At 32.4% G+C, this 573,946-nt stretch overlaps 35 protein-coding genes, 1 long non-coding RNA gene, 2 other non-coding genes and 1 pseudogene across 64 annotated transcripts; 21 read left to right on the top strand and 18 right to left on the bottom strand.

Annotated features, from left to right (window-relative positions):
• Window positions 1-9,361: 9,361 nt before the first annotated feature.
• Window positions 9,362-11,140, top strand: LOC117216231. The gene is made up of 8 exons (XM_033462816.1): window positions 9,362-9,458; window positions 9,724-9,841; window positions 9,909-10,161; window positions 10,227-10,391; window positions 10,476-10,566; window positions 10,643-10,779; window positions 10,859-10,991; window positions 11,068-11,140. The coding sequence occupies exons 1-8, from the start codon at window positions 9,399-9,401 to the stop codon at window positions 11,116-11,118; spliced, it is 1,008 nt and encodes a 335-aa protein (XP_033318707.1). The 5' UTR covers window positions 9,362-9,398; the 3' UTR covers window positions 11,119-11,140.
• Window positions 11,141-24,081: 12,941 nt separating this feature from the next.
• On the bottom strand, window positions 24,082-94,665 carry LOC117216227 (TGF-beta receptor type-1). Of its 7 annotated transcripts, none has more exons than XM_033462807.1 (9): window positions 93,392-94,665; window positions 74,590-74,704; window positions 67,569-67,726; window positions 57,105-57,143; window positions 38,057-38,284; window positions 36,904-37,137; window positions 33,285-33,625; window positions 31,925-32,164; window positions 24,082-26,177 (listed from the first exon to the last, which is right to left on the bottom strand). In XM_033462807.1, the coding sequence occupies exons 1-9, from the start codon at window positions 93,474-93,476 to the stop codon at window positions 26,055-26,057; spliced, it is 1,563 nt and encodes a 520-aa protein (XP_033318698.1). In that variant the 5' UTR covers window positions 93,477-94,665; the 3' UTR covers window positions 24,082-26,054. The 7 variants fall into 7 exon arrangements, with proteins under 7 accessions (XP_033318698.1, XP_033318699.1, XP_033318697.1 ...); XM_033462808.1 differs by lacking the exon at window positions 67,569-67,726 and adding an exon at window positions 54,502-54,653 and having other exon boundaries at window positions 93,392-94,660; XM_033462806.1 differs by lacking the exons at window positions 57,105-57,143; window positions 67,569-67,726 and adding an exon at window positions 47,377-47,585 and having other exon boundaries at window positions 36,904-37,134; window positions 93,392-94,664.
• A 483-nt stretch (window positions 94,666-95,148) lies between these two features.
• LOC117216228 (UDP-glucose 6-dehydrogenase) lies at window positions 95,149-101,237 on the bottom strand. Of its 3 annotated transcripts, none has more exons than XM_033462812.1 (6): window positions 100,965-101,237; window positions 99,318-99,800; window positions 97,632-97,829; window positions 96,925-97,371; window positions 96,684-96,839; window positions 95,149-96,614 (listed from the first exon to the last, which is right to left on the bottom strand). In XM_033462812.1, exons 2-6 carry the CDS (start codon window positions 99,777-99,779, stop codon window positions 96,438-96,440), a joined length of 1,440 nt encoding a protein of 479 aa, XP_033318703.1. In that variant the 5' UTR covers window positions 99,780-99,800; window positions 100,965-101,237; the 3' UTR covers window positions 95,149-96,437. The 3 variants fall into 3 exon arrangements, with proteins under 3 accessions (XP_033318703.1, XP_033318705.1, XP_033318704.1); XM_033462814.1 differs by having other exon boundaries at window positions 99,318-99,616; window positions 100,965-101,234; XM_033462813.1 differs by lacking the exon at window positions 100,965-101,237 and having other exon boundaries at window positions 99,318-99,616; window positions 99,690-99,800.
• Window positions 101,238-101,777: 540 nt separating this feature from the next.
• On the top strand, window positions 101,778-103,748 carry LOC117216230 (60S ribosomal protein L7a). Its single transcript, XM_033462815.1, has 6 exons — window positions 101,778-101,938; window positions 102,283-102,397; window positions 102,509-102,658; window positions 102,755-102,975; window positions 103,184-103,306; window positions 103,508-103,748. Exons 1-6 carry the CDS (start codon window positions 101,924-101,926, stop codon window positions 103,688-103,690), a joined length of 807 nt encoding a protein of 268 aa, XP_033318706.1. The 5' UTR covers window positions 101,778-101,923; the 3' UTR covers window positions 103,691-103,748.
• A 261-nt stretch (window positions 103,749-104,009) lies between these two features.
• LOC117216174 (vacuolar protein sorting-associated protein 53 homolog) lies at window positions 104,010-107,899 on the bottom strand. The gene is made up of 13 exons (XM_033462716.1): window positions 107,481-107,899; window positions 106,920-107,320; window positions 106,708-106,828; window positions 106,496-106,632; window positions 105,988-106,420; window positions 105,559-105,905; window positions 105,335-105,487; window positions 105,131-105,256; window positions 104,971-105,049; window positions 104,750-104,898; window positions 104,516-104,681; window positions 104,262-104,408; window positions 104,010-104,194 (listed from the first exon to the last, which is right to left on the bottom strand). Exons 1-13 carry the CDS (start codon window positions 107,565-107,567, stop codon window positions 104,033-104,035), a joined length of 2,508 nt encoding a protein of 835 aa, XP_033318607.1. The 5' UTR covers window positions 107,568-107,899; the 3' UTR covers window positions 104,010-104,032.
• A 572-nt stretch (window positions 107,900-108,471) lies between these two features.
• On the top strand, window positions 108,472-140,878 carry LOC117216175. The gene is made up of 6 exons (XM_033462717.1): window positions 108,472-108,692; window positions 114,065-114,270; window positions 125,769-125,901; window positions 133,922-134,055; window positions 137,763-137,964; window positions 140,683-140,878. The coding sequence occupies exons 1-6, from the start codon at window positions 108,626-108,628 to the stop codon at window positions 140,793-140,795; spliced, it is 855 nt and encodes a 284-aa protein (XP_033318608.1). The 5' UTR covers window positions 108,472-108,625; the 3' UTR covers window positions 140,796-140,878.
• Window positions 140,879-160,227: 19,349 nt separating this feature from the next.
• On the top strand, window positions 160,228-160,683 carry LOC117216181. The gene has a single exon (XM_033462731.1). The coding sequence runs from the start codon at window positions 160,228-160,230 to the stop codon at window positions 160,681-160,683; it is 456 nt and encodes a 151-aa protein (XP_033318622.1).
• A 13,834-nt stretch (window positions 160,684-174,517) lies between these two features.
• On the top strand, window positions 174,518-176,849 carry LOC117216220 (WD repeat-containing protein 74). Its single transcript, XM_033462798.1, has 8 exons — window positions 174,518-174,660; window positions 174,846-174,993; window positions 175,078-175,173; window positions 175,242-175,545; window positions 175,637-175,734; window positions 175,826-176,027; window positions 176,132-176,404; window positions 176,500-176,849. The coding sequence occupies exons 1-8, from the start codon at window positions 174,603-174,605 to the stop codon at window positions 176,584-176,586; spliced, it is 1,266 nt and encodes a 421-aa protein (XP_033318689.1). The 5' UTR covers window positions 174,518-174,602; the 3' UTR covers window positions 176,587-176,849.
• Window positions 176,815-310,208, bottom strand: LOC117216217 (serine-rich adhesin for platelets). The gene is made up of 16 exons (XM_033462788.1): window positions 308,433-310,208; window positions 276,800-277,519; window positions 271,272-271,858; window positions 256,841-256,934; window positions 256,395-256,735; window positions 255,544-255,759; window positions 248,128-248,167; window positions 217,736-217,869; window positions 198,484-198,532; window positions 181,300-181,437; window positions 180,924-181,076; window positions 180,666-180,844; window positions 180,380-180,583; window positions 180,151-180,297; window positions 179,885-179,978; window positions 176,815-179,783 (listed from the first exon to the last, which is right to left on the bottom strand). Exons 2-16 carry the CDS (start codon window positions 277,509-277,511, stop codon window positions 179,503-179,505), a joined length of 3,369 nt encoding a protein of 1,122 aa, XP_033318679.1. The 5' UTR covers window positions 277,512-277,519; window positions 308,433-310,208; the 3' UTR covers window positions 176,815-179,502.
• Window positions 310,209-310,357: 149 nt separating this feature from the next.
• Window positions 310,358-315,986, top strand: LOC117216219 (asparagine synthetase [glutamine-hydrolyzing]). 4 transcript variants are annotated; one of them, XM_033462794.1, is made up of 10 exons: window positions 310,358-310,485; window positions 313,492-313,631; window positions 313,737-313,862; window positions 313,956-314,192; window positions 314,260-314,434; window positions 314,510-314,739; window positions 314,810-314,937; window positions 315,022-315,311; window positions 315,379-315,613; window positions 315,689-315,986. In XM_033462794.1, the coding sequence occupies exons 2-10, from the start codon at window positions 313,506-313,508 to the stop codon at window positions 315,867-315,869; spliced, it is 1,728 nt and encodes a 575-aa protein (XP_033318685.1). In that variant the 5' UTR covers window positions 310,358-310,485; window positions 313,492-313,505; the 3' UTR covers window positions 315,870-315,986. The 4 variants fall into 4 exon arrangements, with proteins under 4 accessions (XP_033318685.1, XP_033318687.1, XP_033318684.1 ...); XM_033462796.1 differs by having other exon boundaries at window positions 310,406-310,485; window positions 313,487-313,631; XM_033462793.1 differs by lacking the exon at window positions 310,358-310,485 and adding an exon at window positions 313,027-313,375 and having other exon boundaries at window positions 313,487-313,631.
• Window positions 312,015-312,985, bottom strand: LOC117216221. Its single transcript, XR_004489331.1, has 3 exons — window positions 312,907-312,985; window positions 312,447-312,724; window positions 312,015-312,357 (listed from the first exon to the last, which is right to left on the bottom strand). It is a non-coding gene; the product is annotated as an uncharacterized LOC117216221 (long non-coding RNA).
• A 140-nt stretch (window positions 315,987-316,126) lies between the features above and the next one.
• On the bottom strand, window positions 316,127-316,199 carry Trnar-ccu. Its single transcript has one exon. It is a non-coding gene; the product is annotated as a tRNA-Arg (tRNA).
• On the top strand, window positions 316,157-319,136 carry LOC117216218 (polypeptide N-acetylgalactosaminyltransferase 35A). Of its 3 annotated transcripts, none has more exons than XM_033462792.1 (7): window positions 316,157-316,249; window positions 316,639-316,987; window positions 317,121-317,802; window positions 317,891-318,008; window positions 318,073-318,561; window positions 318,624-318,755; window positions 318,832-319,136. In XM_033462792.1, exons 2-7 carry the CDS (start codon window positions 316,639-316,641, stop codon window positions 318,991-318,993), a joined length of 1,932 nt encoding a protein of 643 aa, XP_033318683.1. In that variant the 5' UTR covers window positions 316,157-316,249; the 3' UTR covers window positions 318,994-319,136. The 3 variants fall into 3 exon arrangements, with proteins under 3 accessions (XP_033318683.1, XP_033318680.1, XP_033318681.1); XM_033462789.1 differs by lacking the exon at window positions 316,157-316,249 and adding an exon at window positions 316,377-316,520; XM_033462790.1 differs by lacking the exon at window positions 316,157-316,249 and adding an exon at window positions 316,556-316,573.
• Window positions 319,137-327,810: 8,674 nt separating this feature from the next.
• On the top strand, window positions 327,811-329,452 carry LOC117216195 (transcriptional adapter 1-like). 2 transcript variants are annotated; one of them, XM_033462752.1, is made up of 5 exons: window positions 327,811-328,067; window positions 328,280-328,316; window positions 328,404-328,613; window positions 328,681-329,193; window positions 329,273-329,452. In XM_033462752.1, the coding sequence occupies exons 1-5, from the start codon at window positions 327,997-327,999 to the stop codon at window positions 329,405-329,407; spliced, it is 966 nt and encodes a 321-aa protein (XP_033318643.1). In that variant the 5' UTR covers window positions 327,811-327,996; the 3' UTR covers window positions 329,408-329,452. The 2 variants fall into 2 exon arrangements, with proteins under 2 accessions (XP_033318643.1, XP_033318644.1); XM_033462753.1 differs by lacking the exon at window positions 328,280-328,316 and having other exon boundaries at window positions 327,813-328,067.
• A 319-nt stretch (window positions 329,453-329,771) lies between these two features.
• Window positions 329,772-332,027, bottom strand: LOC117216194 (AP-3 complex subunit mu-1). Its single transcript, XM_033462751.1, has 9 exons — window positions 331,850-332,027; window positions 331,451-331,635; window positions 331,140-331,374; window positions 330,902-331,061; window positions 330,692-330,805; window positions 330,449-330,628; window positions 330,213-330,371; window positions 330,072-330,122; window positions 329,772-330,004 (listed from the first exon to the last, which is right to left on the bottom strand). Exons 1-9 carry the CDS (start codon window positions 331,882-331,884, stop codon window positions 329,870-329,872), a joined length of 1,254 nt encoding a protein of 417 aa, XP_033318642.1. The 5' UTR covers window positions 331,885-332,027; the 3' UTR covers window positions 329,772-329,869.
• A 3-nt stretch (window positions 332,028-332,030) lies between these two features.
• LOC117216191 (conserved oligomeric Golgi complex subunit 5) lies at window positions 332,031-335,697 on the top strand. 2 transcript variants are annotated; one of them, XM_033462743.1, is made up of 14 exons: window positions 332,031-332,305; window positions 332,373-332,465; window positions 332,538-332,662; window positions 332,739-332,958; window positions 333,038-333,180; window positions 333,253-333,519; window positions 333,607-333,727; window positions 333,787-333,904; window positions 333,981-334,121; window positions 334,197-334,577; window positions 334,658-334,783; window positions 334,855-334,963; window positions 335,043-335,264; window positions 335,369-335,697. In XM_033462743.1, the coding sequence occupies exons 1-14, from the start codon at window positions 332,263-332,265 to the stop codon at window positions 335,552-335,554; spliced, it is 2,295 nt and encodes a 764-aa protein (XP_033318634.1). In that variant the 5' UTR covers window positions 332,031-332,262; the 3' UTR covers window positions 335,555-335,697. The 2 variants fall into 2 exon arrangements, with proteins under 2 accessions (XP_033318634.1, XP_033318635.1); XM_033462744.1 differs by lacking the exon at window positions 332,031-332,305 and having other exon boundaries at window positions 332,567-332,662.
• On the bottom strand, window positions 335,679-339,054 carry LOC117216193 (ankyrin repeat, SAM and basic leucine zipper domain-containing protein 1-like). Of its 3 annotated transcripts, XM_033462748.1 has the most exons (10): window positions 338,195-338,267; window positions 337,820-338,058; window positions 337,428-337,596; window positions 337,218-337,340; window positions 337,017-337,137; window positions 336,845-336,950; window positions 336,636-336,770; window positions 336,233-336,579; window positions 335,915-336,137; window positions 335,679-335,843 (listed from the first exon to the last, which is right to left on the bottom strand). In XM_033462748.1, exons 3-10 carry the CDS (start codon window positions 337,516-337,518, stop codon window positions 335,694-335,696), a joined length of 1,296 nt encoding a protein of 431 aa, XP_033318639.1. In that variant the 5' UTR covers window positions 337,519-337,596; window positions 337,820-338,058; window positions 338,195-338,267; the 3' UTR covers window positions 335,679-335,693. The 3 variants fall into 3 exon arrangements, with proteins under 3 accessions (XP_033318639.1, XP_033318640.1, XP_033318638.1); XM_033462749.1 differs by lacking the exons at window positions 337,820-338,058; window positions 338,195-338,267 and adding an exon at window positions 338,965-339,054; XM_033462747.1 differs by having other exon boundaries at window positions 337,820-338,289.
• LOC117216196 (pyridoxal phosphate phosphatase PHOSPHO2-like) lies at window positions 338,866-340,621 on the top strand. 2 transcript variants are annotated; one of them, XM_033462755.1, is made up of 2 exons: window positions 338,866-338,900; window positions 339,573-340,621. In XM_033462755.1, exon 2 carries the CDS (start codon window positions 339,573-339,575, stop codon window positions 340,317-340,319), a length of 747 nt encoding a protein of 248 aa, XP_033318646.1. In that variant the 5' UTR covers window positions 338,866-338,900; the 3' UTR covers window positions 340,320-340,621. The 2 variants fall into 2 exon arrangements, with proteins under 2 accessions (XP_033318646.1, XP_033318645.1); XM_033462754.1 differs by lacking the exon at window positions 338,866-338,900 and adding an exon at window positions 339,061-339,271.
• A 251-nt stretch (window positions 340,622-340,872) lies between these two features.
• Window positions 340,873-347,120, top strand: LOC117216192 (zinc finger MYND domain-containing protein 11). 2 transcript variants are annotated; one of them, XM_033462745.1, is made up of 8 exons: window positions 340,873-341,280; window positions 344,272-344,682; window positions 344,752-345,082; window positions 345,192-345,505; window positions 345,708-345,740; window positions 345,854-346,360; window positions 346,436-346,618; window positions 346,702-347,120. In XM_033462745.1, exons 2-8 carry the CDS (start codon window positions 344,287-344,289, stop codon window positions 346,822-346,824), a joined length of 1,887 nt encoding a protein of 628 aa, XP_033318636.1. In that variant the 5' UTR covers window positions 340,873-341,280; window positions 344,272-344,286; the 3' UTR covers window positions 346,825-347,120. The 2 variants fall into 2 exon arrangements, with proteins under 2 accessions (XP_033318636.1, XP_033318637.1); XM_033462746.1 differs by lacking the exon at window positions 345,708-345,740 and having other exon boundaries at window positions 340,880-341,280.
• A 96-nt stretch (window positions 347,121-347,216) lies between these two features.
• Window positions 347,217-349,128, bottom strand: LOC117216197 (protein LZIC-like). The gene is made up of 3 exons (XM_033462756.1): window positions 348,635-349,128; window positions 348,409-348,544; window positions 347,217-348,278 (listed from the first exon to the last, which is right to left on the bottom strand). The coding sequence occupies exons 1-3, from the start codon at window positions 348,733-348,735 to the stop codon at window positions 347,937-347,939; spliced, it is 579 nt and encodes a 192-aa protein (XP_033318647.1). The 5' UTR covers window positions 348,736-349,128; the 3' UTR covers window positions 347,217-347,936.
• A 3,692-nt stretch (window positions 349,129-352,820) lies between these two features.
• LOC117216190 (eukaryotic translation initiation factor 4 gamma 3-like) lies at window positions 352,821-396,719 on the top strand. 4 transcript variants are annotated; one of them, XM_033462740.1, is made up of 25 exons: window positions 352,821-353,402; window positions 377,480-377,838; window positions 378,078-378,320; window positions 378,547-378,673; window positions 378,738-378,938; window positions 379,745-379,941; window positions 380,637-381,534; window positions 388,294-389,102; window positions 389,182-389,286; window positions 389,467-389,778; window positions 389,854-390,075; window positions 390,167-390,243; window positions 390,401-390,560; window positions 390,642-390,906; window positions 391,173-391,270; window positions 391,379-391,539; window positions 391,745-391,797; window positions 392,015-392,244; window positions 392,588-392,757; window positions 392,979-393,058; window positions 393,234-393,460; window positions 393,536-393,673; window positions 393,750-393,825; window positions 393,914-394,063; window positions 394,135-396,719. In XM_033462740.1, exons 1-25 carry the CDS (start codon window positions 353,387-353,389, stop codon window positions 394,347-394,349), a joined length of 5,589 nt encoding a protein of 1,862 aa, XP_033318631.1. In that variant the 5' UTR covers window positions 352,821-353,386; the 3' UTR covers window positions 394,350-396,719. The 4 variants fall into 4 exon arrangements, with proteins under 4 accessions (XP_033318631.1, XP_033318629.1, XP_033318630.1 ...); XM_033462738.1 differs by lacking the exon at window positions 352,821-353,402 and adding an exon at window positions 367,112-369,478; XM_033462739.1 differs by lacking the exon at window positions 352,821-353,402 and adding an exon at window positions 367,112-369,478 and having other exon boundaries at window positions 378,078-378,314.
• On the top strand, window positions 392,343-392,508 carry LOC117216247. Its single transcript, XR_004489334.1, has one exon. It is a non-coding gene; the product is annotated as a small nucleolar RNA SNORA53 (small nucleolar RNA).
• Window positions 396,720-397,414: 695 nt separating the features above from the next.
• On the bottom strand, window positions 397,415-399,177 carry LOC117216236 (bursicon). Its single transcript, XM_033462822.1, has 4 exons — window positions 399,115-399,177; window positions 398,783-398,949; window positions 398,025-398,150; window positions 397,415-397,652 (listed from the first exon to the last, which is right to left on the bottom strand). The coding sequence occupies exons 1-4, from the start codon at window positions 399,131-399,133 to the stop codon at window positions 397,503-397,505; spliced, it is 462 nt and encodes a 153-aa protein (XP_033318713.1). The 5' UTR covers window positions 399,134-399,177; the 3' UTR covers window positions 397,415-397,502.
• On the top strand, window positions 398,818-412,661 carry LOC117216233 (zinc finger CCCH domain-containing protein 10-like). The gene is made up of 4 exons (XM_033462819.1): window positions 398,818-398,956; window positions 409,986-410,589; window positions 410,754-411,039; window positions 411,161-412,661. The coding sequence occupies exons 2-4, from the start codon at window positions 410,060-410,062 to the stop codon at window positions 411,629-411,631; spliced, it is 1,287 nt and encodes a 428-aa protein (XP_033318710.1). The 5' UTR covers window positions 398,818-398,956; window positions 409,986-410,059; the 3' UTR covers window positions 411,632-412,661.
• LOC117216237 (partner of bursicon) lies at window positions 400,519-401,494 on the bottom strand. The gene is made up of 3 exons (XM_033462823.1): window positions 401,087-401,494; window positions 400,882-401,006; window positions 400,519-400,794 (listed from the first exon to the last, which is right to left on the bottom strand). Exons 1-3 carry the CDS (start codon window positions 401,205-401,207, stop codon window positions 400,624-400,626), a joined length of 417 nt encoding a protein of 138 aa, XP_033318714.1. The 5' UTR covers window positions 401,208-401,494; the 3' UTR covers window positions 400,519-400,623.
• Window positions 401,631-403,134, bottom strand: LOC117216234 (G patch domain-containing protein 11). The gene is made up of 3 exons (XM_033462820.1): window positions 402,749-403,134; window positions 402,312-402,657; window positions 401,631-402,215 (listed from the first exon to the last, which is right to left on the bottom strand). The coding sequence occupies exons 2-3, from the start codon at window positions 402,532-402,534 to the stop codon at window positions 401,695-401,697; spliced, it is 744 nt and encodes a 247-aa protein (XP_033318711.1). The 5' UTR covers window positions 402,535-402,657; window positions 402,749-403,134; the 3' UTR covers window positions 401,631-401,694.
• Window positions 403,881-407,848, top strand: LOC117216232 (sarcolemmal membrane-associated protein-like). Its single transcript, XM_033462818.1, has one exon. It carries the CDS (start codon window positions 404,827-404,829, stop codon window positions 407,227-407,229), a length of 2,403 nt encoding a protein of 800 aa, XP_033318709.1. The 5' UTR covers window positions 403,881-404,826; the 3' UTR covers window positions 407,230-407,848.
• A 986-nt stretch (window positions 412,662-413,647) lies between the features above and the next one.
• Window positions 413,648-416,447, bottom strand: LOC117216235 (dephospho-CoA kinase domain-containing protein). Its single transcript, XM_033462821.1, has 3 exons — window positions 416,075-416,447; window positions 415,586-415,877; window positions 413,648-415,445 (listed from the first exon to the last, which is right to left on the bottom strand). Exons 1-3 carry the CDS (start codon window positions 416,184-416,186, stop codon window positions 415,142-415,144), a joined length of 708 nt encoding a protein of 235 aa, XP_033318712.1. The 5' UTR covers window positions 416,187-416,447; the 3' UTR covers window positions 413,648-415,141.
• Window positions 416,448-430,715: 14,268 nt separating this feature from the next.
• On the top strand, window positions 430,716-436,186 carry LOC117216239. The gene is made up of 10 exons (XM_033462827.1): window positions 430,716-431,407; window positions 431,470-431,689; window positions 431,811-433,548; window positions 434,015-434,275; window positions 434,344-434,488; window positions 434,548-434,721; window positions 434,803-435,070; window positions 435,276-435,428; window positions 435,521-435,663; window positions 435,752-436,186. Exons 1-10 carry the CDS (start codon window positions 431,178-431,180, stop codon window positions 435,996-435,998), a joined length of 3,579 nt encoding a protein of 1,192 aa, XP_033318718.1. The 5' UTR covers window positions 430,716-431,177; the 3' UTR covers window positions 435,999-436,186.
• A 281-nt stretch (window positions 436,187-436,467) lies between these two features.
• On the bottom strand, window positions 436,468-440,392 carry LOC117216240 (spindle pole body component 110-like). 4 transcript variants are annotated; one of them, XM_033462829.1, is made up of 12 exons: window positions 440,184-440,392; window positions 439,822-440,041; window positions 439,479-439,745; window positions 438,827-439,289; window positions 438,063-438,732; window positions 437,642-437,989; window positions 437,360-437,527; window positions 437,255-437,299; window positions 437,110-437,179; window positions 436,892-437,045; window positions 436,746-436,824; window positions 436,468-436,674 (listed from the first exon to the last, which is right to left on the bottom strand). In XM_033462829.1, exons 1-12 carry the CDS (start codon window positions 440,376-440,378, stop codon window positions 436,582-436,584), a joined length of 2,772 nt encoding a protein of 923 aa, XP_033318720.1. In that variant the 5' UTR covers window positions 440,379-440,392; the 3' UTR covers window positions 436,468-436,581. The 4 variants fall into 4 exon arrangements, with proteins under 4 accessions (XP_033318720.1, XP_033318719.1, XP_033318722.1 ...); XM_033462828.1 differs by having other exon boundaries at window positions 437,110-437,299; window positions 440,184-440,378; XM_033462831.1 differs by lacking the exons at window positions 436,746-436,824; window positions 436,892-437,045.
• Window positions 440,393-440,471: 79 nt separating this feature from the next.
• Window positions 440,472-444,071, bottom strand: LOC117216242 (spindle pole body component 110-like). The gene is made up of 11 exons (XM_033462833.1): window positions 443,640-444,071; window positions 443,423-443,575; window positions 443,034-443,325; window positions 442,910-442,962; window positions 442,752-442,832; window positions 442,415-442,684; window positions 442,242-442,346; window positions 441,599-441,667; window positions 441,369-441,518; window positions 441,091-441,294; window positions 440,472-440,995 (listed from the first exon to the last, which is right to left on the bottom strand). The coding sequence occupies exons 1-11, from the start codon at window positions 443,847-443,849 to the stop codon at window positions 440,558-440,560; spliced, it is 2,025 nt and encodes a 674-aa protein (XP_033318724.1). The 5' UTR covers window positions 443,850-444,071; the 3' UTR covers window positions 440,472-440,557.
• LOC117216238 (Fanconi anemia group D2 protein homolog) lies at window positions 443,656-452,644 on the bottom strand. 2 transcript variants are annotated; one of them, XM_033462826.1, is made up of 16 exons: window positions 452,404-452,644; window positions 451,990-452,343; window positions 451,560-451,833; window positions 451,112-451,471; window positions 450,670-451,030; window positions 450,161-450,594; window positions 449,422-449,513; window positions 449,173-449,347; window positions 448,851-449,108; window positions 448,435-448,768; window positions 447,991-448,306; window positions 447,697-447,903; window positions 447,257-447,554; window positions 446,965-447,182; window positions 446,653-446,861; window positions 443,656-443,812 (listed from the first exon to the last, which is right to left on the bottom strand). In XM_033462826.1, exons 1-16 carry the CDS (start codon window positions 452,561-452,563, stop codon window positions 443,783-443,785), a joined length of 4,080 nt encoding a protein of 1,359 aa, XP_033318717.1. In that variant the 5' UTR covers window positions 452,564-452,644; the 3' UTR covers window positions 443,656-443,782. The 2 variants fall into 2 exon arrangements, with proteins under 2 accessions (XP_033318717.1, XP_033318716.1); XM_033462825.1 differs by lacking the exon at window positions 443,656-443,812 and adding an exon at window positions 446,286-446,574.
• On the top strand, window positions 444,674-446,378 carry LOC117216241 (transport and Golgi organization 2 homolog). The gene is made up of 4 exons (XM_033462832.1): window positions 444,674-445,037; window positions 445,239-445,488; window positions 445,696-445,914; window positions 445,982-446,378. The coding sequence occupies exons 1-4, from the start codon at window positions 444,896-444,898 to the stop codon at window positions 446,193-446,195; spliced, it is 825 nt and encodes a 274-aa protein (XP_033318723.1). The 5' UTR covers window positions 444,674-444,895; the 3' UTR covers window positions 446,196-446,378.
• Window positions 452,645-452,900: 256 nt separating the features above from the next.
• Window positions 452,901-455,637, top strand: LOC117216210 (vacuolar protein sorting-associated protein 33A). The gene is made up of 8 exons (XM_033462780.1): window positions 452,901-453,104; window positions 453,325-453,521; window positions 453,607-454,091; window positions 454,213-454,333; window positions 454,392-454,552; window positions 454,642-455,187; window positions 455,261-455,383; window positions 455,480-455,637. The coding sequence occupies exons 1-8, from the start codon at window positions 453,000-453,002 to the stop codon at window positions 455,566-455,568; spliced, it is 1,827 nt and encodes a 608-aa protein (XP_033318671.1). The 5' UTR covers window positions 452,901-452,999; the 3' UTR covers window positions 455,569-455,637.
• A 776-nt stretch (window positions 455,638-456,413) lies between these two features.
• Window positions 456,414-462,514, top strand: LOC117216176 (serine/threonine-protein kinase Tao). The gene is made up of 12 exons (XM_033462718.1): window positions 456,414-456,757; window positions 457,703-458,145; window positions 458,247-458,595; window positions 458,740-458,915; window positions 459,048-459,210; window positions 459,310-459,659; window positions 459,737-459,982; window positions 460,049-460,276; window positions 460,396-460,635; window positions 460,975-461,232; window positions 461,468-461,724; window positions 461,951-462,514. The coding sequence occupies exons 2-12, from the start codon at window positions 457,840-457,842 to the stop codon at window positions 462,069-462,071; spliced, it is 2,694 nt and encodes an 897-aa protein (XP_033318609.1). The 5' UTR covers window positions 456,414-456,757; window positions 457,703-457,839; the 3' UTR covers window positions 462,072-462,514.
• Window positions 462,515-469,476: 6,962 nt separating this feature from the next.
• LOC117216189 (protein NipSnap) lies at window positions 469,477-471,461 on the bottom strand. Its single transcript, XM_033462737.1, has 5 exons — window positions 471,079-471,461; window positions 470,773-470,955; window positions 470,382-470,550; window positions 469,994-470,261; window positions 469,477-469,836 (listed from the first exon to the last, which is right to left on the bottom strand). Exons 1-5 carry the CDS (start codon window positions 471,159-471,161, stop codon window positions 469,688-469,690), a joined length of 852 nt encoding a protein of 283 aa, XP_033318628.1. The 5' UTR covers window positions 471,162-471,461; the 3' UTR covers window positions 469,477-469,687.
• Window positions 471,462-472,351: 890 nt separating this feature from the next.
• Window positions 472,352-473,489, top strand: LOC117216158 (structure-specific endonuclease subunit slx1). Its single transcript, XM_033462691.1, has 3 exons — window positions 472,352-472,554; window positions 472,650-472,701; window positions 472,791-473,489. The coding sequence occupies exons 1-3, from the start codon at window positions 472,376-472,378 to the stop codon at window positions 473,334-473,336; spliced, it is 777 nt and encodes a 258-aa protein (XP_033318582.1). The 5' UTR covers window positions 472,352-472,375; the 3' UTR covers window positions 473,337-473,489.
• A 1,344-nt stretch (window positions 473,490-474,833) lies between these two features.
• LOC117216156 (transmembrane protein 53) lies at window positions 474,834-477,627 on the bottom strand. The gene is made up of 5 exons (XM_033462686.1): window positions 477,039-477,627; window positions 476,071-476,278; window positions 475,835-475,987; window positions 475,490-475,615; window positions 474,834-475,377 (listed from the first exon to the last, which is right to left on the bottom strand). Exons 1-5 carry the CDS (start codon window positions 477,251-477,253, stop codon window positions 475,099-475,101), a joined length of 981 nt encoding a protein of 326 aa, XP_033318577.1. The 5' UTR covers window positions 477,254-477,627; the 3' UTR covers window positions 474,834-475,098.
• A 1,513-nt stretch (window positions 477,628-479,140) lies between these two features.
• Window positions 479,141-566,660, top strand: LOC117216182 (annotated as a pseudogene).
• The last annotated feature ends 7,286 nt before the right edge of the window (window positions 566,661-573,946 follow it).

Below are 573,946 nucleotides of genomic sequence, written 5' to 3' on the forward strand. Positions count from 1 at the left end.
GTAGCCGAAGCTACGCGCAAGTAACCAAACAATCAACACCCTTAGACAACCAAAACCAGAACAATAACATCAATGACGCTACAGAAATCAAAGAACTACTAAAGCAATCCATCAAAAACACCGAAATGCTAACAAAAATGATAAGCGAACAAAACGCAATCCTCAGACAGCAAACACAACAAATCGCAGTCATGCTACAACTACTTACGAACATGCTAAGCAAAAAATAAAAATGGACATGCTTAAAATAGCAGCCTGGAACTCCAACGGCCTACAATAAAAAGCTCTAGAAACTAAAACATTCCTGTAGAACAATAATATCGATATACTACTTGTTTCAGAAACACACTTCACTATAAAACACTATTTAAAAATACCGTACTACACCATATATGATACCAAGCATCCCTCGGGAAAAGCACACGGAGGGACCGCAGTAATAATAAGAAACGACATTAAAAACCATTTCCACAGCCAAGTTTGTAACGAATATATCCAAGCAACCACCGTTACAGTACAAACTAGCAGCAACTATTTACAGCTGTCAGCAGTATATGTACCACCGCGACACAAAATTACATCACAAATGAGGGAAGAGTACTTTCAACAATTAGGTGACAAGTATATCGCAGCTGGAGACTACAACTCAAAGCACACACTACGGGGATCAAGAATCACTACACCTCGAGGTAGAACCTTGGAAAACTACATTAGAAACAATAACCTCAATATATTATCCACAGGAAGACCGACATACTGGCCGACAGATCTGAGCAAAATACCTGATCTACTTGATTTTGCAGTTACAAAGGGACTAAACGCAAATAAACTAAACATAGCACCCAGCCTCGAGCTTAGCTCCGATCATACATCCATAATAATTACATACAGAAACAAACCAATACTTTATAACAATTCAGAGACACTATGCAATAAAACCACCAAATGGCAAACATTGAAGGAAATAATCGAGAGAAAAATCAACTGCAACATCCCATTAAAAACACTCGAACACATCGAACAAGCAGTAACAACATTTACAGAAACTATTCAAGAAGCAGCATGGGCAACCACTATACCTGAATCAACCAATAGACAGACGAAAATAATTCCGTCAGACATCCTCGAAAAAATTAGAGAAAAAAAAAAGCGAATGCAAAATGGCAAAAACATAGAACACGAGAAAACAAAAAACACTTAAACAAACTTGCAAAGAAAATAAGAAACAAAATAAAAGAGCACAACAATAACGAATTCACAATATTCATAGAGTCACTCTCTACACACGAGAACTACAACTACTCCCTATGGTAGGCCACAAAAAAATAAAGAAGACAATAAAACTGGTCCCAGCAAACAGAAAAACAGACAACACATGGGCAAGAAGCAACGAAGAGCAAGCTGAAGAATTTTCCAGCCACCTAAGTAACATATTTACACCACATAATATCAATAACAGCAACCACAATTGTCATACTGACGAGGATGCGTTAACCACTAGTACCTCAACCGACAAACACTACATCATACCTAAAACAACAGCGCAAAAAGTTAGAAACATAATTGAGAAAATAAAAAAACAATAAAGCACCAGGGATCGACCTAATCAATGGCAAAATCTTGAAAAACCTTCCTCCAAAAGCGATACGACTAATGACGATAATATTCAATGCAATACTAAGAATCCAATACTTTCCTAAACTATGGAAACTAGCCACAGATCATAATGTTACTTAAACCAGGCAAAGACCCACACCAAACAGCATCTTACAGACCAATATCACTACTTCCCGTGTTTTCCAAAATACTAGAAAAAATACTTTACGCCCGCTTAAAACCAATAATAGAGAAGGAAAAATTAATACCAGATCACCAACTTGGATTCAGAAACAAACACTCCACGACAGAGCAAATGCACAGACTCACTAATGAAATAATACTAGCATTAGAAAACAAACAATACTGCACAGCCCTCTTTATGGACATCGAGAAAACATTTGACAAAATAAACCACGAAAGCCTACTTCAATCAATCAGAAAACAATTCCCGGAGCAGATGTACCATTTAATAAAATCTTACTTAAGCAGCAGAACCTTCGTAGTAAAAATTAAAGACACATACTCTGAAGTTAAAGACATCAAGGCAGGGGTATCGCAAGGAAGCGTCTTAGGACCAATACTATACACACTATACACGGCCGACATACCAACAACTACCAATAGCAAAATACTGACATTCGCGGACGGCACAGCCGTACTAGTCAGGCACACTAACCCAGAAACAGCAGTCAAATTACTACAAGAACATATCACAAAAATAGAAAAGTGGCTGCAAGATAAACAAATTAAAGCAAACCCCGATAAATGCAACCGTATTACATTCACACTGCGAAAACAGACACCACCAAAATATCCTACTGAACAGCACGCACATACCGCAATCAAGGAAAGTGAAATACCTAGGACTCCACCTAGAAACACAACTCACATGGAAACAGCATACTAAATCAATAATAGACAAAATACAGACAACAGGGATACAAGTGCATTGGCTAACAAGTCGAAAATCCAAATTAAGCATAGAAAATAAATTAAAAATATACAAAACGATCATGAAACCAATCTGGACGGAATACCACTATGTGGGACAGCAGCAATGGTCCATGTAAACAAAATAGAGACAATAGAAGCTAGAATTCTTAGAACAATAGTAAACGCCCCATGATACGTTAGAAACGAGGACATACGGAAGGACCTGGGAATACCAACGGTCAAAGAGGAAATTAGCAGATACGCAGGAAAAAAAAAAGAAAGAATAGAAACACACCCAAACCGGCTAGCTGCGGAAACGATCAACGCCTCAAACACGGATAGAAGACTGAAAAGGAAACACCCAGCAGACCTCACAAAGGACACAACCTAACAAACACGAAGATGGTACCCCACTGGGGATAGCCACCTGATAATCAAACAGCTAAAAAATTCTACCAAATGTCCAAACTGAACAAATTGTGAATGTAAACAACTAAATAAAAAAAAATATTGTATTCTTGCCGTAACATTTTTCTTTTTAATTATTTAATTTGTACTTTACAATTTGTCCAGCGGGACATTCGGTAAATTTTTCTAGCTTAATTGCTAAATAACATGTGGATGGCTACCTCCAGTGGGATACCATCTTCGAGTTGCCGTAACAGGCTGCGTTTTTTGCAACCACAAAGCAAAGGAATAAATCCTGTTACAAAATACTAAGAATTTGTATACACTTGGTCAATTTAACACTAAATATTATGTTGCATAAACAATGAATGTCTACTATCAGTAGCATACAATACAAATTCATAATTAGATAGTTACGATTTATGATAATTTGGCATGGAACATATTATATAGAATTTTTTGAATAGTCGACAAAACTGCAATAAAATCGACCATAATATCCTATTCCGTATTATTATCACTAAATATCTGATTAAATATAAATTTCATGCTACTGCCCTTTTTACGATTTCATCCTGTTTATTCGAATGTAGTGTCATTACAGACCTTTATTATAGTAGTATCAATCTATTTATATATAGTCGTAAAAAATAATTCGTTTTTTATAGAATTACCTCAGCTATGAAGAGAGTAATATTCAAAAACAAAACGAAGCCTTGCCTCGTCAATTTCGCTAGAGTCCTCTGAAATGGCCACACCCCAATGGTGGACAAAAGACGTTTGTTCAATCGGAAGGCAGGTTGCTCAAAGAAATCCATGTCGGTTATCGCGTTTCTTTCACTATTTCGACTCATAATCGCAGGAAAGAGACGAACATGAGTTAATAAAAACTCAAAAAGGAAATCGATTGGAGATTGGCTTATTAAATCATTACCGAGTTAGTTAATAATTCGAACTATTTCAACAATCCGTCTTTCCACATTCATTATATCCAAGAGACGAGATTTTTACGTTGTTTAAAATGTACTCGTAAAGGTTCTATTCCTTTAATGATAAATTCATCTGTGAAATGATAGCTAATTAGACATCTATCGCTTACTTATTCTTTCCTCGTCTTCATTTCTTGTGCAATTGTCGGTGTGTCATATTACAGAGACCATTTTATTTAATTTGTATGCAATCGATTGTCATCAAACGTGCCGGCTATAAGAAAATGATTCCCCGCATTAGGAGGATTTTCATTTTAAAGTAAGGTCTGTTTTTGTTAGAGTCTTAGTCTCTACCTCTAGCCTTCGAGTGATGCATTTCTTTGGTGTGCAGCACGCAATGTGAACACTTTGACGACCGTATTTTTTCTATTGATTTCTACTTGTTGCTTGTACTTTTGATTCAGTCTATTGTAGTACAATAGTCTATATCTCAGTACAATTCCGATATACTTTTTGAACAAAATGCATTAAATCACTATCGAAACTTTATTATATAATCTTAATTTATTTCATATACATAAAAATTACAATTATTTTCTGACTATTCACTTTCATTGGAAGAAAGTTTATCATTATCAAAGTCATTAACTATCGATCTTTTCAGTACATTTATAAATTGCTTCACTGTACGATATCATTGCCACTGTACTATTATTATCGATATTATTGTCTACATCAGATAAAAGGTCAACATATCTTTCTTTACAATTTTGATGAATTTTAAGTGTTTTACTAATATAAGGTACTCTGTTAAAAGATGAAATCCAGCTAATGCTAGAAATTACGAGGTAAAGGGAATGAAATATTATTTCAATCTACAGATGATTTCTGAGTTGTTTGAGTTCAACGAACTGATAAACCATAAAAATTGCAAGAATATATATAAAGGCAAATACTTTTCTTGAAATATAGTAGTGTCTGAATGAGTGGTCACAAAACGAATCTGCTTGTTTTTTTTTTTTATTGTTTAATTTATACTTTACAATTTGTCCAACTGGACATTCGGTAAATTTGTAAAGCTTAATTGCTAAATAACATGTGGATGGCTACCTCCAGCGGGATACTATCTTCGAATTTGACTATTTCATTTCTTTAGTGAGGTCAGTGGGGTGTTTACTTTTTAGTCTTTTTTCTATGAGAGTTTTGCTCGCTTCAGCAGCCAACTAATTTGGATGTGTTGACGTTCTTTCCTTACATTTTTCTGCGTACGTGCCGATTTCTTCTTTGACCGTTTGTATCTTTAAGTCTTTGCGTATATCCTCGTTTCTGACATACCATGGGGCGTTGACTATTGTTCTCAATATCTTCGATTATAGCGACTCTAGTTTATTTATGTAGTTCATTGCTGCTGTTAACCACAGTGGTATTACATACGTACAAATCGGTTTTATTATCGTTTTATATTTTTTTAATTTATTTTCTATGCTGAGTTTAAAATTTCGATTAGTTAATCAGTACATTTGTCTTCTTTTTATCCGTGTTTTGTCTACAATTGATTTAGTATGTTGCTTCCATGTAAGTTGTGTTCCTAAGCAGAAACCTAGGTATTTAACTTACCTTGTTTGTGCTATGTGCGTGCCATTCAGTTGGATAATTGGTGGTATCCGTTTCCTTAGTGTACATGTAATATGGTTGCATTTACTGAGGTTTGCTTTTATTTGTTCATCTTATGACCATTTTTCTATTTTTGTGATGTGCTCTTATAGTAATGTGACTGCTGTTTCTGTATTAGTGTGCCTGACTAGTACAGTTGTGTCGTTCGCGAATGTCAGTATTTTGCTATTGGTAGTTGTTGGTATGTTGACCGTGTATAATGTGTATAGTATTGGTCCTAAGACGGTTCCTTACGGAACCCCTGCCTTGATGTCTTTTACTTGAGAATATACATCCTTTATTTTTACTACGAAGGTTCTGTTGCTTAGATACGATTTGAGTGGTGGATTTGTTCCGGGAAGTGTTTTTTGATTATTTGTAAGAGGCTTTCATGATTCACTTTATCAAATGCTTTCTTAATGTTCATGAAGAGGGATGTACAGTACTGTTTCTTTTCTATTGCTAGTAAAATTTCGTTGACGAATCTGTGCATTTGCTCTATCGTGGAGTGTTTGTTTCTGAATCCAAATTGGTGATCTGGTATTAATTTTTCTTTCTCTATTGTTGGTTTTAGGCGATCGTATATTATTTTCTCTAGTATTTTTGAAAACACAGGAAGTAGTGATATTGGTCTGTAAGATGCAGGTTGGTGAGGGTCTTTGCCTGGTTTAGGTAACATAATGTTCTGTGCTAGCTTCCATAGTTTAGGAAAGTATTGGATTCTTAGTATTGCATTGAATATTATTGTCATTAGTCTTATCGCTTTTGGCGGAAGGTTTTTCAAGATTTTACCATTGATTAGGTCGATTCCTGGTGCTTTATTGTTTTTTGTTTTCCCGATTATGATTATAATTTCTTGTGCTGTTTTATTAGGTATGGTGTAGTGGTTGTTAGTTGGGGTACTAGCATTTTGCGCATTTTTGTCAATATTATATGGAGTGAATGTGTTACAAAGGTGGTTGGGGAATTCTGCAGCTTGCTCTTCGTTGCTTTTGGACCATGTGTTGTCTGCTTTTCTGATTGTTAGGCTTAGCTTTATTGGCTTCTTTATTTTGTACGTGGTTTTCCATAGAGAGCAGTTGGCATTCTCGTGCGCAGAGAGTGTCTCTATGAATTTTGGGAATTCGTTATAATTATTATCTTTTATTTTAATTTTTATTTCCTTTGCGAATTTATTTATATGTTTTTTGTTTTCACGTGTTCTATGTTGTTGCCATTTTGCTTTCGCTTTCCTTTTTTCTCTGATTTTGTCAAGGATGTCTGTTGGAATTATTTTTATTTGCCTGTCGTTTGGTTCATAAGTAATAGTTGCCCATACTGCTTCTTGTATAATTCCTGTAAATGTTGTTACTGCCAGTTCGATGTGTTCGGGTGTTTTTAATGGGATGTTGCAGTTGATTTTTCTCTTGATTAGTTTTTTAAATGTTTGCCATTTGGTGCCTTTATTGCAAAGCGACTCTCATTTGCTATAATTATATTGGTTTGTTTGTGTATTCTATTATTATCGGTGTATGATGGGAGCTAAGCTCAAAACTGAGTGTTATTTTTAATTTGTTTGCGTTTAGTCCTTTTATAACTGCAAAATCAAGCAAGTCAGGAATTTTGTTTAGATCTGCCGGCCAGTATGTTGGTCCTCCTGTAGTAATATGTTGAGGTTACTAGTTCTAATATACTTTTCTAGTGTTACCTACCACGAGGTGTGTTCATCCTTGAGCCCCATAGCGCGTGCTTTGCATTGAAGTCTGCCACTGCGATGTATTTGTCACCTAAGGATTGAAAATACTGTTCCCATTTTTGTAATGTCATGTTGTGTCGCGATAGTGCATATACTGCTGACATCTGGAGGTAGTTGCGGTTACTTTGTATTATAACGGTGGTTGCTGGAACGTGTTCCTGACTAATTTGACTATGTAAGTGGTGTTTGATATCCTTTCTTATTATCACTGCGGCCCCTCTGTGTGCTTTTCCTGAGGAGTGTTTGGTATTATGGATGGTGTTATATGGTATTTTCATGTATCTTTTTGGTGTGAAATGTGTTTCTGAAACAAGTAATATGTCAATATTATTGTTATACAGAAATGTTTTAGTTTCAAGGGCCCTTTGTTGTAGGCCATTGGAGTTTCAAGCTTCTACTTTCAGCATGTCCATTCCTATTTTTTACTTAACATATTTGTAAGTAGTTGTAGCATGTAGACTGTAATTTGTTGTGTTGTCTGAGTATTGCATTTTGCCCATTTATCATTTTTGTTAGCCTTTCAATGTTTTTAATGGACTGCTTGAGCAGTTCCTTGATTTCTGTAGCGTCGTTATTGTTGTTGTTTTGGTTTTGGTTGTTTAAGATTGGTGTTTGGTTAGTTACTTGTGCATAATTTCGGCTACCAAAGGTGTTGATGTTTCTATTGTTAGTGTTCGGTACGTTTGGTACATTTGGTGTTGGCTCTGATTCTGCAATTCCTTGTTACGAGAGATATTTATCGTATGTTCTGCTTTGAAGCGATGGAAACGGGTTTCGCTGTAGTTGTTTTCTGGCTTCGCAGCCTTTATAGCTTGCTGGGTGGTTTCCATTACAGTTATAGCATTTTACTTCGTCTATCTCTCCTGTGTGGGCAGTTTTCTGTTAGGTGGTTTTCTACATTTGACACACGCCGGGTTTCTGTTGCAGTAGTTTTTTGTGTGTCCGTATCGTTGGCACCGTATGCATATGTCCTTATAACGAGGTGGCTCAATTGTTATTATTGTGTTTAGGATTTTTTTAATGTCAAAGATTTCTTTGTTGTTAGCTTTGGGTTCAAGTTCTATTAGAAACAGTAGCAATGGCTGTTTCGTATCATATCTGGTTATATTATTTATTGTTCTTGCTTGGTGTCCCATTTTTGCTAATTTTTGGCACATATTCTTTGTGTTTGTCCTTGGATGTAGTCCTCTAATCATTATTTTGTAGTTTTTTTCTGTTTTAAGTTGGTATGTACGATACCCAACGTTTTTTTTCTTTAACACTTGCGTCACTTTTCTGAAGATTTCTGGAGATTTGTTTGTACTTTTACTTGTTCTAGTTTTAATTGCTTCATACTATAGTTTTCTTTTCCAGCAGTGTTGTTCAATAATTCGATTAGTGGATCTATTATTTGGGCATCTATGTAGATTGGTTCTTTTGAGTCCGTATCTATTTTTTCTATTAGTGAACGGAATGAATTTTGAAGTGGGAGCCATTGTTGCTTTTCTGTATGTAAAGTTTTCATGGCGCTTGGGCCTGGTATTATTTTACGCTTTTTGTGCGCTGTTGCTGTATTCTAGTGTTCATCTTAATATGGTAATTCGTCATCGTAGCTGTTTTCTTCTTGATTTTAAATCGTTTCCATTTCTTTTGTAGCTTTATTTATATAATATATTTCACCTTTGTTCGTTATTTTGAGTGGTGGTATTTGCTGTTGCATTTTGTAGCTTTAACATTTGCCAGTGTTTGTTGTCTTTTCGTTCAACTAAATTTACTGCCTGTCGCACTTTCACTGAAGCACAGTTTCTCAAGTCTGTCGAGCTCGGCTGGTCAGGCAGAACTCCCGAATCTGCTTGTGATTGCTTAACCAGTTAAAATGATCAATGTCTAAATCTCATATGATTGATTAATAACAGATCAAGAGGATAGTTTCATGCGTTTAATGAATTATTTATATATCAATAAATAGTTTAAGCTTTTATAGAAAATGTGACAATTTGGCATGGAATAGAATTTCTTAGTTTTTTCAAGCCTCAATGTCTTAAACATGACTTCATTTAATTATTTTTGTAATCTTATATTTTATATATCTTTTCCAGGTTAGAGGATTAGTTAATGTGTGGAGTATCAGTGTGGATTCCATCATCGAATGCATACCACCGATGGTAACGATCCTTCTTCAAGTGGCATCTTATTTTAACCTGATTTTTAATACGGGAAAGGTACGGACGGTTCTTTATCTCGTTTAGTCTACAAATATTCAAAGTTGAATACGATTAATTAATTTAGTTGAGATTTTATTGCATAATAAAGAATAATTTTCTCAAGCTAAAGAAGAACTTGCTCCACGCTGCCATTAACATTTACACGTAATGATGAAAGCACGAAGGAACTTTCAAAGATATTTCTGCAAAATTCTTGTAATTTAGAACAAACTCCTCTCTTCTTATTTTTATCGAACAATCTTTCTTCTTTTTCTTATTACAGTTCAAAGATATACTCTTATTTATTAAAAATGATCACAACTACTACATGAATCGTCCAGAAAATATGATTCTTCAATATTATGCCAGACAAGGAAGCAAAATTATATTTTATTATGTCTGTAAGTGCATTAGATTTCAAAATGAGAGAAATTCTTTCATCGTTCTTTAAGAGCATTTCCATTCTAGCGTACATTTATATAACAATCACAGCTTTTGTACTGATACCAACAGTATCATTGATAAATGAACTCATCAATCATTCTGAAGAGAGAAGCTTACCAATCGAAATCGATTATGGCATAGACATACAAGAATATTTCTATTACCTATTTATACCTTTGTACATATCAATGTTTATAGTTCCTCATGTAATCGCATCTTGCGATACCACGTACTTGCTATACGTCCACCATGCCAATGCTTTGTTTGCAATAGTCAGGTAAAGTTCGTCTTCGTTAATTTAATAATTTCGCAAAATTTGATTCCGAAAACAATATTTTCCAGTTATGAATTGAAAACTATTCACATTTTCGATACAAGTAGCTTAATAAACTTAAAGGATTATGACTTACTCGAAAAGTATAAAGACGTCGAATTATCACCAGACGAACAGAAGAAAATTTTTAAAAAATTATTGCTTTGCATAAGAAGACATCAAAATGCAATAAGGTTGGTAATCATGTTGTGTTAATATATGGTCACAGTGTTCATTTCTTTCGAGTAATAGACTATTGAATATTATATTTTTCGTAGATACTCAAACCTCGTTGAATCATTTTTCACTAAATCCATATTAGCTCAGATGTTTTGCAACGTCGTCAGTCTTAGTATTGGTGGAGTTGAAGTAGGTATTTGGATATACAAACTAAACTAGAAGATCCTTTCTCAATTCGAATACATAAATACTTCACTATTTCTAGACAATCTTGAATTTAGGCAATACAAGGAACGCGATGCGATTTGGAGCACTTGCATTGGCACAAGCTATACACATATTCATCCTTTGCTTCCCAGGGCAAACGCTATTAAATCACAGTGAAGAAGTGTACACCGCGGCGTAAGAATATTTCATATTTCTTTGATATTTTTTTCACCATTCATATTCCAAAGGGTTAATTCAAGACTGATTCATTTAGATGCGAGGTAGTGTGGTATATATTTCCTAAAAGGTGTCATAATTTATATATGTTTTTACTCACAAGGACTATGATATTTAACAAAATAACAGCTTTCAAACTTTCGGTCATGTCGATGGAAACATTTCTCTCGGTAAAATCTTCTTACTACGGCACATTTTAAATAATCGCAAAATTATTCGTAATTGGATTACTGTTTATACTTTCAGATTATTCAAACCGCAATGAGTTATTTCACTGTGCTATTGTCAACTACATGAACTTAAATGAAAATTGGATGTATCCCAGTTACATATGTAATAAAAATTATCAGTATAGTGTATTTCGTTCTTTGTACATTACATTTTTATTTACGGCACATACTGTCACATATAAGGAGATAATGCCTTTTAACGTTCTGTACTACAAATATGCAGAGATATATAAGAAATATTTGAATATTTTGATAGTTTAGAGAAAGATTATGCCAATGTTCTATTTTAAAGTAATATATAATATAGTTTGAATAAACAGAAAAAGAATTAATGCATATAATAGGATTGTTTAGAAAACAAATAAGAAGGTACTAGATTTCGAGTTTTCCATTAATATAGTGTTCCGTGGCCTTTCCAAGATTTTGGGGAATTTAGCGAGGTTGCAGCCAGTGAAGTGCTGAAGCACTTTGTTCGCGTTTTAATTTCAAACAATTCGAAAAACTAACTCAATGTTAAAATAAAGAAATGCATTACAAGAAAAATTAACTTGAACAATAATTTATATTTAGAACTGAATTATAATAGATTTCATGCTTTAACAAATATTTGCACTTGTATGAAATTTATTCAGATTCTAAGCTCAGTGTGACGGTTCTAACGATTCAACAATTCTACTTTCTGAGTCGTAGTATAGTCTATTTATCTGCTCAGATTTTACATGATAATCTACGATCTGTTTATTATCCAATAACACAAATTGTTATTAACTAATGCTAATACACTTTAATTTAATTGGAGTTTATGGTATTAAAAGGTGAGCGATTTATGGCTTGGCAATGTCTTTTCCAATAATAACGGAAGTTGTATTTTCGACCAATCGCGGGGAGACGCAATCACGAGGAGAGACGTCAGCGGGAGTCGTAAATTCCCGTTACGATTATAGTAATCGACACTACTAGTTGATCGATCCCCTGATTTCGGTTAAGATAATAGGGGTGATTCAGTTAGTATAACACTGTGATTCACAGAATTATAAATTATATGTCGGAGAAGGAAAGACAGCGGGATTTCCCGTCCGGAATGTTGGGACAAACCCCAATACACTAGTCCAGACTTTTGCTATAGCCGCCCTTAAGTAATAAAAATAAAAAATAGTCTTAATGTCTGACTTTTTGACTTTATGACGATGGGTTTGCGTTCGAAGTGACATGGCAGGTCACCGGACGTAGCCACGGTCACGGGAGAGACATGTACCTGACAGAGGTATGAAATGATTATATGGCTCTCCTTAAAACAAAGATTTACCCGAGAAGCGGGGCCAGGAGTATATAAGGGCAGCCTCTTTTGGATTGACGGAGTTAGAGTGAGAGTTAGAGCTAGTCAGTTAGTTAGTGAGTCGTTGGACGAATTGCCGATTGAGTTATCGAGAAGTTACCCGAATCGAGTAGCACGTTGATACGAGTCCTCCCGTGGACCGTGGATTCGTTACCGAACCTGAATTCGTTGTCACCATCATCTCGACCATTACCATTCCTATTACCATTCCTCATAGCCTCTTGTAGCGTCCACATTCGTGCTGATAAATATTGGCTATATTCGCGACGGTAAAGTAAGACGGTAAAGGTTCATCGAACGCCCCAAACTGGCAACCTGCCTCCGACATATATATTTCCAACACTTAAGTTATACTGTTGAGTAGATATAAATCGTAGATGACATTTTGTCGCACGAAGATAACATAGATATGCACAACAGAGCAAGGCTCTTATAGTTAAATTTAGTATGTTAGTGAACGTAGCACTCGAGGATACTTAATAGAGGAGGTGAATGTTCGACAATACCGAGAACCGACTTAGATAGTTGATGTGAGTTATACTCCTCTAGCGTTGTGCTTAGACTTAGACGTTAGGCGTTAGATTTTTGTACTTAGTTGTTGACTTTTCTAGCGATGTAGAAGAAGCGAAGTACAGTGACGATGCTGTGTCGGAGGAAAGCTACAGAAACATCTCTCCGATCAGTGTAAACCTGTGCTAGAAAATAAAGACAGTAGTTGTGTTATGATTCAGCTACTTTATTTCATCAACCTACCCTTAAGTTTACGTGACAGCAGCGCAGTGGTTAGTGCCTTAGGTTACGAACGTTAGGAACCCGGGTTCGAATCCCGGCGACCGGAGTCCGATTTTTTTTCCGCTCATCTAAATTAGAAGAAAAATAGCAGTACCCCATCAGCGATATCTACAGCCAGCATCTACAGTCATCACGGACAACGCTTACACCTCACACATATGCACTGTACTACTCTCTATGAAAAGCCACAAATAAAATAAAGAAGCCAATAAAACTCATTGCAGCAATCAGAAAAGCAGACAATAGATGGTCTAAAAGCAACGAAGAGCAAGCTGCAGAATTCCCCAACCACCTTTGTAACACATTCACTCCATATAATATTGACGAAGATGCGCAAAACGCTAGAACCCAACTAACAAGCACTACACCATACCTAATAATACCTAATAATATTAAGAAATTATAATTATAATCGGGAAAACAAAAAACAATAAAGCACCAGGAATCGACCTAACCAATGGTAAAATCTTGAAAAACCTTCCGCCAAAAGCGATAAGACTAACTAGAATAATATTCAATGCAATAATAAGAATTCAATACTTTCCTAAGCTATGGAAACTGGCACAGATCATAATGTTACCTAAACCAGGCAAAGACCCACACCAAACTACATCTTACAGACCAATGTCACTACTTCATGTGTTTTCTAAAATACTAGAGAAAATAATATACGACCGCATAAAACCAATAATAGAGAAGAAAAAATTAATACCAGATCACCAATTTGGATTGAGAAACAAACACTCCAATATAGAGCAAATGCACAGGCTCATTAACGAAATAATACTAGCATTAGAAAACAAACAATACTGCACAGCCCTCTTTATGGACATAGAGAAAGCATTCGACAAAATAAACCACGAAAGTCTACTACAAACAATCAGGAAACAATTCCCGGAGCAAATATACCAATTAATAAAATCTTACTTAAGCAGCAGAACCTTCGTAATAAAAATCAAGGACAGATACTCTGAAGTCAGAGACATCAAGGCAGGGATTCCGCAAGAAAGCGTCTTAGGACCAATACTATACACACTCTACACGGCCAACATACCAACAACTACCAATAATTCCAATGTAAACCCGACATATATATGTCGGATTAAGGTTGGAATTTTGGGCGTTCGATGAACCTTCATTCAAGTTTACCATCGCGGATATAGCCGATGTTTACCGGTGCAAATGTGGGTACTACAAGAGGCTACAAGTAACAGCGGCGATAGGATGCCGATGACAACGAATTCAGGTTCGACAACGAATCTACGGTCCACGGGATGACGAGCGCTAACGCCATACACGATTCGGATAACTCAATCAGCAATTCGCCCAACGACTAACTAACTAACTCACTCGTAATCCAAATGAAATTGCCCTTATATAGTCCTTTTCCCACTCCTAGGGTCAATCTCTGTTTTTAAGGAGAGCTGCACAACTATTTTCTACTTCCGTTATTACACGTCCCTCCCGTGACCGTGGGTACGTTCGGTGACTCATTATGTCACCTCGAGCCCAAACCCATCGTCATACACCTTAAGTGCCCGCATAACTATTTCTTCGTTTATTGCTTAAATGTCAATGTCGTAAATATCTGGATTGGGGTATTGGGTTTTTCCGAATATTCTAAAGAAAGGTCCCAATGTCCTTCCATCTCCGACATATATATATATGTCGGGTTTACATTAGAATTAGGGTTAGGGGCGTGAAACGAATCTTCGTTTGGATTAAACGTTGTCGTTATGCAATAGAGAAGACATTGACTAGTGCAAATACGATTATCATAGGACCGGTCGAGAAACTAGTGACAATGATCCTAGGTTCGATAACGAATCCGCGGTCGACGGGATGATAGATGAACGTGCTCACAAAATCTAAGTCGGACGTATAATATTCACTGGTCGTAAGGGGTTACTCTTTTCGTCGATGAGATCGCGAGAGAGAATGACTTTCCCGTCCCGATGATGTCCCGGTGTTCTTTCATCTCCGACATATACTATACATATACTTTACGTCCTTCATATTGCCGTTTCTGTAGAAAAATATCGGGTTTATTCTAAATCCAATTTGAAAAATAATTCACCGTATAATAAGAATAAAAAATGAAATAAAATGGAATAAAAATTAAGACAGGAAGTGGAATCTAGTAAGAAATACAGTGGAAGGGTCGTTGACTCATTAAAGAAATCGGAAACGCCTGACAATGACTGATTTTAAGATGATTATCAATGTAAATGTAATTTATTCCAACCAATTATTTTTCATTGTCAGATCACTATGGCGTTTATTAGTAGGGTCTGCGTGGACACGCAACGCAAGAGGCTTCGAGTATTTCGCGAGAGTCGCGACCACGGCTTCGAATAGATATATCACGTATCAAACTATGTTTCGATGATTAATTCATTTCAATTATCTTCCCCTTTTTTCCTCTTCGTTAAAAAATGTTATGTGATTCGCGAGATCGTAAAAAAAAGACAATCGCGTGAAAAGACTGTCAAACGGACTCGCGCTCGACGAGCCTCAAGAATTCCGTGGCCCCGTTATAATTACAAATCAATCGTTAATTAATAATTAATAACATTAGGTACATATATCTATTAGCACTATTAAGATTCACCCACATCGTTCGACGCACATCATACAGTAACAGTAGGTGATCAATCATTGAACGAATGTGTTTGTTTCATCCATTTTATACAATGCTTTTTTACGTATTTCTTTATTCATTTTTTGTTGTTATGGAACAAAATTTTGCTCATAGATATGATTTACTTACAGGATATAGAATAAACGTGTCGCTGATCGAAGATCACCTTTTGGTTGAAGTAAGGAAGAAATAACCTAATACCTTTAATTCCACTAATTCTGTACTTTTTATAAGTTTGATAATAGTACTATAACTATAAAAGTGTAATTATAAATTATCTGATTAATGTGTTATACTCAACAAAATGACATAAATATATGAATAAATAAATCGATAGAATTAAAATTTTGCTGTAGTAGATTTTTTATCATAAATGTTAAAATTTTTAATTTTTGGAACAGAAAATTTAAAGGACTTAAAAACCAAGAATATAGAGAAGTTTAAGCTATAATATTACTTTCAAACCATAGTTTAGGAAAATGCTTTTTATTATTGATATTAAAATCGATCCTAAATTCATTGAAAAATTTAAGGGAGCACTATTATACATAAAATATATACTTCATCACCTAGAATAAAAACAGATTTTGTCAATAATATTTTGAAACATTAAATTATCTCAAAAATTAAGGATATCAGCTATAAAAGAAATTCGAATAAGTCGATTAACAGAATTAGAATAAATATAAGCATCGTAAAATAATAAATAATCTTTTATATACAATCTTTTTTATCTAGTCGTATATCTATTTCAACCTAGTCGTTCTTATCCAACTTCTACGATCGACGATTTTGTTACACTCTAGAAAAAAGAACTCAATTGTCCAGTCGATATAATCAAGTTGCTTTGTAATTTAGCGACACGTTTATATTTTCTAATCGCAATCGTACGAATCAGATTGGAATAAAACATGTCTGTTACAAACATACGTTACGTGAAACTAGAAAAACAAAAGAAAGTACACCATCCACCAATCCACCCTTTCGTCATTATGAAAGTTACAAGTGCTCACCCTATCGTATGTAAGTCGTTGATTAACATTTACACCGTTATGTACAGGATATAATACATTGGGAAAAGAATGACAGTAAACAGAAAGATCGCCGCTACGGTAATAATGAAGTTATAATAAAATAATAATTATTACAATTAATCCTAATAATGGTAGGTACAGATATTTTTTTAATTTCTTCTTCTTTTCAATAAAACAACAAGATTAAACCAAGAAAACAAGATTATAGTTACGTGTCTTACGCATTTCCGTTCTTTCGCAACAAGCAAAAAAAGAAATTTGACTATCTGCTGAAATAAAGAAAGACAAATTTTCACGCACACACATGAAACAACAGAAAGAGAAATATAATCTATGAAGCGAGGATACAAGCGTATAATACGAATCTCGAAATACAACATCGAATTTTCGCGTGATTAACACTAAATCTACCGGCGCAGTCAAATTGACCGCTATGTGACTTCTGCACAAATTTAACCATATTTAAGCTTTATCATATCGCTTCATAATTTCTGACTTTTCCTAAAACATGCATACAATATATTTTTCGGTATTTAATTTTAGTTTGCTCTTTTATTTGATGAGAAAAATTTGTACTCTGCCTTGCCTACCGTAAGCGGTCATTTCGACCGCCCGACAAAATATGTTAGTTATTCTTAAAATAAATGCAATCAGTACAAATAAAAGCCTATCTCAAGGTCAGATGACAAACAAAATCAGAAATAACAAATAATAACAGCTGTTGCACCCGCAATCTTGTCATAAAACAATCTATCCCTCGATCAAGATAGACACCAGCTGTCAAACATATCAACTCAGGCCCATAATAATTCTAAGGAACCGCCACAAAATTTAGCATGTTTTACAGTCCATTGTTACAAACATTTTAAAAGTGGAGAAGTTTCTTAGGGTTACTGCTCATTGCTATAAAACACGGGGAAAGCTTTCCCAACTCCACCTTCGAGTAACCGTTGGTGGAGAACGGTCAATACTCATCAATATTTTCGTATAAATATCGCCGTCACAGATCATATTTTTACTTGCTATCGTCTTTTCGACTAGAATACATCTCGGTTTGTTAGTCAATTAGTCGACATCTAAACTTGTTATCTCTAAAACTCACAGGAAGCATCTCAGAGCGTTTTGTGTAAAGTTGTTATAAAAGTAAAACATATCAAATTTGACAATAATTTTGTATTCCGCACATAGTATTATTCTGTGATAAATATTTACCCTAGAAAAGGGCAAAAAGGAAAGAAATTATCGTTGACAGCAGAGAGTGAAACTGGGTCCGATGGAACAGTTTGGAAAGAAATAGATGCAAGTCCCAAACCTGGCATAATATTTTTAGGAATATGCTAAACGGCATATAATGAAAGGACAAGTAAAAACGGCATTTTATCTTATTATTGATCACCGTATAAGGGATCATATAATAAAATGTACAGAAGCATTTAGAGTATTGGGGACTAAGAGGGAGCTAGATGCAACAAAACTAGATGCATTTATTGCTCTGCTATATGCCCGCGGTGCATATCAGGCAAAAAATTTAGATGTCTCATATTTGTGGAATAAAATTTGGAGGCCTGCATTTTTTTTAAAAACAATGAGCAGGAATGACTTTGCTGACTTTATGAGGTTTATACGATTTGATAAGAACGAAAGAAGCCAGCGTTTATGAACCAATAAATTTGCAATGGCATCTACAGTATGGGGCCAATTTACAGAAAATTCACAAAATTGTTATAAACCTAGTGCATACATTACTTTTACATAAGAAATCGTGGGGAAAAAATCATGCAATAAAACTATCAACAAGTTCAGATTCATTACTACAAAAAACTTGTCACGTAGAAGATTGTAAGGGTTACAAAATTACGAAAATTTGTTTAAGATGCGGGAAATATTTATGCGGCAATGCAGCAAAGTTGAATAAGATATATCTCTATATTAATAAAAGTGTAATTCTATTTAAGTCTATGATTGAATTAAACAAAAGTAAATTTGGACGAAATTTTGTGAAAGTTCATCATTTTATATACATTTAGTTATAAATTAACCATTATCTAAGTTAAATCATAAAAACTATTACTTCTTTAATCACCGGTCATTTTGACCACACACGGTAGGAATAGATATACACAAAATGTCGGTAGGTTTAGTGTTAAGAAAAGTTGTACCCTCATAGAAAATAATAAAAAAATCTCAAAAAAAAAAACGATTTGTTTCGCGGAGTTAAAACTCGTGTTAAAACTCGTATGAAAATAGAAATAAAAAGTATGGGGTAGAACGAATTTACTACCACTAAGAAAACAAAAGGTCGTATCGTTAATAAAAAAACAAATGAGTGGTAACGTAAAGCAAAGGACGCAGGAATAAATCTACGCACGTGTATTTTCAACACACGCCAACATATGCCAATTCCTCCCTCTCTCTTTCTCTCTCACGAAAAGATTGAATTGCAAATATAATGCGAACGTTAATCGACGTTAATTTGGTATGTAGTTGATTGACGCAAAATGTGATAACACAACGCAATTGTAAAAGCTGAGTAGAATCGCAGCGACGTTCCAACATCCACGTTGATTAACACTTAAAAATTACAATAACACTATAAAATACGCGTTGACGTGTTGACTAATGTATAGAATTGTATATTATTGTATATAATTGTATATTATAATAGGATATTCATATAACTCTAGGCGATAAAAAACAAATTTCAAAGTAATAAAAATAAACTTGAAAGCAGTATATCTACTAATTATTAGGAATATTAAAATAAAAGAGTAAAGGACCTCCTCAATTCCAAAGCAATAAATTTATCATTATTAAAATCGTTAAATAATAAAAATATCTGTAGTCAACGTAGACAAACGTTATCGTCAAAAAAATCCAACAATCATTTTATAAAAATTACAAAGATTATTTTTAAAACACTCCCAAGGCAATTTTACAACAATTTCAAGGAATTAATATTTCGATCAACACGTCAACGTCCAACGTTCAATTGAAACGACGCGACGCAACGAAAAATTAAAAAATTGTTTTCTTTTTCCTTAAAAATCTTTCCGATAGTAATCGCCGATGTATATGCATCGTTGCTAAACTGCACGCAACTGACGAACTGAAAAAGATGGAACACGGCTTTAAACTAAAAGCGGACGGTGCTAGACATCTCTAGCATCGCCTCGAAGGTACAGGTTTCTCACATTCTAACACGATACAGGTTTACACTCTACGTTTTGCACACTTTGCGCTTTCTTCTTTTTTTTATCTTTTACTATTTATTACACTTTCCTTCCTCTCTTTCTCACTCTCTCTCTCTCTCTCTCTCTCTCTTTCACCTTCTTGTTTTGTACAAATCGAGGAGTAGGGAGTTGGGGAGCGCTTATTAAGCGGTAAGGGAGCAAAGAAGAGCGTTACAGGGGGAGGGTTGGGAGAGTTAGGGTGTAAAATATACTATTTGGCAGTTTGGCATTTCGTCGAATATGAATCAGACTGTTCGCTATTTCGAGACCCAGGCGACGATGTCCTTTTATCCTCGACTCTTGAAACGTCATCGACCACGAAAATTGCTTAGAAAATGTAACGGCGGGAGATATGGAGATCATATCTATAACAGGAGTGCTCGACAAAAGTTCCTGATTGAGTCTGAACACGACGGAATGGACACAGGATCGATACTATTATTCTTACTCTTTAATTAGAATCTAAATTGGAGATTCGACTCGATAATAATCGCACAAATATATGGGATTTTTGAAACAGCTTGCTATAAACAACAAAGATCAACGACGCTTATATAGTGGCAGGTAACTTTTAAAAAATTCTTCGAATAAAAACGTGCTTAACATTTTGACTGCCACGTTGGTCACATATGGCCACGTTTTCTCCTGTGACGCCACGGTGGTCATTGGTGACCGGAGCGCTTGAACTTCTTACACTTGTAAAAATTGAATGAAAATTGACAGTTAGGGCATTCTGAATGTAACCGATAAATAGAAGATGCTTTGAAATAAAAAGTGTCCCATTGAACAATTAAACATTCTTATTAGAACATCAATAAAAGAAAAATGAGAACAAATCTTGTATCTAACGGTGCACTGTTTGCGTCCATATCTTTGAGGGGAAATCTACGAATATTATTATAAACACACCTTAGAAAATAATCGTAAATTCTGCTTTATAATCATATAATTAAAGTTAGTGAAGTGTGAACATACTTTACTCTTATACAGGGTGGTTGGTAACCGTTGGTACAAACGGAAAGAGGGTGATTCTACGCGAAGAAAGAAGTCGAAAACATAGAATAAAAATTTTTTTTTTTTATTTTTCCATCGAGACAACGATCTGCAGTGAGATCCGTTATAACGAGACGTGATAAAATGCGCGCGTACCGAGCGAAAATTCAAAGTCGATTTTCTCGAAAACAACGCCTCAAACGAAAAATTTTTATTCTATATTTTCGACTTCTTTTTTCGCGCAGAATCACCCCCTTTCCGCTTGTACCACCAGTTACCAACCACCCTGTATATAGAATGAGCAAATACTGTTTACTAATAACTTCTACACGTTTCAGCAATATATTCTGGACGATTTGCTTACGACGAAATAACGAATGCGAATGATTTGTTGAAATAAACGAAACTTTGTTATAGTATGTCGCTATCAACTGTTACCAAGGCGCCACGGTGGTCACCCGTGACCACCAATAAGATAAACGGTCCATTGGAGAAGAATGTTGTCTTACATCATCAATTTATTATTATTTTGCCATTATATGCTTTGAACAATAAAAATACTCCGGTGGCGTCCTGAGCGAAACATGTGATTTTGGCGTGGCAGTCAAAATGTTAAAAGTGATTTTGTTTCCTGTTATAAATAAAAATATGTAGTGGTCGTTATAGTGACTTGATAACATTGTGTAGATACTTCGAAAAAAAAAAAGAGTTTAAAAATTATTTTGTTTAGAGTTATAAAGCATTTTAGTTTAGCCTATTTATATGTAATATTATTTAAAATTAAAAGAATATATCATGTATAATTAATTTATCTATGGTATTAAACGTTTACTGCGATAAGTACGATACATATCATATACCCCTACGAAATTTAACACAACGTTTTTTCGGACCCCCTATAATTCATCTTCTATTCTTGATAAAATCTTTTCAGTCTAAAGTCTAGAGTAACACTTTTTATAAAACGTGTTTATAAAATGGGGCAGTAAGAAAAAGCACTGGTAACATGTGAGGCTTTAACAAGTTAAATCAAAGATATTTTTCCTTCAACGAACGTCTTTACGTATGTAAGAGTGCGCAAATACGTAGTTATAGACGCGTACGAGAATATTCTGTACACATTATATCATTATTGGTCTCACTCACTCACTCACTTATTCTCACTCACTCACTCATTCACTCTCACTTTCACTCACTCACTCTCACTTTCACTCACTCACTCACTCACTCATTCACTCACTCATTCACTTCTCATTCCCTCACTCATTCACACACTCACTCACTCACACACTCACTCACTCACTTTAATTAAAACTCGATATCTCTTATTGGCACAAAATTGTACTAGTAATATGGAAACATCTGTGAAAACACGTTACCGTCGATAAAGTTCCACGACAAGGTGATTCTTTCAAACGCGTTTTAACAAATAAGTTCTGAGTGAATTTGTTGGTGGAACTACATTGACCCACAGTAATTCTATGTATGTATTGTTATTATTTATAATATCATAAATTAACCTACGTCGTAATAGGAATGTGTACGAGAAGAACGTCGGTGGAAAAAATGCGGTCCCACACCGAAGAAGCATTCGTTCATTTAAAAAGAAAAAACGGACAGCGAGCCAGGAGCCGGATGCACGCGCGGAACACGTCACGAGGTTAACAGCTATTGTATCATCTCCTTTTCCTTCTCTTTCGTGGATTATGTAAAATAGTTTACTTACTATAATCGAACAATATTAAATCGTTCAGTCTTTTGGTGAATTGCAGCGTTCACGATGTCGCTACGAATAAACGCATCTCCGGTCGGTAACGCTCGATCGATGAATTACGAGAAGAATCTCATCGTCGGTCGTCGAAGAGAAACGAATTTTATTAATTTGTTTATTGACAAAATATTCTAGAGATACGTCTTGTTCCCACCTTAATAAGAGATTTGTATCGTTTATACACAAATTTTAATTGGATCGTACATCAGTATTCTTACTGTCGATGTCGCTTTTCTTCCAAAGAAAAAAAAAAGAGTCATCGACGTTGTGATTGTTTCTTTTTCCTTTGTTTTTTCGTAATAAAAGGGTCGTAGCAGCTGGGTTTCGAATGGTTTATAAAGTTCCTTTTAAAAAACAAAAGAGAAAAATCCGTTGAACTTTCCCTTTCAGGAACGCAGTTAATAAAAAAAACAATATAAAAATACAATTATGTGTATATCGAAGGACCCTCCATTAATTATACCATAATTAATCGCAAGTTTGTAGACTTTTACGCTGGTTATTGGATGACAATGACTCGATTTACCTTTTTCCTTTTTTCTCGGTGTTCTCTTACGCACTATTTACTATCGTTCTTGTTACTTCATGTTCTTTCCTGTCCGGTTCCAATTATGCTTTCTTGTGTCCATTTTCCATTTTCCGAATGTGTCGGCTCTGTTTCACGATAATATACGATAACATAACCACATACCTCCGTCAAAGGAAGTTTGACGTCCTTAATTATCTTTTCCCTTTTTCTTCTTATTTAACATTACCAATTCAATCAGCCTTCTTTGGAGCCGCGACGAGTGGTCGTTAAACACAATTTAGCTTCGTAGAGACATACCATACGCATATTTCCATATTACTCGCTCGTTTTCACTATGTAACAAATACGTGCACAACTCCGTCTCTCATGATTGCTTTTCGGGAACCGCGGCACATAGGAACGCGTGTTACAATCATGAATATTTTTACCTTGCTCCTCAAAACGCGAATCTAAAGGAAACGTATAAAATATCACTCATGAAAAAGTCGGAGCGATAATTAACAATATTCAAGGAGAACACGCGTTCGCAATTGAAGCATCAGCATCGTTCTCTCTCTCTCTCTCTCTCACTCACTCACTCTCTCTCTCTCTCTGTCTCACTCACTCTCTCTCTCTCTCTCTCTCTTTCTCTATGCTTCCCTTTCTCATCGATCCATGAAAAAATTCACGAAAATATAGTTTCTCCAATGTTTTTCTTTGTTTTCTTTTTTTCTGTATCAATTTGCCTTCATTTGTCCTCTTTGTTCTCTTTTAAAACTCTCTTTTTCGCTACCTTTCAGTCGTAGATTTGCAGTCTGTCTCTTCTTCCATTTTCTATCTTCTATTCCGCAGTTGCTCAGTCTGTACCTTTCATACGTAAACGAACATTCATTCTTGAGCTTAGCACCCTTTAATTTCAGCCTTCCTGTGTTACAAAGGAAACACGCTTCGAAAGTCCCGCGTATCATGACGCACCGCCTTCAGCTCGCGTATCACGATTAATACGCAAAAATATTTCGTCTTGAGCAAAACATCTGGGTATGTCTAACGCTAAGAATACGTGTAGTCGTATCAGATGTGTGTATATGTGTACGTGTGTGTGTAATATCCGGTTAACGAACCAAACCAAATAGTAGAAAATGTCATTCGTTGTAAAAACTTTGAGAACAATTGGAAATTTACCGCTGCGAAAAGGATACCTATATGTAAAAGGTATTGTTTGTTTCTGTTGAATAAAAGATCACGTAAAAAACGCTAAATAAAGAATACTATTATTTTTGTTTCTTTTGTTTAAGCATTCATCTCGATCATAGCTTCTCTTACAAACAAAAACAAAATCACGTATACTTCTGTGTGATCGTGTCTATTCGACAACCATAAATTGTTCGGCTCTTGCTAACTACCCTGTATATATGTACAGAATCGATGCAAATATTCGACTCTGTCTAATCGCAAGAACGAGAAATAAGGATATGCATTTCTTTTCTAACATGATGTGTATGGATACGCTTCCATAAAAGAAGGAAAAAGAAACTTAGTCTCTGCACGCACCGGTAAAATAGGCGAATAAATCCATATGACACTATGTGTAAATTTTGAATAAAGGAAGAAAACTATATATGTATAAAATGTATAAGGAAAAGAGCGAAAACATATGAAATTGTGACGCGGAGGCCATTATTTTCTCGTGAAGTCGTCTCAACCCATACGCTGGACGAGGAAGGTCCACCTGTCAGGAATAATCATTGTCGATCGGTCAATCGAATTCGATAGTTAATTTTTTAATCATCTTGCTGAAATGATTGCCATTACAAACTAATCGACGAACAAATTACTTCGGTTAATCGAATCGGATCGCCCAACAACGAATATACGTAATTACATATATGTGTATATATTAATATACAAATTTATTAATATTTATTAATATTACTCAATAATATTCATTAATATTACTCAATAATTTATATACGTCATTATCTTATCATTACTATTAATAAATATACAGCAGAGGTGTGTGACATGTGATCAGGCACGATATCATATTCGATTAACCGAACACTTTACGCATGTTTATTTATTCCGTTTCAATCAATCGATCGATCGATCGTCAGGAACTGAACGCCCTGATATTCTCTCATTTTGGACATTCATCACCAACCCTGTCCATGTTTCTGTTAGCCATTGCTCCCTAACGTGCTTTATTACTTTTTCTTTTCTTTATCTTTTAAAACAAGACGTCCTTTCAGTTGCCCGACTACGACTTCTTTACATAGAATTATTCCGCTACCTTATACGTACAATCTGAAACTTGAAATTAGGGTTACAACTCGACCAAGTCAACGCGATCAAAGGAACGTCACCTCCATTTCATTTATTTCTTTTTTTTTTGTCCGATTTTTTCGCTTTTTTTAATATCTTTTTAACCAGTCTTTCGTTAGGCTCTTTGATCCAACTATTAGAATTTCTCACTTTCGACCAAATGTCTTATCTCTTTCTTTTTCGCTCTTTTTCCCATGCTCTCTCTCTCTCTCTCTCCTCTCTCTCTCCCTTCTCTTTCTCTCGCTCACTCGCGGAGTAACACGGCACTTAAAAGTGTTATTGCGATAAAAGTATTACAATTAAAGTAAATGTCCAAGTATGTTTCGAGCACTTCTAGTATTCCGGTCATTTCGACGACCTGCTGATTCTCCTCGTTTCACTTCAAGTCCTCCATCGCACCATAGTTTGCGAGAGATTTTTTAATCCTAAGCGCGGTTAGCCTAGCTGCCGCGTTGTGATACCAACACTCCTTCATCACCTTCGACATCACTTGTAACGCCTGGAAAAGAAACCAAACGACACGTGTATCATAGATTATATAAAACTTTCTACAATTATCATACACACCTTTGCATATAATTAATGATCAAGCAAAATATAGGGAATTTAATTCACAATTTCTTTTAACCTATTAACTGCGGAGTTTAGTTTCAAAAGTTCCTTATAAAGTGCGCAGGTAAAATCAAGCAATGACGAGTATACACGTCGACTGCAAGGTAAATGCTCCCATTATAAATTTTATGAGAGGAAGGATTACATTTCTATTCGATAAAAAATTAATAATTTATTGTTGAAAAAAAGGTATTACTATTAAAAATGTAAAAATTGCAAAAAAATAATAAAGTAAAGTACACAAAACAATTCGAGGAATAGCCGATGCATTAGGGAAAATAATCAACTCAATTTATAAAAAGCAATACATTATACGAAGCGTAACCGATATGACAAAAAAAATAATCAAATAATCAAACTCTTTTTTTTATATATGTGTGTATAAAATATGCATAAAATAAAAATATGTATATGTATAAAACGGAATACGTAAGTTTTAGTGGAAGTATAAAGCGAACATACCACTAAATGTCATTTATATTACTTTTTATTAAAATTTTGGATTTTTATAGTAAATGGTAATTTTTTAATTTACACGACGAGCATACACATCAACCGCACCGAAATAAAGTTTTAGATTGACGTGTATACACATCAAAGGCAGTTAATTGGTTAAAGAATCTGTTACGAAATATAAGATAAGATAAGCTAGCTTAAGTATAGATAACGAGACGCAGAATAAGGACTATTATGTAAGAAGTAGAACTCTGTAAACCCGAAGGGAGAATGATAAAGAATCTTCTATGTGTAATAAAATATATTCGAATATAAGTGGACTGTGGATATTCATGTAAGTTTTGTTTTTTATAAGTATAACTGTAACAAAGTTAGTAGTTATATGTAACAATTAGGGTACACCTTATTAATTTCAATGACCTTGAAATATGTTGCCAAAATCAATACTCTTTTTTCTCTCATTTAATCGTACTTCATACTTTGTTCACTTGGACGTTTGATAAATTTTTCTAACTTTATTGTTGAATAACATGTGGATGTTTACCCCCAACGGGATACCATCTTGGAGTTTGTCTATTTTATTTCTTTAGTGCGGTCAATGGGATGTTTTCTTTTTGGTCTTCTTTTTATGTGGGTTTTCTCGCTTCAGCAGCCAGCTGGTTTGGATGTGTTGTCATTCTTTCCTTGTATTTTTTGCGTATCTGCCGATTTCTTCTTCGATCAGTGGTATTTTTAGGTCTTTCTGGATTAGGACTATTGTTCTGAATATTATCAATTGTAACAACTCTAGTTTATTTATGTGACTCATTGCTGCAGTGCTCCATAGTAGTATTCCATACGCCCAAATTGATTTTATTATAGTTTTGTATATTTTTCATTTCTTTTCTATGCTGAGTTTAGAATTTCGACCAGTTAACCAGTAAATTTGTCTTCTTTTTATCCGTATTCAGTCTATAATTGATTTAGTATGTTGCTTCCATGTCAGTTGTGAGTCTAAGTGTTCCTAAGTATTTAACTTGCTTTCATTGTGTTATGCACGTCCCATTCAATTGGATATTTGATGGTTTCCGTTTCCTTGGTGTAAATGTAATATGGTTGCATTTACTGAAGTTTTCTTTTATTCGTTTATGTTGTAGCCACTTTTCTATTTTTGTGATATGTTCTTGTATTAATGCGACTGCTGTCACAGGGTTAGTGTGCCTGACTAGTACCGTTGTGTCGTCCGCGAATGTCAGTATTTTGCTCTTGGTAGATGTTGATATGTTGGTCATTTATAATGTGTATAATATCGGGCCTAAGACGCTTCCTTGCGATACCCCTGCCTTGATGTCTTTGACTTCAGAGTATGTGTCCTTAATTTTTATTACGAAGGTTCTGCTGCTCAAGTAAGATTTTATTAATTAGTATATTTGCTCCGGGAATTGTTTCCTAATTGTTTGTAGTAGGCTTTCGTGGTTTATTTTGTCAAATGCTTTCTCTATGTCCATAAAGAGGGCCGTGCAGTATTGTTTGTTTTCTAATGCTAGTATTATTTCGTTAATGAGCCTGTGCATTTGCTCTGTCGTGGAGTGTTTGTTTCTGAATCCAAATTGGTGATCTGGTATTAATTTTTCCTTCTCTATTGTTGGTTTTAGGCGATCGTATATTATTTTCTCTAGTATTTGGGAAAACACAGGAAGTAGTGATATTGGTCTGTAAGATGCAGTTTGGTGTGATTCTTTGCCTGGCTTAGGTAACATTATCGATTCTTAAAATTGCATTGAATATTATTGTGATTAATCGTATTGCTTTTGGGGAAAGGTTTTTCAAGATTTTACCATTAAAATCAATATTTTGAACGAGTTATTCCTGTACATATGATCCCCGTTCGGCCTCAGTTTCCAAAACGTTCAGTTAGCGAAAAAAACTTCGATTAAATTGTCATTCCGATTAGGTACACTTCATTCTGGAATAGGCACTCGCAGTTATAGCGAACGATTCTCCATTAACGTGAAATAATCTTTGACGAATCGATTGATATATGGAATATTGTGCTTTATTCTAATTTTCATTTGGTCAATCAAGTGAAACTATACAAAAAGTTACCGCCTCCCCAATTACAATGATTTTGAAATATGTATGTTGAGAACGCTTTACACAATTTTTTCCTGTACATATAACCATCGATCTTCGGTAAGGGGTTAGTTTCCGAGATCTTCGAAAGAAACTGTCGGTGACACTACAGTGAATTCTGCGTCCGTAGCAGCGTATGCGTTATTGCATTGGAAGCATCCATGTAGAATATAAAAGCATAAAATAGTGGACGAGGAACGACGTAGAATTTGTCTAATTGAATGGCAACAAGCTCCTTGCCTTCGTAGGAGTGTAAAAGGCCCATCCTTTTCCGTGATGACGAACGTACAGTATCATATCGACTCGGAGATTAGCTAAGCATCTTAGAAATAGCGGCAGTGACATGTAGTTCACATTGCATAATTACGAAATATAAACTACTGTGAAACATATATTTCTTACATGTCCTTACACTAAATAATGCATTTAATTATCTTACTATTATTACGCATGGAAAATATCCTGTCTCCGCCACACTCTTGAGATACCTTCAAGAGCACTCAAAAAACAGAAACACCTTTTATTTTAAATTTCTCTAGTTTTAAATATCCTTTATCTAAGCAATGTAAGTAACACAGCTGCGATTGAGCTGGATACCTAATAGACCGTCACATCGCGTCGCCACGTGAGAAGTATCCAAGTACCATTCTTTGCAAACTCAGAAGGGTTATATTTTTTCGCGCCAATCGCCTTGCAGGTAGATTCTCCTATTCCAACCGACTCCAGTCACAAAATTCCCTTAGTTTCAGAAAATGCTGCCTCCTAAAATCCTTAAGACTACAAAACTGCATCGATAATCAGATCTCCACCAAAAAATTCTGTAATAAGAATGTCTTTCTCCGTGTTCGATAGATTAAAATTAGAATTTTAGATCTATCTAAAATCCAAAAGAGCGACGAGCGTAAACGGGAGTGGCGGGCAGGATAGCGACTTTTTCGCTCCGAAGGTTATAACGACTAAAGAGTAAGAAGGAGACTGCATTTGTAATATCTTCGGACGGAGCTCTTCATATAATTACGAGCGAACCTCACCTCAGGTAAATTCGTTTGATCATTTGATTCTATTTGGCATCGCTAGTTACCGTACTGCCAGTGTGTCAAAATCGAGCATCCACGCTCATAATCACACATATAATAATCTTTCTGATTATAATTATAATATCCATATCTGGGTTCGAAATTCGAATCTAATTGTTTTAGATCTAATACCCACGTTTTGCAATCCTTCACAAAGATAGTTGAATATTACCCACATGATACGATTTTACTACTCAAATTGTGTTGACTTTTCTTAAACAAAACACAGAATCAATACTAATATTTCTCATGACTCCCTATGTCCGCATCTTCCAGGTTCCTTCATGTCAGGTTCGTCCTCGCAAACAACAGTCCTAGCGTCCTGATTTCGTATCACGTTTGACCGCGTATTTACCTACTAACCAATTTACATTTATTTTATGGTATTTATAGAATACGGATGTATATATGTATACGGATTATATATATGTCGGAGAAGCGTCAGGAATAGGGTTGTGGGCGTTTGATAAATCGTCATTGGAATCGGCCATCGTTGGGTTATAAGGAAGGTACGGTCTGTTAATACGAGTATGGATACTACCGACTCGACAAACAACCGCGGCGGTTGGACACTCGCGATACTAGTGATGTTGGTCTTAGGTTCAATAACGAATCCGCGGTCAACGGGATGATAGATGTACGTGCTCACAAAAATCTAAGTCGGACTCTTTGCGAAAACTTGGAATATCCACCGAGCGTACAGACACTAAGTAACTTACTAATACGACCTCACGAGAGAATGACTCTCCGTCGCGATGATGCTGCAGAGGAAAGCTATGATAGTGTGTGTCTGAGGACACGAGATCATTGGATTCGTCGAGGATAGCCTTCGTTCAGAAGGTGACGGAATTTGGCGTTGCTGCTAATTGGTCAATCTCCATATCGGTGGTTAGAAAAGGATGCTAGCCGCCCTCGAGGGAAAGTTGCTAGTGGGAGACGCCGTTCGTTGAAAAATAGGTTTCTCCTATCTTCCCGTAGTTGGGACAAAGACTGTTTGTTTGAAAGACTTTAGTCAAGTAAATCCTAAGATTTATGACGGGCCCTCAGGCTAGCTGAACATGTACTCCGGAGACGCATCGACATTTGGCAATCATCTTGCTCGAAGAATAGGGTCTGCGTATGGCGAGCCACGGGACAGAAACCGCTGGAATGTTTACTGTCGCGTGTCGCCACAAATATTTCTTTTAAGGAGAGCTATAGAATTACTCCATACTTTGTTAGACAAAGCGTTCATCCCGTGACCGCGGCTACGTTCGGCGACTGGCCGTCGCCCTGAGCCCAAGCTCATTATCACAACTCTCGAACAATTACAATCGGATTGAATAACTACAATTGTTTAATTACAGCTATAGTAGACTCTAGGTTACAATGTTGCGGGATTATCCAAAATTCCAAAGGCTCCGGTGTTCTTTCATCTCCGACATATGTTTATATATATATTTATTTATATTTATATATAAATCCGTATTCTATAAAATACAATTGCCGGGTTCTCGCACTACTCGCAGCTCCGACTCATAACACTATAATAACACTTATAATAACCAACCTCTGTTTTAAAATTATTAGGAGTGATCAGTGGAATAACAGTTAAAATGTTTTCAGCGCTGCGGGTAAATAAGACTCATTATTAGAATAACTTATGCCACTGACTGATTACCTAACAGACTGCTTGATTACGGATTAAATGAACGTAAACTTGTATTATGTAAATGAAAAATCGTAAGTAGTAAAGAGAATCAGAAAACTCCTTTTATGTATCTGATAGCTAATTATATGTAATAAAATAGTTCTACTCTGCTGTCTATTATTTTAAACCTACGATTTGACTTATTTACGTCTTACGTAGAACAGCCCGAACATAAACAGTAGCAAATTCACAACGCGAAGTGAGGTTTATGGCGTAAGCTCAACCCTTTTCTTAAGAACGCAAGGATCAGAGCTTTGTAGAAGTTTTGAGAAGCTTTGAGAAGCAGCACGTGGCACGTACCTCGATCGACTGCCACCGATTCGGTATCGATGGCCTCTGTCTGTCGGTACACACAACCTTACGCATCTCTTCGATCGTCGGATCAGAAGGCACCAAGTCGTAAAACGGCAGCTGATATTCGTCGTGAATTCCGCCGACGTTGCATCGCCTTGCGATCTCCCAGAGGATCAGCCCGAGAGCGTACACGTCAGCCCTCTTGAAGGAATCAAAGTGGTTCATGTTTATCGTCTCTTCGAGAACCTAAAAGCAGAAGTAACAATTCTCAGCAACCGCACTCTTCAAGAGGAGAATGAAAATGGTCTTTCTCCGTAGCGAAAAGTTTGAGAACCAGCGAGTTAACTTTACTGCCTTTCCCGCTTCCATGCCAAACACCAATCTCAAAAGTAGCGATTAAATGTGTTTTATAGCATATATAAGAAAATATTGACTTCTCCAAAATTTTTTTAAGTTTGAAATATTGCGAGGTAGGTCGGTCATCGTTAATTCTAAGGGAGGAAAAATTTGTCGTATTTATTTGAATCAATAACAATCGATAAACCGCGAGTATTTATGCCTTTATGAGATGTTTCCAAACATCAAAATGTATATGATATTCAAAAATCTATGAAATGTCCAAAGCAAATTGCTTATTATAATATATATTCAGTAGATGAAACAAATCTTTGATTGGGTTACGTACTGATATTTTTAGGAAAAAGACACCATTTGAATCGTATTAAATCTAAATTAAATTGTATGGGAAAAGAAATTGATGTTCTTATCTGAATTATATTAAATGAAAATGGTGTAAGAAAGATTTGTATAAAAACAGAACCAAGTACGAAAAATATATTTTCAAATCTGATATGTATTACAAAAATAAAAATGGAAATAGAAATTTCCATAACATAATTACTTTCCAATTTACGAATAAGGATTCCCCTATTTATATGCTTATAATACTTGTACATGTGTTGAGTTATATAATATAACTTATAGTATTATAATATAGTTATATAATATAAATTTGTCGTATTTTTATATACACATGTATACGTATATGTACATAATAATATATACGCATATATATATATCAGGTTGTCCTAAAAGTTTCTTTCGTTTTATAAGGCAATAATAAATACAGCATCTTTTGTTTTATATTATTTTATTGAACTATGTATGATCCATTTTGTTGTATTACTACAAAATGAATAAAACGAAAAATGTTGCGCATCTATTATTTCCTTATAAAACGAAAGAAACTTTTGGGACAACCTAATATATTAGAATTCAATATTTTCAATATATCTCTCACACATTTGGCTATTTCGTTAAACAAAGCGAATGGATAAAATGTGAATTTTTTAAATTTATAATTTACCTCAGGTGCCATGTACCGCTTAGTGCCCACCCGATTATTTAGTTGGATATCGACGGTGTCTGTTATTACATCATGTCTGACGGCCAATCCAAGATCGCCGATCGCGCATGTGCCATTCGTCTTCACGAGGATATTTTTCGACTTGAGATCCCTGTGAGCGATGGCTGGTTTCCCTTGCGTGCCGACGATCTCCATGTGAAGATGCGCTAACCCGGTGGCAATCGACAGAGCCATCCTGATCATACCGTTTGTATCAACGGTCGATCTGTTCAAATAATCGAACAGCGAACCCTTCTCGTGATAATCTGTGATCAACCACAGCTGGGTCCACGTACCATTATCTGAGGAACAAAGACATAACTTGTATTTCGGATTATTCTTAATCTAAATATGTATATCGCATACATTAGTGTTTGCTTAAATTCCAATAAATCGAGGGATTCGTATTGTAGGCACCTTTACAAAGAACAATAGAAAGGATATAATGAAAACAAGCAAGAAACATATTCTTTGCTTTCTCTGACTATATTTATTCACTGGTTTTATTATTAAGTTTAGCTTACAATGTCTAGTGAAGAGTAACGGATCTGGGTCATTTGAATTTAAATTGAAAGTTCTCTCTTTACTCAGGATGGTTTCGACGCATCTCAGTCGTGCTTGGTGAACGTATTGCGTGAATGACGCGAAGTTTACATACAACCTAAAATCTGGTTATTCACAGCGCGTACACGCGTGCAGGTTGCTTTGTACATGTATATGCATATGTGTAATTACAATTAGTCCAGCCTACTCAATATTTCTTCAGGAATAAATTAATAATAAAAATGTTTTTGCATAATATGATTCGGAACGATACTTTGCACAAAATAAGCGGTTTTCATACAATTTTTACCTCCGTTGTTTCACAAAAAAAATATCAATTAAACGGAAAAAAGACTTTTTTTTACACTTGACTTTGTACCTTGGAAACAATTTGTCGTGCGTGAGAAGTTTCAATAAAAAGTTGTAGCTAATAAAATTATCTGTAAAATTTTAACTGTTACACGTTACGATAAATCCAATTGTTAGATGGCAAATTAGTAAAAGATGCGAAGAAATCCGTTTTTCTTAAATCCTTTATAATTTTAGGTGAAATCGTCTTAAAATATCGAGGATCTGTGGTAAGTAAGTATTAGTATCAGTGTATTAGTCGTATCAAACTACGTGTAGTGAACCAAATTTCGAATCGATCCGTTTCTTAATTTTCGCACAATCAATTTGTCAACTTACGAAACGGGAAATATTTTGATATTTAACCGAACAAGATGCTTTCATTCAAACTCTTGGCTAAAATACAGCTACGATCATTTTTTACTAGTTGTAAAATGCAATAACTTTTACATTTTTTATCCTACCATAGTAGAATTTGTTTCTATCAATTTCTGAAAATCATTTCATGTAATTTAAAAAAAAAGGATTTCTCTAGGATTTAGACTATTGACTAGGTACTGACAGATATCTATTTTTCTTCGTTCAAAAAATCGTCAATGCGAAACATTAGGAAATGAAACAGGCGTCGCTTTACAGTTTATTACTTGTATTATATGTGGATCCTTTCGTATTGATTGGATGACCATAAAAGATTAATTAATTAATGAACATTTACAACACATTTACACAGCAGGCAATTAGAGGCCTTCAATGTAGCGAACGAGGCTGTTGACAATGAGAGCTCAACGCGTCGTTGTTGACTCGACCGGAACCGCGATCGCGCGAAAACTGTAACTCATGGAAAAAATCGCATTATCTCGGCAGCTATAGTTTAGAAAGACAGTCTTTCTTTAATTTGGTGTTACTCGAGTAAAGGAAACCATCGGTGATATCTATTTCCTTGTTTAATGTTATTTAAAGACAAAAAAATAAAAATCAAATCTGTATTTTCTGTTCAACTTATAGTTATTAACGTCATAAAAAGCGCCCTATAATCAAAATCAATAACAACGAGTTGGAAATTAGACTACTAATTAGCAGAATAGAAAGGATCATTTTATCGAATGTCCCTCAGATTATTCCTTACGTTTTAATAGTTGACATTCTACACAAATTAGGGTTGAAGCCATACTCTGCCATATCATTTCTGAGAGCTCGTTTAAGCGAACAACGACTGTCACACATCATGAGTTCCCGATGACAGGTTTTTATACTGATAAATGATGATGCTGATAAATTCCCTGAGGTCCTCTAAATTCAATTTGATAATACGAACTACTGGACTTTCATATCCTCTGGGAATCTTACATACTTCCTTCCTATACAAGAGGATATATATACATAATATATGTACATAAGGCTAAACAGATGCTTTAAGAAGTTCAGAATCAAATACTACATTTCCAGCAACTGTTGACACAAGTCAAACTAGCAATAAAATAAATAATAAATCGAGCGGAACAGATAAAAATCTAATGAACAATGCCTCATCCCTTATACCTACAATCACATTCCTATCGGCCAAAGCAAAAACTAGACGAGAATTACCCTTTAATTCTATCTTATCAGATACTCCTGATCGATCGAATCCAAGTTCAGTCTGATAATTCATGCTATGGGCAATGAGGAGAACCTCGCAAGTATCATATCACTTGTCACGTATAGGCGAAACCTACCAAAAAGAAACTCAGGAGCAAGTTTCGAATTTTATGCCCAGTACCAAACATTGATAAATTTATTATGAATTCAATTAAGACAATAAAGCAATGCAATCCAAAATAATTTTCACTGAACTCTTTGCAGCTATGCAGTTTTTTTAGAAAATTTATCGGAAATAGGCAAAGAATATACAGACAATGGGAACAATCTCATTAACCGTTTACACCATACCCAAACCTGATGAGAGTTCTGATCTCCTGCCCAAACCTGAGACAGAGTTCCATTAAATATGGAATAACTAGAACCATTAAAAAGCTCCAATAAGCAAGTAATAGATACTAATATTAAAATATATTAAAACAGGGAACTGAATCCGATACGGCATTAAAAACGGTCGAAGACTTAAGATAAATAGAATCATTCAGCGCTACTGGAGATCTAGCCACTTATGTTAATAACAAATTTCTTAGCGAAGAAAAGCCACGCTATCTTTGAGACCGTAGTAGTGGAAGCTTATATCGGGCGAAAAATTTACAAGTATAGCGAATATATGAAATACTTGGTTAATTCAGTTAATTCACTAGTAATAAATTGCTACACTTACTAAATCAGATACCTACACCGTACATGATATGTGGAAATTTTAGTAACCATAATATCTATAATCATAATCCCATATGAAGATCCAATACATTCCTTTCCTTGTCTACAAGGGAAAATTTATTGAAAAAAGCTTGACTGTATAATAACTTAATTCTACTATGTAGTATACATAGTATGTATACTTAACACTAAGGAATATGTTCATTATAATCTAGCAACCAATTCTTATTCGTTGCTATCCGAATTAACGAGTAATTATTATCCGTTAGTCTCGAAAAGGTTAAAGTCGTTAAATTAGTCGTTGAGTCGTGAAGTAACCGACAGTTAAAACTGTTCGAATTCCAATTCGACGCGATGTTTATGCACTTGTATGCAAATTTGTACCTACCTTTGTTATCAGCTGCGATGAAGCCGAGGATATTATCGTGTCTGAGCATCACCGTCTGATAAATTTCGGCCTCCCTGAACCAAGACCTTTCTTCACGCGAGCTGAAGATCTTCACGGCAACGTTCTCACCTCTCCAACGACCACGCCAGACCTCGCCGAAGCGACCTTTTCCAATCGTCTCCACCAGCTGAATCTGGCGGGCTATGCTTCGCTGTACCAGAAGCGGCAGGCCTACTTGGGAGAGGATGGGCATTGAAGAACACGAATTTCAGTATAGTTGAAAATGACTCTCGTGTGCACGACATTAATAATGTGCTTTGTATGAAAATTTACGAATTCTAAACAGGATATGATACAGTAACAACATAATTGAACCCTTTCGTAGTTAAACTCTCTATGTAAAAATGTATGAGTTTCAAACAGAATACGATACAATAATAGGACAGTTTAATCTCTTCGTGGCCCACACCACACGCAGCATTTTATCGTAACTGGATTATATTGAATAGCCATCACGCCTGGTACACTTGAAAGCCGTTTACAGTTTACAATACAAAGAAATTTTGTGAAAGAAATACACTTTTAAGAAATAAATATACTTTTGGAAAGTATAATATAAATAAATGTCGGAACTTCGATCTGGACTTTAATGTACGTATTTAAAATTAATATCAATACAACTATAGTCCAGATGGAGTGTCGTGTAAAATAAAAAGAAGTAACAGACTAACTGGTAGCAATCCACTGTTTGAATTATTGTTAAATTTACAATTATATTCGATATACATATATGTACTGTGCACTGTTGAAAAGAAGACTAGCGCGATGGGGGCAAGGCGATGGTATTCCTCTGTATTGTTTTATTTATATATGTGACACTTTCGGCCAATACGCATGCTATCTTTATGATTGTGTAGAATTTATACGAAACAGCCAATCAAGCTCGCATTCCTTACGCTAGTCATCTTTTCAGCAACGCAAACAAATTTAAATGTGACATCTATTTTCGCAGACAAATCTGATTTAGTTATAAAATATCCATTGCTAGGTACATAGTGAACATGAAAAATGAAACTTGATTAATATAGAATTTAGTGCATAGCGAAAGTTAAACAAGTTTGATTAATATACATAGAACTTTAATTTGACCTACCTGAGCCACTACCACTGGTAGTCATTTCCAGCATATCCCTGATGGTAACACCACCCAGGATGGGTCGATCTGGTGCCTCCTGCGAATCATCGCTATTTCCTGGCCTTTCTGGGGTCTTACGCACGTGATAAATGACCATAACCACCACGCAGATCACGCATATTGGCATTGCTATCATCAAGGCCATTTTCCAAGTGACCCACGCCGTGTCATCGCCACCCGACCGCACTTTCCCCAACAAATACTTCATTATCATTTTATAGTGAATCATTTACGCGACAGATCACTCCAAGAAACATAAAACGTTCAAACCATAGTTTTATCGCTAATTTTCGACCTTCTAATTTTTTACTATTATTATACTTATCTAATATAAAATAACAATACACATCTTTTTTAACGAAAGTAAATAGAATGTTGCCAAGTTTTAAATTCATTTTTAATCTTCTACTGTTTTGTCACTGTCTGTTTTTATAAATGTTTTCATTTCTCATTTAGTACCTTTGAAACTATTTGTTCCACGTCAAGGTTTTGTAATCTGTCAGGTTTCAAAGAATTTAACAAAATTCAGGATTACTTAGATAATAACGCGTTCAGTGTGAAATTGAAAATCATGAAATTATAGAAAAGATTTGCAGACAAGTATTACATGAAAATTAACTATTAGCTTACAGTCTACAGTATCGTAGATAGGTAATGAATATTGGATCCGTAGTGGATATGTTGATCTTTCTATTCTATTCTATTACCCAACATATTTTTAAGTTAACTGTTAAAAAGTTTTTTTTTAATAACAATTCGATATCTAACCAAGCTAAAGACACGGAGATTTATTACAATATTTGAATTAGTATACACATATCTACAGACAATTATGTGTATAAATAAGACTTCTTAACTCGATGAAAAAAAAATTTAACATTTGTTATCGTAGCTAAATATCCCGTGAATCAATTTATATTAATCAGTTAGAGACAATTTAAAGATAAGTTGAAAAATGTTGTGAAACGTTATAGTTTGTAAACTGAACTATTCAACTGTACAAAAAAAACAAACTCGAGCTCTAAGTATGATCAAGCTAACAAAGTTAAACGAATCCAATAGATTGAACGTAACAGGTTTCTTGGAATGATTTGAAAAGCCAGCGAAGCCATTTTCGGAATAAAAATCAAGAGGTACATGTGTTAAGCTTGGGAAACAACAGAGATGCAGAAACATCTTCGTAAAACATGCTAAGGCTAAATGATGAGCACACCCAGAAGTATACAGCAATGAGTCGCAACAGCTTAGTTTAAACTTTAAATCAACAGAAGCATGTAGTTTACAATTAGATGTCAGAAGGTCAGTAGGTCAGGACTAGGGACAAACTCTTTTCCAATTCTTTATAAATACTTCAACGATCGATACACGATTCGTATCGTACCTTATTCTTTTCATATCAGTCTATATTATATAGATACAAGTATAGAGAAAGAAAAAAAAGAAAAGAAAAATAACGAATTCGATCGAGAATAAAGCATCGAAAGTATCAACATACTATAATGAAATAACATCCTCTCGATGATTCTGCCTCTTTCCATCACGTCAAAACGAGCGATTCTTTGCATTACCTGTCCGGTTAGTGCATATACCTACTCGTACAACGATGACGGAACCCGCGCATGAGTCATCGTGTCATCATGTAGATGCAACGCTCCTTTCACGATGTCTGGATCATCGTATCGTACTGTTCCCAGCTTCACTTACCTGATGATTGATTCTGCTACATAAAGAATATGATTTCCTTCATACGGATGCTGTTAATCGGTTATTCTTCGAAAAACCACACGGATCACATTAGGAGGAACACGAGGTTAAATTTGGAATATTCCTATTAGGAGTGTTTGATATTTTTGAAAAAATCGAGAATTACCTTCGAATTAGATTTGAAACAGTATAGATCGAATTTCAAAGCGAATAATCGCTTTAGCTTTCGAGTCGACTTAAAAGATGAATAATGAATGATCATTTTAGAACCAAATTACGAAAGGAAAAATCATTTATGTAGCAAATTTAAAAATGGACAATTTCTTTGAATCGAAGTTTAAAACAAAAAGTTGCTTTCCGTTTAAATTTCGATACAAGCGCTTTCGGATCAAACTCTGAGCCAAATTAAATAATCGATATTGAGTTGAATATTGATATTGAAAACAAATGGAACTATATAGGAATCTATTGTATTATGTTATAGATACCTACACACCTTACTATTACCGTAATTTTCAATTTTTTCGAGGCATACTGCAGGGGAAGTGGAAAGATGATGGGAACGAACGGCTGTGCTTCGCCACAGGGAACAAATATTCGTGAAATCGGATCGATCACAGAACTGGCGTCCGCGCAAGAAGCATCCATCTAGCAATTTCACGATAAGGCATCAAATTGATTCCCACGAGATATTCGATGAGATGACGAATAACGATGAGACAGACGAGTCACAGATGAATGATTGCACGTCCAGGGGATGTCCGATGAAGATTGGCAAAAACCAGTATCTTGCTAACGCGTAATGTTAGTGCATGAACTCGTGCCCCCATCCTTAAATCGACCGTAATACACGATATATGTCATTTTGAACCAAGCATACAATCTCACGCGTCAAATGTTCCGCGAATATCGAACTTTCTTTTTATTGCATAACCGTTTATGTACATAAATATAACAAACAACTCCGTGATTGTTTAGAAAATTTTAGAAAATGTTGTAATACTGCTTTATCGTCGAAATTCATCGATCAACGAGTGCTTTTCTGCAGAGGAAACAATTTCTGTGAATTATTAGGTTAGCAATGGATCTCTTTGTATACTAATACAAGTTTTTGTTATTCGTTACTGCTAGTTTTTAATGGCACACTTGTTTCGAATAATGTATTATTGAATATTATTAAATATATAAATTTTTTATTAAAAAAATACGAGCATTATAAAATCTATGTTTATAAGATGCAGAAGCAAATTCCTGTTATTAAGAAAATTTATTAAAAGCAAAGAATACCATAGAATAAAGTAGATATATCTACATTTATAACAATAAGAAATTCTGTGCATAGAATGTAGAAGTATGTAGCAGCATATAACCAATAAAACATATTTGGTTTATTAATGATCATTTAGACCACTTTCAATGTAACGAGTTGATTCTACTACATGTTACTTTTACTTTTACTAAATAATATTTTCTGCTTAATACTACAAAACAAGTTTATCTAAATACTGAAAATCCAAAAACTTGCATTTACAATAGCAAAGTGATTTAATGTCATCATTTGCCACATTAGTGCCTATGGCTATGGCAATAGCGACCGTTGACGTTGATGCGACATTAGTGCCATGCAACAATTAAATACTATTCTCATTCTTCTTCAATATATATATTTATTCGTCTATTTATACATTTCTATCTTTATATTTTTCAATTAAGTATTCCAAGTCATTGAGTTACTTTCCTACAAATATAAGCATTTCTCAAAACCACATTTTCTGTAATTCGCATCGTTAAAATCACAATCTCAACTATAATAGCCATAGCCAATATAATAGCATTAATGTAACAATTCACAGATCATTACTGTAGCATAAAATAATTCGAAAATATAGCGCACTGTGAATGATTAATGGATATTAGGCCGCTGTTCTCGTATTCTATCTTACATTTAAATCTAAATTAAATTTTTATCTGAACGTAAACCAATTTTTCTATAATTCTATGTTTATGTGCCAAGTTTTCCAATCGATTGGTAGTTATAACATAACTTAATAATAATCGTTATATTCTAACGATCGGGCGATAATATTGAAAAAAAAAAAACAGAAGAAAGAGAAGATGAAAAAGAAAAATACCTGCTGAGCAACGCTATTTACAGACGTATATCCGAACCGAAACAAATCGTTGCAGTGAAAGCTCACTCGAATAACTAGCTTACTCTCCCTCGGATTTAGTGGAACCCGTATAATCGATGAACACCGCTTTCGATACGTTCTATCAACCCTCCGTTAATATCGCACGAATACGCCTCGTTATTCTATGTACAGCGTGTCGTGTTGTCGTCCATTTTATTCAACCTTGCCATGCCGTCCTGTTCTCCATTACATTCCTTTCTATCTACTTTTCATACGATTATTAAGCTTATGTATCGGTCACTTGCCAATGACAATAATATTATATATATACATACATACATACATATATTGTATATAGAGAGGTTGTTTATCCGATTCGTGACAGTTACGCCAGTAGCATACTCTTCCCAAATCGTAAATGAATAAGATAGTTATGAGGGTTGTATCCTCATTTTTATTTACCCAGATATGTCGACTCAAATAATTGACCAAAGACAACTAAAAAGTAGTACGTATATATTTTTAAACGATATGGTTAATCCTTCCATACTTGTATAAGTTATTAATCGACTAAACGGTAAATAAACTATAAATTTGTTCTCGGTAAAATCGACTTCAAATTTTCGTACATTATATTTTCTTTATGAAAGCAAGAAAAAATTCTATTTTTATTATCAATAACTAATAACAAATAATTTTTCTCGCGAAAATTTCGACCTCGCAAGTTTAAATGAATGACTTTTGAATTTGAAGTATTTTGAAGGGATGAGCGTTAAATTGATATGTACATATCTATATATTTGATAGAGTAATATTTCTGGTAAATGATATATGTATAGTTATGGATAGAAACTGCAGCCTGTATTACTTCGTATACATTAAAAAGCTGTATAAACTGTACTTATATATACATATGTATGTATATCGAGAAAACTTTGTTTATCATTTATATCTAGGTGGAATACAATTTACATAGAATTAACGCTTGTGTGTAACGTATGTGTGTAGTTGTATTTTGAATAAATAAGAGGCTGTAAAAAGATGGAAACTTGTTTCATCCTACTCACCCTAAAGACTAGGCTGATTCAAACTTTTACAAACAGATCAGACTTTATGCTTAATATACAATATATGTTAGGTATTTACTCAATTATTTCTAAAAATATAGTCTTTTCATATTTTCGTTAATTATTTTGATATTTTATATTCTGGCAATGTGACGATTTTACTACAGATAGGAGATGTACTTTTAACACCAGGTTTACTGGACCCGTCAATTTGACGGATTTCGAACTTCGAAATGAAATATCTCAAAAACCATAACACCAATTTTAACCATTTTGCATCGTAAATTAATCATTTCATCTAAAGAATTTATACACAAAATTATTTTTTCCTAGACTTCCTAATTTTTGAAATCTGTATGTAGTATACCTATCTTTACGGGACCCGTCGAATTGACGGGCTAACTGATTTCAGAAACAAACCGTTTTTCAAAGACAGTGTGCAAAAGTTTCAGTTATTGTAGACATTTCCCATTATTGTCTCCGCTTATTGTAAGTATTTGCAATAGGATAATTGAATTTGGGCACAGTATTTTCTTTTTTTGACCAATCCCCCTTTTCTAGCAATCATGAGTAAGTCCAGGAGATATAATAAGATATTGAATAAAATTATCAACATCAATGAAGATTGTTCTGAGGATACCTCCGTAGAAGATCAATATGAATTAGGCCAAAGCGAAGCTGACAGTGAAAGTTCTGAATACACTGAAAGTGGAGAGACAGAAGGATCTTCGGATAGTGAAGAGGAAAACTTCTTGAAAGATTTTTTGAGATATTTCATTTCGAAGTTCGAAATCCGTCAAATTGGCGGGTCCCGTAAACCTAGTGTTAATGTTATTGTTATTTTTTTAGTGATAATTTAAAAAAAAGACTTTATTTATTAATAATTTATTTAAACGTGAAGCCTAATATCGTTCCTTTCATACTTAATTTGAATAAATCGATTTTTTAAAGAAAAATGCGTATTTTCGTTTATCCGTCAATTTGATGGGTGCTCGTAGAGATAGGTACATACAAAATGCCCGTAAATCTAGTGTTAATATAAGTGGATATATTAGAACTAAAATGATTCAAACAAGACGAAACATTAAGTTTATCCGAGTCTGTTCGGCATAAAATATATGGCAAAGAATTAAGAATTATTCCAAACCTAAAAGGAAGTTTTGAAAAGAGGATCATCTGAATTTTATTTCAGGATCTTTTTATAACCTCTTATAAGTTATTATCTATGTATTTAACCTAGTTCTACTCTTTACTGCGACTTTATATTATTGCAAAATTATTTGTGAATTGTACAGATTACTTATTTTTGAGCTAGGTTAATATTCTTATTATATAAAATATCCTTCTGACACTTGCTCCAAGACACTCGACATGGAGAATGTGTGATAATTAAACTCGAGACGAACGTACGATCGAGATATATGTAAAATAAAAACTGCATTTCAAATCAAAATATTTTTAGCTAGTCTGTATTTGAAACAGCTCGACGGAGATAAGCGTGAGGCGGTTCTCCTTTTATTCCATTGACAGCGCGTTTTTACAACATCGTTTTTGTAATAAGAGTCAATAGCATAGCGACCATAACCGCCGTACACTACTATTACACGCACATTACTATCACGTATACTGGGCTGCTGGAAACAAGTCCCGCTGGATGGCGTGGCACAGGGGTAAGGAGAGCACTGCTCTCTATTACTCACATATGGATATTGTAATATTAGTATATGTGACACTGTCGGCCATTCCGCGTGCTTATCTTTACGATTGAGTCGAGTCTGTCAGAAATAACCAATTGGGTCCGCATTCCTTTCGCGGGACTTGTCTCCGGCAGTGGACAATAGACATATACATATCTATGTACTTACATATCTGATGACGCAACGTATCGTCATCGTCGTTGCATCGTGACATTCGTGACATTCGTGACAAAGAATGGCGAATCGTGGCGATGAAACGAGAAGATGTTTGGCTTTTACCTTCAGTTGTACTAGCTTCATTTTTCCAATTTCTCTCTAAATGACGTTTCAATGTCCCCGTTCGACATCGCTATTTGAACAATCTACTATTTGAAATTTCACACAAGTATGGTTTTGCAGATTTCAAACCTAACGCGACAATAAATTCATTTTTTAATACGTTTTATGTTACAAGAAAATGGAAACAGAAAATAAAAAGTTAAATGATTAATTAAACACGTAATTCTTAAGTTTCTTAATATTTCTATGTCGCAAGAAGAGCAGGACGAAAGGATTTCAAATGAAAGGTCGAAAGGCCAATCGAATATTTAATTATTATTTTTTAACAATTGTGTTAGAAAAAAAAATAAAACTGGGAAATTTACGATAAAAAGTAAAAAAATTTCGATATCGAATATTTAATTACTATCGTTTAATTTTATGTAGCAAAACAATTTCAAGGGAAAATTTTAACTAAAATGTCAACAAAAGTAAATTCGTTGCGATACTAACGATTCGCTATACAACATAATAGAAAAGTATAACAGCGAAGAAATATTGCAAATATTTGATCTCAACAAAAATCTCGGAAAGAATATGCAGCAAGATAGTAGAAATAATAAGACACAGAACAATAACAATAACAATTTCTTATGCAGATAATGAAAAATCCCGATAATAACGAAATGCTGTTCGATTAATTTCATTATATCGTTGCTCAATATGCTTGCGATAATTTACAAGTATTTACTTGGACTACTGTGCAAAATATTTGGACACTTAAATTTTCGTTTCCATTTACTCTCAAGTACTATTAGTGGCATACTGAACAAACTTTTTTATCTTAGGCCATTGGCTAAATACATATATCTATTCATATATTATGGACTCTACAACATAATGTTCGAATACTGTTATTACATATTATTTCTACAAAATATGAAATAAAAGTGATCGTAATAAATGTGCAATTTGCTCGCACGTTATTGAATTCTGCTTTAACTTTATGAACATTTAGCAGATATTTGCGAATGTACCTATATAATATATAGGTACTAACATAAATTTATTTTAAGAATTTTTCCATAGTAAATTATTTCCTAATACGTCGTTCTAATATTTTCGTTACTCACCGTAGATTTGCAAAAGACGGACGTAAGTTATCATAATGTAAATAGAATGTATCATCGGGTTATGCAATGAAACAGCGGCCTTACAATAGCGGTGCAAAATATTGAATTTCAAGCTTCGCAAACAGTTCTCTGACAAGGGAAACGCGGGCTGTAAACGAATCACGGTGTTTCGTTTCGCGGTCGCTGCATTATGTCAGCTCGATATAGTGAAACGGGACGCATGAACAAAGATAACGTGTATATACTTACAAAGGACATGTATAGACATGTAATGTGTATGTGACAAAGATGATCACCCGAACCCAGACAATTCACAAAAAGCATCAAAAATCGATGATTAAAAGCCCAAAATTCTTTTTTTCTTTTTCTTTTCGTTTACTTCATTTTTATATTTATTCTATTTTTATCGCACATGTTTTTCCAAGGTCGTCGTTGCGAAGATTCTCTTTATTTAGGTAGGATTACAATAAGTAAAAGAATATACTATTACAATTTAAAATAATTTTTTTTTGCCGATTTCTACGCAAAAGTATCTATTGATGAAGATAAGAATATATAATATTGATTACTTTTAACTTTCAGCGTTAGATATTGAATATCGCGTGTCACTATCGCCTTGAAAATGTAAATCGATCAATATGCACTAGTTCAGTTCTTCTTTTACTATGCCGAAATTTCTGGTTTCTGTCCCCGATTTTATTGATTCAACAATTAGACACATGACGCGACATCACCATCATGTTTAATCATAATACCAATATATAATATACATAGATAGATATCTATATTTAAGCAGCAAGAAAACAGATATTTCCACAATTTGTAAGACAAAGATAGAATTCATTATTCGCGTCTCGCAAATACATCAAAAGTTATATTTACTTACTTCGATTTTTCTTTTTTTTTTTTTTCGTTCATCGATCAATTTTAATACCTTTATTCTCTTCATTTTATTTTTATATATTATCAAGTTAAAAAATTACGCTTGTTTCTTAGCTATTTGCTAAGATTCTACCTAAAGAAATGTGATCGTAATTGTTCTTTAATAGTTAGCGAAGTAGTGTCATGTGTAAGTACAGTTAATTCGTACTCATATTGTATTTATCAACTTGATCAACTTGAAAGAGTGAAGTCGAGAGAATTTTGCCGCGAAACCGAAACAACGAATAAATTCATTTCTCCGAACAACAAACAGATTAACAATTTCAAATTTCATAGGAATTGTGCATTCGCTTTCGCCTATAGTCGATCGACCTTGGAAGGAAACAGAGGTTGCGGAAGCTGTACCTCGTTCGAGGTAATCGACGAGTCGGAAGTATGGCCCACCTCTGGACTCGCGAGGAGTAAAAGAGGGCCTTAGGTCGCGATTGCAGAAGTCGGAGTGGTCGCAGCAGGCGACCGCGTATTCCACGTCACCTGGACCGTGTAGCGTGTTATTCGCTTTGCACCAGACTGAGTATTCGGGCGCCGGGAAGAAGCGCACCTTATCATAACACCTGAGAACAATTTACATCACTTCCGAACCAGAATATTTACCGTATCTCCGATCAAAGGGAAGAAAAGCGTTTTTTGTTACACAAATTCGATCTCTTTTCATTCCTTTATTAGGTGTTACGTATACGCTTTTATTTTCAAGCGTGTCGTGATTTTCTGATATTTTTATGTTCAATTATTTCAGAGATAATGCATTGCGTCTCATAAGTATAAAATCACTGAAAAGCTTTCGATTTTTGTGTGTTGTTTATCTAATACATATGTATATGTAGGTATGTATGTACAATCTGCAGTATCATAATTGCTATAACTCAAATTGAAAAGTGTACGAATAATCATTATAAGTGATTAATATTTTTTGGTTACTGGCAACGATTAATCGTTATTATCGGCAATGAAAGCATTCGTTGGTTGATGCTGGCTAAAAACAACTTCCGTCGTCGATAATGATTACCATTAATCAGCAATCATGAAAAAGGTTGTAATTATTTATAACATAATCGATATACCTAAGTCGTAACCAGAACATTTAAATATTATTATTTTTTAATAATTTCATTTTTTAGAGAATCTCTTTAAAATTCAGCGATCGATGTTTTCTACTTAAACAAAAATTAACTTTTACTCAATGACTACCTCCGTAAAAGTGTCATAAATAACTGTAACTTTTTACCTCCGATTATACCGTGATAGTGTGTAAGTTAATCCATTGCTAATTTTCATAGAACAGCATTGTGCGTCTATTATTGTATAAAATATGTATTCATATTATGTATTTCGTTATACGTATGCAGGATGTCTGTACAATCGAGGTACAGTCAGAGAAGAGGTGATTCCTCGCGAAAAAATAAGTCGAAGATGTGGAATGAAGTTTTTGCATATGAGATGAGGTGAAACTGCTACTTGTAAAAATAAGTCTTACTAATACAAAAGCTATTGAAAATATCGAACATGAATTCTTGCAATGTGTTACACCTTTTTTATACAAATATATGTAAACAAAGATTGAGCTTAGAGCGCAATGAAATGAAATTATAACAATAATTTTTATAAATTGAAATGTTTGATTTCACATAGATGATTCTAATCAAATTTTCTCATATTGAAGATTTTACGGCAGTTTTATATTTATGAGACGTATTGTAATTGTAATTCAAGGCAGAAAGATGTATTATATTTTTGGAGAATTTTTGTAACGGTACCTCATTGAACGGCCACTTGCTCATTTTTCTTTGTTTATTTCCAAGCAAGATCAATTACGTTTAAATCAAGTATCAGCGTCATTCTGCGCGTAAAGATATTGTAAATAAATTACAGACGAGAACCGCAGCTGGTCGATGCTCTTTCCCTGTTCTTTCTTCTCTTTTGCTACTCTTTCTCATGGCCTTCGTTGGCCAAGTGATAAATTACTCTTATTACAAGAGTTATAAATTCGGAAGAGCACACCAACGAATAACAGGCAGCCGAGATAAATTCGGGAATTAATCATTAATAACTCACGATCGCGGCCATTAATTCACATGGTTCTTCATTTCTTTTTTTCTTTTTTTGCTTGGTAATTTGGCCGTTAAGAGGCCATATTATAACATAACGTCGTTATCTTCAGGCTCTTTGCGGACGCGTCGTTGCGTCGGTAATTTCTTTTTTCGCACTCTTTCAGTAAATTCTCCAACAAAGGAAAAAGAACCACTGCACCCCATGAAAGACGTGGTTCTCAAAGGGGAGATTCAATAAAATTAGTTTATTATACACGTATGGCGATTCACGAAAATATTTGGGCGCGTATCATAGAAAATAATTATGTGTGAGTATATTGTGCATATTATACATATAAAATTTTTAAAATTTCATTAACATTATAATACAACGCGATTATCATAATTATATTGGTAAAATTTAAAACCGATCTCGAAGTGTAGGTACGTAGGTATTAAAATTGCAACATATATTTAGTAAAAAAAAGTTAGTGTATATAGCATAATTCGAATCATTTTATCTTCAACACATTGTTATAAATAATAAGTACCTGTTGAAGATGCTCCCACTGGTATTCAGGCATGTTAATACAATGTAAATTCACCGCTTAAATATTTTTGTGACCTCTACAAATTCATACCTTTTTTTTTTTTACTAAATATCTTTTAATTTCTATATCCTATACATATATTTCCAAATATTTCTAGATTTGTTTCAAACTTTACCAATATATCTAATCATAAGATTTACAACATAGTCTCATTATAATGCTGATCTGATGAAACGTCAAAATATGTTATGTAACATAATAATATAGATATTTATAAAGACATTTTCGTGAGCCGCTATACCTACCGTTATACGAAAGATATGTAAGTCGAAAGATACTCACATGATTAGTTTATAATTTTTTTTCATTGCTCGAACGCATAAATGGATATTGACGGCGTCAATTCTATTATTCTAAATCTACTTTTGTCGTTTTGAACTTGGCATGATACGAAATTATCGCAATGTTTAATGTTGACTCGTGAAATTTTTTAATACAATCATAGTTTAACAAGCACTTGTGCAACAAGGTACTTTTTAATGCACATTATCTAGATATATTCTTGAAGAAAGAAAGCATACGAAACATTTGCCAATATTCAATTACAGCGAATATTCCCATTAAACCAGTATAAAGTAAACATTTTTAATCTCTGAGAAGTAGTACATGTACCTACATTATACAAGTACAAATATACATATATACAGTATATAGAGTTTTAAAAGCCGCGGAGGATAGGTAGTTAAGATCGATTCTCTGTTAAAATCGGAGAAAAACGGAATTTAATTCGTTCTACTGAAGTTGATTACCTTTCGGATGCTTTTACGTCATCATCTTCAGACAATTCACAAGAACAAAGGAATTGGAGAGATTAAATTGAAAGGGCGTGCAGAGATGAAAATAATAATAGCTACTAAGGTAAAGAAAAAAAAAAAAGAAACGAAGCGTGGGTGCAAGATTTTATTTTACGTATGAGAATCGTACGAATGATTACAATAAACATTTTGCGCTTTAAAAAAAGCACTTGAGAACACGGATAGCTTAAAGACCACTTACACTTAGTGCGAATAATAAACTAACCAAATTACAACGCAAGTAAGCATCATTCGATGATAATCACTCGTTAAATGAGTTAACACTAACACAACATCGAAGCCTCGATCGCGTTTTCACGGGATTAAACGACGTTAAAAATTTAAGTACGCCACGAGTAAAACAATTCGACACAAAATATGCGTAATTATTGTTACCGGTAATACCATACTATAACATGACGAATAAATTTACCGACTAATAACCAATATTATTCGATTGACGATGGAATCGCGTAAATTTTTTTACGTGAACTTTCAAAAGTATTTAAAAATATGTTATTGATAATTAGTTTACGAGCTAGGCCTATTTTTGTGAAAAATGGTCATCAAGCTGCACATGCGCATTTTCGAGACTTTATCTATTACGATATTTTTAAATAAATGTACAGAGGTTCTCTTCCTCAAAAAATATGTTTGATTACGATGTGGAGATATATAGTCAGCATACGCCAAACAAGATAACACAAGAAGATAAGCGCTCGTCTATATGATTTTTTCTTGATTCGCTACAAAGAAAACTACAGTAAATAAATAAAGACAGAGTTAATTCTTAAACTAATTACCTACTGCATCTTTTTAAATATTTTTGACAGCTTTATAGTGTAACCTTTCGATTAATATTAAAAATTATTATTATTACAGATCTACGCGATTGTATCGTCAATTGAATAATACTTCTTTGCAAGCAACTGACTTTTAAATGTTCTTAATGATAATGCTTTCATGTAATATTATTGTATCTCACACCGACCCTTCGAGCTCTAAAGTTATTATCTATCTACGACTCTGAAAGATAAATTAACGCGTATATTGCATAATCTCTTAGAACTGGTGTGATATTATATACATATACAAGGATGAAATTGAAGGAAGATTAAGAAAGGCTAGCAGAGCAAGTCTGTATCTCCTTTTTCTAACAGAAACTGAGAAGAAATATGTATTTACAAAAGATATACCTTTTGAAAGAATCTGTTTATCAATATCATTACAATATTTATCTTCGTTAGAGAGTGCAGAGAGGTACGTATATGGCAACATGCTACCGGTGCTTTCTAAGTTCACTCGGGAAGACTTGCGGTCTCCTCGTGCAATTGTAAGTGAAAATATGCAGGAGGAGAGTACCTTGAAGTAACTAGAACCTCTATAGGTGGCAAACATTTTCACACTGTTTCTTTTTAAAACCATTCATCATCGTTATATAACTTTTTATATCTATAAATATCAAAAAACGAAATTTTTCATTAAATTAAAAGAACACTACTATAGTGGTAGTATAATTTATTTTTATCTTCACGTTTTTCAATTATAAACTTTTGCGATTCGTGTATTAAAATTTTATTAATATAAATACATTAAAAAATATTAAGGGAAATCAAAAAAAGGAAAGGCTATTGTTATATTTCTTCAATCGGCTGTGCTGCAATAAAAAAATGTTGAACAGTAAAAAAACAAGAGAGGAGACAGGCGGTAACGTATTTGAATAAAAAAATCCTGGATATTTGAGAAAGTTCAATCTAAAGCTATAAAGATACACTGTCATCGAAAAGTATGTGAACACTTTGATCGGTTTGTGTTAACAATATGTGAATGTTAGTAAAATGTAGAAGTTAATGATAAATAGATGAATAAAAATAATAGATATTATCTATTTCTGGAATGTATTATCATGATTATATTATAATTAAATTAATATACATATATATATTATTTTAATTTCTTTTATTATATTAATATTATATCTTTTATTATTATATTAATATATTAAATATATATAATTAAGTTAAATATATGTATTATATATGTATATGTTTAATATAAATATTATGTTGCGTGTATACAGGATGTATCCTCTAAGACCGTCTATGATTAACCACCATTTTTCAGACAATTCCAATAATCTGCCAGTAAAATGTTTTAAACAAAAGTACAAATCTGTTAATTTGAACAGAACAATGTAATTTGGATATTAAAAATTTTCGAAAAAGCCTTCTTGACATTCTGCATAAAAAGTTGTTAACCTATTTATATGGAGAAGCAATTAGTTTAGCAGATATTTTGTCTTTTAATTTGGGAAATCTACCGGATGAAATAAATGTAAAGCATTACGCTTATATTTGTTCTGCTTGTCTCTCATACGATATATTTTGCGACATAGTTTATAACATTTAATACAAATTAAAATAGCTGTTGAACTAATTGTCTTTGGACATAAGTAGATTAATAACTTTATATACGGAATGCAGAGACGAGATTAACATATTAATGCAATAAAGGACGATATCCAAATATGGAATAGTACCTGGAATAGTATTTTTAGAAACATGACAGATTGTCAAATATCTGTCAACTTACTATAGGCCATCTCAGTTACTCATTTTGGCATTGCTTATTTTGCCAAAGACCTTTTACAATATTCTGTTGGAGAAATATAGATCAAGTGGCTCGAAATGTTTTGAATTAATGAAATTTCTCTAAATGTTTTATATAACATACAGAATATGTGTGGGTATACAAGAAAGCTTTTTATGATAAGCGTTGCAATATTTTCGTATACCACTATAGGTACATACTCGTACAATCTTTTACATCGTTAATATTTACTGTTGCTGCTACTGCTGCTAATGCTGCTAATGCTGCGCACATACTATGATAATAATAATGTATGTAATACCCATAGCGATGGAGAAAGTGAAAGAGGTTGACTAGGCATGAGCTATGATGCGATACAATGATGGGCACTGAGCGTTTGCTGAGCGACGAATAATTATCGTTCGAATTGAATCGGAAATAATAAAATAATTATATTAAAGCATCGGTGGAAACACGCGGGCGAGTCAACAGCATGAAAATGTAATTGATACTTTAAATTAACAAGATGCTCTCCGGCATTATTACATATTATCATATACATATATATCTATACTTAGTACTGTATAGAAAGTCTCGGTCATTTACAATAGTAATCTGAGTAGTAGCAGTGATAGTGACAACAACAATTATATTTTATAGAGAATATTTTCACATGATCTTACATAAAATCTTTTCAAATCCTTTGATAGTATTTTATGGCGTTACTTATGTATTTGTACTTCTTTCTAGTTGACAATCTTCTTAAAGATGTTTCTTACAATGTATTTACTTGTCAAAATGACGTGGAGAGTATTTTCACATTGTTTTAGATAAAAATGGATCTCTTAATATTTCCTTTATGCGAATACTTGTAGATATTCCTGTTTCACAAATTATTCATAATCGACAATTCTCGAATTAAGCATATCTTAAAACGTCAATATCTATGTAATACCAGATTTAAAATAACATTAAATATCTACTCATTTGTAAAAACAAAATATTCATTTAGTAGGTGGCTTAAGATTTGTATACAGTACAGTATACATAGATATACATATAGATATATGTACATATATTTCTTATAACATGTACACACAAGCGCGCGCACACACACACGCACACACACACGCACACGCACGCACACACGCACGCACACACATACATACCCACCCCTAGTACATTTATATGTACTAAATATATACCTACATAATATTTTTGGTTCCAACGAAAATCAACGTCTGCAGTAGCAGGAAAAAGATTAGCAGATAGAAAAATGTGAAAATTGTGAAAAATGGTGTGGGGAATCGTAGCTACAATAAAGGAGATAGAGAAGACAGTGATAGAAAAGAAAGTGAGTAAAGAGTGAGAGAAAGAAACAAAGTGAACTGCAGCAAAAGCCTGAGCCACCTGCAGAGTCATCGCTACTTCCAGGTCGTTTGACTGTACCTTTGTTGCGAGGGTGTAGCTGAGGTTTCAGATCCCGATTGCAAAAATCCTCTTTGCAGCACTCGATGACAAAGGTCGTGTTTCGCGAGTCGCTCGTCATGCAGAAGATGAGCGGCTCGGGCTGCGACGACGACAGCTGTTTATGCACGCACCTTCAAGCCGAGTTTGCACCAGTTTCAGAATTAAAAAAACCAAGAAAGAGGCAAACCACAACGTGTAATGTCATCTGGGGGGGGGGGGGGTAATCGTGCTTTTGGATCACGGCTTGGGACACTTGACGTTACTCCGTGAGAAATATCAAGGGCAATGTTAAGGAGGATACACACATATGTATGTGTATATGTATATGTATATGTACGTTACTCTCAAGGGAGAACGCGACTCTCGCGACTAGTATTTACCGCGGTGCGACGCGACGCGATGGTAGAACGATAAAATAACATAAGATACGTTTTCTCTTTTTATCATTTTCATTTTATTTTAATTCCCATTCCCTTCTTTATTTTTAACCTATTAACTGAAAAAGTAGAGCTGATTCGTCATTCGAATTGTTCATCCACGAATAGCTCACGAAAGTATTCCAAAACTTTCTGTTAACGAAAAGCCAGTACAACATAAATAATGGTCTTAAATATACATATAATTAGTGCTTTAATGCGGCTCCACCAAATATGTATCGTGGTTTATTCGTGTAATGAATAATTTAATGCTTAAATACTTTGACGATCCGTGCGAAATGTTGCAATAAATTGCAATAAACTTTTAACTTCTATATATATTTACATTTTTAAATCCATTTCAAATTGAACCAACATAATTATGCTAGTCATGTATCAGTATCATGTTCATGAAATTTCAAAATGTTTTTTAATACACTCACTATAAATGTATATCAATATCCATAAAAAGTTTCTACAAGTGTTAAAATACTTTCGTATATGAGCCACTATATTTTATTTGATTCAAAAGTGCTAAAATAAATGAAACTAAAATTGTTATTACGTCTATTAAGCCTTATTTTCACAATTACAGAAGCTGCTATTTCAGAGACATGTCAGTTAATAGATTAAATTAAATCGTGAGTTGAGAAATTAAAGATGAGCGACGGAGAAACGAAGGAATTTCTTGCAATTAATAATAATAATTTCATTCAATTTGATAAGCCAAGATTTAAGATTGCATAACAAAGAAGTCATGAAACCTTCAACAACCATGAGATCATTATCTAAAAATATCAATTCGCGTTTGGAAACGTAACGACGCGACGTAACGAAGCAACGAACGTGTTACTCGAGAAACGTGTTTTATAAAAACACGTCGAAATACTAGTTGCAGAAGTTAACAATGATATCTTAGACTCATCAAATTAAATAACCAGAGATAACTGTGGATTATTTTAGATATAAGAACAGGTTTTAATAATTTTAAAATTTATTAGTTTAACTCTTGAAAGCTATCACTAATGGAAATCATCTTAATGCTATTATGGATAAATTTTTATTTGAAAATTCGATATATTTTAAAAGTCAAAAAGACGCAACTAAATATTTTATCATCCAATACCAGATGAAAAGAAGAAAAATTATTGTTTGTATCTAATGGTTAGAAATAACATTACAATAGGATCGTTAAAATGTCGAAAAAATAATTAAAAATAATATTGAAAGAAAATTCTTATGAAATGGAGTTTTACTCATAATAACCTATGAGGATAAATCAATTATTTTAATTACGACAGGTACGATATTCCTTGTTCCCCATAACCCATAAACCCTTTACATTTCACATTTCGCATACACTACCTTCAAAAATTCAAAAGTATCCACACATTTGCTTACTTTTGACAAAATGTACCATAATTATAAGGATATGGATATCTGTAATGATCTTATTCTTTCTGATCATCGTAGCTATGTATGATAGAATATTATTGACTGAATTAACTTTTAAAAGACAATACGCAATTATAAAGCTGACGTTTGTATCTGTCATATCTTATTTATAGAATTACATATTTTGTTACTTGTATAATCGAAATAGGGGAACATAAAAAAAGTAAAAGGCAGTACAACTGTATCATAAGCTTCATCGTTCTACCGCAATTATGCTCGTATCCTTTTATATTTGATCGAGACTCCATCATTCCGTGATAACGTGATTGTCTCATATACGCGCGAATCTTTTCGAAACGAGCAAAGCGAGCGTACAGCGGAATAAAATTCGTAGCCGGCTTTGAGTCACAAATATGCATCTGTACAATGCACAATGTACAGCGTATAATATATTGCGTACAACGTACGGCGTACGGCGTACAGCGTACCACGGGATCGCCGTCTCGCGAAAAAGACACGTTCGAGGTGTACGGTCGCTGCTTACTTCGCACCACTGTTAAAACAGGCGGATGCTGGCGCGAATGGGCTCGCTAAACAAACTTCAGCAAACGCTGAAAAAGGAACAGGGGGAAAAAACTAGCGGAAGAAAAAAACAAGAAATTCAAAACGGAAAGAAGGTAACAGTGTAAACGGTAGAGTTGTTAAAAATCGAAAAAGGGAAGAAGAAACAAACTGTTCAACACCGTGCAATTCAACACTCGTTTGTGATACCTGACAGTGGGGGTAGCCAGTCGTAGCAGATCGTCGTTCCTGAAATCCCGTTATTTCTCTCCCGGCCGGTGTACACAGAGCAAACAGTAAAAAAGAAAAAAGAAAAGTAAAGAATAGAATAAAAGTAGTTAACCCTCGCACGGCGGATATAGGGTTCATACGGACCCAGCCGCGTACCGCTTATTTTAAAGTCGCGAATGTTCGCCTGAAATCAAACACCTTATCTCGATTGAGAAACGAAGATTTAATGTAAATTTCTATAATGACGATAATACTATTTTTTTTTGTTACCAGTAACCATTATCGACATTATAGAAGACGAAACATTTTTTTGTTCAACTAGTTTCTATCATCTACCATCATCGATTCTACCACATACTCGTATTAGTATTAGACACTAATAGATGATTGAAAGTAACTAAACAAAATTTCCATCATCTATGTACATATGTATGTATAATGATTACCGGTAACCAAACAAATTCTAATCAGTATTCGTACTTATACAATAACATTTAAATACCGATATTTTCTCATCCTTTAAATAGGCTTCTTTAAAATTTCATGATCACTGTCTTCCGTTGAAGAAAAAATTTGTTTAACTTTTTCTCAATGACTTTCCTTGTAAAATTGTAAAAACTGATATTTTTGGTTCCTAATATGTAGAATATCGCAAATACTTAAATCCATAAAAATCAATGACTGATTTGAAAGTAATCAACTAAAACTAAAAACAATTTACACCTATGTAATATATAGTATTTCACGAACATATGCCATATGTCATGTGGGTTAAATTAGATGATTAAAGAATGTTTCGCTGGAAGTCCGCTTGGTCCCAGTACCCGCCTCGCACGTGGATAAAACATAAAGCTATAACCATCCATTTTACCTTTCGAAGATTAAAAATTCTGTGTACGATTTGGCTGTTAGCTTTAGCTGTTCTTTTAACTGCGTCTAGTCTGTGCGAGTTTCGAATTTATTCGTTCATTAATAACGTTAATTGATCTGACAATCAGAAGAATGACGAGATCTCATCGAGAAGAGAATTCTTCGGTCGTTGAGCCAAAGTTAAAGTCTAGCTGGATTAAAGCAGGCACAATGTATTAAAACGAAACTCTCCAACACACCAAAATGAGGATAAAAAATAATAAAACAAAAGAAAAAGAAACGTATACAGAATAGGAAACCAGAAAGAAAAAGAAAACGGCGGTAGTTAGAAGGCAAACGATCGTTATCATCATCATCACTATCAGAGATGCAGTGATATGTTGTTAGTCAAGGTCGTCCATACCTGGAGTTCAACGAAATCAATTGAAATTTTCACAGAAAAAAAGGCAAAACACGAAATATAGAAGGGGCAAAAAATCCAAACGAAATATGCGAGTGTACATTGTACATACGAAGATCGCAACTCGTTACTCGTTACGAAACAAGCCTCAAGATGATCCACAACGAGCTGTAATTCGAACGCGCGCGTTTGCGAGCACGTAGGTATTTCTACAAGCCAAACCATGTACGAAATCTCGAATGTTCCTTCATGCTACATACGATATCTTTTTCTATGCTTGTTTATGCTTTACTTTTTTCTCTTATTCTTAACAATTTTGAACAGTTTAGTACGATTTACGCAAATTTAGGGCGTGATTATATCTCCTCCTTTCCTAAACAAATATTAGCATTAAATTCTTCTAAATACGATGGACTGGGAATTAAAGCGGTATCAGTCCACTCACCACTGCCGGTTTTCATAAAACTGTGCTACATTTATTATGACAAAGACTGATTATATTTTTTTAAGTTATGAAAATGTATCGCTGCATTGAATGAAGTTATAACTTGATTAACTGTGAAACTAAAGGGATGATAACTCTAAAAGTTGCAGTACGTGACTAAATTGAAATTCTTAAAATCCTGATCTACAAGAATGTGAATTATTTATTTTTTAATTATTTTGTGATATATCAGAAATTGCTAGTATCGTAATAAGTATTGTATTATACTATGTTATATTATATTATATTATTAAATTATTATGTAATAACAAAAAAAAATGTCGAATTTTTAACATTTTCCAAATTATTGCATTTCTTAACGTTCTTCTTCTTTATTTATTATTGATTTATTCGTGTTTCGATGTGAATCTGGGACGAAAAAGTTTGTTATATATGCTTTATTTACCAAATTTCCCAAGGCAAAATATAGGAATATATATACATCGCTAATCGCTAATCACTGTCACCGATGTTGATATTCTCAAGCAATATTAAGCATCATTTACGCAAAATTCAACGAAATTGATTCCATTTATTCAAACAAACAATATAGCTTGAGTAAGAAGGTCAATCCAAACATATAAAATATTTCTTCCATTCGACCCCGTATGTGAAATATGACACATATCTGTATGGTTTTTTTACGCTGAATCCATTCTTGAAATGGGATTGAATTTATTTTCCTGAATCGAGCGCCAAAGGATTTGTGCCCGATCGATAATCGATTACGCGCGAAACGTGTCACAATGGTAGTCGAGCTGTATGAGAATACGTCACGCAAAAATTGGAAAAACTAGAGAAGTGAAAGTTAGATAAAAGCGGGAAAAGAGGGTGAAAAAAATGGAAGGAAACAATTTCCGATGATTAGTTGTATTTTTTAGAACAGAAAATTCAAATTGCTCTGAATGAATTATAATGGATGATAATTCACAGAAATTAATTAACTGTACATGTACATATATACAATACATATCACTACATACTAACGTTCATTGAGTATTCTGACACATTAGCTAATTTCTAACAACAGTACATGAATATTAGAAAATGTACAATTTAATCAGAAGCTAATAGTTAACAGCAATATTCATAATCTTTTTTTTAGGATCAACAAACAATACATTCTAATTACTTGTTTAAAAATTGATCAACAGTATATTGAAATTTGAAACGTTATTGTTTGAATTAATCACAATATAGATTTAGAAAATCTATTTGTCGAGGATAAATAACTTCCCCAGAATGTTTTATTATCAATTTTATTGAAAAATTGTGCTACAACTTGTTTATATTATAACAAAATTAATTTTATCATATCATGACAATGATACAGAATGCAGTTCTTTATCAATTTATCAATGCACAAGGTACGTTTTCTTGTGATTCTAAAATACATTCTGCCAAAAATAAGCAAGTACCCAAATACTTTTGAACGGCAGTAGATACGTACCTACTGTATATATGTATGTACGCAGCGAAGAAGAACTTTCTCTTTAAGAATTTGCATATTATAACGGTATTATCTGGGTATCTTAAACGTTGCGAAATTTACACATTGTCGAGGATTGGAGGATTATCATAAAATATAGCAGATATAGGAGTACTACTACAGCCTACGTTAATCAATCGTTTTACGAGGTATTAACAAAAGCCTCTTAACTTGGATAATCTGTTTTTATTTGAAGACCGTTAACGATCTCTCCAATGTCCAATCCAATGGATATCCATACCGGCGAAAAAGAAACCAAGTAACGAACTGAACAAGTAACAGATACTCAGTGGAGAAGCAATCAAGGTCATGAAAGAAACAAACTCATCATAGAACAACGTTATCTGTTCTATGCTCCATATTCTATACTCTATTTAGATGCGTGTAACACGTCGTTCCTATAGCTTTGCGAGCTCTCACCTGTTTTAGTTTTAATAGACAAACTGTGAGTGTATGTACGCGAAAGCGTAACACGAACGGAATCGTAAACCCGAGAAGATTTTACGTCACTGTCCAAACATCGAGCTCCTCTCTGTTCTTTTGCCCTTCGAACAGTTTCTTTCAGAAACGGTCTCGCTGTTATTTTCGAGACCCTGAAATTAACCCAGGTAAAAAGTTTAATTCCCAGCCGATCCCATTCGAAGGCTAAGAATATATAATGTACAAGGTGGCTTGGTTTCGATATATAACTACAAATATACACAGTTGACAGAAAAAATGTCGAAGATGATACATCGTTAGTCGTTAGTCGTTAAGTTCTGGGCTTTCTAAGAAACTATTATAAAACGGAGGAAGATTGGAAATTTTTAATTATTTTAATTATTAATTGGTATCGTCGAGTCATAGATGATTAAAATAGCTTTAATTAGATTTGGTTTAGGTTATTCTGTAACATTGTTCGTAATACTGTATTTGTTTTACTAATTATAGCCAATCTTATTCAATCCTTGCATCCATCTTAGTTGTTTAAGATTTAACTTTACAGTCTTTCAAACATTTCTAAGATTTTAAAATAAAGTACGATGGCTCACGTAACACGAATCACGTTAAGAAAGATATATCAGATCTCCAGCTGTATAAAGTTCGATCCGCGATAGGGGGAATATGTTCATGTTAAGCTATGAGTACATAACGAGGACGCCTCACGCTATTTGAACTTAAATAGTGGTGCGTTAACAAATGTAAAATATGAAACACGAGAGTCGAGAAAAGGGAGATTTGAGTGGTTCCAGAGAGGAAGAGTGGTATTTATGAGCGGCAAAATTTTAATCGGATGCACATCCCAAACATGTGTGTTCGCAGAGGAAAGTATGTTGGTGAATTGGAAAGGGGCAAAAAGCGGACGCAAAATACGGGATAGATGAAGAGGAAAAAGAAAAAATAGGGAAAGAAATAATGAGAAAGTGAGAGAATAGGAGAAAAGAAACACGGGCACTACGTTTATGATTACGATACTTGCTATGTATATACATACGACTGCAAGAATTGCAGTTAATGATCTCGTTAGGAAATTCGCTATTGAGCTTGTTTCCGCGGTTAACTATAATATAAGAAGAAGAAGATGTGGACGAGCGTCATATTGGTAGTAGATAGGGCTTAGATGGTCATATTCATATGTATTATGTAGAGTTGAATCGAGGTCGAATGGAAAAATATTTCCGTGAAAAACGGTTTTCACGCATATAACATAATACAGTAAATGTCCGGTTAGATGGTGATTTAATGGATATGCACCTTCAACTAGTCACATTTTTGTTCAGGTAAACAACATTGTATATACATGCATACTATTTTCATTCTTTTCATTTAAGAGCAGATAAATAATAATTACTGTATGTTTCCGGTTTAACCGGTCATTCATTTATCTGGTTAAAGATCCGATTAAAGTGGAGTACTGTAATAAAAACGAGAAGAGAAAAATAACGAAAGAATAAGAAATAATAAAAGGTCCATAGAATTTTTTAATGGGACAGTTTCGTGCGCATTTGCGATTAAAAATTGAATCGATTAAAGATGGCAATTATAATGAATGTTATAAGGAAATAATCTAGTCACGAAATAAAATCGAAAACTGTATTAGCTGGTTTGAAAAGTTCTGCTCGTTTCTTCTCGATTCCGAAATCTCTATTTTTAAATCTCGCGAATACGCTTCCTTCGCTTCCGCTCTGGTGGTATCACGACATTGCAGTGGTAGCAGGCGTCGAAACATCATTTTACAGATTCGTTGATATTTCGATTCTTTTTACAAGTTTTTCTTGAAATTATTTAGTATAATGCAAGGAATATGCTTTTTTCTCATACGTCCTCTCATTGTCAGAACGTTTGCTATTTTCTATATAACATGATGATAATCGAAAACAATATTCGTTAAACAGCTACTGATAAACGTTAGATTGGAGTACATATCAAAGAGCAAATTTTTTTTTTTCATTTAATATTTCACATTCACAACTTGTTCAATTTGGACATGGTAGAATTTTTTAGCTGTTTGATTATCATGTGGGTGGTTACCCCCAGTGGGGTACCATCTTCGTGTTTGTTAGGTCATACTCTTTATGAGATCTGCTGGGTGCTTCCTTTTTAGTCTTCTTTCCATGTTTGAGGTGCTGATCGTTTCCGCAGCTAGCCGGTTTGGGTATGTTCCTATTCTTTCTTTGTATTTTCCTGCGTATCTGCTAATTTCTTCTTTGACCGTTGGTATTCCCAGGTCTTTCCGAATGTCCTCGTTTCTAACGCACCATGGGGCGTCTACTATTCTTCTAAGCTTTAGCTTGGATTGTCTCTATTTTGCTTATATGGCTCATTGCTGCTTTTCCCCATAGTGGTACTCCGTACGTCCAGATTGATTTTATGATGGTTTTGTATATTTTTAATTTGTTTTCTATGCTTAGTTTGAATTTTCGACTTGTTAACCAATGCATTTGTCTCCTTGCTATCTGTATTTTGTCTATTATTGATTTAATATGCTGTTTTCATGTGAATCGTGTATCTAAGTGGGGTCCTAGGTATTTGACTTGCCTTGTTTGTATTATATCCGTGCCATTCAATATAATGTTTGGTGGTATCTGTTTTCGCAGTGTGAATGTAATGTGGTTGCATTTATCGGGGGTTGCTTTAATTTGTTTAACTTGAAGCCACTTTTCTATTTTTGTGATATGTTCTTGTAGTAATGTGACTGCTGTTGCAGGGTCAGTGTGCCTGACTAGTACAGCTGTGTCATCCGCAAATGTCAGTATTTTGCTATTGGTAGTTGTTGGTATGTTGAACGTGTATAGTATGTATAGTATTGGTCCTAAGACGCTTCCTTGCGATACCCCTGCCTTGATGTCTTTAACTTCAGAGTATGTGTCTTTAATTTTTACTACGAAGGTTCTGCTGCTTAAGTAAGATTTTATTAAATGGTACATCTGCTCCGGGAATTGTTTTCTGATTGATTGAAGTAGGCTTTCGTGGTTTATTTTGTCAAATGTTTTCTCGATGTCCATAAAGAGGGCTGTGCAGTATTGTTTGTTTTCTAATGCTAGTATTATTTCATTAGTGAGTCTGTGCATTTGCTCTATCGTAGAGTGTTTGTTTCTGAATCCAAATTGGTGATCTGGTATTAATTTTTTCTTCTCTAGTATTGGTTTTATGCGGTCGTATATTATTTTCTCTAGTATTTTAGAAAACACATGAAGTAGTGATATTGGTCTGTAAGATGTAGTTTGGTGTGGGTCTTTGCCTGGTTTAGGTAACATTATGATCTGTGCCAGTTTCCATAGCTTAGGAAAGTATTGAATTCTTAGTATTACATTGAATATTATTGTAGTTAGTCTTATCGCATTTGGCGGAAGGTTTTTCAAGATTTTGCCATTGATTAGGTCGATCCCTGGTGCTTTATTGTTTTTTTGTTTTCTCAATTATGTTTCTAACTTTTTGCGCTGTTGTTTTAGGTATGATGTAGTGTTTGTCGGTTGAGGTACTAGTGGTTAACGCATCCTCGTCAGTATGACAATTGTGGTTGCTGTTATTGATATTATGTGGTGTAAATATGTTACTTAGGTGGCTGGAAAATTCTTCAGTTTGTTCTTCGTTGCTTCTTGCCCATGTGTTATCTGCTTTTCTGATTGCTGGGACTAGTTTTATTGTCTTCTTTGTTTTTTTTTTTGTGGCTTTCCATAGGGAGTAGTTGTAGTTCTCGTATGCAGATAGTGACTCTATGAATTTTGTGAACTCGTTGTTGTTGTGTTCTTTTATTTTGTTTGTTATTTCCTTTGTTTTATTTTCCATTCTTTTATTTTGTTTGTTATTTAGGTGTTTTTCTGTTTTCTTTTGATCTATGTTTTTGCCATTTTGCTTTCGCTTTTCTTTTTTCTCTAATTATCAAAGAGCAAATGTAATAATAGCAGAAAGCTCTGCTTAGAGCAAACTTGCTTCGAATAATTCTGAATTGGATCGTTAGAAAGTTTTAAAGTAAAACTGTAGAAAGACTAACTGGACTCCGATTTCGATGATTTTTTAAGATATTGTAGTAATTGTAATTGATATTTTGAATAACTTTTTCCTACCCATATAAGGGCTGAACTCGTTTAATTTCCGAGATATTCGCGAAGAACTGCTGGTACACAGCGTATTTCTGCCTATAGTTGTACGTTTGTGGCAGCGGATGTGTTAGTGTTGGTTACCGACCGCTTATCTTCTGTTTATAAGGGAGCGACCTTAAAGGCCCTATGCACAACGTACATATGCGAAGCTACAAGAATTTTAAACGCCTACTATAGTTCAAAAATGAATATCATAAATGTATTTATTGTGTCTTTTCAATACGGCTGCCACGAGACGCTTAAGACCAGTGCAATGCTTATCGTAAAATAATATCAACTCTTCATTCATCTACTTTTTTTTTATAATTGATTTGTTATTATTTCGCGCGAGTAGTAGGTAGTATTCGATTAAGCGTATGCAATGCATAAAAAATTTCGTATTTTTAGTATATAGAAATATTTAATTATCATTAATTTTTGTACTATGCTGTAACATAACAACATAAAATATAGAGCATAAAAGACAAATCTATATCAATATGTGAATATTTTTCTGACTTACTATACAAATACAATGAAATTGTAATAAAGTATACATATATCCATATACATAACTCAAGTAGCCAATTTTATTCAAAGCAGGGATTGCACGACAACAGTTATATAATCGTAACAATAAAGTTCCATCATCGTTACTCTCCCTCCTATCTGTTCTAACGAGCACAACTTCCATTCCGATCCAACCAAACAACAGCACGATAGTGACAGTGAACTGCTTGGAAGAACTTTGTTTTCTTTTGCTTGGGATCGTATTGAAAAAGTGGCGCAAAGATCGACACAGTTTTCAATCGCAATCACAATTTCTTTTTCTTTCCGGAATCAATCGCATCGTTCGCAAAGTGTGACAAACCCTATGGGTAAACATTTCAATTTCGTCCCAGAATCGATTTATAAAACTCCGGGCATACCAGTTACGCGTGTCTCCTAAGTTCTAATCCTAACCAACACGATGATGAATACACCGATGGATTAGTGTGTTGCTTGCGTTTGCAGCAGAACACGGCTTTTTCGCACGTCTAAATGCACATAATATTATTGTTATGCGCCTCGCAAATCGTCGCACAAATATGTTAATAAAAAAGATGAAGAATAAAACAAATGAAAAAAAATATCACATTAATAGAAAATAAATAGCCAATCGATATTTTTGTAATTCAAGTAATCTTTTTTTATTTATCTTTCAGTAATTTTTTTTCTATTATTTTGTAATTCAATTCTCAGACACAAATTTTATTCAATATTCTTCTATATCTACTAACGACGCATTTCTAACATGCGTTTACAAAAATTTGCATTGAAACGTTTGTGAGCAGGAATTTATTCGGAAAATGGTAACTAACAGCGTATCCAGTGGCCGCGGAAAATATTTACGAACCTTGTTAATGTGAGTTTTCTTCGGCAGAAATGCGAAATGCGCAAACAATCATGAATGATCCAAAATATTGCTAGTACTTGATACAAGTATATAAAATTAGTGCATCAAAGGAATTGGATAATACGTAGTTTATCCAAAAAGAATTACAGATTCTATGTTATTCGACAATATATATAGTAGTTTATCTAAAGAAAATTTCAAACATTATCATCGAGCAATAGTTTATCTAAAAAGACTTCCAACTTTATTATTAGATATTAATTGATCCAAAAAAAAAATTGTATACTTCATCAATGAATAAGAATTTAACAAAAAAAAATTACGACCATTGTCATTAGATAATAATTTATCCAAATAAATTATATAGCTTATTGATCTATCGATTATCATAGTTTATTCAGAAATAATTGTAAACTTTAACATTGGATGGTATAATAGTATAACACGTTATTTAATTAATAATCGATAATCGGAAGTATTATTCGCGACAGGTGAAAGCTTTATCAGTCGCAAACATTTTTTGTTTGAAAACGTTTATGTTGTAGAATTAACGATTAATTTCATAAATCACGTCGACTAGAAGATTAGGTACTAGCGACAGATCATAAAAAGTATTGTACTTTATGTGATTACGCTATGCCAGATGTTTAATTAATTACGATGGTCTTCTTCTCTTTGAACAGAAAGCATCAATTGTATACGATGCACTATTTGTTTAATAAAATACAAATTCATATCTTGTAAAATTCAGATGTTCTCAAATGAACGAATATGTATATTGACAGAATTCATTGCTTCAAAATGTGGTAATCCGTGAAAAGCGGATTATTGTATACGTATATAGCGTACACAAAGCATAGAGAATAAGAGAATAGGTAAGAATAGGTGTATCATAGTTTCGTACGTATTTTAATTCAATTATTAGTTTTTATAAGATAGCTGCTGGTATAAATTATTATTCACATCGGGAAAACTTTGACTCGTGAATTTACTTAAATGCAAAATTTTGCGAAAGTCCAATCTTTCTCGTAATATAAAATTTCTATGAAAACTTTTTATAAAGAACAATTGATTTTTGAAAACCTAAACAATCATTTCATTGGCTATTTATTTTCTGTTAACCTAATAATAATAAAACAATGCATGGAACAAAAAAAGAAACAAAAGATTAGAATGGGGAAAAAATAGAAAACACGTAGGTGGAACGTTGTCTACGCTGGTCGAGAACAGCGAAAAGAATACCTGAGGATAATTCAGGCGAGTCGGGAGATAGCAACACCGGATATAAATCCTTGTTGCAGTACTCTTTATCGCAGCAGATTCTGGACCGATAGATACCCGGCTTTCTGTTGCAGGACTGCGGTTCTTCCGGTGGGAACCATTGCTTTCGATCGAGGCACCTTTCACAACACCACAATACCACCTTTACTTTCAACAGTTCGTTCTCCATCGCCTACGTATGTATGTATGTGCTATACATACATATGCCATACGTATACCCATGAGCGCGCGATATGCCCGCCTTTTTTTCTTTCTTTCTTTCTTCTTTTCTTTCTTTCTTCCTTTCTTCCTCCCCTTCTTATTTACTTTCTTTCTTTCTTTTTTCGCGCGTAATAAAATTCAACTGTTACTTGAAATAACTTATTTCAAAGAATTCGGTAGACTGTCAAAAGAAAATAGTGGATTTCAGTAGCTAGATTAGCATTGAAAGTATAAGTGCAAAGTATTGTGTGATAAGTATGTCCATATACATATAGAAGATTTTCGTAGATGTATTGCTTTTTGTTTTTATAAATTAAAATTTAAAAGTAAATAGGAGTTAAAGAATAGATTATTGAAAATAAAAATTTGAGATTAGTGAAGCTATTAATTCGGTAGATAAATTTTTATTTTGTAAAAACTGTAGTATGAAAGACAAGGAAAGATGTAAGGCACTATTTTTGTATGTGTTTCCTTTCAAGCCATTTCATTTTTACCTGAAGCATTTTTCGCTATGAATAGTAACAGTGCCGTAAAGCAAGATATCAATATCAGGTGATATTGTATCTTAGCATATATTGTAGCTTAGATACTAATATAATAAATAATTGTCCCTGATACTTTAGTGATGTTTAAAAAACATATGCTTGCACTAATATCTTGTAACTTTTATATAAATTTTCAAATTCGTTTCAAACTTTACCAATACACTCTTAATAGTCGAGTCTCGTTGCAGGGCTAATTAAATTTCAAAATAATTTATAAAGTATACATTATCACACAGTTATATATGCATTCATAGAAAGTCACTGTACGTATATATATACTACAATCAAGAAATGTGAAAAAAAGACAATGAACATGCTTGTAAAAGAGAAACCAAGTATGAAACGAAAATTTAATATTTAATACGATTCGCGTATCAACCACTTCATTCTGTAATCGGTCGATAGCAGGAAATTGTCTCGTGCTGCTTTCTCGTTTCGACCAATCAAATAATCTCGGTCGTGCTATTTTCAATACGATCTCCGGCTGAATTATCCGAATTACCCGCCTAGCGCATTAAACATTGAGGTCCCGTCCGTATGTCTGTGACCTCAGGCATCAAGCCGTCACAGATCGTCTCGCTCGATTCCATCCGATTTCAAAATTGCGCATCATACTGTATCGTATCGTATCGTATCGTATCATATCGTATCGTATCCTATCGTATCCTATCGTATCGTATCGTATCGTATCGTATCCTATCGTATCGTATCGTATCGTATCGTATCGTATCGTATCGTATCGTATCGTATCCTATCGTATCGTATCCTATCGTATCGTATCCTATCGTATCGTATGGTATCGTATCGTATGGTATCGTATCGTATGGTATCGTATCGTATGGTATCGTATCGTATCGTATGGTATCGTATCGTATCGTATCGTATCGTATCGTATCGTATCGTATCGTATCGTATCGTATCGTATCGTATCGTATCGTATCGTATCGTATCGTATCGTATCGTATCGTATCGTATCGTATCGTATCGTATCGTATCGTATCGTATCGTATCGTATCGTATCGTATCGTATCGTATATCGTATCATATATCGTATCTATCGTGTATCGTATCGTATCGTATCATCGTATCGTATCGTATCGTATCGTATATCGTAATCGTATCGTATATCGTATCGTATCTATCGTATCGTATGTATCGTATCGCTATCGTATCGTATCGTATCGTATCGTATCGTATCGTATCGTATCGTATCGTATCGTATCGTATCGTATCGTATCGTATCGTATCGTATCGTATCGTATCGTATCGTATCGTATCGTATCGTATCGTATCGTATCGTATCGTATCGTATCGTATCGTATCGTATCGTATCCTATCGTATCGTATGGTATCGTATCGTATCGTATCGTATCGTATCGTATCGTATCGTATATATTATACTCTTTGCTACGCTATCCACGTCATGTTGTTAAACGATCATACGAGCTGTAATGTATATCAAATCGATGTAAATTCTCTTTACCAAGTCTATTATTATCAACATAAAGCAAGCATATTATATACGATGGCTCTTTAGTGCTAACACGAGATGTTAATTTCGAGATGGAAATTTTATGTAGAGATACGATTTTAAATCGGCGTCTCCTTTCATTAAAACGCAGAAAAGGAGTAATCTGATCAATAAATAATAAAGAGTAAGAGAAATCTGATCAATATCGGTCCAGCCTACTTTATTCGATTTAGATACGAGAATAGATGCAATAAATAAAAATAACTGCGACTACTTGACCGAATATATATTACATATTTCATTCTTTATATTATCTAATACATAATAAGCAATTTACGCCTTGCGCCGTTATCAGGTGGTTATCTTCATCGATAATAAACAATGTTTCGCCGTTTACAATTTACAGAGTCAGTGATTTTGTGAGTTGGTTAATAAAGTTTGTACTATTTGCTCCGAGAACCATTGGAATCTACCTTTTTGTAACAAAGATAAAAATGGAATCGATTAACGATCTCTTACCAATGAAGAAATATAACGTTTCAGAAACAGCAACAACCATCTTTGCTTTTTATAAAATATCCGAAATTCCCAACTACGAGTATGTCTGGAGTTAATGCATTTATCAAATATTGAAAAATGACAAAAGTGTATAAGATACAAAATAAGATATAAATATAATAGAAAATGTGCAAAGCAAAACACTTACTGGTTATAATTTTTAACTTGCAGTTTTTTGTTATTATTCTTCTTTGTTTGGTAAGAGTGTGAGATTTACATAAACATCCACGGTCTAATTATTTCATATTCTTATTACATATTACGATATACTATATTAAGGAAGAAGATAGAAATATACGTGATACTTTCTGATCTAACAATTCTCAGAACAATTCTACTGTGAAAGTAGAAAGTCAGAAAAATAACTTGAATAAAAAACGACACAGCTATAGTGGGAGCGCGTTATAATCTTCAAAATGCGTAATTTCGAATTATTCTTAAAGATATCAGTACTATAAACATATATACATACATATGATGATATGATATGATATCTTTAACAATAGTACATACATATTATATTATTGCTATTCTTGTCAAAAGAGTTAGAAATAATAGTTAACCATAATTTTATCCGTTTATAGAGGATTACATAATATAAATTATAAATAATAAATACCTATTGTTCAGTCTGCTAGAATTTCCCTAAGGCTAAATTCATGGCTACCCCCACGCGTTAATCGAGAACAAAAAAATTAACTGAAAAAAAGTGAGGTGTAGAACATAGATTGCAGATGATAGGTACTATTGGGTGTTTTCACGAGACCTTTCCACTTCCGTTTGATTCGTATTTTCATAGCGACGAGAATCAAAAATCGCGAGAACGGCTACGTTGAAGCGTTACCAACGCGACCACCGGCCGACAACAATAATTCGTTTCCGTCGCGTTGAAATTGCCAAAATAGACGCTAATCATGCCTTGGCAGGGCTAACTGAAAAAAGCGGTTAAACGTTCCTGGAAACTACAACGAGGGAATCGATCGTAATCGTGACGTAAGAGAACGGGATCGTTGAATTTGCTTTCCCGATGAACATGATCGAACTAACTTGGGAAATCAGAGCTGTCCGAGTACTCAGAATGAGCCAGAATATATACAGGATTCGACCGAATAACATGTAAAAGCAGGCGTGTAATTCCTTGTGTAAAAATAAAGCAAAATATAGAACAACATTTTTTCATTCTCGGCTTAGTTTTCGACAAAGTTGAATTTGAAAATTTATTAAGTATACTTGAACATGGTTAATTTCGAACTGAACGGAGCTAGATACATAATTGACAGGAGGCCGTTCCGTGTAAATAAGTCAAAAATGTAGAATAAAATTGTTTCTTTTAAGACTTCATTTTCAAGAAAGTAGAATTTGAACGTGTCTAGTTAAGAATCAGCCTAGTACACGCGTATGATAAATTTTCAAATTCTTTTTTTTCGGAAACACAGTGTCTTGTGAAAAAATCTTATTCTACATTTTCGACTTATTTTCACACATAGAATGATCTCCTGACGATTATTTAGTCCTGTCCATTGCGAAATTAGTCATATTCAAATATACTCGATAAATTTTCAAACTCGACTTTCTCGAAAACTAAGTCGAAGGTGAAAAAATTGTATTCTATATTGTTTTCTTGTTTTTACGTAAGAAATCACGTCGTGCCCGCTTTTACGTGTTATTCGGTCGGACCCCGTATTATTTCGACCCCGTAGCTTCGTGTGTTGAGGAATCGAGTCTTTATAATGGAATTTTCAGCTGTTTTGAAAAATCATTGAATCGAAAGTATTGAAATGGGCAATTAATTATAATCAATGGAATCTGTTTTTTTCAAATACGCTCTAATAGTTTGTTATTCGAATAATTGTTGACTTATTACATATTTGGACGCGCTTAAAAAAATATTCTGGATTCGACTACTATTGATTTAATACGTCGGAAGAAACGAATTGGAGTTTGACTCTTCGAATTCTTGAATATTTAATGTTTCGAGTAATAATGTTTTTTAATATTAAAATTTTAGATAATATTGCATGCTTTTGAGTATTTGGTTTTTTCAATGGAATTCTTTTAGCATCGAAGATTTCAAGTTTGTATATTGGGATTTTTTAACATCGAAATTTTTAATTTCTCGTATCTGCTCGAATCACTTTCAATACTCGAATTTTTCGTTAATTAGTCTAGTATTTATTGTACCTACCTACGATTAGATATTTCAAATTCAAAGAAAAAATCAAGCTCGTTACATTAATTTCAATTTGTCAATCGTTTAAGTTAGTCATACACCATAAAGTCGTTTGATTTATGTTTCACGTATATAGTTAGAAATTAAAAGGATTAACGACCATAAGTAGAAATATCAAAAATATCGTAAATGAAGTAACTTTACTTAAAAACAATATTGTATTAAAAAAAAATTTAGTCTACGCCAAAATATACTCAAATATAATTTTAAAAGATTCCATTTTGTAAATTATTACTCTATTACCATAAAACTGAAACTTTTTAAGCTACTTTAAAAATCAAACAATTATTAGCTCTGATAGCAAATCCGGAAACGTTTCACGGCGAATTCGTTATGTCGAATTCGATAAAACGGGCGTGATTTAAAACTGGCAATGAAACATCTACATATGTAAGAAGGATAATGATAATCTTTATCCGACGTATTTATATATTTAATTTGTTTTATTTTACGCGGTGCGTTTCACGAAAGGAACGCATTACCGACGAGCTTCACCGGTACACCGCGCTGGTTGATCGCTCGTTTTATTACTCTGTCAATTAACGCTGGAATTAAGTTAAAAAATCACTTTTGCCGGATACTCGAGTTGGGAAAGCACATTGTTTGCCGCGATTATCGCGGACAGATATTGCTTCTATTTATTTCAGATAACGCGATTACGCGAAGCAAATGTTGTTTTACGTCCATAGACGTAGTAAAATTAATTACTGGTCCCTGATATGAACATCGATATCGTTCATCCCCTAATGTCATGATTCGCCATTGTTACGAAATTTATCGCACAGTCTGTTTCAATGTAGAAATTTAACGGTAGTGGTACTACGTTCAATTATTAAACATATAAATGACAATTCAAAACAGTTCATGTAATATTGCGATATTACACGAGATACTCCCCGTAATCTAGAATATTTGAACTTAATGAACTTAGTAAATTAAATAACACAGTGTTTCGAGTAAATGTTCATTGGCGTCAAATGAGGAACTTACTAATGTAAAAGAAATTTCAAAAATATCATTTTCTTCATAAAAAACAAAAATCATTCTGTACTTAGTACTTTTCTGAATAGGACCATATATTTCTCTCGTCATATCTTTATACTACCTTAGAAAACGAATTCATTTCATTCGTTAATGTTAACTAATTTGATTCGTTTTTGACTTGCCACTTACTACTTCATCGTAGATACATAAGTAACATTGATATTCCAAAACTAATGAAAACTATAGATAGAAGACTATGACAAAAAGAATATATGGTACTACTGAAAAGATACGAAATAAACATAGAAAAACAAGATACAAAAAGACACAACTTTTACTCGAAACATTTTATTTGTCAAACTATGAGCTCAAACATCTTGGTAACCAATATGTGAACCACTCTGTATATAAAGGTTATAAGACATTTATTGCAAACATACAATAAGTAGATCTTTCGTGACTTGTACGTACATTTTTGGATTTGTTTAAAATTTTACCAATTGTATAATCATGATAGTCGTATTATGTCGTATGTTATAAAATAATATTTTGTATAACACATAATATACATATTCAGAAAAATTATCTTAAATATTCCTCACAAATGTTGGATCGTAATGTAATTTGTAACTTGTATCGTTGTGTATAGTAGATAACTTTTATATATGTATATTACAACAAATATCTATACGTACGTAAGTCGTTTGAATTGTCATTTACATGTTCCAATTCAATATAAATGTAACATATATTCAATTTTAATAGAAACATATAAATAATTTATTCATGATTGTCAAAATATCGAAGAATTAAAAAATCAAAACGATTTTCGAACGAAATCATCGTTTTCGTAAACCCAATAGAAACAAATGGATCGTTCGAAAGATTAACCTTTGTCGACTGAAAACGACATATCGGCGATTAAAGAGAATTTGATTTTTTTGGTCAGTGAGAAATTACTGTCGTGGCTAAATACACATGCAAATACGTTACCTCCGGGCATATGTGGTCATATCATTCTCCAAGCTGGTGCTAGCGAAGCAATAACCATCGGTTTCGCACGTGTGATTGGTGTCCGTACAAATATCGCAATAACACTTCAACAGTCCTGAAAAACGAAAAAAAGAAAGAAATTTTATTGACAATGGTAAACCAGTTGAATGTCATCGAACGAATATCATGCATTCGATGCATATGAAATGTCATTTGTTTGAAGTTTGAATTTGGTGCGCTATTACCACCCTTTAAATTTTGTTTTATCGTGATGGTAAATTATCATCCACTATATTAAATGAGAAGAATCACACATAGGTATGATTCATACTCTTCCTTCTACTATGAATCATACATATTCAATGTCAAGAAAATTTATAACAAAGATATCAAACTTTGTTATTCTGACATTAACGCGTTACACAAATTTATTCTTTTAAATCTCACGCATATCGCGACATATTTCAATGCTTGCAATTTTTTAAATAGATATTAAAAGCGTAACAATTTTCTTTTTGCATGTGTGATACTCAAATATATTCAAATATATTTTACAATATTCTCTGGCAGAAAATATAAGATTCAAAGATATTTACGCAACTATTTAAATTTAAATGAACTCGAATTTAAATTCCTCGTAATAAGTTGGGCAAGCTAAAAAAAACGTCGCTTCGAGTGCAACTCGATTTACTAAGAAAAACGATGGAAACATTATCTCCTCGGTAATTTATCACGTGCTTGATGACTGATGACGCACGTCATTTCGATCGTACCATGTACCTTCTTTTTTCACTCGAACCTGTCTAGCTGTATGTCGAAATATGTACATACATATTGTAGTAACAAATATCAAGACAAGTTCACCATCACTGGGATTTCAAGGTTTCCTTTCCCAAAATTTTATGTATACTTTATGATTAGCATTTAATACATGACATACGATAGTCCAATCGCAAAATATTTGATTTCTCTTTGATTAGATACTATCAAAATGGCAGTTGATAGTACGTTATTTTTTCGATATTTGAAACTTTTTCTGATATTTTTCTATATAAGATACAATATACTAAAATTTAAGATTAATTATCAGAGTAAATACAATTGCGTACACGCAGCATGGAGCATGAAACACAGAGTATGTAATATGTACACGCGAGTATGAATGTTAATACAATGTGTATGATCTTAATAGAATTCAAACAAATTCAAGAAATTTGGAAAAACTTTACTTAATAAGTAATTATTTACTTTACTTAATAAATAAGTAAATATGCAATTGTAATTAATTATTCAAAATTTTTACTATGCCAAAGGATTACTTTTTCTATAAATCGCACAAAATGAAAAAAAGGTTTTACGATTAAAAATCGTAATTGATTGGAATTTTTTAATTGGAATTTAATGTTGTATTAACTATAAGGTTACTAGCGACATTATAGCAGAATATATTATGTGGCAAACAAATATTAACATTATAGTAATATTCGTTCTTTAATTTAAAGTTTTTATTATATAATTTAGTATTCGTTTATGAAGAATTTCAATTTTTATCAACTGAATCATATAATAATTTCTAATACATTAACAGAGATAAAAATGAACGAAATTCCCCATTTCGTATCATATCCGTCATACCCTAATCTAAGCTACGAGAATAAAAAGAGGAGTCAAAACGAGGCAATCGAGAAATTTAGTCGATTCGCGGAAATATATAATCACGTGTACAATATCTTTCCGTGGATCAACAGAACACATGATTTCGGAGAGGTGGTACGACCTGACGAAACAAGTTTAATTCAAGTCATTAGTGCACGCCCACAGCGAATGGTCTCGCGAACCGAGACCACCTCTTTCGCCGCAGCGGACACAGATCGTAGAGTCCCACGAAACTCGAGGAAATATATACCACCTGTATGGGATTCACAACATGCCGAGCCCCATACAGCGTTTTTTGCGCGCCCACGAGATCCGTTATGGACTATGAACCCTTCCTATGGCCAGAGCGTTTCGTATGGAACCACCTCTGTAAATTCAAACCTCGTGCGGATCTGTTTTAGTATAGTATGGTCTAGCGAAGAATTTTTAATCCTCTCATCGAAGGACCACGAAAGGTATTTTAGAAAGAGCGAGAGAGAGAGAGTCCCAACTCGTTTCTTTGAAGATGTGGGAAAAATGTGGTAATATACGTGGTGCGGGTGAAGTCAGGGAGATACTGGGGTTCAAAATTTTATTTCACTGCTCTTTATTGTTTGCACCTATTTACGGCAGTAATTGCATTTATCTTATATATGCCTGACATACATTACAATTAAAAATGAGGTTTGGCTTCATTACATTAAACTGATTAAACGGTAAGCGCTATGGAGTATTTTATTATAGATATCTTGTTATCCAGAATTATGAATATAAACGAATATTTATTCGAAAAAGACCACAGTTGTCAGAGTTTCTTTTACGAAGAAACTCAATTATCTAACCCAAATATCAAAGAAAGAAAATTTGTCATTTACTGGTATATATAGTTGTACAATATATATACTCCCGAATAGATGAGCTACTACAAAAATAAATTGTATTTTTTTCCTCTCTCCCTGTCTTTACAAATTGAAACGAGAGACGTATAAACACATCGCATCACAAGCACATGTATAATATAATCATATCCACACATGAACCTAGCGCCAAGGTAAAAGTATCACAAATATTTTTATTGATACCTCGAAAACTAAAGAGGACGTCACAGCAGTTATATGTATAGGAAGACGTTGCTCAAAATGTTAATCTTCTTTTATACATGATTTGCATAGTAACTAATCTGAAAAATATCTTTGTTTCTCCGATCCAAGTTTCATCTTCACTGGTTACCGTAGATCAAAGTGTTAGAAAAATCGGAAGCTTTTTTCGCAGTTTCTTTTACAAATTAATCTCACTAGCAAACGCGTGTACCGTCCGAAAGGACAAGAATACGATACTTTATTCTCGATTCGACTACTTTCATTTTCGAGAAAATTGATAATATGTCGTCTGGAGGCAGCGTCGATGCAAGAGTAAAGCAGTCAGCCTTGTACTTATGCTAGCTCAAACTTTTGTTCTGGGTTGTTGTCAGATCTACGTGTTCCCTTTGTTGTATTATTTTTGTTACAATGTAGAGAAATATCCATTCTATTATAAATACAGCTTTTCATATTATTTCTTAAATTAGATATAATAGCGAAATAATACTTTGGAACAATGTTTAGAGCAAGTTGAACAATCCAGGACAACTTTCAATTTACATGTTCAAAAAATTCCAAAAAGTGGGCCAGATCAAAAATTCACTCTTTCGGGATGATTTCTGAAACTTTTCGAGATAAATCATTATTTATTTGGAACAAAATAATAAATGTACTTTTAAATTATTGTAGGATGTATAAGATATATTTGTAATGAACATCTTTGATCTACTCTTATCCTCTGATATTATCAGGCAACTATATAGAGTTGATGGATATTGATAAACCAGCTGTTATAGATGGAGAATATCTTGTCTCCTGCTGCACTTTTCAAATTCCTTGAAGCGCACTCAGGAAACAGAAACGCCTTTCTCTTAAACATTTATCTAAATCTAAACAATGAAGGAACAACGGCAGCGGTTGTACTTTATAGATAAAACGCAAAGCGTGTACGATACATGCGGGGATGTCGTTCCCAGAACTTTTGAGGCGTTGTGGTTTCCATATGTATACGATAAATTCTCCAACCCCTACCACGAAAATTTGGAGATTTTTCATGGTATATAAGGAGCTGAATAAATCACGCTCCTCGGACAGAACAGAGAGGACGTCATGAAAAGTATCGTCGTGCTACTTCGCGTCACGTTTTTAACAGTCAATATAGTCGTATAGTGAGATCGGGCTAAAATTCCCTTCCAGTCAATCGTCGGATTTCCTCGTCAGAATTTACGAATCAGTTTAAATTGAGTTTGATATCGCTTTGAAACTGCTCTTAATTTTAAATCTTAAGACATTGCCAATGCGTCAAAACCGTGCGACTAAACTTTAAGGTAATACACATTATGCTTGTTTATCCGCGACACATACATACTTATAACAATGTTTTATTTGCAATAAATACAGTTGTGTTCTCTACAGTTTTCTACAACTATAACATAATTGAACTTATCTACAAGATACGACATTACTGCTCGAGTCAATTCTTATTAATCTAGTTACGAAGCTTTTACTAACATTCCCTGCGATCCTCTGATTTCGCATCAGATTCATTCGCGCGTCTCGATCCAAAAGAGAATCTTTCTAATCGAGTGGCTTCCCGATTCCGCGTCGAGTTAAATAGTTTGCTTACGCCGCCTGTCTCGATGATTCGCCAATTTCGCATCGCGTTCGTTCACGCAATTCCAACTTTCAACCTCTTGCGGCTGACGCTGACCTCGCGCCAGGTTCGTCTATATACATATCTGCTAGTGTTAATGCTAACACACCGCAACCGTATTCCCTAAGCCCCAAAATACTCTCGCCGGCCTCTCGCGCTGCCGAAGCCCCGGCTCGTAACTCGTAACGGAGCGATAATACACATTAAAATGAACATTGATTCTGCAAGGACGCCCGAGTTAGCTTATAATTAACGATCCGTTGCACTCGGAGTGCCAATTACGCTGCTACCAATCTCTTTTCCTTTTATATGAACCTTTTAAATATATCGAATTTGCAAAATTATTATGCACGAGTTTTGATTCAAAAATATTTGTATTCTTCTCAAATCCTTACGTAATCGATTCATAGGAATATTATAAGTATTAAATTTAGGAATAAATAAGACATTAAAAATATGTCGTATGCGTGTATATGAAAATGATACGATGACAAAGACTCCAACAATCGGCGGCTATGTAAATTTTTTCAATAAGAAATTCATAGGGTAATTTATTTTAGAATGAAATTTATCGATATTTTAGCTTTCGAAAAATAAATCACAGATTTATTAAGTGTTGTAAACAATCAAATGTATACCTACCATTATAAATTATAACAATCAATTTAAATAATCATAAAAATGGAAAAATACATATTTAACCGTGAAATCAAAAAGAAATTAATCTAGTACATATATCGAGTTTTGAAAGTTGTAAGAATGATATATGGAGTTTACAAGAAAGCATATAATAAATGGCATTTCCTATTTTTTTATACGGAAGCAGTATTAAAATTCAATACGTTGTCGAACAATCCCGCGTTACCAAAGTTGTATTTTTATATATTTGGTTTTCGTTGCAAGTATATGTTCCTTCGTACTTTTCAAAATTATAAACATATTTTCATACTCGTACTATTAAAATACCGAGTATATTAAAATATTGCCTGTCTTAATAATTATACTAAATGTACATATATTTGGTTTCCACAAAATTTCATCAACTAATCAACTATTTTTGAAAGATTTACTCTAGACTTCCTCTTTAGACTTAACAGAATGTTTCCGTTTCCAATTGTCGTATTAAAATCCTTCTGTTTAATCCTAAAATGACATTGGAGTCAAAAAATCAGCAAAAATGTAGTTATCGTGTTTTTCTTCCATAATCTTCTTGTAAAATAAATTGTACAATTACTCTTTTGAAAAAAATGTAAAAATAATATGCCTTATCGTGATCTTCTGTAGGTTTCAATTGTTTCCAGAGTTAGATTATCAGCCAAACGAACGATATCGATTCGAAGATTAAGATGACATTGTTTTACACACGCGACATTGTTCAACGTACTACGTAGAGCAGACTTGAGTAGAGTACAGATCAAACTAAGACAAACGTTACGGTGAACTTTCCTCACGAACGGGCTTTCGTGAAGAGGAAGACCGATTATACTACGCAAACTCGCCACAACAAGAGTAACTACATATAATCGAGTTGAACGGCAAACTGGTAACAAACCACCAACGAAACGAGAGTTCCGTCCGTACATGGCGATATTAAACACGAACGTTTAACGCCGTTCTGCATAATTTTGCGTAGCATCCAACACCAACTCTTCGTGCATATGAGACGCTATCAAAATAGAGCATGTATGTATTCCACTTTAGGGTGTTATACCTAAGCTTATTTTCTGAGGAATTTCTTGCAAGTATATCATTAAAATTAATGTACAAAATACAGTGGCAATTCTTATTAGTTATAGAAAATAATTCAGTGTTTAACAGGAAAATACGATAGTAATAATCATACGTTTGACTGGAGCTAAGATTCTTTTTATTTTTTAGCAATTTTACATTTAAAAAAATATTTGTTCTCGATTCCATTAAAATCAAAAGATCGATAATAATGAACTTATTATGTCTTTCTACTGCAATCATTAACTATAAGAATCCCTTTTGAACTTATTAAATATAGGGTGAATCAATGACAAAATAAGAAGTATGTATATAGTATGTACTACTGTCATAGTATGTAATACTATCAAAAAAAACTAAAATAACTTGTTACCTATTGGTTGGTTTGTTTTATCGAAAAACGTCTTAAATAAATTGTATTGCATTTCAAGGGAATCATCAAGGGAAGAATGCAATTTTATTTTTTTATATAATTATATTTTCTGAGATATCAAGGAGACTGTTTTTTAAATGGCACTGTATATTTTTTATAACATTGATCGACCCAGCTGGAAATTCTCTACAAAAAGGTACGGACGCATTTAACGACAGACTATTACTTTAGTAGATATTATACCATTAATTTGTCAAATTTAATGTATAAAAGACAAAGACAACGTAAACATAAGGATACCGCTACGCGTTTCGTGGGGTGTACGATTACGTAAGGATGTTCGGCTACTGATTTTACGCAATTGATTAACACCGAAATGAAACGACAATCAAGAATAAAAAAATTGCGTTTCGATTTTGTTTTTCAGTTATTGACAATTAAGAATATCCCTACACACGAGTAAACGTCCTTACACGAACGAAAGATCAGCCTAAGCGAGGAGCGATCCTCCGAACGACACATGAGCGACAGCTTACCTCGTACAAGTTGTAGAAAAAAAAATCATGGTATTCATAAACAACTCCGCGCGACGTTTTGCAGAAGAAATGGTAGATTGAACATTAAACCTGCTTACTCGTGGAAATCGATAAGAGCATATCGAAAACTGCCCAAGTAGAGAGGATTAATGTTTCCTCTAATCCCTTGCTTCCGCGAGTGTCTACAGCGAAATCACACACGCACCGCGATAGCTCCGGCCGTGCATGTCCACAAAAAATACAACAAATTACAATAGTCGTTCGATATGTCCTCCGTTCTTTTGCAAACACAAAGCCTTCTTCGCTTAAAATTTTGCCGTATTGCATCTTTATGTGTCCCCAGTAGTAAAAATCGAGGGGATTTAAATCTGGGGACTGAACAGGCTAAAGCACAGGTTGTTTACGTCTCTGAATACCATGATCTTCTTCTGTACAATTTGTGCGAGCTGCCGCTCATATACCGCTCGAAGTGAGGATCGCTCCTCGCTTAGACCGACCTCCTTTCGTTCGTGTAAGGAGTATTGCTCGCGTGCAGGGATATTTTTAATTGTCAATAATTAAAAAATAAAGCCGAAAACACAATTTTTTTTATTCTTAATCTTCGTTTTACTTCGGCGTCAAGAATCACCAGTACATCAACAATCATCGGGTACGCCACTACCGCACATTCCTAAATAAGTAGCTACGTTCATAACGTATTGTGCTTGGTGCAAAATCGCGGTGGCATCGCATCGCCCATCTGCGACAATCGCACAATTGCACAACAGTCGCAACTGCGATGTCGCGTCACTTGTCTGGCATCGACCGTAATATGAAGGTGCATCTTGTGAGAACTTAGTATCAATCATTTCCGTACGATAACGAAATTTCTGTATTCCATCTTGATAATCATGTAAGATAAAAGATAGTGAACATTTTATCATTTGATTTCAGTAAGCTTGGTTTATTAATTTTTTTATTATTTTCATGCTTAAAATTATTAAAACGAAAGACTGCCTCTGGTACAAACGCGTACGGCGCGGCAAACGCACGTAGGAAATCCCAAGTCACGACTTTTGTTGCGACCGTAACACTGTAGGACAACACAGGTCTAGTACAGCGTAATATTTCTTTGCGGCTATTCTTTTCTACCACTTTTCTATCACTTTTCTTAGAACTTTTAATTGTAATTTTAATTCTACCTCTGTGTTATAAGTTGCTCGTATGCTCCTAAGCTTTTTTCGTAGCGTTTTCATCATTCTTCACTTTTCGTTAATCTACTTTTAAAATGTGTATCTACATATTTTATTTCATAGACATGGACATGGACGTTTTTCGTATTCGGATAAGAACGATACAACGTCGAAACGTCTTTCTTCCCCCGTGTTTCCTTAACCTCTATCTAACTACTTCTCCGTTCGCTTCGTAGTTCTTCGTTCGCTTTATTGCACAAGAACGAGCATTGTCGCGATAATACAACACTCTGGTTTTCACCAAGTTTCATACGTAACATTAACGTAAAATGTCATTAGAAAATAAAGCCTACTTTGATTTCGTAAGAGTAACGTTGCGACAGCGAGTCCAATGTCACAACAATGCGACATGTAGTTTTCATGACGACAAAAGTCGTAACATTTAGTATCATGACCGTAAAAGTCACGATTTACTGTCACGTGAAAACATACCTTAAACAGCCAGCGTATAGTGTACATATTTATACATATAGCCCAATAAATTCAACTATGTACTTATAGTACATACGTATATATTAAGACCAGATGGAAAGAAATGATCATAATATATAAGTCTTGGATGAATAAATACTATGTATATTTAAAATTTTTCTTTATTCTTCCCTCTGGAGTTTAAAAATTATTTAGAAAAATTATCCGAGACAATGTTTTCGTTAAAAAATTGTTCAAAAATTGATTGGAAAAGTAAACAACTCGTAGATGAGAGATCGACAGAATAGGAAGAGTGTAACAAATGTGCATATTTTAATAAATAACAACAATTTTTCTTGCTAGTGATAAAACAAATAAATTATAAACAAATTCTGATTATTTGTTTCAAGTAACAAGACGAGTTCTGACACTTGTCTAAACTCTAAAGTCGAAGCTTCTGCGTCTGTGCCTCGCTTAATTAACTCATACAAAACCCATTTGTCCATTTCCCTTACTTTTCCAATTTAAGTCAAATGACGAATAATAGTAGAATGACTTACATTCATTTCGTACGCTATTTCTCCTGTTGTTTCTCCATTTCTCATGTCATTAACAATCTTTTAAAATATTATCTATTGTGTATAGATGTCAATGACCTTTCTTTCTCCTGATTCATTTTCTATCCAAAAAATTCTGTTTTGAATCTCGCGTACCAACGTTACGAATTTCTTCAAATATAATTTTCAATAATTTTTGCAATATTTTCTTCAAATTTCAACTCGTATAAGGAAATCACACGAACAGGTATTCTGATTATTCATGACCAATGCCAAATTTATTATAAATCTTAACATTGAATGTACGTGATTTATAAAAAATTTCTTTTCTTTTACTTGGTTGATAATTGAGATATTTAGAGACCATACTGATCAATTCCATAAACTGAAAACTTTAACAACATCGCAAATATTTTTTTACATTTACTTGGAATCTACGTTTGCTTATGTTAAGCAAATAATTAAGTAAGTAAGTAATAATTAGTATTTTACTAATAACATTAGTAAATTAATAAGTTATAGATTGTAGATTGTAGAATTTTACGTCGAATAGAAGCATCAGATAGTTTGCAAAATTTAATTTTGCTCATTATCATTCTTCTTACTATTAAACAGGAAAATTTATTAGTGTCAGTTTCTAAATTTCACTAATAATATCACTTTAATATTAATTTTAATTTAATTAATTAATTAATTTAATATTACTTTAATATACTTTAATATTGTAAAAAGGATTCAGGTAACACATAAAATTGAAAAATTGTCGAAATTTACGAAAGGCGATGTGTCTACTAATTTTCGAAGGACTGTACTATTTGAAATATCATTTTACGAGATTTGAAATTTGAATTGAATCGAGACGCAAAGACTTGACTCGAGATCTCTCTGACCAAATATAGATTTATTTCAGTGTATATATCTAACTTATACATTAATAAAATTCTTCTTCTATTCGCAGTACGTATTGTATTGTATTTCATAAAATGTTTTACACTGTACACGTTACATCGCGATAAATTTCTATTTCTCGAAATTCTTTATATTTATTTCCATCAAAATTTTTTTATCGTAACGATGCGATGCAGTAAAATTGCACTTTGGTTGAAAACTTGTAGTACTATACCATATCTGATACTACGCAAACAAATCATTAAATCAATCAATCGATCAAATATTTCTTTGAACTTAAAATAACTAAAACGAAACGTCTAAATATGACTGAAAGCGACATTTATCATGTAGGAAGCCGACAGTAGACCAAAGGAAAATAGGCGAACAGGGAAACACTGAGAGAGAACAGAGAAAAGGAATATGTCGTAATCTCGCTATAAGTTAACATTAACATCGAATACAAGGCAGGTAGCTAGCTAAGACATCGATCGAGCAATTTCTTCACGATATTCTCTATCGATTAAATACTTCCCGGAAATCATCTCTAAAGGAATTGTCAAGTGACCAATAACCCTGTAACGTGACCGTTCACTATGTAATTTATCCGATAACGCAGATTCGTGATTGGTCGCGTAGCGATCGCGCGATTTGTATTTAGACCTAATTTACTATTCAACAATACGGTTGCGTAGAATGTATTCTCGAGAGAATTTTGCATTCTATAGGCCGGATTCACGCGTGAATGTGTGTGTGTATGTGTGTGCGCGTGTGTGTGTGTGTAATAATAATATATATATGCAAAACAAACGACTCTTTTTTACATAGTAATGTGTTACTTGATTGGAATGATGTTCGTATAATAACCAATCAGCTGATTCACGTCTTTCATCATCTTTTTTCTCTTTTCGTACATCCTTCTTTTTATACATACATATTTCTTCATCTATCTTTATACGATTACGCAATTGTCGTGGGAAATAATGAAGAATGTTTATACATTGAAACTTATTCCACGTGTACATTATAAGTAGACAGTGATAAAGATAAATCATGGCGTTTTCTGTTGATCGATGAAAGAATATAGTGACGAGTATTGTATATGTACGTAAATAAGAAAATGATCGTAAATTCAACAGATTTTCTATTGTGAAACGTTTTATTTCTATAATATAGAATTTGAAAATATACATCTTATACTTCGAAGTATTATAAATACAAAGAGGCTTGCAAATAAAGCTACAAATATGAAATATGTTTTAATATAAATCGGGAAATGGTTACTGTATTGTAATTCGTCTCTGACGAATGTTATGAAAAGTTTTAGTTTTATAATATAGGATTCGAGAATGCATTTCTTATATTTTGAGGTATTATAAATGTAATCGTCTTTCAAATTCTTATTATAAGTAATAGTTATAAAATAAATTAAATTTGATATAAGAACTTTTCCTATTTATGTATGTACATATATGCCATTGTACACTACTGCTCAAATATATGTAGGCACTTGTTTATTTTTGGTAGGATATAATTTACAAAATTAAGAATAGAAAGTCCCAGAACAATTTTATCTCGTATTCGAATTATCGAACTGTAAATATCAAAAATTTCTGAATAGTTTCGTTGTTTAGAAAGAGCTTTCATGATTCTCACTTTGTTTAATACTTAGTACATAAGATAAGAGAAGAGTCTTCCAAATCCGTAGCGAGACTGTTATGATTAATTCTAGCATTAACCACTTAATACTTTGAGGAATCGTGTATTTAATTTTAATATAGCATTAGTAATGATTTAAGTGGAAAATTTCAATTTAGTATGATATAACGTAATTTGTTGATTCCATAAAAATCTTGTTATCTTTTCAGCATTTACTAATAATAAGTATCTTAAGATCTCTTAATCATTAGTTTCCCATTAATTCATATATTTAGCAACATTCATATACATGTATTGTTAATACAAATCGACCAAAGTATCCACATATAATACTCATGAGCAGTATATATCCGTTCCTCTTATATCAAAACCATAAATATGCGATTCGATGGATTCTAAAAATTCATAAGCGAACGTAAAATAATCAAATAATTCTGGAAATCATGAGTCGAGTTTAAAGTATAACCATAATCTAAAAACAAAGGAAGAGGACATTTAGCTCTGCTTTCCTTTTTTACTGAAATAGTAGAAATTCGCACATTCATGCTATCGATCATGTATTGGCATAAGGAGTTCCATATAAAATCTTTTGTGTTTTATGATTCTAAACAAGCTAATTTTTACACGAAGAAAGTTTATATAAAATCTCAATTTTTTGCTAGTGTACAATAGAATGGTTTTTTGAACTTGTTTAGCACGAACGAAAGTCGATAATCGAGTGAATGAAAGTTATTCACAACGGATGCATCTTTGGTGAAAGTTGTGTACCAGTACCACTGAATACACAATAGCTTCACGTTCCAGATGTTTGATCAGGAAAATTTTTTAATTACTTTGAACTGCATAGCGTTAGAGATATTTAGAGCGTTATATTATTTTTCAAATGAATATATTTAATATACTTTTAATACACTTTATTCGTAAATGAAATTTCATTATATCACGTAACGCAACATAAATTAATAGTAAAAACACTTTATAATTTAACATAAAAATAAGAAAACCTTAAAAGAACGTAACTAATGTAAATAGAAATTAGAAATATAATATTAATGCAACCTATGCAAAATGAAATAGACGATAATAAGAAGAAGAACATTTTACAATAATTTGGTTTTAAAGGATGATTAAAAAGGCATTGCAGTAAATTATATGCTTATAAAACTATATCATAGAGTAAAATAAATCTTTATTCATCATATTCTTATCGTATTAGTATACTTTTAATAAAAGAGAGTATTCTAAGAAAAGAAATAAATGAGAAAATTTAATGTAAAACACAGTGAAGAATCGAAACATGTAAAAAGGGCGATATAAAATATTTGTCATAATTCAATCCATTTTGAAATAGAGTTCTATTCTACAAACGTGAAAATCTTTTGGCAGTGATCTTGTGCACAAATTTTTCCATTTAATTTATATTGTATATTGTATATTGTCAGATATAGCGAGGCAAATGAATAACTATATATAATTTTATCGGTATTTTTTTAAAAGCTATCTACAAAAGATTGAGATTTCAATAAAAGCATTATGTAATCAACTGTATATAAAATTTTCTATTTGAAAGAACAAATATTTTCTCACGCTTTTCATCACAAATTAGTTGAAGAATAATTAGTTTTCTCGAGGATTATTTATAGAATTTGATCACCCATACTCATACATCAATAGTAATTTGTAATCAAGATTATACTAGATTATATCAGATTATAAACGAACTATCGATTTTTATAATTGTCATTTAAATTTAAAAGTGAAAGCAATAATAATCAAATTTAAAAACAATTAATACGTATTAATCGTAAACAAACTAGCTATTAATCTTAATCATTGTCAGTTAAACTTAAAAACAATAATCACTGAATTTTTAAAACTGCTCAATAACTAAACTCCTTACATAAACAAAATAGTGCTCGATCTTGCGTTCTTTATTGTAAATTGAAATAATTAAATTGCACGCTTTACTTTATAATACCCAAGGCTAAATTGTAATATTGGGTTGGCAACTAAATGATTGCGGATTTTGTCATTAGATGGTAATCACTTAGTTGCCAACATCAGCATCGATGTAACATAAATACAATAGACGAACACTTTTATCAAGCTCCTGGATATTATTCACTTCTGATATTAAAAAAAAAGTTGAATGCCTATGTTACATTTACGTTACGTGAAATAAAACTTTGTAAAAATAATAAATTTTGAATTTCTAACAAATGATTGTTAACGAGTTTGCAATTTTAGCTACTCAAGAATGGACACTTGCTACAAAACATAAGAGGTGCACAATACCTCATTTTATTAATTTCAACTTACTTCATGTGATTTCTTTGATAATACCTTAGATATCGTTTTCTATTTTAGAAATAATTTGGTGGACCAGGAACTAAGATGAGCAAGTGAGACTTGTGCTAAATGCTTCTTTCTCAATAGAATGAAGTCGATTGAAGTAAAATAAATATAAATGATAAATATGACTATTGTAAAATATGTATAAAAAGTAAAAATTAGTAAATAACTTCAAATTCATTCACTGAGCATGGGTTATAGAGTAAATTTTGTAGTTGTGACATGGCAGGGGACTGAGAATTTCACGTATGAGGTCATTTTTGAATATAAATAAATTAAATTTTTCAGAATTTCCCTTATGAAATTACAGTTATTATTTTCCCTGTCATGTAAATATACTACTGTAAATATACTGTAAGTATACTATCTAACGTTTTCAAGAGTGTTAAAAACTGACATACAAAAAAATTTCCACTTTGTAGGATCAATTAGTATGCAATTCATCCTCGAATTCTAGAATGTAGTTTAGTTAGAAATGATATTAAGTCTTTGATATCTCATAAATAGTGAACTATATATATATATATAGTAATTATTATAAAAATTAGTATTACAAATTCACTATTTATGAGATATCAAAGACTTAATATTATTTCTATTATATAGAATATTATATATATATATATATATATAATTATATATATATATAATTAAAAGCATTGCTGATAATTTATAAAAAGATAGGAAACACGACTATGACTAAAAGAATAATAAAAAATTATATATGTATGTATGTACACATACAGTAAGGATCGGGATACCGCAAGAAAAAGAAAATAAACAAAAAAAACTTTGAAAATAATCTAATCACGATATGCTAAAGTATACATAATCAAATATACAATAGGACTGTTTCTATCGCGTGCCAATCGAAAACTGCCACTTTTTTCCGTTACGTTGACTGTATGATCGCGCAGCACCTAGCCACGATTTAACCGTAGCGTCAACTCGCACTTCAAAGATACTTTGTCTCATCGCGGTTACTAATTTCTACATACAAATGTCTGTATAAAACATAAGACATATAACAAAGATAAAGGAAACGTTAGTAACATATACAATGATGAGAGAAACTAAACACAATTTATAAAATTTTCAATATTACACAATATTACAATATTACAAATTACAACCAATGGAGTGACATAAAAATCAACATCACGCCATCTTTCGAAGGCTGACAAACCTTTTTTTACAAAGATACTGCAATACTACATAAGGTATATATGTTTACGCGCTGTTTATGTTGCTTTTGTAATGTGCGTATGATTAATATTATTAATTCAATATTATTGATATTAATAATATTTATCCTATTGAGGCTCGCCATTTCGAAATGTGCTATTTAATCGAAATAAGACAATTTTTAACGATAATATTTCCCATAATTAAATCGTCATTTCAAGATTCAGGATCATTTCACAGTCATAGTAAAGTAGGTCGTTGAACTCGTCTTAACATCGGCTACAACGGTACAAAGTAAAAAATACACAGTGTCATTTTATATGTAGTATCAATGTCAAGATGACCTTAACTTCTTCTCAAAAAAACAATTTTTTTGAAATTTCTTAGCCGATTTTATCCAAAATTTCTAGTCGATTGAAAGCTGATTAACTTTTATTCGAAACATATGACGTTACATGATACAACCTGTAGATTCTATCAAAAATTGTACAACGCTTTAATTTCAATCAAAAATAAAACAAAAATAAAACACGTTACGCTGTAATATTCTGTAATATTCTATTATATGCAGTAAATTCAGTAAAATACAATATCAATATATAATTCTGTTATGTTAAATATAGATTTTATAACACTTTATAATACAATCTTGTTCTATTCCATAAAAACGTAATGAAAACCACAAAAAAACAAAAAAACATACATGTATAATTATACTATGTACATATAGTAAAATAAGTAAAGTTGAGTATCTACATAAAATTTTAGCATACATATTCAATACACATAGATTGTATCAGAAATACAGAGACACAACAGAACCACCACATAGACATGTATTCGCATAGATGCTAGATATTTCACCGGCAGTGTACGTAAATAAAAGTTCTGAATTTAACAAATACATGCATTAGTTTTATCTGAAAAAGTCGGAAAACATATCAGCTTGCAAAACCTCCCAATTTCAAAGTTCAAATGTCACAATTTTAAAGTGTCACATTGCAAAATAAAAATTACTATTTATCAAATTGACACGGCGAATTGATACAATTATATACAATGAAAATTATCAAATAAAAATTGCAGGGTCTCTTAACTTCAAATATTACGCCGATGCGATTCAAATTATTTGCAAAGTTACCGATGAAAATATCGGAACAAAGTATCCTGAAATATATATTCTTCTGTTGCAAGAGGCAGCAATTTCTTCGAGACGAGTGTGAATGGTATCGAAGGAAGGTCAACAAGACACCGAAAGAGGCAAAAACAAAATGAGATTGATCGTAAAGTATCTTAATTAACTATCAACGAAACGTGGCGCTAAAAGGCCGTGCTCTGACTATAAGGATGTGTTTATAATAATAATAAATTCATAGCATACGTAGACTGGTAAGTCGAGGTAACACGACGAAGCAAGCAACATTGGAAAATCAATCATTTGCATACACATTGCACGCACAATTTACCCGAGTGATTACGTATCTCGCGAAGACGATTGGATTTCAAAATCACGAGATACCGCTTATCGACGTCTTCGTTATGAAAATAACTAGCATGTAATAAAAGTAATTATTGTACCGCGATTTTAAAACCAAGTTTCCATCTTGGGAAAGTTTCTACATAACAAAAATAGCGAGTATTTTTTCTTCTACGTGTAATTCAAATATTTAACGATTTAACTATGAGAGACGAATTAATTTATTAATTTGTAAAGGCTTTTAGTCTTTTCAATAAATTTTTCATTTAGTTAATACATGTATATTTATCAGTGGATTCCTTAATTTTTTAGTTTGAATTAAGTTTAGTTTCAGCTGCCGTTATTTATATTGGACTTTAAGATGAAATATGTTACTGAGAATATGTGAGAACTTATACATGTGTAGGCATATAATAATTTAGATCTTTTTTACTGCCCTTTTAAAGAATTATCTACATAAAAAGTACGATTACATATGATATATGTATTATATTTACACAAATTTGGTTAAAACCAAGCATTCTTTAACTTTGTACTATCAAATAATACACTATCATATTTTTAGTGTATTGCATTGTCAATTGTGTTTTATATCTTCCACGATGAAATAGTATTTACATATCATTGCTAACATTATAACATAATAATTCTTTCGTACTTAAATTTCATTCTAATTCACTTTTACAACCTCTAATACATTACATCAAAAAATTGAATGCTACAATTCGATAGTTTACATTGTTTAAGTTATAACAATAACAAATGTTTATAAAATTATTATTTTAACATTTCGAGAAACATTGTTACAGTTTGTTCAGTTTCAATACGTCTACATTGCATTTTGTCAATATTTTCAACTATACTGATCTTTAGTTAAATTATATCGTACTACACATGACATAGTATTATTTCTGTTTATATTCTAATTTGTCATTTAAGTAACTAATTTATCGGTTCGACTATCTGATTCAGATTGAAAAAAATATTTTTTCAAAGACATAAAAATGATCTAACAATTACAAATAATGAATGTAAAAATCAAGGTACAGTGTGTATCTAACATAACAAGCAATATTATTTATAGAATGACTGTGAATATTATTCAGATTTTCTTTGTGCATTTACGTAAATATATATAGAATACATTATACCTGAGGCCTGAATGAAATAGGTTAGTAAAAATTTTATAACAGAACACTACTTTATAGTGGCAAAAAAGGAGTTACCACATAAATTGTGCGTGAAACAGGGAGTTTATATTCATACAGTTTGTGCCGATGAAACATATACCCTTCCGCATACTCGACAAGCCTCGGTACAACAAGATTAATTCGGCCCTTCTGTATTCGCGCATGATGCTGCGTTGCTTACGGCTTACGCAACGTTACGTAGTCCGGAAAGTAAAAAAAAAAGAAGAAAAAAGGGGAAGAGCAGGAAGAACGGTCGGGCAAAAGTCGGAAAGAAGAGAAGAATGAGAAACAGGTAGAAACGGATGCACGAATGAAATTAGGGAGGAAAAGATCGACTCGAGAAAGGATCATACAATACATATACTACGTATATACAATGACTAGAAAAAGTATCGGAACATGCCTTTATATTCAAGCGAAGCCTTTTTTTAGTTCTACAGTTTTTCGTTAAACGTTTGTTCATCAAAAAGTTGTCAAATGACAAACTGATTTTACTCCACTTTTTGCCAGCTTCACCATCTCATTATCTAATTTCATGATTAACTTTCAATTCTCGAGAAACAAATGTCTTATTTCAACAAATTTATTTATCGAGTATGGTATAAGCTATAAACAGTAGCAAATTTTAAAAATACTATCTGTAACATCATCATCATTTTTCTGTATATTTAAATTTGCGGAATGATTTATATGATACGAAAACTAATATATCTGGACCTAAGTAATTAGTATGTATATGCTGTAGTAGTTTTTGTAACCACCGTAAAAGAAAGAAGCAACGAGAAATAGAAAGACAGAACGAATGAGAGAGAAACTAAACTGACGGGCAATGGAAGCATTACATACCGTCCACAATGCATGACGTGTGGAATAAACAGAGGAGCGCCAGAGCGAGAAAGCTCGCTATGCCGCCGTCGCACGCGCCTCTCATCTTCCCTCGAGTTTTCCTTGTGATCGTTGGTAGTGGAGGTGGTGGTGGTTGTGGTGATGATGATGGTGATGGTGATGGTAGTGGTGATGGTGATAGTGATAGCGATAGCGATAGTGATAGTGACAGTGATAGTGATAGTGATGGTGGCGGTTGTCGTCGTCGTCGTCGTCGTCGTCGTCGTCGTCGTCGTCGTCGTCGTCGTCGTCGTCGTTGTCGTCCTCGTCGTCGTCGTCGTCGTTGTTGTCCTCGTTGTTGTTCTCGTCGTCCACGGCCTCGCTATCCTCTCGCGAAAAAACAAATTTTCGCGAAAGCAGCCGCAGCTCAATGGCGACGACAGCAAACGGCGACACGAGGATCGCGATCGACGTAGCCACGGCGGTATCTTGATACCCAGAATATCATCTTCTTGTCGACGTGGGGCTAAGGCCAAGTTCCCCGTCGACGGAACACTTGTCACCGTTGATCGCCTCTCGCTCTCATACGAGCACACACGCGTACACAAACTGAATGCACAGTGGTTCTTCGTTACTCGGCTCTCGTGTTATTTTTCCTTCGTTCTTCCTCACGTCTCACTCTCATCTCGTAACTCGTGGTGTTCGCGCTAACAAGGTCCCTCCTTTTTTTTTCTTAACCTCTCCCACACTCTCTCTCTCTCTCTTGTGTTTTTCGTTCACCGCGCCGATGATCGAACACCAACTCCACACACTTTACACCGCGAACAATTGACAATAAAACGAAAGGTTACTTTTTTTTCGTAATGTGTTCAAGCGCTTCACGCCAAGAACCTCGTTGCCTCTCATCGTCTACATCGCGCAAGGCAAGCCGCCATTTTCCTACTGTACTGATAGGCCCGGCCTATTATCCCTGTTGGCCAACAGAGAGAGAGAAGCTTGCACCGACAAAGAAAAAACCAACAACGAACGTAATGATTCACTGACAATTCGATGAATGGTTCGATCTCGCGCGAATCACGCGACACCAACTCTTTGACATCATCGTCCGGCTTGTAAACGTAACCTCCAGACAACTGTCACGCGGACCACTTACGAATTTTCACGGCGAGACTGAGACACACAACGACTCGTGCTGTTGCTACTGCTTACTGCTGCCGCTACTGCTGCTGCCTCTGCTTCTGCAACCAGTAGTTCGTTCAGCGGCGCCATCGCTCTTCCAAATCAGGGCCGTAAATATCAACATCGACATCACCGCGAATTTCAAGGATTTTTGTTAATTACTCATATCACTTCATTCGGAATTTCGTATATCGATTACGGAATTAATTTCATGATAAATTATCAATTTGCAAAAAATTGACAAGTTTAATGATATAATTCCTTCAACGATATTCAAGTTATTATATTTATACTCAATAATTTTATGTAGCAATAACACTTTGAAACCTATATATTTCTTACATAAAAATTGAATATGTGTATATATATAATGATGATACTAGTAATAATTTTTGCATTAAAGAAAAATTTTTTCTTATTTTTTGCAAATTAAAGTTTTCTTTTAATTGTCCTTCGTTTCAGGGAGCAGAATGCTGAAATATTTGTTTGAAAATAGTATACACTATTTCGCTTAAGGGATGTTAATGGAATATATATGTATGTATATACTAAGTGTATTAATGTATTAACGTAAACAATCAATAAGGACACTGAATTAGAAAACTTTCTGTTAACATTTATTTATAAATCTCGTGTATATAACCACAAAAGTAAATTATGTTGCTTGGAATAAATCAATATTAAATTATTTGTTTATACCACTTTCCTGTAATTACATACAATGGAAATAGTTCTTGTAAAATTATCATGAATATTTTAACTTGCTAATCTTCTAAGACTGTTTTTTATAAATGGTATTACATATTATACATTATACAAAACATTTTGATATCAAACATATATCAAACATATTTGACATATAATATAATATACCAAATATAACATTGATATTATTGCTTACTTTTTTCATTCCTTCCTAATGTTACTACCACAAAAGAATGTAATATTTTGAAACTAATATTTTCTCTACAATAAAGCAGAAAACAACTTTCATAACAATTTCATTACAACATTAAAAGTAGTAGTACCATTAAGAACGAATTATTTACACTTGTAGAAATATCTCATAAGAGCGTAATATTTAAAATTAAATGGAAAACTATAGGAAAAGTTTTCCAAAAATGCAATAAATGAATATGGAAGTATGAAAAAATAGAATTACAATAATTCTCCACATAATGGAAAATACTAATACATCTTTTTAAGTTAAAATATTGGTAAGTATTGTACTGTATCCTATAATGTCGTAGTGTATCGCAATAACTTCATACATCCGTGCTCGCTCGCGCAGTATTTGTTTTATATGCGTAACATATATTGCACAAAAAGTAAAGGAATATTCTTTGTTTGTTTCTTTTAAAATAGGATCTTTCGCTATAGATCGTGTAAATGCCCACTTGTAAAAAGAATAAAGCTACAATATTTACCATCATAATTATAATAATTGCAGATATCTACATATCAAATTATGTAAAAAGTATATATAAATGTTTGATACAACTGACGTTGTTCACTACTACAAACAGTTACAATAAGTGATATATATTAGGTACATACTTGTTCTCAAAAAGGCGCATTTGCTTCCAACATTTATAATCTTAAATCTAAGCTCCATCAAAAATGCTCGATCTTTCAAAATTTTGTGAATCTACATTTTTTGTAAATTTGAAAAAATTATAAGCTAATTTACTATTTCACAGAATCTGTAAAAAAGGAAAATACTTTAAGTGAAAGCAAATACTACTTTCTATGTCAAGATTATTCCGTGGAGGGTATAAAATCTAGCACATTTCGGAATTTACAAGATTCTAAACCCATTCGCGTGATAATTAAAATATTTATGAAATCAAATAAATTCGGTCTCATATGACAACCTGCGTATATTTATTTATATTTGAGGTTGACTTCCCCATGCCCTTGAAAGTACGGTCCTCGTAATCCTTTTGCCAATAGTCTGTACGATAAAACCTATCTTTTGTAACCTATCGTGATCCAAAATTTTTCTTCCATCAAAAATATATGCAGGTTTCATCATGTTAATATAAATTCGTTTGTAATCCAGTTCCTAAAACAAATAATAAATCATAAGATAATCGTAAAACTATTTTTTAAAATAATTACAATTGTTACTTACTACAAACTCATCCCATTCGGTACAAAGTACTATAGCGTGTGTATCTTTCGTAACACTATAAGCGTCTTTGTAAATACTGATCCTGCTTTTTACGTATTCTGGATCATTAGTTACACTCGGATGTGTCAAATCCTCGATAATTTGACTCTCCTCGACCTTTATAAGAGAAAAAAGATACAAAACGCTTAGTAATTAATCAAATGTACATATTACAGATTACATTCTCATCAATGAGAATTACCTTGGGATCATATATATGAAGCATAGCACCCTCATCGAGTAGGGTCTTAGCAACGTGAATGGCCGGTGACTCACGCGTGTCACCAGTATTTTTCTTGAAGGCAAAGCCTAGCATAGAAATACTTTTGTCCGTGACGGTATTGAATAGAGACTCGATTACTTTCGCGGAGAACCTAGATTTCTGGTATTCATTCATGTCTATGACTTGTTGCCAATAGGCCGCCACCTCCGGTAAGTTTAGACATTCGCAGATATACACCAAATTAAGAATATCCTTTTGAAAGCACGAACCACCAAATCCGACCGATGCGTGAAGGAACTTCGATCCTATTCGAGAGTCAAGGCCAACAGCCCGTGCCACCTCAGACACGTCCGCGCCAGTCGCTTCACATACCGCCGATAAGGAATTTATGCTTGATATGCGTTGCGCCAGAAAGGCATTGGCGGCCTAAAATCACAATTAATTCAAATAATTACATAATGATTTTACGTATAAGCTCGACTACGTGCCGTAGCAACATGATATTTCAAATGTAAAACATGACGACGCAGCGTTGTCATTTATTTGATAAATAATATTGCCTTTCCGTCTTTAATATTATCAATGTATACATTGCGTTGAAATTAGTTAATTTCGTTAATTAGCATTTCGCAAACAGCAACGATATCGTTTCGCCAATAAACCAATGTTTTATTTCCTGCTTTTACCAGCTTAGATAACTCCGAACTCCAAGTGTTCGTAGTTAAAATATTCTTCCTTGGAATCCAATGCTCGTAAACTTTGCATAATTCCTCGATGGCCGCCTGCCCTTCCGGTGAGTCCTCACCTCCGATCAAAACGCGATCTGCATTCACTAAATCCTCAATTGCGGTACCCTCCGCCAAGAACTCCGGGTTTGATAAGATCTGAAGAAGAGATTACGTCTTTCCTATTACTCTCGTCTTGCACGATTGCGATGAAACTAAGAACACGTGACAAATAATAGAAAGGCTGATTAGCTGAGAAAGAAAAAAGGTCATGAACGATACGTGGCGAATGAAAAGCAGTTCGAATAGAAATTCTTGTACACTTGAGCAGATTCGAACTCATCAAGTATTAAATCAGGTAATTCCAAAGCCCGGCAGTTAATATGTATATTGATCATAGACGTAAGCAAGAATCAGGAATATTATTCGTTGCATATCATCGAACGATTATTTCAAAATATTGTTGAAATGATAGATTGAACAGCTGTGGAATTAAATATTTATATAAGGTCGTACACAGCTGACAATTATCGATAGAGACATATCGAGGTTCTACATTTGAAAGATACATTATTCGGAATAATTAAAGAATCAGTTATTTGACTTTCTCGTTTGCAATAATATTTGCTTTTAATCGTGACTCAATTTCGAAATTTATCTCTTATTATGTTTCTGAAATTTTAAACTAGCAAGTATATTTTAAGTATTTTAAAAGATATTTAAATTGCATTAGCATAGCCCATAAACAGAAAGGAAAAGAGATTAATCCACATGCACTAAAAGTTGTATCTGGCGAGCGGCGAACCTAAAAATAGCTTCAAAGGATACAGTAAAATACTCTATTACAGGCAACAAGCGACTGTTCTAAACTTCCTTTGCCCTTGTTTTACTTCGATTCTCAATCCAATAAACTACATATCTATCTGTTCAATCTTGGCTTCTGAGTACTTTTACACAAAGGAGTACAGGAAGCCAGCCACGTGGCATTCGGCCCATTACTCTCTAGATTCTACACGACTTTAAAATCTAGAGAGAGAGCAACGAAAGGGAAACATAGAAGTTCCAAAAAAAGGATTTATACTTCGATCAAAGTAATTAGCATTTTACAACTGCCTTGCACGATAATTAACCAACTAACAATATTCTGCTGAATTTGCAAGTCGTATGTTATGAATTTCTCTTTTATAATTTCACGGTCTTAAGATATAGGACAATAAGACTATTTGTAATTTATGGAATTGATAAAATCTCGTTTGATTTATCACCGAAATTGTTAGGGTTATACAAGGGAATGTATTAATAATTTGCAACTCATGCAGATGTTTATATAAGAAAATATATAAAATATTTGAAATAAAGTATTCATTATAATATTTGAAGGACGAAAGAAATCTCTATTTAGATTCCACCTTTTTAAATGCTTAAAGATATAAATTTGCATCAAGATCCCCAATTTACTTAGGACTTGTAAAATTTCATTAATATTAGTCTCATTAAGTAAAAGAGTCTAGAACGCGAAATTAAACCATTTTTTACTTCACCTCAGCTTTTCTTACATAAAATTATCTATTACGCAGTAAAAACATTCGATCAAGATTTCACCGACATGGTTGATGCAGTCGTAAATTTCCGTAACAGAAATGTTACCTGATACGATACTCCTGGTTTATGGTTGGCACGCAAAATATTCATGATACTCTCCGCTGCTCTGACTGGGACTGTGCTCTTCTCCACAACGATTTTGTCCCCGGTCGCAATTTCCGCGATCATTCTGGCTGCGTTCTCGACGTACTTCAAATCGGCTGCCCTTCCTTTCCCATTGCCAAATGTTTTTGTCGGCGTGTTGACCGAGATAAAAATTAAATCAGCCTCCTGGATCGCGGTCTCGATGTCCGTAGAAAAGAATAAATTTTTGCCGCGACATTTACGCACAACCTCATCGAGACCTGGTTCATAGATCGGAAGCTTTTCTGAGTTCCATTGTGCAATTCTTTCTTTACTCTTGTCCACTACAGTCACCTGAATCTCTGGGCACTTCAAGGCTATCACGCTACACGTCGGTCCACCTACATATCCGGCACCGATACCGCAAATCTTTCTGATAGTCATATCGATCGATTTATATCGTACCTATCAATCATTTAACTATTACTAGTTATCTTCTTCGAAGAAAAATAATGTGTATAGTATAAAATAATATATATATAATAATATAATAGTATATATAATATATAATAATAATATGGATTAATATATATATATATATATTGCAATGATCATTAACTATGGCAACATTGCACATATCTTTATTTCTAATGAAGCAATTTTCTATCAGATTCTGCATTTTACTTTTACAGTACCAAATTTTGGAAGTCATATGAGAGTAGTATATACTACTAACTGATACGAAATTTAATACTAATCAATTATGTAATAAGTATATGCTATAATAAAAACAATGATATGCAAATACTTTTTGTGATCACTTAAGTGTATTTACGTTTCATAGATTCATAAAGTTTTTAGGGAATGATATCAAATTTTTATTTCGTAATGTTTATTTCATATGTATATTTACTGGAAAAATTATAGTTATTTAATGCTAACTGACACTAAGAATTATAGCTGCAATATACTGTATTTACAATTACAACAGTAATTTATTATCAGCAAACATTTTTGCACCGACATTTGCAGACACCGAGATCTTCTAAATTGAGAAGTATGTTGATAATATTAATCTATAGTTAAATAAATCGAAATCAACCGAGATGTTTTTTCCGCGACATTCTTCTCTTATTAAACTGAAAATTGAAAGATTCTGTCGGAATATATATATATATATAAAATGTTATATTATATATATATATATATATATGTTCCGTTGATATTTACTGAAACGTAAATTTGATTGTTGTACGAGTTACAAAATTTGTATCATAATATAACAAAAAAAAATAATGTTAACATTTGCTTTTTTCACAGACTATCCTCAACGGTAATTTAGGTACACATATTCATATTTTCACCGATTCAAGTAAAGTATGCTTTTCAATGAAAAATGTTGCGTACTGCTATAATTTAATTTGGATTTGATAGAATTAACATTAAAGATGTATTTAACATGTTTTTGTCAGTAATCGCGAGCGGAATTCTGCATGACAACTTCAGCATGCGATGTAAGTAGTGACCATAAAATCTATTGCTAGCTTTAAACAGATAGAATAGAAATCTTCAGTAATAACGTTTAAGATAATATAAAACAGTTATACTTAATGTATATACTAACATTACCTGTAATGGTCCAAAAAGTACACCCAAATAGAAAATGTGAAATTTCTCAGAATCGACAGCGGGAGGGAAGGAAATGTCACGATAAGTCGGAAACTAACACTAATCATCCAGGTTACGTACTGTCACGAACACACTAATAAACGAAAGTTTTTCGAATACCAAGTATCAGCTTTCATGACAGGTGAGTTTCTTAGACGGATTGTCGGGACATTATGAACTTAACACATCATAGCCGCTACGCGTCCTCCTTCAGAAAATAGTCCAGAGTGGAGGCGCCAAGATCGCACGCGCGAACCATCGTCGCCGTCGTTGCCACATTTTCGTCCCTAGTGACTTCGCGGATGTGTCCTTTGAACAGTTTTAATTTGTTACCGCATCTTTCAGATATATAAACATATTTTGGAAAGAAAGCTTGTTCTCAAACTATATCTTAGGCGTAACGTTAATTGTTACGATTATGTTTCGTTGATATAATACGTTCTAAATCAATATACATATAATTTCCGTGCTTTATATACATAGAATCTTGATGTATTCATATCCATAAATCTTACAATTATTCATCTCACATTTTCTATTTTTCTATTTGTATCTTTTCTGTTTGTAAATTTATAAATTTTCTATTTATACGTATATTTTCACGAAAGAAATAAGAATTATGAATTTATTTCATCTTTTTTCTTTTTTCAAATTTAAAAAGATAATTAAGATTATTGTTAAAAATATATTGCAATAAGTGGTTTGAAGAAATAGAAACAATCATTGTGTTTCTTTTCTAGAAGCAAGTAATTACATTAAAGTTTTAATTGTCAAGTGGCGCTGTTGCATGCTTGTGGTGGCGCTGCTCCATGAACCTTTCTTTACGTTCTTGGCAGTCATACTTCGCGTTGTTCTAAGCAAAGTAGAAACTTTTATATCCATTGTAATATAAAAGATCCGTTAGGTTTTGTGTTAAAACGATGGTTCAGAAGAAGGTAAATTTACTAAATTGCTAAATAAGATTAATATTTCTAACAATAATTAGTTACTGTTATGAATTATAGTGGTTCGGTCTCAGCATGTTTTGGACATATGATATTATAAATATATTTCTTTTATATAGATTTGTTTATCATATTTTATAAGCTATTGGAAATGATATTATTTATTATTGTAGGAGTATATAAATTTTTGGCATCTGCAAAAGTTATAATGTTTTAGTTTTTATAAGATTAACTGCAACATTTTGCATGTACGCATGATTTTGAACAATGATAATGAATGCATAATAATATTTATGATATAAATGATATTAATATATGCATTTACAAAAATTTAGCCCAAGAAGAAAGTAGGAAAGAAGGTGGCTGCTGCACCTTTGGCAGTCAAGAAGGTTGAACCCAAAAAACAAACCAATCCTCTGTTTGAAAAACGTACACGTAACTTTGGTATTGGTAAGTTGGACACATAACTTTAGATACACAAATTAATTATAATATATTATCATTAAATAACATACAATATAACATACATGACAACAAAATAATAAACAATCTATTATTTAGGACAGGATATTCAACCTGCTCGTGATCTTAGTCGCTTTGTGAAATGGCCCAAGTATATTCGTATTCAGCGACAGAGAGCTGTATTGCAAAAAAGATTAAAAGTACCACCACCAATTAATCAATTTACACAGACATTGGATAAACAAACAGGTATATTTATTTTATATTTGTTACATGCTAAAAAATAAAACAGTTAGGAAAATTTAACAATTCATAGAGATCTATCATTAACCTTTCATGTTACAGCAACACAATTATTCAAAATGTTGGAAAAATATAGACCTGAGTCAGCTCTTATGAAAAAATTGAAGCTGAAAGAGAAAGCTGAACAAAAAGTTCTAAAGAAAGAAGATCCATCAGTAAAGAAACCTAATGTGTTACGCAGTGGAACAAATACAGTCACTACACTCGTAGAACAGAAGAAAGCTCAGCTTGTGGTAATTGCCCATGATGTGGACCCAATTGAGGTATACTTCCTTGTCTCTTAAAATACTATGCAAAGTATATTTAATTGTTCTGTCACAATGATGTTAGAATTTCTTCACCTGAGAATAAATTCATATAATCAATCTTTTTCAAAGGATGAAATGTGACTCTGAGTAATATATAGTTATAGTCATAAACTATTGATTACAATATTATTCTCTTTTATAGATATATTATTTTTTATCACAGGTTGTTCTATTTTTACCAGCCCTCTGTCGTAAAATGGGTGTACCTTATTGTATTGTGAAAGGTAAATCGCGATTGGGACTCCTTGTTAGGCGTAAAACCTGTACTGCACTAGCTTTGGTCCAGGTAAGGGTTTTCATCAAAGCCAACTATTCTTACATAACATATAATTAATAATTTATAGTATGATGAATTTAAATAGAGCCAATCCAATGATAATGTTAATGATATAACTAAACAATATGTTATACTGATATAATTGTATTAGTACTAAATATTATAATTTTAATGTACTTTATTTTCGGTAACACATTATTTTTATTTCAGGTTGATTCCGGCGATAGAGCCAACTTCTCGAAATTGGTTGAAGCTATTAAGACAAACTTCAATGATAGATATGATGAAATCCGACGTCACTGGGGTGGTGGTCTCCTAGGCAGTAAATCTGCCGCTAGAATAGCTAAGTTAGAGAAAGCTAAAGCGAAGGAACTTGCACAAAAGCAGGGTTAACACCTACCTGCTTACTGAATGTTGTTTATTAAGTACAACAATAAAATACAAAACCAAAGCTTCTGTTGTTCTATATAACACACAAGTCCTTTGATTAAGACGAAAAATTTAGAATCAAAATTATTAATTTAGGAAGATTAAATTTCATTATATAAAAACAATTTTTACTTTATTGAAACAAAGTGAAAGAATTATGCAAATTTAGTAATTATATAGTTACAATCATATTTAATTTATATATGTACATTAAAATATAATATAATTATATATATTATATTTTATATATAATATATATATTATATATATTATAATTATATATATATATGTTTTACTATGAAACATTCATATTCTTTTTTTGATTAATTTTTCCAATCTTTTTATTCGCCCGGCTTCATGTTCTGGGCTATCTTGAATGATGTGACTCCTAGTGTCATGTGAAATATCTGTATTCTCAGGTTGCTTGAACTGTTCTAGTAATAGAACTTGTTCTGTCTTTTTCAAGCCCTACGAATTATTGAGATTTTAATATGACTGTTAAGTATTCTAAATGTTTATAAAAAGATTAGTTTACCTTCATATCCAAAATTTTTTGAAATTCTGGCGCTTGCAAATCTGGTAGACGTATTCTGCATTGTTTTACAAACTCTTTTGGAGATTCTATTGGTGACATCACAATTTTGAGTATCATTTCCGCACTTGCCATGCCTTTTACTACTACCTGTTTATAGTGAAATATATGTTTTGATACAAATCAATATATCAAATTAATATACAAATTAATGTGCTGATTAATTTATAAAAAGTTAATATATCAGACGAAATTACTTTAGTATATGTCGCTGGTGCTTTCCTTTGAACTTGATATCCTGTTGATGGGAGGTCCAAAAGAGCAGTTTTCAACATATGTACATCTAATAGTAATTGTTCAGCGCCCACAGTATTTAAAGGTTTGCACTTATACAATTGCTGTACTAATTTTACTATAAAAGAACTGCAAAGAAATACATTTTTCATTAACTTCCTTAGTAAAACAAATTCACTTTTTGTTTCAGTTTTTACCTGGCAAACTTGACACAGAGTTGAGTAAAATACTTTCTGCACGAAGATAACTTATCTCTGATAGTAGGTATTGTTTGTCGAAGGTGTGCCACAATAGTATTAACATAATTACTTTGGTCACCAACAACCTCTATGGCACTCCATTGAACCTAAAAAATATTTGCATATCAATAACGGTGAACAAAATCATACATATAACAAATATGAAACTGAATAAGTACCTTCGTCATTGCAGTTAATGCAGATTCACATGCAGACTCTAAATCTTGAACAAGTAGTTGTATACAATTCGATATAACACTGGAAAAGTTGTTATGAATAATATTAAAAAAATTAACTAAATATCGATAACCCGAAAAAGATATGTAAATAAGTATATACTTATGAAAAATATCTTGCTCCTGAGATAGATTAATCTTTTCTGAATAACATCTATCTGTTTTTTCTCTTAATTTTTCTTCCAATTGTTGTGTTGTTTCTAAGCAATATTCGGCCGTTGTTAGTATACTGAAAAATAACTTTGTGCAATTAACTTTTTTATAAATATTATGTTAATTAAAATGCCACCAATTAGCAAATTTTTACCAGCATATACGCGATTGCTCTTCTTTACTAAATCTTGTGCTTTCACCTTCCTTTAGAAAACTTTGAAAATTTTGTATAAAACCCGATGTTGATAAGTCTCGAAAATCACGTATACTACTCATACTGGTACCAATCCCTGTACCACCTCCGATTCTGAAATAAATTTTAATTATAAAAGGTCATAAATTTAATTAATTCAAATAAAAAGCGTGTACTCTACTTACTTAGGTAAATTATTTTGTAATATTTTAAGAGCATATTCTCGCAAATATTTTTGAAAAGTTTCAGCTAAACTCAACATAATCGAGCCAGTACTAAGTTGTGTACATTGCAACATGCACTTTTTATAAAATACAAACAGATCTGCACAAGAGGATAACACACTACTAGGACCTTCAATACCATCAAAATCTTTTGCACCAGGTGGTTGTGTTTTAGAATCTGATATAAATTTATCCATTAGATCTGCCAGATTACGATCCAGACTTTCTATATAGATGTTTAAGTATGGTTCAAAACATTTTCCTATAAGATTTGAAAATGGTGATGGTTTTGGCTTTTCGTTTTGTACCTGTTATATAATACAGTCGTTAGTATAAATGTTTAGTATAAATCTTAAGTAGAAGACAATTTTATACAAAATTCTTAAAAACCTGGTCATTTTGTTCAAACGGATTTCCTGGAACTTTATTATCAGTCGTGTCTGCAGTAGTAATCCTTTTATTTGTTATATCCACATTTTCCAAAGTAATACCACTAAATCTTTTTGTTAATAATGATTCAAAATTACTTGTTCTTTGAATTGCATAAAGTAATAGTTTTACATCTATTTCAGAACGTCTTTTATGCATTAACTTTGTAAGATCTTCTCTTGTAACATGACAAAATTGCACAGCAATTCGTTCAGAGATCTCCCAATCTTGCGGGAAAATTGTACCAAATTTTGACTCAAAATCAAGTAAATGCTTTTTTATCCATGCATAGCGCCGATCTATTTTATCTAACCATGCAAAATCTTGATTTTCATCAAAGAGATGTGCATATTCTTGTAATTGAATACCCACAAACCAAGTAAGTAGATCTTTCCTTGTAAAAAAGAATTAGTCATTACATTTGTGTTAAAACTATTTGAGTAACTAATCTTCTAATAAACATACTTACTTAACTTTAGGGTCCAATACGGATAACACTAAACAACCTTCTGTTAACTGACTAAAATATTTTGGATTTTGACCAGAAAATGCTTGTTTAAAATCTGCTGTAATTTGTTGAGCCAGTTCAATATGTATTTGACGTACCTTTATTTCAAAATGTTAATAAACATTATATATATATTTTACTATTACTGCTATAAAAATTCATATATTACATACTTCATCAGACAATTGTTTCACTTGAGGTATATCCATATAACTACTAAAATGTTGCATCACCTCCATCACTGCTTGCAATGGTAAAACAATTTCACCATATTGTTTCTTTTGCGTTAATACTCTAAAGCAACAAGTAAATAACATTATAAAGTAATAATCACTAAATTACATGTGTTAACTATACTTTTTTTTAAGAAATTATTGTACATTACTTTAAAGTATCTACACCCTCTACGAGCATATGTAAATGATTTAAAGCTGTTATCGAGGCAGTGAGATTTCTTTTAGCAAAGTCCAGTTGTTTAATATCTCTTGTTATTTCCTTAACAACTTCTTCAGATTGTTCTGCTTTATCTTTGATATCTTTGATATGCACAAATAATTTTTTTATTACTTTCTGCGCATCTTCTAATGCTGCTTTTCCATCTTGACCTACATTTGTTTGTCCACGTACTACCGAACGAATTTCCTTGTCTATGTTACATATTTTTAATTCCATGTTATTTACTACATCGTCTATATTCGATAGAGATTGTTCGGTTGGGAATAATGAATTTATATAATCTACTACATTAAAGTTTGGTTGATCCAACGGATCTGTACTAGGTAAAACCTAAAAATTAAAAAATAACGTACTTAATATAAATTCATATAGATCACTAAAACAAAAAAAGAAAAAATAAATCGTAATACTTAACAAGATAAGAAAACGTTAACTGCTCATTTAGGATAGGAGTCAGTGTATATTTTGACAGTTATATGGTCAATCTAACCTGTTCGATCACATTCTGTACATTAGGTGGAAAGGTGTAAATAGTTGAATGTAAATCTTCTAATTCATCTTCCTCATGTCCTTCCATTTCTGTTTATGCTTCAATCTCAACTATACAACTCATACGTATTTCATTTTAAACGTATTTGTATGAGCATATGACAAGAAGATATATAAAATGTTTATACGAATACTTCAAACCCACAATATACAAGAGTAGAAAGGAATGAATTTTATACTATAAATGTCGCTCATTTGAATATTATTTTTACGCCTCGCAATACAACAGTTAATTATTTTTGTCATAAGTTCAAACAGTAAGGAGCCATCTAATGAATTTTGCATATATGTATAAATTAACATTAACAGATTATTTTATGACATTTATCATTTATATTTAATGTATTATAACTTGTTGTAATAGCTTAGTATCTAAAAAAGTTAGAAATAATTAATATTTTTATCGCTATAAAAGTAAATATTCAATAAAAGAACACATTGAAATAAAAAAATGGCACTATTTAGGTGGTTTTCACAATATTTTTATTTATCTGTTAACACTTATTTCATTCCTAACATTTAAAAATTTGTACAGAATAATAAAATATTGATATTATGAATATTATATTCATACATATATGTATATACAAATTTATCTTTTTCTGTTTCTTTTAATCGAATCTTTCAATTATAAATATACTATAAAAAATTATTAGGAAATATATACAAGTTATGTAGCATATTACTGCAAGTAATAATATTCTTTTCGCGATATTAATTCATCTCTTTGTCGTAGCAACTGTTAATTAAAATTGACGGCTCCACCTTATCATGAAGGTACCAAAGCGTTATTCATTTCGGTTTACACTTTGCATCGTTTATTTCATGGCTGACCCATTAGCAAATCCAACGCCGAAGATCGCTCGATAAGCGAAAAGGCAGCGAGTCTCCGCTCTATGTTTTATATTCTATGGGAGTTGGTGAAACGATCGAAAAGCTTGGTCAGTTGTAGCGCCGACTCAGCTCGAAGTTGTGTAGTTTAAAGGCACATCACTGTACAAAATAGACGCACGTTTTTTCCGTATTAAGTAACGTAGAGAGCAGTAAGATTTTGCGTAGAGACAACGCGAGAAAATTCATACGAGGATGCCACGCATTCAGTCAGCATACTGGGGGAAATTCGTATTCGTATATATTTTACAATTATTTTCATGTAAGTTGTACGCAATCGTGAACACCCACCCGGCCAGTTCATTCTGTTCTTGATAGTGAAAATTACCGATTGTTTTTCTATCGAAATTTTCAGTGTTATACAATGTTTCAAACTGAAAAGGAACTCAATCATCGAAATCAAGTTTCCTATTCTGAGAAATTTGCCCGATCGTTTTCGTTCTAAAACGTCTTATACGAAACATTCTAAGTCTTTTCAGAATTTGAATGAGAAAGTCATCTGTACTAGTGTTTCATTGACAGTATAAGAAAAACAAATAATCTAGTGAAATAAATGTACATCGATATACGTGACTTCATTTATGTAAAATATTATATATTTCGAATTTAGTCTAGACAATACGAATGTATTATCAGTGATTATGAGTGAAAAGATAACCAGGAACAAGTTTAACTACTTATACGTCTAATAAATTTGGCTAAAAAGAACTTATTGTTAATTAATGAGAAATATTATTAGTTAGAGATTCTACCGAATTACGAAGTGTATAGATGTGTTTACATTCTTCGCGGTTTTTTTTTAAACTTTTCGTCATATATGTAACGTGTCACACGTATTAAATATTTTTCTTCAATTATTTAAATTATTATAACATTTCCTAAAATTCATTACGGCAGTTTACAAATGGAATTCGCTTGACATTTGTCTACTCTTCCAATTATGGGAAGACAGAAGCAGGATACAACAAGGAATCAAAAATGGCTCAGCATATGTTCAATCTCATTCAATCATTTCAACCAATAACAAAATGGCTTTACTTATATCAAATTTTTTATTTACCTTAATATATTATAGATATATTTACCACTTTTTCGCCTCAAAAATAATAATTACAGAAGTAAAATAATTATGATCTTATATTATTATCAGGAAATATTGTTCAAATCTATCGTATTGCTTTTTGCAGATTTATGATAATTCTCGTAAATTATCACTGAAAACTAGAATTAAAATTAAAATACGTGACGAACCATTGAACGGATTCTCGTTTCTGCCATTTGCTCGCTTTTTCTTCCCTTTCGTTTCACGGTACACACAGAGGCGTTCCGGAAGGACTCTCGAGCTGCGAACTGCGAACGTTGTTCGGAAAAATTGATTTAAATCTGAAACGTGCGCGATCTAGGCGATTCGTATATACCATAAAACAATTCTATTTTCGACGATTATTCATTGTTATATGCTGATTTCGAAATGTCTTAAAAATACCCGGAATAGCCTGCGCGCGTGTTAGTAACACGCGCTTTCAGTGATCGATACAGTAACACCTCCCAGCAACAGGGTACTGCCACAAGTAGTTATAGTCGACCGAAACCTCTCCATCCTTCCTTACGGTTACATTAAACCTTGCGTATTTTCCGCGATGTCTCCTTTTTCACTTATCTATTCTTTAAAAATTTCTCCTTGGCTAACCCATTAGCATAATTTTGATCATTTATATGAAGTTCTAGACAAGTGACAATTGGATGAACGGAACGAAAAATTGACACGAATACGTTGGATCTACTTCTACAACGACCTAGATTTCACGAAGGAACTCGCTCGCATTAACAGACACTTGCCTTCCGGCACGCTAAATTGTATCGATTATCCAGTTATTAATTGTTGCCCGATGATGTAGCTCGGGGTAATTGTTACTCGACACATTAATAGCGAATCGTCGCAACGTTACACGGCACACGGTCCGAACGTTAACGCGATAACATATAAATTTGATCGTAACAGCTGTTTCATTAATTATAAGTGAAAGTTTATTGGTTACTTTGAAAGATATGACCCGGGATCCGAAATTTTTGTTCAATCTATAGTTGAAATTTTATAATTGAAGAGATAGATATTGCTAATCCCTTGCTTTATCATTTTTTCTGTATATCTATCTATATACATATTGTCGATCGTATGTATTAGGATTCCTAGTCTCTACATCTATTGGGAAGCTAATAAATTTTACTTCATTTAGTACTTTACATTGTATGGCGCGTGTGAAAATTAGGAGAAGAACACAATAAATCATATTTTCCATTTTCTACAGAGAAGCAGTTTCAAAATTCAGTAAATTATTTGATGCTGGGGTAAACACGTATGTTTCCACTTTCTCCATAATTTAAAAAATATTGCACGCCTTGTATTAAAATATAGAAACATTAAAATAAAAGAATAAAAAAAAATGTATTTATCCTGTAATATTCAAGTGATGTGAATGGAATTACAGATTTACCTATATTAAAATAACTAAAAAGGTAGGAGAAATGAAAAGCATTTAATTTGTATTAAACATCAGCATGATCAATGTTATAAATGTTTGTATTTATACTGGAGAGCTGTCTCTGCTTTCCCACCTTTTATTGGTGAAAATAATAAGAAAAGTAATCATATTATCAATATTGCCGTAAAGACGCCAATGGAATACAAAGGATTAAATGCCAACAACGAGTTGAAATTGAATTTTCAGACGAATAGAAATCTTGTTACGTTTGCTCCTTAATTCACGCTGCGAGTGTAACTCGATATTATAAAGCAAGGGATTAATAAGAATTGTTAATTTCAACCAATAATAACATTGTTAAATGCATCATAGTTTGAGAATCGTTACAAAGTTTTTACAATAATTATGCTTTTTAAGATATGTCAAATTGTTTTCTCTTATCTATGTTCTAGTTATTTAATGTGTTTTTAAAACGTGATAAAGATTTAGACTACTATGGAGGACATTCGAATAATTTTAGATCTAAATTTCCTATGGATCACAATGCGGTGACAGTTGATGCATCAGAACGTTATCAGTTTATCAAAAATCGATCTTCAATCATGATCGTAATAAACTCGACGATAATAATGGCGGACCTGATCAGTTCGTTCTATCAAATTATTTTAAGCTCTCCGAAAAAATGTCGTATCGTCGAGTTTATTTCTACTAATATAATAGAAAAATTATCTGAAACAACTAAAAATCAAACAAGAGGATTATTCGTTTTATTTTGCCTTATTTTTTGTATATATCTATTATAGATTTTGTACTATCGAAATATTTTTTAACCGTCATTATAATTGTGACCAGCTTTCATGAAACGCAGCCATTAATTATGATTTTAATAAACGTATAAAACGAGGAACACAAGATTTGTTTTAGCGGACGCAGCCGAGCACAATGTTTAAAGTTTTATGTCATGTTATTGAACGAGTAGAGTTTCCCGGTTTGTTGTCCCGAAAATAAATTAACGATTTTGTTATTGTCAACGATGTAATTAGGGGCGAGGGACAAGAAGGGCAAAACATTTTGTTGTTGAATCGTAACGAGGCAAGTTTCCCGTTATATCTGTTGCTGCGTGTACTTTTCACTACGTATAATAACGAGACATTTGAGATTCGTTAAACGAATTATTATCCATTCAAGCCCACCGCCATTATCATGTGAAATGTTCTTTTATCCTGCATGTGCTCTGTATCGTGTTTTTATCTGCATTTCAGCCATATTTCGCTTTAAATACTCTACAATAATCTTCTTTTTTTCTGAAAACTGTTTGAATATGATCATATTTTATATTTTGATTATATTATATATATATATTATATATATATATATGTAGATATGTCAAAATATATATATATATAGGGTTAGCAACTAAATGATCGCGTATTTTAAATAAGAAGGAAAATTCAAAATTTTTGCTTAAAAATATAACTTTAGGTATTGTCCGTTTTTGTCGATGACCTTTTGCCATCTTTCAGACAGTGTCATAACTTCTGATTTTTGCCAACAAAAAACTGAATTAAATGTGATTTTACAACATCAGCGTCATTAAAAATTTAAGGAGTTCTGCATGGAACGAAATAAATGGTAATCTGGAGGCGCAAGGTCAAAGCTATATGGTGGATGTGACAACACATCCCAACCTAGTTCCAATAATTTTTGGCGAGTGACCAAAGATGTGCGGCGCCTTGCATTATCATGCTGGAAAACAACATCCTTACGATTTGCCAATTCTGGCCGCTTTTCTTCAACTGCATCGCTCAGTTTGGCGAGTCATTGAACGTACACGTTTGAATTAATCGTTTGGTTTCTTGGTAAAAGTTCAAAGTACAGAATTCCTTTATAATCCCACCAAACCAACAGTATAATCTCAGCTTTTGGTGTCGTTTGGGCTGGTTCATCTTGCATCACCCACGATCTTTTCAATTAACATTGTTATAAACTATCCACTTTTCATCGCTAGTAATCAGTCGTTTCAGAAATGGATCAATTGCTAATGCGTTGCGTCAAATGAATTTCCTTAATCCTTAATCCATTAATGACATAGCCAAGCTGTTTTAATTTTTTTTTAATGCATGTATGCGATACATTGAGGTTGTCTGCAATCTCGCGCGTTGTGCTATGACGATCTGAATCGATAATGGCCTTGATATGAATCTCATCAACTTCAACTTTACGGCCAGATCGTTGAGCATTTTTCAGTGAAAAATCGCCAGAACGAAATTTGGCAAACCCATTTTAACACTGCCTTTCTTTCAAGGCTTCATTCCCATATACGGCACACAACTTCTTGTGTGCTTGCGATGCGTTCTTGCCTTTTCGGTAATAATACAATAAAATATGTCTGAAATGCGCGTCTTGTTTTTCCATTTTTAAGTTGGGATAAAAACGAAACTAAATAACTAACCAATGCCATTTTTTTACTAAATTAAAGGTGGAAGTCCAAACAACAAGGAAACAATATAGGTTAGATGCTTTGAACACGTTGACGAAACAAAAGAATGTGCTAAAACCACCTATTGACAAAATCTGCAATCACTTAGTTGCCAACCCAATATATACTAAATGTACCTCTAACGATATAGATATTTCGCAATAATAAAATATAATATTTTCATAATGAAAAGTACATAAATGAAATAAAAGTACGTTAAGGAATTCGTAATATAAAATGAAAAACTTTGAAATGTTTGATGAATCAAATGATGTATGCTCAATATTACTAAGTGGTAGAAATGACAAACGGGATGTTTTTATGAGACAACAGATCTGTAACCATGTGGGATGATGTGAAATTATAATTATCTTGTAAAGGGGGAGAGAATGATATTTATTTGTTGGAATACTTCATATTTGTTTGAATATTTCATATGTTTCATATATATTCGTTATTCAGCGGTATTGGATACTTTAACGGAAAAGCTCGGGAAATGGGATTATAATTATGCGATCAAAGGAAAAAGAAGCATAGAGATATGTAGTTGTCAAAATATTTGATAAATTTTATACTTTAATGAAAAAGATTGGAAAGTCAAATAATCATAAAAGCTACTTCCCTAGCGAGAAATTGTTATTCAAAAAGTAAAACGTCATCGGTGACTTTCAGATGCAACTTGCAAGGTGCATGTACGACTGATAGCACCCAACTACGTAACATACAACAGCACAGCTACTCTGCATTGCGATCATAATGTCCCAGATGCTGACTTGCATAAAGTCGAGTTCATGAAGGGTGACAAGAAGATATTACAATACATAAAGGATAGGGAACCGCCGTTCAAGGACTGGGAAGTAGAGGGCGCAAGCATGAAGGTGAGTTTTATACAATCAACATACGACTGGTCCTGGCTGTCTTCCAATTATGCAGTCTTTGAGCAATTACGTAGTCATACTCATCGCATATGCTACCCCGAGCAAACGATAATCTTCGAATTGACAAATCAGCTTTCTTTTCTTTTACTCCTTTTTTCTTTGATACAGCAAAATATCATTGACTTAAGATTGTGTTGGTATTATATTTTCACGCATATTACATCAACGCATTCATTTTATATTATATCTAATACGGTTAATATTTTATGTGTCGTTGATATGATATTACCTGTAACCTTGAATTCTTGACGTTTTATGTGCGTATCGGCTCAACTTTTTATTTTATCATATTTTAAACGTTGATAAATGTATTGTTATTTATAATTTACTATCGCATCCGTGTTTTATGTTGTGTTTTAGTATTTTCTGGTAGATATAACTTTGAATTTTATTTCTCTTAAATGGATAAAATTTTATAATTTATTATGACATTTATCTTATACGAGGCGTTTAAATATTTTACGATACAACTTTTTTATTTCGTTCGTGTTAAATGAATTTTAAAATCTCTTGAAATTTACGGTTTTAAGTTTCCTCGTTTATCGATTTCGGGTCTGCATTAATTTATTTGAGGTTATTTAAAGTTTTGGCGAAAATAATAGACTTTATATCACTACACTTTATATCATATTTTATGTCACATTGATCTTCCGCTTCATATTATCGTTTTGTATTAAATAATTGTCTTTAGTTAATTAGTTTCCTTCAAATAAGCAGAAAATATGGAGAAACGGTCATTGATGATACCCGCTTACGAATATTATACATGAAAAAGTAATTCATTAATCTAATGCATTTAACGATTCCGTGATACTTTGATAGATGAGTACGTGTTCGAGTTACATACCGGCTTCCTGTGTATTCGTGTCTAGTATTGTTTAGAAATTTTTTGCCTTCTATCGGAACGTGTGATGCTGGAATTTTTCGAGTCTCCATTAATGTAATTGTCTGGAATTAATATTTTTATTTTGATCGGATGAAAATGAAGTGTCAGTATCAAAATTAAAATCAATCTTGTCAACGATTATAATACTGATTTGATACTTTTAATACCTGCCTTATCGATCGAGTTTATCTATGCCGCCTTTCCCAGCGATTCACCGATATCGCATCAGGTCCGTTCACCAAATTTCAATCTCCTGCAGTTTGCAGCCTGACCTCGTGGTCGCGACTCGCGACTCGCGGCTCGCAGCTCGCGACTTACGGTTCACCCCAGGTTCGTCCGTAACTGATTCCATTCTAGAGGTTTCCTGATTGATTTCGCGCCAGGTTCATTCTCGCGAACAAATATTCGTTCACGTATTTGCTAACACATTGCAATCGTCTTTTGCGCTGCTCGAAGCTCGTGCTCGTAACTCGTAACGAGGTTATATCGTTACATCCATCGTCGTGTCAGTGCCAATATGAAAGCGAAAAGAAAGAGTATGCAAAAAGCTTAAAAGAAAATTATGCGTAAAAATATTTAGAATTTTAAAATTTATCTTATGAAATAAATCAAAATAAAAATATTCCGTTCAATGTATTTAGGTATTCGTTTTTGGAGACCTATATATTTGACTGGATAATAAATAATTTTTGTGTATCGTCACAATTGAAAGAGGTACATACAATACATGTAGGATATATGTTTAAGTAGCTATTTCTGGATAAAACATCTTGTAGGTGTATTTATTGAATAAGGTCATATAATTATTTTAGCTTATCTAGTCTCTTGTGCGTAGTCTTGTAATGCGTGATAAGTAATAAGTAACGAGTAACGAGGTCATATCGTTACTGTTATTTTTTAGTATCTAAAACATTAAAAGTTTTTTTATTTTCTTTTATATCAATGTATAAGTATACATAGAGTACTAAAAGCATGTTATCATTATCATTATTATTATTATTATTATTATTATTATTATTATTATTATTATTATTATTATTATTATTATTATTATTGCTGTTAATACAGAAATACACGAACATTCTCATTGATGAAAGTAGACTATCTTCTGCACCATTTAATGGATCAAAATTACAATGGCCGTCATGGTCAGTAAAGTTCAACGAACATGCATATATCGTTAATGTGCCGATGCATTGGGGTTCTATAGTACATACCTCGTCTGATCTAAAAATAAATCATTCAACGAACCCGTCTGGCTTCTTTTTTAATACTTTAATCCATATAGGTCTGAACTTGAGTCTAGATTAACAACCGTATCACGCTCGAAAACGCATTTCGCTGCAATCGAATCGAACGGTTTTGAGAAAATTGTTGATTTACTCCATTTGAATGTTCGATTTAATCTGTTTGAGTAACACTAGTTTAATGTGCAATCACATGGACAAAGACGCGTAATAGATTTCAGTTACAATGAGTTGCACCTAGACTTAAAAACCTTTTCTTGGAAAAGGGCAAGAATTCAATTTTTTATTTAAAGATTATTGTTTAAAGTATTTGTGTTTGTTTAAAGGCATTAAGTATAATTAATGATTATTGTAATATTTTTGCGGAGAAAATAATTAATGTAAAGAACTTTTTTTATTTAAAAAATTGAATGTATATAATATTTTAACGTTAAAAAATCTTTATCATTTATCAGATTTTTATGGGTACCTATGAGAAAACTGTTTGCAATATATAAAAAGGACTATTTTTTTCTTATTATAAGTATGATAATAATCGTGTCATTTCGCCTTTCTAAGTTTAAATGTAATAAGATGACTCTTAAGCCGTTTGCTCCATAATTATATAGAAACGAAAAGTTTTTTCAAGTATCCATTTGTAGCAGATACCTCGATGTGGTTAATAGATAATTTCGTTTCTTTTAACCTACAATTACATATAAGCAGTGTTTGTAACAGGCTTTCGTTAGTAGTTGATAGGTAAATTATAGTTAATTATATAGCTATTTTTATATGAATATCGTCGTTGTCTTTCTTGTAACTTGCATGTCGCTTTCCGTTTCACTCCCATGTTCCACTACATATCGTCTTACTCTACTTGCACGGTTAGATTATTGTACAATATGTATCCGATCAGATATAGCGTTATTCCACTTCTACGTTCTACGGTCAGCATATATATATGTACAATATAAATGTGTAATTAATTCAGGCTCGTTCGTTTATTCTTGCGTGAAAAGACCTATTTAGTACTGTTTTCATTCGATTTCTCTCTTGATATATTACTTTTTAAAGATGTCGTATCGTTTTTTCATGGGTTAATTCAAAAGAAAGAGAACAAGGCAGGAGGATATGATTGAAACGACTGAAACGAGAAAAAGGCCATCGTTTAAAATAATCAGAAAGTAATTGATTTCATCGATCATATCGATTTCGACGGACAAATGAATAAATAAAGAAATAAGGCAAATATATCAAGATCCACTTAACCGAATTGTTGTATCGAATATTCATGTTTTTCATCTATTACGAGCAACGTAACAAAATTAATGCTTGACGATATACATATGTATGTACAAGTACATATAAGCTATATTTGTCGAAAGGACGATGAACGAGCTACTTGATATACTAACTTTCTGACTCTTTCCCCTATATCCACAAATGCAAAACTTTTATCTGATAAAATCAACATGAAATGTTAGAGTCGTGTATTGTCAAAATTATGCGAGACTGGTTTATATGTTATATTATCAACGTGATTACTCACACATTTATTATATATATTAGATATATTAATGAATTATAATAGACACAAAAATACAGTCATATGTATTTTATTGTGTCTTATAATTTGTGAATTGTAAGCGTTAAATAAAACTGGGATACGGTTGATGTTACTTTTCGTGCTGATTCAGATCATAAACAAAATGTCGTATTAAAATAAGTATCATATGAAAAATTGTTGATAAACTAAATATCATATAACTATTTTTTACAAAAGTATTGTATACCTACATAAATACATATATTTAAAAAATGTGATAGTTGAAGAGATATCGATAAAACTTGTTTATTTTGACCAATTTTTACATAACTAAATAAAAATTAGTGTCTGAAGTTGTACATAGTTGTATAAAATATAAATAATTTTTTCTAATTACTTGAAGAGAATTTGAATAAATAGATATTCTCTTATGTGTGTCAGTTATCGACTTTATTTGCAGAAGCTGTAGGTAGAATTTCGGAACTTTCTGGTATTACTAAGCGATATTTTATGAAGACAACTTTGACAAACAGAATCTATAATTTCTATTCTTCATCCTATTCTTTAAAAGTTCAAACTATAAAAAAGAAATAACTATTTGAAGAGTTTTATTTTCTATTTCTCTTAATTATAATAAATTACTTTTGTCACAAAAGCAAGCATTATTTTTTGTCAGAACAAAAGAAACGCAATCGATAATGTTAGATTAATTTACTCCAATTAAAACGTAAATTATAAACATATCGACAAAAATTTATAGTCTTTGTTAATGCAATATTCTTTTAATGAATTTTAAGAATATTTTATACCAAATATCAAAGATTAATTTGAGCACAATTTCATTGAGACTAACAATGGACTAACTTGTAAATTATTTTATAAGAGACACGAGATTTCTATAATAAGTATAAAAGAAACGGCATGGCTTTAATTATACGTAGAACGACGGTTCACATCGGTGTTTCAAGTTCACTGCATGTTCAGTGTTCAATGTTCAATGTTCAATGTTCAATGTTCAATGTTTAACTCATGCTTCGTGCAAACGATTTATTTTGCGTTACGAACTGCGTCGTGCTTGAAACATCAAGAGTAACGTAGAAAAAGTGGTCATTAAACGCGTATCTTCTCAGTGTTCTGTTTACTCTATACTCTGCTCCCTCTGTCTCTGACATATATGCATAGCCTTCTACACTCTACACTTTACGTCTACATAGTATACCCCGTGAACGTTGCTGAACTTTGCACTTCAGGACTCATGAACCTGGTAACTTGAATGCCCGTAAGGATCAAACAGAATTATCCTCTTTTAGCCATGAAAAGAGGAACTAGGAGTTTAATGGTTGTTACGATTATTTAATATTCGAAAACGTTATTTAATACCTGATTGATTTTTATGCTTCTAAAACAGCCTTTTACAAACGTTAATTACCATTCTCTTCCTTTCTCTTCTTTAATACAACACACGTTCATGCATTTTCAGGATATAACAAGAAGTGAGGGTAAAATAAAATCAGAGCTATGAGGTAAATGCTCATGCTCCTATAGCATAACAGGGCTGCAATTAGAAAAAACGTACATTTAATCTCATCTTTAACTGTAACACATTGTAAAAAGAATGCGAAACGAAGGTTTGTTACATTCTTTGATAAAACTATTTTACTTTAATTGGGATAATTTATAAAAAGGCGTTTACAAGAAAATAAATAGAATATTATTTAGGAACACGTTTTTCAACAACATTCTTCAAACAAGATGATTGCAATTATAAAATTCTAATTGTAAGATACGATTCTTTCGAATACAGGGTGGTTGGTAACTGGTGGTACAAGCGGAAAGGGGGTGATTCTACGCGAAAAAAGAAGTCGAAAATATACAATAAAAATTTTTCGTTTCAGGCTTTGTTTTCGAGAAAATCGACTTTGAATTTTCGCTCGGTACGCGCGCACTTTATCACGTCTCGTTATAACGGATCTCACTGTAGATCGTTGTCTCGATGGATATTATCGCAGTTTAAGTTTGTTTTTGCCGCAACGGAAAATTAGGAATACATAATGAAATAATATGAAGTAATCATAAAGTTTATTATTACAAAAATTGCTGAAAATATTGCCCATTCTTCCGAACACATACTTCTGCTCTTCTAATTAAATTTCTATGAACACTTTCTAACGTATTCGATTGTTTTAAAGTATGAAAGGCTACAATAATCTTTTCTTTCAATTGCTCGCAACTTGCGATTTCTTCAGAATAGACAATTGATTTAATATGGCTCCATAAATAAAAGTCAAGCGGAGTTAAGTCAGGAGAGCGTGGTGGCCAAGCTATTGTTCCAGCACGACCAATCCAGCCTTGGTAATGTTGGTTTAAAAAATTTCTCACATGAAGACTAAAATGTGGCGGTGCATCGTCTTGTTGAAAAATTAAACTTCCTCTAGTTCTCAGCGGTACATCTTCTAATAATTCCGGTAGTTTGTTTTGTAAGAAATCGAAATATGCTGCTGACGTTACATTTCCCTCGAAAAAATATGGCCTAATAATTAGATGTCCGATTATGCCAGCCCAGACATTTACGTTCCATCTTGCTTGAAAATGTGTTTCAAGAATAGAGTGAGAGTTCTCATTTTGCCAATTATGCATGTTATGGACATTGAACATGCCGTCCCTTGTAAATTTCGCTTCATCGGTCCATACAATTTTTAACAGAAATTCTGCATCGTTGGCATGCTGTTGAAGCAACCAATGACAAAATGCCTTTCGCGAAATCTTATCATGAGGCATGAGTCCTTGTACTCTGGTGATATGATAAGCATGTAAGTTGTTTTCGTGTAGAATTCGAAGAATCGTGAAGCACTTAAAATTATACCGCAAAGAAAGGTTTCTTGCACTTATGTCAGGATGTTCCAAAACGTCCTTTAGTATTTGCTCTTCAACATTTACACTAACGCGTCGTCGACGACCACCATGTCGTCTAAGTTTTTCAAAAGAACCATATTCGCCGAAGGCTTCTGCTCTTTGAATAACACGTCTGTCAGGATGTCGACGATTGGGATACCGGTGTCTGTAATGATCAGCTGCGGCTGATGCGTTACCACCACACGCAACTAACGAATTATCATGTCCGTGTATGGTATTCCCGATTGCTGTATGTAGACATGATGGTAGACTAATAGGTACTGACAGTGGATAGCGATAAAAGTCGGATAGTAAGTTAATAGGTAGGAAAACACTTCGGTCACATTGGAAGTGTTTATCAACATAACGTTAATCGAGACAACGATCTACAGTGAGATCCGTTATAACGAGACGTGATAAAGTGCACGCGTACCGAGCGAAAATTCAAAGTCGATTTTCTCGAAAACAAAGCCTCGAACGAAAAATTTTTATTCTATATTTTCGACTTCTTTTTTCGCGTAGAATCACCCCCTTTTCGCTTGTACCAATCACCCTGTATATACATATATATATATATACCTTACGTATATACCTTTAGAATTCTATACATTTAGTTTTATGTGAAAAATATTTTTTCATTTAAATTTGAAATTAAGTATGTGCTTTGTCACCTACTTGAATATTTAAAAAATGTAAATAACATTAGATTTAGGTAGAATAATATCAATGAATCTAAACTACTATAATTACATAATCTAGTATTTGTTTCTTATTATACACAGTCGTTTGTCATTAATTTTTGAAAGGCTTATATCTTCGAATATATCGGGCTATTGTCTTTTTCAAATATTTATGTTGAAGTGGTCACCACTTCTAAGAAAACTCTATATCTGGTCTTTTTAGTTTTCTGAAGCACTGAAGTCATCGACAGCGTATAGTTAATAGACTGGGACGAAGGCAGATCATAGATAGTAGACAGGCGACGATGGCTTCAGGGTTTTCAGTTATAGGGTAACACTGGTAGCGTGCGGATCGGGACCAGCACAAATTATATTTCTACTTGTACTTACACTTCTGTATTAAAATATATTTTCTACTTTACAATTTATCCACGCGTTCCTCTGTTCATACATCTAATAACCTCAACAATTTACTTATTAAGTATGTATATACTTAGCCACAAATAAGGGAACTTGAAAATTTCGAAAAAGTTGGGGACTTTGCAAAAATGTAGTTTAAATGACGTCAACGATTTAATCACTTTTTGTTGTTATAAATAGAGGATTTATGGAGACAGAACCATTCCTCGAAACAATTGCAAATTCTTAATATGTAGTAAATATTTACGAAACCACGTAAGATATAAAAAAGAAATTGTAATCACAATTGTTTCATGCTCTATATTATGGTAGTAAAGAATTTTTAAAAGACCCTTCTTTTTCAAAATTTACTCATATCGTCTTTAATATTTTATAAGAAATTTTTAAAACCATATACATAGATGTCGGTATGTATAATACGTAGATACATACATACAATACATACACATATGGATATTACAAAATTTTTAGAATAGCCAAAATCAATCTTTCGTTCAAGAAAGCGTACTGTAATGAATGATACGGTTTATTCGCCGGAACAGGAAATGATTTCGCTATTACTGTCACGTTGGAATTACATTGCTACAAAGTTTCAAACTTTCCTAGAGGTTTGAGTTACCGAATTTCTCTTGCAAGTGATATAAAAATCTGAAAATTAAGAAAAATATACTGACAATATTTTTGCCTATATTCCTGACTTATAATAATTCGCAAAAGATCGTTCAACGAAAACACGTGAAATATTATTTATTAACAGGTGTTCTAAGAGCGCATCCATTATATTTTTTAATAAAGGCTGTTGTTACGAATTTCGTACTTAAAAACACTCCGTTAGTTATAATAATCCGTAGAAAGATAGCGAATGAAAAATTGTGCAAAATATTGTTTAGTTATAGCTCAGCTGCAACGCGTTCGTTGTGCTTCGTCGTTAAAGAATATACAGTATACACTTCTAGCCCGTTATCCAATCTTGTTTTACGCTCTCTTATATTACTTCATTTTTCGTGACCGTTATTCTATAGTCTACAGTCTACAATCTACGGAAACCAAACTCGTCTCGACATACGCTTACACGACGAGAACGTTGTAAAACAAAAATTTTTCTATGCGCGAATCTACGTGTAAGCGTCCTCGTGACCTGGAATTAAATAAAACATCGCTTTTCATTGGGACGAAACCACGAAGGCGTCGCCAGAGGAAATTGAAACACGGTATTAACGATAGTCTGTATTATGTCGAGAGACAATATCGAGATGGACTTTCTTAACCAGTGGCCGATACCACGTGAAACAACCTGCATCGCAACATGCGACGTTAATAAAAATATAACACGATACCCTCGATTCGTGACATATCCCGTCAGAGTATATCCAAGCGTTGTCAGATTAAAGAACATGAAGTAAAAAATAATAGGTGTTACGCCGCCTAAAACATCTGCACGCCAGCCCGCGCGACCGGACAACAACCGACCTGCGTAACGTCACTTCGACCCTCAATAAACCTAAGGGCCCACCATAACTTTCACTTTCCTGTATTGTTTCGCCATGTGTCGTCAATCTGTTTATCCTGAAGAATGTCTTAAGCCTAAAAGTATGTTCGACGCACATCTGGTTTTTTAGAGAGGTCCTTGGGTTTATTAGTCGCACTTAAAACACGGAGAAAGCGGGTATGCGCCCATGAGGAAAATCTGAATAGCCCTGTAATAAAACAAGCTAGATTTTCTCACGCACACAGTCATCTATCCACCACGATGGTAGGAGACTCCCTACTCATCCCTTCGAGCAGTAATGCAGGTCATGACCAATCGACACCTCGGTTCGTTACCCTCACTTTTCCTAACGAAATTGGGAACAACGAATCCGCGTTCTTTAGGCACAGGGGCACACCCACACCGAACTTTTCTTCCGTATGAAAAAGGGAGCGACAATCAGTCTAAAAACTAACGCCTAACGCGGCAGTCTACACATAGCGCGAGATTCGCATACTTCCCGCAAATCTTTGTCGGTTCTCGTGCGACAAGTTGTTAGCTATCTTTTCGGCATCAGTGTAGTCTAAGTGTTGGACATATATAATTTATAACTCTGTGAATCCCAGGGTTATACAAACTCAATCACCCCTTATTATCTCAACGGAAATCAGGGGATCGATCAATTCGTGGTGTCGATTGTTATAATCGTAACGGGGATTTACGACCCCCGTTGACGTCTCTCCCTGCGATTACGTCTCCCCGCGATTGGTCGAAATTACAATAGGGTATAATGAAAATACATTCTTTTTAGATATCTGATCATTCCATACTTAAACGATGCCATACTTATATATATTATAAATTGTGTATACATATAATGGCTCACGAACATGTTCCAATATTAAACACAGGAAATTTATATGAATATATTATGTACATTATACGAAATTTGTGGCAATTTCTGTAGCACTGTAATATGATACAACTATCATGATTGTAATAGGAAAGTTGCAAAACAATTCGAAAATGTATATGAAAGTTTATAAGACATTTATTGCAAATATACACTTAGTGAAAAATTAGTATACAGCATGAATTGTAGCCTCACTAAATATTGTGGTTTGTTAATATAGTGCATAATTAACTATTCAAATACGTTGGTAAATTTTGTGAAGTGTATGTTTCCAATAAATAGTCTGTAGCTTCTATATACGTACATTTCTAAATGTGTTTCAAAGATCAATATAATCACGATAGTCGTATCGTGTTACAGGATTAATAAAATTTCAAAATTATTTAAATTTATTATATGTGTACACACGTATACTTTCGTGAGTCATAGTATATAACGTGGCATGTAAAAATATCAATGTTATCGTATTTGTTGATGAACGATGTATTATTTATTGCTTTTTCACACGACATTCCTCCTTTTTAATCATTTTTTAACTCTTCTCTTGAAAACTTGTGAAAATTAAACACTTTTTTATTCTTTATAACATTTTGCCCTTATCAAATTACATATTTTGTCGTCAAATAAATAAAAGTTTATTCATGTTACGTATAGAAAATAAAGTGGATGACGGAACAAATTCCAACTGTATTTTATTCTACATATGTAATGTCGTTTCTACTCTGTGTGACTGACCACTGACACGATGGAACAGACTTTCCGGTTCATTAATATTGAACATTTCTCTATTGATGTTATTTGTAATTCTCTTAATTAGTGATTATGTATACGAGTTGCGGCAGTTACTATTCGATCCTACTTTAGCGATTCAAAATGTAAAATGCAAAATGCAAAATAGAGAAAGATACTACTTATAAAATGGCTTGATACGAGTATATACGAGTGCAGGCGCTCACGAGAATATAATATTTGAACATTTATAAATATTTATAAGTATCTGAACCTCTTATAAATTTAGATATTTATATGACACTTGTAATTTTTTCATATGGGTAAGATCTATATGGAATGCAGTGCAGTCCTTTTAGCTTTCTACTTGATTCATCTGTAATTTTACAACACCATATAGATAACAATTTTTCTCTTTTCTACATTTCATTCCTTTTCTTTCAACGCCTACACGATCAAAGAACAGACGTTTGATCAATTTCTGAGGAATCGATACACAAACGTTCCTTTCATTTTCAACCATGCTTTCGCACGCAAGAGGCACTGATAAAGGCAGTGGTATAATGGCGAAGGATTTGAGTTTGAACGAGTACACGGAAACAGTGGTCGCGTTTTATTTATTTTATTTAATAGAAATTTTTTACCACCTACTAGCACTAAAACACCGTTTGTTTACAGCGCTTTGAAAATGGCACGACAATCAAATTAGAGAATGTCCGTTACGAGGCATCCGGCTCGTATAGCTGTGAAGTTTCGATGTCGATTCCTATTTATAGCCAGATTTCGGAAAGCGTTCCAATGGAAGTTATAGGTAAGAGAAGATAAATATCTACATTTATATATCTTTATATATATCATAATATTTGAAACTCGCCATGACGCTGCTGTAGCGTTATCAGTTATAATCTACAATTTATGTTACGACTATGATGATACAGTATAATTTTTTATAAATGAAGGATTCAGCCAAAGAGCGATATAACTGTGTCTTAAAAAAAAAAAAAAAATGAGATAAATCCAAGGAACAATGTATAATCTTGGTAAACACCAATTACTAAATAGTAATTTCTAGAGAATGTTGTATAGTTATTTACAATATCCATCTCACCCATCTCGATGATTTCTGAGTATGTGTAGAAATCAGCGTTTTGAACCACTTTTTCCTATACATATAATTTGCAATATAAAGAAACTTATTCGTTAGATACCATTATTTATCATACCATATTAATCTCATTATGATACTATTTCAAGCCGAATCAAACGTTGGAAAAGATGCAAACGAAACAAAAAATTATATGGTACTCTTTATTCGCATTTCTATTCGTTTCATCCTCCAACGCTAGTGCAACAGATCGAAGCTCATTCTCTGCCCATTGTCTTCTGTTCGATCTTTTCACGTAGGTTCGCATTGTTTGCTATAAATACACATTGTTTACTGAAATAAGTAAGTTGCAACCACTATACTGACGCGGCATTTTACTCCAACATGTTGAGAAAGATGCTAAACTCGTTAAATAGGTAAAATTTTATGCTTATCGTTTGTGCAAAAGTAAAAGAAATTTCGAAAAATTCGTCTTTTCCGGTTTGCAACCTGCTACTGTTAATAACACTCCTTTCTTTTATTACAATACGAAATATTATACTAAGCTGCAGCAAAAATTTTTGCGGACGTCGTAGCATAAATTTCTTCGACATACTCATGTTGTATATTACAACAAATGCTAAGTGATTTTCTTTATCAATTGACGTAACGGAAGAATTCGTAAGTACACATAATAGATAACATAGACTGAATAGACTTCAGAATTCTAATTACTTAGCATCTTCTATTTGCCATCTTTCCCCTAATTACCTTATGTACTTATATCTGCATTTATTTCAGTTTGATGGCCTAAAATTGGCTTTGCATAGTTCATAAACATAAAAAAAACTAAAACTAAACTTACAGATAACTACGATAGCATAAAAATATGTCAGTTTTTTGATAATCCTTCTTTTTTATCTTTAAATACTTTATCTTTATATAATCATTCTCCCCATTACGTTTCATTCATCTATTCGTTCATTCCGCCATCCATTTGATCTATATTTTATAACACTTGTATTTGTACCTTATTTCTCAATAATTACATTTTTCTTCTATTCTTTTCCTTCTTCCTTTCTATTCTCCGCCACCACCTTTTTCATGTTTTTATTTCTATCCAGAATTTCCTTGACGTACAAATTCATCCTATCTATCGTTTCACATTCCTCCTTCCAGTGCTCCAACCAGTCCTCCTATTTTTCATACAACGTACGTGTCTTTTTCTCCTGTTTCGACCAGGACTTATTTGCCTCTTTCAAACTATCACATCTGATCCTGACTAAAATTCTTTCATCTCCAATTTTAAATATAAGAAACATCGTTATAAAAGATTGAATCTCATATCTATAATATTAATAATTTGCAATTAGAGTATATCTATAGCTTTTAAAAAGTTAGTGTTTAAATTTCACTCATATTACAAATATTTCAGGGGGCATCATAATATTTCACCTGTAAAGTATATCTATCTTATTCTACTTTCGTATGAAACGTAAAATTATAATAAGAAATATGTCCTTTGACGGACAACAACAAACGAGACAAAATGTCTTCTATTCCAAATAGATTAGTCACGCAAAGATTAATAGCGCTAAATTACTGTAGAAACTTAGGAACTATAGTAAAATGTGGAGGTTGGACTTTGAAAAGTGTATAACATATTAAAAAAGTTCCTTTGCAATACAATTATCTATTAATAAGCGAAAACCAAAGTTTGAAAAAATGGGAAATGTTATAAAATGTGAAAAAGTACTTGTAAATCAATTACAAGAATTCTTTGATGTAACATTGCTGTGAAGACACTGAGAAATGAAAACATTGACTTTTATATTTTATACCCTAACTATTAATGTCATTTTTAAGTATTTGCAAAAAGTACTCATATAATCTATATAACCTATATGTAAATTCATAATATAGGATTTATTTATTCAGAAATATTAGAAATAAGGGTTTTCAATGATTTCTATCCTAAATGATAAGTTTATTGATAGATGGATCCATTTACAATGGATTAGACAGGAAACGATGGTCATTTAACATGAACTAAATACAGTAATGTGCTATAACTAAGACAACTTTATAGATAATTCACAACTCACAACTAATAATTTATAACTGATAGCAACTTGGCAATTCAACTCTCAACTCCTCATAACTGGACTTTTAGTTAACGATTTTTTTCTTTTAACGTGGGCAAATCCTCATGGACGGGGTACTGTCGGACTCAAATCGACTAAAAACCCACGGTGGACGCCCTAACGATTGGTAGGAGTGCCCCGGGATCCCTTGGGAATTATTGCCGGGGCACACCTTCTCCCTGATGGTGTTATCGGAAGTCATCCTCCGTTGATTGACCGTTAGGGACCACTCCTCCTAACGCCACGCTGCCTGGGCCGTCGTGCAAATCCGAGGGGGGGGGGGGGCAGACCCTCCTCGGCTTGACAGCACTTTCGATGGATGTTGTCCTCTCTCCCTTTCTCTCTCGGCACGCTTCTTTGCGAGCATGACCTGCTCGCAGTAGGAGCGGACGACGATGTACTCCTGTTGCCCCCTCAGCATGGCTTTTACGATCGCCTCGGGGGCCAAACTCTCGCCGATGGCGAGTCGTAGGACACGACGCGGTTCCTCCCACGCAGGACAGAACTCCAGCGTGTGCTGTGCTGCGTCTTCTTCTTCCTCGCATAGGTGGCACGTGCTAGTCATTTCTCGCCGAATCCTTAGCAGGTACTCTATGAGCATCTGCGTCATCTTGTACGTCAGCGGGAGCCCGCCGCGATCTCTCCAGGTCTCCCAGTTCGGTAGGACCGCTCCAACCTCCAACCAGGTCTCGAGCCTTGCCTCCTTCCGAACGTCGTGGACCGACTGGCTGGCGGAGGGCGTATCCCCGCCCGAGCACAGGCCCCGCAGGTGATGTACACCCGTCGGAGGACTAGGGCCTGTAGCTCGAACGGAGGAGACGTCGCCAGCACAGACGCCGATGCGTAGAATATGGTCCGATATCCCCTGACTATTCGGATGGTGGTAGTCCTCTGCAACCTCCTCAACAGCAGTAAGCTGCGACGACTCCTCGGCAGATCTTCCGCCCACACCGGGGCCCTATACAGTCGACGAACTCCGACTCCGGCCCCGCCGATGTTTGGTAATAGGCCGCATAAGGCGTTGGCTGCGGCCGTCACTTTAGGAACCAGGAACTCGAAGTGCGGCCCGAACGTTCATTGGCTGTCGATCGCGAGGCCCAGGTATTTCATCTGGAGCCCTCCCTGTACTGCCTTTCCGCGGATGTTCACACAGAGGCCAGGAGGAGGGGTTCCCGTACGGTGTTGGTCGAAGAACTACATGGCCTCAGACTTGGCAGGTGACACGCTCAAGCCTAGCTCCTGGATGGCGCGAACCGCGCACGCCACGACGACCTCGCCGAGTTGCAGAGTCTCGTTAAACCATCGTCCCCCGGCCAGGACCAGAGTGTCATCGGCGTAGCATACGATGCCCGTGCCCGGAGGCAGGAGGCAGCGAAGGACCGAGTCGTCGACCGACCTGGTGCCACGTCACGAGAGGCCATCCTCTTCTTCGCTTCCAGCAGCTCGTCGTCGGCGACATCCACCGTCCAGATGGAGAAGATCACCCCTGGGACGCGCTCACCGCCATTCTCGCGAGAACTTTCCGCAGGGTCTCGTTTTCCTCATCGAGCACCGACGGCCTCGATTCCTACCGCCTCCTTAAGGATCCTGATGTAGGTTCTTTTAAGGTTGGACGATATAATTGCCACTCTAATTATCTCCTCGACCCTCCTGATCATTTCAACACCGATATTAGCAGCCGTAACAGTCCTTATACAGCCGTAGCAGTCCTTATAGTGCAAGTCACCTACCGTTTCTTGCCCCTGGACCACCCAGATATTACAGAGAGGTTCGACTTCAACGAGACTAACGATTCCTCGTCGTCGGACCTCGTGCAGGTTCTCCAGTAGCCTTCTAGGGAAGATGGTCCGGCGTCTGAGACCATGGAGGGAGCCACAAACGGGCCCTCCGGCCCGTCAGCCGATCTCAATAACCCCCTCACCAGACGCAGAAGCCAATCCGGGGGCCTGACGATCCATCTCCGAATGGCCGTGGTCGTAAGATGACAACGCAGCGGAGCCCACAACGCAGGACTACCCACAACTACGCGAGTCTCTCCTACTGGAATCTCCCTCCTCTGCACCGTAAACTGTATATTTTTACGTCTGATATCGTTTCTGTGATTGTTTATTTAAATTTCGCCGAGGTCGTCACCATTAGTTCCAGTCCTAGTGCCACTTACTCTTCCGCACCCTACCCCGGTTAAAGCCGGTATAAAGTGACGGGGAGCTCCAACGAGAAGGTGAGGTGAGCGTTCTTGACAGGTATGGGACTACCAACTTCTCCGAAATTCTCCACACCGGATCGGTAAACCGGCGGATGCGTAAGGGCACCGACCGGCCGCCACCTGGCTATAGGACAATATCAGATTCATCAGGGTTTCTCACGGCGTGGTACTACGCCGCGAGAACCCATACCCGTCTCGTGCTCCCCTCTTAGTTAACGACTGCTCACAACTCGACTCTCAACTAACGACTGTCTGTTGATTCGTCTTTCTTCCTTAAGCATCCCTTTGTCTTTTCTCATAGCCTCACCACGTACGTGTTTCGCAACCGTCCACGGCCATGGTCACGTAGGTCTCTTTTCTGCGTAACTATTCGACTGAAGGGCCGACGACACATCGCTTGGCCCATTGAAGTTCCCAGACCCTTTGACGATCTGTTCATGATACTATACTCGGCCATTCTAACAAATACATCTGACCTCAGATGTGCTTATCGTCACTCGCACTACTAACTCCAACAATGTCCAACTTCATATGATCAGTCAGCGTAGAGGCCGTTTGCGGCCCTTTGTGCTCACCTTTTCGCTGGTCCATGTAACGGTCATTCCGTAAAACTTTTACCATTCGATACGGCCCAGGGAGCTTCGAGTGGAACTTTAGCCCAGGACCGGCCTGCGAGTTCTTGATCGCCACCAGATCCCCCGTCTTGTATGTTGTCACCTTCTTGCGTTTCTGGTTAAACGTTCTTCGCGGATAAAAGGTCGGATTGATAGCTCGTACCATCTGAAATTTTGTCATAGTTGCCTCATTCTCGTTTTTCATTCATTCCTTAGAACTCATGTTCTCGCCATCCTTCATCAGGGTACCAATTATCATACATTGTGAAGGGGTTCCTTGTTGCATGACATTTATGGAACAATAATATTTGCATTTATGTTTCTGAAACGAAGGAAATGAATAATAGAGTAATTATGTGCAAGTATGTATAATACACGTTTGTTACATGCATCATAAAACGATATTGATATATGATACATAAGTAGAGATGGAGCCGAGTACCATTAAATTCAATTACACCCAATTTTATATCAACGCATAAATGCGTATTCGGATTTATATACATGTATGTATACATGTATATGGACGAATAAAGTGGTGTGTTGGTTATACATACTGGATACGTCATTCAGTATTCAGTATTGGATGATCAGTACTGCGTTACATGTTATACGAAATGGACATGAATTTAGCAAATTTTTATTATATGTTGTTTTGATAATCTTTTATTCAAGGTCTTACTAATAAATGGTAAATTAAAACGAGGAAATAAGATGTTTTCTTTAAGAGAGGTAAATGAAAAATATCGTATTTCGGTTCGAGATTTTAAATCAAGTAGATAAATTCGAGAGTGCGATTATTTTAGAATAAATTCTGAAACACATTTTTATATTCTGCATAGATGAAACGAAAGAAACACTTGATAAACAATCATCATTCGTTTGAAAGATATCGACCATGAATTCTCAGTCACAACGAATCTGATGAAAAAATTACGTATATCGACAAGTATAGACGACATCGAATGATCAATATACGTGTAGTATGTATAACATAACAAAACCACTTGCATTTATTATATTTCAAGGCGTTTAATGCGTTTATTCGTGTATGTACACGGACGTATCCGAATATGCATCCAGTACAAACGTAGCCTAAGTTGGCTCATGCCTTTTCCAACTACGCGATTGCAATTTATATTAAAATTTGTCTTCGTAAGATTCTAAACTTTCATCGAACGTTAATCTGGTACTAACACTTCACTTTATTCTTCATTGATCGACTGGTTAATTAAGCAATGTTTTCGTTTATATGGTAAAATAAAAACGTGATAAAACACAACATCCTTGCAGTAAAATTATGTGACTTTTATCGGCATAAGTCATAACAGATCCATACAGGTTAGAAGAAATTATTCGATTGAAAACAAATATAACATATATTATCATATATTTTATATAATATAATGTATTTGCAGGTGAAATTCATAGAAGGAATAATGTATAATTGCAAATACGGAATTTATTCTTTTTAATCTAAAATGTTTTTATTGTGGGAGTTCTGCTGAATAATAATTAACGGTATTTAACCAAATAATAATGTATATAATTGCAAATTGTCAAGTTATAAGCATAAATTATGAACTTTTCTTTTGTGACTTAGTAATTTTTCGTATCTATTCTTCGTACTTGTAATTATTTCCTTAAGAATATCTACTTGAATAATCTATAATCTATAAAATTCACTTGTAAAATTTCATTCATTCCATTACTAAACTCGTTAATGATCTTTAGGCGTATTTATTAATACTAATAATTCGTAATTTATGTCTTTTTAAATTGAATTAATATAATTATTGAAATTTTACAAATTATTAATGTTAATAAATATTCTATTATAACGGTAATAAGTTTGGTAACTATGTAAATAAAGATTTATAAAATAATTGTAAAAAATTATACAAATCAGCTGATTGTCATGTTTAACATAAACTTGTAGGATTTAGAAAAAGATGATAATGTTCGTGCAACAGTAGTCTATAACCGGTACTTGTCATTTTTCAATTTGATAATATTACTACATAATTATTCGATTATTGTGGTAGAAGGCCCATGTGCCGTGGAAAGTCCTGTCGCCCTTTAGGTCACTTTTTTTCTAATACATACTACGTTTATTAAACGTATCATTCTATACATATAGTATATACATATACATATACATAGAATAATATATTCATTGGGATTAGGTTGTCATAGTTGTCATAGTTGTCATAGTTGTCATAGTTTGAATAATTATATTATGTTTCTAGTGCAACTTGGCTTCCAGTTACACATTTGGTATAACGAACGAAACATTGTCTTTGTAGGTAGACGTGTATATTTATCTTTGTTCAGCGAACAATAGATGAACAAATTTCTATAAAATATATTTTTCTATTAAACGTCGAATACAGCAAACTAAGAATATATTCCTTCCGAAATATTTAAACACTCAAAGGGTCAATCTATCAAACATACAAAACCATTTCATTAATTATTTAATAAATAATGCGATTGAATTTTCGAAAAAGAATATATATATATTATTGAGTATATGTATATATTGGTTAAGAGAAGATGTTTGTTTGAATGTAATAAATTTTGTTAGTACTACATACATATATAAAGGCGCATTACATACAGCTTAGTTATAGCTTATTAAAAAATGAAAGAATTTTCTGCGTGACCTAATAAAAATGAAGCGAAAGTAAACATTTAGCGAAGTTTTCTGTAGCACTGAATTGTTCTTGCACTGGTCTTCTCCAGAGTAATTCTATTCTAATTAATGTTATGAAATTGTACAGTCCCACAGACTGAAAACCCCAAAATCACGTTCAAGAAAAGCATGTACGTGGTCGGTGAAAGTTTAGAGGCAAACTGCACCTCCTCGGCTGCGCATCCAGTTCCTCACTTGACTTGGTACATAAACGGCAAGGAGGTGAGTAAATATCAAAGATAACAGCCAACAATCCAAAACGAATTAATTTTTACTCGGTAATGTCCTTAGCTTTAATCATTTAAAGTATACGTATAAGTATAAGTAAAAGTATACGTATAAGTATAAGTAAAAGTATACGTATAAGTATAAGTAAAAGTATTAAGTATAAGTATAAGTAAAACTACATCTTCACAATGTTTCTTTTTCTTCACGTGTTATCACTCACTGACAGCAGTCGTGTTTCACGAAATTTTCCTTTCTTCGTCTATTAACGTCAACTTTATTCAACGGATTAATTTAATTAGTAGCGCTGTCGTGTATGTCTTTAAAATTTTATTTATTTTTATATTGCTCGTTAATCTCAAATTTCAATTTTAATTTCCAACATACTTATATTTCCTAATACGATAAATATATAATATTTGAGGACTACAAGGGAATTATTTCAAGAAGGCGATGAGTCAAATTTCAATAATACTGTAATATTCAATATTATTATAATTTCAATATTATTAGCATATACCTAGATGCATATATCTACATATGAAGATATGTAAAGCTAAAGTGCAATCAACATTATATTAAGCATATACATTTGTGAACAAATTATACTAGGCTTTAGACCTATATCTATGAAATTTTATAAACAATTAAAAATACATTTAATATTGTAATAATCAAAATATTTAAAGTGTTCAGTAAAGTACAAAATATATATGTATATACATTTTAGACCGAACCAATTTAATAAACCAATTAATTTTGGTATTAAGTAAAAAGTATCGTAAGTAAAGTATCTTAGAAATTGAGCTATAAATGTAAATGAGTAATTATATTTGCACAATATTTAAATTAATATTTTATAATTTCTTTCCTAAACAAGAAAATACAAACAAATGAAATAGATTTTTTTTATTATTTTTCTATCAATTGGCAATTTTAATGCGTTTTATTAGGTATATTTGAAGAAAATGTGTACTCAAAGGTTGAAGTTTTCGATAAGCGGCAAGTTAAGTTGATGTTTAGTTTAGTTTAGAATAATCATCGAATTACGGTACGATAAGTTGTGTGAGTTAAATTGAGAGTTAAACTTTCATATTATCTTCTCGTATCCATGTGTAATACTGCTATAACTTTTTTTTTATAAAAGCGTACGAGAAACTCTCCGAGTCATCCTGTAATAATTCAACGTTCGATCAATGTCATTCAGCTATTTTTGTCCTTTTTTTGTTTTGAAAAATTTTGCGTCTTAAATGTAATGGAAATTTTACAGTCTGGTCCGACTAAGCCATCAAATATACATAATATATAGTAGTAACTACATATAAACGTCATAATAAGTGACGCAATTGTTATGTAATATTTATTTTCTATGCAGATAATAATATAAAATAATATATCATAAAGAAATAATTATTTTTTAAATCGTTCATTCTACACTTACCATACTTTTGAAGGATTGTAATCATGTTTCCACGATATTAAAATTTGTATTCAATTTTATTTCGTTGAAACCAATACTAAACACAAAAGATTGTACATAAAAATATAACGATGATTCTTTTAACTGATCAGTGAATGATATTTTTATTTTTCTTTATATGCATTGTACGATGGACTAAAAATTATAGTGATATAAGTCATGATTCTGAGAATCTGGATATTTTAACTTTTAGTTTTCAACTATTATCCCTGTAGTTTCAAATTGATCGAGTTACAATTTTATTCATTGGCACGATATGTTTTTACGACTTGAAAAAATATATTGAACTCTTTATAACACCTAATAGAAGCAGAAGAGTATATTACGAAAACTAGCGATGGTCTGACTTACACCACTATGATTCTCAGACCTTCATATTTGTCTACAAAGATGATTATGCATCTTTTATTAATAATAATAATATTTTAGATTTTAAGTTTGCACGATGATTATTGGATGATATATTTATGGTTTTTCAAGTTTTTAATCGTGCGTTTGCGTTAATGTTTGTATCGACGCGACGCGTCGACGTCTTGTGAACATTGCAGTTTACTTGTTCAGAACAGAGTTGAAATTGGGAAGCCTCCCAATCATCGCTAGCATACAAATACGCTCCTCGTCAAAGAGATAGCCCATGTGAGCTGTCTTCAATTTCTTAATGACGCGTGTAAAGTTTTTCGTCTGTAATGTATAATATCAAAACATTATGAGCTGAGGATATGCGGCTTGCTGGAAATAAGTGACAATGTCGTAGATGTTTTTACCAACTAAGAAAAACTATTCCAAATTGAGGTCGAAATGATAGCACACTCTGTCAATATGTTTGGAAATTGCTCAGTAGTTCGTGACCTATCGACGAGAAAAGATTGCAGTATATATATTATATAAATGTGTAAGTATGGGACGCGGAAAAATATTAAACGACTGTGAAAAAAAGCAAATTCTAGAACTAAAACAGCAACAGTTATCAGTAGCAAAAATATCGAAAGTAATAATAAGAAGTCGTAAAGTAATACACAATTTCTTAAAAAATGTTGAAGATTATGGCAAAAAGAAAAGTACCGGTTGGCCGTCATCGTTATCCAATCGTGATAAGCGAGCGATTTTGCGTGTAGCTTCCAACTCGCAGTTAATGCAAACAATTAACGAGGCAAATAATGGAAAAATCTAGTGTTAGTGTCAGTGTTTCAAGTGTTCGTCGAGTTCTACTATCCTGCAAAAATATCAAGAGGCTAAAATTGAAAAAGAAACCTTCGTTAACAACGAAGCACAAAGTAGAACGTTTACGCTTTGCAAAAGAAAGAGTGCATTGGAAAAAGAAATGGAGAAGGCAGACGAAAAATATTCAACTTGAATGGTCCTGATGGGTTCCAATATTATTTTCATGACATAAGAAAAGAGACAATGTCAGCAATTCGATGACAAATGGGGGAGGCAGCGTGATGGCCGGCATCGGTTATTTCGACAACACAAGTATCAAGTTCGTCGTTGGGAGAATGCATAAATACATAAATTTAATCAAAAAACAAATAAATAATCACGCAGAACGCATTTCTGGGCCTGATTACATCTTTCAACAAGATAACGCAGCTGTACACACATCAAGATTGGTCCAATCATATTTTAATGAAAAAAATATATCTATTTTGCCCCGGCCTGCACGCTCCCCGGACCTTAATATTATTGAAAATTTCTGGGCAGAACTTGTTCACGGCATATACGCGAATGGAAAGCAGTATCAACACGCACAACAATTAAAAAATGCAATTGTACGCGAATGGAATACGTTAAGTCAAAATTACATTCAGAAACTATATAAGTCGATACCAAATCGTACAATAGAAGTAATAGAAAATAAAGGGGGATGTATCCATTATTAAATAAGTATATACGTTTGATAAGTAATTATCGTTAGTTACAATTTATGTTGATTATTATTTTCTTGTTGTAAGAAATTAATTGAGAAATTAAAGATCACATGGGCTATCTCTTTGACGAGGAGTGTAAATAGTGACAACACGGCCCGAAGTCGTTACGTTAATTTCAGGTCTGCCATGAACGAGTAGACTGTAACAATATATTCGAAACATTTGCATAACTCCAACGCATCGTTAGAATACGATCGAAACCCGACAAGCCATAAATACGTCATCGAATAATAATATTTTTGCCAAAATTTATTCTGACCAAATGTCATGAGCTTTTTGTGTGTTATACTATGTAGGTGGATATTAGTCTGGTAAACCACTATCCTCACACGTATCACGAACACCAACTAATGTCAGCTACTGCAAAACTAACGATAGAAGTATCCGCGTTGCATACAGGGGAAAATGGATATTTGGAAATCAGTTGCTATTCAACTATTCCTGATTACCCATTACGCCACGTGCAGTACGCTGATGTTAGGATGGAATCGGTTTCAGGTAATTATTCCACTTAATATAATTTTTAACAATTATATTTTCGTTCCAATCTTTCATTTTAGAATTTATTAACGTATTTATTTTATTATTTTGTTAAAATCACGAATATGGAGTGGTGCATATAATTGGAAATCCAGTTTAGGTAGTATAAATCCAGTTTGCAGATATTTAGTTCCAGAAATTTATTTCTCACAGAATTTTTTAACACTGCTCGTTGATCCAATTTTAGGAAAGTAACTTTAGAACATTTTGCCCAGGTGCATAAAAGAGGCAGATTAATTACCAATGTATAATTTCTAAACACTGCCTTTATTCAATGTTTCTATACAGATTTTCTAAACTTTCATTCAACGATTATTGAGGATTATGTTTTTACAATCTTCTCATAGGTCATATCCTTTTTATGTATCAGTTATCGAGCACTCACTTTTAGAGAGGTCCTCAATCGGATTTTCGAATGCTATTCATCGCGTACAGAGTGCGCACGTGACCTATTTATTTTTGCTATCTTTTTTCTTTTTTTTTTTTTAATCCGGAAATCATATATGAACGTCCCGTATTTTATGGAACTTGCCTGGTTTAAATAGAAATTTGCTTTTCAAATGGAAATTCGTTATTTCAGATAGACATCGATACGCAAGTACGTATTAGCAGATTTGGTTTCACAAAGAGAAAAAAGAATCACGTACATGATGTCATTTCTTCGTTCTTTTTTTCTGCTAAAAAACATTCTTTTACTCTAATCTAGTAGTCACGAGGTTTTCATCTCAAATTCCTTTTCCATGCTTCAGATAAGGTGAACTAATGAATGAGATGCGTAGTTACCCTAAAAAGTAGTTCTAATTAACCCGTTTGAAGTGCTATTGCATCGCGAGAGGAAACATCCAATTAAAAATAGCAATCGCGAAATTCGTACTTTCTTCAGTTCCATGTACATCTAATCTCATACTCGTAGCAACTATTCCATATTTGACTTGGTTTTCATGCACAATCATGCTAAATAATATAATATCTTTTGTACTATATATAGTGTTATATGTATATCAAGTATATTAATTATTAAATGTAATCAAAGAAAAGTAATCAAGTAATCAAGTAAAAGTAAAGATATGAGCAGTGTGCTTAAGCGTGTTCTTGTTAACTTTTCTATTTTTTTTTTTTTTTGTCATTGCTATAATTAAGTCAATTTACTATGCTGAAAGTGAAATATAGCTTTCAATAAACTGTATGTGATATATTAGAGCGAACATTATTAAACTGTGCTATCGAAAATAGTTTAGATATAGAGTAATATAGGTTATTATGGTATAATAAAAATAGATTTCCTATATATATTGTAATTCCTGTATTATATATTTAATGTTCTCTTGTGAAGAAGGAACTATATTTTCTTTTCAGTAATTTATATGATCTGTCAATAATTTGTGACGATACAATGCAGAAAATCGTGAATGAAAAATTGTTTACTTTCAATCTTAAAATCGTTGTTCTAACGTATTATTAAACACGTAGGAATATTTTATTTTTGATAAAACAGGTTTTCATTTTGAAAACATGTACTTTTCAATAGATTCATGCTTAAATTCCAAACAAATGGCAATGCCAAATGAACAACGTAATGTGATCAATCATTGCAACGTTAGTTATGTACATTAACTTAAATTTTTTTAAACCATCGTAATAACAAAACTCATATTATTCATTTCTTACGAAACATTGTATATTTATCTTCTACTTTCAAAAGACTTATACCCTCAATCTATCTGGTTACTCCGCTTTTTGGCTGTTTTATATTAAAATACGTGTTTTTAGCTAGTGACATGGAAGTCAGAGAATTAAAAGAAACAGATTTATCACATCTTTTCCATGCGCTTTTATCTTCATACCTCTCGTAACATGTTCTTCCATTTCTCATTAGAAATACATTCGACGCTAAAATTTATTCCAGTTACGTCAACAGTCGTACACCATGTTATATTAAAAGGCGAAATTCCTATTTACAATTTCTCATATTTTTCGAATATCTCGCATTCTATAATTTCTTGTAAAAAAATAATTGCAAATATGCAATATGTATTTTTCGTATAAAAACTTTTCGTTTTTATATTATCCGGTCCTGTGGACTATTCTTTCACGTTTTTAGATCACTTCTTTCGCAACATTATATTTTATTTACAGTTATTATGTTTCCTTTGAAACGAAAAAGTTTTATAATTGTTTAAAGATATCGAGGAATGTCATTTAATTCTATATTTTATATGACAAAAAAGAATTTGATATATATAAAAGTTGTTAGTGTATTAAAATACATACTATGAACGGGATATAATTTAAAGTTCATTATTTATATTAAATATTGAAACTTTACGATAGATAAAATATATTATAAGACTTTTGAAGTGAGGTATATAATTACCACTAGTCGTCAAATATTTCGTTTATTAAATTTTAACACGAACTATATTACTTGAATTACGGAGTGGCATTTGATCAAAGTATTCGAAATCAAAATTAGGAAGGCTACATAAAGGAAACAGTGCAAAAAATCCATATACTTTATGAAATAATCATTTTATTTATTAAAAACGTAAATGTATAAAATTTCTATAAAAAACCACGAGTTAGTTTTTTTGACAACTTGGGCAGTTTTACTATTGTCCAAGTTCGCACATTCTGTGTTTCTAACGTGATATTTGTTTTTTTAATTCGTTGTTCCAGTGCAAATTATACCCGCGCCGATCGCCGAGTCCTCAGCACCAAATGTCGCGCGGGGGTGGCCTCTAGCTACATTACTGTGCATACTCTGCGCGATGCACAAGATCATTCCTTAATAAAAGTCAATTGCTATAGGATAATTAAAACAAGAGAAAAAGAAAGAAATTAAACAAAGAAGAAGAAAAAAACACAGGAAAAAGTAAAAAAAAGATGTGTAATATACGTAAACGGAGAGTAAACACAAGTGGAGAAAAAAAGGGAGAATTTGTGGGAGGGAGGGGGGAATATATATTATATACATATACATATAATATATATATATATATATATTAAAGAACGAACAATCACAATGTCTTCCTTGATTATACCGAAATACACGGGGGCAGCGATTTTATTGTCTTGCAGAAATTTTATAAACTCATATAGACGCGGCTTCTTCGTGCAACTATTTTCGATTGTCGCTTGTATCAATCGTTATCTATTTCGCGAAAATATTGTCGAATTCCAAGGAAGAATTCCGTTCGTTTTTCTGGTCTGTTTCGACTCGCAAGAGTTAGAAATGAGACCATTGAAACGGCAATAGGGGGAAAGAAAACGAGATAACACTTAGTGAATAGCAATTCGCCGGTTAACAGTGATTTTTTCTAAAAAGAAAAAGATGAAAAAAAAGAGATAGGTATATACGCACGGGCGCATTTTCCTTCTTCTCTTTCTGCTTTTTCGTCCTTTTTCTTCTTCTTTTTCTCCTTCTCGTCCTTCTTTTCCTTCTTATTCTTCTTCTTCTTCTTCTCCTCCTCTTCTTCCCTCCTTCTCTTTTTCTTCTTTGTTTTGTTTTTCTTTTTTTCTTCTTCTCGTAACGTCGACCACGCAACATCGATCCGTTTACCATCGTTCGAAATCTCTCTGCGCGTATCAGTGTCCTCGATTTCAGATTTTTTAACTACGTTGATACGATATCGAATTAAATCGATTTCGTACTGAACCATCGAGAAGAATTTATCAGATCCGCGAGAAAATAGGTATATACGGATGTACTTATTGTTTTATCGATAAGTTAAAGAGAGTTATCCATCGCTATTCGGTGATTATTGCGACGGGACGCGATGGACAAATCCGTTCATTCGATTGGTCTATTATAACGATCGAACACGGTGTAATGAATGTCAATTCGTAAATCGAATTTCTTGTTCGAAATTAAGGAATGTAATCGTATAGTTATCGTTTCAAACAAATGTTGAAGCATTTATCGTATATAGTTTAATACTTCTAATTTTAACATCTGTTATTTAAATATATGAATTTTTCTTTTATTAAATTGATGTTTCGATTTCCGAAATACTGAAAACGATTTAATACGACAAACAAAAGAATTGAATATCTTTAGTGTGTCACTATTATTACCATTAAACACATTATTTTCTTGTCATTGCTTTTTTGTCGACATGCATAACCAAAGATGAACATTGTGATCGATTATTTAACGTTTCTACATTCCTAGTTGTAGTATCATGTATGTACTCGTCATAAAGCTAATTTATGTACTAATAATAAGTAAGAAGGCAGAATTACCTATATATTTCATATACATATCGTATATATGTATGTATAAAAAAATATTATAAGTTAAATAGGTATGGTACATACGAGCTTTGTATGTGTGCATGTGAATATTTTGTTTTTAAATATCTTACATATTTATATATAAAACAAAAATTATATACGTATGTACTTACGTATGTTTGCTAACAGACGCTAAGTATGTATACCGGTATGGAAACTGGCATCCTATTTACAAATCAGAAATTAAGACTGTTGTACCTTGTTATCAGTATAATGATATAATTGGTCGTATTTGACTATGATATTCGTTTATTCCGCTATTAACGTTTTCTTCATTTAATCGCTTGTTCCTCGCTCTTTTTGATGAAACTCACGAATAAAAATCATTAATGTAAAGCTAGTTACATACGTTTAGTTATACCGTGCAATAAAACTACAATATACATTATACCTCTATGTATAGTACATTATACAGTAATAATATACATTGTAAGAACCATTATATGTGTATGACATACACTCTATTACTATGTAATATTATTAGTATAAATTTTACATACATTTGTTTTACCTGAAAAAGTTTAGTACAGGCCAAAGCCGTACACTTTGTCGATCTACATATAATGTATAGATACATATGTACATAGAGTACAATTATATTTTCAATTTTAATACAACTTCTATAAAAGATGAATATTATGAATATTTAATCAAATTGGTATTTTCTCCCTTTTTTCTTTCTTTTTTTATTTTAAATAGAGACGTATCGTTAGATATACGAGATCATGATCCGTTATTATTGAAACTTTTTATTTGTTATTTAAAATAACTAAAATCTTAGACAATCTTTTATATAGAATAAATAAATAATAGTAATAATTAGTAAATTATTTATTTTATTAAAACGGCTAAATGCAAACGAACTAAATTAATTATATCATCATAGTTGCCTAATCATGTCGAAGCAAAAGAATGCGAATTTCTGATACTTATTTTAATCTCACTTTGTCGGACTTCCCGCATAGTTATATTGCACGTTATAATTAACCGTGTATAGATAACTTGATAAAATACGTGCACACGTAGGATAGTCCCTTAAGAACAAAACTTGTTCGTTGCGCGACGCGTCCCATTGCGCTAATCCCATAGCAGGTCCTATTTTTAACGAAAGAGGGGAAAGCACGAAAGAAAGAAAGGAAACGTTTTATTTTATCACAAGGGAAGGTTTAGCTATTTTGTCAGCACGACAAATAGTCTATAAATGGCCATCCTGAACAAGAACAGAAAAACAACATGTGTAATTATAGAATTTCCTTGCCTACGCACCGTGTTCTGCACATCGTGTCGATCAATAAAGTTGTGTATACGACGGCTTTCCGGGACATGCCACGTGTGCACGATTCTAAAACGCTTCTGTTCCCCTTTTTCTTCTCTTCTTTTTTTCAGTTTAACGCGTTCTGTGGAAAAGAAGAACGAGAAGAGGGAGTGAAAGTGACAGATGATAGATACAGATAAAACGAGAGAAAAAAAAGAAAGAGCGATCAAGTGCTGTGAGTGGGGGGGAGGGGACTGTTATATTCATAATGGTAAGAGTTCTTTAGCAAGTGATAGGTACTTTCCACGTATCGGGCAACATATCGTAGCGTTATAATTATACATAAAGAGTTAATCTTTTCGAGCCTCACGGCTACTTGATTGTCCCTGATCTCAAGAGGCGCGCGAATAGCTGCTAGCTACGGCACCCTGCCGATACAATGTAATGGAGACGCTGACGAACGCGAAACAGCTCTGCCCATTATACAGACTGATTGTGAGTCAACCGAAAAGGAATTTAACATGAATAATGACGACTATTTTCAGAGTTGGTTGGACAATGCTTACGACATGATTTAAACGTAAAATATATATATGTAAAGATTTGAATAGTCCCTGCTTTAAATTTATAGATTTTTAGCAGAGTAAAACGTTTACATCTATGATAATGAGATCTAAATTTATATTAATAATTTATAAAATTATGCGTCTATTTGCAGGGCATTTAAAATGTTATATCGAATTAAAGAGGCTTAAATATTACTTGCAATATAAAATGCCTCACCTATTAAAAAAGTAACACGAAAGATTCGAAACAGATCAAGATTAGTTAGTTACGATTTGTACGAACGAATATGTGTAAAACAACACATAATATACACTATGTAAATATTGATTGTAAGTATTCGGAAACTTTGATTAATTTATAGTAAAACTTTTTGAATTTGACCAAAATATACAAATTGACGATAAATCAGTAAATAATTTCAATAAATAACAGATATAACAATAATATAATATGTATATATATATATACAATATTTATTATTTAAATATCATTATTTGGATTAATCTCGAAAATTTTTCTATTCGAAAAATCTGGAAGAACTTTCTTGATCTAACTTATAATTCACAGAAATCCAAGAATCTAAAGATAAAAAGCTTGCCAAGTAACGAGTAATTTTACAATTACGCAAGTTAATTTTATCATTACGCGCTATACGTTAAAAATTAATTTAATCACACGTCACAATTTTATTATACGTAAATATGATGATTACGGAGAATGTGTAAAATTATAGTACAATTTATGCGTAATTTCGTAATGAAAATATGTTTTGTTAAACCTAACAAGTGTCTACATATTTTTAAGCCATAGTGTGTATTGAAAATAATAATGGTACATATTTTTAGAATGATTCAGTAATATAATTCAAATGATGCTTTTATGTCATTAACCTATTAGTTACATTTTGTACAAAATTGATTAAACTCAAGATATTAATTATTTACTTCGTACTTGTATAGACGTAAGTGCTTATTATTCGTTTTTATATTACTTAGGAACGTGAACGAGTTAATATTCATAACAAACAATTCACACGAATCGTATTTCTTCGAGTGTTCTATAGTCAAAATATATAGCATTATATGTTAAAACAAAACTTTGCTTTTAATCTGGATATAGTTATAACATCAGGTTTGATCATCTGTCAAAGAAGATTTCTATCGATATTACGATATTATATTAGTCCCTAAACGATTGTTTTGAAAATTCGTAGCTTTTTTTGTCAGTAAATTTATTCTATTATATATTTTATATATTTGGCAACAATCGTTTATTGTGCACTTTTATAAAAAGCTACTTAATAAAGATTATTTACAAATTGGACATTAAATAAGGTTAACGATTAAGGGAAAAATCTGGCATTGGTCAATAAAACGTGTCATTTAAAAAAAAGAAACATTTTCCCAGGGTATATATAGGCATATGTAAGTAGTACCCCGAAATTCTTCGATTTTGTCATGAATTTTCCGAACAACCCGATAGAATAGAACGTGCCCGTGGATGTGTAACTAAAGATTTTGTATTGTGCACTTCAGCCTTTCAGAAACTAAATTAATCATACTTTTTATTAACTTCTCAATTTATCACTCTGAAAGCCGCAAAATGGAAGACAAAAGGCGGTTGACGATGAGTAGCGAAAAAAAAACGAAGAAACCGGCAAATTCAGGCCGATAGAATATCGTTGACAAACGATGAAAATGTTGTTGCTATTCACATTGATGTCTTCTTTCCAAGCGCTGATTGTAATCATGAACGAGATTCCATCGAGCGATGATAAAGCGTTGATCAGTCCGGCGAGAAAAGTAGCCGTGAGGATAGTCGGCGGAGAAATCACGAACATAAGAAATTACCCGTTTCTCGTAGGTGAAATGCGCCCGTGAAGATTCCTAAATATTATTTAAAACTGCGGATACGCGAGTCATGCTCTAATCGTCTCCAAAATACAAAAATAGGAAAGATACAGGTAGAAAATGGCGCCAACAAAATATCTATTTACGAAATCTTTTCATGTCTCGATGACATGGTAAGAATTATTATTCCTCGCGATTTTACTAAAATTCGTAGAGAATAGTAGAAAATATGTACGTATTTAAACTGTTTCCTATTAACGGAATTGATCAAGGTAAAAGTAGGAGGGAAGAATTTGAAAAAGGGGGTTAAATAATAATTTAGGAGCGTATAGTGTCTATATAAAAGTAAGAAAGTCAGTATGAAAGTAAGAAGTAATTTACCGATATAGGTACAAATTAATCTTGGAACAATCTCATCCGTGAAAATTGACAAGAAGAATACTTAATCAGAGTTACAATTCGTATAAATAAGAAGAAAGTGTTTTATTGAAGTGTTTATATGTGCATAAATAGGTGCCCCTAACCAAATTCACCCTGGAAACGAGGACAAAATTCGATATAAATTCATAATTTCCAGAACGGTCACAATTCTATTCTAAAATATACATAATCTTCGTCCAAGTTGAAGATATACTTGTAGAGGAATACTTATTATATTAAATAGAAAACTAGGATAAGATCTGCCTTGAAACAAACACTGATGAGACAAGTCGATAAAGAATATTTCAAAATGTTCAGAGTTTAAAGTTTCTTCCTACGAATTAAATGTACCAATTCTCGTCGAAACAATCTTCATCTATAACCGGATCTAATATCTCTTTCAAGATTAATTTGCAAACCTATGTGCAATTATATTGATAATATAATTAGACCGTAGATACTCATGCAAATGCATATTTTTATGAATATAATTAAAGAGGTAGAATCTATGTGCAGAGTTATTTTATTTACTAAATATTATAATTTTATATATATTTACGCGTCATGTGCATTCTACGTATTTTTGTATCTTCACATTTCCTATGAATGCATAAAAGTTTGCAATTTATTAATAATAGTGTTCTTCTCACTTTAATAGATAGTATACGCACCTAAATTTTCATTCGTCTCTGTAGCAAACAGTTCTTCGATTAGTTCTGAAAGTCTTAGGTTGTTCGAAAGTTGATAGCGAGATGCATAAAAAAAGTAATCAAAAAAAGTAATTAGCATTTTGTCGAATGTTCATTTACTATTCTTTTTTATATGATATTTTACTATCTACCGAGTGGCCTCGATTATTTTTCAAGAAGGCTTTTCGTCTCTTTTTGATAATGAATTCTTTCAAGTTACGACGTATTAAAAATGTTTGTGGAAGCTAAAATAAATGACGTTCAGGAGTCCTTAATTCCTCCGAATTAGCTTATTTTCTAACTGAGGTTCGATATACTACTATACCTGTTTACTATAACCTGTTCTTGTTAAAAAACGGTTTCTAATTGATTATATTTTCTAAATGTTTCTCTTTAACTACTACATTTAATGTTCGGTTAGGAGCAGTATTTCTTTGAATTTTCTACTATATTATATAAATTGTTCGTGAAGTTGACAGCAAAATTTCAAAAAAGTTTCATAACAATCTGTTCTTATAGGATTATTATGGAAAGTTATTTTATTAGGTTGCATGTATATCCATCGTTTTATTTTCCGTTTGTGCTGAATTTAGTTGCTCCAGGTAATATTTTTAGGTTTATAGAGAATTCAATTTCTTGGAAATCAAGCAATTTTCTAAAGCCTAGAATATACGATAAGCGAATGGTGCTATACTTGGTGAATATATGTTTTCAACTAATGTCTAATATATTTTGCTTCTTCTTGATCGATATATCGATGAATGCAGGATTTTTCTCTTCGATAGAGAATTTTATCGAATATATACATGCTATATAACAGAGTATACTAATACTCTATTTATTGGAAGGCTGAGAATTATGGTGTAAGTCAATCCATTATCATGTTCCACAACATAGTGCTCTACATTTATTGTTCTAATATTTATTTCATTTTTTAAATGATAAAAGTGTATTCAGGCAAAGAATAAAGACATAGCCTCGTTAACTGCGGAACTAACGGGACAATATTTGTAATAGCTGAAATGCGTGATTAAATCGAATTTCCTAAAATCTTGACTTACATCGTGTTATGATATTGCGAACATTTCGAACAACCTAATAAAAGAATTGTGGATGTTTAATATTTATGCAAGTTCATATTTTTACGAATATAATTAAAAAAGTGGGACATGATTAAGAAATTGTTTTACCTGTTAAATAGTGTAGAAAATATTTTATGCTTTGGATATTTTATATATTTTTGCATATTATGTGCATTTAGTGCATTTTGCATCTTCAAATTTCTTATAAATGCATAAATGTACGTTAGGATAAGGAATTTCTTCGGAGACGATTAGAGCGTACGTTGTAAGTATCCGGGTTCTATCGGTAAGAAGTAAAGGTTCGCTGATGACGAAACCGAATTTTCAATGTCAATTTCTCATAGGTCTCGGTCCAACGGCGACACTTTAGTCATGTCTGCGGAGGTACTTACATAGCACCGAGATTCGTTTTGTCCGCCGCGCATTGCATGGTCAGGTGCGTTCTAATTGTAAGACTGCGACACGTACATATGTAGGTATGTATACAGTCTATGACTCTTATCCGTAAAATGGTAGCAAAGTATCGCCAGTACTGGATATCTTAACCGACAGATTAATAAAAATATTCTATTAGTGAAATGTTGCAATGTTTTTACCGATTCAACGAATTCTCATTGGTGCTTTGAAAAGTGAGTACATGATAAATGAATACGCGCTATACATATACCGCTCATACACCGAGAATATTTATAAGTTTCTGAGGATAATTAGAAACTAATTTTCAGTCATTTAATCGATCGTAGAAAGAATACCGGGAAAATTGCTGATAGTCAAAGCTAAGGACTTTTTTTAATTGTACTTCTTGAGCTAATAATGAAAAAGAAATGAATTGGGAAGTTTGTATATTGAATTGTAACATATGAAATGTCTTTTTGTCTAACTTTACCCTACGCTAAGATATTTAAAAGTATTTCATTAATGAAACCAAAAGAATTTCTCGTTAACGAATTACAATTATATACATATCTATAATATTATATTATTTAAAGAGTTTAGATTTATTTTGTAGATTTCAGAATATTATTCTTTACAATTTATTAGTGAGCATCCATAATAACTTGTACGCTATTAGTGCTCTCTTTAATTAAAGTATTCTATCTAGAATGTTCTTCAGCTTTCAAGTATATTTAAATAATTCAAGCCTCTATGTTTCTTCCTTTTAACATTATCAAATAACATATCAATAACAATATCAATAACATTATCAAAAACGCTTGTATATTTTTAAGTGTAAATATATATGTACATAATTGTAAAAAATAAAAAATCTGATATATTCATATTTTTCTGGTGTATAGTTATACTATTTAGGTGTATCCACAAGCTGTTGTGAAATAATTATTTAAATATTTGGAACTGAATGAAGAAAGCAAAGAAAATGATAAAACTTCCGTTTTGCCGGATGTTTCGTAGTAGTAGATTTTAACTAATGGAAATAGATTATTTGTTATTATTTATATTGTTACGATATATACATTTATATTTTAAATAACATTAATATGTTATTATATTGTTATTATATATACTATATTATATATATATTGTTATTATTTATATGACGAAAAAAATTACTACAGAAAACTTTATCTTCAAAATCATTTTAACAAGGGATACTATAAAATATATGTTCTACCATTGTAATAAATGGCAAGGACAGTAATTAATGATAATCGCCTTTAAATCTATAAATTACTCTTTATATCGAGAAACACTATACAAAATAGACTTTATTCGCAAAATATAAATTATACATCTACGGCATGCGTATATTACAATCCAATATACTCAAACCAACGTAAGCAGTATTTCCAACCTTATATATCCAGTAATTAATTTAAGTAACGCTATCTTGCTTTTTAACATATAAAATCGACTTCTACGTATTATGATCTTCGTATTAATGAAATTCCGTTTATGAAAATACGCTCGATTATAAAACACCTAGTTTTTTTCATATTCTTTGATCACGCAATGCGTATAAATTGTGCATCTTGTATATGTACAATGTACTTGTATAGATACGTAAAGGTAAAGTTGGCCTGCTGAAAGCCATAGAAACGAGAACGTGGAATCGATTTCCTTTCAGAGCTCGACGTACCGACGATTTTGTAAAGATTAGTTATAACAGTTTATCGAAACCAAAGGCATGATAAATGCTGTCAATAGTTATTTTTGTATTAAAAGCGTAGATAGATGAGACATTGATCGAAGAAAAGGATTTATTATAATATCTCTCGCGTATCTTTATGCTACCATTTTACGGTAATAGAGCATTCTTCGCTCGTAGCGCTTTCATTGCTATCATAGATACGTATGCTGCTTTTAAGATCTCCAAATGTAACAGATACGATACGTTAATTTTAAGGATATCAGAGATCCTCTATAGCTCGTTTAAAATTAACTGATTCAAGGCTATTTATAACTTGTCCGTGTCTTTTATATCTAATCAAGTATCAGATGAAGAGAACGAGTTAAAAATCTATAGAAAATCTATGGAAAATCAATGAACGAAAGATTTTATCGTTTTATTTTTATCATTATATATAGTTTGGATGGGTTATTATGGATAATTGAAGGATTTGAAGCAATAAGGGGACAGCTTCAATATTGAAATACTTAGTGGAAGAGAAAGGCCTATTCTACCTATTCTGTAGGTTTGGTACTGAAAAATTAAGAAATTCATTATCGGGAATAATTGAATATGAATTTTTAACGCTTTTATATCGCATTATCAATATTCTTTTGTTCGATTTTAGAATTAAGCATGTACTTTTTTCATTCTTATAATTATTTCAAAATTATTGATTGTTATATGCGATATAATATTAGGTACATATTTGGTTCTTTACAAAATTTCATAATCTACGGTTTATTTCTCGAAAGCTTGAGAGCTTGTTCCCTTCCTAGTATCGGTTGTAGTATCTAGCTATAGGCGACCAGAGTAGTTGAAGGTAGATTTCAGTTACGTTACTTAATTTTAGGCTGTTTAATTATGAATTTCGATTATTACTTTGTGGTCTTTCGTTTACTTTTTTACTTTTGCAATTTAATGCAGTTTCTGCTTATTAGTATTAATCATTATTTACTAATTTTTGAATACCACCAACGTTCTTTGTTTTACTGCATATAAGTCAGCAATCCCGTTAAAGTTAATCCGTTGAAGTCTAACGTTGCATATATATACAATATACATATATTCGTATTATAGATATGTTTGGAAAGAAATGGAATACATAATTAAATCAAAAGACGAATCATAGTATATAAACGATAACGTCTATGACGGGACAAATAGCATTGATCAGCCAATTGAACTAGCTGTAGCAAAGTCAATTTTACCATTAGATCGCTGTTTTGTTAACCTTTGCGACTGCGTTGCGAACCGCTGCGATTGTTAACCTTTAGATCGCTAAATGTACAATCTAATCTAGGTAGAATGTCTATGTTTTGAATGAGTCTATAGTAGAAGCATTGCTAAAAATCCAATTTGAACAGAAAATCGATAAAATTGCACATACGAATCAAATAATTAATTATTCGACCATCAAACTGTTAACTGAGTTAGATTACCTTCGATTAAGAAATATTTCTTTTTCATTGAAAAGCCAATTTACAATTTAATAAGTACTTGTACAAAAATTCAATACAATCAGTTCCTGATGAAAATACACGTATGTATTGTAGCTAATAAGAAACAGGAGCACTTTAAAATACTTATCGATTCAGCAGTGAAATAAAAAATTCGTAAGTTATGAATTAATATTAACACTTAAAGGCTATCGTGTGAATATCACTTAATATTATTGTCCTGTAATAATTGTTCACTTCCACACTGTAAACGACTTTTCTACTTTTCGTCTAATATCAAATAATAATGAAATATTTAATTGCATTCGTTTGACTTTATTGATTTGTAAAATGAAAAGTATGTACATACATACATATATATAGTATATTCGATGACAGCTTTTAAGGGTTAAATTGCAAATAATTCAACTAACGAATTGATAATTAATAACCAAAAATCTCAAGTTCCACACAAAATTTACTTTTTCATGGTACTATTTTACACCGGTCAGCATACGTAGTAGTGTATACCAACGACAGTAGCGACCATAGCAGTGAAAGGGTTAGCGGCGTTATATAGATCTTATTAACGTTTAACAACCCAAATTTAGAACAAAAAAAAAAGACAAAAATCGCAAAAACAAGAAAGAAAAGAGACGGAAACTGACAATGTAAGTGCACTAATCATTCGTCACTATCTTTGTAATCGACTCATCAATTTTCCATCAAATTTCGAAAAGTGTTTATTATCTTTCCGTGTGAAGTCAGCTTTCTCTCCACTTTGGAAACAAGGAATCAGTGGCCGCCCGTGATGATCTTACAAAATTACTTGATCTATTGTTATTGTTCTACGCGAAAGTTCTTATGTGTGCGTTAGGAAGAAAAGAAAAGAAAAGATGTAATGCAATGAAAAGAGCGAACCATGTAAGAATATGATGTGCAACTTACAACTGATTCGATTAAATCATTCGTATAGACCGACGTTTGACGGCAATTGGATAGCTGAAAGTCCACGTCGATTCTACGCGATCGCCGGAGCCACTTATGTGTACTTTCCAAGCTGGAGTTCCATACAGATGGAATTGATAGACAGAATATTACCGCACACGAACTTTAGATTCTCGAACATGCATCACGATATTGGATTGTTCAGGGTGATTATTATGTGTATATATAAACTCTGTGTGAAAAAAATAAAATAAATGAAAGAAATGAAAAAAAAGAGAGAAAAAGAAGAGAGGTGGAAGTTAATATGAAATATCCTGAACCAACTATATGTATATATATACGTACATTCGTATATATGTATATATCTATGTACTTACATGTGTATTTACATTCTAAATATATGTAGATCTAACCAATGACTATTTTTCGTTTCCTCTCATGTTCAAATCGGAGAATATTTTGATTGAAATTGAATAAAGAATATATATAAGAATATATATTTATAGTGTAAAGAAATATTTGGTCTTGGTTACCGTAAACGGATTCTGCACTTTTGGATCGATGCAGATCCAAGAGGGAGATTGTTAAAAAAGTTGACTGCAAGATTGACCTCGAGCATGGTTTCTAAATTTTTTTTATCGCGCCATATAGTACTCATTGTGAGGAACAAAAGTCTAAAAAAAATCATGAATTGCAAATGTAAAGTTCTCATGTAAAGTGGTAAGAGGGCGTTATTATTACCAAAACCGATTTTAATTACGTAAGTTTTATATTTTGAGTAAAGTATGTTATCCTTTATCTGTTTGCTAACGCACATTAATATTGCAACTACGAGATAATCAAAATGTTTCAAAGCGTTTCATACGCTTTGTTACGTCCGGTGACTCTCTACACAAACCAGGCCCCACGCCGCGGACAAGATTTTTTTCTTTTTTTTTTTTATTTAATTCTTTACATTTATAATTTGTCCAGTTTGGACATTTGGTAGAATTTTTTAGCTGTTTGATTATCATGTGAGCGGCTACCCCCAGCGGGATACCATCTTCGTGTTTGTTAGGTTGTGTCCTTTGTGAGGTCTGCTGGGTATTTCCTTTTCAGTTTTCTATCCATGTTTGAGGCGTTGATCGTTTCCGCAGCTAGCCGGTTTGGGTGTGTTCCTATTCTTTCTTTGTATTTTCCTGCGTATCTGCTAATTTCCTCTTTGACCGTTGGTATTCCCAGGTCCTTCCGTATGTCCTCATTTCTAACCATGGGACGTTTACTATTGTTCTAAGAATTTTAGCTTGTATTGTCTCTATTTTGTTTATATGGCTCATTGCTTCTGTCCCTCATAGTGGTATTCCGTACGTCCAGATTGGTTTCATGATCGTTTTGTATATTTTTAATTTATTTTCTATGCTTAACTTGGATTTTCAACTTGTTAGCCAACTTGTTAGCATTTGTCTCCTTGTTGTCCGTATTTTGTCTATTATTGATTTAGTATGCTGTTTCCATGTGAATTGTGTTTCTAGGTGGAGTCCTAGGTATTTGACTTTCCTTGTTCGCGGTATGTGCGTGCTGTTCAGTAGGATATTTTGGTGGTCTCTGTTTTCGCAGTGTGAATGTAATATGGTTGCATTTATCGCGGTTTGCTTTTATTTGTTTATCTTGCAGCCACTTTTCTATTTTTGTGATATGTTCTTGTAGTAATTTGACTGCTGTTTCTGGGTTAGTGTGCCTGACTAGTACGGTTGTGTCGTCCGCGAATGTCAGTATTTTGCTATTGGTAGTTGTTGGTATGTTGGCCGTGTATAGTGTGTATCATATAGTATTGGTCCTAAGACGCTTTCTTGCGGAACCCCTACCTTGATGTCTTTGACTTCAGAGTATGTGTCTTTAATTTTTACTACGAAGGTTCTGCTGCTTAAGTAAGATTTTATTAAATGGTACATCTGCTCCGGGAATTGTTTTCTGATTGATTGAAGTAGGCTTTCGTGATTTATTTTGTCAAATACTTTCTCGATGTCCATAAAGAGGGCTGTGCAGTATTGTCTGTTTTCTAATGCTAGTATTATTTCATTAGTGAGTCTGTGCATTTGCTCTATCGTGGAGTGTTTGTTTCTGAATCCAAATTGATGATCTGGTATTAATTTTTCCTTCTGTATTATTGGTTTTATGCGGTCGTATATTATTTTCTCTAGTATTTTAGAAAACACATGAAGTAGTGATATTGGTCGGTAAGATGTAGTTTGATGTGGGTCTTTGCCTGATTTAGGTAACATTATGATCCGTGCCGGTTTCCATAGTTTAGGAAAGTATTGAATTCTTAGTGTTGCATTGAATATTATTGTGATTTTGTCTTATCGCTTTTGGCTGAAGGTTTTTCAAGATTTTACCATTGATTAGGTCGATTCCTGGTGCTTTATTATTTTTTGTTTTCTCGATTATGTTTCTAATTTTTTGTGCTGTTGTTTTAGGTATGGTGTAGTGTTTGTCAGCTGATGTACTAGTGGTTAGCGCATCCTCGTCCGTATACTATTGTGGTTGCTATTGTTGATATTATGTAGTGTAAATGTGTTGCTTAGGTGGTTGGAAAATTCTTCAGCTTGTTCTTCGTTGCTTCTTGCCCATGTGTTGCCTGCTTTTCTGATTGCTGGGACTAGTTTTATTGGCTTCTTTATTTTTTTTTTTTTTTTTTTTGTGACTTTCTATAGGGAGTAGTTGGAGTTCTCGTGTGCAGAGGGTGACTCTATGAATTTTGTGTATTCGTTATTGTTGTGCTCTTTTATTTTCTTTTTTATTTCCTTTGCAAGTTTGTTTAGATGTTTTTGCCAATTTGCTTTCGCTTTTCTTTTTTCTCTAATTCTTTCGAGGATGTCTGGCGGAATTATTTTCGTTTGTCTATTGGTTGATTCAGGTCTAGTGGTTGCCCATGCTGCTTCTTGAATAGTTTCTGTAAATGTTGTTACTGCTTGATCGATGTGTTCAGGTGTTTCCAATGGGATGTTGCAGTTGAATTTGCTCTCAATTATTTCTTTAAATGTTTGCCATTTGGTGGTTTTATTGCATAGTGTCACTGAATTGCTGTAAAGTATTGGTTTGTTTCTGTATGTAATTATGGGTGTATGGTCGGAGGTAATTTCGAGGTTGGGCGCTGTTTAGTTTATTTGCGTTTAGTCCCTTTGTAACTGCAAAATCAAGTAGGTCAGGTATTTTGCTCAGGTCTGTCGGCCAGTATGTCGGTCTTCCTGTGGATAATATATTGAGGTTGTTGTTGCTAGTGTATTTTTCCAGGGTTCTACCTCGAGGTGTAGTAATTCTTGATCCCCACAGCGTGTGCTTTACATTGTAGTCTCTCGCTGCGATATACTTGTCACCTAAGTGTTGAAAGTACTCTTCCCACATTTGTGTTGTCATTTTGTGTCGCGGTGGTACATATACTGCTGAAAAACTGGAAGTGGTTGCTGCTACTTTGTACTGTAACGGTGGTTGCTTGGGTATATTCCTTTCTTACTTGGCTGTGTAAGTAATGTTTGATATCGTTTCTTATTATCACTGCGACCCCTCCGTGTGCTTTTCCTGAGTGGTGTTTGGTATCATATATGGTGTAGTATGGTATTTTCATGTAGCTTTTTGGAGTGAAGTGTGTTTCTGAAACAAGTAATATGTCTATATTGTCGATATGTCTATATTGTTGTTATACAGGAATGTTTTAGTTTCTAGGGCCCGTTGTTGTTGGCCGTTTAAGTTTCAGGCTGCTATTTTCAGCGTGTCCGTTTTTATTTTTTGCTTAGCATGTTTGTAAGAAGTTGCAACATGGCTGTGATTTGTTGCGTTTGCTCTCTGAGAACTGCGTTTTGTTCGCTTATAATTTTTGTTAGCATTTCGGTGTTTTTGATGGATTGTTTGAGCAGTTCCTTGATTTCTGTAGTGTCGTTGCTGTTATTGTTCTGATTTTGGTTGTCTAAGGGTGGCGATTGGTTGACTACTTGCGCGTAGCTTCGGCTACCAACAGTGTTAGTGTTACTGTGGTTATTGTTCATTACGTGTTGTAGATTTGGTGTTGTCTCAGTTTCTGTGCTATCCTGTTACGCGTGAAAGTTATTGTGTGCCCTGTTTCGAAGCGGCGGAAACAGTTTACGTTGCAGTTGTTTTCTGACTACACAGCCTTTGTAGCTAGCTGGGTGGTTTCCATTGCAGTTGTATCATTTTACTTCATTTATTTTTCCTATGTATGAACAGTTTATTGTTAGGTGCTTTTCTGCGCATTTGACACATACCGGGATTCTGTTAGAGTAATTTTTTGTGTGTCCATATTGCTGACATCGTGTGCATTGCGGTATGTCTTTTTTATGTCTAGGTGGCTCCACTGTTACTATTGTGTTTAGAACCTTCTTAATTTCAAAAATTTCTTTGTTATTATTTTTAGGTTCGAGTTCTATTAGGAATAGCGGTAATGGTTGTTTAGTATCATATCTGGTTATGTTATTTATTGCCCTTACCTGGTGTCCGATTTTTGCTAGTTCTTCGCATATGTTACTTGTATTTGTCTTTGGGTGTAATCCTCTGATTACTGCTTTGTAACTTTTATCAGTTTTAAGCTGGTAAGTGTGATACCCGGCGTTTTTTTCTTTTGGTGTTTTTGTCACTTTTCTCAAATTTCTAGGGTGTTCGTTTGTATTTTTACCTGGTCTTGTTTTAATTGTTTTATACTGTAATTTTCTTTTCCTGCCGTGTTGTTAAGTAGTTCAATGAGGGGGTCTGTTATTTGGGCTTCAATGTAAATTGGTGGTGGTTTGGCGATGTGGGTTATTGGTTTTCCAGTTGGGTCTGTTTCTTTCTCTTCTGGCAGTGCACTGAAGGAATTTCGGAGTGTAATTTCTTGCAGCCATTGTTGTTTTTCCTAACGTTTAGCTTTCCTAACGTTTGTGTTTGGTGATTTTTTTTGTTTTTTGTTATAACTTGCCACCTTCCAGCTTTCATCCTGGTGGGTTAGTTCGTTATTGGTTTTATTCTCTTCATTGTTTTGTATTGGTTCCATTTCAATTTCGTTTGTAACTGAGCACTCCTGTTCTTCGTTTAGTGATTGGCTTGGGTTTGATATGTTTGTTGCTTTGTTTATGTAGTATGTTCCATCTTTGCTAATTATTTTTATCGGTGGGATGTGTTGTTGCATTTTAGATTTAATAATAGTCTTCTTAGTAGAAGACACGGATTTCCACCATTTGGCTATGGGAGTTGTCGTTCGTAACTTTCTTTTCCCCACTTGCCTGTTTTAGCAGCACTGTTTTACACGTCCGTTTAGCTCGGCTGCTCGGACAGAACTGCGGACAAGATGGCAATCAGATGTCTACGCTCTCTTATTGCGTATCCTCAATAGTCTTAAGAACCCACCATAAATCTTAGGATTTTTCTAGTTAAGATCCTTCAGACCGAACAAATATCTTTTTACTTCAATTGTTTCTTAAATTTATTGTCCATTCCAGGAAGATACGGGAAATCTGGGTTTTCTCACGTATGATGCTTCCCGCTAGCAACTTTCTCTCGGGGAGCGTTAGCACCCTTTCTCACCCACCAACCTGGTAGATTAACCAATTAACAGCGACGTTTATTTCCCTCACTTTTCTAACGAAAACTTGCCTTTAACGAATCAGCTTATCTCGTGTCCTTAGACCCACCGATCACAAGTTTTCCTCCGCAGCATCATCGTCACTGAAAGTTCAGTTGTTCTATATGTTTTGATCCCTCACGTTTACACTTACTTTGCTCAGTAACTTATTGTATATTAATCGACATCGTAATTATTTTCTATTGATTTATAACTATCTTGTCTACAAGTTGTTGGAATAAACAGTAAATTTTTAACTCAGTGTATACTCAATTCAACCACCTCTATTATCCTAACCGCAATAGGGGTTCGATCAACTACGAGAAAATAGAGGAGACCTATTTTTCAACGAACGACGTCTCCCACTAGCAACTTTCCCTCGAGGACGGCTGGCATCTTTTTCTAATCACCGATATGGAGATTGACCATTTAGCAGCAACGCCAATTTCCCTTACTTTCGGAACGAAGGCTATCCTCGACGAATCCGATGATCTCATGTTCTTAGACACACTCCATTATAGTTTTTCTCTGTGGCATCATCGACAAAAAGAGTAACACCTTACGACCAGTGAATATTACGCGACCGACTTAGATTTTGTGAGCACGTTCATCTATCATCCCGTTGACCGCGGATTCGTTATTGAACCTAGGATCATTGTCATTAGTTTCTCGAATATCTAATTACCACGGTTACTTGTCCAATTCTATAATAATCGTATTTGCACTAGTCAATGTCTTCTCTATTGCATAACGACAACGTGTAACCCAAATGAAGATTCGTTTCACGCCCCTAACCCTAATTCTAATGTAAACCCGACATACTATATTGTGTGTATACGTGTATAAAGTAGGGGTTACACGCTTTAAAAGCCGGTAGAAGTTTCTGATTGGCGGGAATTGCAATAATTAGACCAACGTTTTGGAAATAGGGTATCAATATTGAACTCCATCAATAATTATAGGAAAGTTAGTCGACCGCTTGTGCATTGGCGTACACCAACACCGACGCTGAGTGACGAAATAAGGATCGGACCGATCGACAAGCAAGTGACCGTGAAGGACGCGGAACCGACCCACGATCAAGAAGAGGAGGACGTCGCATAACTGCGAAGGAGGGTGCGCTTTCTGGAAAGAGAGGTCAGTCGTCTCCGAGTGACGGTGGAACGGCTGACCAAGGAATGCACGGAGAGGGCAGCTAAAGATGATAACAACGACGGTAAAGGACAAGAGGTGGGGATCACATCTACGAGGGGGACGAAAGAAAATGCTTCCGGGGTCCCAATGGGAACGATTATGGGTCCCCCTCCCCCACCTCCCCCACACCCCTGATCAACGTCGCGCCGTTTCCGCTGTCACGACAGGTCGGGGAGTAATACAAAAACTAAGAAAACGGATAGATTCGGTGGTCTAGGACCTCGAGATCCACTAGAGGATCTCAAGAACCTGTCCTCCGTAAGTTGGAGGAGTGTTGGCGAGAAATAATGCCAGGGGAGCGATCCCCCCGGCTACGGATGCTGGCGCCACCGCAAGAACCGTACAAGCACGATTGTCGACCGTGGAGTCGTCGGCCGACGAAACAGGATTCACTACCATCATAGGAGGAGGAAGAGGGAGAGCGAGGCGGAAGAACAGGAAGACAACGACGCAACCTCTTCCAACGGTCCATGCGCCGACCGAGGACGCAAGAACCAAGAGACGGGTATCGTCGTCTTTTCAGTCATCGACGTTACAAACAGTTGACCCCCGGGACGGCGACCGGTAGTGGCGGAACAAGGGCAAGGTAGCCGCTCGGCCGCCGGTGCGCCCTCGCACGGGAAGGGAATCCATGCGAGGAGCGAGCAGCGGCGATGGATCCGGAGCTATCGGGACAGGAAAGAGACGTAACGCTAGTGGGCGAGACCTGCGCGGCGAGAAAGCGCTGTTCCTTCCTCGACCCCCACGGTCTGCCGCGGTATCGCTCACCATGAGGGGCGGCTCGGGCTTCACGTACAGGGATGCGATGTCGGTGATGAAGAGGGAAGTCAAGGTTTCCGAACTCGACATCATGGAGTTAAAACCGAGGAGGGCGATCACGGGGGCGCTGCTGTTCGAAATCTCAGGCCAGGACGCTGGGACCAAAGCATCGCGACTGGCCGAGCGAATGGCGGCCACGCTGAAGGACTTGCCCGCAAAGGTAACCGTGCCGCGAAGGACGGCCGAGCTAAGAGTGATCGGACTGGAGGACTCGGTCACCCCGGAGGAGGTGGCAACCGCCGTTCCTGAGGCCGGGGGCTGCCACGTCGACGAGATCAACGTGGGAGTTATACGCTCCGCTTCTCGGGGCCTCGGGTTGGTGTGGCTACGCTGCCCGCTGACAGCGGCCAGAAAAATCAGCAGAGGAGGAGACTCCCGTCCAGGAGGTAGGATTAACATAAGTTAGTCAGCGGCAAGGGTTTCCCCTCTCCCGGCGCGCCGACTCCAATGCTTCAGGTGCATGGAGTCGGGTCACGTGCTCCGGGACAGCACATCGACGGCCGACCGGTTGGAGCGCTGCTACCGGTGCGGGGCGGAAGGACATCGTTCCAGGGACTGCCCGGCGCGAGTACCTAAGTGTCCGTTGTGCGCGGACTTGGGACTGCCCGCGTCGCACCGTTTGGGGTCACCGGCATGCAAACCGCCTGCCCGTAAAAAGAGGGCCGCACAGGAAGCAAGGACCGTTCCAGGCGACAGCGGGAACGCGGCGACGAGGAAGGAAACGATGCCGCCGTTAACTGGCCCCACGAAGGCCAGAAGAAAGGACGGAGAAGTCGGGCACACTGACTGCGAGGGGAACGGCCCGGAGGAGGCTATGGAGACGGAGCCTTCCCCGACGTGAGCGGAAGAAGAGGAGAAGGAACTGCTCCTTCAGTGCAATCTTAACTGCTCCCACCGGGCTCAGGACTTAATGTTCCAGAGCCTGACGGAGCGGCGGATCGGTCTGGCAGCGGTGGCCGAACCGTACAGCATTCCCGACGCGTCACGGGGCGCTGAGGATCTGATCGGCCCGGTCACCATATTCTGGACCGGAATCGCGAGAAGCCCCTCCTGCTCGGTGATCGAGCAGGGACGGGGCTTCGTGGCCGTGAAATGGGGCGACCTGGCTGTGGTGGCCGTCTACGTGTCGCCCAACATCAGCCGGACAGAATACGCCTGCTTCCTGGACGGTCACGCGGCTTGCGCGAGGCGTTTGGGCGCCTGCCCGTCACTGGTCCTCGGGGACTTCAACGCCCACCCCACGGCATGGGGCTCCCGCAAGACCAACGGAAGGGGGCGCGACGTACTGGACTGGGCGGCCGCACTCGACCTCCGGCTTATGAACCGGGTGTCGTCCATCACGTGCGTGGCGTGGCGGGACGACACCATAGTGGACCTCACATGGACAAACCCTGCCGCTTCCCCCCGTGGTTCCGGTTAGGAGGTGTTCCCGGAGGAGATCCTCTCGGACCATCTCTACATCTTGTTGAAGGTGGCGGTTGGCGGCGCTATGGGCAACCGTTCGTTGGGTGCGCGCGGGCCCATCGGCTCACCGGCCATCAGGGTAGTGAGGGGCTTCCGCACCATTTCGGCGGCAGCAGCGGCGGTGCTCGCCGGGTTTCCCCCGTTCGAATAGCACGTCCTGAGGTGTCGCGAGATTTATCTCCACCCTCGGGGTTTGTCGGGCGGGGGCGGCCCGGTGTGTCGTTCATACCGCTTTCCAGGCCTCTCTCGATCGCAGCCGGGACGATTATCGTGGAGGTTTTAGTCGGTTGGAGTCCGGCACTACCACGCCGCTTTTCCCCAGAAGCGGCCTGGTGTCAGAGCGGATTTCCTCCACGTTAATAAAAAAATAAGTGTGCATTGGCTTACGGAAGAACAAGTCATTGCACTTGCACGTTTATACTCAGTAATAGGTTTACGTTGCACTGCTCATCGCGTCGGTATGCCACATATAGTGTGTTGTATAATTTACATTAATTTATAATTAATTTTAAGAAAATAAATAAGAAAAATGACTACAGATATTCCGGAATAACGCCCACGCTAGTAGAAGAAACTATTGTCGCTGGATACTCCGGGAATTACATCAGAATTGGACTTTTCTACATTCTCATATTATATTTTACTCCTCAGAAGTACGAAACGCATCGAAACATTTGATTTTCTCATAATTGTAATATCAATATGCATCAGCAAACAAACAAATGATAATATCGATTACGTGCTTTACTAAATATGTAAAACTTACATAATTAAGATCGGTCTCAGCAATAATAACATTTTTTTATCATTTTCCATGAAGTCCATCTACAACCAATGGTTCTTTTCAGACTTTTGTTCCTCGGGATGGATATTATACAACGCAATAAAAAAACTTAATCTTGAAGATGGTGCTCAAGATCAATTTTGCAATCAACTTTTTCGACAGAATTCCACCGATTCAAAGGTGTAGAATGTTGTACATACATATATGTATACAAAAATTGCAAAAAATTAGAAGGAAAAGAAAAAATAAGTTATAAAGTTAAAATTTGGAACCAATTTGAGCTATTACAGATGATTTGTGTTTTATTTTGTTTTGTGTTTTTTTCCGGCTTTTAGCTGCAGAAATATATATGTACTTATATGTATATATTTTACACGCGGCTGTAAATTCTATGAAAAGAATAAGAAAGGAAAAAGAATCCAAGTCGAGATCTTCGACTAATTGTAGATTGTTCGATCGATGACTGTTTCATTTTCATATATATATGTCGGATTAGGGTTGGAATTTTGGGGTTAGGTCCCCATTCGATGAACCTTAGGTCATTCGATGAACCTTCGCTCAAATTTACCATCGCGGATATAGCTGATATTTATTGGTACAAATGTGGGCACTACAAGAGGCTATAAGTAATAGCGGCGATCGGATGGTCAAGATGTTGATGACAACGAATTCAGGTTCGACAACGAATCCACGGTCCACGGGATGACGAATGCGATACACGTATAACTCCACGTACAAGTAAAAGTTATCTGCATGAACTCTACCAAAATCCAAGTGGAGGTTATATATTCCTCTCCCCACCTCTCGGGTCAATCTTTGTTTTTAAGGAAAGCCATATAATCATTCCATCCCTCTGTCAGGTAAACGTCCCTCCCATGATTGTGAATACGTTCAGTGACCCGCTATGTCATTTCGAGCCCAAGCCCATCGTCATAAAATCGGATTAGAGCATTAAAACTACTTCTTATTTTTATTACTTAAGTGTAGCTATAGGGTATTGGGGTTTTTCCCAACATTCCAAAAGAGAAGTCCCGATGTTCTTTCATCTTCGACATATATATGTCGGGTTCGCATTATGATTAGGGTTAGGGGCGTGTAATGAATCTTCATTTGGATTAAACATTGTTGTTATGCAATAGAGAAGATATTTACTAGTACAAATATGATTATTAGTACAAGTGTGGATATTGCAGAATTGACAAGTAACGGTGATGATTAGACACTAATGACAATGGTCTTAGGTTCGATAACGAATCCGCGGTCAACGGGATAACAAATGTACTTTCTTTCAAAGTTTAAGTCGGACTCGATTTAGTTGTCTATGATACAAGTATTACTAAACTAGCTCTTTGTTAAAACGTAAAAAATATTCACCGAGCGTAAAGACGTTATGTAACTCGTTAATGAGAACTCACGAGAAAGAATGACTTTCCGTTACGATGATGCTGCAGAGGAAAACTATGATGGGGTGTGTCTAAGGACACGAGATCATCGGATTCGTGTCTAAGGATCGTCGACATCTGGTAATCATCTTACCCGAAGAATAGGGTCTGCGTGTGGCGAGACACGGGACAGAAACCGTTGGAATGTTTACTGTCGAGTGCCGCTACAACTATTTCTTTTTAAGGAGAGCTATACCGTTACCCTATACCTTTGTTAGGCAAAACGTTCATCCCTTAACCGCGGCTACGTTCGGCGACTGTTTGTCGCCTCGTGCCCAAGCTCATTATCACAAATCTCGAACAAATACAATCGGATTGAATGACAACAATTGCTTAATTACGGCTGTGGTAGAATTCAGATTAAAGTGTTAAGGGGTTTTCCCAAAATTCCAAAGGAAAAGCTTCGGTGTCCTTTCATCTCCGACATATATATATATCTTCAATAATGAAATCCTTTTATATAAATTAGTGTATATATACGTATGTAAATTATATGCAATAATAATTACATATAAGATAAATAAAACAAATTTAAGAGAAAAGAAGAGAAAAAGGAATGAATGAAAGGAAAATCAGCCAAATTAGATCAATAGTTTGTTACTCTGTTTTCAAAATTCTCTTTTATATCTAACTTCAGTAAGCTCTCTGTTCATAAAATATATAAAAAATAGAGAATAAAGAATGAAATAAAACAACACGAAAAAGGAAAAATGAAACAAGATACAAAGACATGAAATTCATGAGAAATATCATTTTCATTCTATTGTTGTGTTTATTTTTATATCCAGCTTCGGAACCCCTTTCATATTAACTCGTACGTGAAATACATCACCCTTCCTCTTGCTTATGACGCAGACATTTTCCAAAGGTACACCGACCCCTGCACTGTGGCTGGCTGGGGACGACACATTCCTGGATCCAATGTACGTAGTTAATCGCATCTAATTATTTACTGTCATCTACAAAAATTGTTTTATTGATTGACAAGCGTAGAAACATTCTGTTTAAACTTGTATTGTACGAAGCGTGGAAAATCCACAAGTGCTTGAAGCATGAATATGGAATAGAGCACATGAAAGAATACAGAGTAAATATAGATCATATAGTGGAAATCTGAAGTTGAATTTCATTAATTCTTTGAACAGAAAAAAATGAAGTTTACTTCCAATTTTATTTTCTTCTTTAGATATGCTCTCATCCTATTTTATGTTTTCTACTTACTTTGTGTATTGTATTGTATTTTATAGTTCTTTCTTTCTTCCTATGACTTTTTCCTGTTGTTCATATTCCGAATTTCGTTTCTGACTATAGACTCTACGGTATAATTCTAACTTCGACAGTGAGTAATAAATCGACTAGAATAGAAGAACTTTTAACTTGCTTGTGGTAACGCATTTCAATTTAGAAAGATGATTTTGATTTTGAATTTGAATTTAAAAACGTGATTTTAAATCTGAACTTGAATGTTTACAGGGAACGGGTTAATAAAAGATTTCATTAAATTAATAAGGAATAATAAATATTCTAGTACAGCCAAATAATTTTATTTAGAGAGGGTCTGGTACTTACCTTCGTAGTGTCCAATTACCTTTGATTCCACCGGAAAAATGTCCAGTTTCAGGAGTAGATAGTAAGTTGCATTTATGCGCAGGCGTATTACAAGGTGGACGAGATGCTTGTCAAGTTTGTAACAATTTAAATTCAAATTTATTTTATACCTAGGTATCCTTTTCGTAAAAGAAATAAATTTCAGGGTGATAGTGGTGGCCCACTTTTATGCAATGGTACGCAAGTTGGAATAATTTCATGGGGAAAAGGTTGTGCTCGTCCTAATTGGCCAGGCGTATATTGCCGAGTAGACTTATATTTAAACTGGCTAAACGAAACTGTACAGAACAACACTGCGTTTCAAATATGCGTTCCTGATATTACAAACGTTCTCATTATAAAACTGATAATATTCTTTGTTTTGTAAAATAAAAGGTATTTAAAATAAATTATATATGTATGTGCGAATAATTTATAAATCAAGTGAAAGATTATAGGTCAACAGAAAAATATTTTATTGTAGCAATAACACTTATATGTACTATACGAATGTGGTAAATAAATATTAAATAGTTTTTAAACTTGGCGCAAGTTTTATGCATCCTGCCATCGCTACATCAGCATTAAATAAATCGAGGTTCTAATTTATATAACATTGTTAATTAATAGAATTTTATAATTGAATAAACTTTTCCTTTGAGAATCATTCCTTTTTTAATTTATTCTGTACTTTTTTGATACATAGTACTCGATGAATACAGAGAAAATATAGCGGTTTCAAGTTTGAGAATCCATTCGCACTAATTCAAAAGTATTGTATAGCGTATTGTATAGCTTTCATTAACGTGACAACCACCTAGACGGTGAATTTTGTTGTTTATTGCAACATCGTAAAGTATCAAAATATGCCCTTATTATTATTATATGAATCGATTTGTCAAATAACATTTTTCGTAAAGGTTTGAAGGAAATCTATACATACTGCTCACGATCCAACGATCTAAACAGGTCTCGACACTCGTATACCAATGCCTAGGGAAACTGTTCGAACATTGAGTCTTGACTAGTTATGGAAAATCAGCATGGAAGACAAGAAAGTTCTTGTTTTGCGTATGCGTGACATGCTGTGAATATTTCAGACTAGGGTACTTTATCCGTCTCTGTCTGTCTCGCAAGAACGCGACATTTGTCGACTTTTCATGTTGATTTTTCACGACTGAACACGAGTCAATTTTTGTATGGTTTTCCTAGCATGTATGGATACCTGTTTGTATGATCGTGCCCACGATCGAACCATATTGGACGATTGGTCTTGAAACTCCCGCGGTGGAAGATGCGATTATGCGGTGACTTGTGTTTCTCCAATCCGCCACTAACGACGTTACTGCAGAGTAGTCGAAACAATAGAGTGCACAAGGCCATAATTTTGTTTTCCCCAAAATGAAATTTAACCATACATAGAATTGTTTATGAATAAATAATGTATACTTATAAAATATTATAAAAATTGTAAAAAATTTACTTGGTTACTTCTACCACAAGGTACTTTATTGAAATTGTTTTAACTACTCAACATTAGCGCCTTGTGTGCGATGGACAATACAAGAAACTTTCTGTCCTCAAATCTAGAACTAATCCCAGCGTAGGAGTTTTCAGACCTATGTATTAGTGATGCCGATACATTTGAATTTTATCGATATGTATTGATAGATACTCAGAGTATCGATATAATATCGGGAATAAAATATCGATATTATCAATATCGATACTCAACGACTGAGTTAAACTACTTTTCATAATTTTTCATCATTTATTTAGAGTAAGTTGTCATGTTTGGGGTTCGTAGCGGCGCAGAATTATTTCGCGGCGATTTTCTCACGGACGTTACGGGTTTGCAATCTTTTAACTATGAGGTGCTTTCATCGTACATTTAACCTGGCCCGCGATAAGACGCTTTTACGCCGAACTTACAGTGCAGGCACGACGGTGTGCCTAGTAATAGGCGCGAAGTATGGCTAGTAAGCTAGTAAGCGTCAGTAGACGCCTAAGGTTTATATCGTATACCGAATCGTCTATGCAGAAATCCTCGAGGACGGGGAAACTGGGGCATATGACGATCGGCTATAGTTTCCACGTGATAAGAGAGGACGATTTCTGCGACAGCGGGTTCATACAGCTCGCGAAAAAGTTTCTGCAACTGTAACTTTGGCATTCGACATCACAAAGTACAAATACGATATTTTATTTCATTCATTCATTCATTCATTTATTCATTTGTCACAGAAAACTATTTAAATGAATATTGATTATGAATCATTATTTCCAACAAAAAAATTTAACAAAATTACAACTTTCAAAACAAACATGTACACGTTATATTTAATACCTTTATATTTGACTCGTATATTGAAAAGTAAACTTGTCTTTAATTTTGTTTAATTTGTTAAAAAATGGCGTAACTATTAGCTCTAGCTATAATATATGTAAATAATATTATGTCCAAAATATCACACACGATTGAAACACTTCAATGTTATTAAACTTTTTATTGTAAAGGTAAAATGATAGTGTAATTTTAGAGCTTACAAAGGTTTTTAATAATGAAAAAATACTTATATAACATTTGGTACACATTAGTTAGATACAAAAAAATAATGATAATATAATCATAATAATCATATATTTGAGATGGAAGTTGGTCTGTATTATCATTATCATGGTGCCACTTTTTCCTTTCACGCCTTCTGCTACTCTATCCATTGTGAGTCAAGTACACGATTACATTAAGGAGAGAAAAGAGACAGTATTTTTACATGATGGCGTCATACAATGAATTCTAACTTCTCGATTCAAGCGTCTGCTGCGGACAAATTAATCAACATTGTCAGATCACTAAGAGCCTTACCCTCACCACGGCAGTTCCCAGACCTTTATATATAATTTTGTCTCTCGAACTGAAACTAGGATTCCTGATGCGGTGTTATCACGTTGTTCGACACAGCTAGTAATAGAGCCAGCTATGACCATTGTCGTATATAATTAGAGATAATTTTGCGCCGGTACGAACTGGGAACGTGATAATTTGCTTTATATAAATGGTGAAAAATGATGAAAAGTAGTTTAGTTCAGTCATTGAGCAAGCTTAGTGATTTACTTCATATATTTTACCTTAGATGCTTTCATCAAAAGATTGAATTATTTAATTTTGTATTTACAAAATCCTAACTTCTCGACCGCAGCGTTCTACAGTGATCGATTTGTAAAACACAACTCCCGATATTAACAGTCTTACTCCTTCCACTGGAGTTTTTAGACCTGTGAATACGACCGTAATAGGGACCAAGCATAAATTTCATTGCCTGCAGCGAGGTGTGGAACCGCTTCCAGAGGACCAGGAATAGGGTCACGTGGTGTTTGCAGCGCATTCGTCACCATCTCAATGAGGTATACCAAAAAGAGGAAATAAACCAGTTCAGTTTCCTGTTGAGTGCCGAAGCGTGCAGACGAGTGTCTAGTGCCCTGTGAAGTTCACAAAAAACACGTGACGCCCATCCGTCGAAAGTGATTCGAATCAGACTTAATCCAAGTCTTTCTTAACTAATGGAAAATCCAACGCTCCTAATCTCTGATCCGAATCATAGCCTCTCGACTAGTTATTTCAAATTGAATTAACTAGATCGATGATGGCCCAAGTATATCGACCGACTCTCTTCAGCCATAACTGCACCGCTCTACCTCCTCTGTGACAAAAGGACAATATATCCCTCCTAACATTCGACACTAAAAGCATTAAAAAGCGTAAGCTAGAAATAGTTAAAACAAACGCAAACATTAGCCAAAACGAACAGTCAACAACAGTACCTATAATAGATACGCAATACGAGAGTCCACAAACGACTCCATGGACATAGCTGAAACACCAACTAACCAAAATATGCGTAAAAATCCCCCTCCCTCGCCCATCTTCATTGACGATGTCATCGACATTCAAACAATGGTAAAGTCCATTGCGAAAGATATTAACAAAGAGAATTACAAACTTAAAATAAACAATAACCAAGTCAAAATTCTGCCGACTAACCCAGACTCCTATAGAAAACTAACAAAGCTACTAAAAACCTTAAACGCAAACTACCACATGTATCAACTTAAACAAGAAAGACCTTCTCGAGTGGTACTACGCAACATCCACCACTCAGATAACTTGGACGAACTGAAATCCGAACTCCTAAATCATGGCCACGAAGTAACAAACATCAGCAACATAAGACATAGAATCTCGAAAAACCCACTATCCTTATTTTTCATAGACTTACAACAAAAGCCAAACAATAAACAAATTTATAACATCAATCGATTAATGAACTCGGTAGTCAAATTCGAACCTCCTTTTATAAAAAAAGAGATAGTGCAATGTAAAAGATGCCAAAGGCACGGTCACACATAGAAATACTGCAACCATAATAGCCGCTGCGTTAAATGTGCAGGTATACACCCTACTGAACAGTACACTAAATCTCCATAAACCCCTGCGAAGTGCATCCTCTGTCAAGGAGACCACCCTGTGAACTATAAAGGTTGCTCAGCCTACAAAACCTTGTACACAAATAAGTACCCTAAACCCAGAGCCAAAGAGATAACCAACCAAGTACTCAATCCTAAAAAATTCTCTACTACTTCAATGTTCTATGCCCAAGCAGTACAAGGACATCAAAACAATCCGAAAACCCATAGGGACCATTCTCAAAATAGTATTTCCAGTTCACAAAACATAGATAACTTCTCTAGACTCGAAAAATTAATCGAAAAACAATCAGAACAAATTAATAACTTACTATCGCTATTAACACTCCTCATGGATAAATTAATACACCTCGATACAAAATAAAACCAAGACGCATAGCTCTTTGGAATGCCAACGGTCTAGCTCAACACAAATACAAACTAGAACTCTTCTTAAAACAACAACAAATCGACGTAATGCTCATATCTGAAACTCACTTCACCGACAAAAATTACCTAAAAATAAACGGTTATAACTTCTACCATACCCAACATCCCAGTAGAAAAGCCCACGGCGGCACCGGAATTATTATCAAAGCCAGCATTAAGCATTACGAGCTTCCATCGTTCCAGAAGGACTACCTTCAAGCTACAAACGTAGCGGTAGAAGATTGCCATGGTACAATCACCACTTCAGCAGTGTATTGTCCTCCTAGACACTCCATTTCTAAAGAAGACTTTGATAACTTCCTTGATGCTCTGGGCAATCAATTCATAGCTGAAGGAGACTATAACGCCAAACATATCCAATGGGCAGCAGACTTATCACAGTAAGAGGCAAAAATCTCTTGAATAGCATAAACACCAACAGTCTCAACTACCGCACCACATATGAACCCGCTTATTGGCCCACTGACACTAACAAAATACCTGATTTACTTGACTTTTTTATAACTAAAAATATCTCGCCAAGATATGTCCAAATCAACTCCTCGGCAGAACTCTCTTCAGACCATTCCCCCGTTATAGCAACAATTATCTCAACAATTATCGAAAATCCACCTAATGGCTTTATTCATAGCCAACTCACCAACTGGCAGCTCTTTAGAGAAGTCTTTAATCATTCAACATCAGCCTTAATTTCCCTAAAAACAAATGAAGATATCGAAACAGCCACGGAATACTTAAACAACAGCATGATAAACGCTCTCCGCTCCTCCACACCTACTAAGACTTCTATCAACAAACATGAATACCCCCATTACATATTTAACAAAAATCGCAGAAAAACGTAGGCTTAGAAGAATATGGCAGATCCATAGAACACCTGAGGACAAACGCAAACTAAATAACGCGACTAGGAATCTAACCAAAATCATTAAAAATTATAAAAACGACTGTTTCCAAAAATATCTCGCCAATTTGTCTCCCACAGCTGACTCCAACTACTCACTATGTAAGGCTTCCAGGAAACTCACGCGTCCCCCGCAAATAATCCCTCCTATCCGCAGTCCGCAAGGTGGCTGGGCGCGTAGCCCTATAGAAGAAGCCAACCTGTTTGCTGATCACCTATCTAACGTATTTAAACCTCACTCCTCCAAAACTGCCGCGGAAATAACCGAATACCTGCACTCTCCCTTCCAAATGTCTCCTCCTATTGAACCCTTCACTTCTGTAGAAATTACAGAATTAATCCGTCGCCTAAATCCCAGGAAAGCATCGGGGCATGACCAAATATGTAATAAAGCAATCAAGGAACTTCCCACAAAATGGATTGCACTCATTACATCAATTTTTAACGCAACTCTTCGCCTTGAATACTATCCTATGTCCTGGAAAATATCACTGATTACTCTCATCCCTAAACCCAGAAAACCGATATATGAAACTAGCTCCTATCGCCCAATCAGTCTTTTACCTACTTTGTCAAAACTATTCGAGAAGATGCTAACGAACCGAATCCTTCCACTCTTAGAGGACTTGAAAACGCTTCCGGAAACCGAATTGATGATCTGGTAGTAACATTCGACAATAAAGCAAATCCATCGCATAACACATGATATCAGCCAAAACTTAGAAAAGAAAAATATTGCTCAGCGGTATTCCTGGACATTCAACAGCCATTCGACAAAGTATGGCATGAGAGCTTCTATACAAACTAAAGAAAATCCTACCACACACCTACTACTCCATCCTAAAGTCCTACCTAACCAATAGACAATTCATGGTTAAATACTTAGACGCCACAACCGCAACATTTCCAATAGAAGCTGGCATATCCCAAGGTAGTGTCCTTGGACCCCTGCTGTTCTCCATCTACACTGCCGATTTACCAATATTAACAGAAATAACTATAGCGACATTTGCTAACGACACAGCGCTATTAGCATCCCACGTAGACCCGATAATCGCATCATCCACTCTCCAGCGATGTCTCGACTCTATGGAAAAGTGGTTTCACAAATGGGGCTTCAAAATTAACGAAAACAAATTCACACAAGTAACCTTCACGCTGAGGAAACAAACCTGCCCACAGGTGACCATTAACAATATAAAAATTCCTAACAAGGATTCAGTCAGATACCCGGGCATGACTCTGGACAGGAGATTAACATGGAAACAACACATCACAGACAAATCGAAGCAACTCAAGGCTAAACTTAAAAAATTCTACTGGCTCATTTACCGACGTTCCAACCTAAACACACAGAACAAAATTTCACTCTACAAAACCATAATGAAACCTGTCTGGACCTACGGAATCGAACTATGGAGTACAGCAAGTAATTCCAACATTGAAATAGTTCAACGCTTCCAATCGAAAACACTAAGATCCCTAATAGATGCAACCTAATAGATGTTACCAAGGAAGCAATACATCGCGACCTCAAGATACCCACAGTCAAAGAAGAAATAACAAAATGTAGTAATAGATATATCAAAAGAGTTAACAAACATCGAAACCCTCTAATTACTAAATTACCTAATACGTCGGACCAGATCCGCAGACTAAAAAAACACTATCCGTTAGACCTAAGCACTAGATTCAGCTAGATATTTCTAATAAGTAATATTTACGTATTTGTTATACTATTATTTATAAATTATACTTATTTATAAATTATACTTATTTATAAATTATACTTACTTATAATGAGTTAATAAGTTTATTAACTTATTATAAATAATTAGGCATGTCACTGAGCCACGCCAGAGAAACTTACTCAAAATTCTCAATGCGAGAATTGATTGTAAAGTACTTGTAAAGTACTTTATTAAAGTATTAAAAAAAAAACAGTTAATCAGCTACACCAATTCACTCCTACTAGATGATACAAAATTTTTGCAAAAAGAAGCATTACTGATTTGAAAATGCGTTAAAAATATGAAATAATTTCTATTTTATTTATATTGTATTTAAACACATATGCAACAACGATTAATATTTTTCATTTACTTACTAAACAATGAATAAAGAATAAATCAACTGTACTCCGCTACCGATATTATATTTTGAACAGTGATAGAGAAGGATAATTAGTATATATACTTCAAATACGATTGTAATTAAACTTGGAAAAAAGAATTTTGCAACAGGCCAAATTTACATCATTCTCAGTCCCGTAAAAAGTTTGAACTGCTTAAGCATACTTGGTTTAGCATCAAGCATAATTTTTAATAAACCGTATAAAAGCTCTTGCAGAAATACAAAACTTACGAGGACTTCAGTCGTAAAGAAATAGTTGAGGTCTACTTCCTACGACCAATGTATAGAGAAGCGACCGAAATATGCTTGAAAAGAGAAATTAATAATAAAAACAAACGAGTCAAATCAGCTTTGAGCGACAAGCCTATATGCAAAAACGGACAAAGTACGCTTTCAGAAATAATTTTGTAAAAGAACCGCCGCAATTTTATCGCTTCTAGTAATGTCTCCAGTTTGTGGAGAAACGATCAGACATAATGAAATGAAATCAGTGAATGATAATAGGTCATTTGCGATAACAATAGTTAAAAATGGAGAAATATAAAAAGATTTGTAAACGGGACCAATCGGTGAATTAGCCCTACAAGATGTAAAAGTTTCATTCTAATAGGTTAATCCAGTAAGGAGCAATCGAAAAACATGCATAAAAATTAGATCTTTGCAGTAGACAGTAGTTGACAATAAACAAATGTAAAAAATTCTTTAACGGAATCAACGGAAGAACATGAAGTATACAATGCGTTCAGAATCATCTCTCTTGATCAAATTGTTTCGAAGAAATCGGGGAACGTACATAAAAAGAAAGAAAAACAATATTTTCATCGAGTTGAGATACTTTCGCTCTTTTTTGAAGTCAGTATAAAAATAAATTCTCAACGTGAGAATTGATTGTAATTTTAATAAATAAATAAAAAAAAAAAGTATAAAAATAAGACTTGCGCTTTCGCATTCACGACCAATCATCAATGCGTATCCATATACCACGGAGCCCGCTCCCAGGAAACGGCTCTTTGTAGTTATTATTCGAAGTTTATACATATTCGTTTGTTCGTTCTTGCTATCGAATTTTATTATTTATAAAATTACTTTTAGTCAAAATGAGTAGAAAAGATAATTATGATATTTATGTTGGTGGTAAATCTGGAATTTTCAAAGGTAATTGTAAATACTTAATTCTAACATTATGTCTACTTTAATCTGAAAAATCGGATGTTTTACAATAGGTTAGGAGAATACATTAACCTAAAAAGATCGTTTTTATTTTATGTACGAAATATTGTGTTAATAATAATGGCAGCTAAACGAAATATATAAAATTCAATTGTGCATTTTATCGACAGGTGTAAGAGTAGATAAAAAACAATGTACATCACAAAATATACAGAATTTGGCTTCCATAACTAATAACGATGAGGTTACGACAATGTCTTGGGGTGATGATGAGGAAAGAGAAATTCTAATTGCGTGTGGTGTAAAAGACATTAGGAGGTCATGTATAATAAGTCATTTATCGATTATACTGAAATTTCATTTATTATTTATACAAATATCATAACTTCTTTTATTTTACAGTATAAAAGTTTATGATACCGATTGTTCAACATTTACATGTTCCTTCTTTTGCAATATTGGAGCAGGAAAAATTACTGGCATATCTCGATATAATGAGTAAGTAACTTTTAGAAATATCAAATAGTATTGCGGTGTATAATTTTAATATGAGATTTTATTTACAGAGCAATTTTGTCTGCTGTACAATCAGGAGAAATAAAACTCTGGCGATTTCAAGAAGATGGATTTTTGATGAACGCTGGTAAAAATTTAGATAAAATGCGTCATTCGAGAATAAATAAACAAATAATAGCTACTGGAGGTCAAGAACATGCATTAAAATTATTTGATATAGAAAAACAAACACAAATATTTATAGAGAAAAATGTACCTCCTGATTGGTTACAGTTAAGGGTTCCTATCTGGATTTCTGATATAGATTTTCTTCCTGGTACAGAAGAAATTGTTACAACTAGTAAATACGGATATGTAAGATCTTAATTGATATATGTATGATTCTAATATGTAGTTGTTACATTATGTAAACATTTTTTCATTATACAAAAATGAAACTTTTAAGGTGCGTTTATATGATCCAAAATCACAAAGAAGACCTGTTATAAATGTTGAAGTAAAAAATGAAGCATTAACAACTTTAACTGTGGTGCCACAAAAAAGGTATGTGTATATAACATACATAACAAAATGTAATGTATATTTTTTAATGGATATCATACATAAATATGAAAAATTGATTATCTAATTGTAGGCAGATTATAGTTGGTTCTGGCAAAGGTATAATGAATCTCATAGACTTAAGAAAACCAGCTAAAGTATTAAATACATATAAAGGATCAGTTGGAGCTGTAACAGGAATAGCTTGTAGTAAAATTGAACCTTACATTATTAGTGTTGGTTTAGATAGATTTTTGCAAATACATCATATGAATACAAAAGAATTATTAAGAAAGGTAAAAATAATTCAGTATTGGGAAATTTTATATTAAAGAATAGTATTTATCAAGTATTTAATTTAATCAAGTTGCTATTTATTATATATTGTCCTATATTGCAGGTATATTTAACGTCAAAAATATCATGTATGTTGTTACGTTCAGAGTTTTCATTTGCTATGAATAAAGAAGTTAACGAAGAAAATACACAACAGTGTAAGAATAAAACCACTAAGAATTTTCAAGGAAAACAGCAAACTATGCAAAGCAATTCAGATTCTGATTCAGAATATGATATGTTATTTGAGAAAATGCCAGTAATTAGTAACAAAGAAGATAGATCAATGGAAAGAAAGCAAAGGAAAACAAATCCTTCAAGATTAAATAATGAAATTGTAAGTGATTTGTTATATTTCTTTTCTTTTCTAATTGATTTACAAACTTCAATTAATGAAGATAAATGATATTCTTTTTATTTTTTAATATGCAGATTTCCCGTAAACATGAACTAAGGAAAGATGAACTGTCAAAAAGACAGCATAAGAAGATAAAGAAGTCAAATTCGTTAATAGAATAAGTAAGATAATAGTAATCACGAATTATCAGCATCTAATATTAATTATTAGTATTGTTCACAAGTAATAATGAAAATCTTTTTATATTTTCATATGTTTGATATATGTCATATCTTATAAAATTTTAAAAAATTTGTATTAGATAGAGAATATTAAAGATGTTAATACATATGTATAGTATAATGTAAAGATAGGGTAAAGGCACATAGAAATCATTACAAACAATGAAATAAAATGTCTCAGTTACGATGTATTTTGTCACTCAGCAATTCGTTTTTTTTTTTTTTCATTTGTACCTTACATGTACAAGGGACATGAATAATACGCTAATAGCTTTTGCCCTGGATATACAGTACTGCGACGCGACTAAGTGTACTGTCTAATTATTCGATTAATTCTTTTTATTGTACAATTTATTCTTAATACCTTGTTTATAGTGTTTTGGTTCATGAATGCAGCATATACCGACTTCAATGGTTTCTCACACAACAGTAACAATGTTTTCTGTTAATGTTACATTAACTTGTGCTTTCAGCTACAACATGTAATAATATTGAAATCGGATGCGCTGCAGAATGTAGGCTACTGTAGATTTCTTTACGTCTAAAAACTAGAAAAACAGTGAACGTGACAACTTGTAAAGTTGAAACGTATTTTGTACTAAAAGGAAATAATATTCGCAGCTATAGCACACTAAATCTTATTCGGCTACAATCATTTCAGCTGTACAAAAATCATTGTCCCCTCGCTACGCCTCTTGATAATTAATACTAACGTAAATTTGCTTTATCCTGACTGTGCTCTCATCTGAAATGGAATATTTATTCTTATCCTTGTAAATGTACCTAGGAATAAACTCACTAAATTACAGGCACTGTCCCCTTCAAGATTCAAATAGGTAGTTTTCATCTATATTTCTGTAGACGAAATGGAGCTTTGTGCCAAAAAGGAAAATATATTCCCCGGCACAGAGGCCACTTATATACAGATTTCCACATAAATGTAACACATGCAGATATCCTGCATAATTTATAATTCCACCTCTTCTTACATGCAGTAAGCGTAGAATGAAGTCTGTTTCAGGCTGAAACAGTGTTTTTTTAATAAAACATTTTTACAGGAATGCTTTCTGCCACTCATTTTATAATTTGTTATTTAAACAATATACAATATTGAGTAGAGCTTCTATTTTATATAATTCTCAAATACAGTTCAATATCGGTGCTTGTTTAATCTTTGTATGATACTATTAATTTTATAAATATTTACGAGAACCAATTTTCGCAGTTTTCGAAATAATTTCTTTTAACTAATCATCACTTACATGTAAAAAATAACAACATAAAATACAATTATAAAATGTTTCATTTACTGTATTTCTTTTCGAATGCCACTTGTTTCTTTGTCAGTGATTAATAACGTATTGAATTTAGTGAGAAATCGTAAAAATTTTAACATGTTCTCTTTTCAAAAGGAAAATTTGTGAACATATTAGTTAATTTATAAAAATCTCTTGCATATAAAGCAAACACAAACATAGAAATATTTAAAAGAAGCGCTACAAAGTAAAATTATATGTATGTATATACACACAAGTCTAAAAAGACTTAATATGTTCGTAATTAAATAGTTTCATAAATAACTTGAACGAAGTGCTGCAAGTATTTTTATACATTAATTAAAATACCCGTGACAACGCATATTAGTTGTGGAATTGTTCTTATTTTTCACATTTTGTAGGCCTTTCAGTACTTAATAATGTATATTCATCTCATAAATGTTATTTCTTAAAAAACGTACATGAAATAATAACATATAAATTTAACAAGTATTGCTTTCCTGTTGTGAAACATTTCGTGAAGCTTATGTAGAAGTTAGATAATACAATTAATTTCGAACATTTTATCTACTACCTATGTATTTTATTGTTTGTTATTCATTATCTGCACACTACTTCCATTTTATCGTTATATCAGAGTTAACGCAAGATCAAAAGCACCATGTTTTTCTCTTTTTTTTTCGTTTTTTAAAAATATCACATGCTGTGCAATCGTTTAAAAGAAAATCGTTTATTATGCATATCAGTTTCTAATATTCAGACATCCAACGTGACAGTTCATGGATAAGAAGCTTTTTTATAGATAAACATACAGGATATATGTACATGTTTAGACGTTTGCTTAACACTGTATTTCGTTCCTGTCAGGAGAAAGCATGGAAGGCCTCTGTAAAAACGAGGTCCATATTTATTAATTATGGAGCACTCTTTGACATACGACTATTCTGTTTTATGTCTTCTGCACATTTTTCTATACTATATGAGTAAAGTAAATTACTTCATAATCTTTGATTTGAAATAAAATACAAGGATACCAGTATTAGGAGCGTAGTAACATCATAAATCTAAAGGATGCAAGAAACTACTATTTGTTTCCTCGAAAATTCTACTGAAACATTCCCAGTGTACGATTGAAGAAAGGGTGTACAGAATATCATACCCTGAGTAGATAATGGCGTAGCAATCGTTCCTGGCAAGAAGCTCGAACGTTTACGCTGAGTAGCATTTGTACCATAAAAAATTAAGTTTAATTATTTTATACAGTATAGAGCATTGCATTATCGTTTTGTCGCGTCCAGTGAAATTCATTTCATCATTTTCACGCGATTATATTTCAACACGATTACATTATTTTAGATAACAGTTAGTTTTGTGACGTAAATTGATTGAACAAGCGAAGAACAATTTTTCGCATATTTTTCCTAAGTTCTTAAGCATTGTACACGCAAGCATTAAGAACAAACGAAAAACAAGCTTAGTCGTACACTGCTTGATGTCGTTATCTTATAACGGTTTGACGTTATAGTCAAACAATTGATTCACAATTTCATGCTTAATGGCATGTTAAGATAATATTGGCTCAATCTCCTCCTGATACGGCTACTTCTCGCCATGCAGATTCTTGAGACTGATTTACTAAAGTTGACTGAGGTTCAGAAATATCTGATGCTGCAGGACTCAGCGGTGGACTAGGTGTTGCGGGTGCTTCTTCGGATTGGTTTACTTCAGCTGTATCTTGTTCAGCTTCTACTTCACCATCAGGAATGGAAGCCTCCGATTGCACAGAACTCGGAGCCTTTGACGTAGAATCCTGTGCTCTTAACGATACAGAACTATCTTTGTTGCTACTGCCATCTTCACCTAAGCATTGATATTTGTTTGTTATTAATACCTTTTAATCTTAATAATATTACTGCTGTGTATTTTGTCTCGAAAAAATGTAAATTAAGATATATTCTTACCACAAGGCCTAAGAACGAGGTAGAAGAGTAAGTCAGATAGAGAAATTATACCGATTACTTTATCATCATCATCAACCACTACTAACCTATGAACCTAAAAAAGTTTTACATGACTTATTTATATATATTCACAGTCATATAAAATAGTACATTATACTACAAAATTAAATAATTATAAGCTCTGTTCTATTTAAAATGTACTGCAATGAACAATCAATAATCATTTCTAACATATTCTTTTAATATGAAAAATATGAAGATTATACCTCTGCTCTAACAATTCTCTCCATAATAGTAAATAGGGTTTCATCTAATTTACAACTTTGAACTCCTTCAAACCATTCATTACGATGCTCATTTGCTTCTCTTAATGAAATATCTAAATTATTATATGTTTTTTCTGCAGCTAAGTTCTGTGAAAATACAAAAATAACGTATTAGGTAATATTATTAAAAATAAAAGTATAGTATTTGAGACTTATAAAATTCACTTACAATAACATCAAACTTTGAATAAATATTAACCAACTTTCCTTCAGTGTCAATAATTGGTAATGCAGAAACTCTCCTTTCAACAAATTTCTTTAAAGCTAAAATTATGCTAGTTTCTTCTGTTGCTGTTTCTATGTTCTCAAAGGTACCTATCCTTAGATCCCTCAATGTTTTACTGGTGAAAGATGGTTTTGGTAGCTCGTGTATCTGTTAATGAATTATTCAAATAAGATATATATGCCGATAAGTAGTTCCTCTGATTTTACAATTCTTCTTGTTTCATACTTACATAAAGAAACAGGAACCTAAGGATTCGTTTGTGTGTCAAAATATAGAGAACATTTCCAGTATCTGGATCTATCACAGGCAAACGATGAATTCTATTTTGAATTAGAGTTTTAATGGCCTCGTATAAAGATGCATCTGGGCCAATGCTCACTAATGGATGCACTTGATCTTTCAAGACTTCTAAAATGATAAAATTTCAAATATTTATATCTTTGAACATATATAATCTATACAACATCTATCGATAAAAAATATTTACTTCTCCATGTATCTAATTCATGTTCTTCTAATTCATCCATTGTTACAGATGGGCTGGTATAGTACATCTGTAAGATTTTTATAAAGTCTGTTATAGTTAGCATTCCAACAAATTCTTGTCTTGAACTGTCCCATAGTGGTGCAGCTCTCACACCTGTATATAAAGTTATTTATGTAATATACGATAAAATAAATAATTTTATCAGTAATAAATACAAAAATATAAAAAATAATTTGTTAAATATTTACAAATGTATTAAATCATACTGCATGCAGTAAATGTAAATGTTTCCCATGACAAAAAATTGATTTTGTGCAATGAAATGAAATAATGATCATTAAAATGCTATACAAATATATATAATTTTGCAACTTACCATTGTAGACGAGAGCAAAGAAGGCCTTCTTGACGAGGAGATGCGTATCAAAAACAACTAATTTAGCGCTGGTTGGTATTAGATCATAACACTTGTGAAATTTGAAGAACTTTACGAAAATCTGTGATTCGTCCTCCTCTGAAAGTCCAAATAGTTCACAGTAGAGTAACGCTTTTTGGTTACGACGTAGCATCTTTATTTTTTCATGCGATGTCACAATGTTCTTACAATTTACACAATATTTTTCGAATTACTTTCAAGCCTTATCAGCCGGAACGAATTATTATAACATTTAATCTACATAACAAAAAAGTTGACACTTGACACTTTCACATACTCAAATAGTTTAATCTTGATAAAATGATACTTTTCATACTTGCGAGTACGACCTATATTATAGATATAACTGTTATGGCTATGACCACGACCGTGATTCCGTGGTTGTGACTATATTATGATAGGTTATGGTAACAGAATTCGGCGCCGAATCAAAAGTCTTGGCGCTACCTTTGAATATATATAACAAATATGAAATACAGTTATGTCAAAATAACAAACATACGAGAGAATCGCTTATTAGAAATGTGTACTGAGTATCATGAAAATTTTTTGTTTAAATTTTTACAAGTTTTTATAAGTAGTATACTTTTAATTAATATGACAAAATCTGCGTGATGCCATTATCAGTTAAACAGTGTTGCTTGTTAGTTACTTCACAATGCATAAAAATTAGTTTAAGTTTAAATGATATTAACCTTAATTTTGTAGAGCTTATCATATAAAAAACAAACAGAATGTAAATACAAGAATATTGTTTTGCATATATAACTCAAAATATCATAATATTTTGAATCAACTAATTTTGTTCTGATACAATTTTTTCATTGATAGAAGTATATAACATAAGATATTTAAGAATTCGAAATAAATGAAACATTCTGTATATCAGTGTACTACTTATTTGTTGTTACATTACGTAATATACGCAGTTGCTTCTAATAACAAGGAAGTAAGGTATAACGTTAGCAACACGTAGCCTAGAATTCCATTACTCAGAGCTAGAGTATATACATATGTATGCTGTTTCGCTGTAAAGTTTCCATGCATTATGACGATTATTAACTGTTTTCGTATGTATGATATTTATTTCGTAATAAACGAAATGAGAAAAGAGAGGGTAATGAATGAGGGAAATAATAGAAATAATTTTGCTTCAGATATTAAAAATTTTATGACGCGAATAAATGAATGTATGTCATATCAATTCAGACGTTACATGTATCTAATTATGGTTTCATAAAAAAGTATGAAATATAAAATATAAATTAATTTCTTTTTTCATTTTATGCAATATTATATTGTATTTTAAGATAATTTCTCTTATCTCTCTTTGAATAATATCACTATTAATGTAGTAAAACAATATTTTCATAATAATATTGAAAAAATATATGAACATACTCTCGTCGTTATCATTTTTTATATTGATATATTAATATTATAACAAGTTTTTCTGAAGTATTCAATTTCTGATCAAAATACAACAATTTTATATAAAAAGAGATACTTTTATGTAACCAGTGTTTAAATGATAATATACAAAAGACGTACATGTGTACTTTTACATAGCCTAAATGTGTTAATAATGTTTTCTCGAACAATCCCATTATTAAAGTATTAATAGTAGTGAAATAAGAAGTAGTAATGTACTAAGAACTTTACTTTAACTTTAAGATAATAACACACTCGAGATATTGCTATGTTAACTAACTTTTGAAAAAGAAAGACACTTTGCTATTAAACCGTTGAAAAGAACAGTACATAGATATATCAGATAACAATTATCAAGATTATAAAAAATAATAGACATACCAATAAAAAGTCTATGAAATTTTTCCAACAAACGCGATATGAGTTGACGTGAGATTTGAAAATAAAATGTATTGAAATTCAAATGAAAATTTGAAAACTAAAGATAAAAATAAACGTAACGTCTTAAACGTAATAAGTACGAATCAATGAAGTACAGATTGAACAACATGTTTTAATATCGGGAACAGAATATGAAACGAAACACTTATCATTTTTATCATTTTGTTCACCCTTGAAAAGCAAGCAACAGCTTTTTCGAGGACGTGCAAAATCACAATGAATAACAGGAGGGGGAGAGAGAGAGAGAGAGAGAGAGAGAGAGAGAGAGAGAGAGAGAGAGAGAGAGAGAGAGAGAAACAGAAAAGAAGAAAAAGAGAAAAAGGGGCGAAAAGCGAGGAAAGTTCTCGAGGACGCAAATATACAAGATCTAAGAGAACATAGCAGCAGCATGGAAGAGAAAAAGAGTAAAAATACTATGAGACGGGGAAAAAAACAATCACGAAACTGGGAGAACTGTAACAACAGTGTCAATAGGATGAAGTGCCGTTGAATAACAGCTTGTGATAGAATAAAATGGATCTGTGGGTGTCATATGAAGTGAACAAAATTCCAGTTAAATTCCCGCCATTCAGATTATATGTATCCTTCATGAATCTGATCACCTTTTTTCCTTAACACAATAACTTTCTTCCACCTTAAAGGTAATTAGAAGTGCATAAATGAATAATAAATTAAAGTCGTCTTCCTGTACACTGTTCACTAATACGTTATAATAATTATTTTGCTACAAATTAAATGAAATTCAACTAATTCTCTTTAATCAAAAGTATTCAGATACTTATAGAAATCTTTGATTGACACTGTATATTACAGGTTTAGAATGACTATTCATGTTGTATACTAATTTTTTACTAAATACATTTGCAGTACATATCTTCTGACTTCTATATACCTACATACAATATATTCGTAAAAAATTCTTATATGTATTCATGTACATATTTCGTGAGTCACTGTATGTTACGTGACATATATGGTTGAATAAAAAACTCGTTTCCTCGATTAATTGCAAATTACAGAAAAATCAAGGCCGTAGCACCGACATTCACCGTACACATATAAACCATATACATGTATATATGATAAATATGTAATACTAATTTTGAGAATTAACACTTTTAATTCACTGATATTAACACTAACTTTGAATCACACGAGAGATTCTTTCACAAGTAACATAGACTTTCCAAGTATTTATAAACACACGTATTATACAAAACATACAAAACATTCATTAAAATATATTTTCTACATCACTATAGCAGAGATCATTTTTTTAAGCTATTCCATTACATTTCACATTATTTGTTTGTCCTTCCGTTTTCGTTCAATTTTACTACGCGTATAAAACGGATAAACGATTACGAATCGATTGGTTGATAATAGAATTGCATGGGAAAATAAAGATTCTATTTGCTGATTGTGAGGTCAACTGTAAGTATACCAACGACTCGTAAAACGTGTAATAAATTGAATATGGAATATCGAGTAAAAATCATCATACATAAAAATAAATTCTTCGTTAAACGAATTCTCTGTAAAGGGAACATGCATCTATCTATCGTTAAAGAGATCGCGTTGTAAATTCAAATCATTATTTTGTACCAGAGACTAAAGTACAAGTACACTAACGAAAACAATGATAAGTGCGAGGAACTGTGTGATAAACTGAATGAACTGAACGCGTAAAAATTGACGAAACCTTGGCCAAACGGATGTTTCTCTGCTCGGATAACAATAGGTGAAACTATCTTTTGATAAGGTGATTGTATAGTAGATTTAAGAATTTAGATTTTGATTAAATGTGAATTATAAATATACTGACGAAGGCTCGCTTACTATGCTGGAATAAATTGTACGCGTGCTGGTTAGAGAAACGTTCACTACACGGGCTTTCTGTACAAAGATCATGAAGCTACTGACTGGCGAAGACTGTGCAGTACAGTTAAACTGTCGTTCGTCGTCATCGTATTTTAAATATACTGATGAAGAGAGTGATGGTGAATCGGCTGGGAAACGCGTCAGTATAGTTAACAAAAAACAGTTTCTCAAAATGAGTATTCGATTATGACGTCACGAAACTCTCAAAGCCATCGTTAAATCATCTTTTGATCTGATATTGGGTTGGCAACTAAGTGATTGCGGATTTTGTCATTAAGTGGTATTGATAAAATCCGCAATCACTTAGTTGCCAACCCAATATTTCTACTTCTGCAAAAAATCATAAAGATATACGAAAATTGTTTTGTGTTTAACAATTTGCAGATTTCCCTAATAATCACGAACAAAATATGCAAAATGTATTTGCATTAAAAATTGTTCACATTCTCAAACAAATTTTTAAAATTTAAATAGATTAAACTTAAAAGAAATTTTAAATATTATCCGAAACTGTAAATATACATGTGTAACTATGTACATATTTTCACTATATACCAATTTAGAAACGCTAATAACTACAATGTCCTTAACATGTTTAATGCTCGGAATAGGTAGGTACCTGTTCATGCTTTGCAACGCGACGCGACGTGCAACGGTCTGAACGCATCACATGCGTCACATGCGTTACATCGATTTTCCTGTTTTTCGTTTTGCACGGTCAAATACAAGGAATAAAAGTCAGAATGATAACTACGTCGTGGTTATTACGCCAATTCTCCAGTCAGGAAATTGCCGTAATTTGAAAATACTCTTGACGTTAAAATGATTTGTATGAAATCTGTGAATTAGAATGACATTTTACCCTCCAGTAGTCGCTATAAGTTACAGTCTGTCGACAATTCCAGTTGCAGAGTTGAATCTTATACTATTGAATTCTGCATTCTGTGCTTCAATATTTTCTCGTTAGCGGTGCCTATCTCTCTTTCTAGATACAATTATTGAAAATTTGATTTCTCTAATGTATAGTTTATCAAAGCGTGATGTTTTAACAGCGTGGTGAAAAAAACTTCCCAATTATTAAATTTGGAGGCACTAAAATTGATTTGTCTTGATTAATTTCCAATTTCATGTTCATACGAGTTTCTAATTAACAGTTGACCCGGATAACAGATTAAACGAAAAATTCACATAAAATGGTCTCATCCATCGGGTATTGTACGGTTTCAAATTACGAGAAACGTCAGTAACAATTCTATCAACGATAACGTTCACTCATAACGATATAAACTCCTATTGGAAACGACACTCGGAACTCGAAATATCAAGCGTCGGATAGCGAAATACCTTTTTTGAGAATCCAAGCGAGCTCATCCTCGAGCGGTGGATTCTCCACTTCAAACTCCTTGATGAGATCTTTCGAGTAAACAGGATCACCGTCTTCACTCCACCAGGCACCCGTGACCTTCCTCAACGTGGCACCGACTCCCTTAGCATTCGAGTAATAATGCAGGGCCAGCATTATTTTCCATCGTCACTTTCCGTGACCGGACTTTTGCCCCTGATATTGATTCTGTCCGCGGTGACATCGCCTCGAAAATTTCTATCGTACTACCGATTCACTATCTACTCGAACCACAACTTGTTCGAGATTTCATCATCGAAACGCCTATCTTGGCGATTTAAATCAATGACCAAGCCCTTTTTCTTATTGAAATAATTTTCATTAATTATATCTATATTTGTTCTAATGCATACATTTAGTTTTTCTTTCCTCTTTCCTTTTCAGGAAATTTTATTCCATGTTTAGACGTTTGATTGCGACGTTACTATGACTAGTAAAAAGTGCGAGAATTAAATTAATCATTGTATGATGTATATGTATCTGTATATTATTGAAACGGGATTTCATAATTCCAAATCATTCTGTCAATAGTTGCTAAATTTGAACGAAACTGGTTCAAAATTTTCGATATTTAATCAGTAAATTCATTCTACGGAACCAACTAAACACAGAACTCAAGTTCTCTATGTATTGTATTTGTATTTGGTTTCTCCATGTACATTGACTAGGAAGTTAGACCGACTTTTGAGTTGTCAGATGAATTCTTCGTCTGATTATAATATCCACGATGCTAATGAGGATAAAAGGAAAATATTATTTTCGGTAATCTATAATGTCGTAACAAGAAGGAAGTGGCGATACACACACACATACACAAAAGAGAGAATGTTTTACGAGGCTCAAATTGAATTCCACCGAGTTTTTCGATTATGATTAATTATACGGATTTGCTTTACACAATAGACCTTTCCCCAATTTTGCTCGGGGATTATTGCAGAAGAGAGATAATATCATACTATATTTTCATAAAAGCTTTTTTACAGCTTTTTCAGTCTACAATTATATCTAAAAAATGAAATGTGAACTATACATTTACTAAGATTTGTAATTTTAAAAATTATAAGGAGGGAAACAAATGTAATAAAATTCGAATATCGACAGTTGTAGAATAATAAAAAAGATCAAATAACAATTGGCAATGATGCAAAAATAAATCAGTAGTTATCTATCGATAACATAAAAGTATGTAGGCATTATAATTTAGATATTAATGAAAATTAACGACAATTATAGATATTAATCTATAATAATAATTCCTATAATTATCTCCAAGTTCTAAAATTAGATAAAATAAAATTTCCTGGATTGAAGCATGTTTAGTATTTTTTCAAAAGGCTACAAGATAGCCTTGTTTTTTACTTATACTGCGATTTTTAGCACTACATAATATGTTATCCTTTGCTTGGAAAGCTGAAATATTGAATCTATGATAAAGAATAATGCAAAAAATTCAATTGATTAAATAACAGAAAAACATTTACTTGATTTAAAGTTTAGGCAAAGAGGCAAAGTTATTTAAAAAAAAAAAAAAAAAACGTTATAAAGAAATCGATATTTCGGCTGAAAGAATTACAGCAATTTTTCAAATGAATCTTCGATACCGAATTGAAATTAAAGTGAAATTAAAAACTACTAAATGTTAATCGCGAGATGAAATTTCAATTCTATTCGTTAAAATTTAGGATGTTTTTGCTGGTGGCGAAAAATTCATCGAGGATGCAAATAAATTGATCTGGGTTCTGATAAAACCGAGGATCGAAATAGAGTTTATTTGGTCCATGACACTTGAGCTGTCGGACGAATCATGGCAAAAAGTAACTTGGCGAACTTCGAATTTGATGCGCAGACCTTTTACGTTGTAATTTATGATCCAATTATTTGGTTGAATAATGTTTCGAAGATTTATAGATATTTCTATAAGTATCCAACTTTATTGTTAGGATAACAAATACTTTTTTTATAAATGATAACTTCCTCCTCGAGTCTACCAGTCAACTGAAACATGTGGATTTTTACTGGCACTACATTTTTACTATAATATTCTAATATCTTATTGCGATATTATTAATTGGAAAAATAAAAGTTTTGAGGGATAATTTAAGCTATATTTAATAATAAAAAATAAAAAAATAGAAAATATATTTCATTTGTAGTTGAAAATAATAGAAATATTTAATATGTTGGAATAGTTTGGGAGGCGAAGCAATTTGTCTGCAAATTTTCGAGGATGCGTTCATTTAAGAAGGACGATTATTTATAGTCTAGGATCAACTGTATACCTCCGCGATCGATATATCTATGCGTAGAGTAAACGGTATTTGAAGAAAGTGAATACAATCCAGCGAAGCGAATTTCTTATTTACGATAAGTTGCTAAAATAAGATCAAAATATTATTGTGTATGGAGGATCTATGATCTATGGATCATTACCCTTAACGTAAAAATTCGCCGAAAATACTGAGTTTAACGAGAAGAAATTTTCCAAAAATTCCAGTAGGAGCCCTTGACAAAAACACACGAATATAATATCGAAATGTTGCAAATGCATAACTTATAAATAGGAACATTTTCATTGCCAATCGGTCGGATATGTGACGGATAATTGACAGTTGGATCTCAGTCAAATGTAAGGTGGTCATTCTAATCACAATATCTCACCAATAGATCTATCTCAATACCTCTCACGGCAATTATTATCACTCGTGTTTCTCATATACATATAAACATTTAACATGTACCTAACCAACTTAAATATCTTGCTAAAAGAGTCTTGATAATCATATAACGATTGCAATTTTTCACAAATAAAGTTGTCCGAAACAATTCCATGTTGTAATAAAATCTTAAAAAGATTATATTTATATTACAATTTAGAAAATACTAAAATATTACACCACCAGACAGCTTCCTCCTACTTTTTCAAAAAGAAAATTATCCATAATAATCCCATGTTATTATAACATTTAGAAAGTATTATGTTTATATTTAAATTTAGAAAATATAAAAATTATACCCCCCCCCCTCCAAGAAATTTTATCTTTTATCTTTCCACAAAGGAGTGTCACAGTAAATAACGTTATCCATATTATGACCAAATTTAGAAAACATCATATTTAGATATAAATGTAGAAAATAATATATCAAATGATTTCCTCTTATTTTTCCAAAATGAAACGATAATCTGAGATTAAATCGTAAGTATAACGATTATGAAAAGGAATAAGTGCAAGAGATTATTCGCAGTTGGAAGAGTTTCTAGTTTTCTAGGCTCTCGAGGATCGTCTTAATGAACCAAAGTTTCACCTGACAACTCTATATCCGCAATAGGGTTACTCTCGATACCAATAATCATCACTCTTTGACCGACGACGCGTCGCAAAGTTCCTCGATTCCGTCGCTGGCGAACCGAATAACCGTCTCCGACTACTTCGTGTCTTCCTTCTATTGCCGACCACCACCTCATCGACGATGCTCGTCATCGTCATGGACGATCGTGCCAAGAATAACTCCACACGAAAGCTGATGTTCATGCCAAGAAAAAATTCAGTCGAGATTCCTCTATCTCACATTTTGAATTTCCCTATTTCCCTATTTTCCTATTTCCTATTTTCCTACTCGGCTTCATTCCTGTATCTTTAATTATAAAACACGTATAATAAATGATGTGTTAGATAGATAGATAGGTCGATAGCTTTGCGATCTGTTGCTTTTCTTTGTCGTCAAAGTAAAATAGTATTGTTTAGATTGGATCATTGGATGAAATTGGATCGAAGCAATAGTTGAGTTAGAGAGTAGTAGATAGGCTAGCTACCTGATCGATAGCAATACTCGAGATGCTCGAGTAAATCTGGCGATCTACCAGCAAGGGGCTCGGCTTGTAAATTCCTCTTCTTACGATGTTACTCGCATATGACGATCGCTTTCAAGGTAAAAACTGCTTGTTTACTATATTACGATATATTCGCTTTCTCCCTGTTGGTTTATTTCAAGATATTTTAATTCCATGGCTGTTTTCCTTTCTATTTTTCGTATTTTTATCTTGTTCAGGCATGGAGTTGTATTAAAGACCCAGGTGTTTCGCTGACAGTAAGTTTCATTATTCCTATGTGGATTTATTGACAGAGAAAATGTTTATTTTCATTTTCTCGAATAGTTAGCCCATCTAAATAAGAATTTTCTTCCCTAGTGAGGGATGTAAATTATAAGTTAACTTGCATATTCACGTGTTTGTTGATTATTACTGTTGAGCTTGGTTTAAGTTTAAATAATGTAAGAGGGAAGTTATCTCCTTGAATCATATAAAATACAGAAGCTCTGAAGAAGCTATGTAAAAAATAGATAACTAGCCAAAAGTGAGTTTAAAATAAAATAAGAGGAAGGATTACTGATTACTTCATGACCTAAAATTTGACTCGAATAAATTTTTTTACTATAAATTAGAACATTCCAAAAATAATGAAACGCTAATCGAACATACTTTAATCGGAACATCATATGCTGCTAGAATTATCGATTGCCTCGGTTTAGCAACAAATACAGTCACGTGCATAGTGACGGTTAATCGATAATAACCATTATCATGATTATTATTACACAGTACTATACGAGATCCGGCTTCAACGAAATGCTCGAAAGGAATGATTCAATGCAGTCATTTGTACTCTACAGATAATTGCCCCTTGAGGAACATGTTGCAATAATGATTAAAACGAGTAGCATTTATTCAAAATAAGCATTTAATATTGCGCCTGCTTTTGAGAATTGTAACAGGTAAAACTCCTTACTTCTTACGCCTTTGTTTTACGTGCCTGTTTTACGTAACAAAAGTTTATTTGCAAAAAAATAGACAAAATACGACTCGACAATTATATGGTGCACCTTTTATAGAATAAAATAAAAGATATACAACTGCGGAAAAAATTTTTCATCTAGAACAGGGTTATCATTGATTAAATGTAGAAATAGCAAATGAATCTGTACACGCAATAAAAAGACATTCTTTTTAGGCGGATAAGCCGTGTAAGTACAAGTCAATGAGTTTTAGAGACTTGAACTGTCAAAAATATTTTTCAAGTTTCTGAAAGGAATTTTCGTTAATAAGAGGTTATTTTCGTTTAAAAGATACGTATCCTGTATTTGCATTTTATTTTCAGCTGAGTAAGTAAATACCAATCAATTTTCGCGAATAAGAAGATCCTTATAGCTTGTTTCCAAGAGTTTTCGGTATTTCTGACGTTTATAATTTTTATTAATATTTATTAATCAACTGTCATATTTTTTAACAGAATTTTCTAACACTTAATAATAAAATGTTTTAGAGTCTTCCATATTTTTCTTTGCAACTGAACAATACAACTATCAATTTGCCAAAACGATAGATTTTAGTACTTTTGCTTTTGCAATTATCAAAAACTATACACAATATGTGATTTTGGCACAATACAATAGGACCTCATATATAACGCGATCAGAAAATAGCCACCGTACTCTCATATAGCCCAATTGCAAAATTGCTTGAAAACATTCTTATATGTATGTATATTATGATAGTATATTTGAAAGGAGCAAAAGCATATTATTGCCTTGTCTTCGACGTACAAAATAAAGTATCTCTACATTTTATTTAAAATCATGATTCAAATCATTATAATATATATATTATATATTTTTTTTCCATTGTATCACTTTATTTATAATTATTTATACGCAGAATATTTATTGTAGTGGTCAAGTTGGTAGTTGTAGTATTAAATATTCTATCAAATTAAAGATGCTGATGCGTATATTGCATTAACCTAGACATCCTATATACATACTTATTGTTAGTACCTATATGTAAATTTAAAAACTGACATTTGAGTTGAAATTAGATTAAAATGCTGATAAATATTAAAAGACAAAAGATTAAAGGTAGCATTGTATTTTACATCACGAAAAGTTGGATTTCATCGGTGGTATAAAATCGTAATAGCATGAATTATCATTCAGCCCCATCTGAACATAACGAAAGTGGTTATAGACATAGTCAAATTTGAACAGCAGTAGTAGATTTTCCAATGACTTCAACCCAAATATCCACCTATGTATTTATGTATACATATATATATCGTTGAATTATAAATAAACATTCTCTTAGAGACCACCGTTGTAGAAAATCGCGTTTGAGCATTAAACCTGTTTGAAGGAACTGCACGTATATATACCGCCAAGTAATACAACATTTCTTCATACAGCTTCCTAACAAACAAACGATCCTTTGTTTTGCAACGAAGCTTCGTCTTCGTCTAACTTTTTATTCCAGGCTATATATGTATTTCCGTTCTTTTCATATTTCATACGAGGCTTGCCGATCGAGTACATGTGCATTATTGTTCAGAAACTTTAATCGCTTGTAGCAGGAAAGTGATTTACAGGGTGTTTCAAAAGTACAATACCATTAAACATGAACTGGTAGAAGATGGTAAAAGAAATATGGCACATTGTTTAATCAACAATTTTTCGTTTGAGGCTTTGTTTTCGAGAAAATCGACTTTGAATTTTCGCTCGGTACGCGTGCACTTTATCACGTCTCGTTATAACGGATCTCACTGTAGATCGTTGTCTCAATGGAAAAATTAAAGAGAAGAAAACAAAATTTTTTAAATTTTTATTCTATATTTTTGACTTCTTTTTTCGCGTAGAATCACTCCCTTTCCGCTTATACCACCAGTTACCAACCACCCTATATATGTATACCCGTATATTGTATATGTATGTAGGTGTATACCTTTGGTATTAAAGATACTCAAATTTATTATTGCTATGTGATTTAATAGATAATTTCAAATAATTAAATGATTCTATAAAAGATAGTAAGTGCTGCTTGCAATTATTAATGCATGTAAATTCTTTTTAGTAATTTTCTTATTTTCAATATGAAATTCACTTCATTTAGACATTCATCATAATCGAAATACCTTGTACAATACACAAACCATCGTAAGCTTTCATCGACTGTAATCGATCAAAACAATGAAACCCTGTTTCTCTAAATGTTATGCAACAATGTGTACCTATAGAAGCAGAAACAACGTATCGAAAACACAGCAACGAAGTAGTACAAAAATTCTATTAACTCGCCTTGTCGAGTTTCCGTATTATCGAACGTATACCACCCCATGACCTAGACCCAAATACAAATGTGCGAATGCGTCATAGAATGCAATCTCGCCGACCTTGCACCGGTCAGAGCTTATCTTCTCCCTTGGTCGGTTCTGCCCTGCTTTCATCCATCCCCCTTATTGTTAGCCGAGGATTTTTCTACTCCCATTTTATAGTTCGATAAAGTACTATCTCTACTATTTTCTTTCTAACCCCTTGTTTTACTCGCCACTTCGTCTACCATTCTACGAGATGTATCATGAAATCTGAACTTGCTATAAATGAACCATACGTGAAACACGAAACTTGTTGTACCAAGCTATAAATATCTAGTATTTTCAACAATCACAAGAGACGCGATAACGTGAGTAGCGTGCACTTTTATCATTTTTTAATACGTTAAACTCCCCAAAACCACAACCTCTATCTATCCTTGTATATGTATATGTATATGTTTTCCATTTCCCTCATCTATACGTGAAATATAAGACTATCGCTACCTACAAATCTCGGTAAACAATGAAAACCTAATGTCTACTTTTTTTTATGAAAGTATACCACGTACTTCTTCATTTTTACACCATACAAAATTTGCTAAACTTCACATTCGAAAATCACACTCCGTTTATCGCATCCATCTATAGGTGCATTCTTTCCCTGTCCCTGTTTTTCTCTCTGCTATTTACCTTCTTTCTTTCATTTTCTTTTTTCCTTCGAAAATTTGTGTGTCTATGTTCCCTTTTCTCTCACTTGTCTATGCTACTATCAGTTTCGCGTATTCAAGAATCAACCCTTTCTATCCGTCACATCTCTTGGAATTTCCGTATCTTCTGTCTTTGTTTAACGTACACGCGAGCGAGCTGGACTCCCGGGAATTCATCGATCGGCTCCATCCACCCACGACAGACAGTGAAATGGAGGGGAGAAGAGGAATACCGAAGGACTCAGTATCACAATTTCAAGGAGCAACCAATATAGATCGTCGAGTACACAGGATAAGCTTCCTGGTTTAATTTAAAGTTGTTTTTGATCGATTCGACCTGGGATATTCGTATCGCAAATATCACCCCCTAAATCCGTACGTTACTGAGTAATTTATCGATTACACTCGCACGTACACGATGGTTGTAAGTACTCATACGGTGTTTCAACATGATGAACAAAAAATTTTCGTTGTTTGGAGTAATATCGAATTTCTTGAGTAGAAAGTGTTGTAATGCATACGTATATAGAAATATTTTTCAAGCATAATAATTAACTTCTTAAGAAGAAGACCAGAGAAGATGAGTTAACTATTTAATTAATCGAATTTTCCTATATAATTTCTTTATAGGCCTTAAAAACCAGTTACATAGTAACCAAAATTAACTAGTCTTTCTTCTCCTTGAATGTTAATTAGCAAAATGATCCGGTTAATAGGTTAACATATTTAAGGTTACGATTTTGTTAGATAATGAATGAAATAACAGTTCTGATTAGAAAGGCAAGAAGATAATAAAAATTCCGGAAACATCTAACAAAATTGAATGGAATACTTCAAAAAGGAATAAGAAATTGAGGACTGTATTTGTAATTTTTGTACATAATCGAATGATATTCGATCGATATCGATGATATTTCTTTCTTTCGATTCAACTCGAAGAACTAGATATTCCTGAAGAAGCGAAACACTATTTCTGTACACGATTAAATCAAATTTACGAAGAAGGAAAATAATGTTTATGAAACAGGTTCAAGTGTATTTTTTCTTCATTTTTAGTTTCTAGCTTTGGAGATCCCTCTTTCTAGTTAGGACGCAATTCACAATAAGACGCATTTATAGAAAACAGCACAACGTCATCTGAATCAGAAAAAGCGAGGTAACTGCTCTTTATCGACCAAATTATGAAGATAAATGAACAAGATTTTCATAATGGGTTGAGCAGCGTGTCTGCAACATTTTCATAGTGATAACTCGAAAATCGCGTTTTTTCGAGTTGTGTAACATTCATTGCGTTATCATGTCAGTCGCATTAACCGGTTAACCGAATTACTTGTTAATTAAAAACTTGTATAATTATACAATTAAAAATTAAAAAAGACAACAAAATCCACGATTTATCATTCTTTATCAAGGAAACCAAATTAATTTGATAAAAAAAAATTAGTATAATACTAACGTCAAATTCCAATTAAAAAAAATAAAACGAATTAACGTATTAAACGTATAAACGAATTAAAGGTAAGTCAACCTCAATCCTTGCAAATATGAATTTGGTATAATTTATTTCTAACAAAAATGGTACGACTTATTAAAAAATAGGAGGTAGGTATGTAAATAAAAAAATGTATGGACAATTTTTGGAGCATTCTAGAGCTTTCGTGAGTTTATAGGATATATTATATTTTCTACTCGGAAACCCAGCCTGAACAAACTAAATTTCTGTGCACTGCACGGCATGAAACAGCCAGTACATAACTATGTAAAATTGTACATACAGGTATAGGTATATGTTTACAGTTTCCTGTTGAATTTCGTTCGCTATGTTTACTCGTTCCTAGTCGGACAATTTTTATTTTTGTCAAGTTAGTGAGTTTTTAACTCGGTTCTCGTTTCTTTCTCTTTGCGATATTGTGTACTTTGAATTTTCTTTTAAGAAAAAAGGTAATTGCGACGAATGTTTCTTTTTCATAGAATCAAACACGAGATGGGACGAAAAGTAAGCAAGCATGAACAGTAATTCGAAGCAGGTACTTTGGATGTGAATGCAAATGAAAATTGACAAGTTTTATGCATTTAATCAACGTCACATTGATTACTACGTATATTTCTTTAAATAAGTGTCATTTCCTTTATTTTAATAATTTTGTACTTTATTCTCAGTTTGATTTGATTTAATTTAATTTAATTTAACGTAATGTAATTTAATTCAACACTAAACATATTAAAGAAATGAATTCGAATAAATTATCTCATATAGAACATCCTTGCTAATACGTTCAATCCAGTTCTATCCAATCCATGAATTCTAATTCTGTCTGCAAGTCTAAATTCTACTTCTGCGAATCAATATCAATGTGACAGTATCCACGTTTATCAGGATACTACCAAATCTTTTTACACCTTTTCTTTGTTTAGTACCAGTAGAATTGCTATTTTACCCATTTTGCGTCTAATAAGTTTCTTCTTAATTTCTAGGCATTCGCCTTTCTCGAAATATAATTTGAAAGATGGAAGTTAGATAGAAAATTGTCTTACTTATTAAATATTATAAAAAGTGTTCTATAATACTTTAGATATTTTATGTATCCTTGCACGTAAAAATCTAGTTATAAAGTCCTATATTTATAAACACTTACAATTGCAATAATTGTATTTTATTTTATTGTGAAATATTAAATGTAGCAAAATTTACCTCATGCAAATACTATGACCCAAACCGAAGCATATTTAGAAACGTAATAAATTACAAATCGTGCTATTAAAAATATTATTTATATATTTTATATTACTAAAAGTTAAAAACATCGTCAATATCTTGTTAAAATTACTAAAAAATAAAGATAATATAAAAATATCGTATTTTATTTATTATTCAATGTACGGATAATAAAAAAATTTCATTAGAATTCTACGAGATTTAATAATTCATTCAAATCCATCCTGCGTATCTTATTTACGAACTACCGCTTATTTATAAATATGTTACCTGCTCCATCGATTTACCAGCTTTCCCCTCTTTTCCTTCGAAAGCTTTCACGAAAGTATTGTATCACCTGACCGTACTCGGTTGTGGGACCAGTAAAATGAGATGGATTGTAATAATACTAATGTGTACAGAGAAAAGAAGATTCGAAAAAAGGGCAAAAATACTTTTAATTTATTAGCATTAGGATATCATCACAAGGAGTTTGTGTTAGCAAACAGTTAAACAAGAAGTTACAAGAAAAGCTAAATCAATGTATGGTATAACATACCTACATTCGAGTATATATAATCAGTGTATGTATTATACACTTCATTTAATAAAAACTATCCATTAATTTTCGTGTGTATATATATATATTATTCATTGTTATTAATTTCAAATTATATATGATTATAATAGTTTCACTGTAAATTTTAAACATTGTGACATCGTTTTATGTAAAAATGTACATATATAAATTGTTTAATCATCTGCATAGTCTATACGAATAACTACTAATTACTTATAATAAGTCTCCTGGGGTTTTTGATGCTTAAACAACAGAAAAAAATAATACAATTTCATGTTTTAATTAATAAAATATTTTCAATTCTATATATATATATATAGTATAGATATATAAATATTATAACACATATGTAGAAATTATGCTATAGTATTTCTAACAAGTCGGAGCGATTTATTACTAAGTAGACTATGGATATTTATGCAAATTACAGGCAGTGATAAAGAATTGAAACTGTTATAAATATGAGATATATTTCATTTTTAATGCTTTATACGCATATATATTTCCACGTTTATGTATGCTCACCCTTATTCATTTTTGTGTATATTTGCACTTGGTATAAATGTATGAAAATCTCTAGTCTATTAATAAACTATAAGTAAAATGGAATCTTTTCATCATTTTTTGAACAACTTATCGGAATATTTTTCTATCATTCTCGCACATTATTTTATTATTTTTAATTTTAATGCCTTTAGAATATTTTATTCGTTTAAAATCCATATACTACATTATTTATATAAAATATCAATAATCAGTAGAACCTTGAATCCCGACTCCCAGCAGACCAATCGAAGCGCAATGCAAAATATATAAATGTACAAGTAAATAATTAATAGAACAGTACTCACCGAGATCAGAGAGCGAAACTTTCTCCAGAAAAGGATCTACAACGGGCAGCTGAAAATAGAGAATACAAATGAATATTATTGGTTCGTCATAAATGTTATATCATAATATCTATCGTTTTTATCGTCAACTGTATTTTTCATTTCATCTTAGAATATTACAGTAGAATATTTTTCATCGGATATTTTTCTGTTTCTTTTCTTTCTATACAGCAGTCAGAATGATTTTATTAAAACATTACCAACATGGATAATTATGAAATAAATAAAAAGAGGTGCTCTGACGTCATTTTTTTATACTTTATGTTTTAATAAATCATTTATAATCTACATGAATAATTCTAGTCATTTTGAACAGAACAAACTACACGTGCCACAAAACGTAGGTGTAACTTTAGAATCGAAATTCCTTCCATCAACATACGTATACTGCGACTAAATTAGATCTATATATAATACATATACGACTGCATTAAGTGTATGCATACAGAGCTGCTTTTGCTTTTTGTAGCGACCACTTTTCAAGAGATAGAAATTAATATTATCTCGCTTTTCAGTAGAAATATTATTTCATTGAAAATTTCCAGAGATTAACTTCATTTAAGTACCTATTTCATATTGAAATAGAACACCCATACTTTCATTTTATAATAGTACACCCACACTCTATAATGTGCCCTATATAATAAATTTATATAAAATCGTAAGGAATAAATCCCAACTACGTTTTACAGTTTTACTAATAGACTGCGAATCTCTGTGCACTTACGGGAAATTTAAAAGTGTAAAAAGTGTAAAATGTGTAATAATGCAGTTAAGTGGCTTTTTCCCAATTTTCACTATTTTACTTCGGCTTTGTTTTATTAAACAATGAAATATTTTTAAAATATAATGTTTTTGACATTTAATGTTCAAAATTTATCAAACAGGTTAGAGTGGACCTTGGGTCTTTTCAGAGTCAACAATTTTTTAAACAATCGAAATATGTATTTCCATTTTTTCGTATATACATAAATAGCTTTATTGAAAGCTAACTGAATCCTAAAATACAAGACAAACTTAACTAACCATTTTAGTAAATTTTAAACATTAAGTGAATTATATTGAAGAAATATATTTTTATTTCTTTTTACGTAGTAAAGAAAAATTTCTAAATTTGATTCTTTCTTAGTAAAATAATAAAAAGTATATTGATTTCTCGATTAGAACTGCCTCAGTTAAAATAAAGCTACAAATTTCCATAAAAATCCGCAGTCTATTTATTACAAATATCTGTTTCACTTTTATTTGAAGGAAAATTGTTTGCAAGATATGTCCTCAGATATATAGGAAGATATATAGTTAAAAAAATGAAACAATAAGTACCAACGCCTTCTTCAACAAAGATTTTGGACTGAACGGTTGCCTCTTCTTTACGTTTGTCGTGATTTTCGTGTACCAATTCGATAAAATGCCAGACGAGCTGGTACTATGAGCTATGCTGGGACTCTTGGTGACAGTTCCGGTCGGTTCGCTGGTTTGCCGACGAAACACCATTTTTACACAAAGATTTTACTCGACTCTCACTCTCACAGGATCACAATCCATGCACGATTATATTCGGATTATTCCATTTAAAAAGTAAACTTATATTATTCTATTTCCTTTTACTTTCGACATTTATTGTTTTTTAAGAGATGATTTCATGACATCATAAACTACCAATACCTTCAATGTATGTTTTTCAATGTATTCGATAGATATAGATACTTTAGTTCTTGATATATATATTTATTATTTTCTTCTATGAAAAGATTTTATTTCACGAAAACATTTACAAACTTTTCCTATTAATTTTCATGATCATTCGAACGTGTATATTTTCAAGAATCCTCGAGAATTCTCGAGGTCGGTTTTCGAACAGATCGTCTGCAATACCTTGTACATAGATATGTATACGTATGTATGCTAGCGCATTATGATCTGTCTTATCGGAAAATAATTGAACATCGAGATCAAGAGACAACATATAAAACACATTTTATCAATTTCTTCCTCACAGGAACTGCTGATTACACATCCTTCACTTTTTCGGAAAATTAAATCAATTTTTCGGCTTTATTTGGGAGAAAAAGAGACATTCGTACACTTTACGAAATATAGGAAGACACGAATCTTCAACAAATCTTCGTGCGAACGATTATTTTTTAAACTTTTATATGAGAATCGGTATTAAATTGAGAAATCTTGTCGTGAAAAATGATCAATGACCAGCAGAAATAAAGTTTCCTTTAAATAAACAAAAATATTCTTTCGCTGTCAAAAGAACAAAAAAAAATTATATCGATATTTTTTTTTGTACTACAAATCACCAATAATTCTGAAATTATAGTAAACACGTTTTAAGAAGTAACAGCTTCCTAAATGAATTATTTAAATGAATTATAACTTAAAATGATAACAAATTTTATATTCATTCATAAAAACAAAACATTCTCGTTTGGCACGTAGCTTAAAATTTTTGATCGATAAAGTACTACATGAGAGTATTGGGAACTCGATACTCTGTGAACAAAGTTATAGAAATATTATAAGAATTTCATCAAACACTGAAGTGTCTCGTTTATACGAGATAAAAATTATATCGTTGAAACATCTTTTTTTCCCTGTTTTGTTTTCCTGTTGTGTTTTGTGTGATATCTCCCAATTATTCAACGATATATTAAGCAGAAAAGTTTCTTTGCTGTATTTTTAATCGGTTATCTCACAATAGAAAAATAACCCTACAATCCGCCATGGACCGTCGAAATATCAACACGGATAACAAATGGAAATATCGTAAGAAAATTTCGATGACACAGCTTTGTTCGGTACACTGTACGAATATGTCTTCCGAGGAATGGACGACTGATTCGAGTATCAGAGTATCACAGATTACTAATGCCACATTGGCATTGAACGCCCATGTCTACTAGCATTGAATACGAATGAGTTAAACACAACAATACACTCAGAAAAATGATTCCTTCTATGACATGATCTGTGCCCGATACCAAGTGAATCGAAAAAGCGTATCCTCTTTGAAATTCTAGCTCACAGGAGGAGGTTTAATTAAAACATTTTGAATTGTACATGCTTCTCTTAACTTCACAAAAATTTTAATGTGATAAAAAATTCGATCACAAGTAAATAAGTAAGGCTTCAAAATTTAAGAAAAGCATACTATTAATTACTTTCAACTAAATTTTTTCGGTTAAACGATGCTATTTTTGAACACTAACTTTGAGAAAGTAAATGTTGAAATAATATTGAAATCAAAATATCCTCTAAACTATTCAGTTTTTGGTACAAATATGCTTTGATACTGTTTTATTAAAAGTAAATAACTGCATCGATTAGTGCATTATTATAATTATTAATATAATTATTAATATAGAACTTTTCAATCTTTTCTTTTTTGTTTTCGTAGAATGTTATATATTATAGATACTACATATTATATATACTGTGTATGATATACATATTGCACACACATAAGAGATATCGTGAAGCATCGTAGAAATTAGCATGATTCATAAAATTTGCGTATTTAGTCCTGCAAGATCAATAATTTACATATTGCTAATCTTGTTTAATTAAAGATTGTCACTCGTCATATCGTTGATAGGATACTCTATGTATGTGGTGTATTCGAATGCATGTTGTATCGTTGTCAAGCCTTCTATTTATGGACTTCCGACTGGAATATGTATATTTTTGCTCGCTGATTGAAGAATTTATAACTTACAAAAAGGTAAAGGAGAAAGAAGCAGGAAAATCTCCTTTTATGAGAAACTTCGATAAAAATGAAGATGTTTTCTTATGGCTTCAAGCGATATTTTATTAAAAGAAATAAATATAGCCACTTTTTTCTAATAACTTAGATATAAATAATATTAATTGGATTATAGCAAGTTGGATTTAAATAATATCTTTATTAGCTTCTGTCTAATAAACTTCTCTAATAAGTTTCATTTTTGAATCTAAATAGATTATAATGAATCATGCTATGATTTATCAACTCTAGAATATATTAACTTCGGAATAACTGATAATTAATCAAATCCAAGTTAATGATCCCTACAAAAAGTCCAAAGAATATAGATTATTTTTCATTCACATTTCAAAGAAAATTAAAAATGGTAACTACATACGTACCGATCTAACTACCTTGCTAGCTTTCATAATTAAAAGTATAAAAACGTCAAATAGCTTAAATAGATATAACATTTTTTTTTAGATTGTGTATTTGTTATTAATTTAGCTGAAATATATTGTTTACATAGATAGGCATACATAGATATTCATTTTTCAACCAAAAATTCTCACGATCAGTCGTTCACATTTACTTCTCTTCGAGAGAATTCATTGCGATAGAAATGTATCAGAAGATCGCGTAATACCTTTCCTACGAGCAAAATAAAACGTTCACGGAATCGTACGAGACATTCTTCTAGATTTTAGATTCTAGATTCTAGACGACCGCGTTTCTTCCACAGTTCTAGTAAATTGCAGCAAGTTTACAGAGATTAGTTTGTCAAGTGTCTGCCGGTATCATTGTCGAGAGTTCGTGAAAACCGTTGAAGACTTTCTAATTTTCTCGTTGATTCTTCAGGTTTTACGCCACGTTATCGTTGCGCGTATATGTATAACATTGCGAGTAGCAAATAAGTACAAGTTTCTTGGCAAAGTTCTGTAACGATACATTAGATATGCAAAATTGTAGACGGATAAAAGTAAAAAATATAAGGAAAATTTAAAAAATGAGCAACTAAATAATGCAATTATTGACTTGTCCCACAATATTGTATTCGGTGAAATATTAAGCAACTTTTAAATCTTAACAATAAACAAATAAGATTTCAGTACATTTTTTTAAGCATATTATTTTTTTTATCTAATTGTTTGAAGAGAAATAACGGAAACCATATTTTATTTCAATACGTTATTTCTTAGAGTCATTTTCTTTCAATTTCAGTTAAATGATATTAGAAGTAAATATTACTTAAAAGTGTCTATGTGATGCTTCGTTTAAGGCTATTTATAATTATTTATTAAAATGACCATATTTGCTCAATTCCTTACCCGTGAATAATACATGTATATTTTTCTCATTTATAACAGCTTCTAATGAGTAATAATAAAAATGTTATTTGAACAACAGGCTACTTTCTGGTATACGAGTGTGATATCAATAATTCTTTAATATGTTGTCGGAGTAACACAGTTCGCTGTAACACAGTTTGAGAATTCCTACAACACAGTTTTGCTGTAACATGGGTAGAGAACAGGGGAAATCCCAATACAAAACAGCACGTAATGAGAATTTTTAAGTGCATTCGATGCTTTTCACTCGAGGAAGCGTGTGCGTTGTCTGCGATTTGCTTACGAAAGTTTGAAATATTGAAATTTTCGATTTATTATTAATTCATAGAATATCAATCCTTCGCTCTCAAAAGCTTTTTCGCTAAAGGGAAGCAGCAACTCGAAAATTTCCTGACAAAAAGTCGATGATATTTTCACGGCTAACAGATCATCGTGATGAAATCATACATGAATTAACAAAGCTCAAAAGATGAGGATGTTTAGATGAAACCAGAAAAGAAACGCCTCCGCTTAGTGGTGTTTAGCAGTGACGAAGAAGAAAACATTATGTAATATTAATATGTTATACTTTTGATTAATTACTGGTTGTTCTAATACACATATGTCTCTTATTTATGAAAAGAAAATGGAAAAAAAACGACTATAACATCATAATGTTTGCATAGAAGCACGTATGATATTTATAATTTAAATTCTATATACACTTATTGTAAACATAAAAGTAGTACTTAGGTAGAATCTTAAATAAATTTTCTTATAAAAAGAAAGAAACATAATATATACTGTACTTATAATATACACAAAATATGTCTAAAAATAATTCCCAGCACCTAAGTTAATTCCAAGTTTTTAACAATATCCCTATTTCTGTCGAGAAAAGGTAGAATCTGGTCTATGTCTTCCATTATGAATACCCACGCAACGCTACTCTACGCAATACCAATGCCAATATTTATCGACACGCAGAGACATATTCCAAACACGCAATAACGTGTTTTCCAATATGCTATACATCATAAATAAAATCCAAGAAAACATAAAAAATGTAAAAAGCTTAAGCTAAAAACAAGGAATGAGATAGTTAACACGCAGATGAGTACAAGCCAGCATCTAATAGCAGACAAAAGTTTGTGATCAAACAGATTTTTCACTTTATACGTTAAAAGCCATATTTTAAAGAATTTCAACTAGTGTTATATAACTATATTACAAAAGCGCTTACATATTTCTTTTAACGTTTTCTTTTCGTTGCCATGCCCTTATACGCAATATTAGTTAATATTCTTCCAAATATCGCGATTATATTTGAAATATAATATAATATTGAAATATAATATTGAAATATAAAGTAAAAAATATATAATATCCAGCTGGAAACTTGCGTACACCGCTGCAGGAAAACTCAAAAGAATTCATACAAAAATACCGACAACTACCGACAAGCGATAATCATGAGAGAAACCGGTGTTTTCCGTGAATCACCAATCACTGGGTGCCTTCTTTTCTTTCCATGGGCGTAACTCTTTCTTTTTTTCTTCTTTTTAACCAACATACATATACAGACGAGACAAACGAGACAGACTCATTCGATCCGTGCCAAGAATAGTGATACCGTAGAGTAGATTGCCGAACAAAATACACGTATATAACAAGCACAATAAACGAACGCAAGATAGGACGAGGTAGGCGCCAACGATCACGATCAACGTGCTTATTTCACCAATGGAATTTCTGCTGCGAAACGCGGTGAGTTTTCAAAATATCGACGAATATAACAGTTCTTCCGCTTTGAGGGAGAATTCAAAATTCAGACTAATGTATGATTAAGAAAATTAAAAGTCTGGATTTTCTTTTCTTAGAAGAGGAAATAAATACATATAATTCAAGGGTTTTGTACGATATAAATGAAGTACATTCTTTCCTCAAAATGATACGACATAGATATAAACATAAATATCTGAAATTTATATTTATCTAGAAGGTTTCATTACGAATACAAAAATTTGTTATAACTGGATCGTAGATGTTTATAGAAATTCATATTTTTATTAGCATAATTATAAAACGGAATCAAACATATTAAATTAAATATTATAAATGGGTGCTATACTTGAATATTTTATACATGTATCTCCGAATATATTATATGTTTCTTTCAGTTTTCAATCTCTAAATATTTTACAAGTATATAAACATACACAGTATTTTTATAAGTATGCATGTGTGCGGTCTAATTACGTAAAAAAGAAAAGCAGTATGTATTATTTGTAAACAACCAAATTTATACGAATTTAATTTAATTAAAAGAGAGATTTATATTCTGACACTTCACATTTAATCAAATTTGAGAAAAATATTCAGAGTTATTCAAACGTGAAGTATACGAAGAAATCTCGTTTTAATTTTCTTTCGGTTATTGTTTTTTTCCACAATTGAACAATATATTGTTAATGTATAATTTAATATTTCGAAGCACACAGATTTTTCTATCGTACTTTTATTGAAAATTAACTTTATTCACGAATTATACCTATGCAGGTTTCTTAAATTAAATATTTTGTCACTTGTGCCATTTCTCCACCTTAACTGCCCGATTGATTAAAACTTTTTTATTTCTACCTGCAATCTAAGAACTAGTAATTATGGTAAACGAATCGTTTGTTACGATAAGTTAATAAAATTTGAAATTGCAGGATATGATAATATGCGTAACTTCCAGTATCTCTTTAGAAATATACAATAAAATGAATAAAATGAATGATCGTTTTTAAATAAATTCTTTGTTTTTAATTAAATTCTTCTTATGGTTATTGCGTTTCTATCGGATAATTCGCAAATATGTATGTACTACGAAACAGCTCGGAGATCGATCGATATAAATACTGTCTATTTTTTCTGTGCCATTAGCGCCACAAAGAGAGTTCCTGAAGACATGCCAAGGCTTTGTAGAACAGTTCGAACCATGTTGTAATATCAAGAGTACTGTAATGTTATGATAGTATAAGTACCAAACTTCTCGATTGTGTTCGATTTCCTAGGATCCAATGGTTACGTTAGATCGGTGTAGCTTTTTTTATGTTGAATTTTACTAGAACCAGATTTGATTTTGTTTACATTTATATATACTTAGAAATATGCGAATGAATTGTCTACCAAATATATCAAAAAGTATATCAAAATATAACACAGGAGTTTAGTGTATCTTCTTTATTCTTTTTAAAATTAATATTTAATGGTAAATTTGTTATTATTAGCGGAAATAATCAATTTTTCCGCTTCGTTAATGTATTAAAATTCATTGTGAATTTTATGAAATTTGCTTAAAAAGTTCGACGTTATCGGAATTAACACTTGATCATCGGTGAACTATAATACTTGTTAAAAGTTTCTTTCAACTCTTCAATTTTTTACTCTTTATTAAGAATGTTTAAGCAAAGTAAATATCGGAAAAAAGCAAAATGTCAGAACTTTTCAAAATCTTATAATTTTTCTCAAATGAAGTAATTTAATAAATTCTAAGAAAATCTTATTAATAATCTAAAATTTCGAAATAAAATTTTTTGCGGTGAAAGGTAAAAATAATTCCAAGTTAATTTCATAATTAACATACTTATGATTACACCTCTCAAAGAAAAAAGACGAAATATTCTAAATTCTGAAGAAGAGGAGGAATATTGAATTTTATTTATTAGTAGGAATTTGTGTTCCACACAACTGTTGATTTGACACTATTGTATCATGATAAATTTTCGTTGACTTCGAGCTTAAAAAGGCGCAAATGAAATGATTCTAAAAATACAAGGTACCTCTTGTTTTTGGCGTGTATTCAACCACGATCGACCATGAAACATACTAACCACCAATCGATCAAATAGCTATAAATTATTAGAAATAGCGTGGACCGTCTATTCACACGGTTTTAAATTTACTACGAAGCATTTATTTCTAAATATAAATATCGCTATACTTATCCATTAAAACAAACTCTATTTGCTACGAATATTCATTTTTTAGTAATAATTGAATTCATTTAAATATCTAAATTTCTATTTCTAAAATTTATTTTTATTTTTTTAAATTTCTAAAATTAAATAAGTAAATAAATGTATTATAAATTATTTCCACGATATACATACATATATATGTATGTATATAATACATTTTAAATAAATTTATTTTGCTACGAGAAAATTAAACAAATTCAAGCAATTAACAAATAAAGATTATCAATGTTAACCATCGTTAAGCCTGTTCGTACATTGTTGTAGTTTAGTTTTCTTTCGTTGACAAATATAGTTGCACGGACGTACAATTTGTGAAAAGACTGGATTTAAATGGGACAGCTACGCAAAAATTCCGTTAATGTAAGTAATACTTAAAGCCGTGTAAAATAGTGTAAATGACACGAGAATCATTGTCTATGAACGTGACATTTTAGATCACGCACACATCATTCTGATTCTACGATACATAATTCACTATTCCCTTTGTTAGTACCTTTACTTTATTTATTTGAAGCTATTAACCTATTTTTTTGGTTTACCAAATAATTATTTGATTTTTAGTCCCTTGATTCTGTGTTTAGGAAAAGGAAATGATTATTTTCTAATCTTAATGAATTCGCCACTAAAAATATTAACACAGCCTATAACGAAAATTATTTAGTTTTGGATAAACGATACGAAGAATTATGTTCGTTTAAAAAAAAAAAATGATGATTTCACAGATAAATTGGCAAAGTTAAAAAGCTAAGAAATGTGGTCTTTGCACACATGAACATGAAAAGTTATTACGTATTATCATAAAGATCCAAACACGGAAAGATGATTAAATTTGAAAATAAACGTACAGAATTGTACGAAAATGAAAATATAGTTTGTGTGGTAAACATTGGTCACGTGAATTTTCCCAGCATCAGTATATTATCCTAACGAGCGTTTTGGATGATGACCGATATTCTTATAATAGCGGAATTTATTGCGAGAATCGTGAGCCATCTGCCAGAGAGATGTGAATATTGTTTGAAGATGCGAGCATCGTCAAACAATAATCTAAACATATTTGCCTGATGAAAATATTTACAAAACCGATCACAGTAAACATGGTCAGTCACATAAAGATAAATGTACGGTAATTAATTATCAGGACTAGAGAGAACCATTATGTACGTCATCGTGTTAAGTGAATATAAAACGTATAGAGAGCGTCACTCAAAATTTACATCAATATCATAGATATTAAAGTTCTTCTAAATATATTAAACTTCTCCAAGAAACAAATTTATAAAATGCCAAACTTCTACAATATTAAGGAAATTTTTGACATGTATAATTTTCAAAAAACATACGAAAGAAAATTAAGTTATCTAACTATAAATCACCAACCTTATCAGGAATTTATAGGATCATTAACAAAATTTTGAATTATAACGCGATTTTATGTTCAGAATAAAAAATCTAAATTCATTCAGAATTTTAAAACTTCATTCAGAAGTTCTCGATTAGGAATATTTTTCATTAAAAAAATTTGGATGTACGTATGTATGTGACTAATGACTATCCAATACCTACAAGAGTAACCAGAAAATTTGAATTTAGTTAAATCTACATACATAATCGAACGTACATATATCGAGCGAAATTCCCTATCAATAAGAAAACCTTAATTCACTCTATTCATCCGGGACTGACAATATCCGAGGAAAGTTTCATTACTTCACGAGTGAAATAGCAGACTGTGTGCTACCCTCACGAGTGCAATAATTCCAATAGGAAACAATGTCAGAGAAGAACGGGAGCAGGTATTCGTTCGACACACGTCTCTAGCCTTTAGCAACAAGTGTTCGTCATTGTCGTGGCGTGGCTGTCCATCGGTAACGAGGCCCGCAACAGCGTTCGCGGTAATGTTTCTATCTAGAAGGAAACATTCGCAACGGTCTTTGATCCTGCACGAATTCAATACCAACACTGACCTAGCGCATCGTCGCATGCTGTCACTCTGACGACGCTCTGGCTCTTATCAGCTCGAAGGGGCAATTTATTCGCTCCTTCTTTCGCAAATCGGAAACTTTCCTCTGCACTCTATTCAACGATACGAAACAGACTGTTCCAAATAATTTTAACCCTGCCTATTGGATTCATATCAAACTCAACCAAAAATTCTTCAAATTTGAAGAAAATTTCAAAAGCTATATGAAAGTTAAACTATTGATATATATACATGATTTATCGTTTCAATATTATGCTGAAATTACTGTTCGTTAGAAAGCGTAGAAACCGTTTTACTCGTTGAAACATCGAAAATTGAGATACGAAAAGATTTGAAGATCATAGTAAGGTTAGAATTACGAGGCGAAGTGTTTGACGAAGATCCAACCTCAAAGTTCAAAGTCATTTATGTTTTGTCAAGTTTCCGGTGGTGGTAGCGGATGTTACGTGTCGAATTACAGGCTACCAACTATCGACCTATCTACCAAGTTTCAACGTAACGTATGAGAGGAAACTCGGGAAAACTGGTTCTCACACTTGACTAGACTCACGATCAAATTCACCTTGAACTACACTGACCTAAATCACTGTTACTGTTCATCGTCACATCGTCGAATACAAGAATTGTCTTTTGTTCATTGATTAACAAAACGAGTATTTAGTTTCTTCGTTGTCTCATCGAGAACTGAACTTAATCGGTTGAACATTTCAGGACGTACATTGTACATATAACGAAAGTAATACAATATATGTAAAATATCGTTACTCGAAAGTAACACGAAAATGTTCCTCGTGGACAATTTAGGCTGATTTAAATCGACTTGTGATGAGATTGTACAAAGTCGGAGGGGGGGCGAGGATTTTAGTGTCGCGGACAACACCAGCGCGGTCGCTCGTTGCAAACTGGATCGGCTTTCAAGCCGGCGCGGCGGAGTCCGCGACACGTTGTGTCGGAAATTTACGGCGCATCGGCTCGTATGCGCGCGCGACACTCAACCGATGCAATTTCACGGACTTTCTGTTTCTTTCCCTGGGAAAGTCACGTGCGCCGCGTGAATCTTCATTTACGTTGATTATTCTGTCACTGATCCGTGTGCGTCTTTTGTCGCTCTAAAGAACTTGCAATAATATTTACGTATATAGATTATGGCTAATACGGTAAGACTTATGAGACTAATTTGATGTATATAATATATATAATAGATATGTATAATATATCTATAATGTATATGGTTGATTGATGACCCAAATTTTAAGAGTATAGCAAGGTTGGTCAGTTAGGACTGACAAAATCAATATGTGAAGCAATAAATAATATAATCGAGTATCGAATTTAATTGGAAAGTTAAAAATATCTTCATCGTTAAAAGGTAATAAATTCTAAGTATGATTAATCGTGATAAATAGTAAATCTTTGCAGGAGAATTATTTCTTTTTACTATGGAAATCGTTTTTCATTATATGTTATACGGAACGCAAGAATATATCACATTTCTGAAAATTTCGATCTCGTTAAATACATCATGTTTTTGAAACTGTAAGATGGATATCTTTTTGGGAGAAAAAAAGAAATGTATTTACATATTATGAATCTCCCTTATGTAGTTATTGATAATTTATATAAAAAAAGAATAGAATATACAATAATATAAAATTAAATACAGTTTCGATATCTATAACAACCATTACCGTACTCTACCAAAATGATTCCGAAACCAAGAACCAAAATGTTCCTACGAAACATAGATACATACATTCTAAAACCATAAAACATCCTACTCATATTCTTAAGTAAAATAATAAAAACAAGCTCGTCATTTTCTGCGAAAAACTTGATCAAAACTTGTAAATATTATAAAAATTATACAAGTATCAAAATATCAGAGTATCGGTTAAAAAAACGCAATAAAAATGAAAAACTGAGAGGGCAACAATTTTCTGAAAATATATAGCAATAAATATTTGACAAATCAAAATTTCCTAGAATTCGTGAGTTACATAACGAATACTAAAATTTCGCGGCAAAACAACGATTATAGTAGCTCGCGCAAAGGCTGTTTCACAAGTGTGATTGAATGTGAACAAGTGAAATTGATGTCTGCTTAAACTTCAGCATGCAGATTACGAACCGTTTCTATTCGTTTATACTTTATACTTCACGAACATCGGTACATCTAAAAAGGACGCGGTAAAAACGGACCTTATCATGCAAATTATACAGCTTTGGTACACGATGAGTAATAGATAACGCTTGCGGCAAACAAATTTGTTTTTTTGAATCGCTTGATAGTCAAATCGATTTAAGATATGACCTGCGAAATTATCTCCGTTGGAAGTCTATAGTAAATAGATTTTTCTGTATATTTTTTCCTATAACACGCTATCGATAGAGCGTATCTTTCGAAGTATTTAAGTACATTGTACGTAGATATCATAAATTTTATTTAGATTTTTAATCCCTTTCATAATTTTATAATACCTTTGGTGGTTCGCATGATTTGTAAGAATTTATGAGTAACTGTACCCGAAAGTCTATTCATATTGAGATTATGACATACATATGTATGGTATGTATTTAACTACGTTCATAGCGCAGACTGTAAACACTCTTTATCGTGTGTAGTTGTCGTTCAACTATGGATACACGAGCGATAAGGTTTCAGATAAGCGTAGGGGCATGTGCCATAAATGCAACGTGAATAAGAGAAAGTGATACAAAACAAAGAACTTATTCGAATTTCAACACGTATGTGTGTGTATGTACGTGCGGAGATACATATATAATTTGCCTAAATATTTCACTTTCTTTTCAGAGCTGTAATTAGATCTTCTATATAAGCAGATTTTTCTTTGCTTATAAAAAATACGGTTGATTACTATTAAATCGCTGTATATGTTCTATCTGCTAGAGTAAATCTTCTATAAATTCAATTAACATTCGTATTTACACGTTATGTTATTTTGTTACGAACATCTTGGAATTTATTTATATTTACTGCATTTTTACGATCTTAAAATTATTTAATTTCTTCTAGCCAAATCGTTTTGCATGTAAAGAATGAAGATCTATTCGATCTATTCTAAGCGATATTTGTCAGTATAAAACCTTTCTGAATGCCCCGCTATTAAGAGACCAATAGAAATAGTGGGAATAATGTATCTTGTATAACCTCTAGGAACACGGTTTATATCGACTTAGGTAGCAATGTTACATTTATTATAACTAGTTTGCGGATTTTTATTCATTTGTATAAAATTTAAAGGTGTGCGAATTACATATCTATAATATATAAAATATACAAAGTAAAGTATTCGATATAATTTTTAATAGTTAAAGCAAATTTCTATCTAAATTTTGTTTCTTCAGTTGTGTTTATAAAATTCTAAATTTGCATAAAAACCTGCAGCTTAATTATAACTTTGATAACCTACTTATACATATAAATAAAGAGGCGGACAGAATTTATGCTGCAACAAAATGTTTCTGATTCTAGTATGAGTGATAGGTTTTAATAATTGTTACTGACGTGATAATATAGTAATAATAGAAGAAAATATGACAATAATAAATATTTAATATAATAATATTAATAATAGAAATAATATTTAAAAGGACAGATTTATATATATAAATACTATTGTACTATTATTACTATTATAAACTATTGTAACGAATGTACTAAATGATGTAATTTTCAAGTTATGTCATGTTATAGGGAGTTAAAGTAAGCAAGTAAATGAAAATAAATAAATTTTAGGTATATATTTCGTGGTTAGAAATAAAAAACAATTCGAGTAAATAAAAGGGATTTTCGAAGAGCTTTGGGCATCCAATTTTTGTAAATAAAAATAAGAACACGAAGAAGAAAAGTAACGAGAAGAATGAAAATGAGAGGAATAAAAAGTTGCGGGAATAAGAATAGAGAGTGAAGAACATGTGTCTTACATTATCCGGCAATGTTTTTCACGACTATTCGTAAACTTATATATTACTGGTAGCAAATTTTTGCACCCTTTCCACGACGCATATTTGACGAAGCTCCAAGAATACACCTTAACAAATCGTACAATCTTCGATTCTATATTTAAAGTCATGATAGAGTTTCGATAAAAACACATTCTTTACATATGTTTCCTAAATATAAGCATAGACGATATATAACCGTAACATTTTTCATATATATACAATACATACCCTGTCCCACGATCGTATATGTACACACGGCATATAAGTCTGACAACTTCCGTAGTGGGGGTAACGGAGACTCTTACATGCACATGCGACATTTTACTATATGATCTCGCTGTGATCATATTTCTTTCTTTGTTTTCTTATTAAGAACAATAAAGACAGCTATATGGTCATAGCGAGATCCCGCGGTAAAATATCGCTTATGTGCATTCAGCCTTAATGTCGTGATCATGACCGTAAGATGCGCTTTGCAAATCGGCAACTATCCATAGCGTTTAAACTTTTACATTTAACGCCATTCTTCGGTGAAAGCAATAAAGCAGTAAAGAAAATAAATGAAACTGAAGTAAAGTACTTTTCATAATTTTTCAGAATATATTTAAAGTAACTATAGAATATTTCGTGTGACACAGAAAATGTTGTGTACGGTCGTGCTACAGATTGAAAACACGAGGTTGCGCTGTACGACAAAGCTTCACAAATCGATTGAAGCATTTTACTGCGAACAAATTGAGAAACATATCCTGATCTGTCTTATGCCTATAAGACTTAGCCTCAGCCACGGCCATATATACAGATCGGAAAATGTTTCTTAATTTGTCCGCAATACGGCGCTTCAATTGACAAGTTAGGATTCGTTGCGTAACGCCATCGTGTAAAAGTAGTCAGAACCTTTCTTCTCTGTCTTCGGCGTGGAAAGAAAAAGCGATAATGATAATAGATACCAATTTCTGTCTTACATATACGATTATTGTAATTATACTTTTATTATTTTATATCTAACTTATGTCTGATAAATGTTATATAATATAAATATTTTTTTCATTATTAAAAACCTTTGTAAAGTCTAAAATTACACTATAATTTTGCTTTTACAATAAAAATAATATTGAAGTTAATAATATTGAAATGTTTCAATCATGTATACTTTGGAAGTGACATTTACATGTATTACAGATAGAGCTAATAGTTACACAATTTTTTAACGAATTTAAGAAAATTAAAAACAAATTTACTTTCCAATATACACGTCAAATTTAAACATATTAAATATATGTATGCATATTTGATTTGGAAGTTGTGATTTTGTTAAATTTTTCGTTGAAAATAATACATATTTAATAATAGTTCGTAATTAATTCATTTAAAGTACAATTTTCTGTATATATATATTTGCCTTAAATTAATGGTAAAGAATTGTGAAAAGTTATTTAGTTCAGTCATTGAGTAAGCTTAGTGGTTTAATTTATATTTTTTACCTTCGATGCTTTCACCAAAGGATGGCGCTAAATACAAAATGCTAACTTCTCGACTGTAGCACTCAATGACGGCCGATCTGTAAAACACAATTCCCGACATTAAGAGCTCCCTCCACCGGAGTTTCCACACCTGTTTATACAACCGTATAGTATCCTATATCTCATTCATTATTTCATAATTATATATAGTTCAAATTTCTTGCACTATTAATGTTGTAGTATTGTATGTGCTTGTAGTATGTACTATTCTATGGTAAATCGGTAATATTAAAAATGATATTAAAATTGAACATGAAATAAAAAATGCAGAGAAGAAAATCAACTGCATGTTAACAAATATCGATAAAAATGAACTTAAACTAGCGTCGATAACGTAGAAAGAATAGTGGTTCCATCACTTAAGAAACATTATCAAAATGTCGTAGGTATCATCTTTACCAACTGCCAGATACTACTTACCGACCATTACAACTTTATGTATGTGTTTAGTTGGTAAGAGAAAAAGCAAAATCATTAACGAACAATTTATGTATCAAATTGGTAACTTTTCATTTATGAGTTTGTCGCGTATCTCATTCATTTGACTAGATACATAAGCAGAAAGGATAACCTTGTCCCATTTCTCTAATATGATAAAGCACCTATGAGAAGAACGTTACTTCTTTTCTATACGATTCTATTGAATTTCCCTCTCTCTTATGTTCCAAGCTTTCATTGTGACCTAGATTCTTCTCGCGTTTCGTCGGACGATATATACAAATGCTTTACATATGTATAATGAGTTAGAGTAGAGGGAAAGACAAAAAAAATAAACGACTTGCGAACATTTTGTTTATGTTCCGTTAGTTATCCAGCAACCTTGTGCGAAAACCATAGCCTAAGGACACCATAGACGCGTAACGCGATGCAGATATTGGATATCGTCGTCTTGCAAACATGAGCTTCTTATCTCGCATGGAATGCGTGATAATGAAAATTTACCGCTGCAAGAAGCTTGTATCAGGGAGAACGAGAAAGAAGTGAAAAAAATATTTGTATATCGTTGTTTTACATTAATCGTCTTCAACTAAATACAACTTAAATTAATAATTAAAGCATACGAGAGCTAAGAAGTCAATACGCTTTGAACTCAGTCTTTAGATATATGAGATGTTCCATTTAACTTGCACGGTTGAATGTTGTTTTATTATCTAAAATCACGTCAACTTTCTAGGATTATTATCAGCGACTACTTTTTTTTTTTATTAAAATAATGCACATGTCATGTTTATTTTATGACTCTGAGGTGTCGTTTTTCAGACAATTATCATGTTATTCGCGTATAAATTTCTAATACTAATTTCTAATAAAGGCATAGAGCCTATTAACATAGTTGAATATAAAAAGAAAAGATATAAGAGAAGTTGATCTTGGAAAGCATCAGCATAGTTAAAACATTTCTATTAATGCGATTGAATAGGATAGATAATTATTACTATTATTTTCATTATTATATTTAATAATAATTAATTGATTCAAATTAATTGAGTTTCGAGCTCACTAATATTTTTTAATGAAACTTTATATATTTTAATATGCCCTCAATATGCTCGTACATTTGATTCTCTAAATAATGGAAAGATATTAATATCTACTGAGAAACGTTTCTTTTATCTTTGTATCAATAGACTATAATCTACAGAAAAGCAAAAGCGTACAAAATCTTTATATCGAAATTTCTATTCGCTTTCAGTTTATTAGAAAACACTATGAATGTTGGCAATTTAATTTAACACATTTTCTTAATGTGATAAATACATGAACTTCTCGGCCTTCAATCGCCAAAATAAGAATAATTTTATGGGTGTTATCTATGTACGTAATATTAATTCATGCGCTAAGGCTTCATCCGCTTTCACCTTCCGACAAAATATTATCCGACATTCTTCTTTAAAGCCATCATAAATTACACATATTGTATAATAATAATCGTCTTGTTCACCATTATCTATTTATTTACCTATTTATATTATTTATTTACTATCTTATATACTATAAAAATATTTAAAAAGTAATAAAAAAATGATCTCGAAATATAAAAAAAAAACAATCTAAAGTGAAAATTTTCGATCGTGGTCTTTTCTACCAAATATATAAAATATTGTTTACTCAGTTTCATATTTTTGTGGCCATAATTAAAGAAATAGGAGCCACACAGGAATTTGTTTTATCCAATAAATACGTATTTATTATAATTATTAGAATTTAGAGTTATGGATGTTCATATAAATTCAAATTGTTATTAACTGAAGGCTAATCAAAAGAATGGAACTTAAACAGAGCTGTGTCTTTCATCTACTAATAAACATAATATACCATGCTTTGGATATTTACATTTACATTACATTTTATACATTTTTACACTTTTAAATATCTCGTCAATCCATAAACATCCGCAGTCTAAGTATTACAGTGAATATTTTGAGTATTTTTTTAAATTTTCTATATCTCTGCATATTGTATGGATGCTCTACATTCTTACATCCACAAGTCTATGTGAATGGAACATATCGCAACTATTGCAAGTTTATGTGGAACACCCTATATATTACTTATCCCCAATAAAGATCTTGGCAGATAGAAATAGATTACGAAAATCAACATTGATGAACCAGCATCGAGTTATAAAAACTTAGATTAGAGTTAACACTCACCCCTCTCGCGTCTCGGAAGAGGATGGCGGCGTGCACAGGATCTAGACAAGCATCGGAAGCTCTATGAGGAATCGCGGGTGTACCCAAAGAGAATCGTCTGGCACCAGGATCCAAAGAGCTCCGTCTAAGTGCGCCTGAAATTTTCAATTCATATTTTATCGTTGGTTTAATATAATGCGAAAATTATAATTAAAAAACCGAGTGTCTGATATAAAATTATAAATGATAATAGAAATTTAAACTGCATGAAAAAAAAGAAGAAAAGACGTTATTGGATTATAATTTCTATTTCTATTTCTTAATTTTAGTTAATTTAATTGTAATAATTTTTCTATTAAATTAAATTTTAAATTAAAGTGAATGTTACGTATTAACGTTATATGTAATAATTAATATATGTATATCAATCTATTAATTGAAGCGTTATAGAATAAAATATTAACGAAGAAGAACCAATTTAAATTAAGAGAATATTGGTCCATGTAAATGTAGATATGATATAATTTATTTATAACAAAAATGAACCGACATGCTTAAAAATAGGAGGTTAAAAGATCACGATATTATTATTTCGAGTGACGAGCTAACTGGTTTTATAACATTAATATTCTTCTCTTCTTCTTCTTCTTCTGCGTTTTACGTCACATGGTTCATTAAAAAAAGGCAAAATCAATCGTGGTTTACCTCGAGCCGTTAGAAATAACGGGGGGCATGTATGTATTAGGTTTTCCGGAAAGTTCGTTCCGATTTTCAAGGAAAATTCAAATGCAGCACATTTAAATTTCGGTATACGATTGAATTACATAGGTGCCATTTTGTTCCACAACCTTTCTCCATCTTTCACGCAAATTGAATATTTCATCCTTTCAGAACTTCTCAGGTTTTTCGACGAAAAAATTTTCAATATGATTTTTTATATCGACAAAAGAGTTCAAGCTTTTACCATTAAAGGAATTTTGTAATGATCTGAAAGGTGAACATCTGAGGGCGCAATGTCTGGTGAATACGGTGAGTGGGGTAGCACATCCCAAACAAGTTCCAACGGCTTTTGTCGAGTAGACAATGGCACATGAGGCCGTGTATTGTCCTGATGGAACACGACGCTCTTCCGATTCGCTAGTTGCCTGGACGTTTTTGTTCAACTGCTATTTTTAATTCGCCTAATTGCGAGCAATACTTTTGCGAATTTATCGTCTGGTTGTTTAGTAGAAACACCAGACACAGGGTATAGCTTTTTTTGGACGAAGACCGCCTTTTGGGGTGGCTAAAGGTGATTCGTTCCGCTTTCCTCAAGATTTTCTCCACTCAACATTATTATAAATAATCCATTTTTCATCGCCCATCACTACTTACTTCGAAAATGGTGTCGAGTGTCGAGCGAGTTGCAAATGGAAATACGATCATTCAGATTTTTTTCCGTTAAATCGTGGGGAACTCATACATTAAAATGGTTTATATAGTCAAGCTTCGCAAAATTCTCGTGGATGGTGGATTTTGATATTTTTAATATTTCTGTTAATTCACGTGTCGTATAGCGTGAGTTATTCTCGATCAGAGTTTTGATCTAATCTTCATCAGTATGGAAGGTCTACCCGGGAGTTCTTTATCTTCAAGAATCATCAGCTTTAAACCTAGCAAATCACCTCTGCATAATTCTTTCAGCTATAACGCCTTCAGCATAAACAGCGCGTATCTTATTTGTTGCTTGTGCGGCATTTTTGCCCTTCCGGTGGAAGAAAGGCATCAAATGCCTATAATGCACTTTGTTTCCTTCCATATTTAAGAGCGTATGAAAGTAACAAAAATTAATGTCTGCTAGCCAAATTTCTTTCTAAAGATGTTTGAAAGATCACCTTTTAGAATATGTACACATGTCATTTGTTTTCGATCATTCTGATATATTCAAACCTGTTCTAATGTCACCTACCGAAAATCGGCACGAATTTTCCGGGCAACATCTCATACGGTTCTTTCTCCATTACATTTACATTGCTAATCTTTGCATTTCGTCAGTTTATAGCTTCGATATTTTTTACAGCACAAAAAGGAACAAGAAAAATACTAATAACAAAATTGTTTATTTCTACATAAAAGATACTGTAATTATAAATTTCGAATCACAAAATTATTTTTTAGTTTCCAAGATCACTGATAATTTTGTTATGCTGCTTTTTAATAGATTAGTTGTAAAGATATAAGAACATGATAACAAAGATTCTCAAATACATATATTATCACCTCATATCGACGAGATCAGAAATTTAAAAAGTACAAACTCGAATACTAAAATTGTCTTTTTACAACGCTCTTTACATAATACTTATTTTATACTGCTGCAAATAACAAAGATACGGAGGCAGAAAAGACAAATGAAACATCTTGAACGTATGTTAATGTATCCAGAAACGAAGGTCGCTCGGTAGTTTCGCAAGATGTGTCAGAATCAAAGAATAATTTGTCATTCGATGAAAGTTGATGCCTTGCATGTTAAGAGTTATCATTTATATTTCTACCTTATGCATTTTCCATCGTATTGTATATGTAAGCGCCATAGTCGGTAAATATTTCTTTCCTATTTACCAGTGAAATATAAAACTACTCTAATGACCCAAGTCGGTAACAAGAATATCATATTCCATCTAATAAATCATATTCTATTTAATCAACAAAATTAAAAAATATACCACACATTACAATATTGTTTAAATTGTACCAAAACACTTTTAACGTTTAATATACAGGGTGGTTGGTAATTGGTGGTACAAGCGGCAAGGGGGTGATCCTACGTGAAAAAGGAAGTCGAAAATATAGAATAAAAATCTTTTTTTTAATTCTTTTTGTTTTAATTTTTCCACCGAGACAACGATCTACAGTGAGATTCGTTATAACGTACCGCACGCGTACCGAGCGAAAATTCAAAGTCGATTTTCTTGAAAACAAAGCCTCAAACGAAAAATTTTTATTCTATATTTTCGACTTCTTTTTTCGCGTAGAATCGCCCCCTTTCCGCTTTTACCACCAGTTACCAACCATTATAACCTGTCAACCTAACCATTTCTTAATCAGAAATTTTTATAATTATCGAATTGAAAGTCAATAAACACAACTTACTTTTATTTAAAAAAATTATATAAAACATACAAAGTGAAATACTTTTAATATGGCCGATTAGAAAATTGTAGATGCATAAATATCAAAATTATTATGTCCAAGAAATTGAGAACTTTATGTAACAACGAGTTTACTCGTCTTTCCCAGCTAACAAACTGATATACAAATATGTATATGCGAACATGATACACATTAACAGACATCTATTTTATTATTAGGAAATATTTGCTCATCGTATACAGTAATACATAGACATTAAGCAGATTCTGTGCGTAGCGCGTCAACAAGTTTCCTGTAAAACTTCAGGTTTAAATTATGAAATTTTGTGGATAAAAAACTTCTTGGAAGACTTTATATTTGAATTATGTTGCGATACTTGCAATAAGATACTCATCGTTCCTTTTACGCGCCATTACAGTGGTGCGTCATTGGATATGTAAATTCGGCCCATCATGACCCATACGTGAATCACCGAAAATAAAACTTGTTAAATTTCTTCTTTCTGATAAATTTTATGCTCACGGATTGGCCATACTGGTTGACCAACACTGGTTGGCCTTAACGAATTATAATTTAACACGATTTATGAGCAGACGTGTACAATGTACATCTGCTATATTCTATGGGAATACATAAAATCCCATGCCACTCTTTATTTACATTTTAATTGTGTTCGCATTGAACTCGCTCATGAAGTACATCTCTGTGACTCATTCTACATTTTCCTATCATTTTTTTAGAAATTTCTATGATTATAGAATTACATGTTACAGTCGAATCTCGGTAATTCGAACCACAAAGGAAGAGCTGGAGTCCTTGAATTATAGACTTATCGAAAGTTTCCAAGTAAAAGAGATTTAACAAACAAAGATTCGACATACTGAAATTTTTTTACGAACGTACAATTACATTCATCTTTTCAGAAAGTGTTAGTATTTCAGAGTTCGCACTTCCGGTTGGAATTCGTCGTATTCAACGTACATAAATAAAAAGTTAAAGATGCGGGAGATGATAGCAAGTGTACGACTGACGAAGAAAAGATTAGTTTCACGGATTTACACGTAGTTGGAGAGCGACGAAGTAGGGGTAGGTCTTATGTTATCCGTTCTACATTATTTCAGACAATCCTAAAAATAGGAGGAAAGGAGACAATATAGAAATAACTGGCTTCTTATATCTTACAACACATAGCATAACTATGGTTACACTTCGAGTTGCAATAGAAATTCAACTTTTAAAGATAAACACTTCGACTAATAGAGGCCTGACTGTTCTAAGTTCGAGTTACCGAGATAAAATAATGCATCTGCGATTTTATTTCGACGTCTAGAAGTTCTCGCAGCGAAGCGAAAGGGGATCAAGATTGTAGTCTTATAGAGGTTCGAGTTACCCAGATTCAACTGTAATAAAGATAAATCAATTTCAGAAAGGTGGATCGTAGTCTTACAAATTAAAAATATAAGTATCGTGTAATTTACATAAGTACATACATACGTGTGTATAATTTCAAATATGAAGATGTAATTTATATGTACGTTATAATACAACGATAAAGATGTGATTTGCTTGCAACCGGAGAGATTCATTGTATTAAAATAATAAGAAATCTATTATTGTATCGAGATAGAAGATAAGAGACCGTTGTATACAAAGATGATTGAAAATTCGAATGATTGTGGAAATTCGAGTTGTTTGGTTTCGTCGCTTAATTGTTAATAGGTTTATATTTACGATGATATCTATTACGAAGCTATCATTAAAGGAAATCATGTTAATTATCATGGGTGAAATATTTATTTTAAAAATCAATAAGGTCAAACACAAATGCAATTTTTCTTATCATTATATTCAACATTAAAGGACAAATAAATATCAGTATTATTACAGGTCAACGTTAGAATAAAATTCGCATGACGTGACATTTCATCCATGATAGTCTTTAAAAGTTCATCTAATTATGAATTATCATATTTTGACAAGTGTGAAACAAAATTATAACTATTACATACCTAGAATTAAAGCTTTTAGCCTAGTTTAGTTTACTTTAGTTTAGCCAATTTAGTTCATTAAGCTTTATAAAAAATGCATTCATCCATGGTTACCAAAAAGTATTGACTTATACTATGACTATGACTATATTTTCTTATAAATTTACTCGATTATAAGCCTCTTATGACATTTAGTAGGATGATGTTTTTAAGAGCTGAGACACGCGACTAAATCCAAATTGTCAAAATCTTGACATACGCCATTACGATTTTCAACCCGTTAATTATTACAAATATGTATAGTGGCTGCAACAAATATTTGCACATCACTGTATTTATTATAACATTTACATAGCAATAAATTAAATATATATTAAAATATATTATCATTTGGTAGTATGTACTGTCATATGACTGCAACAATTTCGTACTACCAAAATGAAATGTAGAACCTGATAAAAAAATTTTCTTTGGAAAATAAGTGTATCTATAGATAAGGTGTGCAAATTCTTCGTGACCGTTATAGATCACTTTGCTGCAAATATAGTGCTATTTGCAGCAAATAGTAACTGACGACGATAATTAACAACGATATGTAGATAATAGCGTAATCATAAGCAGACAAAATAGCTGTGTATAGTAGTGTAATGATAAGCAGATAAAATAGAAATTTAAAACTATGATATTAACACATAGATATGTGATTTTTTAAAGCAAAGTTTTACCGCACATGCTTCGTAAGAAAAAATAAGCTATCGCATAGCCCGCATAAAACAGAATGTCTCATTTCTGTTGCGTGATATTACCTCGTTTGCATTCTTCGAAACGTGAGAAACGAAAGATTTGAATTCTGCAGATTCTCACGATTTGGATGGCGTGGCGCAGCGCGGCGTCAAAAGCATCAAGATTTCCGGTCGTGTATTTCGTAAAATAAACTTTTTCTCGTTAAAATTTCCTATTGCGTACGATACAGGAAATCGGAATTCGTTTCAATCGTTAGTTTCGGATGGTTATTTTATTCCCTATACAGATTGACGTATTTAATGAATAACTTCACGTTTCTATGAATATAAATAAAGAAATGAAACCTACGCAGAAATTTCGTTCGCTCACGAAATACTGTAACCAAACTTCTCATAAATTCTTAAATATATTTGAGGTCTAACTATGATGCACAACGGTGGAAGTGACCTTTGGAATAAGTAGAATGGAGAAGGAACGTTCGGCTTCGGTTTCCTCGTTACATTCCACATTCGCATCGCTCGGATGATATTTCATCTCACGGTCAGTTAATTGACATACTCGATCAATTTTACCTTGAAGAAATTTAACCTTCTTTCCTGCATTTCCAGGATTTTACCGATATAAATAATAATGCAAATTAGAGAAATGAAAATATGGAAAAAACAATAGTTACTTCTATGTAATAAAAGCTTTCTATAGTAATCATAGAATAATACGAACAAAATGAAAACAAAATATCTACAGAATATGGAGGATTCGGAGAAAAAAAGTAATAGTATATATTATACATACAAGTACATTATTTTGTCATTCACATTTTAATAGTAAGTTAATATAATATAATAAGTAAAAATCAGCTTATGTTGTGAATTAGATTATTAGACAAAAGTTGCCTTGCTTGCTCGAATATTACGTGCAAGATTTTAAACTAACAATAAGGTCGTAGGAGGTAGGCGGTGGGAGGATCTAAAAATATATGTATACGTGAATAGCTGATGAAGCTGGTAAACTCTGCAATGAGGTATTGAATATGTAAACCACTTATTGTTAGACAGCGGAATAGTTACACGATCGGGTCAAGGTGATTCTTGATCTTTCAATGGTAACTGAACTCTACGGAGCTGAGCTTGCAGAACAAAATATAGCGTAACGTCATTTATTTGGGAGCCAAAAATATAGTAGAAACCCACAAGTATAGTGCAACTACAATAATTGTAAGTCTAGCACACTAGTAGAAATAATTCGTAATAATTTAATAGAATAATTTCTTCGTTCAAACGAAGAGGAAATACAGGCCTATATTTCAATAGAAATTAATCGTTTCACGCATATTATATTGCACATTCATTACGCAATAAAGAGAAAGAAATAATATATGAAATTTCAAATTTTTATCATTTTTAAGTATCAGTATTTTATAATAATATTTTTTTATAGGCAGACGAAAATTACATGCAGTTGAAAAGAGCTCATACATAATGCATCAACGGCATAAAGTTACCTCATTCTATATACTATTTCACCCTCTTTTTATAACATTTTTTCCCATTTCTAATCGTTTAAAAAATAAACCTTGCGATATTTACACGAAATATCTTTTATTTCTACTATTATTAATACTTATATTATTAAATGCAAATGACAGTATAAATATTTATACATTTATCAGTGCGTTCTACGAGTGAAAATAAGAAGGAATATTATATAAATATAAATTGTCTGAGGTCTTATTAAAGGATTTCAATAAAAATACGAAATATGAAAGAAACGAGATCGTGGTTATTAAGTACAATTCAAAAAAGGAAAAAGTTGTAGCCTTATTAGCAAATATCGATATTAAACTTTGTTATGCATTTAGTGAGAGTGGAAGAAGTTATTGCTTATACAGTGTCGAATAGTGAGAGATATTTTGAATCAAATAAATATTGTCTCATTTGGAGCAAGAATTAAATGCAGTAATTATATAGGAACGCCCGAGATTCGCAAGTAACAAAAACATTGATTTTAAACACAATTATGATGGCGATTTAATTTCTTGAACTACATTGAACCCCTTCAAAATGATACTTAAAATTGAGAACATTTATTCATGAACAATATGAAAAATTGTACAAAACTTATGAATCTCTGAAACAAACGATGTAGTGTTAACCAATAGAATAATAACTTTATATAAAGTTTTATATAGTTTTCCTTGAATTTCATCGATCATGTCCATAGATATTGAATCCTTGCAAAAAATGCTTGGAACCATATTCTGACAAACAACATTAAAGATTAAGAAAAAATTAGGGAAACGATGTATGTGTTATCCAACAGAATGAATAAATTGAATTTTCCATCAATTACATCAATCATATCCATTAGAATTTTATTCATTGATAACGCGAAGAAAAAAAAAGGAAGAGTTCCTATAAAATCAGAATCAATACGTGATGAAGTGATACGCGGAATTAAAGTTTCATTCAATGAGAAGAAAAAAATCAAAATGAACTATGCAGAGGACTAAATGCAATTTTTACTACCGTCAATCTTGTATCGACAGAAACGACGAACATTTTGAAATAGAGAAATAATTCTTCGTGTCTCGTATCAGTGCCTGTAGGTAACCGTAAATTCATTACTCCTTTGCATTTTATATTCTTCTTATGACATTTTGATAATAAATTTTATAGTGATAATTTATAGTAACTTTAATAACGATGATATTTTTATATAATTAATCCATTAAATATATTAAATATTTAATTTAGAAATTAGAATTATCGTTCTATATTTATATTATTCGGCTAAAACTTGATTATCATAATAATAATAATTGACATTTACATGTCGAACCATGTAGACTTCCAATGACATATACATTCTACATACATATACATATCTTTAAATGCTTCAGAAATTCGAACGCGAATAGTCTAATTCAATTTGGCACATCGAAATAGAGGAAATACCCACTTTCGACCATCTTGAAAACAACTTGCGTAATGATACGTAATAGGAAAATTAGCGTAAACCACAACAACAATTTCAAATATTCTCGTAAATAAACACGTCTTACACTTGCAATTTTATGACGCAAACAAATATAAAAGTCTGAAGTTACTTAAGTTGCCAAATTAAACAAAAAGAGAAACGATCTATAATCTATACGTACAATATTTTTCATTCGAATTAATAAAGCGTTAGATCTTCGATATGAAATTGACTTTAATTTAGAATAGAGATATTAATTTGAAGTATTAGAAAACAGAATAGCAAAATCTCTGAAAGGGTTTAACTTATAATATTAGTGAATTAACAGGTTATACGTTATCGACTTTTCTTTTATAATTTTATAAGTTTTCGTCAAATAATTGCGGCAATTTGTACAATTTACTCGTAGAATTTCATTTCTTTTATTAAGCAAACAAACCTATAAACTTATAATTCTTGTAAGATTTCACTAATAATATTAATTCAATCGTGCCTCGAGTCCCGAAGTTTCAATTATGTAATACTTTTATTTCATAGATAAATATAGGATAAAAAAAATTGTTCAACCATCGAGTTAAGCACCATTCTAACGTCTATCTTGCAAACAGACAAATGAAAAGTTTTAGCTATATACATATATGCAACTGATCACTATTAAAAATAAAAGAAATTAGTATCTAATAATAAAATTTTTCAGTCGTGCCAATAAAAATATTCGTTCTCACCCTAGAATAACTGACCAAATCTACAGAATTCTAATAAATTTTCGTAGCCCACATTTCGATACGTTTTTTCCGTTACCTTGCCTAAGAATGCTTTCGTAGATTCTGTAAGTGGTCTCACAATCAGCATCCCTCAGACTAGGATGCTTCGCGCCGCCATCCAGACTCTGGCTTCTATTCCGGAAATCCTCCTCTTTCTTCTTAGGCGGGTCCTGACATTCGCTCTGTCGCCTCATATGGCCTAATCTTCTCCCAAAGTGTCGTATCATCTCCTGAATGCTGTAATGATGATGATGCTTCTCGTGATCGCTGGTCATATTGAGCGACGTGGGTGAAGCTCTTCCGCTGCTCGTCTGATGATTCTGTGCATATTGTGACTGTAGCTGATGAACATGATGAAGGGGATGATGATGGTGAATCGACTGATGATGGTGGCTGCTCCCATGAATCGTATGATATACCGAGTGATTGTGCACACTGTGATGGAGGGATGAGTTGTGATTGGAAGAGTTTAAACCATGAGACGAGTCGTGAGACGAGCCGCGAGACGAGCCGTGAGACGAGTCGTGAGACGAGCCGCGAGACGAGCCTTGAGACGAGCCATAGGATGTTGAAGAACCATAAGAATACGTCGAGCTCACTGAACCTCGAGATATTCGTCTTTGGATATGTTTGTGATTTAATAACTCCTGCAGGATCTTTGTGTCGTGTGTTCTAGTGTCAGACACGGAGGAACTCCTGTCTTGATGATGATTGACAGTCCTTGTGTCGCCATTGTGGGAGTTATGGTGGGACAGTAGATGACTTATTCCGTGCATCTTACTAAAAAACTTTTCCCTTTTATTTTGTATTTTTAAGAAGATATCGTTGATCTTTGAAGAATATTTCTTCTTCTTCTTCTTCTCTTACTTCTTTTTCATTTAATGAAAATTGTAAATCGGGCAGAATGTATCCGAGCAGTCTTTTCTTCTCGATTTTCGATGTCGCTCGATGATCCTCGAGATCGTTGTTCGTTAATGCAATAGGGAAGACGCTGTTCCGGTGAAGCTGTGACAAACAATTACACACACACACACATGTGCTATTTATATGGAATAAATGAAACCAAATGACTCGGAGACACGTGGACGTATCGATTGAAGAAACTCGGTTATTACTTATTACAGTTTCACTGGCTAATTGCTTCATAGAACAAATATACATAGCATTATGTGTACTATGTATCTCAATATACAAGAACTGAGGTACTACAGGATTTGCGAAATATTTCAATAGCGGCGGAATAATGTAGATTTTCGTTGCTTTCAAAGAACTGCTGTTCGATTCAAGGAAATAGCGTGAATAGGCGGAGATTAATGTAGTCGGACAAATACGATGCTCTTTGAAAATTAAACTCGTCTCGAAATATCTAAATTTAGCGGAGCTTCGAACTCTTAATGCTGGTTTCTGCTTACGCAAACCAATTCTAGAGTAACTCGCATTCGAGTCTAAATCGCATGCAAATATATGGAATACATGCTGTATTTACAGCTTCTGTGAGGTAAGATCGCTCGTGTTACGAATGTACGTGCAATAATCGATGAATAAATTGTCTTTTGTGTGTATTTACAAATTGACAAATTTCTCTCATGCAGAGATAGTTCGATATTTAGATTGGTGTAAAAAGACGGATCAATTTTTGGCACCACGAACCATCTCCATTTCTATAAACAACTAACTTTTCGTGAAATAGCCACGATTCTCCGCGTGATACGCGACATTGGATGCGCATCTGGCATGACGCCGAATTATGAATGCATCCGATTAATAAGTACGTACAACTTACATATTTACATTTCTCCTTCCGTCAGATTAAATCGAGGAAATTTCATACTGCTGAATAAATTTTTTATATAAAAGATTGATAGCATTTTATTTGAAATTATTATATTTGGTTAATTGCGTCAGTATTAATAATATAATATTTGATGATGATTATTATTATGAATATTATTCATATTATTTTGATAGATTTTAGTACTGAAAAATGTTTTAACCCTACTGTGGTTTCAGTAAAATTATTATAAATATGCTTGTTTGTATCCTCGTGACATTATATTACAATCTCATTGTCCCTTTTCAAATGGTATGTTACAAATAAAAATAGTTACATATAACGTCTTCGGCTCGTTTTTGTCTATAAATATTAAGACACGAGGTAAGGATGGAAATCAATCGTTAAAATGAAATATTTTGAAGTATTGGCTGACATTAAAGTCGAATGAAAAGAAAAATAATATAAATTAACATTATAATAGTTCTGTTCCTATTCAAAATTATAATAATTGGCCAATAACAGTCTTTTCAACTGTGCTAGACATATCAGCATTGAATGCTTATGTTTTATATTCTAAAGTAAATTCCTCGTGAAAACCGACATCTTTGAGAAAAAGAGCATTCGTAGAAAATTTAGAGAACGGATTGATACAAAATTATATTATACGATGAAAATATTAGTCGCGTACGAAAGCTGCAAAAGAGATATGGTGGAGTGTTATAAATACGTCGGAATCTTCAACATCGGCTGAAAAAGTTACAGTTCACAGAAAAAGAGACAGATACCACATATGTACTAAAAGACAAAAGAAAAAGTCGCAAAAATGTTACGAACATCAAAAGCTACTATTATCGTATATTTACAACTTGTTATAAATAAATAACTTTAGTAGACTGTACCAGCTTTATATTATAAGGCATTATAAAAAAAAAAAAAACATAATAACATATAGCATTTCCTTGATCCTGTAGTTAGAAAATGAAACTAAGAAAACGAATTTTACATATAAGGGTCGCTTTTGTCTCGGAGACCTTAAATGTGCAGTTGAATCAAGGACTACAGCAGAGTTAAATAAATTTAAATATGTTGATTTTCTCCTGAAAGTTCTCATAAATATTATAACTTCTGATTTACTAAGCTATTTATCTTAAAACTATTGAAACTGATAGGTATTAAGTGTGCATTATTATTATTATTAATGTAACTAATAGTGACAGTTTATTTCTTTTTGGTAAATATTAGTATTATAAATTTTCACAATTTAATTTGAAGTCCTTTATATTTTTTTCCGAATATGTCAATAGTCTCTGAAAATTTTCAATTTCTTATTGACCAAAAATAACGTTACTAGTAACAATTCATTTTATTTCATCGAATTTTAGTATCATGTTATTCCTTAACACTAGCTTTACGGGCGTTTCTTAGATACCTATCTCTACGAGGACCCGTCAATCTGACGGGTAAACGAAAATACGCATTTTCTTTAAAAAATCGATTTATTCAAATTAAATCTGAATTGAACAATATTAGGCTTCACGTTTAAATAAATTATTAATAACTAAAAAGTCTTTTTTTTAAATTATCACGGAAATGATAACAATAATATTAACGCTATAGGGTAATCATATTTATTGAGCACATTTTTTACAAATATACTGAATTTTGTTTGTGCATTTTCAGCATACGATCTTTTTGGAATATATACAACAATTATTGCTTCTATTTTTTTTGCACTAGCCCACTTGGCAACTTTTTCGTACTTCTGACGTTGAAAGTGACGGAAATGAAGCATCTGATCTTTGGCAAAATATGAACTCCTTCCTGGATATTTTCGATCCGGTGCACTCTTTACACAATATCCACGCGTTTATCGCTGCCAAATCTAAAATATTGAAAAAGAACTTGGAGGGGCCATCGGAAATTCCCTGCTTTCACACTATTATTTGCGTGCCATCTGGTCAACGACGTCCACACCAAACTTTGTTTTATTATAATTTATAACGTTTATAACACGTTTATAATTGTCTTCTACTTGTATACCTGTATGTTTGGTGCTTAGAAGGAAGATTTTTACGTTAGGTTTACTTTTATACACAGTAAGCGTGCAGTTTTCTGATTTATATAAATTTGAGGAAAACAAAGTCACCTTGTCCTTTTTTCCCTTGAGCATCGAGTTTCATCTTTCCCCATATAAGGGAAACCATTCAAAATATATTTTGTTTGGACGTCAACTCACTTACAAACCAAAACTTAATGCCAAATTTATGCGGCTTATTCGGCATATATTGCGTAAACCTGCATCGGGCTTTCGTTGGAAATAATTGTTCATCTATTGAGATATTTTCATATGGCTTGTAACAAGCCCGGCTATTACTTATAAATCTGTTCCATATTTCGGATATCAGCGCAAATTTATCTGTTTGTAATCTTTCGGAGGCTTTCAATGATCTCGCTTCATATGCGGCCCGGGCATGTAGAACTCCTAGAAAACTACGTGACTCAACAACTGCGATTGTCCGTCTTTTCTCAAAACTCAATGCGCCTCGGCTTCAGTGCAATCTTTTATGTGTTCCATTATGTGTCTATCGATTACCAATTCAAAAGCACTAGTTACACAACCCGACATAATATTCCTCTTAGCATAGCCAGTAGGCCCTGCGATATCCTTGAATATCATACGAACGGGCGTCCTACCCCTAGATCCGGCTGCTTTCAGTTTTATCCACTGCGTCCCGTCAATTGCAATTTCAGTTTCACCCATTACATTTTGGGATGTGCTTGGAACGCTCGTCCTGTCATCCTCGGAGTCAGAACTAGAAAAAATACGCATCCTTTTCTTGTTACGACACACTTTCAGAAAGTTTTCCTCTTCACTATCCGAAGGTCCTTCTATCTCTCCGCTTTTAGTGTATTCAGAACTTTCACTGTCAGCTTCGCTTTGGCCTAATTCATATTGATCTACTTCGGAGGTATCCTCAGAACTATCTTCATTGATGTTGACAATTTTGTTCAATATCTTATTATATCTCCTGGACTTACTCGTGATTGCTAGAAAAGGGGGATTGGTCAAAAAAAGAAAATACTGTGCCCAAATTCAATTATCCTATTGCAAATACTTACAATAAGCGGAGACAACAATGGGAAATGTTTACAATAACTGAAACTTTTGCACACTGTCTTTGAAAAACGGTTTGTTTATGAAATCAGCTAGCCCGTCAATTTGACGAGTTTCGTAGAGATAGGTATACTACATACAGATTTCAAAAATTAGAAAGCCTAGGAAAAAATAATTGTGTGTATAAATTCTTTAGATGAAATGATTAATTTGCGATGCAAAATGGTTAGAATTAATGCTATGGTTTTAGGGATATTTCATTTTGAGGTTTGAAATCCGTCGAATTAACGGGTCCCGTAAACCTAGTGTTAAGGTAACTTATATTGCCTTATTTTTTTGTAAATAATAATATAATATATGTAATATATATATAATATATATAATAATAAGAATATATTAGTGTCAATTCACTCAATTCGATTCACAATCACGCGATTCGTTTCGAAGAATACTGAACATTATAACTGAACATATATAAACACAATTATATATTATAATTGAGCATTATACATGTGTCAACAGTGTTTAGGCTCGATACTCGGTAACGGTTTTGAATAACGACTGACGATACTCTCAAGCATAATCATACATATGTATAAACAGGTCTGGAGACTTGCCAGGGGAAATCGTTCATCTTTTGAATTGACTTAAATCGGCGGACTCGCTTTCGGTATATGAGTGCCCAGACCTGTTTATATGATCGTGCGTCGCGGATGTATAGTTTCGGAGGTCCGACGACGCTCTGTTGTTCGTCGCAGAGGACCGCGGGCACGGAGCCAATGAAGCGAGGTCACGTTGCCCCGTAACACGAAAAGCGATAAGGATTTTCTAAAAGGATCTGGTCACGGAGTGATGAATCCTCTGGCAAAAGAACTGCGAACTGAGTCAAGAAAGCTTAACACTTACGCGAGATCCAGACCGACTAAGATCAATATAGGTATTATCTAACAAATGGTAATCCATTTTATTTCAAGACATTTTAATAGCAGAACATTTTTCACGGTGACTCGAACTTGCCTTCTTTTTATAAAAATTTTCATATTCCCTACAATGCGTATAAATTTTCAAACCAGTCTAATACCAGAATAAATAAATTTTACGATTGTTTTAACTTTCCAAATATGTTACATACATTCGTAAACAAAACGAATATAAAGTATATATTTGTTTCCTTTAAATCAAAACAGGTAAACAACCGATATAACATTAGACATTATCCAACTTAAAGCCGCTTATCCAGCGATAAGCCAAGCTAATCTATGCTAAGCATAGCAAAATGTGAAAGCATTTGCATCGATGCATCTATAATCTATACGAAATATGGAACCGTCTCTAGTGGAAAACACAATACTCCGCTTATCATTCATAGTTTAGCTGAGCCGATGGATCTTCGATCTAACTCCTCCGACATAGAAGCAAGACTATTTACTTCAATTAAAATCGATCGTTAAGTATCTAACGACAAGCTCGTTGAATCTTGTTACCAAATAAATTTTATCGTCGACTGCTCAAGATGGAAACAAACCCAGTTCAAACAAGTGTAAACTAAAACAGTACAATAACGAATTATATGTACATATTTATCGATATATAGAATAATTCGATACAGAATCAAATGCACAAAGATAATAGTGGAAGTGAAGAACGGGCACATCCTTGAGCGATAGTTAAATTAGACTTCAGGAAGAAGTATTTATTAGCACACTCGACTGGTTGCGAGATTAGAGGAAGTATTCAGATCCAGCCGATTATTATGTTGCTTCTACGAGAATGATCTTATTTTCCTATTATTCAAAAATAATGGAATCTCATCTTGGCCAATTGCTAAAGTCACGCTGAAATTAATTTTTGGCGGTGTTGAGATGAAAACTTTAATTTACACGAAACAATGGAATTAAATTCTGCTTCTATTAGGTTGGCAAGTATGTGATTGCGGATTTTGTCAATAGGTGGTAATGACCAATAATTTTTATTAATTAATATATATAAATAATTTTTATAATTATTTGTTTGTGTTATTAGAATATCAAAATTATTTTAAATATGATGAATAAAATATAATAGTAATTTTTCATTTGAGTATAAGAACGCAAAATTGCAATTTAAGTTTCTGAATTTCTTTTGGAAGTTTATAGCGCTTTCAGGATAGACAAAAATTAATTATCGGTTGTAACAGTAAAACATCTCGGCAAGTTAAAACTTGCATAAACAAGCAATTCATAGAAATGTATAGGATGGTTCATTTTAACATTCGATCGTACTACAAATTTCTTAATTTTCTATCGATAATCAGCTAATCTTCGGTAAAAATTTGGTATCGCTACAATAATATAATGATAAAGTATAGTGGCACACTGATAATTCCTAAAGTATAAAATATTCAGACAAAGTAAGATATTAGACACTGTTAACTAAATAAAATGATATTTTAAAAATGCAAATGAAACTTCTAACAATACCGCAGAGTATTATTAAGCATATATAAAATTTATGAAAATGAAATATATATACACGATGTAAATACTATAATCAATAATTAATCTCTATAAACTTAACAAAACATAATTAACAAAACATTTTATTTTTACTTTTATACGTATTTTATGTATTTACATATGTCTTAAATATCTTGAATATAATTATACAATACAAGACCTTGTCTTAAATTATAGGTAATATCTTACAAAAACTTTCAAGTATTCCTTTAAAATATGCTACAAGAATAAGGGCTTAAAATTTCGCTTAAGATACAGTTAAGGGGCAAAATCGATTTAATTTCGTATCGTTCGATCGTTTACGCATCCCTGATTTTAATTAAGTCCCTGTGCTATCACGAACTTAAAATCATGGCACCAACCTTCCGGCTATATGCTTGGAAATGTCCCAATTTTGACAACGGGGTCGTCGATGTGGCAAATTTCGGGGTCGTGGCAAGGAAACTAGGTCATATCGATTGACCGTCTCCCCATTCTGCAGGAGTGCGCGCTTAAAAGAATTATTATAGTTCTCCCTTTTTTTCGTCTTTCGTGCAACGAGATGAGCAGTGAAATTGGTAGCTAGAACTAAGGACAGAAACTCGGCAACGATCTTAAAAATAAGAATCAAGTTCAAATCGCGATTTTACTGCCTGGTAAGATTCATTCTTTCGTTCATCTTATTGCATTACAAACTTTTATGTCCAAAAAATTGGAAAATGATATATTCCATAATACATCCTATATTCTATATTATATAATTCTAAATTTGTTCATTTGAAAATTATTTTTATTTATGATATCTTACATTATTTTGTATGGGTACTGTCTATTTTAACATCTTATATGGTTATATTAAAATAACCAATTATGTATAGTTAAATACATTTAATTTTACATTGCAATTACAATACATTACAATTACAATACATTAATACAAAAAATATATTTAATCTTATTACTTCACTAATGTGTATTTAACTTCATTCCATTATTGTCGTTGTTTAATACTTGATGCTTTGATGCAATTTTTAGTAACTTTGCTTTATTTCCGAGCATTTGATAATTGAATTCATTTTAAGATATAGATTACATAGCTGTACTAAAATATATAACTGAGTCTAAATTCTGATACTGTGAAGTATCATTCTATTTAATCTTATCATCTTACAAATATATATCTTATTTGATTTTGTTCTTTCCGATATTTAGTATCCAATAAAGTAATGTACTTTCTTGATAACTTCGCTTCGTTTTGATTCATTTGATAATTGAATTCAAGCATTTAAAAATATATAATTATATTAAACTATGTAACTATAATATACACATAATAAAATATATATATAATATTTAAGTTCAAATGTTCGATGATTTTAATAAATATTTCACTTAGCTTCATTTCTTTCAATATTTAATATCTAATACATGAATGTAATTTTTAATAACATTATTTTTCTAAAAATCAGGTAATAATTAAGATATTTAACAATTAGAAGCTCTACGCAATTTCAACCAATAGAATAAACTAGATATAATATATATGTGTAAATGAGTAAAATATCCGGAAATTTATTTGATTTTTTATAGAGGCAAGATGAAATTTACGTTCATAATATTGAAAAAAATTTTGATAGACGCAGTATCATACAGAATTTATACCGGAATAATAAGTGGCGATGACATCAGCAGAATTATTGTTTTTCCAATCACGCACATTTTAGCATAACGGAAATCATTTCCAGCATATCGTTCGTACAAACATGCATTGGAAGAATAATACATATTTAGTTAAAGTCAAGCGATAGGATAAATACTAGTTAAGAAACTAACTAATTTCTAATCATATTAATTATTAATATTGTATTTCAAATATCCTAATAAAGTAGTATCATAATTCAATCAAATTTATATATCACTTTATTAATAATAATAGTAAATTGATATTTCAAAAGAGAAAAATTTATTTCCATTTCTGTTGAAAATTTGTAGAAACTATTTACTACACTCACTTCTTATTACTTAAAATATTAGATATTAATGGTCTAGATTTTAGACAATTTGACCTAAAAATAGAATTATGATGATATCATGTGTTCGCTTATTGCGTAAGTTTTGCATTTATAATTAGGTGTAAATTTCTTGCTGAAAAACAGTTTTCCTCTTTTTTTTCTACATTCTCTCTAAACCTAAATAACCCTAATATTTTCTAACCCTATATAGGTACATATTCTTTACGTTTTTATTTGTCATTCTTTTATCAAACATATGCTAAGTATAGGTATTTAATGAAGATATGTATTTCACTCACACTCACACTCACTCACACAATACAGTGTATTTTATATAACCTTCTAACTGTTTGTCATATCGATAAATGAAGATGACAAAGGAAGAGTATGTTATACATAATATGCATAATTTTATATTTAGAAGAAGAAAGAAGTTTTGATTAGATTCACAGATATAAATACACACAGATAAATCTTTTAAAAATAAATACATAATCGGTGGAAATTTATAAAAGTAATGATGTAATTAATGTTATAACGCTTAATATTTTTAAAATGTTCAAAAGAATGACGAGAATATAATAATATATATAATTCTAAAATCAAATAATTGATTTGGTAACATATGTTTGGTTCACAATATCAAATTTAAAGATTTACTACCCTTTAACTAGAAACTTTACCCGGAAACTATGACTTATCATATTCATCTCTATCATCTTCATACGTGATCGAAACGAGAGACTTAAGGAATTTAAATATTCAAAAAATTGGTAGCGATGACGAACATAATCGTAATCGTAACAAACTAAACTATTAAGTTTAATATCAACTTATTATCATTTATTTAGTTAGTTTTTGTTTATCAAACGCAATTAGGGAAGTGCGTGTTTCGTTACTTTTTCATTTCTATCGTTCCAGTAATATCACATATATAAGAAATCAAGCAGAACAAATTTCTTGCAACAGTTCCTATCTTAACGAGCAAAGAGAAGAGTTGACAATAATCACCTAATAACTTTGTACATTATCATCCATAAGGAAACACGCGTAAAACGAAAAACAATTTATACATGATACGTTAAACCATGAAGTATCTGCGTAAAGGTCAGGCTCGGAGCAACATCAACATGAAAAATTACATCAAAGGATTTATAAATACATTGGATTTTCAATTTACATACCGTTAGAATAGTCGGTTTGAGGTTGAAGTAGTGATTACTTCGGTTGAGATGGTTCACCGAATCGATCTTTAAAATGTCGCACATGATACATATATGTATGTATGTACATATGTAATTACGTTGCGAAACCGGTCAGAGTAAATATACCTCTATTATAATACGTATGCATACATATGTTTATGTACATACAATACATACCAATTACGTTTACGTATACCATGATCGAAAGTAGATGATACGTTGAATCCGTTCTGCTACTGTCTACACACCAAAAGTGTCAGTATTTCACCATAAGCCAATCGAAATTAAATTACAACTTAATGACAGTGATCATGTCCGCGATACGTGCACTTCGCATATTCCTGATTTAAATTTAAATCGATATGCAGAGCGTCCTGTATACTAACGTTATAAGCTGGTTTCTCGTAAGTTATCATAGGTACATAGCGACAGTTTACTTTTTTCAGTTCTTTTTAAACAGTATGAACTGTCTTTTTACTAGTCCTTTTCTCATAGAACATAACAAACATAAATGCATAAAGCATTTAAGAAAAAGCTACGACCTGAGATAGCTAAGTAGTTGATCGCAAAAATGATAGATAAAAAAAGGTAAATGCATAAGTGGTTAAGCATTTATAGAAACTGTAAAACAAGCCTATTTATACGCCTTAAGGCTAAAAGTAATAAAAAAATCTCATCTATTATTCGATTCGCCTAATTAACTTAGATATCTCAAATTTTAAATTTTTACAACAATTAGATGACCTAGTTGCGATTCTTCGTATTTGAATCGTGTTATTGGTACGTTACGTTTTTATCATTCCAACGTTCAACGAATTTTCAGATCTGCTCTGAAGTAACCCGGAATATTCACAAGATATCGGAAGAAAGCGCAATATATCGACGATACGATTTGAAAAAATGGAAAAAAGATGCCGAAATACAAAACGCCACAAATACGACTAGTTACACCATCTGTTCTAAGTACATATATATTCGCACTCTTTCTATATTATCCCTTTATAATTAGAGAACTCTATTTTACTTGTGAGAGGAAACAAACACGATGGATTATCTATAATTCTTTTTAATTTAGTCCAGAACGTAAGAAATATCAATAAATTTTCAAGTTAAAAGGAACTGTAGAAAACTGTTTATTAAATAATCATAGACAACTACATATTTTCCGGAAGTTACAAGAACTGTTTATTGATTTACTGAAATTAAACTTATTTTCCAGTTTCCATCAAGTTGAATATTTCTTGTATTAATGTCGCGCACAAATAGTGGTGTGGTATCTGAAATCTAGAATCCGGAGACTCACATACATATGCACATTTCATGACGCGTTACATATAGGGCAAACTGCAGTGGCACGATGCAGTACATATAATGATTACTTGAAGTTGTCGATGTCAATTTTACTTCGATCACGTTTGAAAACCCGATTTCGCAGCACCAATGATATTACGTCGTGAAAATCACTAAACGTGGATTACAGAAGACATGTGAAATTCCTCGCAACGAATTGTATCTACGTATAATAATTTAATTTAGGAAGATAAAGGCAGCCGAGTACTATACAGAGACCACTGCTTACTTCGTAGTTCGTACAAGATACCAGATCTAGCTAATGAGATAGAACGTTAATAAGATTTTCAGAGCTTCCACTACTAACGCTTTCCGTGAAAACGTTTGCTTTATATTATATATTGTAAACGTTTCTTTTATGGAGAAGTAATTACCTACAATTCATATTTCCCTTAAAAAAATTGAAAGAATAAAAAGAGAAAGAAAAAGTAAGTACATACATATACGCTGTAACAAGTAGCATATTATAGCAGAGATAAGTAAAACAATGGGAAATGAGTGAAGCGTAAACATAGTATACGATCTTACTATATGATGAAAGGCCTATAAAACTATAAACAAGCTTTTTAGCGTTTCACCTTCTCCTTAAACACGTTTCCGGTTTCGAACATCGATACGATCGACGTGTGAATCTCGAAACCGGTTCTTCAAGGTCGATGAAGACCCGTCAGCACCAGACTGCACTTTCAGAACCAGCTATGGCAACATGTTTACTATAACACTTAACAAGTTCTTCGGTGACCGACCTATATACCTAAAGGCCTGTAAATCGTGTTTCACGAATGATCGAGAGTATTATCTAAAATTCATTGCTATATCGTGCATTCTTTTATTTTCTTTCTTCGTTTCGTTTTTTCAATAGAAAATTTGTATTACGAATGAGTACGAATCTAATGACAGGTGATTAGTGACTTTTGGCAATGTTTACAATTAGTATGCTTAAATAAATTCGAAGCTGGTCATTTTATCAGAGTTTAGTTGTTACTTTCATACGTTATTATAATTTTTTAGTAAACATCTGGATGAAATTTCACTGTAATGCATATTGAACGAATTACTGATGGTATTAATCAATGGAAATTTATTTTCTGTGCGTTTGTTATACCAAGAATAGATAGCTGACGTACGTCTGTTTATTCGCGCTGCGATACCAGACATCGTAACTGTTACGTTATGGTATAAGAGTTAATACCCTTAATTAGAAAATTTTGGTTACGCATGAACATCGTCGATGACGGAAATTTAATTATGGTTACCAATAATCATTATCAATGACACAAATTTTATTTTGGTTACCCATTATCGACGCCATTATCGACGCCAACAAATTTTTTTAATTACATTCGACTGCTAACGATTGTTATTAATGTTACTGATAACTAGTATATATTTATTAACAACATAAAAATATTAATTATAAGACATGTATCGCTTTTAAGCGAAAAAACGGAATGAAAATATATGATACAAAGAACAGGATAAAAGATATTGCACTACTATAATAATGCAAATATTATACTACAATACCCTTTATCCTATTTCCTGTTTCATATATTTTCATACCGTTTCTTTGTTTAATAGAATATATGTCTAAATTTTACAATTACGTTTTTTTATGTTGTTAATAAATACTAATCATCAGCAACATTAATTGCTGACCCACGGCCATTAATAACTGCCAACCAATTTATCTGTCATCGTCGGTAACTATTATCGTATTTCTATCTCCATTTATATCATATATCAAACTTTAATGATTGTCGACAAAATAGTAGACAAACAATTAAATTGTATACTTAGTTACATACGTTGAATTTACAATTTCGATGCTTTTCAAATTTTAAACAATGCATCAAATAAAGTAAATCAATAAAGCCAGTAAAATAAATAAATAAAACTATCAAGAAACTAAATCTATGTTTAAATATTTCTCAATCTATTCCATCTCCCACGCAAGCATTTCATAATTCAACTAAAATCGTAAACACCAACCACATAAAACCACTATTTAAGAAAATAGCTTTACACATAAAAATCTTGATTTTGCTTCTTCCATTTAATATTCAGCAACTACTTACATAACTTAATTAGAAATGAATCTCTTTATCGTTCGCTACTATAATATTATAATAGCGACAGGAATAAAAGTTCAGTTGAATGATACTCATAAAAGTATTAATTTTTAGAAATAAAAGCCATATAGAATACGTCAATATTTCTCAGTGATTACGCAATGGAATAATTTCTACGAAATTTCTAAAACGATATATTAAATAAAATACATAAATAAATAAATATGTATGGCTTAAAAATTATTACGTATATAATTACAATATAATTATTTCTGAGTTTATTTTATGTAATATTCAATTATCCCGTAATTCCATTAATCCTGCTGCGATCCTTGAATTTTACGTTGCAATCACGCTTTCGTTTTAAGAGAAAGGAAAATTTAATGTTCTAAGGAGATCTTCAGCATAAAGTGAAATGAGAATTGGTGAGTAGATACTGTAATAACGATCCTTTTATTTTCTCAACTTTTTTTCTAACGATAAAGAGATACGACTCGGTCGAAAGATAACCCAAAAAATACAAAGGAGTTGAATTCATAAATAACAGCGATCAAATGAAATAATTAATTATAAAGTAATTTGACATATAAACATTAATTTTACTATTTTTGCCTAGTAATTACTGCGCAATTTGATTACAAATAGATCCCTTCATTGTTAACTGTCAACTACCGTCATAACAACAATTACAATGAAGGCAAAAGCACAAAGAAAGTAAAGGAAATAATCCGTACGAAAAGGATCCTGGTTAGAAGGGATCTTGTACCGTGTGACCTTATCCCTATTCTTAGGACATTCTATCCACATGGAAATTCTGAGTTGGCAAAGTAAAGGAACACGTCTCCTATTACCTTCTGCCTATACACCACATTTACATCTTTACATTGCTCACCAGCGAATTGGTGCACCACTCGTCTTCTAATCTTATTGCAAGTGTTATCAACGTGTGGCAACGTAAATATACAGGGTGGTTGGTAACTGGTGGTACGAAAAATTTTTATTCTATATTTTCGACTTCTTTTTTCGCGTAGAATCACCCCCTTTCCGCTTCTACCACCAGTTACCAACCAGCCTGTATAATACAAGCCGTTTCCCAGCCGTAGGTTCGCAGCTGTAGTTTAAGATGATTGTTCCTTGGAATACATGCAAAGTTGCCAGAACTAGTACGTTCAGTTCGTGAGAATCACCTCTCAGCAGGAGCATTTTGCTTGTACGATCTACATACATATGTACGTATACATATAAGTAGAATTTCTTTTAGCCTAATACAACAGCACTTCTTTTATAAGCTTGCTAATTAAAACGTAAAAATTCGTCATGCAGCTTCTAGACGTCATACTTATTGCGAATTTCCTAACTTTCATCATTTTGAAATTTTCATATATAAATCTCTAAATTTCTAAATTTTCCTACGCAAATTTATTATTCCCCAAGTTTCTATATCCTAATTTTTTAATTTCTGAATTAAAATATTCTATCCATATTCTATCCTTTTTAATTTATGATATTTCATATCACCTAAATCAATAAATTCCCAAATTTTCATATCCGAATTTTTTACATTCCAAAAATTTTACATACAAATTCGATACTTTCAGGTTTAAAATGACCATAACCATCTTTCAAGAAAAGAAATTAATATAATTACATATATATTAATAAAATAACATAATTATATTATTAATATATAACAATATTATAAAATAATATTAATAAAATTACGTATATATTACAATTTTACATTTACGTTTCCTACATTTTCAATCTAAATTTCTTTAAATTACTGTACAAAATTTAGTTTTATACGAAACTATTGAACATACTTCATCAGTAATATACGTTTGTATATTTTCAAAAATATTTTCTCGTTAATGTCAGTTCTCAACTAAATTTTCTCACCCACTTTTTCTCTGCCGACAAAAATACCGTAATACTTGCAAACAGAGTTATATTTAAAAATTCGGTGGGTACGTTTAGGTAAACGTTTAGTTGAATAATGAATGAATAAATATGAATGAAGATAGAATATCTTTTGATCAAAAGTTAAGACTTGTAACGTGTTAAACTGAAAGATTTTAAGAACATTTTTATTCATTATAACAATTAATAAAATTACTTAACTAATATTAAATATACAGAAAATGTTCCATACAATCTAATTACCAATGATATGTATTTTCTACGTTAAACAAGATTTTCTTTAAATTATGGGACTAATTACCTGAGCTCCAATGCTATATCAATTCCAAAGTTTCCATAACTTTTCAACGTCATTAACGACAGATTGTGAGTTTATGATCCAAATCTGGTAAGTTATTGATCATATAATAAAAACATTCTGATTAACAATATATACATATATAGCTGTCTCAGCAATCGTGATACAATTGGTAAGAGGGTAATTCTACGTAAAAAAAACTTAAACTTACATACTTAAACTTAGCTTATCGAAAAATGATCAGAATTGTTATTTTTGGGATCGTTATTGTAATTTCACTACTAGAATACAATTATATTATTGATTAATTTTATTATCTAACGCTATAAAAATTATAATATACGAAATTTTGTACAAAATATATATTATTTCCCGCTGTAATATTTAATTTGTTCGAAAGAATAAAAAAACTGTAGAAAATGTATAAAGCATAGAGTACAAGGGAAATATTTAAGTTTAAATACCTTCCATAAATCTTCAAACGCAAGAAAACGAACAAAAAGCTTAGAAGTTCTCGAAGGGTGAGGAGGTTCTGCTTGAGAACAATGTTTGCTGTCTCAGCTCATTAATGTGATTTCAACGGAACTATATATGTATTTTTTGTGCCTTGCAGGCTGCATGGGATTTCGAGGCGTGTTTTTAATCGGGCATGTTATGTGTGACCATGAAATGTTCACATACAAGACAAGTTCTAATAAAAGGCTTTCATTATAAAACTACAACGGACGACAAATGTAAATTACGTGAACAATAATAACTCTGGATAAAGTAAATATGTAATGTGCAAGAGAATATTTTATTGCACATTCGAGTTAAATCCGTTAAAATCGTGACTCGAAAAAGAAGATAAACTCTCTAGATCTGTTCCTTTTTCGTCGTTCATTTATTCTGGTATGACCACACACGTGACAGAGTGACTGAAGGAGAACACGAAAAAAGAAAATGAAGTATCTGAAATATATCGTACATTGTTGTTTATATATATCTGAACAGTCTGGTATATCTAATAAACGTATACATGTGTACACGAAGGTTACCGAATCTTTAAATTAACGGTAAATTAATGGCAATCAATTTTAATAATTACCGCATGTATAATAATATTTAAGATATAAAATTTATAGTAGATAGATAGATACATACATATTATTACATATTTAACTTGCCCGAACCTTTCTCATGAAACATTATGAAAGAGTTAGCCCTACTGTATTCTTTCCGTCATTTTCGATAGTATTTTCCTAACGTCAAGATACATACATACATATATCTTAAGTTTCAGCAAAACATGAACAAATTATTATCGGTATGCGCGATTTTATATTTCAATTATGTATTAAATATCTTTCTAAAACATTATATATATGAAAATTCGGTGATTGCAGCAGGGATAAACAAGTGACAGTATGTATAGTCGATTATACATGTGATTTGAGTAAAAAATCATGCGAAATAATCATAAAATATTCATAAAATCATGTTTTTGTTTAAAAAAAAATTGGATCCAAAAAGTCTCATCAATAGTCATGCGAGTGTTAATACTAGAGGAAAAATACTGAATGGTAAGATACAGACATACATTTGCATTCAAAGGCGTGATATTATATTATGTCCTACTGAACTATATTTTTATATGAAACTGTTTTAAACTTCGTATGAGAATGACAATACGTAGAAGATAAGTACAACATGGTACAAAAGTAAGAAAATTTCAAAGGTAGTGCACCAATGCTTATTTCATCGAATAAACGTCCACGTCTCCCAATCATTACGAAAATAAAACGATAAGTTGGAAAAACGTAATAAATACTTACCAACTGTTGCAGAGTAGACCGTTTACGCAGCAACCGATTCACCGATTCTTCGATTCTCCTACATACTTGTAAATTTCACAGTACACTACACAATTAACTCCATTTGTAATTTAATATCCTTTAACACTTGTAAAACGTCCACACTGTTTACTTTTACGAAAAAGCAATATCTATCTGGTGAAATTTATCGGCTGTCACTATACGGAAAATCGACGATTTGAAGCTTTTCTTGAGACACATACGCGAAAATTCTTAGCATTAATTACAACCACCATTGGGTAGTTTTGCGCAGCAAATAAAGTAATCTTAACGATGAAAGATTCGACAAATAAAAACTACCGACGCGACGTTCGATCGTCAAGCAACAAAAGCACCGGTTCTAACACACTCAGCAAGTTCGCCGCAGAAAAGCACGCAACGCGGAATCGTGTTTACCTTTACGATCACAGGTCGCGTCGTTATTGACAAGTTCTAATCATAGTCCGTTCGAATAGCAATTCGCTTCTTAGTATTATCGAGAAGACTGCACATTAAAGTAAAAAAGAAAAGACATCGAACGTTTCACGTTACAACCAATAAGTTTCCAACACCAGTCTCGTGCAAAATCTTCAACGATACTACGTTACATTTCGCACGTACGAGTTTCCTGCGACGATTCACGCGCGCAACGTCTCGGCACGGCGTATTAATTGAGCACAATTGTAGGTTAAGAACAGTCGGTAACTTTTACACGATTGGTTATTTCGATGATGATGCGTGGTTTTAAAGAATCGCGGGCATTAATCGTTAAGCTGGTGAACAGAGAACACGAAGCAGGCAACTTCAAGCACGTGCCACCGTACGCGTTGCGGTACAAAAACCATCTGAAGCGCAAGTCCCGTCAGCATCAGTCGTCCTACATACATGCTTCGCAATATACGCGCCATATTAAATGCAATGAAAAAGTCGACATCTAGCGGCGGTGTTGAGAGTTATTATGAAATACATATTTCGTCTCTTGATAAGCGAGGTATCTGTCACAGTACTTATCATGGCTCACGAAAGCATTTGAACATCTATCTTAGAGTACTTTCATGTATACATGTACATTAGATATATATCACATAAAATGCTTTGAAATTTCATTAATGTTGTAACGAGCTGTACAGCTGTCGCGAGTATATTGGTTTTGAAACCTATCTGAAGATGTATATATACATAATAGTATAACACATAAAATTTATAGGATATTTATTGCATGAATAACCGTTATAAACATATTATAGGTGTTCAAAATGGTTACACTGAATATTGAGGCTTATTAATATAATGGATAATTGATTGCCTACATACTTTCCTGATCCCTAACTTCCCTATAGATCCCTATATGAATATATCCAAATGTGTTTCAAACTTTATCAATATAATTACGATAGTCGGGTCTCATCATAATGCTAGTGAAATTTCAAAATGTTTCCAAACTTCGCATAACATAATATGTACATATATCGATAAAAAGCTTTTGTTTCTACAAATGTTCAAACACTTTCGTGACGTAAGCCACTGTAAACAAGATACAATACTGCTCATAATCATCCGGATACTTTGATCGGTTTGCATTGACGCATATTAGTAATATATTATTATTAATACATATGAACTAATATTATAATTCCCAATGATTGAAGCACAATACTTGCGTTGAGACAATCAAAATGGACAGTATTAATAATAATACTTCATATACAAAATTAACACGATTGTATTATATATTATTTAATTTATACTATTATATTTTGGTATACTGTTATTAATAATATATATTACTAATAATTAATATTTATTATATATAATATATATATATATTAATATAATATATATTATTCATAATTAAATAAGAAAATTAGTAACATATATGTATTACTAATAATAATAAATAATAAATAATTAATAATAAATAAATAATTAATAAATTTTGTAATTTATTAATCATGATTTAATCACGATATTCAATCATTTAGAAGAACCATTTCCACCTTGATAATTTGAAAACTAAACAATCTGAAGATTCAGAACTTTTTAAATAATGAAACTATTCCGGACCTTATAGAAGGAAATTTCATTATTACATATTAGGTTTTGAAAAGCAATGTTATTATGTCATAATGCCTTACGATATAGCAAAAAATCTGTAATAACAACAAATAATAGAATTATCATTGACTTCTTTTCATTTCTGACTTCGCGGTTGAATTACATTCTCTAAATAATCACGTACCCAAATATTTCTGAGCAATAACGTATGTACGTGTACAGTATCTAAATATTGAGAAATTGTAATATACATTTACGTAGCATTATCTCATAGTTGTGATGTGATTATTATAGAAGAGGTATATAATATGTTCTTAATGTAGTCTAAATATTCCTTAAAAATATTTTCTATTTTTTAGAACTTTCATCTTTTTAATTAAGAACGTTATATACGTATATAAATATAGATACCTATACGTATATATGTATTTATTTTTAATAGACGTACTGATTTTTATTTAATTGATTATATATAATATGTCACAACATGTCGTGACGGTATAAAAAGTAATTAAAAAAGATGTAATTTTGTTTTTCAGACACTATCAGTCAGACATCATTAGTCAGACATCATCGTATACATATCTCAGTTATTTCGACATGTATGTATGGTCGTTGTTACTTAAATGTTTATGTTGTTGGAACTAATAATCAGACACACGATTCCAAATCTAATTAAATATAAAATATATTTATACTTACTTTGTGAGGCTGTTTGAGACTGATGTTGAGCTGCAGTTCTCTGTAACAGCAACAAACATTTGTTTTAAACGGATTGATTATTGAAATACAATAGAAGTAACTGATATGTTTGAAGATCACAGAAAAGTTACATAAATACTCGATGAATTCCCGATGATTCTTGATTTTAATAACATTATGACTACAAAGAAATGTTTTAATATAGAATACATCGATAAAAATAGGAAAAGCATGTTAATTTTCTAGAAGTTGAAGATATAATTTGTAAAGCAAACATATATAAACATATAGCTAATATATTAATATATTTCTGTACTGAAACATTATAGCGTGTTAATTTATATTTTTAATTTTAGAAAAACTGAACAAAATTTGATAAAATTTTACAAAACAAAATAAAAGAACTTGATAAATTGACAACGTGCTAAATTTTGAAATTGCTCCTCGGTACAAAATAGAAAATGTGATTTAAATGAATTGTTCCCGTACTGTTCGTTTGTACAAAGATCAATTTTAACTTTATACAGCACGGACTGTCACGTACCGCTACCGGGGCGACACCAGCATGAGAACATTGAAACATACATTTTAAATAAGACCGTTCACACTATCCATCCCCAATCGTTACGTTACATTATCGTTACGTGACGCTCCGCGCCGTATAGTGTAAATTACCTTTAAGAGATATATTGAATATTCATTGCAATGATGATTATTACAAACCATTAAAATCATTGACATTTTATATCTTAAAAAATACATTATATAATAAAATAATAAATTTTAAGTACATTTTGGAGGATCAACCGTATCCCTGATGCTTCGAGACTCTTCGAATCTAAGGAACGACTTCTTGGTTTCCCTTCTAAGTAATCATCCTTTTTTCCACCTTTTATCCATCGAAAATACGACGACATATTGCACTTTCAACTTATTACGCACTAACACAGTATCACATATATAATCACATAATTTCAAATCTGACAATATGAAGTTTGTTCACTGTATTCTTATAGATGTAAAAGAAATCAGATAGATTAATTTTGTCAATTAATTTCTGAATTAAAATTATTATTTCAAACCTGCATTATAAAGAAACAAAGTTAAAATATAAAAAAGAGCAAATAAGGTATAGAAGGCGTAATAATAAGGCATACAAATGATTTACCAAAAAACACAGAAAGGATGTAGAAAATACTGATATCTAACTGTCAAGTTTGATGAATTGATAATTCAACGGTGAACAATGATAACTGGTCGCCTGAACGGCATTGTTTATGGTAAAATTGTACTAGTAATGCTTTCTGTCAACCGGAAATAGAAGAATATTCCATCTATGAATAATTAAATGTGATAAAAATGACTACGTATTTTTCAAATCTTATTTAAATCTTCTCGTTAATAAAATCAGTTCATTATAGATAACGAAGTTACGAAAAGGCTTGTTCTTTACGATATCACAAAGAATGCCGTATACTGAATATGATAACAACTAAACGTTAAAATGCAATAGCTTTACATTTGCATCGTAAATTCTCAGGTGACACGTTTTTATCAAAACACGTTTTATGAAAATATTTACACGTTCAAAACGTTCCATGCTGTGGATGAGAATTAACTATAACGTAGTATTATATTTATCCAAATTAGATTAAACTAAATTCAATGTATATACATATATATCATCGTAAAATCATATATAATATTTTATAGTAAACAGATATAGTAAGTATTTTATAATAGAAATTACTGAAAATTGAAGCTATTATAGATATATTATTACATCATGATCAAAATATATATGCAGCTACCATTAACATTGTGAATTTGCTGTTTTTAAATATTATTGTTATAAGTCTTGATATCACTTAATTGTTATAATACTACAAAACTGTAGTTCGTAAGATCGTTTAAAAATTCTGCTCTGAACTTTTGAACTTACTTTTTAGAAAATAGATAATCAAACGTTACAACACGCGCAATAGGATTAAAACACAACTGTCATTACGATACGTGAATTTTTCACTCTACTATTATCATAGTTGAATTTATTCGAATACATCTAAGGCTGATCAATTTTTGAAGTCGTACCTTAACGACTATGGTATTTTTCTGTTTTAAATAACAGTTTCTGTAATTATTTTTAATTTATACGTACAAAGTCGATCGTTTATGATACGTGACAACTCGGTCTTACTGATCATAAATAATTTATTCTGCTGGGCAAATTTACATTTTCTGAAATCAAATTATTGATAATTTATACGTGAACCTGACTCCGATCTTTTATTCTATGCATATACATATATGCAAAACCAATATTAATTCTTTAACAATTGTAAGAATTAATGTTGTTTTTAATACTTTATGAACAAAATAACCCGCATTATTTTTTTACTTTATTAACAATACCGCATTAACACAATACCGCCATAAAGATATAATACCTATTTTAACTCATTTAATATCGTAAACAGAAAACTGATAATATGAGAACCAATAAATATCTAATGCAGATACTATATAGTAACAAAGCGAGTATCAAATATGCAGAGTATATTCCATCTTTTCGTATGTGTCCGTATTATTGCTGTAGCATCTATTAATCTTCTAAAATTAGAAGAAATAGCCAAGCAAGTTATCGAGTAAAACAAATCTCAATATTTTTCATATGAAACTCTTTCTTATATCTAATCAATTATTTCCACAAGTTTCGCAATTATCGATATTTTTTGTATCTACATACTTCAATCTGGCTAACGATAAGTTCTCTATTTGTAACAATTATAAGTTTCCATACTTGATAGCAAAATAGCCTGTAATTAACTATTTCTTTTAACAAGTAAATAACGTTCCGACCACAAATTACCAATGTAAGAAACATAATAAAGTAAGAAAATCATAAAAACATCGACGATCACCCGATCGAATATTTTAACGTTATGCAAATGATCGCGCCGTCTCGTTTTAACGGAAGAATCGCCATCATTTACACAGGTTATCGCTTTTATAGGACATCTGAGGAGAAAAAAAAAGAAGATACGCACAGTACAATAGTTCACTTTAAATTTGAAGACTATCGATCTAGGTTATCGAGCAAAGAAGCTCCAAATATTTCCAGAAATTGGCCAAAAATATCCAATTTAGACGTGACAGATGTGACCTATCGTACTATATACTCCATATGTCAATGCAGTGTACATATTTCACAATGTACTACATATGTCTATTGTCTGGACATAAACGATTCGCAAAAATTCTAAAATCGCTAACAATCCTTAATTATAGACCACTTGCTTCTGAAATAAATTTGAACTTCTGTTTTATCGCTATAATTTAATGAGGGGTTTTAATTTGTTAATCGGAAAAGATAAGTTAATTAGTTATTCGAAATCTCTCTCTTCTTTATTTAGAGGTCACTTTTTACGTGGCGTTCCATTTCTATTACAAATCAATGAAATAATAATATCCTTTGGAAGGATTAAAAATTAGAACTATCCTAATTGTAATTAATGTATTTTTATTCATTTTTAATTTCATAATTGTATGTAAAAGGTTTTGGTTAATGGGATGATTCACTCGACAGGTTAAAAAATTCAACGTTTAAATAATTCGCGCTTGCCATTGAATTAACCTTAACAAAAAAATTAATAATAAAACAGTAAAGCAATTTACGATTACATTAAACCAATGTTAATGACTCGGCGATTTATGAAATAAAATGACTAAACGTAATGTTTGTAAAATTACATGATACTGTGATAATGGTAAGATGTAATACTCTGTACTGTGTAACTTGATGGTTGAAGATAGCAAAACAAAAATTATTTTCATAAGTTGTTGGAGCATTATATTTGAAGCGGAGATTGGCGAAAAAGTGAAGGAAGAGAGGATGAAGAAGAGTAGCATAAAACTGCTAGCTGTCGATTTAGAAGAACTAAACAATGCAATGGCGAGAAGCTTTGTCAATGAACTCGAGACATCCTTCACGACCGTAAGTTACCATTCAGCGTCTTTTATGTCGCAGTTAAGAAGACTGTGACTATACGATATTTTTTGTTCTATAAGTTGAACGAATATATATACCTATATACGTTACTACTAGAAAGACTTGAATATTTTAATGATAACATAGAATTGTAATTTTGCAATAATAAACATAAAGATACAATTATAAATACGATCAAACTACACAATTTTCCTTAAAAAAATATTCCAGAATGTTTAAGGTTTAGAATATCAAAAGTCACTGTAGATCTGAAAATATTCTTCGATCTTAGGAAAAGAACTGTGGCGAGGAATCGCTGTTTAGAAGAAGAGACTAATTTTTTATAACTGAATATTGGGACGTGACTCCAACCTGCTTTCGTAATTTTATTAGTAATCGCAATTTTCTTATTTTATTTAATAGTTCGTTAATCCATAAAAAAAGTAAGTTCTGCGCGCACACACACATATGCACACTATAATAGTATTACAATGTACATATGTATGAAAATACTGATTACTATGAGATAAGATATCACTTACAAAATAAGCCAGACAGCAAATATAAATAATCGAGAATCACGTTACTCAAGACAAATTTTCAATTTTCTGTTACTTTACAATCACAAATCTAAAATTAAGAATAATTTTCACCACTAGAGGGGTTTCCTCCTAATAAATCAACTTAAAAGAAAAACTGGCACAAGATAAATCTCTAATTGGAATAACAAACTGTGGCTGTGTAACACGTGAAAACGGATGTGATCACGGTTTAAAAAGTTCGATCACGATTGAAATTTCACCAGAACAACACACCGTAAATCTTCCATAAGATTGGAAATGGATCGGTCAGAAATAGACACGCGCGATTCAAATCGAAAATATGTGCACGTTTTCCTAGCACCGTCAACGTTGCAAGTTCCGTAGCTCACTGAGTGAAAAACAGCGCCTTTGAATCCGTCTTTTTCCCCGCTCTCTGTGCTCATACACACACACACATCCACACGCTTAAGTTGCTTACATATGCACAAACGTATATAGATGTATATACGCATAACTCCCACCGAAATCTCCACGTCATAGACTCTTCTGTCTATACACATGTACATGTATGTATTTAAACCACCTGCCCAATGACTTAAACACTGCATTTTGAACTGAATCGTAGCTAATGAGAAATTACAATTAACACAAATATCAACTTCGATGTCAGAGATAGTATGTCGTAAATAAGGAACTTTTATTTTGGACAGTACATTACGAATTGATATTAGATATACGATGGATATTTTATATGTAAATTGTTTAAATAAATAATCCGCGAGTAAAATAGTTTTTTTGAATAGTTGCAGTACGAAATCAGATATCAGAAAATTATGTGATCTACATTTTCCTTCTTCTATTTATTGAGATAACGTAGCTCTTTTAATGAAAGATAATGAGCTAGCGGTAATGATCTCCATTCAAATAAATTGAATAAAACTATTTTCATTTTAATTAAAAATTATTTCGTCTACTCTTCTTCCTTTTTTTAACTAATACGGTTTTCAAGTGAAATAAATTCGCGGTAATAATTTTGATTGAAACAAATTAAGTTTAGTTTTTACTGGAAATCAGTGATATCGTAAATTCGATAAATATAAAATTCCAGTAAATGAAATGTAATATAAAGCGTATTAATCGTTTACTGCAAAATTCACGGCAAACCAATTTTTAATAAATTAAATTCAACATAAAATAAATTAATGGTAATAATTTTATTTGTTGTAAAGTTCGGAAAAGAATATGTCTTTCTATTCAATTAAACTTGAAGTGAAATATATTAATTAAACTCTCGCACTTACTTCAAAGTTTACGTATGTACCTCTTTGCGTAAAATAACAAACCCTAAGAATCAGAAATAAATTTCTCAGCAAAGTGAAGAAATTTGCTACGATATTGTGATCGGTAAGAGAAACGAAACTGGTTTCAGCGCTAACGAGTCATGTGACATGCGATGATACAACATACGACCAAGAACGTTGAAACGCGAAAGAGAATTTCATTGAAAATTATCTAAAAAAGATAATTTATTTCAGGGTCATACTGTGTATAGAGAGAATATTCATTTAAATTAATGTATGTAATTGGCAAACGTAATCAGTGAACATACAACTATTTGTTTAACTTAATACGCAAAACGTATTAGCAGGTGTATTCCAAGAAAATAAATAAGTTTCTTAGTTCCGATTCAAAGATTAACGTTAATTTTAGGGATGCATATAGAATTTTTAGAAATCTACAGGATCTAAAACTGAAACAAAAACACAAAAATCCTCACAGTGAAACTCACTAAAATAATCAGTGACGAAGCACGAGTTAGTGACTTCAATGTTTGAACAGATGCTGTTTACGACTTCATTACAAGAACGACCGTTGCCCAACCGATAGTTCCTTTTATTTTATAGATACAAAACTTTTACATTCTCATTGGAACATAAAAATAAATAATAAATATTTAGCTTTAATATTTAAATCCAAATTCTCCTAAATAACATTTTTCATATAATAAGGAAGAATTACATAAAGTAAGTAATAAAACAACATGATTAAGATTAGCATAATAGTAAAAAAAAATACCATCTTTTAGCATTATAGTAAGGTGAATTGTGCAAAGAAAAGATGAATCGTCGACGTCAACACATGTGTTCTCTGCTTTCAAAGATCATCCTTTTGTTCCCTAAGATACTATTGTGTTAGAACGAACCAGCAGTGGTTATTTGTTGCAAAAAGTCATGCTCTGTCGAGAGCAGAAACACTGAAATAAGATGCATGATACAATTTTGTGTTCTTTACTTATACAGTGTAGAACTCAAAGAATGACCCGAATATAACCAAAGAAGATTATCCAAACTTTTTACTTCTCTTATTCAAAGTTCGAGAAGCTTTTCATAATGGTGTATTTAATTAATAATTTAAAATTCATAACTTGAGGGAAGTTTAAAACAAATAAGATTGCATAGTAAAACAAAAATACTGTATGAAAGTTAAACAATCATTTTGTCTACCAATTGAAATACTAGATGTATGCAAATTGTATTTAATATTCCTTATTAAAAGAATGTAAAATATATGATGACTCTATTTGTTAACTCGAACGTTATATATTAATTTGTTCGCATTGATTATATAATCATATTTACGTGTGTATACATATATACATATACATATGTATGTATCATAAAGAATTTCATCCACAAACGAATCGGCTCGAGCATTTAATAATTACTAATCGTTAATATCATAATGCTGAAGTAGACATCTATTTTAAATTCTAGATCGGTAATTATATACGCATAGTAATCATCATTGCAAGCAATATACATATATTCTTATAACGTTTTAACTTTGCAAAAGATACAAAATGTAGCATAAAATTGAATTGCTCACCGCTTTTCGTTTATCTTCAGCACTAAGAGCACTGTGACTCCTATGCCTAATGAGATCCATAACTTTGCTAACAGGATTTCTGCTACTTTCTGAACCTGCTCGAGGACGTCCCATAGGTTCTTTACCTTCCTTATGATCCTTACTGTCTTTGTGATGATCCTTATCCGTACGTACGTCTGTTGACGAACTCCCATGTGAGCCTCTATGCAATGAATGCTGCAAAATATCCAATAGTATTCAATTAATGTAATACTGTAACCTTCTTCTTGATTTTTTCAATATAAATATATGTAAATTCATTATTTATTTGAAATCAATTGGCTGTTCTAATTAACTATGTACTCTTTATATTTTCTATATGAATTTGCTATTTTCTTTAATCGTTTCCCCTTCTTTCTTGTGAAAAGCTTTCATTATAATACACTTGAATGATGAAAGCTGCAGTACTTTCTAACCGTATAATCTACATGTAAATTACAGAATAGAATAATCTGTAATAAACATATAGTGGTGTGCAAAAGTTTCTAACCAGATAGATTTTTCACTTTATTTTTCAAAAAAGATATCTAGAAGAAGTTCAACTAATATTGAACAGAAGAAAACATCACACAGTATCACATGAACAGTGTCATAGAAATATATAATACTGTAATTATAAAAAACGTATCTCATGTAAAAACTTTCGCATAGCACTTTAAATACATCCTCTAATAATAAGTATTATACATCTAATCAATAACAAAACCATGTGCATGGTTGATCAATGAAAATCATGTGCATTTCCCAATTCCAAAGGTGATACCAAACAGCTAATTGATGTTGGTCAAGGGATATTAGAACTATCATTGTACCTGCACGGCACTCTTCATATTCGCTATAATACTGGGCTTTCTTTTGCTAGCATCAGATTTACTTCTCGGTCTAAACGCATCGAATAGCGCTGGTTTTTTAGTAGGGCTAGCCGTGTCATCGACAGTGCCACCACCGCTTCTTCTGCGTTCTGCGCTATTACTACGGCTATTACTGCGGCTGGTGGAGCCAGATCGCGTGCCAGAAGCTTTTCTGCCACCTTTGCTTGAACTCGACGAACTCGAAGGTTCCGCCTGTTGCGGAAGAGGAGTCGACTTTCCAGAACCAGGAGCGCTTCCCGAGGTCGGCTTCCTGATTGTTCTCGAATGTGAGCCCCACGTTCCTATCATGATTGAAAAAATATATTTGACATGTAAATAACATCAGAGACAAACCAGGTAAGTAACTTAACCAACATATATAATTACACGATAAAATACAATCTCACCTGCGCGTGGTCTATGACCTTGATCGTGAGAGGCATGACCCGCCGTGTCTGCATCTTCTGTTACGATTGTTGGCAATGGCTGCGATCCAAGTTCCTGTAAAAATCAGTATAACAGTCATTATATATGTACACACGTACATAGATATATTATAAACAATGTCCAATATTGCGATATCGAGAATTAAAATTGTAATTTCAATCACTTTTATGTTTTTATTAAATTCTCGATTATTAAAATTCGCTACTATTTTAGTTTCGATAATCGTACTTTACTACCTTAAAGTTCAGAGAATAAATACTATCAATTTTGACTACTTTAAAGTGTTCGACATACAATTTCAATCATTTTATACATTACCATCTCGATTATTGAAATATAATGATTTTGTTGAAATAAAATATAGTCATTTTAATTTCAATTATTAAAATTCATTGCTATTTTAATGTGGGTTATTTTTAAGCTTCAGAAAACCGATATTGTTAATTTTAATTCTTTGAGAGAATGTTTAATATGTTGGAATTTCAACCACATACTTTTATTAAAATGTTTTACTATTTTCATTCCAGTTTCTGGATTTGACTTTTATTTCGATTTCGACTGTTGTTGTACTTTACTATTTTAGGTTGCAGAGAGCAAATACACTTCACAGGGGAGAATTTATCGGTTAATAGAAAGACTAATTGGTTGAAAGATGAATGGAAATAAAGTTGCAATGAAGTTTTATTATCCACAGATATAAAACGACACAATAAGACGATTAGATACTGTTGTATAATCAAGAACTAGTTGATATAATGTTTTATATTTAGCTAGATTATCTCTGATGACTTTCTTGCAAAGTATCTTGCAAGAGGAAATTTTGACACGCTCGCATGTCTTTCTCGGAATAGATATGTTTCGTGATATCTTTGAAAATGTGAGCGTAAATTGCCTTATCATAAACAACAGTGAACACGTTCGATTTTTCATCCATGTTGTTAATCTTCGTTAATCGTTGCTAATTTTTTGTCGTTTTCAAGTTATATTTAACAATGAATACATGGTGAAATATTTATTTAATACATTGGGATGTTTACACTAAACTCTGCCTCAATTTGACTAATCTTACTATTTCTATTTACGTTTATGTTTATCGTGTTGAATAATGAAAAACGCACACAAATGAAACAGAACGAAAAGATAGGTGTCATTATTAACCAGTTAGGTATTTTTGACGAGTAATTCGACATGAAGAAATGACGATATTTTGTGTTATGACGAGCTCTGTCAGTGATAAAATTACAAAATAAAAGATTACAACTTAAATTTCATTTAATTACAACTTAGTTCTATATTATAGCAGTTACAAACACTCTGTGTTTGACGAGTATACTCGTTATCGCTTTTTTTTTTGCGACACATTTTAGGCACAAACTTTTCAAAGAGGCTGCAACAATTAACCGATTAATTAATTACTTTCATAGAAATTTAATATGATAAAGACAGAATATTTTCAAGATTTTTTTGAAGTAATAAAATTTATTCTTAATGAATATCTCGTATATTGCCTTTATTACCAATGCAATAAGTATAAATATATGTACGTAAAAGTATTTATGTACTTACAACGTAATTCGACAATTCGAAACACAGTTAAGCGTATTATTTGGTACGTACTAGATAAATTTTGACAGAAATAAAGCTTTATATGAAAGAAATGTTTTCTAGCCCTCCGTCGTCGAATGTTCTGGTTATATTATATTTTATGATTTAAACTAATACATTTCTTTTGATCTTTTTCATTAGATAAAAGACAAATTCATGTCAATGACTATTGCTAAAACATACACATTTTGTTTCAACCAAATTAATCAGAAAATATCTATAATCTACATACAGGTACCATAAAAAGTCAAATGTTTTCGAGTATTAAATAATTTGTGTTCTATTGGGGTTTATTTTTCGTGTATAATTATCCTCTTGGTAATTGTACTACCAGAACTCTGTGTGTGTATGTGTGTGTGTGCGTGTATTAGCAAATTATAAAGAACAATACAACAGCATTGAACATGTGCCGAAAGAACAGCACAGTTGTGAATCTATTAAAAGAGAAAAACAAAATCTAAGTTGTATCCAAATTTAGGATAGCCAGCCGTTCCTCTAATTTTCCGACTATTTTACTACGATGGAAAGGGTAAGTACATGGAAACAATCTCAAGGTTTAATATCGCAATAAACTGAAAATCTTAGATTGCTTTTAATTCAAAGACTCGATTTGTATATATTTCTTCACTTTCTTTTATCGAACAATACATTGCCAAATGTACATATCTGCCAGTATGTATATTCAAATCAAAAAGTGAACTCTGAGATTTTAACGTTACAATCAAATTTTAATAATTTAAATAATAACAGCAAAGCAACAGAAGATTTGTTTAATCCCATAAGGTATATGTATTTTTTTATAATTTAATTGTTAAAAAACGGTTTTTTATCAATTTCAATGTGGAAAGAAGTATTCACGTTTCGTTTTAAGTAACAAAAATCGAAGACGACGATCTTTATTGGTAAAATTGAAAATGTATTATTGACAATTTATTATCCTTTATGCAAATAACCTTTTCAAAGTAAATGTAACATTTTTGCATGTTAGACAGTGAGATGGATCATCGAGATAACACATTGTGTTTCGTAATTCGTACAGTGTATTACGAATTCCTGGAATATATCCAATTATATCGACGGATCAGTTAAAGTACTTTCACTGAGTGGTAATCAAGGTCCATTGTAAATGATCTGCTACTCGTCTTACGTCTTACACCTGTTCATGGAAACATTTGTGACAAAAAGTAACTTCTTTATCTTTGCCGGTTCTATATATTATAAAAATGTCTTATATAATCTATTTATTAGTAAAAATTGGAATTCAACAATTTTTTATAATACATTAAGATTATTAAGAAATTAGTATTAAATATTAAATTTATACTTGGACTAATTTCGATTTAATTTCCTATCTGCATCTTGTTAAAAATTGCTTCAGACCATAATTCAAAATATTTATATATATTTACTTTAATAATTATTTTCATTTATTAGAAATTATTATTCTTCTGTAAGATACATTACACAGTATGCTATCAATTATCGATTGACAATAACATAAGAAATACATTATATTCTTTAATCTTAATCACATGTACATGTATCTTATATTTTTATTTATTAACATATCGATATACATGTATCGTTCGAACAGATAACATTCATTTACTGTTTATTGCAAAAATTAATCAAAAGAAAATCTGCAGTTTCATACTTTTATATTTTACATTTATTGATTTTTTAAAAAAGGACACATATATAATTAACCCTCAAAAACTATCATCAAAGGAAATCATATTTATTCCGTCTTCTTTTTTTTCTTATTATATAATTTGTACTTCACAATTTGTCCAGCTGGACATTCGATAAATTTTTCTAGCTATTATTCTGTCATGAGTGAATTTTCACAGCGATATATTTTTAGTATCAATAAACTCCAATAAACGCACTTAAATGCCTCATACGTTATTCAATATGAAGTGAAAAGTGGAGAACATACTTTACAACTTAATGTTTAAGTATTATGCAAACAACGTTATAAAAATAGTAATGTTAAAACGAAATTCACAATTTGTACAATTTCATTCATGATGGTCTTCAAGGATTCATTCTATATCATTATTATTCAAATTAATTCTGTTTCGTACCCTTTTCGCACAATCTGGCACCAGATCACTAAGCAAGCTCTCTGTAGCTTCTTGAAGTGTTCGTAAAACAAAAATTTTGGGGATCATACATATTATGATGCGCGGACGCGCGCGTATGTGTATGCATGTGTGTGACATATAAACTTATATAATATAATACGAGTTTAATCAAATATATTATTTTCCTGCACCATAGATACGTTTCTCGCGCATTTTTCATCGAATCATGACATCTATTACAGTGAACAGAATTTTTATATACATATGCATATATAATATATCTGTTCTTTCTAACGATTCACAGTGAATGGAATGATACTGTAATGATTCGTAGTGAAGCACAGACATAAAGAAACCATAGAAATTCAATCGATCGTTGTCATCGGCCGATTGTATTCATGCTCGTGGACATAAATTTTAATCCTATCTTCGTACGATCCGCGTTAAAGGATTTTATTTCTGTTTCAATTCTTTCATTTTTGTATCACATAGCATTTAAGTAATTTTCGTTTCTTCGTATAATTTCATATTAATTATGTATATTATATAATCAAATGTCTTATTAAATATTGTTTTCTATATATTTAAAATAATAATAAGTATCTATAATATCGATCCACCACTATGTGAATCTAAGATGGAATGTGGAATTGATCAAGAAAGATGACAATATAACGTTGATACGAATCTTGGGACTCTAATTTCTCAGGACTATGTAAAAAGTATTATTAAATTTTACTTTAAAAAAGGAAAAGTATATAAATAGTTGTAATATTATATGTCCTTAACAAAAGTACGTATCTATGGATACGTGGAATGCTATTTAATAGCACTTGCTTTTGAAAAAAAAAGTAAAAATTCTATCTGGATAGCGTAAGATTGCCTGTGAGAATTGATAACAGGAAACTCTACTACATGTAATCACATTTTCCACTGTTTGACAAACAATTCACGTGACTATTATCTCGTGATGATAGACAAGAAATCTAGTGTAACAATCTCGATAAATAAGTCATAATTACGAAAATCTAATGATCGTAGAAAACATTTAGACCAGATAAAAAAAGGATGATAGAACATTTAGCAAAAGTACCACCAAAATGACGTACAAAACAGTTTAGAAATAAAATCGATCTAAATGCAGAATTCTATTGGAACGAAACAAAAGAAACTTAAAAGATGTGAAAACAATAAGAATAAAACATATTTCGCGTATGAAATATCACGTAGTTTCTCGTGCAATTTGTATGTATATCCATTCGCATTTCACTAGTTTCGCTGACCGAACAAAAGTATTATATATCCCTAAAATCGCGAATCGTTTCGTTCAATGTTCCGAGCTCGACTGGCTTTTTGAATCAACGTTACACTGGCTTGACGTCTGATACAATACCACTGAACTATATATGTACATAATACAGTGCGTAACGAATGTTATGAAACCAGAAATAAATCTAGTTTAAAATTGGCAGAGGGCAGAAAACAGTAAGGAAAATTGAACATCTCAATGCCACGTGAATATCATATTCTTTATATTATGTAGCAAAATATTTCGATCTAAATTTTCAAAGAAAAATTGTTAACCCAGCTGCATCCTTTTAGCCGTTTTAGAGTTTATTTATCGTTACTAATATCTTAAATTTCAAGAAAGATGTAAAAGGATTTTTAGCATAAATATTATTTTATACGTTAAAAGTATTTTTATATGTACATCAAAATAAGAATGGTATTAACCCCTTAACCTTCGATTTACGTTCGAGAATGCCCGTAATATTTACGTTTGGTCCAATCATCTACTACGGGCTATGCCCGTAATATTTACGTTTGGCCCGATCATCGTAGTACGGGCTATGACCGTAGTCGTAGGTTAAGGGGTTAAGATTAAGACAAAAATTTAACCACAGTAGATAGGACTAGTTCTTTCACTCTTCCCCAATTATCTTTCTCATTGATTCATTCCTAACATATTGTTCGAGTATTTCTTTTACAGTTTTCAGAAACATTAACCTTTCTTAACATTACTCCCAACTTTGTCGTACATTCATAGAAATACAGGAACAATGAGATAAATCTGGCGATCTGGTTTTTATTGAAAAACGCAAAAATCAAGGTTGATTTTATGATAAACTAAAATATTTACGAGAAAATAAATAACCAGTCGAGGACTGGACGCTTGTAAACAGATCGTTCGATATCTGGAGGAGAGAGACGCAGCTTCTATGGAAAACAAAAATGAGTGCCAGCGACAATAAACAACAACCATGTCAGTTACTCTTTGGAAAAACAAAGAATCTCTTGGTCAGTTTAAAAATTTTCCAGAAATGTATCAGATAGCGATTAAATACGTAGATTGGATCGTAAAACACATTTCGTAAATATAAAATATATTTGTACATATTGAATTTGGAAAAATCATAGCGAAATCCAAAAAAGCTGTAGCTAATTAAAAATATTAGCAGTTTAAATTAAAGTATTTTCTTTGTAAATTCGATGATTTTTTCATCTCTTACTACTAACCCTAACTTTAAGAGCCCTTTCTCAAAAATATTGTCCATTCTTTTTATGGTGTTTATTAGTAATGAATTCTTTAAAATATCTTCTACTTGCGCTTCTATTTCTACTTTTACTTCTTTCTTGGAGTATTCAATTTTCACACTGAATATATTTCTAAACACTACAATACTAATAATACAATATTTCAGATAATAAAATATTTGTAGTATCTATATTTTAGATATTAAAATATATTTAAAAGTATATTGACGGATTCGTTTGAATTTTGTTGTATTTCGAAAAAGTATATTATTTATGCGATGAAAAAATTCTATCGTAATTCTGTTAAGTCAAATACAAATTGTCAATAGCTAATCATTAAAGCTTAAATCGATAAGATTACAAAATATCTTACTCGACAGAAGACATACATGTATTCATATTGATATAATTTGTAGATAAATTAATAAATGAATATCCCGCTAAAATTGTCACTTTTTTAATTTTAAGATTGTTTCAGACCTACTCAAACTTTGTGTATATTAAGAAATATAATACTTATAAACATCATAAAGACAGCCAAAGGAAAATAAGATCCAAAAATAATATTGAGCAAAGTGCATAAACCACATTCTGTATAAATTAAAAGAACATGAATATATATTTGAATATACCTATGTATGAATATATATAAATATGTATACACAGTATATTTGAAAATATATAGATATTGTACATATTAAAAATATTTGAAACTTATACAGGGTGGTTGGTAACTGGTGGTACAAGCAATGGAAAGAGGGTAATTCTACGCGAAAAAAGAAAATATAGAACAAAACTTTTTCGTTTGATGCTTTGTTTTCGAGAAAATCGACTTTGAATTTTCGCTCGGTACGCGTGCGATACGTTATAACGGACCTCACTGTAGATCGTTGTCTCGATGGAAAAATTAAAAAAAAAAATTAAAAAAAATTTCTGTACCACCAGTTACCAACCACCCTGTATATAAAATATTCTTTGAAAAATAGATTGATTTATTTTTTAATGACAAATTTGTTATTTATATAACAGTAAATTATCTAACGTACTTCTTAGTATAGAACTTACTCTGTTTGCCATTGATCTAATTATTTTAGAGTATTGTACTTTAGAAATGAAATTCTGTGTTATATACATACATACGTGTATATTTGCAACGTATAGTAACGGATAAAAATTGAAACAGTGGAGAATAATACTTTACTTGGGATGAAATGATAATGCTAATAAATACTGTGCATATCCATGTATAATACTATTCATTGAAATGATTGCATAAATTAAATTGAAAATATATAAATTTAGGATATGTTAAATTCATAACGTGTGGCGAACTACAAACATTAACGCAAGAATCAATCGACAATTTGGTAATTGAACAGTGTTAAACAGTATTAACATTTTCAATTAGTATAGAATTGCTTTCTATTGATATCAGATTAAACTAAAAGTACGGCAACAAGTTATTCAAATAGAAATACATTTGCTACTACAATTTATATTTCAATTACGAATGGTATTTTTCAATAATTCACATAGTCAGTACATAAAAAATTAAGAATATTCCTTTCAACGATCGGTACATCTCGTAACTATCCTCAAATTATCCCTGCTACATTCTCTAGGAATTTACAAAGCAACCGTGCTTTTTGTAAAAAAATATGAAAAATTTCTTAGATTCGTAGAAGGCATGGAAGAATAGTTATTTAAGCAATATGCGTGATTTCTCGTTTTAGTTTAGTTCAGAATAAAATTTAATCAGATTCTCTTAAAACATAGTAAATTTTTTACTCGTAGAAATGAGTCAACAACAATTTGAAGTCCGCAGTAGAATTAAAATTGTATTTTTTAATTTGTTAACCGGTTCGTCTCTTGATCAGAAACATCCATAATTGGAAAATTAAAAGTTCACAAAGGCAGATCAATCTTAGTTAGATCTTAAGTATGAATACGATATAACTTATTTTTTAACACAGAACTGAAACTACACATAGGAAGATACTGGGTACCTAAATAAAGAAATTAGTACAATGCCCGACAGATTGATAATTCAAATGCACGTATAATGTATTAATAATTTCGAAATTGAGGATATGTTGATTGTTTCGATATATTTCGATTACCTTATAAGTTCCATGAAATTCTGGACATCGATCTAAATATGGCACTAAAGAATATTTCCGAATTCTTCCGACACTCAACGACACAGCCGACATATTTTCACAAACGACGAAAAAAACAGCGCACCACCAAAGTTCTCAAATATTCATGACGCGGGGGTCGTGTATCTATTGAGATTTCGCCACTGACTGACAGTACCAGCACTCGTGGGTGGCACAAGCCACAGGGATTCACTATCACCTATCTGATATCTTTTCGTTTCGTCAAGAAATCGTATCGATAATAATTTTCCCTGGAGAATTGTGGTAATGTTCTCTTATCGCGAATGAATTGTGATTAATAAGATAATACCTCGTATATACCCATCCAGGCCAGTCATTCCAAAGCTTGAAAAACGTTTAACCGAAATTTAAAGCCATATAACTCGGCTACAGATGTAATATTACTAATTTATACCTATTTCGTGTAATCTTACTGAATTATACCGCTATTGACAGCCATTCCCAAAATTTCTAATGTCCTCTACATTGAATACGGCTTTTTGTGTAGTGCTGGATAAGAAAATACTAGTTCATTGCCACCGGAAAAAATATCAGGCAAAATTTCTTGACCTACGCGATAATCAACGAATTATGTTTGCTGATTATACTCTCGCCTTTACCTTTACTACCTTTACGTTTTAGAAGATAACCGTATTGCACGATTTAATGCTTCGAACTTATATGATTCTCTTAAGATTGCTCGATTTAGCACTAATAATATAAGAAATATAATAAAGTGTTACAATTTGCACACTGCAGATACAACACTAATACAATACTTACAATACTAATGGTATAATACAAAAAGACTCGTCTACTTCGGATTGCTTAATGTATTAATAATTGCTTCTATGTATACAAAAATATTGTGTCAAAACCAAGTTGATTGATGTAGAACAACAAATATGATGACTTGCGCTTTTCCGCTCATCATTTTTCTTTTTCTATTTTTCAAGGTCACTGACAATTTTTAAGCGGGACAATTTGTATGTGCTAGACTTTACACGTTATTGTTAATACTTTCGTGATTCACATGCTTCAATTTATAATATGACTCATTTTATTAAAAGCTAAATTTAATATTATCATTTTATCTGTATTGCCCCCTTCGTGTTCCTTCAGTTCCTTCGTAAGGATAAACAGACTAAACGTGTAAAACATCATAAGTAAGAGATTATTGTAAATATTCCAGTCGTCGTTTCCATACTTATAATTCTTGTTTGTATACTTATGTTCGTACTGTAACATATTTCTTATTGTATTATATATATTTATATATATTCCTTATTTAAACGTATATATAGAATAAAAGTAGAAACTATTTGTAACATATAACCATTTAAGCGCGACGACACGCGTTGCGAAATCTCAATTAGTTGTCATCGTGCATAATATGATATAATATAATATAATATAATATAATATAACATAATATAACATAATATAATATAATATAATATAATATAATATAATATAATATAATATAATATAATATAATATAATATAATATAATATGATATAATATGATATAATATAATATAATATAATATGATATAATATGATATAATATAATATAATATAATATAATATGATATAATATAATATAATATAGTGTATGTTTACGGTTTTCATTCCGAATATGTAGGTATGTATATAGGTACATAATTTCATAAAGATGGCAGTTGAGCTTCGACGTATTGCATCGCCATCTATCAACTAATGCAAATAACATTAAGATCTGCAATGCGTCGAGAAGCGCGTTCGACGATAAAGATGTACATACATGCATCAAGCTTTTCTCTAATTCAAGGAAAAATATAAGACACGTTAAATAACTCTCATCATTGTTGGAAATAACAACGAAACAATTCTATGAAAGAATGCAACATGAAAATGTCACGACTAAAATAGATTAACCGCACAGAGTATGCAATTACTCAGTTCGGATGCCTATAGCGAACACGAAGCACGTGTAAAATTCTTTGTATTCTAAAACGGGCTTATGAGTCGTCAGACGGCCATGTTACGCAACAAAGAGTAAAATATCGCAAACAAATAAAGCACGTTTACTTCGCTTGATTTCGTTGGTCGTTTTTAGCAAATCGGACGATGCGAAGCTTAAGAACATGTTTAAGATTGTGAACATTCTAGATTGAACTTCCTTTCGAGCATTATCTAATTAGCATTACTGATCGATACTATCGCATGTATTGTCTTATCTTCATTACAAATCGTCTTTCGTACGATTTATTTACTAACCTAATCTCTATGCGTTACTAATTGAGCCAACAATCCACGTACGGGAAGCATTCGCAAAGGAGACCTTACGTGTCGACGTATCCGTCATAGTCATAATAGCCCTCAACGCATTGTAATTCGTCTTTCAACCGAATCGATAAAGCTTAAAGGAAGCCTTGTACCTACGTTCCCCTGTCTCCTAACCTTACCCACGAAACATTGAATTGAAACATTAAAGTCACATATCGAGATCTGGATCGAACGATATCGCAAATTTAGAAATACAAACTTCGAACACCTTTACACACATTTCCACCTAAGATTTTATGCAATTCTTAATAGTATGTAGATAAATGTTGTAAATTGATCTCAGATCTCATGCGGAGATTAATGATTATTATTACCATTAGCATTATCGTATCATCGAAAGTAAGATATTTTTTTTTTTTTTGAACTTATCTACTATAATCAGTGTTTTTAAATTAAATATGCTAGTATTTTAAATATGTTTTTAAATATTTTAAATATGCTAAATACTTTGTTTAGTCTTTAGTCAAATTTCCACATACGATGCATGAATGTTAGTAAAATATATAAGTCAATAAATATATAAAGTAATATTTATCGTATTCTTATAGAATTTTCAAATAATAGACCTTAATTATCTGTTTAGAAATTTTCCGGCAGTATACTAAGATTAAATATTACATACATATATTACATACATACGATTCATCGATATATCTAATTCCTACTTGAAATTCATTTAAAATGTTTAAATTCTTAATTTTTTTAGTGTTCAAGTAGATGATAACAACAGTCTTTTCGTGACTTTAGACAAATCTTTTTATACAATTTAGATCTTAAAAACTAGATAGTCTCTGGGGATAGACATTTTCCTCAGAATGCTTTCTTACAAATTTTCATATTTATTAGTTCTTTAAAATCAATTTTACCGTGTTTTAATAAGGAAATATTCTTATAATACAGAATATACTGACTGTTTATCAACACACAGTTCATTACTTATGATTCTGTAATTAAATTATATCTTATCAAAAATAACTAATTGTAAATATGTGTATACTTTTGATCAGTAGTATAAGTACATACCTACTTACGTATATATGTATACACATATGTCGATCTTTACTCTTGACATCAAATGTTTTATTTATATTTTGTGATTTAAACTAATACATTTTTCTAATTTTATATTATAATATTAAATAAAAAATAAATTCACATCAAAAACTAATAACTAAAACATACACAAATTGAGATAATTTCATTTATTGAACCTTAAGATTTGTTAATTAAAACAAAAATTTTGTGCAATTATTTCACGTTCTATGGATATCCTTTGTTGTTTTAAAAATAAGAAAAGACTTTGTTACGAAGATCTCTGTTCGTTGCCCTGACACTTAGTGATAGTAAGGTAATCTACACTTTAAAGAAGAAGAAGGTAAGGCCCTCCAAGTTTCTTGAGGCCAATGTATCACACCTTTCGTCACACAACTACGCAATAACTGTTTATGTTCAGGATCGTTCGTTACACTTGTTATTTACGAAAACTGTTTTACATGATTCGCATGTTTTACTCTTAAAAAAAATTCTTAAAAAAAATAAATATTGAAAAATTGGCAAAGTTAGAAAACTAATTCTGTCATATCTATAGACCTCTTACTGGTAATGAATTGTATCTCAAAAAAGACCTGCTACCGAGAATTTGAATCCTTAGGATTTCGATATTGAAGTAAATTCGTGCGACTATACATATCACTTCTTTAAAGACAGTTTCTGCCAATATTACTCAATATGTATTACTTTTTCACTATTAGATACCATTACAAGTTCCCCATTTCAGCTACTTTGCATATTATTGTATATTATATGCATTCTTTGCACATTTACACTTTTAAATTTCCCATAAATAAATAAAAATCTGCAGTATTTCACTGCAGAACATACTATAAAACTGCTTTAAAACATAATAATATTGGTAAAAACATACGTAACATACATAAAATTGATTTATAAAACAAAGTTACTAATAAATTTCATTATATCATATATCGACATCAATAAATACGATTATATGTAATAATAGTAAAATAAAATAAAATTTTGTCTTAAACAATATTCTTTTCAAATTCTTTTTATACTAAGCATCTAACGAAGTAATAATTAACAATTAATAGTTACTTAAAGATTATTTCCAATACTTGAAAAGGAGAAAAGAATTACTATATAAATACAAATCGTTTGATCAAAGGGAAATGTAACTGAAAGACCGTTGTAACCCAGAGGGAAGGACTATGGAAAATAAAGAAATAAACTAAAATGCAAATCATTTTGTGAAATCACGCGTAAAGTAAGGAATCAATCCACCACACCTTACTATGATGTACACTACGCGAATATGTATAGTCGTGAACGACAATTTAAATAGTTAACAACAAACTATTTTCATCACATTTACTTTATCCTCATGCAATTTATTTCTTTTAAAAGATATAAGAAGCAACAAAACAGCAGGCCTTCACAAAATAAGCAACGTTTTTTCTCAGTTCTAACCGGAAACGAACATTATTATCGCTGCTGATAATTTCCTGCCTAAACGCAAGGAATTTAGATGAAAAGTATCATCGACTCGTAAACAACCTTGTGACCAACTATTTTTATGTATAAAAAGATATTTCATACTCATTATTTAAGAAAATAAACGAACAATCATGTCGTAATTTGAAACTGTATCTTCAATTTCCGCGATTCTTCAGTCACCGTCCATTTTCGCATATATATAAATATATATATTAATATGAATGTTTGTAAAAAAATAAAATCTATATTAATATAAAATACAACCTAATTAACTTACATATGTATGTAAAGTTATTGTATGAAAATCAGAATTTAAACGATTTTGCTTAAGAATAACAATTATAAATGATCGAAATCATTTTGTTTATAAATAACCATCATTCATGACGGAAATTGTTTTTAGTTACAGATCATCATTTTTGGCGATGAGAATATTTTTTGGTTAGTAATGAGTTACCAGAATGCCAGAAATCGCCAGAAATCTCCAGAAATCTCTTAGAAATTTAATAACCATTTACTTAAAATTGCCTTAAAACTAAGAATTAACTTTTTCAAACTGATGTCTTCGTAAAAACTTTTTAGGATATATTTAGATATTTGTAACAGTATAGAAAAAAATTGCATAGGAAATAGAAATTTATCGATTTTATCTAATGACTATCAAATTTTATCAAACTATATGAATAAACAGTTCAGATAATTCAAAATTGGCTCACAATTACCTATACCTAGTTTACTAATTAGCATTAAAAACAAAAGGAACAATGATTACGAATAAACGAAAAAATTATTTTTTATAATAATATTTTCTCAACTACATTTCTATTATCCATTAATAAAGTGAGTAAGTTACGATGTCACTGTCACTAGCATCAGCATATCGTTTCTCTTGTTCAATCTTCTATCTAATCTAGCTATCCCTAAGACGACTTTCCTCATAGATAAAACCTCTCATAACCAATGTATGTAATATGTAGATACCTAGAACATCTAACAATAAGTCTTAGCATACCTTTCCTTTACTCCCCTAATATTTCCTACCGTGATACTAATACCATCATTAACAACCCACATGATCAGACAAAGCCTCATTTCTTGAAAAGATGTGATTGAATTTCCACAAAAAATTAAACATATAACTCGGAAGAAACAATTTCACTTACCTTTCTCTTTCTCTCCTGAACAAAATCTACCCTGCGAACCCAGACTTCCTCCGTCGAATCATAATCAAGAGTGCTAGAACTACTCGCTTGACTCTTCATTTCTATCAAACTGCTGTCGAAGAACCTTTTATCGAGATGAGGACTAGGCAGAGGACTGGTCCTCGAGAAAGTCATACTGGTCGAATAGGTCGGCGGGTCCGTGGCTGGAAAGGTCATCCCAGGGCCAGTGGTGTGCCTTCTTCTTAGAGGAGGCTTCGTGGTGGACGTCGGTGAAGTAACCGTCGAGGTCGTAAACCTAGATGACGAGGTAGTTGTCGTAGCAGTCGTCGTCGATGTGATCGTCGAGGTAGTTGTCGAAGTTGTCGTCGTTGTCACCGAAGGGATGGTAGTTTGGGTATTCGGTTCGGATATACTGGGGGTAGGATTCGACTTTTGATCGATTTTCTCAGAACTGGATTTCTCTGAAGTAGACGGACTAGAAGCTTTCGAAGAGTCACTATCGTTCTTTTCGTCCAACTCTTCCGTCTTCGCAACATCCTTCTTACTTTCACTAGCATTTTCCGCGGTCGATGCTTCCAAGTTTTTCACTGAAACACAAAAAAACGTATGTTAGCAACCACATACTATGAAGGATTATCGGTGCCACTTGGCCTGACGTTGTTCAACTTTACGACAATTTTGTCCTCCTTCTTGTTAGTACGAATGTGCCCTATTTAGTATTTTTTCATTTTAAGAAAAACTAGAAAATCCTACGTGTTTCGTAAAAATCTAGAAACAGTCTAGAAACATGCGTCATTTATTAAGACAGGTTGAAGTTAAAATGCCAGTAAGACATTCTATTGTGATACATATGTTGGTATGACAGCTAAGTCTTCGGCAATCTTCAATTTTTAACGAATTTTTGTTTATTTTTCTTCAAATACAAATGTTAAAAAACCGGAGCTTCAATCCATTTATATATTTAGAAAATTTTCATATAAAAATTTGTTAGCTATTCGCTAAAATGCGATAGGAGGCAACAGCGATCACTGAAATCTAAGGATAAACCTAACATCTAACGATACGATGTTCACAGGTTTGCCTTGGAATGCATGATGGTCTCTTTGAGCATCTTCTGTAAAACAAATAATGCAGCACAAAACTCATTAAATCTTATAAACAAAAATAAATAGGACATATGTTTATATCCCTTTTTATTGTTTTCTAGTGTATAATCAATTTCTGCTGCGAGTGTATTTCGACTGTCACACTCTGTCCTATCACGACTGTCCTATCAAGAATAGGAACACTGTTCGTAGAAGAGGAGTATGAGGAATAGCACGAAACTTACCTCGCTACTTCTAAAATTAATGCATGCCAGACTGATTTGACTAAACTAGGTAATAATTTATGCATATGAAAATGACGTAAAATTTTCTAATAAGTACGAATTGACGGTGAACATTCCTGGTGGCGATCTCGTTGTCCAATTTTAATTACCGACAAAGTTGCTATTATTTGAGTCGGTCGCACTTGTAACACCCGCTCCTTTCACTGTTATAAAGTCTGATACCGAGCATTGAGCTGCGTAAATCGAGTCGACACACGCTCGTTTGCACAATTTGCCAGACTCTATCATGCAGCATCGTAACATGTCGCGTTGTACGTCGTCTGTTATTATATTTTTCTTCGCACGAATATCTATTCCCGTGGCTGACAAAACATGCATAATATTAACGGGCAGCGATATAATTCAAGAAAAACAACTATTAAACTTGTTCGGGCTGCCGATTTGAATAAGGAAAGAGAACGTGGAAGATTCGCAAGCACTTGGAACTATTACATCGTTGGAAACGTGGAATATTATGCTTCCGGGGGCACTCTATAAATAAACATCAGCTAAATGAAGTAACTGTTCGCATCTCTAGCTGTGTTCCATGAAGTGGGTAATTCGCAAACAGTAGACGCGTTGCTCTCGTATATCGCAAATAAAAAGTCGTTTCGATTGGTAGTCACGAGAAAAATAAATTAAATGAATGGAAAATGTAACGCGTTGTCATTAAACTTATCGACATGGTATATTTGATTGGTAAAAATTATTCTGAAATATAAAGCATCAATGATATTAACTGATTTTTAATGGTAATGATAGCGATTAAAAGAAAAGTAAAAGTATGTATGTATAACGTTTCCCTTTTTGATAATAATAAATATAACATATCGTTATCGAAAAATAAAGTGTCTTCTTGCAGTGATAGTAAAAACGTTGCAAAACGAAACTAAACACAGTTAAACCTCTAGTCGCACGCTAATCTTAGTTCTCATTGAACGAGTACGAGCCCCTGTTAATAGCTCTTAGCGCGTTTTAATGCTCGAATCATGTTTCGTAACATGCTGCTTTCCTCGCAATCTTCCATAGACGCTGGCAATGGCTGCAAACGATCGGAGAGAATCAATCAGGTTCTTATAATGAAACATGTAACATTTTAAATCGTAGCGAAAGAAATGAGGAAAATTGCTGGAGGAGATTAACTGCTGAAAAGTAATTATATCGAAAAATTAATTTTTCATTTTATTCACATATACCTAATTGACTTTGTTATGTCTTTAAAATAACATTCGATTCAAACAGATTTTCAGATTTGAAGAAGATATGAAATAATCGTTCTTATATATATACACGCACACACACAATTTTACACTGAAATTTTATTCTTCAAACATTACAAATCTTTTTATTCGCTGGAACGAAAGAAAGATTGAGACATAAAGATTCGATAGTAAGATTAATTTGTTAAGGTCTTTTTTTAGCTTATGTACCTAATTTGTATAAAAATTTCTATAAAAAGGTAACTAAATATAGGAATAAGATAAAATAATAGATATTCGCTGAATGTCTAACGATCTAAACTAAACGGCAGTTGTACAATATTGGGCATATATGGTGTATAAATGAATTTCTTTCTATCCCACTTCAAGGTACTTTAAACGCACGGGAATACATATTTTGTGTCGTGATTTAATGCAAAAACTAATATATTTATTATATATATAATATATATATTTATTTAAACAGCAGAAGTTTGTGTAGATTTATGACAAATTCTTCCTTTAATTTATTTACTTTTTTTCTCCATAGTTAGGTATAGTAGAGTAAAGTAGCTGTGCGCAAATAAAGCCAAACTGCTTTGTATATCACGAGTGAAGTTAACATTAAGATTGTAAAAATTTTTAACAAAATGTAATTTCTTACATGAAATAACATATTTTATTTGTGTAAAAATATAATAGTACTTCGATAAAAATAATAAATGAAAGAAGGTGTATGGAAGGCTTACTTACAACCTAATAATACCGATATGTTATCAACTTATGTAGGTATGTATATATGTCTCAGAAGAAAAAAATATCTAATTATATTGATACATTAATTGTTTACCGCTATATGATTACCATCTTATCGAAATTTATGCCTTATTAAGATCTTTCTTTTCAAATTGTATGCAAAAATGTAATTTATTAAATAACAAATACATCATAATGTAATTTTAACATTAATATGTTACTTAACCAGATTTTAGCTCTTTTCGTAATTACATAACGTTTTTACATAACGTTTGATATTCTAATATAACAAACGAGTTTGCATATTCTTTAAACAACTAATGAGGCAGCAGATAGCCATAAAATCAGATATACCATAACTTATGCATACAATAATTTTCTATCGATCATTTTTTTCCTGCAAATTAAAAGGCAACGAGTTCAGTATCATCGATACATTATGATACATTAAGATAGATATGAGATAACCGATGAAGTAATGAAATTTAAAAGAACAAGTTTTAACAACATTAATGCCAAATGATATGAAAAATGTTCCTGGCAAGATAACACGATTCAGCAGATTCTATGTAAACAAGAAAAATAAACGTTCTGGAAACATGTCAATGCGTGTGGAAAATTTGCATTGAAATATTAAAGATACTTATTCGAGAAAAATAAAAAATACGCTGCATTTCTTTGATATTTCGATCTTTTTGTTCTCTATGAAACAAGGCACTTGAATATTGTGAATTAAATAATATTTTCATTTACGCGATGAAAATTTTCGCTGACTTTCATGAACCATGAAATCTATCTATAGCAATAATCTATCCATCTAAATATATTTAAACAGATAATAGATTAAATAAGAATTTTAACTACCAATAGTAACTACATTTTATTTGAATAAAACCCGTTTAAGTAATGCTATTATCAACTAACTTAATATTTGTTTTCCTTCCAAAATTTGACTTCATTTCTCTTTATGTAAAAGATTAGTAAATAAATCTTATCTTTTACATTTTCAACGGTGAGAGCAGGATATATTAATTTTTTATAAGATCTTGAAATATCTCAATGAAAATTTGAATCGTAATTTATAGCTTATGATTATAAAGTTCAATTTAACTGAACATTACGGAAGCTTTGCATCGTGTGTTACTTTGGAACGAAATAACGACAGTGTTTATATTACCTGAGTTGAGTACTCCACAACTAGATCCCACAGTAGCAATTAACCGCTTCTCAACCATAGACGAGATATTTAAAAACAATATGTGTTCCTAAAACAATATGCTTTTCATCCGCTATGAGGTTTTGTGAACTAATATTTTTTCGAATTAGATCTCTCGTTCTGATAAATAAATATACGAGATATCTCATTCATAGTAGCCCACCGTATAAACGATACAGTGTAGCGGGACAATACATCCGTGACATCCATACGATTTGTATACATCAATATGGATCCGTACGATCCATATTGCGTCACGACATATCTCGTCCATGGTTGGGAAGCGGTTAAGAGTTAAAAATGGTAGAACTTTAAAATAAATAAGAATTTATTTGTTCAATTATTCGTATAAATAAAACTTAGCATATTAACTAAATATTAGAATAATAATGGTAATAAAATCTTTTTACACGCAAATTGAACATACCAAATAGTCATTGACAAAGAACTGTAATGTTAAACAAATCAGACAGTGCAAAGGACGACTTAAAGAAAGGGAAATAGTTACGGAGTAAAAATGATGGAATGGTACAGGCAGCTGGAAAGAAAAAGAAAGGAGATGCAACGTTTAAGAAATAGAATATAAGGAACAATACTAAAGGAGGATAGTGCAATAAGAAGACGAAAGTAAAAGTACAAAGGGATGGGAGGGGGTATAAATATAGAGTTAGAAAAACAAAAATAGTACGGTATATTTACAGGTTATATTAATAGAATATAATTTGCTATAGCAAGTTGAAGTGGATAGTAACAAGGCCAAAGAGAAGCGAGAGAGGCGCAAGTGGGTGAAGTATGAGAGGGAGGATATTTTAAATAAGCTAGTATTGTAAAACTGAGACCATTTCTTGGCAACATGCCGAAATAAAGACATATATATACAACGTAAAGGACAAGATTCAGCAATAATAAGTATACACCTAACTTGCGATATTGTATATTGTAATATACAATAAATACTAATATTATGTATGTATATTATCTTTCTTACCGTCTTCATTTTCGTATTCATCCTCTTCCCTGCACTCAGACAATCGTCTACCCCACGGATAAGGACTATGCGTTTGATTTCTTGATGGTAATCTGTTCACGTGAGAGAGGAAGTAATGATGAAAGAAACTATCCACACCATCTGACTCCTCTCCAGAAGATTGCAGCATATCCTTAAGAGCAGCTAAAGAGGTGATAGTATTATAATTGATAGCTGAAATCAAGTCATCCTCGATATCACTGTCATCCGTCGTGTCGTCGTTTTTCGTCGTTTGATCCGTTTTCTTGACTTCTGAAGTAACCGTCTTAGTTTGCTCGGTTTTCGAAGCTTCCGTCTTATCGTCTGAACTGGTTTCAGACTCGTCATCAGAAGTGCTGGTAGACGTTGTACTACTCGATGATTTCTCGTCTTTCTTCCCATCAGTTTTTTCCTCTTTGAGTTCGTCTTCGTCGGAGCCTTTACATTCGTCCACGTCGTCATCTTCGTCTTGAGAATCTTGAGACACAGCCTTTGATAATTTATTCGAAGCCTCGTCATTTTGACTGATATTCTCTAAATTCTTTAAATTCTTCAACGCCTCCTGCTCCTCTAAATCCTTACTTATCTTCACGTTAATGTCTTCTTGACCCGTCATTTTGTTCTGACGCTGATTATTGGCAGTCACATCACATTCGTCCGACTCGTTTTGCTTGTCTCCACCGGAACTCTCCATTGAGAAATCTGAAAGGTATAATTTTTCTTTAATATTCACTGTACCCAACTATAATTCTTAAATAATTATTGTCAGACGTGTAATTTCATTTCATAAAATTCCACGTGGTTTCGTTTTAACATTGTCGTTCCACAAATACACCATAGTATACTATTAAAACTACATTACTACTATACATTATATTTCAATAAAATCGTTATGCATCTTTCTGAAAATTATTGTCTTATCATCTATATAGATTGTCTTTTACGTGCATTATGTTTTCTTTATATAAGAAAAATGCCGTTTCTGTTATCAATGACTGATAGATAAAAATTCTTTTTACGGTTCAAAAACGATTAGGAAATTCTAAAAAGGATCAAAATATGATTTGTAGATATCATGTCTTGAAATGTTTAAGAAAAATAATACATATATATATACACACACACACTTGGCTGTTATATCTCTGAATTTTTTGAAATTATAATTGAATTAAACGATAATTAAACATGCGCGTATGTATATAGTAATATTTGGTAAGAGCAACTGAAGACAAAATGAGCGTTACGTCTAATCCCTATACTCGCATAAATGGAATGATGATTTCTAGGCTGCAGATATTTATGCAAATTCATTAAAAGAATTTTAAATTTGGGCTAGAGACAGTTTCATCCACCAAATAACAGCTGCTATTCTTTGGATATTTTATGCATATCTATCTACATATATTTTCACATATTGTATGCATTTTATGCTTTTTACACTTTTAACTTTCTTATAAATACATAAAACTCTGTAGTCTAGTGATATCAAATTTTTATTTCGACTTCTGCAGCAGAGAATATTATTTAAGTATCCCATAATACATATGTTTTAACCAAAGAAATAAAATACATTTGTGTTTGCATTTATATTTGCATGTATATTCCGTTTTCTTTAATACAACTGCCAATCAAACAAATAATTTTTAGTTATTATATACCAGAAATATCCATTTTTTTCAAAAATTAGTCTATTAGTCTATTATCTAATGTTGAATTATTTTAACAGGAAAAAGTTTCGCGAAGCGCGCCTATACATGTTTTAGAGTTATTTTAAGAGAGAAATAAACGAGTATGAAGTATGAAAATAACGAGAAATTATAAAGAAAAATTATCTTAAAAATTCAAGACTGTAGACCCCAAAGAAGTTGCCATTATGGTACATGAAAGACATTGCTGCAAGAAGTTAATGATGATGTATACTGTATGTGGTATATATTTACTTCGCTATTCATTGCGCGATTATTTCGTCGTTCCTTAAATACTCTCCTAACGTACAAAAATCATTCACGACATTTTTGTAATTTTCCAGAACAGATTTTCAACGCGATGCGATTTATAATCAAAGCGATAATTACTAAGACACCGAAAAAAATTAAAAATAACTTATCAATCGATTAATCGTGTAATAATATGCTCGTAAGTCGATGTGTTAATCTATACTTATTCTCTCCTCGTATAACGTAAATATAATTATTCCTTTTATTAATATTCGTAAAACCTACAAATATTTTCTTTCTTCTTCTCATCTTTTTCCTTCCAAGAAGTACGAAATACAGAATGGTGTACGAAATATATTCCTTTCCATTTTTTTTCCTTTCACAACGTAACATTCACATTCGCAATACAAGGTAACGTAGCAAATAATCACGTCAGAATCGAAAATAATAGAACAGACGAATGTTCCCAAATAATAAAAGAACTAGAGTTCATAATGCAACGTAATGGAATATACGAAAGGATATACAAATTTTGTAATTGATCGACCATGTCTTTTGAATCGTGCTTTTATGTAAGTTTTAACGAGAAACAGAAAACAGAAATATCGCGATAACGTCTGAATAAAATCTTAACCACCATTTACAATTTATAAGATACATGCGCTTGCTCTTATTGGTCAACAGCAACAGCAACAGCAGCAGCAACGATGTTTTATAGATACTCTATCCTGAAAGATTCCTTAAGAGACTTGCATCTGTTTCTTGTACAGTCATACAAAAAAATATTACAGAATTTTAATTGAAAATAGGTTGTATATCAAATATACAGCCGTAAGCTAACAATAATATTATTATTAATTATTAATTTTCTAAAGTTTGACACATATTATATACCTATGTATATTTATGTACATTTTAATACATTTTATGTTAGTCAAGTGAACATTACAATTATATAAAAATTCGTTTGAAGAATATACCAATATTTTGAACGAATTTTGACTTGTTCAAATAAAAAAAATTAACGAAAAAGCATTAATTCAGCGATTCGATGGAACGAATCCCGTTTACCTCTGCGATTTTCAAAAATCATTCAGCTTTGCTTTTTTTACTATGTCATAATTTTTATTCGTTATGCGTGTTGAACGAGAACTACGTTTGCCACTTGAAACCTTAGGCCTAGAGTCTTAGAGGAAGAAACAAAAATGGCCGTTGACCCAAATAACTTGATTGATTAAATGCAATAAGCTGGTAAGCTCTGTTTTCGAATCCTTGGTTCAACAATTCGATCGTTTCTTTTCCTCTCTTTCGATCAATTTTTTCGTGTTTGGTTTCGTGAAAAATTCCGAACAGTACCGAACCGGAATAAACCTAACATATATCTATTTAAATTCGTACATTAGAATGATTAACGTCGAAATTACCAACAAAGTGCAAATTAGGAAAATTCTTTTTCTAATATTATTTTCCTTTTTCTTTACTTTTTTTTTCTTTTTTAAGAAGTAAAAGACGCTTTATTGCATCTGTGAACACGTCACTGGCGCATTGCGGTAAGTACGCCCTCTATTTCGTAACCGTGGTAACGTTTGTCTGTATACTAAGTTTTACTATAGATACATATTGTACATTGTACAGCAACCTGGTTCTTCACCATACCCGCTAGGAAAAGCAAGTAAATCACAGTATGTATGTAATGTACCTATATGACACGACGCGGCACGGCGTGGCGTAACAAGCAACAAGACTAACGTATAGCTACACCACCAATTATTTTTATCAATGAACTTTTCCCGTACTCCCACGTATCAACCGAAAATTCAAAATAAAGAAAGAAATGCGGTCGAATACGAAGCAAAATCAGTTTGAAAGTAATGTTTGATATAATTTTCAGAAAATTATTACGCACAAACAAACGTCAATAAACTGATAACTCATTCGACGAAATCGAATATATCGCACATAAGGTTAAATTAACAAACTTTGATAACAGTCGCATTCGATCTTAAATACATAACTTGCGCCGAAGTAATCTTAAACTGTAATGAATCGTATGATTAATAAGACATAATGATTTTTAAAGTGAAAAGTATTACGTGAAATACTTGCATCTATCACAGTGATTATAGGAACAATCAAAAATACAATTTAAAAATATTGAATGTATCGCATCTTTTATATTACATAAGCCTACGATAACATAAAAGCGTTTCTAATTTTTGGAAAATTCAGATTGAAATTTATTCATCGATAAATTAGAGCTGGTAATAATTAATTACCCTTTTTAATTATTATTAATGTATATTATAATTTATAAATATCATGGCACTATAGTATTTGTAATAATTCTACAAATTTCAGTTTTAAACAATTTGGAACTTATATATAGTAATCTTTTATACAGTAACATATATTTGATAATATACAATTACGTGAACGTTTTTGTTTTAAATCTTTACGTATTATGTACGTAAGTGTACGTAAAATAGTAAATATACACTCGAGTGTGTCTCACAACTATAAAATCACACAAAAACTTTCAATTTTTATGGGCAATGTACCGAATGTCTAGCTGGACATTTCGTGGGTTGTGTTAGATATTTTTACGTTTACATGTGATAAAAGACGACGTACATGCGTTATATTTGAAATGATATTGAGAAATAGTTTATCCTTTTCTTTCCCCAAAAAGAAAGGAAAGCAGCAGAAAACTGTTCTAATTTATTCCTGTCCTATGTAACAGAATATTTTATCATAGATAAACAGCGCTCGATGTACAATGGTTGCAATGTTGCAAGGCTACTCCCTGTCCTTCACTGATTTCGATAATTTTTTAATATGTGTCGGCAGCATGATTCTGAACAACTTTTTCTTATACATGTAGCCGTCGTGTCAGTCAGTCCTAGTTTCCGAGATATTCGCAGAATACTACACATTGATACACTGGTACTATACACTGCAACTACACATTGAATCCTGCCCATATATCTCTAACATAGTCACAAGCATAGCCGGCACGTTCACTTCGTTCGCCGCTTGATGATCTGTTTACATCCATCAGCTATCGATCTCTTTATCTTTGTATCGTAACTATCAAAAGATCGGTTTGTTTGCGACGTTCGTTATTAATTAATTTGTTATTATTTTACACAAACGTTACCGACTGAATTACAAAAGCTAATCCAAACCAATAATACATTACTAATACATTAATGATATACATTTTTAATTAAGTTACAACTAATAGACATTTCTTACAGCCCCGCATATGGAGTTATGCACGAGACTTTCACCCGAGAGATCGATGGAATTAGTGAAATGTGAAATAAAATCGTCCCGTGCCTATCCAAGTGTTTACATATACTAGTCCTCGTTTATATATACTATAAACTATAAACAAAAGGTAAGAGTTAGGTTTTGTTTAGATTAGGTCATTGTATCTGGTACAATTATAGGCAGAATTCACTATACCGATACCGACACTTTTTGCATATATCTTGGAAACTAAGGTCGTTTGACATAACGGAAAGTTACTTATATGTATACAGGAAAATGTTGTCCAAAATGTTGACATCTACAACTTATTAAAAAATCATCGAAGTCGGTGAGATGGATGAGATATATCGATAATTAGTAAAAACGTTTCACAACATTATTTTTAATCGACAAATCACTACGAAACCTTCAAACCACCTATTATCTGTATATATATAATGCGAAGGTAACTGACCTATTCATCAGCGCGCAGCTTAAGTCGTTGTATCTAGAAACGTGTTTGGACATTGGACAGTGTACTTCTTTTGCGACATAGGTATGGAATAAGCAAGAATTTTTGAAAATTTTGAAAAGATAAAAAGTGGATACAATTTTTTTTACAGGATACACATGTCTCTATGTCCACTAAAATTAAATACGTGAAATTTAAGAATGTTCAAACAGAGGATAATAAACATAAATTCAAATAGCGTGCGAGCGAAATCGCGGGCGGATAGCTAGTCCTATTAATAAAAAGAAAGTAATTTAAATAGACAGTTCTCTAATCCCCTCGAATCAGGTTAACGCTGGAATAATTTTATCATCCGAATTTAATATGCAGAGTAATAGATAATATCGGGGAAGCAAACATGACACGGATAAGATAAATAACTTTCCTCCTTGGTATGTATATTAATATAAATACAACAAAATCATAACTCATCGGGAGTGTCCATAAATACTTGAAATCAAAAACAATCTACATGAGTTCGATCAAGCAGAAACAAAATAAAAGTACAAGAATAAAACACTATTGATTAGCGTATTGATACGTATTGATTTCTATTGATTCAAGTTGAACTATTCAACTATTAACGCAAATAATCACGAGTTTCAATTGGTTTTTCTACGACGAAAGAGTTCGGGGATGAAATTTACCAAAAATACGAATAGAGTTATACATAGCCGTTTAACATAATCTTGACAAGAATAAAGTAGTCTCGGCGATATAGATAGACAAATATCGCGGAAACATATGCGGATGTTTGGCAGCACGCCAGACTCGTTTTGCGAATATGTACTTGTTTCCCACGTATGAGAGTGTGACGTAAAACTCTATCACCTTCAGGGCTAGGGCGCTCCACGCCGATTCACCCCCCCCTCTCTCTCTTTAAACATCATCTCAAAATTCTATGTTCTCCACCTTAATTTCCCTTTTTCTATTTCCTTTCTTATTATATAATGGAAATATTTATGTTTCATTAATTTAAATACAATTAAAAATTAGTTTCCTATCTATAATTATGTTAGAACCTTCTCCAATTCAAACCATCGAGTATGCATATACTACACGTTCTCACATCTAATAATTGATTTGACGCGTTTTTCTTTTTTTTCTTTTTCTTTTTTTTTGTAGTTCGATCTATCCACGAAATGCAATTGTATTATTCTTTCGTGCAAACATTCGTAGAATAAACAGTGGAACGTACAGATTAGAGCATCGCCGCTTTAACGTTGAATTGTTGGATGAGACATCGAAAGAGTGCACCTTGTCACGAGTGTTTGCAATCGTAGCACGTATGACGAACACCTACACGCTACATGTATAGTGTGGAAGACAAATGCGAAACACGACTTTTGTGCAATCGAATGAAAACATTGAATCAGGAATCAGGAATATAGGGACTTTTCGATTTCTTGAATGCATTAACAGGTTGAATGCCTCTTAAAATCGTTCTTAAAACTATTATTCGAGTATTCCTTTTCTATAATTGGAAAACGGTAAATTGAATCAAAAAATGAATTTTGTAGAATTAAATTGACGTACAATTCGATATTTTTACAGCTATTTCTGAAAATTATTCGTTCTTTAAGTATTTAAGTATTTTCGAATTATTAAACGTGTTATTTTTATATTTTGTCTGAATCACTATAGAAGATATAAATTTTAGTGAAGCTTACCTTGCTGTCACTTTCTTTGTTTTGACAAAATTTAGCAATGAAAAGATTTTGGAATTAACTTTTTGTCCACGAATTTCTGCAATATAGAGGCTTTAAATTTTTAATTAACATTATGTACAAATCTTCATAAAATGATATGCGATATTTATAATATTCTTCAGTTCAGATGTTTATAATATTATTGTGAGTTGCACCTGAGAAGTAGTTAATTTCTAATTTAGATTGAGTCCTCTTGCAAATTAAAAATCGGAATCTTTTAAAAATTATCTACTGATCTTACTTACATCCGTAGTAATCCTACTTTTTATACAAATCTATATATTTTGTTTTTTACATTACAGACCTTTTTCAAGAACAAAATTCAATATAAAATATTTTTGACTACAATTTTTTCCGGTTAATAATATAAATTGCACTTTTTGCTAAGTTTTTTCCCATCTACTTATAATAATAATACATAAATATCATTTTTATAAGATTTATTTTTGATTTGAACGAAATAAGTAAATTACTTGTAAAAACACTATTTTCTTTAACTTGGATCACTCGATGGATTTTTTTCATTTTCAAACTTTTTCAATGTTGAAATTTGTAAAAAGGGAACATGTAACCACATTCTGCCAGCAAAAGTATGTAAATTCTAATGTATGTTCACATATATAGGTACATTGCAATTAAAGTGTACGTAAGTATGTATGTGTAAATATGTATATATAAATTATACAAATTTAAAAAGGCACACAATATTATCGATAAATAGTTGTCGAATTTTCAAGTTGTGATGCCTGTTGATTTCAATCACATTATCGCAGGATTTACGTGGTTTGGAATATTTTTTAGGAAAAAGTGCCAAATCTGTAGCAAATTTTCAATGTAACATTTAGCATGTTACAGTCATCGTACATCGCACATCGATGTTACCTCGTTATCACGGAAGCTTTGCGAGAAAATACATTATGTAATTTTATCGGTAGTCAAAGAAAAATATTGGCTATTGCAGATACGTTCATTCGCGTTGCGTGCAAGCGTCCAAGAACAATAACAGTAACGCTGAAAGCGCTAGTAGTCATGTAACAGGAATGAACGCACGAAACAAGTGAAAGGTTCCTATCTCTTGAAAGCGTTCAAGGAACGCTACCGTTCTCTTGTCATTATTGACAACGTAGTTGTGTTCTCTAGTTAGAAAAAATAAGGAAAAACCAATCATACTCCTATGATCTTTCGTAAAAGTTTCAAAAAAAAAAAAAAATACTGATTAAAGATAATATATGATAATTAAAAATAGAAAAAATCTACGACAGTTAGATTTTAAATCTGTGTTGCCATTTGTAGAGATAATCAAAAGAAATAAATATATGTATATAATATGTATCTGTCTTCCTTAGTCCTTAGTTGAAATATTTATATTTTGAAATTGAAGAGAATTGAAATTTTATTATTCTTTTTTGTGTGTGTGTCATATTTGTTCTTCTTCGTTCGGTTCTAAACGTTTAGTCATTATTTATCCTTACTTAAAAGATAAAGAAATACGGAAAAATTTGAAAAATAAAAAATGTCAAATAGGTTATCTTAATTCAGGAGAACTGGCATAGAATTAATAAATAATTATGATATACGCATAAGTATACGTAGACTATAACATAGAATATAATACAATACAGAATTTTAGTACAAGACACGCATATGCATAGAGGAGAATCGTGCAGTACCGACCAAAATCAGTTCTGGATTTTTTCATTAGATATTAGCACTTTTATTTGAACAAAAAAATTTCGCGACTGTATTGCTTATTCCATTGTTTTCGCTATTCAGGCACGTTAAATGTATACGTTGATATTCCGAATAAAAGTTATTTTCTAGAACTTACATTTCTTCAGATAATAAATAGTTCTTTTTTATTACGTACACCATATCTAGTCTATTAAGAGTAATTACCAGCCCTAGTTTTGCAATTTTCTTTGTGTATTATATACATTATAAACTAAAATATTTTTTTATCTGTAAGTGCAATCTATTGGCAAGTGAAATTAAATTCATTTAATCAGTTCATTTAATCTTTCTTGTACCTCTCCCGCAGAAAAATGTCTTCAATTCCAAAGCAGATAAAGAAAAATGATTAGAGGAGAACATACTAAATATGATTTTGAAGCTACTCCTTGAAAATAAAATGACCCAGAGACAAGCCGCTGAGGTTCTCAATGTTACAACAACAAATGTGAAGGCTAAGCACACGTCGAATGCACAGACCACGAAAATATTAATTATGTCACTTACGATATATGTAAAAATAAGATTTGGAGTAAAACGTGTTTTGTTTTAACACTATTAATCATTCAAACCAATAAATCTATTAGTTACATAAATAGTCAATACCGGACTATAATCTTTCGTTTTTTACGAATTATGACATTTTTGCTCTTGAAAATTATTAGTTTTTATTATTAAATTTCGCAAAATTAATTTTTCTTCTTTTATTAAGTTCCATTTGTACTAAAAACTCATTTTTAAAATGTTGATTTTACAGACTTTAGCCTAAGATACAACAGAAAAACTTAGAGAATTTGTACTTTTTTAATTACAGAAAATGAAGCAAAATCTTGGATTTGTCATACTCGTAATTACGTACAATCCTTCGTAAAAGTTTCCATAAGAACAGGATTTTTAAAGATTATTATCTTTTAATTTCATGTAACGAACAAAAATAGAAAAAAATGTACATTTCTTATATTTTAAATTTATACAGCTATTTAAAAAATCACGGGAAGGTTAATATGTGGAATTAACATAGACTTGTAATGTAAAATACAGTATAGAACATATCTATAGAGTTATAATATAAAACGAATATACCGATTGTTTGTATTTAGATATGTTAGATGCTAAGTCATACAATACTGATTATATTTGTTTCCTAATATCGAAACAACGACAAAATAAATGTTACAATGAATCATAAGAAACATGTATGTTATTAAAGAAACGACTAAAGATGATATTCAATGAGAGTGGTACAGTCAGAGAGAAAATTGCATGAAACATTTGCAGAAAGTAGAGCAGGAGAAAAAAGTCTATCTGTGCAAAATATCGACCGAGTCTTCCATTATCGTACTGTTGCTGTCATAGTTCTGTATCGATCACTTAACCGTACGATGACGAAAAAAGATGTGGGAAAGGGAATAAAAATGGAGATGATCACAATAAGCTATGACTCAAAGTATGCCGTATGTTTCATGTCAGAGTGTTTTCCGAGAATATCCGACGAGTTGCGCGCATTTCAATCTAACGTGCAAACTCAAAGTGAAATCTTCGAGTCAAAAAATTAGTATAAAAACATAAAAAAATAATGCTAAAAGAAATGTATTTGTTCGAGTCATATAAACGAATGTGAATAAATATAAATTATTACCTATTTTCTTTCATGCGTAACAAGGCTTAATGGTTTTAACACACGCAAAGTATTAGTGAATCGATGTCGTTACAGAAAAATTTATCATTCTGACTGATTTTATGAGCTTACACCGTTTTACGTATGACGTAATCGATATTCTTTTCCACTAAAACCTGTTAACTGTTACCAATCCAATCTTTTTGATCAGATGGCAAACACACGAATGTACATTCGTCGAGAAAAATAATTCGAACCAACACAATGGCTTGGTATTATACAAGGTGACATATAATAAGAGGCAATCCTGAGTCCTGCGGATAGACTATCATCGACGAGCAGATAAGAAACACCGGTGACCCTTAACTTAACTTTCTATTTACAACATAATATTATCGTCCTCCAATGCGGAAATATTTCTGAAAGAGAAATCGATAAAGGTTAGTGCACCAAGTCAACGAGTATGAATAATTGGAAAATCTCGTTTACTCAAAGAATAAGGTAATTGTCGAGAGAGAAAACAAATGCTGTTACTACAGTACATTAAACGATGTAAAATGCTTACTAAATATATATAAAGATCATAGAAAAGACATTGAGTGTGTATATTGTATATCTTTGTTAATTTAAAAAAAAACCCCTATTAGAACTAATCAAGAATATAATTGTTAAAACAAACAATATTTGAATGTCTTTCAATATTTACATACTACACCCGTGCAATAAAAGTACAATTTTAGTGACATCAGTTTGATCAAATTTTAAATTTTGTCTCGTAAAAAGTGGAAACTGACTTATTTTAAATTTGCTTGAATATTCAGTCTTGCATTTGTAAAAACTGATATATATAATTTTATTATCATCTTGCAAGAACCTAAAAATAGAAAATATATGGAGTAAATTTCATAACTTTTTGCTTATTGTACACAGTATGTAAACATTTAAAAATTGTAACCGATTGAAATAAGAAATAAAATACATTATTTCACTATAAATAATTTTATTACATACTCTTCGTTATAATCATCGTCCTTTCTGTCCAAGAATTTCTCCTCGAGAGGTGTAAGTATCATGTATTGTACATGTATTATACATCGTTGTGTGAAATATCCAAGGCAGATACGAACAACTAATGTATAGTGTATGTATAATGTATACCGGAGAAACGATTGAACAACTGAATACACAAGTTTTATATGTAGAACACGCGTTGCAGTAATACTGGTCAACATTGAAAGCAAACAGCTGATTCAAGGCTGACGCCTACTGACGTCGCGCGTTTCTTTGATAGTAATAAACTCACGTTTGAGGTAACCTCCGACCTACCTTAAGTCTTAAGCAACGAGAATGACACGCTTTATTATTTCACGTTATGAACCTATCTTTATACTTATGCACGAGCCCTCCTTCACGAAAAAGGCCAAACTTTCCATGAAAACTGACTGATATGATAGTTCGATCTTTCGTTATCCTGGCGTAACGATTTTCTGCTAAGGATCTATCCAAGATTTATGAGTTCTGTTTGAAATCGTTAGTGGATTAGACCGTGCTTTGCTTGCTAATAAGCGCAAATTTAATTTTAAGAATGAAACAGTCTGATATGGTTGATGGGATTGACATTGGAAGTAATTAAATGAAAATTGTGTTAATGTGAATCAATTTTGACTCATTTCACTCCACAGATTCTTTTGAAATATATCTCTTCATCAAAAACATTACGTGTATACTTAATTATAATGTACTCGTTTACTTTTTACGAAAATATTCTTCGAATAAATATTTCCGTTTTCATGTACTTACATATATTTCATATTCTTTACTTTTCGCAGATATTTAAGTATTTTCATAAAAATAGCACACACGACTTCTGTAATACCTACTCTCGCAGGGAGTTTAAAATAATTTATAATTTATTGTATTCATTTAAAGCGTAAATATTATATCGTTAACAAAAACACTAAAATGTTTTGTTTATAGTTGCAACTAAGCGGTATGATAATTGTTCTTCCTACAATTTACACATCATCATAGATGATTACACATAACTTTGTTCTTTATGCATATAATATCACATGCAGCGAAAGAGATGTTTCGATCGATTGGCAACCGGTATATGGATTATAATGGGCATACTAGAAGTTATTTTGGACGGAATTTTTTGGCATGATACGAAAGCAATTTGTCAGCAATTAAAGTGTTCCATCAATAAACCTCGAGCCGAGTATTTATGTTAAATGAACTGTATTACTATTACTGTCCGTCATCAGTCGTCAAGTGAGTGTCGTTAATTGGTTAGTTGGCAAGCGTATATAGATAATCTAATAATCTAATATCAGGTATCGAGGAATATCATATTCTACATTTATTATCCTCTCTTGTCGTTCTTTGCTTCGATATTAAGGAAATGAAGGATAATATTAGGTAGATGCGAAAGCTCTATCGTGTTCTGTATTATCTATAAATAGTAGGTTCTTTTTTTATATAAATTCGTTTGCTTTAGTAATGCGTAAAAAATGGTGACTTTTTATTCCTTTTATTTTTATAATCAAAGTTTATAATACATCATTGTATTAATCCGTTATTAATCGTCTACGGTATTCATCTAGTATCATTACCATTTTCTTTAAATAAGGACAATTGATTCTGAAACATTAAAGATTTAAAATTTTAAATAGTTGTTGTACAATTCTTAGTTTAAATAGTTCTTTAATTCTAAATAGTCCCCTTTTTATCTAACTGAGATGGATGTTCAGGATATAACTAAGAGTTTCTTTATGAGAACGATAAAATACCTACTCCGTAAACGGAAAAGATATTGTTTATAACTAACAGCTATTGTCGTATGCCCGTTTTGAAACTTATACAGCGTAAGGTATCAAAAATAGATGCTCATTTCATTTCATTGTCAGTCATGATTTTTCGAGATATCAAATATGCCTTCTAAAAATTATATCATATTCGATAGTATAAAGCTAACCGTTTTGATTGATTGTTATCGGCTATCGGTCTATATTCGTAAAAAATATCAGAAAATGTTTGAAGGGAACAAACATAACCCGGTACTACTTTTTGGAATTAATACGTGATATATATTTAAGAAAGGTAACACTATAATGTAAAAATAATGTAAAAATAACGCAAAAATAATTGTTAAGTGTACAGTAATGAAGTTAAAAATAAAAGAATATGCTGACAATGATTTATTTCTTTTCGTTCTGGAAATATTTTATTTGAAAATCGAACAATAGCCGAATACTTACAAATGAGAAACGAGTTAACTGGATTAAATTAAGTCTAAAGATAAATAGTTCTTTACAAAAGGCATTAATCAATTATGGTTCTGGGGATATCCCTTTTAAAAAGCCACAATTAAATAGCTAAATGTTTACAAGCGAGAAATAAATAAAACGGATTAAATGCTAAATTAGGATCAAGGATCAACGACTTTGTGCAAAAGTTTAATTACTTGAGAAGCACATATTGAGAAATACATATATGAAGAAAAATTATAAAATTAAATGGACAATTTGTAGACACATGGAAAATAAAAGAAAATATCTACAGTGCACGTTATATTACTATTATGTATGTGTATAGTAGAGCAAATGTGTCACAATATCGCAAATGGTATGTTATGAATGCTTATGAAAAAAACATATTACATCCTATTACGTCAGTAAGGTATCTTTCATCGGTATAAACAAATGGAATTATAATTTTTAATGTGACATTTTATATTCGGTACAATATCCCAAAAGGTTGTACAATACGTATCGATTTCAATGTGTATGCATGGGATGGGATCGCTCTTTCGTTTCGATGAATACTACAAGCAATGAAGGAAGGAAACTTTCCATTCTCTAAAGTCTGGAAAAGTACCGAAATATGACGTAAATTTAACAGAGGACGCGAGGTGTTTGTGCCAATATTACTCTCAGTAAACGCAAAGGGTGCTTCGATCCGTAGCAAAGTGACATAAAAATATCTTGATATGTTTTTACCGGAAAATTCATTTGTACAGGATCTATGTGCAAAAGGTAAATATAAAAGCCACCATAGCGGGGGTCTACACCTCCGAATCGATGGACATTTGTAAAACAAAATTGACCTTGACCTTGACCTTGACCTTGAAATTCAAGATCCTTTTTCAAGGACTTTTTTCACTGCATCGTATTCCACTCATTATGAGTCACATAAAAAGTCACAAAGAAACCGTGGTTCGCAACTCAACCATTCGCTTGGGAAACGATGTTGAAATTTCATTAATTCTACGCACATGTATATATATAATATATGTATCATTGTACGTATATTGCATATATATTGTATATAAAATTGATTTTGCTTATAACATATATACATTTCTCAATCATTGAAGGTAGCATTGAAGCCACTGAGAATTATTCTTGATTTTCACACTTACATTGGTCTTTATACAGCCTATACAGTTTTGCTTACTTCGATTGCTAATTACAGAAAAATATTCGCGGAATAAACATTATATTTTCCAATATAAAATTTATATTTTTACAAGAATACTAACACTTTTATAGAACTTTCAAATAACGTGATAATTTTTCAAACAATATCAATCTAAATATTGTAAAGAATATTCTATTCAATAAATCAATCAATAATAACCTAATATAGATAATTGGTATAGTTTGACAGTGGGAATGTACGAACAATATTGTAACTTTTAATGGAAGTCTTAATAAACGATAATACCAAAAAAGATAATTTCCAGAAGTGAAAAACTTTCAATAGAACAATAATAATCTTCAACTGAGTGTACGAGCCAAATACCTACAAAAGAACTTAAACTGCCAATAATTCCGTTCTGTAACTGATAAAGCGGGCTCTATGGTCTATGTATCAGATAGCAACAATTTTTACTTTGGTAATTTGCTAAATATTCATCATGAAGTAAGTATGTATTAGTATCTGATAACGATAACCTATATACAAATATGCATTACTTAACTAGTCTTTAAATAAGGTAACGCACGATATTACCTTCTTTATTTTTTTTTTTTTTAATTTAATCTATAAATTTCTCAACATATTGTCTATAATCCTACGTAACAAGCTCTCTTTTAATATTTTTTAATTCCATTATACATACAAGCATTAATGGATTAATGACCAGCTCCCAAGAAACGAATGGTTTTGTTTCATCAGTTCATACGTACATCATAAGAAAATGTTATGAATAGTAGTAAATTCTATAAGGAAAATTTTCTAATAGTGTCTATAAAAGTTTTATTAGTTTTTTCTACTTTTAAATTCATAGAGTTGTTTGTTATAGCCTCTGGATGGCCCACGATCAGTTACTGATTAAATATTCTGACCTATTTAATTTTGTTTTATATTTCTATGAAACTAAATTTACCTTAATATCCACTTTCCACACATTACAGAAATATCTTCTGTGTTCATTTCAATCTAGCTTAACATTCCTATCGAAAGAACACACGCATCAAAGATAGAAAGACGATAAAAATATGAAATCCATTGTGCTTTATTGTTTCAAAACATCGATAGAACAATAAACCAATTAATGAAGAAACGCGCGTCCGAGAAATATCTAATCATGCGGTCAGCGCTGGATGATAAATCCACGTTGGTAAATCATGCGATTCTTGCACGAATCGCGGGAAAATTACGACTGGAGATCCGCCATCAACCACGTGACAAACGCTGAAAGCACGTGCCCCGCATCAATTATGCTCGAAGTCGAAGTCGAAACCAGTGAACAGAGTCCCATCCCGAGAAGGAATTCCACGGAAAGTGACTCGCTTCTTTTCGAATAAAAATACATGAGCGATCGCATTGCAGCTCGGTTTCGCAATTGTGAAGAGAGAGATACAGAAAAAAAGATAATAAACGTGTTGCATTTAACTGGGAACGAAGTAAGAAAAATGAAACGCGCCATCGAGTTAATCGGTTCAGATATACAGTATAGCAGAGGAAAAGAGGACCTAGAACGATACTGAAACTCAATTGTCACGGTGTAATACGTGTAACGTAATTGATATTGCGAAGACAATATGATTGACACCGATCTAAGGAATAAATAGAATGTATATACTTAATTTAATTTAATCTAAATTAATTTAATTTGATTTTTATCACTTTTGGGCTTTATTTTCAAACCTTTGGTTCAGTGATACGATATTTCCGTTCTCCATTCGAAGCAGAATAAATTAATTAAAAGGCATTACAGATTTTCCATCTGAAAATCACAGGAAATATATTACTTAAACGCGATAAGATCATTTTTTTATTTTAATGCTATCCAATATCTAGAAAGAAATATGTACTTAATAGGTATAACATATGTAGTTGAAAAGGTAAATAATTTATGGAATTCAAAAAATTAAAAAATGGTTGATAAGTTCATAAGACTTTGTAAAGAATCAAAAACATTGCAAACATTAGAATTCATATTTTTTAAATGTATAGGAGAATAGAAAAAATACAAACTTAATGTAAAAACCAAATAGATCTTTTTGTTTATTTAAAAACTATTGTATCATTTTAAACGTGCAAATAATAAAATTGTCTAAAGAGCGCTGTTTCGATTGGTTAGATCTCGGATTCGTGACCAAAGATTCGCGAGTTCGAGTCTCTGCAGCTCGATTTATTCGTGTTGTACACTGTATGTATTACAGCACTATGCACGTACAGTGCTTATTTTAACGCGGTACATAAATTTGAATCTATTGGTTCGGAATCCATCTAAAACCATAGATCACGTTTACAGTCACAGTCACAAAAACCCATTGTACCAAAACCAGTCGCTAATAACACCGACAGTTGATGCGACTTAAAATAAATTTATACATATATATCGACATGTAACATACACGTAACATATATATATATATATATATATATATTATGTTCTTCTTCTGTATTCATTTATAACTATCACAAGTTTGAATTGAGTAAAATATGAAAATAGAAATATAATTTGTGTTTATTCTATTGAATAAAAGTGTTATTTAATGTAATAAAGTAGGAACCGCTTATCGAGAGTGTACATATACACATGTATAAACATAGGAATATGAATTACCACTTTCAATAAACGAATAGTCATGGCAAATATTTTTAAATAAAATTCATGTTTCACAATAAATCAACTATTCATATACATATAGTTATTCAAGATACAGTGACAGATTACATCAATGAATAATAAAGAGTATTGAATACAAAAATAAAACGAACGATAATTGATAGGAGCGTTTCGTAGGTAACTAAATTGGTTGGTTTACGATGAGATCTCGGGTGAGTTAGAATAACTCACAGCAACAATAAACACCTTGAACAACTTTTAGACCAGCGAAGTATACGAAATGTAAGAGAGCCGAGGATTACAACAGGTTTACTTAGAACCTTTTCTTATATGTGCATCTGACCTCATCTTTGGCACCTTCGCGACAAGAATCCTGGAAAATATATATGTTGTACAAGACAAAAACCGAAAAAGATGAAGAGAGAAAGAGGTACATTACAAAATCGGAGTAAGGACAGAGATTACTCATGAGATTTCGTAATCGTTCTCCCGTAACGATTAGCATTAATAAAATTAAGAAATTGCAATATACAAATTCAATCACTTTATTTTATTTTATTACCATAGAATTTTTCTAGGATAGAATAGAAAACTTTTGAAAATATTGTACATTTACACTATTTAAGGAAAATTACACAAATAAGTTCCTACGCAGATTAATTACGAAATTCTAACCTCTGTCTACTGAAAAATATATTATTAATTTTTTATACTTGGGTCTTTGCTTCCACACAAAAAATAAAATTATAATTAATTACAGTTTTTTGTTTATTAAGAACACAAGCTGATAATAATTGTAAATAGACTGATTTTGTTATGCATTTATGGGAGATCCAATCCTTTAGAAAACTTTTAGAAATTTTTTTTCCAATTTATCGGTGAAGATAGTTCAATTTTTTTTATAATAAAGAAACAAATAAAGGAAGTTTGTAAAATATATAAATACTTTAGTATATCAGAGATCCAGAACTCTTGAATCAATAAAATAGAAACAGATAACTACAACAAAATAATCAGCCACATTAAAAAAATCATGTGCATTCAGTTAAGTAGTTAAATAAATGTACAAAATTTACAAAGTAAAGTTATAATATTTAGAGGGAGAAGCAAATTTCTACTTGGGTTCTATTTCTTTAATTGCATCCTTAAAAAGGCATGAATTTATATAAAAATATGCAGTCTATTTATAAATAAATTATGTAATATAATGCAATTCCAATAATGTATGCATATATATAGATATGTAGTAACGATCGTATAAAATAAGACTGAAAAAGGTATGAATAACAAGCATGTAACCTTCGGGTCACACGTTAGACAATAATATGACATTGTACAGCATTACAAATGAAAAACGCCAGACACTTTTTCATCCTCGTGGAGGGAAAAGAAGAACAAACGAAGAATTTACTGTCAACTCGAGCAATCTTCCACAACTGCCCTCGATCACGCTATATTTCCTGAGAAGAATCGTTGCCAAGGGCTTTTGCAAATAATGCATCGCCAACGATTATGAATTGCTACAACAAAGAAAAGTACATATTGCGAAGACGTGGATGACGATGATGGCAATGGCAAGTGGCAAGCCACCTTGGCAAGTCGGTCGGTAAAGACGGTATATCCCCTTCGTGTCGCGTCGCCGCGATGTCTGCAGCAGCGGAACGTAGTTGCCACACACTATACGCCACCTCTTCTACCATTTTGTTACTCATCGTTAGAACTTAGAATTTAGAACAAGACGATTTACTTCGGCCGGCACTAACGTATTCAACAGAGACAGATGTATGTATATATAGTATAATATAAAATAATCATAAAAGTCATAGACGTAAATACTAGGACACTAACGAATTAATGGTAACAATAAATGTATGTATTAGATTGATCGGCAAACTCTGTCATTCTTCTTTCCTCTTTTCTTCTTTCTTTCTTTAACGTTATTGTTGGCATGGAAAGGCGGATACTTATTTGCATAATCTTTTTTAACAACTTTTTTTATTTTACATTTTTTCGTAAAAATATCACAAAACTGCTCTAGATATCCAGACTGGATATTACTAAATCTTATTCGAAATTTATGCAGAAATTTTTAATATTAAAGCTTCGAATGTACTTATACACTCTGCGCATTCTTTAAATTTAAACTTTTGTATGTACATTCTGTACATTTCAAATTTAAATTGTTTAGCATTACTTGTTCGATAGTTATCAATCACAGCATCTTGGTAATAATAATAGCGAATAGGAAAGTAGTTAATTGTCTTAAATTAGGTCTGCAGTAATTCGTATAGAACCGAATATTTCTAGATCGTGAGAAGAAAATACTGTTTTTATCTTAGTAAAATACACTAAATTTTAGCGTATCTTAAAATTAGTGCTCTAACGCGATATACAAAAAGAAAGAAATATACTTATTGTTTAATAACCTGTTGAAATATCCTGCATAAGTATATATAACATTGTAAAAGGATTAAATCCCTGATTTAGCACTCAGTACCCGTCCATTTTAGATATCACCATGTACTTAAAATGATTTGGATAATATTCGTATCGATTTAAAAGAACAGTTTCCGTCTAACTCACAGTTGAAAAATTACACATGCCGACAATAAGCAATTTTCCAAACAAAATTTTCGCAAGCTTTGATCAATACGAATTCGACAATGACAAATTATTTATTGGATATTATGTTTTAAAAATCTATTTTATCGCATCATAATATATTAGAATGCATAGTTGTAATGATCAAAAGGAAAAATATTGCTTTTTAAATATTATCCTGTCGAAGAAAAGCAAAAACTCGAATACTTTTGAGTGGTAATATGTGTATGTATAATGTGGCAACTTTATTTTTTTAGTAAAAGTTAAAAGCATAATCATCGAACAATTTTCTAGTATCAACTTTTCCATTCAATTACAAAGAATGCGAGATTTGATTTTAAAAATGCAGTAACGATAATATATATCATTCAGAAATGATAAGGACGCAAAACATGATAAGAGTGGAAATGCAACCTGCAAAAAGTAGTTAAATGTACTGACATATACAATATATATATATATTGTTCAAAAGAAGCGTATTTATAAAATTCTGTATTACAACTCGCAATTTGCAACTGTACGATTAGAGACATTTTAAAATGATTACACGTGTTGGATTTGACTATTCGCGTCTACTGAATAACGGAAATTGTTAGAATATATTATGTACATAACAACAGTTGAAATATTTACTAATTAATGTGCAAATTAGTATTACAATATATATATATAATAGCAATATCATATTGTATAATCTTTTTTTTTTTTTCATTAATCGAACGAGAAAAAGTGAAGTCTCTGACGTCACAGACCGAGCAGACAGACACGGTTTAGACCTCGGCGGGACACGAGGCTCAAATCTCCACCATTTTACCCTAGTATGCTGTTTCTTGACGGAAAACTTATTTCGAATTATGGCTTTCGGGTAATCCAGCCTCAGCCTGCAATCTACAATGTAGAGTCTAGGATCTAGAACGACCTGGGTCCGAATTCGTCTCATATCATGAGATTTCTTTTCATTTGTTTCCAATTTTGCTAAGGAAAATAATGTTTGAAAAGTCATTGTAATCTTTACCGCCTTAAAAATTTCGTGTCCTATCGTTTACGTAATTCAATAATTGTTTAATTACAAATATATCGTGTTTGGGCTTATTTTTATTAGTATAATCTAGGAAATCCAGTATTTTTATTAACATCTAATAAAAATATTGTAATTATTACTTGAACGCCTGACATTATCCCTTTGATCTGGTGCCAACTGCTTACTGCTTACGCATGTCATCGTAATCATGTATCGTTGATCATGCCATCTTCTAATTGTAAGAAGATCATGCAACATTGTTCCTGAAAGGGCACTACGCCTAATTTCTCTTCTACTGCCACTTTTTCGTCCTAGAGCCTAAAATCTAGGGACCAGAGACTAGGGACTTCACATTTACTCAGTTAAACTTATAGATCAGTGAAGCTAGGTACGTCATACGGCACGTACTGTTCGATAAGAAATACACTGTTGAATACATTCCTAATGTAAGTCAAGCGATGACGTATTGTCGTATCGCATATAACATTTAGAATGACACACTTCTATGATTACAAAATACGTGTTTTTGTTACTTTATGCGTGACAAAGGAATTATTTGATAGATATGATTTTCTTCGGAAATGAAGCAAAAATCTCTATAAAATATGGAACTTCTTACGTTAGTTTATTTAAATATGTATTTTTCATATCTTCAATTTTTTGTTCTACGAAACCTGTTCTACGAAAATTTTATAGTTTTACTTCTGACGATGATGTAACTGTTTTTAAATATAACATTCATCACTATGATGAAATTTGTTTCATTTTATATAATATCGTAAAAAAGAAATAGAACTCATCCAACTTTTTATGTAATGGAGTTAGGTGATAATAAATATATTGACAAGTTGTATGTGTATAATATGTTGCTAAGTAACAATATTAATATATATAAATAGAAACATACAAAAAATGATATTTCGGTTAATAAAATTAAATACAATATCCCATATTTTAATCTACTAAAAAGAAAAAATATATTCGTAAAAATAAACTATACGAGGTTACGAGTTATTAAACAAGTCCAGATAATTATATACTATTTTATATTGTTATACATATATATATTATATGTTAAATATTGAATTATATATTAAAGATATGAAAAATGTAATGTTTCACAATTAAGATATAAAAATTATTTATTATCAGAGATCTCTCTAGCTTCGTTTAACTAACGGAAGAAAAACTGCACAATCTATCCGGTCTTAATGCAGAAATAGTTTTTGCAAATATGTATATACATATATTATTTCTTATGTCATTTGTAATGTCTATTCTATCTAAGTATTTCATCATTAAACGTCTCTAATAGTGGAGACATACATACATGTGTTACCCGTAAATGTGTGTAGATACACTACACATACATATGTTTCAAACAATTTCATACATAGAGAGGCATCAATCTGTACTACCATATATATGAAATGTCAGAATTTTCTTTTCATTCTGAGTCAAATTTTGACATCTTTTAAAACTGATCATTATAATTATAATATTTCATCGCTTTTGATCGCTTCGTGTTATAACATTTTATATAATATGAAAAAGAGATAGGGATACACGGAAATAATCAAAATAATATCACGTAACAATTAATAAAACACTGCAAGTGAAATAAATTTTAGTTCGAAATAACACAAGTTATCTGAATATTTTTTTAACGATACATCTTTTCTTATATTTATTTTCTGACAGATAAAACTAATCGAAATATTGCATTATATAAAATTTGTCAGCCATCTTCGTATATACTGACTTCGTATATATGAATGAATACTAATATAGTAGCTACATTAATTATAAGTACTACAGTATGAAATATTCCACAGCATTAAACACTAAAACTTCTTTGTATATATTCAGCCTTAAACCCCTTATTCAATCCTCTAATCAGAGGATCCTTTAACTCGAAATTTCTATAATCATAAATAGACTGCAGATTTATATGCATTTATGAGAAACTGAAAGCTGCAGAACACACGAAATGCACATAATACTCAAAAATATATAAAATATACTCATTAATGAATGAAACAAATTTTTGCCTACAACATAGAGTGCATGGAACATAGGATGCATTTCTGCTATTCCTAAAAATTAAATTAATTTGCATAAATATCTACAGCATAATCATGAAATTGAAAGCAATAAAGATGAATCAATTTGAAATAGGTCGATTTAAAATTCTTGTAAATATAGCTATGATATAATTTATTTACGGCAGAAATAGAGAAAATGCGGGATCCCTGAATAAAGAAATTATTATGTCTAAGAAATTGATAATCCAAGTTACGAGTTAGCAGATTGAATTGAAAAACATCCATAAGAAGCATCGCTGTATTAAACAAAGTCAAAATATTCTTTTCACCTGCATAACTTAATTTGATTCATTCCCACCGTTACATGATCTAGAATCTAAAATCTAGATTTTGTATAGCACAGAAAATGCCTCGATTGTCTCCAGCAATTTGTAAGTCACTCTGCAATACTCTATTTCCAATTTAGCGTAACGTTAATCAAACAACTCTGCTATATATAGGTAAATGCTGTTTAATGAATAATGCTAATAACGAAAGAGAGGAAAAGATCGGATGACGAGCGATATACGATAGTGAGATGAAAACGAATCCAATTTAATTTAAGTTAAAAGCGACACGAATGTGACGAACGCGTTTCTGTCTATACATGGCAGAGCAGACAGTGTCACGTGCATCATCATCACCCAATATAATATAACTGACGTTCATCTTTCTTCTGCAAAAATACCAACTAATTAACCATCGTGTCTGCTCGACCTTGCAATTAATCGTAGTGTTGCGCATGGCTACGTATTCGCTTCCGGCGTAATCCTTGATATATTGCCAATAGAGTTCTTAATTACACACAACCATACCAAATTACGATTTCCACGAGAAATGTAGAGTAAGTGTGCCGTCAAATTATGTTCCAATGCACCTTGCCCAGTAATATGCCGAGTAATTGTTTGAAATGTAATTAGGAAATCGACTAACTCGAATAACTTTCCCGATACTTTGTACACTTTACAGTTTATACAGTCGGGAAAGTTGCAATAAGCTAAGTAAATTAGTTGTTGAATGAGAACACCCCCTTATTATTTCATAATTTCAGTTTTCGGATTGATCAAATTGTTGAAGACATTTGAGTAGATAAATACGAGTTAGAATACACTATAGTTGAAAGTAGTTAACGACTATTTTCTTTTTCTCCATTTGATTCACATATATACCATATTATATATACAATTTTAAGGGAAAAGGCTGTAGTATAGTATAAGGTATAAAAGTTTTGACGTTTCAAAAATAAACGAGTTTAAATTTCAGATTTTTCGTTCATATATAAACTTGGTTATATCTATCAACAAATATGTTTACAGTAAACAACTGCTGTATTATGTATTTACATAACTTAAATACGTAACAAACCAGAATTTGCTGTGCAATATACATATATATAGCAGTGAAGAAAGGTTTAAGACAACTACCTTCCTGATAGATTATCACACCATATTATAAATACTAAATAACCAACAGTTCGAAGTTGTCCTTACGATTACATGTACGCTCACACTCTATGTACGAACGATCATGAGACTTACAAAACGCGAACAATACTTGACAAGATTTTTTTTTTCTTTTTTATTTCATATCGAAAAGTTTTTCGCCGGAAATCCTAGAAGTCCTGGACAGATGGAATATTTAAGTTGCGTGAAAGATGAAGAAAGGTTGTCTCTCCAAATAACTATTATGAGAATTATCACAATCTTCATCAAGAGAACCATTACTTTTTTTTATTACTTGACAAGATGAGTATGAAACGATTCGATAGCTGACATTAATTTAAGGTGAACATTCAAACACAGTAGTGCTTCAAATTAATCGAACAACAATAAGTCTATTTAACATGATATATTAAATTTATAATAATAATTACCAAATTTAAATGAAAATCGTGGATACAGCCAGCAATCTACGCCCAAAGGATGTATAAATTGTAACATCACTACGCAAGAAGAGAAAGACATTTGCTGAAATATAGCAAATATTGTTGGAAGATCTGAGACAGTTTGTAAGCAAGTATGGTATCTATAAATGTAGAAAAATATGCTTGCTATTGGGATCAATTAAAAGACTACTGCATCCACCTTCAAAAAGGATCATTTTCGAACTGCCACTGATTTCTAAAATGAAATTTGTGCTAAAAATAATCTGAACATTTGTCTAAAAGCCGTTCCAAGATATCTTCATAATATTAGCCACAAAGGACGCATATTTCAGAAGAGCACTCAGTTACAAAAGTCGAAAACTAGGAATTGCTTTCATTGAAGCACACAAGCACTGGACATTGCAAAATTTGGAAGAAGCGTTAGTTTCTGGTAAATCGAATATTAAAGGGGTGTAATAAAGTGGAATTAATAACAATTTTTACATTATCCGAACGATTCAAGTAATATCGAACAATTGCAAACTATTGGTCATTTATTATCTATAATATAGCGCAATAATTTATCTGAAAAGTAGTCGCGTTAAACTTTTATCCACTGCTATATATATGTATTCAAAATTCGAATGCTTTAACTGCTCTGATCGTTTTGTTAGCGATGTTTATTGGTATATAAATATTAATTCTAGGTTTGTCTTTGAACATAAAGCATATAAAGTGGGACATTGTTTCATATCGCTGCATATTTCTTCAAAATAATGAAAGAAGAAGACACACAGATATCAAAACAAAGTATCGCTATAATTTGAAAAAAGAATGCATGAAATTAGTAATGGCATACCTATCACTGACAATATTCTCCGAAGAAAGACAAAGAAATAACATATGAGCCTACTATTTTTGTTTTACCGAATGTTCTTATGAATAAACTGTAAATTGTCTCGAGGGAAGTAAAAGAAAAGGAAGGAAGGAAAATATTGCTGTAGTATGACAAATTATATAACACAAATATAAAATATACAAATTAGTAATACCGACAAATGAATTATATATACAAGATTAGGATTCTAACTTTCTGCAATAGGATATAGAGAGTTACAAAATATACCTCACCCAATCCAATTAAAACGAGACGCAATCATCGGATTAAATGCATAACTTGAGAATCATGAGAATCCGTAGAGAAGACACCGACCTGTGTTCAATTTGTCCTATCAGATCCAACACAAATGAATTTGGATTTGCCATATATGAATAGACAATAAGAAACATACAAAATTGAATAGAAACATCGATGTACGTACATAGATAGGAACATTCGTTTCGTCATACCGGATACAAGAACTACCGGCTTTCTCAAATCCAATACAAACACCATCGAACAATCAGTCTCAATATACGCATTGCGAAAAGCGCTAATCCCAATAGAGACACCACATCGATCATCCGATAGATACTCTACCAAATTCACCAGTCTCGATACAGACACCATTCGACCTATCGTACCCGATACAGGATACAGACACGAGCAACTCCCACAGATATGATACGCACGCGATCCAACTCATCGAATTTATTTTATGTGCATTTTGTATACGGTTGCATTTTGTAGCAGGGTCACATTCCCATTGCTTTTTGTGGCAGTGGCCTTTTCGACACGGCGAATGCTGTATTGAGTTGTAGTCGGAGATTAACCGAACGTTTTAAAATAGCGGCAGTAAATACGAAATACAGACTACCTTTTTTAAAGTATATTTCTTACATCAGCAACCTGGGATCTCGAATGCTAACTGACCAGGAATACCATAGAGCACGACGTCAGTGAAACTATGATGTATGAAGGGTATAAATGTCTCGGAATATGGGACGTGTTCTCCAAATCCTAATATAGCTCTGTTAAACTTGATAAGTTTAGAAATGCCTGCATGATACCTAGTAAAGTGGTAATTTTCCACTTTAACTTTATCGTACCTGATGGATCTAGTGTTTTTTGTTATGTCTGTTGAATCGAATTGTATCTGTCTGGAATTTGACGGGCCCGATGGTATCCATAGCGACCATAACGGAACGTTGAATGGATTTAATATTTATGTCAAGTATGATTAATGTAACCTTCTGCTACTGTAATAAAATGATGAAACATTTAGTATGAGTAATCTAGAAAATAATTACCTCTGTACGTAAAGTATCTCTAACAATAAATACAAATGATTATCTTTGCTGTAAGAAACAAATATCGAATTGTACACTTCTTTTCAGCAGCATCAGATTTTTCACAGATGTAAATGAAGCCTTTTATAGAAGCAAAAATGGATATACACGCAACTACCAACGATATCACAAATATTTAAAAAATAGCACGATGACGTGTAGGTGATCGTTGCTAACCTAAATTGAAGTGTTTACATTGGGAGTTGGGACAAATCCGATCTATCCGGATAAACGCACATCCACAAAGTACCTAAATAAATGATCTGTACAATCATTTGCATAATTCAACAACATAAAATAATTTCCATAACTAAAAACAAGATACTTAATCATACTGTTACAAGTATTTCAACCTTTCTCGAAATTTTATAAAATTTACTTCGTCAAATAAAATATATGTGAATTGAAGAGGAAATAGATATTAGCGGAAAAAATATAAAGTACATCCTACGAATTCCCTCTTATAGAAACAATGTTAAAAATTAAAATCTAAATATATAAATTGATTAAAAATGCTAGAAATACCTATACCAAATATTATAAATTCATGTTCGCCGCATAATATTCCTTTAAAATATGTTCTAACGAGATTTTTATATTGATATGCTGCTCTCATTATAGTAACAAACAAAAAAGATTTGTAATATTTTAAGAAAAACGTTAAAGAAATACAATTGGGCCGAAAATAACCGAAAAGGTAGCAATTAAATTATATATAATTTAATTTTCTTATATTTTATGTTCCCACCCAAGAATAAGAAAAAGCGTTATCCATATATGTTATTTATATGAATATATTAACGGTAATTAGCGCGGATAATTAATAGACGGACAGATAAACGGCAATGTTCGACATTATCATATTTATGCGAACAGTTGACTGTAAATGTTTATGAAAATATTTACACACGATCGAGCATGTAATAGCTCGTAAAAAGAAAGTTACAATCGATTTTATTTTAGGAAATAATAGTTATATAGATAACAACTTCTCTTATCATTTTTGGCTGTTACTTGCTATTGCATCTAATTTGAATATTTGAAATATAGTTACTCGCGAAAATATTAACTTACTTTCCATAGAAAACTTTTATGAATGTATCATATTATGTGCATTATACGAAACTTTTTAATGTTTCATTAATGGAATAAAATCTGGATGGAACTGGAATGAGACACGATTATTGTGATTATATTGGTAAAATTTGAAAGCAATCCAATAATGTATACGTAGAAGTGACAAAACGTTCATTGCAAACATACATTTAATAAAAAAATTAATATACTACATGAGTCTTAAACACATAATTAATAGTAATAATGGTCTCTCTAAATATCATGACTTACTACAATAAATACTCTAGTGAATAACTGACTATTTAAATAATAATCTTTACGAAGTGTACTTGTATGTTTGCAATAAATTAACAAACATCTTATACCTTCTATACACATTATCAGATTTATTTCAAACGTTACTAATATAATCATGATAGTCATATCTCATTACAGCGCTAATAAAACATCATAAAGTTTCGTGTAACACTTGTAATATACCTATGTATATATTTATAAAATGTTTCTATAGGGTGTCCGAATACTTTCGCGAGCCACTATACATATGTGATTTTAATACATCGTTGAAACCATAAGAATCGAAAAGATATGTATCACACGATTAACGTGGACAAGTATATATGTACATACATATGTATACAGAGTGATCCACGCAAATGACATTAAATTGATTAGTTGAAGATATATTTTAACTTTGATCTTGTAAAAATAACTGTATGAAAAACAAACAGATACATATAGATATAAACACAAGTGTACTGCTACTGTGATATATCTTTCTTTGTTTTTCTTACGAGAAGTTTTACGAAATAAAAGTTCAAGTATCTTGTAAACTAATCAATTTCGATCGATGTGATTATTAAGTAAAAGATATTCATTTTTTATATGTAGAAAATAAAAAGATCGTTTGGTATCGATTGCTATATAGAAACATTTATAATTCACTTTAAAAAAATACAGGTAAACGTAAAATCTTCGAAACTCAATCAGAACCATTTCATTTTGCCTAATGACATATCTTTTATTTTCTATCGTTTTAGAGCTACATATATGTATGTAGTTTTGCCAAATTGCACAGAACACTCTGTATAATATAGTAAATGTTTCATTAAAAGTTCGACGTTAAATTTTGTATATACGTAGTACATTAAGAAAAAAAAAGGATCCTGTTTAATACTTCAAAAACTCATAATATTCATTAAAAAGAACAAAAACTAATTAATCGATATGATAATTTCAATCTAAAATGGAAGCTTAATGCTTTCCATTTTCTTCTAAGAAAATTTAATGAGACCGATTTGTTCATACATAACAATGCAATTGAATTACAGCAATGAACAGAAATTATGCGTAATACATAACAGAACGAAAGATAAAATGAATAGATTCTTTACAAATATATATACATACGTATAGTATAGCATGTACAATACTAATGACTATCAGAGATTTTGCATAAATGATATAAATGATAGATTTGTGAGAAAAATATAAAGGGACAGAAGGTTACTACTGTTTATATTGTATAATACGTTACGGTAACTTTTCATTTATGTTGAGTTTCTCATAATAAAAAAATCATGGATGACCTAACTAAATTTTTTCAATTTGTCATAGTCTTTTTTATAATAAGGAAATCACAGTAAAGAAATTAAGAAATTAAATTACAGAATTTTTACCGAAAAATTGTTGATATTCGAACTGTTATAACTTGCTGAGAAAAAATCTTATAGCAATTCATTTGACATGTTTTTACTCGATATTTTCACTCGATAAGATGAATCATCTCGAAGATGTTTTTACGCTAACAAGCAGTATGAAAATGTAAAGATGGTTTCCTTCCCCGAAGATTTTATAGAACTAAACGCCTCTACAAAATTTAAAAAATTTCTTCACGACTTACATCACCATGAAGAATGAAGATTGAAACCTCTCTTTTACAACGACTCCTTAAAAGTTTATATACGATTTCATGTTGCCGTTTTATTGCGTTTTAAATGAACAGTGTGATGCCGATATTAAAATAGCGAATAACGAACGTTACTCACACACACACGCGCGCGCGAAATTACCAAAAAATGTATATATGTATGTATGTACTTCCAAAAAATATTATACTCCAAAAAAATTGATTACAAATTCTACATCGATTAAGCATGTTTTTATTCCTGTCAGCAAAAATAAAAGAAATTTTATTCGAATTGAGTTCCCTTAAATAACTCAAAATTTCCAAAAATTCATATTATTAAACAAATATGTCGCAACAATCGATAATTATATCGAAATTATATAAAAAATATTGAAATATAAACAGCAGTTCGATATCATAACAGGTGCATATGTATATGTAGATATATATACATAGGTATGTGTATATACCTCAGCTATTATTACTTCCTGATTAGCCAAACCCAAAGAATACACGGTATATCTTACATAAGGTGTCTTGATTATTAGGGATTGTCTTTGGCTTGGCCAAAATGAAATTTTATCATACATTCTGACATTCTATAAAAATCATCTTAATTTCGTTTCTGTGTCTACATTGCATTCTATCTTTACATTAATAAATAAATACTACCTTACTTTATTCCAGAAAAGCTTATTTTTCACATTAAAGAATATGCTTAATAATCGATTTACTAAGAATTAAATTGAAGAATTAATCAATATATATAAACGATAAAAAAACTAGTGTTACACAGAAAATACAAGTTGTTAAAAATACACGTTTCGTTAGTATTATGATATTTAAAATATGATAATGTGTAAAACAAAAAACAAATTTAAAAATTTTCAGAGAAAATGTTAAAATTAAGAAATGAAATAAGATTTCATACAAGATAATTTGTCTTAAATAGTTGTTTTATTTTCATGCCACTATGCATATATGCATTTACCTTGATACGATGCGTTGCACTGTCTAAAAATTTTTCGGCAGCGATGTCGTTTATTTGCGTAATAATCGTTTTCGTTATCGCTAGAAAATCGTCCTCCGATAAAGTTGGTTAGCCAGTAGCTACAAAATTGCTAATATAGAAAAGCGTTTCACTAATTATTTATGCACACACTGAATAAATTTTTCACCACTGAACTCTATACATTAGTATAAACTGTCGATAAATAGATAATGCCGGCACAGTGTGTTCTCTTTTTCTCCCAAGATCGAAACTGTTAAGTACTGGAATCGAGTCGTCAAGCCGTTTTCAAAAACCGATTGTAAAATCAAACTTGACGTATTCTCTTGCTTGTCTCATCGATTAGAAACGAAAGTACTGCAGATTTCGATTTACGATAAGTACTTTGTACTGCTTGCATTGAGGTTAGGTTTTGCATTAAGTACAAGAATCATGTGAGCCATTAAATGACGTCGATAACAAACCCTATAATTTGCTAACCCACGTCAGCCGTACTTTTTTATCGTTTAATTGCACACACTTCCTTCCGGTTTCTTGCAATTTGGAACACGTATCGATATGAACAATTAATATGTTCAGCAATTAATACGATCCGAAAATTGAATGACTTGAATGATATTACAGCAGCTTAGAGTCAGACTATTTTATTCCTTTTTCTTAAATTTTGTTTAATTGATCAGAGAAGTTATGTGACGTTTGCAGAAAAACATTTTGGATCATTCCCATCATCTATCAATACGACTAACGCAGAACGATGGTCACCACGCTGTCTTACCAAAGAAATCCACAAACTTCTTTCTCTGAGACACTTGGATCGTATCGACCGGCTTATTTTGCGGGAATTTTCGTTGCACCAAGAAGGGCACACAAATACATATGTTGAATTTGATCAGTTGCAATGGCGAGGTTCCGTCTCGTTGTTTCTTCGCCACAGTGAATCACGTTTACTACCCTTTCTCTCAAACAGAATGTGTACACTCGTGTAGTATCCGTAAAGAAAATTTTGATGTAATTGATGCAATAAGTATCTGCTTCTTTTTCAACTTGTCATTCAACAATTCGATGGTACATCGAATGACACTTAACCTAAGCGCGTCATAAAAATGCGAAGCGCACCACCGCCAAGTCGTGTCGTGTCGTGTTGTGTGCACGATATTCGTCAGTTCTAACCTTGAAAATACAGGTTTCAACTTGTCGAACTAAAACTTTAACGATAAGTACGCGGTAACTAACGAACGTCGTCAATTCTCGATATTGTTTTTACCGTAGAAAATATCTCGTCACCAAAAACTTTTCGCCAACAACTACTCCATTTTTGTGAATACAAGTTGTCGATCATACTCTTTACACCGGACGGATGAATAAACCACGAAATAAAGATATTTTAATCGGATAGCCGAGGCTATGGTGCCGCGTTGTAGGCCATAAAGCGGCCGGCACGCAAAAAACCGGTGGCAGTCTCAAGAACCGTACACCCCCGATTACACATCCTTCCTGGAGCCCTGGCAAGAGCCAACTGCTCGGCGCACTTGTATGCCAACATTCAAGGCGGTCTCACACAACTCACAAGTGACCAGCTGATCGAACAAACTACCTGGACGTTTATTACGTACACCAGTTTGATTACCTCCTACTCTGTATAAACATACTTATTTAAATTAAACGTAACTTGTCTTGAATTTTAAATGCATATACTACCAAAAAAACGATCTATGCGATCAAAGAAATTAAACGGAAAAAGAGCAAACCAGAGAAGAGGAACAGCGATCGTATGTCCCCCTCCTGTCTTTAATATAATCACTACTTCACATGAGTTACCAAATTTTCAATGGAGTTGAAAGAGGGCACCACTGACTGCAATCGTGTAGGCACACTCCAAACTCTGCCATCAGATGGCTACCGGCACACCGACATGCTGCTTGACATGATACTTTCTCGCTAGTACTTTCAATCCTATCAGCTCCTATTATGTTCTTACGAATATAATTTATCAGTTTTTCCATCACGGTGACAGCTTAAGTTACGACCCTGCAAGGTAAATTTTATTAACAAGTTTACTAATGATCATATAAACAGGTTTGGACACTAGTTAGAGAAAATCGACCGAAAATTGAGTCGTATCTAGTTGTGACAAATCAACATGGACAGTAGGCAAAGATCGCGTTCTTGAGAGACAGACAGAGATGAACATAGTGTTTCTGTCTCTGACTGAGACATTCATACCATGTCACGCATGCGCAGAACGAGAACCTTCTTGCTTATCATGTTGATTTTTCACAGCTAGTCACGACTCAATTTTCGGACGGTTTTCCTTAGACTTCGGTGTACGAGTGTCGAGATCTATTTGTATGAGCCACTCCCAAGGAAAACATAATCATGTAGTACTTTAGGGACGCATTGATCATTGATCACTGACTCAATGACTTGTATTGCGAGAAGAAAATAAACCAGTTAACCATTTACAATGGTCCAGTCTTACTTGATGAAAATAAAATTGCGCTTCCGCAATCACATCCAATCACCAATGCGGCCCTAAATACTATGTCCCCTCCTCCCTGGAAACGGCCACATCTTTCGTCAATTATTGCACGGTCCCTATAGTCTCTATAGTTCCTATATTCCCATGTCCATAACAGTCAGAACTTTTGAACCAGCGAATTCCGTAACTTAAAATTTATATTTTGAAATTCTATAGGTCGAGAACTACAAGACTGCAAATAAAACATATAATTTTTGGTATCTTAAAATAAAGTTCAACCAATTCAAGGGAATAGAAAACAATTTTTTAATTTGTGATTGAAAAATGTTTAATCGTCATTAACGTATCTTTGTAGGTTATATTTTATTCATAAGTAATATACTCTTTAATTGATTAATTGTGTGTAATGTCAAAGGAATTTAACATAATATATATATGCTAAGTTATATATATATATATAATTTTTACATAATAAATATGCTTTATGGGATCATCTTTACTAGAATAATTTTCGGACATATCAATCCACGCCTGTCATAAATAATGAGTAGAGAACGTTTAAATTTATTATAAAAATATTACTTTTTATTTAAATAAAATATAACATTTCTTATATTTTGGACCTAGTTGTGCACCATGCGGCTAAGTGCTGGGTTTAATTGACATTAACATGTACAAGAACCTAGAAAATTAGAGATCTGCCTTGTTTGGTTGCATACTAGCATAGACAAGAACGTATTGAGTTCCATTCCAAATTCCATTGAGTTATACAAGAAACATTTAATTGTATGGTTCTACGGAAAAGTTCATATCTACTATCCTATCCGAGATAGACAAGTATAAGAATGATAAAATCGTGCAATAATGAAACTAATTGTAAATTGAGAAAGAGAAATTAATTGTTTACTATATTTTTGAACGATGACACACATAAAGCCGAGTTAGAAATAGTACAAACTGTTAGAATATAGTAATTTACTAACAAAAAAATAAAAGAAATAAATAAATTTCTGTCGTTGAGAAAATCTAAACTGATCTTCGCCCTTCCTTTTGACTCTTGATACATGCATGCCCTCTTTTTTTTGTCTTCTCGAGCGCGGATCTTCTTTAGCTTTAACGGAAAGTTCTCCTTCAGAATAGTTGAAGGGGAATTGATTCTTCAGAAACTGTAGAATTCGGAACACGATTGTTTTGTAGGCTGACTTCACAGTGATTGATTGCCTTATCTTATGAATAAAAGAGTCAATGGAAAACAGCATTCTCGCCTTCTGCAACGAAGCGTCCTCTTCTCAGGCGAAGATGTCGGGATTCATCCTCTTCTTCTTGATTCGTCCTCTTCTTTTCGTACGAATATATACTATTTTGCATTTAATAGAAATAAAACTGGAACATTGTATTTTTTCCAAAAGTATTCACTAATATTTACCTCTAGAATAATAGAGCAATGAAGCTGGTGTGAAATCATAAAAATTTACGTTTTACAAAATGTTATTTTTAACACCAAAAAGATTTGTTACCTCTACACTAATAAACCACGTCCACTTGCTGTTGTTGGTAGTGGTAGTGGTGATGTTGATGCCCTTCTTCGTCTTGCCCTTCTTCTTTTTTCATCAGCTGTTTTTCGATTACAAGCTGTCTTTCTTGTATATCTTCTGTTTCTTCTTTATTTTTTAAAGAAATATTTTGATGGTTCGGGCACGGCATTCTTCTTCAACCTTTTCCTTCTATTCGTATTTTTTGTAGGATTTACTTTGAACATTTCAGATAAAAAATGATCCGCACAGCACCCATATTCCTTAAAGTGAAGCGACATAATATTTTAAAATGGGATTGCCTGTTAAAAAAAGTAGTACATATAGATAGTAATAGGAAGTAATATAGATAAAAAGAGTAAGAAGGGTACAAAAGACGAAAATAGAATGACAGTCGTGGCTCAAAGCTGAGATGAATTTAGAAGTTAGCAATTATTATACATACAGGGTTATCCACTTAATTCAGAACCCACGCTCGCGAGAACATTGAAAATGACAACATTGTACATGTGTACATACTATTCCAATCAAATATTGCGAGTCATCTATGAGCTATCGAATACTGATTAAATCTGTCATTTAAAGATACGTTGGGCTTCTTATCATCCTATCATAAACAACTTCCGTCGTTTGCCAACTAGTTCGAACGAACTCAGGCACTGAATTAAATTAATATACTTTTTATTTTATTATCATATTATTTGTTAAATGTTATCAACATTACGTCAGAAAACTGTAAATTCTTACATACATACGTGGAATAGCGTATTCGTAATGGACACGTGGTCATTCACTCTTAACATCTGTCGCTTCAATTACTATATGTGTTGTACATATGTATGTACATATAATAACAATTAAAACGAAAGAGAAATTCGATTTTTCGCAAGATACTCTTAGTAATTTCTCGTAAGGTACTTTTTATTGTTTTTAATATTTTAATTCAGTGTTTATTTAGTACATGCTTTAATTTTTCCATGCAAGATGTTTACATTATAAATTGATAATAATTTGTTATGAACTAGTACAGTTAAAAAATATAAGATGTGCGGAATTTGGGCTCTCTTTGGATTAGATGTACCATGTTTAACCAATATTTCTGAAAACTTTGAGAAGATAGCACATCGTGGTCCAGAAGCATTTAAACTTGAATTTGATCATGCAGTTAAGGTATAATTTCCTTAAAATTTTTTAAAGTACTTTTCAAACAATTATATATACATTTATTAACGTAATTATATAATATAAACAAATTTTTGTAATCTTTTCTTGCAGAATGGTTATTTTGGGTTTCATAGATTAGCAATTATGGACAATCTTCATGGAATGCAACCAATGAGAGTTTATCAATATCCACATTTACTTTTACTATGCAATGGTGAAATTTATAATTATCATAAGGTAACACTGTCATTTTTCGTTATTGTTTATTTAAATATTATTTTATTTTCAGATAACTGTTTCACTTATTACATAATAAATGTAATTTTATAGCTTGGTATGGAACATGGATTTACATATACAACCAGATGTGATGTTGAAGTGATAATACATTTATATGTACATCATGGTATTGAAAACGTGACAAAAATGCTTGATGGAGTTTTTGCATTTTGTTTAATGGATCTTGAAAGTAGAAGGATTCTTATTGGTAGAGATCCCTATGGTGTTAGACCTCTTTTCCGATTAAGTTCTGATGATGGACAACTTGGGATTTGTTCAGAGAGCAAAGTAATAAATTAAATGTACATTCTTTTAGTATAAAATAAACATTTCTGCCATTAAAATATTTGTTTAGGGGCTTATGGAAATAACTAAACAAATGACATCGAAATGGACATTGGAGCCATTTAAACCAGGAAGTTATGAAGAGTATAAAATTTTAATCAATGGTAGAACGAAATTATTAACAAAAGTAAACTATTATCAACCTGGAGACAAGCCTCATTTTGCAGCTTTTGTTCCTTATAATAGTTTGTTGAAACATGCAATATTGTAGTATTTATAAACCTTAAACAAACAAAATAATCTAATAAATTATATTTCAGGTTTGAGTAGTACAGATGTATATGGAAATATAAGAAAGCTACTTTCGGTTGCTGTGCAAAAAAGATTCATGTCTAACAGAGAAATTGGTTGTTTACTATCAGGTGGTCTAGATTCCAGTTTAATTGCAGCTTTACTTGTAAGACATGCAAAAGAGATGAAATTTCCATATAAAATAAAAAGTTTCGCAATTGGTATGGGAAACAGTCCAGATATTATTGCAGCCAGACAGGTTGAAAGTTGCGTTTTTATGTAATGATATATTCCTCAGGTTCATAATTAAATATAATAATATTTATTAGGTTGCAGAACATATAGGAACAGAACATTATGAAGTAATATTTTCCAAAGATGATGTAGTTGATATTTTGGACAAACTCATTTATCAATTAGAGACCTGTGATATTACTACAATTCGAGCATCTATTGGGTAAACTACACTGTACAAACAAAGTATCTTAATTTTATGAATCAATAATTTGTATATGTTCAGAGATATTAATTTTATTTTCAGTATGTATCTTATCTCAAGATACATAAAATATAACACAAAAGCAACTGTAATATTTAGTGGAGAAGGTGCAGACGAATTGGCACAAGGATACATTTATTTCAGAGATGCACCAAATGCAACAGAAGCTCACAATGAGTCTGTTCGATTATTGAAAGATATATATTTATATGATAGCCTGAGAGCAGACAGAACAACTAGTGCATTTAGTTTAGAATTACGAGTTCCATTCTTAGATATCCAATTCACAAATTATTATCTATCATTAGATGCTGCTTCAAGACAGCCTCAAGGTATGGTCTAATAAAATAAAAAAAATTGACGAATTAAATTAAAATTTAAATATATTATTCACTACAGGAGGTATTGAAAAATATTTATTAAGATCTGCATTTGATAATACAAATCTGTTGCCCTCAAATATATTATGGAGACATAAAGAAGCTTTCAGCGATGGTGTAACATCGTTCAAGAAATCGCTTTTCCATATTATAGATGACATAGTAGATGCCCATATTTCACAGGAAGAATTAGAAAAAGCTTATTTAAACTTCCCTCATTGTACTCCAAAAACTAAAGAAGCTCTTTACTACAGGTCTAATATTTATCTTTGTACTTACTTTATGCTTTACTAGTACTCCAAAAATAAATATTAATTTTTACACTTCAGAAAAGTTTTTGAGAAACATTATGCAGAACAAGCTAAAAATTTTATGCCATACTTTTGGATGCCACGGTGGACAAAGGGAGTTTGTGATCCATCTGCAAGATTTATTGCACATTATAAAGCAGATGTAGAAAATAATCATAAAAAAAATAAAGCAGAGATTAAAAATGCAAGAATCAATTAATATCCTGAATATGCACAAATAATTAATTATTATATAAATTAGTTAAAAAAACTGTGTAAGGAATGTCTGTAAAAGAATATTTTCTGTTACGATAATGTAAACATTTGAATACTAAAATATTTGTGTAAATAAATTACCTTGTCTTTATTAATTTCTCTGTCATTTCTAAAGGCAGTAATGATAAATACTAATAGCGAGAAACGTAAAGATACGAAATAATTTTTTATTATAAAGAAAAAAATTTATTGAATTGAAATTACCCCTGGTGGGACTCGAACCCACAATCCCCGGTTTAGGAGACCGATGCCTTATCCATTAGGCCACAGGGGCTGGTGTGAAAGGATTCTTACATCTTTAAATTCCTTTAAAAATATAAAAAGATAATTAAATATTATTAATAAATTAATATAGATATAAATACTATCCCTAAAATATTTGCGTTTTTCTATTGCACACATATATCTATATATACACATATATCATAAAATAATTAGAAATCAATAATGCAGCTGTTATACGTTATACTGGTAAATTACAAAATGGTGACACATAGTATCTTGTAGTAACATCGTTGTGTGCTTTTTTTATCTTTAGAATGCACTTTCATCAGATAGTCAGAATTTGAATAAGGCTAGAAAAAAGTGTTCCAACGTAAGTTGGAGCATATGTAATCTTTTGCTTGCCGTAAATTGCTTTTAATAAAAGTAATGTTAGTAGTAAATATACCGTTGTATATAATACAAGCTATGTAATTTTTTATTCTTTACAGATGATGTCAACAAGATATATTTCTTTTATATCTGGAATAATAATAGCTTCATTAACATGGGCCTCTAGTTTATATCTTTATTCAAGATTATCTCAAAATACTAATACTGCAAATCCAACAATGTTAGTATTAGAGAATTCAAAGTTAGGAAAAGACTCCCAATTTTATCATAAAACTTATAGTAATCAACATCTTAAATTCCACAATAATTTAATTGCGCATCATGACAAACAAAGTATGATAGATAAAGGTACTTATAATTTAAGGAGAAATGCCTTTAAAAATAGTGACAAACTATTACAACAATTACAACCTGTACCAGTAAAACCTGCTGTTACATTAGGACAAGGTATATTCAGAAAACTAATATTTATTTTAAATTCTTGATATAACATTTTTTAATATTATTTATCATTATATCATGTATAATTGTTTTTCAAACCATTAATTTGATTCCATATTGATATAGCATTTATTTATAGGTTTAGATGAACTAGGAATGGTAAAAAATTTTGAAGATCAACGAAAACGAGATGAAGGATATAAAAATTATTCCTTTAATATATTAGTATCAGATAACATTGGGTTGCATAGAGAATTACCAGATACGAGGCATAAATTATGTGAAATACAAAAGTATTCTTCTAAGTTACCAAATGCTAGTATTGTTATATGTTTTTATAATGAACATTATATGACACTTTTAAGATCCTTGCATTCCATTATTGATAGAACTCCTGCAAGTCTTCTACATGAAATTATCTTAGTAAATGATTGGAGTGATAGCAAAGCGTTACATGAAAAGATTGAGACATACATTGCCAACAATTTTAATGGTAAAGTGAAATTTTTTAAAACAGAGAAACGAGAAGGATTGATCAGAGCAAGAATGTTTGGTGCAAGAAAAGCAACTGGAGAAATTTTAATTTTCTTAGACAGTCATATAGAAGTAAACAAAAGATGGATAGAACCCCTCCTCTCACAAATTGCTCATTCAAAAACTATCATTGCCATGCCAGTTATTGATATAATTAATCCAGACACATTTCAATATACTGGTAGTCCTCTGGTAAGAGGAGGTTTTAATTGGGGTTTGCATTTTAAATGGGATAATGTGCCAGTTGGTACATTTGCTCATGATGAAGATTTTATAAAACCTATAAAGTGAGAATATATGTGTACTTATTTAGTTACATGTGTACTAATATAACAGTTTCCTGTAATATATATGTTAGCAATTATTATTCAATAGGTCTCCAACAATGGCTGGAGGTTTATTTGCAATGGACAGAAAATACTTTACAAAATTGGGGGAATATGATGCTGGTATGGATATCTGGGGCGGTGAAAATCTTGAAATATCATTTAGAGTAAGATAATAATTTTTTTAACCATATATTTTTTATTCCAATAATAATTTGTAATGTCTTTTAGGTTTGGATGTGTGGTGGAAGTATTGAATTAATACCATGCTCAAGAGTTGGACATGTATTTAGGAGAAGGAGACCATATGGTACATTTGATCAACATGATACTATGTTGAAAAATTCATTACGCGTCGCACATGTTTGGTTAGATGAATATAAAGATTACTTTTTAAAAAATGTTCAAAAAGTCGATTACGGTGATATTTCGGAAAGATTAAATTTAAGGAAGAGATTAAAATGTAAAAATTTTGCATGGTATTTAAATGTAGTATACCCTGAACTAGCATTACCAGATGATAATAAAAATAGATTAAAAGATAAATGGGCAAAAATCGAACAGAAACCGATACAACCCTGGCATTCTAGAAAAAGAAATTACACTGATCAATATCAAATTAGACTTTCTAATTCAGCATTATGCATTCAAAGTGAGAAAGATATTAAAACAAAAGGTTCTAAGCTTATATTAGCACCATGTTTAAGAATTAAATCACAGGTAACTAAATACATTATATCTCTTCAAATTAAGTTTCTTTAAATTTATTTCAATTTTCATAGATGTGGTATGAGACTAGTAAAAACGAATTAGTACTTGGCCAGATGCTTTGCATGGAAGGAGCTGAGAAAGTTCCAAAGCTTGGAAAATGTCATGAGATGGGTGGTAATCAAGAATGGCATCATAAAAATACTGTAAGTATTTATTAGTTCTCTAATATTTACAATTTTAAATTATATTATATTTACTGAGTAAATATATTTTGCTTAGAATAATACACCTATATATAACATGGCAGCTGGCACATGCTTGGGAATAATGCGTGGAGTAAAAAGTACACAAATAGTAATGGATTTGTGCACTAAAAAAGATACAAGCTCTATATCATGGGATTTGGTACACTCTAAAATTCTTTTAAAAGAAGTTAGGTGACATCAAATGGAGTAATGGTAGTTACAGAAATAAAAGATAAAAAATAGATTTTTAGAGAAAAAAGGTAATAAGAGGAAAATTATCATAATTATCATAAATTTTAACAAGCGTTTGTGATATGGAATAGATTATTATGAAAGTTTTAGGATTTTTATATTGTTTTATACGTTGCATTCTATAATGTTATTTTACATTATGAAGATGAAATAATTATTATTATTATTAAAAATGTATAAAAGTAAAAATTGAATTTTTTAAAGAATTTTAAATACAATTTTAACCAATTTTTAATATTATGGAACGGTTACAATAGCTGATATTTTATTAATAGAAATGAATTTCTCTGAAAGTAGAAACATATAAAACATATACATATTTAATCATATGTGTAGATATGTACATATATATATAGGGTGGTTGGTAACTGGTGGTACAAGCGGAAAGGGGGTGATTCTACGCGAAAAAAGAAGTCGAAAATATAGAATAAAAATTTTTTTTTTTTTTTTAATTTTTCCATCGAGACAACGATCTACAGTGAGATCCGTTTTAACGAGACGTGATAAAGTGCACACGTATCGAGCGAAAATTCAAAGTCGATTTTCTCGAAAACAAAACCTCAAACGAAAAATTTTTATTCTATATTTTCGACTTCTTTTTTCGCGTAGAATCACCCTCTTTCCGCTTGTACCACCAGTTACCAACTACCCTGTATATTTGTACATACATTGTAACATTCAAGTCAATGTAAGTCAATGCAGTTAAATGCAGATGTCAAGCTCAACGCGTCGTGTGTTATGCGGTATCGGAACCATAAATAATGTTTCATCAAGGTTTAAGCTGGAGATCTACTGGCAAGTACGCTAATCAAAGAACATTTGCTTCAGTCTATTTATATGAAGCCGTTTCCATTAGTAAACTAAACTGGCCCAGCCACTTGAAAAATCGATTCTGTACACGTATATGGAACCATTTCTACTTAAGCTAAGTTCAAGTGCCTTGAAGGCCCATTTAACTTGGGCTAGCATGAGATTGCCTCGTGACCTTACAAAAGCTTATCAAGGGGCCTTCTCCTCAATCATTTTATGTGATGATTTTAAAGAGTTTAATCTATTGTTCCGATGAAATTTCGGAAAAGTCACGTACCGAAATCCGTTATCTTCAGGACAAAATGTATGTGGTGCATACATCGTGCATAACAAAACAATATACAAATTTTCTGATGACCCACACACCTTCACTCCTTTATACTCGCATCAGGCAGCCTTACAAACCACCTACAAAAATGACATCTAATCAAAAAATTTGTACATCGATCATTCGAAATAGCTATTAACCAATAACATTATTTCTATGGTATGTAGCTGGGAAACTGAAAAATTAACGTGATTCGATTCAAGCAAATAGATAGATCAGATTAGATTCTCTTGAAAGTATAATATTGACATAAATAATGAATATCATAATGACGAAGAGATTTTTTGTCATAAAATACGGTATATACACTTGGCTGCTAATTAACAAAAACCCAAAATTTATTAATTTTATTTATATTTTTAAACCCTTGCAACAAATTTTTTGTGCACTACTAATAAATTTTCAACATAAATAGGTTAATAATTTTTTATAAGAAATGCTATGATGAATCGATTAATGTATTAAAAAATGTAAAACGTTTCATTTAAAAAAGTGAAGTTGATTTCCTTCGGTTCCCGGACAATTTTTACGATACAGCCATGAAGAAATGGCATATAGCTTTACAGTGATTTCGACATACAACATGTATTTTCAAATTTTCTATTTTCACTTTTACTCGCCTTAATTGCAAATATTATGTCCATTGCTCCCTAACTGTTTGTATCTCAAGTAGCACGATCACGCTGTTTAGATTTTGTGTCGGAAAGGATGACTAACGGTATTTTCTATTTCATTGTTATCTTCTCAATAATTTTTATTGAACAAAAGTTGAAATATTTATAAACTAATAGTACGCATATATAATAATATAGATATATTTCATAAAGTAACAAATATGACGAGCACTATTGCGCCGCTTGGTTCTCTTCGCAAATGATTAAGATAAGCGTTATCGCGCTGTTCGGGATTTTTCGACCCGGTTTTTTCAATGACTCCTGGGACTTAAATGGCTGAACAAGGTTAAAAACCATGGTAATTATCGATATCGCACCCATTTCATTGATTTCAATAATTTTTAGATATGTTGTAGAAATCAGTATTTTGAACAACTTTTTGCGATATATACAACTGCTGCTTGGCTTTAATTTACGAGATATTTGCAAGAAATTGTCGGTATCACTACACTACATTCTGTCTATAATTGTGTGTCCCTGATTGTGTCACAAAGCCATGAATTAGCGATAGAAAAACCAAGGGAGTTTAACGAACATCCTGCAGGCCATCGAAACAACAATGTAGAGAGTGTTCCAGTGTCAGAAAACAGTAACAGCATGGCAAACTCAGACCTGGGCCCCGGCGACACCCCTTCCATAAGAGCCAAACCCATAGTATATAAACCTTCCTAAAATCAGCTCTCCACATTCTCTGTTATAACTCTGAACCGTCACTCTGTTGGATTCATACAATAAATTTTACTACTATATCTAAAGTTCAATTCTTTACCTTATTTGTGAAACGTTCGAACTGCGACGCGAGGAGATTGTCACGTAAACTTGAGGGTTGGAAGATAAAATAAAATAGCTGAGTCGTAACACAACTATTAATTTTGTTTTAATTAAACCTTATTATGAATTCAGCAATCACAATGGAATACACACTGAATTAACATAAATCACAATTCACTCCAACCACGTTATGTAAAACTTAGTTACACTGATACGCGACTGTTATAAGGGTAGAGACCGGGAAAGATATGTTGACTATTCTAAGAATACAGAATAAGTGAAATTTTACTGACAATACTGTGTCTGAGGAAAGCTATGGGTGGGTGTGTCTAAGGACACGGGACTATCGGATTTGTTGATTACGATTTTGGTTAAGGAGGTGAGAAAAGTAGACACCGTCTCCGATTGGATAATAAGACGGTTGGTGGACCAGGAAGGATTTTAGCCGCCCTCGTGAGAAAGTTGCTAACGGAACATACCAGACATGAGGAAAACCAACTTTCCGTGTTAACCCGTAGTAAACAATAAACGTGAAAGGAAATCTAAGACAAGAGATACTCGCTTGGTTCGAAGGACCTTAACTCTGAAAATTCCAAGACCCCTGGTGGGTACTTAAGACTATTGAAGATACGCGCCAAGGATGTGCAGACATCTGGGCGCCATCCTGTCCGCGGTGTGTGGCCTGGTCTCTGATGTGAATTGACGTTACAAGATCACCGGTGATCTGTCAGTTTCGTGATTTCCCGTGTCTCCGACGTGACAACAGCGTATGCGTCTGTTTGGTTATTGACCGCTGACTGTTTATCTTCTATTTATAAACGAGGGTCGAGGAGCTTGGAAGTTCTGTGCACAATGTGTATTTGTGAGACTATAAGAAATATCTGTTGTAACCTAATTAAAAGTGAATAAATATAATCGATGTATTGGATTTGGGTTAATTTTTTCAATCTAAGCCACCAAGAAGCGACTGGAAACGCCTCCGCAAAATAAGAACAATTGTACTTTTCGTAAAATAATATCAGTATTCATCAGTAATAATAATATTCATCTACTATCTTTATAATTACATAATTTATTAGTTGTCTACACTTTACGATGATCGGATTGAGAAGCCTAACCCAAATCCAAACTTAATACATTGATGATATTCACTTTTAATTGAATTATAAGTTGTAACAGACATATATGTTTCTTATAGTCTCACCTTTAAGCTCGGTCGACCTTTGTTTATAAACAGAAGCTAAGCGATCGGCGACCGGTAACCAATATACAGGGTTATCCACTTAACTGGGAACACGCGTTCGCGAGAACATATGAGAGTGGCAACATTGTAACATGTACGCTTATTATCACAGTCAAATGTCGCTCGCCATGAGTTGTTGTTAGAAGTATAATTAGGCGAGAACAGAGAGCGGTTTGGTAGTCGCCGAAGGATTTTAACACTAGAACTACCGACATTTGAGACGTAGCTATCTCTACTAAAGCCAGTCGAAATGACTGGTCTTTAAACAATACGTAATAGTAGAATATTTTTATATTTATTGATCTATTATTATCTTACAAAAGGAACTCCATGTTCTGAGATCATAAAAACTATATAATAACATCTTTAACAATAAGTACAATAATGAAGAATATTCAGTACTAAAACCTTTGGTAACAAGAATGTTAAAATAAATTTCCATTGGTAAATATAAGAAATATAATATAATATAATAATAAACGTAATAAGCGTAATAGAATAAATAAAGCACAAATATAATTTAAATTATTAGGTAAAAAATTTATTATTCTTACAAACAAACTTTCTTCAATACAAACGTTTACCCTAAACTAAAACTATGAGATAACCAACCAAAGCTGTTTAAGAGATTTTTGCCTCTTACTGTAACCAGTCTGCTGCCCCATTGGGTATGTTTGGCGTTATAGTCTCCTCCAGCTATGAATCTACTGCCCAGGGTGTCCAGGAAGTTATCAAAGTCTTTTTTGGCGATGGAGTGTCTGGGAGGGCAGTATACTGCTGAAGTGGTGATTGTACCATGACAGTCTTCTATTGCTACGTTTGTTGCTTGGAGGTAGTCTTTCTGGAACGATGGAAGTTCGTAGTGCTTAATGCTTGATTTGATTATGATTCCGGTGCTGCCGTGGGCCTTTCCGCTGGGATGTTAGGTATGGTAGAATTTATAACCGTTTATTTTCAGATAGTTTTTGTCGGTGAAGTGAGTTTCCGATACGAGCATTACGTCGATTTGCTGCTGTTTTAGGAAGAGTTCTAGTTCAAATTTGTGTTGAGCTAGACCGTTGGCATTCCAAAGAGCTATGCGTTTTGGTTTTATTTTGCGTCGGGGCGTGTTAATTTATCCATGATGAGTGTTAGTAGTGATAGCAAATTATTTATTTGCTCTGATTGTTTTTCTATTAACTTTCCAAGTCTAAAGACGTTGTTTGTGTTTGGTGAATTGGGGACACTATTTTGAGAGTGGTTCCTGTGGCTATTCGGATTATTTTGGATTCCTTGTACTGTTTGGGCATAGGAGGTTGAAGTAGTGGTGAATTTAGGAGGACTGGGTATTGGATTGGCTAAGGGGATTTAGTAGTGAATTTAAGAGGACTGGGTGTTTGATTGGTTATCTCTTTTGCTCTGAGTTTAGGGTACTTATTTGTGTACAGAGTTTTGTAGGCTGAGCAGCCTTTGTAATTAGCAGGATGGTCACCTTGACAGTATATGCACTTCGCTGGGGTTTCCGGTGATTTAGTGCACTGGTCAGTGGGGTGTGTACCTGCACATTTAACGCAGCGGAAGGTATGGTTGCAGTATTTCTGCGTGTGACCGTACCTTTGGCAACTTTTACATTGCACCCAAATTTCTTACCACGAGTTTCACTCGTTGTTGTAGGACAAGGGGTTAAACCTTTGCACTCGAGGACTTTTTCGGTCGGGCGTAGCAGCTACTCCGGATGATTTAACGTATACGTGACGCGTGTCTTACAGCTAGCGTAAAATGATTTTATATCCAAGTTAACTTACAAAACATTATATTCTAATAATTTATCTATATTTACATTTTTGAAAATATGATTTTGTGATACTAACTTCTATATTTTTTTGTGTGATAATTTATAAAGCATTAACTAAGATGCATTCTTGAATATAATTGATCTCATTCTTCAACAGCTCAAAATCAAGTTCATCTTCATTTGAGCTAATTTTACTTCCGAAAATCATTTTTTTAGGGTTTCTAAACTGTTATACTTTTACTATGATCGTCAAATCCGAACTAACGTTGGAGACGTTGTCAAAACCATAGTTTCGGAGGGATATGGGATTAAATATTTCATCTCCGTTTTAAAGTCTAACATTTTACACTTCCTAACAAAGAACACAAAAAGCTAACGAACCAATTTACAAACCAATATTGCACTCTCATCAATCGAAGATGTCGAAATCTAGCATAAACAGGGACTGTCGCCTCTCGAGTGTAAAGGGTTAAACGTAAAACGAGTCTTAGCAGCTAGGAGGTTGCTAGATATTGCACAGCGACAAGTATGATGAAAGAAGTTTCATAAGCTCAGTCAACATAACCGAATTTTATAACAATATCGTATTTGGTTCCATTTTAATCGGGAGCGTTTCACTAATATGTCAATAAAATTTTTATTAACAGAAAATAAAAAATGCAGAAGTTTAAAACTTATAATGAAAATACTAAAGGCGAATTCAAGGCAATCACATTTACAATACGTCCTATAGAAGTAACGTAGGCTTTAGTATAGCAAAAACATTCTCGCGAGGAAAATAAATTTAATGTTAAATCTAAAAAATTATTGTGTATAGAGAATATATTAAAATTACTGCATCATTTCACTGATTTATTATCGTCAGAAAGCAAAGATTTTCTTTTCTCCACTAAAAAAAAATATAATAAACAATTAATTTCTCTTCCTGAGGCAGCTGAGTTTACTAATTGCGCGGTTTTGTTATTCTAGTATTTATCTGACAGAGATATGGAATGATTATATGGCTCTCGCTAAAAAAACAAAGATTGACCCAAGAAGTGGGGACAGGAATATGTAAGGGCAGTTTCATTTGGATTAGGGGTTAGTTAGTTAGTTGGACGAATTGCTGATTGAGTTATCGAGAAAGTTACCCGAATCGTGTATTACGTTTGTACTCGTCATCCCGTGGACCGTGGATTCGTTATCGAACCTGAATTCGTTGTCACCATCATCTCGACCATCATAGCCTCTTGTAGTGTCCACCTTTGTACAGATAAACATTGTACCGATGGTAAAGTAAGTAAAGGTTCATCGAACGCCCCAAAATGCCAACCTGACTCCGACATATAAATATTGGGCTGTCTGGAAAGTTCATTCCGATTTTTAAGGAAATTTCAAATGCAGCACATTTAAATTTCGATATACGATTGAATTATATAGGTGCCATTTTGTTCCACAACCTTTCTCCATTTTTCACACAACTTGAACATTCCATCCTTCCAGAACTTCTCAAGTATTTCGGCTAAAAAGTTCTCAATATAATTTTTTATGTTGACCAAAGAGTTAAAGCTTTTATCATTAAGGAAATTTTGTAATGACCTAAAAGGTGAAAATCTGAGGGGGCAATGTCTGGTAAATATGGTGAGTGGAGTAGCACATCCCAAACAAGTTCCAACAGCTTTTGTCAAGTAGTCAATGACACACGAGACTGCGCATTGTTTGGATGAAACACAACACTCTTCCGATTCGCTGGTTGCCTGGACGTTTTTGTTCAATTACTGTCTTTAATTCGTCAAATTGCAAGCAATACGAATTTATCGTCTGGTTGTTTGGTAGAAGCTCATAATACGAGATTCCTTTCTAGTTCCATCAGACATAAAGCATGACTTTCTTCGGATGAAGACCGGCTTTTGGGTGGCTAAAGGTGATTCATTCCGCTTTCCCCAAGATCTTTTCCGCCCAACGTTATTATAAATAATCCATTTTTCATTCCCCGTCACTACTTGCTTTGAAAATGGTGTTTCCCCGTTGCGTTTATAGAGCGAGCCGCAAATGGAAATACGATCCTTCGGATCTTTTTCCGTTAAATCGTGGAGAACTCGTACATTAAAACGATTTATATAGTCAAGCTTCGCAAAATGCTCGTGGATGGTGGATTTTGATATTTTTAATATTTCTGTTAATTCACGTGTCGTATAGCATGAATTATTCTCGATCAGTCATTAATCTAATCTTCAGTATAGAGGGCATACCCGAGGGTTCTTTATCTTCAAGGTTGGAATCATCAGCTTTAAACCTAGCAAACCATTTCCGCACAATTCTTTCAACTATAGCGCCGTCAGCATAAACAGCGCGTATCTTATTTGCTGCTTGTGTTGCATTTTTGCCTTTTCGGTAGAAGAAAAGCATCAAATGCTTATAACGAGCTTTGTTCCCTCCCATATTTAAGAGCGTATAAAATTAACAAAGATTAATGTATCCCAACCAAACTTTTTTCTAAAGATGCCTGAGACATCACCTTTTAGAATATATACACATATCATTTGTTTTCAGTCATTCTGATATATTCAGACCTGTCCTAATGTCACCTACCGAAAATCGGCACGAACTTTCTGAACAACTTAATATTTTTTCATTTTCACACAGAGAAAATTTACTATCTGGCATAATTAAATGTTCAAAATTATCTATAAAAAATGTCATCAATTTTTTATCAGAAAAACTTCAAGTTGCGACTTGCTTATTGCGAACAAATTTTTGAGTGACTTTTTCAAAAGCTTGATATTGCACAAACTAAAAATGAATCAAAAATTTCAATACTCCGAAATCCGGTACGCTAATTTAGGATAATATGTACGCTTGCTCGAATGAAAAATATCGAATGTTTATATTTAAAAAGTTTCATTATGTACCTTTTTCTACGGCGATTTCCCCAATTATCGAACCGATAAGCGAAATCGTGTTATAGAAATATTATGTTATATGGGAGATATCTGTATAGCTATAATTTATAATTGAATAATATTTATTCTTCATTTTCAAGTATTCCATATAAAACATTCAAAAATGTATAATATTAAACAATATACATACATAAGTACATATATATACATATGTATATACCACATTACATTATAATATGGAAGTCAGTATACAAATTTTTATTAAGAGGTTTCATTGCTTAGAGAAGTGTCACAAAATTATAAACAATCAGTATAAAACTTTATCGAAATATATGAGTAACAGTGTAATTAAATCAAAAATATTGCACTACATATAAATACAAATTGAAAGCAATATTTAAGGATTACGTTGAAATTGACCGTACTTATAGGTTATTCTCTGTAAAGCTTATTTCTCTCTCAAAAATGACAACATCAAAAGAATTAAATTTAGCCAGAAAAAGTCTTGTAGCCTCGCTTGGTGAAAATGCAAAAGTGTAAGATATATTTTATTAGTTTAAGAAAAAGGTTATTATATACCCAACGCATTTGGAAAAAAATATTTTACATAATTTTCATTATAAATAGAATATTATATTTTAGAATTTTTTATTATTTTAAATGATTACAATCTTCTTTTTTTTGTTTTTTATATAAAATATTTATAAATATTGAAGTATAATTCTTAAAAATCTTATATTGTTGATAGGTACTTTGAAAAGATGAAACTGTGGTTTCAAATGAAGGTATTTAATATTATTGTGACATTTTAATATTTAAAAATAGTTTATAATATTATTAATAATGTCATTCATAAAATGTTATTATTTTAGACAACGAAAGAAGAATTTGATTGTGAAGCAAGAAATATCATGACAGAAGATCAAGTTCATCTTCATAATGAATTTCTTCTTTGTTTATTTAATAAAGTTAGAGGTTTAGCTGCTGCTACACCTACACGGAAATTAGATCGAGATAAAGCTATAAAAGAAAAGAGGCTAAGATTAAAACGCAAATATAGAACTGATAAATCAAATTTTGAGGTATGGAATTATAGTCAATTTATTTGTTTAGACGTAAACTATAATCTCTTTTATATTTTATATTTAGCCCGCAGATATGTATGTTGAAGTATTAAGTCAAACTTCATCACCTGTTGGAGATGAGCCTATTGGAGCAAATCGTTCTAGTGCTCAAGAACTTGTACTGCCAGATAGAACTTTTGTTTTAGCAAGATTAATGCTTGCAGCATGGGAAAATAATATGGATGGAGCAGAAGAAAGTACTGCACATATAGTTATAGCAGCTACACAGATTTTTTTAAAAAATATACTTACAGCAATATTTACAAGAAGAAAAGGGTATGCTGTTAGAGATGGTTCATTTATTTATAATATTGGAGAACCAGTACCTAGTTCATGGAAAAGAAATTCTACTCACATATTAAGATCATCGGACTACACTGCAACAGAAATAATAGATCCTTATGGTCAAGTGCCTATGATAAAACCAAATATTGAAGAAGCAGAGCAAGCTACAGCTTTTGCTTACGCATGTTCTCCACAAACTATTCCACCTTCGTTAAAACCTGTTAATACAGCTGATTTACAACATACACTAAAGGTTAGGGAAGATAATTCATTGAAACTATTTAAATAACGCTTAATATTTTATGGTTTAATAACAGTTTTATTTCAAACAGATGTATAAAAATCTTGTTAGCAACCATACAATTTATGCAACTAATATGGAACGATTATTTACATATGCAACACATCTAACATGGGAAGACCTTGAAGTTAAGAGATTATCGTGTCATCAACCTATTATAGATTAATTTATTTAATAGCCTAGATTATTTTTTAAAACAAGTGTTTTAAAACAAAATCGAAATAAGTTACTTATATTATTTATGACATTCTTTTATAAGATACACTTTGCTAATAAAATAAATTGCAAATTAATTTCAAGTTTATAATTATATTCTTTCAATATTTTCTTTCCCTCTTCATAAATTTTTTCTTTGGTGTTTATTCCATTACCAATGAACACAATTTTTTATTGTGTCATTAACAATATAGTATACTTGAAATCATTTATATTAAAAAGCATGATGAAATGCTTGACTGTAAGTACATTCATAATGAAAGTTTAACACATATAATGTGAATAAAAATCAAATTAATTTGTTTTACAAGATTTTATTATTCTTTATTTTTAATTATATATATTCCCATGAAATTTAACACACATATTTAGTCTTATGATTGATATGAGAAACGTTTCACATTATTCTTATTTACATTCTAATTTGAAATTTTCCGGCTTTGGTAATATATTTCACACCTTTGAATGGTTTATATTTTTCTCCGTACATATCCAATCGATTAACTTTTAAGCCAGAAACTGCCAACTGATTGATTGTAAAGTGAACCTAAAGTAAAATAATTGTTAAACTATATTACATACAATAGTAATACATATATATAATATATACATACATTAATTGCAGGATTTGATTCCATTATACTGGCAGAATTTTGAATAGTAATCTAAAAAATTAATTTTTTAAATTAGTTTTTAATTTATGCATGTTTACTTACACCCTAAAAAATTATTTTATAATCGTATAATTATTTTACAGAGCCTCTTAAGTTCGGTAATTTGGAAACATCTATCCTTCCAATATCCCATAAGAGTATTTTGCTCACAGGATCAAATGAGTATTTTCCTTGATTTGGAGTTAATGTACAATTTAAAACTATTTTTGGCATAGGAATTTCTAATGTAACATTTTCTACCTAAAATATATATGTAGTAAAATTATATCACTTTTTTATATTTCCACATAAAAATATAAGAAAAATATAATGCACACGGTTCTGCCAATGGTTTGCTTTGGCCCAACAGTTATGTCTAATCTCCCACCTCCTAATTCCTTGAGACTAATATTATGTCTTACATATATTGGAATTGCCACAATACTTTGTGATCCTATGTGATAAGAAAGAAGACGAAAATTACCATCTGGTGGAATAAAGGAAAGTATTCGTTCTGACTGGGAAAAAAAGTATTCTATTAATGATGTGATTAATAAGTTTAAGCTTTTACTTGTTCTTACCTCCCATCTTTTAAATCTAACACAAGGATGAAAACTGACATCATCAAATAATCTGGGATTCATGAAAGAAAGTGTTAAATCTGGCATACCACTTAATTTTATACAACAGTCAATCTACAATTTAAACATATAATTATACAATATATTTATTGTATAAATATTTCTATCCATAAATAAATCAGTACTGATAATATTAGACAAAACGCATACATAGCCTTGAATTTCTGCAAACACAGTTGCACCAGTTCTATCTATAATAGCATCAACTTCTTCTACAACATCAAAATATGCTTCATTATTTGTATATTTAACACCAGTACGCCTCCAAGGAACATTAGATAATTGTCCACTTGGTAATGTTGCACTAACACTATAATTTATATATACAGTTAAATATATATATATCAATTTTTATATTTTACCTCAAATATATAGTTAATATACTTACTTAGATTTTCCTGTTACAGTATTTGCGATAGTTCTTAATATATTTGGTGGTTTAATAAGTTCCTTCAAAATATTAGATTCTGTAGCTAATGGAAAACCATTGTCCAACATTTCATCTAATAATTCATAGACAACCACATAGTTTTCTTTTATGATAGTTTCTGTACATTCACTAAAATAGTCTTCAAAAGTATCCACTACTCTGTGTAAAAATTCTATCACAAATAATGGTGGAACTATAAAATAAAAATAATATTTAAAATATATTTTACAATCAAAACAATTTATTAATCTCATATTATGAATAAATACCTTCTGTCATGCATACCGCAACAAAAAACATATTACAACGATATATACTAATGAGATAATGATGAGGTGTAGCTATTACAGGTGGTGTGTCTTCAGGAGATAAAACTCTTCGCTGTTGATCAAAGAAGTAGTCACATAGTGACCGTGCCACTGCACTTTTCCAATGCTTTTCCATGAAAACATCTCTAAGGGTAAACAATATTTTAAGTTTATGAAACCCAGAATTGAAATTTTTTAATCACACATAAAATCTTTTGAAATATGTATAAAATACGATATATATATATATATACAGATTTGATAATATATATATATATATATATATGATCATATGCAAGTTTCTAACCAAATACTTGTCAGATACTAAATATATATGTTTACCCACAATTTAATACTTACCCTGACGAATTGATAATAAAAAGACTATGTATCATTTTTTTTAAAGAAATTGTTCTGAACAGTCCACTGTTCGAGTTGTTTATCAATTTTATTTTGGTATGTTACATACACTTGACATATGGTTCTGTATTTATAAATTGTACTAACACTGATGCAGGAACCTACATTTATTATCCTGCATTTGCACCAGAGAGGAAAATATAACGAAGATATACCTACAGATGCAGATATTTTTATTAGTAAAATTTTAACGTAAATAATATAATGTAAATGATAAAAAATATCATAATTATAGTAACAAGTAAATGTAACATTTAAAATATATGAAGTAATTACAACCTATAACATTTTGCTACATACGTGTCATTAATTATCTTTCATTTTCAATCTGTATTTTCAACACTCTTAACTTGATGATGGATGAAATTAAAAATTGGGAGGATATAGAAAATGATGGTAATTTATTCAACATTATGCGTCAAAATATGTATTAAAGCTTTCTTTTTAAGCATATGCCTTTCAGAATTTTTTAAACAATTTTCTGATGGTGAATCCAAAAAAGGTGATATCAATCAAATGTTATCAGTGGCACAACAGATAAATAAATTAGGACAAGGTGAATAAAAAAATTATTATATCTCCAACATAATGTCATGATATATTATAATATATAATATTTTTGATATAGCCATTGAAATATTGAATGCCGAATTACAGAAGCAAGTATTAGCTAATCATGAAGATTTATTGTCACAAGCATCATGGGTAGAAAAATTGGAAGGTGTGCTTTCAATAATGCAGTTACATGTTCAGGTACATATAAATACATTTATAAATATTGAGGGAAATAAATATTACTTTGAATAAAATATAAATTTTTGTGTTTTAGAGCCTTTTATCAGCTGTAGAACGTTTACGTGGAAAAATTATTGATCCTTTTAATAGAATTGAGACTCAGACAATTGTTCTAGCAAGGCTTCATGAAACTTCTGATTTGCTACGGAGAGTAGCTAGAATGCAACATTTATCAAAACGTTTATGTTCTCAAATGACAAATAATATGCAAGGTCCAGATATCATAAAAGCTGCGAATAGCCTTCATGAACTTGGTATATTAATTTATTTTTAATTTTACATTTCATAAAAAATATATATATATAAAAGAAATATGATAATTGTTGTTTATAGAACAGTTGATGATGGATACAGATTTAAATGGATTAGATGTTATTGCTGATGATCAACAAGTTGTAAAATCTCATAGAACAACAGTACAGAGAATAGCAACTCATACTTTATCTCAAGGTTTACAAACAATGGATAGAGCTAAAGTATATAAGTACATATTATTCTTTTAGATACTATTATCTTTATAACTGTTAATTATAATTTACAACAAATAGGTTAGTACAGCTGTACAGGTATTTCAAAATTTGAGAGTTGTAAATGGAGCTATAGATAATGTCATAGATTCTGCCTTATCAGAGATTGAAAAAATTGCTTCAGAATCATTAGATGTAACTTTAACAACAAATCAAGACCTTGGAAAAAGAGCAGCACCTGGACGAGCTGCTATTCCTTCTCCAGGATCTTCTGGAAATTTACGCACACGAATTTGGGAAAATCTTGAAAGACTTTTTCAAGATACTCTTTATACACACTGTTTACAAGTAATGTAACTGAAGAATATTTGTTCTGTATCTTTCTTAAATCTATTTACTCATATTTTCAAACTATATACTATATTATTATCTTAGATTGAACTATTGCAAAGAATACTATTAGAACATCATGTAAAGGAATTGGATGAACTATCACAGAAATTTTGGGACAGAGTAAACACTCTGCTTTCTAAAGTATTAATTGAACGTGCACAAGGTAAAAATTATAATATTGAAATCTTCGTTCTGATAAAAACACCGCGTTTATGTTTTCAGGCTCATCATTTGTAAAACAAGCATTAGAAGGTGAATACCCAAAATTTTTGAGAATATTTCTAGACTTGAGAAAACGTCTGAAGGAACGATTACAGAGCATTAGTATTTACAAAATCAAGTAAATAGAAAGATATATAAAAAAGACGTCAAATAATTTATCTTATATAATACAAATAATATTTATATTCTTTCAGTCATAATGTATTATTACCATTTGAAAACGCATACTTATCTCGCTCAGTATCACGTCTATTAGATCAAGTACATACTATGTTTTCTGGTGAAGGATTACCTACACAGGATGAAATTGATAGTCTTATACGCACAGTAACAAAGTAAATCAAGATAATAGATATATATCTTCATTTTTAATGCTGTCTAATAAATATCAATCCTTATGTTCTTTGTAGTGAATTAAGTGTGTCATTGGTTGATGATGGCCTTTCAACAGTAGTTGCTCGTAATGTAGGAAAAGCTATAAGACTCTTTTGCTTAAAATGTGAACAAGGATTACTTGTGGGTGGAGAAGCTAGTCAAGTAATTGATTCTCCAACCACTGTTCAGCAAACAAATGTGTCTCTTGCAAACCTACTTTATTATCTTTCTAGTCAAGTAACTCGTGTAATAGCAAATTTATCTGGTCTCCCATGTGAAGGAAATTCAGTAATTTCTGTAGCTCTTAAAGAAGTAGACGTATTAACAAAAAACATACTATCGCCGTTGTTAGCATCTATTAGTGACGCAATTGAAAGTATTATTTTAACCATGCATGATGATACAGAATTTCGAGAGTAAGTAAATACAATGTTCTGAAATTAAATATATCTTAAAATATACGTACTATATATGTATGCGCATTCTTCCTCTACAGTCTGAGTAGCCCTATAGGAAAAGAAATTAACTGCTCACTCTACATGCGCGAATTGCAAGGATTTATTTTACGTTCTGTAAATACATTTCTTATGCCATATAAAAATCAGGCAGTAGTTGCTGAATGGTAATTAAAAATATAATTGCAACTTTTATAATGTATTTGCGACATAATGCTGAAATTAATCATATTTTTAGTTGTAAATCTGTTGCTTCACGGTGCATTGAACTTTTTGTAAGACATGCTTGCATATTAAGACCATTAACCGATTTTGGAAGAGCCAAACTCATTGTTGATTTTAGTCAGGTATGTTGTAATATATGGTAGTATCATGCTAAAATTTTATATTTAAGTTTCAATCTTTTATCTTTTTATTTTCATTTAGATAGAAATAGCTGTTGCTCCATTATGTAGAGGAGGGCAGTTGGGATCATCAGAACAACAACAATATAGAACATTACGAGCATTAAAAGCACTGCTTCCACTTAGCCCGGATGATATCGTCCAGAAAGTTTTAGGAGGGGAAGGGGAATGTGGCATACCTTCCTCTCTTGTTCTTTTACATTTATTTTCTACTGCACCACCTGAATTAGTATCTCCACATCAGGTATGAGAATATATGTTTATATTATTATTTTGTAATGAAACTGAATTATCCTAAATTTAAAAAATTTTAGATTGGTACTAATTTGTTAATTACTATTAATATAGAGTACAAGTTGGTCTGTGGGTCGACTATCTCAGTGGATGGATAAACATCCAAATGAAAGAGATAGATTAGCTTTCTGTAGTGGACCACTGGAACGTTATCAGTTAACAGTCAGACAACAAAATCTTCCAACATTCCATCCACTATTTCCATTAATGAAAAAATTAGCTAATTTAAATGAACATTAAAATTTGTAAAATTTTGTATTACACAAGATGTATGTTTCCATATTTATAGAAGATAATATTTCATTCTACATGAATAATTTATTAATCAAGTTTAGAAAAAATAAATATACAAAAATTCTTAATAGATACAATCATATTTTCAATAACATATTAATTTCTGAATATATATTGTTTTCGATATATAGATTCCTGCAATTAATGTAATGCTTAAACACATAGGCCAATTTATGTTACGTTTTTTTGGCCTGATATATGTTGCGGGTATACCAATATCGTTTTCTTTTTCAACCTATGTTAATAAAATATATTTTAATGTTTCCTCTTTAATGTATGTGCATTGCCAGATATTTATATATTTACCCTTTTAGAAAGTGCTTTTATTTGCATAAGCTCGTTTTTTAGAATACTAAGTGTCTCTTGTACTTTTTTAAGCTCTTGCTCATAATTAGATATTCGTTCAGTAGTTAAATATATATCTCCACTATTTACCTTTAATAAGCTATTTTTAATATACCGAAAACTAGAACCAATAACAGCAATTTGTTTAGATAATATACCTAATGAGACTATACCATTATATAATCTGAAAACGAATATAAAATTACATTTTCATAATCCAATGCTACAATAATTGCAGTTAATTAATTAATACATAATTGTATTATGAAGTAAACATACGTATAGGGTAACGATTTATTGATAGCACCAATGCTTTGTATACTCCATTTTTTCCTATGAAATTTATGAAGACATTCTATAAATTGTATTCTATGTGCATTAATATCCAATCCTAAGTGGATTAAGTCATTTTCAGTTAATGTTAAAAATGTTTTGAGACTTATCCCTTGGAAAATATGAGTATATTTTTCTAAATTCATCCCATATAAAATTGTATACACATCAGGATCTACAGTTTCATTGTCTATATTAAGTAGTGATGGAAACATATGTCTCCACTCATACACTTTAAATATTTTATAAGTATTTATTGCTACTTCTTCATCGAGATTTAATAGCGACAAAATCTGTAATAGTTAACATTATATTGTATTTTATAACAGGATGTTATAGTTTAACTTACTTTATCATATCCTTTCATAGAAGCTACATCATATACAGTTAGACCATTTAAGTCAGTTAATGTAACATCTGCTGCATTTTCTATTAATATTTTGACTACTTCTGGTTTATTAGCTATTGTTGCATACATCAATGCCTACAAATAATAAATAATTCGTAGTTTTATTGTTATTATTGGAAATAACTATTAGTATTACTAAAAGAGCTTACAGTTTGTTTCCTATTGTCATATGCATTAATATTTTTTATATATTTCACTAGTTCTGTTATAAATTCGGGTTCTTGTGACGTACAAGCGTACATGAGAAGTGTTTGTCTGCAAAAATATTACTTAATAGTTATTAAAATAATTAATATATTAAAATATATATGTTGTAAATACCTTTGTTTATTGTTTGCATTTGGATTAGCACCTGCTTCAATTAATGCTGTTAAGCATTTTATACGTTGTTCTGTTGTTTCTTTAATAGAATTGCATAATGCCATTAATGGTGTATAGCCATCTAAAATATTACACCATCCATATTAGATTTCAAATTTTTCTCAAACATTTAATACATAACACAAAGTACAAAGGAAATACCCTTATGCTTATTAACATCAGCTCCATTGTTTATGAGATACTCAATGACTTTTATTTGTGCATTAAAAGCAGCATACAGAAGTGGAGTCCATCCATCACATAAAAATTTGTTTATATCATATGCTATATATTATAGTGAAATATACTTTTATATTAAAAATATTATTATTTTACAATATAAAATATAATTTATTAATATAAAATAATTACATTCAATATATTTGTTTACAATTTCGAACTTGCCCACTGTACATGCATTTATCATCTCACGTTCAATACTTTGTTCTTTATTATTATCCATATTTCTATCTTGATTAAATGTATTTATATTTTTTAATACTAAACTGTTTTGGAAACAATACCTAGTTGTTCTTGTTTGCTGTACAAAATATAGAACTTTTTTAATTTTTCATTAATAAAATAAAAAAAATTTTATTTTATACTGATAGAATTAAATAATTCCTTCTTCAATCTCTTTAATATTTTTAAAAAGATTAGTTTTTACTATTACATTATATTTAGTTTTTATTATACATTATTTACAAAATTATAGGTTATATATATATTCATATGTATACGTATGTATGTATGTATTTTCACACCTTTTCCGAAAGAGAAAAATTTTCGTCACTTTTCACTTCGCTACTTGATATTTTAATATTTCTTGGAAGCACATTATTTCATTAAAATATATAAAATATAAAATTACAATAGTTTCCTTTTTAGCCTTGTAAAATTTGAAAATGTTTTCCATTCAGCGCATGCGCTGTACCACGATCATACATATAACAGATCTCGACCGACATTCACTAGGGAAAACCGTCCAAAAATTGAGTCGTGTCTAACCATGAAAAATCAACATGGACAGTCAATAAAATTGCATTTTTGCGAGACAGACAAAGGTGAGTAGAATGTCTTTGTTTCTGTCTCAAATATTCATAGCATATCACGCATGAGAAGAAAGAGAACCTTTTTACCTATCATATTGATTTTTCACATCTAGTCACGACTCAATTTTCGGATTGTTCTCCCTAGACTTCGATATATGAGTATCGAACCTGTCTGTATGATCGTGGGACAGATTGTACATCTTTTTTATGTAGCATATTTTATAAAATTTAACAATAAAAAAATGATATCAAAACATAGAATATACACAACAAAGATTCAAAATTTTCCATGAAATATTATTTTTAAATATAATTCTTTCAGTATGTAAAAATATTACCTCTGTTATATTACATGAAAACGAAAGCATATTGTTCCAATAATGAATTTTATAATTATGCTGTATATACAATGACTTATTATTCTATACAAATGACTATTAATGTGTATTATAATTAACGTTTGTATCATACTTATATAAATAGTACACTGTAATTAAATACACATTGACTATTTTATAAATATTAAACATTTGTTTATAAAAGAGAGATTTATAGTAATATTTACTTATTTACATTTTCAAAATGATGAACTGTGTAAAACTATGAAAACGATGAATTGTTCAAAAATATATAAATAAGTATACAATAAACTTAATGAAACATAAAAAACTAACAAAGTAATAGGTATAATATTGAAAAATACTTAAAAATTATAATATATATATTTAATATACATTATATATATAAAATCTATTATTATATAAAATCTGTGTGCGGGGGAAGTAATGGGTTTGTATGTATCTGGTTGTATCTGCTACAATAGCAATACTATTTATTTTCATGTGCACAATACTAACCTGCAAGCGTCAGTCTTCAATCTTTAGTCTTCAGACACCTGTCTGAGGGATCAGTTGCAAATTTTTATCCGTTTACGAATCATATTATCCAGATTGCTTAACCTATACAAACGTCAGTATTTGGATATCTGCCAGTTATTTCAGTTGCAAATTTTTCTTTACTCCTAATTTATATTGTTAAAATTATTAACTCTACAAAAATCTGTTATTGGACACCTGCCGCAAGGTTTGGTTGCAAGTTCTCCATTTAAAAATTACAATATTATCAAAATCGCAGTTTTATGCATGGTTGAAAATTTGACTAACAGTAAGTAACAGTATAATATTTCGAAATAACTTGGATAACATTTTAATATAATTTTTATAATTAAAACAACATGTATATAATTATTTAATTATTGCTAATAATAAAAACAATGTACATTAGTAATATATTTCATCTTTTACAAATATTAAGAATTAAACGATTAAATATATACTAAGAAATGTCCCAGTCGCGAATTATCCCGAGAGAATATACTGTGTTGAAATATTAAAATCAAAATTCAAAATGAGTAACCTTATAAATTTATGCCGGTTGTCTTTGTAATGTATTTGTATTTTAATAGATGCATCGATCGGTACTCATCGCATTTGACTTTGATCATACGATTGTCAATGATAATACTGATATCGTGGCTCGAAAACTATTACCCAACGAAAAATTGCCAGACAGTGTAAAGGATCTATATCGTTCTAACGGTTGGACTACATACATGGGGAAGATATTTGAATTGCTTCACAATAATTCCATCGACATAAAACAAATCAAAACTGCTATTAATAACATACCTCCTGTACCGGGCATTGATAATCTTCTAAAAGAATTACATTCTCGAGGTTGTGAAATTATTATTATTAGCGATTCAAATATGTTGTTTATTAGCGAATGGTTAAAAAGTAAAAATTTAAATTATGTTATTACTGAAACATTTACAAATCCTGCGAAAATCGATAACGATGGGGTCATAAAACTAGACATGTATCACGTCCAAAATTCTTGTAAATTGAGTACTGTCAATTTATGCAAGGGGCAAATTTTAGAAGATTACATTAAAAAAAGAAACGATGAAGGAGTACATTTTGATCGAATAGCATACGTTGGAGATGGCAAGAATGATTTGTGCCCGATCTTACGACTTTCCGAACGTGATGTTGCGTTTCCGCGAAAAGATTATACACTTATGAAGATGTTGAACCATGCTGAAAATAACCAGATTCCAAAAATAAATGCACGTGTATTTCCATGGAGCGACGGTGTACAAATTTTAAAAATACTAGAAAAAGAAATTGGATTTTCTCAAATTTCTTTATAATTATAATGAAAATGAACAAAACATTTATTTATTCTTATCTAACTTTAATTATAACTAATAGGTAAAAATACTTATACTATTATCAATAATTATTATGTGATATAATAGTGATATTTCCAAGTCCCTTATAAAAATACATATATAAAATTTTTCCTTCTAAGTATACCGTTTACTCTAAAACAAATTTCAGGCGCATTCATGCATAAGATAAAATGATAATTGGAACAATGTATTTAGAAATTGAATTGTATTTAGCAAAATATTTGTATACACAATTTGATATAATATATTATTTTATGTAATTGCATATTCTATATGATGAAATAACATTAAACAATTTTTTAGTAAAAAGGAGTATATATGTGAAATTTTATAATTACAGTTTATAAATTTGTATAGTTCAAAATTTACTTTCACGCACAATAGTATATTTTCAAATTTTAACACCATTAAACTATGTGAAAGATATATTTAAAAAAAATTACCTTTAATATATATATAGCGTAAAAAAAATACATTACATATGTATAAAATATGAAAATAAAGAAATTAATTACTCTTAGTTATAGAAGAGATAATTCTTAAGTTCTGAAACATCAAAATTTTACATTTTGTATAAAATTATAGTATTTGTGCCACTGTTTTAACTTTATATTATACAAATTTGAATAATACTGAATTGTGAATTATGAATCATGAACTAACATGCGCACGCATTATTAGGGTTAGGTTGAACTTATGACGTGCGCGTTATGTGCAATATAGTTGCGCGTCTCTAACGTTAATTATTGTCTTATTATTGGTTGCAGGCGTCGGCAAAAGTTTTACTTTTGCCTTTAATGTATTTTATGATAAGACAGAAAAACATGAATTGATCATTAATTGTGATTTAAAAGTTAACATTTTTCTTTGCGATCAGAAAGTAACAGTATACGAACAGCAAGTTAGTGTATCAGCTTCGGTAAGAAAATTTAGAGACTCCTATAAAATTTTACTCAATTATAATTACGAAATAATAATCAATTAAAGTATCACAAAAGTAAATTTATTTATATTTCCATAACGTTAAACGTTATAATAGAAAAATTTCATAAAATCATTTTTTAATTAAATTTAGATACTTTTAGTTAAAGAACTAAAGAGCTGATAATGCATTATTATCATAACGCCATTTATATGCAAAACTAAAAATATACTTTATATAAAACTTTGAATATGAAGCTACTACAACTAAATGTGTATGTTATTTCCTTGGAATGTTTAAAGAAATATGAAATTGAAATTCATGTAATAGGATGAATACTATTTATTTTTGTGGTATTTATGTCCTTCTCTTGAAGCTTTATCATTTTAAGATTGAAAATATTCCGTAATGTGCTAAATGCTATACCAGTCAGATAAGTTATATTCAGTAACCATTCTGGTATATATAAAACTGTAAACACTTTGATTAAGCATTCAAAAAATAAAGGTGTCCATAATAATACCCCACTTAGTAAAGACATTTTAATACTGTCAAAAAGCTGCAGCATGTTTGTAGCACGTTGACTTATTATATTCAATTGTATTTTTGTCTCATCAAATGAGATATTATGTTTATTATCTTTGCAGTGCTTGTTCCATTTTTGATTAAAGTCTTCGTGATGAATTCTCATTAGTTGTAATTTATTAAAATCAACTAATTCTTGTGTATGAGGGTTTTCATCCAAATATGTAAATTTTTGTTTTAAAGTAAATCCTTTGGAATTCATAGGAACATCAAAATACATATTATTAATTTCATTTGTGTACTCAGATTTAAAGTTGTTTAACAGAATTTTATTTTTTGCTTTCAACTTTTCTAAAACAATTTTACAGTTTAGTTTGCCATATTGCTGTAGAATTGAGGAGAACAAAATTGGCAGAAAATATATTATAAATACCAGAATAAGCAAATGTACCTTTAAGAATTCAATTGATACAAAACATTTATCTATTATATACACTTGCATTGTCTTTGATGTATTATCATTTTGATAAATATTGATTTTGGTATGTAGAAAAATTTCTGTTGGTTTTAACTCTTTCAACTCTTTTACTTCTTTATTATTATGGTATTTTGAATCGTTTGACATAATTAGTATATTATATTTTTCAGTTGTATTCATAAAATTGTTTATAGTGCCTTTATTTTCAGTAACATCTGTTTGTAATTTTCTAACATTTAATTTTTCTGTGGTATTTGTATTAATTTCATTATTGTAAATTTTTACTCTTAATGTGTCCCTTGAAGAATTTTTCATTAAGTAATCAAATAATAATGATTCTCCATTGACTCTATTAGTATAATTGCTTAATTGTATATCACTTCGTAAGTTTGTATTATTCTTAACACTGACTGGATTAAATACATTTCCAGCATTCTTATTTTGCTCTATATCTTTTATATAAGTATCCAAATACTTCGTTTTATCTATAACTTCAGAAATGTTATAAGAAGTTGTATTAAATGACATAGTGGATATGTCATTCATTGTAGAAAAAATAAGATTTTGTACTTTGGATATTATCTCATTCACTTGAGTAATGTTGGAAGTTTGTAATTTTATATAGTCCTCATTATTGGTAAAATTATCGTATACTATAGCTGTATCTGTCTCAAATTCAGGATTTTGAAACATATTTATAGATTTAATATTATTGTGACAATCGTCAAGAAAAAGTATACTTTCAATAAAACATTTTTTATTTTCCATGTCCCTTGTAAGATTTGTATTATATTCAGACAAGTATAACAATCCTGTGATAATAACAGGTATAATCCATTGACTTAATACAAATATAGTTGTAATTGTTTTATCTTTCTTTGTTTCATTATAATTAAACACATATAAGATATTCTTCATATACTGTTTGATTACTGAAATATTTTTGGACTTTATTACAGAATCAAATTTTATTTCACTGTTAAATTTATTTATACTAGTATCATCTTCGCATATTGCTTCTTCTGAATGTAGAAATTTAAAGCACTGCTTCTTAAGATAAAATACATTTAAATTGCATTCCACAGAGAATATTAACAAAGATACAAATGAATTTACAAATGGGAAGAATAGCATTCCATATTTCATTATGATACTTATGATATTACACTTTGGAATTGCATTAAAATAGTCTGGATTTATGACAGTGTTCAATTTTTCTGCAAAGCTTTTAAGCTTTATTTGTTGATTTTCATTACCTCTTTCTATATTCCATATACTGTCACTTACAGGGAAGACACTGTTCACTTTATTATGGTTGATATAAGTAAAGTGTATGATACAATTTGTGAATAATATACTTGATGTAAACATAGAAAACAATACATCAGATATTGACAAAATATATAATGGTGTACCCTTCCATTGTTTAAATTGCTTTTTTAACAAAATTGCAATTGTAAGAACACTGGATAACAATAATATGCATGCACATACATTTAGCATTATAAAATACATATTATATATATAAAGATTTATATATTATAGTTTCACTTGTGTTGCATTATATGTAATACTAATTATTACTAAATTTACTGTAATGATTATAATTTTCTTATATATATACCTTGCACAGTTCTGGAAGCTACTATATATTTAGAAATGCTCTTGGATACAAATATATACAAGTATCTTATTTTAATATGTTATGTTAAGCTATAGGGGTATCTTAACTATTACATTTTAGATATGACAAGTATTGTAACATGGGGGTATGCTGATTATCTATATATCAACAAATGCTGGTATTGATATCATATTTCTAATGCAAAATTTTCATGTATATAGGCTACATTTGTGTAATAAATTTTAATATCCGTAAAATTATGTAAAACAATATATTTTCACAAAATGCCTCTAACTCAAAGTAATTTTATTACTTTTATATAGCTTATAAAAGTCCAATGTTCTTTCAATATTTGTTTCAGTGCATATCTATCATCATGTCCATTCGTCGTAGGACAGATCCTTTCATGACACAACGAATATGGGATGCTATCAAAATAACTATACATCAAAGAAGTTTACCAAGCAATGATCGTATGGTACGACATCTAGCTCGAGTTTATGGAATTACAGAACAAGAGGCCCAGGAAGAATTAAATAAAGCAGTTGATGATGGACTTGTTTATTTAAAGAAAGTACCAACAAAAAATGGTATAGAGCAAGAAAGTTACAGATTACCATCAGATATTATACCTAATGATGGTCATGACTGGTATTGCTGCAAATGTCACAAAGCAGGAACTGTGGAATGCTGTCAACAATGTCATAGGGTTTATCACCCTGAATGTCATATGCCTAGTAACGTTAAAGTGAAAATATGTAATTTTTGTGAAGTAAGTACATTACATTAGATATAAAATTTAAAACTTTATATACCAATAAAGTAAAAATAATTGTTACAGAATATAAATAATGACACATATCCAGATAAAATTGATCTCAATCACATTCTGAATTTTACTTGTGGACATTTGAAAGCAAAATTACCACCAGAAATTACAAATCGTACTATCGTTTTTAACAATGATCCTATTGTTACACCAACTAATAGATATTCAGGCACAACTTACATTAGTGATGGAGAAGATGCATGGCGACCAGGTGTTCTTATAAAACACCATATGGACTTAGCAATCATGGATTCAAAAATTAAGAAAAATGAATATAATAATCTTGCTGAGTTTCAAGCTGATGCACATAACATGCTACACAATATCATTGTATATCATGGAGGTATATAACTGGAAACTAATTTATGAATTATTATCTTCAAAAAATGTATTAAATTAGTAATTATTTAAAAATATACTAATGACAAATTTTAATTTGGATATTTATTTAGCTCATAGCATAATAGGAGAAATGGGTAATACAATGTATCAAGATTGCTGCTACGATCTTCAAGAAATCCGCCGCTGTGCCGATTGCTATAGGATATCAAATGAAAAATCAGAGAAGCTATGGTTTTGTATACCCTGTAATCCACCACATCAGCTAGTTTATGCAAAACAAAAAGGATACCCCTACTGGCCGGCTAAAGTGATGCAAGTTAATGGCAACGTTTATGACGTCCGATTTTTTGGAGGTCATCATATGCGTGCCAACATCGAAAAAATGTTCATTCGTCCGATTACCGCCAGTCTACAGAGTTTACAGGTAAAGATAAGTCACAAAATTATCCGGCGTTCAACGCGAAATTGTCACGCGAACACTGTGAAATTCTCGGTTTAGGTTACACGCCATTTACAATGTATCGTATCACTGACACAATAGAAGAGAACTGTCGAGAGAAAAAGCAATTTAGAAATTGTTGTTGCACTTAGGTATATTATTATCTTAACAACAAATTCTTGCATAGCCTTCGGAAAAAGGAAAGTGGAAAGAAATGGAGGTATGCACATACTGTGGCCTAAAGTGTACAACTAATTTCTCACCACTCTGTTTCATTGTGCAGTCAGAAGAAAATCATCCTTTCTTAAAACGTGCACAATTTACCTTCCATAGATAAAAAGATCCACTGCTTGGAACAGAGCATTTGATGAACTGAAGCATCATCAGAATTTGCTGCTAAAGTTGGACAAGAGCATCGGGGATTTGGACATCGACGACGATAGCGAGGGTCCAAAACCAACTAAAATCCGAAATATAGAGTCATCAGGTTCAAAAAATACGGCGGGAAATCCTAATCCAGCGAAACAACTTTTTAAGGATTTAAGAGTTAAAGTAGAACGTCTCAGTTCAGACGGTCACAATGATATGCCACCAAATCAAGAGGGAACCCTACATAATGAACGTTCTTCAAAAACTAAAGCTAAAAGTGAAGAGAGGCAAGTACCCTGCTTGCCAGTGGCAGAAGATGAACCTGCAAGAGAAATATCCAGTACGTGTCCTCAAGGCTTGAAGAAAGAAGGTTCTCAAGAAGATATGGTCACATCTAGTTCTCAAGAACCAAGAACCAAATGTGTTTTCGTACAGACGGAACAAATACAAACGGAAACATTGCCTGCGAAGGTATAATATTTAAAAATCATTGATTAAATGTATTTATTACGTATCTGTATAATTTCATAATGTTATGTTTTACAGATAAAGAGGGAACGCAGAACATCGGAACAACCTACTACAACTGCATTAGAGAAGCTACGTCGGGAATTAGAACTGGAAAAATGTAAAGAATTGGAAAAATTACAAGCCGAACACGCTAAAGAATTACGGCAACTAACAGACAGACACCAACAAATTATATCAGAAATAAAGAAGAAACAATGGGTAATAATCTTTTAATATTTTTCTTATGTACACGTATTCTAATATTTGTTTTACATATATTATAATAGTTATCTTAATTTTAGTGTTATAATTGTGAAGCTGAAGCCATATATCACTGCTGTTGGAATACTGCATATTGCAGTACTGATTGTCAGCAAATCCACTGGCAGCGTGAGCATAAAAGAGTCTGCCGACGTAAACGTTAAATTAGTGATGAGTGTAATAAGTGCAGTAAAATTAAAAAGATTATAAAATTGAAATGAGAAAGAGATTGAAATTGCTGTATTTGTAAAAAAGAGGATGCTTTGTAGAAGCATATTAATATATTCTTGACACTAATTTGACATACCTTGTTGTGAGCTTCCTACTTACACGGAAGCATTTGTAATATGTATGCAAACAAATGTGAGTGCTTTGATTTGTAATTATTAGTCCTATTTATAAGTAAAAATGTAAAGAAATAGTAACTGATTATTATATATACATTTATTTGGAAATTTTACGTTTTTGAATAATGAATTACATTATTTTAAGTATTTGTTGAAGTGTCATATTCTTAATGTAAAACCTTTAGGTGTTAATGTGAATAGTAAATTTATACATTTAAAAGCAAATTTATTAAAATTTTACATTGATAAAATATGTGACTGATCGCAATATTCTTCGCTATATTTTTGTATAACATGTGTATGTATACATATTAACAATAGTGATATAATCCAAAATACCACATGCGTAATAAATGTATGTTTCCTTATTTTCCCAAATCATTTATGTGAAATATGACATTGAAATAAAACAAACATATTTTATTACATTATACTGCAGTACTATAATGCAGCTAGAAATAAACACAATTATGATTTATAGTGCACAAGATACATTAAAAATAAAACTATGTATATTTGCTTATTATATAATTTATATTCTACTTATAGAATTAAATTTATGGTGAAAATTGTTAACATTATTTTCAGTCTTAAGTCATCAATCACATTTTTATGAAAGTAACCATTTTGGAAATTTGATTGAAATTAGCAAGAAAATGGAGTGAACAGCTACAAAACTTAGATAATAAAAAATGCAAATTTTTCACATTACAACCAATCTACTTACAATAAACCTAAGTTATATTTAAAATTGAAAATACATATTTCCATATTTATACACATATTTATACGCACATATTGATTTAGCAATATAATTGAAATATATATTATTAATTTATCAATCTTTTTACATACTTGGTTCCCTTATTTATGTAAATTGTTATAAACGTGGTAAAAAATTATAAATTTATATGAAAAAATATTCCAGTTCAAGTATTTTGAGTTCTGACTTCATCACCTACCACTGCCATAGCCATTCGACCTTTCTCTACATTATCAGTTACTTGCACATAACTTGTTGTGTCAATGTTACTAAGCATCAATTTTTCCAATAGCTGTAATTCTTGAGGTTCCAATTTCTCTCCAAGCTGCCTTAATGCATTTAAGACCTCTGCACGTTGATGATCACTGACCTCCTTACTTAATTTTCCAAGTTTTACACCGCGATCAATTTGAGCTAATCGTTCTCTAAGTTGTGATGTCTCTCGTTTTCCAAACATCCTGATAACAGCAGGAGTTTTGAATGCTTCGCTAATTGCTGCTTGAATTGCCTATTTAGAATTGTAAGTATATATTTACAGTATTTTTGAAAATATTATAATTGATATCCTGATATTAATATTGTTTAAAATTCAAATGGTATCGATGCTTTATAATGTATAAAATAGTATTAGTACATACTAGTTGTATTGCACCCAATTGATCAACTAATGTTGTGTCGCCAGATATCATTCTTTGTAAACTTTCATTGAATTCCTGTAAATCTTCTTTTGTAAGTTGCATAGCTTCTTCATAAGCAGCAGCATCTAGTGAATTTCTATAAAATATATTAATTTTATAGAAGAAAAATATTAATTTTAAAATTATTAAATGAACAATTTTAAGAAATGTAATTTATCAATAATACCGGTTTTCTTCTATATCCTCTAATTGTTGCACCAGTCTATCCAATTGTGCTTCTAAATTTTTTCTTAGCTTCTCAGTTTGTAATTTACCATGAGAACTCATGTTTTAATATTAAAACGATAATAATTAGATAAATTGATAGCAAAAAGTAAAACAAACGTTTAAATTTATATGGTTGCCTGAATTTTACAAAGTGAAGTCAGTTAAAAAATTAAGGTTAAAAAATCAATTCTTTATCATTGTAGTAAATTATCTTGACAGGTATGTACTTGTCTGAAAACCTTTCAAATCGTTTTATGCTACGTATTTATATCACATATGTAACTACATCGATTTTCATATGTATTATTGTTATAGAAGTTTTTAGTTCTTTCTTAATTTTAAAAATGTAACTGTAGTTATGATATTTCTATAAACATGTGCAACAACATTACACTAAATCAATAATAGGTAAACAAATATAACAATTGAACCAAATTTATCAATAGTAGATACATACATAATTATCAAGTATAAAAGCAGTCATGTATGGATGTATGTATGTACGTATATATCTGTGTGCACATGAAATGGAAAATATGACTTTAGTATAATATATATGTTTATGCATTTAATATATATAATATGTATTTGTTCTGTTATTTGTAAGTATATAATTATGGAGAAATGTTTATTACATATTTTATATTGATATATTTATGTCAATATCAATCATAATCATATCAAAGTCATAATAATATTCATTATCATTCATTACTTTCATCAATATTCATCTTTTATTTAAGAATATAAGATTTATTCAGTAGCAAATTCATATGCGTTTTTGATATTAGTTTTATTTATAACATATTTAGAGGACATATGAGAATATATATATACATATATAGGCACAACAGCAAAATGTTGCAATATGTAGAAATAGTTTGAAATTCATTATTGAAAGCAGTTTTTACAACAAAAAATGCTGTTTATCTAAATATATTATTATCTACATAATCAGCATAAACAGGCGTGGATAACAACATAACAACCAATCAAATAGTTATCTGACTGATTCTATGTTTCTTGTACAGTTTATGCCAAATATCTGATTGGTTGGTAGATAATTTTGTTTCGTTACGTTACGACAAATCCGTTTGTGTCGTTTCGAAAAAATAGTATCTTTTGGACAAATTAATTAATACGCATATAATTGCAATTTATAATTAAATAATTTGATAAACATCACTTATTAACAATTTATTACATCCATTTTAAATCGTTATCGCGTCGAATGTACAACGAGATTTAAGATCTTTGTATTACCATTAAGGAACGTTGGGTAGGAGGAAATGGAAAGAAAGGCGTGCTGTGGTTGTGCTCAATTTATGGTGCGCGTCGCTTCTTTTTTCTTAGAAGGAAACAAGTCATTTACCGTTTGTTAGACAATTTACGCGACATTTTAGGCAGGTAGAACGGCCTAGGTACGATTATTGATGACAATAGTTTGTTAGTATTACAAGAAGAACTAAATGATTGTGCGTAGTTGAATATTGTAACCGCGCGCGATCTTGGAAAAAGAAAGTGATAATAACGTAAACACTTTTTGGTCGAATGAGTCAACGGAGGAAGACAGTCTGCGGAAAAAGTGTATAATTTGTCGGCGAATACGAACGAATCTAGTTATTTTGATCAAAAACACAAAATATGGAAAAAGTGAAGAAATAATTTTGCGTATGAATTGACCGTGATTGAAGCGCGCGCGCGTGTAACCGTGCCATCAGTTCTGTACGGCTGACCGAACGTTAACCGTCATTTTTCGTACCACCAATTTTTCAGCAAAGTTTGCTTTGGATAAGAAGTCTTTCGACAAACATTACACTTAATTACGCACGTGCGAAAATAACGTACCTATGAGGACCTCAGCGAGCCACATAAGGCAACAAACTTTGAAGGTAGTGGAGAGTTTAAAGAAAGGAGGCCTACGCCTGCGATGAGCATGCCAACGAAGGGGAAACATCACCACCTGCCCCAACATCACCAGCATCATTCACAGCCGCATCACAATCCGCCACAGCATCAACCTCAACTCATAGTGAACGTGAATCAACCAAGTGTTCATTCTCCTCAAAATTATAACACCGTGGTTACAACGAATACACCGCGTTTTGTACCGAATGCTGGTGAGTACAAAATTACAATAGTGTCAACTTTATTTTTAATTTCACTTAATTTTTATACATGCTGCCAGATATTTGTTATTTGTTGTGTGTATGTGCTTTTCTACACGATTAGAATTTAATATATTGGTTAAATACTGGAAGGAGGTTAAGTTTTGAGGTTAGAATAGCCATGCGGTCCATGTGGCTATACATTAGAAACATTTCGTAAAAATGTCTACAAGGACACATTTATTTTCCATTTAACAATATTTTATATCTATTAATTTTTATTTTCTTTGGTTTTAATATTTATTTTATTAAAATATTACTTAAAGAATAGTAGAACTCTGAACAAAGGAAGCATTACTTACATACATATATGCAAGTTGATTGATAAATTTTCTACGATTTGTAAAAATGTACTTTTGTTCTAAAAGTAATATATTGATATATCCATTCAAAATTTTAATTTAAACAATATATTTTTAAATAATTTTTAACAATTTATTTATTTTGTCGCCATATTTGTTGTACTGATATAATACAATTTATAATTTTTGATTTCATTCTTAAATATGTTACATCTGCTTAATATTTATTTTTTTCTATAACTTTATATTTTTTAATACTTAATGATTTGTCCATGTGTTATAGACAAACATGTTCTGTAGATGGCAAATTATTTCATTTTGCCAATATATACTTAACGACCAAACATACAAGAAAATTAACTTAATGAAATTATGGAAGCCATAGAAGAAACATCGTAATTATGCGAGTTGTACTACTTTTCGATGTGTCGGATTTATTTAGGTTCCAATTTTTCTAATATAGTTAGAAATTTTACAAGTTACATTTTTTCGTGAGATAAATTACATAATAATACATTTTAAAAGTATTTTTTGAGATATTCGTTTGAAACTAGACGATTTACGTAATAAGTTACCAATATTTGGAAAACGAATTTTGTCTGCAATTATAAGCTTGTGTCAGAGATATTTGTATTGATATTATACTTTATGAATCATAAATAAGAGATAATTAAAATAGCGATTAGAATTATAATTATATTAAGAGGAAATTCTTATTTTCTTTTTGATATATTGATTTAGATGTTGTAAATACAAATATTAATCGATCTTGAAATGACCTTATTCAAAACACTTGACGTTATTATTAAATTACATCAATACGATAATCTGTTTTTATACTTATTAATTAGTTCTCTTAAATCCATGGCTTCTTGATTTATTTTATTTCTCATTTTAGTTTTTAATTTTGATACGGATTCTTTCTTTCTTAAGAAAAGTCTAATAAGAAAATGAGAAGTAACAAGGAAAATAATAATATACTGAATGCGGATATAAATAAAAACAAACGTAAGTGAGAGAGTGGGGGAACAATCTGTTGAATCTTACGAAACAGTTTTCTTCCAGTAAATTAGGGATTATTTAATGGGTGAATTAAAACAGTAAAAATAGTAGATATATGGGTTATGTGAAAGGATGAACGAAGAAGTATCCTAAGAGAAAATAGTGAAAAACCCACAAAAGGAAGAGAGAAGGAGAGTAGGATGAAGTGAGGCAACATAGCTGACTTGGCGAAGGCGTACGGAAACACCCGAACATTGAGTTTATCTATATATTGTGCATAGTCTGTGTACATGTGGCAATCAAGCCACACGGTACACACGTTTCTCGCTCTCTTTTTTTTTTCTTATTTAGCTTATAGTGAAAATAATCGAGTATAATTTCACCACAAGTATACAAAAGTTCACGATATACAACAAGAAATTGTGCGTAATACCATAAAAGAAACGTCATAATTTTCTTTTTAAGGAGTTGTATTTTCAAGGCTGTCTCTATAATCTTATGATTTGAAATATCACAGTCAGAAGTACATTTTTTCTAGAACGTTTTATCAAGATAGTTTTCTTGTACGTAAAAATTTTGCGATTTGTATTTTGTGTATGGTAACATTTGTCAATAAACAAATTGTGTCATCTGTGCATTACGTATGGAATTACAAACAACATATGGTCGTTAAAAACGCGTGTTAAAAGTGCGTGAATTTAAGTAACAGAACATGTTTGTTGTAATTATCACATAATGTGAATATCACGTGTAAGGAAGAGTGCGAGAAAATATTGGTTGATACTTGACAAGCGAAACAGTCTTTTTAAAACTTGGTGATTTACCGTACCGAGAGTGAGTTTTACGATAGTAGTAACAGTAGCAGCAGTGGTATTGCCGGGTCTCGTGGTTACTAACTCGCACAAAAACATTGTCTTGCCAGTATCATATCGTCTTTGCTGCTGCGGAGGTTATATAATTTCGACGAGCGGTTTTTTCGTTTGCGAAGCATGAGGAGTGTCCATTCATTTAGATAGTTCATTGTTCTTTCAAGTATTTGCGCCATACAGGGCGTATATTCTCCACGAAGAGAGATCTCGTGTGTTACCTTCATATGTTTGAGAACGAAAGTGGATAGGATCACCAATAGGCAGTCACGCCACTAAAGATGTTCTCAATCGTCACTGTTTCTTACCATCACTAGCAATAACGGTCGTAAGAAAACTTGGACAAGACGTACAACAGCACATAAGGCGAAAAATGTCCACGGTGATAGGTAAGTTGAATGTCACGCTATGTTGCGGTGTAGGGACAGTTGCCTCTATTCGAATGATCGAATGTTTTCACATCGCTCATATAATTCATGTACGAACTGATGCTCATCTCATAGATAGTAATGTGCTTCGTTACTAGCATTTGCAACAGACTTCTCGTACTGTATCATTCAATTTTCAATTAATTCTGATTCGTATGGAAATTTTAAGTAATGTTTTCATTTGTACTCTTTTGTATTTGTTGTACGTTAAAACAATTTATTATTTTTCCGATAAATGAATTAAAATTCTTTGAAAGTTTTAATTCTGGTATCAGATGAAATGATACATACTTACAATAGATTTCGGAAGATGTCGCGTGAGTCAGTAATCATTTGCTAAGTGACGACGTAGCTAACTGCCTACCAGTTGGATGTGTCACGTGTATAAGAGAGTACGATTTGAAAGATCGTCCAATATTTTTTAAATTGTCGACATCAAACTACAAAAATGTACGATATATAACATTAAAACTTTACTTTAAAGTGATCCAACTATTATGTATATATGTAACAATCTATTTATGTTTATATTATGCTTATGTAGTCAATCTGTTCATAGATAAAATTTATTTTTTTTATTACTTATTTACATGCTTACAGACGTCTATGTTAAAAGCTGCATCTGATTTTTCTTTATAATATTTTTTAATTTTTGCGATGAGCAATTTTTCATATTTCCAATTATAGTTTCTGGAAATCGCAGTTATCACGAATATGGGTTTCTAATAGCGCTTTATTACAATACAACATGCAATAAAAGAATTATTGTTCACTGTTAGGTTAAGCTTCTACTGAGATTGTCAAGGTCTTCTGTCTCGTCTTGTTAGGTAATATCTATTTATTATAAAGGCCATCATGGACGAAATTGCATAATACTCAGGTCTCAATAAAATCAAACTTGCCATATGGATGCGCTTCTAATTAATTCGCGCGTATTATTGTTTAAAATTGTATTCTAATATTTATTTTGCCAGCTATTCAGTTCCATTGAATAGCACATGCATAAAATAGACGTTCGTGATTCTGAACCATGATTTCGAAGACATAACAATTTTGTTATTCTTATTGTTTTAATTAGATACGTTTCTTAATAATTTCAATATCTAATTGCAATATTCTTCTAATAATTGAAGAACAGTTCTATTTTCAAGCATCTGCTTAAGAGTTAATACATTCCTCTAATCTTTTAAATTATGATTTTATTATAAAAAAAAAAGAAAAAATAAAGTTTTTTATTGTTTTTCTATTATACTTGAGATGTCGTGTACATGGAAGTTGTAACTTCAATACTTATGAAATATTTGAAACTTCCTACATCAGGATATGAATTTTGCAACGTAATCCCGCTGATTCCGCAATCCAACCTGGAAACCTAGCTTTGGATTGGATTTTATGTAAATTTCAGGTCACTAGTTCATCTTGTGGATTTCGTATACATATAATTCAACTTCTGTATGAGTGCAACGTAAATCTGTCTTCAAATAAAATTTTAATTCCATCATTAGGAATATTAAATAATAAAATGTAACTATGCTTTCATTTACATACTGTCAAATATTTCTTTGTACTTTGTACAATTTTACATTCTGCGATAGTTACCTGTTCGTTGTTTTAATAATATTATGCTTTTGCTCTATATATGCAGAGAGTGTAATAATACACACACATGTACCGTCAGAAGCAGTCACTAATTTTCGCGTTCATTAAGAACCAGTTATTTGCTTGTGTTGAAATATCATTGCGGAAATCCTTTCTCTTTCTATATTACTAATAATAGTTTGGATAGGTAATTAAATAACAGCACAATAGATTATAAATATCAATTTTATTGATTCCCAAATAATTTTATATTTAGACATTTTGTAGATGTACTTGATCAGTATCTTATTATTTGTTAGCCATTCGATGATATTTTGAAAATGTATATATGTATACATTCAATTATTTCTGTATGAAATAGCAGTTTTCCTACTATTGCACAATAATACAGCAATAGAAAAAAATGGTTGAGTAAAAATAGAATTATTTCTGTGAATAAATTTTTTAATCTCTTCTATTGTATCCGAACTGCAAAGTATTCGGTTAAAGTGACACTTAAAGATTTTTAAGGTCGCTGAAGTCGAAAACGAACGTCGCTTTTTACGGAAATAAGGCATAACAAATTTCAGTCAATCTGTTGATGCGTGACGTTCTTATGGATTTTAACGAGACTTTGTAGAAGTTTAGTACTCTTAATGTCTTTATTTACTGTATGGTACACCTTGTATAGATGTAAACCATAAGTTTTAAATTTATTAAGTTAGATTTGGATTACTTTATATTTTTCGGCCACTGTGATGCGGATTTCTAATGTTAAGATCTTTATCGCTCAGATGTTTATAAATGAATTTACGACGAAGTTTTAAACCGTTCATTATCGTGAAAAATGAGCCTCATTTTCAACTTTGGCGAACTAAAATACTCCTAGAAAGAAACATTCAGACCAAGAATTTTACAGTCCGGATATGATTGTAAATGCTCTTTTCATTACCAAAAAGATAGTATGGTAACAGAAAAAATAATTCATTAAAAATAGAATTATGTTTGTACTGTAACGAATAAATTACAAACAAAAATATTTATTACATTATTAAATAAATAATCGATTAAATGTAATAAATGTTTTCTATAACTTTACGTATACTTGGTGAATGTATATACGCTAGTATATATGTAGTATGCAATTTGTTTCAATAAGTCGCAATCCATTGTCCAATTTTTACATAACGAATTATTTCGCACTACGTCGTTCATATATTTTCGTTACCCACTGTATGTATGTGTAGAAGTTCCTCATTGTTAGGTATTTTCCAAGTAACATGTTATTCTTTTGGACTGTAAGAAGGTTAATTGAGAAAGAAGGAGATATTCGACAGAAAGTTGGAAATCGCTACCGAAAGTTCCTAGGATAGTCTGTGTGATAATAAGCATAATGACGAAATTGAACGATAACAAGTACAATCACGTGATTAGAAGACGATGGGTGAAAGGTGGCAGACGTCTGTGCATCGATTCGAATCGAAGCCAAAGTAAACGTCAAACGGCGAACAGGCAGAAAATGTGCATTCCTGGCAAGGCCGCTTGTACGAGAAAGAGGCCATGAGACATCCGGAGAGAAACTAACCGTACTTTGCCTGCTTCTTACTGATCTCTTCGCCTCTTCAACAACCATGTTTTTACGGTCCCGTTGCGCTCAATTGCCGTTTCCTTTTTGAATTTGTTAAATCCGAATATTCTAAGAAATCTTCACTATTCACTATTAGTACGTTCTCTGTAGATGGATCAATTGAATGGCATTGGTAGCTTTACTATAGAAAAATAATATTTTTCTAGTATCATTTTTGGAAAATTATTACTACTAAAATTGTTTATTATTATTGAAGCTTAGAATTTTTTCTAAATGATGAATAGAAAGAAAAAATTGTCACAATTCTGTTATTGATGTTTTGAAAATGCTTGTAAACATATAGACATGATAGAAGCTTAAAATACTTTTGTTACTGAAATTATTTAAGTATACATACGCTTTCTGCACTTTTTTTAATTTGAATATGAATTCGTGTTGAAACAAGCAGTCTAAGTTTTGATATTTGTTAATAAGTCTGCTATAATTCCATTGTTTGAATTAATAAAAAAAAAACTAGTATTTAGTATTTACTTTTGTTTCTATTATATGCATATGTATAGAATGGTATCTCATTTGCATAAAATATCATTAGAAAATAATGAAGAATGAATAATTATAAATGTATTTTCGTTGAAACTTTTGTTTGTTAATACATTTTTTACATGAATATAATTAGTTAAATAAAAAATTAGAAAGCGGACAATTTAAAAAATATAATTATAGATAGTTGCGTAGGAAAGGAGAATGCATTTTAGCATAAAGAATCTCAAAATTTACGTTGACGGAGTTTATTGTAAGACCCAATTCTGATCGCACGGTCTCTTCAGCAATGCGGTAAAAGTCACATGAACCAAAATGCGAACATCGGCTCTTATGATTTCATATTTCAACAGCATTACACTCAAATTTGTAGCATTTTTACTTTCAATATATTTATATATAATAGATACATTATATATTTTCCGTTACAAAAGAAAAATTCTACTTTCAAAAAATGCATATGTGTATCTATAGTACCAATTTCTTTCATTTATATCATTTACACCTTTTTTTTTTATTTATTTTTGTGTATAGTTGATTAGATCATTCGAAAATTCATTAAAATAGTATTCTTGATACCGAGAACTTATTACATGTTATATAATTTATTCATAGTAAGTTTATAGCGACTAAGCATTGTGACATTTAACACATTCATGTCATATTGGTTGGTAAACCAGGTTCTGTATAGTTCCTGGTAGAAAGTGCACTTTTATATATCACTAAGTACTTTTTGTGTTGATGCATGCGTACGCTTATGTGTTAACCATTACATATTTTGTATTCTTCATAGCTTATTATGATTTATTTTATTCATTTTAATGCAGACTATCTATTAAAAAAATCATTTGTCACAATATTTTTATAATAAATGTAAATATTAAGAATATGACTTTATACACAACGAGCAAAAAGATCTTAAATTTTCTAAAGATTATCATCGATTTCTCAAGTACCTCTACATACATACAGAACAAAAAAGTATTTGTCGTAGCATTTTTATAGTAAATATAAATATGGAAAACATGAATCCACGCGGAGTGAGAAAAATTATTAATTTTTATTTTTTAATGAGTATTGTCGATTTCCTAAGTATTTTCTACAATAGATTAGAAACTTTTTAAAAAATTATCTATTCTCTTATTCATTTGATTAAATGACGCAAGGTTTATCTTGGTTACTTTTATATTTTTAATCCAGAAGAAGATTATAGGTTGTATTGTTTCCAAGGTATCATTCTATAAATGTATCGTTATAATTTATGACAACCGACAACATTTTATTGCTCTATTGGTACTGTAATTAATATAACTTATATATACATGTCGGAGATGGAAAGACAGCGGGATTTCCCGTCCGGAATGTTGGGAAAACCCCAATACACTAGTCCAGACTTTTACTATAGCCGCCCTTAAGTAATAAAAATAAGAAATAGTCTTAATGTTCCAATCCGACTTTATGACGATGGGTTTGGGCTCGAAGTGACATGGCAAGTCACCGGACGTAGCCAAGGTCACGGGAGGGACATGTACCTGACAGAGGTATGAAACGATTATATGACTCTCCTTAAAAACAAAGATTAACCCGTGAAGCGGGGACAGGAGTATATAAGGGCAGCCTCTTTTGGATTAAGAGAGTTAGAGTTAGAATGTTAGAGTCGTTGGACGAATTGCCGATTGAGTGATCCGAATCGAGCAGTACGTTGATACTTGTCCTCCCGTGGATCGTGGATTCGTTATCGAACCTGAATTCGTTGTCACCATCATCTCGACCATCCTATTACCATTACTCATAGCCTCTTGTAGTGTCCACATTCATACTGATAAATATTGGCTACATTCGCGACGGTAAAGTAAGTAAAGGTTCATCGAACGCCCCAAAATGCCATATATGTCGGAGGCAGATTGGCATTTTGGGGCGTTCGATGAACCTTTACTTACTTTACCGTTGCGGAAGTAGCTAATGTTTATCGGCGCAAATGTGGACACTACAAGAGGCTATGAGTAATAGCGGCGATATGATGGTCGAGATGATGGTGACAACGAATTCAGGTTCGATAACGAATCCACGGTCCACGGGATGACGAGTACAAACGTAATACACGATTCGGGTAACTTTCTCGATAACTCAATCAGCAATTCGTCCAACGACTAACTAACTAACCAACCCCTAATCCAAAAGAAACTGCCCTTATATACTCCTGTCCCCACTTCTCGGGTCAATCTTTGTTTTTAAGGAGAACCATATAATCATTTCATACCTTTGTCAGGTACACGTCCCTCCCGTGACCGTGGCTACGTCTAGTGACCCGCTATGTCACTTCGAGCCCGAACCCATCGTCATAAAGCCAGGTTGGAACATTAGAACTATTTCTTATTTTTATTACTTAAGTGCAGCTATAGTAAAAGTCTGGACCAGGGTATTGGGTTTTTCCCAACATTCCGGACGGGAAATTCCGATGTTCTTTCATCTCCGACATATATGTATATGTATATGCGTGCGAATACATGTAATAATTTTTTATTCTTTAGTTTATAAAAATACAGTTTACTTCGCCAGGAAAAAAATAAATTAAATTCTGGAACTATTAGATATAGATTTAGTTTTCTGTAATAATTTGCAACTATACTTGTATTAAATTTTTGAAGGTAGAAGTTCATACTGTTATTTGATCTAATTTTCAATAATGGATTTAGTTTCAATTTCGGGTTTCAGATTTTTAAAACACATTACATTTCGTTACGTAATATAGTACGAATAAAGAATGCTGATGCCTTCATGATGATGATACTATATGCATTAAGCAGTTTCACTTAATGCCGATGTCAGTACTTTATGATTGCATGCAGGATAAGGTAGTTGCTTTCAAGTTTGGGTGCAAGAGGCAACCTATTTTTTCCAGAGAAGTCTTTACAGTGTTCGGAGATATTTTTCCGCGATGAAATTACGTGTTCCTTGGAAATATCCAAGACGAATGAAGCATATGAAAAGTATACCCATTGACAATGGTAGGCGTTATCCACTTTGCGATATGCGCGCAAACATTTAAACGCGAAAAATGAGTGTTTATAGAATGAACTAATCCTTTAAGTATCTTATGTACGATAATGCTAAACCTCGCTGTATAACTCGAGATGAGGTCTCGATCAGATAATATGTAATTTGTAAAATTTTATTTATTTTGTTACCAAACTTGTGACTTGTGAAATTTTACTTACTAATGATATTTTATACGGGTTGGTTGGTAACTGGTGGTACAAGCGGAAAGGGGGTGATTCTACGCGAAAAAAGAAGTCGAAAACATAGAATAAAAAATTAAAAAAAAATTTTTTTTTATTTTTTCCATCGAGACAACGATCTACAGTGAGATCCGTTATAACGAGACGTGATAAAGTGCACGCGTACCGAGCGAAAATTCAAAGTCGATTTTCTGGAAAACAAAGCCTCAAACGAAAAATTTTCATTCTATATTTTCGACTTCTTTTTTCGCGTAGAATCACCTCTTTCCCGCTTGTACCACCAGTTACCAACCACCCTGTATAGTTCATGCGAGATGCGTATTGCGGTCTCTCTACCGACCGTTGGGTTTCGTTTGTCCATCGTGCCTTTCCGGCTGGTCCTTTCCCGGGGTTTTTACCTGACCTCGAAGTCATTAGGTTTACAGCTCGGGGAGGACATGCAATTCGGAATTTCCTAAAGAAAGGAATGGGCCTGTCCCTGCCATAAACGGACGACCCAAAATTCTGAACAATGCGCTCAACTGTATTTACTTACATTTGGTACTGCCTCAGCTGGCAGATACAGTAATACTACTGACTGATATTTTTACTATGCAATAAAAATTTACATTTGGAGCATTTATTGCTCTATGTACTGAGGTGAAAGAAGTTTTTTTTAACTCTTATATATTATTTGATTATTATGTAATTTATTTCTCTACATTTTTCAATCAAGGATTTTATCATTTCTTCTATTCACATATAATTTTGACCATATATCTCGAAAACATAGAAAATTTGTATACAAAATAATTAATTTTTTTGAGAAATACGTAATTTTCTTCTGTACTTATATTTTACTTTTGAAGTTTCTACTAGAAATTTTAAATTTTAATAAATGTCCTTGCTACTTGATATGTACTATGTAAACGTCTAGTTAAGTCTGGGATCGAAGTAGCTTCAGTCTCTCTACGTCCGCTTGATCGATGCATCATGATTTATGCAACCTGATTCATTCCTAAATACACACGATAATTTGTATCAGAGACTGCATCTTGCTAGAAATGCAGCAAGGCAGTTTCACAGTATATAAGATACTTCAGCGATAGATTAGAAATTGTAATTACGTCACACACAAACGCACACACACGAACCTTGAATCATAATACTTTTCTTTTGAACTCATTATCATATTTATTGTGTTTCTTATTGTATAATAATATGTTTACATATATACATATATGTTTACATACGTACATGATATAATAATTAAATAATAAGAAATACAATCGTTTGACAAAATAATAGCGTTTGTTATTTTTGTTCTTTAATGTTTTGGCGATTTTTATTATAAAACGATTAAGTAGGAACAAAAATACGAACAAAGGGGAGATGTTTTTAGATCAGTTAGTAAAATTGTTACTTCCGCTTGAGTTTCATTCGGCACAATTATGTATACCAGGGCACACTTCTACTGCGTGATCCTGATTAGAGAAGTTGAGATGTCAGAATATATGCACGATCGTTTAAAGTATTCATCATAACGATTTTTGTCGTCTTATTATCATATAATGTATCCATTTGTATTTTACTTTCGATATTGATAATAAGAAAGTAATCAGGTTTCTGATTTAAAAAAATTATCGGTTTTGAAAACTATAAACATACGAAAGAGTAAATGTAGAATGTAGAATATTAGATCCATTATTTATATACACGCAGTATAGCTCATAAATTTAACATAAATAAAATCAATATTTTCGGATCTTTTTACGTAAGCATACATTATTGTTACATTTTTAATTGAACTTACACCAAACTGTTAGAAAAAATCATTTTGAATTGCACATTCCTTTACCGACCGAGTTGGCGGAATTCCTTGATCTGTTCGTTGATACGTACAGATGGCAGTACAGCATCGTCCTGTAATTCATACTAAAATTTTAAGTAATATCGATGTACATACGTATTACACATTAAAATTTGTTAGCATTATCATTTTCTGTTACTATTTTTACATGTATTGCTTGTACTATTTAATATATCCATTTACTACGCTAGACATACTTAACATTGAACTTTAAAATACATTTATAAACGTGTTAAACATGTTTGTTTCGTACCGCTCTTGTCACAAGATGGTTTTATGCAAAAAAAAATCAACTATAAAAGTAGCCTTACGTTCCCATCAGAGCTAAACAATACTAGATCAAACGATAACTGAAACTGGTTTTAAAGTATGCATATTTACAATTACATAAATATACTATGAATAATTAAACTGAACTCGTAAAAATTGGTATTTTTGTATACTATTGTACTGTATTCAACATTTGGATATTTTTAAGGCAGATGATTTATGGTAGGGTGATGGGGGTTTCCTGTTTTGTGCTCACCACGTATATTGGATGAGCCACGGTCGAGTCCCCGCTCTTGACCACGGTGTCTTTCTTGGTAGTTGGACATCTCAAGGGACACAAGCTGGGTCGTTTCAGGGTTAGGACACAATAACGTGTAACGTAGTGACACTCAGGGTAGTAAGGGAGAAGGAGAATGCTTATGGGCGGTTGAACGTGCCTCGGGACAGAAACGGCGAAGGGGCTGAGAGAAGAGAGAAATTGAATGTAAGACAGAAAGCGATACGAAGGGTAAAAGAGTGGATTTAACGGATACGCAAGGGGCGGTAGGTCGTTGCCCGGCTGAGAGAAGGGGGAAAGCCGGTAAATATCGACCCTCCCTTCATAGAGACTCTCTGTCTTTATCCAGACATACGTTTACTGGCATTATTCCTTTCCTCTACATTTGCGACTAGCCTTTTTCCTCTTGCAGGCTTGTAACCTCCTACCGAACGCCTACGTAGAGAGGCAGAGTACTACTGCTCTCACACCACAAGATTTCCATGCTACCTTTCCAAGGTCAACGGCTTGAGGGCTCAAAGACCCCTGGAAACTGACTTCTATGGCCCGCGAGAATCTTTAGTATCTACTTTTCTCCTGTATCTCGGTCCTCGTCTTTTCTATGGAATCTCTATAATGTACGCACATTTTTGGTCAACATCCTACACCAAAGGTTTTATATTTCTCTGAAATACGTTCGAGTAAATGCGTTCTTGAAAATATTACAAGCTAACAGTATCTGAATTGTTATGTTTTTCTTTTCAGTAATATCTTTCATATAAATAGTTTTAAGATTACTTAATCTTGTATATCGAATGAATCACGAAAATTTAGTTTTCGCTTAAGAGGCGTAATTATCACGGAATCATTGTGTACTTAGGAAAAGTTTGTGATCGTGCCTGGTTTCCTTGAAATCTTTTGGCAAACATGAGTCAGTGGCTATGTTTTCACCAGAGGATTTTGAACTACTACGTCTCGTCTGGGTGAAATGTTTGAACCGAGTCAACCAAAGGTTGCTGGAGGTTACGACCTAACTCCTTTTTTCTCCCCCTTTCCTTGCCCTCCCCATAAAACATTTTGTACGTCTTCGACGCACAGTTTACCTTTCATCCCCCGAAATCCTTCGCTCTTTTTTTGTTTAAGCGACCAGACGGTTTTCTTCTTGTCTGTTTGGACTCCATTCGCTATTATATACGCAATATGTGTCTTGTACATTATGTATATACACATGTACATCACAAAACAAAGACGAGATGTATGTGTGCAGAGGTATTAATTCTTTCGCTCGATGCTTTATATTCAAGGGACATAGATCTCTGCATTTTTACGATTTCAAGGTTAAAAGCTGAATGATTGTTTCTTATCACTATTGCGACGTTTTGTACACAAAGATCTTCTGCCGTTATGGAAATATATTTTTGAAATTATCCCTTAAATGTACATATATGCATTCAACTGAAAAATCAATATTTTTTGTTTTTTGTCGTATTGAAAATTAGGTTATAGTTCTGAATAATAGATTTAATTTTTTAAGTAAAGTTGCAAAAATAGGATTTTGCAAAATTTTTAATGTAATTATATTCTTGATAATAATAATCAATAATTTATATCTTTCACTGCCGTTAATAAGACATTTTACAATGGAAAATGTTTCCTGTTAATCGCAAAAATGATTCCTGATTCCACATATATGAGATTTTTTAAATTACACCATTTACGTATATGCGCAAATGGCACTGAAAGCTTTGCTCAGAACCTTAAACTTCACTTGCCAAGTACGTCAACTCAGTATCAAGATTAAAATATTTCAAAGATATTTATCAAGACCTAGGTAATCTAAGGATAAGAATCGTAAATCAAATTTGAATTTAATATACCAGTACAAGAGAATCATTCTCTCCATTCTATGATGTCATTGTTAATAAATGAACTTTGACGTTATATCTCTAAATCATTTTTTCGTAACATTTGTTCATAAGATGTAGGTCACGCAATCCCCTTCTTGCACCTATCCTAGACAAGAGAATCTAGGTTGTGGGCAGTACCGGGGTGCATATACGTATCGATCGTTGAACGGCGTTGCTGCAGCCTGGCCTGGTGCACCGGCGAAACTGGGTTACCTACCTAACCTATACACATCATTCGCGGATCTTGTTCCTTGTTTGAACGAAGCCGAGCACGCCTCTTGTGTTTCTTCTTTTCTCTGTATTCACACGTTCGTGCATTTTCGCCCACACATGGGATACACTCGTGCATCTTCGTGACTGCTCGTACTTCTCTTACTTCCTCTGTTTGCTCCATCGCATCATCTTGATTGTCATTAAGAAATATACTACACTTCTTCCATCCCTTTTCTTGCGACAATAATAGAGGAACGTTCACTGTTGGTAGCAGTGTATGCATATATCCTATGATTACATACATGTTTTGATTCATGAAATCATTGTTTATTGTCGCGTAGGGAGAAGTTTGAATTGCAAATGATTGAGCATTTCAGCTGCTTTGTCGTATTTATCGATTAAACAGTGAAAACTAATTCATATGATTATTAAAAATTATTTCTTAAAAGCATATTTAGATAACGATTAATTATGACACAGAGGATACTAAATAATCAACACATTGGTTTAACTGGCTTATGGCTTTCGTCTTTTTATATTGAAATTTCACTTTCGCTTTAACAAATGAAAAGATTTTTGATTTAAGAAAGATTTGTATGAAACTAATATGAGAAATTATGTGTATGGATAACGGTACATATTTTCCTCAAACATGAAAAGTTATTTAATGGTAGAAGAGCATGATTGAATCGAAAATGACCCAAACGATATAGTAGGATAGAAAGAAGTATATGCGATATTGAAACATTTATCGCACTTTTAAGTATGTTTGTACGTATGACTTTGACGTAGATTCTGGGATGCATAATACAGAGTCATAATACATATTTGTTTGGAACGTGCGGTGCAGAAAGATAAAGGATGTCAATCCACGTTTGCAGCTCTTGTTTCAAATATGTTCTATTTTTTCCGTAGTATAACTGGATAGACTTACAATTAATAAATATATTACTTATTATCTCCCGTAGAAATATTTTGTGAGATTTTTGTAAGAAATCTTATGATTAATTGTATTATTTGTAAAAATGTCGATATTACGCCATTGAACTTTCATTCATACAAAATATATTGGCATTAAATTAAGAATTTAATAACTAAGTCCTTTAACATAATTGTAGAAATCTGAATATTTCCACTATAAAAATGATTGCCAAGCTTATATCGTTTATATAAATCAAAGATCGTTTTTATTACATTATAAATAAATAATTTTATTTGAGAAATATAAATTCGCCAATATTATTAATGAAAGAAATTAATCATTCAGAATTTACGAGAAAGTAATTTCTATTGTATTTATGTGAATTTTTATTATTTTAAAGATTTTAAAGAAATTTTACTGTTGAAAAGATAAAATTTTTGGAAATTCTGAAATATTGTTATTAACATTTGAAGAATATTTATTCTATGTACAAGCACATTTGATTCTCACAGTAATACAAAGTATAAACAGACGGGTGTGACATCGTGGCGAAGTTAAGGTGAATTGACTATATGCGCGCATGCACAAGGCTGCACGTCATCTTACCCTCAAGTGTCGTGGGGCTGCGCCTACTGCATTCATGCGAGTTGAAGGGTCTGCCGTGTCGACGTCCATTACGCATGCGCAGGGCTTTGCACTCTGTCCACTGGTCTGCGCACGCGGCTGTACCTTCGACTCGGTGTGGGTTTGGCGTTTGACTACTTTTCAGGGCCGTATTACAACACGTGTATTTAACAGTTATGAAATTTGAATTCTTCACTTCGCTACTCATATAAAATGACAGACCTAACTATACTAAGTAATGTTATTTAAAAAATATCTTTCCAACGTGATCAAAATCTGATATATTTATATACTTTTGTATATTTGAAAGTAAAAACTTATTTGAAGAGATTGTACATAGACATTTATTTATTTCGATAACAATTTAAATATAATAAAATAAGGATTTTATTTTCATGAGTGAAAAGTAGAAAGATAGTGCTTAATAATAAATATTTCGCTCTTTTAATGATTTTTTTAAAATATTTGATATTGTATAGCATTTTTTAATAAATAATAGTTTATCATTAATTCTTTATTGAGAATAATTGAGATACTGTATTTATAAGAATTGAAAGGAAATCAGATGCCTGAAATTGTCATGTAGCAAAGGGTACTTTTAGAATCGATGCACGATCCTGTCACTCCTTAGTTGCAGAACGAAACAAGTAGGGAGCCACGGGTCGCGATTCGTAGGTCGTGCGAGAAGGACTAGCCTGCATCAGTCTACGTCGCGTCCCTTGCAAAAGGGTACGCTCGTCTTCACGTCTTCGTTGATTTATCTCTCCCCTCTCCGAGTGCACACGTTACACAGCTATAAACGCATCGTTAAATATATACCATATTTCGATTGTAATATCGAACAAGGAACAAGGAAGTCCTTGAAGAAGGACGACATTTTCGGACAACCTTATGGTGTCCGTATAAAGAATCTCACGGAACCTAGGAACGGATTTGACGCCTTTTCGATTTTCCTCTGCTCAGTTTTAACTTTTACATCCCGTATACATTTTCCTTCTCGACTATATAACGTGCGTGATATTGAATATTCTTAGTGTTACTAAAGTCTCCGTGTGTGCATTGTGTTGCGAGCAATTCGCTTCTTTACCTACGGCGCTTTTTATCGCGTTCATAAATCTCGATACGGGGAACTACAGAGAACGCGCGACTCGGTACTTTTCGGCACGCGGCCGAATACGTCCGATCATCAAGTCTCGAGACTTCCCTTAGTAATACAATAGCGAAGAAGGAAAACGTGCGAAAAGATTTCAAACGTTTCTGGCCTGTGAAATGGACTCCTGGTGACGCTTGATTCCGTTTTAGTGGTAAATCTACGGTGGACATAACCTATATGTGCCCTGAGAACAGGAAGTTTTCTCTGGCAGGAGTGGGCGGTGCGAAGAGGGAGACGCCGGTCGAGCCTTAAATATCGATTTTGGCATGGAAGAGGTGCGATAGTCCGTCCGTTTCAGCGTGTCTCTTACCTTTGTGCATCTCCACGTTGACAAGTTTTGACAGTTGAGTGCGGGTCTATTACATCAAGTGGCATCGCATGCATCGATACGAAACAAAAACAATATGGTAGTGCGATATTTTCTGGCAGAAAATTAAATTTCATTTGTGGGCAATTGTTACTTGAATAATGGAATCACACGAGTGAATTTATTTTTGTCATACTATTTTTGAAAAGTGTCGAATGAAAAATGTTGTTTTCCGATCATCACGTGTACAGACATTTTGTCTATAAAACACGTCTCAGGCAGGAATATTCGGTGACTATCGATCGATCATACCATTAAATGTTGGTCAAGAAATATCTTATTCCTTTTATTACCGTACCAATGGAAATTACGTCGTTCTTCAAATTTTTACAATTTTCAAGAATTTGATCTACGTTCCCCCTAGCCTTGAAGAATTTCCATTTTCAAGCATGATTTATGGCGCGGTTCGCGTTAAATACCTTAATAAGTGAAATTGAAGATATATTCCACTTGAGAAAAAGAAAAAGTATAATATCGTATTAGAGAAGAAAGTCAGAAATGACTATACATGTATGAATAAAGGAAACCTTATGAATATTTAAAGAAAAAAGGAGAATCAACAATACTGCCAGTATCTTCAAAGAAAACCTCTCGTGACTTCCACCGCAGGGCGTATTCAACTATCACGATAGATGAACTCCATTCGTAAAGCCTTGTGTTACATTGTCGATCAAGTAGATGATGACATCATGGTGCAGCATTGCCGATTGAGAGATTCGTGGACAACGAAAGTAGTGTCGGTTAAATATCGATGAGCTCTTTGCACTTGACACCATTGTCTGTTTGTTCAATGTATTGAACCTATCAGTAGTTTTGTGCTCGTCTACACAATAACAAAAAAAGAAAAAAAAAACAAAGAAAGAGACAAAAAAAAACATTACTTATTTTTACGACACAGCTAACTGAGAAACGTGTTTTTATACGATCTCGCGTATATTATTTAAGAATATAAACGAATGAACACGTATGATAGCACTGCTCCAACGGTAAAAAAGTTGGTTGATTGGAATTAGTTTTAATTATTATATTTTTGTAAAAGCATCGATCGTTCGAATCCTAATGAATTCGTCATTTGAAAAGATTTTTAAAAGGATCGACGGAAACGGTTTGTTCTGATCAATCTTTTTTTGATCAATCTTATCGGCAAAGGCGGTGCATAATTTTGACGCTGGATAAGAAGAAAAAGGTACATCAGGAAGAATGGTTTCGAGATATGGCGTCTCTAAGGAGGGCGCAGTGGGTGTAGCCGTAGGTGTAGGACCTATGCACTGTCTCTTGCCACATTGTGGAGGGCCCCATCACCATCATCATCTTTCGGCCCCCCACCCACAAAATCCACAGCCAGGTCATAATCACCACGTGCATCCGGCCCATCAGCCACCACCCTCGCCGAGTCCCCACTTGAATCATCAGCTGAGCCATCATCAGTTGACAGTTAACATTAACCATCTGAGTCATCAGCAGCAACAGCAGCAACAAACCCAGCATCAACAAGCACCGCCACAATATCGCGTCGTTACTGCAAATGCTAGTAAGTACAAGAACAATCAATGAAGAGCGAGGGCGAAATAAAGAGAACGAAGATTATATCGGACGTTTTACATATAATATCTTCCTTGATAGCAGTAATATATCAAAATTACGAATATATTATCTTCCTTTTTTATGAAATTACAAAACTGGTTGAAAAAATATTCGAACGAAATACATATCCTACCTTTAGATATGTACAATGTACATATATATTTATATGCATTTCGATCGTTGTACAATATTCACATGTAATAAACTATCTGACTGAACAGTCTATTAAAAATTTAATGATTAGCTACATGTATCGATTGAGCAGTATTGTTTTGTAAATTATTTAATTTATAATAAGGTAACTGTCCAACATTCAAAGTATCTGATTTGAATTTTACAAATAACCATTAAGATAATTGAATTGTTATAATTTTATTTAATTGTTATAAGTTTAACTGTTATACTTTTCCTGAGCGTATGTATGTTCTCTTAGTACAAGGATACTTCATTCAAAAATATGCCATTTTCAGTCTTAAAACATCTAACAAAAGTTCTTCTATTGACGTCATTAAAAAAACAAATTATTCATATTTAATAATAAATTACTTGGTATTAATATTTACTAAAAATTGTTTTTCACTAATTTATACAAACTGTTGAAATTAAAAAATAAAAGATTAAAATAATTAGAATAACTTATATACATATATGTAAGAGGAAGAGCATATAACAGGATAAGGAGGTCAAAAGTGTCCTTGAACCGATTTCATCTGGTGATGCACCATTCTATAGCTTATCAAAAGAAAACATAAACCAATTTCCGGCCTTCTATCTCGGCCGAAAGAGTAGTTAGATTGAATTTGGAATATTCGCCTTTATCCTATTTTCTCTATTTAATTGTATGCAAAAATTCTCAGAAATTCTGGGTTATTGCAGACACGGTCATGTATTTTAGAAACTTAAAAAAGAAGAAATGCAAAAGCGTTCTTAAAAATATAGATTTCCTATATAGTTTTTAGAGCGACCACTTTTCTATTTTGACAGTAACAACATATTAGCATGCCTATTATCCTCAAATTTTTTCAAATATTTTTTAACAATGTATACTACAGTTTAAAAAATCAAACACCGATTTTGTCCAGGAATTTTGAGTAGAAACGTGATCAATACCATTAATTTTTGCATTTTTTAAATACAATGAATATATTATGCGGTGTTCAACATTTTATAAGTGAAAAGAATTAACTACTTCAATTAATTGAAAAAAAAATATGTTTTTATCTTTTAGGTTTTAAAATATCATTTGTCCATTCAACGATGTAGTGAAACAAGTGGTTAAGGTATTCGACAAGGAAACCTCTATGAAATTTTTTGGTAGTTGATTCGCATACAAATTTAAGTTTGTTTTGTATCATTAATTCCATGCCATATTGATGACTTATGATGAAGACAATATGTAATGTCCTGAGTTCTAATTTTTATGTACATTTTATGATAAAATACTTTTAAAGTATTTTTAGAACATTTGCAAGTGAATATCGTTTATCATCAGGTAACTAACAATTGACAAAAATTAGCATAAAAAACTGAATTTCCGTGAGGGACGAAACTATGACAAAAAAAAGTTCATACAGAAACATTTCACAGTCGAATATTTTAACCATAACCGCGATTGAAATGATGATTAATACCCCAGAAAATAAGGGACATATAGGTCGGAAAAAGGGTTTCTGATTTTTTTAACTACGGTGCACCTTGCCAAGAGATCTGAAAAAGATTTAGGACAATAGTCAAAGTAACATGTCGCTACCATAGAAATAAAATAGTAGTCACTCTGAAAATTCTATATAAAATCTATATTTCTCAGCATTTTTTTTACGTTTTTCATTTTTTGCATTTAAGATTTGCAACGAAAAAATCTAAAAGAATTCTCTAACAGGCCAACATTTTGCATTACATTAAACAAGGAAAATAGCGTAAAAACGGATAATCCGAATTCACCCAGTAACTATCCTTCCAGTCGAAGTAGAAAACTGGAAATTGGTATACGACGTTATACTTCTAATTTATAATACCTGCAAAAATATAATGCAAATGTATTTTCCTTCTCTCCTTTATTTGTCGATTACTGCTCAATTGTACATTTAGCACACTTTCATTTACTGATTAAGCAGTAAATTTTAACCAAATTTGTGACTCGAGTATCGTCGTACAATAAATTCTCGGAATATATCAAAGAAGATTTAGATAACAGCGTAAGATTTTAAATTATTTAAAATTTTCTTGATATTTAGTGAACGATTTATTATTCAACATTCTTAATCACTTTTTGACAAGACAAGTCTTTAACTTTAAAATTTAACACGTTGAATGCCACGGCAGTTTTACAAGGTTTGGCCGTGGCGTCACGATTTTTTATTATGCGATACATATAATGTTGAAATATTACTTACAAAAGGTATGTTACGGTGTATAATCATTAATGAATTTATCTCACTGAGATCACCGGTGACCCCCATAGCGCTGTAATGCAATTACGCTCGATTCGCTTATTTTTTTCCATTATCAATTATCTCATATTGTTTCTTCGCGTTGCCAAATAATTGTTCTATTGGTCCGTTCCGGGACCTACCATAAACTATAATCCATCCCTCAGTCATACTTATTCGGATTCGCAATAATCCTAAAGGACCGTAGCAAGATTTAGCATTTGTTACTTTACTTTCAAAGCTCTTAATTGCCATCAAACATCTTTCAAGTTGAAATGTCCCTTAGGGCTATTTATTATTCACTAAGGTAAAAGCGGGTTTTCCCATGTTCGACAGCCACTGGTGCAGGACCGGGGCGTACATAAGATAGATCTATATTTCATGTATAAATAGAACTATTTTTATATGTTTTATACTGCATTAATTTCGTCATTACATTAATTACACCATTGTAGTAACAATGGTAATAATAACAAATTTTTATAACTATTGACATTTGTTCAAATTATGCATTTCTACTAATCTTGGTGCGCCGGTCACCGGTGACCCCCATGGCATTCAAAGTATTAATAATCATGGATAGCAAGTAATATACAAATTTTACTATATGAAAAATATTAAATAAAAATGCTTCATGCTGGAAAGGTCTAAAATTCTTTCACATAATACTATAAAAATATAAGGACATAAATATGTACTTAGCTTCTGTCTTATAGTCGTCTATTTATTGTTCGTTTATCATCTTCTTAGAACTTCTCTTAGTAAACAAGTTAGAAATAGGTACTATGTTCTTACTATAGTCGCGTTAGACATTTATTTGCATGTACATATTTCGCCCAAGCAAAATCTCATTCATTTCCTTTTCATTTGCTCCATCATGGACATACATTTTCGTGACCAATGGAAGCATCCTGACCTCATTTGTTTATTTATCCTTATTTTTATTACTTATTTACTTACTATATTTATTTACTTACTTATTTACTCAAACAACTTTTATTATTTACTCCAGTTAAGCCTTAATATTTTTAAAATCCATTCAACCACATATTCAATATAGTTTTCATTGGTTTGCAATCTTTCATGATTCTCCATTTTTATCTGAATGGTTAAATTATTTATTTCGTATGCCAGTGCATACGTATAACTATGTCGGAGATGAAAGGACATGTCGGGGCCTTTCTTTTGGAATTTTTGGGAAGACCCCCAATACTCTAGTCCAGGCCTTTCATTATAGCGGTACTTAAATAATAAAACTTAGAAATAGTTGTTTAGAATTTAATCCGATTATGTGTGCCCGAGACTTATGACAATAGGCTTGGGTTCGAAGTGACACAACGGGTCGCTAAACGTAGCCACGGTCACGGGATGGACGTTTTCACCTAACAGAGGTATGGAGTAATTGTATAGGTCTCCTTAAAAATATAGTTGACTCAAGGGGTACAGAAAGGTACGGAGAAGAGTATATAAGTTCAGTTCCACTTGGACTGAGAGAGTTAGTTGAGTTCTAGTTGTACTGTAGACGAGTTAGTTGAATTCTACGTGTACTGTGGACAAGTAAGTTGAGTTCTACTTGTACTGTGGACAAGTAAGTTGAGTTCTACTTGTATTGTGGACAAGTAAGTTGAGTTCGACTTAGACTTTAGAGGAAAACGCATTTGCTATCCCGTTGACCGTGAAATTGTTATTGAACCTAAGATCATTGTCATTAGCATCTCGAGTATCTAATCGCCACTAATCATATTTATACCAGTAAGTATCATCCATATTGTATAACAACAATGGTTAATCCAAATGAAAATTCGTTACACGCCCCCAACCCTAAGGAGAACTCGACAAATATATGTTCTGTGTATAACACCGCGCATCTATATATATAGAAAGAGATGTACATACATGAAGCCCGTTATTTTCGAGCACACTGGAGGTAGTTAATTTGACCTGGTGCCCTATCTGTCAGAAGTCGAATCGTTTGCATCTATTTGTAGATACGCGGCTAAGCTCGATTTATACCACATTTTGATTACAAAAATTAATTTACGATACTTTCACTTATAGTAACGAAAACCATGTTTTTGATTTAGTGTACGCTAATATCTTCTTATGTGAGTTTTGTTTTGTGAAACTAATCCAATTCCATCAAATCGAATTCCTAGTAACTCCAGTATAAATTTCTTTAACGTGAAATAAATTTTGTTTCAAAATTTTAAATAGTTAAAATCTTCCCGTCAAGACAGGTATTTAAGAAGACTTGATTAATAAATCACTCGTCATTTACAATTGACTACTGTATCGATATACATATCGAGTAGTTAGTATTTAGGTTAGTCCTTAGCGCCCCTGGGCGGCATTGTAGACAATTCACGATATAGGTCAATCGATAAAATGCTTTCTACCTTATACAGTCGCGAAGGTACGTTCGATTCTTTCCTCTTGCACTCTTGTATGACATGTCTCGCCGTGATGACGCCAACGTACTACGATATCAAGAAATTCTTGCCATTCTAAGAATTTTGAAGTTTATACATTTTCAATATTTTGTTCATTTCAAGTACAATTAATTATTTTACTTATCATATTATTTTTTCTTTAAGTTAAATATATGTTATTGAATAAATATACATATACTGTTATTAATAGCTTCTAGTAAATTAATAAAATAACATGCATTTATATGTACAATGATATATCAATGAAAATTTTTCTACTACAATTGTTATATTTTATTTTCATGAATCTGAAAAATGTTTTTTGAACCGTGATTGATTGCTGAAAGTTACAGCATAATATTTTATAGATACTTATAATAGTTAAAAAATTTGTCTATTATATTTATTTCTATAATTTTTATCATATTACTTTAGTCAGTACTGACTCTTCAAAGATTACATTTGAATCCATAGATACAGAAAGTTTATTTCCTAATATACGATAGCAACTAATACTGAGCAATAATATTAGTATTAATATCAATAATGACTATGAATGAGCAGCTGTTTCAAAAATGAATTATATAATATTACTTCAGATATTTTGTACGAACTGTAGCTATTTTTCTTATTGCGCTTAATCTATTATTTAGGTTAATAACAGCATTTTACTTATAAAGTTCAATATTTAAAGGATGAAGTGCGAACTGAAAGCAGTTTTCTCAAAATTCGAAAGTCAGAGGACTCATTGCGATAGTATGTTTTACCTTTTGATAATATTCTTCCAACATTAAAAGATCTCGTTTTTATGATTATCGTTTAAGTGTATTACTATTCTTATATTGGCCAGCCACGTGGCTAAAGTGTGGTCGTTCTAACCTCACTTTTCTTGTCATATACATCATATTATGTGTAATGCTGATTTCTCCTTGTATTTAAATTTTCCGAATTTTGTTCAATTCATCTCGCTTGGCTGAATAGGGAAAATCAAATTTAGTGCGCGCGCGCGCGTGTATGTGTGTGTGTATGTATGTAGAGTGAGGGGGAGAAGAAAGCGTCGGTACGTGTGCGTGCGCGCGCGAATGAGAGGAGAGAGAGAAGGAATCGGCACCGGAAATGACGTATTGCATTCTGGATTATTTTTCAGGCCATGTTCTTTCACTCTGTTAATATATATATATTAACCTTGCGGGAATACGTACATATCTATTTATCAATATTTTTATGAATAAATAAGATTATCAACTCTACAATTTTTTCAATATGAGTGTATGATGTTAGAGAATATGACAAAAATTATTTTTAACTCGCATGTTACATAAATAAACATTTTATGTATAAAATAATATATGATAGAGCTTACTCGAATATACATAAACTACTACCAAAAATAAAACAACCGTATTACAGTTCAATGTGAAACGCCTTCTAATCTTTTAAAAAAGTAATTTGCAGTAAGTGATATAAAAAAGAAAAATACAACTCTCTTTTCATTCTATTAAAGGACGATAAATTAATGAACTTACTTTATTAAAATATGGTCGATACATTACTCACTACAACTTTTTCGCTACAAATGAGTCCAATATGTACGACATAAAGTTCTGAATTTCTTTGCTATTATATTATGGATACATTTAATTTGTGTGTTTTCACGGTGCGGTAGTTAATACGATCCTGGTGATGGAGTTCGGCCTCGCCCCCCTTTCGTAGCAATCAATGTACTCACGGGACTACAGATAGCAGCACTGCTTCGAGCCCTGTCCACATGTGCAAAGATGGCCGTTCGCGAGGCCGTCTTCTCGGTTTCTTTGCTCACGTTTCAGCCTTGTTGTCACTTCATTGTTCTTTCATTATAAAAAATTCGCTTGTACGAATAAACATAGTATTTCCGTGACAAAACACGATAACCAGCTTTGTTTCGATTTTCAACGGTGAGCGCTCAAATATCCATATTTTTTCCTTCATTTATCTCTCTATGTCCTTAACGTATTTTCTCGTCATAAAGTCGTAGCATGTGGTGATAAAGTTTTTCCATGTTTTTGTGAAAATGCATGTACCTTATGCGTAATATGCACCGTATATAGAGTCGTTTAGGGATAATAAATGTAATCCATTCGATGTTTTGATAATACATATGCATAATCAATCATACTGTATCTCTTAGACGATGACGACAACGACGACATGTCAAGCGATGTCATGCAATTCCACGCATAATCGCTTTCACGAGTAATTCATTTAACGACAGAATGGCGAACATATTATGGTAGGATAATATCGCGCATATGCAAACTTGAGTGTATAATTATCTATTTTCTTTTCTTTTCTTTTTTCTTGTTTATATTACGAAACCAGATATATATATTTAATAGCTAAATGATAAAATGAAGTTCTTGTTACATTATAGCAATTAGTGATATCACTTTTTTACGAGTCATTGTATGCCCCTGTGTATGTGGAAAACGATACTCGACTATAATTTAGATAGGAAAATAAATTATTTTTTGTTCCCGTATATTAATTATGCATAATAATCCCGTATAATAATAATGCATGTAAGGAACCCATTGCATTTCATATATGAAAGTTTTCGTAAAGTCGGTAAGATTGTCGAAACAATAGATTCTCATTAACAGGAAATTAATGTCTGCTTTATATACCTAGATAGTTTTTCAGAAATATGTTTCACATTGTATAAATAAATGCTTTGATTTTACAGTACAATATAAAGTATTTGACAGATATGTGTTAAATCATCTATTTGTGATCGTCATAAAAGAGTCGCAAACATAAATCTTGATTTTTATTTGAAGGAAATTAAGTTTGTTTTTTACACATATGGTAACAGTTAAATTTTGTTTTCCCTTAAAACAATTAGTATAACAACATAAATATGAAAATGCATGAAGCATTTAAACATTTCTAGATGTATATATGAAAATACAAGCTATAATATAGCGATAACATTGTTAGAGATAATTTTAATGTCTATTTATATTATTTATCTATAAAATTCAATTATTTACATTTAAATTTTTCAGATATTTCAAGCCTAATGTCTAATATCTTTTTTGTTTTGAATTTCAGGATCAGATTTTCATGTGTCTGGTCAAAATTACGGCACCCAACCAGGGGGCCAGGTGGGTGGGGGAGGGGGTAGTGTAGGAGTACCTGGGGGCAGAGGACCTCCACCACTCGGTGGCTTACAGTCCATTGGACAATCAGCAGCAGGTATTCCACCAGGGGGTCCTGCTGGAGGGCAAGCACCACCACAAACCCCTGCACCGGGGGTACAATCACAACCGCCGCAAGGTCCGGCTCCAACTACGACACCTCCTGTACATACTCCATCACCGCAGGAAATGGGAAAACAGGCCCATATGCAACCGCAACCACAGCCTCTATCTCAAGTATATGGGCCAACGCAAACAAGGCCATCATCCCAAGTAAGAGGAAATTGTTAAGAAAAAACGGTTGTTTATAAGAACTTTCATTATCGTGTATTAATTATATGAATTTATATATTTCATATTAATGTTTATAAAAAGTATTAGAAATATTTAAAATATATTGTAAATTTTATTTATGTATTTGTAGTATAATATATTGTAATTTGATATTAATTCTATATATAAATGCACATCAATTTATAAATTTTACTTATTAATTGCATTATCAATTTCAGGGTTATTACCAGGGTCCTAGGCCACAACAGCCAAGAGGCATCAATCATAGAGGGGGTCAAGGGGGTACTAGTGCACAAGTAGTTGGAATGTCTGGAGTTGGTGGAAGTGGAGGTCAACCAACTGCAATTTATCATACAAGTGGTTTGCCAGTTCAAACTGGAGCAATATACCAAGTACCACATCAGATCCCCCATCAGCAATCCTTATACACAATGAACAATCAAATGCCCCTTCAGGTAGTAGTTAAGTACTGTTGATTTTATATATTTATCGTCATGCATCATTCATTTCATTTGTGTCATCAAAAGAATAGTTTCTGACAAAAGTTATTGTATTTAAGTGTTATTTTGCAATTAAACATTATTCTCTTTTCTTCCAAACATATCATTACTTGCTTGTAAAATGCTATCATATTCATCATTTTTATTGATAATGACTATAAATGTAATAAATATTTTATAATTTTAGTTTGGCGCTCCACCCCAAAGACATCCAACTCATCAAAATCAGTCGTACTTCCAACCATTTCAACATAATGCAATTTTAACACAAAGCATGTTTGGATATGGTGCACCTGCACCAACTCCTCAACCTTGTAAGTAACACAAAACTGTAAAGATCGAAAATAAATTTAATCAGTATTATATGTTCCTTTATAGATTACTGGCCTACAGGCCAACCAAATACACCACTAAGTTTAAGTAGAGCAGGTGCAAGCGCTGTCACTGGTGGGGCTCAACATGTTGCAGGCCCGCTGGCCGGTGCCCAAGGAGCCCCAGTAGTACCACAAGGTACACTGCAGCAACCTACGCAACAAGCTCAGCCTTTACCCCCCATGGGTATATCTCTTTCTCAGACTGGTGAGTTGTAAAATGAACATAACATATTTCAATATAAACTGCATTATCTAGATTGTTAGGTTGTGTTAATGGTAATTTCCAAGAAGTAGATTTTTTGGAGAGAAAACGATATAATGTAATAAAATAAGTAGTATTTGGTAAAATGTATAGAATTAAAATTATATAAATTAAGAACAATCATACATAAATTCCTTACATTTCAAAATCCTTACACATATATATGTATTTGTCTATATATACATAATATTCAATTTCATTTAAAACATTGAAACTGTTATAAAAATTATGATAGTTCAACATTTGCAAAGAAGTATTGTATCTCAAATTTGGGAAACCCCAATTCCAACAATAATCACTATTTTATTTTATTTTACTTAAGAACTAAACTTCTCCGAACACTTACCGCTATTATATAGAATATTTATGAAGGGTGATCTCTATGAAGGGTAAATGCCTCATAATTCAACGAAAAATACATGAAAGAAAGGGAAAAAGTGCAGGAAATTTTATTTATGACTCAGGGATTCAAATCGCAACTTCAAACTTTTAAAACCTGTTAAGTTTAGAGATTTTCTGATAAATTCAGGTAGAGATTCAGGTAGAGATTCAGGTAGAGATTCAGGTAGAGATTCAGGTAGAGATTCAGGTAGAGATTTAGGTAGATTTCACAAGCTCACACGAGCTTGTAGTATATACAAACCTGAAGATGCTAATAACAAATATTACTATTTGAATAATTCAACATTAATTGATTAATCAATTAGGTCTTTGTATATATTGTGAATCATGTATTTTGTTATTTAAAGATATGTACTCAGGTCATAATGGTGGTGCAACAAGTGCGTCAAATAGTACGACAAAATCTCGGAAACCAAGAGGACAAAATGCTATTACTGATATCGTAGATCCGACGACTGGTAAAAATATAAGTCATGAGATTTACAAAGATAATGAAACTATTCAAAGTGGTGAATCCAGCAATCGTGATACACCTCAGCCACAAGTGAGTAATATTATTATATTAATACACTAACAATTGACTATAAGAGCTTTGTATTTAAAAGAAGAAAAATCAAATTAAATATAAATAAAACGCAAATTCTGGTATTCTAATTTTTATATTTACACCAATATTATAATAACTTTTAGAATGAATGTGATGTTTTATTATACTCTTATAGTCAGTTGCTTACATTATTAATATCTGTACCCAAAAGCCATGATCATTGAAGTATTTTTAAGATATTTTTATTTCGGACGATTAGAATATTGTATGCAAATTTTTATTACTCTTTCTATGTTACTCCTACTACTAGATTTTGCATTTATGATAGAATTTTAGTAGTACTAAATTTATGTCGATATACAAAATTTGAATGAATTGATTAAGCCACTTAGCTTAATTGCAGTTAACTCTTATAAGAATAGAATTAATTTTTATCTGGATTAGGTATATTATTATGTAGATACGTTATTTACATACAGTTTTTTGTAATTCTGCTTATAGTTTGCAAACCATGGCTGAGGGGTTACAGAGGTATAAAATATATTGAATGTTTCTTTTATTTCGTTTAGTACATTTGGTTTTATTTCTCGTCCTATGATTTAAGTTTGGAGCCAGTTTTTAGTTGTCAAACATAATCTTTATCCGATTGCTATGTATCATTGTCTATCACGCAGAATTGGTGATTGTTACAGAATAATGACGTCGAAGTGCAAGCCGACTTTGCAGCCCGGGTTGCAAAAACACTTGTGAAAGTCGCGACCGAAGAGTCCAATTCCGACTCAACGGTACCGACTTGTGTACCAAACACATCTACATCTCAAAATGTAACACAAAGTTTATCTAATTCTCAAACAAATTCTACTAATGATGTGAATAATCAGTGTAGTACCAGTTCACCTACAACACAAAATGTACCTAACGTAACCGCGTTATGTAGTCAATCGTTAGGTACCACTAGTAACGTGTCTCAAATAGACTCTTGTGCAATGAAAACAGAGTCGAAACCATTACAAATTCCTGTGAAGGAATTTCAACCTCGAAGCGATTCGAAAAGTGGAGTCATCGAGGAACTACCATTAGCTATATCGCGTAACGTAAACAAGGATGATATTTCTGCGCAGTTACCCGCAATGATTGTAACTGAAGTTGAAGTGAAGAGTACGAGTGCCACATCTATCGTAACACAGACATCGGTTCCCATTGTGACTATACCAAGTACGAACGTTCCGGAGGCCCCTAAACCGTCCACCACTGCCCCAAATGCTAACCCTGTTCCTGCCAGAGAACCGTTCCCAAATTTATCCAATAAAAATTCATCGAGTTCACCGCCTAGAAGAAAATCTCAGACTCATGCCCACAATCAATCTGCTATTGCTACTATTTCTGCTGCTGCAACTGAGTTGCCTTCGAGTGCCAAAGAACAAAAAGATAAAAAGACAAGGGAAAAGAGTCTTAGTTCTAGAGGTACTACTCCTACACCTGCTCATAATCAAACAGATCATCACTTGAAAAGTAATGGAGATGCGTCTGGTGATAAACCGGAATCCGATCCTGTTCGAACTGAAATTCAACAACAAAAATCATCTGATGGTAAGTTTTTGCAAACTTCTAAGTTTTCATTTGTTTTATCAGTTATTTTTCTGTTTGCTATCGTAATACATAATTCATGATAATGTAGTTAGAGTAATATATGATATTGCAATAATAATGATCAAGTAAGGGATATTATATTGTATTTATTATTATATTTAAATTTTTTGGTTGATATTTGAGCAATATTATATAAAAAAGGCATTTAAAATGCAGATAACATGTTTTATCTATGTAAGAGAAAAAGTTTAAAAAATGTAAATTTTTTATGATTTTATATTGCTATTTTTTAATTTATGTGAGGTATGTTATCTAACATTTTATGGAAAATATTTCTTTATTTTTTTCTTTTTTATTCAAAATATTCTTAGTATATGAACATATACATTATTGCTTAGTTTACATTTTTCTTACAAATAATTGATTTATGTTTTTGTATAGACATTTCTTATTTGATTTACAATATTATTGATAGTTATACTCATGATCGTTAATCATTTTCTATATGTATCCTACACTCATATATTGCAATAATGATTTTTCGAGAAAATACAATATTTTCATATACATATACAAATTAGAGTTATAGATTAAGATTTCTGATATATCTACATAGTTTCCCTCCGTTTTTCTCGTATCATTATAATTTGAACTTTGCTTCTGTGATAGCTTCAATAATCATCATTGTCCATAAGTTTACATGTTAATTGTTATGAACTAGTAATTCGGTAATGTTAAATAGGCATACTTAAAACGTATGTATCTCATGTGTAAAGGAAACGTATCTCTTCAGTTACATACGTGGAAATAGGTTTAAATATTTTGAAACTTTTCATTCTTTTTTACAAAATGTAAAGCACCTATGAATGAAATGTCGTGTGGTTATGTTATTTAAAAATATTGTTAAAAAGAAGGGTTGTTGGATATTACTGTGATGTTACAATACGATTTACTTTGATTCTAACCTAAAAGTTTTATAATTGCTTCTGCTTGCATTCAACTTAAACTTCGCAATTGTGACGCAAATTTTATTTTAAATAATACATTAATTTCGTATTCATTTCAATGTACATTAAAGCATTCAATATACATTCAATATACATAGATTATTTTTGCACGTATACAAAGAAGTTTGCATTAAACGATACACTAAATGTTTCTCAAAATAGATTATGCAAGGTGATACTTTTTCATGAAATTTAATATGGCACATTTAAGTAATAACATTATTGAAGTTGAAAGATATTCGAACATTTAAGCAAGTGAAGCATACATCTCAAATTTATAATTGAAACGATCGAATAATACTGTAAGACAAAAATTTCTTAAAACAAAAATATTTAGTTCGTAATAATGATCTAAATGGAAACTATTATTTCTTAAAGTAGGTCTATTATAAAACATTAATTTATATTGCAAAGTGGAATAAAAGTACAGAGATGTCAAATTAGTTCCATTATAGATATTTTTTAAAAATGGGGACGAAAAGAAGGTTAAATTTTCATTACTTGTACGGAGGAAAATCGAGCAAAATAGTTTTTCGTGTATTTGTCAAACCATAATTTTATTACGTGAATTCTTATTTCTTGGGGAAAAATACGTTTTAAATACATGGAATGAAAGGACTATAGTGACGACAAATACATTGTCCATGAGATTAAAATTTTTATTCTTAATCGCATTAAATTAAATTCAATCATTTCAACAAAATTGCATTATACAAGTTACAAATTTGATTATTTCTAGTAATTTTTAAAAATTTGAGAATATTATGAACAAAGTGTAGCATACATCATGTAATTTATTGGAATGCGTGTTTCTAATGTGAACGGATCTTTTTTCAATGATTGAAATGCAAGGTATATATAAAACTCCCAAGGGAGCTTCGAACCAAACTGTGACATCATACGACGAAAAGGCGCGAAATGTACCGAAGGTACACGAACATCGGCGATTGTGTTGCTGGAGGGAGGTTCCCGACTTGTTTCCTCGTCGAACAACGGAGGTTCCTCCAGTAGCCAGCACGTGCTGTGCTAGCCAGCTGTATTTTTTACTCCGTTTTTCCCATTTCCCTTTTCCTTTTATAATTATTATTTTTTAATCAACAATTGTATATTCGTAGTTATACATAATTCTATATTTACATTCATACTACTTAAAAGGTTACTCATCTTTGAGCTTGCATACTTCATAACGTAACGAATACGCTTAATGTATTTGCGTCTTTACTATATTCCGTTCCTATATAAGGTTTCTTTTTATCTTGCGATATTCTGTAGAATTTATACACGTAATCCTTTATTTAATTGTAACGAGCGCCCTTTACACGCATCGTTTTTCTTTTCCTTATAAAAATTTACGCGTTTCTATCTGAAAGTCCTTATGTGTACTGGCTTTAAAGGATACAGGTCTTATTGCATTCTTTTTTTACTTTTTTATTTTATATTATTGTTACTGTGACAAAGTGATCAAGCGGATGCAACGACCACGGCAGAGGAATATCTTGATACAAAATGTATGTATAAATTATTTTGGTTTGGCCTTAGAACAATTTATCAAGTTAATAGATATAGTTGCAATATAATACCTGCTTTTCGCAACGTGGTTCCGACATCTTGTATTCACAAACTTTCTCAAATGTGAGCTCCATTATAACATCTAATACTTTTTTATACTTACATATTTGTAATTGGTTTAACGTTTTTCGTAGTTTTCTCCCAAGTTATATATTTATTCTTTAAAAAGAAAGTAAATCTTAAATCGTGGAAAATATATTTCGAAGCATCAGTTGTGTTCAAATATGGCTGCTTTTGACCTGACGAGACACATAGTGAATATCATATTTTAAGAGGTTTAAAATCATTATTATTTAGTAAGGTTAAAAGTTAAAAAGGACATTTATTACAAGAGGGAATTGAAGTATTTAGTTTATGAAAATGCCTGTAATTTGGAATCTATAGTTAAATTTCGTCCATTACGCTTTAAACACGTGTTTCTGAAATGATTTAATATTCAAGCATTTTGCTTTTTATCCGTTACTTAAATTTATAGTCTTGCATATATTAAAAATTGGTTAATATATAATGCTTATTTTACAGAATACAAGTATTTTCTACACAGTATTATTAACAGTAGTTTTATGTTTCTACGTAACTGCTTGCGTAGCCATTTTGTGAGCCGTTACAAAAGAGAACTACTCCATATTTGATCATCAGTTTCTATGTATGATAACTGAAATCATTGAATTTTTGAATTTGTTCATTTTCTTTCTGTTATTCAGATATTTTTTTTACCGCACGTGAATAATTTCATTATGTTTAATAAGAATAACGTAAAGTAAATCATTCTAAAGTAACCTCTTAAGTATTTCTCATACCGCATGAGCAGAAAAATTTTGATTAATTTTTAAATATATTTGTTCATTGATACTATTTCGTAAGAAAAATTGAAAAATGTCTAGTATTGGTTAGAGACAGTAGCAGAGGAAGAAAAATACACATTTGGTCATTTAGAAATAGACATAACTACGGGGAAATTATTGGGTGTGTCACCACTACTTTATTTATGGATGACTATTTTTTACTAGATATCTAGATTAATATTATAGCGTGGAATTAAACATAAAATACTAACTCAGTACAAGATTATTTCTCTTTCATTGATACTTTTATTACTCATTTCACTTCATAAAAATTGTTTGTTTCATGTGTCGAAGTGAAGTAGCACCATTTTTGGATATGTGATAGTGAAAATTGTATTACTGTTCGGTCATTAAGTCGCATGAGGTCACGGCCACGCATGTATGGCTAGCTACATGCATGGTTTGAAGGTCTCTTAATGCCGTTTCACAAGAGCACGCGTCGTGCGTGTGCAAAAAATATCTTAAGACTTTCGGCGTCAGTGGCAACCTTGAGCGTTCACCAATCCGGTGAAAGGTTCCCACTGGTTAGAAAAAATGGTCGTATGAATTGTATATATTTCCCATACGATAAAATTCAATAAATTAATACATGATGCTATGCTAATTTTGTGAACAAATTGAATGACGATATACAATAAATTGGAAAATTTTCTTAATTCTATCAATATAAAAGTTACTATTTACCTGCTATAGTAGTAATAAATTGCATATTTTCAATGTTAAATATAAATTGCATAATTTTTTATTATAATTCTGATTCTTAAAAATTACACAAATGAAATCGTGAAAGTGTCGTCTTTGAAGTATCGTCTCGAATTTTTAATTCCAATTAACATTTCCAATTTCTGCCCAGATGCATATGTTATGGTCAATTTCATATTCGGTATTACCTATAATTTTGTTATGTTTCTGAACTAATATAAGGTATGTACATTGTTCAAATATCCGATTCGGTAAATTTGATGAATAATAAAATGAAACAAATTTCGTGTATACCTTTAACGATCATTCAGCGTTCTTTTTAGATATTGTTACCTCGACCTGCTTTTATAAAATCTTACTCAAGCTACTTTCATGCATCAAATTAACTGCTATCTTATAGTAAAATACTTTTTTTAAAAGTTGTTGCTAAAGAATTGTACATAGGAATAATTTTAAACGATTATTCCAAAATAATAAAATATTGTCTTTATTTTGCTTTCTTTTATTACTCAGGTATCTTATTTGATTTTGTTCTTCTTTGTTTTGCATATGCATACAATTCTCTATGTATACATGCATAGAAAAATTTTATTTCTGAACGGAATTGTCTATTTAGTATTATAAAGCTGGAAAATAGAAAGGTGTTGAGTTGTACTGAATAAGTTTGTCAAGTTACGAACTATTCCTGTATTAAGAATTATTCATTAAAATTTCTGTCGAAAGATTATCATTTTACTGCATAGTCAACTAATTTAATTTCTTCTGTCAAACAGTTATTTTAAAAGCTTTATCGGAATATTAATAACATAATTCGTGCATAGTTTTCTGCCTAAATTTATATTTATTCGTTTGCGATGATCAACGTGTAACTTTTTATAATATAACACTCACTCCAACAATCATTCAGCTCCATTAGAGTTTTTGTATTTACGGTTAGTCAAAGAAATGAAAAATTATGGATAATAGCAAATATGAAATTGATCATAATATAAGTTTTACCGTTGAGACTATTAACGCATCTTCCAATGAAAGATGTAGAAATTCTACTTTCGATACATTTCGGCTAAAGCAGTTCGTATGTCAGGTTAGGTATTAGGAAAGTCACTAATGCGCTTGCTCCGGCGCGCAACCGGCGAACAGAACTAATTTAAGAAATCCTATGTCGTGCCTGTCGGTTTGCACCAGTTCTCAGGTTAAAATAGATGCGTGAAAGTCGTGTAAGAAGAGCTTCCAAGGGAATTTTCGAAGTGTTACTACAGTTTTTTGAATAAACCGGACCGAAAAATCTGTATACGTCGATCTTTTCATTGAGAATTCAATTGTACCTGTATTTTTTATTTGCTGTTATTCAGAGAATTCCGTTACTATTGTACTGTAATCTTGACTTTCTTCTGTGCTCTGTCTCCCGCTGTGAAAAGAGTAAAAAAGGAATTTAAAATGCGTTGTGCACGGTTGCTCGTTGTTACGCGTGTGATCATGGATCCATCTACCCCAGTTTTGGCAAGCTTTTGGCAGATTTATAAATAAATACTGATTCAGTGCAGCAGTAGCATACAAGCTGTTGAAACTCGAGCCGCACAAAGAGTTTTATGTTGCAAGAATGTGATTTGCAATAATATGTAATATGCTTGTAATATGGCATGGACAGGCACACATTATGGCTTAAACATGCGTAAATAACAGTATATCTTTGATTATTGATAATCGTGAAAATGAGTGACCGCAAAGTTAATGGTAACGCTCGTGTCAGCACCAGCTCCCGATCAAGAAGTAATCGTCGGGGCTCCAGAGACCATGGTACATATTTAATTATATATTAATATAAAACGTGAAGTGAGTGTGTGATAACACATGTTAAAAGAGACTAGTTCGCTACTTTCACCCTCATTTTCGTACTTCTATTTCGAATGTTACGGAAATGCTCCATATATGAGCCATATAGAAGTCAAACCGATCAATTTCTCGAAACATTAAACACTAATCGTGTATTTTAGTCTCGAAATTAAGAAATTTTCAAAAAATTGGGTGAATCAGTTTTTATTTTTTTATTTCTGTAATCACTCAAAAATTTACAAATTTTGGTTGATTTTAGAATTGGTAGATTTTAGAAAAGTTCCAATATATTACATGTATAATGCAATTTACTGATTTTATTGCATTAAAATCTTTGCTTTTAAATTATTTACTTAAAGGATGTAGTATCATCGAATATATTTAGTTCTTGTACGAGTAAATACACTTATTTTTAACAATATTATTTCGAGAATAACGAACCATCTTTCTCTTTCTTACTTCTTTGTGAAGGTATGATAAGATGATGTGCTAATGCGAATCATTAATTTTTTCTCCTCTAACATTCATAAATTTCTGTATACATTAATAAAAAAGTGAAATGTCACACTACGAAATGTACTGTGATCCGAGACTATAATTATCCTTGGCTTGTAGCCGAAATACTCACTTTTCTTTACAGCTGCATCTCTCGGTAGTGATATCAATGTAATAATACTTTTGATGACTATTTACGATTCACGCATTGTGCGAATAACTTTCGTTAAAATCTAGTATTATATAAAGTTTTAGATAAGTTTCAGTAATCTAATTATTATATGTAATATGGTTTTTCTGTTTGTCAGGTAAAGCTATGCAGAAGCAGAAGAGTAAAAACAGGCTCAAACCCCGTGAACTTAATCGGAAAGGAGCGGAGAAAGAAGGTACAGATATGGATGCTTTCGTAAACACGGTAACTCCGGCAAAACCTGAAATAAAACAAGACAACAAAGATCCTTTAACACCGAAGGACAGTAATAAGGAAGGAAATCGTGAAATTATAAAAGATAATAAGGATAAAGATAATTACGAACCAAAAAAAGAGAAGGAAACTAGTTCCGATCATATAAAGGAAAGGGCGGAGAAACAAACACCCGTGTCACCAGATAGCCTAAAACAAAGTTTTCTCATAGAAACACCTGCTATAGAAAAACTGCCAAGCAACAAAGAAACTATAAAGGAATCTTCCCCTAAGATCGAGGATAATAAAATATCAAACGCATGTAATATGCAATCAAAATCAGTTCCTAATGATGTTGTTGATCATGTGAAAGTGAAAGAAGAGTCCGATGTACAAGCAATAGTAGCACAAAAGAATGAAGAAAATTCGAAGGTATCATTTATTCGAACGGTTAACGAAGATAAGCCGCAAACATCTCCGGTTATTGAAAAAACAACCGAAAGCGAAGCTCCGGTTCAAACTGAAATCACATCGGTTACAAATCAAATACAATTGAAATATAAATATAAGGAGGACCAGTGGAGCCCTATAAATAAAAGCGGTAAAAAGATTTATGATCGTGAGTTTTTAATAAAACTACAGGATGATCCCAATAGCAAAATCAAACCGTCTAATTTACCAGATTTAGACGTTGTTTTGAAAGATAGTTCAAAGGTATTGTATAAAAATGATTATTCCTATTTCCTATTATTATTGTAAATACATATGATATATAAAACAATAATTCTTATAGGCAAGGAATAATGTTGAACTTAGGTTATTTAAAGATACAAATATCAATAGACATGATGTTTTATTCCCTGGATTCATAAAACCGTTAAACGCAAATAACCGAGCGGTAAGTTGGAAAAGTTGAAAGAGGTGGAGTTGGAATGATTAGTAAGTGATGTATTATAAATGAAAAGTAGTGGACTGAAATTCCTTGATAGAGAATATTTTTTCTGATATTTGCATTTTATTGTACATTAGATCATCATGAATGTTAACATGTTGATATAATGTATTTATCTCTATTTAGCTACCACCGAATCGGAAGAGCAATCCAGGGAAATCATCTAAACCAACAAAGCCAAATGTAATTCATGTATCTTTATCCTTGAGGGAAGACGTAAAATTAAGGGAAACTGAAAATGCATGGAGGCCAACAAGATTGAAAAGTTTGAATCTTAGTGAAGAAGAAGCTAAATCGGAAGCTCTTTACAAGAGAGTTAGAAGTGTACTAAATAAACTCACACCACAGAAATTCAATACCTTAGTCGATCAGGTTCGTACATTAACCATCGACACTCCGGAACGACTGCAGGGTGTGATCAATTTAGTCTTCGAGAAGGTAAATCTATTTATTGTATGTCTGCAATAATTATATAATTCTTAGTTATGTATAATTTAATTTATTAAATTTTAGGCTGTGGATGAACCAAGCTTTTCTGTAGCATATGCATTAATGTGCAAAGAACTTGCTGTAATGGAAGTCTCAGGTTCAGATAAAAATTCGGACAAACAAGAATGCTCGTATACCTTCAAAAAGCTCATTATTAATCGGTGCCAAAAGGAATTCGAAAGAAATCCAGTAAACGAGGTGGCAAGAGCTGCTAAGCTTAAAGAAATAGAAGAATGTACTGATCCTGTAAGTCCAATCAATAAATATTTCTGTATTGTATTGTATTATATATTTTTATATTTTCATTATCATCAAATTGTTTTATATTTAAAATTAGGAGAAGAAAAAAGATTTACAATTGCAATTTGAAGATGAAGAACGAAAAACACGTATAAAATCAGTAGGAAACATACGGTAAAGTAACATAAATGTAACGTAAAATATGTAGTTATCTTGTAAAAGCATTACATTACCTCTCAATGTATAGATATACATAATGTAATGTACATTATAATTTTTGTCGACATATTTTGTATTTTTTATGCTACATTTCTTACTTTTTGTTCTGCAGATTTATTGGAGAGTTATATAAACAAGGCATGTTGACAACTAAAATCATGCATCGTTGTACAAAGGAATTGTTAATTCAGAGTGATGAAGATAGTCTTGAATGTTTATGCAAGTTGTTAACAACAGTCGGAAAAGATTTAGAGTCAAAAGTGTCTGCAGAAGTAACTTTGTTTTTTATTATAATTAATAAAAAGCATTCAGTTCGATACTGAAAAGATAATAATTTATTCCTTTTTTATTAGGAAATGCAAGATTATTTCAATAAAATGCAAGATATCGTTGCACGACGGGGGCATGGAAAAATTAGCTCTAGAATTCGTTTTATGCTGCAAGATGTAATAGATTTAAGAGCAAATAGCTGGATTCCAAGGAGAGATGATAGTAATCCTAAAACAATAGATCAAATTCAAAAGGAAGCTGATTCTGAAAGATTAGATAGCCAATTGAATAATACTCCTTTGAGTACACCTCGAAAAGATGAACGTACTAGTGATAGAAAAAGGAATCGTAAGTATTTAGTCAGTGTAATATCTGAATTAATAACAAAGATATAAATATAAATTATAAATAAATTGATATTTTATAAGTAGAGAACTCGCTTTCATAATACAGCAGCGTGATGATATTACACATTTTTTGCCAGACTAGAGTTTCTGATAAGAATGATTGTATTGTGTATTCTGACAACTTTTATTTCATTGTTCACATTATTATATCGCTTATAAATAAATATACATAGTATGTTATTGAATCAATAATGCATTATAATGTAGGTGGTGTTGGTCCCACTGATGATGGTGGTTGGAGTCAACCTGTTGTCAGAACAAGGCAACCATATTCTGTTGAGACAGCTAAGCTTAAAAATAAACCTGTAAGCATTTATATTACTAAAACTTCAATAATAGTTACGAAAGGTTTATAGTCACAGGTACAGCGAAAATGAATAATAACAAATAAATATTCATCATTTTTATTTTAGCCTCCAATGGATGATTTACAATTAGGAAGCAGAAACATGTATATGTGGAAAACGCCTTCGAGTTGTGGCTCAAAGGCAATAAATTCAAATAAATTTGCATGCTTAGAAAATGTATCGAACTTAGATCAAGATAAACGAAAAACGTCTCCACAACTCTCTGGGTAAGAGAGTAATTTTTTTTATGATTATTATATTTCTTATTGCTCAATATTTAATAAAATAGGTGTGATGAAATATAGATTGCTAGGCTAGAGTTTCTGATATGAAGTATGACTTTAAAAATATCCTGAGTATTTTTTTAATAATCGCATATAGGATGTACGGAATAATCCGAATAATTAATATTATAATCTCATTTATTTTTAGATCAAGGTCTACTGGACCAAGAGAGTATGGTCGTGACTACAAACCTTCCTATGGTATGTCTATGATACGTTAGATAATAAAAGAATTAAATAATTTGTTGATTTTTTAAGCAAAAAATTATGAAACGCATGATGACAAATTTTTTATTTTTGAAAAGTTGAACTTAATGTTGTTAGCCAAAAGGATTCTGATATTTTAAAAAATACATATCACATTTACTTTATTCATATTATTTAAATGTAAGAAAATTTTATATTTTCATTATTACAGATGGTAGGAGTTCACGCAATGGTAGTCATCAATTAAGCAGTTCGTCGTCGAATAGAGATAGTTCGTTATTAGACAATTCACAGAGTCAAAGCGTTTCTATGCCACCGCCATCGTTAAAATCGTCCACACAATCTACCTCTAGCAGTCATAAACCTCAGATGTCAGAAGAAGAATTTATGAAAACGTTAAACAAAATAATGAAAGACTATCTCAAAAATCCTATCATTGAAGTGAGTTCTTGCTATATTCATGTTCTATGTGTATATAAATTATTATATCACAGTATTAATTGATTTCCTTAGTTGATAATATTGTGATTATTAACATTAGCACGCTCCTTAGATCCATCTCTGCTTTTTACTAGGAGATGCTTGAGTCATTAGTGTGCTAAATTATGTAATACCTTCCTTCTGATCTTCTTAAACAGTGTTATAAATTAGCTATAATGCTACATTTATATAAATAATTGTTTAAGTGATCAGTAGGTGGACACACTGTTTTATTTAAAAAATCCATTCTAAAAAATGCAATTCATTTAAATATCTGTTATAATTGGAATTTTTTATTTTATAGAAAGTTTCGTTGGCAATTCAACAGAACTTCGATAACACATTAACAAAATTCGTACGTGAATTGATCAACTTTGTTCTTGAAAAGTCACCTCTCGACAGAGAATGCATATCGTATCTTTTGTCGCATTTAATTACTCAAAAAATTTTACCTATATCACATCTAAGAAACGGGTAAGTTATTTTGTACATATGTGTATGTCTATAATGTTATTTGATGCACTAATTAAGATCGCTTTTTAATTAAATCTTTTTTATAAATGACGAAATATTTATGCAGAGAAAAAGGTGTTGAATAATAAATACAAAGCCAAAAGGATACTGATTAAAAATTTCAGTATAAAAATTCTAAATGTATGTTTTTTCGGTAAAACTAATCACAATTACCTTTTTAGATTCATTGAAATATTGGAATTAGTTGATGATCTTGTACTCGATATACCCAAAGTTTGGTTATATCTAGCAGAGATATTATGTAAGTAAATAACATTAAAACTTTTTATGTTTAAAGATAACTCATTTATGATGATTATTCTTTACCGTAGAGTTTCCATGCGGGAATTTTAGCTCAACAGGACTGAAAACAATGACAAAAAATACTATTTATTCCAAAAGAAAATTAGTATTATGATATTTCTTTCTTTTTACAGCACATCCAATAGAAGAGGAGATAATCCCCCTAACCGAGTTGAAACCTATATTTGATAGTTTAAGAACTCGGGGATATGTAGGCAAATTCCTTGGGGAATTATTATCGAAAATATCCCGAGATAAAGGACATAAATGGATTGCAGATAAATGGGACCAAAGTGGACTTAAGTTGAGTAATGTAATTGATACAGAACTTGAAGAAGTTGACAAAATCATTAAAGATTATGTAAGTTGGCACTAAAATTATTAATATATGTTATTTTTAAATAACGGGGACTAAGAATAATGTTATTGTTCATAGAACCTGGAGTTCTGCACTGGTGATTATAATAGTGCCAAAAGCTCAACTAGTAATCAACCCACAATGCAGCAAATTCATGATGAACTTAGGAGACTAATGAAAGAAAGTAGTTTCGATGAAATTTGTGGGTGGATAATTGTAAGTATTTTAAATTTAATTGTATATTATTTTACAAAATATTAAACAGTTATACTTCATTCATTGGTCATTACAGGTACATGTAGGTAATCGGGTCAAAGAACCAAACTTCATACGCGTCCTGACTACTGCCATTTTAGAGACGTCCATGGGTACGTTTTGCTATTTTATCATATTTCTTCTTTAACATTTTTTAGTGACTATAATTGTTTGTGTGCTTTTTTTTATTATTATTATTAGAACCAGTGAATAGCAGGTGGTGTTTAAATAGTGAGGCTTTTATTAATTTACAACAATTAATTCGCCGATTCGTCGATGCAAATGAATCTTTAGAATTGCAGTGTCTTTATGCAATCCAGCTTCATTTACACAATCTACAATATCCACACGGTAACATACAAGAATAAAATGTTCTCTGTAATAGAAAGTTAGTTATAATTATAAAAAATTTTTACCTACAGGGACTCTGTTCAACATTATGACAAATTTGTCGGATTATAACATAATTTCAAGCGACGCGTTCCTAACGTGGAAAAAGAGTCCTGAACCAGCCCAGCGTGAATGGCATGGAGTCGCGACGATGGCGCTGACTTCGTTTTTCACTGGTTTACAAGAAGCTGATGATGCTTCCAGTGTAGAAGACGTATCAACTAGCGTCAGCCAAGAACGTTGTTGACGATACCGTGATCGAGTACATTATCGTCTATTAAAAAGACTTAAATATATGTTTCCTCGTTAAAAAAAACTACGCGAAGTGAAATCAAATTGCAGTTTTTTAAAGGAAAACATCATATGTATTGAAAGAATACAAAAAGTGATGTGCGCGTGTGCATGTATTATAGTATAGAACTTCAAAGAACAAGAAGTGACAGATAATAAAGGTTATCACAAAAACGGACACAATAGCTGAGACCGCTATACATAATGAGGATAAAGATTAATTATTAATTATGATACAGAAGTAAATACAAGATAATTATTATATATAATTCATTGAAATGGTTTAAAGTTTAAATAAAGCAAAAAAAAAACACTCAAGGACATTATCGTATTTCTTATGTGTTGCGATGTCACTGCAGCTTGTCAATCGCCCAATAAATTGAATATTACGTACAATTTTTCTTTTTCGCTTTATATTGGAAACTCGAAAAAGCTATATTCAATTTCATCAAACGATATTCGCAAAACAGCCGGTACTTGCTATGTGCAAAGTAGATAAAAAATTAAAAATCAGATGTGTATAAGTAGATCAATTTTAAGTAAATTATATTTGAGATATATGCAAAAGAAAACTATTGATAACCAAGCCTGATGCAAGGGTAATGGTTCTTTCTACGATTATAACAAATATAACAATTACTAATTTATATCTTGCGAACTTATAATGTATTCAACCATATGAAGAAAAATATACATTCACAACTAAAAGTGAATGAAAGTGAACGCTAAAACATAACATTACGAACCATGTTGTGATTCGGCGCGATATGTTTCGTAATGCAAAATATGCTGAAACTAGGAAAAGGATACAAATGGTGTGCATATTAAGGCGCTACTATTTTTTAACACTAGTTATTTATGAACATTGAGAGAACAGGTCATAGTGCGTGGAATATAATGTCTGCATGAATCCAGATCGACCGTGTAATAGGAAATTGTATAAAATTATTACACTAATTTAAAGTACAGTGTGAAAAATACATTTTCTGAGTATATTACACACATACGTGCACGCACACGCACACAATTATATATATGACTTTATATATATAGTGTGTGCGTGTGTGTATGTTTATATATAATACACAAAATGAAATAGGAAATTTGAATGCAATCATGAAAAATTTTCATTTAATTTTAGGAAATACTATATTGTTTTTGTCTAATGTTTTTCGTATTGAATGTATTCTCCTTATTTAAGAAATTGTAATTATTAATTAATACCGAAATGTTCAAATTTGTTATTTGATTATTAGATACTAGCAGAATTTGTCATTTATCATTTTTTCAAAGTTTCTCTGCGTTGTTGAAGGGATAAAAGGTTACCACGTAGATATTTTATCCAACTTGCATTAAATACATATGTATGCGTAAACATATGTTTATACATGTACATGTGTATGTAAATATTCAATATAAGAAAATTAGTTCTTGCTTCACAGAATGTCCATAGGTGTTCTTAAATTTTCATACGATATATACCCTTCACCATCGTGAGTTCGTTATATGTTTATTTCTTTCATCGCATCTTATAATTACACTATATAATTTACTTGTATTCCAAATTCTTTATTTCTGTTTAATAATCTAAAATTAATTACAGAATGTTGAAAAACTTTTGTTTTTTGTGAATTATATAATAGAAAATTTTTAAGTATAAAACGCAGCATTTTTTTGAACACGACAGAATCGAAGGAGATAAGGATGAGATTGTAGGGAAGGTCACATACATCACTATTACTTTTTTCACACTGTAAAAATGAGACATACGTGAAATACAGAAGAATGGAAAATTTTGTGTATGAGCTAAGTATTAATGATTTATAACATTTGTCTCCTTGAAAGATTTCATTCTACTTCAGTAGTAGAATGTATCATTCGACGGGTTGAAACATCAAATAGGAGACGCAGTAAATAAATAAAATTACAATAATTTATATATTAAAAAACGTTGTTGAGGAAATGTCGATAAGTGAATTACAACAAAAAAATGATCCCTGTAAATATTTAATAAGTAAATATTGTAAGTGAAGTATGATCAGTTTGCAAAAATAATGGAAGAAGATAGCATTGTTATTATGCTGACTGAAATGTTGCACATGCATGCGACGCATTGTGCCGATGTTTCACGTATGAACACGCACGTATATCGCTATTTTACATATATTTGCGTGTGCCTACGTTTACATTAATACACACATACAAAATATAAATAAAATATCACTAAAAATTCCAAAACACAATACAAAAATACACAATACACTTCTATGATAAATCATATCTATACATAAAAGAAAAAAAAAATAAAAAAGAACTCCATGTCAAACTGTTGTTGATTATTTTCTTGAATATATGCCTGTCTAGATACATCGATCACACCGCCGAAGAAACTGATTAATTAAATTAGTAACCTGTATATTTTTTTGTAACACTGTTCAAATAATATTGTTTCTATAATCCTGAACGAGATACGTGTAATACTATACGAATTATATATATGTACACGATTTCGAATAAATCTTATTAAAGTTTCAACGTTAATATCTGATGCACTTGAAATTTAAAAAGTTGTAGATATTGTATACTTAACAGGATGTAATAATTTACAGTATAACATTAAGATGCAATAATTATAATCGTACTGTAATGTATCACGTAAATACGCATTTTTAGAAAAATACTAAACGCGTAATATCCTATATTGTATATTTATTACAATGTAGTTATTTTATATGTATGTAATATAACTGAAATTATTTATAACAAAATAATAAGGCTTCTGATATACATCCATCAAAATATTAGTTATCTTTCACGATATTTTCTTAAAACTATCTTTCATTTCCTTTAACGTAAGAATGCTAAAATAACATATATAAATAATATATAATATCATCGAAGGTTTTCTATGTATGAAAAATATTTAGCAGAGAATAAGCATATTTTTAATATAATGCATTTATATTATATATCAATGAATTTTTTACATCAAATACTTTACATTCTCAATTTATTTACGTTTTTATAACGTTACATCCAATAAAGAGTCCTTATCTTTAATATTTTCTTTTATTTTGTTAATTTTACAATATAAAGTTTGATAAAAGAATTACTGCAAGTCGGAAGATCTTCTAAAATGCGCAGAGGTCGTAAACGGGCCTTCATCGGCAAATCCAGCGATCTCTTGTGGGATAATTGCATATTCTTCTACACTAGTGCATGGTCTACACATACATTCTAAAGGCGCCTTGGTAATTACCTATGAACGAATAATTAGGTGGTAAATTGAATTATTTATATATATACATCCTTAAATTTTATTAAGTAAAAATATTTCCATATGATTTGTTATATTGATGTTAATTATAAATTATATAAACAAACATGATTTTGTATTTATGAATAGTTCTTATAGGATAATCCAATTCAAATGACGCGCGATATTCATTTTCAGATGCGCTTTCCACTGATCAGTTAGACAAAAACAATATGGCTGTGAGGAACTCATGGTATCAAAAGATTTGCTCCTGATTTTATAGTGCGAGTGACTAATCGGCCAACACTTCATTAATTTATTACATTTATCCAAAATATTAAAAAATCTATGATTAAGTCAAAGCATTAACCTAACCTTTCGGAATTTTTTTTCGCCTGGTTTGGCTCTCGGACAAAATAAGGATACACTGGCCTCTCGTTCACCGCTTTCTTGACAACACATGCAACTCCTCTCCATTTGCCAAATTTTTGATCCAGATACCTGTAGAAACAGGTACGAATGAATAGATGTTTATATATATTAATTTGTCAATTTTCCATGAAATAAATGGTTGAGATAACATTGTGCAGAATACTATGATATTCAGTAAATATGAATATAAAACTGATGCCTAACTGTATGTTTATAGGAATTATAAATAATATAAGTAACAGAAAATACTTACATTATAACCATGAATGAAAAACAGTGATACCTACATCTTATTATGCACGCTTATACAAATCAGAATATTATAAATGTTTAAAAGAATATTTTAAAGAATATTTTTAAGTTTAAATGTTTACATAAACTTCGATTATTTTAATGTTAATATTAATATAAAATAATATAAACTGATTATATATAATAAAATTTGAAAGATTTTTAAAACTAATTAATATAAGTAATATGTTTTTATTTATTTTTAATCAGTAATTAATGAAAAAATATAAAACTAAACAAATATTTCTTAAAGAATTGTCTATTGATTGTTTTTATTCTTAATGTAGGGAAGATTCATAAATTTATTTGTATAAAAATAAAATACAATGTATTTTTCTATATTTGAAATGTTTTTATTTGTTTATATTGATATATTTGTAAGTAAAATTACTTGTTTCTTTATATATTACCTGTAGGTAACTGCTACAACGTCCTCTACAAGCATAACTAGGAATTGGTTTTGGAACACATCCTGGATATTGCAAAAAGTGAATAACTGGAGTTGCTTGACATTCATCAACGCCTATAAGAGCTTCTGCAGTTTCGCTTAGCAGGCATATTAAAACGCTGGCACCTACTACACAGTAAGTAATAGAATAATATAAATGTTACATTGACATACATTATACTTTTATGTTTCTTATTTTGCTTATAATTTCAGTTATAAAATTTAATTTATTTTATTTGCTTATATTAATTTTAATGTCAATGTACAACACAAGTATTATAATTCTTTATTTACCAATATGATATAGTAACATAGTGTTAGCACGATATTTTTCCTCTTAGATCTACCACTTTACTGTGCTTAGAGATTGTACGTTCTATCCTTTTATACCCTGTAGGTGATCATGTTTTCTCCCTTCCCTTTTCATGCGTATGTTAATAGCACTAAGAAAGGGATTAAATATATGGTATATAGAAGTACTATTAGGAAATAAAAATGTTTTTGAAAATATTGTTTCATACATATGGCAAACACTTTCATACTTTAGATTTATAAATAATATTTTTTATAATCTTCAATGATAATATTCTATGAAAGCAATTTGTTATAAGTAAAGTCAAAGTTTAATTTCCTATAATTTTTTATACATGACAACTTTTTTTATATTGTTATACTTTTATTATAAATTATCACTATATATTTACAAATATAATGACATTTGTAATGGTAATAATTATATGCATGATATATCAACTACACATATATGTATATAAAAATTATATTCTATAATACTATAATCTTGATAGCAATTAAAACCTCTAAATCATGAATAATTTTTAGAATATTATAATCAATACAAGTTCTAGTTACATGTTAAATTTTATTTATATTTATATATTTATAATTTTATCTACATACAAAATTTCTTTTAATTTTAAACAATTCCTTTTTAAATCAATTGTTTATACAATTAATATTACATAATATTATTTTCCATTGCAGTATAATAGACTTTGACAATAATTTGTTGTACATTACCATAGTGAAAATTATAATATTCAAACAATAAACTGTATATAAACTATGGTGCTTCATTGATTTAAATGGCAAAGAATTATTTTGTATATTTTACAGCATATATACATATTTCTAGCTGTTAAAAATTCTAAAATATAGTATTATTAGTATTTTTTATAATGTTATTATTTATAATGTTATTATTTAGCTTAGCTTTTAACTATTTTATTCATGATAAAATTGGAAAATTAATTATTTGTTATATGTTAGTTATACTAATAACCAGTTCATTTTATCTATTATTTTAATAATGTTTTAATCTATTTGTTGTAATAATATGCATTAATATAATCTATGTGAAATTTAATTGATAATTATCTGGAATTCCATTCATGATTATATTAAATATTTTATATAATTTTTTTTTATAAATAAAATTCTATTTTTGTTAAAATTTCTAGTCATAAATAAATTAAATTTTATTACTCATTAGTTATGGGAACAAAATTATATATAATATAAAAACCAACAATCTTATATTGAGCATCCTAATATCTATCATTGTTTTTTAGTATTTAATTTATAACATTTCAAAATACACATTTAGTTAATCTGGCATTGTAGTTTTTAATTGTATATTTTTTAATACAGTTTACAAATATAAGAGGAAAGGGAAAGTAAATTGTCTTAAATATGTTCTATGTTTTTATTTTAAATCACATTATTTGTATTACATATAATTTCTATTTTATATTTTATTAATGCTTTTATAAAATATTTTCATATTTATCGGGATATATCACCGCATTTAATACATTTACATTCTGCTGGTTCTCTTATCTTGATTTCCATTACTCCATCTTCTTCATTCATTAATTTTATTCCATCTGCATCATAACAATGGTGTAGTGTGATGTGCCTTTCTTTTAAATAACTCTCACGACAGCAATAACATTCCTATTGGGGAAATAAAAATAAATTTCAAAAATGTGTATTTCATTACTTTTATACGAATTTTGTTCTTCTTTTAAACAGTATCCTCACCTTTGAGAATCCTGTTGTACTTGCAACACTTGGTTGTACCTGTGAACTGCAAAACCCTTCACATTTTGTAACAGTTATATCTCCACTACATGTTCGTTTTAATCGACCTATTTCATCATATTGATCTAAAATAATCAAAAAATATCTTCGTTTTACATATACTTGCTTGTATATGAAGCTAATTAATTCAAAATAAAAATAGTACCTTTTGTAATATGTACTTCTGACTGTAGTGTTTCACAATTTTCATCATCTGTTACTTGAGCAACTGTGTCATTCATATATATAAACGCTGTTAATACAAAGAAAAGTGCAAATATAAACATTGTGATAGAAATTCCTTTAAGTGATATTTGTTTTACTTAATCTGTTTTGAATATAGTAAAGGTATGGTCAAAGATTCTGACTGAAATGAAAGAACAGAAAATAAAACAGATGCTTTTATAGGTAACTTTCCCTCCAACATGTTGTTACTTAGGGGTGCTGAACTCCTGCTAGGAAATAATAGCATAGCTGAATCAGGATAAGTTTCCCTTGCTTTTACATTGTACACTGCTAGATTTTTTTCTACTGTACTTTTTCAGTATTTTGCATTATGACTCTAATGGATCTTTTATGTCTTCATACACTGTGGGTGACCACACTAAAGAAGCATTACTGATGTTATTTAGATGCTGAATCTTGTATGCTTTTTATAAGATTTCTTTACTGTATGATTAAAACATAGGTATAAGTAAAAACATGGTAAATTTTGATTTTACCTTTTTTTATTTATATGCACTTTTAATTGAAGTAATACAAATTAAAATAGCATTAGTGATCGTTTCTTGTATCTCCTGGACAATTATCTCTTAAATCATCTTCATCTAGATGTGCTACTCCACACCAAATACAATAAAAATATTTTTCTCTTAAATATTTAGTTAAAATTTCAAGTTTTCCACTAACAGGCAAAACATCATCATCTTCCTCTGTATCACTATTATCATCATCTTCATTATCTTGAGGTAACCAAAACCACATTTCTCGAGGCTTTTTTATCTCTTGTTGCATATCTAATTTCTGACAAACTTTTTGGCTTTTATACAAGTCTGTCTTTAATAATTGTTCTGTTCTTTTTTGTGCGATTCTATCTCGAAAATCCTTCATACACTTATTATCTAATTTATCGTGATGCGAACTATCTTTCTTTTTCCTTTCTTTTTTTGCAATTCCTTCCCCTAAACCTTGCCTGTCTAATTTTACTTTAAGGCTAATTGGCTCAATCCTTCCTGATCCTGTTTTACCTATGCCTTGACCAGGTTTATATCCCATTTTCATAATCATTTCATAACCTAAGAATAAATTCATAAATTTGTATAATCAAGCATTACAATAATATAATATGCCATTAAACCACAAATGTTAGTAGAAACAAAAAAAAAACAAACCTTTATTAGAACTTGTAATTGCAGAGGATAAGCCTGCTTCTCTTTTTTCTTCCTCAATATGTTTTATGCTATTTTTTTCATCTAATTTTGTTTCAATCTGAGTTTTCTTCTTCATAAGTTCAAATTTTCTTTTATCTGCATGTCGATATATGAGACTCGATGAAGTAGATTTTTCAATTCCATGTAAAAATTTATCTGACATATAATCTTCTGTATCTGACATGTTTATTTATTCGTTTATTTTTTGTGACGTTTTATTGTTATAAATATAAATTATGTTATTGTTTCTTGGCTATTTATACATGAAACACAAAGTCTTATAAAATTACAAAATACTTATTAATCACTGAAAAAAAAGATATACATAGCTACTTGAACATATATGTGTATAGTATGTACATACATGTAAAATATTTATATGTTATTAAGTTACTTATATTCTTTTATTTCACATCTCAGTTATAAGAAGTAAATATAAAATTATATATAATCAAAAAATGAATTGATATTGAATATTAGAATATTTATACATGATTTGTACGTTAAAAATTCCATGAACTTTGTTTAGAACCGTGAAATTTACTACGTAACCTTATTTAGGTTATATTCACAGTGTATCCGGATACAATAAGCTATTCGACAAACATCGATCTTCATATGTTTTCATATAAGAATATTCAAATCGAATATTTTTAAAGGTATTCATTAACTCTATAATAGTTTTATTTATCTTGTTCAGTTATTTACAATGTTTTATGAACAACAATTTTATATTTGCATGATTTTTGTGAATCGTACGTAAATTAATATCTGGTATTCAATCATAAAAATTTGTACTAATTAGAATTTCATAAACAGAAATAAATTTTTTATACATAAAAATGAATTCCAATAACTCATTGTGAATTAATTATTCCAGTTTTGAAAGTACAACATTTAATAAGCTATTACTCTGAAATTATAAAACTTTAGATATGTACATTATAAAATTTGCGTTATAAAAATAAGCTACCAATACTTCTAAATATAAATTATCCTTTTTATTGATCATATTAGTATTTTATCAAGTACTAGCATTATTAGAAACGCCGTGAATACGTATATTCATTTTGTATTTTTAATTAATTTTTAAAAGATTTTTTTATAACGATATTATTATCCTATTCTCTTGTGCAAGTCTATCTGAGTTCACTGATGCATGCGATGTCCATCGATATTTATATGGAAATATTTCCTTTATACTACACATTTTGTATTTTGTAAACAAAAATATAAATATATTCTTTAATACGATAAACAAAAATACAAGACCAGAATATTATATATTGTATTTTTCTATTTTATGTTGTGACAGTAATTAATACTTCTATATTATAGAGTATTAACCTTTTACGATAGACTTAATAAATTTGTTTTGCTAAATATAAATAACATAGAATAAATAGCATAAAATAGACATTTTTTAAAAATTAGCATAATTATTTGAAAGAAGATTTAATGATTTTAGTTATTTATGAATAGTGCTTTATATCACTGATTCGAAATATATACACCAATTTTATAGTTTTTAATTCTGCCATTGGTTCTTTGGTTATAAATGCCTTTTTAAATGTCTCTCTTTAAATACGTTTCTTTCTCTTGTGAATGACTGTCGCGATGTAGCACGCCCAAGTGTCTACTTTGAATTTGCTACACCGTTGTAGTCGTATAGATGACTATACTGCCGTCGGTCGATAAACAGCGAAACGCGGAACTGAAAAGTACTGAGTTAAAGGAATGTGGACCGCTTGTATCTTAATACAGTAATGCAGTAGTTCGAGAATAATATATTTGATCTTAATCTAGTTGATCACAACATCACTCGGTTTATCATGTTCGAGTATTGTTGAATACGCATTGTGTATTTCACACTTTTCTAATGAACTTCCTTGAATGTATCGTCGAAGACATCAAAGTGCAAGGGAACTGGTACGAAGGACGAAAGTGTGAAAGCGTACGCTCACTGCTACTTACTCGAAGAAACATATCTTTTGGCTATTCTTAATGCGTTCGAAATATTCGATTTCATTATATTGTTGATGAAACGTTCGTTTGTTTAATTAACCAACCAAGGAACATTCTGGACTCGAGTAATTGACGAATACAGTGTAACTGTAACGTTTGTACGAGGAATTTTATGATAAATAGAAAAAGAAACACCACAAGACTGTTGAGATAGTAACGGAAATTTTTTTATTGCAAAAACATGTGAATTCGTATGTCACTTATTATTATGACAAATTTTAAGTTTTGGAAAGTTGATGTATGATCCTCATGTTCAAATTATAGGATCGAGTGTGAATAGTAACTTCCGTGACAAACCAACACGATAGTAAAAATATTCGATGATATTAAAACGCGTGACTTTGAAATTTCACAATTTCCCTCTTCTTCATTATGTATCAATAATTCCTTTTTCATACGAGTTTTAAACTTTTCTTGAAAAACTTGCCATTCTTTGGATTTTACATCGGCTATGGTTGTAGCCAGTGGTGAGTGGGTACAAAATGCCAGTTTTCCTGCCAGTCAGAATTCCAACTTGAAAATAAACTCTATGCAAAACAACAAAATGACAGCCAAAGGAATTTTAATTTGCCGTGATAATTCTCATCCTTTTGAAGAACGTACATTGACACTGGAGCAACCTGTTAAAATTGGTCGCTCTGTGGCAAGAGCCAGAGCTACACCAAACAATGCCATTTTTGATTGTAAAGTATTATCTAGAAACCACGCACTGCTATGGTATTCAGGTGGAAAGTTTTTTTTACAAGACACACGTAGCAGTAATGGTACATTTGTTAATAATCAAAGACTCAGTGCAGCTAGTTTAGAATCAGCACCTAAAGAAGTATGTTCTGGTGACATAGTGCAATTTGGAGTAGATGTGATAGAAAGTACAAAAAAAGTTAGACATGGATGTATAGTTGCAACATTAAAATTATATTTGCCAGATGGAAAAGAAGCTAAAGCTAGTCTTAGTACATCGGTTGCATCTCCACTCAATAATGTTTCATTGGAAGATGTGTACAAGCTGAATCAAGTCATGCAAGAAGCCTCAAAACGCGAGAAAGCACTTTATTCTAAGTTAGTACATCTTCAACAACTTGTAGCAAATACTCGAAAGGCTGCTAATCAATCTTGGAAAGCATTGATAACAGAGGATCGGTTATTATCTTGGGTGGAGAGTATGGAAAATCAACTGGCTGTTTATTCTAAAAATTATACGGAAGATAAAATTAGAAACGAATTGGTATTGCTTCAGGAAGAAAAAGTACATTACCAAAATTCAGCAAAAGAGGCATTACAGAAAGTATTACAAGAAAAATTAGAGGTAACTCAGAGATTAGTCCAATTAGAAGCACGTTTAAATGAAACAGAAGAAGAATGTCAAAGCCTTCATAATGTAGCAAAATATAGTCAATCAGAGTTTGAAGAGTTATGTAGCAAATATACAGAAGCACAAAAAAAATTACAAGAAACTACAAATAAACTAAAAGAAAGTGAAGAAAAAATACAGGATATAGTACAAAGCACAGAGCAAGAAAAGCAAGAATTTTTAAAGAGACTCGAAGATCAATCTAGAATTGAGAAAAATTTGCAGGCAAGATTACGTGATTCTCGATTAGATTCTGTGAATATCTATAAGCAGATCACAGCCCTCAGAAATTACATGCAAATTTTGCAGGACATGAATTCAAAATTAATAACAACTGGCATAGTAGATGCAAAGGATGAAGAAAATCCTATAGAAGCCATCAATATTATTCTTAATAAGTTAAATTCCATTCATGTTGACAATGTAGACATCGATTTAGAGACAAAAATGGACTTTTATTCTGTGAAAGATGAACAAGATAATCAAATTAATTCACAAGATATTGATTCAAATCAGCTAAAAAATTCTGATGATTCTTTTTCAAAAGAACAATTAGATGATTCATTGGTTAATAATGATAATTCAACGGAATATATTTTACCACCACCATCTCGAAAAACTTTAGTTAATGGAAATGTAAATATAAATAATACAGATATGAATTCAGAATCTGATGCTAATTCAGATGCAACAGATGATACGTGCAGTATTACCAGTGATGATACAAGTGAAAAATCTGTTATAGAAGTTAAAAAAGAAGAACCTGTGTATAAAGTAGCAGAAGAAATTTTTGTACCTTATAAAATGGAAGTTAGATTTATGTGCGAAGAAAATGTTAAACAGCTGGAAATTTCTCATTTACCTCAAACTGTACAGAAATTAAAGGGAAACGAAGAAACAGAAATGAATGTTGGCAGCATGAGCAATATTAACATCACTTCAAATGAGCCTGTCTCTATGGAAATTAATCAACTTGAAAAGAAAGATGAAACAGATAAAGATAGCAGTGAATTAGATGAAGAATATGAAGAAGAACATTTAGAAGGAGATTATGTCAAAACTCTAAAACCATTATCTAAGAATGATACCATACAGCAATGTGTGCATATCAGAGAATATTTACTGCAAACTTTGATAGGATCTCTAGATTCGCTAAAAGTTGAAGACAATTTAGAATCGCAGCAAACCATCAAGAAAGAGCTAGAAAGCCTAAAGGAATGGTTAATTTGTGAATCTCACGAAGAAATTGTTGAGAAGCTAAAACAACTGTATTATCGTGCCAAGAACGAAGCTCAAAGAATTCAAGAGCTCCATGAAGAATTGGTTATTTTAAAAGAAAAGTACAATGCATTTGTTGAAGAAAAAGCAGAGCTCTTGAAAAAATATACATCTGTTAAAGCACAATGCGGTGATTTGTTAAATACAACTTACACTATACCGATACATTATGTGGCACCTATTGCAATTATATTAATATGGATGTTGCTTGAAAAAATATTTTAATGTCTTTCTTTTTGTTTTTTGTATATAACTTTAACATTGATTAATATTAAAGTTTCCTTTCTTTTCCCTTTTATTTTCGTAATTTTTTTGTATCGTTTGCTAAATACTTCGAGAATACAGAATATAACAAATTGGGTAGCGTGTAGGTTCAACAAAAAAGTCTTGAACATTTTTATACCAACAAAAATATTAAGAATTGTATATATTTTTCCGATATTATTGTTGAAGCACCAATCTCAAAAACCTGCTCTGATAAATGACAAGAATAATGCAAACGTATACCATGTTACCGTTTAAAAACAAGGAACCAAAATCAAATTAAGCAGAGAATTGTAGCAATAAATATGTACATAGAACAAAATTCTAGGCTAGGAGAAAATGTATTAGAAAAAATATAGACAATACCATGTAAAATGTTCAACATGCTGCCAATCTCGATATCATATCTTCTTGAATAAAATGGTATTAATCTCTATTTACAGATATTACACACGTTTACGTCATTATTTTTTGCGATCAATTCAAGCACTGCACCCTACGACTCAAATGTATCATTACATAAATTATAAATAACGTTTATATGCAAAGAACGATTTTTATAAATGCCTGTGTCGATATATCCTACGTCTTGATAAACTTTCCTTAATATATTTCTTGTAGAATTAGTGGTTTGAAATCCGTTCTAATTAAAAATACTCGTTATTTATTTAAACGATTTCGGAATTATTTGTGTTCAAAGTGTAAACCATTAATTAATTCGGCTCTTTTGACATTTTTTAATGTTAAGAATTTTAATGAGAAATGTAGTAATTATGATAATGATAAGCTGAAATAAGTCGAATTATCATGCTCTTTGATCAATAACTACATTATTATATTATCTTTTAATTGTAAATTAAAGAAATTATTTAATGTTAAGTCTTAGTCGATTTTAAATTGCAGCTGTTTTTTCCTTTTTCAACATGTAATTATCTTCTGTACATACATAAAAAATAATTTGTTATATTATATGTTATATAATAGCTTGAAGAATTGATCAATAATTTTTTCATTTCCCATTTCGTTATACATATTATGTGCTTTTCTTTTTTTATTTTCTGTTTTCCCCTTTTTTTTATTTTTTACTAGTAGAATGACAATAGAAGCATATCGATTCGAACGACCTAATAAATTTTAAGACGAAAATGATTCTTCAGTGCGAAATTTTTACTGTGGTTCTTATTATTAAATCGATGTATTTAGCGGTTTTCCAAATATGATGGCCTAGATGTCTATTTCTAACAAAGAAGAACAAAAAAAAAAGACGGACAATGTTGTAGTTATACTTTTCTATTTATTCTTTTTATACGAACGCGACTAAAATTAATCGTATTTTTTTAATTCACTAATAGTTTAGTTACAGTGCCATTGCCCGATCTATTTTTGCCCTATTAAACGCTAGATACCGATCGATTGTAAAAGCGAATGATATAAAGTGTGTTCAGTTCCCCAAAAAAGAACATTGGCCTGACCACTTTATAGGGACGTTACTTTCTTGGTAGATTGAAATTATATTTACGATCGTGAAGGTTTATATAAATAATAAGGTAATATTGTATATAACATTGTTGACCTCTTACCACTCATGTAATAATCATTATATAAAAAAAATAAAAATTAATTTAACTGAAGTCTTTTACTCTTCTTCACCAACAACCTATGTTAATCATCGATCAATTTATACAATGAATATGGAAATTTATTAAATAATATCTGCAAAAATCAGATATTGAAACATTAACAAGGAAATTTTAAACACATTATACATGTTCTATGTTACACATATATACATGTTACACATATTCTATTCATTATACTAATACCTACTCACAGTAATTAACATTATGGCTTAATATTGTGGTGCATAATTACAACTCGTACGAGGTGTAATTATAGTTCGTATACGTGTTGGATTGTAGCGTCTTGAATTACCAAATTGTAGTAAAGTTCAGAAAATGCTTCTGTGATATAATACCGTTTTTTGGCATGACTACATATACGCGAACTAAAAATAATCTCCACCGCGAGAGAGTTGCGTAATCGTAATAAATATTTTAATCATTTAATCTTTCGGCGATATATAATTAAACAATTGGGCAAGGTAGTTCTTCTTTTTTACAACATTGTATACGTATATGCCAAATTATTTTCAAAGTATAAAAATAGCATTATTTATATGCGTGTATGTACGTAAGTTGATTAAGTTAAGCATTAAATGTTACAGGATTTTACGCAACAAGAAAAATATTATCTTCTCTATTTGTTATACCCAGAGATTTTTCTTTACGATACACCTTTGCCGACTATGTTACGTAAGTGCAGAAGGATGCAAGTCAAGCACGTTTTAAAATGAAGTAACAAATTAACGGCATCATAGAAAATATTTGAAATGACTCAAAAATATATATTTATCATATATTTATCAATTGTTAAAATAAATCTTGCGTTCCTAAATGTTTTCCTGATAAATAATTCTAAAAACAATTCGATGTTGCAAGAATCATTTTATTTTGACTGGTTTTGTCAACTTATTTTATGATTCTATACTGACATACTCGATATCGATATTGTTCTAACGTTCCAGTTTTTGACAATAGGAAAATCGATGACAATGTATTTTATTTCCTATGTTCGATTTTACAAATTCTATCTTTGTACAAAATAAATTGATTTACCTGTTACCAATTGTATTATAATAAACTGTTTTGTAATTACAGCACATACGTATAACGCGTGAGTAATAACGATTGATTAAGAATTCGTTACGAGGTATGATCGCAATGTATCATCGATGAAGAAGCTGAAAAAAAAGTCGGATAGCACGAGAGGCGGGCAAGCGAGCAAGACAGTAGGCGCGACGAATGTAAGCGGAGATGCATCACCTACCCGCGTATGCAGAGATTTTCTGCGAAACGTGTGTCATAGGGGTAAACGTTGCAAGTATTTGCACGAACGTTCCGAGGACGATCCTGTAGAAGAATACACGTTCTGTCACGATTTTCAAAATGGGATGTGCAATTGGCCTGGCTGCAAATTCCTTCACTGCACAGAAAGTGAGGAGAAGAGATTTCGAGCAACAGGAGAATTACCTGCTCATATCTTGAGTAGGCTGAAAAATAACAATGAAAAGTCCGAATATCCAATGTGTAAGGATTTTATCAAGGGTAGCTGCCAAAGGACAAATTGTAAATTTAGACATTGGAAAAATGAAGAACCACAACATAATTTGATCACAACATCCCATCATAATGTGTCCAGGCCGCAGCACAATTTCAATGGTACGAGTAATGGTGAGAATCGCAGATACGAGGAGGATAGAAAGTGAGTCTCTTAAAAATTTTACTGTTTATTTTCTTTCTATCTAAATTATTTGATGTGTATCTTAAAAAAGACAAAACTTTCGTCAAATGTTTAATATATTTTGAAATGTCTCAAAATATCTTTGAAATATATTTGTTTAATGATATATTTATATATCTTTATAGCTTTCACTGGCAAATGGAAGATCAACACAATTTAGTCACAAATAATAGTTACAGTACGTCTTCACATCCACCTGATTATATAGGACCTCCTGAACCAAAGAGACGAATAGTTTCTGGTGAAACTGTTGTTCATTTTGAAACTTCACCACTCGTAGGCCAACATACCGCGCAACCGGTTACTCCAGGATATTATTATCCAGTGATACCGCGTAATGAAGCTAGAGCAATTGTTTTGGAAGATGAAAATGCGTTACTAAGAAAGAAAATAGAGGAATTAAAAAAGCAAGTCAGTTTGATTTAATTTTATTACTATAATTATTTTCAATTCGATATAATTCCATTGTTATAATTATTTTCTTTATGTTGTATATGTATAATCGACGTATTTATACGTTTTATTTCTTTAGGTTAGCGATCTAACAGCAACTAATGAATTTCTTTTGGATCAAAATGCTCAGTTAAGAATGTCAGGGAAACGAACTGCAAATGTAACAGCTGTTACAGTTCCAGCAGTTACTATCACAAACACTGTTCCACCATCGCAAGCTCCAACACCTCAACAAATGGTTAACGCAGCGGTAGCTGCTGGAACTTTACGTACAGTTACTGCAAGCGTTGCGACAGTTCCTGTAAGTATAGCTACAGTTGCGCCTGTTTCTATTGCAGCAGTTTCAATGGCACCAGTATCAATCCCGCCGCCTATCGTTACGATGGCTCAACAAACGATTACGATGAGCGGTTCAGGTCCTCAGGCAACTAATCAACAGCCACCTAATACACAGCAACCTGCTAGTTTACCTCTTTCGATATCCGGTGCTACTGCACCGTTGGTTTCGTATCCCATTATGACTCAAGAACTTAGGCCTGTGTTGCAGTAAATAAATTATAAGCACGAAGGGAACGTCAAATAGTACCTCAAGCACATAGACAAGTCAAGAGTGCTGTCTCCTGCATTCAGTCTTTCAAAATAATACTGTATTTCTTCGACTACCAGTAATGAATGCGAATGAAAAGAAAAAATGGAGAAAATGTCTGCAGACTATAAAAAAAAAGATGAAAATGTCATATTAATTAAAGAATGCGACATCTTAAATATTTATATAGGAACTCATAGAAATTATCATACAGAGCAAAAATAATGATCATAATTGTTTTGTACTATTATGTCTTACAGCTGCTTAAGTTGAATATTTTCGTTCCTTTCAATAATTTATTCTGCAGAACGTGAATGTCGACTACATTAATATGTTAATATGTGCAACACAATAAATGTCCAAAGTGTGTATAGATTTAGATTAATAAGAATATTGATCTAGAACCATGTCAGATGGTTAAAAATGATATTCTCTTATTCTTTTTTTAATAATGTAATATCATGAAGATACAAATAATTTTGTAGGTAATTTTTTGTATCATTAAAAAAATAATCTCGTACAAGTAAAAAATTTGTAAATTAAAAAAGATATAGATAAGAAATGACTCGTTTAGACTAATATGTTAAGATAAGTACAAAACTAAAATGAAGCATGTAAATGAATTATATTGAAAGTTCAAAGTTAAGGTTTATCACTACGACAAAAATGGTGGTGAACCTTATGATTGTTCTCTATGCACTGCTGTAAATAGTATTCTGTTGCTTCCTCATTTTCTCAGAAAAAATTTTTATACTTCCATCTTTTTAGCAAATAAGTTAACGATTCTTATAAAATAGTGATATTTTAATTAATTAAGTACTTATTGTGAACTTTTGTGTTTTTACAATTTTACTTAAGTAAATGGCTTTGGGTTTAGGTGATGGAAAGTAAAGACTATGGATTTAAACCTGACCCATAAATCTAAGAATCAGGTATACAGATAATGTAATATGCATCCCATAAACCAAATAAATATGTGTATGTTTTCAAGTCATATTACTATTAGTCATGGGTTAATATATGTGTATATATTTTGCGTATAAGATATTGAGCAATAAGTACTCGTATATTTTATATATGCATACAAATGTATAATCTTTTATGTATAACTTTATGTTAATAAGCACTTCATTAAAAAGATAGATCTTCTTACTTTAAATTCTTCAGAAGTAGCACTCATACTACATTCTTTGTACACATAATTGAAGTTTTTTAAAATTTTATTTTGTTACTTAATATTTTATTTTATTCTAAAAAAATTATGAAAAAATATATTTCATATAACTTTTGTTTAGTTTAGCATTACATTCTAAACATTATTCTTATTAATGAGAATCGAATGTTCTGACATTTACGAAATATTACGAAATATTTTTGATTTCTGAAATTGTAAATATATAAATTGTTCAAACAATTGTATTGCTTTGATGTTCAAAATGTTTATAACTGCACTGATTGATAAATTCATAAAATGAAATAAATGTGCTCATGTATAGATCTGCAAATTATTTATTCTCATATTCCACTTTTTAATCATTATTTTTTATAGAGATAAAATAATCTTGTGGAGAATAATCTTCTTAGAAATCTTGTGAATAAATAATAATGAATTATGTATCTAAGAATAAATACATCTTGTTATAAATTATGTATTTATAATGTACAAAATTTGTATTTTAATATTTTCAAATTTGCAAAGCTATATGTATGTAAAAAGATCTCTATTTCTTCCTATGAGTTCTAATAAATGGGATTTGCAAAGCTCTTTGTCCAGATGGATACTTTAGACTACTTTTGCAAACACAGATTGGTTAGCCAAGTCTCTACAGTATTATCCTCCTTTGTAGGTATTTTATGAATGTAAAGATCGCCATCACATAAAGGAAAAAAGGTAATATAATAGGAATGTTAAAAATAAATTTTTGTATGTACATATAGAAACACATGGACAAATTTTTCTATAACAATCTTCTCTTCTGATATAATTTCAATTATGTGTCATTTGGCTGTTTATTTATACAAGATATACTAGGAGTAATAACCAGTGATACGAAAGATATTAAGAAATTCGCAAGTTACAACTGAACCCACGAGTTTGTATTTCCATCACTGTTACAACTTCTTATTCTATCTTAATAATTATCAATGTTACTTATGTACTAAAAACAACTTATGTAGACCAGTTAAATTTGCTTTTAAGATCTCAAAACATTTTCTCACGTAATATGTCTTGACTCATGCTATTTTTTAAAGTACATTATTTATATATAAAATTACATATCATCATTTTATGGATACATTTCGTGTTAATTATCTAAAAAGTGACTATAATTATATATATCAGATATAAATTTATCATAATTACTGATATTATATGAATCACTAATAGTAACTAATAATTCATTCACCAATTCAAATATATGTATAAAGCAAATAGTAATTGTAATCTTGTACCTTATACTAACATATATGTATATCTCAATTTCTACAACTGGAAGAACTGTAAAGCATGATGTACGAGGATCATGCAGAAAGTACTACCCGTTTATTATATATAGCAACTATATAAAACGATGGAATGTATTTATGGAAGGTCACCTAGCTTCATTCATGTATTGACATAAGTCATGAAAAATTTTGTGTTTAAATATTTAATATTGTCTTTGTATCACACGTTTAAAATGACGAGGCGAATTGAAAATCTCGTCGATGACGCTTTTACGCTTTTCGAAGGCTGAAAGATTCTTCCAAAAATTATTTATTACCGAATTACAGCAGGTAACGATAATAGAGTTATGGATGAATTATTAGTAAGATCGTGGGTGCAATAATTCAATAGGGACAAAGAAACTACGTGATCATAAGCATTCAGGTCGTGCGTTTCTCATTACAGAGGAGCTCAAGATCGTGTCTGTGATTTAATTACAAAATGACATTCATTGCAGTTTTTTTGCAAAATTTCAAGAGTTTTTTGTTCGATGATGTTTCACAAGAAACGATGATTTAAAGGATTGCGTAAGATGATGATCATGTGAACTGGCGGCGGAAGTGTATGACGAAGATATACAAAAACTCGTATAACGTTATGATAAGTGTTAAAATGTAAAGCTGGTGGTTGTATCAAAAATAACTTAGTATACATACTAAATTTAATATATATACTGAAATTACAAATAAAGAAAACTTTTTAAGATGCATTTGTATTGTTATTTCAAAACGGGTATTACTTTCCAGACGACCCCCGTATATTTCACTTTGTTTACAAAAAAGAAATAATATAAGAAAATTTTAGTAAATAATATCATTACATCCTATATTTTCAAATGTGTGTAAAGTGTGTAATAGCTATTTACTTTCTTAAACTATCTTATTTATATATATAAACAGGTTAATTTCTAAATTTGACAAATGCAGTATTAAGATCTCACTATAATTTGGTATTTGTGTTTATAAGCATTTGTAAGTGAATGACTATTACACTATAGTTGGTAAAGACCATATTTTTCTATTTCGTAACCAATATACACCTGCTAGTAAAGCAGTACAACAAAGTCCAACCAAAAAACGTAACTTCCAATGGTATTTGGAAGCCTTTAAAACATTAATAATTCTAATAGTTTGCTCTCTGGTATCATGTACATTACCAGAATTTTCAATAACAAAATTTGCCATTTCTGCTTTCCGTTCCAATGACATTTGTGCAGCAATTCTTAGTTTTGCTTTAGCTTCTGAGAAACCTGACCTTTCCATAAGTCGTTGTAATTGCAAATCTTCTTCGCTAAGGTAAAATGTACAGTTTGTTTTATATTTAATAACTTTAAACTATTGATGAGTTTAAATATTGATTATTTATTGATTAGTTATTGATTAGTTTATGTATATGTATTCTTATAATTGTTAGTAAATGAAAATCCTTACCAAGTTACAACAATTATTTTATGTAAATAATTCAACATATGTCTTGTTTCAAAAAGTAATGGCAAATCCATAACTGTAAACTGATGTCCTTGTAGAAAATATTTGAATGTTTGCCAATATATTTCTCTATATATTTCTGGATGTGTTATAGCATTTAATTTTTTTCTTTTTTCTACATCATTAAATATTATATCTCCAAGCTTCGTTCTATCGAGTTCATTTGTATCTAAGAACATTTCTGAACCAAATTCTTTTCGTATTTTTTGCCAAGCTGGCTTTCCAGGTTCTACAACTACATAATATGAAACATATAAATTTTTAAACAAATGAATGAAATATATATCTTTTTTACATATACAAAGTAATAAAAATATAAACAATATATTTATATATATATATTAAGAAATATGAGAGCAAAAATATTAAAATCATCTTATAGCAAATTACATCGTAATTATCACGGAGAAAAAGTTTTGTTTCGTTTCTAACCTTTTCGTGCAATTTGATCAGCATCAATGACAGGTATACCGAGTTCATGAAAAATAGCAGCAACACTACTTTTCCCAGTAGCTATTCCTCCTGTCAAACCTACTAAAAACATTTCTTATTAAATATGTATTTATTTCTATTCCCTGATCCCTTTCTTATCAGCTAAACGAATATTATTACTGTTATTAGCATTGCAAAATTTGATCTTATTTGACATTAGTCATGTTACGACGGTTTTCACTGAAGTCAAACCCTTTTCTTTTGTATAATTTCGACATACAGTATTATTGAAATTAGATACATCATCTAATCAACGATGTATGAAATGAATCAAACATAATGAATAATAACCTAATTTGCTATAGATTAATGATTTAATAGGACTGATAAAAATGTCCAATTTGAATTTGAATTTTGATAAATTCAAGAAAATAATTTTTTGAATATTTCAGTAATTTCTTATTTTATATATTCCGCATTTACGTAAAATGTTTTACGATCTTTTAAGATAAATAATGATTTATTTAATAGTAATCATCAAACTCATGAAACATGGACTAATATTGATATCAGTTTAATTCCACAATTTCATTAATTTCTATTTTATTAATTATTATATTAGATTATATAAATGTAATTTTTATATTTAAAATCAATACATATTTTATTCACTAATATTGTAAAATATATTAGTCACAAATACATATAATTTATTTAAAATTGTATATTTTTCTTACTGAAATCCTTCGACATTTTTTTATTATTTCAAATTATAACTACAAATGTGTGTATATTATGACTTACTATAATATGATATTTTTTAAATAAGAAACACAGTTGTGGTGATAATCATAGTATAATCGGGCAAAAGGTAATTCTATGTGAAAAAATAAATCGAAAATATAGAATAAAATTTTTTCATATGATGCTTTGTTTCTGAGAAAATTGACTTTGAATATTTGTGAGATATAGTTTAACTTGGTTAAGTACCGATCACGATCATATAAATAGATCTCGACATTCATATACCGTAACTAGAGAGGAAATTTCCCTCTATCGTTAGATACCGTAGTCTAGGGAAAACCGTTCGAAAATTGAGTCGTGACTAGTGAAAAATCTATATGGTAGACATGAAGTTCTTGTTCTGTGCGTGTGTGACATACTATAAATGTTTCAAACAGAGGCAGAAACACTCTATTCATCTCTGTTTGTCTCGCAAGAACACGAACTTTGTTAATCTTCCACGTTGATTTTTCATGACTAAGAACGACTCAATTTCCGGACGGTTTCCCCTAGCAAGTGTCGAGATCTATAACATCATGGTACCAATTAGATATAAACGAAAAGGAAATGACAGTGCTCACGCCCATTGCTTTAGTTGTTCCACAGCGCAGATGCTGCACCATGCGGCCAAGTGCTGAAGGTGTTCCATATGCAAGAATATATAAAGTTAAGAATCTGCCCAGTTTGATTCCACGCTAGCAGATACAAGAATTTATTTAATTCCATCAGAAAAGGAGTTATACTCGCTATGGTTCCACGGTACAAGAATCGTTTCATTGTTCTATGGAAATGTTCATAGTTTTCTATACGATATAGACAAATATGAGAATAACACAATCGCACAATAATTAAGCTAAGTTACCTCAGTAAGGGAAATTAATTGTTTACCTTTTTTCTGGTGAAGATAAGAAAAGCTTTCTTTTCAAACGATAATAGATCAATGAAATTATGTAATAATTTTAACATGTTTTCTATAGACATTAAACTTACTTTCCTCGCGATTTGTTATAATAAAATCTAAATTTCATTTTAATAGTAATTTTAGTAATTGATCGGCTACAAATAATATTTCTGGCGTGATGTACCTGTTTTGCATTTGTTTATTCGTTTACGAAAACGATAAAAATAGAAGAATTAATTGCAAATAGGGCTTGACGTCATGACAGAATTTGCTGTAGTTGCACCGTAGTTTTTTGCAAAGGAAACCTCCAATAATTGCAGAAAAAGAACCTTACGGTAATTGCATAGTAGTCATTCCTACCACAGAGAGGGAGATTCCCCTTGATGCAGTGGAAAACTCGATGGTCCACCGCGGTAGAATAGTGTAACATGATACAATGTCAGATATCACTACATGCATATCAATGCATGTAGGTACTAATTTAAAAAATAAATTTTATTTTTGACTTTTTTAAAATTAAACTTCTACTAACGTATTTGTAATCTTTCCGATCAAACAAGGTATAATTTGAATTATATTTATTTATTGATATGTATTTAATTATCATTTATTAAGTAAGCAAGGATGCTCCAAATTATATTGTGTTTGTTGTTATTATAATTAGAGAAATGTAGCATACATATTGGTAAAGATTTCATTCATCACAAATAAAAAATAAGAAGGTTTGATTTTTGAATTAACGGTTTCAGCTTTTCGTGGCTCTGCAAGAAAATGTCTTTTTTTTGTTATTATTTAATTTGTATTTTACAATTTGTCCAGCTGGACATTTGGTAAATTTTTCTAGCTTAATTGCTAAATAACATGTGGATGGCTACCCCCAGCGGGATACTACCTTCGAGTTTAACTTTTTTATTTCTTTAGCGAGGTCAGTGGGGTGTTTTCTTTTTAGTTCTGTTTCTATGAGACTTTTGCTCGCTTCAGCAGCCAGCTGGTTTGGATGTGTTGCCGTTCTTTCCTTGTATTTTTCTGCATACCTGCCGATTTCTGTTGAAAAATGTTAGGTTGGCATGATCGCCAAAGTTGGTACGACTTCTAACGACGCTTTTTTGTCTTAGAAGTCGACCACGTGTTAATTGACCAAGTGTATTCTGTGTGTTAAGACGTGTTGTACGAGGCGATAAAATATATTGGAGAAAATCGAAAACTCTTGTTCGGCGATAATCGCCCCACCACTGGTCGCTTGCTAGAGGAATCCTGAGAAACATGGGAAAACCCACATTTCCCCTAATTTTACCTTTTTTTTTTGCACGTGGAGAAATCTTCATGGACACTCCGTTGCTGCTAATAATCGGTAACAGCAGAGTAGTGTCGGACTCTTACCGACTAAAACTCTACGATGACCATCCTACGCGTATGACAAGAGTGCTCCAGGAACCTTTTATGAATTATCTTCCTTTGCACCCTCTTCCCGCGACCTCATGTTCGAGCCAGTCCTAACAATTCCCTGACTGTTGAATTTGGCGTTAGGGATTGCCCCTAGCGCTATCCCCTCTTCTAGTCGCGGTCCATTGGGACGGCGACGAAGTGGCTCTAGGCCGCCTGACCGCCATCCACTTCCATCGCGTTATCCTACAAGAGTGAGAGTTTCTCTTTCTCTCCCTTTCTGCTCGCTCCTTTGCGAGCATAACTCGCTCGCAGAAGAGGCAGACAGCCTCATATTTCTGTGGCCCGTTCAGCATCGCTTTTACGATCGCCGAAGGGGCCAGTCTTTCGCCTATGACGTGCCGCAGAGTGTAGCGGGACAGCTCCCACGCCGGACAAAACTCCAGTGTGTGCTGCACCGTGTCACTGCCCTCTCCATAGTGGTGACAGATGTCCGTCCGATTTTCATCAGGTACTCGCCGAATACGCCGTGTCCCGTGAGCACCTGGATCATACTGTAGGTGAGCGGGAGGTCGCGGCGGCTTCTCCATGTCTCCCAGTTTGGCGGTTCCTAGGTCGTTTAGGGCCGCCTGCTCGCTCGAGTCCTCTCCCGGGTCCTATACTCTCATGTAGGTGTATCTCCTCTTGAGCATCAGTGCCCGAAGAATCTTATCCGAAGAATAGAGTCTTTGTGTAGTGAGTCACTGGACAGAAACCGTTGGAAAGCTCACTGTCGAGTACCGCTACAGACAGATACGGATCCAAAAGAAAAGGCCCCAGCTCATATCGTTAACAGTTCTGCCCAAGTAGCCGAGCTAAACGGATGTGTAAAACAATGCTTCAGAGAAAGTGCGGCAAGTGGAGAAAAGAAAGTGACGAACGACAGCGCTCATAGCCAAATGGTAGAAAACCTGTGTCTTCTACTGATAAGATTATTATTACTAAATCCAAAATGCAACAACACATCCCACCGATAATAATAATAAGCAAAGATTCCAAAAAAATTCGTATGATATCTTCAAATGTTTTGGATTAAGGTTATCATAAAACTTTTATCAAATAATTTTTTTAGGCAGGGGGCTGGGAAGGTTTTCTACCTGCTCCCTTGCGAGAAACTCAATTCGGTCAAAATAACTTGAACATGAAATATCCACCTCTACAGTTCAAGGGTTAAATCTTCTTCATCTTTTATCTCTTCTTAACATGCCGATCCGTACCCTTAAATTTTTTTAGGATCGTCAACCTCAAAATGTAGTTTCAGAAACGAAGAGCAATTTGAAAAACACTTGTTGAGATATGTATAATTTTCTGTGCTGGACTAGGTTAAGTGCGTAGTAGAGATACTTGTATGTGAATATCAGTGTGTGGAAGTATGTGTGTCCGAAGCGTCTCGAAAACAAATGAATGTAAACTCCTCAGTCGGTTAAGGGTCGTCGAAGAGTCGGTTTACAGTCGGGTATAGAAGAAAGTGCTGAGACGCGTGCAAATGTGTATCGATGAATATATAAGGAATCGTCCATGAAATAAATATATCATTGTTTTAATATTAATCCTCAGTATAAATTTAGTGTTTCTATAACATTATTTCGGCCTCAAAGATCCACAATTCTCAACAACACTACTGCGCTCTGAGTGTGAAATTTGTAACGTGGGTCTGTGTGTCGTACCGTGCTTTAAAATACAGGGTGGTTGGTAACTGGTGGTACAAGCGGAAAGGGGTTGATTCTACGCGAAAAAGGAAGTCGAAAATATAGAATAAAAATTTTTTTTTTTTAATTTTTCTATCAGACAAAGATCTACAGTGAGATCCGTTATAACGAGGCACGCGTTACTACACCCACTACAAGGGGGGAATACAAACTGCCGCCTATCAACATAACGTTACAAGACAAGTTGCTGGTGGTGCTGGTCCTCCAGGGTTGTACGATGAGGCCTGTCGCCCCTGCGGTGTTGATTGCTTTGGCGATGTGGTGGGACTGTGTTTTCCCATTTTGCCACGTAGGTATTTGGTTCTTTTGTTTTATTTGCTCTAGCGTTGAATTTGATGTTGGGTAGTTTGCTGGTCCCGGCTGAGACTGTGGATGTGGTTCTGATTTTAGCAAGCTGAATCGGTTTTGTGATGTGATCGCTGGGGGCGAGGCAGTTCTTACGGCGCTTAGCGCTGGAGATGTCGCTGCTGGATACAGCCGCTCTTCTTCTCATTTCTTGTATCGTGGAAGAAAAATCGGTCTCCGGGATTCAAACCTGGGTTCCGAAGGTTCGCAACCTAAGGCGCTAACCATTGGGCTACCGTCGTCAGACACTAGTTAGTGTCGAATGGTGGTATTTGTTATCGAGTGCCACAGGCTCTTCTTTCCACGATACTACATCTATTACATTAACCTCTTAGGTAAGGTTGAATTTTGTGCGAGGCTGTTTCTCTGCACGGCAGAGTTTGACGCGAATTACGCGTAAACGATACAACACTGCAATTTGTGGCGGATAATGCTGTTCTCTATGCAAGCACATTGGAACGAAGTTTTTGATAATTAAATTCTAATTTTTCTTAAAGATATGACGCATATACTTTAACTTTAATAATTTAATTTAATAATTAATAATACAATGTAGTGTGATATACAGGGTGGTTGGTAACTGGTGGTACAAGAGGAAAGGGGGTGATTCTACGCGAAAAAGGAAGTCGAAAATATAGAATAAAAATTTTTTCGTTTGAGGCTTTGTTTTCGAGAAAATCGACTTTGAATTTTCGCTCGGTACGCGTGCACTTTATCACGCCTCGTTATAACGGATCTCACTGTAGATCGTTGTCTCGATGGAAAAATTAAAAAACAAGTTTTTATTCTATATTATCGACTTCCCTTTTCGCGTAGAATCACCCCTTTTCCGCTTGTACCACCAGTTACCAACCACCCTGTATATCACACTACATTGTATTATTAATTATTAAATTAAATTATTGAAGTTAAAGTATATGCGTCATATCTTTAAGATGAATTATAATTTAATTATCAAGAACTTCGTTCCAATGTGCTTGCGTAGAGAACAGCATTATCCGCCACAAATTGCAGTGTTGTATCGTTTACGCGTAATTCGCGTCAAACTCTGCCGTACAGAGAAACAGCCTCGCACAAAATTCAACCTTACCTAAGAGGTTAATGTAATAGATGTAGTATCGTGGAAAGAAGAGCCTGTGGCACTCGATAACAAATACCACCATTCGACACTAACTAGTGTCTGACGACGGTAGCCCAGTGGTTAGCGTCTCAGATTGCAAACCTTCGGAACCCAGGTTTGAATCCCGGAGACCGATTTTTCTTCTACGATACAGAAGAAATAAGAAGAAATAAGAGCGGCCGTACCCAGCAGCGACATCTACAGCGCTAAGCGCCGTAAGAACTGCCTCGGCCCCAGCGATCACAACACAAAACTTGATTCAGCTTGCTAGAATCAGAATCACATCCACGGTCACAGCCGGGACCAGCAAACTACCCAACATCAAACTCAACGCTAGAGCAAATAAAACAAAAAAACCAAATACTACGTGGCAAAATGGGAAAACACAGTCCCACCACACCGTCAAAGCAATCAACACCGCAGGGGACGACAGGCCTCATCGTACGACCCAGGAGGCCCAGCGCCACCAGCATCACCACGGAGGGGCCGGGCACCTGACGGACACCCCACCAGATACACCGCGGAGGAGCGTACGAAGGCCCCACCCAATACAAGGGGGGAATACAAACTGCCGCCTATCAACATAACGTTACAAGACCCAAGGGCCTTCGTACGCTCCTCCGCGGTGTATCTGGTGGGGTGTCCATCGCATAACCGCCCCCCCCGTAGTGTTGCTGGTGGTGCTGGTCCTCCAGGGTTGTACGATGAGGCCTGTCGCCCCTGCGGTGTTGATTGCTTTGGCGATGTGGTGGGACTGTGTTTTCCCATTTTGCCACGTAGGTATTTGGTTCTTTTGTTTTATTTGCTCTAGCGTTGAATTTGATGTTGGGTAGTTTGCTGGTCCCGGCTGTGACTGTGGATGTGGTTCTGATTTTAGCAAGCTGAATCGGTTTTGTGATGTGATCGCTGGGGGCGAGGCAGTTCTTACGGCGCTTAGCGCTGTAGATGTCGCTGTTGGGTACAGCCGCTCTTCTTCTTATTTCTTCTGTATCGTAGAAGAAAAATCGGTCTCCGGGATTCAAACCTGGGTTCCGAAGGTTCGCAACCTAAGGCGCTAACCACTGGGCTACCGTCGTCCGACACTAGTTAGTGTCGAATGGTGGCATTTGCTATCGAGTGCCAGCACAGGCTCTTTTTTCCACGATACTACATCTATTACATTAACCTCTTAGGTAAGGTTGAATTTTGTGCGAGGCTGTTTCTCTGCACGGCAGAGTTTGACACGAACTACGCGTAAACGATACAACACTGCAATTTGTGGCGGATAATGCAGTTCTCTATGCAAGCACATTGGAACGTAGTTTTTGATAATTAAATTCTAATTTTTCTTAAAGATATGACGCATATACTTTAACATTAATAATTTAATTTAATAATTAATAATACAATGTAGTGTGATATACAGGGTGGTTGGTAACTGGTGGTGAGGTGGTATAGTGATAGGTGCGTAAGGAACTACTCTTGGTGTTTTTACGAACAACAGTTTATTAGAACTAATCAACAATCAGAGTTAACAATTAATAATCAACAATTACACTTAACAGACAACAGGTAACAACTAACAAATAACGATAGACACCGAGATGTCGTTCGACGCGTTGCTATCAAATAGGATCGAGGAGTTACACATTTAATGGCGCAAGACAGACTGACTCTGCTTTTGTTTTGGATCGCGCAGATCCTTCCCTTCGTAGCCCATCGATATCCCCACTAGCGTGCATTCATTAGATGTGCCGCCTGTGCTGGCACGTGTATGCTCTTCCGAGAATTCGGCGGAAAGAGTGTGAAGATATCGATGATACGTTGGGCACGTCGGTGTTGCGCTTTGGCGGCGTCGCGCTTTGTATCCGGAGCCGTTGAAAAGTTCCGTGGCCCGTGCCGCCACAGTACCCCCTTACCAGTGATAACGCTATATAAATGAAAAATATATAAATGTTACAGGCAAGGGTGTACGTTCGCCGGCTCCTAACGCCTATCCGAGACCCGCCTGAAACCGATCAGGAAATCGAACTCTCCTGCCCGCGCGTGTGGTGCGATGAACTCTTGAGTCCCCTTCGCTTTGTTCGTTTCGGGCACCGGGCGGTATTGTTACATTGCGCTTTTCCGTGCTATGGTGTTCAATATTGTCGTTAAAAAGAAATGCGGGTTTCAATCGGTCTATGGACACTATTACGTTTTTATTGTTTATTTTAATGCTGAAGGTCTTTTTTTCCCGCTCTATAACCTGATACGGCCCGTCGTAGGGTGGTTGTAAGGGATCTCCGATGGCGTCGCGACGCAGAAATACGTAAGGCGATGTTTCGAGGTCGCGGAACACGAAGGTTCTCTTTTCGCCGTGTTGCGTAATTGGATGAGGCCTGATTTTTCCTATTCGGTCTTTTAGGCGACTTGCGAATTCCGAATTGGCCTGTTGTTTCGTCGGTACAAAAAATTCTGCCGGCAATCGTATGCCGGTGCCATAAACCATTTCGGCTGCCGTCGCGTTTAGGTCCTCTTTCATAGCTGTTCGTATGCCTAATAGAACTATCGGCAAGATATCCACCCAGTTGCTCGTATCGTGGCATTTGATTGCTGCTTTTAGTTGTCGGTGGAGGCGCTCTACCATCCCGTTGGACGCGGGGTGATAGGCTGTCGTGCGCAAATGTCTGATGCCGAGCAACCGGCATAGTTCGTTAAATAGGTTCGACTCGAACTGGCGTCCTTGATCAGTCGTTATTCTTAAAGGCACGCCGAAACGAGATATCCACGTGGAAAGGAGAGCCGAAGCGACGGTTGCCGCCTCCATGTCGGCGATGGGAATGGCTTCAGGCCAACGCGAAAAACGGTCGATACACGTTAGACAATATCGGTAGCCTTTTGAATATGGCATCACGATAATGTCTATGTGTAAGTGTTCGAAACGGCCCGCTAATTCTCCGAATGTTCCGACGGGTGAGGATACGTGCCTGGTGACTTTACATTGTTGACACGGGATACATTGTCGTGTCCTATTTCGGGAGTCCTTGTTTATAGACGGCCAGACGAAACGCGTCGTCACCAGGTTTTGAGTGGCACGTATCCCTGGATGGGAAAGTCCATGGAGCGAATTAAATACGTCGCGCCGCAAGGATTTCGGTACGTACGGTCGTACAAAGTCACCCGATACGTCGCAATATATTTCTACGTCGTGATCGGGGAAACGTATTTTCTTTAACCGTAGCGCGGATGTACCGGAGTTGACGATGTTGCTTAGTTCTTTGTCGGCTTCTTGCGCGGCGGCGAGAGCTCGATGGTCCACAGACTTTCCTATCGCTTCGATGAGTGACAGAGCGTCGGCAACGTTATTGTCTAACCCCTTGATATATTTTATGTCGGTGGTGAATTGTCCGATGTAATCTAGTTGCCGGAATTGTCGCGGCGAACACTTATCAGGATCTTGGTTGAACGCATATGTAAGGGGTTTGTGATCGGTGTAAATTGTAAAATTTCTCCCTTCAATGGCGTGTCGAAATCGCTTTACCGCAGTGTACATAGCGAGTAATTCGCGGTCGTACGCGCTGTACTTTCGCTGCGCGGATTTCAACGGTTTGGTAAGGAAACCTAACGGCTGCCAAGAGTCGTTGACGCGTTGCTGGAGGACCGCTCCTATTCCATAGTCGGATGCGTCTACCGCGAGGCTAACAGGTGCGCCAGGTATCGGATGCGCTAACATCGTGGCGTTAGCGAGGGCGCGTTTCGACTCGCGGAAGCTGGCTTCGGATTGCTCTGTCCATTTGATGGGCGCGTTGCCCTTTTTTCCTCCTTTTAATAGGTCGTTTAGGGGTTGAAAAATTTTTGCGGCCCCCGGTATGAAACGTCGGTAGAAATTAATCATACCGAGGTACCTGCGTAGTGCTTTAACGGTCCCGGGGAGCGGTACTTCTACAATAGAGTCAACGCGTTCGGCTAGCGGCTTTATCCCGTCGGCGTTTACGGTGTGTCCCAAGAATGTGATTTCGTTCACACCGAATTCGCACTTTACTGGGTTGATGACTACGCCATACTCGTTTAAGCGTTCAAACAAAATCCGAAGGTGTTCGCGATGTTGTTCTTCGGTTTCGGATGCGATTAAGAAATCGTCTATGTAAGCGAACACGAAGTCCAGACCACGGGTAATTTCGTCAACGAATCTTTGACACGTTTGCGCGGCGTTTCGAAGCCCAAACATCATGTTGGTTGCTTCGAAAAGTCCGAAAGGTGTCGTGATCGCGGTTTTCTTAACGTCTTCTGGCGCGATCGGGATTTGGTGGTAAGCGCGGACAAGGTCGATTTTTGAGTAGACACGCTTACCGTACAGATGTTGCGCGAAATCTTCGATATGTGGTGGGGAGTACCTGTCGGGTATGGTGCAAGCGTTCAACGCACGATAGTCGCCGCATGGTCGTAGACTTCCGTCCTTCTTTGGGACGACATGCAGGGGTGATGCCCATGGACTCTTCGATGGCCGCATCACTCCTTGCTCGATCATTGTTGCGAAATCCGCCTTGACTTGCTTGAGACGATCCGGTGCGAGACGTCGAGGTTTACTGTAGACGGGTGGCCCGGGTGTGGTTTCAATATGGTGTACCACACTGTGTCGGATTTTCTCTCGTCCGAAGGCCGGTGGACGAGTTAGATCCGGAAACTCCGCCAAAAGTCGATGGTAGACCGATTCGCCGATTACGGTTTTGATGGATATTTCTTCCGTCGTGGCAGCATATCCCCTTGTTGATAATTGGGTTGTCGTGTCGAGGAGTCGTTTGTTTCGCGGGTCCACGAGCAACCCATAATGGCTTAAAAAATCTACGCCTATGATAGGCGTTTGAACGTCAGCAATTACGAAGTTCCACTTGAAGGCTCGTCTAAGGGACAGGTTAAGGCCAATCGCAGTGGTACCATACGTTGCGATGCGCGTCCCGTTGGCCGCGAATAGTTCGTACGCGTTTTTCTTGACGTGCCTATGAATTTTGCTGCGGGGGTATACGCTGATGTCGGCGCCAGTGTCTACGAGGAAAGAAATCTTCGTTCCCTTGTCCGTAACGAAGATGCGGCGGGATCTCAGGCCGTCGTCGTCTGCCGCGTCTACGGACGGCTGGTCTCGTTTCCCGACTTCCACGTGCATGGGAAACGACAGCTCCTCGCGCGTTCTCCGAACTTTGCATGATAGAAGCACAGACCGTCTTGCCGTGGCCGATCTCGCGAGCGCGAACGTCGGTGGTATCGCGAACGCGAGCGTGATCGTGATCGTGGTCGACGATGATTAATCATGCTCAACGCGTTCATCTGTGCCTGCAACTGTGATATTTGCTCGCTCAACACGTTGATTGCGGCGGCCATTGGTTCGTATGCTCCAGCGTTTTGCGCTGGTGGGTCCATTACTGCCGTTACCCGGGCGGTGCGCTGAAAATCCTCCCTGAATTCTTCAGCGATCAGGTCCGCCTGCCGCAATAACCTTTCTGGGTTCGAATCGTCGACTGCCGCGAGGATACGCCTGATGCGGGCGGGTAATCGGTTCCTCCACAGCGTGAGGGTAAAATCATCGGGCGTGGAGGGGCTGGAGAGTTTTTTTAGGTGTTGATAAAACTGGGATGGTTTTCTATCTCTCATCTCCTCGCTTTCCACCAACTTCTTTATCCGGGTCGCGTCCGTATCGGATAATTTGCGAATGAGCGCATGTTTTAATTTTTCGTAGCGTCCGATGTCTGGAGGGTTCGTCATTAGGTCTTCGACGTCTTGGAGCTGTTGATCGTTGAGGCATTTTGCCAGCGTCACATACTTAATGGTGTCTTCCGTAATTCGCGCTGCCTCGAATTGTCTCTCCAGAAGGGCAAACCATGCCGCCGTGTTCGTGGGCAGCAGTGGAGACATGCTGATCACCTGGCTGGCTATGGTTCCCTGTGTATTACCTTCCATCGTCGCGGTGCACTCAAAATCGGTGGTTAAAACGATAGCACTATCACTGTCACCTCTTTCACTAAATATTACGTCAAATCACGTCGGTAGTCACCAATTTGAGGTGGTATAGTGATAGGTGCGTAAGGAACTACTCTTGGTGTTTTTACGAACAACAGTTTATTAGAACTAATCAACAATCAGAGTTAACAATTAATAATCAACAATTACACTTAACAGACAACAGGTAACAACTAACAAATAACGATAGACACCGAGATGTCGTTCGACGCGTTGCTATCAAATAGGACCGAGGAGTTACACATTTAATGGCGCAAGACAGACTGACTCTGTTTTGGATCGCGCAGATCCTTCCCTTCGTAGCCCATCGATATCCCCACTAGCGTGCATTCATTAGATGTGCCGCCTGTGCTGGCACGTGTATGCTCTTCCAAGAATTCGGCGGAAAGAGTGTGAAGATATCGATGATACGTTGGGCACGTCGGTGTTGCGCTTTGGCGGCGTCGCGCTTTGTATCCGGAGCCGTTGAAAAGTTCCGTGGCCCGTGCCGCCACAGTGGTACAAGCGGAAAGGGGGTGATTCTACGCGAAAAAGGAAGTCGAAAATATAGAATAAAAATTTTTTCGTTTGAGGCTTTGTTTTCGAGAAAATCGACTTTGAGTTTTCGCTCGGTACGCGTGCACTTTATCACGCCTCGTTATAACGGATCTCACTGTAGATCGTTGTCTCGATGGAAAAATTAAAAAAAAAATTTTTTATTCTATATTTTCGACTTCTTTTTTCGCGCGGGGGCACACCCACACCGAGCTTTCCTCCGTAATGAGACGAGAACACCTGAACAGAAATAGACAAAACTATAGAATAGTGAACATCTCTCCGATCAGTGTAAACCTGTGCTGTGAAATAAAGACAATAGTTGTGTTACGACTCAGCTATTTTATTTCATCTGTGGCGGATCTTTCTCCGCCTCTTTTCATCCGCCTCATTGGTGACCACCGACAACGAACACGCACCTTTGGAGAAGGAGTCAGGAAAGGAGCCAACCACCGACGACGACCAAGCCAGGAAGTGATGTAGCCATTGCAATAGTTCATGGGCATCACCTCCAGCAGCACGTCAGAGGAGGCGACAACCACCTCGTCCCCACGACGATCAGCCTTCCATCATCGACGACGAGCCATTCCCTCTAACTTGTATCGCGCTATATAGCTTTGGGGTCACGCTATAGCGCTAGGGAGAGGCTGTGTGGCGGATCAGTATCAACAGGACGCCGACAGGTCGAGGCATCAACGCGGCGCAACACCTCCCGGGCGATCCGCGGGTACCAACCGCCAACACTAGAGGGCTACGACGACAACGAGTCTGTCTGTCTAACTCGCTAGCGGTCGAATATACGAGCGATTGATATAAATACCGCACCTAGCGAGACTCCCTCTACGTCTAAGGCAGGGACTACCGGGCATAGCCTTACTGACGAGTCCACCGGTAGTCCCGGGACGAAACGCACAACTCTCACTCTCTTTTCATCCGCCTCACATCAACCAACCCTTAGGTTTACGTGACATATGCAAGGCCGTCTCAACAAACACCATCGTATGTACTAAGAAAAAAGAATATGTGGTTCCATGCGACGATGAAAAAATATTCACGCTAGTACAATTGACATGCCAAGTACTGAGGATTAATGTTAAATCTAAATTCCACTGAATCATTATCGTTTCTCTAAAGGAGATATAATAAACAATCAATTTCTTTTTTTTAGGCAACATACTGTAATATCGTAGAATAGATTTGAATTAGAGATCGGTTGAAAATAGAAAAAACCGTGTACGTCGTCCTTCTGTGGTTCGTTTACATTTAAGAGCGCCTATGTGACTAAAGTCACCTAGTTCTTACAGAGATATGAGAAAAACAAGAAACAACGTTAGAGCAGAAGGACGGTTTCGTGTTTCAAGGGCGGACGACCGAGAGGTCAGAGTATGCGAGTCGAAAAGCGAGTGTGTTGCGAGAGTCAGAGCTAATTGAGTCGTTGAAGAGTAGAGTTGTTAGAGGTTTCGAGTTGTCGAAGAGTAGAGTCGTTAGAGGTTTCGAGTTGTCGAAGAGTAGAGTCGTTAGAGGTTTCGAGTCGTCGAAGAGTAGAGTCGTGAGAATTGATAGAGTTGTTAGAGAGAGAGAGAGTGTGTGTGTTAGATTCGTTGTGACGAGAGTGATCAAATAACTGTAAAGTTATTTGATATAGATACGAGTATTGCATTTAGTTTCCGTTAAATAAATATCGTTCTCTGTCCAATTTATATCTGTATATTCAGTTTAATATTAATAAATTGTAAGTAATCGGAAAAAAATTTCTATCCTTATTTTTCGATATTACAATACAATTAGTTTCACTATTGCACGATTTTGTCGATAAATTCTTGTCAATGCTAGTGTGCAACTAAACAGGGCAGATCCCTAACTTTAAGCTTAAATACATAGGTTCTTGTATATGCTAAACTGCAACCAAACAGGGCAGATCTCTAATTTTATAGGTTCTTGCACATGCTAGCTTTATTTAATCTCAGCACTTGACCGCATGGTGTAGCACTAATCCGGAAACAAGCAGAATCATAAGCGTGAGCACTCTTGTTTCTTCTCTGTTAGTGCCATAACATTGATACACAATCTTTAATTTTAAAAAACGCGCTTTCTGTACTATAATAAAACCGTAAAAAGATTTGGTTTTCATTTCACTTTACTATTTTATTTACTTTGATTTTGGGATGTTAAATGTTCCGGAATATATGATATTGTTTAGTAGGTAATATCATCTGATATATTTTTATTATGGAAATGTGAAATTTCTGTGCTTTTTAAACGAAAAGAAGAGAAACTGATTTTACGTAGAAATAAATAAATTATAAAAAGGTGTTCAAAATGAATCAACGAGTCAACAAATGTATTCGAACCTATGAAAGAAAAAAATGTAAAGGAGCTGTAGTTCCAGTACCAAAAATGGTTATTTCGTCTTTAGATATTATGAAGAGCAGAAATCATGTTTTATTAAATGATAATTCAAATATAATTAAAGAGAAAGATGTTGATAATGATTCTATGTATAATGATCCTTTTGAGACAACATTTGATAGACTAATTAAAAATGCAAGGTACGAAATTTTATTATTGCTTTATTATATTACAATTATTAATAGAATTGTTTGTTTAATAGAATTCCACCACCTATGCCAAAGGCACATAATGATACAATACTACTAACTAGTTCAGATAGTAAATCTGAAATAAACAATCACCAATCTTCATTGCATAAAACATTAAGTTTTAACACAAAACCAGTTTCTAAAAAACACAGAAAGATAAAAGTGCATATTACAAAGAAAACAATGTCTAAGAAAAATGTATCTGAGTTTAAAAATAATGGAGAATCTAAAGTAGGTTTGATATTATAAAGTATATCTACATAATGTTGAATTTACATTAAAATTACATTATAAGTTAATATATACACATATTAAAAGTATTAGTAATAAATATCCATATATTATTGAATAGGTACAAGAAGACTTATCTTATAAAAAATATAAATTACGTAAAACGAGAAATAAAATGACGAATAAAATAAAAACGAGTAAAATGCCATTTAAATATTCATATATCAAACAATCTAAAAAAAATTATAATAAAAAATATTTTGTAAAAAACAGCGATAAAGCTTGTAATATACAAAGTGATAAATCTTGTAACAATGTGGAGATAAAACCATGTTTTATTAATTTAGACAGATCTGCTGTATCAAAATGGAATAGTAAGTTAGATACAATAGAAAATAATTTACTAAAAGAAAATGATCAATTATTAGACCAACATTCAATTAGTGGAATCAGTATTGATAATTTAAAACATGATGAAGCAAAAATAAAACATTGTACTATTAAACTAGAACGATTAGGAACAAATCCATACATAGCACCACTTGATTTTAGAAAAAAATACGAAAATGTATTCAGTAGTACACCTAATGGTAAACCTGTTAGATCAAATGCTCATTTAATATCTTTATCACCAATTCCACTTAAATATTTTGAAAAATTGAAGGATTCCACAATATTGTCAAGCAACATCTCATTTAATGAAAATAATGAAATTTTATTAAAATCTAAACTAATAAGTGATGATTTGTGTAAAGGAACAAATATAATAAAAAAATATAAAGATGAACATAAGTCATCTAGTTATTTAGCAAACACATCTAATTTTAGTAAGTATAATTTCGATCAATTTGAAAATATAGATAATAAAGATGTAGATTCATTGATTAAACTTAGTTATAGCGAGAATTGTGATCAGAAAGAATTTTTAACAAAAAGAGATTCGGTTCAAAATGTTCCAAGAAATATAATTGAAAAAAATAATATACCAGATAAATCAATATTAACAGAAGAATATAAAACTTCAAATGTTAAAATAGATAAACATATCTTAAGATTCTCTAACGATGCAAATATGTCACGTTCTTTATTTGATGATACCAATGGAAGTATTCAAACTCCATTAGGCAACGATATTGGAGTAAATGATATAGTAAAAATATCTATTAATAATTTAGTGATAAATGAAAAAAGTACTGTATTAAATAATAAGAGGCACTCTGATTTTGTTAAATTAAATAAAACATCTACTGCAAATATAAGTACTGATAAAAAAGTAACATTCAATAAGTCACAGGAAGAATTACCTGCAACTTCAGTGCCAATTAAATTGACGAAATCAGATTCATCATCTGATGATAAAAACAATGATATAGCAAATGTAGATGGAAAAATTCTGTCAAGCAGAGACAGTGTATTAAGTATAAACCATTCTTCTGTAGACAGTAGTAGAAAATGTGGTGAATCTCATGTAGTTTTGAAGCAATTGCAAGATTCCATTAGAGTTACAAAAAGAAAAAAATATACTAAATGGGATCTTGATTTAGTTAGTATTGCAGAAGATTGTGATAATAGTACAGAACTGAAGAAAAAACAGATACATTTAGAAAAGACAAACACTGAAAGAGAAATGATATCACGAAAGGAATTATCAGTTTTAGAAAATATAACGGAGGAATGTACTAATAATGCTCATAGAGTAGTTGGAGAACCTGTTTATTTAAAACCAGGCAAATCTTGGGCAAGATCTTTGTCAATTTTGCACAATTTACAAACTAAATTTAATCTGGATAAATTATCTGTTGGCAAAGGTAAAAAATGGAGATATAGTGTTCAGGATATTTTAAATATGCAAACACAAGGTAATTATGCAATGATTAAAAAGACATTTTTCATACATTTTTTAACTAAAACTTTTTGATTTAATAGATTATACATTATATTGATTTTGTTGGAATGTTAACAGAGAAAATTTAATATAATACATATATGATTATGCAAACATTTGAATGTTGTGTCTTTATTTGACAAAACAAAATATTACTGTAAAATTCATTAACCTGAAATATTAATATTTTATGTTTTTTATGATATAATATACATGGTTCATTTCATATTTTATACTTTTTATATATTTTTTATTTTTTAAGTATTCCTTACTTTAAAATAAGTTTTCATTCTAAAAATGCTTTTCTATTTAAAAAATAGACAAAATATACATTATTTTGTAAATATGTTGTAAATGGGTAGGTCTTAAAAGTGTAATATAAATAACAATTTTCTAAATATATATTATAATGATATTAATTCAATTTTTCATATATGTAGGAATTATACAAAGCTGCATAAAAAAGAATGATAGTAATACAAAATTACGAACAACCAATGAGGTAATTAATAAATCAGAATATGAATTGATTAATAACAAAGGTAAAACTTGTGATTCCACCAATCTCACACGTGTTTCAAAAAGGATATCAGTTCGTGTAGTTCCAATTCATAAAACAGTGAAATCTATTGAAGATGCATCATTTCTTGAAGTCTATGGTATTGTTCCTGTTAAGAGTCAGAGATTTACATTATTAAATAGTAAGTCATATCATTAAATTTAATTTTTAATAATGTTTTTATCATTATATTCATATATCTGCATACAGATCCTCAAAAATCTTCTATATGTAACATTCAAAATAATGATATCCAAGTTACTGAAGAACATGTAGTTTCAACAGCTAGAGAAGTTATTTTACAAAGATGTTCACAAAAAGATTATATACCATTTACAACATACTTTTCTGATTCGTAAGTATATGTATATATAATGAAATTGTTAGAGAATAGTAATATAATAATTTGTTTAGATACCTGGAACACTGTCGAAAAATTGGAGAAGGTGTATATGGTGAAGTTTTTCTTTATGAGCAAGAAAATAAAAAATCTGTTATAAAGATTATTCCTATAGAAGGTAGTGATTGTGTAAATGGAGAACCACAAAAGAAATTTCATGAGATATTATCAGAAATTGTAATTGCAATGTAATTATAATTACAATTTGTTAGTTATAATGAATATTAAAATTCATTATGATACTAATCTTTTAATAAAAATAATTTTAGGGAATTACACAATTTAAGATTCAACACCAGGTACAATACTGATGGATTTGTAGAAGTAAAAGATATTAAATGTATAAAAGGAAAATATCCAGAAAGACTTATAGAATTGTGGAATATTTATGATGAAGAGAAACATTCTGATAATGATTGTCCATCAATGTTTAATGATGATCAATTATACATTGTTCTCGAACTTGGACATGGAGGTCAAGATTTAGAAGCGTTTGTATTTAATACTGCAGAGGAAGCTCATATTTTGTTCATACAGGTTATTATTATAATGTGCCTAATATTATAAGAATTTTAAGTATATTAACATTCATTTCTAAGTTTCATTGTCATATACGAATTATTGTGACTTTCTTTCATTTTTAAATACATACAACTAATCTCATATGATAATTAAACCAGCAAGTCAACTTACATTTAATTTCTCATCAACCTGAATAGTTATATTTAATGTTTTTTAATAGGCTGCATTAGCATTAGCAGTTGCAGAAAAGGCTATTGAATTTGAACACAGAGACTTACATTGGGGAAATATATTAATATCATCGGCAAATGAAAATTATGTACATTATAAGATTGGGCAAAAAAACATTGAACTAGTTAGTAAAGGTGTGAAGGTATACACAAAAGACAATTTTCAATTCTAGCTAAGTGTGAGATTTCTCTTTTTAAATTAAATTGAAAAACATATTTGAATTTCTGCCTTTAGGTGTCTATTATAGATTTCACCCTTTCAAGAGTCAAATATCAAGGATGTAGTGTATTTAATGACCTCGCATCAGATCCTACACTGTTTACAGCTCAGGGCGAATATCAATTTGAAATATATCGTTTGATGAGGGATAAAGTTAAGTAAGTTTTTAAGTATATTAATTTCCATATATTAATTTTCATTATTCACTTATTAAATTGCGTATTTATTGTTTGCGCATTATTTTAGGAACAATTGGCAAGCATTTGAACCCTATACAAATATTTTATGGCTGCATTATACTTTAGATAAAATGATCACAGCAGTTAGATATAAAAAGAAAAACTTAAAAATTCATAAAAATGGTATAACAAAACTTAAAGAACTAGAAAACGAAATTTTGACATATAACAGTGCCTTTGACTTTGTAACAAATTGTGATAAAATCGTTAATTTATTACGTATTAATTCGAAATCCGAAGTAACTTCTGTATAACAAAGAAAAATATAGAAGTTGCAAAATGTAAAATATGAGTAGCAATATAAATTTTTTAATATCTGTATGTTAATAAATATTAGAAAAATATGTAAGTTTAATAATATTATATTAAATGTATATTTTTATTGTTTTTATATGTTTGTAACATGTCCTTCAAAGAATAAATCTTTATTGCAGTATTTAAATATTCTTTACATATAGTTTAATTTCAAATTAAAAAATATATTTGTTTCTAAAAAGATACAATGTACTCTTTAAATCATTTGTTCTATATAAACCAAATTTTTATTACAAATAATGAGATTTTATATTTTTTATAAAAATTTATTGCAATTACTTCTCATTTGAATATTAAACGTTTAGTTTTATATGTGTTTATATGTTTGTTACGTGTTTAACTTAAATGTATATCATTAATTACGTAATTTATAAGATAATAAATTATAGTAAGGAAGTCATTACAATGTTAAAGTTCAGAATAAACATCTTATAAAAAATCTTTACAAATTTATTATTTAAGTAAAAGAACGAATATTTTTTTTTAAATTAAAGAAATTTATCTTGAAAGACTTCAATAATATTAATTCGTAGGAAATGTAGTATATTCATATATATTACTCAATTTATGGTATGCACTACACTGATTAATAAAATTCCATCTTTGTTGATCAAACTGAAAATAAAAGTTTGTATTAGAATAAAATAAATATAACTAAAAAGAAAAACAAATTTAAATAAATATACAGTGAAATCTTTTTCAATTTGTTTGTCTTTCTTAGATTTGTTTTCTAATTCTGGAGATTTTTCTTCACCATTGTGGTACCTATAACATAATTTTTATGGTACAGTTTAATGATATTTAATGCAGGGTGATATATTTAACAATTTACCCAAAGTTATGTCCCAAATTTGATTTATAATCTTGTGTTTGTAAAGTTTGATACTTTTGAGCATCACCCAAAAATGGCATAAATTGCCATTGATTTTGTATGTGTGAATTTCTTTCTTTCGAAATTGATGATATTATTCTTTTGTACATTGATTCTTTAAATAATATATCAATGGAGTTATATTATTTATTACTTATTTTAAATATTATTTGTATTACCTTCTTCATGTACATTTGTGGGTAGAATTTGGAATTTTTTCTCCACTTCATTTAGTGTTGCATAAAATTCCTCTTGAGCATTATCATATAAACATTTATTTTCGTTTTCCATATGAATCACATCAGAGCTGTTGTTTATAATTACAGTTATCTGTTCATGTAGTCCCATTAATTCTTTCATATTCAATGACTAAAAGCATGTAATTATCCTCAATTAAATGTTTCATTACATGAATGTGCAGTTACATACTAATAACCAATTTTCTGAGTCAAATATTTTTTCACTCTTCATGTCATCTTCAAATTGTTTTTGCAAAATTTCAACGTTTGCTTTGTGCCTTTCACAAACTGCATTTAAACTACTGTCATAGTTTCTTTTCATTAACATTATTTTGTCTTGATATTCTTCCATCTGAGACTATGTAACATTGTAAAAGTATTAAAGTAAAAGTATCATCTAATATAAAACAGTTGAGCATAATGTAGTAATAGAAATAATATACTTGCTATAATAATATTAAGTAATAGCTACTTTAAGGATAGCACGAAGCTCAGCATTTTCTTGTACTAAATGTTTAATAATTTCTTTAGGATGCTTTATTTCACCATCTCTATTCATTATTTCATTTTGGTTTTCATTATGTTCACTTTTCATATGTTCTATCTTATACCTCATCAATAAATTATTTGGAGAATTGGATCGCTCAAATGTTATACAATTATTTTCAGGCACTTCTTTTATATTTACGTTATTCGACAATTGTACATCGATTTTTTCTATTTCAGTTTCTTTTACTTCTCGTTTTTGATCTTTATATTCTAGTTTGAAATTTTTTATTCTATTATTTACAGTTAACTCTATTATTTCATCTTGATGAATCTAAAAATAAAATAGATATATAGATATAATACATAGTTAATAAGAAATAAAACATATCTCAAAAACTACTAACTATGTACTGATCATGTAATTTTTTAATAAATTTACTATTCGATGAATCTTTTTCTAAATTAGATAGATTTTGAAGACTTAATAGTCTTTCATATATTTGATTGGAAAGAGTATACAATTTGCTTTTTAGATTTTCTTCCATTACTTCATTATGTAGTCTAATTAATAATTCAGAGTTTTCATTTTTCCAATATTCCACATTTTTTTCTAATATTTCATTTTCATGTAGATATATGTCTAAGCTATTATCAAGTTTTTTGTTACTATTTTGATCATTTATAAGTTGTGTTCTTAGATTACTGAGTTCAACCTTCAATTTTTTTTCATATTTGTCCAATTTTGTAAGATCCTCTTGCATTGTATATATGATATTAATTTTATCATTTTGTTCAGTTAGGGATACAATTATTAAATTCATTTCTATAAGTTTATGTTCAACATCTTTCAGTTTTTCATTTAATAAAATATTTTCATCTTCCAATTTTATGATTTCATGATGTTTTTGTTCCATTGCATTTTTGTATTTACCAATTTTTTGTGACAAAATATTATTACTTGCATCAATTTTATTTTTCAAGGTAGTTATAGCTTCTTCTTTTGTAGAAATGATCATATTGGATTGAATAATATTCTTTTCTAATTCATAATTTTCAAATTGTAAATCACTCAATCTGCAAAAGATGTTAATGATTAAAAGATAATATAAAATAATAATTAATATTATAAAAAATATTTCTTCTTTTATAAAACAAATAGAAGCATTACCTTTTCTCTATTTCTTTAATTTTATTTTCTAAAGTAGTCTTTAGGTTTTTAGTTTCAAGAAGTTCACGAACTTGCTCTGATAAATTTTTAATTTGTTTAGTTTTTATTATTAATTGTTTCTTACTCTCACAACATTCTTCTGATAATCTATTTGTTATATTTTCTAAATTCTTGTTTTCTTTTTTTAATGCATTACAATCTTTATCATATATAAATAAATCACTTTTAAGTATCTCAAGTTGTTGTTCTAACTTCAATACATGATCGTCCTTTTTATTAAGTGCCGTAGTTATTTTTGATAACTGTTCTTTAATTTTTATATTTTCTTCATTTAAGCCAATACCTTCTCCTCTTTGCTGTTGCACTACTTCTTTCAATTGAGCTATTTCTAAATTTTTTCTTTTTAATTCGTTCTGTTGTTCTTCTATTGTTCCAGTTATCTGTATGTGTTGATCTCCGGCACCTTAACATAATTTTTCGTGTAAAAAAGCAATACTGCATATATAGTTAATATTTATTATAATCGTGGAAGGAATTAATTATTTAGAAATACTGCTATTAGTAAATAATTAGAATACTACAAATATATAATTTTATACATAAAATATAACTGAAATTATAATACAATGCAATTTAAACATTTAAAAATTACCTTGTAAAGCTGTATTTATTTTATTGATACAAGATTTCAAATGTATTTCGATCGCTTTATTAATTTTTTCATCATATAAATATGTTTCCTCTGTATGTAATATTTCATTTAATAACTGATACAAAATGTTTTCAATAAATTCATTTATCTTATTTTGTATGTGTAATAGATCATTAGGAAGCTGTTTAATACAAGAATCATATTTCTTATTTTCTTTTTTATGCTGATTATATAATTCAGAAATTAGTTGTTTCTTCAAAGTTATATCTAGCAAAAAAAATTAATATGCTGATATACATATACATATACAGGTGTAAAAACGCAAACCAAAAGATTAAATTACCTTGAGAAACATTGATAGCTGATTGTGTATCTTTCATAATTTTATAAAAATAATAAGTTTGTTGAATCATGACAGGACGTTCGATTTCTACATATATTTGTAACTTTTGTGTAAGAGAACGTAACTTAATTAAAAAATGTGTAAAATATTCAATGATTTCCTTTTCTATATTATCTATGACATCTTTTCTACTTAATTTAATGGTATAATTGTGGTATTCCTATGAAATGTTGTTATTTGTTTTCAACAAATTATAATATGGCATTAAAATAAAATTATAATGTTAAATAAAATAAAATTAAAATATTATAATATGTTGTTATTTTTTTTAAGTAAAAGATTGGGCCAATGAAATGTATTACCTTTTGAAGTCCACAAGAATCTAAATTATTTGCTATTTCACTTAATAAATTTTTATTATTAACTGTGTTAGAAATATCGTCAAATTCTATTTCATTTGAATTAGTCATATCTTGCTTTACATTGAATGCAACTACACTGTCTTCAACTACATATACAAAATATTTACATATATATACGTATGTATAATTATACATAATATATTATATATTACATATGTATTGCATATATTATATATTATATAAATATATATATAATATTATTATGATATTATATAAATCATATAATATTGATTTCACGTATAATATAGAAAATGTGTGATGTGTGGCTCATATATATATAAGTATATAATGCACTATATATTATTATGTATGTTTTAAATAACAGCATTACTTGTATTTTTTGAATCCACTTCAGAGTCACAAGAGAGTTTTTCACAAATCATATATTTTAAATTTTGATCAAAGAAGGTTTCTAGTTTATCATTTTCTATATAATGCTTTAGATCTCCAATTTGTTGTAAGAGATTTTGACTTTCTATTTTATAACTTTGAAATCTTGCTATAATGATGTTTATATTATACAGTATATTATTTGCTTCTTCACCAATATCCAAGCTACATTTTGAACAATTACAAATTTCTTCACAAACGCCATTAAGCTCTTCCAAATTATTTAGGACATATTTTAACTTATTGAAAAAATCACTAATTTCTTGTTTCATAGAAACCAATTCCTCTTTATGTTGAGCAATTTTAATATCTTTATCCTGAATTTCAGTTTTTAAAACTTCTAACATATTCTTTGTCTCCATCTAACGTAATTGACATTATAATTATTCATAATCGTGTAAATGTATATAATTATGTGTGAATAAAGCGTTTAATAAATATAATAAAAATAGTGTACTTGTTCATTATATGAAATAGACAGTTCTTTGATCACTTTTAACAGTTGATTTAGCTTTTCTTCTTGATTTGTTAATATACAATTCTGTTCATAATTTTGTTTTTTAAGTTCGTCTCTTTCTTCTAAGACATTCTTTAATTGATCTAGTGTTATATTATATTTTTCTGCTTTTTCTACTAGTTGTTCCATTTCTTGTATCTTTTTCTGCAATACAGTAAGAATATATAATTTTTTATTTGAAAATTAATCCTTGATATTAGATATGTGTGATAACTAACTAAGAGTAACTCTTTTTCTAATCGTAATGTTGTTGTTTCTTTGACATACAACTGAAGTTTTTCAATTTCTTCAGAATATAAATAACAACTTTCACATTTCTCATTTAAATCTTGTTTGAGTTGTTCCATTAAATATTTATAACTATAGAGCTAGAAAAAGAAAAGGAGATAGAATTTTCAAAGTGGAATAATATAAAGATAATATATAAAATAATATATAAACATATTACCTTCTTTTTCAGATCCTCTACTTCGCAATTACGTTCATGATCCAATTTATATAATTTTTCATGTAACATCTGCATAATTATTATCAAGTATTATTACTGGCACTAGTGAAATGCGGATTGATGGAGAGGTGGAATATCTATTGGTAAGAGAGTGAAAGAAAGAAATGTAACCTTTGTGGGGACAATTACGGAAATTTAGAGCACATGAAAAAAGAGTGGAATTACAAAGTAGGTTTGGTATAGGAGAGATAGCCAACAAAAGAGGAAAAGATAGGGTTGTCAACTTGGTGAGGAAATTGGGAAAGAAAAAAAGAAAAGAGTGAAGAGATATGTAGGTAAAGATTTGTGCAATAGATAACAGAAAATAGACATATAATAATAATTAATAATTAAATAGATGATAGAAAGTAAATATGTGATAGTAAAATAAGAGTAAAATAAAATTGTGTGTCTGAGTGAGTGGATGTGTGTGTAAATGAATAAGTGAGAACACAAAGAAATAGAGAAAATAATTCTGAACCAAATTCCTTTTGACCAGGAGACTGAAAATGAACTACTACTATTATTAGGTATTAATAGACTTCAATTTTGTCATACGACATACTTTAGTATTATTCTACAAAATTGTATTTTATATACTTGCTTTGAGATTTCCTTGTTGAGTGTATATGCAACTTTCTTTTTCTTTTAGTAAAACTTCCAAATGTTTATTCATATCATGTAATTCTTCTAACTCAGCATCTCTTACCTAGAAATTAAATACGATTGTATAAATTATAATATAACTATATAAATTATTAAGTTAATATATCATACACAGAGTTCATTTTTCAAAACTATAATTTCAGAATCTTTCTGGATGATAATCCCTTTATGAACGCTATTATGTAGATCAAAATCAGATTCTGTTTCCATTTCAGTGTCAGACTCAGTTAGACTTTCAATATCTTGTGAACTATTACTGCAAGAAGCATCACATTCAAAACTTTGTTCCTTGTGATTATTTGTTTGTGAACTATTTTTGTCTAGATCTGCACTGTTATCTTCATTACTGAATTTTGATGTGAATGATGTTTGTGACATTGCCTAGACAGAATAATATTTATATAAAAATATATTGTTTAAATGACAAAAAGCACAATTATTTTCATACAGATATTGTTATAATTTTGTTTAGATATTTATCAACTTCATCGTCAATTTGTATTTCTATATCATGTGTTTCTGTGTTTACCTGTAAGTAAATATTACATTTATTTAAATAATTTTAATTATAGTACTAATAGATTGATTATGATATAATGATACTACTTGTACAGCTACATCAATATATTCTATCCAAGATGATGTCTCTTTATTGTAATCTACAAAATTAAGATACAAATGAGAATTTAGAATATAAAAAATTTTTAAATACCTTTTTGTATCATTTTACCTGCAGACGGAAGTGATCTTACAGTAGACCTACATGATGGTATTAAATTATAATTTTTCAAAGATGGATCAAACATAGTTAAAGAATAAGAATATAATTGATTATATTGGTTTGTTATAGCTGATACATTTCTTGTGTTAGATTGTGAATTTCTTTTACAAGGTGTATGGATTGATAACAAATTTGACTGAATTATAGGACCTGATTTACTGATATTGAAAAATGCACCTTTTAGAACTCCAGTTGTATAATTGTTTTTCTGTGGTAATTCTTTTATTTTTGAAATATTATCCTAAAAAATAATATGACATTATTAAGTTACTTTTAACTTTAATTTTAAGTTATTATATAGGAGACTAATATACAAAGTAAATTGTTTAAAAACTCACTAAATTTTGTAACTGTTCTTCTTGTTTAGTGGTAAGTTTAAGAGTTTTATATTTTTTAAGTTCTTTTTTAACTATCTGAAGTTCATTTTGTGCTTTCGGATTGAGTTGAATAATATTATCAATAATTACATTAAATGGTATTATTTTTCCCATCTGCAAGATACATAGTGAGAATGTTTTTCTTTGATATGAATATTTTGTTTAATTGAATACGTACTGATGAGTCATGTTCATTAAGTTCACGAAAGTAACGTGAATTTTCTAGAGAATTTGGACTCCATGCTCTGATATCTGAACAAGAATCATGTAATTTTAATCGACCTTCTAAACGTTTCTTCGGTAAAACATAGTCACCATACATCAAAGGTGTTCCTGAGTTATGTTTACTAGCTAAAAAAATTCGAGGTCCATGTTCTACATAAGACATATTTACTTTTTTTTCGCTCAAAAAATGAGTAACATTAATTATTATTACTGTTAACGGATCTGAATCTAAAATTCTTTTTAAAAATATAATATAATATAAAATAAATTGTATTATTTATTTGATTGTTTTTATTTATATACTATAGTAACTATTAAGAAACAAAATGCAAAGTAACATAAATGGTGATCAATAAAATCTATGTAGTTATATAATAAAATATTTTATTTAGAGTTACTGATAGGTAATATTAATATAACAAAGATTTGTCGGTTTTATCGATGTTATGAAATAGACATACAGGCTTTTGAAGTGCAGAAATTATTATTACATAGTATAATTTTTCTTCGAAATAAGCAAGTGGTTTCTGACTCGAAATAAGTAATCCGCTATCCCCTCTTCTTTATTTGAACTTGTCGACAGAATGAGAGATCGGTGAAGGAATAATAGGTTTGTGAAAGCGAGGAGCCATAAATTTTTGTGGTCTAATGAACAATGACAGCGTTTAGTAAAAGATGAATACAATATATATAATGCTTTCTCACTTTAGCATTAGCGATCCTGACGTCTTATATGTAATCGTCTTATATGTACGTCTTGGCTAATCACTTTCTGATTTGCCGCTATGTCAAGCCTCTCGCTCGTTTTCAAGAACAAAATCATTCAAGAACAAAATCAAGCAGAATAGCATATTTGACTCTTAATAAGCAATTAATCGGACCCGAGTGTGTTGTTTATTTAGAGGCAAAACTGTATATAAATATAATTAAAATTATGAGCATTATTTTACCTTTTTCATAATTTTACCTTTTATTTCAAAAAATTACATTTATAGATTGTAAAATGTAATTTCAATTTACATGCTTCATGTAAATGTATGTTGATGTCTTACTAGTTTATCTTCAGTTATCAATGAACAGAACGTTATCTTAATTTATGATTAAAAAGTGTTTAATCTTATCAATGACATACAATAAAAGAGGTATAAAACAAAAGTCTGTAATATAAGCAGATATTGCTCTGTAGTATTTAAGTAATTTGTTACAACTATGTGTATTTTATTTATTTATCGTAATCCTGATGCTGATTCTGAGTCATATCGATTGATTTTGGTCTCAAACCGAGATGAAGATTTTAAACGTCCAGCATCACCAGCACATTATTGGGAACACCATCCATTATGTTTAGGAGGTAAGTTAAAGCTATGTACATTTGAAATTAATTACATGCTAAATTTATATATATAGTAATGTACATTTGAAATTAATTACATGCTAAGTTTATACATATATATAGTAATATATATGTATATATTGTACAAAATGTTTATCTTAATATATTATTGAATAATTAATTCCAAATTAGAAATCATTATAATTTATATTTTATTAGGTACTGATATGGAGCCTGGAAAAGAAGGTGGGACTTGGCTAGCTATGTCATTAACAGGAAAAGCTGGTGTTGTTTTAAATTTATCTGATGAAGCAAGTTTAACTAATATACCAAAACAAGGACGAGGATTTTTAGTGCCTAATTTTGTTACATCAAATGATTCTGCAGTTTCATATTTAGACAAATTATATAAGAAGAATAATGAAAATCAAATATATAATCCTTTTATTTTGGTTTTAATAGATTTACAGTATGTGAATAAATTTATAATATTTTTATAATCAAAAAATCTTAATAATCAAAGTATAATATATATATATACTTAATATATAAAATATATTATATACTTAAAAAATATATATTTATATAAATTTATATATATATTTTAATAATATACATTTTCTTTAATTAATATATAAATTAATTAAAATTTTAATATATATTTTAATTCATTTAGGAATGCAGATGTTAAGTATCTGAGCAGTTCTCATAATTCAACAGGACCTAATTCAAGTCAAGACAATATCTTAGGTTTTGGTAATAGTGGTCTTGATATTCCATATAAAAAAGTTGAAGCAGGAAAAGAAATTTTCAAAAATATTGTTAAGGATATTAAGGTGTCAAGACAAATGACTCTGATTGAAGAACTTCTGAAATTTTTGAAATCAAAAGAAAGGTATGCATAATTTTTTAAACAATTATAGTTTATGTTGTTATTAACACATTATTCTTTTAATTTCCAGATATTTGCCAGATCCTGAATTGCAAAAACGTTGTTCAAAAAGATATAAGGAACTCAGCTCAATCTTTGTATCAACTGATGGATATTGTACACGAACTCATTCTATTTTGTTGGTTAATGGAAACAATGAACTAACATTCGTTGAAGAAACACTTATGCCAAATTTAACATGGAAACGTCAAATATTTAGTAACAAATTAATACGTAGAAATTGACAGTGATAATAAAAATAATTGTAAACGATATTTATATAGTTAATATTTTACTTAATTAATAATTATATTATTAGTTTATAACATTTGATATAATGTTAAATGTAAATACACAATTCTTTGGACGTGTATAAAAGTACATGTACAAAGTACACAAAGAAGTATTATAATATAAATTTGTTATTATAAAAATATGTTGTTTTATGCTATTTAGGTTTAGTAGAGTTATTTTTTTAAATCTTCTGTATAAAAAATATTATGACACATCATTTTCATCAACAAGGTCATCACTCGAATCGCTTTCTAATATATCTGACGATACGTTAGTTGTATCATCAGCTATGTTAGAATTTGGTACAGAGCTTTCTTCTGATGATAAATTCTAGAAATATCAGTAAGTATATAAAATACAATTAAAATATGATACATTAAAAGAGTATATATTTCAAAAAATACAAACCTGAGAAAAAATTTCTTGACCTTCTAAGTTTTTGTTAACAAGATTACCCATCCAAAAAGCAGTAGGGCTATTGTTAAGAACTAACATTCCCTTTACACTATATATTAATCTTTCTAATATAGATTTTGCTGCAGGAATATATTTTGATAATGTGAGATCTTTCTTTTCTGCACTATCACAACATATTGTATGTAAATATCGTGTGCCTCCTAAAACAAATTTTATGTATAATTTTTATTACTTTTTTACTATTAATATCTTTTTAGCTATTTGTTACTTTATTCTATTTATTGGATAATTTAAAATTTATACCTTGCATCATCTTCAATATTTTTGTTACTTCTTCTGTTTGATATTTTAAATTATGTTCTAGAACTGGCATTCCAAGGTTTAAAAAAGATTTCAATAATATAGGCATATATTTTAGGAATATCAATAAATTATTTTTTGTTGTTAATGTTTTACATATTTGAACTAACTTTTGCACGTTTTTCGCAACTTCATACCATACACCTATTCTTTTAGGATCTCTGATAAAAAACATGTAAACTTATAAAATATTCATTTCATGTAAAACAATTTTTATTAAGTACATGATACGTACCTATCAGCTATTTGCAACGCTGTTTTTATACCATTAATTAAACCATCGAACATTTTTTTAAATAAAAAATGAAAGCTACTTCTCGATATGGAAGGCATTCTACTTAGTCTATCCTGTGGCTTCTCCAATTCTGAAGTTTCATCTGGTAACCAATCCAAAATTGAAGTTACTGTTTGTAATGGTAGTGATTCATTATTAATCCAACTATTTAACAATTCAATTACAGTTGATTTATATTGAGTACTGGAATGATTGTCTTCCGGCCACTGAAGGCATAAAAATCCAAATGCCATTTTTGCTAAAAATGATAGCATCAATGGTTATTCTGAACACTATAAAGATTAAATATGTTTTAGATATAAAATTAATATTTAATAAGTTATGAATTGCATAATATGCAATATATATTATGCATACATATTATACATAATATTCCTCACCATACTTTTCTTTATTTTCCTTAGTATAAGATTCAGAATGTTTCATTAATGATTGACACATATTGATTAATGAAATTGATAATGATATTTGTGTAATAATATCGGATAAAGACTCAAAATATTTACAACATTCTGTAACAAGTTCTTTGCACGATCTTAATGTAATATTGCTTTCATCAACTTGACTTGCCAAAATTCGTAAACCCTCTAAACAAGTATGTACAAATTATTAAAATATGTTATAAATTACAATATGATTATTATGTATAAATATACTATATATAAATGTCATACCTCGTAATAATATATTATAAGTAACACTTTCAAATCCTTTCCAATTAAAAATTTTTGTTAGAAGACATAACAATAATCGGACAGCTTCTCTGCTTTGAGCTTCATTTTCTTCTCTCAAAACGTCTACAATATCTCGTAATTTTGCACAAATTTTTGGTAATAATTTAATTAAGTCCTTTATAAATTTCTCATTACTGTCATGCTCAAAGATTCCTAGGAGTTCTTTAACAATAAAACATACTTGTTTTATAGATATACTGCATCTCACAGATTGTGTTGCATCCATGTCCATTTTTATATCTAATAGATGTACTATCTACGAAATATTATGCTAATTATAAAAATAAGTATAAGACAAATGTAAATAATATTTAATGTATATAAACATAAATAAAAAAAGTGCTTTTTGCCAATACTAATTATTTAATATTAAAATATATATACCGATGCATCGAATTTTCTAAAATATGTTGGATTTTTAGAACATATTAAAGAACCCAATTCCCAGTCTTTAATTTCGTTTATACTAACAGATTTTTCTTTGAACTTCTTTTTCTCTTTTTTTCCTTTTCTTCCAACTTTTTTATCTATTCTTACAAATGGCGGTAGAGGAAACTGATGAAAATAACATGGAGGTGGTTGATATTTTGTGTCACACAAAGAGAACAATGTGCTCAATTCACTTTGTAAATCTATCAAATTGTCTAATCGTTGTAATACTTGCTTCTGTAACAAAGAATCTTTTTGTGTAATAAAACCACTAATCACTTCACGAAACCTACAAAAAAATAAAACTTTTGTAGTACCTTTATTTAAAATTAATACTATATTTCTATTTACTTATTTAATTTTTAACTTACCAATTAATGCAACATATTATTAAATCGATTACTGAATTTTCTGCTATATCAAAATCTTTTGGCATTAATATTGCACATCCTAAAAGAGAATCTATAGCATCTAGATTTTCATTTTCACTAAGTTTAATACAACAAGTTCTGAGAAGTTTGAAAGAAATTGGTACAATTGCGCCATATTTTTTGTCTTCAAAAGTTAAAATGCAATTTTCTGGCTCATCTTCAGCCTTATTCAATCCAAATTTAGGAATTAAATTTCCTCTAAATATACACAAGATTATAAGATAAATGAATATTATATTAAAGATTATAAAATATTATATACCTATAACTTGACTTATCAATCATATTTGTAATAACAAATTCTTCTTCAATATAATCTGTGAGTCTTTTTATAAATTTTGTATTAATATTTTGAGTTTGTAAAATGATACAAGTTAATTGATCATAAAACAGAGCTTGTGATCGTGAGCATTTCTTCACATTATTTAATACTGTCTCTATAAAATTAAAAAGTCTTAGTATCTTTATGACTTAGATGTAAATTTTAGTAATGGTAGTTCATGGTGCTTACCAAATAAATTATACGCTGCATCAGATTTCTCTGTCTTTTGCATTAAATGTTTTATTGCCATTACTGCTCCTAAAACACCTTTACATTTTGTGCTAAAATATAATCATTTAAAAATAAAATCAGTATCAGAAAATAATGTTTTTCTTCTCACTAAAAGCATTCTGGACATTACTTAGAATATTTTAGGAAAAGAATAACCAATTTGGAACTTACTGTCAAAGCAAAATTTTTGTAAATTATGTATTCATTGATTCTAGAGATATTAGAAGCCTTATTCAATATTTGATGAAAGAATTAGAAACAAGGAAATAAATACAAATTCATTATGTAATAATAATAACATACACCAGATTGGAGAAACAATTATTATAAAAGTAAAATGGGATACACTACGAGTCATTTGGAGAAAGTAGCAACAAATGCGGACTACATATTAAGATAAGATAGTTCAACCAAAGCCATAGGATTATATGCAGATAATCACAAAACTAAAATTTTGTAACTCATGATTCTGGGACTATGGTACCTATTTTATTTCTTTTTAAGATCATAAGATTAGTTATACAAAAGACATTGAAAGAATCTGCTTTAAACTCTAAAACTCTGAAATCATAAGATCAATCGAAATTTATTTCAAAATTAAGGAACTCGAAAAAGCGAGTTTTGGAATCGTACTTTGACAACAGATTTCAGAATTGGTAATTTTTTTCACGTTGTTTTTCGTGATGTTAATACATACAATGGTTTAAAATTAGATAGTTGCTTTTGCAGTAGTATGAATAAGTCATCACGTAGAGAATCAGCTATAACATTAGGGCTTGTACATAAATGTTGCAATAAGTCATTTAATGTACCAACTTCTTTTAAATTCAAGTTATCCATTTTCTCAAGTAAAATACGAAGATGATTGCAATGTGGCGTTAGACATTGTCTGTCTTCTTCTTTTTCCACCATTTTGCACAGAAACGCCAAACTATTTTTAACTGTTTGATTGCAATCACCCATAAGGAATATAATTCTTTCTAGAATCTCTCGTTGTTTGAACGCATCCTCTTTGTGACATTTAAATTGTAAACGCAACCAATCAATAGAAAAATCAATAAATACACGTTCATCTGTTTTTAATAAATTGCTAGATATTTGTAAAGCAATAGGTTGCAGTTCTTGCACAACCTATAAAAAAATATCTCAATTACATTAAAGTTTTAACAAAGACAATATCTTAACATTGTATTATGTTGTACGAACTTGTTTATAATCACTATATAATAAATTTAATAAGCTCGTTCTATAAAACCCAGATCGTATATGTTGTTTAAATATAGCTTCAATAATTTTTCTCTTCACTTCTGTTGTTAAAGATATAAGAAGCAAAAGAATGATATCTAATGGTTTTGGATCTTTAGTAATATCTTTTATAACTGTTATAGTTGCATTTACTATATTTTTTGAAAGAAGCATACTCATTTTTAATGTATTCACAATATTTAATTGACTTTGATAACACTCTTCAATGTTTTCTCCAACAAGAGGTTGTATATCAATATTGCGTAATACCTTTAATGTCTTTTCAAAAATTTCTGTATTTGTACAATCTTCTAAAACAAACCTGTAGAAGAATGAGAAAATAGATAAAAATTATACATGTAATTGTATTTCCATATTGTACTTTCTAACTAATAAAACATACTTTGTAATAGCTGATATTGCGTTTACTTTAACATTTGTTTTCAACAAATTTAATGTTTTTTCCTTGTATTCATCCAAATATTCTTTTCCAAGATTTAAGTTGCCCATACAATATAATATTAAATTTATTAATTCAGAATTATCTTCTAAAATTTTATTCAAAATTTCAGCAACAGCTTGATGTTGTTTGTCAGATACAATGTCAGGTAAAAGCATAATTAATTCACTCTGAAACCATAAAGGACATGATTCTAGAAGTTGTTCTAAATTGTTGACCAAAGCATCAGAATTAATTACAACATCCAAGAAGCGAAACTGTTGCAATAATGGAAGAGCCCAAGATACTGATTCAATGGAATCACTAAAAAAATATGTTTAAAAGAATTATAAAAATATATTCAAAAATTGTGGAAAACTATAAGAAACTATTATAACAATAGAAAACATACGCTATAAGTATAGCTTCATTGAGTTTAGACAAAAGACTGCTATATATTTCTGGATATAGTTCAGAAACTTGTAACAGAATCCTTATAAGAGAAGAACTATGTAACACATTTGACACTTCACCATCAATAAGTAATTCCATATCGCTTAAAGCATTTTTTAAATTTTCTTCATTTTCAAAATATTTTTCCATTAGGGTAATTAACTCATCTTTTTTATATTTTTTTGAATTTAGTAATTCTTTCATTTTCCTTTGCACCATTATGACATCTTTACCTATAGTAATTTAATGAATACAATGTATTTATATTATAACATTAATCGAATATACTTTTAAATATGCTATGTACTATACTATCAAATATACTTTAAAATTTATATACAACTAATATCCATCATATAATTGAAGCTCTAGGTAATTGATGTACTTACAAAGTACATGTGGAACAACTGGATTTATCTTAATGCCTGAGTCATGTAAAAACTCAAGAAATTTACACTTTGTAATAGAAATCGCATTAACACCTTTCTCTGTAATTATTAATAAATTTGATGAACTTCTGAGATGACTATTTTCACAATTATCTGATATAGTGTCAGAATCATCTCGTTTTTTCTTTAAAACTGTAGATTCTGCCAAAGGGAAACCTAAATCATCGTCACTGTCACAGTTTGACGAAGTAAGACTTGACAATTTGCGTTTACGTGATAATGATTCTCCATTTCCTACTTCTACCTTACGTGATTTACTTGAAAAAATATCCTCATCTGACAATTTGTTTTGACCTGTAAATATTTTATTTAATAATTTTCTTTAATTTCGAAATATTTCATCAATGAGCTTACTTTGAGTTGAGAAGACCTTTCCGGCTAATAACGTACTATTATTTCTTGGCAACTGTTCAATTAAAGATTTAGTTTGAGATATGTCACTTCTTGAAGATGTTGGACTTCCTATTAAATTTTTATGTAAGCCGCCTCTAAATTTTAATTTTCTTTTATCCATGATTAAGTGATTGTACTTTTGCGTACGATCATATGTAATATCTTTTCGCGCTAAGTATAAAGAGGTAGTATGAAAATTAAATGCGTATATGCACACTATCAAATTGAAAATAACTACATACTTTGAGTTTTCCTTATAAGAAATTTGATAATTAATAAACTACACTATTACAATGGAAATTGTTAAAATGTAAAAATATATAGAAATCAAAATATTATATTTTTATATAAAATATCTTTATATATTATTAAATGAGATATTCTAAAATAATAGTGGTAACACTGATAGCAAAATTTATAGTAAGATAAAGATACAAATTTACGAATGTATATACATACGTACATATAGAGAAGAGAGGAGAATAGTATTTAAGATACGAAAGTGACAGAAGGCGGTGTATGTTTAACAATTGTGTGCAAATTGTAGGATTAAAAATATGTCATCGGCACATTTATCGACAGGGCGTCTAAATGTGGGAATTATTCAAGTACAAGTCAGGAAACAGTTACTCTGTTTGCTTGAAAAGTGTGATGGCACAAAGGTATTATAATAAACTTTTCAATCTTTCACCATTTATCAGTATGTATTGCTATTGTTAGATAATATGTGTTGTTACTAGTTTAATGAATAAAGTTAACTTATTTTTATTCATAGTTTACCTTAAAGTACAATTAAAGTAAAATTAGTTATCGTATATGTTTTGTTTACATTATCAGTAAACATATTGTGTTAGAAATATTTTGACTTGTATTTTATAATAGGCAATTATATGGGATCAATCTCTTGAAGGACCAATTGGTCTTGTTGCAAAATATAATTTGCTTGAAGAACATGATGTTGTTAAAATGTATCCTTTATGTGGTGGAAGTTTGACAATACCACCAAATATTGTTAATATAATATTTATAACTAGACCTCAGTTAGGACTTATGGATTTAATTGCTGAAAATGTTCATGGGTATGTATAAAATAAGAAATATTTGTTTTAAATTTAATTTTCAATAAGATAATATTATGAAGCTTACATAATAACAAATTTGTAGAGAAGAGGGGAAAAGACCACGCAAAGAATTTCATTTGTTTTTTGTACCAAGAAAAAGTCTTCTTTGTCAAAAAAAGCTTCAGAATCGTGGTGTATTTGGTAGCTTCACATTAATAGAAGAATTTAAATGTGACTTATTTCCTTTTGATAATGATCTTCTTTCCATGGAGCTTAGTGGTTCATTTAAGGAGTTTCATTTAGAAAATGATCCCACTTGTTTGTATCAAGTTGCACAAGCTATTCAAGGTTTACAACGATTATATGGAAAAATTCCAAAAGTTACTGGAAGAGGACCTGCTGCTAGCAAAGTATGGGAATTATTAGAAAGATTAAATAGAGAAGAAGAGGATAATAAAACAACATCAGTTCAGTCATCTACTATAGAACATTTATTATTATTAGATCGCTCTGTAGATTTACTTTCACCTCTAGTTACGCAATTGACGTATGAGGGATTAATAGATGAAATTTTTGGGATAAAATATAGTTGAGTATTTTTTTACTTTCTTTTAAACTTTAGTTTAGTTTATCTTTTATAACAAAATATCTTATAAGTAATTTTATTATAATTTGTTATTTTTAGTTTATTAAAGTATTATAATTTCAGATACTGTACAGTTGCCAGCAAGAAGATTTCATGATTCTCAAGACTCTCCAACAACAATGACCCTTAATGAAAAAGAACAAATTATACTAAATTCTGGAGAGGAATTATTTGCAGAAATCAGGTGAGTATTTTTATATTTTGATATGATTTTATATTTTACAGAGCCTTTATAATTGTAGGGATAAAAATTTTAATGGAGTTGGACCTATCCTTAGTAAAAAAGCTAAAGTTATTTCATCACAGTTTGATGAGAGACATGGAGATAAAAGTGTGCAAGAAATTAAACAATTTATAGCACGATTACCACATATGTTAGCTACTAAGCAATCATTAGCAAAACGTAAGTTTTTTAAATTCTATTTAATAATATTAATTGTCATTAATTATAGTATAATTTATTTTGTATACTTATTTTTATTTCGTTGTTAGATACAACAATAGCTGAAATGATAAAAGAAGTAACAGATTCTAGTAATTTTTTAGAATCTTTGCAAGTAGAGCAAGAGTTGTTGAATTGTATTGACACAGATAAACCAAATACTTTTATAGAAGATATGATAATACAACAACAACCACTTTTAAAAGTTTTACGTCTTCTTTGTATACAATCCTTAACAAATTCTGGACTCAAGCCAAAGTTATTAGACTATTATAAGAGGGAAATAATACAAACATACGGATATCATAATTTACCAACCATATTAAACTTAGAAAAAGCCGGATTATTAAAACAACAACAATCTGCGCGTCAGTATGCAGTTTTACGAAAAGCACTACGACTTACTGTTGAAGATGAAAGTGAAATTACACCGAAGGATATTAGTTATGTTCATTCTATATATGCACCACTAAGTGTTCGATTGACAGAGCAGCTTGTACAATCAAATGGTTGGCAAGGTTTAAATGATGTAATGGGATTATTACCTGGCCCTACTATTAGTAGCCCACCATATAACATACTGTCATCTGGGAGAAGTAAGGAATATATGTAAAAAAAATATAATTTCAATTATATTGTAGGTGATATAGATATAAATTAAATTTTTAGGAAATTCTATTACTAGCGAAGACTTTAATTCAGAACCACCAAAATTAGTAATGGTTTTCTTTATTGGAGGATGTACATTTGCAGAAATTTCTGCGCTGAGATTTCTATCTCAGCAAGAAGATTGTAAGTAATACAATAAATCTATTATATTATTGAAACTTTACAATTGATTTTTTGTTTGTATGTATGATATATTTTGAGAAAAATGTCTATTTTCAGTAAACGTAGAATTTGTTGTCTGCACTACAAAACTAATAAATGGAAACACATTTTTAATGTCATTAATGGAAAACCTAGAAAGTACATAATCTAATAAAATTGAACGTTATTTTATGCGTACACATTGCTGACTACAAAATAATTATACATATTTTTTTAAAAATATGTGTAAATTCTTTTTTTCTAATAAGCATATTCATTAAAAGAGTAGAGTAATACATGTACAGATATGATAAAATTATTAATTTATACCTTCAGAAGTCTTTTATAAGCATTTCTTTGCAATATTCACATGTATCAAATTATATGTATAATTAAAAAAAATCACTTTTGTATCATATGTATAAGTTTGATATAATTGTATATAATATCAATATGTATATATATAAATAGCAGTAACTAACCTTGTATTACACATTAGACTAAGTTAAATTTTGATAGCATATGAAAGCCAAATTTTAAAAATGAAGCTTTTATAAGTTATTCTTAAAATTTTAAATATACATATATAAAATAAAATTATATACATATTTATGCAATAGTTATGATTATTTTGATAACAAATTGTATTCATATATGCGTATAAGTTATTTAAAATATGTATCAAAATCATATAAAATTTGTCAACAAATTTATAAAAGAAAAAGTATAAAAATAAATTCATTATAAAATTCTTATTAAATGTATTTTCTCATTTATCTAAAATTAACAAATACCAAAGCTAATTTTAATCGAACACTATTTTATATTTTATTACACACAATAAATTTTTAAAATTTAAATGACGTATCAAGTATTATCGTATATTTTGATCGTTTTCTATTTATTAACATTGTTTTATGTTATTAAGTCAAAAGCGTAAAATTGGTAAAGTAGTAGCTATTAGTTATCGGTAATGTTTTTTAGTTTAGTACTTGATCGACGTAGAGGCGCCACTGATCATCGTCGGAGAATTCGCCTGCTGTGTAGAGTACACCCAGGCTAGCCGAAAAGGCGTCAAAAAGTTAGCGAATTCTCGTGTGTCCGGCCGATAGTGGGTGCCGTATTGTTGCGTTGCCGCGGATTGTCGCGTCTCGCGCGTGTGTGCGTACGTGCGTGACACGTACGAGGCGTGTACTTTTCCGGGGTGCGGTGCGTTTGCACAACAAAAAATCGTGATCCTCAGATCTTAATATGCTCGAAGGATCGGCCAAGTTCAGGAAAAAGAGGTGCTCCGCCTGAAGAGAGTGCTCGGAGCTGCGCGCATGCTTCTGTGCCTGCTCCTTCGCCATTTTGGAGGTGAATATCACTTTTTTCCTTGTTGCCGGAGTTTTTGAGAAATTACAGTTGATACACCGGGATCTGACCACGATGTTGTACACCCGATCCAAACACGGCAAGCCTTTTTGGCTATACCGACGATATCCCTCTACTGTATTTGCGGGACCAATCTGACGCGATTGCTTCAAGTCAGAGACCCAACCCTCCTTACGCCCGCATTTCTACCTCCTGCAAATTTCACTCGACCGCCTTCTTTGCTTACCAACCCCAATTTTACTATTATTTTTATTCTCACCGTCAAAATACTTGCTCCTTAAGAGTTTCACCTACTATTGATAACATTCGATTCGATCTTCTCTGCAGATTTTCCGTTTAAAAACATATGATATTTATTCAAGTCAAATGAGTTTCCACGTATAGAATAGTGTGTTTCGTATTGAGGACCTCGTGATAAGTGTCAAGCTCATCTTAATTATAAATACGTTTTATAGCGAGGAAAGATTTTTAATTGTACTCCCTGTATATCCTACAAACTTGTGTATTTGTGTTTGTTGAATATTGTTTGTCATTGAACTTATTGAAAGACTTGCTGCTATTAATGTATTATAAAAAATTAAATTAGGAGAAATGTGAAATGAAGGTATGCAAATCACAGTGCATTATAATATACAAAGTTGTTATGTATTATACACATATTTGCTTAATTAAAAATAACTTAATTTATACGATATAAAGTTTATAGAAATATCAAGAATTAACTAAAAATTATGTCTATTTTTAGTGAAAAACATATTTACTTTATTCATTATACTTTGTATGTGAATCATATTTTAATATTAAATAAAATGAAAAATCATCTAAGTAAATTCAATTAATATATTCAAATTAGAAGTAGTATAATATTTAGTGTTTAGTTATTAATTATCAAAGTTAAAAATAATATAATTTGCTTCTTTTTCACAGATAGAATGTTAAATTTTGGAATGGATTGACAGAGGATTAAGTAATATTATAAAATTTAGCATAGAAGATTGAAAGACAAGAAGACATCTAAAGGTGTCTGAAATAGGCCTTGGTTATTTAATTATTAACATTTTACTATGCCAGCTGTTCCAAGGCCTGGTAGCCTTAAGGACCCAGAGATTGCTGAATTATTTGAAAAAAATGATCCGGAGAAAATATTTGAAGACTTACGTGAAATCGGGCATGGCAGTTTTGGGGCTGTTTATTATGCACGATGTTTGCTTACCAAAGAAATTGTTGCCATCAAGAAAATGTCATATGTGGGAAAACAAACTGTTGAGAAGTGGCAGGATATCTTGAAAGAAATTCGATTTCTTAGGCAACTTAACCATCCTAATACAATAGAGTATAAGGGCTGTTATCTCAGGGACCACACTGCCTGGGTATATATTTTCAAAATTATTTTAATAAGTCATATCTTAATAATATTGTGTTATAAGCATTCTTTTAATTGTCAGTGATGAATTTTATAAATTAATTATAGTTGGTAATGGAATATTGCCTTGGTTCTGCATCAGACATTATTGAAGTTCATAAGAGACCATTAAAAGAAGATGAAATAGCTGCAATTTGTGAAGGTGTACTACGTGGTTTGCATTATCTTCATTCTCTTGGAAGAATACATCGAGATGTCAAAGCTGGAAATATTTTACTTACCGAAAATGGTACAGTAAAATTGGCAGATTTTGGATCGGCAAGCATAAAGTGTCCAGCAAATAGCTTTGTAGGAACTCCTTATTGGATGGCACCAGAAGTGATATTAGCTATGGATGAAGGACAATATGATGGAAAAGTGGATGTATGGTCTTTGGGGATAACATGTATTGAATTAGGTATTAAAATGTTTATTTAGTTATATATTTTTACTCTGTTAAAAAATTCACATAATATAATAAATATTTTAAATGATTTGTTTTTTTATATGTTTCTAAAGTAATTTATTTATTGGATTATGTGAATATTTATTATAATTTCAGCGGAGCGAAAACCACCTTATTTTAATATGAATGCTATGAGTGCTCTGTATCACATTGCTCAGAATGACACACCAACTTTAAATTCTCCAGACTGGTCAGATGTTTTTCGTCACTTCGTTGAAGTGTGTCTAACTAAAAGTCCAACTGAAAGGCCAGCCTCTGGTAAACTGTTATCAGTGAGTCTTCTACAGAAATCTTCATTTTATCTTTAGTATATAGATTTTTTGCTGCTTTACTGTTCAATTTTCGTATAAACAGATATACTATAGTTTAGTTAGTTGTTTTCTTATAGGCTTTCAATTTTACAGCATCAATTTGTCACCAGAACGCGTTCTCCACAAGTTTTAATAGACTTAATTCAGAGAACGAAAGCTGCTGTTAGAGAATTGGATAATTTGAATTATCGGAAAATGAAGAAGATCTTAATGATCGATGCTTGTGAAACTGAAAGTACAGTTGGTGATGCTGATGGTATGTTAAGTTTTCAGTTGAAATTTGATTTGAGATCATAGTATTTGTTTATATCCTTTTTTAGATTTTTATATTTATATTTTTACTTGTATCTTATAGATACTCCAGATGAACAAACAGGTGGTGATAGTAGCAAGAGCAATTCAATTACCTCAGAGCATTCAATTCATTCAATGGGTGTTTCTGCCAGTTCTCAAAGTTCCTCCACCAATAGCTTGCCACTGCCAAATGCTGACGCAAACGATTATTCCACGGGATCTGTACGAAATAGACATAAAATATCAGCAGGTGGTGTCACTGCCAATCTTCTTGAACATGGTGCCAATAATTTTGCAACAATTAGGACGACATCAATTGTAACTAAACAACAAAAAGAACATATGCAAGAGGAAATGCATGAACAAATGAGTGGATATAAACGAATGAGGCGGGAACATCAAGGTGCTTTGGTAAGTGCATAATTTAATATCTAAACATTATGTAATTTTTATTGAACAATATATCTCATTTATAATTATTTAAAAAGGTAAAATTAGAAGAACGTTGTAAAATGGAAATGGAATCCCATAAACAATTATTAGATAAAGAATATGAAACTCTTTTACAACAGTTTAGTAAAGAATTGGAAAAACTTCAATTAAGGCATTTGCAAGAATTAGAACGTAAGCTTAAACAAAACCAAAATGCTGAGAAAAAACTGCACAAAGAGATAACAAGTAGACAGGAAGCAGATCGGAAAGCATTAGAAGCACAGCAAAAGAAAGACTATAAGGTAATTCAAAAAAGCTTTATATTTTTCGATAATATTTTATAATTAATGATATTTCGTTTTTTTAAGGTTTACAAAGAAAGATGGAAAAAAGAATTATCTCAGGATGAAGTTACACCGAAGCGACAACGAGATGCTACACTTCAGAGTCACAAAGATAATTTACGACAAATGGAAGCGCAAGAAGAGCAACGCCTTGCAAGAGGGCAAAGAGAATACCTTGACCTCGAAATTCGTAAATTCCGTAGAAAAAAGCTACTTGTTTTTCATAGTTTGGAACAAGAGCTACTTCGAGAAGTTAGTACAGTATTTTATTTTATATAGATAATTCTTTCGTTTTACTTTGTTATCAACATTTTGTTATATTTGAATACATTTTTTAAAATATATGTTATAAATATATTTGTATCATGCAGGAATTAAATAAGAGACAACAACAATTAGAACAAGCACATAATATGTTATTACGACATCATGAAAAAACACAAGAACTTGAATACAGGCAACAAAGGGCAGTTCATACTCTTAGAGAAGATCAAGTTCATCGACAACATGCTACAGAACTTTCTAATCAACAAGATTACATGCAAAGAGCAGAACGTGATTTGCGTAAAAAGCATGCATTGGAGCTCAAACAGCAACCTAAGAGTCTCAAAGTAAGTAACATGTTTTAATTTTTCAAAACGATAGTATTATTATTATTTATTTATTTTTCGACTTCACAGCTCAGAAAAAGGACTTGGCTTATATATACTTAACTCCCATTTACTCCCATACAACCCTTACAACATCCAAAGACCCACACTCATCCACTCTTCAATCCTAAACACATATATCCCCTCGTATATCTAATACTATAAATTAAACATATATTTCAACATCATAACATATAAACACTTCATTTAAACAATAAAATCCGATATCGGGAAAAATAATAAAAGTTTAGATCTTATATAGATAAATTAAAGTTTTTTTATACTTTATTATCATTTTAGCAAAAAGAAATGCAAATTCGAAAACAATTTAGGGAAACATGTAAAATACAAACGCGACAATATAAGGCATTAAAAGCTCAAATATTACAAACAACAGCTAAAGAAGAGCAAAAGGCTGTTATCAAAAAATTAAAAGAAGAACAAAGAAGGAAGTTAGCTTTATTGGGTGATCAGTATGAACAAAGTATTGCTGAAATGCTCCAGAAACAAAGTATACGTTTAGATGAATCACAAGAAGTTGAATGCCATAACCTCAAGGTAAAATGTTGCATTTATTTAAAAACTGATAAAATTACAGGATTTTTAAAATCGTTCTTTCGTGAACTTAACATTCTTCAATGAGTTTGTAAAAATATGATTTTGTTCAAATATACAAAAAAAGTTCATATTATAATTTTAAAACTTGGTTTTGATAATGCTTGAAACAAACATCCTACAAGTATTAGAACCACAGCAATGTAAATGTAATAATTATTTCTCATATGTTTTATAGGAAAGGTTAAATTATGAATTAGAAATTCTAATGGCATATCAATCTAAGAATAAAATGCAAGCTGAAGCTCAAAGAAACAGAGAACGTCGTGAATTAGAAGATCGAGTATCAGTTAGACGAGCTTTGCTTGAACAGAAAATGGAGCTTGAAACTCAGGAATTCCTTCGTGAACGTAGTGAGCGGATACGTTTATTACATGAAAGACAAGAACGTGAATTACAACAATTTGATGAGGAAAGTGCAAGAATAGGATTCAGGTATGTAATTTGTGATTCATAGTTTTTAGTTCGAACAAATTTCGTAAATATTAACGAGAGAAGAAGATGTTTCAACTGTTCTATAGTTCTATACTTCTATTTTTAATTCATATTTGTGCTAAGCTAATCATTCATTACCATTTCATAAAATAGAAAGATAAATTTAAGAATTTTAGAAAGAAATATTGTAGATGTATCTATATACATTTTTTTCAAATTATTGCAGTGCTCTGGCGATAGCTGAGGCATCAAAAGAATCTTACCCAGACGATGAAAGCCTTAGTGGCTCAATGTTAAGTCTGGCTCACAGTAATAGTTCTACATCCTTCCCCCCTAATAGTCTTTAATTTTAATCATAATCAATTAATAGAATATGTATGTATGTACGTTTGCCTGTAGTGAATGCATAACGAGTCTATCGACGTTTAATTCAATGATTTACATACATAGCAAAAGTTGGCTCGTTATATGCATTGACCCAAACCTAAAAGGTTTGTTAGGGTTGGGAATGTGTATTGGACTGAAATTAATGTAACAGCATATTTTTTAATTATCAAAATATGTCAATGTGATCTATCTGGAAAGAGAGCTTCATATTGAAGAAGAACTTAGATGCTTTTTGCAACGTTGTAATATTTATTAACCATATCCAAATATCTTGTGAACTAAATAGGATTAAAAAGGAAAACTCTTTTAAGTATCAGTCTCATCTACTATACTGAAAAGTAAATCTTAATGTTCTTGGGCTTGAAGTAAGCCAGCTATTATAGCATACAGAAAATTTTATATGCGACTACAGAAAATGTTTAGAGACATTTATTTATCAATATCTTGCAATTATAATAAAAAAAGAAAAAACAGTATAATCATAATGCTCGAATTATTATACATTTGATTTTGACTAATTGAAGATTTGAAATAAGCACAACACAGGAATAATATTTTCGGTAAGATTTTAACTTATCGAAGGTCTAGTATTAAATAATCTTACTGACAATTGCATGTGTTGATTTTCGAAAACCTTATTTCAAACTTTCAGTGACACTTAGTCTGATTTAACAAAAACTGAGTGAGTCGATTTATTTATTTAATTGCATTCTTAATGTAATTAAGATATTTACAAAGTGACAGACTAATGAAAAAATTTAGTTACAGTATCTTATGTTGTAGTTATAATAATGCATTCATAATAGATAATATTTGTTATTTCAATGAGAAATCAATTTCTAAAATTGAAAGACATTTTTTTACTATTTTATACAATTTGTTTTACATTACTAAGAAAGAATGTCAATATCAAAAATTAAATTGATAATAAAATTATTGTTGAATTACCAAAATATGACAGTGTCCACTTCAAATTCCTTTCAACATTAAAATATATTTTTTTGATTTTAATTTGATATTATTCCATATGCAGCCTTGATGCAAGTCTCTGTAAATTATTTACATAATTACGTTAATTTTTGTAATTGAATACATGATACATATTTTTTAAAACACCATATTATTCTATATTTGACATAAAAAATAAGAAACTTTATACAGTGGGAAATACCTAAATAATTCACTTAAGTAATAAGGTTAGCATTTTAAAAATAAAAGACAATGTCTTAGATAAAAAATGTTTGATGTCATGTTTAGATATTTTATAATTATAATATTCTTAATCACATATTTTAAGATTATAATAATACTACTGTATTACTATATAATTTTGTATTATATTTTCAAATTTCTTATAAAATTCTAATGATTAACATGGAAGTAGCGTTGTATCTTATAATGTATTGAGATTAATTCCTAAATTTTTATAATTTTTCTTCAATAATTTAAATGTACAATAGAGTATTTTATCTATAATTTTTTATTATAATAAGAAATAACAAATTATAAAAAGTGCTAAAAATAATTAATTGTAATTTAGTATGTTTAAATATAATATCAAATATTTCCTGTTTTCAACAATTGTTTTTATTTCCAAAGAAGTAGAAAATAACTTAAGTGGTGTTTTTTAAGTACCCATGTATATAGTGCTATATTTTCAAAGTTTTGGCATTTAATATAAATAATATGCTGAAAGTAAATATTGTTTTTAGCAACAAATTCCTCCTATTTTATTTGGCAAAAATGGAAACATATATGCGATATTAAATAAAATATAATGTAATGTAAACAATATTATTTTTAGCATATGATTCAATTCAACTTATGCATTTCCTCAAGATGATACTTACCAATGAAGCAAATATCATTATTATTAATATATTATCATTATAAATAATACATTAAGATTGATATAAAAATTCTACTTTATTGTTACACCTAACGACTCATTTGATTTTGCTTGATCAGAAAATTATTAAATTATATGTACTTTTACTTGCTAAAATGAATTTGCAAATATTATTCTAGTCTGTATATTGATTTTGGTATATCACAAATCTTCTATATTAATTTTCCAGATATAAAGTACTTCTTCTTTCAGTGTTTATTCGAATAGCACTATTGTTGCTTTTATTATCAACATTTCAGTTGTATTATATCATATTTTGTTATAATTGTCCAAAGTTTCCATCCAGTACACATCCCAATGTTGTACTTTTATATTGTAGTATCTAATTTCTGTCTTTTTTTCATTTAAAACATTTCCATGTATTTGTTCTGTTTTATATGTATATATATATATATTATATATATATTATATATATATATGTATATTATATATATATTATATATATATATGTATATTATATATATATTATATATATATATGTATATTATATATATATATATATATATATATATATATGTATTATATATATATATGTATATATATATATACACATATACATATCTTTATCTTTATTACAAAGTATTGCATCTAAATTCAGTGATTGTGACTGTTCTACTTGTTAATATTTAAATCATTACAATACTATTAATTATATTTTCCCTACAATACAATTAACGAAAATAATATTATTTTGGGAAAATTATTTCCATCAAATTCAAAATCTTTTCATTAATAATTATGTTTATGTTATGTCATATAACATATAATATATAGTTATCTACTCATATATTTCAATACAATAGAAACTTACATAAATATATCAATTTGTATACTACATAAATTAAGCTACATATCTTTTATAATAAAATATTTCTTCTATGCACGCATAGTAAAACCAGTAAAAAGGCTTTAATTTTGAAGTAGTAAAATTATTTTAGATTATTTTGCTTTTCTAACATTGCATCATAAAATTGATAGTTTAATGAAAATGACAAGCAATATTTATCTATTATGTTTTACCTCTGTTTACATTAAAAATGTAGTGCACATTCCAATTTTCTTGTATACTAATATTATTTATTAATAACGACTTAATTAAAAAGTAGAACTTCCATAATATAAAAATTGAGAATGTGTTCAGTTACAATAATAAAAATGTAAAGCAAAAATAGGAACATTTATATATATATATATTTATGTATTCAAAACTCTTTAAATGAAAATGGTCACAATCAACTGAATTATTTGTTTTGTAGCATTGCATATTAATATGTATCTTGTGTAAATTCTTCCTTTAATTATTCTTAGGAGGATACATGAATACAATACAGACTTTTAATGAACTTCTATAATTGATAATAAATAGTAGAGACTAATAGAGATGTTCGTGCTACATTTTATGTTGTGATATGAGTAAATAAAATAAGTCATAATATTTCAATCCTAGTCCATAGGCAATCCATATATCTTTTCATAAAATTATTATTATAGATTTATAAAGAAATATTTTGACATTGTAGATTATATGTTTTGTATATATAAATGCATTTTATTTAAGATAAATTACTTTAATATCATGCTAATAAATTTGATAATTACTATATTTGTTCTTAGAGTATTTTGTATTTTATATAGAAAAAAATCAAATTATAATTGTGACTAATAAGAAAGTTGTTTCAATGTGTAAAGTACTGTTATTTGATTCTTTATAGGAATACAATTTACAAAAAATAATTTATAAGAAGTATAGAGAATTTTAACTACAGGAAATTTTATATTTAGATATAGATTTATAATAATTGTATCAAACTCTAAAGAAGTGGACAAGAGAAAATGTTTTCATGCATCATTAAACCTAAAATTAAAATTTATGTATTATAGATTGTCCATGACTTGTAATTATATACATAAAAGAACAAAACCTTTTATAACAAAAATTACATTTAGCTAATAGCAATTTAAAAATTGTGTTATATATTCGAAACTAAAGTATAAATAAAAATTTATTCATTAATGATTCCAAATTCTATAATTTGTAAAAATTGGAAGTGTATGTACAATATTTCACTTTTAATCTAAGAAAAATATTTAATATATCCACAATAAAACTTCTTAATATTTTCAGTTTGTAATGAATGCAAATTAACATATTTGCCTCAAAAATTATGGATTGCATAAGAGGACTAATATATATTATAAATATATATTCTAAGAAGACTAAAATGAAACTTAATATTACAAAATTGTAGATAAATAATTTTTTCTTATTTTATTTAGAACTAATGTCATGGAATTTTGGGAAATATGTATATATATATATATATATATATATATATATATATATACATATATATAGTATAAGGAGTTATTAAAATGTTTTGTTTTGGATAGGTCATACTATTTTATGTGAAATTTCATGTGAAGTAAGCAAATATATAAATAGTATCATCACATACATATACTTCAATTATTATTAAAGTCAATTATATTAATGTTAACGTTATTTTATAATCATTTTCCTTAAGTGTTGCACGGATTCTCTATAAGTCTGATTGTATGTATGTATTAAAGAAAGAAGAGGAAAGACGTAATTCTTTGATCACAACTATGTGATTATCATTACAAAAAAATGCTAAATATTAATTTAAAATATTAATTTTTGTTGTTATTAGCATTTTGTAAATATCTATTCACTCTGTGTAAGATTTTGAAATTGAATCTTGATTATGAAGAGTAGGATTTAATGTAATAGAATTTACTGAATTCTCCACAGCTATGTCTATTAACTTGGTAATTTGAATTTAAAACGTGATATACAGTAAACTAGCCAATTCAATATAGGCATGGCACATCAATTATCAATTACTAATTAATACTTGTAATCAATGTAAATCAGTTTCTTTCTCACTTATTTCCATCCATGTGTGATTTCTTAGTTTTGACAATAGTTTGTATTATAGTATATTCACTAATATTAAACTAAAATGTATAATATCCTTGCAAATCAATTTAAAAATGAAAAAAGATTTACTAAACGAATGTTGCTTTCGTTAAGTAACAGATGTACTGGTGAATATACTAACATTTATCATGGATATAATTTTTGGCTTTAACTAGATTATAATTTTCCTTTTTAGTAGTGTTATTTTCTAACAAGAAAAGGACTGCATAATATAATATGATGAATATAATCATTGTTCAAGAATTAACACTGATTAAATTTTAGAAGATAGGAAAACACTTCAGAGCACACATAGGCGGAGATTTATGAGATTTTCGGCAATATCTGTATATTTTATATGATTAAAAGAATAAAATTTTATGCAAAGAGTCCATAATATAAATTACAAAATCAGACAAAATTACAGATATCATTGGAGTAAATTATTAATTTGCCTTTCACGAAATAATGAACAAAACTTCTAATATATATAGTATTATATTATATGAAATTATTTTATGTTACATTTACTGAATATGTATGTATGTGTATAATGTATTTGCAATATTATTTGATATATTATATAAATCTGGTTTTTATTAGAATTTCAATCCATAACAATCAAATTACTTTATCAAGTATAATTTCCGATAATATGATATTATCAGTGATGTAGTAAAACGTTTTAAATTGATATTATATTGTTTGTACTTTACTTGGTACAAAACATTATGCATAGTCACAAGATAAGATTAATAAATTACAAAAGTTATTAATTACTGATTTTAATAGTTTTTGCATTTTTGTAAAAATTAAATTTCTATTCTATGTCAAATGATTACGTTTATATAAGTTTATAATATAATACTATGTAACAATACAAATTTCAACTTTTTATCCTTTTTAGCACTTTTTAATTTAAAACGCAATTGAAAATAATATTTAGAATTGGGTTATTATGAATCATATATACTATAAAGCTCATTTATTAATTACAATAAACTCTTCTATTAAAGATAAAATAAAATACTGATATTGATACATAAAATATTCCGATAAGGAATCTTCATTATTTCAGAATTAATTGTTTAACAATATTAAACTTTCCATTCCACATTAATATTTACGAAAAAATATTGTTACTGAAAAGATAATTATAAGATAATTAAAAAAATACACTGTCTGGCGTAGAATATTGATATAAGAATCACTTGACATAGAATAATTAAATGTCAAAACTTTGTACTAATACAGAATTTTATTCTGACTTATTTTATTCTCTTTTATAAAGTAATATGTTGGTTAATATATATATATATATATATCTTGTATATATATTTGTATATTGTAAATATTCGTAATTCGCAAAGATTTCATCGATATTTATTTCTGTGTTCTGAAGATGCTTTCTATTTTCAATATTATTAAACATATAAGTCCTCCACTGTTGCGCCACTTTTACGTTATTATAAGAAAAATTTGCTATAATTTGAATTCCACTTCATTTTCAACTTTTTCTATTCTTGAAACGCATCAGCATTGTAAGAATAATGCTGCATGAATCATAATAATTTTTAAGGATAATTCAAGCAAATTAAATTTTTATTGTATGATATAAGAATTCATACAAAGGACATTAACATAATAAATTTTAATAAAGTACATGATGTAGGTCATAAGATAATCATCTTTCATTTCATTAACTTTGTATTTAAAAAAGTATGTGAAAAGGTAACATACAGAATAATATACTCTAACTCCTGCACTTGATGCATTAAATAGAGGTAAAAATTGTTTTTAGAAATAATATAGTAAAAGTATAGTATAGTATAGTAAAAATTTAAGCAATGCTGAAGTGTTTTAAATTAATTTGACTATTAATTGTGTTAAGTGATGAGAAAATACTAAATATACTTATATATAAAACATTTTTTCTAATCCATAACAATCAATCAATACAACATAACAAGCAATATTGTGAGAGATAGTCTAATTATCAATAATAATATTCTTTATTACAATGACAATTATCATTTTATTTTATACGTATATATGTATATTTATATAGCTTAATTAATAAAGTTTAAAGACTAGTATCTTTATAAGAAAAATACAGTAAAATTAAATATAAAATGCAATTAACGTCTGTAATTGGCCTTCGTTTGTCAAGATTTCCATGTCTAATTAAATTAATATGTCCTTTGAATTATACGACTGGAGAGGAGGACATGTTTATCACTTAAACTTTAAACAGATTAGTTTGATGAATAGATAATAAAAATAAACGATATTTAATAATTATTCGCATTTCATAACCTTCCCATACCTCTTTTATTATAAACTATTTCACTAAAACTAGATAATTATTGAATTATTGATCAATCATTATGTAAATATTAGAAGTAGCAAATTTTAGTAAAGGAAGATAGATAAATGTTCAGAAATACAACGATTAATGTACTCATCAATATATAGATGTATTTAAAAATTGACAATAAAAATATATCGTGAAGCGTTATAGTAACAAAGAAGTTTAAATTTTATTAAAATACATTTTAGTAATTGCAATACAACAAAATGCTACATTTCATTTCATATTGAGCGCTTACTTTATACAGTTATATAAACGTAGTGTGTATAATATAACAAATATTTTTACATTATAATGTAAACATAAGAAATAAATTGTATTATACAAATGCATTTAGATTTGTGGACATAAAATCTTATTTTGTTGGTGAAAAGTTAGTTGGTCTTAATATACGGGAATGTGTTTCCCTAATTAATGGTACAGTATATGCAACACATTCATCCCATCCTGGAGATCTCCATGCACTTTCACGAGTTTCCATTCGCGCTTGGAGATTTTTGTAGCCTGGAAATGAACATGTCTTTTATTCTTAAAAACATATAGATTATATATATTTAATATAAATTATATATATCTTTTCTGTGAATTAATATTATATATAGTTCATATTGTTAATCTGGTACGTAAGGAATGCATAAATAATATTAACATTAATACCTACACCAAATGTGATGAACATTATATAATCTGCCAATTTGTGAAAAGAAACCAGCAAAAGGTTCATTGTTGTTACGTCTATAATTGATGGCTTTTGCCCAATTATTACCCCATTCAATCATAGTACCAGGCTGTAACCTATAACTACGTATTTCATATATATTGGAACCATTTCGTTTTGTAAGCGGAGGCCAATAGCTAAATGCCAATAAATATTGTAAATAACGCGACCGTAGATATTTGCCATTTTCTTTGAATAATTGTTGATATGCCTGAGAGTAAACAATATTATATATAACATATAATTATCATATAACAATAAATAATAAAATAATATATGAAATGTTTGTTTTATATTACTATATATAAATAAATTTATTTAATTCTCATACCTCTTCTTTAGACAATTCAATTTGTGTGCGGTCAACACTATCATAGCCACCAGAGTATCGCCATAGATGCAACGCTTGATCGATATCACCAGCTACGACAGTCCATGAACCAACAAGCTCCAATTTCAATTCAGATTTCTTGGAGTTTATAATGTTAACAATCTCTTCACTGTAATATTCCAAAATACAAACATGTCCCCATATAATTTTCCTAATATAAATAATTCTCTGTGCATGCCAATTCTGCGACATAAACAAAATCTAATATTTTTTTGAAACTTCAAGAAAAACAATTTTGAAAGAATTTTTGTGCGAGTATTCTAAACATGTTTATGATTTAAACATACGACTTGACATTAAGATAAAGGGAATGTAAACAAAATTAACTTACTAATTGGTCAAATATTTATCAATGGAATCGGGTCGAATATTGTGCGTGTGCAAGGCGTAAATAACTCCTTTATCTGACAGCATCCTTGAATGAGACTCTTTGGTTGGCTCGATTTTTCTTACGAAAAGCTTGTTTATCCATCCTTCGCTGATATCCTGTCGGATCGATGACCTTGCAAAAGATCTACAACACACACGATGTGGCTATTGCCCTAAAAAGCCGCCGTTTATATACTAGCTCGCGTAGATTATACACGAAACATATGAAAAAAGGGCTCTTCAAAGTTTTGCAGTCGTGATCGCCTACCGGCTGGTAACAAATGACGGTAGTTTAGTTTTGCCGATCACCGTGATCTGCACGGCTCTGAATCTTCTAAAAACGGCAGCCATTCTTACTGGATCCTCGCGTACAGATCTCTTCTGGTTTGTGTCCAATCAAGATCAAAGCGTAATTTCGACAGTGCTGCAACTAAATACGCGGCGCTTTCAATTACATTCCCGGAGAAACCGATCGTTATTGTTGGTCTATTCTTATTTATCTCCATTCGCGATTTCTTCTTCTTAACACGAAATAAAACTTACAACCGTGAAAAATACACCTGTCTGATAAACTATGGAATTTAGTGTCACAGCGCTTGCGTCTTTCAATAAAATATTTTATTCTTGATGCGGCAATGACGTCAAAATACTAGTTCCATTCTGATTTATTTCCTGATTGAGAGGGATGTAATAACTTGCAATAATAGTGTCATATATGGGAAGAAAATTAGTACATATATAATTTAGCTTGTATAATATAAATTTATAAATGAGGAAAAATTTCAGAAACAAAGATATAAATGGATATGTAAAAATGAAAAAATTTATAAGTATATAAATGCAAATTTTAAAAAGTTCAATATTCATGCAAATAAACATTACACATTTTTGATTTTAAAAACGTGCTACAATAAAAACTTTTTAAATTTTTATTCGCGTTTATATATATATACAAGATATAATAATCTATTATGTAGTACATAAATTTACTTATTTTTTAAGAAAGGATACATATATAAGAATACATATATATATATATATGTATTATCAGGTATTATATATATATATATATATATATGTACTATTTATTTACTGTAATATTATTAAGATTTGTACACTTTTATTTGTTATTGAAAATATTTTTGAATTATATGTTTTTTTAAATTCAATATCTATTTTATGAAATACATATGTATAATAATATGTTATAAGTCTTTATTGCTAATCATCGTGTTTACATTCTTTCGATAGCATTATCGGACATCTATAAGTAACCTAATTTTGATAATATTAAATTTGGCTAGGTTTGAACTTGTTACATGGGATGTTAGGTTAACACGGTCAATTATATACATTAATCTTTATAATTCATTATTAATTTAATTTAATAATAGGAAGAGAGTAAATAATGAAATGATAATAAAATTATAAAATTAATTTTTTTCTATGATTTTATTTTGGTAACATAACACTAAACATTTATTGTATTCTGATGTAGTTCCTTTATTATTCAAATTTACTGTAAATTTTGTGTAGTTTAATGTATTATACTAGTTAATTTGAAAATGGAAAACGCAGAAGTTATAGAGCACTTTTATGGTGTATATTTACTATATTGTATGAATCCAAAATATAAGGGAAGAACATATATAGGATATACAGTTGATCCTTGTCGTCGACTTAAGAAACATAATGCTGGAAAAGAACATGGAGGTGCATGGAAAACGAGTAATAAAGGGCCATGGTAATTATATAATTTTTAAATAACCATGAAATATGTTATTCTTTGTTATGTTAATTACATGTAAGTTGTAAAAAAGATACCTTGTTTCCTTTTAGGAATATGGTATTAATTATTCATGGCTTTCCAAATAATACATCCGCCCTTAGGGTACGTTCATTTAATTTTATAAAAAAAGAATTATGTAGCACTCTATCAGTAATTTTTGCATTTGAAGTTTAATTTGTTTTTACTTTTAGTTTGAGTGGGCTTGGCAACACCCTCATATTAGTCGCCGTTTGAAACATGTGCCTAAGAAAAAATCACAACAGAAAGTAATTGAATTTTGCTTTCTGGTTCTGTCAAATATGTTAAAAGTTGGACCTTGGTGTCGCTTACCTTTAACAATTCGTTGGCTAGATTATGAGTTCTTTGAAAAGTACTCTAGCTATGTTTCAGCTCCAATGCATATGCCTATATGTCATGGAAAAGTAATTTCCAAAAAGATTAAGAAGACAAATGATACAATAGAAACGTTGGATGAATCATCTATAATCTGTTCTATTTGTAATGTACCTCTAGATGCAACAAAACAAGCAGTTAGCTGTATAAAACCTAGCTGTTCATTAATATCTCATTTAATTTGTTTAGCACAATTGTTTCGTAAAGGCAACATGATTTTACCAATTGAAGGTACTTGCCCTATTTGTAATACCAATGTTTTATGGGGGGATTTAATTAGAAAAAAGATTGGTTGTTATGGAAATTTGCAAGAAGTTTCTAGTGATGAAGATTATTATACTTGAGGTAAATTATATAAACTTTTTCAATTGTATATAGTTTTAACAATGATAACAATGAATATATCAACAATTTAAGATCATCTAATTGCTCCAACTTTTTATTATTTTTAAAGTTTTATCTGTAAAAGAAAATTTTGAAAATAAAATGAATTATTATTATAACATTTTCTTATTTTGTATCATGTGCAAATAATTAAGTTAATAAGCTACTATTATAGGCTACTACTAATAACTTGATTTTTAAAATTTGTAATACAACAATTCAACGAAGAAAATGTTAGGAAAAATAACGCTTTTACATTTTATACAAAGATTTCATAAATGTATTACTAGTTGATATTATATATCTTTATTTCATGAAACAAAAATTTCATATCTCATATTCTAGCTGAAAAAGACATAAATGTATATTAAATATTGATTATTTCATTTATTTAACAGCTATATGTCTGTAAAAAACAACAAATCATGTATATTTATCAGTCTTTATTTTTAACTAGTCGACAGATCAAAATATATTTATATATTATGTATATATATGTGTTTGTTGTGTGTCGTGCGTGCGTGCACGTGATGTGTGTGTGTGCTGTGTACTTTATGTAGAGACATAACATTATTTGATAAGGAGAGATACAAGAAAATTCCTCTGTTTCATTGATACTTAATTACAACCGCAATTAAATTGAAAGCTAAATCAAGACCAGCTTGATCCTTTTGTGCGAGAACTTTTTTACGTCGAAATTAAAACATCGTGAGATTATGATCCCTCGAGATTTCAATTAATAACGTATATTTCTTGTGCGCACTTCGATCACATCAACAAGCGTCTAGGTTCCTAATTTCCAATTTTTCACCTTAATTCGCTGTCAAGTGCACCTAGAGTTTCTATTTCAATTCACTATACGAGGTTACGAAATATTTCAAACATGGAAATTTGGGGTGTATTGCAACATTATTCCATTTACTTCCTGGAAATTCAGAATTGTACTTGCGTATATTTGTACACTGTTGAATAACTACTCGAATGTGTACTTTCTTTCTTTCATTCTCGAAAGGAACGCAATTGTGTCGATTTGTGAAGTTCAGGCACATTGACGTTCAAGAACACACAGCGAAGGAAGAAACTGGAAGATACGAAGGAAATACCAAGCGGAAGTAGAATGAGTATAAGAGGACAAAAGGAAGAAAGAGAGGTCGAGCTCACTTTAGTTTTTAAAATTTCTACGAAAAATTAAAGATTAATTCATCTTTACACGTGAATCAACGTTGAGCTTTGCATAAACATATATTAAATTGCTTAAAATTAAATTTGAAAGCATCTGTGCTGTAATGTTTAAATATTATCTATATATCATATTTGTGCGTGTAAATCTACAATTAAATGATTTATATTTTCCATAATGATTATTTAACAACAAATAAGGACAACAGTAAAATATATTACAAACAAAATTATTCTAGTAAAAATTTATTTTATATGAAATGCATTTTTTTGAGTAGCTGACACTTTTCACTACATATTAATATCAATACGAATAAGAAGATTCTCATAATAATGTCAAGACTCAACGCTGTATAGAAAATGCGTGTCATATATTCAAATATACGAAGTTCGACGATGAAAATCAAACAATATGTCGACCCTCTTAATCTTCCAGTTTGTCCATTTTTGTTTGCGTATAATCGTACATGTAAAATTGTACAGAACACGACTCTTCCATCGATCATATTGCTACTCTATTATTAATATTCCATTTGTTTTTTTCTAATTTAACTTAGTAGCCTCATGAGGTAGCACAACTCTTTTGGTAAGACTTGGCATAGTGACGTAATTCCGGGAATTATTTTCTATACCATGATTCTGAGGCAATTCCAGGCATTCTAAATTTGGTGACGTCAGGCATTCGTGGATGAAACTACAAACTGTATTTACGTAGGCATCACGATAAGTAGCATAATGCTTGACGTGCGGAGAATTGGTGAAAAGTACCAGCTGCACTCGTACACCACGTTCTGCTCGTCGACTGGCGAATTTCTCGACGTCCTTGAAATACGAACAAGTATAATATATAAGTTCATATAAAAGAATAAAATACAAATACATTTAATCTGCTGTGGATTCTTGCAATTAACTATTATGTCAAGGATATACATACCGCTGCCGGAATTAAAGTGTCAGTGTTCGAATAAAGAAACAATTGCGGCCAAGAATAGGATTCTTCTGCAAGACCGATCGGGTTCGTTTGCACTGGATAACCACGTCCAAGGGCGTGAGCGATCACCTAAATCAAGATTTAAATTGGTAATACTAATAAATTCGATACAAAAGGAATGTAATGTCTAGACTACGGATTTTTATTAATTAAATTTATATTTTTATGAACACAACAAAGAAATAGAACCTAGACAGGGATTTCTTTTATTCACTAAATATTATATTTAATTATTAAATTTCGCAAAATGTATAAAAATCCATAGTCCAGTAATATCTTTATTAATACCTCTAAAAACCAAAGTATAGAGAGGAAGATCGTAATGAGGAAGGACATTGGTATGTTTGTAAGTGGATGTCCGCCGATGATTGCGCTAATTGCTTTGAAAAGAGCGGTTAATCTTCTTTCTCCCGGTGCGCTATCAAATATCACTCCTTTGACCTAGAATTTCAATGTTAATGTATATTATGTGAAGCAATGATGTAGAGAATGTTGGAAAGGTGAAAGGTAACAGTATTTTTTACCTTAAGCGGTGAGTTAGCTTGTTGCATCGCAAGGCTTACATGTTGATATAGAAACGCACCGCCGTTACTGAAGACATGGAAGAATATCGGGTGTTGATCTAAACTCTTGTCTGTGATTACCTGGATCAACCGTTTGCCAATATGAGGCATTTTGTCTCTTCGCCAAAATAGACATTCTACTGGTGCCGTGTATCGTAGCGTGATGCAGCTTGAGAAAGGAACATTATTTATCAATATGTATTAAATAATTTGTAAATCTCTACTATATAGAAGTATATAATATATTTTATAGATTATTAGAGTATCGTTCGACTTATACTACGTTTTATATCCGAAAACATTGAAATGTATGGATGGTACAATAAATTACTTACTATAAAAGCATTTCATAGAAAAATAGTATAAACATAAATGCATAGAATATATCTTCTATTATTGATCCAAAATAATGTTTATGATTAATTAATTATTGACTTGTGTAATATTATATTATTATATGTTTTAGTGATTGTAAAGTACGATTGAGTTATTGATTGCTAACGATAAATTCTAATAATACAACAACATTCACTAGGAATTCGAATAAATAAAAAAATTCATTTCGGAAGTCAAATTCTAAATTGTTATCGATTAAATAAACAAGTATCATCGGCATGATATTGCCGGCATTTTCTACTATGTCTTATCAACAGTTTTATGACACTTAATTCTACATTTTCTTCCAATATTTTGTCATAAAAAATACATGCGTGTACAACGTATATCCATCCTTCTACTTTAACACTTGCTCATCAAACTGTTACTCCATAAAATCTATCATCACGGACCATCGCGTAAAAACTATTGTCTATATTCTCATCCTCAACTTCCAGTTATACGAAAGAATGAAAAAGCAAGAAGAAAGAAATTAATCGGAAAAGAAGGTACAGTTAAAAGGGGGGAGGGCTAGTTTTGCAAAACATCAGTACCTCTTCTCTTCGTAAATTGCGCTGTACTTGGCCAGATATTTGTCTTGACAGCCGGCCCATCCTAGTAGCACTATTACCGGTCGTTTGTCCTCCTTGTAAACGAATACGAACTCTTCACGTTGATCCTGACTACCGGTGGTTAACGTTGGATCCTTCGGGGACGGCGGAAACGACGGGAACATGATGTAATAGTCGAGGTCCTCTTGATTGCTCATCTTTCCTGCTTCTCGTTCTCCTCCTCGTGAGGATGCGAGAGAAAGAAGGAGAGAAAGAAACACAGAAGGTGAGGGGGGCTGCAAGCTAACGGGGTGAGGGAAAAGGTTGGGAGGAGGGGAGGGAAGAGGGAGTTAGTAGCGGTAACGAAAGGGAGGACAAATCACCCCTCTACCGCGAGGGATCCTCGTTCCGAGTTGAGCTTGCGTCGCTGTCGTAGTCGAGAGAACCGAGCTGCCAGAGGATCGATATCAAAGGCTCGTATGGTTGTATACCAAAGTTAGATGTCACGAATGAGGACGTCGACGTTTAACATTGGCCTCTCTACGTAGAGAGAGTGTTTTTTATTTCTTCCTGGACGTCACCGTTGACGGGACTCTCCATTAGTCGAATCTTTACCGATCGATAGCGAATATCGATTTCGGTCGATGTGGACCATACATGATAGCTGATAATAGACTATCGGGTTTGGCGCTGAGGTTCACGATGCTGCGGTGCGGATGTAATGCCATGTTACACGTGTGCAAAAATTTTATGCGTTTTAGCTGACGCGGAATTTCACAGCTAATAGTGGTATCATATAGAATTATTAAGTTGGATCCTGATAGTTGTAGATATCGTCATGGTAATGTAAATTGATTGGTGATGATAGCAATAATGTATTATAATATGATGTGCAACATTATGGTAATAATGTTAATTAAATGTTTAAATAATCGTTGATTAAGAATGAGAAATATTTCTTGTGTTAACATTTTTTATGTTATACATTTTACAAAGAAAAATTTTGTAGTTACATGTGTACTGTAAATGTAGATTATGTAAAAAATAAAGTTACTATGAAACACACAAAGCAGAATTGATGGCATTGATTTATTTTTACTCCTATGGCAGTGTTGCGCAAAATGACGTATTATCATGATAGGCGAAATACGGATGAGTTATAAAGTAAGCCTAACTAGTCTTGTTTATAACCTAATATTCTATTAGCATTTTTTGTACTATACATATATTAGTTTGGAGGGTTGCGAATTTTTTGAACTCTTGTGTCAATATTATCGATACAATGTAGAATAAAATTAGAATTTTATTAATGACAGTAATATTATAACATATACTTAATCTCCAGGCCTTAAATTGAAATCTCAAATATACACTACAAGATTGCAATAACTGATTTCCAGATATTCTAGAATTCATGGATATTAAGACCACCAGGCCTCAATCATTTAAAAAATTCCCAGACTCCAAATCGCAGATTACCAACCACAATCCCCCAGATACCAAATCCAGACCCTAGATCTTAAAACTATCAAAACCTAGATCTTTAAGTTCTAATTAAAAACTAGCTCAGAATTTCTAGATCTTAACTTTTAGGCTTCACACTCATAGATTTAAACTTTAGTATCTCCAAATAACAGAGTTTAGAATTTTCAAAATTCAGAGCCCTGGTCTCAGAATTATCAAATTGCAGAATTCTCTTTGATAGTAGTAGATTTTAATTCTAACCGCTAGGGGTGTTATAATTCTAATTTTATTCTATGTTCAGTTGATAATATTGGAAGCCAACCCATCAACGAAGATCCATTCAAAGATTGTTTATTATTATACATATGTATATTGATTATTTATTACAACATACTATGTATTTTCGCTGGCGAGGTGTAGCTTGTTAGTACTATTTATAATCCTATTTTGTAAAACAATCATTTAGCAAAACCAGTATTATTCTGTAGTTCTCTCCGGAAACAGTTACCACCTTTTATCTGCTTTGTCGGTACAGGTGAACATGCTTGAATAGTGGTGCCCTCTGTTCGGATTAGTTTATCCGGAATATTGTCAGCGAGCAGGCGCTGGACCGCTTTCTGAGGCTGCGTGCGAGATGAAGAGCGTAAGACAGAGAAGGACCGAGATTCAAACTCGAAATCTAACGAGGAACTCTCAGAGCCACGAGAGTGGCCGCGCGATACGGCACGGGTGTTTGAAAACAGCCGATAACAGTGTGCATCGCGCCATGTGTACCGAGAAAAGTGCGAATTTCCTGTGGCTCCTTTGTTCCATATCGCTTTTCTGTGGATTTGTTCTTCCATACGGTGAGTACACGGATCAAATTCGATAAAACTTTATCGTCCTCAGGAGTTGTCATTAAAAAATTAAGCCTCCTTTTAGTAATACAAGCAGTAATTGTTCGGCGACAAATGTTTTTTTTCCTTCTTATGGTGGCCACTAGTTATATTCATTTACGATTTATGACAACAATGTGAAATTTGTGTGATTAAAAAGCATTTTGATTACAAGGAGAGTCATGAATATGAGGTTTGACATTTTTTATAGAAAGAAAATAGGAGCTGTATAAAAATTTGTTTAATAAAATCGTTTTATGTGAATAGTAAGTTAATAGCAGGTCAATATATTATAGATATTAGTAGGTTAAGGCTGATTTTAGATTAATGTTGATTAATATGTAATACTAGATTAATGTTGATTGTTACTTAAAAACCTTTAATACGCTATTGTTCAAACATTACACTGACAGTGATATTTGTGTTTATTGCTTTGGAAGGTTTCTTTCAAGATACTTTATTACTTGGACTATTTTTTAAATATCTACGTAGTACTGTTGTTTTTACATATGTGATAGTATAAAATTTGAGTAGAAATAGAAAATAGACGTTTTTGACTATAAAAGGAGTCTTCTTCATATAAAATACTTTCACTAATATTCATTTACTTTACCAATTCTTGTATTTGATTCGTATTTCTTCTATTTCTGCGATAGAATCGCTTCGATAAAAATAAACAAATGCTAACAAAATTTTTCAAATTTCGAAATGACAAACGATATATATCAAACAAATTTCATTAATACTAAACGTTATATTTTTCGTTTACTAAAATAAACTGAAATAACGAAATAACCAAGAAATTACCAATTATAAAACAACAAATTTTTCTTTAACACGATTATCTTTTTTTAATTTGATTTTTTCATATTTTTGCGTGTAACTTTTTTAAACAAACTTTTCAGTTTTATCATACGAACGAAGGAAACGACCAGATTCACGTATGCATACAAAATAGCAACCACAAAATGATAGCAAGTTTGTCAATTAACGTAACGAACAAGGTTGACGTTTAATTATGAAACAGTATCGTGTTCCGTGTTTCATTCATCTATTCCTCGACGTTGGAATGCGTTTATGATGTTAAACAAGGATCTCTTTTCGAGGGCCGCACGATTTCGTCTTTGAAATCGTCATTGAATAGTCATCGAAAGTAACCCAAATAACGGATTGCTATTTCGAGGGACCAATTTCCGCGCGGATTTTCCATTTGAGCTATTGCTCATGGAATTAATGACTTAAGATCGATCTATTTCAGATGGCTATAAAAGAACTGATTCATTGATATTCACGTTTTAACCACGCGTTAAATTTGACAAATATGATTCAATAAATTTTGCAGACATTGATGCAAATTCATATTTTTATGAATGTTACTGATAAAATTATTTGATATCGTTATAATGAGTATTATATTTTACACATTTTTATATACTATTTATATCCCGGGCATCTTTGCGCCGTTATATTTCTCACATATATATAAAAATTCGCAGTTTAATTATGAGAATTTTGTGAAGATGCACAGTGTTCCAAATAGGTAAATTAATTGAATAAAATACATATTTCGTTGCTTACGTAGAAAATATTAAACATTTATAAATAACTGTTATACTGAATATTCAATTTGTATAGCTCTACCTGTATGCCATCCATAATTTTATGTATAAAAATATGTCTTGGAAAAAGTTAACTTCTTTATCTTTTAATAATTCTATTGATATATTTAGTTTTGCATTATCATGGCAGTGATGGGAAAGAAAATATTGTTTTTCCTCTTTTCATTCTTTACTATTGTTACAACAAAAATAAATCTTTAGGAACTGGGTTTTGGACGAGTGACGAAGCGGCATATTCTGACTAAATAGAGCGCGTTTCAAAAAGAATATTCGACGACGAAGAACGGTCGGAGTGTTTATATCGCTTCAACCATTTATTTTTCATTTCTTTGCTTGTGAAAGGCGTTTACGTTTCTATGAAAAATCGAATTTGAGTAAACGAATTCTGACATTCAGTGGCGTACCTGGAAAGTTCATGACGTTTATTATTGTTAGAACATTCTTTCGATGTGTACACTCCGATGTGTGTTACAGATATAAAGATCACGATGTACTGAAATTAGTACTTGACCAACTAATGCAGCGAGACATAAATCGTCTTTAGTTTAGTCCTTGATCATTATGACTTTATAGATTAAGATATGTATATATCTTATAAAACATATGTAGTACATACATTTGCATCGTAAGGTGCCTTTTATTGTAATAATTTTACTAATTATTATAATAATTAATAATAAATACAATTCTGTCTTAATGCAACTTTTGATATCATATATTCTGATATACATATACGTATAACAAACTCTACTTATGAAATCAACAGTCGGAAATATACTTAAACTTATGACTAAATCTACTTGGGAAATGTATAATCTATTTCGAAAAAAAAAACAAAATACTCGGCCGACAGTTTAACTCGTTACCTTCTATTAAGAGATTAAGGCATTATCACACATACACAGCGATTGTTAAAAATTATACAAAAATTACCTTCTGACGGATGAGAAGATTTCGTAGAATCTGGTTAAGGCTACTTTGAAAGTCATCGATCGCGTGCGCGTTGCGGAATAGTCGAATCTGAGTGGGACTGTTCAATCGTAGGCATAATCCTCCGACGAAATGTCGCAAATTGTACGGTAATCATCTTGTCAAGCTGTTGAGCTGTTCGCACGCGCGGTTGTCTAATATGAATTCCTCGGAGGTTCGGATGACCTTTTCAAAACTCGTGCACCGGCCTGTCAGACGCAACAACGACTCCCTTTGGTATATTACGTGCCGTAATACGCGGCAGCTCCAAACGACGAATGAAATTCCAGGCAAAGTGTACTCCGGAGAATATTTTATCGTCCTCTGAACGCCGTGAAATACGAAGAACAGCTATTTTATGCAGTTTCGGCATGCATCGCTGCCTCGCGCTGCTCTTACACCCCGTTGGAAAATATCGTCGATAGTCGGCGTCTTGTATCGGAACAAGAATTCTACCAGGGATCTAACTGAACCGGCTCGATATCACTTCCAGCTACGAAAAATCCTTACTACCGCCGTTCGCTTACGACGCGATTGGATAATCGTGTTTTAAGACTCGTTACGCCCAATTCTTTTCGCGAAAATCGGAAGCTATGAATTTTACGCGACTACCTTAGCTTCCTGTTATCCTATATTCTGATATTAGGTTGACTGCGATGGAAATGTGTTTGTGAATTTGACGAGGGTGGAGGTTTCGCGTTGAATAATTTCGTTTCAACTGTTACGTTTGATTGCTTAAGGTATATTATAATACCTTTGTTTTGTTGAATTTGGTTTACTTTGTTCCTGTGTCGTTCGTCGTCAGTACAACCCGTAATATATCTTTATATTCTTTTTTTGTAATGTCATATTATTAAATCCTTATTATTCAAACTTGACATTCACTCATTGTCCAAAGGGTTTCGCACTTGTGTGACGGGTTGTTACTTACTAAAATATGTGTTTTTCTGTTACTGTTGTAGTATTTTTCTGGCTATTGCTGCTTTTTCTATGTCTTATTACTTTTATATTATTACATCTGTTTTTACGTTTTACTTGTCGTGTGTTTTTGTCACGGAATATTGTCATACAAACAGTTATAGGCTGATATCCCTTTAAAGTTTCGAAATATTTTCTATTCGGACATGTGCGACAATCGGCGCAATTTCCAGTAGTTCATCAAACATTTCGCGACCCAATGATGGCAATTGTTGACTCGCTTTCGTCTTTGTAATTAGCCCGTCGATAATTAACTCCCTTAATTTTCTATTTTTCGCAGGGCATTGTTTGCCATAATGTTTGTCGTCATCGGTCATCATTATCGATGCACAGGATAATACAAATTTCTCAGTAGGTCACTGATCTACTGAACTATCTGAAATGTTTCTGTTAATAGCAAATCATAGAGACGGACATTCGAGAATATTCGAAACTTGCAACTACGCAAGTGTATGTGTATTTTGTTTCACGTACAGTGCATTCTTCTGGAAACTGCCTTTAATTATTTCGATTACTCCGAATAAAAGGTCGCAGGACGGTCGGCTGTTTATTTATGTAATTCACACAGGACGTATTTTTTGGGCATAACTTTTACGAATTTTAATGATTTAACAAATCGCGTACGAATGTTTTCCTGTCTGATTGATCCTGCCCAAAATACCTCAGTCGTTGATTTATATTTTAATTAAATTTTGTTCCACTTCGTCTTTGTGACTTTTATTCGATTATAATTTGAATAGTGCTTGGAGAATGACAATTTTTATCATGAGAAGTTAATTGGAAGTTTAGATAAAATGTTGGGCGAGAGAATTAATCATATTGTCAATTTCATTATTATTTTTGAAGAAAATCGTGAAATAAATAATTGATGGGCTCATAATAAAAACAATCTACGTCAAATTAGCTAGTATTAGCTAACTTAATATTAGCTTTACTAACTAAACTAGACAATTAAATTATTTATCACGGATACGAGCTCTTCAATTTTTCAATTTCTTCGATAATTCTGATTTTAACATTTTTTCATCACACAAACTATTATGAAGGTATTTCTACATTATGATTTTCGACGTTTCAGCTTTTTTTTTATTCTAGTGGATTTTAATGTAATCTGAGATAATACTGAATATTAATTAAAAGGATTCCTCCCTCGTATCTAAATTGTGATTGATGTATCGCATAGCTGCAGAAACACTAAATATCAAATCAGAATTGCTTGAGGGACAGCTTTTCAAATCAACGGTGCGTGTTTTGCATAATTGCACGCTCTTCTGCACCAGTCCTATCTGATACGAATGCGAAATTCAAGAAGCTATCCGCATTTACTCGCCTGTTTTTATAATCCTTTAAGAATTTTCTCATCCAAAAGAGGATACATTTTGCATTACAATGGATGCATAAAAAATAAACCAAGAACGACACATCACTAATAATTTGTCGATATACGAACTTTAAAATTCAAAAGTCTTCGAACTTCACAAAATACTGCATATTTTTCACAGAATTTTTTTTATTAGGTTTTAACATCGTGTTAACTGCGATTATATGATATGTTGTCATTAGCGACGATAATGAAGACAGAGAAGACGTTAAATTTTGTTATAGGACATCGTGTCTTTCGGAAAGCAGCAAACTTTCGAACTTTTACTGTCACTAAGATCTTCATTTAGAGTTTTTTTAACTGAAACTTTAATCAATTTAAATTCTGGAATTTAGAACAAACTTTTGTATATTTATGGCGGTATAATTTGTCAGTTGCAAATATTATCCACACCCATAACAGGTCCGACATAGGAACTAGATACGTATGTGTAAATTTATTGTCGCCAATTCTAAGTCTCACAGAACATTATCAACTAAGACGTTACACGATATCCAAAAAGGAAGAATTCTAAATCTTGTAAACTGTAAAAATTATTCTAAACAATGTTTACAGAGGATTAAGAATACTAATAATAAAAATGTTCAGTTTTGTAATTTATATATCATTTACAATATTCGATCTTTAAAGGGTAAAAACTATGCAAATTTTGCAGGATGTTATCAATAGAAGAATTACCTTAAATGTTAGAAATCGTAGAAATACAGATACAGAAATATGTACGTAGAAATGTATATGGAAATACAATGTCGGAAATTTGAGAAATCATTATAGACAAATAAGTCCACGTTGCAGATAATTTTGTTCTCATACATCGCATTCGAGTATTTACTTGGTTACCGAGTTCCAAGAGACGAGAACGTCTCATTACTGTCGTTTGACATCTTTCGAACTTGTATATTCGTTATCCATCGCCTCATTAATGTTTCGCGAAACCCAAGAAAAGTTATTCTTAAGTGAAGCAGGGGAGTCAAGATTAGATCGAACAGTTAAGCAACCTATCTGGGATTGTCGGGCCGAAGTGGGTATAACTGATCGCAAATAAGACGATAATAGGGGTCGAATGGAGAAGCGAGTGGCTCTGCCACAGATCTTAGTATTTTCTTCGATAATGGAAATTGAAATCTCAACCACTTCATTCAGATTCAAACGAAAGATTCTGCGGTTTCTTTTTGTCTAGAAAAATTGATTTCGAAATGTTACATATTTCATCTCCTCTTTTCTGTGAAAATATCGATGTCAGAAGTTCTTCTTCAACTTTATATAATATTTCCAATGTTCCATGAAAAGTGGACTAATTCTCCGATATCTTGGAAAAAAGCTGGGTTCTGATAAATTTTTTCACGGGAACTTGTCTTTTATTTTTAATCTACGAACGAAGAATTTTATAATGATTAATTTAGAACGTAATGGATGAACTATGGCCAGATTATTGAATTTTTTGACTGATTTTTATTTGCTAACGGCTTTATTATAGATATTTTGATCCGATGATATTAATTGAAATTTTTATGGTGTATCGAATATTTCAATAAAAGCAAATTAAATAAATTGGAGTTTTCTTTTAAAGGACTGTAAAATAACTTATGTTTCCTTTTTTTGTTATATGTTTTTTATTATTATTTTTTATATTATATTTTACCGGATTATGAAGTATTTAAAATAAAATATATCGAACCCTTTATTCGATTTTAAATACTAATTTTCTAATTCATTGTATGTAGCAGCTAAGTTATCATGAAACTCGTATGATAAATTGTTCTCGCTTTTTACGTTTATTATTTCCAACAAATTCATATTCTCTTCCTATTTAAAAACTTCTCATTTTATTCCATACTACATGCAAAATTAAAAAGGTATTTAATTCTTCCTCGCGAACTCATGAAGCGACGATTATATTCAGCAATTCCAATCCTGACAAAATACACATTTCAGACAGAAATATAGCTTGTATAGCACACAACTGAATTAATTCATTTACCACCAGTTACAGAAATACAAAAATAACAAAATATTTGGGAACGTTAGAAAGGTTGTCACGGGGAAAAAATCAAAAACATTTAATTCTTACAGGAAAAAGAGATGATGGCGTGTATTTCTAATTTTCTTTTATAGCAAAGCAATTTTAATTCATTTTGTATCTTATCCATTGCAATTTTCAAAATTTAATACGTTATTGAGTAATTCTATATTATCGAAATTGTTCATACGATCGATTTCAAGATTAAATACCTATTCACTCCATTCTTATGATTATTTAAAAATTCGAATATTGAGAGACTTTACTGTTAACGATATGTGTCTTTAATTTGTTAAAAAAATTCATAGAGCTAACGTACTTTGCTATAATGCTTTATATATAAGGAATATATGTAGATTTCTGTGACTGACTGTAACTCTCTAAAAGGGTTAAAGCGGTGAAGATAAACGGAACATCCTGTTATACACGTCTCGAGTCGATTTAACGCGTTGAATCTATCGACAATGACAAGAAAGAACTATCCATTCGTTCCCGTCTTGCGAGTATATCAATCCTCTTCGCTGTATCGCTCCTTTTATTAATGGCGTTGCCAGTGTGGCAACGAATAAGACGGAGGAGCGAAGAGGATGGAATAGAGAGTCATTTGAACAATCGAAAACGGCAATACCTATCGCCAGCTTTACTTCCCGATTCAATGTTTATCGGAATAAACATCGGAGATTGGAACTTGGATCACGTGAATTTTTGTTACACACGAATCGTAGTTAAAGCCAGAAATACATGGATACGCTATAGAAAACAGCGTGAATGAAAATACTCGATGGAAAGCGTAAGTCGACCCGATGGTGCGGGAAAATCATATTTTTGTCCTGCGTCTTCTGGTATAATCCTTTTTCCGTCATTCATTTGTCTCATTACTTTCTTTGTCTGGCTTAGATTTGAAAAATTGTCCTTCGCTTTGTCTGCTTCATTTGAAAAATTTTTTCCTGTAATTTATTTAGTTCATCCTTAAAAATCGTTGTTTGATTATATGTATATTAATTAATATTTAACGTATTAACGAAATTCGAGTTTTAAGTAATAAAGAAATTATGAATATTCAATATATATATATACTTAATAATGTAATATACAGGATAAAAATTTTTCGTTTGAGGCTTTGTTTTCGAAAAAATCGACTTTGAATTTTCGCTCGGTACGCGTGCACTTTATTCCGTTTCGTTATAACGGATCTCATTGTAGATCGTTGTCTCGATGGAAAAATTAAGAAAACAAAATTTTTATTCTATATTTTTGACTTCTTTTTTCGCCTAGAATCACCCCCTTTCCGCTTGTACCACCAGTTACCAACCACCCTGTATATACATAATAATATATATACACATATTGTATATGTTACTATGTTATCAACATTGTCTTATCAAACAGATTTTCGATGAATTTGTGTCTTGTGTTATTGCATTACTCGGGCTTGAAATATGTTTCCTCGGAGAAAGGTTCTTCGTTTTTAACGTTATGTTTCGCTTGTCGTGTATTTTTTTTTTTTAATTTTCCTGTTCCTTTATTCTTCGGAACTTCTTTTCGTGAAAATATTTTGTTAAGTTTCTTTAAGATTTTAACGCTTCCAATTCTTTAGAAGATGACATAGAACATTTATTTTAATATGAAATGGATCTTTAGACATTAGTAGTTGGTGTAAATTATTACAGTGTATTCGCCGCAAATTAATTGTATTACATCTGAGCGACAAAACGCACGGAGTTTACGTGTAACTAGTAATTAAGGATGAAGGTAATTCGACGAGAAGTTAGTACATCGCCTTATCTTACTGAACCTGTAGCAAACGTGATTTGGGGTGTTGTTGAAATATTCCTTTAAATTGCTGCTGATAAATTTATTATGTATTATGAAATTTTTAATCATTAGGTGTAATAAATTTCGAAATATTACTCTTTTAAATTCTATATTCTATTCTTTCCCGAAATAATTATTTTTGCTCTAAAGGAACATTATTATCTGTTTGCAATAGATAACTAGAATACCTATTTGTAACAGAGTACCTATTACAAAAAAATTGATCAATGCAATGTAATAATATAATGATAAAATAAGATATTGACGATCACTCGAAATACGAGATAAAACTTGAGAAATGTATAGATGCGTAATTTTTAAATTAAACATAAATATAGGAAGATAAGTTTTATTCTTTTTGTACGTTTAATGATTAAGTGATAATAGGTCGACGGTCAGTTTTAATAAATCAAAGTTACCCACGTACTCTACATCGTATTTCAAGGTAAATAACATTTCACGGAACGAGAATAGATCTGAATTGATGATGAAGGTACCTTTTCTCGACGAGGTCGATCTTTCATTGTGGTCTCTCCACTGCCTTTCCAATGTGAGTGAGCTGCTAGCAGCCGAAATCTCGCGAAATTAGCAATGTAAATTCGATATTCCTGATCTACAGGACGAATTCATCTTTGAACGTATTGTTCACGTACTCTTTCCATCAGCTCTTTAAAGGTCACCTGGTCCTACGTGGAATCAAAGTTGCGTTTCAAGTGGAAAATAATAAGAAACGATTGTTCGATTCGAAGTTTAAATTTCTCTGTAGCTTCATAATTTGAATAAAATACTATTATGAGTCTAAATTTCTTTCAAAAAAAGAGATTTAATTTTCTCTAATTTATCGGTTAATTTTGTTGATTTATGCAACAAACTTTCAGTAAGCCTCTTAATTTATTCTTAATTAATGTGTTAATGAATATCGATTGTATTACAGCCAGTCTGTGCGTTAATGATGCGTGCTGATGTGTTTTTGCATCAGCCATGTAATCAATAAACGCAAACCATAGCTCGATGCTAAACAATGGGTACGTTTTCCGTTGCATTTTGTCGAGATAAATTAAATAATGATTGAATAATGATGTTATATTTTATACATATAATATTATTCCAAAATACATGCATAGGTACATGTGATGAATACAAATGTACCATTATTGTATTACATGTTATATAATTATTATAGTATCGTAATAAAAAGACAACATTTTAAATCAAAATAATGTAAATTTTTGTAAACCAAATTTAAATTGTATTAGACTCATAGTCTGGTGATTCTATGTATATATCGTTATGGTAGTAAACGCTGCTTCTAATTACTAGCTCATTATTTAATAATTATTATCAATTCACCATTAATTTATACATATTGGTAAAATCCATATATCGTTACCAGAAATGGACCAAAACATCCGCATATTGTATGCATATGTATGTATGTATATATTGTAATTGACGTAAACGTATCTTGATTGGAAGAAATATAGACAACAAAAATATTATTAAAAATATTAAAGTACACGACGTTATTTTCTAAACCTATTAACAAATCTTAAGACTCGTAATTAAATAATAATTCACTATAACTCAATGCATGATAACATTTTGATTAAGTTTGTTTCGTGTTGTCAACCGGAAAAAGTAGTTCGAAGAAGTTACGTTTCACCGTGTGTATCTGATGAAAAAGCTTGCTTTTAAGCTCTATATCCGAGCCGTCCTCGAGCTTCGGTTTGCCGCCTTAAACTACGAATGATTTGACGGGAACTCTGTTAATTTTTACGGCACTCTGCAAACTGAATGACCACAAGGAAATACCAACTCCCTCATTTGTCTCAACATTTTCCTATGCTGAACGTAATTAGTTCTGCTATTATCGTGTTGGTTGACTTGTAAATTAACATTAACCAAAACTTAGCGTTACAACGCTTTAATCTAACACTATGTCTAAAGCATACAGATCACTTTTACTAACGACCCCGTTATTCCTTTGTTTTCCACGTTTTGTAGCGTATGTTGATTGCATATTAAACTTTAGGATGATAAAATTATAGCATGTTTATTATCTGGGATATAATATCAGTATGATATGGTATTATTAGTGATATTCTATTGTTTAACCCTGCAGGAGTCTTGATCCTAAAATTTTATTAAATAATATTTCTTAGCAATACAGTGACTTCAAATTGTAATACAGTGCCCAAATTACTTTTTTTTATACACACTGTACAAATAAATGAAGGAAAGTTGAATTTTATTGAAACAGATACAGTGTGTAATTATTAAATAGAAAAACATACTACGCACGCCTATATGTTATTAATTGTCTTAAGTAAATCTAGAAAGTATGTACTTCTATGTTTTGTGCGTTCTCTGTTGTTCAAATATGGCTGAATGTTCATCACAGATGAATGTCACATCACATCACAAATTTTCTGTTATTTGTAACATTATAAGTTTGTATATCGCTTAAAGCGTATGATATTGTTGGTATCGAAGGAGTTCCTCAAATTCCCTAAAGACTTTAGAATTCTATATACTTTCGGAACTCTATAAGACGTTTTGGACTTGCGATACTTTCGATACTCTAAGAATTTCGTAACCTCTGATGCTGTTATTTTTCAAGTTGTAGATATTTTGTTCGTACTTTTTCGATCTTTCATTCGGCGTTCTAAAGCTCAAATTTTACGTATGCTGCACTGTGAACTCTGTCAAAAATAATAATACAATGAAAGAAAGTTATTACTCCTTTTAAGATTACTTCAAAAAAATCATTAAATAATGTATCATGAATTTTGAACAATTTTCTCTTTTCTAACAATCTTTTTAATCCTCTATAAATTCCCATTACTTTAAACAAAACAGTATATTCAATAAAATCCGATTTCTCCTTTAAAATCAGGTAACTCTGGTGCTCGGTAATCAATTTATTTTCCCAATGTTATCCAACTGGACGATCTAATTGCTCCCATCGATGCGTCACAGTTTACCATGTTTCCATTCTTCCGCAAAGATTCGGCGCATCAATTTCCCTCATCCACGGGTCGTATATACGCATTAATCTTCTCGAGAGAGGCAACTTGATTAATTGATTGTCCTATCGTTTCCGCATCTCATTAGACGGCCACTCACGAAGACGTCAATCCGATATCGGTGCCGCGGCCAATGGACCATTGGTCATTTTTGCTTTTCATCGATCGTTGGCTCTTGCGAGTATTCCGGTTACATCGACAAAAGCTCCGCCGGCTATTCGATTACTACGGTTCCTTAGCGAATGAAGAATTTCTTTTTCTTTCTTTCTTTCCTTCTTCTTCTCGGCCATGGCTTGAAATGAAATTTTCTTCTTTCTCCCCTCCACTGGTTGTCTCGTCGACGATGCAATCCCCGGTGAAAATCGTAGCTCTCCGCCGTCACGACGTCGGAGTAAGACCTGATAAGGGGTATGAAGGGGGCTTTAGGAGTAGCGTGTCAGTGGGAAAGCCCGTTGATGAAAAAATTCCATTACGTTGTCTGGCCTCGGCGTTGTTACAAGGAAAAGATAAATTTCTGCGTTGGGCCACGATGCATGTGGCCGGCCACCATAAAAACAATTTATGGAACAACAGGGGACCGTCCCTTTCGTTTGAAAGTTGTATCACGGATACAGGTATTCACATTAACCCTTGGAGTACCGATACGGGTTGGGTTTAGGGTGGCCCATATTAGTAGATCAATGCAATAATACAGTGACTTGCGAAACTGTTACGTTCATATTATATGCGTTATGCAAAACATATCGAAATTTTGTTAGTATTGTAATGTATGTTGGTAAGATTTGAAATCAATCTGAAAATGTATATGGAAGTTGTAATAACTCATTATACTAACTTGCAATGCAAAAATTATAGAATGTAGATTAAGTAACAAAATAATTCTACAGGTTTCGTCAATTATATATGTCGCCTTTATTATTACATATTGACTTCTAAAAATCAGTTTAATCGCGTATCATGATATTCTGTTATACATTTGTCTTGAAAGAGCTCGTTTAAGGGGAGAGAATTAACGAGGTTGTAAATCAATATTACGATTACTTCATACTTTGTAAGAAAAAGTTAAGGCGGAGATTGAACGTGAATAGTCTAAAACAGCAAATAGAAATTTATGAGACCTTTCAATATTAAGAGTTCTTTTTACTTAAAAATTGTATGGTATTATGCCAGATATTTATAGAAAATGTTTTCGGTATATATGTCGACCGATAGATATGATATAATGAAATATTAATACAGCTATGATCAATAAAAGATCAGACGTAACTGATACTAGCCTCAATCAAAGTTGATGGAAGTATGATATTACTTTTCTAAATTAAATAAATGATGCAATATCATGAATTATGTTTCACATAAATGTGAACTACTTTAATGCGAGTCATAGGAATGTATACCCAAACGATAAAACGGGAGATCTAAAAACGAAGAAATTATTGGATCAGAACCTTAACCTTAATTCTGTCAATGAAATCGTGTAGTAGAGGTGCTATATAAAATCTCTTGTTTGTCGATCTGCAGATTTTTGGCGTGACACACAGCGCTTATATATAGAGAACGATACCGAGAATTAGGCGATGAAGTCGAACACACGCTATTCGTGAGGTACTCCGTTAATAGTGTTTCTAATTGTTCAGGTATGATAGGAATTTAGTTTACTCAACCTTTTATATATCATAGGGTTTATTCCAAGTATAAGTGTGCGTACAGTATGAGATAAAGATATTTGCACGATGAAAATGTAGAAATGAAGAGAATAAAAAGAATGGGGATATAATATTGTTTTGCTAATACTATAGAGACATAAATGTACAAACGAAATATTAATCGACAAATATCACACGGTTACATATGTTTGAATATATGTATTTAATGATATAGAAAATATTTCTCTTTCTACGGTATCGAATATAGAATGGCGAACAGGTAACGTTTTAATTGAAAGTTTCATAATGGAGATTGGCAATAAATCTTCATAATTTCCCTTAATTAAAGGAAAGTAACAGTACCTTCGAAAAGATATGGTATATTTTATTCACGAACGGTTCATTGAAGTAACTTCCAACGAACAAAGAATAAAAGTTAACAATGAAGGTAACAGAAGGGTCCAAGGTAACGATCTAAAATCAGTAAGTCCGTAAGAAAATTTCAATGCAATCTTCTCGCTTAATACTATTGTTCTTTCTTCGTGATCCCTGGATTCTTCGACATTCCATGGAAACATTGTCTTTTACACAAAAAGTCTGATGAAATACCATTGTGAAATTAAATTAATTCTTGCAATTTAATGTCGACATTAACAAACTCAATTTTTTGCATATCTGCTAATCAGAATCGGTTGATTGTGAATGGTTACATTCATACTTTTATGAATGTAAGTTCCACTTTTCAATATTTCGCAGAACCATCGTTTTCTTCATAAAAAGTTATGTCAAATGAAACACCGTCTCAAAGCTACATTAATTCTCGCAATCTAATGTTGTCATTAAGAAAACATACTTTCTTCTCGTATAATTAATCATAATTATTAGGCTGTACATGCTTATACATTCTATGGACAGAAATAAAGAGATGTAAACTAAATAGAGATTTATATTTCGTTCGTTCTCGAACATGTTTGTACATTTATTTAAATTTTCGTCTTAAAGCGTCTCTTTACTTTAACCTGCATAAAAAGATCAATATGATGACAAATATTGTTATCTCAAAATCGCAAAAACGACCTTAATTCGAAATCCAATAATCGATTTTACGATGCACCGAAAAACTACAAACCATCAATCAAGAAAGGGCCATTTGCAATATAGAAGTAATGAGAACTTTCTGATCGCAAAAACTTTTTATCGAAGAAATGAAATCCACCCTCGTCTCTTGAAAGATGGAAATATCCATTCACGATAAAAACCGTTAACGATACGAAGAAACGCGCTACATTTTCTCACATGACCATTATGCGAGCTCCATAGCCACTGAGAGGAAGAAGTTGAACTAATTTCGTAATTTCTTTGGTCGGATGGCCGGCCAACGCGAGGGAAGGTTAATTACGCCCCTGGTCGCTTTGCACGTTCGTTCACAGCTAACTGAAACTTCTCGGTGGATCTCGCTCTTTGTGTCTCAGATACATTTAAACTTAAAAGTAGCCTCGAGCAGATCACGATCGACGACCGGAAACGAGAAATCGCGATGTTGAGAAAAGAGCGGAGAAAGGGCCTGCTAATTGCACGACAAATCGTCAGTTCTTCTCGTTGCTCGTTTTCCATTCGTACAATTAGATACGTTATAATTAGACTGCGGATTTTTATACTAATTCATATTTTATTTTTCGAATATTATAATAAGTATACTTTAGGTATTTTATTATTTTTTAATATTATATTGTAATCTTTAATAATGTATATAATAATGTATATTTAATAATGTATATTTCTATAATGTATATTATACTCCAGACGTTTTATATATTTTTTGCATATTATACATATTCTACGTATTTTTGCATCTTTAAGTTTCAAATAAACGCATAAAAATCCGCACTTTAGTAATAATATTTCACGGTAAAAGTTCCTGTTATCGACAAACGTTGATGATCTTGTATCGGCGTCCTTGCATGTTAATTAATTAATCCTGTTTACATCTATCAAAGTAATTCGTTCGATTATTAGCACACATGTTCGAACGTATAGAAGAATACAAGTGATGCAATTTTCATTGAATGTATTTAATTTGAATTCTCGTATTCCTACGTTAGGCGAAAAGGTATTTCTGATATTGCGTTCGTATGATAGAGCATTCAAAGTCTATGCGAGAAATTGCAATGTACTCGTGGAAGTCACGTTTATTATTTAAGGAGTTCCTTCTGGTCTGTAATTTGTTTTCTTTTGTAAGTGGTTTTTCGGTAATAAATCTTTTTTTATCTTTCCACGAAAGGTTTGATTAATGGCTTCACGATAGTGTCGGTGATTGATCTCTGAATATCAATAGAATTATTTTAAGATCATTAAGTTATATTGTTAAAAATGTTCTTTTATACAAAGTGTCTACATAATATTAATTAAAAAATGCAAAATGGCCATGATGTTCTCTGGGTAACTTCTTAACATCTTTCAAATGTTCAACAAATTGATTCAAAAGATATATTTAATAGTCAGCTACAGTCAAATGGAAAAATAGTTTAAAATTAATTCACAAGGTGTTGAATTTTAAAATTGCTCTATTATAAAAAACGAAAAATGTTCTTCACATTATCTATATATTATCAGATTGTCAAAGCGTCGATTTTGACTTTAATTTTTTATCTCAATTGTGCCCACTGTAATAATATACATCTTGTAAATATTTTCAAAAAACGCAATAATTCTTTCTTCCAATTTCTCAACAGAGTTTCTTAAATTTCAATATCAATATCGTTGAATGGGTGTCACGTTACGATTAAAATTCTCTCGTAAAACATCTTCCCCGTATCCAGCGGAGATCGATAACTTTCCCTGGGAAAAAGACGTCACGTTGTATTTTATTGGCGAGATGAGCTTTCAGTTGTTACTCAAGGGATTCGTTTCTCCATATCGAGTTCTTCAGAACCATCCAAACCGTCGATCACCTCGGCTCGTAAAAAGCTTGGTGAAGTCGCGTATACGTACGAAGGATCAAGGTTGTTGAAGGACGACACCCTCTGCCACCCCTTGTCGAGGTTTAATTAAACTTTTGCAATGGATTCGCCGGCGTGGCGTGACCGCTTACAATGGAGGAACGAACGAATTACTCTCAATCGCCCGTCGGCGTGGCTTTGTTGCCGGCTTTAATCGTTTCCACCTGGAACGATTCTTTCTTTTGCCGTCTTTTGCTGTTTCGCTATTTCGTTTCACGGCCACGTTTCGTAACAACAAACGCTCCGTGGAAAGGAGGTGAAGCTGCTTTTAAGCGAATTATGGAATCAGGAAAATGGATCGTCTCGGATCGACGGGTTTCTCTTCGATAATTGGCGTAATCGAACAGCGAAAATTATTATCGACGCTTCTTCGTTCGCGAGGTGGCCGCGAGACGTGTAGACGGTAAAATCGATATTTTATTGTCGCCGTCGTTGGAACAAGGTCAATGCGTTCGCTCATCTCATTCTTCTTTTGTTCGCACGATATATAGCACGTTATTTTACTTTTTTTTAGGAAAGTGATATTGAAAGTGAAAAGTTGATGTTTGTATCTCGTATGTGGTGCTTGGAGGATTATTTATTAAAGAATTAAGTAAGGGATAATGTTTGTTGAGGAATATAAGGAATGTATGATAAGGGATGTCAATAAAAAATGAAGTTTGTTAAGTAGCAAGGAGCATATAATAAGGAATAAAATGTGTTAAGGAATAATTAATAATTTTTAAGGCTTCGACATATCAGAAAATAACGGTGAGTTCAGAATGAACGATTTAGAATATAATTATCTCTTTGCCCCCAAGATTCTCTGTATTTCTGGTATTAGATGAAAAAAAACACATACTTTTAATTGTTTATGACAAATAAGTATTAATTATTGCGTTACACATGACATTTAAGATGTGATTCGAGTATTCACTCAAGCTTAAAATCTTATTCCATCTGTTGAAATCTAACATCTTTCGTTTTCCAAAACCTCATCGTGGCATGGTTAACAGGAGTACAAGGACATTCTCGTTTCATAAAATTGAGAGTAAAGAGAATACGGTCGATGAACTCTCCTCTCATGCATTTACCAATCTTTTCACCATTTCTCCTGAACCGTGCTCATTCATTATCATAAAACCAGAAATGATGAAAGGCCACAATGATGGAACACCGAATCGCCGGAACGAAGCGTCGATGGTGACATAATTGTTCTCGAATCTACGCGAAAAGCTGTGCGAAGTTCGCACTTCCGATAGACTGAAACTCGTCGGTGGCGCAAACATTCCATAAAATCTGGAACTGGATCGCAGCTGCGTACGAATTGTGTCCACAGAATCGATTTCTCCGGTTCTTGCACCGCGAAAGTATCTCCGATTCGGCCTTAATTACATGTTTGGCTAACGAACTCGGCCTCTTAAATCAAGTAAACCGTGGCAAGTGTTGCGAATGTGGAAAGTCTGTACTTTCAACCGACAGATACTTGGAAAGCGTTTTCAACTTCGCCGAGAGACGCTCACCCTTTCCCGGATCCACGCCCTACCGCAAAATTAACTCGGGAGATGCGTTAACGTTTTCCTTTTGCACGCTTCTCTTCTCGCGCGAGAACCCACGGATCAGACCTGAATTCTTGCCGATCCTCCGAGCCGAGAGATTTTTATTATCGGCCACGTTGATAAGTTTCTTTGTAGACTGATGGGCTCACCTCTTCTCTTTCTCCTTTCTTGCGTAAATACTGGGAAGGGTTTTAGGAGAATGAATGTTTGCTGCTCCTTTTCGAAGGGTAAATTGCTGGAAATGGGAAATGGGATTCGAGCGAGGGAAGAGTAGCGGTGGAAATTTGTGAAATTTTATAACTATTGATATATTCTTTAAAACGATGACCATAGAAGGAGAATATAATATTATATTTTTGAAAATTTTCTACGCTACTAATTAATTTCATATGAACCGATTCGTATTTTTATTTGGGTTTCGGATTAGATATGTCGTTCCCTCATCCTCTTGAACATTTAAGAAACAGTTATAGTGACAGTATCGATTATGCCGTGGGTTCTGCGTAATATTTCATGCATGTACATATCTATTATTTACTTTTACAAGACTTATATTTTTGCATCTGATAAATTGATCCACTTTCTAAGTGTATCACGTTGAAGTATTTCCTTTCAGCCAACAAGTAGCATAAAACTTAAGAAATCAGCAAAAGCAGATCCATGATATTTCTATCACGTAATCTTCAAATGTAAAATGAAAAAGACAAATAGTAATTTCAATTTTGTTTGCACGTTACCAAATATTTCTTCGTTAAAAAAGCTTTCAATACTAAATAATTTTAGTATATCTTTCAATCCTTTAATCCCAATATGAAATAAGCTGTCGCGCAAAGTTGGAATAACTTCCTCATCTTCTTAGGTGAAAAAAGGGTTAAAGCGGAACCCAGACGAAGTTAAGTCTCTTCTTCGAGGGCATTTACCGGGCTCGGTGGATCGTTTGAGTTTTTCATTGCACAGGTGTCGGTGTATTTCGCGACATCAAGCTTCGTCTTGTGTGCGCACGCTACAGCGAAGAATAATTTCGGTATTCACGGGTTTGCCGGGTTCACACTGGAAGAACGTCTTAATTACCCGCTCAGGTAAGCTGACAAAAAAGGAGGGAAAAACGAGAGACAGAAAGGTGCACGCGAAAGGCGGGCCGGAAAGACTTACCTCGGCATTTTCAGGAGCTTTAAGCACTCTGAACTCTCGCGTCTAAGTAAAGTATGGAACTATACGTTTCTGTGACTAATTCGCGACCCTGGAAGCTAATCTACAACTTTAAGAGTAAATGAGAATAAAAGAAAAAGGTAATTTGACAGAATGTCTTCGTTTTCTTCCTCGTTTTTCGTGGAGGTGGAGTTTCGAAAAATTAAGGTTAGCGAGGCTACATTTCGTAAAAACTAGTGTTTTTCAAGAATTTTATTATCAGAATACTGATATCAAGAAATATGCAACTTTGAATTTATGTCCTTTTCGATATATAGATATGATGAATTATGAATGTTTAGAAATATATCGTAGTGTTAAATTCGTCGTACTATTGAAGTCAGGAAAATTCTACGCATCAAAGTAAGACGAGAACGGAGAGTAGTAAAGTTATCTTAGAGGCTTCAATTTCATAATAACCGAATTACAAAATTTAATATACGTCAGTTCATTAGACAGAAATAGATAATTGCAGGAAGTTATTCTTGATTTTCGTCTTATTTTGAAATATAAGATCTGCCTATCTTCAATTAATTTAGAGCCACGGTGTATAATTTAAGTAACGCTAATACAATTCATATAAGAACATAATTCAAATAACCATCTTTTGATTCAATAAAGAAACGATCTTAGGGATGGAGTTACCCACTTAAATAAATTGCAACTTGTCATATTACCGAGAATATTTACTAAACAGTGTAAGTCGTTTTCAATGTTTTGTACATAGTCATTCACGACAATGTGAGACGTCACGATTTTTTTGAAGGGTTGATTACACTCTTACGACTGTCTCTTTAATAAAACAAAATTGATTATGATATTTTAGCATCACTTAAAGTAACATTTCTGTAAAGTTTCAAGCTTATTTTGAATTTTCGTATTGTCGAACGTTTTTCGTTAATGGCGTCCAATTAATTGGGAACTTTTGGAAGTTATCCTTTATGTTTTCACGAGTGATGTATGTAGTGTTAGTTGAACGTGGACTGAGAGGAAAGTATCGGAGGATTTTGATAATACGCTTTCAATAATGAACAACATATGTATATTTGTTCATGTATCTTGATATAGTTTTATAACGTCTAATAATTGCACCTATATTTTTCAATTTTAATATTGATATAGTAAATGAAATAGTAAGGAAAAGAGCTTAAATCTACCCACGATGCTTAGGTATCTTTCAAGCTCAATAATTCAAGATTGGAAGGTTTCAGCGTTGGAGTCAGCGACGCTCTGCAAAATCAATTACAAACTTTCTCGGCGCAATAGGGTAACTTTTTATGTGTAAATAAACGTTTGGTTCACCATTCCGCATACGATTCGCTTCACTATTACTCTGTCTCTCAAAATTGTGAAACATTCCTTTGACTTCTCGTCTACTCTCGTAGTTTTGGCTTAGAGTTTGATTTATATGTATTTCGAATGCATTATACATTAATGTCTGAAAGTTTCTCAGTTATTGAGTAGTGACTGACACGTTTAAAAGCAATTTTAAAAATAATATGTTAAAATAGAAAATTATTTGAGTTCATCAATAAGAAAAGTTATTTGTTAGAAGCTTTTTAAAAGTTTACATTAGAAGAAACTTTCTAAAGAAGCTTTTTAAACGAGTAACTTACGAAAAAGATTTGAAGCAGAAAATATTCTAATAATAAGTAGAAGCTAAATAAAATTATTCTGTCTTCATCGATACAATACTGATATACTCCAATATCAATATAGTTATATCTGTTATATTAAACGTAAGAAATGAGTACCTCGATCAGATTATCTAAAAACATGTGTATGCTTCATTATGAAATTTTACTATCCTCCATAATCGATATTCTTCACAAAGAAAATTGTAAGGTAATATTATTAATTTATTATTAAGGAATCCCTGCATTAAATTTACTTCGTGTTATAAAATAAAGAAAATATGCTAGAAATTATTTCGAGGTAAAACAACATATATTTGTCGAGATTCCTTTCACCGCATACGGGCATTAACTCCCACGTGCAAAATGCGAAGAAGTGAGCATTTCATCACTTCCCCAATATGGATTTGCTTAATACAGCGTCTGAGCTCGGGTGTGAAACTTAAAATTGCGGTCGTCGCGCGTTGACCTGATACTTGTGTATAAACGCCGCTTTGTCAATGGAGTTTTATATAAACCGATGATCTCAGACGAATTTCTCGATGTACCACGGGGCGTGACACATTTTATTTCTTTCACAATGTCTTCGCCGTGGTAACATACATACGTAATTTCTTTTGATGTCCTTTCGTTAGAAACGTTGTAAATGTGTGTTTTCGCAGAAAAATTTCGAAGAACTCGAAGAAACAATTTTTCTTAACATATATTATATATACATTTGTGTCCTCAACTTTTTTTGAAGATTTGCCTCAATAGATTGGGAATGTTTATGGATATTTATATTTTTACCCATAATCAATAAATACTACACTTTGGATATTTATATATTTGTGCATATTATGCGCATTCTATGTATGTTTGTACTTGAAAATTTGTCATAAGTGCATAGGGATTCATTGAACAGCGTATGTAATTATTAATTCGGACTATCAAGATTACCGTAATTTTACAAAATTATTAATTTACGCAATAAAACTTTTTATTTAATCTCAATAATTCAATGTAATTAAAAACTAAATCAGCGTAATGCAACGTCGGATTAAATAATTCTCATTGATGACTGTATTCAAAATGTTCAGAGAAACCGGAGTCCATTAAAACGTTCTAAATGTATCATTCGTGCTTTCATTGCTCTTCATTTTTCCTAATAGCATCCCTATAATGTATCAGTAGCAAATTTCTCATCAGCTTCTTCGATTTATCTACTTTTGAGCAGTTTCGTAACGTTTGCCGCGCACAGAGCTGTGCTCCTCAGGTTCCGAATCAGACCAACGCCATTATATTTCCGCTTCACGTAGAATTGGCAGCGGGAATGGTACGCGGCCCCCGTTAGAATGAGTTAGAGCTAGCAACTGACCTATCCCATGTTGAACGACCTCGACGAGCTTCGAAGGCCAATGCATCACAATTCATAACTTTATCAGACGTTCTCCGTTACGTACTTACTAGTTCAAAGACGTAGGAGTGCTATCAAATCATACTATGGGCACGTTAGGTTTTTGTTTTTGAGGCGCCAGATTAAGTAGAAAAAATTAAATTTTTACTCCTCGATTTAATACAATATTTTATTACAATTTTAATATCATTTAAAATACCAAATGCACTCAGTTCCGTTAGCTGATTTATGCGATGTATTTAATGAAAAGGAAGTTCAAGTAATACCAACATATACATTTGAGATAAGTCATTATTCTCTTCCCGTTGTCAATAAAAGAAGAAAGAAATGTGAGACACAGAAAAATTAAATAATATAATAAATTGTTACACATATTTTGTAGATATTCTATAAATATTTTTTGAAAAATTAGCAGCAAGTTGAAAATATTTCGTGAAATATCCATATTTTAAATGATTTGATGGAGTTGCACGTAGTATATAAAATACAATAATATCAAAGCATGCAATTTAATACAACAAAAAGAGAGAAAGCGTTATAGATATATATTTCGTACATACACAAAAATGAAAAAATGTTTTTCTCTATTGCATCTAATAAATTTAGTATTCTGCGATTTATTTCAATTGTATGACGCAACTATATAATATCAACAATATGTTATCAAAGCTTTCGAAAGCGTTCATATTTTTCATTCAATTTAAAACAATTCAGAAACGCAATAAATTTTTAGGAAGCCAGGCAGAAAAAGATAACGGCATAACAGAGCAAGTCTTAAAACCGAGGGAGGAACACAAAAGGGACACCAGAATTGTGCCAATTTAACGGGTTCCAAATTATGTAACCGTCAACGTTAATGCTATCATTATAAAAGATAAAAGTACATCTGTGTCTTTCGTTGAGTGAAACCACGTTGTGAATTCAATGGCAAACTTAGTTATTAAGAGATAGGAAGAGGAGCACAATAGCATATTTACCTATTTTTGATAATAAAATGAATATCCTTATTTATAAAATTATTGATAAAACAAACTGCAAATAATAAATTAAACTTCCTTATAATGATCATAGTTATACATAGTAATACATATATTATAAACTGATTAAATTGATGTTTATGTAACAATAAAACTGGCATTTGTAATTGTCAGACATTATAGAATTATTTTCTTACTGGACAAACTCTTTATCTTCAGATTTTTCAATTTTTTAACTTTTGAATTATAAGATAAATTATACTTGGATCTAATTAATTCGTATGTAAATATAATAAATACCATAATAAATACAGTGGTATGCAAATATAAATTTTTGTAAACATTGTATATTATGTTCATTGCTAATCTTGTCTGTGATTGCGAACAGGTTAATGGCTAATGAAAGTATCAATCGATTTCCACTGCTAAACATCATCCAATATAGAGATGGTAAATTTACATATCAGTTTTGGGCGCCCCACTTTAGGTTCAACATGACCACGCATCCATAGGACCAAGCTTGACATGATTCCCGACCAGTAGCACCTTGACTCATTTTATAAGGTCCTGTCGAGGGTTTGAGGTTCGGGATCATGTTGGTCTTGGTCGAACGAGTCCAGGGTCATGTCGAGCGTAGTCCCATGCGTCCGTGGTTTTGTTGGAACTGATCTCACGAGTCTTCCCTTGCGCGTTCTCTCGACTGATGGTCCTTAGCGAGTGTGACCTTCTATTTTTGGTATTATTCCGTATCGCGTTATGTATTTGTAGAATTTGCTAGGTTGGGTATTTGTCGTTTCAAAATTAAGACACAATTCAATACTATCTGTAAAGTTTATGTGATTGTAGCTATGATAATTGTTGATTGACATTTCGAATAATTAATTGTTGTGTCTGTACATCTTCTAATGTTTCATTAAGATTTGAATTATTCCTTTACGTTTAGTTCGAATGAGAGTTATTCTTGCTATCACTGAAGATTTTTATTATGTTTTCTGGATTATGTTTTTTTATGTTTACAAAAGGTGAAAAAGGAAAAAAAAATTTTTGAGTGGTCCTGAATCAATGACCAGGGACAGTAGATGATTATAATTAAAGTGAAATGATGAAGACAAGTAAAGATAAAATTCAAAGTTAATTTTATTAAAAGTACTTACGTTCTAGTAATTACGAAAACAAGAATACTGAAACCCGATATTTTGACTGATTTAGTAGCTGTACCGTTAAAATCGTCGATGATGCTACGTCGTTTGTATGGAGTTCACTATGTCCAAAATTGTTTTCCGATTTTCACATTACTCATGCCAGCTTTGTTTAAAGCTATCGCGTATCAGCAAACCATGCTCGTAACCTTCGAAATAGGAGAAGGTTCGTAAGCAAATTCCAACGGTAGTCGGTGAAATGCGCATCTCGATCAACGATTTCTACGACTACCTGTACGCAGAACAACTATTGCAAACCGCCGCTTTGTTTCCTGCCTGGCTTTCGCTTTAACCTTTCGATGCGATAAAAAGTTCAATATCGCACTGAAAAGCTGACTTTCCAAACGGTTGTACGGCAAGGGGCGTATGCAAGTACTCCTCCTGGCATTTCAAAGTAGCGAGGGTCCTATTGACTTTCGGGCGGAGTGCGAGCAGAACCAAAGAAAGGTTCTAAGGCCTGGAATTGAGGAAACTTCCCTCCTCGGCCAGGTGAAACTTCCCGCCAGCCGGAAATGGAAACTCTCGCGCCTCCGTTCCGCGTTCAGTACGGACGCAGCAGTATCGCGCGCGTGTGTGCTTCTCTCTCCTTCTCTCTACACTTTTTGCTGTTTCTCTTTTTCTGCAGTAGCGCTTTTCTGTCGTTTTTAGATTTATTACAATGTTTCATATTCGACGTGAAATGAATGCGATGTGATTTTTGTGTTTTCAGGACGCTGCCAGAACGCAGGTCCACGGGAACAGCCGGATAGCAGGGATGATGCGAGGAAAATAGGCGATCTGCGCGACGAACTGCAGGCTGACGATGCGGATCAGTCGTATGTGTAAGTACTTTATGCATATTTGATGCCTTCGATCGAACGTTGTCGGTTATCGAAAGCTTTGTGTTCGAGGAAATAGAAACAGACATCAATCGGGCTTGTAAATTGACGAGCGATAGTTTGAACACTTTTAGGACCATGTTTTTTTAAAGATTATCATTTTTTAAAGCATCACTTTTTGCTGTAAAATTACTGAAAATATTTTTCTAGGAAAGCTTTTCTCGGTAAAAGTTCGCAGTAATTTATGTAAATAAATCACGGAGGTTGTACATCGCTGAACAATGACAAGAATATTTTTTTAAAAAAGTTTTTTCGGCATAAGAATTTGCAGTGATTTATGTAAAATGATTCATTACAGTTTGAAAGCAATTGCCCCATCTCCCTCTGGAATGTGTAACGCGTGCCTGTGACATCAGAGTTAATGAGCGAATTGGCTCGTTAATTATCAAGGTCGATCGTTATGTTTGTGGAGCAGTGTCAATTGTTTTAAGTGAACCCACTTTCCAATTGATCTTAAAATAACATATTTTAAGAATATATATTCCTTTTTATTTTATAGCTCTATTAACCTTATTATAGCCAAAATTTGTCAAGATAATTTAAATTTTATATTCAATGTCAAGTATATTGTTGGTAGGTATATTTTCAGATTTATAAATATTTCAGTGATTGTTTGCTAAAAATGTAGGATTTCTTGTCAAAAGGGTAGATTGTCGTCCTTTCTACTTTGTAACCAGATCCTTTCTACTTTGGAATAATGAAATTAATTTCTAACAATACTCTGATGGGTCGATTACCATTTCAAAAATCGACCTCGTAACTTCCTACAGTTGCCCGTATATAATTACGAATCTAGACATTCTTTCCAAATGTATTCTTAAGGTCGCACGTGGTATAGATCTTTGACATCTTTGGCGAATCTTTCAAAAGTACGGTAGTAGCAGGCTATTTGTCTCTAAATGTCATATTAACGTGCTGACGCTAATGTGTCTTTTTGAATTGAATTCATTTTTGATTCTTCGCTTTCTATTCTCTTGCTCTTCCCCAAACATTTCTTTTTTCTATTTATAAAATTGCTAATTATCTACATTGAGAGTTCTGTACATTCTACGTAGAATACGTTTTATGCTATAATTAATTTTTGGTAGTTTAATAAAAGTCATAAGCTTCGATTATATATTAATATCATCAGAAGTTTGTCATATGATTAAATATTAATGAATACAGACCATGTGCATACATACAGTAATAACAATACATATGTATAACAATTCTGTACTCTGCCTATACTCTTCATATATCGACTTATCTCTTCTTCACAAACTGCAAAACTAACTTACAAATGTCGATACTGATAAGTTGCTGCACCTAAAAAGGAGTAAGACGAAGGAGAAAGAGAGGAAAAAAGAGAAAAAATAAAGGAGCAGGAAAAGTGAAAGAACGTGTCTCACGTTTCTTGTTTCTGGGCAACAAGTCCTCTTGGCGAATTCAATAAAGTCGATGGAATGGTCGCGGAAATCGTCGTTGGAGTAGAGTCGCAAGTTCCGGTGCACGGAGTGGGCATCGAGGATCAAACGGTTGGACTCTGGAGAACCGATAATTACGGTGGCGCACGAAATAAGGGCGGTCGTATTACGGTGGTATTACACACTCGAACTTTCTAATTGATACGTAACACAGTCGAACCGCAGTCATGGAAACCCGGTTAAAGCGCACACACCACCTAACGCCTGTCTCAATTACACACTAGCACGACTTATAATTACCGAAGCTAAAGGGTCCCGGGAGGATGGAATCGCGCTCCAGGTTCTCGTGAGGCGGTGCACGCGTCTTCGTTTCTAAAGGAATCCCAGCTTTTCGCGGTATTTTCATTTACAAGTGCTGGAATGTTTAACGACCATGGTTACAGTTTCCCTCGTTTGTCGTTATTACGATAGTTGGGATGGCTGAGACTCTTTGAGTACGCTTCGCGGCTTCCTATGAAATTATGCATGCAATCAGACCGCCTGGTCCTCGTTGTTGGAACGTTATTGAAACGGAGATTTTTGTATATTTAATAGGATCAGATTCGTTTAACACATTCACTACCTTCTCAAAGGTGTCGAATCGTGAAATTCAGAATTTTCGAACAATTTCACAGGAAGACAGATGTGTACCTATTACTTCTTTAATTCTTTAATTCAGATACTTTCAACTCCTACAAAATCCCACCCGTTTACAATAGGAACATTAAAAGAGATTAAAACTTAAAAAGATACAGAACATTATACACGCGAAAGGGAGAAGGGGCCTATATTGCCAGGTATGGTTTCATTTCATTTTGTCGAGAAAGAAAGAGAGAAATAACGGTTGGCTATGTTGTCCATTAGCTGGGATGCGTCTCTCGAGGGTAAAAAGGCGCTCGATGAGGACGGGAGCTCCCTCTCGTCTCGAAACGCGGCAAAGGTGCCGGAGACGGAAGCGGAAACAGCGCCTCGGGCTGACGGAAATAGGGACAAGGTCCTCGTTCCACCAGAAGATGCTTCCAACTCCTCGCTTCGGCAGGGTTTGAATGTCAGTGAGTAAAAATGTTTACTTTTAAATCGGACCGAAAGAGTCCCAGGTATGATCGTGTAACTTATATGTTGTAAATGAAAAGTGGAAATAAAGCTTTACAGCTTCATTTGTTTCCACTCCTCAAAGGCTGCTTTCATTGGTTTCAAAGAATTATTACAGAGGATTGTGTTGATAATTTATTATGAACGCAGTATTGATTCGAATTAAAGCACTTATTGTTTCGGTAGTTTTGACATATTGTAATGCATTAGAATAATTTATGTGCTTGAAATTGTATCTAAACTGGATGAGAAATTAAATATGTTTTATAATTAATCATTTATAGTTGCCATGAATTACTACATAATAAATAGGTTATTAGCATCTTAGTTGAAACAATAAGTTGAGTTTTATCATTTTTAGAAGAGATTGGTTTGTTTTAAAAATTTTAACAGTTGTAATTTTGTCTAAAATTCTTTATAGAAGAGTTAAACGATAGAATAGAAGCGAAATTTTGTCAATAAGTATTATAAACAATATAGATTGGTTATAGATATTTATTATGATTATTATTTAGTTTTTAATTGAAACGTTGCATAATTGAAATTTCTGCATTTTTCTACATATATAATATTAAATTTCTTTAATTAAAGTTTTTTTATGACTAATTTTATATCATAAATCAGAATTTCAATTTTATTTTATATACCTATTTGTTTTATCTGTTTACTTATATAGATTGTTATCATCCGAGTAATTACATCAAATTAGTCTTTTAATGAGAACGTCTAAATAAATAAATAATTGCTACGATAGAAACCAATATGCATTGTGTTACATATATGTATATTGTTGATAAAAATAGATTAGGCAGATCACTATTAATAAACGTCATCGGAGAAATTAAATATTATTTGATTGCTAACAGAAATTGTTTCAATTTACTGCATAGCAAACGACAGAGTTTACGTCGGAGCATACATAAATTAGTGTGCTCGATTATGTTCGCGGGGAGGCGCGTCTGCAGTGCGACTCGTCAACGAGAATCGTTAATTCTCGTCTTGATTAGTATCGACACCACGAATTAGCCGATTCCCTGCTTCGATTACGACGATAGGGATATTTAGATAGAATCTGACACAGGATTTTACAATTTACACATAGCTATATATTTCGCAACCAACACCTTCTAAGACTGAAGACTGAATGTTGCGGATGAATGCTAAGTGTAAGCGGATTAGTGTCGTTTTTCTGTGTGTCTTGTGCGGAGAGCTGACAATCGAAGTATCGGTGACGCATGTGGAAAAGACGATGTGCGTAAAGCATGGGTCAAGCGGATCCGTCAATTGCAATTTTCGACGAGGAAATAAGGGCAACGGTCATTGCTGCTAATTGGTTGGAAATTGATAGGAAAAGTGAGAATTGACTGCCGCCAAACTGAAGGTCACTCGCAGATACGGAGCATACCCTCGAGTGACGCACGTGGAAATGCCGCGTGTCCCAATGTTTATTTAATCATTACCGTTAATAAAATCAAGCAGCGCCTCGACTTAAATAATACATCGTAAAAATAAGGAAGTTGACGGAAAACACTAAACCTTATGGCGGGCAGATGGAATGAGTGCTAATAAAGACTAAATCTCGAGACGGCAGTAACGACTCCTTGGGGATTATTGTTGGTCCAAGCGAATATGTTAAGGAAAGCGTAGATAGAGAAATAAAAATTGGAGAAAAGTGTATGGTATCTTTAGAAAATTAGAAACAGCTATTCTCAAAAGGTTGTTATGGAAATAGGAACAAATTGTGGGGTACCGTGGATGAAAAAATGGACGAGTGTGTGATGGCTGAGTGGCCATAGGGAAGATAGTGCCTACTTTAAGCAGGGAAGAAATATACTAATCAGTGCGTGACAAACGCATCGTTGGCTGTCTTCCAAATTATCCTGCATGGAAAATAATTTTTATAGTATAGCAGTTTATGGTGACATTCAATGCGCTGCCATTTAATCCAAAGATAGTCTACTTTGCATGCTATTTATTTCGTAATTTATGTTTCTATATTTAAGCGATTAAACTTACACTATTGCAAAAATAATCCGCTTATACGTGCACAACTGCTGCGTTTTAAAGAGAATTAAAAATAGCATAAAAACAGTCATAAAATTTGTTATCAATAAAACGTGAGCATTGATACAAATTCATGTTTTTAAGAACACAAACAAACATACTGATTCTAACTCGTGATTTATTTCATCCAAATTTCTGAATGGCTGTTTTATATTTTTTATATATTATATATCATTTTATACATTTTGTATACATCTTTATATTTTCAAATTTTCCATAAATGCATGAATATCCATAGTCTAATTATCAAAAGATTTAAAACAATTTTAAACCGAAACGACTAAATCCAAGCTATCTATCCATAGCTATCCATGTAAGAAAACTAACCAGATATTAGCAAAAACAAAGTTGTCAGCTCCATTTCACGCGTTTACATCGTATTTTCACATAAAATCCCTGGTTTCAGCAGCATCAACGTCTATCACCCGTCGAAAGGGGGATATCAACGACGAATCCCGTAAGAAAAGGCGTAGAAACAAAGATTCGAAGAACTCCGACGTGGATCGACAGCGTGAGAACACGCAGGAGGTGTACGAGAACGAGATCAGGGGAAACAGGTGGTCAAACGAAAAATCGAAGGATACGCGTCGAGCGTCGGAGGAGGAGAAAAATCGCGAACGAAAGCGTGGAAGGAAGAGGGTCCAAGCAGAACGGAGAGAAAAACGAGGCGCGTAGAACGTCCAAGTTCAAAAGAAGAATGAACGATGTGCCCGCCGCGCTACTTGGCAAGATCGATGGTCAAGGACTCCGGCTACGACTTCGAGGACCAATTAACTACTACGAGGCCACGAAACGGTCCACGCACACCACATCGCGTTACAAGATGTACGACACCGTCGAAGGGAATTCTCGAAGCAGCTTGAAAAGAGATCTCGCGGACGCAGATGGAAGACCCTGCCAGCTTGGAGAACCGTATCCTAGGTAGTTCCGTGCCGAAATCCTCTCAAGAACAGAACATAAAGAGGATGGTTCTACAAATACGAACGAGTCGAAGTTTGGCAACTCGAGGTACGACGCCGATAAAATGTTGGTTATTCACGGACGGAAGAGATTTACCTATTTTGGATTTGGAGAACGAGGTGCTGGCGAGGACCTTGAAGGATTACAACGCTTATATGACGTCGAGCTTGAAGTTATCGATGGTACCCAGGCGGGACGCAATCGAGCATAGGAAAACTGGCGGATCGCATTTTCATGGGAAACCCATAATCGACGGAGTAGAGTTCGATAGGTTGGGCGGAAAAAGAGCACGGAAACGATGAGCAGCACCGTGGATTACGAGGAAGATACGAGAGGGATTTATCATGCATAAACGGGACGTTCGTGCCGGCACCCCTTGCCCGCCATGCACTGATCAAATATGTAAAGTAAGTGGCTTTTAGCATGAATAATTCAACTCATCTCTCGAACACCGGCCAGGTACCTGGTTTCAGTCAATGCGATTTCTCTTATGACGATGGATCTTGCGCGCGTTTGTGAAGTTGAGCGCTGTATTATGTTCTTGTGATAGAGTAGAGCCAGGACGGAAGTAATTATGCGAGTTTCATACATCTAGAGTTTTTATTCATGTGTTGGCAAACAATAATTTGGATATATTTCAGTCAATCGAGTTGGATTTAACGTTTTCCGATGAATAGTAAAAGTTGATTCATTTCCGTTTATTTTTATTTAAGTGGAAACCTAAATAGGAACGTATAACATTATTTGCTTAACATATTCATAATGCTTACATTACATTGTCTACAAAAATTAGCTACATATTGCATTGATTTAAAAATAAAGCTAATTTGAATTAGTTTACAAGATTCTATGTGGTTTGATTGACCAAATGTTCCTTGGAATAGTTTGTTTGTTAACTGATGTTATGGATTAATTAATGATCATTGTTACGCTAGTATAACAACGATGATCGCGTAATTAAATTGAAATGTTGATCCATTTTGAAATTCAAATTATTTTCATTGATATAAGCACAATATTATAATATTAATTAAAACATCTGAGTCAAAATCACTTTAAATTACACATTAAAATCAGTTTTATTATACTTTATTCGGGAACGTTTGACAATTTTAAGAATTTTAAGAAATCTAAAACTTTTGCTGGGATTGTAGATTGTAGAGAATCTTTTTCTCTGGCGTGGCAAGAAAATGATTTTTCTTATGTTTCATTTTCCATGCGTATTGTCGCATATAATTATTTGCACACTTTCATATGGATGAAAGATACAGAGTTTGTCAAGTAACAAAATAATAATATAAAGTTTGACTATTATAAATACCAACATCATTATCGCATGTTGACTCACAAAAATCAATTTGATCATAATATGTCATTATACGTAGTTACAATGATCATAAGTTTGATGTACACATAATATCATAATTAAAGGTTACCTACACGTCATCAAAACTAATATACTTTTGAGCGGTACGTAGTGAACTTTCAAATATTTTCAATCTTTCGAGGTTTTCAAACTTTCTCGATAATAAAAAGGAAAAGGTGATTTACAAACGCGTGGCTTCTATCCGATATACGGAACGAACGTTTCGTTTTGAGCATTTTGTACAAAATCTTTAAGGAAGTGTGCATTTTTCTCCCTTGGGAGACTCAGATGAAAAAGTCTATAATTGCTGTTCTTGTTGTTCGTTCCGTTTGAAACGAACCTTCTCCGGTTGGTAGCGAAAGGTTCCTTTCAAAGGCTCTCTCTTTTTTGATCCGTTCTTTAATCGAGCACACGCCTCTGGTCTACGCCGTGAAACGTCCCTCCATTGCTGCTTGAAATTTCCACTCCCTTCCACTCTTTCGTCAGAAAACTGAATTACTGGGACAAGTTCGTAGCCGGGATTGTAGAACCAGAAAAGTTTCGGATCGGGGGTCCCGAACTTTTCAATGCTTCGACGTGCTGGAATTACCTGACAGCGCTGCAAAATATAAAAAGATCGTGAAAGTAAGGCAAGTGACTGTAATGGCAAGTAAATCTCGATTCTATCAAATGTTGAATGAGAAGAACAAGGAAGGTCAAAAGTTTGGAAACGTATTAGGAACAACATTGGAAAAATTGTGACGATTTTAAGAGCCAATGAGTGATTATGAGCATTTGAATGTACCTTGTCCTCTTTCATTATGTAATTTTTATATTCAATATCCTGTTACGTTAAATATTTTTATTGTTATTTTATTTTTATGTTTATATATTATTTAATATACAGGGTGGTTGGTTACTGGTGGTACAAGCGGAAAGGGGGTGATTCTAGGCGAAAAAAGAAGTCGAAAATATAGAATAAATATTTTTCGTTTGAGGCTTTGTTTTCGAGAAAATCGACTTTAAATTTTCGCTCGGTACGCGTGCACTTTATCACGTCTCGTTATAACGGATCTCACTGTAGATCGTTGTCTCGATGGAAAAATTAAAAAAAAGAAGAAAAAAAACCCCTTTTTTTACGTGGGGAAATCCGGCGGATTTTTATCGGCTAAAACCCCACGGGCGGGCCTAGGTGTAGTCATCAGCAACGAGTGAAACCGCATCTCCGGGGGTACTTCCCAAACACTCATAGAAAGCACAACAACATAGTAGGCAAGGGGGGTCGGGAAACCCACTTGCCCGTTGTATATACTTCTAAGATGATATTTGGTTTTCCACCTTGGCTTGCCCAGGAGTGGTCTCGAACTCGCGACATCTTACTACCGCATACGCCCTTTACGATAGAATCTTATATAGAATATATAGAATAGAAAATATAGAATAAAAATTTTTCGTTTGAGGCTTTGTTTTCGAGAAAATCGACTTTAAATTTTCGCTCGGTACGCGTGCAGTACGTTATAAGGGATCTCATTGTAGATCGTTGTCTCGATGGAAAATTATAGAAAAAATAAAAAAAAATTTTTATTCCATATTTTCGACTTCTTTTTTCGCGTAGAATCACCCCCTTTCCGCTTGTACCACCAGTTACCAACCACCCTGTATATATGTATCTCATTTAAATGTATGTATTTCATATTTCTATACTCTACATATTTTATTTCTATATTTATGTTTATGTAAGTTATTAGTAAGAAATTTTTGCGATAAATATTGTCTCGTATATGAAATTTCTTTCACAGTTTAGTTTATTTCATTTACCATAAATTAATTATTTGAATGGTGAAATATAGTAATAAAAAAGTTACGAGTCTGGGAGTGGTTCTTGTAATAATATTTTTCAATGATTTTTAAACCTATTATGTGTTATACGAGGAAGCTGTATTTCAATTATGTTACTGAATTTGATAGACTTACGGGTTTATAACGGATCATAAACTCTTTCGCGAGAGTCTACATCATCATGTTGGAAACTATCGATCAGCTATTGTATATCTACCAGCAGCGTAAACTTTTGAAGTCGGGGCAGTAACCAATCAGGGAATTAATTTCCACGGGCAACCAATGCAAACAAAAGTTTATTACAAAAGCTCTCTTGTACTTCACTTTCTCGGCTACGAACTTCCAAAGTGTCTTTCCCGCTAGTTTTGGAGAAATCAAGGAAAACCAATTTACGTAGGTAAATCAAAGACGAAGTAGTAGATGATGATAAATAATTCTAATCGTGCAATGTAGATAATGAATTGTTATGCTATGCATATTACATAAAGTTTATTATATTATTTTGTAAATTTTTAAAAGTATATGATTGCTGTTTTTCCAAGATCGTCGATACCAGGCCACGAGTATTTGGAGGCAGATTACGAGTGTGCTCCAGGGTACTACATGGTGAGCACAATAACTAGACTACTTTGCAGAAATCGTCAATGGGTAGGGCAACTTCCAAAGTGCAAGATCAAAGCGAATTTTGAAGGTGTGTGTATCGACGCTTCTTGTGACCATGTTTGCAAAGAAGTCGATGGCAGGCCAGTATGTTCCTGTTACAAGGGTTTCCGGTTGGAAGATGATAAATGTATCGGTGAGTTATGCTTGAGTGTCTTCGCTTTATTTGGATATAACCAAGCTGTGGATATTTATGCATATTGTATAATTCATATTTTTGCAGACACGGATAAGAAATTGAAACTTGAATATAAAAGAATGCTTTATTCTCCAAATGCAGACTAGTCATAGATCCATAAATATTCACAATCTAGACGTAATACTTAACTGACCATGTTTATATGTTTTATCTGTTATTCTATCAAAATGTTTTTTATTGTATTGGTTATTAGCATATTTGGTCGATGAACAAAAACGGCTACTTGAATTCAATATTTAAAATTTTCAATTTTCAATATTACATATTTGAGTATTTAACGTTTCAAGCATAAGGTAATCGAATCATAATGCTTGATAGAAATTATGTGTTTTATAGCTTGAATTGCGTTTATTACACATTATCAAGCATATATGGAACGCTTAACCACATAAATCAGAGACTATATCACGTTCATCTTTGTATTCAGCGTTGCGTAACAAATTGTTTCGAAACGTTAATCTCCTATTCTATTTGCTAGTGATTAAAATGTAAAAAGCTAAAAATCGGAGTATATTGTATGCACGAAAATGGACAATTAAGTGTTAAAATATTCTTTAATCTTTTAAATAGAAGCAATAATCTTTTCATTTTTTAAATTTATGTTCGTTCATTCTAATTTACATATTTTATATTTTACTATAATTTTAGTTTATCGATCAGGTGATTTTATTAATTAATATTTCCAGAACAAGATTTTATGAGATCATTACTCGTGAGAAGCGCAAAACGTTCTTGATGTCGACATGCTGTAAAATAATCATAACATTTTGCGATCTAATAATATTTTGATAGTCCACCGGTTCGAAGATTTCTTCTACGTTTTTATCCCTCTCCTTTTTCTTTCTCTTTTTTTTTTAAGCGGTATGAATACTAAAACGTAGAAACGATACCGTTTTTCCTCGGAAGACGAGCTGTCGAAGCGGTGAAAAAGAAATGTCTCAAGATGAAATATCGACAGGATACTCGTTGAAATATTGACGGCTTCCGCATTCTGTAGGAGACAAGTTCTTCCTGTCTGTATTAAAACATCAACGATTTCGTTTCTGAAATCCTTCCTTGTTTGCCCGTGGAATGTATTACTGTCCGTTTCTCATAAAACTGAAGGGCGATTATAAATTTTTATTTCAAAGTTCGTTTGTATGTCCTGAAATGAAAGGGACGCTGGATATCGACAATGTCGTACTGTTTTATTTCTTTCTCAATGTTTCTCGCGTTTATTGCAAGATAGATTTTAATTTCAAAAATGGATTCACAAGCTGTTTTTCGATATTAATCACGTTGGTTCAGTTTAAAATGTCAAAAGAAACAAGGAATCAAGAATAAATTTTTTAAATGAAAATATTTCTCTCGGGAAATTTCTTTAAATAAAAATTATCATCATATATTCGCGATAATTAAATGTAAATGGGATTATAGAATTCTCGAGTGAAAATTGTATTAAAAGCGTAGGAAAATACAAATTGAATGAAAGTTCGTTGATTTAAGTTGAATGAGAAAGTAGTTTAAATCAAGCATAAATTCGAATTAACGGATTCTTGGAAAAATTAGCTTGTAGCGAACGGGGAAATGTCGTTAATCTAGGCGAATCGTAAAGACAGATAATCCGAATTAGTTAAAAGTCCAGCTTAACCGAGTCTAGTAAAACAAAGTTCCACTCAATTCGACGAGGTATACATGTATATACGTACAAAATAAAAGAATCACTGACTCGAATAAATTGGAGGAACAAGGAATACGAATAGAATGAAACGTTGAAGTAACTAAATTTCTATCAACGAGATTCAGTGTATTTACATATTCTTCGGAAATGTTTTTCCCCATTCAAGGATTTTATTTTGGCTTTTCGAATATTGTTCGTATCATTCCACATCATGTAGATTGTATCAAGTTTTCGAGAAAATTTTAACGAAATAATAAATAAGAAATAAGAGCTATTTATTTAAAAAACAGATTTCTCTTACTATTGAAACGGTTATATTTTTGGAAATAATCAAATAAAAAGTCAAGAAATGCCATATGCGTAATTTTTTTAAAATATCGTATAATATTAAATCTAGGGCTATTACATTAAAACTATTTAGCTTGTATACAGGGTGGTTGGTAACTGGTGGTACAAGCGGAAAGGGGGTGATTCTACGCGAAAAAAGAAGTGTCGAAAATATGGAATAAAAATTTTTTTTATTTTTTTTTTAAATTTTCCATCGAGACAACGATTTACAATGAGATCCCTTATAACGTACTGCACGCGAACCGAGCGAAAATTTAAAGTCGATTTTCTCGAAAACAAAACCTCAAACGAAAAATTTTTATTCTATATTTTCTATTCTATATATTCTATATTTTCTATTATTCTATATTTTGAGGTTGACCATCTTGGTCATCAGCTGTAAAACACGTGTCCGTTGTAGCAACACTGAAGACCAGAGTTTTCTTATACCAGAGTATAAGGACAACTTGATGAACATAATGAGTCAACAACTAGTAAATACTCGGCGGGTTCGCTAGCTACGCTCGTAAAGGGCGTATGCGGTAATAAGATGTCGCGAGTTCGAGACCACTCCTGGACAAGCCAAGGTGGAAAACCAAATATCATCTTAGAACGTATATACAACGGGCAAGTGGGGGCCCCCCCTTGCCTATAATGTTGTGGTACTTTCTATGAGTGTTTGGGAAGTACCCCCGGAGATACGGTCACTCGTACACCTTAGGCCCGCCCGTGGGGTTTTAGCCGATAAAAATCCGCCGGCACCTTTGTCCCGTCCCGTGCGATGAGATAAGGTGTCGGTGAAGATTTCCCCACGTAAAAAAAGAGGTTTTTTTCTTTTTTTTTTTAATTTTTCCATCGAGACAACGATCTACAGTGAGATCCGTTATAACGAGACGTGATAAAGTGCACGCGTACCGAGCGAAAATTTAAAGTCGATTTTCTCGAAAACAAAGCCTCAAACGAAAAATATTTATTCTATATTTTCGACTTCTTTTTTCGCCTAGAATCACCCCCTTTCCGCTTGTACCACCAGTAACCAACCACCCTGTATAATTTTCTGTGAAAAAATATTTAAGAAACACGATATGTACGTGTTAAAGTATTATTATACTTACAATGGATTAACCGCGCTATTAAATGAGATCGGAAACGCAGACCATCACGGAAGTTAGCTAAATTTCAGAAATTACACGTACTCATTAAAATTCAGATGTGAACGAATGCAAGGATAACAAGGGAGGTTGTGAACATAAATGCGTGAACACGCCGGGATCCTTTCGTTGTGAGTGTCCGAAAGGGATGAAACTAGACGAAGACAGGTTCACATGCAAGGGTGAGTTATTTGCACCTGGATATACATCCTCCGTGAAAGAAAAATATCGTTCTGTCTCTCTCTGCCCTTCTCTTTGAAAAAGCAACAAGTGTAAACATTGCGAAAAAGCCTACGCTGTTTCATCCATGACTATAGCTGGAATTTCGATCGTGTTTCCTATTTGCTTAGAAATGTTATCAATTCGTTTCTTTTTTAATGTTTTGCTTAATTTAAATTGTTTAATTTGTTTTTATTTTAGTATCCTTTGTATCGGATAATTCATTTCGAATGTTCTTTTATGTCACTATGTTCTTAAAATTTACGTTTTAAGAATTTATGTAATTGAAAGTACTACGCAAAAACTGGTGTAAATAATATTTTAATGAATATTGTATTACAATTTTCTGATAGTTCGATAGAATTTATTAGAATAGATAACGTAAAGTAATATGCAAGAAAAATTGGACGAAGGTGTTTACATGATGGAAATTTCAAAATTAATTAACTAAATACAAATTGTCACAAATAAAAAATGTATTTACACCACTTTTCATTTTCTCGAACGTAATTAACCAAAACAAGAATGTCGTATACTCCTTCAATATCCGCGTCAATTCAATTCAAACTCGATCCGCTATATATAAGAGAAAAATGTGAAATGGGATATGTAAAATAAAATTACTCGGCCGCTTTCATTATGCAGACATTAACGAGTGTCTGTTGAACAACGGACACGGGCCCTGTCAGGATACGTGTCGGAACACCATAGGCGGCTATGAATGTTCCTGCGATGGTCTACAGGATACTGTTCTGTCAGCCGACAACCACACGTGTCAGGACGCAGGTCCCTGTAGCGTCAACAACGCCGGATGCTCCCACACCTGTCTCTCCACGATGGGACGAGTATTTTGTCTCTGCCCTGATGGTTTCATCCTAGAGGATGATTGGAAGACCTGTCAAGGTAATAGAATTTCCTGATCGTTCGCCATCTTTCCTGGTCCTGTCCATTGTTCCCCCCTGGAACATTTGAATGACAAAAACAGATTTTAATAATATGCTATAAGAAAGAATTGTGGAAAATATGGGAATAACTATATGTTTCGAGCGAGTAAACGAGCGATTCAGTAAATGAGCGATTCGTACAATTGGGAACGTCATCCTACATAGTCAAGAGACTTTAATTACTCTCGTCAGAGAAATCGAGAACGTGTAATACGCATATATGACAGGTTTATAAACGACATTCTTTCCTTTGGGATTTTAATCGTCTTTTGGTTAACGTATAAAGATCTCCGTCTATTATGAATATGCTATTGTTAGAAGTGTATGAGCTGCAAATAAAAGCTGTCTGCCATTTAGTAGCTGGTTTTCAAAGTGCTTCTTTTCCTTCTGACCACTTACTCGAACGAATACAATATCAATCAATTTTTATATTTAATTTAAATTCCATATTTAATGAATATATCTAAACGGAAAAGCTTGTAAAAACATTGCCAGCTACATGTTTTCAATTTATTATTTAATAAATCAAATTTTTATCTAGTTTTATCTAAACATAGATCGAGTCGCGTGACAAAAGAATATCCATGAATTTTGGGGTAAAGATTGTTATCGTTCTATTATTTTTTACTGCAATTCTCTTAAAACGCAATATAATATTTAAAGTAAACAAGAAGTACAACAATTTATGAATTATCGCGTTTAAAAAGATTTCTTTCTTACCTCCTATTAAACAGTGCAATGTGATCGCATGCAATATCTCTTCTTCATCTATGAGAAGCTTTACTGAAATACATACATAAATAAAAGTTTTGAAAGTACCCATCATTATTATCTCATAACAGTAAATCGATACTATTCATTTATCATTTATAACCATTATCTGAAGACAGTGTGCCCAACCAGATTTGCAAACGGAAATGTGCCGGTACGGTTGCATCAACACGCCAGGATCTTATCGATGCGCCGAACCAATGGAGTTGAAGGATCAACCGATACTGGACAGCTTGTCGATCACATGCCTGCCGGCTACGAGGCCACCCCAGGATGGAACTTGTATCGGTAAGTGGTTTAATCCGTACGGGTGATTTAACAGGAAGTTGGATTTGCCAGCGAAGCCCCGCGGCAGACACTTTTCACTGCGAACATTCACTCCGCTGTGTAATACATTGTACTTCGGTTGCCTTGCGATTCTTGTGATTCTGTGATTTCCATGCTTTTACGATTTACGAAACGAACCACTGGTTTTAAACGCAGTTTAAAACGATTCACCAAATCATCAAATGATACTAAATCTTTTGTCATTCGACGTTTCGATAATTTGATTTAAATTGATCAATCGTTTCGTTATTTAGTATTCTAATAATCGAGATTTCATAAAAATATTTGCTTATATCTTGATCTAAACTTTGAATATTTCTAAAAAGATATAAAATAAATACTTGACTGTTGTTTTTATAGTTTGTATTAATAAATTTTCTGTATTCTGGATGCTACTCTGAATACACTAGATAATCCAGAATAAACCAGATTATCATTCGAAAGTAAGGTTTTTCTTCTCACTATGTCGTCACGAGTAATTAGCACAGTTTACCGTATATTCGTTAATGAAACGGATACTTAACAAATATCGAGTTACGAAACGAGTATAATTCGTTTCCATTATATTTCCGCAGTGTATTTAAAACAACGAGACGTCCTAACATTCGTAACGATGATATTCTTCACTGGTCGGCATAATTGCGTTTGTCGTTCATTTCGCGGCGCAAAATTCCAGTATAGTCAACTGATGGGTAGTACGATAACAATTCCCTATAGGGAGATGAGCGTCCTAACGAGATTCTGCCGCCTGGCCCTAGTCGTGCCCCATAATACCGTTCTAGACGATCCGAGTATATACGTAATCGAATTAGCCTGCACATGGATCCACTCGGTAGGCGAGCGGCTTCTCTGCTGCAATATTGGGTCGAGATTCTGGATCATCAACTGTCGGAAAACTGTCCGAATTAATGGCCTCGTGGCTGCTTCGAAATGTTTCACGTTAGCTTAGAGAAAGCGTTTCTATTATTTTCCATTTCTTCGTATAAATTATGAATAGAATCCATTTTTATCAATTCATTTTTATTTATTTCATTTTAACCAATGATTAGTTCGCGGATTTTTATGTACTTATAGGAAATTTAAAATTGCAAAAATGCACATACTACGCAAGTTCATAATTACTTGGATAAAAGGATATTCAACTTTTTATGTTATTCAACTTTCAATAAGATTTTCCACTTTTTCTAAGCACATTTAGAGAAAATGTTTGTTGTTACACACTTGCACTGTTACTTCGTGGTTAGAATCTTCTCAAGATCAATTTTCTAACAAGATCTTATTTCCGACTTTGACCTTTATGACACCTTCTAAACCAATTTGGTTGAGCAATCATTTGAGGGAATTGATATAGAGATGAAAAGATTTATAGATGATAAGTTTCAATTTTCAAATAACTTTTACTAACAAATATTAATTTACTTTTATATAATTTACTATAAGAAACTTTTTCATTCATTTGTTTTCTGCATTCAACAATGCCTTTTTATAGTGACAGAATCTTCCTTGGCGATTGAAAATAGTCTGAAATGCAAGTGTGAAGTGGCTAAATTAACAACTTTTGCTAGTACTCACGACTAAGGATCAGAATTTATCAGAACTTAGCTAGGTTGCTATTGTTTCCTTGTAATGTCGGTGTAATTACAAATCACTTATCACCGCAACTATCTAAGTGGAATTAGCCAGTAAGATTGCCATCATGCATCATTTTCTTATTAGACAGAAACGTATAATCTACTTGTGTCTCGAGACGTTGGCAAGAAACTTTGATCTTAAGCGCAACTATCTATCATGCAAAACTTGTCTCAGCGACTGCTCAGTCTCTGACAAACCATCATAAAAGCTTAACTGATAGGATCAGCCGACTCTATTAATAAAGATAACAACGACAATTTATATCTTCGTATAAAGTATCTGAGCGTTTCATTCAATTTTATCATTTGATTACCATTTGAAAATCTTGAAACTTGAAATATCTCTTTTATTTCACTTTTCTTTGACTTTTCTATGCTGATAGAAAATTTTTATCATGGAAACAAATTCTTTCTATTTCACATGTTTAAGGTAAAAAAATATCGTTATACTTTAAACGATAAAATTGTATGTAGTACATTTTACGAATATCTAAATCTTCAGATTTATCTCTTAACTCGAATATTCTTAACAGCTTGTTAATAAGGTTTGCCTGTTTCAAACCTATTTTCTAATTCTTCGTTGTATTCCATTCAGAACGAATGTTTTCAATATTCCGTAATAATTCCAGAAGATCAAAGACTCAAATGCGGATATATTTAGTTTTCCTCTCAAAGCTTTCTTTTACAGAAATTCGCTGCCGTTGAAATTCTGTCACTGAAATTCTTCCAATATTCCACGAGAATTACAAAAAACCAGAACCAGTCATTGCGAAATGCGAACTTCTTTTCTAATTCGTCATTGTTTTTTATTACAAATTCTTTCGGCATTTCACAAGAATTATAAAGTAGCAAATGTGATAAAATTTACTTTTCCCTTCATATACTTTCTTTATACAGAGTGGTTGGTAACTGGTGGTACAAGCGGAAAGGGGGGTTCAAGGGGGTGATTCTACGCGAAAAAAGAAGTCGAAAATATAGAATAAAAATTCTCTTTTTCTTTTTAATTTTTTTTTAAATCTACAGTGAGATCCGTTATAACGAGGCGTGATAAAGTGCACGCGTACCGAGCGAAAATTCAAAGTCGATTTTCTCGAAAACAAAGTCTCAAACGAAAAATTTTTATTCTATATTTTCGACTTCTTTTTTCGTGTAGAATCACCCCCTTTCCACTTGTACCACCAGTTACCAATCACCCTGTATATACAGCGAAGGCAAAAGAAAGAAAGGAAAGGATGATAAACGGAGAAATGCAACTTTATATCTATCTATTTTTCGGCTTCATAGTCTAGAAAAAGGATTTGGCTTACATATTTCTAGTTTTCACTCATTCCTTTACAGGTGCTAGAGCATTCACCACAATACAAGACTCGTACCGTACTCCCTTCTCAAAACATATATCCCCTTCTTTCAATATTCCGCAAGAATTCTAGAAGGCCAAAAAGATAATCATCGCAAAATACAGTTTCCTGTGTTCGAATCTCTTTTCTAATTTTCTAACATCATCCATTCGAAACGAATTCTTTCAATGTCCTACGAGATTTTCTCAGAGTAAAGAGTCAAGCGTTGCGAAATGCGACCACTTTTCATTCAAATGATTATAATATTCTGCAAGGATTTCCAAAGGTCAGATCATCGAGCATGGTAAAACTTAATTTTCTCTTTTATAATAATTCGTCGCTATGTTTCGTTAGAAACGGAACATTCTTTGGATGTTTGAGATGTTTACCAAAATAAAAAGCGCAAAATTCACGAAAAACCCCTGTTCCTTTGAACCCCTGTTCTAATTCACCACCGTTTTATGGTTACCATTCGAAACAAACTCGCTAGGGGTTGCAGGAAACAGTAGTCAAGAGAAATGGTTTGATTTAAGGGGATTTCGTCTAAAGGAACCTGCACGTTCACGATTCTGATTACAAGGTGACAGTTTGCCGGAATTTCTCCCATGGGATATAAAGGGTTGGTTGGTTGAGATGGCAGGGACAAATGTGAACTTACCGTGGAAATGGAGACGAATTCATTAATGAAGTTATGCCCGGCTCATTATGTGATGCACGAAGCGGTTAGTTCCGGCCGAGTTAATTCACAAAAATTAAGAATTCGAGGAGGTAATTTATCGGGAAATTTCATCGAGTTTAACAACGCACTTTGAATTAAATTTTTGGTCTGGTGTTTCGTAAATCGTGGATGTAACGATGATTAAGTTTTCATTCATGCTATTGTGGTGTTTCGTTGCGCAGCTGTTGTTGACAACTTCGAGAACGGTGCAATTTCTTACTTTAAATTGTTGGAAAATTATGGAAGAGTTCTTCTTTTATCGCATAAGTAACGGAAATTCTTCTTTTCTTAATAAGGAAATTTATCGAGATTTGTGTCGTCACTGAAAATATTATTTTACACGTGAGAATATACGCTTCTTTTTAAATATTTGCCGCTCTTATTTTATTTTATTTACGTTTTTATTGGGTTCGATAAATTTTTAGACAATTTTTTAAATTTAGGAATACCTTTTTTTATTACGAACGAGATGCGAATTGTTTTCGGAATCTAGTCATATGGATTTATTTCTAAGTTACGTACGTTTTTTATGTCCTTTCATTTCCAATATTTTCCAGTCAATAGTTTTACAATTTGCAACAATAATTCGTTGCTCGTCGGTATTTTTGAGACTCGTGATTTAAAATATTTCTGTTAATTGGGTTTTATCAAGATAGAATCAAGAAATAATCAGTTTCGAAGAAATATTGTATAAAGTATGAATGATATTTGTCAAACGTAATACCAATTAATTATGATAATATGAATGTAGTACCAATGATTATTAATATCTGATATTAAGAGAAAAAGTCGTCTTTCTTGTTAACGAATAAATTCAATTATTGAAAAATAATTCATTTTGGGAACATCAAATTACTAAAGAATACTTGGAATTTTTTATCGAAATGAATTTCAATGAAACGAATTTAATTCCTTTTATTATCTTAATTGAAATACTTTCAAACATAATGAACGTTCATTATTGTTAAATTGACTAATTAGTTCATAATAAACCTTTAATTATCTTCGAATTAAACGTATTCGTGTTTCTACGTTTTATTATCTCTGAGTGCAGTAACATTAACTTTCAGTGATACGTATGAATATGAAATAAAAATTTGGTATGTGTAATTGAAGAAAACGTTTGGAAAATATTGTTTAAACAAACATCTTTGAACAGTCCTTGCACAAAGATATTGCAATTCCAAACTAATAAATCATTCTAATACCAAACTGATCTTTTGAAAAGCGATCACAGAAATCTTATTTTCTGTCTAAGAAGGATTCCAAAGCTAAAAACACGCTGAAAGGATCTGTAGATAGGATTTGAACTGATTGACGACCAGTAAAGCCTTCGTAGTAAAGGATCACAGAGGAAAAGATTTAATTTCTGAAACGTGACCTACATTTCTTTTCTGTATGATTCCACTACTACATTGGAATATAAAGTATAGTATGCTAGACTACGGATATTTATGCAAATTCATATTTTTATGGAAGTAATTAAAAAAATGGAACGTAGGAAATTGTTTTACGTACTAAATATTATAACGAGTACTATATTGCGGATATCTTATATGTTTTTGCATATTACATGCATTCTGTGCATTTTTGCACCTTCAAATTTCCCATAAATTATAAAATTTTACATTCATAACTAAAAGCTGAACAAGACGCTAGTATACATGAAAAATTTAAAACCTACATGTTTGATACCATTGAAAATACGAGATCCGTAGTCTCGTTATACGTACATACATATGTATATTCCCAAGAAAAAAGTAAATAGAAATCGCATTAAACGCTTTTACTCTTTTACCATCATTCGCTATTACCATTTTCCCGGTTTAATTTCTTCTTCGGTATTAGATTGATACAGTGATAAGAAATCAATATGTACGATGAAAAGATAACTAGATAATTTCGTAAATTTCTTTCATAAAAATATGAAATTTTTGTACACACAAAGTTACGACTTTTGAAAAGCAACGGCGAACAGATCTAAAAACAACGGAAGACTAAGGAATCGTTCGACTTTTAACTGCAATTTTGGTTTACGCAAACTTCTCTATTTAGGAACTTTCATCAACGAAGATTAACTTGGAAAACTGTTTCGCGAATGAATAAAAATGGAAAACAATAGCGCGCGCAGAAGCGAAAGGAGGTCTCTTTTTCTTTAGTTCCGTAGAGTTTCTGGCGGAATACGCGGAGGGCATCGTAAAAGTCTTTCAATGCGGTCGCAAGAAATTCTGAATTAGTTTCGTTCGAGTCTTTTAACACGAGCTTTCTTATGGCGAAGGGATAGCTCATTTTTTGGTACCTGTGTCGAGTGTCCGTTCGTTTTTCGACGAGGCAAGGATAAAGAGACGCGATGTACTTTAGGAAAGCTAACGCTTTCATTCCCTTGCCTTCATCTCAGTGCAAAGATTTCACGCGTTTTTTCTTTTCTATCGCTACTGAATCCGTTTCACATTACGTCCGCTTTTTACTAGCGATATTTGAACCGCGTTTCTACCACTGTGCGCTCTCTCCTTTTCTCCTAATAATTTTGCGAATCAGGGAATTTTTCGTCGTATTTTCTTACCGGTTAAGGCATTGTTCCGATTTATGTTTATTTTATAATTGACCGAATTGCATGTACAAACGATTTGATTCCTTGTGAAAAAGTATGGAGAAAATATAGAATAAAATATTTTTCATATAACGCTTCATTTTTGAGAAAACTGAATTTGATTATTTTGTTGAGCATATCATTATTCTTATTATCATTCTTATATCATTCACTATTTTCTCAGGAAAAAGTATATCTAGATTTTTTTCCAGATCTTTGGTCAACTCAGTTTCTTGCACTGTTTCTTCAGTTATTGTGCCAATTCTTCCGTAATGGTCCTACAAAAACTGAGTCGTACGTGAAAGTTTAGCCGAGTATTATTCATATTTTCCTCGGTCCGGACGAACTTCTAACAAGATCCTCCGCGAACTCTCTGCGATTCTACTAAGTTTTTACGATGGCCCCGTTGCACTAGATGTGAGGAAAATTGTAATTTCTCTTTATTGTCTCGGTATTTTCATTACGCTTCAGCGAAATAGCCTGAACATCGGAAAATTCGTTAACTACCCTCTCAGGATTTCCATCATTATCGTATTTTCATTCTTCTGTCTCCTTTTTTTTCTAGTTTTCGTTGTAGTTCATCTGGACGTGACGTTTCCCTGGCCAAGTTTCACCGACGTCGTTATAAGTTCAGAAAATTGTTAGAAGAGTAACATTCCATAAAAAATTTACTCTCGTGGCCAAAGTACCCTTTTCACTTTTGTGGAACACAGCGTTCGTTTTTATAAGTGTCTCATTACCGGTTAACTTTGTGCACTTTTCACGAGAGTTTGTTTCCCTTCCGTGCACGTATATGTGCAGCGCTTTTTTTTCATTTTGAATCGTAGCAAAGAAGATAGGGGACGCGTACAAACATTTTGACTGCTCATGTCTATCGTTATTTATATGGTTATTTACATTTCTTCTTATGGTTATTTAAATTTCTCTCTTCGCGTTTAGAAGCACGTCAAACGATAATTTTGTCTAGAAAGTGATTGGTATGGAATTAATGAGGACGACCACTGAGAAATGTTTTTGTTGGAAATTCATTTCATTTTCTTTGCTTTTAGTCAGGATTGCGTGTCAAGTAAAGTAGAAAATTTATATGTACATATTTATGAAAACGAGATATACAAGGTGTCCCATGATTTAACAATCGAATTTTGTTATACAGGGTGGTTGGTAACTGGTGGTACAAGCGGAAAGGGGGTGATTCTACGCGAAAAAAGAAGTGTCGAAAATATGGAATAAAAATTTTTTTTTATTTTTTTTTTAAATTTTCCATCGAGACAACGATCTACAATGAGATCCCTTATAACGTACTGCACGCGAACCGAGCGAAAATTTAAAGTCGATTTTCTCGAAAACAAAGCCTCAAACGAAAAATTTTTATTCTATATTTTCTATTCTATATATTCTATATTTTCTATTATTCTATATTTTGAGGTTGACCATCTTGGTCATCAGCTGTAAAACACGTGTCCGTTGTAGCAACACTGAAGACCAGAGTTTTCTTATACCAGAGTATAAGGACAACTTGATGAACATAATGAGTCAACAACTAGAAAATACTCGGCGGGTTCGCTAGCTACGCTCGTAAAGGGCGTATGCGGTAGTAAGATGTCGCGAGTTCGAGACCACTCCTGGACAAGCCAAGGTGGAAAACCAAATATCATCTTAGAACGGTATATACAACGGGCAAGTGGGGACCCCCCTTGCCTATAATGTTGTAATACTTTCTATGAGTGTTTGGGAAGTACCCCCGGAGATACGGTCACTCGTACACCTTAGGCCCGCCCGTGGGGTTTTAGCCGATAAAAATCCGCCGGCACCTTTGTCCCGTCCCGTGCGATGAGATAAGGTGTCGGTGAAGATTTCCCCACGTAAAAAAAGAGGTTTTTTTTCTTTTTTTTTTAATTTTTCCATCGAGACAACGATCTACAGTGAGATCCGTTATAACGGGACGTGATAAAGTGCACGCGTACCGAGCGAAAATTTAAAGTCGATTTTCTCGAAAACAAAGCCTCAAACGAAAAATATTTATTCTATATTTTCGACTTCTTTTTTCGCCTAGAATCACCCCCTTTCCGCTTGTACCACCAGTAACCAACCACCCTGTATAATTTTCTGCGAAAAAATATTTAAGAAACACGATATGTACGTGTTAAAGTATTATTATACTTACAATGGATTAACCGCGCTATTAAATGAGATCGGAAACGCAGACCATCACGGAAGTTAGCTAAATTTCAGAAATTACACGTACTCATTAAAATTCAGATGTGAACGAATGCAAGGATAACAAGGGAGGTTGTGAACATAAATGCGTGAACACGCCGGGATCCTTTCGTTGTGAGTGTCCGAAAGGGATGAAACTAGACGAAGACAGGTTCACATGCAAGGGTGAGTTATTTGCACCTGGATATACATCCTCCGTGAAAGAAAAATATCGTTCTGTCTCTCTCTGCCCTTCTCTTTGAAAAAGCAACAAGTGTAAACATTGCGAAAAAGCCTACGCTGTTTCATCCATGACTATAGCTGGAATTTCGATCGTGTTTCCTATTTGCTTAGAAATGTTATCAATTCGTTTCTTTTTTAATGTTTTGCTTAATTTAAATTGTTTAATTTGTTTTTATTTTAGTATCCTTTGTATCGGATAATTCATTTCGAATGTTCTTTTATGTCACTATGTTCTTAAAATTTACGTTTTAAGAATTTATGTAATTGAAAGTACTACGCAAAAACTGGTGTAAATAATATTTTAATGAATATTGTATTACAATTTTCTGATAGTTCGATAGAATTTATTAGAATAGATAACGTAAAGTAATATGCAAGAAAAATTGGACGAAGGTGTTTACATGATGGAAATTTCAAAAGTAATTAACTAAATACAAATTGTCACAAATAAAAAATGTATTTACACCACTTGTTACGCCGGGCCTCTCTGCCTGGCCCAGGTCACATACCGCGGGCCAGACGGACACCAGATGTCCGCTTTTCCGTACGGCGTACCCTCAATATCCTTAAGCACCCGTCATAAACCCGAGTCACTTGCCTGCTAAGGTCCTTCAAAACAAACAAACATCTGTAATGAGTACGTGTAATTTCTGAAATTTAGCTAACTTCCGTGATGGTCTGCGTTTCCGATCTCATTTAATAGCGCGGTTAATCCATTGTAAGTATAATAATACTTTAACACGTACATATCGTGTTTCTTAAATATTTTTTCACAGAAAATTATACAGGGTGGTTGGTTACTGGTGGTACAAGCGGAAAGAGGGTGATTCTAGGCGAAAAAAGAAGTCGAAGATATAGAATAAATATTTTTCGTTTGAGGCTTTGTTTTCGAGAAAATCGACTTTGAATATTCGCTCGGTACGCGTGCACTTTATCACGTCTCGTTATAACGGATCTCACTGTAGATCGTTGTCTGGATGGAAAAATTTAAAAAAGAAAAAGAAAATTAAAAAAAAAATTTTTTTTCTATATCTTCGACTTCTTTTTTCGCGTAAAATCACCCCCTTTCCGCTTGTACCACCAGTTACCAACCACTCTGTATGTATTCTACAAATTTAACTAAGAAAACAATATTATATAAGGCATACGCAGGTTCACAAAAGTGTTCGAACACTTGTAGCTTATGATAATTTTATGAACATATTCTGCACGTTATAGGAAACGTTTTTAAATTTCATTGACACTGTCACGAGATTCGACTATCGAGATGATATTGATAAAGTTTGCGATCAATTCGGAAATATACATGTAGTCGTACGATTATATATATTCGATTATGTTGATTAGTTATCGAGCTTAGTTTCTTTTTTCATTTTATCTTATTTTATTTTTTTTTTTGTTTTACGATAAGACCGTTATTGTATGTGACGGACGGTTTGTTGAAATTTATGTTTTAAATTTTCCAGTTGCTGAATTATGTAAATGAATTGTACAGTCCAATTGATTGAACGTATCAGAATATGCTCACGATTCGGTAACTAGTCGAATATATTTGTCATCTATAAATACGATGAGTTGTGCATTCACCATGCAACAACAAACGGAATTTTATATTTGTCCAAACAGCGAGTCACAGCATAACGTAATTAGTACTCTGCAATTAAATGAAGCATTATACCTGCAAATATGTCGCGGAATATTTGATAAAGTGAAACATAAATCACAGTAAAAAAATTACTGCGAACGAAAAACAAACAGGAGTGCGGTGCGTGTTTTTCTCTATGAATAATCTAGTTCTCTGGAAAAGAAAGTGTTCTTCTAGTTAAAATTGAAATAAATGTATTTGGATATCTGTAATTTATAATTATGAATTGTAATGGAATATGGAAATATAAACAATGAATTTGATTATATTATGTAAACAATACTATATATTATTATATTATACATTATTATTTTCATACTTTTAGTTGCAAAATACTGATTTTATTGCACTACATTTCTTTTTATTAAACTCTAATTTCGTAAGAATAACTAAATAATTCAAACATAATTTACATATGTAAATGTGTTTGTTACGCATGTATCGTGTGTTACTAATATCGTTGCTAATTGTTTCAATAAGCTTGCGATAACTTATCGTGTGGTAACGTAACATATTCCTATTATTGACAGCTAATACAACATGCTGTTAATTAATATACTAGTAACTACCAACAATGAAACAATGAAAACAATGAGTTGAGAACAAAGCTAACAGAGAAAAGATGAAAGCGTTGAAAAGTAGATTTTAATTTGAAGACAGAAACTATTACAGGAAGAAAATGATCTGTGCACAATTCCGATGAAATTTAAAACCGTATAAAATTTTTGTATTTCGTATATACACAGGTGTCATTGTGTACATGACACTCTGCATTTTGACTTTTAGATTAGTTGGTGGATAATAGCCTCTAGTGACTAATGGTCGTTCGCCATCAATGTCGAAAGCACGTGTGCCAAATCAAAGAGTTACAAGCTTAATGCTACTTACTATATAATTTTCTGTGCCTTTTGTGACTGTAATATAAATGAACAATGCATGTAGGTGTGTAATTTCAAATTATTTATTCGCTCATTTTTGTTCGAGGCGTTGCATTCGAAAGATCTGAATCAGAGTATATAAGGTTTCAATGATATTGACGATGAGGTAAGTTAAACTTACAAAAGATACTGTTACAATTTTATTTTATTACACCCTGACATTAGGTTTTGTATAAAAACGTATATTGTTACGCCGATTCTATAGTCGTGAGTGGACTGTAAATATTTATGCAAATTCATACTTTTATGAATATCATTAAAAAAGATGGAAGTGTTTAATACGATTTTAAACATGATATATTTCGGTTTTATCGATATATAAAAATAACATACGAAAATATATAAAAATGTAATATATAAAATTTGAACGTTTTAAAGTAGTTCTATAGTTATGAGACGAAGTGCAAAAATGAAATATGAAATGAAATATGCAGAAACTGTATGAGATATTCTTATCGTTAGACAATATCGAGCAATGGAGTTATGTAATAGCGATTTTCGTTCTCCAATACATTTTCTTCCGTCAACTGCTATATGGCTGTGTTGGATCGATGTCTACCATATGCGCACACGGGTCTCATGAAGTAGTATAAAAAGCTGTCTAGCTCAGCCGAGAGTTCTCAGATTTGCCTCCAAGTTCCACAATGAATAACGCATAACGTGAAGCGTTACAAATTGTTTCAGACTTGACTAGAAAACTGCATTGAATTTTCTTACGACGAAGATTAATTATAGCTCGCTATTTTTGCGCCTTGATATGTACACGTACATGCTTATCTCTGTGAAAGAAACGAGCCAGTTAAAATTTACGTGGCTTCAAAGAAGACAGATACGCCGAACAAGGTGCTGAAAACATTTGAATCTTGAAAAGTTAATAAATCTTGCATCCTTTTGAAACAAATGTATCCATTTTTTAATTACAGTTTAGTTATTACCAAAACTGTCTGTGAATAGGTGCCTCACAACTTTTAAAAGCAACGGAATTATCACTTTTTAAAATGATTTATTTACTTCATTTTATACTACGTCATTTATTAATTATAATAATGTGAGAGAGATAACAATATGTTAGTTTCAAAAGACAATATCTCACATGCACCGATCTAACGAATCTAACTCCTCATTTCTTGCACCAAATTCATATTTCTAATATTAAACTAAATCCTCTCATATATTCTTTTCACATTCAAGAGATATCAGCTCGCAGCAAGAATACGCACAGCCAACAATAGAAATCCTATGGGACAAAATCACGGGGTATTGTATCGATTCGCCACAGAGTTATCCGAGGATCCGGATAAGGTGGACGAGAAGGGACGTTTCATTGCTTGTTCATTTTGTCGGCGCGTCATTATCACGCGGATAGTTCTTGTAGTATAGCATATCGCGACCGTAGGTCGTGAAAGGGACGGAAGTCGAGCACTCTTGGCGGTCATTGAAAGCGCTCGAGGCAATCGCAATCTGGCCGACCCTTGTACGTCTATTTCGGTCAATTTAACGCCACCGGGTGGACAATTGACCGGCCGGTCGGTGGTTGACTAGCGAAAGAATGCAGACACGTTCACGAGGAGTGGTTGTATGCGAATGAAAGGGGCCTTCCGTCGTTTTCCCTCGACTACCCAGACGATGAAAGGTCAGACACGTTATCAGGCGCGAGTACACTCGCGTGGTGAAACTTGAACTTTGCGGAATGTCGATCGATACCAGTCGGTACCACGATAGGGAGGAAACGCTTGTTACTGCTAGAATAACGCAGGCCAATGTGGTATCCCATATCGTCAGAAATTTCTCTTTCAATTTTACAAACGATATAGTGACTGCTCTTCCGTTACGCGTTTATGGAATTAGATTTCTTAAGTTAAGATATCAGACCGGTCGTAAAGAGTCGGAAGTTTTTGATAAAATTTGCTATCATAACCAACGATTATTTCTAAATTCATTTGTTATATCGATACTTGTCAAGGTACACTATCTTCTATTATTCCATTATCCTTTATATTACCCTATTTGCAATTTTGATTTAGTTAGTTGGTATCGACTTATAAGCTTCTCTAATGTATTTTTACTAAATAATAAATGCAAACTTCAAAATACCATATAAATACAAAAAATCAATAATTTTTAGTAACTTAAAAATGTACTTTTCGATTTTACTAAACGCTTACGATAATCACAAACAGTGGTATCTCACCACCTCGATTAAAATATTCTCAGGCAATGCACACATCAGTAAACTAACGATTAATTACTATCTAGTTGAAACAAATGGCTTCCAGTCAATAACACGTCACCGTGTATAATATGATCCATCGTATAAACTCAGGCCTTCTATGTGCGTTTATTGCAGCGCATCTGTAAACTGAGCACGCCACAGTCGGTTTTGAAAATTTTAAATCGTGATCGTGAGCAGATGGAAAAAGAAATGGTATTCCATTCGCGTACTCTCCGAGCGTTTAGTTTCGCCCTTGTGTTGTAGCTCGTGTTCTGTTGCTTCTCATGCATAAAATGTAAAATAATTCTGCATTTGTTTGTGTAGATATCAATGAATGTACGGTCGACAATGGTGGATGCATGGAAGTTTGCGAGAACACAGACGGAAGCTTCTTCTGCGCTTGCGACGGGGACGAGAAAGCTCTGTCGTCGGATGGCAAATCCTGCGTGGGTAAGTTTCTTGTCTTATATTGAGCGTTTCATAACTGTCGCTTGATTAAGCATTTTGTAAAAACGTTTATCATTAATCGTCTCTGTATACAAAAATTAATTTTGCGTGCGCACAGGAAGCAAGTATAACGATATTTTTTTAAATATGACACATGGACTGTGGATGTTTAATCTTTAATACATAAAATAAGGATAATATATGAAATGGAGGATATCGTATCTCTAAAACACTAGGAACAACGCTCTTATTATATTAAGAAGAGCGTTGCAATTATAAATCGAAATGTTATCGTGTATTATCAATTACCATTAAAATTGAAATTATATATTGTTACGCCGCGCGACTCTCTGCCTGGCCCAGATCACACACCGCGGGCCAGACGGACACCAGAGGTCCGCTCTTCCGTACGGCGTACCCTCAATAGCCTTAAGCACCGTCCATAAATCATAGATTTCTTAGAAAAGATCCTTTAAACAAAACAAACATCTGGTCCCGAGGAGTTGCTAAACACTATTGTCTACCACGGCAGGACAAGGGAAAGTTGTTTTTTTTGTCACGCACGCGGCAACTTTCCCCCCATTAATCACTTTCTCTCGAGGGCAGTTAAGACCCTTCGTTTAACCAATTAAAAACGAAGCCTATTCCCTCACTCTCCTAAATAACATCGGCTTCAACAAATCCGATGGTCCCGTGCGCTGGAGGGACCGATCCTTAGCCTTCCACCGAGACAGCATCGTCTCCCAAGGGCACTGATTTCACATCCTTCGAACGGTCAACATCCTTCGAGCGGGTATATACACCCGCAGATCAGTCACTCACTCATCTCGTACATACGCACCAGTGTAACTATCCTCGTTATAAGTTGTGGAATAAACGGTGAAATATAACTTACTATACTGTGTCATATTCATTCAACCACCTCTGTTATCTTAACCAAAACAGGGGAACGACTACTTCGCGGCGTCGATTCACCGAATCGTAGCGAGAATTTACGCCTCTCGCTGACGCGTTTTCCTCGCGACCGCGTCTCTCCGCGATCGGTCGTAACATTTGGTCCTTCGAGCCGGATCATCAGTGGCAGTGGATAGTTTTGTCACCCATCCGGTCGAAACATTTGGTCCTTCGAGCCGGATTCAGTGACAAGTGAAAAGTGTGGACACGTAACCGGTCGAATCATTCGATCCTCAAAGCCGCATCACGCGTCAAGTGAAAAGCGCATACCAGTGACACCCACTATCATACAGTGCCACGTGAATCCAACATAACCAGCAGCGGAAGCGTTACCCCCCCAGCGAGGTCAGTAACGTCAAGGATCGTCACCCTTGAAGAGGTATTATTCGGTGGTTAAAACGCAACCACGCAACCACGCAACCTCCTGCCGCAACTGGACAATCTTCAACAGAAGTAAGTTATAACCATTCCACTCTCAATTATCTAACAAATAATGGCCACCGGAAACGAGCTTACCGCCTTGCGTCGACGCCGGGGTTATTGCATCGGCCACTTTACACGCTTATCGAAAAAACTAGGCGAAATTGAACAATCCGGCTGTCCGCGAGAGAACGAGCTAATTCAAATCAAAAATCGTCTGGAAACATACGAGACGGAGCTCCGCGCCATCCAAAACGAGATTGTAAGCATAGATGAGGAAGAGATCGAGCGCGGCCTCGAGATAGCCGACGAGTACGAGAAATTAGAACTCCGAGTAATTACTCAACTGAGCAATCTACGACTAATTACGACGTCACAATCGACAAACGACGAATCAGCTGCCGGTCGCGAGTCTGCTTCGCTGAAACTGCCGGAGATTCGAATACCCACATTTGATGGTACGCTCGAGAATTGGCAGTCATTTTACGATTCCTTCTCGTCAACGATAGATCAAAACGAACAACTAACACCAGTCCAAAAATTCTATCACCTCCGATCAGCCTTGACTGGGAGGGCCGCGCGAAGTATACAATCGCTAGCCATCACCGAGTCAAACTATGCCATCGCTGTTGACGTACTCAAGGAAAAATTCGACTGCCACCGTCAAATCTGCATGCGCCACCTCGACTTGCTTTTGGACTATCCAAAAATAGTTAAAGAGACACCCGAAGCCATAGACGACTTTCTCGAGACGTTCAAGATAAACATCCAAGCGTTAGAGAACCTCGGTGACCCAATCACATCCGACACCGTTCTTCTCAAATTACTTACATCAAAGTTACCCCCAGCCATCATTCGCAAATGGCAACGCACCTTACCAGACAAGAAGTTACCGTCATACAAGCACCTAATAGACTTCTTGCAAACAAGGACAAACGGCGATCAAACGAACGCTCCAACACCAATGGGAAAAGGGGATACCTACCAACACACTCGTCACCGACAAAACGCACGACATGAACGAACAAACATTACAGATTGGATGTGGATGTGTCCGACCTGCAAAGGATCTCACGAACTCAGATATTGCAAGGTTTTTAAGGCCAAATCGGCTACAAAACGCCTCGAAGTTGTAAAACGGGCATCGCTCTGTATAAATTGCTTAGGCAGAGGCCATTCACTCAGTGCACATCCGGTTCATGTCACATGTGCGGGCAACGCCATCACACAAATTTACACCGAGCGCTCACTCAGGTCAGTCCACGGATTTCAAGCGATCGGGCCTCAAGCGATCGGTATTCAAGCGGTGGGTCAACGAGCGGTGGGTCAACGAGCGGTCGGTCAACGAGCGGTCGGTTAACGAGCGGTCGGTCGTCTGGAGATCGATCGTCGGGCGGTCGTTCGCCGCACAACCGATCCTCTAAGGGACGGTCTCCACCTGGGTCATCGCAACAGCACTTTACACATCGATCGAGACGCACAACCGAATTTTCGCGGAGATCTACCCAGTCGACTCCAAAAGACCGAGAATCTCATCCTCCACATGAATCTCGAGCATCGTGGAACAAAGGCACCGACCGAAGCTCATCGCCCAAACACCAATCGAAGACGAGGAAGAATTAAACAAAAAAACCTGCGCATTCCTAGCCGCTCTACGCCGATTCAGCCCTCGGCGAGGATACTGCGCGAAAATCATCACGGACAACGGCCTCAACTCCGTCAAGGCCAACAGAGGGCTGCTGAAAATTCGGACCTTACGAACCCAAGAGAAGGGGCACAAGTTTTCTCGACGACCAGCAGATAAAAGGGATTTTCAACCCTTCAAATTCTCCATCCCGTATCACCCAATCCGAGTGATCTCCCTATCCTCATTCCCGGTCACTTCCCAATAGGTGACGCACTAACGAGTTTACGGGAGCGTGATTTCAGGCCAGCTTTACCATGCCGGCATCCAGTTGGCAGCGTATCCACCCGATCAAGCACCACTTCAGGAGCTGAGGGAATCATAAGGAACGCTACCGTGCACACGGCAAGTCACGGTCACGACATCCAACGGTCATTCTCCACCGAGGGTCATTACTAAGAGAATGCGATTCGAGCGGGTCATCGGGGGGAGTCCAGCCTCCCAGGCAACTTCAAACCGCCGCACCGCGCTTGATGAATCTTCACCAAGCATCACCGACGTCCCCTTCGACGATCCCTCCTGGGCCGAGGTGTTTAACGACACTTCCAGAAGCAAGATTCACGTCACTTCTTGGGTCGTGAATTTCACCTGGAAATCGCTCGGCATCGGCGAGGAAGACGGCGATCCAGACTACAAAGGGGACAACGTGCCATCCAGGCAACGGGCCTTCGACCGTATCTTCGAAGTCACCCTGGTAACAACGGCCTCATCCAGACTACCACAAGTCATACGGCAACGAGCATCTTGGAACGACGTGCCACGCAGCGCGTCTTTTTTTTTTTTTTTTTTTTCGTGAAGGAAACCTTCATAGGCACCCCGCGCCCCTCCGGGGAGAGGGCGCTGGGTAGTGCCGGATTCTTACCGGCTAAAACCTCCACGGTGGCCTGTCCTGACGCCTGAGTCGAGATGCACCCGGGATCTCTCCCGAATTACTCCGGTTGCCCCCGGGCGTCTATCTCTCCTTCTTTGTCGAAGGGAGGCGTCCTGCTCTTCTTGGACCGCTGGGGGGGAACCACGCCCCCCAGCGCCTCGCTCCTGCTGCGTCATCCTGGGACCCCGTCCCCTGACGCCTCTTCCTGGTTCGACGTGGTCCTGGCAGGCGTGGAGCCCACTAACTTCTCCGAAAATTCTCCGCACCGGATCGGCGCACTGGCAGGTGCCGCGGACACCGCCAGCTGTCATCCGTCTATGAGAGAATATCAGATCCGTCGGGATGCTCACAGGACTACTCCGTGGGGGCCACCAACTTCTCCGAAATTTCCGCACCGGATCGGCGAACTGGCTAGTGTCGCGGGCACCGGCCAGCCGCCACCCGACTATAAGAAATATCAGATCCATCGGCGTTTTCCCAGGGCAGTCCTGTGTCTCGGGGGCTTCTGCCTGCCTCGTGCTCCTTGGATGGTCCCGGAAAAAATGGCTTCGGTGCGCCTCCTTCCTTCTTTCGTCAACGCCTCACGGAGCGGTCACCCATCCTAGACCGCTCCGTGACCGCTGCTGCTTAACTTTCGTGATCGGCCGGGAACGAGTGTTTCCAGCGCGGCTAACGGCGTTGACACGCAGCGCGTCCTACCAACGAGCCAACCCGATCACGCAGAATAAGGACAATCAGCAATCAACAAGGAGTCGGGCGGCTGCTCCAATTAACTCCACCTTTAATGAAATTTTGATCGGTACCCTCTCAACGGGGGGAGGATGTTACGCCGCGCGACTCTCTGCCTGGCCCAGGTCACACACCGCGGGCCAGACGGACACCAGAGGTCCGCTCTTCCGTACGGCGTACCCTCAATAGCCTTAAGCACCGTCCATAAATCATAGATTTCTTAGAAAAGGTCCTTTAAACAAAACAAACATCTGGTCCCGAGGAGTTGCTAAACACTATTGTCTACCACGGCAGGATAAGGGAAAGTTGTTTTTTTTGTCACGCACGCGGCAACTTTCCCCCCATTAATCACTTTCTCTCGAGGGCAGTTAAGACCCTTCGTTTAACCAATTAAAAACGAAGCCTATTCCCTCACTCTCCTAAATAACATCGGCTCCAACAAATCCGATGGTCCCGTGCGCTGGAGGGACCGATCCTTAGCCTTCCACCGAGACAGCATCATCTCCCAAGGGCACTGATTTCACATCCTTCGAACGGTCAACATCCTTCGAGCGGGTATACACACCCGCAGATCAGTCACTCACTCATCTCGTACATACGCACCAGTGTAACTATCCTCGTTATAAGTTGTGGAATAAACGGTGAAATATAACTTACTATACTGTGTCATATTCATTCAACCACCTCTGTTATCTTAACCGAAACAGGGGAACGACTACTTCGCGGCGTCGATTCACCGAATCGTAGCGAGAATTTACGCCTCTCGCTGACGCGTTTTCCTCGCGACCGCGTCTCTCCGCGATCGGTCGTAACATATATATGTGTCGGAGATGAAAGAACATCGGGATTTCCCGTCTGGAATGTTGGGAAAAACTCTAATACCCTAGTCCTGACTTTTACTATAGCTACGCTGAAGTAATAAAAATAAGAAATAGTTTTAATGTTCCAATCTGGCTTTATGACGATGGGTTCGGGCTCGAAGTGACATAGCGGGTCACTGGACGTAGCCACGGTCAGGGACGTGTACCTGACACAGGTAGGGAATGATTATATGGCTCTCCTTAAAAACAAAGATTGACCCGAGAAGTGGGGACAGGAATATATAAGGGCAGTTTCATTTGGATTACGAATTAGTTAGTTAGTTAGTCGTTGGGCGAATTGCTGATTGAGTTATCGAGAGAGTTATCCGAATCGTGTATTAAGTTGGCACTCGTCATCCCGTGGACCGTGGATTAGTTATCGAACCTGAATTCGTTGTCACCTGACTCCGACATATGTAAATGTTATTTATAATTACGACGCGTAACATATGTACAGATTTTTCACATCGCTAATATATATTTCGACATTCAGAGCCCAAAATTTTTATGTCCAAGTATCTTTTATCAAAAGATGATGCATCTATTAATCAAGAAACGTCCCTTCTATCATTGCTTACCATGTTCTGCTCCATCGACCAACAGTTTTGTAGCAGCTTGTACACGGCTCGTCCCTTGAAACGTTCCCTTTTCTTTGGAGAGAAGTTTCGGATCTTCTCCTTTTCATTCGACTCCTTGTCCCATCCTCTAGGATCATACATCATTCGCGCGTCTGGGAAACGCAATATGTTCCAGTGACACGGGGGAAATTTCTTGGCTGCGTCGTAATAATGCTATCGTGGACACGCGCGCGAACGTTTCTGCGACAAGCAACGTTTTTGCGATTAATACTTACGACTGAGTAATAAGTTCTCTTTGCTAGACAGACGTATTCACGGGACAACGACAAATTCGTCCACGTTTCTTGCAGTCGGATTCATGCCTCGAACCCTTCATTTCTCTAGCTTCGTATTATGCATGGCGAACTTTGTCTATTTTTTTTTCTTGTCACTCTTTGTCGATCCACTTTTCCGCATATTGCTACTGGTAGTTTTCCCAGGAACCTATCTAGATGGTATTGAATGTTGTGCCTCTAGGAAATTCTTTAGGCGATTAGTTTTTGGCGTTTTATCGAGTGCTCTGTCCACGCGAGAGTTTCTTGATTTTTATTTTAGTTTTTTATTGAACTCATTAAGAGAGTATCTTTTTTTATTTAAACGAAATAAGCACTATTTTTCTATTTAACTCATTCCACCTGCAATTTTATTGTAGTCGATCTATATTATTGAATTCTGTACTTTAAATATCGCAATTATGAAAGGGAATTCTGAGAAGTTGTCTGATATTTCTTCTTTCACATAAATTCTACAATTTTATAATATTCGAGGAAATTGAAATATTTACAACACTCATAACTGTCATAAATTATACTTAAAAGTAGGTAAAGTATTTTTATATCTTTGACCTTTATATTGAATTCTTCTAAAATATCTATTATCTTCAACTTTTTCGAGTGTATGTTAAGTCACAGGTGGTGAATAGCAGTTGGCGAGAGAAAAACTCCGTTAAACTAAAAATTAACTATAGAATATAAAAACGGTTTCTTACCACTACTTTTCGTTTTCATCTTTCAACCCAACAATAAAATTAATATAAGATGCACAAATAAATTCATAGTATACATTGAATTATTGTACGTGGATATATAATGGATTCATTATACTGAAAAAATTAAATCAATATTATAGAACAGCAAGAACCGATCTTTACGATTTTTCTTCAAGTGTAATTAAATTCTTTGTGAAATCTGTTTCTATCGCTATCTACAACAATATATTAGAGATCGTAAAAAGTTCTTGTCGCAAGGAATAGCCAAATCACTCGCATTCAATTGCGGGATTTTGGGGTAAATACCTAAGGTTCCGGACTAAGTACCGTGTTGTTGCTCGCAGTTCCCTTATCAGAAAGCTCCTTTACGTTCTCCACTTTGTGGCCAAATCCTCTAGGAACAATGATCCCATTCGTTAACCCTTTCCCAGGGTAATGTGGACCGAACAATTATTATGCATTATCGTGCACGATTATGCATTGCGCACTCGAATAATAGAACTGCGATAATAATGGAATAAAATAAATCTATCACGTGTGAATAAAGTAATGATCGAATATATGTTATTATATGATATTATGTGAAAAAATGTACAATGTAGAAAATGTAAAACGGAGACACTGACAGCTTTTTCGAAATAGATCCGTATCGTTATATCCTTACGGAATCGAGGCTAGAACTTTCTAGGTATTATTCCGATTTCGTTCGGCGTATTGGTCAAATTTTTGTTGCTGCCAGTTTACTCTCTCGTTTGCATAAACTTATCGGGCAATAAGAAAGACACAAGAAGTTTCAGCGTGAAATTTGCATCGCCTTGGGTGCACGCTAACGTTTTACAAGTTTCTCGGGGAATATGAAATCAAGTGACCCAGATTGCGATTGTTTGCACAGTTATGCCGTGACGGTATATATTTCGCGACGAACCGATAACTGCCGAATTTCATTAAATTATCGATAAAGAATGTGTTTGGTTATTCGAGTCGCGAAATCTAGTATGTACGACACTTGAAAATTTAACAAGGAGTTTGTTCCGCTCTACCTTACGGAATTCTAAAAGAATTTGTCGGACGCGAGAAGGAAACGTGCCACCGTATCAGATGTTTATTGAAACTGGAAGAATTGTAAATTCCATTTGGCATTCCGATTTAAACACATCATGATGTTAACTTCAATTGAATGCCTTTTATTGATTTTATCTTTTACATGTTTTACTATAAATCTGTTAATTTACTCGTATCACATGTTTTATAATATAAAATACTAGATAGGGTAAAACTTGTTAGAGTTTTGTAATAATTGTAACGAGTAGATTATCTTAATATGTATAGGGCAATGTATATCCTTAAATTTAAAAAATTATAATTGAAATAAATTTTTCAATATATCCTCCAACATGCAGATTAATTAAAAAGATTCGATTCGACTGAAGTTATTGTTCCCAACAACAACGCTGTTAATAATGTGTTCACTGAGAAGAGATTGCAATTGAAATGCTGCGTTAACGCAGCGTTGGCCATTAATGGGTTAGTCGATACTCGAGTCGCTTATTCGATCGAGGATGCAGTATTGCAAATCTGCAAGATTCCCCGTCAAGTGACCCGATTTCCACGGTGTTCGCCTCCACATATATACACACACACACAACGAAATCCTGGAGTATTCTATCGAAAGCCGTCCAGCGTTGAAACAACGTCGACACGCCGTGGCGCCATGCAGAACCGTCACGGAACTGATTCTCGCAAATGCAGTATCGATATGTGTCGTCATTAACATCCACGATTCATATATTATGCAGACGTGGAGAATAATAGGAGCGAACATCTGCTGTGGACGATAATGCTTGGTCGACATTGTCGTAGGGTTGAGATTGCGCTCGACGCGTATCGACGCCTCGGTTCCGTTCTTGCCTCCAAGGCAACCGATTAACGCTGACAGAAACTCCCTTGCCTTCCGGCAACTACGCGTCAGCGAAAATCCAGCTAATTGTAAGCGGATTAAGGGATTCGCGATATCATATCGATGATCGATGCACGGCTTTGAAAATCGTTCTCCGGAGAATGGAGAGTGAATCAGCTAACAGATTGTCTACTGCGTTTCGTTCATTGACGGAATTCGTATTTAATACTTAACTTTCGGGTGGTGAAGGCAGGCTCAATACTAACTTACAGTGGTGGACATATACGTTGTATGGTGGAAAAATCATTTAGAAGAAACCCAATGAACTACAGTGCAGGGAAAGGAGAGAAATCCTAATACGCTCGTGGCCCTATAGGAGAATAGGTAGTTGAAAAAAGGCGTACTTGACCATTTTGGGTTATCAACGCGTGTACGTGGTCGGAGCACTAAAACTGGTATAAAAGGATGTTTTGGTGGAGAAAATTAGTCAGTTGGAGTAGGTCGTGAGTTGTTGATTATCGATTGTTGTGAGTTATTAGTTGCGAGTTGTGAGTTGTGAAGTATCGCTTAGAAGTTGTACCAATTTAGTTTTAGTTGTATTGCATTACTACATTAAGAAATAGCTCTTTAGTTAAATAATCATAGTTTCCTGTTTCATCATTGTAAATAAATATATCAAATAAATAAGTCACTATAATTCCGGGGGCTCGGGCCAGGATCGAATAAAACAGAAAACGAACTATTTAACAGAACTATTCGTGTAGTAATTGTGAAATTATATTGAATCATTATACATGAGCGAAGGATTAAACGCGGATAATACCATCGTCGATGTCGAAGAAAGGTGCGTTGTTAACGATAAGCTGACGCGAATCGGAACAATGAAGGTTGCGAAGTTGAAAGATGAACTCAAGAAACGAAGGTTAAAAACAATTAGTAAGAAGAAAGAACTGCAAGATTGTCTAAGAGCTTTCATTGCCTTGGAAATTGAGCACGGCGAGGACGAAGAAGACGAAGAAGACAAAGAGCGTGATGTGTTCGAAACACGCGTTAGAGTCGACAGTAGGAGCGCACACGACCTAACATTCAGGGACGTGGAAGAGTCAATGAGCACATATAGTGGTGATAACGGTGCCAATGTGCAAAGCTGATTGCTACAATTTGAGGAAATATGTAACCTTTATGGGTGGACTGACCTGCAGCGAGTAATATACGCGAAGAGACCTTTACGCGGTTCGGCAAAATTGTTCGTTGGCTACGAAAAGTGCTTTAAAAGTTGGAAAATGATAAAGGAAACGTTGAGTACCGAATTTGTGCAAAAAATAGACGCGCACAAGGTGCACAAGGAACAGTCGCGTCGAATTAGGAAGGAAACAGGAAGACATAAGAGTATGTCTGCAAAATGTTCGACATAGCTAAGCAAACGAGTATGAAAAGTTTAGCCGTGATAAAATATATCATCAACGGAATTTGTGACGAGGAGACCAATAAAATAATACTGTATGGCGCCAAGGATATTTGAGAATTAAAAGAGAAGTTCACCCTGTACAAGGCCGCGAAGGAAAACGCGAAGACGAAAAGCAAGCGAGCCGAAGAAATATCCAAGAGGACGAGTCGCGGCGAAGCTGCGCAGGAGCCGGTACAACGGTGTTTTTTATGCGGAGACAAAACTCATCTAAGTGCGAACTGTCCAATGAAAAGCAAAAGTGCTAGATGTTTTAAATGTCAGGAGTACGGACACATCGCATCGAAATGCAAAAATCTGACTAAGTTCCCTACGGATGCGTGCAGTGCGTCGCAGTCGTTAAAGACGGAGCGTTGTAGAGACGTTAAGATCGAAGATTGCCGAGAGTAATTGTACACTCGGAGAATTTTCGACGAATGTTGTAATAGATGACGAGTCCCGTTATGTCCATGTGCACTGTATGCCACGGTATGCTGGTCTTGGGTATAGGACGTAGTTCAGCTTGTATTTTACCTGAACTAGCCTTCGAAACTCGACATGACAGTTCCAACGAATTTACGAACATACTTCGCCATTCTTTCGATCCAGTAATACTCGTACAGTTTCTCAAGTGTTTTATCCCAACCTAAGTGCATAATTGACTGATGCACATGGTTGATAACGGACCATCTAAAGCCTTTCGGAACAATGGGCAAACAGAGAGTTCTGCCTTTTCTCTGTATTTTACGATAAAGGGTACCGGATCGTAGTTGGTACGTATTCACGATGTCGTCCGCGAGCTCATCGTTTTGCAATTTGTTAGCTATTTCTGTAATATGGGGATCGCGACGTTGTTCCACTAATAGCCAATCTTCGGAGATTTCGGTCAGATTGATTTCTTTCTCTGTAACTTTGCTGATCGTGCGATGATCCAAGTCTACGGGGTTTCGCGAAAAGAAATCTACGTGGGTCATTCGTTTACCTTCCCGATACATAATGTCAAAGGTAAAAGTTTGTAAGTAAGTCCACCCCTATGAACCCAGTCATTTAAATGTACCTTATTATTAGATGCCTTCAAGGAATTACAATCAGTGACGACAAGAAATTCTCGTCCATGTAGATAATGGCGAAAGTGTTTGACGGCGTTTACAACTGTTAACGTCTCTAGTTCACAGGAATGACACCTAGATTCCGCGGGGCTAGTTCTTTTGCTGTAATATTCCACTACGCTGTTTTTACCTTCAACCTTATGCATTAAAATAGCCCCACATCCCTCAGAACTATCGTCGGTATGTAGTTCTATCGGATAATTGGGGTCGAATATCATTAACTCCGGCGCATCGGTCAGAACGGAGATTATTTTGCCTTATTTTTTCGTGTCTATCCGTCCAAGTTATATTTTTATTACCGGAAGTAAGTGCATGCAAGGGTTTCATTACCTGTGAGAATTTGGGGACGAATTTTCGGAAGTAAGAGGCTAAACCTATGAACTGCCTGAGCTGTGTGACGGTCGTTGGCGCAGGTAAAGAACCCAAGGCGTGTATTTTACCCGGGTTGGGTTATGAATTACATATCCCAAATAGAGTACCGATGTCTTTAGAAAAGAACATTTTGAAAAGTTAAAAGAGAATCCGGCTTTTACGAGGGTATCTAATACGGTGTTTAATCTTTCTAGAGCTTGATCTATCGCGTCGGCAATAATTAGGACGTCGTCCAAATAAACAACAACATATGAATACGCAAGGTCGCCTAAGGCATTGAGAATGGCCCTCTGAAAAACGGACGGTGCATTTTTCAATCCAGACGGCATCGTTATGTACTCATATTGTCCGTCGGGGGTAACGAACGCTGTATATTCAGTCGAATTTAGATGAATGGGAATTTGGTGGAACCCGCTGGCTGTCCAGGCTGATAAAGTATCTCGCCTTTTGCAGCCTCGCGATCTGATCCGCTATAAGAGGGAGAGGGTACCGACCCGCGATCGTATTTTTATTTAACGCTCGGAAATCTACGCACAATCTATCTGAGCCGTCCTTTTTCTTCACGAGTAACATAGGGCTTGCGAACGGCGAACTATTTGGCCTTATGATTTTTGTTCTAATTAGTTCACTTATTCTCTCGTTCACTATTTTCCGTTCTTCCTCGCTAAGGCTGTAAGGGCTTCTTTGTACGGTGACGTTAGGGCCAATTAGACGTATTTCTAACTGGCCCGTACTTACGCGAGTACGCGGGAAACCCGTAATGAACGAATCTTTGAATTTTTCGAGAACAGAAATTAATCGATCTTTGTCGTTACCAACTACATCAGTGTCGACCTCGTTAATGTTGACCGCATCTTCCACGATTTTACTACAGGCGTTAACTATTTTTGTCTTACAAATATCGACGCTGTTTCGTGTAATATTCGCGTTAAAACCTTGGCTTAAAATTTCACGACCAATCATGATATCGTATTTTAAGTAGCTATCAGCAAGGACATGAAAAGTTATCTCCAATGTAAAACTGTTAATACATACAGTGGACAAGATCTGAGATGTACTTTTAACACAAGGCTGTAGAGGCTGTAGATTCTTTAATTAATGAGCATTCGGCTCCGGAATCGAAGTAAAATGGGAACGACTCCCTACTAGCTCGACAAACTACCAGCTGGAGACTCCACCACGCAGGAGTCGACTCGACGTTCGTTCTTGAGGCCAGATTCTCTGTCCTGCAGTAGCGGACAATCAGGTGCGATATGGCCCTCCGCACGACACTTGAAGCAAACCACCTTGGACGATGTGGCTGGTCCGCTTCTTTCCTGGTGTCACGTAAATTTAAGGGTTGGTTGATGAAATAAAATAGCTGAGTCGTAACACAACTACTGTCTTTATTTTCTAGCACAGCACAGGTATACACTAATCGAAGAGATGTTCACTGTTCGATGGTTTTTTCTATTTCTCTAGGTGTTCTCGTCTCATTACGGAGGAAAGCTCGGTGTGAGTGTGCCCTTTTTAATTAACAACGCGGATTCGCTGTTCGCACCTTCCGTTAGGAAAAGTGAGGGTAACGATCCACGATGCCAATTGGTTATAGGTCATGTTAATAAATGAAGATAGGAGGAGAAAGCCTCCTACCAACGTGTCTAGTAGGTAATATTGTTTTTGGGAAAAACCAGCTTTTTCGTTAGTCAAGTATTAGGTAACTACCTGCTTTCCCCGTAATTAGTAAGGACGTATAACAATCTAAGGGCTGTTTCAAGGACCATCCATAAATAGATAACACAAAAATAATAAACTAAAAGTTTAAGTTTATGGTGGGTCCCTGGGCTAATTGCGAGTACGGGCTGAAGACATGCACACATCCGGCCTCTAATTTGAATTGACGTTACATTGGCGTCGAGTATTCTTCCGCTGTTCGCTACGCATTCTCTTGCGGCACTCCATTATTTTATGTCCGTAGGTACCACAGTAAAGGCACCCGGTGGCCCGATAGCTTGCGTCGTTTGACTTCGGGTTCCGCTAGTGAATTTCCTGGCGAAGATATCGGCTGATCGTTGTAATCAAGAATTCTCATTGTTTCGATCATTCGCGGAGAGACGCGATCGCGAGATATTACGTCAACGAGAGTTGTAAGTTCTCGTTACGATTAAACAATCGACGCCACGAACTGATCGATTCCCTTATTTCGATTATGATAATAAGGGTAGTTCAATGAAATTTCACAGAATTAACACAAATAAATTAATGTTTATTGCAACAACTTATTAACTAGAAAGATATAAATGGAACAACAAAAAGAAATGTAACTACGTAATGCGCGATATAAGATATGTGTTGACTGTTCGGCTTCTCGAAACGTTTTGCCCGCCTTTCGATTTTTTGGTTTTTCTGGAAGGCGACCCCCACTACGTTCGGATCACGCCACATTCTTTTACGCCAGATAAAATAACGGCCACGAATCGACGTTTCTGGAGGTCGCCCTGCTTAATGAACCATGCGCTTGCCACTACAATGTTTGTTTGCCGGGCAGCCGCGACGATCCGTCTGCGACATTATAGTGCCGCGACCGACAGTTAAGAATATGATCTATGGCAAGCCGCATGGCGTAACACTCATTTTATCATGAAATTGGTCTTCCGTCTTGATATTATTCGCGAGAGTTAGTCGTCGAAAGCGTTCGTCTCGTGAACTTAACATATAAAGGGCGATGGCATTGATTATTTCGGGCCTCGTTAGATCTTGCAACTTCATCTGCACCATGGTACGGACGCGACTACCGTAAGCTCCTCGGGTTTCGTTCTCCAACGGTTGTTCTTTGGATATCCTTATTAACGCCGAGGCTGCTGTCTCTTTGCAACCAAAATGCGAAAGGAATCGTTTCTTAAACTTTGGCCAGGTAAGCTTTCCACACTATTTGTGAAAGCCAATGCGCAGCAGAACCCCTTAGGGCGCGAGTTAGAGCAAAAAGTAACGCACTATCTTATATCGGGTAGTCCTTCAAAATCAGATCAGTATATGAGCACCACACGAATGGATCGGCGTCCGCGCCTTCAAGGTCAAAACGTGGTAACGTTACATCCTTAGGTTCCGTACTCGGTCTTTGCTCCCTCGGCTGTGTTAACAGGTCCACGATTCTCATGAGTTGTTCCGTGGTTATATATGGACCTGATCCCACTTCTGATGTCGGGGTGGCGTTGTGGGTGTTTGATGAATCTTCATTGGAATTAGCCATCGTTATGGTATAACAAAGGCACGGTTTATTAACACAAGTATGGATACCACAGACTTGACAATCAACCACTGCGATTAAGCGCTCGCGACACTAGTAACAATGGCCTTAGGTTCGATAACGAATCTGCGGTCAACGGGATGATAGATGTACGTGCTCGCAAAATCTAAGTCTGACTCTTTGTTAATAAAGCGAGTAATATTCACTGATCGTAAGGCATTACTCTTTTCGTCGATGAGATCGCAAGAGAGAGTGACTTTCCGTCCCGATGATGCCACAGAGGAAAACTATATAGGGTGTGTCTAAGGACACGAGATCCTCGGATTCGTCGAGGAAAGTCTTCGTTCGGAAGGTGAGGGAAATTGACGTTGCTGCTAATTGGTCAATCTCCATATCGGTGGTTAGAAAAAGATGCTAGCCGCCCTCGAGGGAAAGCTGCACATGTACTGCGGAAACGCATCGACATCTGGCAATTATCTTACTCGAAGAATAGGGTCTGCGTGTGGCGAGCTACGGGACAGAGACCGTTGGAATGTTTACTGTCGAGTGTTACAACTATTTCCTTTTTAAGGAGAGCTATAGAATTACTGCATACCTCTGCCAGACAAAGCGTTCATCCCGTGACCGCGGCATCGTCCGGCGACTGGCTGTCGCCTAGAGCCCAAGCTCACTATCACAAGTCTCGAACAATTACAATCAAATTAAATAACTACAATTGTTTAATTACAGCTATGGTAGACTCTAGATTACAATATTGCGGGATTATCCAAAATTCCAATTCCGGTGTTCTTTCATCTCCGACATATATATACATATTTAAATAATAGAAACTTGGAACGAACTGGAAAAAAGTATTTCAATTCTTACAATCAAATAATAGAAATTTATATTTTTTATATCGGTTTATTTTAATATCTCTTCCAGATATAAATAACGTGTCCTGTCCACCATTGAATCCGGAGGGCCGAGGATATTTAATGTGTTCACGTTTGGCAACGCCAAAGCCATGGAGAGGTAGACGAAGAGTAGCCAATCGACCAGGTACCAAGTGTTTCTTGAAGTGTCCCCATGGGTATCAGCTTCATGGGGAATATGAATTGACTTGTCGATCGGATGGTTCATGGGATGGGCCGAAACACGGCGAGTGCGTCAGTGAGTAAAAATATTAATCCAATTGTTTCTTTTTACTCTGTTCTTAGATACATAAAGATAATGTAATTTTTCATGTATAGGATAGTATGTAGAAACTAATTTGTTAAATTTCACGTAATTTTGTGTATTCTTTAACTAATATTATTGAACACCACTATGATTAAATACACATGTATGTATATTTCTTAATGAATGATTAAATAGTATTTATAATTCGAATTAATACTGTTTTGATGATAAATATTAATTAGAAGTCTAATTCCATTAGCTAAATTTACTTCACTATATGAAACTGACTTTATTAATAATTAATAAATAATATATATGAGTATTAACAATTTAAACAACAACGTAGTATTAAACATTTGGATCTTCATACGTACTTAATGTTTGCATGGGATTATTACAGTCCAAGTCTTTCTATTGTATGTGCTAACTCAGATTCTAATTAAGTTAGCTACAGACGCGAAAGATGTACTAATGTATAAGTTAATGCTCACAAGTACAAGAAAATGTTCTTAATAATAATTTTAATGGAATTAGTCCTTCCAAATATGAATATATGAACGCATTTTTAAATATATTTTAAGTAAATCTTGTCAACATAATAAGATTATAACAAATTTTAATTTAATAATTTCAATTGTTTTCTCAAATTACTCAAAAGGATGAGGTGTGCAATTATTTTGTTATTCTTTTTCTACTTATTGTTATCTTTATTATTATTTTCTTTTTTGATGCTCTGATATCCAATTAATTTTGCTTGCAGGATACTGCAAGTCTCGTTCAGAATATCCGAAAAATGCTATAACATTTCTTGCAAATTGCCTTTTTTTATTATTTATTATCTAACCAAAACTTAATATTTGCATATATAAATCCAATCTAAACACTAAAAGATACCTTTGTGTATATCACGGCAACTAAAGTTGAACTGTAATTATAAGTAATATAAGGTAGACTCGGTAGACAAATATTTTACGTACTAAATATTATAATGGGTATACTCTGGATATTTTACATATTTTTGCATATTACGTGCATTCGTATTACATATTCGTATCACGGTTTAATTATAAGTGAAATTGCAATTATCCTTTTCTTTGATACTCCAATTTGCAACTACTTCGTGTTGCAGGATATAGCAAGCCTCGTTTAGAGTGTCCGAAAGATGTGATCGCGGAACTACCGCCCGGACGAGACGAGGCCTTTGTGACTTTCGATCAGCCATCGACGGATCTCGATTGGTTCCGGTATGTTAGGTCGAAACCCTCCTGGGGGACTAGGCTAGAAGCGAATCTCACCCCCGGCATGCACGAGATCACGTTTTTTGCAAGACACCCGGTATCGAAGAAACAGGCCAGCTGCGTGTTACGCATCATTGTCAAAGGTGATTAATTAATACACGTGCATGAAATCAATGCGTGACATGTAAACTTCGCGATGATAATCGTTATTGATTATCAAACTGAGCTATTAATCAACGAGGGTAGATCTGCTCGTAGTCCGCGTTATCGGTGAATGGAATCAGGAACGATTAATTTTCCGGGGTTAAGGAACTGTTTCTGACAACATGCAGATAGTCTTCGGCGACGTACCGTTCTGGTTGCAAACACTAGTTATTTAGCGGTTCTATGTTTGGAACGTTAATTATGCTTTCCGCTTCTTTAAGTGTTAATACAATGTTTACTGATTGCGAGTATAAGGAGTCACAAAATTATTCGTATGTTTTTAATCGAGTCGATTTCAAACGATGGATATTTCCTATCGAAATACGCGTTTGAAAATTCGTACGAATATATTTTTTATCTTCATTATCGTTTTGAATACTGTTCTATTATTCTACATTAACTTAGCCATCTTTGCAATGAAAGGCAGGAAAATGTTTAAGTTAAAATTAGTTAGTATAAAACGTACTGACATCTGCTATTAATAAAACATTTATTATTATGATTTTTGAAATAATTATTACAAATCTCAAGGCACGGAATTAATTTACGTGTAATATATTTGCATTTAATTAATGAAACGGGTACTACAGAGTATTCTGCACACTAAAGTAATTGTTTCACACAATACATCAGTCGTAAAATTTGATGTCTTATATTACACGCAAGCAACGGTACGTGTCTCTACATAAGCCTTTTTATTTGAACCAGAGAATTGTAAAAATCCTCTTGTACATTTATATATAGAGTGGTTGGTAACTGAGTGGTTGGTAATAAAAATTTTTCGTTTGAGGCTTTGTTTTCGAGAAAACCGACTTTGAATTTTCGCTCGGTACGCGTGCACTTTATCACGTCTCGTTATAACGGATCTCACTGTAGATCGTTGTCTCGATGGAAAAATTAAAAAAAAAATTAAAAAAAAAATTTTTATTCTACATTTTCGACTTCTTTTTTCGCGTAGAATCACCCCCTTCCGCTTGTACCACCAGTTACCAACCACCTTGTATATGCCGGGTTTGCATTGGAATTAGGGTTAGGGGCGTGAAACGAATTTTTATTTGGATTACACATTGTCGTTATGCAATAGCGAAGACATTGACTAGTGCAAATACGATTATTGCAGAATTTGACAAGTCACCGTGGTAATTAGATACTCGAGAAGCTAATGATAATGATCCTAGGTTCAATAACGAATCCGCGGTCAACGGGATAACAGGATGCGCTTTCTTCCAAAGCTCAAATCGTACTCGGCTTGCTTGGCTACGATGGAAGTATAACTAAACTAACTCTTTGTTAAAACGTGGAATATCCACCGAGCGTACAAACGCTAAGTAACTCGCCAATACGACCTCACGAGAGAATGACTTTCCGTCCCGATGTTGCCACAGGGCAAACTATGATGGGGTGTGTCTAAGGACACGAGATCATCGGATTCGTCGAGGATAGCCTTCGTTCAGAAAGTTTTCTTTTTTATTTTTTTATTTATTTATTTATTTAAATTTTACAATTTGTCCAGTAGGACATTTGGTAAAATATTATAGCTTAATGGTATAATAATATAACAAGTGGGTGGCTACCCCCAGCGGAGTACTATCTTCGTGTTTGTTAGGTTATATCCTTTCGTTCAGAAAGTGAGGGAAATTGACGTTGCTGCTAATTGGTCAATCTTCATATCGGTGGTTAGAAAAGATGCTAGCCGCCCTCGAGGGGAAGTTGCTAGTGGGAAGCGTCGCTCCTGAAAAAAATAGTTTCTGTATTCCTGTAGTTGGGACAAAGACTGTCTGTCTGTTTGAAGGACTTTAGGTAACTAGATCTTAGTGTTCATAATAGCCCTCGGGCTAGCTGATCACGTACTGTGGAGACGCGTCGGCATCTGGTAACCATCATACCCGAAGAATAGGATCTGCGTGTGGCGAGCCACGGGACAGAAACCGTTGGAATGTCGCGTGCCGATACAAATATTTCTTTTAAGGAGAGCTATAGAATTACTCCATACCTTTGTTAGACAAAGCGTTCATCCCGTGACCGCGGCTACGTTCGGCGACTGGTTGTCGCCTCGAGCCCACGCTCACTATCACAAATCTCGAACAAATACAATCGGATCGAATGACGACAATTGTTTAATTACGCCTATGATAGAATTTAGATTACGGTGTTAAGGGATTTTTCCGAAGTTCCAAAGGGAAGGCTCCGATGTCCTTTCATCTCCGACATATATTATACATTAGGATCATTCTATATCAATACGTTTTAGCTTCCATATTTAAATGCCATTTATTAAACATCCTCTATACACGAAACTAGACTTTTAAAAAACTTCTCACATTATCATCATCGATTTCATGTTGCAATTAAATTTCTTTAAAAATTCGATTACTTTTAAAGTTCTGCCCAGAACTTCCAAATAACTGTTTTTTTCATTTCCGTTTAATTAACCCATCATTCACTTTTACCGTGTATCGAATAAGAAGAAACTGAAGGAAAAGGAACTAAATTAAACGAAACTTGCCCAACGAAGGTAAACTCAGAAATGACGATCTCAGATATGGGTGAACCTCAAACTTTAAATCTTCCATCTCTTGCCTCGAATCCATTTGGTAAGGAGAAATGATGTTCTAAGTGAAGGAAAGAAAGGAATGTATTTCTGACGAAAAACCTATTACGCGAAATAACCGTTCAGCCGCATTTTCTCGTGACTTAATGCGTCATTACACGTTTTCATGTCGAGCGTGTCGCTGGTTTTAAAAGCTTCTGCCATGGCAGTGGCTATTAACACAGTCGTCTGAGACGCACGAGAACGCTGTGTTCTTCCATTAAAAGACACTCGAAAGTACTGGACGTTGTCGTTGACATTCCAGCGTGGCGTCCTGACGCTCCACATCCTGACATTTTTGTAATTCCATAAGACAAATTACAATACTCACAGTCTAGATCTGTTGAGTTATAGATGACTATAGTGATTGATGTTAGGCTATTAAATTTTAAAGTATGTAATTTCGTTTGGTATTCTATATTCATCGTGACAAAGACTATTAATAAAATGAAACTAAATTAAACATAAATATTAGGTAATTAGCAAAATTAGGTAATTTAATTATAAATGCAAATGCGTATTTTTGTGAAATATACACAGAAATTTTTTACATGCTTGGATTATACAAATTTGCTTTTTAATATTTTGACATCTTGCATAAGAATTTACGAATGTTTGCACATCTAAGTTTCAGAACATATACAAAAGTATGTAAAGTAACCTAATAAAAAAATTAGTACATTATGTAGATAAGTGCTTATTTTAAAAGTATATATCTTGTAATTTCTATACATCCATATATAAGCTATTTAATGTAAAAATGGTAAAAAAGGTGTGTCAATTTTTTGCTTATTTGGTTCAACATCACATCACTAAAGCGTAACTAATTATAAAAAGCGTTAAATAATAAACCTTCACTCTGTTTTGTGCAGAAGTAGTGTAAGTATATCTTCATTAGTTTCACGAAGGATAGCGGAATAAGTAAGAACCTTTTTTGATTTACACCACTTTTACATTAAATGGCTCATGTGTATATACATACATACATTTTTAACCTTTCTTTACATTTTGTAATATAATCATAACAATCGAGTCTCGGGCCACAGTGTTAATAAAATTTCAAAATATTTTATGTAACGCACATTATATATTAAACAAAAAAAATATTTATAAGTATTCAAATAGCTTTGTGAGTCACTATAGTTATCAACATTTAGCAGAATACTTTATAATTTTGACTCGATAGATTATTAAAATGACACTGCGCGTTGTTAACAAGACGCCGCTGAGACAAAGGTCGAGATAGAAATTTTGCACTTGCCACTCAAATAAGTGTTCTTCCTTCGTCTGCTGGAATCCAAACTCCGCGACGGTTTAATTAAATGCGTTTCCGGAATAGGGTTCGCCACAATGCTGTATAATCTACGGATCGTTGCTCGTTGCCCCAACGAATTAGATTATTCGATGAATCCCCGAGTGAATGCTCGACTGATTCTTGCTGGAAACCGCTGAATCCCTCGACGAAGGAAATTACTCGCTGTTCTCTTACGCCAGTTGTTTTTTTATTCGATGTCGAGCTTTGGATTTAACGCATCCGACGAAGTATCGAACAGTATCTCGTCGGTGTAACGATCTACCACGGCGAACGATCGAAGAAATGGGGCAACAAATTGGGGTGTTGTCAGGCGAGTTATGTTGATTGAAATAATTAGGAGGGCGATTTGAATGGGTTAAGGTTTAGGGAGTGAAACGTTCAAATTGCATGAATTGCGTAGGAGGAATAAATGGGTGGATATTTTGGTGGATGTGTAGGCTTGGCTTTAGTGTTCTTGTGATCTTTTAATCTTACTAAGTTTCTTTTGTCCTACATATGTTTTTACATGTCGAGTTTCGTTCGACCCTTTAGAGTCTAACTGTATCATACATTCGTTCAAGAAAGAAACTTTTTGAAAATACAAATCATTAGTTACATTGGTAAAATTTAGAACAAAATTGAAAATGTGCACAGAAGTTACATGATATTTAATGCAAGTTTTGAATAATTTTATAATGAAATCCCGTTCGTATATTTAAAAATGATTAATATATTTTATGCCACATTCAAATTATATTATATAAGCATATTTTCTTTCATCTCTTGATACTTAATGCCTTATACTCTATGCTTTTAAAATTGTTTATGGTTTGGAAAGAGAATATTGTACAAGTACAATATACTGGGATAATTATTTAATTCTTTGAACTTTTTTCAAACCATTGTTAAATACATCTAGAACGAAGCCATTCGAAGAAATAATGGAAGTTAAATCAGGATCGTATTTCGTCATTGTTGTGTTTTTCATTCACGATGCGTACATAATTAATAAAACGCAATTGTTGAATCGCAGCTGACAGTTTTGAAACATTAAGAAAAAATAAAAGCCACGTTCAATCTATATTATACAAAGAAAAACTGGCTACAATTTTACTCTTCATTAAACTTTTTCCTTCCCTTTATTGAGATAAAAATGTTTTTATGTTAAAGGAATCTATCTCGCAACGTTGGTAATTAAATATGAGATTGCTTGCGTTTAAAAGAAAAGTAGGATTTAACTGCCGCTTAATCTGTAACCTACATTACTCACGATAATCTAAAAGATATGTTTAAAGCTATACGCTAAGAGGAAGATCATCCTTTGCTTCTTTGTGTTCGCATTAGCAAGCTTCAAATGTAATTCAGTGCACGCGAGCGAATGCAATTTGATCTGGCCTTATTAATTCGAAATTAATATCATTTCCAAGTAACCAAGACGTGGCGCGTTATCAATTTATTTTCTCTATTTAAACTAGTATTTGGATTCGTATCCAGTTGCAACTAGTTGCTTTTATCCAAGTTAAATTAATTCGGTTCAGTAAAATTGAAATTATTGCCATAATATCGCGGTTACATTCCGTACATATACTATATTACACATATTTGCATTAAACGTATTTGCTTAACTCTATTCTAAAGTTGTATTTATAGTTTTCGTGACAGTGGCTTTATTAACGCGCTGCGGGTATTTACGTAACTTCATATTTTTCTGAATATAATTAAAAAATGGAGTCTAGGTAAGAAATCATTTTACCTACTTTGTATGTTTGCATTTAAGAAAGTAGTGCAACTGGAAAAAGACACTAGTTCACATCATTGCACTTGTGGAGAAAATATTTTTTTATTTATTTATTTATTTATTAAAATTACAATCAATTCTCGCGTTGAGAATATGTGGAGAAAATATGGCTGTAAAATTGTAGACCTCGTTGAATCATTCTCGTCTTTCTAGAATTTTTTTGCCCTAACATTTTATTCTAATTTTAGGCAAAAAAGAGTTGCGTGAATCATCCTTTGTGCCGACATGATATCACCGAAAGAGTGTTCGACCCTTACAAAAACCTTATAAAAATCGGTATATTATGCGACCATTTTACAGGCCCTTACAAAGGTACTATAGGAAAGTCAGTAGTCGGCTACTAATCAAGAGTTAATAAGCTCTCATTTAGGAAAATCCGTAGAAATCTCTCGGCAACTGCACAGCTAATTCTCATTCAACACTATCCATCGTATAGCCGAAGATTAATTCGGCGTATGGCAACGTAGATACCCGCGTACATCGACAATTCTCTTTGTAAAGCAATTAAACGCGCGTTTACGCGTTAATGCTACAAGCGATCTTTCCACAAATGTGCTTATTCCTTTTCAACGTGCAACAACCCGCTTCGGTTTGATGCAAATTGTACGTGAAACATAATATGCCAAATGATTCGTATTCCCTGTTCATATACTGTTGTTTCTCCTATACATAGCCATCAAACGCAACGGTACAATTTCATTTTCGTATTACCTAGTAGTATTTTCATATAACTATGATACTATGAAAATAAAATATAGTATCTAATAACAAAACGCTTTATTGGTAAATAAGGGTATGTTCAAATACCTTTTGTAGCCACAATAACATATCCTCTCCATATGGTCCCAAACATTCTTCTTTCAAATTTTTAACATTCTACACCAAGTATTCACCATTCACACACCTATCGCCCTCTTTCAAATTCACTTTACGTGTCTGATATTCTCTCTCGGGTTCTCCTCCAAATTCACTTCACGGGTTCCAAATTTTCTTCACTTTTTATTAACTTCACAAAATTCTATTACCTTGCACAATACTTGCATGCATTATCAGCTTCTTTTCCATACAACTATCGAACTTCCATATGCGACGTTCGTAACCGATCGTTTCGTCAACGAAATACGCAAACTTTCCACAAAGTAACGCACAACGATCCCGACGCAGCACCCTCCACGGAAACTAATTTACCAGAATTAATTAAACGCAACCGGATGAAGTTTCCACTCGTCGAGGAGTCAGTTTCTCTCTCGACCATGGAAAGAGTTTTTAATCATAGCCCGTGATTTATTGGTCAGAAGCGGGATGCATGTTAAGCGTTGATAAAGATGGAACTTTAAAGCATGGCGATTCACTATAAACAGATATTTGTAGTAATTCCTTTGGTGGAAATTTTAATAATGTAATCGCTATGCGGTGGCCATAGAGATTATTAATGAAGTCTTTGTAACTAGTATTGATTTTAAAACTGTAGAAGTTGCTACCAACACGGAGCAATTCGTTGCTCGCACAACGCTATGGTGGTTCTGGGTAGCTTGCACGCTACACTAATGAAGTGCAGCTGTGTTTTGCTTGGTACACGGTTATACATGGTTATCTTTACGATTCGAGCAATTTATTTTTAAGCTTTTTTTCATCCAAACTGGTTTGTATCGAATAAGTTATTTTCGAAATTTGCTTATAACTTGCACGTGTTTCTATATTTTTCTAACTATAGAGAATAGTTCTATAGTTTAGAACCGCAGTCTACTAATGAAAAATTGCAATTTTGACGGAAATTTTGGCAAATGGTGTCAGGAAGAAAAGGGAGGAATAGAGCGAAGAACGAAAGGAGTATTCAGAATATTAACTTGTCGACATTGGAGAACTCCTCACGTAATACTAATGTACCCTATAATAATCGTTAAAGACTGTTATTCTGTTAAACGTTCGGTAAATGCTCTCGCTTAATTGAAACAAGATGAAGTTTCGTAATTGAACTTTGCGTTACTTGTAGGTGCTGCCATTTAAGATATGTAACGAAGTGATTATTTGCTTTCAAATTGCGTAACTTTAACTAAGATCGATTTTTCCTTTTGTTTCCTTTTCGACTTTTTAAACAACTCGTTCGTATTTCTTTGTACTTTCAATTCAATGAATTTTATACGACCTAGTCGAGTAAAATACAAAATTCGAATGAAAATGAAATATATTTGAAATTAAATAACTTAATTCAAGCTGTCGTGAGACCTACTAACCCAATAGTAGATGCAAATTAATTTATTGCTCAAACTACAACACCATCATTGAACATTTTTTGTAATATCCACTATATTAATAACGAACAATATCTCAATGTTATGTAATCTTATATAAATTTTCAAATTCGACTTTCTCAAAAACGAAGTCTCCAACGCAGTTTTGTTGTTCTCGATTTTTGTCTTACTTTGAATCATAAAATCTCTCTGATCCTATTTGTACCATGAATTACGGACCACCTTGTACGCATAGGAGATTTCTAAGACTTTTGTGAGCCACTGTATATCTTCCATAATCATAAAGGGAAGCGTAAGGATTTGAACTTTAACATTTCGAAAAATCACGTCGTCCGCGCCCGTATCCCATTATTCTTTTTCGTTTTATAACTCACTTCAACCGAGTCTTCTGTCTCTGAACGAAGAAAAGGTCCTTTGATTGAATTTTATCGTATTTCAGGCGGTGAAGCGCCAAAAGTTAAAGACTGTCCGAACGACATAGAGGTCACCGGAAGAAATGGGACGGCAATCACGTGGACCGAGCCAATTTTTACGGACAATGTGAAGGTGACCCGGATTAGGAGCAACGAGGTCAGTATTAATTATAAAGCACTTAATTTCTTAACGAAGTTCGATTATATTGCGATTGTCGAATGTGTGTCACGTTCTTAACGACCAACGCCTGTTGGAGAGGAAACTATGAGTTCTCTATAGACTTTGGACTTTATACACTGCTTATGCGAGTCTATTGGTGGAGAAGCGTAATGCCCATAACACGTAACACTTGTACAGTAATTTATTTCTTTTCCTGTTTCTTCACTCGATCACCGACGAAGAATGGAAGATTAATTTGTACGTTTTATAACTGATAGCGATAAATAGATGTTTATTTTCTTTTACTTTCGCAGCTAGATGCGAAGATGTAAAAAATCTTGCATAATTTGAAGTTCTGAAATGCAGTTTATACGATGCAAGACTCGATCGTATATTAATAGCGTTCTATTTATCGATTTCTGATTTCATTTATTTCGTCCCAATTTACTTTGTAATAGCGTGAAAGGTTTCTCGTGTTTGACAATCGCATGAATCTCGATCTATGTGAGGATTCCATGCAGCATTTATTAATTTTGTATACATTGTAAAAAATTCCATAGTTCCTGAAACCTTTCGACGATCGGCATTAATTTCGAATGAATGTGCTCATTCGAAGTGCTTTTGTTTAATAATTGTTAATTATACGTAATTTTGAATTTACTACTGCATAGGGTGAAAAGAGAAAAAGAAAGGAGGCAAGTAGACAATTTTTTAAACGTAGAAAGTTACTGTAGATGATTCTGATAATCTTTCTTTCTTTTATGTTATCATAAATTTCAGTGCAATTCATCTTTTTTTAGCTCATTTTCATTTTCCTTTCACAACGTTGATATCGTATTGGTATAATTCAGGTTTAAGTCACACCGTCTACAAAGTACGGGTTATCTTAATTTCGTAATATCATTTGGAGGGAAAATTTACATAAGAAAGACAATTCAAGAGGAAAGAAGAAACATTAGAAAAAAGTAAGGCCAACGAGCCGGGCGTGCAAACAGAAATCTCGGTTCTGAAATACTCTTCTCCAGCGAAATTACGGCGAAGGGTTTCTTGCTGTAGAAAGCACCGTTTCTGTACTTTCGCCGACATACAGGAATTTCTACGGAAATTTCATTAAAAGAAGAATAACGTACGTTTGTCCTTTCTTATCCATTGTTCTCTTTGAATAGTTCATATCGATATTTTAGTTATTTAACTTCGTATGTAAATTAATGTTACATCATATAAATTAGTTGCACTGTTTAACGAATTGTTTATTCGTATACACTGTCTACTACTGGAAATTTGAATAAGTAGTATTCTGCGTGTTTTAATTTGTTCAAAATAGGTCACAGTGAGTATTAACCGTGAAAATACATTTTCATTCGCTTAAATAATGATAAAAGAGATTCAACGAGGCAAGAAGAATAAATATTACGGCAAATTGTAAAAAACAGAAATTTGTTACTATGCATATAATGCACTTTTAGCAAATGATTTTGGATGATATTATTAGTGAATTGAAAGCAGGCAAAGTTTGCAAAAATATATTTACAGAAATTTGTATGAAATAAAACGCGAAAAAAAGTTTAGAAAAATTGGAAATGAATAGATCATAGCGCAAACGAGATATTCGTCGAACGAATCTCAATTTTCATTATGGTGTTACACAAAATCATGGTCGTTGTGGTCGATGTCGATTCGGTCCGGTGTATCAGTTTAAATTACTCGTGCAAACTGCAGAAAGTTTGTCGAGGATTTAAACCGTGCGAAGTTTGCACGGAGAACGACCTATGTTTCCATGCAAATATCGTGTAACAATTTTGTTTACAAACTAGTTCGTGATGGTAAGCTATGTCTCACGGCTACATTGTATGGAGAATATGACGCTGCCTTATAAATACTGGCTGCTCTTCATCTTTTTACCTGCATTCTAAACCTCTTGACGTGCTTCGAGGCAGATCCAATTGAATCAAACCGTAGTTGAAATGAAAGCAAATGACAGCACGTACTGGTACAAAAATATTAAAAAATGTATCTTTATCCTTTTTAGAGAATTACATATTTTTCTGTGAAAGTACTGTGAAAGATGTTATTGAATATGTAAGCACATAAATATATTTCTGTTGTTTTTTATCTGTTATTTTAATGTCACTTATGACTAGAGAGGAATATTTTAATACAAAGCAGTTAAAGTCTATTAAGCCTAAAGATACTCATGGTTGATGGAGTTTTACAAATGGCAAAGCAATACAGTATAACTGTTAAGATAAACAATATTTTAATATTGCAAGAAGCAATATTTTTAAAATTATGAAGAAGATGAAAAAACACACATTTAGCTCCAGGATTAAATTTAAAAATCAAAAACGTAGATGTAGCATCTTCTCCTATAGTCTTTATATTTAAAATTATTTAAAATTTCTAGCAATTTTAAATGTTACCAGACGTTTTGAAATTAAACTTTGCAAAAGAAACATTTGAATACATGTATGTACATTGTACATACAACGGGATCCAGAAAAATGTTGAACAATTTGTTGTTAGGAACATACTGCTCCTATGAAGGTAAGTTATAAATGTTTTATTTATATTTCCTAGACCAGGATTTCATGAATTAATTTTGGAGAAGATAGATAAAAAATAACAATGTTTATTCAATAAACAATGATTTATTTGAAAGTTTATTTGAAATGAAATTTTTCCAAATTTTTTACAAAAGATGATATACATACGTTTCTATTTTCAATTTTAATGTAAATTTCATATCTCCATGGGGAAGAGGTAAAAATATTTTAAAAAATTCTGAGTTTATTGTGAAAATATTTTATCAACGTTCTGTACTTTGCATCGATGTGCAAAATTGATTTATGTTAGTAATTTTTTATTTATTTTAGTAATTATTTGTATATGGGGCTTTTTGGATTATTTTCTATCTATTTAATGAAAAGTCTTTTCAATTATCTACCAAACTAAATAAATTACTGTACAGTATATAACAATTGCCTTTATTTTACGATGCAAAATACTAAGATATTGAAAAATATTTGCTTTTCGTATGGAAAAATACACATGCGATTACTGTACATTTAAAACAATACTCGTCACATTTCAATTTCCTGCTGTACAAACTTCACTAAACTCGGCAATAACATCCAAACCACTTTTGCGTGATACCATTCCCATTCAACAAGTTTCGTCGGATCCTACGAAACTTTCAATTTAGGAAGTTGGAATCTCCAAAACACCTTAATAGGATGCTATTACGATAGGATACTGGCGTGGTAATTATGCCACTGTACTATTACATATGTGTTATGTTCAAGCCAATGAGCTTCTTTAAAAGAAATCTTCTCTGTTGCTTATTCCAAACGTTTCCTTTCCAAACTTCTTTAGATATTTTTTTTTTAATTATTTAATTTGTACTTTACAATTTGTCCAGCTGGACATTTGGTAAATTTTTCTAATTTAATTGCTAAATAACACGTGGATGACTATTCCCAGCGGGATACCATCTTCGAGTTTGACTATTTTATTTCTTTAGTGAGGTCAGTGGGGTGTTTTCTTTTTAGTCTTCTTTCTATGAGAGTTTTGCTCGCTTCAGCAGCCAGCTGGTTTGGATGTCGTTCTTCTTACCTTGTATTTTTCTGCGTACCTGCCGATATCTCCTTTGATCGTTGGTATTTTTAAGTCTTTGTGTATATCCTCGTTTCTGACATACCATGAAGCGTTGACTATTGTTCTTAGTATCTTTGATTGTAGCGTCTCTAGTTTAGTTATGTGGCTCATTGCTGCTGTCTTCCATAGTAGTATTCCATACGTCCAAATTGGTTTTATCATCGTTTTGTAGATTTTTAGTTCATTTTCTATGCTGAGTTTAGAGTTTCGACTAGTTAGTTACTATAATTGATTTAGTATGTTGTTTCCATGTAAGTTGTGTGTCTAAGTGGAGTTCTAGGTATTTAATTTGCCTTGTTTGTGTTATGCGCATGCCATTCAATTGGATATTTGATGGTTTCTGTTTCCTTAGTGTAAATGTAATATGATTGCATTTACTGGGGTTCGCTTTTATTTGTTCATCTTGTGATTTGTCGTAGAAAATAAGATATAAATTTTTTCCGATTATTTACAATTTATTAATAATGAATTGAATATACAGGTATTAATTGGACAGAAAACGATGTTTGTTTAACTGAAACTAAATGCGATACTCGTATCTATCTCAAATAACTTTATAGTTATTTGGCAACTCTCGTCACAACGAATCTAACACACTCTCTCTCTAACAACTCTAACAACTCTGCAACACTGACAACTCGATCAATTCTCTCAACTCTACTCTTCGATGTCTCGATCAACTCTCTCAACTCTACTCTTCGATGTCTCGATCAACTCTGACTCTCGCAACACACTCACTTTTCGACTCGCATACTCTGACCCCTCGATCATCCCTCTTTGAAACACGAAACCGTCCTTCTGCTCTAACGTTGTTTGTTGTTTTTCTCATATCTCTGTAAGAACTAGGTGACTTTAGTCACATAGGCGCTCTTAAATGTAAACGAACCACAGAAGGACGACGTACACGGTTTTTTTTATTTTCAACCGATCTCCTACATCCTTTATTTTTACTACAAAGGTTCTGTTGCTTAGGTATGATTTGAGTAAGTAGTGGATTTGTTCCGGGGAGATTTTTGATTGTTTGTAAGAGGCTTTCATGGTTCACTTTGTCAAATGCTTCCTCAATGTCCATGAAGAAGGCTGTACAGTATTGTTTTCTTTTCTATCGCTAGTAAAAATTTCGTTGACAAGCCTGTGCGTTTGCTTTATCGCGGAGTGTTTGTTTCTGTATCCAAATTGATGATCTGGTATTAATTTTTATTTCTCTATCGTTGGTTTTAGGCGTTCGTATATTATTTTCTCTAGTATTTTGGAAAACACAGGAAATAGTGATATTGGTCTGTAAGATGCAGTTTGGTGTGGGTTTTTGCCTGGTTTAGGTAACATTATGATCTCTGCTAGCTTCCACAGATCAGGAAAGTAAGGGCTAATATATGTTAGCAACGACGGACTATCGTGTCAATGCAATGATTAGGATAGCACGCCGCTATTTAGCCTTACGATAATTTATGTGTGGGCCGAGGAGTCGGTCAAGACTCCAAGTCGCCGAGCTATAAAGTGTCAGTGATGTGACTGTTTAGAAGACGCGTGAGATAGTTTACAGGTGGCAAGCGATCCGACGTCGTATTACCAAAGAATAGAGACTTTGTGGAAAGGACCTGGCCACGAAGCGGGGAAGGGATTGATCCCCTTTTGGTAAGCAGACTGTGAGAGACCACACGGCACTTACTCCAGAACTTTTTTTTTTTATTATTTATTAAAATTACGATCAATTCTCGCGTTGAGAATTTTCTGTAATTTTTCTGGCGTGGCGCAGTAACATGGCTAATTATTTATAATAAGTTAATACTTGTTATAGATAAGTATAATTTGTACGTAAATATTGTAAATAAGTAGATGTTACTTAATTTAAATATTAGTTGAATCTGTCGTTTAGGTCTAGCGGGTAGTGTCTCTTCAGCCTGCGAATCTGGTCCGTCGTATCAAGTAGTCCAGTGATTAGGGTGTTTCGGTGTTTGTTGACTCTTTTGCTATATCTGTCGCTATATTTTGCTATTTCCTCTTTGACTGTGGGTATCTTGAGGTCGCGATGTATTGTTTCGTTGGTAACATACCAAGGTGCATCAATTAGGGATCTCAGCGTTTTCGATTGGAAGCGTTGAAGTATTTCAATGTTGGAGTTGCTTGCTGTTCCTCATAGTTGGATTCCGTGGGTCCAGACAGGTTTTATTACGGTCTTGTAGAGGCTAATTTTGTTCCAGAACTTTGAAGGTGACAAGTTTCGCTAAATCCATTTTTAACATATACTTACATATAAGTACTAGTCAAATTTTGAAATTCGAATTTCTCGAAAACGAGATCTCCAATGCAATTTGATTATTCTTAGTTTTCCTCTTAGTTTCAATTCTATTTGTACGCTAGAATCTTTCTAACCCTATTTGTACCATAAATTACAAACTACCCTGTACTTTTTTAACCATTTTATTAATTGTATCGTAACATAAATTATCCACGATTTTCTGCTATGCGATACTCATCATTCGACGTACATTTTTGTCGTTTCAGAGTCCAGGCCGGCGTTTCGACGTCGGTGGTCATAGAGTAGAGTACGAGGCGAGCGATGAAGCAGGTTGGTCAAGCAAGTGCGTGTTCACCGTGGTCCTACGTCAGGAGTGAGTCGCGAATTCTTTAGCGATCAAGTGAGCGCGAGAACGAGGAAGGAGGAGGAGGAACGACGGAGAAAAAGGAATCCAGATGAAAGGGGGGCAAAGGTAGCGGACCGGAAGAATAACGATAAGGTAATATAAATGGAAATGCTCTGGACTCGTGCAACGTTCCCTCCGCGTGCGTAATGGATTCCGTTTTATCCGGAAGGTTAAACGCGGATGAGACACGGATATCTTCTCGTGGTACTCGTTGATACACACGCGAGTGCGTGTACACGGAGATGGAAATCTCTTGGTTTGAATACTGAAAAGGGCTTGTTGGAAATCGTCCTTTTGAATGGAATTCAAAGATAATTTAATTTTGGAGAATGTTTCGAGAAATGTTTCTCCCTTGTCTTTTTTCACTGAGCTTGGAAAAGAGCTCTTACGCTTGCTTTTACTTTACATTTGCTGATGATAGTTCAAAAAACAATATAATGGGTATTATTCTCTTAAACTTTATTTAGTTCGGTGTTTTAAATTCATTTTCGGCAAATTGATAATTATTATACTTGGCATTGTTTGATATTCTAAGTCGTATAATTTATGCGTTATTATTTTTATTCTAGTATATCATTAATATTAGAATTGAAGTCATTTCTTAATTACGTAAATAGTGGAAATTTGCCTTGAGATTTTTGTACGAAATACTTTATGTATACGTATGTATTACAATTTGTATTTAATTAATCTGTTAAACTTCATTTAATTTAATTTAGCTTCAAATTTATCCGTAGAAAATTGACGATTATTACCCTTTTTCTTACTTGATATTCTAAATGGTATAACATTTACTTATATTATATTATATTAATAATAGTATATTAATAATAATAAATTCGAGGTCATTTCTTAATCTCCCAAAGAATAGGATTTTTACTTTGAGATTTTTACAAGATTTTGTACGAAATACTTATACGTATACGTGCTATAATCTGCATTTAAACAAGAGAATCCCCAACAACAACAGTGAGTGTAGCTCATTTTTGTAATTATCACCACATATACACACGCGTAACATGTAGTATTCGAGGTATTCCATTCGAGTAAGATGTCTCGTCGATCATCACGATTGACTTTTCACGGTTCGGAACGATCCACAGGTTTCGCCATTGCACTCTCGTCTTTTCTTTTTCGCGTTTCTTTCACGTTCCGATCTATCGTGGCCCGCACACGGTGTACCCTGCAGCAAATCGTCTAGAATCTAGGCCCTAGATCAATCCTTCGACCTCCACCAGGAGGCTCGATTCACTTATTACATACCACGATCACGATTACGATCACGATCGACACACCATCTAGGAGATCTAGAAATTCGAGGAAATACTCAAGCCACTCTCCTCGCTGCTACTTGTCGGTTCGAACAAAATTACAAGTGATGGTTGCGTGACCAGCATACGCGATAAACCAAGGACAAAAGGGAAAAGAAGCAGGAAAGAGCGGGGATATTATATTCCGAATGGCACCGACGGTTAATCGTGATGAAATTTGGCGGATATTATTGGACGAGATAGTAAATGTGAAATATAAAATCCTAACTCCGAGAAATCATATGTACAAAAAGTATTAGCACGTATCCTTATTTGCCAATAAAGCGTTTTTTATCAATTTCCACATTTTACTTTCATAACATCAAATTTTTATGGTCGTGTGAAAGTAAATGATACGAAATTTAATATATTAGCATTGACTAATTAGTACGTAAATGTTGCAATAAATACAGTGCTATGCTAATAGTTTTCATAGCCACTGTAATTGATCTAGTGACAACATTTTTACCACAAAAACACTCAATCCCAAGCCAAACATATACCGACATCTCTCTTTAAAGGAGACTGGCCGTTTTTCCTTTCACCTATTTTTACTTTAATGATATATTTATTCCTCATTCATGCTTACATCGTTATACTGATTACCCAACATTGCGCCTATAGCAGCGAAGATCTATTACATATAAGGACATGTATCTTCCGAACGTCTAATTTCTCAAAGCTAGGATTTTATATTTCAGATCTAATATCTTACCCCGTGTTATCCAGCAAATCTCATCCCGATCGGTTATCGGTGTCTTTCGGAAGTACAGCCAAGAGCGGAACAAAGGGCGATTTATCCGCGATCCGTAGATCCGTAGACGGCAAAGAGCAGGGAAATCTATCGGGAGTTCTATGCAAATCTGGAATCGAGCGTGCGTTGTCGTTGGTCGAACGAGTTTCGCCGATTACCAGGACCTGGTCGAAACACGCATTGCAGCGGACGCGGCGATTTTACGTTCGTTTCTTTTCACGGTACAACGATCGCGAATTTGTCGAACGAAACGAGGTTCGATCCGCATACAACGAAACTCCAGTTGACCCTCCACCTCTCCCCGTTTCAGCCTCACGCGGAGTTTCCGTGTTAATCGTCGATCGTCGATTAAAATTTCGCCAGGGACGGACAATGTCCGTGTCGGTTAAACGAAGCCGGTCGCGATTAATTTTGAAATTGGACGCCTCGTCGAGTGTGTTTTCACGCGGCTTGCAGCTGACAAGCCGGAACAACGATAGTTTTAATCCCGTTCAGCAGAGAGAGAGAGAGAAAGAGAGGGAGAGAGTGTGTTAAAGGGCGGTCTTCGGCTGGTCGCCCGCACGCCGATCGGAAAACGAAACGGATTTATGGAAATTGCAAAGTTCCCAGGTTACGTCAAAGCCCGTCGAATCGAGTGTGCGCGAATTATGCGTTCTATTGGACCGAGAACCGCGATTAACGGATAAAACGAAACGTCTTTTAATCAGTTTCCGCGGCCGCGCTTTACGTTTCGATTGGAATATTTTTGAACGTTATGGATCGCATCTTGTTTCGTACGTTTCTAGTTTTCAATCAACTACGATCCCTGACAGAATGGTTTTGATCAAACGCAATAATATTATATGTTTACTGTAAAACTGAGAAAGATATCGAGACTTTGATGTGAAAAATTAAATAAAATTATTGTATATATCTGTTTTGTTCACAACCGTTTCTTGATACTAATAACATAAATAAAAATGTCTGTTCTGTTAAGCGATCTTTATTTTCTCTTTTGTTTTAAGAACATGTATCTGATTTGATTTTGTTTTAAGAACATTTTATATTCGTAAAAGATAAATATTTTTAGTCAATCTCGTATTATTACGTTTGATCAATAATATTTTGCTATGGGGTTGCATATTTGTATTTTATTTGTAACTTTATAGTACATTCATTTTTCATTTAAGCACTTTATCGGACAATAAGTTATTCATTCTTTTTACTGATTTACAAAATATTTTTGTTCCGTGCAGATTGTGATTACGTGTAATTTAAATTTTCCAATTTTTAAAATATTTGTCATTATTAATTACACTCTGCATATGACTTTTAATATTTTCATTTTTAAAAGCACTCAGTATTCCAGGATTAATATCGTTTAATTCAATTTCACAAATATGTTTCTACAATTCTTTAAAACCCATATTTTCCATTAGTACGTAAAGTTTCTGCTAAACGACCGTAAAACAAATATATTCGTGATTTTTCGTTGTCTTTTTCGAATATCATGATATTTAATTTTATTATTGCAAAGACGTCGAGGGGATTCGTATTTGCATCGCTATTTGTTTGTACGATCTTTTTCTGATATGTTGTTCGTAATACCTACACGTAGTATGCACTACTTTGTCACAAATTGTTACATAAATTACATGTTATATATTTTTTTATAAATTAATATTATACTTTCAATAGTTATTAATTGTTAACAAAATAATTTAATACTATAGTATTGCGTCGTAATTAATAAAATAACGATCAACAAATACGTAAACCTACGTGCTGTATGATTAAAATGAGAAATCATTAACAATGAAAATGGAAAATTTGAAAATTTAAAATAAAATAAAAGATTAGAAATTACAAATTAAAAATGAATCCATATATCGATAGTAATCTTTTCTTATATGTTGTAAAATCCCATTTTCAATTTACATCCGATACATTTTATAGTAATAAATTTTTTCCCATATCTGTAAGAATTTATCAGAGTAAAAGCACCTAGTGCTACATTTTGTTGATTTTACAGTCATGAGTTCGAAATAAATAACGCGATTGTTATCCGTGTAATCAGCGATAAGCACATTGCCAAGCTAAAAGATGTTATACTATGTATTGTTTGTTTGGAATTTACCACTATTTATTATGTTAATCGAATTATTTATTCCTTCGCTAATTAATTGTTACCGATACATAATAGGGGATAATTATTGTATAAAGTATACTCCTAGATTATTAAACGAAAAATTTATCAAAAAACAGTCCTTATGTTTATGTTATGCTCTTATCGTATATAATCAAAAGAATTTATATTAAATGTATGATATTTTTTTTTATCATCGTACTTCAAGAAAAGTAAGTTATAAAATGTAAGTAGTTATACTTTATTCTGAATATAATTAATTAATAATTAATTTTTAAATATCTCTTCAAGATTATATTAGATATAAAATTTCTTGTAATATTACAATTTGCGTCTACTATTCAACTTTATAAATAACGAAATGTTTCTCTCGAAACAATCTCGTTATATATTTCAAAGTTCCTCGACTTTGATTTGCAACGGGTTTTTATAAAAAGGAGCGCTCGAGGCTTGTAATCGTAGAGAGTATGATAAAACAGTACGCACGTAAACTACGTGCAAGTACTTGCATTTAAAGGGCTATTTTAGTATAGAAAAACCGAAAATTCGATTTCCTATTTTTTGTACATAATTGGGACTATATGAAAGTGTATGCGTAAACTACAAAGGAGAAATTCCTACTATTTCTGAAAATTTAAAGACTATAGTTGCTTCAAAACCTTTTTGACGTATCTCTTTAAAGCGACTAGCACCCAAATTCGAACTTCATTTTTTCTTTCAGACAAACCGATAATAGGTGATTTTGATTGAATTATAGCTTTATTTTCTTATATTTAAGATCCATATGATAAATAAAAGAGCTACTATCTTTTCATGAAATTTAGTTGTTTGATCTGTATGATTTCGGCCATGACAAGATTAAAAATATTAACGGAATTCGTAAAAAGAGGTAAATGTGTCAGAGTTTACTTAAAGAGGGTCGTTTAGATCAGAGTGCTCCTTTAACTCGAACTGTTCCACGTAATCACTGTTCGAGATCCGTGCATAAACGATTTCCAGGAAACGTATTATGAAATCGTCATTAAAAGTCGACGAGATATTAATCCTCCGTACCTCGGTACCCTTCCGAGGCAGGTGGAAGGCGCATCCAAACTATCGATTAGTTGGAAACGTGAAAAATTGAAGGGCCAGATCTTTTCGTGTACACCGTGTCATTTGTGCTCGACGAGCGGTATCATCGATTGGAGCGAGGTTAGCGTGTTAGATGTGATGTTCACGCGTGAGCAATGAATTCCAAGCGATCAAATGTCGGCGACGTCGATCTTAAAGATGTAAGAACGTGCGAGAAAAGGGACTATTTGGTAGCTGGGTAGAGAAATTTCAAATTTAGTATGAAGAATGATGATTTCGTGAGAATGGGAAGAAGTTTTGGAAGAAGGTGATTAATTCTTCAACTGGAATATCGTGGCATTTTGACAGAAGCATGTTGGACATTTTTGGAAAAAATTATATAAGCTTCATCTTTTTATAATCTCATTGCAAAAATTTTCTTACTGAAAAAGTTTAGATATGTTTGATGACAGATAAATCTAGAAAATTACATCGTGTAATAAAGTAAATGGAGATTTGGTACAAACGTAATTTTCATGTTATAGCAATTTGCAGTTTTTGGGAGGCAATATATATGCATATTGTATTTTACAAATTCGATTAAAATGAAAGTAGGTTAATCGAAAAAATATGGAAATTCATAACGTTTATGGTACCAAAGAAATTGTTACAAGATTTGTAAATGATTTACATTTTGGAAAGTATCATATGATATTTTAAGATCTTTTAAATTAAAGAATATGTAAATTACGCGTTAAGAAAAGTACGTTAAATTTTCAAGTGTAAAATGTATTCCACCGTCTCCGAAATCTGTTCGAAATTAACTTTATGAAAACTTTCAAATTTGAATTTAACTTTCTTTATAAAGTATAAAATATTCAAACGCTTCAATTACCTACATACCATCACGATGTTCCACTTTGAGGGTTAAATCACCCTGTTGGACCTCGATCAAAGCATGGAACGAGGAGTATAATAATCGAGATTATTGATTAAATCACTTTAATTAATTAATAAGCATAGGGACAATATATGGTAAATGTAATTAGAGGTCATCAAAAGTTTGTGATACCTTCAATTATATCGATAAGCGCTGACTGCGTTCGAAGCCGTAATTTTTAGAACGAAATAATAAAAACGAGTCAGGAGAAAACAGTTAGAAGATCTTTTTTCTTTTGTTTCCATCATGAACGATCGTCGATGATCACGGAGCCTAACCAAATGTATTTACTTTCTCATAACTAAATTTTATTATACTGTAATACTATTACTACTATATTTTAACTTATTCCAAGAAAAACAGCCCGCCTCAAAATTTTTGTTTATTGTGACAAAATAAACAATGGATATTAATATAAGATATTATTAGATATATAAATATAATTATATAAAAAAAACTTTTTACACCTATGTGCATTATTCGTACATTTATGTGATGTATATACATTTCTATATAAGTTTCTTCATAATATAGAGGACATTTTAATAAATTCAATAATAACAAATAGGATGGAAAAATGGAATAGATAATCGATGAAATGATATTTGGATTTAGAACAATATTTTCTAAGAAATAAAATTTTGGTCCTTCATTTCTTTAAAATAATTTCTGTATACGTATATTTTCAGATTTGTTTTAAATTTTATCAATATAATTAGGATAATTGGATTTCACTACAGCGGTACATTGCCTGCACTGCGTATAAAAACGACTCATCCACCAAAAAACTTACAATTCGAGGTCGTTTAATTCTGCCTTACGAGATTTTTTCTCCAATCTTCAACTAGATCATTTTCAAACTGTAATGTTTTCTATTTTGGACATTTGGATAAGGTATCTTGTATATTGGATTTCAACAGACTATCCAAAATTAATCGGTAACAGTGAGTATAGCCGTGCAATACTTCGCAGTATATCCTAAATATTTTACGAGGAAATTTTCATGTATCTACGTCACGAGCAGGTAATCCCTTGGTGCAAGCTACGCTTTCGCGTTCACGTGAACCAGATTTACGTATATTAATGTATAACCATCGTATATACGGTGTAGTTCCAGACGATGCTTCTGTCATCGCCAGATTCCTGTTTTCCTGAATAACATTGTCGCTAAGGTACTGAATACTTCACAACCGCGCTGTTAGACAATAGGCTATTAAGAACGAAAACCGGCATAATAAGTGGCGAGAGTGTATATATCTCAAGAGGTGGTTAATATCGGTGGCTCTACTTATTGTTCGTCAGTATTTTACGCTGTTTGTTCTTGTTTTTATACGTCTATCTTTCCTATTTTTTCGATTCTTCATCATCATATATATTATACAAAATATTTTGTAACTGATGGTATAATTAAAGGAAGTTCTAAAAAAAAAGAGTTGGTTAGAGAGATATATTATCAAGATTTAAAAGCTTTTCTAAAAAGCGAAACGTCATATGAATAAATTTTATTCCACATGTTCGACATAATTTTTTACGTAAAATCATTTCATATCTGATTGTACCGTCATTTACAAAATATCTTGTATATATGAA

This window comes from Bombus bifarius, unplaced genomic scaffold (assembly GCF_011952205.1).
Source record: "Bombus bifarius isolate JDL3187 unplaced genomic scaffold, Bbif_JDL3187 scf7180000010252, whole genome shotgun sequence".
Lineage (NCBI taxonomy): Eukaryota > Metazoa > Arthropoda > Insecta > Hymenoptera > Apidae > Bombus > Bombus bifarius.

Bases quoted from the DNA above. Each gene is read 5' to 3' on its own strand.
- LOC117216238 (XM_033462825.1), bottom strand. From the start codon at position 452,563: ATGGATAAAAGAAAATTAAAATTTAGAGGCGGCTTACATAAAAATTTA. The intron at 451,472-451,559 runs GTATGTTTTCTA...ATATTTTTTTAG, and splicing joins AATGAAGCTATACTTATAGC to TGATTCCATTGAATCAGTAT. The intron at 451,031-451,111 runs GTATGTTTTATT...ATTCTTCTACAG, and splicing joins GCAATATCAGCTATTACAAA to GTTTGTTTTAGAAGATTGTA.
- LOC117216189 (XM_033462737.1), bottom strand. From the start codon at position 471,161: ATGGCTGCCGTTTTTAGAAGATTCAGAGCCGTGCAGATCACGGTGATC. The intron at 470,551-470,772 runs GTAAGTTAATTT...GGAATATTACAG, and splicing joins GATAAATATTTGACCAATTA to TGAAGAGATTGTTAACATTA. The intron at 469,837-469,993 runs GTAGGTATTAAT...GTTCATTTCCAG, and splicing joins TAATGTTCATCACATTTGGT to GCTACAAAAATCTCCAAGCG.
- LOC117216190 (XM_033462738.1), top strand. From the start codon at position 369,148: ATGGTTTCGAGATATGGCGTCTCTAAGGAGGGCGCAGTGGGTGTAGCC. The intron at 369,479-377,479 runs GTAAGTACAAGA...TTTGAATTTCAG, and splicing joins CGTCGTTACTGCAAATGCTA to GATCAGATTTTCATGTGTCT. The intron at 389,287-389,466 runs GTAAGTTGGAAA...ATCTCTATTTAG, and splicing joins TAAACGCAAATAACCGAGCG to CTACCACCGAATCGGAAGAG.
- LOC117216237 (XM_033462823.1), bottom strand. From the start codon at position 401,207: ATGTTTATATTTGCACTTTTCTTTGTATTAACAGCGTTTATATATATG. The intron at 401,007-401,086 runs GTACTATTTTTA...TGATTATTTTAG, and splicing joins AGAAGTACATATTACAAAAG to ATCAATATGATGAAATAGGT. The intron at 400,795-400,881 runs GTGAGGATACTG...TTTCCCCAATAG, and splicing joins GTACAACAGGATTCTCAAAG to GAATGTTATTGCTGTCGTGA.
- LOC117216174 (XM_033462716.1), bottom strand. From the start codon at position 107,567: ATGGAAGGACATGAGGAAGATGAATTAGAAGATTTACATTCAACTATT. The intron at 106,421-106,495 runs GTAAGTATGTTT...CTTTTTTACAAG, and splicing joins GTATTGGACCCTAAAGTTAA to GAAAGATCTACTTACTTGGT. The intron at 105,050-105,130 runs GTATATACTTAT...CAACTTTTCCAG, and splicing joins GAGCAAGATATTTTTCATAA to TGTTATATCGAATTGTATAC.
- LOC117216191 (XM_033462743.1), top strand. From the start codon at position 332,263: ATGATGGATGAAATTAAAAATTGGGAGGATATAGAAAATGATG. The intron at 333,181-333,252 runs GTATATAAGTAC...TACAACAAATAG, and splicing joins AAACAATGGATAGAGCTAAA to GTTAGTACAGCTGTACAGGT. The intron at 334,122-334,196 runs GTAAATCAAGAT...TGTTCTTTGTAG, and splicing joins CTTATACGCACAGTAACAAA to TGAATTAAGTGTGTCATTGG.
- LOC117216231 (XM_033462816.1), top strand. From the start codon at position 9,399: ATGGTAACGATCCTTCTTCAAGTGGCATCTTATTTTAACCTGATTTTT. The intron at 10,392-10,475 runs GTTGGTAATCAT...TATTTTTCGTAG, and splicing joins AGACATCAAAATGCAATAAG to ATACTCAAACCTCGTTGAAT. The intron at 10,567-10,642 runs GTAGGTATTTGG...CACTATTTCTAG, and splicing joins TTAGTATTGGTGGAGTTGAA to ACAATCTTGAATTTAGGCAA.
- LOC117216219 (XM_033462794.1), top strand. From the start codon at position 313,506: ATGTGCGGAATTTGGGCTCTCTTTGGATTAGATGTACCATGTTTAACC. The intron at 314,740-314,809 runs GTTGAAAGTTGC...AATATTTATTAG, and splicing joins ATATTATTGCAGCCAGACAG to GTTGCAGAACATATAGGAAC. The intron at 315,312-315,378 runs GTATGGTCTAAT...TATTCACTACAG, and splicing joins TGCTTCAAGACAGCCTCAAG to GAGGTATTGAAAAATATTTA.
- LOC117216196 (XM_033462755.1), top strand. From the start codon at position 339,573: ATGCATCGATCGGTACTCATCGCATTTGACTTTGATCATACGATTGTC.
- LOC117216232 (XM_033462818.1), top strand. From the start codon at position 404,827: ATGGTTGTAGCCAGTGGTGAGTGGGTACAAAATGCCAGTTTTCCTGCC.
- LOC117216220 (XM_033462798.1), top strand. From the start codon at position 174,603: ATGAGTAGAAAAGATAATTATGATATTTATGTTGGTGGTAAATCTGGA. The intron at 175,735-175,825 runs GTATGTGTATAT...ATCTAATTGTAG, and splicing joins ACTGTGGTGCCACAAAAAAG to GCAGATTATAGTTGGTTCTG. The intron at 176,028-176,131 runs GTAAAAATAATT...CCTATATTGCAG, and splicing joins CAAAAGAATTATTAAGAAAG to GTATATTTAACGTCAAAAAT.
- LOC117216158 (XM_033462691.1), top strand. From the start codon at position 472,376: ATGGAAAACGCAGAAGTTATAGAGCACTTTTATGGTGTATATTTACTA. The intron at 472,555-472,649 runs GTAATTATATAA...GTTTCCTTTTAG, and splicing joins ACGAGTAATAAAGGGCCATG to GAATATGGTATTAATTATTC. The intron at 472,702-472,790 runs GTACGTTCATTT...TTTTACTTTTAG, and splicing joins ATAATACATCCGCCCTTAGG to TTTGAGTGGGCTTGGCAACA.
- LOC117216242 (XM_033462833.1), bottom strand. From the start codon at position 443,849: ATGTCTTATGTAGAACATGGACCTCGAATTTTTTTAGCTAGTAAACAT. The intron at 442,833-442,909 runs GTAGTATCATTA...ATTTACTTACAG, and splicing joins ATATTGATGTAGCTGTACAA to GTAAACACAGAAACACATGA. The intron at 441,668-442,241 runs GCAAGTATATAA...ATAATTATGCAG, and splicing joins CTCAACAAGGAAATCTCAAA to ATGTTACATGAAAAATTATA.
- LOC117216241 (XM_033462832.1), top strand. From the start codon at position 444,896: ATGTGTATTTTATTTATTTATCGTAATCCTGATGCTGATTCTGAGTCA. The intron at 445,038-445,238 runs GTAAGTTAAAGC...ATATTTTATTAG, and splicing joins CCATCCATTATGTTTAGGAG to GTACTGATATGGAGCCTGGA. The intron at 445,915-445,981 runs GTATGCATAATT...TTTAATTTCCAG, and splicing joins TTTTTGAAATCAAAAGAAAG to ATATTTGCCAGATCCTGAAT.
- LOC117216230 (XM_033462815.1), top strand. The intron at 102,398-102,508 runs GTAAGTTGGACA...TCTATTATTTAG, and splicing joins TACACGTAACTTTGGTATTG to GACAGGATATTCAACCTGCT. The intron at 102,976-103,183 runs GTATACTTCCTT...TTTTTATCACAG, and splicing joins ATGATGTGGACCCAATTGAG to GTTGTTCTATTTTTACCAGC.
- LOC117216236 (XM_033462822.1), bottom strand. The intron at 398,151-398,782 runs GTAATATATAAA...CTGTTTCTACAG, and splicing joins GTTGTAGCAGTTACCTACAG to GTATCTGGATCAAAAATTTG. The intron at 397,653-398,024 runs GTTAGGTTAATG...ATTCGTTCATAG, and splicing joins GCGAAAAAAAATTCCGAAAG to GTAATTACCAAGGCGCCTTT.
- LOC117216233 (XM_033462819.1), top strand. From the start codon at position 410,060: ATGAAGAAGCTGAAAAAAAAGTCGGATAGCACGAGAGGCGGGCAAGCG. The intron at 410,590-410,753 runs GTGAGTCTCTTA...ATATCTTTATAG, and splicing joins AGATACGAGGAGGATAGAAA to CTTTCACTGGCAAATGGAAG. The intron at 411,040-411,160 runs GTCAGTTTGATT...TTATTTCTTTAG, and splicing joins TAGAGGAATTAAAAAAGCAA to GTTAGCGATCTAACAGCAAC.
- LOC117216234 (XM_033462820.1), bottom strand. From the start codon at position 402,534: ATGTCAGATACAGAAGATTATATGTCAGATAAATTTTTACATGGAATT. The intron at 402,216-402,311 runs GTTTGTTTTTTT...ATTTATTCTTAG, and splicing joins AATTACAAGTTCTAATAAAG to GTTATGAAATGATTATGAAA.
- LOC117216210 (XM_033462780.1), top strand. From the start codon at position 453,000: ATGTCATCGGCACATTTATCGACAGGGCGTCTAAATGTGGGAATTATT. The intron at 453,105-453,324 runs GTATTATAATAA...ATTTTATAATAG, and splicing joins AAAAGTGTGATGGCACAAAG to GCAATTATATGGGATCAATC. The intron at 453,522-453,606 runs GTATGTATAAAA...ACAAATTTGTAG, and splicing joins ATTGCTGAAAATGTTCATGG to AGAAGAGGGGAAAAGACCAC.
- LOC117216217 (XM_033462788.1), bottom strand. From the start codon at position 277,511: ATGGAGAGTTCCGGTGGAGACAAGCAAAACGAGTCGGACGAATGTGAT. The intron at 256,736-256,840 runs GTGAGATTGTAT...CAATCATGATAG, and splicing joins AGGTCATAGACCACGCGCAG to GAACGTGGGGCTCACATTCG. The intron at 248,168-255,543 runs GTGAGCAATTCA...TTGCTGTTACAG, and splicing joins CTGAAGATAAACGAAAAGCG to AGAACTGCAGCTCAACATCA.
- LOC117216195 (XM_033462752.1), top strand. From the start codon at position 327,997: ATGACAACATCAAAAGAATTAAATTTAGCCAGAAAAAGTCTTGTAGCC. The intron at 328,068-328,279 runs GTAAGATATATT...TATTGTTGATAG, and splicing joins CTTGGTGAAAATGCAAAAGT to GTACTTTGAAAAGATGAAAC. The intron at 328,614-328,680 runs GTATGGAATTAT...TTTTATATTTAG, and splicing joins CTGATAAATCAAATTTTGAG to CCCGCAGATATGTATGTTGA.
- LOC117216194 (XM_033462751.1), bottom strand. From the start codon at position 331,884: ATGATACATAGTCTTTTTATTATCAATTCGTCAGG. The intron at 330,629-330,691 runs GTAAGAACAAGT...TTTTTTTCCCAG, and splicing joins TTAGATTTAAAAGATGGGAG to TCAGAACGAATACTTTCCTT. The intron at 330,123-330,212 runs GTAAAATAATTA...TTAATTTTTTAG, and splicing joins TACCGAACTTAAGAGGCTCT to ATTACTATTCAAAATTCTGC.
- LOC117216240 (XM_033462828.1), bottom strand. From the start codon at position 440,378: ATGTATAATTATACATACGTATATATATGTAAATATTTTGTATATGTA. The intron at 439,290-439,478 runs GTAATTTTTAAA...AATTATGTTAAG, and splicing joins AATAAATACAGCTTTACAAG to GTGCCGGAGATCAACACATA. The intron at 438,733-438,826 runs GTAATGCTTCTA...CATCTTTTGCAG, and splicing joins ATTAAAGAAATAGAGAAAAG to ATTGAGTGATTTACAATTTG.
- LOC117216197 (XM_033462756.1), bottom strand. From the start codon at position 348,735: ATGAGTTCTCATGGTAAATTACAAACTGAGAAGCTAAGAAAAAATTTA. The intron at 348,545-348,634 runs GTATTATTGATA...TATATTTTATAG, and splicing joins GAGGATATAGAAGAAAACCG to AAATTCACTAGATGCTGCTG. The intron at 348,279-348,408 runs GTATGTACTAAT...AATTCTAAATAG, and splicing joins AATTGGGTGCAATACAACTA to GCAATTCAAGCAGCAATTAG.
- LOC117216235 (XM_033462821.1), bottom strand. From the start codon at position 416,186: ATGTTTTTAGTAGGTTTGACAGGAGGAATAGCTACTGGGAAAAGTAGT. The intron at 415,878-416,074 runs GTTAGAAACGAA...CATATTATGTAG, and splicing joins TGATCAAATTGCACGAAAAG to TTGTAGAACCTGGAAAGCCA. The intron at 415,446-415,585 runs GTAAGGATTTTC...ATTTTACCTTAG, and splicing joins AAAATAATTGTTGTAACTTG to CGAAGAAGATTTGCAATTAC.
- LOC117216228 (XM_033462812.1), bottom strand. From the start codon at position 99,779: ATGACTATCAGAAAGATTTGCGGTATCGGTGCCGGATATGTAGGTGGA. The intron at 97,372-97,631 runs GTAAAAGCAGGA...TTGTGATTTTAG, and splicing joins GTTCGGAGTTATCTAAGCTG to GCCGCCAATGCCTTTCTGGC. The intron at 96,615-96,683 runs GTAAGTAACAAT...TATTTGTTTTAG, and splicing joins CCGAATGGGATGAGTTTGTA to GAACTGGATTACAAACGAAT.
- LOC117216181 (XM_033462731.1), top strand. From the start codon at position 160,228: ATGAGGGGCGGCTCGGGCTTCACGTACAGGGATGCGATGTCGGTGATG.
- LOC117216218 (XM_033462792.1), top strand. From the start codon at position 316,639: ATGATGTCAACAAGATATATTTCTTTTATATCTGGAATAATAATAGCT. The intron at 317,803-317,890 runs GTGAGAATATAT...ATTATTCAATAG, and splicing joins GATTTTATAAAACCTATAAA to GTCTCCAACAATGGCTGGAG. The intron at 318,009-318,072 runs GTAAGATAATAA...AATGTCTTTTAG, and splicing joins ATCTTGAAATATCATTTAGA to GTTTGGATGTGTGGTGGAAG.
- LOC117216193 (XM_033462749.1), bottom strand. From the start codon at position 337,518: ATGGATAATAATAAAGAACAAAGTATTGAACGTGAGATGATAAATGCA. The intron at 336,771-336,844 runs GTAAGCTCTTTT...TATTATTTGTAG, and splicing joins ATGACAATAGGAAACAAACT to GCATTGATGTATGCAACAAT. The intron at 336,580-336,635 runs GTAAGTTAAACT...TAACTATTACAG, and splicing joins CTATGAAAGGATATGATAAA to ATTTTGTCGCTATTAAATCT.
- LOC117216175 (XM_033462717.1), top strand. From the start codon at position 108,626: ATGCCACGCATTCAGTCAGCATACTGGGGGAAATTCGTATTCGTATAT. The intron at 134,056-137,762 runs GTGAGTAAATAT...TATACTATGTAG, and splicing joins GGTACATAAACGGCAAGGAG to GTGGATATTAGTCTGGTAAA. The intron at 137,965-140,682 runs GTAATTATTCCA...TCGTTGTTCCAG, and splicing joins TAGGATGGAATCGGTTTCAG to TGCAAATTATACCCGCGCCG.
- LOC117216156 (XM_033462686.1), bottom strand. From the start codon at position 477,253: ATGAGCAATCAAGAGGACCTCGACTATTACATCATGTTCCCGTCGTTT. The intron at 476,279-477,038 runs GTACTGATGTTT...TCCTTTCTCAAG, and splicing joins GCAATTTACGAAGAGAAGAG to CTGCATCACGCTACGATACA. The intron at 475,988-476,070 runs GTAAAAAATACT...TTGAAATTCTAG, and splicing joins AAGCTAACTCACCGCTTAAG to GTCAAAGGAGTGATATTTGA.
- LOC117216227 (XM_033462805.1), bottom strand. From the start codon at position 93,476: ATGAGAGGCGCGTGCGACGGCGGCATAGCGAGCTTTCTCGCTCTGGCG. The intron at 74,705-93,391 runs GTATGTAATGCT...TTCGTTTTTCAG, and splicing joins CACGTCATGCATTGTGGACG to GACTGTTGAAGTGTTATTGC. The intron at 38,285-47,376 runs GTACAGCTTCCG...TGTTGGGGAAAG, and splicing joins CGTCGATTACCTCGAACGAG to TGCGGTCGGGTGGCGATGAC.
- LOC117216192 (XM_033462745.1), top strand. From the start codon at position 344,287: ATGTCCATTCGTCGTAGGACAGATCCTTTCATGACACAACGAATATGG. The intron at 345,083-345,191 runs GTATATAACTGG...ATATTTATTTAG, and splicing joins TATCATTGTATATCATGGAG to CTCATAGCATAATAGGAGAA. The intron at 345,506-345,707 runs GTAAAGATAAGT...ATTCTTGCATAG, and splicing joins CCAGTCTACAGAGTTTACAG to CCTTCGGAAAAAGGAAAGTG.
- LOC117216176 (XM_033462718.1), top strand. From the start codon at position 457,840: ATGCCAGCTGTTCCAAGGCCTGGTAGCCTTAAGGACCCAGAGATTGCT. The intron at 458,596-458,739 runs GTATTAAAATGT...TTATAATTTCAG, and splicing joins GATAACATGTATTGAATTAG to CGGAGCGAAAACCACCTTAT. The intron at 459,211-459,309 runs GTATGTTAAGTT...TGTATCTTATAG, and splicing joins TACAGTTGGTGATGCTGATG to ATACTCCAGATGAACAAACA.
- LOC117216239 (XM_033462827.1), top strand. From the start codon at position 431,178: ATGAATCAACGAGTCAACAAATGTATTCGAACCTATGAAAGAAAAAAA. The intron at 434,722-434,802 runs GTAATTATAATT...AAATAATTTTAG, and splicing joins TCAGAAATTGTAATTGCAAT to GGAATTACACAATTTAAGAT. The intron at 435,429-435,520 runs GTATACACAAAA...TTCTGCCTTTAG, and splicing joins TAGTTAGTAAAGGTGTGAAG to GTGTCTATTATAGATTTCAC.